Source organism: Lycorma delicatula, chromosome 8 (assembly GCF_047948215.1).
Source record: "Lycorma delicatula isolate Av1 chromosome 8, ASM4794821v1, whole genome shotgun sequence".
NCBI classification, from domain to species: domain Eukaryota; kingdom Metazoa; phylum Arthropoda; class Insecta; order Hemiptera; family Fulgoridae; genus Lycorma; species Lycorma delicatula.
The window spans coordinates 52307079-52789412 of NC_134462.1; the positions used below are offsets into that span (position 1 = coordinate 52307079).

Genomic DNA, 482334 nt, shown 5'->3' on the forward strand with positions numbered 1-482334 from the left:
ACATTTGAATTATTAAGTTTAAGTTACTACTAATAAGTTGTATTTATGTTTTTTTTTTTAATATACACATTTGTTTAAAACACGAGAATTACTGAAAATCTTTTAATATTGCCAACCTGACAACAGATCATGATTTTTTTTTTAAACAAGTAACTTTTTAATCTTATTGTCTTGTATACATATTAAGTTAGATTAAATAAAACTTTTCCAACCATGTAGGTAGTTATCAGCATTCTAAAAGTAAGTTTATAATCCAGTAATAGAAATTAGGCCTTTTTTATATAAGCAACTTGTGTCGTCTAACGTCAGACGACAACCACCAATCGTCACCGGTGAAAACAATTGTGTGGGACTGGAAAGAGAGTACTACCAGTTGCATTTTTATAAATGATGGAGTAATCTTGTGTTTTCTATTTTCCTTATCGGCTCACAACAGCAAGAATTTGAAAAAAGGAACCATATTTTTTCAAACCAAAATTTCGACCATATTATTTGTAAATGAGGAGTTTTGTAATTTATACAGAAATTTAAGAAACAACGAAGATAACTTTATAAACAATTAAAATGCCATTATCAGTAGTTTGATAATGCCCTGGAACCGGTTGACCACGCAAAAGACAAAATTTGGTGCAGGGCTTGTTATTTCTCTTCAAAAAATGTCAGTAATATTCCTCAAGTAAGTCTACAAAGTATATGATTATGCATATGTATAAATTCAATTATTAAAACCCACCTGGTTGGTATAGAAATAAAAAATAGCTGATTTTCGAAGTCGAAGGTTCAAATCCAAGTAAAGGTAAGTTACTTTTATACGGATCTGAATCCTAGACAGTGGATACCGATATACTTTTATTATCGGGATTAAATTTCACATCTCAGGAATAATCGGCCTGAGTCTGTACAAGACTACACTTCATTTACTTGTCATATATATAAAACCATCATCTCATCGAGACATGGGGTTACTTATTGTTCACAAGTTGACCAGATTGCAACGTACACATTACGAATAGAAAACAATGCGTGAACGGAATAGTTTAAAAAATCTAAATTTAAGATAAGTAATGGGTCTTTGCGTTCGGTTGGGACTATTGATGTCAGGCAGGCGATAATAGAGTATTGTTGCGTCTACATAACGTGATCGACTCACTGCTCTCATTAAGTTAGAAAACATGGCAAAAAAATTGTCACCAGTTGGACATTTAAGGTAGTGGCGATTAATGAAACTTGCCGTTGTATAAATGATCCATTTGTCTACGTGTAGTTAGAGAAAACGTGAAGACAATTGTCGTCCGACAATAAATCTCAGTAACCCACCGGGTTGGTCTAGTGGTTAACGCGTCTTCCCAAATCAGCTGATTTGGAAGTCGAGAGTTACAGCTTTCAAGTCCTAGTAAAGCCAGTTATTTTTACACGGATTTGAATACTAGATCGTGGATACCAGTGTTCTTTGGTGGTTGGGTTTCAATTAACCACACATCTCAGGAATGGTCGAACTGAGAATGTATAAATGACTTACACTTCATTTACACTCATACATATCATCCTCATTCATCCTCTGAAGAATTATCTAAACGGTAGCCGGAGACTAAACAGGAAAAAGAAAAAAAAAAGAAAGAATAAATCTCAGTAACATAAAATGGATATTAATAACAATACATAACATGACATCATATGTTGATAATACATTGTACTGATAATAAGGACGTTGTGACTTATTCATTTCATAATCGATCTGCTATTTATTTGTATGATTCATGGGAACGGCCAGATATTTTTAAAACAGAAATTGTTATAAAACTCGTAAATGAAAGAGATGTGATTATTATCAACATAACTAACTCTGTTGGTCATAAATATGTCTACCATTTCCAGTTTCAGTAATATAATTGTCATCTGTTCATTTGGTCGTTACTATTAGTGTCGCAATAGATATAAAATGATAAATTATTGAAATTCCTTTATTAAGAAAAAAGAAACTGAGTTATGAACTTTCACAAATACCTGACAGCCACCAAATTCCCTGTGGGTAGGAATGTTCTGAGTTAGAAAAAAGTAAAAAATATTTTGTACGTGTCAAAATTATAAATATTTGTTCGTTTAATCCTATTTGGATTAACAATAATTGGATAAAGATTAATTAATTCATGGTATATTACGACACTTTGCCAATTATTATCTTATCTTTTTTAAAGTGTTTATTGTTACATTAATTATCGTATAAAGAAGTAAAATCTTATTTTTTATTATAATTACAATTCAGAAGGAAATTTATTTTCGTGTAACAACGTCATTAATGTGTAATTAAAAGATAAACATAAATTGATTTTAATATTATTTTTTAATTTTGTTTTTCATTATATTTTTTTGTTAATTATTTAAACTTAAATTATAAAATCTGTGAAAACTGTTAACAAGCACGGACATACAATTCCTGTACTATTAATAAATTCAATACATAAAAAGTTGGACGAAAATATTTTTTAGAGGCATATGATTAGAGTCTGATATGCTACAGTTAAAACTGATATAAGGGTAATAGAAATAATTAATAACAGGCATTACCTTCTGTTATAAAATAAATTCATCATCAGTCTATTAGAGCTAAATATGAAAGAAAAGTTTGAAGTAATTCTTCAAGCAAATCAAATAACTAAAATATCTCTGAAGAATTACAGAAGATTAGGTCAGCTTTTCGAAATTAATGAATAATCTTACAATGTTTTAGAACATCAGGACTTAAAGAATTAAAGTATTGCTCTTGTTGATAGTTTTATCTAGCAAGCGCAATCTATTATATTTGTCCAAAACTTTTCCAACCCTTAAGTACAATTCACGTTTATGCAACTGGAAGTTGTATTCAAGTACCTGCTGTCTTCAAAACAGTAGAATACGATAGTTTTTGATAAATTCATTGTAATAAAATTCTCTGAAACCAAAAATAGCGCTTTTAAAGTATAATATTGTGCGCGAGCGCGTACACGCACACGTACACTTTTTATGCTATTTCCATGCGTTGATTTCACGTGGAGCAATACTGATATCGTAAAGAAGAAAATTTATATTTGCACAATATTTATCCCAACTATACAACAAACAAGGCATAGATACTTGATAGTAGTTAATAATCATTATCTGGATTAACTTGGTATCATTTGAAGAGTTATAAGATATTTTTTTTCAGAATTTATTAGTAAACTACTTAAAACTTAAAATGCTTAGAATTTACTGATTACATTTGAAATACTTGTACTGACAACTATTTTACCCTCTTGCTTGTGGGTTACTGTGTCAATCGATACTTCTCAGAACAACCAACGGCGCTAAAGTATTTCATTGCCATTTTAAAAATTTGTTATACTCGACAAAATTTTCTATTTGTATTTTGGATGAAATTTAAAAGTATAACATATTAAACTCTACTGTGGGTGTGAATTACATTCTTCCTAAAAGAAATGGGACATTTTTAATCAGCACTAGCATAATTACAAAGAAAATAGAATTCAACCCTACACATAACATCAAAACCATTGCTTAGAAAGCTACATTATTTATAATGTTATATTGCCATTACAGATTAGAAGTGTGTAAATTATAATTTTATACCACTTCTCGTCTTATTCTGATTTCGGTTTTGTCCTTTTTACAAGCTTAAAATTTATCCTTATGTTCTCTAGCGAAAATTCCCCGAAAAAAGAAAAGAAATCACTTTTAAATAAGAGAACAGAAAATGAAAATTAGTTACACATTTATACTTTGTGACCGTGGATGCAAAGAAAATGATCGTTACCTGAATTTTTAAGCAGTTAACTCTTCTTCCTAAAGTTGACTTAAAATTAGTAATTGAAAGTGCACAAAACTTTTGAATGGATTTCATCTTTATTGAGGACTGAGCAGAATGTATAAGGGAACGAAGACCTAATTAGAATTTTAAAGAAAATATTGATTTTGATTAGTCTCTGAGAACACGTAAGGAACAGACAAAATAAATTCTTGAAAATGATAAAATGAATTAACTATATCATATCGAGAGGAGATACCTAAAAAATTATTTAAAAATGTGTACTAGCTGGACGAATAATAAAAACCACATATTAAGCATAAGGAAAGGAATTAAAAGAGCTGATTACAGTTTAATATGTCTGGAAAAAAAATTTTAGCAAATGTGAGCGTCTCGTTCTTTCATCCGGGAGTCCCGGGTTCGAATCCCGGTCAGGCATAGCATTTTTCATACGCTATAAAATTCTATTTCCATATTCCCACGTACAAGCTTCAAAGTTTCTGTGGTGAATTTACTCATTAATTCATCAAACAAAAACAACATCGGGATATATCCCTAAGTAATAAAAGGAAAAAAATCCTTGTATAATGTAGTTATGAAAAGTAAAAGATAAAGTAAAATATAAGGTCAAACTGAGGATATATTAAAAAATTTAGAAGAAAGGAACAGATTTCGATGAAGATAATTAGAGTAGATTGAAATATCCCTACATAAAATTGGAGATATATAAAGTGCTATTAATTAAGAGATTACAGAGCACGATATAAACTATTTAGTTAGCAATAAAGATGACTACACTAGGAATTTTGAGACGACAATATCAAATTAAAATAATAAGGGTTAGTTAGACCAAATTTAGGTTCAAAAAGAAAAACCCACCGGGTTGATCTAGTGGTGAACGCGTCTTCGCAAATCAGCTGATTTCAAAGTCGAGAGTTCCAGCGTTCAAGTCCCAGTAAAGGCAGTTACTTTTATACGGATTTGAATATTAGATCGTGGATACCGGTGTATTTTGGTGGTTGGGTTTCAATTAATCACACATCTCAGAAATGGTCGATCTGAGGCTGTACAAGACTACACTTCATTTACACTCATACATATCATCCTCATTCATCTTTTGAAGTAATACCTGGCGGTGATTCCCGGAGGCTAAACAGGAAAAAGGAAGAAAGGTTCAAATAGAAAAAAAGAGTTGTGGTGAATGGTTATTGAAATGCTCGTAAGTTAAAAACAAGATTGCGCTGTAAAACCATTTACAGAGTTTTACTAAAAATCTAAAACTGGATGGCCATTTTGGTTGTTAAATAACCAACAGTAGAAATTGCCTTTAAACAGTAGCACCCCTCAAAAAGTCGAATATAAAAAAAACCCGAAAATGGATTTTAGATATTTATCTGAAGCGTATTTGCAAGCCAAAATCTACTGAATATCTCGTTTAGTATAGTCGAAAATGGGGAAAATTTGAAATCATTGTTCAAAATTGTTTACCTTTCGTCACCCCTTTCAAGGTCGAATTTCGAGAAATCTAGAAATGGGTTTTTAGATATTCACATGAAGACTACACACACTAAAAATCAAATTGATATCTTCATTTATTCCCGAGAAATAAAAAAAATAATAACATTTTATGTTATTCGCTTTAATCTTTTAAAATCGGAAATTCAAAATAAATTTTCTCTGTGTGCACGTACACAGTAAGAAGAACGTGTATACAAATTTGTATCAATCTATCTTCTGTAGTTTTTGCTGGGCGTTGGTTATGAATCAGTCAGGACATCTTGTTTTGTAGGTGCAGATATATATATATATATATATATAAGTGTGTGTAATGACAGCTATAGGGCCAACTATATTTTTTATCCAATAAAATTTAAGATCACAGGTTTTAATGCGATAGTTTACGGAGGAAACCAAGTGCCTCTTGATTTGAATGATTATCGCTAAAGAAATGAATTATATTAATAACGATATACTGCTGATTTCAACGGTTTTACTACAAAAAAAATTGTAGTAGTACAAAGAAAAAATTCGACAAAAATTTATTAAACCCAGAAAACCACCTTACTTCAGAAAAATAGACAAGAAGAGTGTGTTAGAACATAGAAAACAAATTGCATACTGTTCTACATCTTATAATTATAAGGAAAAAAATTTTTTTTTTTAAATCACAAACACAGGTCAGATAACTGACTTCTGCTCCTGTAAACGCTAAAGATAAAATTAAATCCATCGAAATAACACCAGTTAATAATTGATTTATAAAGACAATAATTATAATTTAGGATTCGTAAGGCAAACTAAAAGAAAAAAAAATCGAAACTAAAGAAAAGGAACATTTAGCTCATCTATTATCTGTTATATATACATTAACAAAAAACTAGTGGTTTTTGTGTGTCGTTACTCTTTCACACAAAAACTACTCCACCGATTCAGCTGAAATTTTAACCCACCTGGTTGATCTAGTGATGAACTAGTCATCGCAAATCAGCTGATTTCGAAGTCGAGAGTTCTAATGTTCAAACCCTAGTAAAGGCAGTTGATTTTATATGAATCTGAATGCTAGACTGTTTATATCGGCGTTCTTTGATGGTTGGGTTTGAATTAACCACACATCTCGGGAATGGTCCGCATTGCAACTGAAACAGCTGGATTTTTAACTTACATTGTTTTTCTTTCACTTATGAACAAAACAGTTTCATGTTGTATTACTTCTATTAAATTGTGATATCTGCGCTCTGAATTTCGAAAATATATTTTTTTTATTGAAAATTATCATTAGTATTGTTAATTGTCATATAAAATGAATCAAAATTATACAAGTAATGAACTCGCTGATATGCATTTTATATACGGTCTTTCCAATGGCAATGCGAGGAAGGCAAAACGACTATACCAAGAAAAGTATCCAAACCGCCGTCAGACAGATAGAAGATTATTTACACGCCTTCATGTGCATGTTTAAGTGAAACTGGGAGCTTTGAAGCCGTCATAGTTGGTAATGCTAGACCTAAAATAGTTTCAAAGCTACAGGTAGAAGAAAGAGTTTTGAACAAGTTTGTACAGGATCTAGAATTATCGTGCAGAACATTTGCTATCCAAGAAAACATCTCGTAATACAATATGGAGTATTTTACACTCGCAATTATCGTACATGTACCATCTGCAACGGACACAAGCTCTTCTACCAGGTGATAACCAGTCAAGGATTGCATTCAGTCGGTATTTAATTAACAAATGTGTCCATAACCCGGAGTGGATGGTTAACATTCTTTTTACAGACGAGGCGTCTTTCACTAAGGGTGTTAGTGAAAACAACTTCCATGTTTATAAACAACCGACATGTTTGGTGTAAGGAAAATCCTCATGCAGTATTTCAAGCAGGAAGTCAACACTGTGAATATTTGGGGAGCAATCTACTTGGATAAGCTAATCGGGCCTTTCTTTTTGCCACATAGATTGACAGGCGACTCATATTTGGAATTTATAACAAATGACCTTCTGAACATCTAGAGGACGTTCCTTTGCAAAGCACAATGAAGATGTTGTTCATGCATGATGGTGCGCTGGCCCACTTTACAATTGGCGTTAGAGAAAAATGGATTGGTCGGGGTGGTCCCATTCGTTGACCTGCACGCTTCCCAGATCTGAACCCATTAGATTATTATCTATGGGGACATCTAAAGCCTCTTGTTTATTCAACACCAATTGTCGATTTTCGTCAGTTGGAGGATGGAATTGTCCGCTCTTTTCAAACAGTCAGGGAGCAGCCAGGAATTTCTGAGCGTGTACGTCAGTCATTAAACGTGTGGATTGTTGTGTTAGAATGAATGAGGTCACGTTGAACATTTGTTGTGATTCTCATCTAAAACAAACAAAATTTCACATGCTCTTATAATAATTATTATTAAAGATCCATAATATTGAATTTTAATCAGAAAATTGGATTTTTTCTTTTCTTTGGTTTAACCTCCGGGTCCACCGTTAGGCATGCAAGGAAATTGGATTTAGTTATAATGTGAGTCACAATAACAAAAAAAACACAAGATGGCCGCCATATCGGTTGAGGCCTACTTTTTGCAATAACTCTGTTGTTTGTCGTCGACTTTTTTCTTACGACTAAGGTGTCGTTTTTTTCACAAAAATATGCTTCATAATTTTTAATATACAACACAATTTGATAAATCTAATAATTCCTAAGATATTTAATATTGAAAAATTTTAAAACCTCCATTTTGAAATTTGTTAACGAAGAGTATCGTTATTTTTTTCCTATTAAAAAAATGTTTGTTTAAAGTAAAGTACAACATTTTATTGCGTTATCTCCAACCGTTCTTGAAAAATAATTTTTTTCTTTAAAAAAACACAATGGCAGACATTCAGAAAAATAAGCGTTTTCGGACCTATGTTCGCTGGACACTTTTTCTTCAGTATGTTACGTAGAATCACTTCCTAGAGTTTGGCCTTGATGCTAGAGCGAATCACAGTGATGCGCGAGTTTAAACTTGATGCTTGTGTGTAGGGGTCTACTCATTCGGACGTAAGTAGTGCGTTGTATTCTGAAAATCAGTACATTTCTGATTGTCAATTAGTGAGGGTTTCGTAAACGAAAAGTCTATCTTCTTGCGCATTTCTGCGCATGAGTTTTTTAAATTTAAATTAGATTGCCAATGTTAAACGAATAAAAATATTTTACTATTTATCACAAGTTACATGAAATAGTATCTGTTGTTACAGATAAAACGTAGAAGAGATACAAATGATTCAGATGAAATTACTCCACAGTCCTCAGAATTATATTTTTATCTTTAATTACTTTGGACATGTTAGCAGGAGACTTGCAATAGGTAGTAACAAGTGCTTTAGAATTACGGGAAATTATCAACATTGTCTTACAGAAATCATAAAATTTGAACAATTTATTTTTATAAATTCATAAAAAATCTAAAATAAGAAAAATTTACATATCGGTTATAAAAATACAGGATATAAGTATTTGTTCAAATAGAGATTACGTGCTTGTCGTTATAATTAAGATGTTAAATATTTTAAACAAGATTCAACTAATCAATTGAAATAATTTTATTCAAGAATTTACAAAGTCAAATATAATAGCTGCTATAAAATATAAAAATCTAAAAAAAGAAATTTAATAATCTTCTACAACATACAAATTCTATAATTAGAAATACAAGGTTGTGTTATAATAATAAAGAAATGTGTACATTTTTTATTCCCTATGCAAAATCGGATTTATTTTTTTAAATACAGATGCAAACGATTTATTTTTATGATATCTTCTACCAAATTTATGTTACTAGAATGTATAATGCAAAAGTTAACCTGTTTATGATTTGTGTCATGAATATTTAAATTTATTCTATTAACTTCCTCGAAATATAATTCGCTCTATAATCACATATTTTTTCGTGTTTGTTTTTTTTAATCACTAGGATTATTATTATTGGTTTTTTTAATATTTTAATTTATTTTACGATGCAATACACAAGGAATTTGTTTATCTACTTTAAAGAAAAAAGATTCTCAGTTTAACAAATATATTTGTTTTACTTTTTATCAAATGTATTTATTGGTTTCCATAATTTTATTTTTATTTTGTAAAGATAGTCAGTCCCTCTAATGGCCAAATTGTAATTTTTTCCAGACAATATTTTATGAATGATTTTTTTTTTTAAATGAAAAATAATTTTTTTATGTAAGCAATTAGAAGATACCGATATACACAGCATATTTAATTTTATTGTCATCATAATTAACTAGCATTGGATTGTTTAAAGGAAAGCGATACAATCGATAAAAAGAAAAGAATTTTTACGGGAAAATGTAAAACAAGAAAACTTAAGTTAAAAGATACTTAACCTGTTTTACAGATGGTCTTAGTTAACACTCGATAGGAGTTTTTATCTTGATCCTTTTAATCTTTTCTTCTTTTTATCAAGTTGTTTTCTTCCTTTTGCGATTCTTGAGAGATGTTTAACTGCGTAAAGTCGTGGTAGTTTGTAGGTTAACCTTAAGTTAAATAAAAAAAAAAATATATATATATACAGAGTGTACCACGACGTTCTCCGAAACTTTCATATCTTATTCTACTCGTGAAAATAACGAAAAGATTATAAACATATGTTCTAATACGCTTCGCTTGCAAGTTACGGCTAGTGAAAGATTACGCTCGGATTTCAGCTACCTCGGTGAAATGAGGTCGTACTGAATATTTTAGGACATTAATTAAAGAACAGAATTAATGATTTCTTATGGTTCTTGACCAGAAAAGTTAAATAAAATTGGCACCAGAACCGTATCTACAGTAGTTTTTGAGGAATGTGGGATGAAACCAATAAATTGGGGTAAAAAACCCTGTTTTTATGTTTAACGTACAATAAATTGTATAAATGGGAAGTAAATACATAAAATTTTTAAACAAAACTTATAGAGAATTTAATTCTGAACAAAATGGTTTAAGATAAGTTGAATAAATCAAAGAAAATTAAGAAAACTTCGAATTCTATTTAGAAACAGTACGCATGACCAAAGTGAATTTTACGTACCAGTGTATAATAAGTGTTAAAAAATTAGCTCGCCATTTTCAACACATTTCTTGGAACGCTTCTGTACTGATTTTGTTCTTTTTAGTTCTTCAGGACTGTCTTTAACTTGCTCAGACGTATCCATAATGCGGACAGTTAATTCCTCACGAGAATGTATATTTGTTTTGTATGCAATATTTTCATCCATCTCCAGATACAAAAATCTAAAGGTGTTTAATCAGGCGATCTTCGTGACCAGGAATGTGAACCTCGACGAGCGATCCGTTTCTCAGGGAAATAATGATTTAAGTAGGGGAAACCGCATAAGAGAAGTGGGGAGGCGCGCTATCGAGCTAGAAGTATACTTTGCGCCTCAGCACTAGAAGAACATCTTCAAGCAGCTGTGGCAATTCTTCTTGAAGAAAGTGCAAATAGACCTCATCATTTAAACGACCATGTAATATGAACAGCTGATTGTACAGAAAGCCGTACAACACATTGACGCTAAATCTGTGTTGAAAATTACCTTCTACATTTTCTTGAGGATTTACTTTTGCCTTGTATGCTCTTGGCGTAATTTATTGACTTCATCTCGAGTGAAATTTGCCTCGTCGGTAAACAAAATATACTAGCAGAGTTTCGATTTGTATTCCACCAGCTGCAGAACTTCAAGCGAAGCGGACTGTCTCCTGGGTGTAGATGTTGAACTGACTGTTTATGGTAAGGATATTTAAGTGTTCTCCAAATCATAGAATGCGAAACTCCAATCCGCTTAGAAAGACGTCATGTACTGACGCTTGGACTTCGCTGAACTGCATCGATAATAATTTCATCAATAACTGCATCGTATTGGACAGATCGTTCGTAGCTGGTATGAATACTAGGTAGTGAACCTGTTTGCCGAAGATTGCTAAAATTCGCGCTAATTGTTTTGGGATCTGGAATTCGGAAAACGTATTTCATATTCAACTGCTGCAGCAGTTGAATATGAAATATGAATATGAACAGAGGAATACAGCGTATTCCTCTGTTGTAAATAAGTACGGTATTATTTCACTGAAAAATCGATCGCGTTGAAACTAAAATTTACAGAAAGCCTTCGCTAAAAACAGCACAGTTCACATTATCCGATACACCTAATGTACCTTTAGTCCAGTCAATGGGAGAAAAAAAGGTCAATTTTTGAAGAAAATTAGTAGATTTTAGGAAAGTACAGGTTTGTAGATTATGGTAAGTATAACTTGTTTATATGCGACTGTACAAAATTTTGGCTAATTGGACAAAATGACGGTCGTTCAAAGGTGGAGAAAATCGGTTTTTCAATTTTGTAGGACAAGGTAAACTTTCTAGACGATAAGTTCTGAATAAAAGTTGTTGACATTTGCAGTAACTGTAATTTAAGCCCTTAAACCTTGAATTTTTTTATTAGTTACTAAAAAAATCCGAAAAACCGTTAAAAATGGCAGTTTTTTGCAAAGCCAACATTTAATGCAAAAATAACTTTTTTATTGTTTTAAATGTTAGTTCTTCGAATTCCGAATTCAATGAATAGTACACAAGAAAATTTGTTTATTTGTTTCTGAGATACTGTAATTTGTTCATAAAAAGACTCTTCAGGCAACTGTAACTATTTTGGCTTTTAATAACTTTTTCGCGTCCATTTCAAGTGCAATCTATTCTTCCAGAATTGTACTTTCAAACGGTGAAAAGTTTGCGAAATTTGCGAAAACGCCGTAACCAATTTGCAAGTTTATTTGCTGTATTCTTTTTCATTATCAGTTAATTGCGCATAGAATTGTTCGAAAATTATGAGGTAAACTTGTGTATTGACAGTCCGGTCAAAAAATATTGCCCACTATACGATTACCGGAAACGGCACACCAAATACCATCGTGAAGTGGACGCTCGAATATCCCGTGAGAATTTCTCGCCATACAATACCTGGTGTTCTACGCATTAACATGGCTGGATAAATGAAACCATGCCTCGTCTGATATGAAACACGACATCGGGACTATCTGTCCACCAACAATGTTTTCGAAAAGCCAGTTGCAATAATCAAGTCGTTTCGGTTAGTCTGTCTCCTTCAGTTGTTGCATAGTTGTAACGCGGTATGGTTTCAATTTTAATTTACGAAAATTTTACAAGATGTGTATTTAACATCAGACTGTTGGGATAACTTGCGTAGTGTTTTTTTTTTTTTTTCGTTGGACTGGCTGTCCTTTCAATATCGGCAATGGCCTCTGAAGTCCTAACGGAAGGTTCGTTTGAACCGAACCTACTGCACGTTATTTTTTAATTAACTCGTATATGCTATTCTTCGCTGGGATACAGGCATTCGGAGATTTTTCTACGAATACTTGACGTGATTCTTCAAACGATCCAGAACGAATATAATAGGCCTCAACTATAGCTATCTTCTCCTGGATTAAATAAATCACTTTACACAAATACAACTGTACTTATAGTAATAAGTACAGTTGTATGTGTACTATACTGCAACAAAACGTATTCTGCACTGACACGTAACTACCTGACAAACGGCAGCAATAATCAGTAGTAACATATACATCTAATATTCGCGCTAGTTGTGTGAGAGTCTTTCGTAAATAGTGTTGGGTAGCGGTTTCATTTTGGGTTCGGTTTTATATTGCTCACTCTGTATAATAGAATAGTTTCGCGAAAGCCACTGCATCGTACGATGAACTCCATTACCGATCTACAACCTTAATCATTTTCTAGAAGAATTTCATCAACCTTGTACAAAACCACTTTTAAATGAGATTTAAATGGAAATTTTTCATCCAAAACTATACCCAAATATTCTTCTGTTGAATAAATCTAATGATCCAATTGTACATTTTAAAGAATTAGCGTCGTGGCTGAAATTACATTTTTACTTGCGGACAAATCACTTGTCAATCGGCATCAAACGAAAATTGTTTTCAACCTGTATTGGAACTACAATCTGAAAAATGTATCAAACAGAAAGGACCAAATAGGATCCCCTGTGGCACCCTTTATTAAAAAACTTTCCTGGCGAAACCACACAATAATTGTACAAGTAAAAATATTTTACTTTCTTGTTTTATTATTAGAAAAAATAGTTTTCTCCTATCCAAAAAGCAACCGGTTTAGTATCCTAATCTTCTTTACACTGTAAACTATAACAGTAGAATAACTCATAATATATTACAAAATGAGATGGGTAGGATGGGTAGGAATTTTACCTCTAAAATACTTAGTCATGTTTTTAATTTAATTTCTACATAAAAAAATTCTGAGGAAGCAGATATCTCTACCAAAGTACTAATCGTAAAATAAAAAATAAAACATCACTGGAAAAATTAATTTGTATAAATTAATTATTATATTCGCCTGTTAAGAGGAAATTTTTTAAACTGTTTTTAAATTAATTTTCATACGAATATTTTATAATCATAAATTATGTATCGTAAAAAAACTAATGATAAAATCTGTTGTTAATAAACTGTAAAGGAATATTCGTAAATTTGAACTTTCATATGCAGTATTTAAATTCAGATCATGAAATTTTTCAAATATTTCATACTAATCCGAAATCTGGTTTAATTTTTAAGACTATCAATATAAAATATAATTAATTAGTAGACGTAATTCAGTTTTTTCAAGAATATGCCTGATTATTTGTTTGTAACATTTAACCAACATACAATTTTTTTTACCGCCTAATGACCTTCAATGACTCTCATATCTGTTTTATTACAACCAGATAATCTTCTGTTGCACTTTTACCAGAGCACATTGCTTTTAAATGAATCACTCTGAATCAGTATCAATTACATCCAGAGAACAATAAAATAACCGAGGTAGTCAATAATTATTAAATAATACAATTTTTTTACATACATCTGAAAATTTCCTTAAAAATCTGATGTGGACACCACCTAACTTCCTTCTACGCCTATTAAATTAAATACACACTTTTTTTTAATGAAATGTATATTCAATTTTATTTCATTAATAACTTCTTTTATTATTATTGGATTATTATTTATTGTAAAACTTGTTTTACAATCAAAGATTAATAATTATTAATAAATCAGTATATTTAAATTAAAAAAAAAGTTAAAAAAAGAAAAAAAGGGAGATGAAGTCGGATTCGAATCGATGTGCCTTCCCCTTGTAAGATCTAAATATTTCATTAATTCAAATTTTATTTCGCTATAATTCTGGAACCAATAAAATAAGTACCACTTATGAAATACCGTTGAAAAGCTCTCAATGAGGGCTTATTACTGCAGTTAAGAAAAAGTCCAAATCTAAATATTTTGGGTTTTGGGATTTTTTGGACACTTTTGGTCCAGTCGATTACAATCAAAAGGGGAGGGAGGTGCACAACTAGATGTTACAACAGTCCTAAATCCAAAATTTCAACATCCTTCAGCTAATCGTTTTTTTTTTGTTTTGTTTTACCTCTGGGTCCGCAGTCAAGCAATTCATTCCGCGAAGGATAAGATGACTGTTTTGTAGCGTGTATGAAAAATGCCATGCCTGACGGGGATTCGAACCCAGGACCTCCGGGTGAAAGGCCGAGATAGCTAATCGTTATCGAGGACTTATCCTCATGCGAGCAAAGTTGCACTACGTAAATTTTTATATCCTGAACTAAAATGTTCCATCAGGGTAAGCCATATACATAATTGGCATTGATTCGACTTTCAGTCTGATATTAATATTTTCATAACGCCTAGGTCAGCGAGATCACAGATAGGAAAAAGAACTTCTAGGGATACTAGAATTTATAATCGTAGACAACGTAAATATACGCCAAATTAACGTATGCTCTTGGCTGAAAATAGAGTTCAAACTTTGAGAAATATGTTAGCACTCAAATCAGCTTTTGAATATCACCCTGAAATTGACTGAATTTGAAAGATACTTAACTAGATAACGAGATTAAAATACGTAATCAATGAAATCAAATAAAAACGAGTGTGTTGGTGCGTGAACATACGACGGAAGCGAAGTTTCTTACGCAATATTATATGAATTATTAATGGTGGAAAATAACGTATACGCAATACACATAACACAAACGATACAATTTTTTATTAATAAGAAACATGAACTATATAAAATTCACATATAAAAAAATAAATTTCATGCGTATACGCATAAGCTGTATATAAAAGTGTGTGTGTGTGTGTGAGAGAGAGAGAGAGAGAGAGAGAGAGAGAGAGAGAGAGTGAACATGCTTACCGAATACGCATGTTCCGTAAATTTCAGACAATGCCATTTAGTTTCATTTTACTTCCTTATACGAAATAACGGAAGTATTGCGTTAGGGAAGAATTTCAGATTTCAACGAAAATATCCATTTTACCATTCCTGAATCCAATTTGACTAGTTTCGACGTGACGTCTGTTCGTACATATGTGCGTATGTATCTCGCATAAATCAAAAACGATTAGCTGCTGGATGTTGAAATTTTGGATTTAGGACTGTTGTAACATGTAGTTGTGTACCTTCCCTTTCGATTGCAATCGGCTGTACCAAAAGTGTTCAAAATATCCCAAAATATTGGATTGTGTTCAAAACACACACACTTGGAAAAGTGTTCAAAATATTTGGATTTTGAACTTTTCGTTAACTGCAGTAATAAGCCCTCATTGAGAGCTTTTCAACGATGTATTTACATCATAAGTAGTACATATTTTCATTAGTTCCAGATTATAGCCAAATAAAATTTTAATTAACGAAATATTTTGAAGGGGAAGGCACATCAGTTCATATCCGAATTCATCTCCTTTTTTTAAAATTTATTTATATTGATTTATTAATAACTATTAATCTCTAATTATAAATAATAATTCAATAATAATAAAAAATAAAAAAAATATCAGAAGTACTTAATGAAATAAAATTTTATGAACTTTTCATTTAAAAAAATGTGTATATGTAATTTAATAGACGTACAAGGAAGTCATGTGGTGTACACATCAGATTTTTTAAGAGGATTTTTTTAAACGGTCTTGTTTATCAATTTTTTCTAATAAAGAAATATTTATATCTGCTACCAAATTGCAGTCAGGGTTAGCAAAAGTGGGTAGATTGCATTAATTTTTTCAATAAAAACAAATTCTGAGTAATTATAATAACATTGAATTTAGATTCCACCAGTAGATAGCAAACCTAAACTGGTCTCTGAGCATTCGGTATCCTTATTACAAATATCACTATACCACTAGCTCTTTATATTGATTAGAGCTTGTATAGAGATAATAATTATTATTATTTTTGTCTTGCTTATATCGTTGGCTTTATAAGCCAAGACTGTAATTTTGTGTTCTGATAACACTATAATTTTAGTTAAATTTTCTTTATTAAATACGTAATTCCGAACGATTAAATTGTAGATCGAAGTTCCACTTCTTATATTTTTATTATCTAAAATAATATCTTCGCTTTTATTAGTAATTTAAATATGTTAATTAAAAATATAATGAATAACATCACGATCGGTTTAGAATAAAAAATATACATATTTTTCATTCTATTTAACCTTTTATTGTTTTCTCCAACCAGTTTTCCAGCTACTGCCGGCTCTGCGCGCGCGTGTATAGGCAAATGTAATTACTATTACTGGTTTTCCAGGCCTGACGAAGCTGCAATGTAAGTGTAAATGTACCGGTAAACAAGTAGTCTGGAACAGACTCAGGCCGACCACTCCTGAGACATGTAGTTAATTGAAACCCAACCACAAAATAACACTGGTATATAAACAGTCTAGATTTCAAATTCATCTATAAGAAACTGCCTTTATAAGGACTCGAACCTTAGAACTCTCGACTTCGAAATCAGCTGATTTTGCAATGACGAGTTTAACCACTAGACTAACTCGGAGGGTTCAACCTTTAGTAACGCTTAAATAATCACAGAAGGAACTTTAATCGTCAGATATAAATTTTACCATCTCTTATCTACAATTATTTGCACCAAATTTTTTTAAAAGAAAAATAATCTTAAGGAAGACTTTTGGACCCAAGAGGTCAGAGGATCGAACAAATAAATTTATCTCGAAATAAAAGATTTAGATACGTAAATGTGGAAAAGAAGAATGAGATTTGAAGAATGAGATTTTTAGGCCATTTTTATAGTGACAATAGACTTACAAAACAATCATTTAACTTAAAAAAAAAAGAGAAACAAAAATAGGGTGGCACTGAGAAGTAAACCAAGAGCCAGAAAAACTAAATAAAAATTCGAAAAAAATCATAACAGATAGAATAGAGTTTAGAAAAACAATTGAAGATTTCAAACTAGATGAAAAGGAAAAAACTAAAGAACAACTCCAGAAAATTTACAGCAGAGCAAAAACAAGCACTCTTGAAAAGAATAAAAAGGTAATGGAAACAACTGAAAGAAAGTGGAACGAGATGTAAAAAGGTCAATGTATAAAGAAGAAGAAGAAACCATAATTAACATATCGGCTAAATATTAAAAAAAATTAATTCTAACTTTAAAGAGTGGAATCAATATAAATCACTATGAATAAACAAAAATCATGTTTTTATACTAACCATTTATCTTAAATTTGGGGTTCAAGACAATGAAGTAAAATTCTTCTAATGAAGTTAAATATGTTTTATATAATTAGATTTATAACGTACTTATAATTAAACATTATTAATAAAAATAAAAAATACAAAGAATTAATAAATGTTGAAGTAATTTTGTATTTTTTAATATTTTAGAATAGTCATTTATAAGTAGGCTACTTATAGATCGTTAAAGTGAATGTCTAAATATATATTAAAAAAAGACAATTTTCGTCGTATTATTCTACTACATAAGTCAGGTTAAAAGTTTGTTTTAATATATGCAAATAAAAAAAAAAAAATACAATTAAAGCTGGTGGGAAAAAAGTAAATAAAACTTTTTATTTAATTAGTATGTGTATATACGACACATACGTGAAATGTTTTCAAATTCTACCGTGCTATTTGTTTCTCCTTTTGTTTCTATTTTCATTTGTTTCTATCTACCATTTTAAAGTCAAGCTATTTTCCCTTTTTCTACGCTGAAATTCAACTGATCGTTCTATTTTTATTTTTCATTGTCTATTTTTCTCTTCTGTTATTTTTTAAAACAATAGCTCTTTCAGTTGACAATTTAGCCTTTCTTTTTAAAGAAATAATAAAAATATATTCAAAATTATTCGAACCGACTAATTCTGTCACATCATCTTTAGTAATTAATTCATTTCAAAGGATTCTGAGATTTATCTCATGTCTTCAAAATTCAATTATCGTATTTTCTCGACTCTAAGCCGCAATTTTTTTCCTCCTTTTATTATCCAAAAAGTCAGGTGCGGCTTACATTGGAACTTCTTTTTTAATTTGAAAAAAGGTTTATAATAGATTTTTTAAAAAGTTTCCTAGTTTTTTTGTTTTACAATTCCTTAAGTATTGTTATTATGATTTAACGTTAATATTTTTAAAAAATTAGCAGTTGAAAATAAAAACATCTTCTCTCCAAAGTTAATAAATTTTTTCATTGAAATTGGTAGTTTTGGCTTATTTTATTGGTCAGGTGGTTTTTCATAATTCTATTGGGATCATTAGCGGAAAGAAGTTACAATTATTCAGTTCACTTTCCTTTAGTTTTTAATGTTGATCTGGAAAATACCATTGCCTGTTGTTGTAACATTCATTAGGTATTTATTCTATCCTATAACTTGGTTGTGTGTACTTAGCTATTTCCATTTTTTTTTTATCTGATTTTTTACATACTGCATTATTTATCGTCCATATTTTTGTTAATTTTATTATCCTGCATGTAGCAATGACATCAAGAAGATATCACTATGAAGCTAGTATAAAAAGTAAGGTGATTTTATACGCGGAAGAAAACGGGATTAGATCAGCTTCAAAAAGTTCGATGTTGAAGAAAAAATGTTGGTCGATTGCGTAAACATCGTGATTTGATTTTTACTTGCAAACCTACAACAAAGAGTTTCACAGGACAAAAAACAGGAAGATTTCCCGGAGTAGATGATTTTGTTGCTCAATTTATAAAATATTCTCGATCGTAAGGTACTACCAGTAACAATACAAATGTTACAATTAAAGCACAAGAAGCCACTGATAAATTTAAAATTTCAATGGATGAGGCTGATGCAGAAAATTTATCAAAAGGAAGAAATTGTTTCTTAAACTGAGAACTTCATTCTGGCAGAAATTTCCTGCAGATTTTGAAGATAAGCTCGTCAAGTTTCAGCGATATATCATTGGACTTCGTGCAATTAATAACTTAAGAATATTGGAAAATTAGGAAACTAATGGAACTCCCTTCTTTATTTTGATATGCCGCGTGATTATACTGTAACTTCAAATGGTATTAAAGAAGTTAAAATGTTAGTACAGGATACAGGTTACTATACAAAGTTAGTACAGAATACGAAAACAACGTGTCACTGTAATGCTAAGTATTACGGCAGGCGGTATTCTTTCTGGGCCCGCAATTCGCCATAGAGCGTAGAGAGATGCTCGGCAACCTGAGATGTGAGCACATGTTTCTTCCTGAAGATATCCTACGAATACTATTATAAGGTGAGGCACAGTGGAAGACTGTGGAAAGATTCGTTAGGAATCATGAGGAAGCTGCAATTTATGAGGAGTCCTGCAGAGGGGAATGGCGCGGGGGCGGACAGGTTCTCGGCTGAGTGTCTAGGGGTCCCCCCTACGTGTGGAGGTCGCTTGGGTGCGATGGGGCCGGGGATACTCTGCTCGTGCGTCTGATGGTCACCAGAAGTGGTGTGACTATTTGAGATTTCTGTTTTGACTTCTGTGTGGGTGTGTAACGCATGGGTGTTGTGGTTGTTAGAAGCTTTGTCCTGTTTTCTGCAGGGTCTTGTGTGATGTTGTTGTCGGTGTTTGTATTTGACATGATGTATGTGTTGTTTCCAGTGGTGTTTGTGTGGTGTGTGACATTTGTTGGTTTGTTATGACTGTGTGTGCGACCGATTCCCCCTTCTTCTGATGAAATGTTTTAATAAGCAGTCTTAGGAAGGGCGAAGTCAGGGGTGGAGGTTTAGTCGGTAGTGTGCAGGTATACATACGCCCATGGTTATAACTGGCGGAACCTCTTAGCGAGCCCGACACTGTTTAGGCGCCCGTAAATGGGGTTCCTCCACCTCGTTAAAAAAAAAAATGTATTACGGCAGACGGTTAGAAGTTACCGCCATTCTTAATATTAAATAGAAAATCAACGCCATGCCCAAAAACGAGAAATTTTCCAATGGTGTGATACCACGTGCCCACAAGAACGACTGGATGACTTACGAAATTATGGAAACTGGATAGCTGCTATGTGGAACAGAAGACCAGGAACTCTTAAAACACCTAAAAGCATGCTTTTAATGGATGCATTTAAAGGATACTTAGCGGATTCAGTGAAAAATAAATTTACAAAAAGAGAATTATGACTTGGTTATAATCCCGACCGGCATTACCAGCCATTAGATGCCTTTATTATGAAGCCTTTTAAAGACGACGTAAAAAAAGAATACGAAAACTGGTTGCATTCAGCAAACCACCCTCTAACTGCATCCGGGAAAAAAGAGGCAAATATCTCAGTAATAATGGAATGGGTTTCTATGGCCTAGAGTAGAATCTCGAATTAAAGAATATTTCACTCCTTTAAAAAATGCAACATCACAAATGCCACGGATAGAACAGAAGACGACCTAATATGGCATAATTATGACGTTGATACTGCTTTCAGAGGCAGTAGTAATAGTGAAAGTGAATGTTTATCTGATTTTAATTTAATTTAAGTTACCTATATAGAATTATTTTATTACTGCGACTTATTATTATTATTATTTAAATTTTATTTTTGGTAGTTAAAATAAATTATCTAATTTTTTTTGTACAATTCTTTGAAGTAATTCTTATAATATTATTTTCACTTTTTTTTTGTCAAGTTTTTTTTGTAAATAAATCTTATTATTATTCTAATTTCTATTTGTCAACTTTTTTCACAAAAACCTTCTGAAAATTTATGGGACGGCTTAGATTCGAGCAAATACGGTATGTAAGCATTCATTAGCATTTTATTTCTAATCTCAAAGATACTAGCACAGTCGACACAATTTTTATAAAAAGGATCTATATACTCGTATTTTAGTAGACTACTTGGAGTTTTAATATCGCGTTAATGACTCCCACGAATTTACCACGTGCTGAGAGTCAGATTGACGCACATGGTTAATGTTAGCCTTTCCGTGTGGGAGGTTGATAGTTTGAGATCGGATCGTGCTATTCATATTTTTACGTTAAAAGTTTTTCGATATTGTTCTAGGAAACTATTCTACGCTCTGGTTGTAATTAACTACACATATCGGCCACATTGGAAATTCATAGATATAGTACACGTGTACTCGTTACATAAATAAGGAACATAGCTGTATACAGACCCTAAATCAAGAAAGGTCTACTAGATTTCCAGAGACTTCCGGAATACGTATGAATCAATCAATTTCATCTTGGGCTAAAGATTTACTGTAGAAACATTCACGATTACCATCAGTAAGGGTGGTTAGTTTCATTTTTTTAAATTTACTTTTATTTGAATAAAATCTACAGCTTCCTTATTGAGTCCTTATTGAAGGCAATGCCACATAATGCAATGTTTCTCTATAGAAAGGGGTATATTATTATTATTATTATTACTTATATTGTCTTTCCCAGACTTTTCAATGGATTTAATTCAGGTAAAACAACTGAAGTACAAAAGTCATTATTCAAAATTACTTTGTCTGAGAGTATATATATTCACCATACAGCTGGTTTTTATGATGAACAAGAGTAAAGATATCACTCGTAGAGCAACATCTCATTCATTTCAGTAAGCTTTGTTGGCATGCGGACATACACATGCATGTTTAGCTCGGTAAAAAAGGCAATTGGAAACCACTTCACTCGTGATAGGATGTTTCTTTTCTTGAAAATGGTAATGCCAATTTTGGGAGTGACTTGTATCTCAAGTCAGATACAATAGTTTTGGTTAGGCAGTTAAAAAAATTATGAGCGCTAGAGTAATTCTTAAAATAAAAATAATTTTCTTATATTAATAATTCAAGCTGACACTTTTTAAAATACAGAGGGATTGTCTTAACTTGTGCGTGACGCTGTCAATTAGCACCAAGCTCTTGAGTCCAATAGACTTCTTTTTTTCAATAGCATTTCATTATTGACTTTTTTGAATTCTGCCGATTGTGAAGTCCAACAGGTAATTATTTTTTTTAGATGGAAAATATATTCGCCCAAACGAAATATATAGTCAGCTAGTTGAAGTAAATGAAAAATGTGTGATAAACACTAGAGATGTATGGAAAAGAGTTATTTATTCAGTGAAGCGAGATGAAACATGGATGACGGTGGAGGTTTATTAATATAAGCTGGACGCCGATCTATCATTATAAAAAATTGAAAACTTTTTTTGGGACCGGTAAGGCGTTCTTTAGATTGATTCTGTGCATTGAAAAGACTGTCAACGCAAAAAGATAATACTAAAAAAAATACGATGTAATGTATAGAGTCGTATGCGAAGCATTATCCCACAATAACGAGAATTTTCCTGTCACTTAAAACAAAGTAGAAAAGTTGTAGATTATGAAATTAAAGGAATTTAGCAGAAAACTCTCACACAAATCGATGATTACGTCAAATAGAATCGTTAACGTCTAATTCAAGGAAAAAGCGGCAGAGTTCTTCAATAAGAGGATGGTAATGCTCATTTCCCGATTTCAAAAATGCTGATGTCCGGGATTATATTAAAAAATATTTAACACATATTTTCATAGTAAAAATAAGAATTCTGAGTTACAATAAATCATTTAATAAACCATTTTTTGCTTAAAATGAATTTGTATAAAAAATAACTTTCCATTCTTTTTCTTAGCTGTGATGCATATAAAACACTCGAGGTAAAAGTCATAGTTGATTTCCATGACATTAACGAAGTTTGTTGAAAATTATATTTGTGGTAAACAAAATGATTATGTTACTTGAAGGGGGACTTGCGTTGTATTTCGTCGAGCTTGGCGTGCTGATATGCATCTGATTATTTGAGTCGGTGAAGAAGGCAACGGGAAATCGTTCTTACTTGCCTACTCTTGAAAGCCTGACGTAAAGTTGTTATTCTTAAGTATAGGTGCTTTTTTCCGAGTCACTTGTGATTCACTTCAGGTCGTCTACAACCGGCTTTTTATTGAATTTAATATACATAGTGAGCGACAAAAAACCGAACACATAACGTAACCGCTGGAGAATCGGTAGGTTATGTTGGAATGAAATTTTATGAATGAACGGATAAATTAATAAAGAAAAACATAAAACGTAATTTAAATATTGCATTTATTTACCCTATTGTTACAAAAGATGTTCAAAATGACCACCCTCGGCATTGATTGATCATACTGAGAGTCGTCTGATACAAAACGTTGTTGTCAATTGCGTTGATTTCTCGTTGAATGTACAATTGTAACGCGGTATGGTTTCAATTTTAATTCATGAAGAATTTTACAAGATGTGTATTTAATATCAGATAGTTGGGGTAACTTGCGTAGTGATTTTTTTGGACTGGCGGTAATTCTCCTTTCAATATCGGCAATGGCCTGCGGAGTCCTAACGGAAGGTTGCCAATTTCGTTTTGGATTTGAAACCGAACCTGCTGTACACCATTTTTTAACTAAATCGTGTGTGCTACTCTTCGCTGGGATACAGGCATTCGGAAATTTTTCTACGAATACTTGACGTGATTCTTCAAACGAATATAGACCTCAACTACAACTATCCTCTCCTGGATTGAATAAGGCATTTTACACAAACACAACTGCACTCATAATAACGCACTGCAACAAAACGTATACTGTACCAACACGTACCATCTGACAAACGGCAGCAACAATCAGTATTAACATATACATCCACTAGTCGCGCTAGTTGTGTGAGAGACTTTCATAAATAGTGTTGGGTAGCAGCTTCATTATGGGTTCGGTTTTATGTTGCTCACTTGGTACTATAAACATAAAAAATACAATACATCTGTAAATATATAACAAAATGTTATAATTAACATCGGTGTTAATTAAAAAATATATGACTAAATATTAAAATATTCCTTAATCAAGAAAAGTAGAACATTTAAATTTATTTAAATTAATATTAGTTAAACACTCATCAACAGATTAATATAAGTTATTTATTTAAAAATATATAAATATATAAGACCGGTCTCGACCTTTCACCCGCAGTTCCCGGTTTCAAATCCCGGTCAAGCAAGAATTTTTCATACAAATTTTCATTTTTACATTCCCATGTACAAGCTTCTTTGTATCCTTCTGTGGTGAATTAATTCATCAGTCAGAAATAAAATAAAATAATCCAGTAGTAATTAAAACTAATTGTAAACCAGAAAGAATTTTAAAACTAATAAATAGATAAAATTCTGATTTAGACTTTTTTTTTAATATTAATAAAATATTTAAAGCTTTCAAAAATACTAATGATAATTTATTTTATATACTATTATATTACAAAAATTGTAAAATATTTTTATAGACTATATTTTTTTACATTGTATTAAAAAACATACTGTAAATAAGTTTTGATTCTTCTCAAAAATTTTCTCAATAAAAGAAGCTGAATGTATAAAACGAATATTCCTAAAAATAACTTGGTCCCACCTTTGTAACGAGAAGTCCACATTTCAAAATAACAGTATTTATAGAAATACGGCCGCCATCCCCCACAAGCAGACAATGTACGCACGAACATTCACGCGCTCATTCACGCACATGATATAAAAAAATAACACTTTGTCTGTATAACTAAAGGAAGAGAGAGATGAACGTAGCGAAAGAAAGAAAAAAAAAATTATATAAAGTAGATCTTGATAACGTTTTTGGCAGTATAATATTTTAATTTAACACAATAGTAGTTGCGGCGTCTACTCGTGTATTTTCGTAAGTTGTAGCTGGTATTAAGTGTATAAAAATATTAATTTTAATAATAAGCCAACAAAAACAGTCGGAAAAAACTTAAATAAAAATTAATTTATTTTTATCAAGTTAAAATTTTAATTAAAACGAGTAACTGACCTTGAAGATCTGCTATAAATTTCAAAATAAAATGATTCATTAAAAACCATTAATTCCTTTATGAAGGATTTTCCCAGGATTTTCTTCTTTTTATTAGATTAATCATTGATAATCGTTAATTTAATATTTTATTTATATAAATAAATTATCTATATTTATATACTGGAACATAACTTTTTTTTCTTCATGTATTCTCTTTTAATTAAAAGAAACAATGGCAGTCCTTACAACAAAAAATTTATTAATAAGAAAAAAAATTGAATCCTGATACGAACCAGTAAAAGGTCCTTTAATTAAGAAAATCAGGAATCATTTTGTTGCCTTCTTTACTGAACCAATATATATATATATATATATATATATATATATGAAAGGACATTAGTAAGCAGAGTCCATTGAAATACAAGTGGTATTTAACTCTAAAAATAAAACCTTTACTCCGTTTAATATAGGGACTGATTATGTATTAAACATCATTACTTTCAGAGAAAATAATTGCTGTTAGTCTTTATTGTGCCTCAATTGCGTTATATACTTCACAGCCATGAGAAAGATGGACAGAGATGGTGTAAAAAAATATATTCCTAATTTAAAATTTGAATAATTTTATCGCTAAGAGTTACGAACTTTCTAAAAATAAATTCCGAATGGCATTCATTATATGCTCTCAGTCACCAATAAATATCAATAGTATGCAGTGAAAATACAAGGTCTGTTCAGAAAATAATCTAACTTTATTTTTTTAATTTTTATTATTAATTTTACACATTATTTGTCCTTGCCCCATTCAAAGTACTCCCCTTCCCTATTCACAGACTTTTCCCAGCAGTTTTTCCACTTCACAAAGCAATCCTGGATAGCTTCATTTGAAATTGGCTTCAAGGTCCATAACGAATTTACTTTAATATCATCAATAATCTCAAAACGACATCCTTTCATCACTGATTTTAATTTCGGAAATAATAAAAAAATCGCAAGATCTGGCGAGTAGGGAGGCCAGTCATCTGATTTTTAGCACAAAACTGACGAATTGAAAAATCTGTGTGTGCGGGCGCATTGTCGTGGTGAAAGAACCGTCAGTTGTCTCGCCACAACTCTGGTTTCTTTTTGCGGATTTTTTGACGTAATCGTTGTAAATGCCTTGACAGTACGCACGGTTCACTGTTTCACTTTGAGGCAAAAATTAAAAATGCAAAATTTCATTAAAATCGAAAAAAACAAAGAGCATTACTTTGATATCGGATCGAGACTGACCTGCTTTCTTGGGGCGTGGAGATCCTTTGCCGATCCAGTGTCATGAGAGAACTTTTATCTCGATATCATAGCCGTAAATCCTGCTTTCGTCTTTCGTTATGATCCTTTGCATGAATGTTTCATCGTCATCGTCCTGTTCAAGAAGTTACCGACAAACTTCCACTCAATGTTCTATCTGCTGTTCAGTCATCAAACGAGGAACAAACTTTGCTGCAATACATTTTAATTTTTCAGTCAAAATATCATTGCATAATCCGATTGAGATGTTAATCTCTTCTCCAAGTTCTCTGACAGTCAATCGGTGATTTGCACGCACCAGATCGTTGATTTTCTGAAAGCGGATGTCATCATTGAAGTCGAAGTCCTTCCAGGTCGAGGGTCATCTTCAATCGACTGACGATAACTTTTAAATCGAGAAAACCATTCGTAATATTGCATACTACCCAGAGCATCATCTCCGTAAGCTTGTTTCAAAGGTTGAAACGTTTCTGAGTCTTCCCCAGTTTCGTGCAACGTTTTACGTTGTATCGTTGCTCCCGAAAATCGCACATTACAAAAATCGCTACTAACACTCAAATAAAACTAAATGAGATATAAACAATCCAAGAACATGTGATTACAGAGGAGGTATGCGGAACACAATGCTGCCAACCGCACGTCACTAAATATTTCCGTTGGGGCGTAATTAAAAATGTTCGGTTATTTTCTGAACAAACCTCGTATACCCATGGTTGTTTAACTTGACGGGAAATTGTTTAATAAATGTGGCTTTGGCTATTTTCATTTTACTTTACTGTTCATCCTTTAATTTGCAGTGCTACACAATGAGGCAAAGTTGTGTTTTGTGTAATTACGGTTAATTTTTTTTTTATCGAACAAGCGTGACCTACGCTACCTAAGTAAAAGCATTAAATTACTGTCATTAGCAAGTTAAGAAAATATCCCTTTTTGTTGAAAAAAGCAATTTGTGCGCCACTTCTGCTCAAAAAGAGAAAGAAAACCGTATAACCTCAAAAAACTTACTATATTCCAAACGTTTAAAAATTTGGACGTAAATATATTTCTCATATTCCAGTAAAAACTACATCTGAATAAAAAAGGGAGAAATATCGATCTTTTTAGGTATAGAAGCTAGTCAAATCCCGAACAAGTGTTATTACAAAATAATTTCAATATGTTCTAAATTCTGAAATCATACACTTGCGTTGTGTTTGCATAGAGGAACACTCGTCTGACAAATGTAATGTAAAACAGATGACTTAACTAGAATAGATAATAGCGTTTAATTAACGTAAAATAATAAATGTTTTATGAAATTTTTATATGGCGTAATGGATTTTATTTGGAAACTGATAGATTCTAACAAAAAATAAGTACTTTTTGGGGGAGTACACAACATATTTTGGTATTAAATAAATATTTCTATTATACAAATCTAAATTGAAATAAATGATTCCAACGATATGGTTTTTTTCAAACAACCAACTACCTGTATAGATCTTAGAAATTTAGTCTTCCTAATAAAATGGGATGAATAGACAATAAAATTTATCATTAGCGAAGAGAATGATACGTAATAATTATGTACTTGTATAACCAAATAAACATTTCATCTGGACTTGGCCAGCATAATGCTGTAATCAACACCAACTATAGCGTAACAAAATAACTAGTAAACAGAAAACTTTAAAATTCCGGAAATCAAAAAGGAAAATTTTTGTTAATATTCTTACTGAATGTAAATAGTAATAATATTAATAAAATGGTGTCATATTTATTAGTAATAATAGAAGAAAATAATAATTCTTAATATTCAATACACGAACAACTATAATATATTCTTTTAACTCATCTGTGTTTATAACCATATGACTGTTGAGTCAACTGGCGTTTTGAAAGTCTTCAGTTCACATTTTTACTGCATGTATTACATATCATTGATTACATATTTCCTAAGAAATTAAGATTTAGTTTTTTTTATATTATCTTTTAAAACAATATAAAAATTAAACAATATCATTTTTCATAAATTAAACTGATAAAGCCCAATAAAAATAAATATAATGACATATCTGTAACATTAAAATATAAATTGAAATATATCTGATTCAACTACATAGAATTTCCCAGCGACCAGCAATCTGTACAGAATGCATAATCTTGCTGGTTTTCCTAAGTAATTTGCAGTACGACAAATGAAGATATACCAAAACTTAAGACCTAAGCTAAAAGCCTAAGCTGCAACATCTTGCTCGCTTAGCCCTGGATTACACCAATTTAATCATATATCTACCGTAAAATACGAAACACCTCAAACCTCCTTAATCTACAGTATCAAACCTGACGAATGGCAGGTCAGCTGATTCTCTTCGTATCTTCTACTATTCGTGAATAATTTCTTCGCGATTCCAGTCAGTTTCCGGGGTTCAAGGCCCATTATAAGCTTCAGGAGCGCCAAATCCTATCTTAATGCGATTATTCGACTTCAGCTGATACGAGCAGAAAACCGATTATGTCCAACTGACCCGGCTAAGCATCCATGTCGAAAAATAAGATGAATCGAATAAAGCAGGGTTTACCCAGGGTTTGAATGTGCAACCTTTCTGCCTATCCTGAATTATAGGACTGTCATTATTGGCACATGTTAAAATCTAATCGGTTGACATAGAAAAGATTTGGATACCTACCTCACTGGTAGTACTGGCTTTTAGGTTAGCTCTAGGAGCTAATTAGGACACTGATCGCTAAACTGTTTCGAGGCTCAGTAGCCGTTTGTGGCACAGACATTCGGTCTTATGCATTAGGGCGATCGAATGGGTGGTAGCGGGAAAAATGCCAAGCCAACTAACCTACCTTACTGGAAGGTTAAAAGCCGCCCATGATACCAGATATACTTATTTCATATACGGATTTAGTCGTTCGTTCAGACTAGCGCGTGTTTTCCAAACTATATATAACTAGTATTTCTCGAAATACAAAAATTAAAAAATATATATTTATTTATTAACAATAATTTTCAAACAAATAATTCTTCTCAAGAAAATTATTAACTAATCAATGAAAAAAGATATGAAAATACGAGTATAATAATTCTAACATGAATGGCATCATAATGGTACTTCTTATAAAACATTAAGCACTGAAATAATAGTCCGTATGCATGTTTGGTACCATGTAAGGCAAATGCAAGTTTATAATGATACAAGTAGAATATTTTTTAAAAAATAAGTAAAAAATAAGTAATACAAAGCTTTTCCGGTCTTGTTACATTTGATTAAGATAATAGTATTGACCTTGAAGCCGTTGATAAGCTATTTAGTTATCCTGTTAGAAGATTTTTCTAACATATTTACTTAATAGTAATCAGATCATTTGTGTTTATATTTTTAACAAATCATCACAATTATTATACTGCTTCGTTAACCAGATTTTTTGTTTTAATATTTATTTATACGTTCTATTTTTAATACAATATTTTTCATTTATAAATCAAAAGTTATAAATTTTCATCTTTGTTTTAAAATTTATTTAATTTTATTATTAGTTTGTTAGATAAATATGTCAGACAGATAAAAAACCGACAGGATCATGGCCAATTTAAATACAGGGTAGAAAAAATCTGATGAGGACAACACATGACTTCCTTATACGCCTATTAAGTTATATTTACTCTTTTTTTTTTAAATGAAAAGTACGTAAAATTTTATTACATTAAAAACTTCACATATTTTTTCTTTTTTTTTTTAATATTGAATTATTATTTATTGTAAATTTTTTTTTACAATCAGAGATTAATAATTTTATTAATAAATCAATATATTTAAATTAAAAAAAAAAAAAGTTAAAAAAAGAAAAAGGGAGATGAAGTCAGATTCGAACCGATGTGCCTTCCCCCTTGTAAGATCCAAATATTTCATTAATATTTTATTTGGCTATAATTCTGGAACCAATAAAAATAAGTACCACTTATTATCGTTGAAAATCTCTCAATGAGGACTTATTACAACAGTTACGAAAAAATCCAACATTTTTGGATTTGGATTTTTTTGGACACTTTTGGTCCAGTCGATTGCAATCAAAAGAGGAGGGAGGTGCACAACTTGATGTTATAACAGTCCTAAATATAAAATTTCAACATCCTATGGCTAATCGCGAGATACTTACGTAAGTACGAACAGATGACACGCCGAACTAGTCAAAATAGATTCAGGGATGGTCAAAATGGATATTTCCGTTGAAATCTGAAAACCGAAATTTTTCGCGATTGCAATACTTTCTTTATTTTGTACAAGAAAGTAAAAATAATATCGGGATTTTAAAGGAATTAATATCTTTTAATTTTGACTTGCAGTAATGAATCATAAAAAAAGTAACTGTATATTTTAACCAGCATGTTTGGAGTAATGTAGGTGCCAGCTGCTTCAATCCTGCTCCTGAAATCGGATAAAACAGTAGGTAGCTGAAGCACTTACAAAAGATCCATTATAAAATCCCAAAGGAAATAAAACACATGGCATCGGATGGCCTGGGAGGAAACCGCAATCAAGCTCTGTCGACCGATCCAACGGTTGGGGAAAACGTTATTCAACCGGTCCCGAACAGTTATCCCAGCGATGACACGTACCATCTTGTTGCCAAATAAAATTCTCTGATCCATCTTGGAGTCCCAAGAAGTCCCTTTCGCATTGTAAGAGTTGATGGAGATTTTCTGACTCCCCCCAGATACTGACATTGTGTGTTAATCTACTAAGATGAAATTGTTGTATCATTAAACACGGTACGATCAAGAAAATCATCATCTTTATGCTGCAACATTTCGATCCCGAAGTCGGCACGCGTAGCTTAATGCGTAGGTTCCAAAGCCTGTAACAACTGTAAAGCAGGGATGCATATTTAAGCGTTTTCTTAAAACATCCACACCGGCATCGCTAGTTCGCGGCCGGCTTTATTAACAGATTCTTAGAATTACGCAGAAAAGACTCCCCGATACGTTAACATTTCTTCAACCACCCTTAGTTGTCCCGAACTGTTCCCTTTACACAGATATCTGATCGTTTCAAAATACTGATTATACCATCGATGAATGTTACTGTCACTCGGAGTATCAAAATTAGACAACTTACGGAACGTACGATGAACTGTAACTAAAAACTCACATTTAACAAACTGCAAAACATAGAAGGCTTTCCGTAGAGGTATCGCCAACTTTGCTGGTGGCAATGTCAAGTAGATGATAAAGAATTAAACTATGACCATAAGCGTAACTAAATCTGTCCTTTTATCTCATTGTACACCTTTTTTTCTTGACATTGTACGCCTCATCCGAGATATTATAACAAATTAGAACCCTGGTATTATTTTTTGTACACTCGGTATTTTGTATTATTTATCTGTAATATCTAGTAAATTTTTTGAAAAAAAAAATTATCTTTTCATTCACTTAAATAAAAAATTATTTACTTGAAAACTAAAAATAATTTTAAATAGCATAAAATCTAGCCATAATATACATTAGATGATTTGCCAGACGGACAAATTCGCTACATGAATTGGCCAATTATTTAAAATACAACATGTTTGGAGTACAGGCATTTAGCCTGAAAGATAATATGATACTCTACAAATCTTAAATATGTCTGGTTTGGATTTATTTAGTTATGATTTGAAGGTACCAGTAGACATTCCATAGTTCGTGAAGTGACAATGGTCTTATAACTATAATAAATTTTAGGTTCTGAGTGTCTGGTTTATTGTTAATTAGAAACAAATGGTGACCCGGGATTTGAGTAACTAATAGTATAAAAATTGAACATTTGTGGAATAAATTAAATAATAAAAAATAAATAAAACTCTATTTTATATATATATATATATATATATATATATATAGAGAGAGAGAGAGAGAGAGTGTTTGTAAAATGGTGGGCTGGTTATACTTTTTCGGATTCTACTCGTAAAACTAAACAAAAAATGTCCTTAGGAAAAATGGCAATTTCTCCTTCGTTCTCCGCTGTCCGCCATTTTGTTATTTTTATATAAAAATTTACATCTCAAGTTCGGATAGATGAATCACATTAACATTTGGTAAGCGTCTTGGTAATTATTACTTAATTTGATACTAATTTACAATACTAGAATTAACAATTAATATTTAATTGAATTGAACGTAAAGTGTAGGACGTGAAAATAGACACATAATTATAACATCAATTTTCTGCCATAAGTCGACTATTTGTGAACCGATTTTAAAAAATAAAATGCCATTTTGTTCAACATAAAAGGCTTGATATTTTGGAAAATGACATAAATTTTGATAAAACTAATATTCATGGAGATATAATGGATTGAAAAATAAACATGACCGCCATTTTGTAATTTGCAAAGATATTTAAGTTCTGATTTTTTGCTAATTTTAAAACTTTATTACCAAGACGCTTACCAAATATTAATGTGATTTATCTATCCGAACTTGAGATATCCATTTTTATATAAAAATAACAAAATGGTCGACAGGGGAAGAACAAAGGAGAAATTTTCATTTTCCCTAAGGATTTTTTTGTTTAGTTTTACAAGTAGAATCCGAAAAGGTATAGGCCAGCCCACTATTTTAGAAACACTCTGTATATACATACATATATATATATATATATACATATTTGTGTAGAGAGAAGTGTAATTTTCCACCTGCAGTAGATCAAAATGTCGTAGTGGATGAATGCTTACTTTTAATTCAATATTTTTAATTTTTTTTGAAACTGGTTCTGCTTTTTAGAATTCTTTTTCAATAAATATTAATGTAATTAAACTTTACGTCAAAGTTGACCTTTGATTGAAATTATGTTACTTTATCCAGTAAATAAGCTATATTTTTTAAGGCGTTCAAAAAATTTCATTGCGAATTCTAAGAATAACATAACTTCCTAGTTTCTTCTCATTTATAATATAATCTTCTTTACCATGTATTATGTATCTGTACGTATAAGGGTTTACATCCTTTTTTCCTTAAGAAGGAAAATATTAATTCTAAGTATTATAAAACTTCCTTGTAATTGACGTCATACTTACCATATACTGCAGAAATAATCTAGTTGAACACGATTTACATACATTCTTGCATATATAACTACTCCCACACACCATGCAATTCTGAAGGTATATTAAGATTTACTTAAGATTAATTCTGATCCTCACCGCAAATAACTCGAAAAAGTAAATAATTTATTCTGAATATAAATAATTAAGCATTACAAAGATCTCATCAAAAATTGTTGTTTTACAATTCCATTGATAAAAAAAAGGAATAAAACGGAATTTTTATTTATCTTAAAGGATCAACGAAACCGTTGTAAAATCTTTATCAGATCAGAATAAAAAATAAAAAAGTAAATGAACAGAAAAGAGAGGTGATATAATAAGAGATAAACTATGTTAAGAGAGTAACTATGTGAAAATAATATAAAAATAAAATCGGTACACCCCGCCGATTTCCGTGGCCTCGTGGTAGTGATTCGGGCCTTTCATCCGGAGGTCCCGGGTTCGAACCCTGGTCAGACACAGCATTTTTCATGCTCTAAAAAATTTATTTTTCATATACCTCGCATAAGCTTCAAGATTATGCGACGAAGTTATCAAGCCTAAAAAAAAAACAATTTAAAATATTTACGGTAAATATGTAAGTACCCATTAAATGAACATTTAAATGATTCAGGGTTATTTAATTAGTACCAATTAAAAACACATCAAACGCTAAATAAATGTTTTTTTCTCTAAAAATAATTCGTTTACGAGCAATTTTAAATAAATTGTTTCAATATTAAGTAAATTATTAAAAATAAAGACTGAACCTTAAATATTTTTTCCTAAGCCGAAGATTATGCGTATATTGTTGAAATTGTTTAATAAAAATGAATTATTTGTCAAACAAATTTAATTATTTATTAAACAAGTCAAACAGTCGAACCAATTCCAGTGGCGCATCGCGGTGATCCCAAGCTAGGATGTTCACATAATCGATAACCACCCGTTTGTCGTCATAGTTCAATTATTCGTCACTATAGTGTCGAGATAATGTTTTTCGATCTAAACAGACTCATCGACCTGTGTACTTCATGGTCGCCATCATTTAAGCAGGCTTTGAAGGCAATTTCATTTTTTACCACGTTTTTCTTGACGTCTTTTGATTTTTTTATTATCTTATCGTTAGCGGTGCGGAATGTGCACAGCTTCGGTCTCAGCCCGATATAATCCGTAATTACAATACTGTTGGTCTCATCTTTAAATTTTCCAAATACTGTTTTGTTCATATATGAATAGTTCAGATGGTCTTTCACATAATCCGACGTATCAAAGTGGCGGATCAGTTCTGGACATCTCATTTCCTCGTAAATGTCGTCGGTTTCGATCTCGTAGAGGAAGCTGTCGGTATCCATACACAGTAGCTGTATTTTGGAACCGTACTTCGAATTCTTCACCGAGTCGTGAAAGTCAATCATATTAATGTTTTATTTATGTCTGAGATTGTTAGGGCGACGTATATGGGTTTATCGAAAACGACAGTATCTTTTAGCATTTCTACACCGACCAAATTTTCTTTATATAGCGTATAATATCTTTGAATGTCGGCTTGGCGATGAGTTTAGATAGTCGCTTCTGATCAGTTAGTAGTTTAAAGTGGATTCGATTCCAGACGTTTTCTATGCATTTGCCGAACACAGAGTTGTTCATTAACTTGTCTTTCTCGAAATCATTCCTAGCGTTTTGTCTTAAAGCAGTGTTGAGATCGATATAGTACTTGGCTTTTAGTCAAGTACAAAGCCAAGTACTGCCGGACTGACAGAAACCAAATTGCAACAGTAATAACCGAAGAGCAAAATAAAGAAGCAGTAATAAAAAAGTGTGTTCCTTTATTAATAAAAATGGTGTGACAAGGATGTTCCCTATTCCCGTTATATTTAACTTTTACATAGAACTGGCAGTTAATGATGTTAAAGAACAATTTAGATCTGGAATAACAGAGCAAGTTGAAAAGATAAAGGTGCTACGATTTGCTGATGATAGAGTAATTTTAGCTGAGTGTAAAAAAGATTTAGAAGAAACAATGAAAGGCACAGATGAAGTCCTACGCAAGAATTACCGCACGAAAATAAACAAGAACAAAACGAAAGTAATGAAACTTACTAGAAATAATGTAGATGGACCACTGAATAGAAAAATAGGAAAAGATTATGGAGTTAGAAGAATTTTGTTATCTGGGAAGTAGAATTACTAAAGATGGACGAAGCATGAACGATATAAAATGCCGAATAGCACAGTAAAAACGAGCTTTCGGTCAGAAATATAATTTGCTTATATCAAAAACTAATTTAAACATCAGGAAAACATTTTTGATAGTATATGTTTGGAGCGTTTACATAGAAGTGATACTTGGAAGATTGGAGTAGCTGAGAAGAAAAGATTAGAAGCTTTTGAAATGTGTTCGAAATGAAATGTGATCGGTAAAAGCAGCTCTAAGTGAAGTTGTGTTTTATACAGCATGGCGTCGAAAGCCAGCCTTGGAACTGGTACGTAATGGGCCGAATCCAAATTGTATGTGTTCTAGCATAGCGATCTAATGTTTCTGAAAATGTCCGCTAGTAACAGGACGTCACATCTCCGCTAGAAGTCACTGTACTAACCTATCATAAGACAGCCGAAGTGATTCCACACAATATGTGTTTGTCTTTGCCTATGTGCGAGTCGGATAGTGTGCTGTAGAACTGTTCTTTAGACGGCAAAGCCGTTTCTTCAAGCTTTGACCAGGAATCAGTGTACCCATAAGGATGTATATTTTTTCTTGACACTAGCGGCAATTCTTATTCACTGTACTTCCGGATATGCTGGAATGCGTCTTTCGGTAAGTTGGACACCAGTTTTTCTAAGCTGGCCGTCATCAACTGGAATAGGTTCACGTACTTTAACGATATGTTATCACTGATGTTCTTATTAAAGGTGAATTTCGGTATCAGGTATATCATTTCACCATCATAGTCCAGTTTTCTGATAATAAAGTGAGAATTACAGCCTGATAGATTTTGTGAAGCCTGTGCAGGTTGCAATTGTGACAGAGTGCCGCTATGTACTTGCCGGTAAAATGGCAATAATCTCTCACCTTTTTTACTTCAGAACTGAACAGAATCTTACACATCTCGCAGTTATCGGTTATGTTGTATGTCGACTCGTCTTCAGGTGTAAATACCATTTTTCGTTTCGTTTCAGTTTCTCAGCCACTTTTGACGTTATCAACTAAAGTGCTATGCAGGGTCAGGACCTCTGTACAGGAGCGGTGTTTGAGCCAATACTTGCTTTATCTCTTCATCAAAAGAATGATGAGACACAAAGTATAAGCCATAGCTCATGGATTCATGTGGTTTGTGAAATTTGTATAATTCATAGTAATCGATGTCTTTTCGGAAGAAGGCGAAATATCGTTTGGATATTTGGATGAGGAGGACCGTTAAAAAGACCTGATCCTATGTTTTCCTTTTCGCCCGTTAACCTCACTCTTTTACAGTTTATTGTTATATAGAACAAGAATCCATCAACGCTAACCAGACTGTTATCCACCTCCGTAAGTATGCGAAATGCTTTTTCGATCGCCTGTTCGATCGACATGGGCCTGTGACGTCCCATGGTGGGTGTGACTATGACGTCGGATGCCGGGCAGAGTGATGGGGGTAAAATTTGCGCTTCCATCCAACCAGTACGCTGCACTTAGGCAGACAGACTGTCTCGGGGCACCCCTGCCTGTCACGTCATATGGTGGGTGTGTCTGTGACGCCACTGCGCTAGAACCGGACCTTGCGCTGCAACCGGCTTAACATAGCTTACCTACTTTTGGCCTTTCCTGAATTGCCAGTATTTTCGTTACATAACTGTATGTCATTAATAAGGCCTTACATATAATTTTCCCAGAATATCGACATATTCTTGTTTGCTCAGATATCGTAAGTGCAATACAGGCGATTAATGACGTGTACTTTCTTTTTTCTGTCTCCGGAAGGCTACAGAAAAAGAGGAAAGAACTCCAGAGAGTGAATAAGGATCATATGTAGGAATGTAAATGAAGTGTAGTCTTGTACAATCTTAGATGGACCATTCCTGAGATATGTGGTTAATTGAAACCCAGTCACCAGTGAATACCAGTATCCAAGATCTAGTATTCAATCTGTATTAAATTAACTGCCTTTACTAGGATTTGAACCTTAGAATTCTCGACTTCGAAATCAGCTTATTTGCGAAGACGCGTTCACCACTAGACCAACCCGGTGGGCCTAATGATGTGTACTCTAGATACTCTGTTGTCTGTGAGATTCATTGTGTTATTTCGAAAATTACTATGTAAAACAAGAGTGAGCTTCTGCTGGATCCCCAGCCATATAGGAATTACAGGCAATGAGCGCACTAATAGTGCGGGAAAGGAGGCTTGTTTCCAGCCTCCTTTCACCGATCGAGTCGCTCCTAACGATCTTGTCTGTTTATTGTAGTGGGTGGTTCATGATGACTGAAGAAAGTGATTAGAATAAACAATAAACTTCATCCAATTAAGAACACTGTTTCACTGTGGAGCACTGTGGAGCTATAATCATGCAGAAATAACCGTCGAGAGGAAATTATTATCTGCCGTTTGCGAACAGGGCACACTAAGCTCACTCATGGATGACTCTACCAGTTTGAGCTCGTTGCGACTGCCGACTGACAGTGCACCACATCCTTGTGAACTGTATCTGTAATGCTGGATTGCGTCGCAAGTTTAACCTACGGCGTAACACACAAACCATTTTAGGGAATAATGAAATGTTGCTATCTAGTTTTACGATTTCTTAGGACCGTCCGCTTACATTCAAGTATGTAAAACACTCTAATGAGTTTTAGCTGTTCATACCAATATCCGTAAAGCAGTTGGTTATTATATTACTTTGAGATATACAATGTGATATATGCTTGTTTACTACAAGAAATATATAACGTGTCCGGGTGATGATATGCGGAAGCGTTTTCCGCCCAGGCAAAATAAAATGAATTTAGAAGCCCACTCAGTCAGTCATACTGATATGTGTGCATTATTAGATTTTTTATTATTATATGTTATTAAATAAACAAATTATACATTGATAATTTATATCATGTTTATGGTTGTCTTATCTTTGGCGGTTTGCAGTGTGATTCATAGTAATAAAATAAATATTATCTGAATATTTTTTAATCATTTATATAGATAGTGGACCCGGAAATGCTTCGCTACTGCTATATTTGACTATGAATAATCACAAAAAATAAATAACCAAAAATTTCTTTTACTAAATTTAATGTCGTTTTTTATATCCAGAAATATATTCTATATCGACTGTCATTTTCTATATCGATCGTTGTCTATGTCAATATCGACTTCCTCAGACAGTTATTATGTGATTAAATATTAATAACTATTAAATTATTATTATATTATTGGAACTAATTGCATGTAATCACTCCCGTGACAATAAATAAAAAATAATTTTATTTCCGTGAAAATAATTCTGAAATTTTCAGCGGTGTCGGTTAAGTAGTTTGTAAGTTATTAGGACACACATAAAACGAAGATTGTTTTTACTTTCTTGTGTGAAGTAAAGAAAGTATTGTGATTGCGAAAAATTTCGGTTTCCAGATTACAATGGAAATATCCATTTTAACCATCTCTGAATCAATTTTGACTAATTCGGCGTGATGTCTGAACGTACGTATTTATCTCGCATCACTCAAAAACGATTAGCCGTAAGGATGTTGAAATTTTGGATTTAGGACTGTTGTAACTTCTAGTTGTGCACCTCCCCTTTTGATTACAATCGACTGGATCAAAAGTGTACAAAAACCCTCAAAATCCAAAACATAAGTTGGATTTTGGGACTTTTTCTTAACTGCAATAATAAGCCCTCATTGAGAGCTTTTCAAATATATATCATAAGTGGTACTTATTTTCATTGGTTCCAGAGTTATAGCCAAATGAAATTTTAATTAATTAAATACTTGGATCTTATATGGAAAGGCACATCGGTCCGAATCAGACTTCATCTCCTTTTCTTTATTTAAATTTTTTTTTTTAATTTATGTATATTTATTTGTTAACAATTATTAACCCCTGATTGTAAAAATATTTTTATAATAAATAATTATACAATAATATCAATAAAAAGAAAATCAGAAGTTATTAGTGAAAAAAAATTTCATGTACTTTTAAAAATGTGTATATGTAATCTAATAGGCATTATTACATATGGGTATACGTAATAGATTGGTGAAAAATCTGATTATTTAATATTAATTGAAAATTATAATTTAGAATCGTATTATTTTTGGATATTCTAGTTTAATTTCTGTTTAATTTTATCTAATCTACGTTAAAGTTAACTAGAGAGTGACTGAAAAATAGACCCTCACAAGAACAACATAATCACCGAGGGATACATGCCCGATCTTTGATAAATTGCAAAAAATTTGTTTTTTAGTTCATTGCTCCTCTGATATTGTTGGACAATATTCTTCCCAAGTCGGAGTTGATTATCATTTCGTTTATTTGTTTTTTATTGCCAGTCATTTAATCGTTCTTTGGTTTGATATAATTCTTCTGATCTTAATTTGTGTACATGTTCTCTAGTTTTCAAATTTTCTCTCTCTTTATACTCATCATCCTCTCTTAATTTTTTTATTCTTTCTTTGGTTTTAACATTTTCTTCCTCTTCACATTCATCTTATTGTCGTTTTCTTGAAATATATTTCTTCATGAGATCCTTCTTTTTCCTGTTGTTTTTTCATTTTTAACTATTCACCAAGTAATCCAATAATAAAAATATACACTGTAAGGTCGAAATTAACATTTTTAACCAGTATATAGGAGTTCACTAAACAGAATAATTTAATTATTATTAGCTTTTCTTCATAAGACACACCAGAAATCTGAAACTTTTGTTAATCAGCAACTCACGAAGATACGAATAATACTGATCTAGTAATACGAGTAATAAAGGAACTTTTACTCTATCCTAATAATTCATGTAAGATTGTTGAATTAATAATTGTATAAATGATTGATGTTAATAAAAACGAATATTTCAGCAATTGTGTAAATATCCACTTTATTAAAGAATTGGAGGATCATATCTCACTTTCAAATGAAATAAGTTTAAATGAAGTGCAGCAAAAAATGTGTATATGCAATTTAATAGGCATACAAGGAAGTTATGTATCCACATCAGATTTTTATTTATATAGATTTATCTTATAACGAACTACCTATTCTAAAATTAAAAAAATTATCAATATTTCGAATTTAACATAACCGCTTTTTTTATCTACTAAGCAAGGTTAAAGAGTTTAATATTAACAAATAATCATTATTTTTAAAAACCAGATTCAAGAACTTAACAAATTTAAATCTAGCAAAAGAAATTCTCGGAGGAATTGTTAAAAAATAAATTAATAAATTGAATTTTTTTTCTAGATAACTGATCTACAACTCGATCTCCGTGGCGGAATGGTTGCGTCTCGGCCTTTCATTCGGAGGTCTCTGGTTCAAATCCTGGTCAAACACTTTTTCATACGCTACAAAATTTCATTTCCATATCCCACGCCCAAGATTCAAGCTTATATGATGATATCATCAAGTAAAAGGAACAAAAGGCTTTACTGAAAATAATTGTTTAATCAAATTAGACTTCTTATAACCACAATATTTCTAGGCTAGAGAAATCCCCTGTCAGAAATTATACACTTCTTTCTAATGAAAATAATTTATTTACTATTTCAATAGATATGTTGACATAGTTTTAAAAAAAATCGACGATTCTGTGATATTTTCTTTTTAAAGGATTCTCAATTAAAAGGAAAAATACTATTCGATCCTTTTTTTGTAAGAAAAGGACCGATTTTAATAATATTTTTTATATTTTGTAGGATGTTTCTTCCGCTAATATTTTTCAGATAGCCTTAATGGAAGTTTTTTTTTAAAACTTAATTATTTTTTTTTTAATGCATTATCGTCTTCAAAAGACAATAATGATAAAAAGTTCTGCCGTCTGGCAAGTCTCCAAGCCAAGCTACCCTCCGTCAGCCTTTTTTGTTGTCCCGTATTTTCTTCTCACCTTAGTACAATTAATTAACTGGAAGAAAGGAAACTCCTTCCTTTTCTTCTCGTTTCTTTCTTCATACATTCTGCAGCCTCAATTAGTACATATTTTCTTCTTAATCAGTGCCCTAGCCGGTTTCTTCATTTTTGTTTAGTGTTTTACTTTTTTCTATTCTTTTCTAAATCCATGCTCTGCTGATTTTGGTCTTTTCTCATTTTCTTTTCTTTGAGTACTTGTTTCTTTTCCAAAAAAAATTATTTTGTCAACCATCTCTACAGATTTTTATCCAAAAAAAGTACTTTTAATATTAAACCCTGTTTTTTCTACTTTAGTTCTTATTTTAATTTCTTGACTTTAATACAAGTTTTGTTGTCCAAAAGATTTGAAATGACTCACCTGTTTTATCTATTGCTAACTTGGTGGTATTCTTTATCATAAAACAATGAAATTTTTTTTATTTATGTCTATTCTCAATCTACATTTCTCAATTTTTTTAACTAAATTGCATAGAATTTTTCAATGTTTAATGGTAACGTCATGTAACCCAATATATTTAAAAATATTATTAATTTTTTTCATCATTTCTTAATATTGAACTATTAAGAGGGATATCTCTAAAGTAAATGCAGCTGGGAGATTTCTCTCCTTAAGGTTGGCGAACCTGTGTCGTTCATAGCCACGCTAGTAATGTACACACTGCATTGTTTTCTCTAAGTTGTCGTGTTGTAGTAGCTTTCATTACGTGTGATTTATTACGTTATAAAATAAATAGGAAAATGTATGTTGCTGCCGACTGTGAAATACGTAGTCATACATTTTTTAAACCATCAACACGTTAAGCCGGCTGAAATTCATAGACAGTTGGTTTCTGTATACGATGATAATGTCCAATGAAAGAAACGTCCGAAAATGGTGAGAATGGTTTAGAAATAATAGAATTAATGTGCACAATGAAGAACGTTCGTGGAGACCCTCGATAATCACCGAGGACTTGTTTAAAGGCGTCGATGATAAAATCAGAAACGATCGTCGCTCAACGATTTCCGACCTTTTTCTTTTTCTTTATTTTTCCTAATTAGCCTCCGGTAACTACCGTTTAGATAATAGAGGATGAATGAGGATGATGTGTATGAGTGTGAATGAAGTGTAGTTTTGTACATTCTCAGTTCGACCATTCCTGAGATGTGTGGTTAATTGAAACCCAACCACCAGCGAATACTGGTATCCACGATCTAGTATTCAAATCCGTGTAAAAATAGCTGGCTTTACTAGGACTTGAATGCTGTAACTCTCGACTTCCAAATCAGCTGATTTGGGAAGACGCGTTCACCACTAGACCAACCCGGTGGCTACGATTTCCGACCTGGTCTTTCTTTTTCCTGATGTTTCAAGAGCTGTTATTGGTCGCATTATTCATGACCACTTAGGCTTCAGAAAGGTTTGTGCACGTTGGGTGCCGCACGTCTTAATAGAACGTCACAAAAATATCCGATTGGAATCTGCTTTGAAATTTTTGATGCGCTACACAGAAAAAGGTGATAAGTTCCTTAATTCGATTGTTACCGGCGATGAAACATGGATTTTGTATTACACGCCAGAGAGAAGACGGCAGTCAAGTGAATGGCGTCATCGTCAATCACCAACCAAACCGATAAAGGTCAAGCCACAGCCATTTGGACTCAAATTGAAGGCCACAGTCTTTTGGGATCGGGTTGGCATTCTGCTGATTGATTTCATGCCACGGGAACGACTAAAAATGCAGAAGCCTACTGCGAAGCTCTAAGTAAGTTACAATAAAAATCGGCGGCTGACTGACGGCGTCGTCCTGCTGCACGACAATACACGTCCACATGTTGCGGGTCCGACACGTGATTTACTAAAAACATTTGGATGGGAAATTCACCCACCTTATAGTCCGAACTTAGCTCCTTCTGACTACCATTTGTTTGGGAAATTGAAAGAATCTTTGAGTGGTAAGCAATTTGCGGTTGACGATGAACTTAAAAATGCTGTTGAACTTAAAATCAGTGGCTAAATGGACTGGCGGCAGAAGAATACGACGAAGGTATATTGAAGCTACGATACATGTCTTAATTCATGTGACGATTACATAGAGAAGAAGTATAAGGTATGTAGTTTAAGGAAATAAAAAAATATTTATAAAGTTTTCAGAATAATCTGTTTTACGAGACGGTCTTTACTTTAGAGATAACCTCTCGTATACTGTAATGATATGTAGTCTAAGTAATTCAAAATATTTTCAAATAAAGTTTCGAAAAAAGCGTAAGTTGATGAGAAAGGGAATACCAGTACCAGGAGTCACTTCGGACGTTTCTTTTCATACCTTTCTTAATTTTATAAAAAAACTACAACTTCTGGCTTAAGTTTCTTTTGAACGGCTATAAAGTGTTTTATTTTTATTTCATTTTTTTAGTTTATTTTAAATAAAAGTAAAAATAAAGATATAAAATACTAAGTATTTAAAACACTTGTCAAGACTACTACTTAAGAGAGACTAGTACTACTTAACAATATGACTTAAGAGTTCAGAAGCGACGTAAAAGGAAAAAGGTTTTTTTTCATCCACCCCTTTAAGGGGGATTTAAATATAACCAAACACTATCAAAAGGTAGGGTCATTAAATTATGTAAAAAAAAATGTCTACCTACCCTTTGTATAACATCTTGAGATGTTGAAGGTCCATGAGTTCCGTAACTCCCTGTCGCCCGAACCAATTGAGACCAAAAGGTAATACCTCATATACAAAGATCATCGGTCAAATTTTACCCAAATCGGTCCTTCGAATTTGAAAATGTTTGAGCAAAAACCCAGAAAAACATACATATATATATATATATATGTAAAATGCATCATATCAAAAATTGTTTCAGACAAAAGTTTTAGGTAATGTTTAGAGGACTAACGACCACTTTGAACCGATTCGATATTGTGCCTCTTAACGGAGGTATGATTTTTTTGTCCTCGAAACCCCATTTTTTTCACCCGCTGGGCTAATGGTTGGTGATATCAAAAAGCTTTACTTAGATAAGTTCAAGAAAACTGGTGTAGCAGAATAGTAGGAACTTTATACGAATTCGATATTTTACTTAATACGAAAGTTATAGCGATATTTTGTTTTTTCGAAAAAGCCCCCCATTGTCCGATTTCTCCCATAACGAACTCGACCGAGGTTTTGGCTCTTTATATTTTATGTATAAATTTGAAAGTGATTGGCGCAAAATTACGGCAGTTATCGTGTCTACAAGAAAGTGAAATACATATATATATAAATATAAACTTGTCAACTGGAGTGGTTTGGGGCCTGGGGATGTGAAACGCAAAGATATGACGAAATTTTCCGGAAGCCGAATCATGGTACCCAAAACAATAGGTAGATTTCTTATGAAATCTACTTAAAAATAATAAATTAAATCGTACAGCATAGATCAATGTAATCATTTGGTTAATAGCAAAAGAGAAACTGGGTATTCGTTTTTATTTACATTTTCAATGACTTTAATTGCAATATCTCTTTTAATAAAAATTATTTTTCAATATTAATATTATTTATTATAGTAATATTTTAATGATTTCAATAATATTATTTTATTGTAATATTTTCGATATTATTAAATTATTATAATTAACTATATATGATAACGCTAATATAATTATTCCTTTGAGATTGTGTCAAATTATTTAATTTTATGAAATTAAAACTGTTTTTTTTTTTAATCTAGTGACTCAATTCAAGAATTTTTCCCATAACTTGTTATTTATGGAGACGTTTGAATAAATAAGATGTCATTTTCTGTGTCATAAAATATAACATTTTTTGTAATGATATAACCTTTAAATAACCAGCGGTGTCAAAGATTTAACAATTAAAAAGTTTACATGGCCGACATTTCAAAATGGATTGAGAGATCAGGTTCACTATTTTTAAAACAAGTAAACCTCTAGGTACCCTAGCAGTATCAAAATTTCATTCAGCTCGATGTAATCAACCATTCCTGAGAAATAGATTTTTATTTTAAAATACAGAATGGCGGATAACCGGTAAGTTAATCGCTTCCGGATATATCTTATATAAAAGAGATTGTCCTGACCGATTCACTGACTCATAATCAACGTACAACCAAAACTATTATAGGTAGAGACTTGAAATTTTCAGGGTACCTTCATATCTTTAAGTAGGCCTGCACTAAGAAAGGATTTTGCAAAATTTTGATTTTAAGGGGTTCAAATCGATAAAAAACTAACTTTCGTGTTAACAGCGTTATCTGTTGGACGTAAAAGCAGCATACGCTCTACTAAATATTTTACGATTCCATTGAAATGTTTCCGATATGTGTGTCCGCTGTAGAAGGAACACCAAGATAGCTGCAACAGGTACTGTTACATAGTTATATAGGAGCCATTAAAAAAAAATGAATTACATCATAAAGATCATATAGATCGTACTAACTAAATTTGTAAATTTCGTGAAATTTAATTTTTACATTTTTCGTCTTTTTGCGTAAAATAAAGCTTATTTTAAAAAAAGATTAACATATGTTTGATTATAAAAGAATCGTAAATTCTGATTGATTATAAAAAAAAATTATTTTCACAAATTAATAAAGTATGCAAACTTGATTGTTTAAAATATTTATTTTTCATCAATTTTTTTTCCGATGGTGTTCTCTACCCATAAATCGCTCACGTTTAGGTAGATTTCATAAGAAAGGTACCTATTGTAATGGATACAATAATTCGACTTCCGGAAAATTTCAACATTTCGCGTTTCACATCCCCCAGATCCCAAAACCACCGTCAGTTCAAAAGTTTATATACAGCTTTACTCGTATATATATATATATATATATTTCACTTTCTTGTGGACACGATAACTGCCGTAATTTTGCGCCAATCACTTTCAAATTGATGTATAAAATATAACGACCCAAAACCTCGATCGAGTTCGTTATGGGAGAAATCGGACAATGGGGGTAGAAATGGTCGGCTTTTTCGAAAAAACAAAATATCGCTATAACTTCGTATTAAGTAAAATATAGAATTCGTATAAAGTTCCTACTATTCTGCTACACCAGTTTTCTTGAACTTATCTAAGTAAAGCTTTTTGATATCACCAACCATTAGCCCAGCGGGTGAAAAAAATGGGGTTTCGAGGACAAAAAAATCATACCTCCCTTAAGAGGCACAATATCGAATCGGTTTAAAGTGGTCGTTAGTCCTCTAAACATTACCTAAAACTTTTGTCAGAATCAATTTTTGATATGATCAACCCTTACGGCCAGGAATGACCAAAATGTTGCTAGAATTGTAAGAAGATGGGGATTGTATTCTAAACATGTGAAACTATTTCTCACATGCAACCATTATCGTATCGAGTAAATTTGAAGTTTTTCTTAACTTTAAGGTGGAAATCTTTTTTAATCCCTACTTAGCACCGGTGAAATCTACCTCCGCCTTCCGGCGTGACGAAAGGGATTTTTTTTATATCAAAGACATCGGTGTAGTACTGAACTTTATTAAAGTTAAAATTTAATTTTTTTTTTTTTTTTTTTTTTTTGTCGAAGGCGAAACCTTTTATAGGCATCATGTGATCTCGAACCCCATGATAGTGTGGAACTCTTCCTTACAGTCCTACCCAATAAAACCCTTCCCCCTCTACAATATGGGATGCTGGGCTCACCTTACGGTATTATCAAAGCAGTTTATGTGTCTTGACTCCAACCAAACCCCCATTGCTGGCTCCACGTCTCAAACCTATCGGGGTTCTGCGCTATTTTTTTTCCTCGACCTTGGGGGCGGATCTGCTTAATATGAAGATAGCCCTAAGGTAGACTCAGAGGGAATTAGTCATCCCTGGACTTTTTTCGTCATCTTTGTTCGGATGATCTTAACCAACATCGCGGAGACAGAAAGCCACGATCGGTTCGGTCTGCAGCATAGTCTCAATGATTTCTCTGGGATAAACACTGAATTCTCTCCGGCATGCTACCCTGTCCCACAGGAACCGATCAGACAAGAAATCCCTGTGTTCTTCGGTACCCTTCATTCCGCAATAATAATAATACTCCGCGACGGGACTCAGCGTTAGCTCGTTAAAGTATGCCTCAAAACACCCGTGACTGGTAAGGAACTGAGTCAACACGTATCACACTGCCTCGTGTTTGCCATCTTCGAATGTCAGGGATCAATCTATCTGAAGGTCTGCCTTTCCCCGATTGATTCCAACTCTTCTGCCACCTGCGGACAAGCAATACCTCCGCATCCGCCCACTGTACATCTCCTCCCTCTTCTGAAAGAGTAATCCAGCGGCCTAAGTCCGGCCAGTTTGCCGGCGGCATAGCCCGAGATGATCCTCTACCCATATAATTTAATTACCTATAAAACTCATTTGGATTCAGTAGCCATATAAAATCTTTCAAAATTTATAAGCAATAAATATGCGAGGAACGCGTAGAACCTGAAAAATACGAAATTACACGCTCGCTTAAAAAAAATTTTATCTCACCCAACTATCTGCAGATAGTTGTAGTCTGCAACTAACTATGTGCAGATTTAATTTACACATCTCGATAAAGTAGCTCGCGCTATATACTTCGTTGATAATGAGAAGCCAGTTTTCCTCCTCGACCTTGAAATTCTACGGAAACGGCCTCTCACACCATTCTTTCTCCCTTCTAAAGCAGAGCAATCAAACATCACGTATTTGGACCATCCATCCACAGGCACACGATTCCGATATCCGGAAAACCAAACCTCTTATAGGAGGTTTCGAGGTTAATTTAAGATTACTTATTAAGATTAACTGATTCCGCCAAGAATTGGATGACGTTTCAAATTTTTTACAAGTATATTTACTGAAAATTTAAGATTGAGAAATAAACTATCGATTTTTATTGGCAAGACTGAAAATCAATTTTTTATCTTCCGTGGGGCTGAAAACCGAGAAAATTGTATTTTTCATTACACGAAGTTACAAAACTGTAAGTTACAGTCTTCTTTATCAACCAGGTTTATTTAAAAGACAATAAGAAAAAAAGTCCGATTCTGTTACCAAAATAACCTAAAATGTTAGTGATGTATAAGATGTAACTACCCGCACATTTAAAGCTCAGAAGGTTTTTTATTTTAATCGACTGGTCTCTGGTTCAATTATCGGTAACAATTAGAATTTTCTTATGTATTACTTTATTCACCTAATCTTCTCCGTTGATTATCAGTACCGGTATAAAAGTACGTACAACGTTATAATACATAAATTATAAATCGTAAGAAAATTTAGATAAAATATTTTTCTAAAATAAACAAAAACCAAAGTTCACCGTCACTCAGACGTGAACTTTGGATGTTATTTTAAATGTAAAAATAACATCCTGAGAGAATCCTAAGAATTAGGATGAAATAATTTTTATTCATAAAATTAAAAATTGTTTTTACTGTTATCTTGTTACACTATAGATTTTTGTATTCATGTATGCACGCGCTTTCTGTTGGTTGTAAATGAAACCAATTTCCAGTTTCATATGCTATCTACTGCTTACAAAAGAAAATACCTACTTGATTTTTACTAAACACAGTATAATAGAGATTTGTATATTTCTAATAACGACACCATGAATAACAATAAGAATTCATTTCTTTTATCTCTGCCCATAGTCATACAATACTTAAGTATTAATTACATTTACAATCTAATCAATGATTTCTAACATTTTATTTACATAATACAGAAGATTTTTGGAAACAGTTTCTTTTGCTTGATGAATTAATTTACAACAAAAGCTTACAGAGAAGCTTGTATGTGGAAATATGGAAATGAGATTTTTGTAGAATGTGAAAAATGTCATGTTATCAATATTCAAACTCGGGACCCCTGGATTAAAGGCTACCATTTCATGAGAGAGATCGGCAAAGTTTTGATTCAGCTTATACTTTTTTAATGTGATTAAAATTGTTTTATTACGATTTTTATAATTACTGTGATGAAAATCTAAAATAATGTGGGACTGGAACACCATAGCAGGAATGGAAGAAAACTAAAATACGCAGAACTGCATGACAAAATGTAGTAACACTAAAATGATAAAAAATTAAATAATAATTTACTTTCAAATTATTTATACTATTCTTCCAAAGAGCTAATTATCAGCATCTGGCTCTGTGGGGTTTCTGATACCACTGAAAAGGCACTGAAGACGATGCCTTTACAAGATTATTCTATTAATTAAAAAGTAAGTTGTTTATAATTTATAAAAAATAAAATAGTTGTGGTTTATGGACATGGTCAAAGAAATGACAGAAGAACTAGGCTTTCAGAAATTTGTACAAAGATACAAAGAGAAGAGGTTGTAATTAATAATAATAATTTCCAAATCTTGAAAAGTTGGTCTAATGGTTCACCATTAGACCAACCTGATGAGCTGGTCTAATGGTGAACTTATTATGAAGTTACAGGCTGACAATTTTAAAATCATATATGATGGTTATCTGCATTATTTTAAATGGAAACCTAATGTTTTAGTACCTGGTTGTCAAATAATATAGTCAAAATTAAATTAAGTGGAAAATAAATTAAAGATAAGATTAAAAGACTTTACCTTGAACAGTGGTGTGGTTTTAGTTTTATTTATAATGAAGGAAGAATTACAACAAATTTTCACTGTCAATTATAAAAGATTTTCAAAATGGCCACCATTAGTAAAAATGCAGACAGTCACTATCTTGAAAGGGAAGATGCTTCTTCCTTTATGGAAACTGTAGGATATGTTTCGAAGAAGGCCAGAATATCAGTAACAATATTTTCAGTAACAACTCTTATCTGGCAAAGTCACTTTTTTCTGAAATGACTCATTACTTCATGGATTTCCAAATAAGCTTGCAAATAGTTTACAGTGAGGTGGATGTCTATCAGGGTATTGTACATATGTATTTCTCACTAATGTTGAATTTTTGTTACTTAAGAAATGAATTTCCAGTAAATCCATTTTTTCATTATTATCAAACTGTTATTAAAATAAAAATTATACAAACAACTGATAAATAAACATTATAAAAAAGGAAGCAAACACAAATAAAGAGTTTTAAAAACTAAAGTATTTGTTATCTTCTTGACACAAATTCTAACAACTAGTGCATAAGGGTGACAACATATTAAAATCAGTGAGTGTACTGTTAAATTTGAGAAATTCCTCAAGAATACAAATACTTGATTATTATTTAGCATTAAAATTGTACTTATTGTTTTTGCAAGTTTACAAATGTCAGCTCGCAGCTCCACAACAGTTGCATTTCGGAAAAATATGTAAGAATAAAAATGTCTTAAAATAATATTTTCTAGCAACAAAAAATGCAATAAAAACATGGGGTTTCTGTTTGAAATAATGAACTTAGCCAGCATATTTGATTTTTCAACTGTCAGCCTGCAGCTGTGTAATGGCTGTGTGTAGGAAAAAAACACCCAGGAATAAAAATTTCTTAAAATACTATTTTCTACCCATAAATATGATAAAAACATGAGGTTTACATGTAAAATAATGAAGTTGGCCACCATATGGGAAAAAGGGTAAAGATTTTAAAAATGGTAGGTAATATTGTATTTTTCATGTAGGGAAAATTTTGAGAAGGTTCCTCACGTAAGTTTTAATTTCTGAGATCCTAATGGTAACCACCTTCAGTTGATCACTTTGCTATACGTTCTTGAGTTGAATGTACAGCAAAGGCTATTGCTATACATTACTGACATCTCTGCTATAACTTAAACACTGGTACACTGGTATGAAAATGGAAATATATATTATCTATTTATCTAATAAAAACATTTTTCCTTATCACACTAGAAAATTTGAATAGGGTTAAAACTCAAAGCAGAGAAGAATGAAAAAGATCAAATTACTCTTTAGAAAATTCTAAAGATAATGAAATTTTAATGACAAAAATCAGTCATTTTAATAATTATTGAGGCTACTAAGATTTGAAAAATAGTAATAATAAATATTAAATAAAATCTTCATTGGAGTTAATAACATTTTAATGGTGATAAGGCCTTTATCATATAAAAAATGTATTATTCCCACAGGAAGGTTGTGACTAAATTAATCATTTTCTCTTTTTTTCTCCTGTATAAAAATTTGAAAATCCTAAAAAAAATGGCAAATTTGGAAATTTTACTTCATTATGGACAAATAAACAACCTCATATAAAAGTAAAAACCAGCAGTATTTTGTGTTGCTGCTCTGATTAAGGTTTAATAGTTTTACTTCATCCGTGAAAGCAAATGTTGGGCGATTCCTTTTTTTGTCAATGGAATTATTTACCTATACATTCTTGACATAAAAATAAATATATTATTACATATCAATCAGATTAGTTACAGTATACTAAATATTTAATTACTGTTTCATGATAAACTCTGGAGGAGAATGGTAGCATCTCCATTTCATTAAGAAGGTTCTGGGTTTAAATCCTAGTTAGGCTTGGATTTATCACATTTTCCAAGATTCATACTTAATCATCCAAAAAAAAGCTGACAACACAGTTGTAGGACTTTCCTATCATGCAGCTATTTATAAACAAAATATGATTAATATATTAACGACATTGAAAAAATCCCATGTTTTAATTACAAGATTAATAACAATGGTTTGAGGTTAAAACTGTAAATTTCAAAATGGTATTATTAAAAAAAAATCTTCTATTTCAACAATTTTAAATATTAAAATCGTTTTCAGAACCCTTGAAAATGTAAGAATTGATACCTCACATGACTGTGTTTGTTACTTTTTGCACAAACCCTAAAGTGAGAGTCAAAGTTCAATTATAAAAAATCTTTTTTAAAGCAGTCTTGATTACAGTAAAAACGAGAAAGAAGAAAAATGTTTAAAAAAATTGACTTTTGTTTTTAAAGTAGTCTTAATTAAAAAAGGGAAAGAAGAAAAATATTAAAAATGTGTGACTTTTGGTCAGGTTTGGCCACTTGGTGGGGTTTGCGGTTCCCAATTAAATAAAGATTTATATGCTTAATTGGACAACAATAGAAGAAACCACAATGAAAAACAACCATCACAGTGATCACAGCAAAGTTTCAAAGTTTAAAGCATTCTTGGGGGTGGAGGTGATATTTTGGAAAATTTTTTAATTCCTAAGAGAAATAGGACCTTTATTAGACAAAATCTCAAGATACTGAGTGTGACCTAGCTCTACAGTCTCACCCCTAGACCTTTTAAGTTGAAAATTTAATGGCATCAATGCCCCATATATAGAAGAAATCTGGACAAAATCAGTCGAACAGTTCTGGAGGTATAAGGTGATTTAGTGGCCAACACCAAACGCACACACTTATATATTAACATTAACATCCGGAAAATTTCCATCCGGTTTTTTGGGTTCCTTAGGTGTCAAAATGTCAAGATCTGGTGAAAGCCGCATATGCCCAAATTGGACCGATTACAATACTTTCTCTTCTAGAACTGTAGCATTATCTAAATGGGAAAGTAAAATTGTAGCTGAACTTCAGTCTGTCATTACTTCAGTGAATAAATAGATGTGTTTATTACAAAATCACCAGAGAGGTTACTGCATAAAAAAATGTCACACTAATCTCATTAATATCACTGTCACAATTAAAGTTGTATGAATTATTTTATAAATACCAAAATGATTTTTATTCCATACCTGATGGTATTTTAAAAAAATACACTATAATAATTAAATTTTCATTTTTTATAATTTGTTTACCTCTATAATTGGAGCTACAAGGTATTTGACAAATTCTTACTTTCCATTTTCTTGGAAATGAGCCTCCAGCAGTTATAAATGTAATTTTTACAGGAGTAGTGCCGACTCCTGCATTGATGTACACTGAAAAGATATAAGTGATAAAGTTATTGTTTTGTAAAATATAATTATAGATAAATTCTTAATAATTTTTCTTAGTATCATGAGATTAATTATAACATTTCTACTGTTATTGCATGGTTTTTATATTTTTTAGATTTTATTACACATTTTATCTTATTATAATAATAATAATATAAACTTTGACATACTTCAAACACTCTATAACTTGTCCACATTCTTTTGTTTGATATGAATTTCACCCAGTCAAACATACCTCAAGTTCAGAAATAAATTGTACATCATAACTCACAACTGTTGGACTGATCTTAAACATAATTAAGTCAATATTAGTCAGTACTTAAAATACGTGTATATTAAACTGCATTACATTTCAAAATCAAAATGAATTGATAATGAAACTACCTGTAACATTATGCAATTCAGATCTCACACTCTTTCCAGGAGTTAAGAAGAAATGATGCTTACTGTCTAGTGTACTTGTATTTTAACACATCTTTTTATATATCATAATACTGCTCTCTGGGGTTTCCAGGTGTGAAAGAATCATCATGTAAGATTTTAACTTCTCAGTTAAATATCTTGTTATTGATAATGCGCTTTTTAGCAACTACAGATATATTAAATTCATTCCAAATCTTTGTTTTTTTATATACACCTAATTATTTGGATTCTTTAAACCCATACAAACCATAATTTCTGATTTATTAGTTATAAATTGTGTATCTATTATGTTTCTTTTCATATAATTAGAAAATATTTTTGTAATTTAGTATATTTTCTTTGATTGTTTATTGATGCAGTTAATTGACTATTATTAGTTTTATCTAAGATTTAAAGCAATCATTACTCTAAAACTTTATTGCAACATTAAAACACAGCGATTCTTTCTAGTGTTGCTGTTAACTCTTTTGTAGGTTGCTCGAGAGAAAGCATTTGTAGTTTCTAAGTTAACTAAGGAGGAGATAGCAATCTAAAAATGGCAATCTATTTCCCGACTATAGGAGGAGTGTAATCTGACAATAATTTATATGTTTACATGTTTGTGGCCTGGAATCATTGACAGCTATACTGCTTCATAAATTCACTGTTGAATTTCTGTGTGCGTACTAATAAATAATATTGAGAACTATAGCTGTCATTTTGTGTAAATGGAAATATATATATTTTTTTTTAAAAGAGTGCCATAAAAATCAAAAGGATAAAGAGTAGAAGGAGAATAATTTAATCACTTACTATGATTACCACTATTTTCTCCACATATAGGATTAATCGGGGTGCCTCCAGAAATTATGAATTGATCATTACTACAAGTATGATGAACTGGTTCTGGTCCCATTGTAGTAAACTGTACAAAGTCAACCCTAAAACAAAAACAGAAAACTCTTTATGAAGTATTTTAGATAGATATCTATGGTAGTTTTAATTCTTTTTGTTACATAAGTTAACAAAAAATCAAGAAAACCATTGCTGGTCAGTAAAGAATGATGTATGGAAGTTATTATTCTTAGAGTTAATTCTAAAGATATTCTTCATCTAGGTAATGTTTTAATGAAGTTATATTTGTACATAACATTGTTTAATATTCAAAATCAATACTCTCCAAACCAAAAATTTACTCTGTTTTACACCTTAAATATTATTAATTTATTATGAGGATATATTAATATGCAAACATTTTCTCGGCAAACAACAATCTGACAATCGCAACGATATTGTTTATCAACTACTTACTTCATGCAGATCTATCGCATGTTATATGTCTTTGATAATACATTTCCTCCACTCACATCTGTGTTTTTATCCGGACAATCTCGGCGATGTAAGTGACGAACATGGTGAACGTTTCTACTAAGATATTTCGATGATGGAATTCGCTATAAAGGGAATGGAATATTAACATACTAGCCGATTACTGTTGGGCTTTAATTCGGGATGTGCCTGAATACTATTTATAAAAGATAGCATCAGGGAAATCATTCTAACACAGGTATGGCCACGCAAAATTATAAATTTACAGATTTTTACTCTATTTTTCCTTAATTTTTTTTAAACGTAATTTATTTAAAACTATGGGTGACAGAAAAATTATATTTACAGAATTGTATATACGCAAAAAAACAATTCAAGAAATGGTATCACACTTAGAGAACCATTAAATTTTCTTTTGTCCATCAGTGTAATTTATGCATTCAAGCTATTTAAAATCTACTTCAAACTTAATGTCAATTAAATCTAATGTATTTCATATGTTTTGTAGTAGGTGTTCATAAATTTTTTAGCAACTACAGGATAAGTAAATGTAAGGAAAATGTAAGTTTACATTTCATTAACACAGTAGAGTTTTAATTCGTGTTTTTTTTTTATCCATGGGTTCAGCATCTTCAATATCATCCAAACAAAATCTGACTTACACCCACAAAACCAGAAATAAAAATAAGAGTGAGTGACAAAAAAGGACCTATCCTTCAAAGAGCAGGAATATAAATAAACATTTCAACAAAATATAAGCCCTTTCAGGCAGGAAGCATACCCATTTTCTCCACGATCCTTCTCAGATAAGAGCATTTTACAATAGTAATAACAGCACATTACTGATAAATGATTTTGTGTCAGCAAACTTTTTTATTTATATATATATATATATATGTGTGTGTGTGTGTGTGTGTGTGTGCGCAATAACCAAAATTGTCTTTATTCTAGAAATTAAAGAGCTGCCCAATAACATCTATGGGGGTTCTGTAAAAATTAATTTGTTCATTAATATAATTTTGTGACATGCAAAAATATGTAACTTAACCAAACTCATTCAGCCATACCCCCTCAATAGAGTTGGTTCATAAAATTAATGCTTGTTATAAACAATATGGTTTATAAAAAAGATTATTGCAAATAAGAGGAATATTTAAAAAATAATATTTAAACTATTCATTATAACATGCATATAAATGTGTAGAAGCTGGTCTTAAAATTCAACCAGTTAGTACTTAAAACAATGTATTATTTAACTTATTTGAACAATAAAAGGAGTAGGATATTCTTAAGGTATTTGTTTATGTGGAACATAATTCTTTATGATGACGTATTAGTAATTAAAAGAAAAGTAATACTTACATCTGCTGTTTCGTTGATCTTTTATTAATTGTGATTGATTTCTGTGGCCATAAAAACACCATGTACACGTACTTGTTCTAGACTGCTGTTAAAGTAGATTAATAAAATTTTAATTACGTGAGTAATAATCCAAACTATTAATTTTTTAAATAAAGGATTTTCAATAACAATTATGGTGCAGCTAATTGAAATATACACCTTTCATATAAATTCATATGTATGTGGTTATATACCATGATTGAAACAGATGTCAGCAAACAGACTTGAGACAGAAACCATTGTTAAAATGGACAAATCATGGTAAAGAATAAATAGTATGCCATGGCAAATACATAAGAATTTTCAATAGTCATCTTCAATGATTGAATATATTTACATATTAGCATCCCAAGCCAAACAAATCAACAATAACAGGTGTGCCGACAAAATTTTAAAATAGTGTAAGGTCATTTAAATACATACGAGAGGTTATTTCTAAAGTAAAGACTGTTTCATTGTAAAAACGTTTATTCTGAAAACTTTATAAATATTTTTTATTTCTCTTAAACTACATACCTTATACTACTTCCCTATAGAATCGCCACATGAATTAAGATATTTATCGTAGCGATACACCAGCTTCAATATACCCTCGTCTTCTGCCCCCAGTCTATTTATCCACTAATTAACAGCATTTATAAGTTCATCGTCATCTGGGAATTGCTTACCGCTCAAAAATTCTTTCAATTTTCCAAACAGCTCTTGAAATATTAGGAAAAAAGGGCCAGGAAGGAAATCATTGAGCGACACTTTTTTCTGTCTTCATCATCGACGCGTTTCAACAAGTCCTCCGTGATTATCGAGGCCTCCCCGAACGTTCTTCATCGAGCGCATTAAATTTTTAAACCTTTCACACCATTTTCGGATATTTTTTATTCATTACATTATCACCATACACAGCAACCAACTCCCTATTAATTTCAGCCGGCTTAACGTTTGATGGTTTAAAAACGTATGACTTCACGTATTTCACAGTCGGCGGCAACATAGATTTTCCTATTCATTTTAAAATGCAATAACTCACACGTAATCAAAGATACTACAACGCGACAACTTACATACAATAACGCAGTGTGCACATTACTAACGTGGCCATGAACGACACAGGTTCGCCAACCTTAAGAGACATGCAAAAATATCTTACTGAACCAAAATCCATTCAGTCATACCCCCTCACTAGAGTTAGTACGTAAAATAAATGCTTCTGTAAATGCTTGTGATATATTTGTGTGTGTCTATAAAGCAAATTGTCCTGACTGACTGATTCATCAACGCCCAGCAAAAACTACTGAAGATAAATTGATGAAAATTTGTATGCATATTGTTCTTAACAGTGTAAGAGCACACTAAGAAGGGAGTTTTTGAAATTCTGAGTTTAAAGAGTTAATATGTAGTAACAATTAAATTTACTATATTTAATTTCACGATAACAAATGAAAATAGCAACTTGATTTTTGGTGTGTATAATTTTCATTTAAATATCTGAAAACCAATTTTATGATTTTTCGAATTTTGACCTTGAAAGTGGTGAAGAATGATACAAATTTTGAACAATGATTACAAATTTTCCACATTTCCGACTACATAAATGAGATATTCACTAGATTAGGGATTGTAAATTCTCTTCAGATGAATATTTAAAAACCATTTTAGGTTTTTTTTTAATTTCAAATTTTTAAGTAGTGTGACGGTGTGCGCGCCGTACACCGTCACACTACTTAAAAATTGGCTAGTGTACGTGCGTACAGTTAGTGTATGTGCGACGCGACTGGGCTGCATCTGCCTTCAGTGACTTCACTAAAAAAAAACATAAAATAAAAGTAATTAAATAATTTAAAAAAAGAGAAATGAAGTACAGTCACCTCCTGGTGGTGTTTGCCAGGTAATGCTAAGAACCGGGCATATACATTTTATCCATACAAAGTACGTGTAACCAGTATTTCTAAGGGGTTTTAAATAAGGATAACTAATGTTTTCAACCCTTTGGGTAAACGCGAAGGGCGAACGAAGCGAGCCATGACTGATTAAATATCCCCCGACCGCGACGGGAAACGCAAGTAACCAAATAGCGCGGGAGAAGCCGCGACAGGGATGCAAGGTTAGGGATTGTAATACATTATTTCTTTATCTTTATTGGGCAATGTTCCTTTATCTTCCTTTTTTTCTTTATTTAACCGCTGGTCAATAATTCGTTATTTGTCATATTCCTTCTAAATTTTTTAATAGAAAATGTTATTACTATCTTATCAGGATTTTAAAAAAAATCTAGAAACAATACTCTTGAATAAATAATTTTTATTTATAAATAAATAAATAAGTTTGCTATTAAAAAATATTGCGGGTGAAGCGTCGTAGGTATCGCGGCGAAGCTGCAACGAAAGAACACTAGTAGTGTGTGTGTGTGTGTGTGTGTGTGTGTGTGTGTGTGTGTGTGTGTGTGTGTGTGTGCGGGCGTGCGTGTGTATAAAACAATATGTCGTGAATGATTTATAATCAACGCCTAACTAAAACTATTGAAGATAAATTGATATGAAAAATTTGTATACACGTTCTTCTTACGGTGTAAACTGCACAATAAGAAAGGAATTTTTGAAATTCTGAGATTAAAGGGTTAAAATGGAGTAACATTAAAGTTACTATTTTTTTTTTTTCTAGGTAACAAATAGCCCACTGGGCTGGTCTGGTGGTTAACTCGTCATCGCAAATCAGCTGATTTAGAAGTCGAGAGTTCTACGGTTCAAATTCTAGTAAAGGCAGTTACTTTATACCGATATGAATACTCGATCGTGGATACTAGCGTTCTTTGGTGGTTGAGTTTCAATTAACCGCACATCTCAGGAATGGTTGACCAGAGACTGTACAAGACTTTACTTCATTTACATTCATACAAATCATCCTCTGAATACTTTACGATGGTTCCGGAGACTTAACAGAAAAAGAGGGGTAACAAATAAAGATATCAACATTATTTTTGGGATGTGTAATCTTCATGTCATTATCTAAAAACAAAGTTTTTGTAATTCCAAGTTTAAAGAGTTAAAATGAATATTGTTTTTTTTTTTTTTTTAATCGACTATCTTTTGAATTTCTCATTAACAGTAGTATAATCTATCCACATACGGCATCAATTCGACCTTTGACCCCAACATCAGAAAGCTAGAACATTCAATTTGACTCCTTGACAAAATTTATTGGTTTTTTGTTGTAATTTTTCGGGTCATCTCAAGCCCGTGTTTTACTACGTATTTTGCAGTGAATGCACTCTTTCAGCGTGAAAATTTAACTAAAAACAGGAAGTAATTGTGGAGGGGCGGTCTCCCTTGAATGTTCCAGCTTTCTGATGATGTGGTCAAAGGTCGAATTGATACCATATGTAGGCAGATTATACTAATATTAACAAATAAAGAAATCAACATGATTGTGTGTGTGTCTGTGCGCGCGCGTTAATTTGGATTTTTTTCAGGGATGGGATGATTGGCAGCTCAACCAACACAGCCATTACCACTGTTATGATATGTGCAACATATCCAGCTGCATCTGCCTCCAGTTACTTGGCTAAAAAACATTTTAAAAAATATTTAAAAAATCAGAAATGAAATGCGATGATCATATTCTACTGTATTATACATTATCTTATTTAATAAAAAAAAAACTAGTACCACTTTTAAATTATTTTTCTATCTTCTAATAATAAGTTATAATAGTATACGAGTACTTGTATATTGTGACAATATACCTGTTCATAAAATACCATTTGTGCAGAACCAAATACGAAAAATATTTTTATGTTATATGTTTGCTCACCACCAAACATATAAACTTGTTAATTTGTTGCAAATCAGTGTTTAACAACTGATTTTTGAAGTCGAAAGTTCTGAGTTTCAAATCTTAGCACAAGTTAGTTGCTTTTATATGGATTTGAATACTAGACAGTGGTGTACTTTGTTGGTTGGGGTTCAGTTAATTACATGTCTCTGGAATGGTCGGCCTTAGTCTTACTGAAGACTTGTTGGGAGGTTGTTTATTGTTCACTAGTTCAACAGATTGTAGTGTACATATTAAAAAAAATTTTGTTTGTTTGTGAACACAGATCACAAATGAGTTAATTATATTAAATTGAACCATAAATGTGAGTAATATTATAATCAGTAAATATGAATCTATTTATAAATTCCATTAAAAAATAAAATACTTATGTAACTTACATCAATTAGTTTGCTCTTTGAATAATAATCCTGAGATGAAAATGAAGTTGTCATTGTTATTAATAAGACACTGTAAACAATGTTTGCAGTCATGACCTATAAAATTAAAAGTAATTTTGTTCATATCTGTTTAAATTTATGTTACAGTAAAATTAATTTCCAAGTAAATAATTTAAATATAAATTTTCATGAATTTTAATTTCCTAAAGATTGAATGTTTTTTAAAAAAATTACTTGATTATGATAGGTTTTTAATATCAAATTCTCTTGCACTAATTATCAAGACAAGAAATTATTTCTATCAATAGTAAAACTATTCTTATTTTTATTGCACTTGTTACTTCATGCAATTGTGATGACTAAATGAGCTAACAGAGAACCCATTTAACAGCTATCTGAAGTTACTGTACTAAAGAGCTTTTGTACATTGCAAATTGATTAACATATGAAGAACAAACCTACATAATAACTCTTTGCTATATATTGTACAATTTTTTTTTCAAAATTATTATTCTTGCATAAATTTTTACAAGAGAGAGTACAGGAAATACGTTTTATAAAATTATTTTTTTCATGGATAAAATTGGTTCATTTCTGTAGCCTATTATACAAACCGTGTAAAAAATTATAAGTACAAATAATTATAAAGATGAAATTAAAAAAAATTAAACAAAAGCAGTTATAAATTGTTAATAGTTAATAGATGTTAACATTATTAAAAGTCCAGGTATTTTGTGTTGTGACGCAAAATGTTAGTAATGCTTTAATTTATGGGTAGATATTAAAACCGGCTTCATTCAAATGTGTTACAGTTTACAGATAACTTGTTATACCTTTTTACAGATAAGTTGTTATTACCTCTTAACCCTTTTACAAAGGGTTAAGACTAGTGGTTTCATTTGTTAATATTAGTATTCATTAATTGTTTTATTATTGTCACATTACTATTACCATTATTGTATTTATCACCATTGTTATTATTATTATTAATTTGTCTGGTTGTAATTATGAACAATAATTATGTTCAATAATTTTTAACATAAATACTGAATTATAAACTATAATTATACAAATATTCTAAACTGTCAGTCTCTCAATATCCTCACTGAACCGTGAACCATGCGACAGTATTTTACATCTACGCATCAGCAAATTCTTTACTGGTGTATTCAGCTATACTATTGTTAGTGTCCTTGTCTTAAATTGGTAAGAAATCCCTTAAGAACATAATCAAATAATACATTCTATTTGTGTTGTTTCTATTTGTTTTACATGCTGTTGTCAAATTTTACTTATTTAAATTAATTACCAGCACTTTCTTCAGTACAGTCTTTGACAGCACTGTTGTAATGGCACCTATCATAAAAGATTAGGAAACCTTTAAGTGGAATGTAATACGATAATATACGCTTAACAACTGTAAAGGATATTTATCTTGCACATAGACAGTACACTCAACAGCATCAATTTCTATAAATCATAGAATCACAAATACTAAAACATTAATCACAACATTCAAATTCTACTCGTAGTAAATAAAAATAAAGATATCAGTATACTGAAACAATATTAAATTTATAGTTGAACTAATTTTTCAAAATTAGGACATCAAAGAAAAAAATAAAAGAAAACCATTATTAAATTATATACAAAAAAGGTTTCTAAGCTTTTAACTGATTACAGTGGTAGCAGATACTCCATTGAAGAAGTGCTGATAATTAGCTATAGAAAGGCGTATGAAAAAAGGGTTCCTTACAGTTTAAGAGCTAATTGTTAATAATTTTTTTATTATTTAAAAATAATTTAATTTGTTATTTACAATGATAAAATTTAAAAGATTTAAAAGAATTCATATTTAAAAAATAAAAGAATATACTCTAAATTTTTTAAGATATTTAACAAAGAATTCTTACAGTTGGTATTGTAATTAATTTTTTATAAATTCAGTGACGTGCATTACAGAATGTACTTAAACATTTTAAAAAAGGTTGACAAAAACTAATTTTTCAATTATTTAATAGTTTACACAAATTTTTTAGAAAGTGAGTTATTTTATCCTTATTATTTTTCAAAAATGTATGGTTCATGTCATAAAATGAGATATTTTGATTTGCTATAATTTAAGATAAATCAATAAAAATAATGGAAAACAGTTTTTCATCGATTTTCTTTTTTTTAATAATAAAAAGCTGACAAAAGTGATTATGAACCATTATCTGATAATTTTCTAATCTAATTAGCTACAATGAAATTAATTTTCCCTCATCAACTGCATAGTGATTCACGGAAAAATTATCTTTTAACTGCTTCCAAGTTTCCTTCCTGCTCAAATAATTATGAGAAAGTTATTGTAATTATTAACAGTGCATTGGGTTTTAATTTTATACAAACAATTTTCCTTACCTGGAATTTTTTTATAAACTACAATTTTAGTTTCTAAGTAGTGAAGTATATGTTGAATAAAACTGAACATAAACACTGTATGTTTTCTTATATATAGCTGATATGCTTCACTTACCATGTGTGAAAATGCCCTTGTTTGTATATTATTCTTATAATTGCTGACATTTTGTGGTATTGTTTTAATTTAATCTTTAACACAATTATAACAAATTACATGAAATAATATCTTTCTTTTCTTACTAATACAAAAATGTAATCAATTACTCTATTACATTATTTTGCTTCAAATTTTTCACAACTAATAATTAGTTCTTGCAAAACATATAACTTTTTTCTTATATGGATCACAACATTATAAATTTAATGAACCATAAAATAGCAAATTACATTTAGAGTAATTAATGTTCCATATATACCTTTTCAATTAATTAACATCATATGTTAAAAATTTCTAATAAAAATCTGTAATGTGTGACAGTCTTGCCTCATTTTCACTGCCAATGTGAGGGCAACATTTTTACAGCCAAAATGTAAACCATGTAAGTGTATGTTTTTTTTTTGAGGTGGAGGAACCCCATTTACAGGCACCAAAGCAGTGTCGTACTCGCTAACCGGTTCCGCAAGCTGTTACAGAAAATGCATATGTATTTCTGCGCACTACCAATATCGTAACCAGTGAAGTTCATCTGAGGTGCAATTATTGCTAGTTGAAAACTTTTACCAGGCTATGTATGTTTGGCCTTTCAAATATTATTTTCTAGAGCAGTGGTTCTCGGACTTGTTTTGTCTATTAATGTTATTAATTTTCTTTTTCGTTACATTCACTTTTACTAAAGTAGATATAAAATTCTTTTCCAGAAAAGTAGGTATAGGAAGTTTTCTTTTTGTTACTACAGAAGGATATTTGGTCTCTTGAAAAACAGATTTTATTTATTATAATCATTTCCTTATAACTGTAATATTTTTATTTATTTTTGAAAAGTTTTGTTACTTATTTTATCATACAGATGGGCTCTTACTTTGGCAAAAGTTTTTAATTGCAATATGTTTGATTTATATTGGGTGTTCACACTGTTATCAGATGATAAATAAATCTTTAACAACAAAAATTCTTTAATCTTTAAAGAACATTAATCTTTAATGTAAAGATTAAGAACATTAATCTTCATCTTTTATTAAGAACATTAATCTTTATTGTAAAGTGAAATCTTGTAAAGATTTCACTTTATAATTTGTAATTAGATACAAACCGCCGGGTTAGTGTAGTGGTTAAATTTGTCTTCAGAAAATCTGCTGATTGTTTAAGTTGAGAGTTCTAAGGTTTAAGTCCTTGTAAAGGTAGTTTCTTTTATATGGATTTGAATGCTGTAGTGTGGTGTGCTGCTGAAACACAAATAACCAGACCCAGCAATAGCTGGAAAACTTGATGGAGAAAACACTATGTCAATAGACATGTTATTCTTATATTATCATTTTAAAATATTTGTTTTGAGTGTAATACAATAAATAAATTACTGCAATGAAACATGGATAACAGGAAAGAAGAAAGGAGAAGAATTGAGGCCTTTGAAAAGAAGTACTACATACAAGAGGTTGTTAAAGATTTGCTAGGTTGATAAAATTTGAAATAAATAAATCTTAAGACATGTAGGAGAGGACAGAAGAAACGTTTACACTAGACTCTTGTAAACAAACTGGATGGTTGGATCATGCATCGAGATAATCAAGTTTATTTTATTTTGTAATGCAAGGACATAGAGAAGATAAGAACTGGAAGTCAATGAATGGAATGTATAAAACAGTTAATTGAGGATGTAGGTTGTAGTGGAAATATTAGCTCAAATGATGAGCACAGAACTGAAAGGAATGGATAGTACCATCAAACCAAGTCAACTGACTTTATGGCTTCAAAAAAAATAATCCTCAGAAGTTAAAAATTAATAAAATACTACAATAGGCTAAATTTAGACCTCAGAAAAAATGTGTACTGCTTTGCATAAGTCATAGAAATTACATAGTTTTCTGACAAAAATTTTTAAATGTGCTGCAAGCATTCTTGCTAACAACCATCTTGCATACTGTTACTTTTTTCACCAAATCGATTGTAAACTTTAATAGCGGTTTCTTTAAATAAAATTAAATAGCATTAAACTTATTTGGTAAATTTCTATTTGAATAAATAAGTAAAATTTAAAAAAAACATGTATCAATATTAGTTCTTGCCATACTGTATTTTAAAAACTGAAAGATAAGTACCCATTAAAAAATTAAACTAGAAAAAATTCTTTCTCAAATTATATTTTTTAGATTCATTTATATAACCCATGGAATGATTTTTTCAACCACATTTTTGAATCAGCTATTCTACATATTTGTTTGTGCTTTACTGTATTATACATAATATTTTTTACTAGATTTTTCTTAAAAAAACTATTATTTTAACCTCCATTATTATGAATATATGTGTTATGTAAGAGTGAAAGTTTTATAAACACTTTCTAATTTCTTTTTTATTGATGCCATTTTGTGTAATTTGCATAAGACAGTTTATCTAGATTGTAATGAATTAAATCACCATTGTACTTAAGAATTTGTTGTTGTAGATTTATGTTTGAATAATTTTAAACAATCATACTAATAATAGCAATAAACACTTTTTGAAAACTTACATTTTAAAAAAACTCTTTGTTTCTTTTTTTAATGCGACTATTTAATAATATATTTTATTACGGAAATTTTATTATGAAAAATTGTTGCTAATAGTTAGCTATTGATGGTGACTTGTCAAATATTTCATTGTAGTTTTAATTCTTTTAGTTAAGAAAAGAAAAAAATGTCTTGTGCTAGATATGAAAATATTACATAAAAATTAGTCAGGAAAATATGTAATTTCTTTCTAGACAGTTAATTCAATACATCAAGACTGTGGTACTGGTATATAAAAGCTGTTTTTATTAGTTTTAAATATAAACAAATTTTTATTTCTTGTTTTAAATAGACCATTACTTTTAGCAAAGGCTTAATGCAATCAAAAGAATTAAAACAACATGAATTTGAACTAGGAAAATCAGTCCCCCATTCTGAAAAGTATTCAACAACATTTAGAATGTAGGTAAGTCTCATAAAAATTCTTTCTTCTGTCCAGGATTATACTACTTCACTGTGAATTAGTACCCTAAAAGAAGAAAGTAGTAAACTATGACATTAATACATTTCCTTAGACCCAAAATTAGTCTTCTAATCCTTTTTTATTTACAATTATTTAATATCAGTTATTTAGTGATAAAATATCTAGGATCTACTGTAATAATTTACTACTATTACTATTATATCTTAACAACCATACTGTGCTAGTGATACAAGATAAATTAAGAAGTAGTAGTTTCTTGTTACTTCTTTGCTAACTTTCTACTGTGACTCCAAACATTCTATTGTGTATCAGCATCTAAAGTACATTAAAATATAGATGTAATAAAATGTAACATATTTTAGTGGTACTTGAAGTCATTAGTCCTACAATGTCACCAGTCTTTTCACTAAAGGGACTGTACTCTTAACATCATTATTTTCGATTTACAGGATTTAAATTAGAAAGACTTAATGGGTAGTGTAAAAAACAAATTAATGCAAAAGAGTTATTTCATAAAGTAAAACAATGTTCTATTTATACTGCCTCCACTCAGTAGAAGTAAGTGGATTAATTGAAGTAAGTGAATAATTGAAGAAAATAAGAAAGAAGCCGTAATAAGAAAGGGAGTCTGACAAGGATGTTCCCTATCCTGTTACTTTTTAATCTTTACATGGAACTAGCAGTTAATGATGTTAAAGAACAATTTAGATTCGGAGTAACAGTACAAGGTGAAAAGATAAAGATGCTACGATTTGGTGATGATATAGGAATTCTAGCCGAGAGTAAAATGGATTTAGAAGAAACAATGAGTGGCATAGATGAAGTCCTACGCAAGAACTATCGCATGAAAATAAACAAGTACAAAACAAAAGTAATGAAATGTATTAGAAATAACAAAGATGGACCAATGAATGTGAAAATAGGAGGAGAAAAGATTATGGAGGTAGAAGAATTTTGTTATTTAGGAAGTAGAATTACTAAAGATGGACAAAGCAGGAGCAATATAAAATGCCGAATAGCTTTTGAAATGTGGTGCTATAGGAGAATGTTAAAAATCAGATGGGTGGATAAAGTGGCAAATGAAGAGGTACTGCAGCAAATAGATGAAGAAAGAAGCATTTGGAAAAATATAGCTAAAAGAAGAGACAGACTTATCGGCCACATACTAAGGCATCCTGGAATAGTCACTTTAATATTGGAAGGACAGGTAGAAGGAAAAAATTGTGTAGACAGGCCACGTTTGGAATATGTAAAACAAATTGTTAGGGATGTAGGATGTAGGGGGTATACTGAAATGAAACGACTAGCACTAGAAAGGGAATCTTAGAGAGCTGCATCAAACCAGTCAAATGACTGAAGACAAAAAAAAAAAAATAGTGATACGCCTTTTAAATAGAACTAAAATGATTCCTGATGGATATATTGTAATAGTTCCTTGATGGTTCTCTGCAGAAGTCTAGTATACTTTCAAATACTGTTTGATGGTGTCAAAAATAGATTTATGTAACATTAGATGGTTAGGGTGAAAAGTTTTTTTAAATGAATGCCAAAAAATCTGATGATGTGTTGTATTCTTAAATTTGTTTATATGTAGAAAATCAAAGGGTCATTTTATTATAAAATACAAGCAAATCCACAAACAAAATAAGATGCAAGGATGTTTTACATAAACAGATCAAATACAATTGAAAAAAGCCAACACTATGAATTAGCAAATCACAAATTTCTCCTTATTTAAAAATAATAAATTTAAACAAAAATGGAGAAATTGTATAAAGAGCCTGTTAAGTGGTTTATATACCCTGTTCCTTAAAATCAATTATATTATAATTTAACCTTTGAAGACACAGTTGTAATTTAATAATTGATAATCGACTTATATTACATTTAAATTTAGATATTCAACTCAAATACAGCAGAATGAATGATATATATAAAATACCCATCAACTAAACTTAAATTAGTATAATTAATGTTAGTAAGTCAGTCAATGTTAGTAAAACAATTTTTTATGAAAAAACAGTTATATTTCTAAGCTATATAAAAAGAACATGCAATTACAAGACACATGAAATTACTAGCTACATAACAAGTACATGCAATTATAAGCTACCTAATTATTTTATGTATATTATTAAAATTACTGTATATGGCTAACAAAACCGTGTAAACATAATTTGTATATGAAATATACATAGTAAAGACATTTATCTCTCTCCAAAGAGGTTAAATTTAACTATTTAATTAAAAGGTTAGGAAACTAATGCTTATTAATATTTAAAAAAATTGTATTATTTGCATTAAAAAACAGAGAATTCACATAAAGATCAAGATTACAGTGTACTACTTGTTATTATGAAAATAAATGGAACCTTTACAGTATATGGTCATTTGACTATTTTCTTAAAGGTATGAATATAAACTGGGATTGTATTTTTCTTCCTGTATGAAGTTTTACAAACGTCTATACATAATTAAATAAATTCAGTAAAATAATTGTAACTGAAAAGAAAAAGCAGAGTAAAAATTTGTAAATGATTTCAATGAAGAAATTATTTGAAATAATTGGCTAACTTTTTTATATGAATGTAGTGACAAAGGAGGTATAGGACATCAGTGCCTTAACCACCAAAGTACCTAACCTAACAAAGTTAAGAATTACATAGAAAATATATTAAAGCGTAGACTAAAATTCATTTAGAAGAAAAATGAGTAATTAAAAAAATTATCCCTTATTTTTTCTTTCTACCTAGTCATCTGTATAATCAGAATAAATAAAAAATTTGCACCTGCTTAAAAATAATTAAAAAATACGATTAAACTTTTTTGATTGTATTTTTGATTGGATTAGAACAAGTATTATTTGGATTTGAATATTCTTTTTTTATTTATTAGTGAGCTGAAAAAATTAAAATAAATTTAGCTAAACAGGTTTGGTTGATTACACAATAAAACAGCTTTACAAAAGATTTCTTTTTCAGGTTGCAATCAAAAGACCCAGAATTGAATGCAGTTAACTAAAACTGATGTCCAGGAAAAATTTAAAAATAGGGGAAACAAAAATAAATTTTAATTTATCTTTAATCAAGATAAAATATAATTTCTTATTATTATAAACTCTTGAGAAATAAATAAAGAATGCCTCTGAAATAATGGAAAATATATTTGTAGAAGTGATAATTGGCTTTTATTTCTAGAATTTTCTAGAGAATTACAGAAAAAAGAAATTGAACAACATAGATGTGAAAATGTGAGGATGTCCAATAAGATTTGGTTCAATGATTTTGTATGAAAGAAGATTCAGATTGTTCTAGTGGGGAAATAACACAATGATTATGATCTGAAAAAAACTAAAAATGAATAAGAGTATTTGAAATATGATACACAACTACAGATTATTGTTTTTCTAATTCAAATTACAAACTTAATACAGTTTCTAAAAAATATTTCCTAATAATTTAAGTGTTTCATACATCAAACAATAAAATTTGATAGTTCCTGCAAGATATTCTATACTATAGTACTATACTAAGGTATTTGTACTTATTTTCAGTAGACATTAAGGTAGCCAAGTGCAAGAAAAACATGTCTATTCAGTACATACAAATTACATTTACTATTTATATAAATAATGTATCCAGATGCAATATAAAAATTAGGCAATTCCTATAAAATTATTGAAAATATTAATACATTTTATAGAATTTTCTTGAATAAAATTCATTTTAGTTTCTACATAAAATTCATCAGCAATTAATTTTATAAAAAATTTGCCATGTTGATGTATCCATTTCAAACAAAGATTACATCACCCCTCTTTTTTTTTAATAAAACAAATTTTGTAAAAAGGAAGATTATTATTTATCTAGAATAGCTTTTAATTTAAAAAAAAAACAAAATTTTATGTAAAAAAGATCATATAAACTGTAGCAACGTGCTAAAAAAAAATTATTAATAAATAAAATAAATTTATTAATTTCCAGGATCTGGAAATTATAACAACTTGCCCGAAGTTAAATTTGCAGAAAAGCCTAAAAAGAGAACGGGGACCGTTTGGACAAAGGAACGGAAAAGCGATTCTCCAGGAAAATGAAAGAGTATTGGAAGATAAGAAAGACTAAACATAAATGACTAATTGGTCCTTCCAGGCTGTAAAAAAAAAATAAAAATAATAGTAAATAAAAATAAAATTTTATGTACTTTTCATTTTAAAAAATGTATATATGTAATTTAATAGGCGTACAAGGAAGTCATGTGGTGTCCACATCAGATTTTTAATTAAGTATTTCCAGCTGATTTGTTTCATTTTACATATTTCAGCTGATATAGTCAGTGGAACTTAATTTTTATTTAGAAAATGATATAAGTTGATATAATTTGTTGTTTCATTGTTAATTATTAGTTATTTTATTATTACCAATATTACAGCATTGCTATTGTCTGCATTATGAATGGAAACTGCAATAAAATTGATCATGCATCGCGTTTTATTATTAACACGATTTTTCCATCTTTCCAAATTTGAACGCTTAAAACTCGATAACGAAGGCGTTAACTGAAAAACGGCGTTCACCATTGGGTTTTTGTAAAATTTTAATCCGAAATCATGTATCATACGTCAACCTTCCTATTTAAAAAATTAAGTTTGATTCAATATGGCGGAAAAAATTAAAAACCCACCATAATGCAGATTTTTTTAACTGTGGTGAACCCCATTTTTTTCTCCCTCCAAAGACCTCTCAGGTATGCAGTATAAAACTGTGTCCATACTTAAATATAACTCTGTATATAACACTTATAATTGCATTTCAAATGTTCTTTCGATCTTGTACAGGGACTGTAATATTGATCTGCAGATGTGTGCGTGCGCGCACACACTCTTTTTTCGAACTATATTATATTTACACATTTTTATTTTTTAATAAGGATTCGGTGATTATATTCCTTCTTCGCTTCCGCCGCCCCTATTTAGCGAATATACTAGCTGCAGAAGCGTGCAGCTAGTCCCTGCGGGGACCAGTAATCGCTAGCGCACAGATTTGAGCGTGTTTAGCGAAAGATCGGATCTGTACGTTTTACGTCGGGTGAGTGCAATCAAAACATTGGGGTAAATGAATTAATTTCCGCATAACCAAGATCCGGTCGATCAAGAGTATACCCAATGAGTTAAACAGTTAGCGCTCGACCTACTGATATTTACGCCGTTTGAATCGTAAAAATCGGACAAGCGGTTGCCGAGATATTACGGTGGCACCCCATCGCACCCCTTCCCCAATTTCCGAACGACGCCCCGAGGGCAGTTGAAAATATTATCATCTGACGGGAACCGATGAGAACGGATGGGATTGTCGTCCAGGGGGGTTGAGAAAATTTTTCAGAGCGCTAGAACCAACCGTTTTTAAGATATTTGCGATTTTCTTCAAAAAATTAGGATCCTGTTAAAAAGTACTAAATTTTTCCCAAACTTCGATATATAAATATGTGCGGTATGTCGATATATATAATACTATAACAAGTATACACCTGACCACCACGAGACATGTACTAACGAATCGGGATTTTCCGCTAGTGATCGGTATTTTCGGGTAAAATAAGCGGGACACACAGACCCACATATAAATGCTGTATCTAAAACATCGACCTGGATGAGCTCGATTATAGATTGTTTGAACACAGATCACAGTACTTGATAACGGTTCAAGCCCTCAACATAACCAAAAAATTCCCTTTCGGCACTCCCGAAGTAGATTTCACCGGTGCTAAGCAGGGGATAAAAAAAGATTTCCACCTTAAAGTTAAGAAAAACTTCAAATTTACTCAATACGACGATGGCTGCACGTTTAGCATACGACAAGCCCCATCTGCTTACAATTTAGTCATTCCTTGCCGTAAGGGTTGGTTATATGAAAACGTTTTACGTAATGTTTAGAGAACTAACGACCACTTTAAAACGATTCGATACTCTGCCTATTAAGGGTGGCATGGTTTTATTTGTTTTGAAAACCCCATTTTTTCAACCCCCTGGGCCAATGGTTGGCGATATCAAAAAGTTTACATAGATAAGTTTTAGGCCCTTATCCAAAGAATAAATATGTTTTACTTAATATTCGATGCTTTATTCGATGTTTTACTTAATAGGAAACTTATAGCGATATTTTGTTGTTTCGAAAAAGCTCCCCTATTTCCACCCCATCGTCCGATTTTGCCCGTTAACAAACTGAAACGAGACTTTGGATCGTTATATTTAATGTATCAATTTGAAAGTGATTGTCGCAAAATTACGGCAGTTATCGTGTCCACAAGAAAGTATATATATATAAACTTTTGAACTGACGGTGGTTTTGGGGTCTGGGGGATGTAAAACGCGAAGATATGTCGAAATTTTCCGGAATTCTAATCATAGTACCCCTTACAATACGTAAATTTCTTATGAAATCTGCCTAACTTTGATTCATCAAGAAAATCACTAATATTATTGGTTCTCTTTGAAACGATCAATATTGACTTAACCTGAAACATTGGAAAAGCGATTGATTCAATTTCTATGTTATAAAAATAAGGGATGAGATATGGAAGTTGAAATCTTTTGCTTTTTTGCCAAAGTTAGATTTATCGTCAAAACTAATTTTGTAATTATTTTTTCAATCTTTTTCTGACAATAAGTAAAATTTCTAACCGATCTTTATCGATCATCCTTTTGAAAGAATATAAATAATTATTATTATCTCGTTGAAACTTGTCTTTAATAAATAATGCTACTACAAATTTAAAGTTGCGATGTGAAAAAATAATACAAAAAAAATCAATAATAAAAACAATTGTAAAAATTATAAAACACGATAGGAAAAAATTAAAAAAATCTTTTTAAAAGAAGTAAATTCAACTAAACGAAACAATAAATAAAATTAAAAAAGAAAACAAGGTATTTAAATAAAGGAGTACACATAGTTACGCGGTATTTAAATATTAAATAAAATAATGGGTGACCAATCAACTTTCAGATACCTTTAATTTTTAAATGTATTTTTACTTCCTTGTACAAAGTAAAGGAAATACTGTAATCGAAAAAAATTTGGGGTTTCAGATTTCAACGAAAATATCTATTTTGACCATTCCTGAATCAATTTTGACTAGTTTCGGCGTGACGAATGTACGTACGTATCTCGCATAACTAAAAAACGATTAGCCGTAGCACGTTTAAATTTTGGATTTAGGACTGTTGTAAAATCGAGTTGTGCACCTCCCCTTTTAATTGCAATCGACTGAACCAAAAGTGTCCAAAAACCACAAAATCAGAATTTTGGAGTTTTTTTTAACTGCAGTAATAAGCTCTCCTTGAGAGCTTTTCAACGATAAACGGTACTTATTTTCATCGGTTCCAGAGTTATAGCCAAATAAATGTTTAATAAATGCAATAATTGGATCTTACAAAGGGAAGGAACATCGGTTCGAGTCCTACATCGTATAAATATATATATATATATATATTTAATTTAAATATATTGATTTATTGATAATTATTAACCTCTGATTGTAAACAAATTTGTACGATAAATAATAATTTTATAATAACAATAAAAAAATATTAGAATTTATTAAGGAAATAAAATTTTATGTACTTTTAAAAATGTGTATATGTAATTTAATAGGCATGATTACATATGTGTATACAGAGTTTTTCTAAAATACTGGGCTGGTTATACTTTTTCGGATTCTACTTGTAAAACTAAACGAAAAATATCCTTAGAAAAAATGGCAATTTCTCCTTCGTTCTCTTACTGTCCGCCATTTTGTTATTTTTATATAAAATTGTATATCTCAAGTTCGGATAGAGAAATCACATTAATATTTGGTAAGCGTCTTAGTAATAAAGTTTTAAAATTAGCAAAAAATCATGAATTAAATACCGTAAATTACAAAATGGCGGCGATGTTTATTTTTCAATCCGTGTATCTCCATAAATGTTAGTTTTATCTTTGCTAAAATATTAGGCCTTTTATTTTTAACAAAATGACATTTTATTTTTGAAAATCGGTTAACAAATAGTCGAGCTATGGGAAAAAATCGATGTTGTAATTTTATGTTATAATTATTATGCGAGTAAATTATTACTTAATTTGATACATAATAGAATTAACTATAAATAAAAGCAATTAATTGAACTGAACATAAAGTGGAGGACATGAAAACAGACACAAAATTACAACATCGATTTTCTCCCATAACTCGGCTATTTGCTAGCCATTTAATATAGTAGTACTGTAGTGTTGTAAATCAATCCAAAGAAAGTAAGATCTCCGACACTATGGTGTTAGTATAAGACACTGACATACTTAGAATCCTTTCTGAAATAATTTCAATAACATTTGTCAACTCACAGGAGGGCATGTACAGATAGCACGGTGATTTCGTGCTTCACAATCGGCTGTAGTTTCACAAGCTCCTTTAGAACAAACGGAGACGCAACGATGATTTTGGCAGGATTGCGATGAGCCGCAATCGTAATCCGATTCGCACTCGTGCCGGCACTCTTGTAATGGAGAACCGAAATATCCCGGTAGACAAGTACAGATTGGCACTCCATTCTCTACATTCCACTGCGTATTAACACCGCATGGACTCGGATGACATAATTCTTCTAAATAACAAAAGATACGTTCTTATAATTAGAATAGTTTTCATACAGATGCTTATCGATTTGAAATTATTCTATTTTAACGTAAAACTTATATATTATAATGACATATTATATATTAAAACTGATATATTATAATGTACAAATTAATGGGGACAAGCTATTTTTTTCTTTAAATTGTTATGCGATTGCCAGTTATATCTGAAACTGTTTTTATTTGTCTTCAAGTGTTTTACTTTAACAATAAGAAAGCAGCTTGATTGCCTTTAATGTGGAAATTGTGATCTTAGCCTTTGAAAGTTGTGAGCCTTTGAAAGTGGCATCAGACATAGAGACAAAATGATAGAGAGACAGTCAGAAAGAGGGGGAGGGAGAGAGAGAGAGAGAAAACCAGAATAAGAGAGAGAGACAGAGAGAAAATAAGAGAAAGACAGAGAGATAGAGGGAGAGAGAGAAATAAAGACAGAGAGAGAATGAGAGAGAGACAGACACATAGAGAGAGAGAGAGAGAGACACACACACAGAGAGAGACAGAGACAGAGACAAAGGGTGAGAGAGAAATAAAGACAGAGAGAGAATGAGAGAGAGACAGACACATAGAGAGAGAGAGAGAGAGAGAGACACACACAGAGACAGAGACAGAGACAAAGAGAGAGAGAAAGAAATAATGAGAGAGGTACAAAGTATCAGAGAGCGAGTGTTGGGTAAAGTTAACAAAAAACACAGCTCGTATTTGCCAAAAGAAATTGGACTTTAATGAGAAAGAACAAATGAACTTAAGTTAAATCACAATCTTAAAAAAATGAAAAGAAATTATGAAATTAACATAACTTAATGATGCTAAATAAATATCAGCTGAATCAGCATATGAACAATGATATTAAATGAGATTTACAATTATATATTTTTTAAATACAGATTTTGACAATATACAATTTAACAATTCCTGAAAACAAGAGAACATAAAACATCTTATTTTCAATTGTAAATTTAGAGAAACATAATATCAATAGAAAAATGTAACTGGAAAACAGTTGTACTACTGACATATACTAACTATAATATGACAAATAGCAATGAACGGATTTCATTAACTTAGATAATTAAATTGCAATAGTTTCAATATAAAAAGAGTTAATTGCAATATAATCGCATTGAAATTAATTGAGCACGTAAAATAGGTTGCAGCTGAAACGATGACACAACTTTATGTAAGTCACCTGTTGTGACTGTACCGTGAGTAAATGGGTGTTAAACTAAACATGAAATTGAAATTTGAAAGGCATAGGTATGATGAACTAAATGTTCCACAAATTTTAATGATAACATAACTGTTTAACGTAATAAGTAATGAAAAACTGAACTTGCCTGAAGCACACAAATATTTGTAAGAGACGAACTCTAAGAGGCAGATCTAAGAGAGTGTGTGTTGGCAACAGGAGATGTGTGCAAGTATTAGTATGTGAACGAAGCAAAAAGGGAGTGTATGGAGCAGCAATAAATTTGCGAGAAATGAAAACACGCGGTCACTAGAATGACAGAAATCGCCGTCTGGTTGCACGCCAAGGCTCGAATAAAACGAACAAATATAAACAAACAGATACACATAAGACAAGCCCGAAACGAAACATAGTAATAAATATATCAAGTCTGTGATAACAACATGACCCAACCCTAGCTTTGAATTCATTGGAAATACCGAAACTTTACGCATGGCGTAAACAGTGAGAGAGAAACAGAAAGACAGAGAGACATGGAAGAGTGAGAGAGACATGTTAAAAAGAAAAATTATATATAACTGAATTAAGATGATAATACTAATACAGATTTACTGAAAATTTGTATTGAGAAAAAAATTACATTTTTAACGAGTTAACGACAATTAAAACTAGTACCTACTATTTTCAGAGATGAATTAAATATTCTTTTAAAAAATAAACAAAACTACTAATAAATAGTAAATAATATTATTTTCCAGATTCAAGTGATGGAAATATATTTTGTGGGTTGTGTTAAATTTGTTCTGCGCTCTAGTTCAGGCGGCTTTGCCGCTACTAAATTTTGCCGCCGTAGGCAGTCGCCTACCGCCTTGGGCCGGGCCTGAAACGTGAAAAAATACTAATTTTACCATTTATTGAAGAACAGAACGAATTTTTCCAAACATAGTTTACAGAAATATACGAAGAAAAAAAACAACTGTTTTTTCAGAACTTTGATACGTTTACTAACTTAGTAAAATATCTGTATTACAGATATTGCCGTTGAAAATAACTCTCATTGTTTGAAAACTTACTTAGATATATGCTGTTACTAATTTGAGTATAAATTAAATTGTAATCCTGTTCTACATTTCACTGTATCAACTTGAAAGTGCATTAATCAACAAACAAAAACACAAAACAGAATAAACCTCTGTAAACTTTCTCGTGGAAACTGAATTCTTACATAAAGTTACCGACCCGCCGTGCAAATTCTAACTTTAACTTTAAATATGGATAAAGTCTGTGCGTTCCACTTCTCAATAAGAAATAACATTGCTAATTACATAAATATTATTCCCATTAATAGTAACATTTCTGCTGTACATTATGTGAAATGTTTGGATCGTCTAATTAGATAGCAAATTTTCATGAGACGACTAAATCGATTTCATTTACAGCGAGTCAAATCACACTGTTGCTTTCAAGCGTTTTAATAAAACGCTAATCTTGCATCATCATCATCATTTATTACGTTTACGTATACCCTGTCTAAAATATAATACTATGTTTTGAGATTAATTGAAAAAGTAAAAAAAAAATATACTAAAATGGGCTATTAGAACTTTGTTTTGTTCCGGTAAACGTGATTCGTGTAAATTGTCTAGTAAATTAAAAATTCTATGTTTCCGTGCATTTATATTTACGAATGCGTAACATTTGCTAAGAAGTAAACGTTAATTATTATTTTAATAAAAATTAAAAAGCAAAAATCTGGCAACAGATTTCTCCCTTTGCGCGCGAGCATGTGAATTTTTTGATTAGTGATGAACACATGTACACATGGAGTTCTATCAAGACGGAAATTAGATTCGATTAAATAATAGAAAGCTTCATCACCTCCTTGTGTACCATCGATATATCACTTTAGTTTTGAAGGTAGTTTTATTTAATTTATTGTAAATATATAATTTTCACTATATTTAAATGTGTCACGTTACAATGTACTAACCTACTGAAAACGGAAATGATGTTTAGTCGTACAAATTACACGTTCATTTCCTTCACCGCAGGGAAGTTTTTATATACCGAGCATCATTACTATCAAAGAAAGTAATTATTAGTTCCACCTACACCGCAGACGGTTTACATTAATCACAATCATAAGAACGAATGCGTCAAATTAACGGGCTCTTTCTTCAGAAAACGATGTATTACACACAGTCTCCAGTCTGTATGGAATGTACAGTAAATTAAGCCTACATCAGACAGTCTTATTTACTTCATAATATGTTCGAATAACTAACCGCTTCGGAGTAATACCTCAGTGTAATTAATCTACATAGTAACTTCACGGGTTCATATTTTGTAGTAAATAAAAGACTGTCCAGTTGATCAAGTATTAATTTATTTAAAGTTATGATATTACATGTGTATATGTTGACAGCTCTGAATTTAGACTGAACAGTCCATTAATAATGAATTACTAATATAAAATATCAGCTTAATATACAAATTTATTTACTTTTACAAAAGAGTAAGAAGAACGAGACAACTTAATACTTGCAGCGAATCCTCTAATTATAAAAATAATTAAGAATTGATACTAGTGTCTGAACACACTGTCTGCCAAAAATCATGCTATGATTTTTTATAACATTAAAATGAAACATTACAATAATATGAAAATCTCAATATGTCATACAATAATCTATATATATATAAAAATCAATGTTTGTCTGTCTGTTCCAATTTAACCGGACAGATTTGTCTAAAATTTTGCACACCTACACTTTGAAGCCCTGCGGTGAACATAGTCTAATTTTTTTGGACCTCCGACATAACGAAACTTTAAAAACGAAATTTAAAACACTTTATTTCTTCCTTAAAGCTTATTTAATTTTCAAAATGACTTTCAAGAAAAATTTAATTTTTAGCTAACATTTTTGAAAAGAGCTGAAGTTTTAACAAACAGTTATTCCTAAGTTTCAATTGATTTAGCGCACATGCATATGTATTTTTTAACATTCATTCATTTACAATTTTTTACAGCTGTTTAAAAACATAAATAAATTAGCTGCTTTTATTTATCACGTGTGTTACTAATTTTAAGTGTGTAAAGTATTTAACCCCTATCTTTTAAATTCTGTGATCTTTTTTCAAAACATCATACCGTGCCTAAAAGACATTCTTCAATCGGGAGAAATACAAAAAAAGCACGTATGATGAAAACTGTTCGTGCGGCAGAGACTGAAGACGAAAGACAGTCAAGATTGGAAAGCGACCGAATACACATAGCCCGATCCCGTTCGGCTGAAACTGAGCAACGGGAAATATGTTTAGAAAGCGACCGAATACGCACAGATCAACCCCGCTCGACTGAAACAACTGAGCAACGGGAAATGCGATTAGAAGGCGTCCGAACTCCCGCAACTAAAGCCCGATTAACAGAAACAATGGCAGAAGCAGAGGAGCGACTACGATTGACACGATCACGAACTGCTCAAACTAGGCGGGCATCAGGCATTGAATTAAAAGAATCATTACGATGCTAACTATGATTATTCCGCTCATTCAACGTTGTTTTTTCAAAATTATCTACCGAAAATGTTTTCGCACTTGTTATATGGGAGTTATTTTTTGATGGGGGTTTGGGGGCGCAGCCCCCATGTCGGTAAATTAAAAAAAAAAATGTAAATGTAAATACGAAAAAAAATTGTTAACTGATAATATTTGTTAATATTTTTGATTGTTAGAGGGAGTGTGTATAGAGAATGGCACAAGATAGCGTTAGTTGCTATGAGTGCAAACGACTCTCTCGTTCTTCTCCTGGTCCATGCCACAATTTGTCAAAACAACTGAGTGTGTCAAACTATATGCTACGTTGATGAAAACTTATATTTGTTTATAATATTATTAGCTCCTTCCATTATATACAGCGATATAGTAAAAAATAAATAAAACTTACATAGTATATTATGTGATATTTTCTTTCTGATAATTTATTAATCTAATGTAAGTGTTACTAACGATTAACGTTGTCAAATTCAGTAATAATATTTCTTTCTTTACGATATGTAGTAGCGCGTTTAAAACCGTACCAAATTTTCTTTAGTTGATTTTATGTATTTAGCGAATTCAGTATATTTAGGAATATTTTATGTGAATCTAAACGACGGTTCAGAAAAGAATTCTACATGTAAACTAGGTAAGGTTTCTGAATAACAATATTTTTTATTAGGAAAAATAATACACAATTAAATATTGCTTATTAATTATTTCGTGTATCAATATTTATTGAAGTTCTAACCTAACTTTCAAAAAAGTTAGGTTTCTGTTAAAAACAAAATCTTTTGCCTGTCTGCATTTCGTGATTAATAAATTAGGTATCTATTTTAGAAAGGTAAATTGTCTTTATTGTTCAATATGAGATAGTTTACAAATTTTTGAAACTTATATTAATGTATTCTTCAGATCAAAACGGTCGGATTTTATTTAGATGGTCAGATTTATTATTAATTTTTTTATTCGACATTAATTTAGCCGACATTTTCATTGTGATTTCTTTTTATTAATCGTGATAACTTACAATTGCATAGCATAACAAATGAAAGCAACTTTTAAAAATTCATCTGTATGTGTTAGCTTAAGAACATCGCCAATGGTACATAAACGGGTAATGATAAGGTTTTCAATTATTTAATTTTATCTAATATTCAACTTATGTATATAATTCCAACCGCGCACTTAATCATGATGACTGCACATTCATTATATATATAAGCACATTCGGGTGCGCGTTTTTATAATCCTTTTTACTTTCTTGTACGAAGTAAAGGAAGTATTGTGATCGCAAAAATTTCGGTTTTCAGATTTCAACGGAAATATCCATTTTGATCTTCCCTGAATCCATTTTGATAGTTTCGGCGTGACGTCTGTACGTACGTACGTACCTAAGTATTATGACTCAAAATTAGCCGTAGTATGTTGATATTTATTAGGACTGTTGTAACATCTAATTGTGCACCTCCCTTTTTGATTGCAATCGACTGAACCAAAAGTGTTCAACAAAGCCCAAAATCCAAAAAAAGTTTTGATTTTGGACTTTTTCTTAACTGCAGTAATAAGTCCTCAACGCTATATCGAAGAGATTTTCAACTATAATAATCATAAGCGGTAATTATTTTCAGTGGTTCCACAGTTATTGCCAAATAAATTTTAATTAATGAAATATTTGTAGCTTACAAAGGAAGGCACATCGATTCGGATGAGACTTCATCTCCTTTTCTTTTTTTTTAATTATAATGATTTATTAATAATTATTAACCCGTGATTGTTTAAAAAAATATAATAAATAATTATTCAATAATAACAAAAAACATAAAAATAAATAAATAAATAAAAAAGAAATCAGAAGTTATTACTGAAATAAAACTTTAACTACTTTTTAAAATGTGTATATGCACTTTAATAGGCATCATTACATATGTGTGTATGTAATAGATTTAGTGAAACATCTGATTACTTTATTTGATTTGAACTATTTGAAAATTATAATTTAGAATCGTATTATTTTTTAATTTTCTAGTTTAATTTCTGTTTAATTTTATCTACATTAAAGTTAACTGCAGTGACTGAAAAATAGACCCTCACAAGATCAACATATACACTGAGGCATACGTGCCCGATCTTTAATAAATCGCAAAGAATTCTGATCTTTTAGTTCGCATAACTCCTCTGATATTGTCAGGCAATATTCTTTGCAAGTCGGATTTGATCATCATTTCGTTTATTTGTTTTTTCTTGCCGATCATTTAATCGCTCTTTGGTTTGATATAATTCTTCTGATCTTAATTTGTCTCCACGTTCTCTAGTTTTGAAAATTTCTCTCTCTTTATACTCATCATCCTCTCTTAATTTTTTTATTCTTTCTTTGTTTGCAACATTTTCTTCCCGTTTTTTTAATTTTTTTTAGTCTAAATATATTGATTTATTAATAATTATTAACCTCTGATTATAAAAAAAAATTATAATAAATAATAATTCAATAATAAAAATAAAAAATGATAAAAAATCAAACGTTTTTATGAAATAACATTTTATGTACTTTTAAAAATGTGTATATGTAATTTAATAGACGTACAAAGAAGTCCATACCAGATATTTTTTTGCTAAATATTACTATATTTTATTTTAATTTAAAACTTTAATTTTTTCTTAAAAGAAAAAATTCTGTGTGGATACCACATGACTTCCTTGCACGCTTATTAAACTACATTATACACATTTTTTTTTAAATGAAAAGTACATAAAATATTATTTTAGTAATTACTAGTGTTATTTTTCAATATTTTTTTTAATTATTATTGAATAATTTTTTATTGTATTTTTTTTTTTCTATCACGGGTTAATAATTATTAATAAGACAATATATTTAAATTAAAAAAAAAGTTAAAAAAAAAAGAAGGAAATGAAGTCTGATTCGAACCGATGTGCCTTCCTTTGTAACTCCAAATATTTCATTAATATAAATTTTATTTGGCTATAACTCTGGAACCACTGAAAATAAGTACCGCTTATGATTATAATCGTTGAAAATCTCTTATATAGTTAAGGGCTTATTACTGCAGTTAAGAAAAAGTCCAAAATAAAAACGTTTTTGGATTTTGGGCTTTGTTGAACACTTTTGGTTGAGTAGATTGCAATCAATGGGGGAAGTACACAACTAGATGTAACAACAGTCCTAAATCCAAAATTTCAACTCACTACGGGTAATCGTTTTTGAGTTACGCAAGATACATACGTACGTACATCCCAACCCCGTAGGGGATGACACCTGCCTTGTGACGCTTCCGGTCGCCGTGGTCCTAGCCCTGATGGGCTTTAACGGGAGCATACGTACGTACGTACAGACATCACGCCGAAATTAGTAAATATGGATTCAGGGATGATCAAAATGGATATTTCCGTTGAAATCTGAAAACTGAGATTTTCCGCGATCACAATACTTCCTTTACTTCGTACAAGGAAGTAATAACGGAACCACAAATTATTATAGATGATAAAAAAGATTAACAAGTGGTAGGTAAGAGGGTAATGATACGATTACACTATTGGTTTGTTTGGTATTTCTCCCCCCACCATCTCTTTCGGTCGCCCTAAAGCATAAGACCGAATGTCCGTACCACAAACGGCTACTGTTTCTCCAAACGGATTAGCGACCAATATCCTAATTAGCTCCTAGAGCTTACCTAACTGCGTGAGCGGAATAAGCGTGGTGCCCTATACCACTCGCTAGCATGTCCCACCGCTCACTTGTCATAAATTACTAAAGTGGGTAGTCGCATCTCGTCTACATACTAAAATATACGACTTGTCAATAAATTAAAATTTATTCCCTCAAGGGCAGCAATTTGCTGCCACGCCTAGGTCGCTGAATGCCAGCAAGTACCTGTCCACCTGATCAAAGCAAGTACCTGATCTACGATCTAGTGAATACTAGATCGTGGATACCGGTGTTCATTGGTGGTTGGGTTTTCAATTAACCACACGTCTCAGTATTGTTTGACCTGAGACTGTACAAGACTACACTTCATTTACACTCATACATTATCATCCTCATGATCCTGTAGATAAAACCTGCTGTTACTGAAATAAACTATTATCCTTATAAGTTCAAATATTTGTTTATCAAAAACAAAATGAAAATTTTGACGTCATTTTTAGCTAAGTCTCTAGTAATTTTACTCTCAATATATATATATATAGCTGAATCGTCTACTTCCAGAATCTATTCTACTCCGTAGACCGAACTTTGGGTTTGTCCAAGAGGCTATCAAAAGATCGAGAAACACTGTATTCTGTAAGCAAAGAGTTTGTTGTTTAACCTTAATGGTTTTTTCACTCTAATGTACGCTACAACTGCTAATATATTACAATAAATGTTTTAAAAACGTAAAAATAAGTTTACAAATTTTATTTGTTTGTAGAAAATAGTTAAAATTAAATTATTAACTAATCAACAGTTATAAAAATATTAATATATTAATTTAATATATATATATATATATTTTGTACGACAGGCATATTTCAGAACATATGAACAAACGAAATTAAGTGTAAAATATATTTATTATAAAAAAATCACTTTTTTATTGAGAAATAAACTTTTCTCTTTAGTAAAAAGAATTGGCTAATTTGTTCAAACATTAATTCTAAGATGTTGTAAATTAGATTTATGTTGTGTTGCGAAGTTTTAACCAACGACCGAAGATATAAAATTATATATATATACCTGAGTTCTAAAATTCATAGAGGAATAAACTAGGGTGTAAAATTAAATTTATCCCTTGGTATTTTATAAAACAAATTAACTTGAGTAAATATATTTATATTTCATTTATTTACTTATTTTGAATATATACATACGTACATATTTTTATTAGAGTATAAATAATTAATAAATTACTATTATTTTTTTTTTTTATGATAAAAATGTAAAAATTAAATATTGAGTAATAAAACAGTTTTCATAAAAAAGTACTTTGTAGTAAGTAATAAGTTTTTGAAAATATTTAAAATAACGATAAATCTCTTTTTGTCAATGTGTAATCGATGGAAATTTACAGTTTATCTTAAAATCTACAGATTTTAATATCTAAATTGATTGTTAGGTTATACTTAAACAATATTGTTGTAAGGTATTAAAATTTTGTTAATTAAAGTGAAAAAATATTAAATATAAAAAATTTATCGCGTCAGAAGATCGATTTTTTCGTTAATTTAATTTGGCTTTAGAATTTTTTTTTTAATCTGGTTTAATATTGTGAACAGTAGACAGCGCAGATAAAGAAACGTCAACGTTCCTACTTGCAGCATCACAACAAACAACGATTGTAACTTGCCCCGCTCAAATCTTTTTGACCTTAAATTGAGCGTAACTCAAGAAGAAATCAACCAATCTTCAAAGTTAATGGTATTTTCGTATCTCTCATTCCTAAAAACGTACAGAAAATTCATTTTCATCCCCTTCAAACTATGTGACCGAACTTTTCTTCGAAAAGTCGATAAAAATCTACGCGTACTGAAATAAATTTTAAGAGAAGAAAATTTTCAAAATTCGTTTATAATGTTTTATTGGTGATAAAGTCATTTCGATTGTTAAAACAAACATCACCAGTAGATACTAATGAAATATTGCATAAACTAGTAAATAGATAAAAGAAGAAATAAATATTAAAAACTAAATACTGAACTTAGAGGAGCGGTAGTATCTTGACCTTTCATCCAGAGGTCTTTGGTTCGAATCCCGGTGAGGCATGGAATTTTTCATACCTACAAATTCCAATTTCTACGTACAAACCTCTTTGTAAGTTTCTGTGGTGAATTAATTCATCGGTTAAAAAAATCAACAGTTATAAAAAGGGAATTTCTAATCGCGTTTACAGAATAAAATTAAACAAAATATAAAATAACTATTTTCGTAAGGTATTAGTTTCGGAAAATAATCAAACGAGAGAAAAACTGTAATAGAGATCCGAATAAACGTTTTATCGGATACTTTTCCAATTCTAAGGATAGCCGATGGTTCTCTTTAAGAAAAATCTGAGTCTTGGTTTAAGTAAATTAAATTCTTTAATTATTACCTGAAGAAAACAAATTTTATTTTATTTCAAACGGTCAACGTCAACTCGTTTAACAGTAAGTGGTTTTCCCGTTAAAGATATATCGATCTCCAAACGGAGTTTTATCTAGGATGGATTCACATTCCTGTAGAAGATTTGAGATACCCTTTCGGGGTCTTTGGATCGTTTTTGCAGTCCCTGTGTAGATCTTTCCTTTAGTAACACTGTAATATCTTATTTTCTATTTGATCCGTTCTTCGCTTATGATTTTCTGTCGGTAGATTACCTTAACGTAATCATTGTGTACATACGGTTCGGAACTATATACCCTTAACTTGATATTAGTATTTTGTGTTGATACGGATTTGACTATAAACATATCATAGGCTATTTATTATTTTGCGTCTGTTTAAAAATCGCAATGTAAAGCTAAATTGCTTATCGGGCGAAAGTGAAACTTTTATTCCTTAAAAATATTTTTCAATCAATCGGGGATATAGGATCCTAATTAAAAAAGTTGTAATAGATTATTTTAGATCTTTCAGATATTTTTTCGGTCGTAAACCTTCTAGATGACGTATTTCGTATTTCTCAATGAGGATTTATATTTAAATATTTTTTTAATTCACTTCCCTCCAATCAAATTACTCATTACTTACTATATTAATAAGTAAATAATGTTGAGAAATAAAGTTAAAATGAACAAAAGCACTTTATATAAGTTTTCAAAAGTTACCTATTCTTGTTATTTAGTTTATAATTTATTTATCTAATCCCACTATAAATATTCTGTGTAATATCCTGTTAAAAAATATTGTTTTTAAAATGAAAAAAACCTGTTGCGCAGTTCCGCGCAACTGATTTTTCGGTTTCTGATGTCTTCACTATTTCGCGATCAGAAACGCACTGATTTTCAGAATACTACGCGCACTAGATTCGTTCCATTACATTAAAAACAAGCATCGACTTTGAACTCGCTCCCCATTGTTACTAACTGCATAAGCGTGTATGAGAAATATACCAATACGCAGGTAATTTAACCTCGGTTTGAGATTACGTTGTTTGTTTTCTACATTAAATTGAGCGTAACTAAAGAACGACTGGACCAATCTTCATCAAATTTTTTCATGCACAACCTCAGATACTTTATTACAGCATATCTGAATTTCAATGAAATCGGTCTAGTAGTACTGAAGATTTTTGAGCCACAGTATTTTCCATGTTGGCCTATATATAGATATACAGGGTTATCATAAAAGAATGGTGCGGTTTCAGTAATTCATAGGAAGATTGTAGGAAAATTTCTAAATGTTATATTGGTATCCCTGAAAGCCTCCTACCCAAAAGTTTGGTTATCAGCAGTTGTAACCACAACGTCAGTTGTTGCGGTGAGTTTAGTGAGTTACTATGTTCTCAGATAAAGACAAAGCAAAGTGTGTTTTATTGATGGCTGAATTAAAATCCGTAATTTTAATTCAACGTGCGTTTCGACGTGAATTCGGAAGAGATCCGCCACACAAAAATAATATAACACGTTGGTTCAAACAGTTCGAAGAAACTGGATCGGTTAAGAAACAGAAATCAACCGGCAGACCAAGTGTACCGGACGAAACGGTTGAACTAATTAGACGATCGGAAATTAGAAGTCCTGGGAAGTCCATCCCCCGTCGAAGCGTCGAATTAGGTATTCCAAAATCAACAGTTCACAAAGTTTTACGTAAAAAACTGAAATTAAACGCTTATAAAATCTAGATACTGGTTTAATTGAAACCCGATGATGGTGTAAAACGTTACAATTTCGCATTTGAAATGTTGGACAGAATAAGTGAAAACAAATCGTTTTTAGACGATATAATTTTTACAGACGAAGCTACATTCCATGTGAACGGATGTGTTAACAGACACAATTCACGAATATGGGGCTCTGAAAACCTACACGCAATTATTGAGAAACAACGCGATTCGCCTAAATTTAATGTTTGGTGTGTTGTGTTGAAAAATCGTGTAATAGGGCCTTTCTTCTTTGCTGAAAAAACAATTAATGGAGTTGTGTATCTTGACATGTTAACCGATTATTGCTTTCCTCAGCCGGATGAACTCGAAAACATTCATCGACTTCATTTCCAACAAGATGGTGCTCCCCTGCACTTCAATGCATTGGTCACGGACGCTTTGAACGAAAAATTTGGAGATCGATGGATAGGCCGGCAAGGACCCGTACTTTGGCCTCCAAGGAGTCCAGACCTGACACCTTGGCGACCTAAGCCGCTTAAAAAATAAGATTAATGAAGCAATGACAACCATTAACGAAGAAATGTTAACTAATGTTTGGAGAGAAGTTGAGTATCGTTTGGACATTTGTCGAACGACTAAGGGCGCACATATTGAAATTTATTAATTATGTAAAAAAATGTTCGAGACAACAAATTTGAAAAATAAAAAACATAAACTGTAAGTAATTCTGTTTTAATTTAAACCATGTTCAAAACCGCACCATTCTTTTATGATAACTCTGTGTATAAAAAAGGAAACTCATTTTCAGTTATTTTCGTACTTCTCAAACCTCAAAACGAGAGGAAAATTAAATTTTCGACCGAAAATAATACCGTAATTTTTTTCGAAAATTCGGTAAAATTACCTGACAAGTGTACGTATATAGTATATATATATATATATATATATATATTTATAATTTCTTCGTTTTCGTTGGATCTCAAGCTACTGCAGGGTTTTCCCTCGACAGACAAACATTATGTTAATAGGAAAAATTAAGTGGAACGTTAAAATATGTAAGTAAAGATTTGTATTAGAAAACTATTCTCAATCTTTGAGAAAAATTTTAAGATCCAAGGATCTAAAAACTCCCCACATCTCCCCATCCCTTTAAAAAATTGCGACCAAAGTTAAACGGCACCATTTACTGATATTCAAAAGTCATCCTATTAAATTTCATAAAAAGCGTTTTATCAGTCTGAAGACAGTAACAAAACTCATAACTGATGAAAAAAAGTGGTACAAATTATACTTCTCGTACACCTCCTAGAATGATTGTACCCTAATACATTAGCAAAGTTACATACTAATTTAATGGAATAATCTGTTTAGTACAAGACGTTTTGGCTTTCAGTCCAGAGATTTAAAAAAGAAAAACATTTTTTCCTCCCTTTTACCCCTTTTTAGATTATAAACTATCAAACATAATCAGACGTAAATAATTGAGATACTAGACTGCTAAGGTCTGTATCTAAGTGCCCAATTTGACCAATTATTATAAAAATAAAACCGCATCAATTTTCTATATTGAGAAATAATTTTGCCAAATTTCATTTCATCCAGTCTGAAGATATCAAGCAAAAACTAAGACAACATACATACAGAGTTTTTCACGGTTATTATTTTTTTTAGAGGTGTCATGGAATTTCAAGTTCTGCAACAACCCTGATGTGCAAAAATCTTACCTATTTGTATGCAGGGCTCGCTTCAATCGCTTCCTCCCATCAAGCTTTCTTAGCTCCAGGAAGGGAACTATATTATCCTTCTTGGACTTCATCTGCGTTCATCATCCTCATGCGTGTGAGAATAATATTGATTAATAACAAATAAAGCCTATTCGATTTTTTAAAGCTAACAGTACGTTGTAATTTCTTCAGAGTAACAGTGTGATAAGCACAGGACTCAAAACTTCTGACGTATTCGGTTTTAGAAAGTCGACCAACATCTTAAAATTAGTTATTATAGCTGTACGTACGAAGGAAGGGTAAAAAGGTATTTTGCATATCGTAGCGTTATCCGATATACACCACAAGAAGAAAATTCGGTCTTGTTTCTTTTTCTTATTTAACTATTTTCTTACGTTATGTTGAAACATCATAATCTAAACACTAGAATAGCATACAAAATTATAGCTATTCTCACTGGGATATGCATATATAGATTGTTCCTACACGAGACTCTGGGTCAAGTCACATATAGCTGCCCATGCGAGAAGCATTGCGCCTCCAAAAGGAGACCAGCCCACTTGAAGCGTCTGCCCTATTGACTTATTATTTTCATAAAGAAAGCTACTTTATTTGAAAACTGGTGTTGAATGTAAAGGAATATACGCCCTGCACCGTCGCACGTTTAAAGATACATTTACGATAACTCAAAGGGTTATTGTAAATGTAGTTATCTCAAAGTAGTTATCTTTCTTTGTAGAAAATTTAATTTCAAAAACTTGTAAATGATGTCAGAATTCGATTTGATCAACGGTTTGGCCACAGTAAATTTAAATATCGGAAAGGAACATAATTCGGTTTTTACCGCAAGAATAGGGTAAGTTTTGAAAGTCCCAGAAGAAATTCGTGATACACTCTGTATATATAATAAATAATTGTATATGTAATAGATAATACATTACCGGGAAGATAAAATTTTAATTGAAATACAATGCGATTCAATTGTATCAATTCTTTTTTCTACAACTGATGGATTCACCCACCATACAAGCTTACAAATAAGTTATTAGAAAGCAATGTGACAATGGAAATTTTTAGCATAAGGAAAATGTTACACCTGACCGGTATTCGAATCCGAGACCTCCAGATGAAATGTCGAGACGCTACCACACCGCCACGGTGATCAGATGAGTGGTATGTTTAATTTATTATATCAGTATATTTTTTTAAACCCGAGTTCGATTTCTAAACTGTTTTTTAATTAAATTTTTTTATATTAATATATTTTCTTTTTTAAATAAATCTTTATTTAGCTATTTAACTTTTGATAATAAATAAAAATATTTATATATAAAATGAATTTTAAATTATGTTTTAAACCGTAACTATACGTTAATCCATATTATATAAGTTAGCGTCCTGTAATCATACACCGAAGATCTCAGATTGTACACGGAGACTGCCGATCATGTATATTTAACTCGGTCGACCATCAGTCCGCTTACTGTTAAAGGAAATGAGGTGCACATATACGTATCGTTAATGTGTGTTTTTTTATTTATACAAAATTATCGTCTTTATTTTAACATTTTGGTATGTATTTTAAATATTTTGATTTATCTAATATATACTTATTAAAACATAACGATTTTAATTAAAAAAATTCAATACGTATATATTTAATTTATATTTCGCTTTTTATCGATATAGTTAATATAGAATAGTGTATTACATTTTTGTATTATATTATAAAAAATAGTATTGAATAACTTGTTTTAAACCTGGTTATAGTATGTGTGTGTGTATGTGTATGTGTGTGTGTGCCGCGCGTGCGTGTGTCCTAATCCTTTATGATAATCACTTTATAGTTGTTGATTTTGTTTGTATTTTTGTGTGAGTTTGCGTGCGCATCTGTGTTGAGTACGTATTTAATTTATTCTTATAATCGATTGTTAAACGAATGGATTTCGATTTTTTTTCTTCATAAATCAAGCATACCTTAAAACACTAATTATGCTATATTTTTCAGTCAACCGGTTGTAAATTATAAACCATAAAAATTATTTTTTCTTATAAAACTTTGGAGGTATTGAACCGAATTAAAAAACTCTTCATTGTTTAAAATTTTGGTTTTTCTTCATAAAGTTAGCTCAAATTTTACCGGTCTGGCTCAATAATTTTAGCGATTCCCTTACGGTATAATAAGCTCGTACAGGAAAAATATTTCAATAATAAATTTACTGAGACCTTATACAATCATCCACATAACGCTATAAATTTGCTTAAGTATTCCGGTCAAATAAATAGTATAGAATTTACATCGACTGCACGAGATTACTTATGTAAATCTAGTTTGCATCAGCAGTAATTTGAATATGTAATATTTGACGATTGTATAAATTTATAAAATTACTACTTCTGTAATTAGCAAATTACATAGACAAAGGTGTACATCGCCTATTTTTAAGGGAAAAGGAACGATTTCCATTATAAGACACCAGCCTACATATGAAACGGTTTCATAAATCTAGTTTGAATTTCTACTGAAACCGGTACAGTAGATTAACGAATAAACTACAATTTATTGTTACTTGCAGTAAGCGAGTGATAGTTCCTATCGTCACGGGATTTTATTTATTCGTCGATACAACATTTGCCTGATTTTAATTATTAACGCAGTAGTTAAATTTTTCTGTATCACTTCTGCCCGGGTTAATAAATAATTCACTACCCAGAAGTGTTCATTTGTATAGAGAATGATTTAGCCGATCCCAAACCGTAAATTCATAGCCTAAAACTACAAACAAGCATTGCCTAACTTAATATTAAAGCTATGAAATATTCACCTACATGGCCGATTACTTAAACGATTGAATTAATAAATGAGTTGTAAAGTATATTTCTATCCGCTACACTGGACTACCACAGGCCAGACATTCAGTTTGCCCCATTTTCTTTTTACCCTGATGTAAATTCTTAGTTCAGGAACTGAAAATATACAGAGTGATATTCTGTAAGCAGTCGTAAATTTGTAAATGGTCGTCATTTCCTATAATTTTATTTTCAAATTAATTTATTTTTACGTATATGGTACTAATACAAACTGATATTTTATAGACAACGAATTAAATTTAGTAAAATACATAATTACTGTCTGAAGAAGTCGATATTAACACAGACAACGACATTAAATCTTGGTAAAGGAAGTTATAGATTTTTATTTATAAGCTTTTTTATTTTATGTTTTACATAGTAGTGAGATTGATGATATTTAAACTGCGGTTAACTTTCCAGGTGTCATAATAAAGCTGCAGGTAAAATTTAGTTATGACCGGTTCACTAGTTTTTCGGGAACACTAGTTGTCGGGAACAAACGAAAAAGATGTAGTAAATATACATAGAACTGAAGTTAGTTATATTTTTTTCTGTTATGTATATTCTTCAACAGTAAAGGGTTTTAATTTCTTGCCATTTATTTAAAATATTTTCTTGATATTTTACTACAAAGTTTGTAATTATTTTTTCATAATGTGTCCGCAAAAAAAATCTATTTATGTATTATTACATTTACAACATTTTTGTAAATGATTCTGAAGCGGTATTTTGTTATATCGTTTTTTGAAATTTTTATCTTCAAATTATATTTTATAAACATTACGTTTATTATAAATATATTAGAATTAAGATTCGTTATTAATTATTTTATCCGATCATTTTTTTTTAATTTTAAGATAGATTGTATAATTAATTAAATGTATTTTATTTGAAAAATATATTCACGTCGGTATAAATTGAAAGTAAACTATTCAATGGAGTATAAAAATTCATATTTTAATGACGAGCAGAAGTTAGTTCATTTTTTATCAACGACTGAAATAGCAAACGTACAACTCTATAATGTTAATATTATATTTATAATTAGACCATAGGTACAATGTTACTGAATGTATTCGCCGAACTCCAGTAACTGATTCAGGACACCAAAATGTGCAAAAAAGTTCATATCGACATAAGTCCTACTTTGTTTTGTTTTCCTTCTGGACGCCATTTTGTGATTTTCAACAAAAAAATTATTTCTCAGGAGCGGGTAAACCTACAGTAATTAAAATTTTGAAAACGTCACCTTAAAAATTGGCGGCCATCTTAATTTTTTATTCGTCAATATCTTTGTGATTGTTTATTTGATAACATTTTTACTAATTACAAAATTTATTAAGCATTTTATTTTGAAGAAAATGACACCTCATTTGTAAAACTCTGTTGACAAACAATCGAGTTAAAGCAGACAATTAACCCTGCAGTACCGCTTTTTCACCGTAATGATAGCTGATAACTTTTGTCCGTTTCTGTTTCCCCCGTTAAATATAATAAAAATTAGCTTTTAATATTTTATCCCTTCTATGTTGTATGCTTGGAAATACAAAAATTTTGTATTTTGTATCAAGGATACATTTAAAAAAAATTGTATTCGTATAGGTAACGTATTAGAATTATTATAATAGTTATTTCCTTTAAATCTGCAGTCTAAACATTTTATTTGCTTTGGTTATGCATGTGTGCGTGTGTGTACGTATGTATTGAAACATCTGTTCATATGTTGATGAACAGATTAGTTATTTATAATAAATCGTTTATATTACAGAACTTGCTTACTCACTCAATATCACTCTCTCTCTCTCTCTGCACAAATATATATATATATATATATATATATTAAAACGTATGAACACTTGTACATGAGATACAAAACATCAACCTTGACTTTTTTTAGTAATACTGGCAGCTGTCTTTATTTTGTCTACTGTAAGAGATGACACATTGTTTTTATGTTGAATGTTTTATGTCTTTGATTGGTTCTCTTGCGGTATGTATTACATATATATATATATATATATATATATATATATATATACATTACATACATACATACATATATATATATATATATATATATATATGTATGTATGTATGTAATAATGCCTGTTAAATTACATATACACATTTTTAAAAATACATAGATTTTATTTCACTAATAACTTCTGATTTTTTTTCACATTTTGTTTTATTATTGAATAATTATTTATTGTAAAATTGCTTTTTCAATCACGGGTTAACAATTATTAATAAATTAATATATTTAATTAAATTTAAAAAAAACATGTTAAAAAATGGAAAAGGAGATAGATGATGTCTGATTCGAACCGATACGCCTTTCCCTTATAGATCCAGATATTTCATAAATTAAATTTTCATTTAGGTACTCTAGAATCGATGGACAAGTACCACTTGTGATATATTATTGAAAAGTTCTCAATGAAGGCCTATTACTGCAATTAAGAAAAAGTCCAAAATCAAATTTCTTTTGAATTTTGGGCTTTATTGGACACTTTTCATTCAGTCGATTGCGATAAAAAGGGGAGGTGCACAACTAGATGTTACAGCAGTAATAAATCCAAAATGTCAACATACTACGGCTAATCGTTTTGTAGTTATGCGAAATACGTATATACATACATACATGCACGCACGCACGCAGTACAGTATTAGTAATATTCATTAAATTAATTAAAAACTGAAAACGTATGTTTTGAAAATTCACTTGGTTGAAATTTTTTCAAAAATATGGTTTTTGGTGATTCAATAAAGTTATAATCAAATTTTTTATATATATACTCAGCATTAGGAATGCTGAATTTAACATTCGATGCAATGTAACAATTTTACTTGAAATTACATGCAAGCAACATAAAACCTGGCTGAAATGTGTTATTAAGCATGTTAATAATACATCTTGTTAGTATGAAACAATTTTGAGGCGGGTGTTTTACATCGGGTTGACTAAAATTATGTTTCTCTATTTACTAATTAGAAAATAGTTAATAAAGAAATTATGTTCATTAATGTCTAATTCACGTTAGAATTATGTCCAATTACGCTTCATTATGTCCAATTCACATCAGAAAAAGTGGTAAAATTGTTGTCTTTCTCTTCTTATACATTGATACAGCATTTAACCGATGAAGTACATATCTTTTTTTTTTTTAATAAAGTTTCATTCTTAGTATAATCAGGAAAAATATTTAAAAGCTTGAAATTGTTCAGGTCATTTGTATTTAAAGGAAATACCGTGTCTTTTTTGTTTAAAAAAATGAAAAATTGGAAGGCGTCGAATTACACGAATGAGGTAGCTATTCAGTTTTTCCTTTGGTGGCTTAAACATTCAGAAAATGTTTGATCTAGTTATTGTCTAATTTAACCCCTATCTAGCTCAAACCACATCGCTGGGCCTCAAAACAAAGGGTTGTTTAAAATTAGGGTTTTAATAGCTTAAAATTAAAATTAAGATTATTTCATAATCGTACGTAAAGGGAAATTACAAGATGGTAGAGCATTAGGTTAAGTTAGGAAATGTTAGGTTAGGTTAAAGAAGCCATCGGGTTGGTCTAGTGGTTAACGCGTCTTCCCAAATCAGCTGATTTGGAAAGTCGAGAGTTACAGCGTTCAAGTCCTAGTAAAGCCAGTTATTTTTACACGGATTTGAATACTAGATCGTGGATACCGGTGTTCTTTGGTGGTTGGGTTTCAATTAACCACACATCTCAGGAATGGTCGAACTGAGAATATACAAGACGTCACTTCATTTACACTCATACATATCATCCTCATTCATCCTCTGAAGAATTATCTAAACGGTAGTTACCGGAGGCTAAACAGGAAAAAGAAAGAAAAGGTTAAAGATGACGTAACCCACCGGGTTGGTCTAGTGGTGAATGCGTTTTCCCAAATCAGCTATTTGGAAGTCGAGAGTTCCAGGGTTCAATTCCTAGTAAAGGCAGTTACGTTTTTACGGATTTGAATACTAGATCGTGGATACAGGTGTTCTTTGGCGGTTGGATTTCAATTAACCAGACATCTCAGAAATGGTCGAACTGAGACTGTACAAGACTACTTCATTTACACTCATACATATTATCCTCATTCATCCTTTGAAGTAATAGCTGAACGGTAATTCCTGGAAGCTAAAAAAAGGTAAAAGAAAAGGTTGAAGATGGCATAATGTAGGAGGGGGTTGACCAGGAGGAGGGGACCGATCCAAGATAGCAGACTGCGACACTAGCGTTCCTTGCGGATGAAGAGGGAACTAATGGCGCGGGGCTCGCACCTAATTCGGTACAGCCGTTGAGATGCTACAGTGGAAAAAACACACATACATTCACCCTGAATACATTACACTTCTTTTTTGGCAGTCTATTAAAAAAATCACTCCATTCATTCCGTAGCCTGTCGCACAAAATAACTGTACTTACTAATTTCAGCAACTACAGGCTAATCGTTCCATTACAATTACTAGTGAAAGATAATTTTTGTAGCGCATGAAAAATACCTAGCCTAACTAGGATGAACCTTTTTATATGAAAGACGTAGACGCTCTACGACTATGCCATGAAGACTGGCGGAACAGTTGTAGAATTCGTTAAAAAAATTAAAATTAAGTTTGTAAATGCTGGTGAATAATAAATAATTTCGTTTCAAGTGAACGAAAAGTGGTAAGAGAACGATATATATATATTAATTTCCTTCATCGTAAATTTAATTATCCTTTTCTAGAACTATGCTGCAAGAAGTAAAGTATGGTAATCAGCCAAAAAATGGGGTATGGCTTTTTTTTGCATTTCTCAACGTTTCATGACCCAGGGTCCCAGAAAAGTGTGGGGGTAATGTTTGTTCGTTTGTATGTGCGTGTTTGAGTTTAATAATTTTTTAGTGGATGAACTGATTTTGATGAAATTTGGTACACAGACTCGTGTATATTAGGATATTTTTGGATAAAAGTTTGGGGTCAATATCTCCAGGGGATAAAATAGATAGTGTCTGGTAAATTTTCTCAAAATTTTGAGTACATAATTCGCAATTATATTAAGCTCAGTAATGCATACGTGCTCCCCCCTTCCTTATCTTATCATTTAATAAAATTGCTCCCCAAATTCTCCCCCTTATCCCTAAAATCCACAAAACTATCTTTTCATGTATTGCACATTTTTTGAACGAATTTTTACTTCCTTGTACGAAGTAAAGAAGTATTGTAATAGCGAAAAATGTTTGTTTTCAGATTTCATAGGAAATATTCATTTTGATCATCCCTTAATCCATTTTGACTAGTTTCGGCATGAAGTCTGTACGTACGTATGTACCTCGCATAAGTCAAAAACGATTAGTCGTAGAATGTTGAAATTTTGAATTTAGGACTGTTGAAACATCTAGTTTTGTACTCCCCGTTTGGGGTGGAACAGGAATCGGTTGGAACCGATTTGGATTTTGGACTTTTCTTAACTGCAGTAATAAGCCCTTATTGACAGCTTTTCAACGATATGTGATAAGTTTTACTTATTTTCATTGGTTGCATAGTTATAAACTAATAGAATTTTAATTAATGAAATATTTAAGCTCTTACAAGCGTAAGGCACATCGGTTAAAATTCGACTTCATCTTTTTTTAACTTTTTTTTTTTTAATTTAAATATATTGATTTATTAATAATTATTAACCTCTGATTGTAAAAAAAGTTTTACGATACAAAATAATTCAAAAGTAACAATAAAAAAATAATATGAAAAAATATCATTAGTTATTAATGTATAATAAAGTTTTATTTATGTACGTTTCAATTTAAAATACGTGTATATGCAATTTAATAGGCGTACAAGTAAGACAAGTGGTGTCCATATCAGATTTTTTTTCATTTTGTCTTCGTAAGCATAGTAGTAGTGCAAGTGTTGCAAGTGGCAAAAAAAAAAAAAATATGTAGGCAATATTGGTGGTGGGGGATCGATCAAACTATAAAAATATCAAATTTTGGAATTTTTTAAAAGATTTTCTAATGTATTTAAAACAATTTCAAAACATTTTCTTGGGAGGTGATTTTGAGGGTGGGAGAACAGACAAAATATTAATATAATATACAGATTTTTTGAAGGTTTTAAACTTTTTTCTTGAATCATTATTTTTCCACTATATAAGAATAAATAACCGGTGTCAGGAAGGTATTAAAACAGCCTGACACCGGTCACAAACGGCAACTTAAAATGCATTCTCAATAATAACAAACAAAACATACCAGGTTTACGTAGGAAACCTCAGGAGTGAAGGGGTTTCCTGTTTGCTTCTTCGTTAAGCTGAACGAACCGGAATAGAATGGAGTGGAATGCAAAGTTGGCGGGAGTTTATTTCTCCCTACTTATCGCAGAACCTGGACAGAGTCCCTTGCTGCTGGATGATTCTAATCGGCCTTGTTTTTTTAAAAGGGTTATTTTAAATGGCGGGTCCAATTTTTCAATTTTTGTTTATTATTTAGTAATTTTAAGACGGATTTAGTTGCATTCCAATCCGTTGTTGAACCAGCGTTATCGAACCCATTTTATGGGCCGACCGCGGAAGGCTAGGCTTATGAAGCCTGTCCTCCCGACGCAATTTCCCTTCAGACCGTCTACTGAAGTCCTTTCGGTGCTAACGCTTCATAGGCTAGCAGGAATACGCCACAACGGGGCACTAACTATAAGGAGGGAGCAATGCGACCCCTACTCCGGAGGAGTCGCAATTGCTGGTTTATTTTACTTAACTTGTAAGTTTTAAAAAGGAGAGGTTGTGTAGAAGTTCTTCATCCACCTCCGCCATGGCTGACCTCCAGGACGCATGTCTGCTGGTGAACGAACCGCTTCTCCTGTATACCTACGTTGAACTAAAATGCAGATGATATTCAGTTCTACAAATGACATCTTTCCGTTCTCACTATGATCGCGGATGTAGTGAACATCGTTACTGTCAGAAAAATTATTATCTGAATGACGGTTCTTGTACCTCATATGTTTCAGATTTGTTCAGTGTCACAAAAAATACTGTAATAGATTATAAAAATATTTAAAAATTAAAAATATTCTGTAATTTACTATAATTGCAACTAAAAGTAATGAAATGCAGTAAATCCATGATTGTAAACAATTTTTCTTGGTTATAAAATTATATTTCATTTTTCAACATTTATTTTATTTAAACGTGTATTCATTCGGATATAACAAAAAATAGAATGTAATTTGTAAAAAAATAATTCAAAATTTATTTATTTATTCCACTTTTTTTTTTCTCCATGCTGGTTTACAAAGGGGATAAAATTTAATTATTATTCGTAAAATTAACAAAGATTTATTCCATCGTAAGAATAATTACAGTTATTATTCAAAAGCGACACCGGCAAGAAGTTATTGCGCGTCTAATCTTTGGGTTCATTAATAAAAATTAGATTTTGCTGAAAAAAATAATCGTAATTAAATAAAAATATATTTATATACATCAATAATAAGCGCTGTAACCGATTTATTCATGAGGCACTTAACATAAGAATAGCGATAAACACATTATTTGGAATACAATTATAAAACTGATGTAAAAAAATTAAAGAACATACATCATTGTAGAAAAAAACGCTTAATTACAAACAAATATTATTTACTGAATTACTTCAAGAACACTTTCTCCCTTTCAAATAACACCATTAATTCACTTACGAATTTTTTTATTTCTTTTTTTTAATGAAATTTGGCAATTAAGTAGATAATTTTGGGGTTAGGCTATTTTTAAATTTTGCCTATGTACATTTATATTTTCATCGTTTCTACTTCCACTCTTAAAGAATTATTTCAAAATCTTATATAAATAAATCGGTGTAGAGATAAAATATTGTAACAAATGAAGGAAAGATATGTTGCAAAAATTTCTTTCTCGCTGTTAAACATATAAATTTCTGGTACTTTTCCGTTTCACCCTTTCACCCAAAAAGGTTGCAAGTATTTCACCTGGAAATAACTCAGAAAGCAGGAAATATTGATACTATGAATGTCCGGGTTGGAGAAATAACCCGATAACACGCTAAAATGCTGTTTTACCGGTCATTTAAAACATTTCATAACCACATATTTTACATATTAAAAATATAAGCATTATTGTATATAATTAATTAAAAATATAATTTAGCCAAACTTAACCTACGCTCGCTTCGCTCGCTAACTTCATCTATTTAACAGTAATTTTTTGATTATTTAAATAATAAGTAATTGCGATAATTATTGATTTTTTTTTTAAATACTCAAAACATTACTGTTAATTAGTAAGGTTAGCGAGCGAAGCGAGTGTCGGTTAATTTTGGTTAGATTATTTTTATAACATAAACCTGGTTATTGTTAATATCAGTATTTCCTGCAATCTTGAGTTATTTCCACGTGAAAAACTTGCAAACTTTTGGAGGGGGGAGAAACGACAAAGTACCAAATTTCTTCAATAAATAAAATTGTAACAATATCGGTAATTTAAAATTGGCAAAATAAATACCACTCCGACAACTAATACTGTAAGTATTGAAGCCTAGAATTAATGAAACTGGACCGGCTATAAAATTAAGGATGGATAATGAAGTCGCAAATAATATAATTATCTTGACGTTTTTAAGATGTGGGTTTTTGTATTTTTAACACGATCAATCCAGGTAAGCTGCTGGTCTGCTAATCAAAGATGTATGTACCAGTAGTATCGACCTTTTCTATATATACAAATATTTCGGAATCTGACCCTGGCACGATACGATTACGACACCTGCAGTATTAAGATGTTATTTGCTTTATGTCACTAAATATAATTTATTTTGTCCCGCCGCTTAAAATCATGCGATTCAAATTTAATCAAAATTTTAATTTACCCTTCTTTTGTCTTATCCGCTTTCTTTGACAATTCATTTAGCGAGCAGCCTTCGTAGCGTAACGCAATATCATCTCCAAACATCTCAAATTTGCCTTCAAATTGCCTTTCAAATTTGACACAAATTATTAATAGAAATTAGAAACAGGATTGTTCCCGATACCGGTATCTGTTGAACTCCAGAAGCCTCAAGCCTAAGCTGGCTGATACGTGCGCAAAAAAATAGGCATCGAAGCAGAATACAACGTTTGTCCGTATAAAAACCTTAGTTATACCGACAAACAATGCTGCTACAACTTTTTTATCATTAATATTACAATAAACAACAGTTGGAAATTCTAAAAGGGCATCCTCTACCGATATCTTTTCAAAATTTAAACATATTACGGTTAATTTAGTAACAGAAAGAATCTATTTTATTTCATATAAAGAATTTAAATAAATAATATCGATAAAATTTCATTATAGTGATGCGTTTGTAATAACGAACGATTACATCTGTTTCAGTTAATTTTTTAATAAAGTAAATAAATACTTAATTAAATTATTAACAATAATTAGGCCGATGTTAGAATAATTCAAATTAAACAAAAAATCATCTCATGTCGATATATTTCTAATAAAATTTTTATTAATCGATCCTAAATATGTGCTTTTTATATCCTCATGAAATTTTTAGTTCTATTAAATTAGAGTTTTAAATAATTTTAATTAGATACTGTTACGTTTACAGAAAGGTATACGTAGAAATTTTAAATTTACATTACTCGTATTAATTTTTCTCATTACCGTGATACATATAAAGGACCTTAGGTAAAACAGGCACAGATCTGAGACGCTTTCTCTGAAAGTAATGCCGTTCCTTTTTCGGCCGGTTTCTGTGTTCGTAGAGAACGAAGGTGCTACTCAAAGAGTTGAATATTACTCGAATTTCGGTGGGCTAGGCATATAAAACCATATATTTGGCTCCTCGAAGAAGGTAACGATAGACTACTCTTCATCTTCGTTATTAAGCCCAGTACGGTACGCTTGTTATTCTTAATGATGCCTTTGCGATATCCATAAGTGACTTAATTCATTTCGCCAGGCACTTAGATTATGATATACTATTAGATTAAAATATATACGGAATGTTAATAAAGTATCGGAACCCTTAAATAACTTTTCACAGTTAAACAAAACTTAAAATGAAGTTATGTAATGTGTAACAGTTAAACACAGTTAAAAATGAAACTTATAAAACTCTCCTGCTACCTTGAAACGATCTGTATTTTGGTAGGAGAATGCTACTTATGTTGAAGTATTTTAATCGGGTAGCTGAAAAAATTTAGCATATTAAAATAAAATATTAATTTGTATAAAGCGGTTGAAATAAACAACATTAATTACTTTTTGTTTACAATAATTGCCGGTTGTATTAAAATACTTTTTTGTCACGCTACAGACATAAGTTGTAGTTTTGAAAATCATTAATTATTGTTATCGTAAACATGTAACAATAAAACAGAATATTAAATAAATGTTAACTTCCATTATTCAGTTTAATCTATTTTTGAATTTCACCAATATTCTAAAAATATCTTTAAAAAATGGTCTAATGTCACTAATAACATTACACTTGCGCCGGTACCGGTGTGTGCATGATGTAATAAATGTATTAATGTCTATATGTTTTGGTCGTACAAGAATAAATTGTCAGAAAAGATTACGGATCGATAGCTACGGCTCTGCCGTAAAGTCTCATCTAAAGAAACTCGATGCGATCCGTAATGTAGGAATTGCTGCAGGACCCTTCCGCACGAGTCCGATCGACGGTATTTTGTCAGAAGCCTGAGTCGTGCCGCCGAATTAGAGAAGGAAAATCGTATTACTAAGATACGGAGCTCCTGTCTTAGCTTTTCCAAGTCGTATAAACTTTGTTTCCTTTTATTAACACGGTGTGGCCGAACGGTATCGGAAAAGACCTACCTCTTCCGCTTTGCCGGAATAATAAAATTAGAAATTTACGGGAACCGTGAAATCGATTTACCAGAATTCTTGTCGGTTTCCAAAATAGAAACATTGAATGACCATTTATTGATGTTCTTTTTTTATCTGTATTTTGTGCTTCTTTTAGGATAATGGCAAATTTTTTTCAAGGTTGTATTCTTAATAACTGCGGGCCCTTTACACCTACCCGCTTTTGATAGTTTTAATAACATTTCTTCAGGAATAGATCGGATGTGTTTCAGAGGCATGGGCTGTATACATCCTTGTCATCTTGTGTTCTTCTAGGGTTTTATTATTTTATGACAAAGCTGTTTTCTAGATGATTACTTGACAAGAATGGCCTTTGACTTAGCCGCTTATTTTAATGAGTATAGGAAAGTTTTAGCTTGCGGCGAGGGCTAATAGCAAAGTAGTCGATGCCCACTATATTAAACAAAACAAAAAAAAAACTGCAAGCATTTGTTCACGAGTATATATATATTTGTGTGTGTGTGTGTGTGCGCGCGCGCGCGCGCGAGCGCTTAACATCCTTCTCTACACAATGCTGTAAATTTAGAAGAAACAGACTGTTGAATATATCTTGTTACCTCTCTTCTTATTTTTTACCATTTTACCCTCCCAACAACACTTCTTGCAGTAGATAGTTCATTGTACATGTCTTATATTACATTGGTATACTCTTTTAAAGAACATTTATTTTCAACTATTACCTTGTATAAGACATACTTATTTATTCATCTATGTTTCAGCTTTTTTTGTAAGCTTCTTATAAAATATATAGCTACATTTTTTTTTCACTCACTCGCGCGCGCGCGCGCGCGCGCGCGCACACACACACACACACACACACACACACACACACACACACACACGGGGATGTGGACCAGAGATTGTTGTTTGGAGAGACAAAAATTTATAGATGTAAAGGGAGTACAGTATTTCGTTTGGTCATTACACAAATTCAAAATAACTTAAATTCCATTAAAATGATTATATTATAAATATTCAAAAAATCAATCTTTACATATAATTCGGTAAGACTGTCTACTACCCCTTCCTGCCACGGATTTGGACTTATGTTTGATAAACATGTACATATCACACATTAAAAAATTAAAACCTACTTTTTGCTAGGAGAGGTTTGAACACTCAGTCCTGAGTTCGATTCCCGGTTTGATTTCATGATTATTTTGTATATATAAAATTTTGTTACTTTAATCTCATTTACTATATCTAGTGAAGGGTCATGTTATTATCTTAAAATATAAAAAAAAATAAATAAATATAAAAGAAAACGTTTACAGAGACTACAATCACTGGAAATGAAATATTAAAAACAAAATAATAATACATGCAAAAATACAAAAATAATACATTACAAAATACCTGAATTTGAAGTAAAAACTCAATTATTTTCGTAAAATAAGTGACGTTATATTTAAATTGGCAGGTATATTACCTACGATTAAACGATCTATGAACGTTCGGATATCTGAAATTACAGATATTAATTTTAAAACATTTCAATTTAGATATTTTAATCTTATTTCAGCTACAAAAAGGGAAACAAATAAATTTTGTTAATGTTGTCAGTAAATTAAGAATACCGAAAATGAAGCGAACGTTTGGATAAATGAACGGGAGAAGTCGTTAAATCGAGAATTATAAAATTAAAATCCCTATAATAGTTAAATGTTTTAATGCGATTTGAAACAAGAATATTATTCCGCAAAATAAACCAGCTTTTATTGTACTCGTACTTAAAATAAGTTCCTTTATTTTGTATTCTTGCAAAGCAAATTTTTATCTATAACTAACGGATAACCAGCAGTGCTTCATTATAGTTAAATTTGTACGAATTAAATAAATTTTTATATTACGTTTGACAAATTATATTATGAAAATAATAAAATTTATAATATTAATTCACTATTAATTTTATTCTTTTTTTTTCTTTCTTCTTAAGACCCTCGGGATGTTTATTACAGTTCAAACCTCATCATTTTCACTACTATATAAATCGTAAAAAAATATATTTGTATAAACAACCTCAAACTTCTTTTACTGAACTTAATGTATTTATCGAGATATATCGTCTACATCGATTGTCATTCTCTAAATCGATCTTTGTAGTTCATAAAGCGAGAAAAATAATTTCTCTTAAATTAGTACAAACCAATATGATTGGCATTTTGTAAAAAAATTAAAATATTTAGTTCATTTGATTTTTTAAATTCCCGTTTATTCAGTTAATAAATTAACGATCTACCCCGCCATCACATCATTTATTACCGTACTATTTTTCTTAGTACAAAATATTATTTAAATTACGTACCGAGTTTGTGTACAAAAATAATTTTCTATATTGCTTTTTATTTATACAAAATACCCGTATGACGCAAGATAAATTAACTAGAAATAACTGCCCTAGCAAATACGATATTCATTGAAACAGTTTTAAATAGGCGACACAGCTAGGCGTTAAATAATGCACATACAGCAATTACGCAACAGACTATTTCTCTTCCTTTGTGGTTTATACATCACCGTAATCATACTACACAAAGCTAGCCCGCACTTTTTCAAATCGTTGTTTTAAAAACATTTTATTTTAATGTCGATTTTTTTTTTACTTATAGTTCTATATTAACGTTGAATTATATGGGTTAACCTTCAAATAAATATTTCATTATAAGTTATAGTTTTAAAGTTTTTCATTAATAATATATTTAAAATGGTATTATTTATTTAATAAATAAGTTTTACAACAAAAAAAAAGGAATATCTAACCGACAGTCGGGATTCGGTTCGCCTTAATCGATCAGAATCGCACCATCTGAAATAATACCAATGATTTTCCGAGAAAAAGAAATTATGAATACGAAGTAATGAGCCGTACTTAACTAAGGTGTTAAATGCTACTCGTGAACGGTAGTCACCGTTTAATGCCCACAGGAACTTTTTATATTTGTATTTGTAACAAAATTTCATATCGTATTCAAATATCAACCGATGAACCGAGAGCCAAAAAAAATTAGACGGTCCGAAACTTCAATATTTGCCGATTCAAAAAGAAAATCTTAAATATTTTTGCGAACAAAACCTATTCGTATTCGATTTATTCAGTAATAAAAAGATTAGTTATTTAGACATTCTGGCGGTGTTTAAAATCCGTATATATTGACATGTATCATAAATATACGTTACTCAAAGGGTTATTTATGATAAAATAAAAATATTTGGCTGACGGTACACGAATGAGTTATGTGGAGGACTTCTAAACAGATAAATAAATATTTATCCACATCTGTTTATGGAATATTCCATCACCTTGAAATTATAATCACAACGCTTCAGTTCGTACTAGCCTGTGTATGTGTGCAAGTGTAAAAAATTAATTTATTTAATGGTCGAAAGTGATCGGACATGACAAGTAGCTAAAAAAATTTCCCCGCCTTAAGAATAACAAGTTCTCATGCCAGGCTTACAAGGAAAAGTGAAAACCGGAAGTATATGATTTCCCTTTCCCTTATTTACCGAACCAAATATACGATTGCATATCGACAAAAGAAGCCAACCAAAATGCAGATAGTATTCAGCCGTGTAAGAGCTTCATATAGTGAAGATTATTATTACTCTATAAGAAAGCAATTCTGACCTTTACATTTAGTATCCGAGATATTTTAGATGTATAATAATTACAACAAAGTCTGGGGCAGGTACAATATAACAGAAAATTAATGTGGCCGTTGTAATACAAGTAGATGTTATCTTGTTGTTTTAAACCGATTTTATCTATTTACTTGTATTTAAAACATGCTCGCCAGGCTAGGATATGTTGTAAAGGGAACTCGACAACAGAATAATGCCGGAGACAGTTTTGAGGAGTATCGACGATAAAATGTAACCGATTCAGCAAAATAACATTTGAATGTTAAAATTTTATATTCACAGAGATATATCTTTTTGTTATTTTTTTCCGCAGCAGGGAGTGAATAAGTAGTAGAACGTTCGTAGTTGTAATGATGTTTTTTTACATTTTCCCACTACTATCGCATTCACTCACTCTCTCTCTTTCTGCATATATATAGACAAGAAGCACAATTTGTAGTAGCAGGTAATAAAAAACCTATTAGGTAATAATTTAAGTAAAAATTTAAAAAAAAATTATTTATTGGCCGTACTTTTTCTTTTCTGTTTAGCCTCCGGTAATTACCTTTCAGATAATACTTCAGAGGATGATATGTATGAGTGTAAATGAAGTGTAATCTTTTATAGTGTCAGTTCGACTATTCCTGATATGTTGTGGTTAATTGAAACCCAACCACCAAAAAAAAACACCGGTATCCACGATTTAGTATTCAAATCCGTTTAAAAATAACTGACTTCCAAATCAGCTGATTTGGGAAGACACGTTCACCACTAGACCAACCCAGTGGATTTATAGGCTGTACTTAATTTATATTCATACGAACAACAACCACGCTATGCTGCTAAAAAAAAATTAATATACTAATACAATACCGCTCCGATCACCGCGGTACAAAAAACTTAAATGATACAATTACTATAATACTCAGTAATTTATTAATCCGGCTCTCAATTACCCATACTTCGGCGTTTCATTTATCAGTAAAGTACGCATAGTTTTTATTGTACAATTTAATAGATATATAAATTATTAATAGTGCCTAAAAAAATTCCTTTGTTGGAAAATAGAACAAGTAAATCTATATTCTGTAATTAACATCTACCAAAATCTCGATTATCCGTACCTCCATTCTCAAAAGCTTACAGCAAGTAATTGAAAATATATAATTAAGGATAAGTAAATAATCTGCTGAACTGGACGGTAGATAACTAGTTTTCAGATTAGCACCGCACCGAATCATCTTTTTCAGACTCCATTATTGAAGACACTAATTACAATTGAATTGTTGCGAGTATTATTAAGGAGGGTATGTGGTCTACAACATTAACTAAGGCTGCAGTTGTCAAGGGCATGTACTTTTTACTTTATGTAAACACAAGTAAAAAAAAAAGACAACTGCGAGTTGATTCTCATGCACGACTTACACACACAACTTAATTTAAAATATTTAACATTTAATTTAAAATTAATAATTTTTCGTTAATTTAATTCAATGATTCTAACTAAAGCGCATATCGTATTTAATTCTCAAAGTTGTGGCGGTATCAGCGGCTACGGTCGACACTAAGTAAACTAATGTCATTTCACAACTTACATAGAACAAATTTCGCTTGTACGGTCGGCAGACTGGTGTAGCCGCGAGGCTTAACGCACCAGGCCCCGAATCAACCGGGCGATCGAGTTCGAGACCCAAACAGACCGAGTTACTTTTTTACAATTTAAATAATATTCATTTATTTAAGTCTATCGCTCACCTGTGACGTCACAACATACCAATAGTTTAGAGCATTTTTTGGGGTGGGGTTGCGATTTTGCAACAATTTCTTTTCAAATATTTTTATTTTTTAATCGTTGAGAAGTGTGCCTAAGAGAAATATGACCCTAATAAGGCGAAATCTCGAGATACTGAGGGTGACCTTGACCCTCACCCCCTTGACCTTTTAAGTAGAAAATTTAACGGCATCCATGCTCGATATATAGAAGTAATCTGACTAAGTTTGGTAAAAAAAATCAGTCCAGCGGTTCTGGAAATATAACGTGATTTAGAGGCCAACACCGAATACACACGTACATACGAAACAAACATCCGGAAAATTCCCATCTGGTATTTCGGGTTCCTTAGGTGTCAAAATATCAAGATCCGGTGAAAACCGCATATGCCCAAATTGGACCGATTACAATACTAATACTTCCTTTCTAGAGCTATAACGCTATCTAAACGGGAAATTAAAAAAAATCTGTAAATAAAAATAATTTAACAAAATATGAAATATTAAAAGTTAAAAATTAAAGTAACAAAATATTTATAAATTTTGTTTCCTAGCGATCATTCAACAACTAAGATTAAAAAAAACAAATATTCACATTCATTATAGTTTCGTAAGTAAAAAACGAGTACATAACTTGGTGAAATATTGAAAATATATTCAGAAATTATAAACGCAAAGAGTAACAATAGATAGAGGTGTATAATTATTTATAGCTTTTAAACAATATAAATTGCTTAATTTTAATTCTTATTTCTTGAATATCGTGCATCTAATGAACCCTGTAAATAAAAAAGAAAAAAATTATTAAAGATAATAAAACATTTAATAAATTATTGTATCGTAAACAGTTGTAAATATTAATGCAGTTTAGAATTAATACTTATTAATATAGCTTAACAAAACGAAAACGGATATTTAATAAAACGGATTAAATTATAGGTAAAAACCAGGAATAGAACCAGGGTCACTTATGTTTAAAAAAAATTTTTAAATCTGATTCAGATCCTTTTACAAGTATAATTAAAATTTACTTCTAATCAAACAAGTATTATTTTATTGACAAATTAATGGAACTATCTTTGGATCGGTCAACACTGACTGGACAATTAAGAACAAATATCAAAACTGTAACTGAGCTCGTAATCTATTAAAGGACAAAGCTAACTAGAACAAATTACATTTAACGTTTTATTATATCTGTTTTCTTGGTATATTTAAGGAAACCTGTTTTTTTTTTGAAATTGTGTTCTTTGTAGAATCGAAAGTTTTCATCTCTAAATGTAAAAGTAATAGATTACAAATTAATTATTCTGTTGAAGTAAATAGAAAAATATACATACTGACATTATTAAATAAATCAATTTCTTTTTTGATCTTAGCGATCTCAAAACAAAAAATGAATCTTTGGCTTCATAGAAGGTTATAAAAGAAATTGAAATACAAAAGTTAAAAAATAAATACTCTTCACAAGATACCACATTGAGTGTGATAACAATTCAAAATTTTGGACTTTTTGCTAATGTTTTAATATAAATATTTTTATTTTCTAAAGAAAAAACATTATTTTAATACTAATGTTTATACTTTCGGATTTATTTTATCACCTAGTTTTTTCTTGCCTTTCTTCGTGGTGGAGTGTTAGCGTCTCAGTCTTTCATCGGGGAGTCAAGGGTTTGAATCCCCGAGACCTTGGCATTTTTCTTATACACCACAAAATTCCATTTCCATGTTCCATGCACGAGCTTAAAGCTTAGGTTGCTATTTTTTTTTTGTCTTGTCATTTGACTGGTTTCATGCAGCACTCCTAGATTCCCCATCTAGTACTAGTCGTTTCATTTCGGTATATCCCCTACATCCTACATCCTACATCCCTAATAATTTGTTTTACATATACCAAACGTACAATACAATACGTATACAATTTTTTCCTTCTATCTGTCACTCCAATATTAAAGTGACCATTCCAGGTTGCCAATATGTGGCCTATAACAATATTAAAGCGACTATTCCAGGATGCCTTAATATGTGGCCTATAAGTCTGTCTCTTCTTTTAACTATATTTTTCCAAATGCTTCTTTCTTCATTTGTCACTTAATCCACCCATCTGATTTTTAACATTCTCCTGTAGCACCACATTTCAAAAGCTTCGAATCTTTTCTTCTCAGATACTCCGATCATCCAAGTTTCACTTCCATATAAAGCGACGCTCCAAACATATACTTCCAAAAATCTTTTAAACAAAGTATATTTCTGACTGAAGGCACGTTTCACCTGTGCTATTCGGCATTTTATATCGCTCCTGCTTTGTCCATCTTTAGTAACTCTACATCCCAAATAACAAAATTCCTCTACCTCCATAATCTTTTCTCCTCCTATTTTCACATTCAGTGGTCCACCTTTGTTATTTCTACTACATTTCATTACTTTCATTTTGTTCTTGTTTATTTTCATGCGGTAGTTCTTGCATAGGACTTCATCCATGCCGTTCATTGTTTCTTCTAAATCCTTTTTACTCTCAGCTAGAATAACTATATCATCAGCAAATTATAGCATCTATCTTTTCACCTTGTACTGTTACTCCGAATCTAAATTGTTCTTTAACATCATTAACTGCTAGTTCCATGTAAAGATTAAAAAGTAACGGGGATAGGGAACATCCTTGTCGGACTCCCTTTCTTATTACAGCTTCTTTCTTATGTTCTTCAATTGTTACTGTTGCTGTTTGGTTCCTGTACATGTTAGCAATTGTTCTTCTATCTCTGTATTTGAACCCTAATTTTTTTTAAATGCTGAACATTTTATTCCGGTCTACGTTATCGAATGCCTTTTCTAGGTCTATAAACGCCAAGTATGTCGGTTTGTTTTTCTTTAATCTTCCTTCTACTATTAATCTGAGGCCTAAAAAATTGCTTCCCTTGTGCCTATATTTTTCCTGAAACCAAATTGGTCTTCTCCTAATACCTTTTCTACTCTCCTCTCAATTCTGGAACTGATGAAAATAAGTACCACTTATTTTCTCAATGATTACTGCAGTTAAGAAAAAGTCTGAATTCAATTTTTTTTTTTAGTTTTGACTTTTGGTCCAGTTGATTGCAATCAAAAGCTGAGGTGCACAACTAGATGTTACAACAGTCCTAAATCAAAATTTCAACATTTTACATCTAATCGTTTTTGAGTTTTGAGCTACATACGTACAGACGTCACATTCAAATTAATAATCCTGTAATGAATTTTTAAAGCGATAAATAATTAGGGGTCGTCACTGTTGATTATTGATTAAACAGTAATAAAGAAAGTAAGAAAACATAATACAGTTAATTTAAAGTAAGTTATATGTATTTGTAGTAATTAATTAAACCATTAGTTAATTTAAACATTAAATACTATGTGTAGGAATTAAAAGATGATTTAAAAAAAAAATAAATGTTTAGTGGAATTTTCTAGTTTGGTTTCATTATCCGCTAATAAATTCCAACAATACAGTGATCTTGATTAACTCTGATTATCTACAGGAACCGGTTTTATTTTATATGGCTAATGCTATTGAAATTTAGCATTGATTCAAGCCCTTCAGTTTACAGGATGATATTCTCTAAGACATTTCAAACATAGTTAGATCGTAGGGTTATATATTTGGATGTAGTTTTCTGTCTAATCCAGGACAAATAAACTGGGTTCTTTTAACATGTTAGATGTTAGACTGAGTTCTATAAATCTGACTGATAAGGTAAAAGGAGCATATTAGCACAAATACAAACAATAAAAATGATATATGTAATATATAAATTCTTATTCTCCAAATATAAGATCGGCTGATATATCTGCTTAGTGAATGAAACTATTTAAAAAAGTAAAATTTGTTGAATGATAGAGGCGGCATTTATAGCATAGTTTGTAAAGCCATTAATAATAATTTCGAGTCTGCAGGAAAAAAAAAACTACAATAAAGGAGCATGTTTGGTTGTGTTGTTGAATTGTAGTTGACTACATCAAAAACTCTTCCGCTCTTTGTAATCTATATTATTTCAAAAACCTTTTTATCATATAAACGTCAAATAGTTACTAAAAAAAAAAAAAAAAAACACGAAACATTTTTTTTTTATATTTGCAGTTTCTATAAAATGTGATACGCATTTACTTATTCATTTAAACAAGAAGTTATTATTAAAAAAGCAGTCCACATTTCTAATGTATGCAGCATTAAAAGAAAATCTTTCTGTTTTTAGTCCAAACATTCACTCTAGCGGTGAAAAGGAGAATTAAACAAGGCCGATATATTTTATCAGATTTGACACAAAATAATTATTATTGCTTGTTTAAATATTGGAAAAAATAACTATTAATTCTTCACTATTATTTTGTTTATATAGAATTAATTTCAATTAAACGCTTAAGTCAATATAAATGCAATTTTTACATTTTAATGCTGTAACTTCTCGATTTTGGAGTAGTTTCATTTTATGTGGGCTGATGTTAATAATTTTCTTTAATCATACTTACCTGGCGTGGAGGTTACCGTGATCATTAAGGCGGTTCCTCCAGGGTGAGGCTTGTCCATTGCACTACGGACTGGTTGACCCCTGCGAATATCCCAAATGTGGATATCTCGGGCGCGTAATTTTTGTGAGTCGGGACTGCGTTCGCGCTGTCCCGTTATAATGTGTACAAACTTACTTATTATATAATCTGCCATCTATAAATTGCCGCTTAAAAATTTCTGTATTAGCACTGGTGATGGTTGGTCATCCAGCTTTACACTAATATTGTTGCTGTTATTATGACTACACACTGCTAAAAGATTTAAATCTTTTCATTTTCTGTTTAGCCCTCCGGGTAAACTATTTACTACTACTTTAGTAAATAGTAAATACTCCGGGCTAATTTAGTAGCCCACCGTACAGAATAATAATTTAAAGGATGATGTGTGGTAGGCTGATTTGCGGAAATGTACCGAAACTTACCTCACACATCAGGAAAAATATCGTGTGTAAACAACCAGCCGACGATTCAGTCCACCTGTTATATCATTGCCATAAAAATGGAAAACTTAGTCGTCTATTTCATTTATGTCAGCCGAGAGGTAAGTTGGACTACTTTCTTAGCGCATGTAATTGGCGCTCGATTATTAAGGATATTATCAATAGGTTTAATACCAGAAATCGGAACCACATCTCGAGAGGCAGTCCTGCACAGATGTTTACCCCCTAAAGGCATTTTAATTTATTTTACAATTATGATCTATGACAAAATACATGACTCGTGTATATATTATTAAAACAAAGATACAGTGGAGGAAATAGTAGGTGAAGAAATTTCAGACCCTTGCCAAATTAAAACTTTAAAACAGGCTAACAACTGATACATTTGTATATTTTTATGAATTCACCACACTCCCTATAAGAATAAGGATTTTAATGAGTTAATCACTTTTCTTGTGCCTCATTTATTTCTTCTCTGCTATTGAAGAGATAAAGCCAAAATCTCCATACACTATATATATAGTTCATTAAATTAATAATATTAACATTTTCAGTAAAACATTAAATATAGCAGAGTTTATTATGCTTTAGCCCAAAAGAAGTCAGTAGTATTTATAATATAAGAAGTTAATAATATTCATTGAGACGAGAGTGGAACAAGTGTTAGAAGACCAATTTCGTTTCAGGAAAAGTATAGGGACAAGAGAAGCAATTTTAGGCCTCACATTAATAGAAGGAAGATTAAAGAAAAACAAACCGACATACTTGGCATTTATAGATACCTAGAAAAGGCATTCGATAATGTAGACTGGAATAAAATGTTCAGCATTTAAAAAAAATTAGGATTGAAATACAGAAATAGAAGAACGATTGCTAACATTACAGGAACCAAACAGCAACAGTAATAATTGAAGAACATAAGAAAGGGAGTCCGACAAGGATGTTCCCTATCCCCGTTCCCCGTTATTTTTTAATCTTTACATAGAACTAGCAGTTAAAGAAAAATTTAGATACTGAGTAACAGTACAAGGTGAAAAAATAAAGATGATACGATTTGCTGATGAAATAGTAATTCTAGCCGAGAGTAAAAACGATTTAGAAGAAACAATGAATGGCATGGATGAAGTCCTACGCAAGAACTACCGCGTGAAAATAAACAAGAACAAAACTAAAGTAATGAAATGTAGTAGAAATAACAAAGATGGACCACTGAATGTTAAAATAGGAGGAGAAAAGATTATGGAGGTAGAAGAATTTTGTTGTTATGTGGGAAGTAGATTTACTAAAGATGGATGAAGCAGGAGAGATATAAAATGTCGAATAGCACAGGTGAAACAAACCTTCAGTCATTAATATAATTTGTTTACATCAAAAATTAATTTAAATGTCAGGAAAAGATTTTTTTAAAGTATATGTTTGGAGCATTGCTTTATATGGATGTGAAACTTGAACGATCGGAGTACCTGAGAAGAAAAGATTAGAAGCTTTTGAAATGCGGTGCTATAGGATAATGTTAAAAATCAGATGGGTGGATAAAGTGTAAAATGAAGAGGTGTTGCGGCAAATAGATGAAGAAAGAAGCATTTGGAAAAATATAGCTAAAAGAAGGGACAGACTTATGGGCCACATATTAAGGGATTCTGGAATAGTAGCTTTAATATTGGCGGGACAGGTAGAAGGAAAAAATTGTGTAGGCAGGCAACATTTGGAATATGTAAAACAAATTGTTGGGGGGAATTTTAGGATGTGGGGGATATACCGAAATGAAACGACTAGCACTAGATAGGGGATTGGAGAGCTGCATCAAACCAGTCAAATGACTGAAAAAAAAAAAATTATTATAATGTTATATTTTTCAACTTTTTTCTGCAAAACATTTGTAGTGTAATAAAACAATGGGAACTCTAATAAAACTATTTTATGTTATTACAAACTGAATTTTAATTTCCTATCACAGAGGAAAAAGGCACTAAGTCTAGTAATTAAACAATATTTTTAAAGATTATGAAAATCTAAAATATGTATATTATGTATATGTAAACTGTATTTACTATGCCATAAAAAAGGTTTACAAAGAGTATCGATAAAAGTACAAAGAGTCGTGATAAAAGTGGATCATTTAGTTGGTTCTCCTGAAAAATTTAACATTTGTGACATTGTGCCTTTTACCTCCGATACACAGAAATATATAGATACATTAAATAAAAGACTGAATTCCATATAAAACAGATAAAACTTTAATTAAAAATGTTGACTAAATAAAAGAGAGAGAAAAAAACCAAAATAAAAAGGTAAAATTTAAATATATTTCACATTTTCATTAACAAAGTTTTAAATTAAATTTTCAAAGTGTGTTTAAATATTAAATGTGCAATCAATATAAAGTCTTGCTGAAGTTAATAAATTCAGTATAAAGTATCATAGGACTTAAGTATTAACAAAAAAATTCTTTTACTATGTATTATTTTAATGCATTATCTTTATGGATAGTGAAAAACAAATTTTTTACCAATACTAAAACTTATAAAAAAGGAAAAATATTATATTTATTATAACTGCTCCCATTCCGCATTCCCGATTCCCACAAACTTGTAAAAAATGTTTCTACTTTTTTCTGTAACTAAACTAGCTTTTTTTGAGGATGAACTTTGATGATTTGTAGTATAATTTTTTTTACTGATTTACTTTGGACTTAGTTTATACATTTTTCATAATCACAGTTTACATTTTTTTTTTTCTTTAATAGTAGCAGAAAATTTCTGCTGAAAATTGTCATCACTACTAGAAAAAAATCATGTTACTCTAATTTCTTATGCAAGATAAAGCCATTGAAATTTTTCTTCTTTGCTTTTTTTTTGGTTTTCATTTATATGTTTATTGTGTCCTTAAATATACACTGTTTATCGTATATTGGATGAATGAATACAACTGTAAAGAGATTTTTTAAAAATTAGTTTTATTATGCATAGTAGTATTATACTCCTATATAAGGTATAATAATTATGAGAATATTTTCTGTTTTCTGCCAATGCGACAGTTTTTCTTTTTGAAAAATTTTATTTCATTGTACACAATTTTATACTTATATCTTGGTATTATCTTACTTACTCAACCAAAAGTTGTTTTTTATGTTTTTACATACATTTGCACCAATTTTTTTTTTATTTCCCTTTATAATTTGACATTTTAGCAATTTCCAAAATTCTGTAACCAAAAAAATAAATTCAAATCTATCTACCTTTTTAATCATATTTTGAAAAACTGGTTTTAATCTTAATATTTTTGTGTTTTCAGTATTTGTATTAATTATCAAACTGAACGGTCTGGTAAGTTAAAATTAATACATTTGGAAGTAAAACTGCCCTTATTTAAAGCATGCAGTTTTAAAGTCATACAGTTTTACAGACAATGAGTCTTCGAAGCATATCAAAATTAAAGTCAATGAAATGAACTGCGTTTTAAATTTTCTGAAAATTTAACTTTTATTTTTCTTAAATCTTCAGAGCAAGCTTGGTAAGGAGTATAAAAAATGTTAGACTAGATGGTTGGAAAGGATCTCACAGTGGTTAATTTCTGCAGCAGTATTATTCGTAGCTCTTCGTTGCTGGAATTAAATCTGCTCAGAGTTCTCATTTTACCCAAAGTAGAGAATATGTACAATGTAACTATAAAAAATGTTAGTAGCGGTTATACTAGTATATTACAGTTTTCAAAAACATACTGTCACATAATTTAGGATGCTGAGATTTTTTTACCTTAAATGGTCTTTGTTGGATTTATTTGAAACAGAGGAATTATAATTTTTTTTTGTTATTCATGCAATTAGCATAAAAATGTGCTCCATTACTTATAAAAGTTTTGTCTGGAGGTTATCGAGAATTGTTCTTCTTAATTCAAAGATTTTTTATAAATATCGACATTAAAGTTACATAATAACTTTTAGTTTGAATGCAGTTTCTAACCGGTTGACGCATTCAAATTCTAGATGCAAAAACTAGAATGCCAGAGAATGCTTTTATAACTGAGGATAAAACAATTTTGATAACGTAGTTGAATTTTCAGGACTTCAACATCTTAGAAAACCGATTCATTTGAACAAAAACATTTCATCCCAAAAATAACTGCATTATGACTTGGTATCGTGTTGTAAATTGAAACACGCTCAGAATTGACTCTGTTTCAATTATTGAAATTAAAATACAAGTAGGTAGGTAGAAGGAAAAATTAGTGTGTTTTTCTGCGTAATTTGTAGGTATAGGCATTGGCCTATAAAGCAATTGTGCTTTAGCAACATTAAATGAGAGAATATAACAAGAAAAAACTGGTAGTTGTCAAGGATTGATCATGACAACTAGTTACACATTTACTACAAAAAAATTGTCATTATTAAAATAAGATATTTAAATAATAAACTCTTGAAAACTACTACTTTAATCGTTTCAACTGATTTGATCATTTTTCTCTGGTTTTATAAATTTTAGTCCACGCGATATAAACTCTTTCAGCTGTATTGCAATCACCAGTGCTGGTTAATTATGCAATCATGAAGAAAGAGAGGGATTTAACAAAATCTTCTGTCATGTGGGGAAAAAAATTTAAATATTCTTTCTTAAGATTACTAATAAAAATTTGCTACATTTTCTGGTAAAGATGAATCAAAATACAATAACTTTACAACAGTTTTGTAACAACTTTTTTATTTTAAAATAAAAAAAATAAATAGGAATTGTATGTCTATTGAAATTTCAAGATTCAATTTCTACCAAGGATCGTGTTATTACCTTATACATAACACTACACTGCCACAAAGTTTCCTTTACTTTCATTGCTACATAAATAAGAAAAAATAAATTTTTTTCTTATTTAATAGAATTAGTTGAAAAAGTTAATTTAAATAAAAGCTTTACAGGTTTAATGTATTCAAATACAAAAATGACTATATAATAATAAACTAGGTTTTTTATAGTATATTATACAGTTGGAAATCTTGGTGAAATTCAATTTTTTTTGCAAGAAAGAATTTTTTTGAAGAACTTTGTGCTCTGTGTCAATAAATACAGACTCTACTCTGTTTTCATATGAGCTGGGTATATGTATGTTTCTGTTTGTAAATGAAACCTTCTTTGTGTTTTTGTCATTAATATTTGTCAACCATTTTCTCTTTCTTTCAGCAGATTACTTTGGTATATATTTTGCTGGATGTTTCTAATTCTTTGCCTTTTCTTAATTGATTGTATTCATAATTGAATTCCTTTCTTCGATTTAATTTCACAAGAATGGTTTCTGATCGTCCTAGTTCAGTTACTAGTAATGGTTCTTGTTGGTTTTTATCTTTGTTTTTCTCTTTCAGATTATTTATGAATCTAAGAATGTATGCAGTTACTCGATTGAGCTTAATGAATGATGAAAATCTGTGAGTAAAATCATCTTCCATGTCGATAATGTGAAATGATTGTGTTGAACTGCACTCCGGCAATTCATTTACAGAATATTCGGATTCTTGTGGTCAATTCCAATTTGAGGTTTCTGACAGCCACTGTAGACCATTCCTCCAAAGTGATGATTTAGATAATTGGTTAACTGATGTGCTCTATGAAGACATTTCAGCAGGATTGTCTTCACTCTTGACATGACGCCACATATATGGTTCTGATATTTCTTGGATCTTTACTATCCTATTTGATATGAATACATTCCAATTAGTAAAGGATGATAGTATTCATGCCAAAACAATTTTGGAATCTGACCAGTAATGTTGATTGATGGCCTTAAGCTTTAATGATGTGGCCGTTTTTTGTGCCAATTCAGCAGCTAGAGTGGCACCATACAGCTCTAATCTCAGTAAAGTCAACCTTTTGAGGGGAGCCACTCTGGATTTTGAGCACACAAGTATGACATTGATATTGCCTTGATTATCCTCACTTCTCAGATATACACAAGCACCATATCCTCTTTCTAAGGTGTCAGAAAATGTGTGCATTTGCAAGTCGCAATCTGCAGAAGCGTTGATGTATCTGGGTATCTTTAAATGGTTGAGTGCAGTAAATGAATTCCTAATTCTGAGCCATTTGTTATGGATATGAAGTGGAACACTTTCATCCCAGCTCAGCTTTAGTTGCCACAGATCCTGCAAGAGGATTTTCGTGTCAGCACAACTGGCCCGATTAAACCTAACGGAACAAAAATTCTTGAAATCTGTGAAAGAATTATCCTTTTGCTAACATGTTTAGGAGTGGTACTGTCAAATTGTAAAACAAAGTGAAATGTATCTGCTTGTGGATTCCAGTGCAGTCCTAATGTCTTGACAGAGTCGTCAGGATTCATGTCATCAGTTGACTTAGCCTCCACTTATCATAAGACAAGTTTTGTGATAACCTTTAATCATTTGCGTACCACTTTCTTAGCTTAAAACATCTGCCTTTCACGATTTTTAATAATTGAGTCTGTATTTCGAGTGCTTCATTAATAGAGTATATATATACATGTTATCATTTTGTGTACTGTTTGAATCTAAAAGGTTTTGCATGATCTAACCTTAGACACAAATTGCTTCCTAAACTATCCATCCTTAATATATCAAGCATCCTATGCCCAGGCCCAGCTTACTAGCAAAAATGGGAAGTGAAGTAGTTTTCTGCTACCTTCTTCATCAAACCAAACATAGTTGTGTTTTGACATGCCATTAAAATGTTGGAGTGTTCAGCTGTGTAAGTGATACTTTTTTTGTGTTTAATCTCCGGGTTCACCGTCAGGTATTGCTTCTTGTACCTCAGATGCTTTATATATAACATAGCCACAAGAAAGACTGGGTAGATAGCGTGAAGTAACAAACATGTATATCCCTGAAAAAAATATTATTACTTAAACGAAAAGATGTAATTAATTTATTACCATCATCATTATCTTCATTAGGGCAGTTTCTATTTTCTACTTCATGAATTTCATTTGGTAGCGGTTGTTTAAGCCAGTCAATAATCTCTAACAATAGAAACGCTTAAAAAAAAATTAATATTCAAATTATTTTCTGTATAATTGCGTGATTATAGTTTAATGCATGCATATAATAAAATGAATAATAGATTAAGTTAAAGAGTAGGAAAAAAGAAAATTATAAAAGTATTTTTTTATCCAAATGTTCTCCAAATAAAGTTTTGTCTATCTATTTTGTATTTCATTAATTTCTCTATATTTTGTTAGAACAGTTTTAATTAGTTGTTAGTTTTGACTCCAATACTGTTTTTGTATCATTTCAGATTTATTAAACCTCTAGGTGTAGTTCATATTAGGCATTTTTGCAGTTAATTACTTGATTAGCAAATGTGTCGATAAATTAATACCTTTAGAATTTGGAAAAAACTTTTTTTGTATTTTAATTTAGAAACTGTTTAAAATTATTAATTAAATCTTAACACTAACTTATGGTAAAGCTATATGGTAAATTATTTGTGTTCATTTTTTGATCGGCCTACTACTTCGCATTAACTGATTATGGATGAATTTTGAGTGAATTAATGAAAACTCAATCCTCATAAATACAGATAAAAAGTAGTTAGCTAGCAAAGGCTATTTATTATTGCCGGCTGAGAATGTAGGCCTGCCTAAGATAAACAAGTGTACTTGGATGGCTGTCAACCTGACCGTTAATCTGACCTATCTAGTGCAGCCATCAACTTCTACACAAAACCTTTTCGGCACTAAAAGTTTATATACGAGTCAATAATATTTACTAATCTTCAGGTATGTCATAACAAGTAATTTTCATATTGTCATACATTCATTGATTCATACTAAATAAGATCACAGTTGCTCTACACAGCATATACACAGGGTTCAAAGATTTTTCTAGATAGTATATCTTCTAGATTCTGATATCTCTCAAACTTTTCATTTAGAAAGTTCTTGGCCTGACAAAGAAAACAAAATTTTTCAGAAATTTTTCAATGTTGCAATTTGATACGTTTAGACCAACAACTTTCAATTCTTTTAATAGCCTTAGTATTGTGTAACTACAAAATAAGTGGTTGTCTCAGCTCTGACATAATTTGAAGTGAATCTTTGTCCATTGAACCACTTTTCCAAATTTGGGAAGAGGAAGTACTTGCTGAGAGCCAAATATAGTATATGTCAAAGCACATCAAAGTGTAGGTCACATAGTTTTATTGCAACAACGAGTTGTGTGTGTTGGGTACATTATCTGAATGAAAGATCACTCTTTTTTAGGTCAGGTGCAAATGTTTAGTCCGAATAGTGCTCTTCAATCACTGTAGTAGTGAAGTGTAATACTCTTTGATAGTGATAGTGATAGGTCTACCTCTTTCTAGGTAGTCTATCAGCAGCATATCATGAGAATCTCAAAACAACCATAGCCATGACTTTTCCTGTAGATGGAACCGCTTTTATTTTCTTTCTCATGCCCTTTCACCTTCTCCCATATACTGTTTCGTTTCTGACATGTAATGGTGAATGTATGTTTCATCTACTGTTACAAAATGTTGAAAAAACTCAGCAAAACTGTATTTAAATAAAGAAAGAATTGTGTTTTTGGTCAAAGGTATTTTTGATAACGCAGCACTTGTCAAGTGGAAAGTTTTATCGTACACAAAACATTGTGTAAAATGTACTGGACTTAGTCATCAAGATATTTGCTATGTCAATGAGCTTGTGAACTTTTTTAATCAATATTATGAATTTTTGTGATGATTTCGTCGATTGTAGCGGTTTTTGGGTGTCCCAAGCATTCATCATTCATCATATCAGTGTCTATATCCATTCATCTTGAATGGATGTAGGACAATGTTTAAATGCAGCAGCCCACTTTTTTCCACCAAAAATAAAGGAGCAAATCCTTTAAAGTAGAATTAATCCTTTTTGTAAATCTGTTGGAATTAAACCTTATAAACCGAAGTACCTTCTGAATGACCCTAATAACTATTGTCATTTTCTATAAGAGAAGTGGATATATAAGAAACATTTAGATTATCAAGAATCATTCATTTTTTAAATAAATCAGTAAAAGAATTACACTTTAATAAAATAATTTTTTGAACTTACTGCCGACAATTAAAAAACCACTAACTAAAATAAATCCGACATTATGTAATTTCTTAAGTGTTTCCAGTTCTTCACTAAATGTCGAAAATATTAAAAAGCTTGGCCACATTTTATTTTTATTTTTTTGTTTTTACTGAAAATAATTACAAACAGTTTATACATTAATGAATGTAATTTTTAAATTACGAGTAAAAGACAAATCAGGAAGATTGTTTTTCTTTTTAGGTGAGGAAAGATAATACAATTTTCATCGGTGAATAGCGTACAAAATTTTGTAAAAGCAATATTTTTATAATCTTTTTACAAAGCATTCTTTATGTAGCTCTTTATTTAATAACAATTGCCAGTTGTACATAGTACCATTGATTAGGTGATATCTTTTATCACAAAGTGTAGTGGATATGTCAGCTTACTGATAGGCAGCAAATATTTAACCCGTGGCACAGCGTCCACATTTTCATTGCGGTATTATTTGAGCGTACTGTTCTCAACAGTACCCCACCATATTTCAGACAATAAATTGTGGAAGAACAAGGAGAAATAAGTAATGATATGAGTGTAGGTGAGATTGGTTTGCGAGGGGGAATTGGAAGTAATAACCAGTTTGGACGCATGACGGGAATAAAAAAGGAAAGGTTTTATTTTTACTAATATAATATAGAAATAAAGAATATAATAAATATAGTCAGAAATATAATTTGTTTACATCAAAAATTAATTTAAACGTCAGGAAAAGATTTTTGAAAGTATATGTTTGGAGCGTCGCTTTATATGGAAGTGAAACTTGGACGATCGGAGTATCTGAGAAGAAAAGATTAGAAGCTTTTGAAATGCGGTGCTATAGGAGAATGTTAACAATCAGATGGGTGGATAAAATGACAAATGAAGAGGTGTTGCGGCAAATAGATGAAGAAAGAAGCATTTGGAAAAATATAGCTAAAAGGAGAGACAGACTTATAGGCCACATATTATGGCATCCTGGAATAGTCACTTTAATATTGGAGGGACAGGTAGAAGGAAAAAATTGTGCAGGCAGGCTACGTTTGGAATATGTAAAACAAATTTTTAGGGATGTTGGATGTAGGGGTATACCGAATTGAAAAGACTAGCACTAGATAGGGAATCTTGGAGAGCTGCATCAAACCAGTCAAATGACTTAAGACAAAAAAAAAAGTTGAAGAGAACAAAATTTTTTTTAAAGAACGGCAGAAATCAAGGGAGAAGTACATCTTGCAGATGATCAACTTGGATGATCACAGAAATGGGAGAATTAGAGAACAGATATTGCATGATAAGAGCATAGGGTGTTCTTCGATCAAGAGAGGAGACAGTCAAAAGCTCAACACAAAGAAATTAGAAAGAGGAAATTTGATGAAGTAAAATACAAAATATTTGAAATAAAACTTTTGAGTAATGGTATAGTCGTGTCCTAAGTATACTTGTACAACCTAAAATTAATCTTTCATTAGTAACTGGAGTTGGAACGAAGCCTGTAGTTGCTAAAATAAAACGGTAAATTAGCTGAACCCTTTCAGATACAATGTTACTTCAGCATTCTAGTAACTCAGTCATTTGGACATGTTTTACCTTAAATAGAATTACATTGTTTCAGAGTACGCATTAGATTAACACTATGAAATTTATAACAGGAGCTTCTAGCCAGGTGCTATTACCCAAGAATTCCTTACTGTGGCATTTGTTTACACATCATATGCCTGATTATTGTTCTTAAGTAAAATGGTACAGTTCTAAACCAAGTCAAAAACAGCATTTTTAGTAGCTTATAAAGAAGAAAACAGTAGCAGAAATTTTAAAAATATTTTTTTAAATGTTATTTCCAATTAGTAACATGGAAAAACCATTATGCAATCGTTAAAGAAAATGTTTTATACTATTAAGGATTTTAAGGGGTTCCATTAAAATGCACCTCGGTTGAGTTAATCGTAGATCAAAATAAAGTTTAAAAAATGTAAATCCAACTTAAAAAATAAAAAATACTATTTAATTCTTTAAATTTTATTTTGAAATCAGCACCAATTTAAAAGCAAGCCACAAGTAATTAACTTGGCATAAATTTACTAAGTCAAAATTTAAAGAAGAATTCTTCCTTTTTAATAAATTTTTTTTATCGGCTTTATTATTTTTTTAAGTTTATTTAAATTATTGGAATGCTACAAAAAAACCGTTCACAATAAATTAGAATGTGAGAATTAGTCATAAAAAAAATGCAGAGAAAAACAACATTAACTACTACAGAATGTAAACTGTTGCTGCCTGGACTGTATGAATAAATGTATTTTTTAATCTTTGCTAAAAAGGATACGATTAAAAAATTCTTGAATACAAATATGCTCACAAGAAGTTGTGTGTGGAACCAGTTAATTTATAATTTATAATTGCCTTAAGAATTCCTAGAGATTATTACTTCAACAAAAATTTTCACATTTCCATAAAATTTTGTAACATCAAAAATTTTTTTTGTGAAATTTTAATGTGGAATTATGATACCATGGATACATACGTTTAACAGATATCGAGTCTTGGAAATTATATAAAAGAAAGATTTTTTTTCTAATATTTCAAATGTTTTCTCAGTTTTTGTCTTTAGAACTGAAATAAAAATTAAAAAATGCTGGCAAACCAATGCAATGACTTTCCCGGCTGCGCCGGTCAATCATGATTTCCAAAACAAGAGAGAAATATTTAAAAAAAGGCATGACAACATCTCTCTTTAATATAGGATAATGAAAGAGTGTACAAGTGACCAATTTGTTATATACTATTTGTATGGAGTATAATTTTCTTTTCAAATCCTTTAAATTTATTTAAACATATTTATACAGCCTGGAACACTCCCGGTAACGTAAGAATTCCAACACGGGTCATACATTAAATCGGTTCAGCCGTTGAGCTGATACAGCGGAACAAACATACATACATACATCCTAAATACATTAACTCCTTTTTTGTCAGTTGTGTAATAAATAATTGAAGTATAAAACACAAAGTATTTTTTTAAAGTAAATTAAAAATATTTAAATTTTTCAAAGGACTAAATTTATTGTACTAAAAACAGCTGATTTTTTTTAATTTTTATTAATTCATAAGATCTTTTTGTTAAGTTTGTTAATAAATTTGATTTTTTTTGTTGTTTTTCATAGACTTTATTAAATCAATTTTCTCAAAATAAAATTTTTTACACATTTTGATAATAAAATTTACGCATTTATTAGTCACTTAACGAAGTTGCACTTCAAACCTAAAAAAGGTTTTTCATCACCGAATGTTTCTGTTTTAAGTTGGATATCATAAAAACGGTAAGAAATACATTCCTGGGATCTGTTTTATTTGATTTTTCAGGTCAAAAAACTTAAGATATAAAGTTTACCACTTTAATATACTGAAATTTCACCGGGGGAACTGAAATCCGCGCGAAACTTTTCAATAGCCGTAACAAAGCGTAATATCTTTGTATGGACTTTTTTCCTTATTTCAAACACTAGAATTAATTTCCAGATTATTTCCCTTTTTCTTTTGAATCAACTCCATATATATATATAGCATATAGCTATATAACGCGCAACGATTCCAATGCGGATCATCATTTCCATCGGTTCAGTCGTTGAGTTGCTACGGTGAAACATACATACATCCTAAATACATTACATTCCGTTTTGGGCAGTCGTGTAATAAGATTAAGCATAAAAATTCCCGAATTTCGGAAATTTTTTATTTTAGGGCTTCCTTACTCTATGGCGAAAATTTAGGAAAAAATTTTATAAAGAAATGATCCTTAAACATTAATTTAAAATGGGATTATTTAAAAATACTGAAAAAATAAAATGTATTTTTTTTGAAAGCGATGAAAAAAAGTTGAATATAATACAGATGCCAAAGCAACTTTAATTTTAATAGACCTTTAAGTGATAAAAAAAGAAACTGTTTTAATAATAAAAATGAAAAGAATTAGTGCTACAAAAACGCTTATATATTTTTTAGTAACGGGGATTAAATCTTAAGAAACATTTTTTTTTTCTAAAAATATTCATATATAAGTTAAGCTTAACAGATTTCCTAAAATAAAGTCTTCTTCGAGTTTACAATTTCTCTTCGAGTTCAATTAAAGCTAAAATAAAAATGAGGAAATTTTTACAAAGCTTTTCTACATTTTAAGTCCGGGGTTTATAATTTATAAAAGTCGTGTAGATATTTCTTGATAGCTCTACATATGAAACCCACCGGGATGGTCTAGTGGTGTACGCGTCTTCCCAAATCAGCTGGTTTGGAAGTCGAGAGTTCCAGCATTCAAGTCCTAGTAAATCTAGTTATTTTTACACGGATTTGAATACTAGATTCGTGGATACCGGTGTTCTTTGGTGGTTGAGTTTCAATTAACCACACATCTCAGGAACGGTCGAACTGAGAATGTACAAGACTACACTTCATTTACACTCATACATATCATCCTCATTCATCCTCTCAAGTATTATATGAACGGTAGTTACCGGAGGCTAAGGAAAAAGAAAGAAAGGTCTACATATGAAATATCATCTTTAAAAGAAGTGTTTTATATTTAAACCAAAGAAAGATAGAATAAAAGAACAAAAACCATAAATTTCAATTTAAAAGGCGGGGGTTGATTTTCAGAAAAGTTTTTATTTTTATTATTTATGTATGCATTTCAGGTAAAAAATCTGCTTTAATAAATGTTTAATTAAAATGGCGCTAAAGAAAATAGGAACTAGTTTTTTCCGCGATATGCATCACCCCGATAACGAATTTTGAAAAAATAATACGATCAAATGCCCCATATTATAAAAGTATTTGAGCCACATTTGAAGAAAATCGGTTCGGTCAATCCTAAGATATAAAGCCAAAAGTAAGATGATACACATACGTGGGTACATAAATACATGTTTTCTTTTTGTTCTAGGTGAACCAGTTGGACTCTTAAAACGTAAAGATTTATACCCCATTTTTGACATGATCACCATACTTTCTCCTTTAATAAAGCTATTCGAACTGTATTCGCCGGGAAAGTAATTATATTTCAAATTAATTCTAAATGTAGTGCATTTATATACATTATTTCTTTTAAATTACTTTTTTATTTTAATGATAATTAAAAATCATACAATGGCTGTCATCGACGACCGCCTCTAGAATAAATCCTCTAAACAACCCGAACAATTTTCTCAAATTTTTAAGTTACAAAAATTCTTCATCAGGACCATATTTTTCATGTAATATGAGATGTAAGATTTTGCAATCATAACGGCTGGTAATGCGGTCAAATACTTAATTGTGCTCCTTTTTATAGTCTTAACAGATACCAAGTTTTTCTTAGGATAGAATACTGTTCCAACCGTAATCATTTGCAGACCTACATTTTAAATTGTTCAATGTTTAAGCTTTTTGATCGTCCATGTCTCTGTGACATAACAGCACTGAAAACTAAGAAGACGAACCGTTCACATTCAACTGTAACGGTTCAAAGTAATGACCGCATAACTTTTTTCATTCTTACGAAAATTGTTCGGTTCAAATTTTATTTTCAACAAAAAATTCCCGTTTATTAATACACATGTTGCAGCTAAGATAAACAAATTTAGCAAATTTTTCCACCGGTGTGCAGTTTTATCATTCTGTCACTCTGAATATCATTTCGCTTACTAACCGTTTAATTAAGTATTAAGTTTCAATCCAAATTTGTTACACGTAATGCTACTGCAATTAGCATTAACGTATCTTTACCGGAATTAGTTACCTTTAATTGTATCATCGGTAAAATTTATATTATACATAGTCTATTTTTCCTTCAGCGGCTTCAATCAGCGCTTTAATAAATGTCTCATCAGAATAGTAATCGACAAATTATAAAGTGTCTTTAACTTAATGTATACACATAACTTAATGTTACTTCATTCTATTATGACAGATTTTTCGTTTGGTGCTGCTTTACGTCATATCAATTAGATAATAACTGTGGTAAAATAACTCGAGCTTGCTATTTATTCGGTTTAAAAAAAGGTATAAGTTAAATAAATAAAAAAAAGATAACGGTTAAAAGAGATATTTAAAATGAATTTTTGGATCGTATGTACAGCTTTAGTAAATAAAAATTATTAGTTTTAATTTACGTTAAAATATATTTAGTAAAAGATAAAGATTTTTGTTTGTTTGTGTATTAATAAGCCTACATCCTGAGAGAAAATATTGCAACAAATTTATTTTTCTTATTTAAGGACAGATGGATCTTCTTAAAAATATGTTTAAGATTACAACTCGTTTTTATATGTTTATACTCGTATATCTATTTATCGGATATGCTCTCATAACTTGACCTAAAAATTGAAATTATATTTTTAATAAAGTACTAATGTTAAGAAAAAATGGCTTTATAGTGTAAAATGAAAAGAAAAGTTAGTTAAATGGTTTTGTCATCATTGTACTAAAAAAAAACTATTTTTGTTTTCAATTTGCAAACGTTTGTTTTTTGCAAACTATTTTTGTTTTCAAAATTATAAACGTGAGCTGCAGAAAAATAAGTTACATCTGGACTTGCTTTTCTGAAGCATAACTAAAGAATATCAACCTATTTCACTCGTTGAGGATTTTGGTTAACTAGTATTTCCCCTCGCCCCAATCCCATTCGGTTGCCCTAGAGCATAGACCAAATGTCAGTGCCAAGAACGGCTACTATGCCTCAAAAAACAGTTTAACGACCTGAAACCTAAATGCTCCTAATGAGCTACCTGTCAGCATGAGCGGACTAAGCAGGGTGCTGCTATACACCACCCGCTTCCTTGTCAACACTAAAACTAAATCGGGGAGGCGCACACCTTGTTACTTAATTAAAAGACAGCAATTTGTCTGTTACGCCTCGGTCGCTGAATGCCAGCTAGTACCTGCCACCATTTAAAGCGCTTGAAGCTTATATCTGGCTGGTGGCCAGCTATTATCTCAGGATAGACTTCCTACAGCGGCACGGTAGGAATCAATACATTCACCCTTAAATCTACCGATGACGGTTGAACATCGCAACCTCATCGAGGAACTCCCACACGGTCCGACAATGCGGCTCTCGCTACACTGACTCGCCGTTTGTGAACGGCCAATTTTCCCCCTGACCTCTAAGTTCCAGGGTGGCTCGGTCTCTGGCCCCCCCAAGAGCGGGGCAGTCGAACATCATATGCCCATTCGACTGGACCTCCCCGCAGACACAGAACTCATCAGTCGCCAGGCGGAACCGAAACAGATACTGTCTTAAATCAACATGGTAGGTGAGTACCTAGGCACCCGTTGCCCTTAAAAATGAACTTGTGGGATACCATCCCCCCAAATCCTGTATAAACTTATACAAGTATCTTCTCTTAGTCGTAGTGCGCCATTCCAGCTGCCATCGCGAGGCTCTGAAGCCTCCTCCACAGGTGGACGACTGTTCGAAATTTAGATCCGGTGCATTGTGATCACCGTTCCGTTCCGCTCCGGTACCGGCCCGGCTCGAAACCGCATTCCAAATGCATCGGCTTCCCGACCTCTTTGCAACTTCCACATGGTGTTAGTCTTTTGGTTTTAGTCAAATGCTATTCTTTTCATTTCGGTATAACTCAACCACCAACATCCCTAATAATTTGTTTTACATATTCCAAACGTAGCCTGCCTGCACAATCTTTTCCTTCTACCTGTCCCTTCAGTATTAAAGCGACTATTCCAGGATGCCGCAATATGGGACCTATAAGTCTGTCTCTTTTAACTATATTTTCCCACATGCTTCTTTCTTCATCGATTTGCCGCAACACTTCTTCATTTGTCACTTTATCCATCATCTGATTTTTAACATTCTCCTACAGCACCGCATTTCAAAAGCTTCTAATCTTTCCTTCTCAGGTACTCCGATCGTCCAAGTTTCACTTCCATATGAAGCTACACTCCAAACATATACTTTCAAAAATCTTTTCCTGACGTTTAAATTAATTCTTTATGTAAACAAATTATATTTCTAACTGAAGGCTTTTCGGCATTTTATATCGTTCCTGCTTCGTCCATCTTTAGTAATTTCACTTTCTAAATAACAAAATTCTTCTACCTCCATAATCTTTTAACTTCCTATTTTTGTATTCAGTGGTCCATCTTTGTTATTTCTACTACATTTCATTACTTTCGTTTTGTTCTTGTTTATTTTCATGCGGTAGTTCTTGCGTAGGACTTCATCCATGCCATTCATTGTTTCTTCTAAATCCCTTTTACTCTCAGCTAGAATTACTATATCATCAGCAAATCATAGCATCTTTATCTTTTCACCGTGTACTGTTACTCCGAATCTAAATTGTTCTTTAACATCATTAACTGCTAGTTCCATGTAAAGATTAAAAAGTAACGGAGATAGGGAACATCCTTGTCGGACTCCCTTTCTTATTACGGCTTCTTTCTTATGTTCTTCAATTGTTACTGTTGCTGTTTGGTTCCTGTACATGTTAGCAATTGTTCTTCTATCTCTGTATTTGAACCCTAATTTTTTAAAAATGCTGAACATTTTATTCTGGTCTACGTTATCGAATGCCTTTTCTAGGTCTGTAAACGCCAAGTATGTTGGTTTGTTTTTCTTTAATCTTCCTTCTACTATTAATCTGAGGCCTAAAATTGCTTCCCTTGTGCCTATACTTTTCCTGAAACCAAATTGGTCTTCTCCTAACACTTCCTCCACTCTCCTCTCAATTCTTCTGTATAGGATTCTAGTTAAGATTTTTGATGGATGACTACTTAAACTAATTGTTCTGTATTCATCACATTTATCTGCCCCTGCTTTCTTTGGTATCATTACTATAACACTTTTTTTGAAGTCTGACGAAAATTCCCCTTTTTCATAAATATTACACACCAGTTTGTATAATCTATCAATCGCTTCCTCACCTGCACTGCGCAGTAATTCTACAGGTATTCCGTCTATTCCAGGAGCCTTTCGGGCATTTAAATCTTTTAATGCTCTCTTAAATTCTGATCTCAGTATTGCTTCTCCCATTTCATCCTCCTCAACTTCCTCTATAACACCATTTTCTAATTCATTTCCTCCGTATAACTCTTCAATATATTCCACCCACCTATCGACTTTGCCTTTCGTATTATAAATCGGTGTACCATCTTTGTTGAACACATTATTAGATTTTAATTTATGGACGCCAAAATTTTCCTTAACTTTTCTCTATGCTCCGTTTATTTTACCAATGTTCATTTCTCTTCTACTTATGAACACTTTTCTTTAATCCACTCTTCTTTTACTATTTTACACTTCTTATTTATAGAATTAATACGATAGCTCCCGTAATTAAAATGAAATTAAAATTAAAATAGAAAATAATTGTAATGTTTATAAGCCGTAATTTTAACGATTAAATCATACAACCAATTCTTGGAGTAACGATAACAGTGGAAACATTCCAATTTGCAAAAATTATTAAATATTAAAAATAAAAATACGGTTCAAAAACCTAAACGATTGGAAACATTAATTTACGAAAAAAATGAAGAGAAGGGAGAGTGAGTGTATGGGGGGCAATGACATGAACGAAAGATAGGAAGAGTTAGAGGACGGTTCCTTATTGGCTGAACATTGTACAGTGGTTACATTAATCTATATAAGCGACAATAAAAAGTGCTTGAGAACAATCTGAGGAAAATGGAGTCATTAACTAACATAAGTCGAAAAATGCTGTTCAAGCTGGGTGTTAGGAATAGTTTAGATGAAAAATGAGATATTATTTGTAAGTTGCCCATGCGATTATTATATAAAGGATAAGTTAAATCGGTATGACATTTTAAGTTTTTTATTTTTTTATTTTAGCGTAATAAAATAAATTTTATATCCATTGAAATGTTATTTTTAAAATTAACGTTCTGGTTTTTTTTAGGGTGCTGGATGGAAACGCTGTTAAAGAAAAATTAGTAAGCGAGGAGTGGTACAGTATATGTACATGTGACAGAATAATCCAGCAAAATAACGAAAATTAAAAACAAAAAAGTATAGGTGTAGCAGATGTAAGAGTGAAACTAGAAATATTCTTGAGAGCAGTGTACAACACCATTATAGTAAGTATACAAATTCCATTTTGTTTGCATGATTTTCCTATTTTTTTTTTTTTTAATGTTTTTCCTTGTTTCTCTTTTTTTGCGTACGACCGTATAATTGCAACTATTTAATACATTTTGTTCAAACGTACAAAATTAAAATAATTGTACTAACTTTAATTTGTTACAGCAAATCTTCTACCAAGAAATACATCACAAAAACGAACAATAAACCGATACAAGGTATCAGTGTTAAACGGAAGAGAAGACTACGATGTTTGTGATAAATTAATTAAATGATTGTTATATTGGTATTGTTTAAACGACTAAAATTTAGCGTTTACAATTATTAATGGAAATGTAGCGTTGTAGTTGTAATGTAAATAAAGAACGACTAGATAATAAATTTATTTTTCATTTATTTTACGCACCTAAGACTTTAATTAGCGTATTTTATATTATTTTTACTACGGTTTTAAAAATGCATAGTACATTTTTGTAAGGCGTAATTTGATTTTTCTATTTTAAGAAAAATAGCGCATCATAACAAATAAACTTGACTAGGGTAAAAAAGTAGATTTCTTTGCTTGCGAAATCCGAGTTTTAATAAAATGTTTATAGCGTCTTAGAAATTAATAAAACCTGGATTTCAAACGGAACAATTTATAAAACAATCGTACTTTATGATTCAACCTAGCGCGGTTCTTTTAATCATCGTTCGGGATCGGTTTGAATCTTCATTCCCTTATATCTAGATTAAAGTTGCCATTTTTATCTCAGCGGGTCAATTGTAGGACTTAATTTTTAGTAAAGGTGATGCGGCAGGAAGAAGATACGTTATTTCTTTATTACTAATATTTGTGTTTAACAATTTTTGATTCAAGCTTCAGAAGAATAACATCTCGAATGGATAATGACTCGTGGACAAATGTATTAAAACAAAATTTTTGAAAGAATGGGTTGCAGGAATGCGACCTGGCAACACGTTTGTAGCCACAGCAAATATTGCTTACAGAACAATCTCTGGAAAACTGCGTCTCTTTTATGAAAGAAACTCAGTGATGTTATTTTTTCTGTTTCAAAGACATTAATATCACGTTTGTTTTTTGAACTTTTTTTTAATTTAAATATATTGATTTACAATAATTAATTTACAATTAATGTATTAATAATTATTAACCTCTGATTAAAAAAAAAATTATAATAAATAATTGTTCAATATTAACAATAAAAAAATATCAGAACTTATTAATGCAATAAAATTTTATGTACTTTTCATTTAAAAGAAATGTGTATATATAATTTAATAGGCGTACAAGGAAGTAATGTGGTGTCCATATCAGATTTTTTGAACCTTTGGGCTTTAAGTTCTTAGCTTTTACTTTCTCCCAATATTTAGTCATTCTTAATGATCTTGCTTTACACGATCCTCTTCTGAATAAACCTTTTTTGTATAATTAAAAGTTCTTACTTTAAAGTCGGTATTCGGATCTTTAATAACAAGTTTTAATTTTTTTGGATTTAAGTAAAACTTCGTAAGTCAAATTTAATTCTTGCATGTCTTCTTTAATTTCTTTGATCCATAATGGCGGATTTTTTAAAGACCAAAATCGATCGATAATTCTCTTAGTAATCCTACCCTGCGGTAATCTTAACAAGTGTGCGCAGAAAGAAATTCGCTTCTTTTTCATAGTATCAATTAAGGATTCCAAGTTTTCGTACAGAAATTTATTAGCCAATAATCTGTACTGATTTTCGTGATTATATTTTTTGTTTATGCAGGTTCTAAGAATCCTCGTTCAACTTTAAGCAAAGGTTCAGTCCTATTTTTCTGATTTAATTTAAATAAAGTCTCGCTCGCGTAAGTAATTACCGGCTTAACCACAGTTTTGTAACGTCTAATCTTAGTGTTAATCGAGAGCGATTTTTTGTTGTAAGTATTTTTGGTTACTTGTAGCACAAGTAATTTGTTAAGTCTTTCAGTCCAATTTTGTTTTTCGTTACGATTACAATTAATGATCTCTCCAAGATATTTAAATTTTTCTACAAGTTCTACTTTGTTTCCATTAATATTCACAGAATTAATAACTAAAGGATCTATAGCCATCATTTTAGTCTTTTCGTAAGAAATTATAAGTCCAATTTTATTCGCAAGTTCTTCTATACTTGTTATTTGTATTCTGGCTTCTGCGATACTATTAGCTAATAAAGCTACGTCGTCGGCAAATCCTAGGCAATTTAAATTTAAGTTGTCTCTTTTGTATCCTATGTGAATATTTTTTGGATTAATTTTAAACCATTCGCGCATCAGAAATTCTAGTGCACAATTAAATAATAAAGGCGAAAGTCCGTCGCCTTGTCTCAGTCCGGATTTTATGTAAAAAGGTTCGGAAAATTCGCCACGAAACTTCACTTTAGATTTTGTATTTGTCAATGTTAAACCGATTATATTTACCAATTTAGGATCCAATCCGAGATTCTCAGAATTTTTAACATCGAAGGCATATGTATGCAATCGTACGCTTTTTTGAAATCAATAAAAGAAATAATCATCTGTTTTTGCTTTCTATTATAAATATCTATAAGTAATTTCAAAGTAATAATTTGATCTGCATAACTGCACCAAGGCCGAAAACCACCTTGGTAATCGCCTAGCTCGCTTTCTAGTTGGTCGTTAATTCTATTGTAAATAATTCTAGATAAAACTTTATACGTACAATCCAATAACGAAATTCCACGATAATTGTCCGGATTTGTCTTGTCGCCTTTTTGTGTAAAGGATGTATAATAGCTGTCGTCCAATGTTCTGGAAGTTTTTCGGATTCCCAAATTTTAAGAGAATTATGCAAAGATTTCTTAACTGATTCTCCTGCATTTTTCCAAATTTCTGCAACTGTTTGCTCTTCTCCGCTTGCTTTATTATTTTTAAGTTATTTAAGTGCATTTTCTACTTCTTTATAAGTCGGCGGTTTTCTGTTTGATTCTTGCGTTTTAATTTCTGTATTAACACTTATTTCTAGTAAATCTTTCGGTTCTTCGATATATAAATATATCGAAGTTTTGGGTATATAAGTTTTATATACAGAGTTATATTTAAGTATAGAAACACCTTATACTGCATACCTGAGAGGTCTTTGGAGGGAGAAAGAAATGGGGTTCACCACAGTTAAAAAAATCTGCATTATGGTGGGTTATTAATTTTTTCCGCCGTATTGAATCAAACTTAATTTTTTAAATAGGAAGGTTGACGTATGATAGATGATCTCGGTTTAAAATTTTACAAGAAAAACAGTGTTGAACGCCGTTTTTCTGTTAACGTCTTCGTTATCGAGTTTTAAACACTCAAATTTGGAACGATGGAAAAATCGTGTTAATAATAAAACGCGATGCATGATCAATTTTATTGCATTTTCCATTCATAATGCAGACAATAGCAATGCTGTAATATTAGTAATAATTAACAATGAAACAAAAAATTATATCAACTATCATTTTCTCTTTAAAGTTTTTCATTATTTAAATAATAAATAATTACCATAATTACTGAATTTATTTTTTAAATACTCAAAACATTACTGTGTTAATTAGGCAAGGTTAGCGAGCGAAGCGAGCGTAGGTTAAGTTTGATTAAATTATATTTATAAAATAAATAAATATAAATTGTTACATTGAGTGAGTTACTAAGATGTTCAAACTTGATTAGTGAGGAAAATAATATTTTTCTTTTTAAAATTATTTTTATGCCCAAAATCAAGGAAATATAATGATTGTTTAGGAGTTATAATATACGGTCTAAATGTAAAATTATAATTTTACGTTCCGATAATTAAAAAAATATATATTAAAAAAATCGAAAAAATTTGTTGACAAAATTTTTTCAAAAATTGAAAACATTTTTCCATTTTTTCTCAACTTAAATTTGGTTTTTAACATGATAATTATTTTTGAATGATTTGGTTAAGAATTTTTGAGTGGCATATAACGAAAGTACCCATAATCGCCAGGTATAAATGCAATGTTCAGCATTTTAAAAAGGTTACGGTTGAAGTGTAGAGATAAAAGAACAATTGCTGACATTTACAGGAACCAAACTGCAACAGTAATAATTGAAGAACATAAGAAAGAAGCCGTGATGAGAAAGGGAGGCCAACAAGGATGTTCCTTATCCCCGTTACTTTTTAATCTTTACAAAGAACTAGCAGTTAATGATGTTAAAAAACAATTTAGATCCAGAGTAACAATACAAGGTGAAAAGATAAAGATGCTACGATTTGCTGATGATATAGTAATTCTAGCTGAGAGTAAAAGGGATTTAGAAGAAACAATGAACAGCATGGATGAAGTCCTACGCAAGAAAATAAAAAAGAACAAAGCGAAAGTAATGAAATGTAATAGAAATAACGAAGATGGACCACTGAATTTTAAAAAATCGGAAGAGAAAAGATTATGGAAGTAGTAGAATTCTGTTATTTAGGAAGTAGAATTCCTAAAGATGGACGATACTTTTTTTAAGTGATACTGACTTGTATGGTTATTAGCCAACAAAAAGATACCATCACTATGCAGGGAACTAAACCTTGTGTTCTTAATTTTGATGATCTATGAGAAACAGTTTTTTTTTTTTTACTGAATATGGCTTTAGTTGTTGAATTTTATTTTACTTCACACCTTACAGTATCCAGGATGCTATTCCCTAAGATGTTTAGGTGCAGTAGAACTATTAGGCTATAAAGATGCAGCAGTTTACAATTTTTTCCAAGATCCTGTTCTTCCTTATCTTCCCATTTATTAATCGATATAAAAAAAAAAAAAAAACTGTAATTCATCCTTTAAATGTTTTTATATATAAAATTGTTTTCAAAATACCAGCAATTTATAGAATAACAACAAACCAAAATCCACCATGTTTGTTATATTCTTATTTGTAAGCTACATGATATTAAATATCTAATTTCTATTCTATAAGCGTAGATAGATTTGTAACTTGGGTCCTGTATAAAATGATTAATTGCATTCGTTAAAACCCGAAGTTCCACTACTCACAATGGGTACAGTCTTATTATATGTAGTTTTTAATTACTCCTTTTATTGCTTTCCTTGGAACCTTTGAAAAGAGAAAAAATTTTCAAAAAAGAAAATGTCCGGATTTGTGGTAAATCAATTCATGGAAATTGCACCACGATAATGCACCTGCTCACACTTTACTGCTTGTTGATAAATTTTTAGTCAAAAACAACACTGTTATGATGCCTCCTGTACTTCTTCCTATTTCTGAAGCTGAGAAGAACCATGAGAGGATGATGATGTTTTGCCAACACTGACGAGATAAGGACAGAATTGTTGAAGGATCTAAATGCCATATTGAAAATTGTGTTCCAGAGGTGCTTTGAAGATTGGAAAAAGTGCTGTCACAAATGTGTTATATCTGAAGAGGAGTACTTTGAGGGTGAAAAAATCAATAAATAAAAGATTTTTGAGAAAAACTAAAATGATTTTCATTTTTGCATTTAGAAATTAAATCACTGATAGAACTTCACGACTGGCAGGATTTGTAATTGCACCACACTGATTTTTAACAGTCTCGCTGACAGCAATGTGGTGATTACATGATGCCTAAAACCACTTAAACTACTGCATCTGCACGAACAAATCAGTGTTGCCAATTGCTATTTATAATTCACCAGCCCTTACTTCTGAACCATGCTTTGTACAAGTTCTGTACTCTATACTATTCTTAATTAGAAGTGACTGTATTCTTTTATAATACAATTGAAAACACAAGGAATTTTAATGGATATTCTTTTTTACTTCACAACAGTTTTTACATCTTATAGTTAACTAAAACTATCAAACTACTGCTACACTTTTATTAATCACATAATACATTACAAGAGAATTTCCTTTCCGCTAAAATATTTTTTTTTTTAAATCGCTACCAATAAAGAGACCATAGGGAAAATATTAAAAAATAGTTAAAAGTACATAAATATTCTTAAAACATTAATTTCTTATATACTATCCTAACCAAGGTTATATAACAAAACTGCATTTTTAGAAAAACAGGGTACTTTGTACTTGTAATTTCCCACAATTCCAATGTTTTCTTCAAATAAATTGTAACTTTGTTATAATGCAGTAAATAACAATGTTTAGTAAGGTATAAAACTAAACATTCTTTTCTATCATCTGGTTCATAAGATATTTATGTTACTCTTCAAATCCAAGCTACGTTTTCATATCAAATGCTGTAGCAAACTTTTTAAAAAATCTATTCTCCTTCAACTAGCAGCCCCTAATTATCTCACATGCTCTTATCTGACTTTATCTTTCTTAGTTGAATCAATCATTTACAAATGAACAAATTTCATAATTTTATTTTTTATAAGCCAGGTTTAGGATATGAAGCTCAATAAAATAAAACAAAACAAATACACACAAAATTTTACAAACAAATTTTTAGTAACTTTGGACAAACAGAACTCTAACATTAAAAATACAAAAAATTTTATAGGTCTTTTTTTACCTCAGCAATACTTTACCTTTGTAATTTACTTTTTACCTTGTGTATAAAAATGCAAACCATTTTATTATGCATTTAAATGCTAAATTAAATACAATACAAAATTCAACATAGATTTCTTATGTTAAACCACTAACTGCAAAACTTTCAGCTACACAGAGAAAAAATGAAAATAATCCAGTATCATAGATGAAAAACATCCAATTCAGGTCAAACAGTACAATTACAATCAGACAACCTCCCAAAATATTCCACATATCATCAGTTAAATCATCTAGATTAGATCAAACAGTACAATTACAATCAGACAACCACACAAAATGTTTCATGTGTCATCAGTTAAATACTACTACTTTATTCATGTATGTCTCAGCATTCTTTAGACTTGATTTTACTTACAGTAGACCACTCAAGTGTCTGATAAGCTTCATTAATTTGCAACAACTAAATGACTTAAATGGACAATAAATTAAACAATGGGTAACAAAGAAACCTTGAAATGCCTAATTACATGTTGCTGTAAAGATCATTTCACTTTTATATTTTATACATCCAAATATTTGAATGCAGTGGAGATTTAAGAAATGGATTACAGATAAAATAGATGAATTAAAACCTTCTTTTTTTTTTAATTTTTGAAGTATCCACTTTTTTTATGTTGTCCCTTGGTAACCTAATATTTAACCAGCTTTAAAAAAAAAATACTGGAACATTTTATTTAAGTTCTCTGTTACTGTAATTTTTCATTGTGTTGTGTTGTGTATGGTTAATATTTCACACATTTATATTACTTCATATTTAAAGCAAGTGTTAACCTTATACATATAAATTATCAATATAATTAAATTAGTATATCTTACAAGGCACACAAGATTTTTAATAATTAATATATAAAAGGAAATCAACACTCACCAATCTCTTCAAAAAAGAAAAACTGAATAAAAACATAAAATTTTGAGATCAAGAAAATTATATATGAAAATAAATGCCTCAAAAATGTAAATTATCACAAGATTTCGTTAAAAAACAAGGTTATGTATTTGAATGTAAGAACTAGTACACCAATTCTGACAAAAAAAAAACCATGAAAAATCTTATACTGAAAACAACATTATGAACCCAGATGTAATTTTTTGTCTTTCTTTTAGCTATGTAGTGAAGACAATTTTGATTGCTTAGGTTGTGAAAAGGAAAATAAAAATGGAGGATGCTGTACTTAATAATGGAAAGATGGAATGGGATATTAAGACTAGATGTCCGTGGCAGGTGACTGCATGCCTAGAGAGAAAATTACTAGAAACTCATAACATCTATACATTAAATGATTAAGAAGTAGACTCATACACTTTTATATCTCCCTACCCAAGAAATTACCAGCAATAACTTTACTTAAAAAATTACATTGTAAAACAGCAGCATGGTTTACAAAAAATGATTGAAAATACCTAGGTGAAAATAAAAATTACTATTTAAAGAAAACTTTATGCATTTTGTCGTACAAAATACTTGTTTATTGTAATTTTTTATGTTTTCATTTGTGTTATTTTATTTGTTGTAGATCCAAAAAATGCCGCTTTTAATTTTCGCTTTTTAGAAATAATTACCTGAACAAAAATAAACAAATTTTTTCAGCCGCCTCAAAAACAGCAAGAACATCTCCAGTCCTGAGAAAATCCATTTACTCAAGATATTTGCCTCGGAAGATGATATCCCTTTAAGTGAATTGATTGAAAATACTGCAAAAAAGAAAAGAAAATGTACAAATAGATCAATGTTGAATAAAAGTGAAATAGATAATCTAAATAAATCAGTTATGAGCAAAACTTTGAATTTAAATAAAAGAAAACCACAATTGTCTGTGGGTTTATCATCATCAAATCATTCTTTCTTACATAAACTGAATTCATGTAGGGAATTAAAGAATTGGACAATTCAGAAGCGGAAGAGTGATAAACTGAAAATATTTGCCCAAATTTTGTTGTAAGTATTCATTTTTTAAATTTTATATGGTGAAGGATCACAAATTACTAGCTGCACACTATCTCATTCAGTCTTTCTTATGGTTGTGGTGTTATAAACCTCTTGAGGCACAAGAGAAGCCATTCGTTGTTTCTCTTATATGCTGTTTATTATCCAGCATTTTGTATAATCTATCTATTGCTTTTTCACCTGAACTGTGCAGTAGTTCTGGAGGTATTCTGTCTATTCCAGGAGTCTTTCTGCTATTCAAATCTTTTAATGCTCTCTTAAATTCAGTATTGTTTCTCTCCTTTCATCCTATTCAACCTCCTCTTTTCCTCTATAACACCATTTTTTAATTCATTTCCTCCATATAATTCTTCAATATATTCCACCCACCTAATGACCTTTCCTTTAATACAGGGTCATTCACGGGAACCGGATGTTTTTAAAATAGTCATAAAAAATTGAATATTTACTTTAAAAAAGTTTTATTGGTACTGAAACACTTGTTAAATCAAAGCATTTGTTACTTACTCATGAACGAAAAATTATGTCCGGCAAGTGATGTCCATTTTGGGCAATACATTGTTGTAGCCTTTCACGGTAAATGGCCTCAATTCTTTGCAGCATGTCTACATCAATCTGGGTGACGTGATGTCGAATTGCGATCTTTAGGTCCTCCAATGTACGCGGTTTATTGCCGTACACACGCGATTTCAGAAACCCCCACAGAAAAAAACCACAACTACTCAAGTCGGGGGACCGAGGGGGCCAAGGAATGTCGCCGAATCTGGAAACTATCCGTCCCGGAAACAAGTTACGGAGAACAGCCATCGTTGCCCTCGCTGTGTACGCTGTAGCTCCATCCTGCTGGAATAACACATTTTGAAAATCGATTCCCCGGTTTCGTAACTCAGGGATGAAAAACATATTCAACATCGCAATGTAACGATCAGCTGTTACAGTTACGGCAGCGTCATTTTCTTCAAAAAAGTACGGTCAAATAACACCTACCTTTCCTATTGCACACCAGACAGTCACCTTTGGGCTATGAAGTGGTCTCTCGTGAAGCTGATGTGGGTTTCTTTCTGCCCAATACCGGCAATTCTGTTTGTTGACGAAGCCATTCAGATGAAAATGGGCTTCGTCAGTCATTAACAACAACAAATTTTCATTTTCTTCAAAAACGGTAAGCATTTGTCGACAAAATTGTAATCGCTGCGTGAAATCTTGTTCGTTTAACTGCTGCTCGACGGCTATCTTGTAAGGATGGAAATGCAGGTCTGTATGCAGAATTCGTCTTACCGTACTTGTGCTTATTTGAAGCGCTGCTGAATGCCTCTGAATAGAGCGGCGTGGGTTTCTGACAATGGCTTCCCTTACTCGTTCGATGTTCTCCGGAGTGCTAGCAGTTCGTCGGGGACCCGGTGGTTTTTTCTTCAATATTGAACCGCTTGTTCGAACGTTGTTTACCCATCGCAATATTGTGTTACGAGACGGAACACTTGCATTACGATGGATATTAAACTGACGGCGGAAATCTCGCTGAACAGCAGTTACGGATTCGTCATTTCGCACAAAACTGTCATACGCGTACAGGCGTTGGTCTAGCGTCCACGGCTCCATCTCAACGACTAAAATGTAAATGCTATGAACATAGGAAACGTCAGACACCAGCCACGTGCCCCTCCCACCACGAACGCCTGAGTACAACCCACTTCAAAAATATCCGGTTCCCGTGAATGATCCTTTATTATATTTCCTTCCTTCCCTTTTCCAATGCTTGCATTCCAATCTCCAACTATTATTAAATTTTCATCCCCTTTTATGTGTTTGATAATTGCTTTGTCAATTTCTTCGTATACACTCTCTACCTCATCATTACTAGCACTTGTAGTCATATAGATGTAAAGAATCATTGTCGACTTAGGCTTTGATTTTATCCTTATTACAATGATTTCATCACTATCCAATTTGAAATACTCTGCTCTCTTCCGTCCGTCTCTTCTTGTTTATTATGAAACCTACTTCTGCCTGCCTTTATTTGAAGTTGAGTTAATTACTCTACAATCTCCTGATCAAAATTCGTTTTCCTTTTCCCACCAAACCTTGCTAATTCCTACTACATCTACATTTAATCTATCCATCACCCTCTTTTAAATTTTCTATCCTACCAACCTTTTTTAGACTTCTATCATTCCACGCTCCGACTCATAAAATTTCATTTTTTAATTTTCTAGTGACCCCTTTGTTAGTAGTCCCCACCCGGAGATCCAAACAAGGGACTAGTTTACCTCTGGAATATTTTACCAAGGAAGGCGTATCCATATTTGTTACATGAAAATGCAAAGTTACATCTTCTTGGAAAAAAAGCCTCGTAGTTTTCCATTGCTTTCAGATACGCAGTCCTCAGAAGATTGAGTGATGTTGCTACGGCTGTTTAAGTCCTCTTGACCAGCGGCCTTAACAACTACTGAAAGACAACTGCTGGTCTCTTTCAGGAATCATTCCTTAGTCTGGCTCTCAACAGATACTTCTCCGATATGGTTGCACCTTCAGTCCAGCTACTCTGTATCACTGAGCACTCAAGCCCCCTCATCATCGATAAGGTCTCATGATTCATAGAGGGAGATTGAAGAAATAATAAATAAATACACATACTAACCAAATTGATAGAATTAAATGTCAAAACATTTTAATAAAAATGTTTTGACAAATAATTTTGTATTAAATTTAATTAATTTATAAATATATTAAATTTGGTCTAATACAATGATGACAAATATGAGATTATAATGCAGCTTCAATGTTAAAAGTAGTACTGATTTAGTTGATAAAATTATGCAATTATCACTATGTCTTAAATCGTGTATGATTTCCTTTGATAAAAAGAATATGTACACAAACTTTTCTACAGATGAAGTCATTATGATAACTGATAAATTGTTATACAATAATTTTAATTTGGCTAATATTAAACAGATTTAGAGTCTGTTAAATATTACCATAAAACAAAGCTATTCAATAATATTCAATAATATCTACCAACAAAAAAGGGACCAATGATGGAGGACCCAAAAGGTAGTATATATTATCTGAAATATTTTTGCAAGATTTGGACTTAAAGATAAATAATGTCTTGAGAAAAGATCACAATATTGTTGTATATTTTCAATATGCTGATGTATTTGTTAATACATAATAAAAATATACATAATGAGCCTACCTAATAATACGAACAGTCTACCTAATAGTTTGCACAGAAATAAAGAGCTTACTTTTCTAAAAGAAAATAATTATTTAGACCTTACAATAACCAGAAATCATTACAGCTTATAATTCAGTACTTACAGGAAACCTTCTAACGTGGATATAACAACACGCAACAAATCAAACCATCTGATAAGCCAAAAACTGTCAGCCTGTAAAGCACTGAAATTACCAATAAGCTGCACAAATTCTAAATTTGAACTTAAATAAATAAAGAAAGTAGTAATATTTAATGGTTACTGCAGACATGGTAGACAAACTATGCACAAAAAAAAGAATAATCAATTATGTATAAATATACAAATTTAAGTTTGCAGAATATTAATAAAAGGGGCAAAAAATTTATATTATTTAATTGTACAGGGCCTGAAACTTACAAATTATAAATTTATTTAGAAAAGGAATTGGTACACAAATAGCATATAAATCTAGTAATAATTTTGTTGGAGCGTATGCGTTTGGATGTGTATGTTAGTGTGGGGTGGGAGAGAGAGTGCTGGAGTGGGGAGATTGGGCAGGTCGGTGTGGATTGGAAGGGAGTTAGTGAGTGTTGTGGGCAAGGGCAGTGTTTAATTCATGAGCTGTGTAAGAGTATAGTCCATTTTCAATAAATGCAATCAAATTCATTGTGTTCAGTAAATTCATTTTTTTAGTTATTAAATGTCACTCAATTTGTTAATCAAGGAGTCTTATCATTTTGTACCTCAGCATCCGGTAGGAACCAGCCTATTAAATTCAAATTAAAAAAACAAAATAGTGTTGTTACAGGCCACTATTAGTGCTGAACATACTTATGGTCTATCTACCGGTGCCAGATGTTGGTGAGTTTCGTGTTAAGTGTATTGTCAACATTGTGCATATAAAGTAATCAAAGGTTATTATTATGGGAATTCTTTGTCTAGAAAAGAAAAGGAGTCGTATTATGCAACGTGTCCAGCCATGAGGGTGCCAGGCGATACGAGTTATACAATATCTCATGAGGAATTAATTATCTGTATTATGGATGCATATGAGCAACTAAAGGACAGATCTGAACAACTAAAAAGAACAACAAAAGCAGTACAGAAGCGTGCCAAGAAATGCATAGAAGATGGCAGGCTCATTATTGAACAAAAACTGGTACGTATAATGCACTTTGATCTAGCATACCGTTTCTAAATAAAATTCAAATTTCTCTAACTTTTCTTTGTTTTATTCAACTTATTTTACATAATTTTTTTCAGAATTAAATTCTCTACAAATTTTGTTTAAAAGTTTTATGTATTCATTACCCAGTTAAGTTATTGTACGTCAAAACATAGAAAGCAGGTTTTTATACCTCAATTTATTAGTTTTCACCCGATTTCTAAAAAACTGCTGCAAATACGATTCTGTGATCTAGTATAGGCGATTTTTCAGGTTAAAAACAATATGAAATCACCAATTTTACCCCTTAATTAACATACTAAAAGTTTCAGTTTGAACACATTTCACCAGAGTAGCGGAAATTCAAGGATCAATCCATTTGAAGTGACCCAAGGATGGTAGCTTGACCAATTAAAAAAAATTAAAACTTAACCACTTGTTTCCTACATGTCTCAGGACATTAAAACTATTTTTTTTTTTTAATTTTTATTTAAGCAGTTTACCCATGGTGACCATTTTTGTTATGATGCACACCCTATTATTGTGATTGTAAGGGTTTATGGAAAAAAATCACAACTAGAAAACTATTGGTCCTGGAAGGATGAAACAAAAAAACAATTTATTCATATTTTCTCAAGGTAACAGATTGGTCTAGAGGTTTATTTACTTGTCTCTCTCTTCTTTGTAAATGAAAATTACCAATAAAGTTGAACATGAAAAACTGTGAAATTTCACTTTTGGTAATTTTTTTTAAGAGGCAGGGATGGCATACGCAGTTTGAATTTTTTTATATGTAGGTATATATATGGCTAGTATGTGGCTATTATATGGCTAGTAGTTTTACCATAAATAATATTAATGGTGATACCCCTAAATTTTTATGAATTTTTGAGAACTAATTTTTTTTAAAAATTCAAATTTTGGCGTCAAATAACCCTGATTAGGCTAGTGATAAAAATCTCAAATTTGCATGACTTACAATGTTTTTGCAGATATTTATGGCAAATGAAACAGTTATAACCTCTCAAATATCATGATAAACCTGGTAAAAGGGATACCATTTTAATAAATAAATGCTCCAAGGGGGTTTCTTGTCTTCTTGGCACTTTAATATTTTTATACCTATTACTATGGTTGAAATAGACTTGTTTGAAATATTCAACTGCAGTGTTCATGTTATAACAGGCACTTGAAGTCATTTACAGTAGTCAGGAAAATTTAGCTTTACAGTTATGGACTGGTCAACCTGACATTAATCAGTGACCTGTTTACATCTTTACCGAGTCTCAAATTTCACCCTGTGTTTGGAACTGTTTATAAAATAAATAAGTTTTATTTAATAATATTATGTTTGAAAATTTTAAAATCAGTTAAATTTTTATATTATTTTCAAGTAATTTTACATAAAACAATGTTCCATAGGAATTTGTGTGAATGAAGAGTATCATAAAACAGTGTATGGAACAGTGCCAAAAGAACTCATTAAAATTTGTGAATTTAGTGATGAAAACCAATAACTTATTTTTTTACGTGTTAATTCAGATGTCACTAGTGTTTGTAAAAATTCATGAAAAACGTTTTTGTCAAAATTCATTCATCTGTATGGACAGTTCTGTTGTGACTCTTTGGGAACTCATAAAAAAAAAACAGATAGAAAACTTCCAACAAATAACACTAGATACTCTTAAGGAACTCTTAACTCATTTTCCCATTTAAATTTAGTTCCTGGAAATTCTCTTTGTGTTAACTGTTTCAAAAGTATTTTTTCTCAGCAGAACAAAAACTATATGAATGCGAAGACCAAGAGCAATACATTGCTCCACATGACAACATTGAACAACTGGATGCTGTTTGTAGCATCTTGGATGTATCACCTGCATCAACTAACTAACTACAGTGACAGATTGTTCTCGCACAATTTCAAAAGAATTATTAGAGATATCAGTTGTTGGTTAACCACACTAAATAATAAACTTTCATTGCTACAAAGACGGGCTTATTTCAATGAAGAATAATTAGAATTTTGCTACAATTTATTTTTTCTTTGATAATGTTTACAAAAATAAACCATTATAAAAATAAAAATGAATTCTTGAAAAAAAATGTAGGCTACCCACTGACATCTCAGTTTAGGTAAGTTTTACAAGCATTTTTGAATCAAAATTGTATTAGGTTACTGGTATTTGTTAATTTATCATTAAATTACGACCTATCATTAAAAAACAAAAAAATGTTTAAATATTGATAACGTCAACTTCAACACCAAAGGGGCTAAATATAAAAAAATGTAAGTGCAAAGAAGACAAGAAATCCCCTTGGAGCACTTGATTGGTAAGTCAAAATGGTTTTTCATAGTTTTTCATGATTTTGAAAGGTTATAACTTTTTTATTAGTACAATACACAAGAAACTTTTTTTTATTTGCCATAAACATCTACAAAAACACTGTACATTGTGGCAAATTTGAGATTTTTATCACCAACCCCATCAGAGTTATTTGAGGCCAAAATCTGATTTTAAAAACAAATTAATTTTCAAAAATTCATAAAAATTTAGGGATAAGTATATTACCATTAATGTTATTTATGGTAAAACTACTAACATATACCTATATACAAAAAAAATAATTCAAACTAAATATCCTATTCCTGCCTCTTGAAAAAAATTACCAAAGTGAAATTTCACCTTTTCATGTTCAACTTCTCTTAGAAAGAAGAGAGGTAGGTAAATAATCCACTGGACCAATCTTTTACCTTGAGAAAATATGATTAAATTGCTTTTTGTTTTATCCTTCCAGGATCAATAGTTTTTTAGTTATGATTTTTTCTGTACACCCTTACGATCACAAAAAGAGGTGTGTGCACAGTAACAAAAAAGGCCACCACAGATAAACTACTTAAATAAAACATTAAAAATATACTTTTACGGTCCTGAAACATGTAGGAAATAAGTGCGTAAGTTTCAATTTTTTTTTAATTGGTCAAGCATCGAGCTTATGTTTTTTGAGCCAGTTCAAATGGATTGACCCATATTTAACATTACTGTCCATTGAAAATTGAATAAGTGAAAAATTAGGCAATGATTTAATAAAAGATTTTGCCAAAATATAAGCCAGAAAAATACAATTTCATTAAATACTGTTTTTGATTTTGGTGAAAATTGTTGTTTCATACATTCATCTTGATAAGAAGCATTATTTAACATTTTTGTAAATACTGATTGTTATTACTTTTGTTTTAATGTTTTGTGCAATTTCTGTTTTCTGTAAATTTATTAACATATTCTCTTATTTTACACCCACATTTTTATTCTATATTGCTCATGAATGTACAGGACAATTTTATTAGAATAATAAAATTATAATTCAAAAATAATCTGATAAGTGTTACAATTTTGATTCTTTTCATTTATATTTATTTTGAGAGGTTTATTCTAGTTTTTCAGGGCAACCCCACAAATTCAAGGAGGGTGGCAAGCAAAGAACTCGCCAATCATTTACATGAAAACACTTCTCTGGCATACAGCCAGTTTCACAGGGCCACCCTTAGCATTCATGGGGCCCACGAAATATACATAACATTTCACTCACTTGTTTATGTTCACAACAAATCCACTTCTTATATGGCTATTTTATCACCAGCCCTATCAGAGTTATTTGAAGCCAAGATTTGAACTTTTTAAAAAAAAAAATTAGTTTCAAAAATTCATAAAAATATAGGGGTAATTATATCATCATTAATATTATTTATGGTAAAACTATTAACATATACCTAGATATAAAAAATAATTCAAACTGTGTATGCCGTCCCTGCCTCTTAGAAAATTACCAAAAGTGAAATTTCACTGTTTTTCATGTTCAACTTTATTGGTAATTTTAGAAAGAAGAAAGATAAGTAAATAAACCACTGGACCAATCTTTTACCTTGAGAAAGTATGAATAAATTACTTTTTGTTTTATTCTTCCAGGAACAATAGTTCTTTAGTTATGATGTTTTCCGTAAGTCCTTAAAATTACAAAAATAAGAGTGCACGCCGTAACAAAAATGGCTGTTATAGGTATATATAAATAAAAAATAAAAAAAAAAATTTTGAATGTTCTGAAACATGTACGAAACAAGTGGGTAAGTTTTAATTTTTTTTAATTGGTCAAGCAACCACCCTTGGGTAACTTCAAACGGATTGACCCAATAGCAGTTAAACAAAGAAGAAATAAATAAAAATAAAGCTCCAGTTATTCATAAATGTTACTAGTAACAGAAAATCATTTTTCATACTTTATTTTCCTAAGCACAGAAATGTCATCATCAGTGCCTGGACATGATATTTATATAATAAATAAATAAATATTAAAAACTAACTATTAAGGTAATAAGTAAAGCTCAACAATATAACACAGCATAAATGTAAAACGCCTATGGCGTATGCTAAAAGCGAAATAAAACCACAATGAAATATTACATAAAACAATAAAATTAATATCTGTCATATGTGAAATGGTGTAAGTAGCTGAAACAAACTGTAGTAAAAATCAAATACTTGAATATAAATGGACAGCCTTAAGAAATCGTAAAACATTTGATAACATCGTCTCATTGTTTCCTAAGATATTTTGAAAGTTAGGCCCTAGTTTAAACTTCTGATGCAATGCTGAATAAAAGACACAATCCACAGGATGCGGTGTACAGTTAGTTGGTGATTGCAGCAAACACAAATGGGTGCATCGGTCTGAGTCATGAGATATCAGAATGAGCCTAGTGTGCCCTATTCGCAAACAACAAATAATAACCTCCTTTTGACGGTTATTCTTGCATGAGGAGCTCCACGGTGACAGTGTTCATAACTGGAAGAAGATTATTGTTGATAGTAGCATTTTATTCACTTTGCCACTCGTCACGGACCACCCTCTTCAGAAAACAGACAGTCATCCGAAGTAACATAATTAGTGAAAAGAGGCTGCAAACAAAACTCTTGCCACACGATCAGTGCACTACTCATTGCCTGAAATTCCCAATATGACTAGGGATCCAGGAGAAGCTCACAGTTGTGTAACATTGAGTCATTTTAGAGATAACTGTCAGACTTACCAATTAAAAATTTAATTTGAACTTTACTTACTATTAATTATTTAATCTGGTCTTTGATAACTATTTCAGACTATATATATTACAGACAGCAACATGTCATGTCGCTAATCGTCTGCAAGGCGCTCATGGAATTTAAACATATAAGTACATGTTCATCATTTTCAATGATATGTGATAAGCGGGACTTATTTTCAGTGGTTCCAGAGTTATAGCCAAATAAAATTTGAATTAATGAAATATCTGGATCTTACAAGGAGAAGGCACATGGGTTCAAATCGACTTTATGTAGATATATTTGTTTTAACTTTTTTTTAAATTTAAATATATTGATTTATTAATAATTATTAACCTCTGATTGTAAAATAAATGTTTTAACAATAATAATTCAATAATAAAAATAATATGAAAAAATATCAGAAATTATTAATGAAATAAAATTTTATGTACTTTTCATTTTAATTCAAACATTTTTACAATCAGAGGTTAATAATTATTAATAAATCAACATATTTACATTTAAAAAAAAGGTCAAAAAAGAAAATATGTATATATTTTTAAAATATGTATACTTTAAAAAAAAGAATTAATCTTAGAAACTTACTGTTCAGCTTTGCACTATTATTCCCTGAAATAAAATAAAAACAAATATTTATTAGATGTTGAACAAGAAGATTCATGGTATATATTAAACATTTTACATACTTGTAAGCACATCAAATGAAATTGTTTACTGATATTCCTGTTTCTAAGATAACTAGAAAGCTGAAATTTACATTTATTCCAAAGGGACTCCTTAGGAAAAATAAGTAAAAATTAAAACCATAAAGAAATTTAAATTAAACTTGGATTAAAAGTGGATTTAGCTATAAAAAATGGAAAAGCTGGAAACTAGAAACTTTGCAGTTATGTACTCCTTAGTTAGTAAACTCACAGTGAACATATATATATATATTTATTACATTCACTCCGACTTGAATAAATTAATGGAATGGAATTATTAGCAGAAATTCTCCTAATTTTTGAGTACTTTTATAGATATTTCTGCTTGTTCAAGAAGAAATTTCTTTTAAATAATAAATTAATTAAAAATATAATTAAATTGTAGATACATATTATTAGTTGGTCATTGAAATAAATTATTTTGCTATTATTACAACCCAAAGAGTAATAATGAAACTATATTTAAATAAAAATTATGCATTTTTAATAATTTAAATTTCATTTATTATATCCCAAAGCCAGAAATCATGTTCAAATGTTTCATTATTGTTTTTCTTTCTGTAATTTTTAATCTTGAATGATTCAAATTTGACATGTTTTATGAATTAAAAAATATGTGTTCATCTCTTCAATTCCCATATTATGAACAACATAATTTTATTTATATATATACAGCTGATATTTGGCATATATATGTATATACACACACACACCAAGCTAGTCAGACAATATGTGACCAGCTTTGCATCCTGTCTAACTCATTCTGCAACCTGGTAAATTGTAACCAAATGGTGGTTGACTTGTTGCCCAAAATTCAGTGGCTATGTTACTACTACCATTTGACATGGATTTTTTTAACATAATTAAATATTCTGTAATGTTGTGACTTAAAAAAATCCTCAAGTCTATCTTAGTAACCTTCACAATATATAATTTTAAAATGGTGCATCTAGCATCAAAATAGTTTATATACAATGGCATCTTTTCTTTTTTTTTTTAAAACTGATCACGGGATCATGGTATGTACTTATTTGTAAAGTATAAAAGAATATATAAAAACTCCTCAATAGTATTGGAAGCACCCAGCCATGTGAACTATTTCTCATTGCTGCATTAACAATTTGATTATTAATGTTAATTCTTTTATATTTAATCATTTGTTTATAACTAATGAAAATTATTTAATAAACTTATTTATTCAAATATCTTTTAACTAATTATTTAAAAAGAATCACTTTAAAAATAAAAAACTATATAACCAAAAACGTTTTGAACAATGATAAACCTATCACGAATGGTGGGAAATTGCATTTGTTTTAACATATCTTGTACCATTGTATATAATTGTATCACTGTCTCTGTTATATAGAAAGTAAGATTTCAATAATTAGTCCACATGCACACTGGCCAACAGTTGACAAGTATCAGCAATTAGTTATTGTGCATTGTTAAAATACCAAATAGCCACAAGCATATAACATAGTTGCCAACAAGCTATTGTCTTTCTATTATTTTTATCTGTATTACTTTTTTTATATTTACTGCTATTGATTTTGTGTCACTACTACTGTTGCTTAGAAGAACTCTTCAAAATAAGCTATAAAAATAATCTGATTTACCCAACAGTTTAGCCTTCATGCTCACATGTTTGAATCTCTGCTAAGTATTTTTGTAATTTGGAAAGTATCAGGCGTAATTATTATTTTGTTTTAATTTTATTAACAACTTTTAGAAATGGAGCTTACAACTTCAATACAAGCAAACAACTTCATGTATGTAAATGATGTATGTATGAATGATGATCTCACAAGACCATTTGATAATTTATTTAAACTTCAGTAAGATCAACTGTACGCAGAACTATAAAAGAATAAAAAATAAAGTAAAGGATAATAGATGTAGAAATCTTGAGCCCATCGGGCTGGTCTAGTGGTTAACTCATTATCGCAAATCAGCTGATTTTGAAGTTGAGAGTTCTAAGGTTCAAATCCTAGTAAAGGCAGTTAGTTATTTTTATACGAATTTGAACACTACCAATACCACTCATCACATGGTAGTATTTGAATACCACACATCTCAGGAATGGTCAACCTGAGACTGTACAAGATTACACTTCATTTACATTCATACATATCATCCTTATTCATCCTCCAAAGTAATACCTTACATTTTTTCCAGAGGCTAAACAGAAAAAGAGAGTTATATAAGTCCTGAAAGTGTTACTGATGAAATTTTACTAGACATGATGTAATTTTAAAAAAAAAGTGAAATCCAAAAAGTTAAAAATCTATAAGAGAAGGCCCACAGGAGCATGATAATAATAATTGCTTATCAGTTGATTAAGAATTGCATTAAAACCATTTTAAATCCCATAAAATTTTTATATCAATCACAGTTGTCAGAAATTATTTTGACTGAGTTTTATGAACTAATGATGGAAAAGTTGATAATGATCCACGATCCCCAATTCATAAAAAAATATTATCTTAAGTGATGAAGAAACATTTCTGTTGAATAGAACAGAGAGTGACATAATTACAGTGAATAATCAGATAATAATCCTCATTGGATGGTTGAAGCATTCTCCAAATGGTAAATGTTTGGATGGAAGTAAAAGGAGGAAATATCAATGGGTCATATTTTTACTGATAGGAATCTTACTTTACAAAGGCATGAAATTATGCTAAAAAAGATCATGTATGTGACCTCAAATTCATGTAGGAAAAAGTTTGGAGAAATGTGGTCTCAGCATGATGAAGATCAATTCATTTCAGTGTTGAAGTTCATTACTGAATGAAACTTTTCCTCACATATGGATTAGAAAAAGAAGCAACAGTGAGTGAGCAGCATGGTCTCTGGACTTTACATAAATAATTTTCCACATGTGGGGAATACGTTGCAGATTAAGTAATTAAAACAGTCCCTCATGATATTAATGAACTTCAAGACAAAATTTATCAAGAGGCTCATGAAATCCCACAAAATGAAATGGTAAATGCAGTTTTAAGTTTTTACAACCATCCAGTGCATTGTCAGAGTACGCAAGGCATGAATCATGTCTAGTAAAGATTTATACAAGTTCATAAACATCTCTTGCAAAACTAGAAAATTCTTTTGGAATTTAAGTCATGAACATTCAAGTCAATTCAATTTTAATCCTTTAATGTGTTTCTTGTAATAAATAATCTGTAATGTTGTCTTTCTTTAATAAATGTTCATTAGTTTTCTAATGAATAATTTCATTTTACAACAAAGGGTTGTGTCACAACCCTTCTAATCCCATTTAAAATGTTTTGAGTTGCTCCTTTCCATAAGAGCTTGGGTTAATGTAGTCTCATAAAAAAAAGAAGAAAATATTGCTTTTGAAGGTAGAAGCAGTTGCTAAATTATTTTTTTTTTATTTTGAACTGTTTGAAAGTTATTTAATGGTTTTTATAATTTTATTAACCCTCAAATAAATGAACCTACAAACTCTATCAGAAATTACATTATAAAATCCATAAATAAAATTGCACTTCTGTCATAATAAAAATATAAAATGCTAAACGTTAAAAAAAATTATATACTTACTTGTTCATTATCATAAAGGCATGTAAAAACTCTTTCAGTCAAATCACTATACAAAGCAGCTAATGTATCCTGAAAAATAACATTCTATGTAAGTTAGTAAGAAGTAGAGCAACCAGTGGTTGAGATTATTCACAGCAATAAGTGTGAGGTTAGTTGAATTATTTTTGTGTTCAGATCATGCAGAGGAGCACCTACTGAACGATATGATCAGGAAACCCTTTTTGGCCTTATTTATTTTCTTTACAACTTTAGTCATTTAGTTACAAATTTTAATGAGGAAGACTACATGAATAAAACATTATATAAGTAAGAGTGTAGAAAATGAGAGCATGGATAATTATAATAATACATTAAAGTAAGATTACTAATCCATCAGTAATTGCTTAATGTATAAACAAAATTCAATCGATAAACACAATATTTGAAATAATTTTCATCATTAATTTAATTTGATGTTATCACCAAACTGTAATGATAACATCAACATAAGCTAACCCTGACTCAGAATGAATTTACAATTAGATTTTCTCTAACCCTAAATAATTCAAATGTAAGTAGCTTGAATTTACAATACTTAAAATTAAAGTTTATGATTAGTCTAAATCAGCACTATCCAACCTTTTTACAACTAGGGGTGCATCTGAATGATTACGAAGGCTGTGTGGGTCCCAGGATTCATTTTGACTATCTCCACACTACTGCTGCTACTAACAAAATCAATAATTGTAATTTATAATAATGACAAAAACATTTGAAACAGAAATCAATTATATTTACTCACCACATAATTAATGTGAAATTTGACACTGCACGCTAGCTCCAAGTTGAGGAAAATCTGGTGTGTAGCTGGAACAAGCTGCTCTTAAAGCGTCATCAAAATAGGAGTTCGTCAGGCAGGATCAGTACTTGTTTTTTATGATGTTTATTGATGAAAATGCAACTTCACAAAGATATGTTGAACCAAAGCATGAATATATTTTCAGTACAACACTAAGGAGAATGGGATATTTTTCTCTGTCCACCAGAGTCCATATATTGCCACATGTTGCATATGAACATTTTAAAGAAAGGTCTTTTTGAAAATTTAAAATCTCCATTTCTAATTCTTCGATTTTATACTTTCAGAATATTTCACACACCCTATTTCCAAGTTCACTAATGTCAACAGAAGTGATTGGATTATTGAAAAACATTATCACTGGTTCAAGTACTGAAAACTGGCTAAATCTATTGTCAAACTCTGACTGTTTCTAGAATTTAATTGAAATTTGGAAAGTGTGAAAGGGAATTTCTGTTTAAATGTGTAATCCATAACTTCACTTTCTTTACAAACACATTTATAACACTTATCATATCTGAAATATTATGATATTCCCCTTGAAATTTGAGATTTAACTAGTTTAATTTTGAGGTGATATCTGCCAGGAAATGTAAATCTAGTAGCCATGAAATATTATCAAGTTCATGATAATATGGTCTGGGGGATGGTTTCGATAAGTCTCATATTTAATCTAGCAAACAGCAGAATCGTTCCAGTTTTTTACCCCTACTAAGCCATCTTACATGTGCATGAATAATTACATCATCTTACTGAGTATGTGATATATTCAAAATATTTCAAAACAATTGATGACATATAGAAGATAATCTGATATAGTTTACCACATGTGTTACAACTTTCATGACATGATCAAATTTAAAACCTTGGCACATAAAGCTTTCTGGTGGATAATGCAATGATAAGAAATAAATGTAATAATTGATGAACATAAGAAAGAAGTCGTAATAAGAAAGGGAGTCTGACAAGGATGTTCCCTATCACTGTTACTATTTAATCTTTACATAGAACTAGCAGTTAATGATGTTAAAGAGCATTTTAGATCTGGAGTAACAGTACAAGGTGAAAAGATAAAGATGCTACAATTTGCTGATGATATAGTAATTCTAGCTGAGAGTAAAAAGGATTTAGAAGAAACAATGGAAAGGCATGGATGAAGTCCTATGCAAGAATTACCACATGAAAATAAACAAGAACAAAATGAAAGTAATGAAATGTAGTAGAAATAACGAAGATGGACCACTGAATGTAAAAATAGTAAGAGAAAAGATTATGGAGGTAGAAGAATTTTGTTATTTGGGAAGTAGAATTTCTAAAGGTGGACGAAGCAGAAGCAATATAAAATTCTGAATAGCACAGGTGAAATGAGCCTTCAGTCAGAAATATAATTTGTTTATATCAAAAATTAATTTAAATGTCAGGAAAAGATTTTTGAAAGTATATGTTTGGAGCGTCGCTTTATATGGAAGCAACTTGGACGATCGGAGTACCTGAGAAGAAAAGATTAGAAGCTTTTGAAATGTGGTGCTATAGAATGTTAAAAATCAGATAGGTGGTTAAAGTGATAAATGAAGAGGTGTTGCGGCACATTGATGAAGAAAGAAGCATTTGAAAAAACATAGTTATAAGAAGAGACAGACTTATAGGCCACATATTAAGGCATCCTGAAATAGTCGCTTTAATACTTGAAGAACAGGTAGAAGGAAAAAATTGTGCAGGCAGGAAACGTTTGGAGTATGTAAAACAAACTGTTAGGGATGTAGGATGTAGGGGGTATACCGAAATGAAACGACTAGCACTAGATAGGGAATCTTGGAAAGCTGCATCAAACCAGTCAAATGACTGAAGACAAAAAAAAAAAAAATTAGAATAACTGCTACTACTTGCACAATGATTTGCAATCATTTTCTTTAATCATAATTTACCCATTCATCAAATATTTTATCGTGAATTAATTTATTTGAAAAAGTTAGATTCTCCATGGCTTTCTTTGTTTCTCTGTAAAGTTTCATTCCATTTTCTTTTTATTTCACTTTAGGATGATGAAATCAAGTAAGGAGTCCATATGCTGTTTACTTATAGGTAGTAGGTTTTGAGGTTGTATTAGAGGTTATACTTATATTTATTGTTGGAGTTCACTGTGCTTTTATTTTGATATAGTTTCTTACAAAAATGAGTGGTGAATCAGATAAAAATGATATTGTAGGTATCAGTGAAAAAAAAAAAAAAACTAAAAATTAGTCTACGAAAAAACATGAGAACAACACAAAGATATTAAGGCGAGGGACTTCTTATTCCAATAAGAAAAATTCTGGCACACCATTTAAGGTCATTTTGGACAGTTGCAAAGAAATATGCTGAAAACTAATAGATCCTGTACAATCAATTTTTTTGTGAGGGTTGTAAAGAACAGCAAAATGTTCTACTAGCTGGATTAATGCACTGTAAATCTTCTTCCACTTATCATGTAGGTGCTAAATGCAAAAGGTAAAATATTTGGAAGTACAGTGTAAAAATGAGTGGATCAGAAACAATTGTCTGTCAAAATGTTTTATGTAGTCTCTATCAAGTTTCAGAGAAAAGGTTATGAATTATCCAGCAGAAATTCGAAATAATGAATCATTTGGGGAGAAACGCGGAACCCATCAAAATAGACCTCGTTCAATAGATAATAATGTGGGAACTAACTAAAGAGCACTTAACACTTATTCCTAGTACAGAGTCCCATTACTCAAGAAATAAATCAAGACGTATCTTGAAAATCCTGTATGTATCCTGAAAGGTTGTACCAAATGTTTAAAGAATTTTATAAAGAAAAAACTAATCAAGAATTAAATCGTTAAGTAACCCAAATGATACTTGTAAAGTCCAATACGAGATACATTTCAGAAAGTATTATGCCTACAAAAAGATAAAGGAAGAGCCGACAGGCAATTCTAAAGAGAATAACAGTCAGATACTTGTGCTCGAGTTTGACTATGCCCAAAAATTACCTTTACCTAAAACTAATGAGATGTCACAATTTTATAAACGGCCGATGTGGGTGTACTTATTTAATTTACATTGCCATAATGATGACAGCAGTAACTTATATTACTTTTTGGAAACCAAATCAAAGAAAAATCCTGACACCATATGTTCATTTTTATTTAACACAGTAAATGATAAATTCACTGACTCTTTTAAAGAAATGCATCTCTTTTCTCATGGAGCAGGGGGACAAAATAAAAATTTTTTGGTCACATCCTTTTGTAGTTGGTTGTCAATGAAGTTCAACGTGACAGTAATCCCATATATGTACTTAAAACTGCTTGCTGCTGCATGAAAAACCCAAAGTACTTTGTTATCAAAAATTGTGCACCAATATTACAGAAATGGTAAAAAGATTTAAAAACATAATAAGAAAAAAACCTTCAGTGAAGAAGTATGTCTTTAAAGTACAGTCATACACAAGGATGATGTTTCCACTCAAGGTGGACTGGCAGCAGTGACAACTTATAGTGGAACATTTATGCATTTTATATTCTTCAGGAAAAAATATATCGTCATGGATATTCCCAAACAGTTACCTGAGAAAGATCGAGTTCAAATTAATGTATCAAAAGAGACTAATATAAGAAGTTTATAAGTTATAAGTATTATAAGAAGTTAAGGTTTTAGAACCACAAGCTATTAGTTGGTTTGAACGCGTGTTTCAAGGTTCACGTAAATGTCCTGTGGTTGAAACTATGGAAGAAAATTATGAAATTATTGTATAGATAATTTTAATATTGATTATATTGTTAGAGGCTAAATTACTGTTTTTGCTTTTTTTTATAGGAAGAATTGTTTCATTTTTCAGTCTATCAACCAAAGATAATTTTTTTGTTTTATTTATGGTTTTTTTTTAACGTATATGTATATATATTTTAATGATTTGATTTTATACTGAATAAACATAAATATTTCTTAATAAAACTATATACTGTAGTTATTTTTTGTGTTAACGAATATTGTTGAGTGCTATAAAAGTAGCCATCTATGTAGAAAGGGCATCTGTATATAAAAAAATATGGTAGAAGATCATTTCTCTAAAAACGGTTTATGAAAATAAATTTTCTTCAGCAGTTTTTTATATTAATTTATCAAAATAAGTAAATTTCAATACATGATCTAAAAAAATATTGTGTAAATTTCAAACTTCTGATTTGGGCCTAGAAAACAAATATTCAGTAATTACGAATTAATAACATTACAAATCTTAACACCCTGTTTTCTTGTATGCACCCTTTTTAGATAGACCTCTTCAATTTAGCTGTGCATTGTTATTTTGACAGAAATTAGTTTTTTTTTTTTTTTAAGTTTACAAATAATACTAACAGCATATCTACTTAAATGATGCATAAAAAAACAAATTTTGACCATCCTTGAATCTATTTTGACTAGTTTTGGTGTGATGTCTGCTACATCTGTATTTTGCATAACTTAAAAACTATTAGCTGTAGGATGTTGAAATTTTGGATTTAGGACTGTTGTAACATCTAGTTATGCACCTCCCCTTTTGACTGGAATCGACTTAACCAAAAGTGTCTAAAAAAGCACAAAATCCAAAAAGAGTTGTATTTTGGACTTTTTGTTAACTGCAGTAATAAGCCCTAATTGAGAGCTTTTCAATGGTATATCATAACTGATATTTATTTTCATTGGTTCCAGAGTTATAACCAAATAAAATTTTACTTAATGAAATATTTGGATCTTACACGGCAAAACCATGTCGGTTCAAATCAGACTTCATCTCCTTTTTTTTTAAATTTAAACATATTGATTTATTAATAATTATTAACCTATGATTGCAAAAAAAAATTTTTAAATAAATAATAATTCTATAAAAAAAATAAAAATATACATGAAAAAATATCAGAAGTTATTAACAAAATAAAATTTTATGTACTTTTCATTTTAAAAAAATGTGTATATGTAGTTTAATGGGCATAAAAGAAGTCATGTGGTATCCATATCTGATTTTTTCCTTTTTAAAATTCACAAATTGAATTAACAAGTAAACTGTGTTATAGAAATAACAAAAATAAACATGCTAAAAATTAATTATAAGTAATTTAAATAGACTAATAAAATAAAAGCTGATAGTGGTAATTGCATTTGTCTATACACACATACCTGGCATGGCAGCAGCTGAAAATCCGACTGGAGAAAACAAATACAAATTAATTAACAAATATTGAAATATTATGGACATTAAAATTTTGAACTGATAAGTCTATCTATAGATAACAAACAATTTTTATTTAACAAAGCAAATTACATCAGTAAGAAATTCCTTAAGAGTACAAATAGATAATAAAGCAAACCAAACATGTATAAAACATGTTTTTGGCAAATCATATTTACATTTAATCATTATATCATTAAATAAAAATGATAATTATATTTTAAAATTAGGATTAAATCATAATTATACTAAAATATATATAAAAATTGAACAAATATAGATAATTTATATATTTTTCCAAATGAAAATAATTTATTTCATAATAACAAGCAAACAAAATTTAAAAATATATATTAATAACAGAAGACAAAAAGATAATGATGATGATAATAATAAATTTAACATAAAATTCAATAATTTAAAACAAACATGTAGAAAATAATTCCATTATTATACAGACAAATAAATGTTCCAGTCACCACAAAAAACAAATGAATGCAATAACAAAATGGATACATTCCTAAACAGTGATAATTATAACAAAGTTAAATATGACCCTGCACATAAATTCAATGAACTTAGAATGATGCTAAATAAGTGTAAAGAATTAATTCAAGAAAATAAAGAATATATAAATAACAATCCATTTTCTGCAGCATTTTCAGACTTATAAAGATACTTTTCCAATAAGACCTTTAGTCAATTACATAAATGCATCTTAATATAAAATTTCTAACCGTACCATTAAAAGAAAACTTATAACTAAAAAATCTGTATAATAAAAGATGGGATTTTAGTTAAAGAAACTAAAAAAATTAAATGCATGAATTACTTATTAAACAAACAATTTTTCTTTTACGATTTAAATCAAAATTATTCTTCTTTTAATAATTACTACATAAAAGAAAAAAGTCTCCTTACAGGTTCACCATTAAGTAGCATAATGGTTGAAGTATTTATTCAAAACATGGATGATATAGTAATTAACAACATAAGACATTCACGTAAAATAACATTATTTATACAATACATGGTTTATGTTTTGGTAATATACAATAAACAAATCAGTTATGAATAAAATATAATTCTAAAAAGTTAAATGGATTGCTAAAATGTTACGTTTACACTAGAAACAGAAAACAATAACATCATACTTATTCTAGATTTAAGTATAAAAAAGAATAAAAAATAAACTAAAGTTAGAATCTATAGAAACCCATACTACCCATAACAACCATAAATAATAAATCCATACATCTACATCACCAAAAAATTTCAACTTACAGGGTTACAATTTACAGAGTTTTAAAATATTTAGACAATATAATGGCTATAATGAAAAAAATAACCCATGATTAAAAAAATCACATTTAAACAAAAAACCCAAATGAAAAAAATCACTATATTGAAACAATTACAAAATGACACACAACAATCCCATACCATGAAATAAAAAATTAAATATAGTGATAAATAATTTTAAAGTTGAAACAAATAACATTTATAACAAGGCAGGTATACATCAAATAAAATGTAGTTCTGTTAACTAAGATAAATTTTACATAGGCATGACTTACAGTTCATTTAAAAAGCAATTTCAAGAACAAGTACTTTTATGCATATAAATATGGAAAACAAAATCTAATTATGCAGATCACATACATAAATATAAACGCTCATTTACAAAATTAGAAAATTGTTCACTGATGAAGCAGTGCGCACTACGAAAATGTTTGTGAAATTTATAAGGGGAGAAAAACATTAAGTGTTTTTCTTTAATTAATTGTTTATATACACATATAGTTTTAAAATTGTTTATTTTATATAGATAATTGTTTGATATAAGACTATCAACCGCATATGTTCTAACATAATTATTCCTTATCTGACACAAAGATGATTTATCCAAATAAATAAACAAACACATGTTAATACTCATCAAAAAGAAAAAAACTAAGTTCAATCTGGAGATCTTTAACCCTTCAAGGATCTTGGGAATCAAAATCACCTAATCCTCAGGAAAGTCCACAAAATTGTTTTAATGACCATTATTAGGACAAGTATTTAGAATAATAATATGATTCATTATTAGTTTCACAGACCCAAAATTCCGTTTGTTATTTATTGCACATACCTTAGCCATAGTCTTCTCACTGTTTTTTTTTTTTTTTTTTTTTTGAAAAGAAGCAATCTGTCTAGCCTAGCAGCAACCAAACATTTCATGCAAAAGTAGTGTTTCATAATATAACTGAGATGAATTGTAGCAGTTTAAACAGATCTTCCATTCTGAAGATCTTGGAGAATCTGTATCTTGAGAAAGTATTTTTTCTATTACTTCAAGAGTACATAGTTTTGATAGGACAGAAAAATATCATTAGCATAAACAAACTTCCTTGAAAGCATCAGTGATAAGTTATATGAATAAACAAATTAAAAAGCAATGAGGAGAGAACTGAGCCCTAGGGCCTATTACATAAATTGTGCAACTGCCACAATTTAAAAAAAAAACAAACAAATAACTGTATATCTCAACATGTTACTCAATTTGAAAATTTTTAGGTAAGTGATGCTATAGGTATAGCTGAGCTGGTCGATCAAGCACCAGCTTGATCAACAAGCTCTTCCTACAGATACATTATATGAATAAGAAAGGTCAGTGAAGATTGCTTTTGTCTTACATAAAATCCAACCTCAATGTATGTTGTGGCCCAAACTTGGTCAACACAACTTCATCCTCTTGAAATCTAATTTGTTTCAGAAATGGGGTACAGTAAATCTTAGGAGAAAAATGCTGGAGAGTATAATTGGAGTCCTCAATTTGTTTTCAAAAGCACAACCAGGTTGTTCTTGAAAATCTCACACAGTTTAAGTAAAGCCATACTAACAGAAAACCAACCAATTTTAGTGATTTCCAACTGAAATTTTGACAAATCAAGACCAATCCTGTACTATGTATCAAGCATATGTGTTTTACGTTACTGAAAATATAACTGAAATCACCTTCACATAAATAAGCAAACACTGGTCAATAATTAAGCCATGCAAATAGAAATCTTCTACAATTATTCTTTATATATAATTTTTTTTTAGCATAATTCTTATCACTTTTTTTTGTATAAAATATTTTTTTTGTTTTAACTAGGGAAGAATGTCTAAAATTATATTGCACTGGAATAGGTTGAAATATAAGCAGTACTTTAAGGGATTAAGCATGATCACACACAACACTCTCGCCATGGGGTATTATGTACTTACATTAAAATTTCTTAGCAGATGCCCTCCTTTTGTAGATAATATTAGGTACATCTCAAATTAAAGTTCAAGCAGCATATTAACAGCTGGCATATTAACATTATATTTGCCTTTGTAATTGTTATCCAACACTGAAATATCTTGGTGGAAACATTCACAATGTTCATCACTTACTGCCCCAAAGTTTGGACAGAGAAATTCAAATGTGAATGCAAGAAATGGACTTTCTTGCATAAAAGTAGCAGTCTAACAAAGCCAATAAGCTTATGTTATTCTGGATTGTAGACATGGTGAATCTTGTTCATGTATGCTTCAATAGAGAGGTAGGTCTACAACTGATAAATAGAGGTAAAAATATATACTGAGCTTATAAATAAATTCAAACATAAACAATATTACTTTCACGTTTAAAAAAAAAAATTAATATTGTTTGAGAGAGTTGTTTGGCAGTTATTGGCACAGTAATAATAAAAACCCCATTTAAAATGTATAAAACAGTTAATAAATAAAATTCCTTTAACTTTAAAAATAAATCTTTGAAATCTTTCGCCAACATCCTCAAGTATATGATAAATACTTAAATGCGGGAATGCAATCGATGTACATTAGTTAGAAAAATATCCCAGTAAAATTGTTTCAAATTTTATTTTGTTTCACAAATATTTTGCTGAAAATTAAATCTTAAGTCAAATCATAAGTCCAAAAAAAGGTACATACATAATAACTAGAGGTGACGTTTCCCCAGTTATTTCAACATGCACAAGGCACTAAGATTTCAAAGAAGATAAATTTGATAAACTTTTCATCAAATTTAGTTATAACCCCTATTTGACTGTTCATGCTTGATTCATAGACAAACATACATCAGTTGAAACAATGGGAAAAGCTGAAATGTTGAGGTTTTGCTCAAGTTTTATTGGAAGCAGTGAAGTGAAATGAAAAAAGTTTCATTTCTACAATCTCCTGAAAAAATTAGTTTTATAAATATATGTTATCATATTTATAATTTTACTGAACATGTTATCAGTATTTTGTAACTATTAATAACCCATGAACATATCAAAATAGCTTACTATAAACTAACCAATCACATGTGCTTTTCAAATTCATTAATTCATTATCAGTTATAAAGTACTATATTAGGTAATATTTTAGCACTGTCATGATAATTAATTATTGTTAATTACAACCATTTGTTCATATTTGTAGTTGAATAAGTTAAACACACCTAAAGTTTGCTATTCTGGATGTGTTTTGTGAGTGGTTTATATACATATAATGTATGTGTATATGAATATACTCTCTGAGAATAGTTCTCTGTGACCACAAATTCCCTTTCCATATAAAGAAATAGACAAATTGTTTGTCATTCATTTATGTTTCTTTAACACATAAGACTTACTTTAAATTACACCTGTATGTGATCCTTAATTATCTGCACACAGTTTTATCAGTAATAAAGTGTGTTTAGACCACTGATCTCTATATAACTGGTTAGGGGATCCTTATAGCGTAAAATACAATTAAGTGCTCAATATTGAAGCATACTCCAGCACCACAGAATGAGCAGCTGAGAACTAAATAAAACCATTGTCTGCTTGCGAGACTATAATCGTGATGTTAGGAATGATTATTTTACTCAAGTCAGATAGTCAAAAGAAAGGTCATTTTCACAACACAAGCAGAAATTTACAGACAGTTGTAGAAAATTTATATATAGATCAAATGCACAATTTATATAGATATCAGTGTTCAAAATACAAAATAAGAACACTTCTACTACATCAGTTTAAAATGTAGTTTTATTCCTACTCTTACAATTACCTCTGCATGTGCATCGTTTCATTTTATTTAGTTTTACCACTCATTTAGTGGCACTAGTTTATGCTTCAAATTTTACTAATTCCACTACATGTATCCCCTACCCAATTGTATAGAGATCAGTGGTTTAGACATTCTCTTCCATGTTGAAGGACAAAAACCATAAAAACTTGTCTCTTGACAAGTTTGATAACAAAGGTTATCAGTTGATCAACAATTCTTAGTCGTGAAAGGGAAATTTTTTCTTTCATTATGCCCCAAAGGGAATCATTACAGATCTTTAGCCTGGACTTTGATAGCTACTGAATTTCAGTACACCCCCACTTCAAAATGTTCATTTAAAAAGATCATTACTGACAGCATAATGAGCTGGAGCTCCATTTAATTCCATACCAGTCGATCAATGCTGAAGAATAAAATAATTTTCAAGATATAAAAAGCTCTTAATATTTCCCTCAAAAAAAAGCATGGTTCTATCAGATAGTGCAGCTCACATCATTACATTACAAGTGAGAGGTCTGTAATTTCCTTATAAACATAGGGATTTTCTTTACAGCAAACACACATTCCAAAATACATTACTTGGGGAAATGGTACACTGAGAAAAAACTGGTTTCTGTGATTGAACATCAGGAAAATGCCTTAGAAGAGCTTTGCAACAAGTTTCTCTCAAAACTATCTCAGTCAGTAAGCTCATTAACAAGAGCAGACATAAAGGTTTAAACGTGAGATCCCCTTTCATTATTTTCTGGCGTGTTGAATGGAGTCATCTTAAGAAAAGATTGCAAACAGGATAATTTAATGATATCAATGATTCAGGATATACTTTAATGATATTTACTTGAATGGAAGGGCAACCAGATCATTTCAAATTGAGGACTGACAAGGTGGAAAAGCCACTTTTTCTCCGCTTTTGGAGAATTACCTCTTGTGGACCAAAACCATGTTAAGTTTTTGTAGTTTTAGTTTGTATTTGTATGTTTATGCAACCAAACATAATAACAAGTCTTTTTCTATTAAATATTTACGTGTGAAACTAGTAGAATATTGAACTTGTGAAAACAACATCAATTTCAAACAAACCTGACACTGTATTGAGTAAATTAAGCAGGTGATAATCTTGACAATCACCTGATGATATTATGGAAATTGACTTTGTGGCCACTCTGTAGCTTGGTATGTGTGTGTTTCTTTTTACACTTAAATATAACTGTAGGATTTTAAGCGAAACCTTGTGTAAGCTTAGTCCAATTTTTTTTTGTTTTTATTCTTTTTTGGTATTTTACCTACTTTCAATTTTTGTTTTTGTTTTGTATTTAATGTAATTGGTAAACTAAAAAAATTAAAATTAAAGGTGTACTGTTAATTTATGTCATGTGTTCTGACTTTCATTTTTATAAATATCCAACCAAGGAAATCGAGATTAACTAAATTTGTTTTATCATTTTATTCACAGTAGAAGGCTTATCATTTTATATTTGATAAAGCGTAATTTTATAATGATAGGATTCATAATGAAGATAATTTGTGTGCCACAGAATATAAATTGAGATCATGATTGATTTCTACAATCCTAATAGCCAGAGTTCAAGTCAAAATACATTAATGTGCCGAATTCAATTGCTGCCAATCACGTTACCAGAATTTAATGGTAATATACTAGAATGGCAATATTATTTCACTATGTTTAATGATCTAATCCACTCAAGAGCTGACCTTTTTGTTATTAAAAAAAACTACATTACCTTTATTCTTCGTTAAAGAGCACTGCACTTGATTTCCAAAATGGACCCTATCACATCCAGACTATGGAAGGAAAAATTACCTTGCTTACAAATTCCCAGTTTTCAGAATTTAGTTGAATTTCTCTAAAGTAGAAGAAAACTTACTGGAAAACATGTCTATTACCTCAGGTTCTAAAACTACATCCCAGATGTTAACCAACAAATTAAATACATCTAATGTCACATCGAGACATAATCAAAGTAACTCACAACATTTTAATAAAATCTATAAATATAAATCATCTGATTACCATTCCAAACCATTTGTTTGTTACACTTGCAATTCAAACCATCCTCTTTTCATCTTATTTAAGACTAATTGACCATCCTATTTAAGACTAATCAAAAGGAATTTTTAACAAAAAGCCATTGTTGTCTATGTCCTGGTCATCTTAAGAAGAGATTGTAAACAGGATACTTCAACGACATCAGAGATAACTGACTGGAAGGACAATCAAATCATTTCAAATTACATCGGTTGACTCCAAACTAAAATATAGTTACACTGGTTGACTGCAAACTAAAAAACCAAAACCTCAATTATTATTTTCAATGAAACTAAGCTTTTAAAAACAAAGGTACCAGATGTACGCTTTGCATTTGAAACTAAACTGATGTTCTGCAATCCCTTATACCTTTTTTATATTGCTGAGAGCACGACGTGTTCAAACATATCATATGCATGTTCAAACATGATGATCTTAGAGCAAATATTATGCAAGGAGCACCTACACATCAAGTTGGAACCTGTAAATTGCTCATATTTGTACAGTTCATACATGCATACTAAATCCATTGGTAATGAGCAATTTAAATTCCCATCTATAAATAAATAAATTGTACCTATACATTTCATTGCAGAATAAGAGCATAACAAACTATTCAACTCTCTTGATCTAGCCAAACTTATAATAGATAACAAATATTCCTTTAAAATTTACAGAAATTCGCTACAACTGAGATAATTATTATTGTTTTTGTATCTACAACTGATATATTTAATCACATCATTCAACAGTGACAGCTTTCGTACAAATGTTACAGTAGGTAATATGTACACCTTTATTAGTCAACATTTTAGCTGAATTCAACTTCTAACATTGATTAATATCATCCACACTTATGTTAACTAAAAGAGAGATCAGAATCAAAAACACAACAGTAACAGAAAATTGTACTTTAAGATGTTGATTTCAAAACAATAAAAAAAAGCATCTAGGTTGAACAAACAACAAACTAAAAGATCATCACAGAAGTCTAAGAATGTCTGCATCAGACAGACTGGATGCACATTCAACCGCAGATACAAGTACACAAGGGTTTTCACTAGCATGTAATTTTGCTAATCAGCAAACATGACACTTTAAGGTCATATCTCATTCAGTTTGAAATGTGCCACACTGAACTGACTATTACATTTCAATGATGTTACTTTTCTGTCTGTAGGTAATTCAGTATCCTAATGGCACAAGCAGTTACAACATTTTATAAAATTCTAAATATAAACCTTTACCTACAGGTCAAGACAGTAATAATTATACTTAATTTGAAATTACCTGCAATTTCACTTATGATTAATTTTAACAAGAAATACATTAACTTCTTTCTGTTAATGTTCAAGTGTTGTTAAATGTATAACAGTAGTTGATGTTTGTTAGGTAGTTCTTGTAATAAACGTAGACGCCACATTCGTAATCCGTCAAAATACATTCGTGCTTACCAAAGCTCTCCGAAGAAAATGCAACAGCATAGTGATCCACAACAAACATATCACTTTCTCAATGTAGTATAATACTACTAATAAAATAATTCTGAGTGTTAAGCACTCGTACGAAATAATTTTCACTTTCATTTCAACCGCTGAGTAAGTATCCGATGTATAGTATACCCTAGAATCGAAATGATTTATTGATATCGAGAAATATCGATAAATCACTGTTAGCGAATTATTGGAGGTTATCTTACTTACACTACTTGTTGAAGTGCTTGTAACTAAGAATTACTGCTACCGTAAACATTAAAGTTTCATCTTTTTTTTTTAACTTGGTTCAAAAGTTATAAGTTATGAATGCAGATGTTCTAGAAAACATTAATCCAAAGCTTTATAAAAAATGTGTTGAACGAATTGTTACTTCCGAGGAAGAGGATGACAACACTACTGACGAATTCGACTCGAGAGAAGTATTTGGTATCCTTTGTTGGACAGTAAATCTTTTTTATTTTAAAAATCTGACTACATTTTTTATTAACAAAGAGGGGTACATTTAACACTGTTTGGATTGAATTGTTAATAAAAAATTTATACAAATGCAGATTTTTGTTTTAAATTTAATGTCTGCAGTTTACGGACTAGTAAAAGTTGAAATATTCGTGTTCAGATTGAACTTACCCGATATTGAATTTGGTGATCAAAATGTTTTCTCTTAATGTATTCCAAAAATTAAACACCACTTTAAAAATGTTACTAAAAACAAAATTGAGAACCATTTCATTTATATTGTAATTTGTTCTTTAATTACATATTTTTAATGTAACATTTATGTGGTAATATGCTAAGAAATTAAATTGATTGCAGTATTATACAGATAGCAAACAGCTACCATGAAAATTTATTTTGATTTGTACAGACACAATTAGTTTCGTGATGCTAGGTGAATTTTGTAGTATATGAAAAATTCCTAGTTTGAATGATATTCATGCCTGGAATCTTAATATCGCCTAAGTGTGGTCTATTGACAGTATTAAATGTCTTCCTGACAGTACTTAATAGATATGTAAGAAGTTTTACCTCAACATCTGTAGTGATTCTGGACATTTTAAGTTAATTCGGAAATTTTTGTCTTCCGTCATTTGACTGGTTTGATGCAGCTCTCCAAGATTCCCTATCTAGTGCTAGTCGTTTCATTTCAGTATACCTTCTACATCCTACATCCCTAACAATTTGCTTTACATATTCCAAACGTGGCCTGCCTACACAATTTTTCCCTTCTACCTGTCCTTCCAATATTAAAGCGACTATTCCAGGATGCCTTAGTATGTGGCCTATAAGTCTGTCTCTTCTTTTAACTATATTTTTCCAAATGCTTCATTCTTCATCTATTTGCCGCAATACCTCTTCATTTGTCACTTTATCCACCCATCTGATTTTTAACATTCTCCTATAGCACCACATTTCAAAAGCTTCTAATCTTTTCTTCTCAGATACTCCGATTGTCCAAGTTTCACTTCCATATAAACTGGCACTCCAAACATACACTTTCAAAAATCTTTTCCTGACATTTAAATTAATTTTTGATGTAAAAAAATTATATTTCTTACTGAAGGCTCGTTTAGCTTGCGCTATTCGGCATTTTATATCGCTCCTGCTTCGTCCATCTTTAGTAATTCTACTTCCCAAATAACAAAATTCTTCTACCTCCATAATCTTTTCTCCTCCTATTTTCACATTCAGTGGTCCATCTTTGTTATTTCTACTACATTTCATTACTTTTGTTTTGTTCTTGTTTATTTTCATGCGATAGTTCTTGCGTAGGACTTCATCCATGCCATTCATTGTTTCTTCTAAATCCCTTTTACTCTCAGCTAGAATTACTATATCATCAGCAAATCATAGCATCTTTATCTTTTCACCGTGTACTGTTACTCCGAATCTAAATTGTTCTTTAACATCATTAACTGCTAGTTCCATGTAAAGATTAAAAAGTAACGGAGATAGGGAACATCCTTGTTGGACTCCCTTTCTTATTACGGCTTCTTTCTTATGTTCTTCAATTGTTACTGTTGCTGTTTGGTTCCTGTACATGTTAGCAATTGTTCTTCTATCTCTGTATTTGAACCCTAATTTTTTAAAAATGCTGAACATTTTATTCTGGTCTACGTTATCGAATGCCTTTTCTAGGTCTGTAAACGCCAAGTATGTTGGTTTGTTTTTCTTTAATCTTCCTTCTACTATTAATCTGAGGCCTAAAATTGCTTCCCTTGTGCCTATACTTTTCCTGAAACCAAATTGGTCTTCTCCTAACACTTCCTCCACTCTCCTCTCAATTCTTCTGTATAGAATTCTAGTTAAGATTTTTGATGGATGACTACTTAAACTAATTGTTCTGTATTCATCACATTTATCTGCCCCTGCTTTCTTTGGTATCATTACTATAACACTTTTTTTGAAATCTGACGAAAATTCCCCTTTTTCATAAATATTACACACCAGTTTGTATAATCTATCAATCGCTTCCTCACCTGCACTGCGCAGTAATTCTACAGGTATTCCGTCTATTCCAGGAGCCTTTCGGCCATTTAAATCTTTTAATGCTCTCTTAAATTCTGATCTCAGTATTGCTTCTCCCATTTCATCCTCTATAACACCATTTTCTAATTCATTTCCTCCGTATAACTCTTCAATATATTCCACCCATCTATCGACTTTACCTTTCGTATTATATATTGGTGTACCATCTTTGTTTAACACATTATTAGATTTTAATTTATGTACCCCAAAATCTTCCTTAACTTTCCTGTATGCTCCGTCTATTTTACCAATGTTCATTTCTCTTTCCACTTCTGAACACTTTTCTTTAATCCACTCTTCTTTCGCCAGTTTGCACTTCCTGTTTATAGCATTTCTTAATTGCCGATAGTTCCTTTTACTTTCTTCATCACTAGCATTCTTATATTTTCTACGTTCATCCATCAGCTGCAATATATCATCTGAAACCCAAGGTTTTCTACCAGTTCTCTTTATTCCGCCTAAGTTTGCTTCTGCTGATTTAAGAATTTCCTTTTTAACATTCTCCCATTCTTCTTCTACATTTTCTACCTTATCTTTTTTACTCAGACCTCTTGCGATGTCCTCCTCAAAAATCTTCTTTACCTCCTCTTCCTCAAGCTTCTCTAAATTCCGCCGATTCATCTGACACCTTTTCTTCAGGTTTTTAAACCCCAATCTACATTTCATTATCACCAAATTATGGTCGCTATCAATGTCTGCCCCAGGGTAAGTTTTGCAGTCAACGAGTTGATTTCTAAATCTTTGCTTAACCATGATATAATCTATCTGATACCTTGCAGTATCGCCTGGCTTTTTCCAAGTGTATATTCTTCTATTGTGATTTTTAAATTGGGTGTTGGCAATTACTAAATTATACTTTGTGCAAAACTCTATAAGTCGGTCCCCTCTTTCATTCCTTTTGCCCAGAATGTATTCACCCACTATATTTCCTTCCTTGCCTTTTCCAATGCTTGCATTCCAATCTCCAACTATTATTAAATTTTCATCTCCTTTTACGTGTTTAATTGCTTCATCAACCTCTTCGTATACACACTCTACCTCATCATCATCATGGGCGCTTGTAGGCATATAGATGTTAACAATCGTTGTCGGTTTAGGTTTTGATTTTATCCTTATTACAATGATTCTATCGCTATGCATCTTGAAATACTCCACTTTCCTCCCTATCTTCTTGTTCATCACGAAACGTACTCCTGCCTGCCCGTTATTTGACGCCGAGTTAATTACTCTAACATCACCTGACCAAAAGTCGCCTTCCTCTTCCCACCGAACCTCACTAATTCCTACTATATCCACATTTACCCTATCCATTTCCCTTTTTAAATTTTCTACCCTACCAACCTTTTTTAAGCTTCTAACATTCCACGCTCCGTAGAATGTTATTTTTTAACTTTCTGGTGACCCCTTCCTTAGTAGTCCCCACCCGGAGATCTGAACGGGGGGACTATTTTACCACCGGAATCGGAATATTTTACCAAGGAAGGCGCCTCCATTATTATGTGAAAATGCAGCCACATTTTCTTGGAAAAAAAAAACAGCTGTAGTTTTCCATTGCTTTCAGCTGCGCAGTACTCGGAGGACTGAGTAATGTTGATATGGCCGTTTAAGTCATTGTGACTCATGTCCCTAACAACTACTGAAAGAGCTGCTGCCCTCTTTCAGGAATCATTCCTTAGTCTGGCTCTCAACATTTACCTCTCCGATATGGTTGCACCTTCGGTCCAGCTACTCTGTATCCCTGAGCACTCAAGCCCCCTCATCAACGGCAAGGTCTCATGATTCATAGAGGAGGCTTAATACCCATAAGTATATAAGCTAGTTATGAAGTTGGTTAATTACCGACTATTAACATGAGTAACGATTCACTCTTCCAATTAAGTACTGAACACAGTTTATAATATAATTGTATTAATATATTATTTATAATGGAGTAATAATAATGGTATTAAAATGCAACTAATTTTGTAGCAATGTTACCATTCTGAATTCCAGAACCCTAGGTCACAACCTTTCTTAATTGTCATTTCACTACTTCTTGTTGAGTTGCCATCTATATTGTTGATACAATCTTGTTTTGCAGAAAGGGATTAATAGAATTATAAAAATAATTATACTACCATTTGGTGTAACAATAATGTATTAATTTTTAACTTCAAATTATGTTTGTTCTCTTAACTTTAATTTTAGATTTAATTAGAGGTATAAATGATCCTGAACATCCCTTGACCCTAGAAGAATTAAATGTTGTTGAACAAAGCCTTGTTCAGGTAAGTCATTCTTTACTGTATGTTAAATACTATTTTTGATTTTTTAAATTGTGTATTAATTTTTTATTTAATTTTCCAGAAAATCTACATTTGGATAATTGACATCCCACTTTATAACACTTCTACAAGAAGCATTTTCTTCTGTAATGTTTACTATAATTGTGGTTTTATTAACATCCTTAATAACTACTTTTAGGAAAAATTTGTTTTTTTATCAGATTTTTCTTTATTTTAAATATTTTTTTTACAGGTTGATAATGTTAATAATGAAATAAAAGTATTATTCACACCGACTATACCACATTGTAGTATGGCGACACTAATCGGTTTATCCGTCAGAGTCAGATTACTGAGAGCATTACCTCCAAGGTTCAAAGTTAGTGTGGAAATAACACCCGGTACACATGCTTCTGAAGCAGCTGTTAATAAACAACTTGCTGATAAAGAGAGAGTTGCTGCTGCGCTTGAAAATAAAAACCTGATTAGAGTTATAAATCAGTGTATAGATATAAAAAAAAACTAAATTTAGAGTAATATATTGTTTGAAAAAGTAACATCTTCATCTGTACCTTGTTAAATGTAACCTGGTTAATCGGATTAATGTTATAAAACATTTATATTTAAAAAATATTTTTTTTGACAACATTAAATTTTATGTATTGTTCAATGATGACTAATCATATAATGTTGTAAATATGAAATTTAATTTAATAAAATTTTAGGCAAACATATAATAATTAATGATTTATTTTAAAAAAGAACGAAATTTGTTAATTTTGCTTACAATCATACCTTGAACCAAGTAGAATGAGTTTACAACTCTTGTCTCTTCTTGAATATCTTTGTATCTATCTCAGTTATTGTAATATACTAACTCCTGTTATTATAACTAGTGATATAACTTATTTCCTATTATGTACTTAAATAAATATACGAATACAATTATTTACCTTATTTTTTTTATGTAGCTTTAGCAAAATGCTAGTATGATCATGAAATAAATATTAAATTAAAAGTAAGATATTAGTCTGTTATCCAACAGTAATATGCAATATTTACATTTGCAGCAATCAAAATTCAGTTTTGCCTCTAGCTTTATATCATCATATTTACATATTAGAATTTATGTCAACTGTGTGTAGTGAAGTGCATCCAGCATTCTTAACTTGCTAATTTTCAGTGATCTAGTTCACAAAGTGTGGTATTGGCAGTTAGAATTTTACTTTCACATCCTCCAGTATTCAGCATCCTTTTTACTGAGACTTAAGAGACGTTAAGAAATTATCAGGTTGTAAGGATTGCAGTTTATCGCAATACTCAGGTTCTTGTCATACTGTTCTCTTTGCAAAGTATCTATCTAGACCATTGATTCTCAAACTTTTTCACCCATCGCCCACATTTAGAATCAAACATTTTCTAGCGTCCCCACCCCAAAATTTTTAAACTTACCATCTGTTAAAAATAATTATTGAGTGTCTGTAATAATTATTAAGAGTGTCTTAAAAACAGCAATTGCACTTATTGTTTTTAAATGTAGTATATCCTATTTCTGAGTTAAAACTTAATTTTAAATGAGAGCAACTAAAACGACGCATATTTAATCATATTTGGAAGTATTTTTATTAAAATTGTTTTAAAAAAAATAATTGTAAAAAAAAAGTTAAATAGCATATTCAATTGATCTTGCGTTAAGCTGAGAGTGGGTGATACATGTTGCAGTCTCAGTGTTTAAAAATCTCTATACCTCGGTACAAAATGAACAAAAGCCAAAAACTGTAACGCTACCATTAAAGACCTCACAATTTGTCATTAAAGCTAGATCAACATTTTTTAATTTACATATTTATTTGTATCGATATCTTACTTAGATCAGTAGATATGCAGCATTAAATACAAAGGTAGCCTTTTTTCTTTAGTGGAATATTTCAGTTCAAAAAAAATCATAGACATACAAAAAAGAAATTAAAGCTTAAGTCTTAAGCTTTTAAACAATTTTAATGCAGTTTACTGAAAAAATTTCATTTCCCCCATGCGCTTGATCAAATACGAAGAAAAACTTTCAAATTTTTAAAACTTTTCTTCTCATTGATTTTTTTTTTAATTTGTTGATTTTTGAAATCTGAATGAAGTATTCTGTCAAAAAGTAGAGTATTCAAGATTTAATTTTTTTTTATTCGTCTCTAAGTCTCTTGGTTGCAAAGTTTTACCACCAGTTTTTGGATTAAATATTTAGTTTTATTACTTTTTCATAAAGTTCAAGAATATTGCTCAAATTCTGGCCCTACGTATAGTATTATTAACACAATGTAATTTCTTTTACTGGAGATCAATGATTTTAAAATTATTTGTGTTTAATAATGCAATTATTTATTTTTGTTTTACACAATCTTGTATTCATTATAATTAACTCATATTAATAAATAGATTATTAGCATAATTAGAAGTAGATTAATAAGTCATTATGATTTAATGGCAGAAAAAGGAATTTATATTTTCTTAAAAAATACAAGAAAGGTTTGAAAAGACTTTTGAAAAGATAAAACATAAAACCAAAGAAAAAAATATGGCCAATTTTAAGGTTCTACTAGTACATCAGTATTTTTGCAATACAGAACCCTTTACAATCGTTCTAATTAAAAAACACTTCCTTTTTTCAATTGTTCTAATTAAAATTTTATATAAAAACTACACTGAAAGAGGATTTTCCTGAGTTGAGTTTGCAATAGTTTGGTGGTACAATGTCAAGGGCTCAAATTATGACCACTTCCTATGAAATGGTCATAAACCCTAACAGTGACCAGAGTTATATCACCTTGGGAATCTACTGCATTTTGTGCACTGTTTGCTATATTGGCAAACTTCTATGATTGGAGTTTGACAATTACAATTTTAACTGAACTATGGATAAATGATAGGAAAAATAATAAGTCATTAATTTTAAAACAAAACTCATCAATAAAAAAATTAATTACAATTTTTATTTATTATTATTTTTTTTTTACATTTCTTGAACAACTATGAGAATGATTTTAATGAACAAGAATGAAAAATAATTTCTTAAATTTTGAAAATAAATTTTACCAGATTATTTAATAACTTACAGTATAAATACACATACACAATTGAGAAGAGCACAGACACACAAAAAAATACAATAGTGTTTAAGATTTTATCAGACTGTTGATAATTAATAATAATAAATAAGCAACTCTTAAAGTTATATAAAAAAAAAAACAAAAATTACAAATTAATCTGATAATATTTCTGTCAAAAATAAATAGAATAATTTACAATTTTTTATACTTATAATTTTTAAGAGATACTTCTTTTTATATATTCAATTAAAAAACTAACATTTATATAGGCTACACATTTTATAAATATAAAACAAAATTACACAACTGTAGAACAATGTACTATTAATTACTGCAATATAAACAACTTGAGAGAAAACATCTTACATATAACGTAGGTTCAGTAGTAACATTATTAAAAACTGAATCTAGCTTTGCAAAAGTGAGAAAAAACGTGATAGAAAATAAAACAAAATAAGTGTATTTAACTTCAGTCACATTGTAAAATAAAATAATGGAAAACTGAAGTTAATCAGATCACTGTTTACTTTCAAGGCCTCAATAACATAATGTTACTTATTAAATTAGTTACAGAAAAGTCGCATTTAAAAATAATAGGAAATTTGTAAAATTACACGAAGTTAACTAAAAAATTAAAAGATTCCTCAAAACTAATAGAAAAATAAAAACTAAAATAGTAACCTAAATTTTTTTATGTGGAAATACATAATTTCCATGTTATAATTTCAATTATAACAAGCAGGACTGGTAATTAATAAACTTAGCAGTAATTACATTAATACTTATTATGTACTAATAAAATAAAAATTTTGTTTAACTGAATAAAAAGACAGTGAAAAATGAAATTTTTTAAATGACTGAAAACCATTGTAACTGCTATTTGGGTTTAAGTCTTGAAACTGCGTTATGTGTATTTCCACAGGACTGATTCAGCATAGATTTTTAAGGTGAAGGATTTAGTTCTCTTATAGTATGTATATATTTTGTAAAAAAATAAAGTAATTTTCTGCAAATAAAAAATAAAACAAAAATTCAAGATATCAATATCACATAATTTTTTTTGCATTATCAAGAGTTAAAATCATAGGTATTGCACTTCATAGAGGGTTACAGAGACTGTAGTTTTGAGAGACAGTTCTGTACAATTATTGTGTAAATTCAGAGAAAAAGTGAAAAATAATTACAAATTTACAAAAGAATATTAAGCTCTACAAATGAAAATAGAAAAGAATCTGTGCCAGCAGCTGAGTATGTCTTTCATCCAAGTTTCAAATCCCAGTTGCATTTTTCCCATTCTCTATAAAATTAATTTCTGATTAAAAAGAAAAAAGTTGTAGGATAGCTTTAATTGTGCATACGTGTAGTTACAAGAGAAAACCACTAAACTGGTTCTCACTGATAGTAAAGGAAATCATTTCCACCTGGAAATGGTTTCCTTTTGCAATGAACAGATAACTAAAAAAAAATATATATATACATATAATGTGGTTAACATTTTTATTTTTACTATTTGATATAAATATTGATTACTAAATTGAATATATGTATACACCTAATGTTTGAAATCAATTTAGGAGTATGTTATATAAATGATCACAACAAAATTCACAATTTAATATAATTTTTTTTTAAATTAAACATTTATACCTGCAGTGAAGATTAATTTTATTTATTTATAATGATCTGATTAACCTGATGAAGAAACAATGCTATGTTACATTAGGTAAAAATATTAACACTGAGCTAGAATAAATTTTTTTTGAAAATGTACAAAATGGTACACTACTTAGGATTAACAGAGTAAATTTTACCAGAAATCTGAAGAGACAAAACATGTCACTCAAATTTCACCCATAAAGATGTTAAAACCCAAACTCTACTTAAAGAATTTAGTAATAGTCACTCAACTCTTATTACACAATTTCTTTTATAATAAAATGCAAAAGTACTGCCTAATCTTAATACGAAACATGATAAAAAATACATAAAAATATTTTTATAACAAAACCACTGAATATACAATTATATGGAAAATTACATGTAACAATACATATAAAAAACATTTTCAAAAGTAAAGGAACACTAATGATTTGCAATAACAACAATGTTAAGAAAAAATAACTGTACATTTTGTCATGAATTTATCACAAAATAAATATTAACTATGATTGCTAAAAAATGTAATTAAAATGAATTAATTTATATAATCTCATTTAAATACATTTTAATATACATAACATAATCTTTTTAAAAATGCTACTAAAAAATTAATTTTTTTTTCTTTTAATTTAGCAATTAAAAAGTAATATTACATACAAGTATATCACTAAATAACATTTAATATCATCTTTGGATTTGTAAGAAATCAAATGAAATAATTTCACAGTTATAAAATAAAACATGTAACCTGCAAGACATCATATTTTATTATATTTTTATGTAAACAAAATAAATAATAAAACAATAATAAAATTAAAAGAATAGGACATCAAAAATACTTCCACAATTTTAAGTTATTAATAATTATTATGTATGTTGAAGTGGAATTATGGAAATCCAAACTTAAAAAACTTAAATTTTTATAAACTTTACTTATTAAATTTAAAACCATAAAAATCAAAAAAATAATTATTTTTTATTTTATTCTCTATTAACAAAATTTATCTGCTTTACTGGTCTTATTGTTTCAGTACAGTCCTGGCCTCAGCAACACCTTTCCAATTTTCCCTATTGTACTTTCATTTCTAGCTTTTAAGATTTATTTCTTTATATTAACATCAGAAATCAGTCTTAATTTGGTTTAACACAAAACATTTTTTAAAATGAAATTAACATTAGGAATAATTGTTATGTATTATCATAGAATCCTAATATAAAAGAATTATTAAACCAAACATCCTGGGCTCATTCCTAACAAAATTTATTGTTTACAGCCAAATGCTATTAAAACAGGTATATGTATAATAAATATATATATAAAGGTGGCACACAAAATGAACTAACATTTGTTTTGGCAATAATTGTTTAGGTTAATAATTATTAATGTGTTTTATGTTGACAGCAGTTCATGAATATTAGTTTCTGCTGTTTCCGAGTGTGCTGTTCGTGTATTCTTCCAAGATGGCTGAGAAAGGAAGACTGACTTTGAACAGTGCACAAAGATTGTGTTATTTTTAAATGAAACGAAAAGTGTGAAGCTTACACAAAGACAGTTCAATGCACATTTTCAAACTCAGTGGTTGTCTGCATTTAAAACAATATGTAGACTTTATGAAACTTTAAATACTTATGGCTCAGTATTTGAGAGTAAATGTCAAATTATTGAGAAAGCAGCATTGTTGAGGAACCTGGGCAAATCAACAAGAAAAGCAGCATCACAACTTGGGATTTCTAGGCGATCTGTGCAACAAATTATAAAAACCGATTTGTATTTGTAACCATACAAAACAACAGTATTGCCTAATTAACAGTTGACAACAAACATCAAAGAATGGCATCTGCTGAATGGACTGTAAACCAAGATGTATTGAATAATGCAGATGAGGCACATTTTTACTTACACAGGATTGTTAATAAACACAATGTGCATTTTTGTGCTTCCGAAAATCCACACATGCTTCATGCTCCAAGAATTACAGTATGGACCGCTATCTCAAGTCTTAGAGTAATAGGGCCATTCTTTTTTGAACAGACAGTGAACGTTATCTAAACAAGCTATGTAATAATTTTGTTCCTCAACTTCTTGCAAAAGGGTTTCAATTACAAAACAAGAAGTTCATGCAGATTGGAGTCGCACCACACACAGCTAATATTTTTTTAAACTGTCTGCATGAAACTTTTAATACAAATGTCATTTCAAACAGATTTCCTAATCATTTTGCGTCTGGATAGAATTGGCCCCTGAACGTCCTGATTTGAATCCGTCTGATTATTTTCTGTGGGGGTTTCTAAAGGGAAAAAATTTCCCTAATCCTTGTATGGTAATAGAACTGTGAGTGCTGATCACGGAGTTGTGCAACAAGATAACCAAGGTTATGTGTTGAGTTATTAACAACATAGGAGTTCATGTTAAAAAAGATGCTAGACAATATGGTGGTCACATTGAATGTGTGATAAGTAGAACATAATCTCCAGGTATATATTAAACACGTATTTAACTTTTTTGTACTGCGATTCAAATAAATATTTTTTAACCAAACCAAATGTTGGATCATTTCATACACCACCCTGTATATTGACTAGTCTATTAATGCAGTGATTAAAAAGTGGAACTTTTGTTTGGTAAGGTTTTATCATAGTGGTAAGTTCTATATCTTGATGTTTTAAGTCAATGTTAACTTCTTAATATAAAATGGGCTGAATGAGAAGGGTGAAACATTTATAACTTCTGAATAAGCATTTAATTTCTTTAACATTATGAAAAACCTATTAATACAAAAGCACTGTAATACAGTATCACTTATACAGTACACTTCCTAGCCTAGCCCATTATTGGTGACAAGATGACGTTTATATCACTCATGTTCCTGAGATCATGTCAAGGAACAGGTTTGAGTTCTTTTTAAGAATGTCTCATTGTGTAAAAAATGAAAAAAAATATTGCATAAAATAGTGAATTTGGTAATGGTTATGAATGAAAAGTTTAAAATTTACATTGTTCCTAAAGATAAGATTTGCATTGAATCCATGGTTCAATTTTTAGGGCGACTGGTATTTCAACAATACTAAAAAAAATAAATGCCGTAGATATGGTGTTAAAATTTTCAAACTATGTGCTGCAAGAGGATACAAAATGACATATTCTGGAAAAGAGAAAGAGCCAACAAAGGAAGTCACAGCTAAGGTAGTCGTGAAACTAATGCAACCTTACCTAAATTTTGGCCGCACGTTATTTACTGACAATTGGTACACTAGTGTCAATCCAGTAAGATCTCTAGGTCAAAACAAAACCAACCTAGTTGTAAACTTTACAAAAAAATAGGAAAGATATTCCAAAACATGTTGTTAAAGCCAAATTGAAAAAAGATGAAATTTTGGTAAAAAAGAATAATGAAAATATAGTCGTCTTGAAATGGAGAGACAAACAAGACATTTTGATGCTCTTGACGAAGCATGGTGATCAAATACAGGAGCAGTGGAAAAAAGAAAATGAAACCTGTTGATTATAACAGAGTCAAATCATACATTTATTACACTGATCAAATGGCCTCTTATGGAACACCACCTAGAAGATAAATGAAGTAATATAGGGAAATCACTATAGATTTACTAACAGCTTCAGTATGGCGAATGTTTTATTTCTATTCAAAAGTGTTACTGGAAAGTCAATAAAAATTACTAAATTTAAAGAAAGTCTCTTTAGAGAACTTCAGAAAAAAAATTCCTATTACAAGATAGCCTCAACAGCAGCAGCAGCATTTTCGGTAAAACATAACAAGCAAAGTAAATGTACAAGATACTATATGATGAACTGCAAGGATGGAGGGAAAGAATTAGCTTAGAAAAAAACAAAAAAAGTGTATACTAAACGTCTCCAGTGCGAATCATACCTATGCATAGAATATTTTTATATTCAGCATCCGTACAAAGCAAAATATATGACCTATGAATGCTTTAGAGCCAATTTGAAAATGTTTTTATACACAAAACTTCAATACAAATGTTTTTCCTTATATGTGACTTTTTTTTTATATCCCTAACCTCAAGAAACATATTTGTACTTTTACTTAGATGTAAATATATATGTAAATAATAATTTTTCCAACAACATAAAAAGGCAGTTGAATTGTTGCAGCATGGAAAAGCCATGAGTACCAATTTGATACTTGCTTATATTTTAATAAAAAATAATAGTAAATGAATAAAATGTAGATGATTTTAAACTATATGCATTAAAAAAAATTCAAGAAAAAAAAATTGTGGCCCAGTAGCAAGATACCAAAAATCTGTGGCAGTCAACCTGTTATCTGCAGAAGATATGTTTTTTTTTTTGTGAATTAGAAGAAACACTAAGATAAATTATTTATTCAGTATTTTAGATTAGTAACTTCATGCATATAATACTTTCTGATTTGCATTATTAAGATATTTATTTTATTTTATTATTTTGTTAATGTTTTTTCATCAAAATGTTTAATGATTATTTTTTAAAAATATTTTGCTAAAATGTTTATGACAAACACCTTTAGATCAATTCTTTTTTTTTTAGTTTTTTGACAAAATTTTGATAATTGATGTTAAATTACCTCCTCCCTTGGTACAATGGTACTATGTACAACAAAAATCAGGAGTTTAATGCAACATGATTATTAAGCAGCCTAAAAAATTTCCTCTCATTAAAATTAATTTAAAAGAAAAATAATTATATTTTTTTACGATCACAAGTCTAGTGAAATGTATGGTAATAAGTGTAATGAATAAACTAAAGTTTTATCTGCATCACTTTAACTGATTTAGAATGTGCTTACATTAGGAAATGAAACTGGAATATAAATATAATTTAATAAGAAACTAAGCCATCTTCAAACATAAACATTAAAAAAAAAATCTTTATGCAACTATTATCTGACTGCTTTTCTATTCCTGCCTAGTGACACAAAATTAAGTGAATATTTACATTACATCTTTGCTGCAATAAGTATACACTTAAATATATGAGACTGAAGACATATGCTTAATATATGTACATCTTATTAAGTTTCACTAACCTCATTCCCCAATCAGTTTGTGTAAACCATGGCAATTTATTTCATTATGGAACTGAAATTTCTCTATGATAAAATTAAATAAAATTCCTTATATTTTTTAATCATACTAAACTTGAATATCATAAATTACAGTTAACAATGATTTAAAGTTATAGCTAATTCTGTTCTGGAATGGTTTAGTAAAAAAAAATAACTTGTATGTTTGGTCTGAAAATATAGGCAAGAAAATGTGTATATCAATAAAAGACAACCATTATCGCATCACACAAAATTTGTTCACATAATTTTGGTTCAATGTGACAATTTACAGCAATTCTTACAAGAAGCACAGCAATACTTATTTTAAAAGGATTTTTAAACAAATAAGTGCTGAATAGTTGCATGAGAGAAAGAGAAGCATTATCTAACTGAAAATAGTTTCTTATAAAAAGTATAATAAAATTTGAAATTTAATACTTTTTTATTTTCACTTATGAGACTATTAAGTACGGAATAGAATCCACCCTCATTTCAAATAAACTCCTGTTATTGATCTGTAAAATCTCACTTATAGTGGAATTTTACTTATATTTAATTGAATAGTCTTTTTGACAGTCGATTTTCATTTTTTAAAATGGGATTGTAAAATTTAAATACAAATTTAACATGCAATAAAAAATAAATTAAAAATAAAACTGTAATTGGCTGGTAAATCTTACATTATGGACAATTTATAAATGTTACATAATCTAGTTTGGATTACCACACACCACTGTACATTCAGCAACTTTTATTAAAAAAATACGTATAAAGTAATATAAATAATAACACATTTTGTAATTTACATTTTCAGTTATGATTTATACATTTAATGAATGAATAATAAAACAGCAGTAGTATAACAGTTTTCATGAAAATCATCAATCATATTGTTTCAAATAAAACTGTCCTTTCCACTTAAAATTAATGTCAAATAGACACAATTTTAATAAAAATAAATAAATAAATAGTAAAAGGTAACAAAAATTTAGAATACAATCTATGTTAAAAAAAAATTATTTGTAGCGTGCAATCAAATATTTTCAAGGAAAGTTTTAAGAGATGAATCCTCCTATATTTTACAATTTTTAAATAAGAATCTAATTCTTAAGGCGCTGATTTTACATGACAAAAATCAGATTGAAAAATCTGTTTTTAAATGCAAAAAACCTAAAGAAATTTACAAAAAATATGAATGTTTTATTATGAGATTATTAATGGATCCAGTGTAAGAAAATGGTATAACATATTCATTAAGCAATGTTTTATATAAATATATATATATATATATTTAATATTAAATGAAATATATAAACTACCAAAAAAACAGTAAATAGGTACATTAAATTCGCCACATTAATTCTAACAATCTATTTTCACATGATCCTGCATTTTCAGTTACATTAAATTCTATAATTAGATGAAAACTTATTTATTTATGATTTTTTTGAAATTTATTAAGGACAAAGATGCAAATTCTGCTGTCCAGTACTGGAATGATGCAGTATTTAAAACGTTGTATTTTCCTTTGTTGTACTGTAATTATTGCCAACCATTAGATTGTATTTTTATTATAATTAAATCATCATCTTCGAATGTGATTTGGTGGTGGTTCATCATTTTATAATTTTGTTTATATTTATAAATGTAATATCTCTCGACTATATTTATTTTTTATCATAGTTACAAACTTCCAAAATCTGTAATTCATTGGGAAAGGAAATTTGACAATGTGGAAAATTGTTATGAAAACTATTTTAGAATAAGATGCAGTTTTCGATGTAGTTTGTTTTACATTTATAACCCTGAATCAGGTAATGAAAATTATGAAAACAAACTTAATAAAAAGGGCAAATGCAAAAGTGAAGAAACATCTTACTTTACTGTTAAGATAATAATTACTCATATTTTCTGCCAAGATTACTATAATTTCTATGTTGTGTACTGTTTACCTTTCAGCTTCATTTTTTTTTACATGTTGACGCACTTGATTGCACTTGAAGTACAATAAGTTTTGACAATGGAGTTGTTCAGAAACGCGTCAACAAATAATAAAAGAATGAACCTAAGACAGGTAAATACTACTACATAGAAATCAAAATCTACTAAGACATAGATCTAATGGAAGGAAATAAAAAAAAAATATTGAGAAGTAATGCAAGGTTATAGATTATGATTTTATGAATCATTTAATTATTCTAGTTGATATTGAAAAATTGAATTGCGACTAGTGGTATTACAAACTGTGTAACATATTGTTGTAACTAATATGATTACTTTGAACCTTTTGAAATGCCAAAACAAATGGATAATGCTCGACAAGGAATAAATTAGAAGCTATTTGTACTGGCTGTATATGTTAAAACTTTTAATGGTCAAGATTGATCTGATCATTATTCTGAAGATGTGTGGTGGTACTGGCCAGATGAAATTTGCAATTTGATCTTGATTAAAAAGGATGGACAAAAGGGAACTGACCAATTGATTCAGAATAATGCAAAATCATCAAGGATTTTCTGTAGAAATGGAGTACCCATTCCTAAAGCTACTTCTAATTATGATAATGAACCTGGCAGTGGTGAGCAACTCATGAAGAAATTTCTAAGGCTAGATATGCTACAAAGTTGATGTGAAATTTTAAATCGTCAAAATAAACAATATGTCCAGATTTTATCGAAGGATCATGGAATACCAGTATAAATTGATGGGTTTTGTGAAGGATGTATGCCTGGTAAACATTAACTCAGTTTTGGTGAAAAAAATTGAAAAATCTATTAAACCAGGAAAGTTGATTTTTGCTGATATCCGTGACCCAATAGAGTAAAATTACTTGAATGGTTTTCATTATTTTCAAAGATGATTATTCCAGTTTCAGAGTGGGATATCTATTACATAGAAAGGATGACGTGAAGAAAAAGAAACTTCATTGATTTAGTGCATACACAAGCTGAATTAATTATAAAAGAATTACACAATGACGTACGAAGAAATTGTGACAATAAGGATGCAAGAATGTCTGCTGAGACTATTGGACTAAAACATTCAATTACAATTCCTTCTACTTCAGTTGCTGAACACAAAATTAGTTTTGTATGTGAGATGGCACATTCATGGCTTTCAATTAGCTTTCTTTTTCTGTTTAATCTCTGGAAGCACAGTAAGGTATTACTTCAGAGGATGAATGAGGATGATATGTATGAATGTAAATGAAGTGTAATCTTGAACAGTCTCAGGTCGACTATTCCTGAGATGTGTGGTTAATTGAAACCCAACTACCAAAGAACACTGGTATCCACGATCTATTATTCAAATCCGAATAAAAGTAACTGCCTAGGATTTGAATTTATGAGTTCACCACTAGACCAATCAGGAGTTCATCAACCAAAGTTTTTATGGGGTGAAGCTGTACTTACTGACATATACATTAAACAGAACTGTATCAACAAAAATTAAAACCATACAAAATTATTGCTCAGAATTATTTTTGAATAAGGATTATTTTAACCACTTGAATATTTTTGTCAAAGATGTTTTGTATGGATTCCCCAGAAATGAAAGAAATCTGATGCAAAATCTACAAGAGTATATATTGGTTATGCCGATTGTGATTATCAAATTCTTTCCTCAAAAAAAAAGAAAGAAAATCTGTTATATTTCTGGAGATATAAAGTTTAGAGTTGAATTTTCACAGAAACCAAATAAGGATTAACAGGAACAAATAAATAGAAATTTCAAGTAAAAACAACGATGAGAGTGGTCTCATGAGAATGAGAGGATTTCACAAAATTCAGTTACTGCGAATTATACACAAAAGGAGGATGTTTTTCAAAACTTGAGCATACGTATCAAAAAATACTTTAACGTACTTGAACCATAAGTATCGTTATAATTTAAGAATCAGACAGGAAATTGAAGAACCAGCACGTTAATGAGATGAATAATTTCAACACTACCCAAAAGTAATGCTGATAAAAAAATACCAATGAATAAAGACAAGGTTATGAAATCAAAGGATGTTAAATATTGGAAAGCAATAATGGACAATGAAATGAATTCATTATACAAGAATAGGATGTGGGAATTAATGAATTTATGATCTCAAAGCACGTTCATTGATAACAGGATGTATTTTTTTTTTTTTTATAAAAATAAATTCCAAAGATGAAATTACTTTGTATAAGGCTCTTTTAGTGGCTAGGGGTTTCTATAAACAGAAAAGAATATGATTTTAATGATACTATCAGTCCAGTTTCCAGCTTAGAAACCTTGAGAGCTCTGTTGGTGTCACTATTCTGTGTGATTAGTGTTATTAAACAATTTACATGTGAAAACAGTTTTCTTGAATGGTACCTTAGAAGAAAATATTTGTATAAGCAGCAACCACATGACAATACAAGTAAATTACTTAAAAGTCTGTATGGAATGAAACAATTTCAAAATATTGGTATAAATGTTTAACTGAATTCCTTGGAACTTGTAATTTACAGAAGAGTTGTACAGATCCTGGTTTGTTTTATAATGAAAAATTTGATACTTTTTACTATTTGGATGATGGCTTAGTCATGGGATGGGAGGAAATAAGTCAGTCAATGACTTCAACAGATTGGCCCATCGTTTTGAGATTACTTCATTAGATGTAGGCTGTTTGGGAATGAAAACTGATAAATCTCAAGATTATAATAAAATTTCTCAAACTATATATGCGAATAAAATATTAAAAAAATTTGTCATGATTGATGCAAGGGCATTCATGATCTTTATTGAACCTGGATAGATGACAGGCGTTTCACCATTGGCGGAGAATAAAAATGGCTATCATGAAATAGTTGGTAGTTTAATGTAGTGAACCAAACCAGATATATCCTATGCAGTTAATATAGTTTCAAGAATTCAGGACACACCAACACAAGTACACTTTAAATTAGTGAAGCGGATACTCAAATATTTGAAAGTGACCATAAATTAGAATATTGAATTCAAGAAAACTGATATTTCAAGAACTGAAGCATATAGTAATGTAGACCATACTGGAGATAAAATTCCAGAATGTTCTAAGAGACGCACATTGCTGAATTTCAGTGTTGGATCAATCATATGGAATACCTTACAAAAATATGTGGTCCTATTATTTATGCAAGCAGAATATGCTTTGAGAATTCAAAATCCCTTGTACAGGCTATTTCTGAGTGGTTGACAAAACAGGTACCAGGTTTCTATAATGATAAAGTTTAAATTTAAATACTGGCTATAAAGAAAAATAAGCAAAATCTCATTGCAAGCACCAAATAATTTTTTTTTATACCCAAATATTCTTTAATTTTTGAATGAAAGCTCATGAATATTACAATTTTCAACTTTTTACAAAATAGATGTCTGTTTAGATCAGTGAGTTCAAATGCCTCAGGTTTTATTATTTTGGTTTTTACTGAATTGTAATTGAATATCATAATGTTTATCTTCAATTTATAACTTATAAGTTTAAACAGTTTAAAAAAAAACATATTTCATTTTAAAAATTATTCTATAAATCAATTATTTAATCGCAGATTTGTTGAAGTATAGCTTTTATTTGGAACAATATGGCAATAAAAAGTGAATGTAGCCTACATAATTTTTTAGTATTTTAATTTTAATCTATACAATTATTTTATATGCCTGTTAACATTTAAGTAATGATGGAAATTTGAAAGTATGTAAAACTTAATGAACATACCTTAATAAATAAATACAAATTATTTACTTTTTTATCCAGATATAAAGATAAAAAAATAATTAATTAAATACAATAATTGATGACATCTATTAAAATGTTACTGTACAACGATTTAACGGTTTTTCTTTATAACAAAGATGACGATGATAAATACAGTTCACTTTATTTCACAACTACACGGCCTAAAGTAGCAATACTTAACATATATAAAGAAAAAGTGAAGAGAGAAAGAGAAGAAATTAAAGAGGTATTCCTTATATACTATTATCATTTCACCATATTATCATAATAATAAATAATAATTACATTATTATATTATATAATAATATAAGCTGTAATGTAATTAGTGTTTACAGCATAAGGACCCGAACAAATATACCGTTCACAACAACTCATTATTTTAACAGTTCATAATGAATTATAATTCACAGTATATTATAGTATATATATATATATACTACATATATATACATACAAACAAAAATAACTTTATGATTTTATATAAACATCTGTCAGTGTACATATACACAATGTAAAATGTACTGTAAGGTAATGTCTTTTACATTTGTACACAACACACATAAATGAATCTTTTTTTGGGCAGCTTTACAACAAAAATCTCTAATTAGTATCACCTGCCTACAAAAATTGTTTCCTCAAATAAATACAATAATGAATCCTTGCACTTTTACTCTTCTGTAATAGCAACGATGATTGTCTCAATCACATCTACAGCTATTATTTCTCATACATACAATGTCACAGCAAATTCTTCTTCGGAGATCTTCGAGATTGTTCATTTGTTGAATGTTCCTAAAAAAAAGAAAAAAGTTTCAAAGGATTGATTATTATAATTAATATAAATATTTAATGTCATTGAATAAGTAGTACTAAGAATATAAATCCTCATATTGCTAATAGAAATGAACCTCTTAAACAGATTTGTTATTAAGGAAATGTTAATAATCCCTTATAGTAAATTAAAAAATGATTTTATTATAGTTTTTTAGTTCAGCTAACCATATTATGAAAATTCAACGACAGTTAAACATTCCACACAACAGTGTTGTAATGCGAACACAATTTGATCATGTGTTAGGCAGTTGGAGGAAACTGGTAGCACACTACGATGAGGTATACATGACCTATGCAAGTATATCAGAACAGCAGAAAATGTGCATTTGGTGAGAGCAGCGATCGAACAATTGCCAAGATGTTCTGCTCAGAGGCATGCTGTTGCCTTGGGGATTTTGGTTTGTTTGGCATTTCTCCTGCCACCACCCCATTCCGGTCGCCTTTAGAAATAAGACTGCATGTCTGTGCTACAAATGGCAACTGAGCCTCGAACAGTTTAGCGACCAGTATCCTAACATAGCAAGAGCTTACCTAACAGCATGAGCGGACTAAACGCAGTGCCACACACCACCGGCTTACATGTCCCAACTACTCACTTGTCATATATTTGCTAAAATGGGTAGGCGCACCCCGTCAAATACTATTCACTGTCACACCTAGGTTGATGAATGCCAGCAGCTACCTGTCCACCATTTTGTAGTGCTTAGAGCCATAATAATTGGCTGGTGGTCAGCCACACTCAGGATTAGCTTCAAATGGCAATGTGGTAATAGTCTTTCCCTTAAGTAAACTACGGATGCCGGTTGAACAAAGCAACCTCATCTAGCAACTCCCACACGGTCCGACAATGCGGTTCTTGCTACATTGACTACCTGCTTTTAAAGTGGCTAATCTTCCCGTTGATCTCTAAGTTCCAGGGTAGCTCAGGCTCTAGCCCCCCAAGAGCAGGGCAGTCAAACACCAAATGCTCATTTGATTGGACGTCTATGCAGACACACAGCTAATCAGCTGGCAGGCAGAACCGAAACAGATATTGGTTCAAGTTAGCATGGTTGGTAAGCACTTGGGCATCCGTTGCCCTTAATAATGAACTCAAGGCATACCATCCCCCACATCCCGCATAAACTTGTACAGGGATCTTCCCTTAGTTGTGGTGTCCCATTCCAGCTGTCTTGCTTCCATTGTGAGGCTCTGCAGGCAAGCAACTGAATGAAATTTAGATCCCGTGCATTGTGATCATCACTCTGTTCAGGTACTGGCCCAGCCTGAAACAGCATTACAAATACCGCAGCCTCCCAGCCTCTTCGCAATCTTCACATGGCTGCCCAAACTTTCACCACTAAATCGATTGGGAGAGTCTCCCAATATGGTGGTAGCCTCGTAGAAGGTTGTTTTAAAAACACCAGTGCATACAATTAAGACTCTGCGCTGGGCACCCCATAAATTTTGAAGAAGTGCTCTATTCATATCCAACCTATGCGTCCAAACAGGCACTGTGTAAGAGGTCATATTTTCGAAGACACCTCTGTATACCATGTACATTTGACGGCCAGACAACCCATAGTCCTTCCAAGCAATCCTCCTAAGTTTATGCATCACTGAGAAGGCATCTGATGCTACTTACTTAATGTGGTTACTAAACAGCAACTTTTCATCTAACAAAACACCTAGGTACTTACAAACTCTAACTCAGCTGCTTACACAATCTTTATATTTAAAATGGGGGTTACAACTGTACGATAATTTGTCTGCACCCTTGAGAAGCATAAACTTTATCTTGGGCACAGAAATCTTTAAATTTTGAATGTCCACCCACCCCTCTGCGGTTGACAAGGCCACTTGTGTCCGGTCTTCTAGCTGTACTCATGAATTACCACAAACTAAAAGAGAACAGTCATCGGTAAAAGTCTGGGCCATGACCTCTTTTGGGAATGTCAATCCCAGAAATCCGTCGATTACCAGGTTCCACAGCAGGGGACCGACAATAGAACCCTGCAGGGTTGCCTTGGGGATGGGGTTTATCTGGCATCTCTCCCACCACCACTCCATTCGTTCACCCTAAAGCATAAGACTAAACGTCCATGCCACAAATGGTTATTGTGCCTCAAAACGGTTTAGCAACCAATATTCTAATTAGCTCATAGAGCTTACCTAACTGTGTGAGTGGAATAAGCATGGTGTCTTACACCAATCGCTTGCGTGTCCCACCGCTCACTTGTCATATATTACAAAAATTGGTAGGTGGACCCTGTTTACATACTACAATATATGAATTATCAATTACAATTTACTCCATCAAGGACAGCAATTTGCTGCAATGCCTAGGTCACTGCCAGCAAGTCCCTGTTCACCATTTATAGCGCTTGGAGCTATATTTGACCGATGGCCAGCCATTTCTTGAGAGTAGCTTCCTATAGCAAGTGGTAGAAGCTCTTAAACTACTGATGCCGGTTGAACAAAGTAATGGCATCAAGGAACTCCCACATGGTCCGAAAATGCGACTCATGCACATTGTCTCGCCGGCCGCTTATGAGTGGCCAATTTTCCCCTTGACCTCTAAGTTCCAAGGGGACCTGAGTTCTGCCCCCCCCCCACCCCAAGAGCTGGGCCGTCAAACATCATGTGTTTGTTTGTTCGTTCAACTGGGCCTCCCAGCAAACGCATACCTCATAAGCTGCCACGCACAACTCAATATTGGTTAAAATTTGCATGGTTGGAGAGCACTTGGGCTCCTGTTGCCCTTAAAAACAAACTAGAGGCATATCATTCCCCCAAGTCCTGTATAAATCTATACAAGGACCTACCCTTAGTTGCGGCGTGCCATTCTTGCTGCCATGCTTCCATCGCGAGGCTGTAAAGCAGCCTCCACTATAGGCAGGAGATGAGAAACTGTTCAAAATTTAGAATCAGTACATTGCGATCACCGTTCCACTCCGGTAGAGGCCTGGCTTGAAATCACATTCCAAATACCTCAGCCTCCCTACCTCTTCGCAATTTCCACATAGCCGCCCAAACTTTTACCACTAAATCAATTGGAAGAGCCTTTCCCAATATGGCGGTAGCCTTATAGGAGGTTGTTTTAAACACATCGGTGCATATGATTAAGGCTCTGTGCTGGGCACTCCTAAAATTTTGAATAAGTGCTCGATTTCTTTCCAACCTATGTGCCCAAACAGGAATGCCTTGGGGATGTCAGACTGCAGTTTGAGTAGGATTCTGCATTTTGATTTGAATTCTGAACCCTTCAAAATAATGTCTCTCAAGAATTGAGCACAACAGGCTATGCCAACCACCAAAATCTGCATGAGCAAATGCTTGCACAGATCACTCCCTAGGCAGAGTTCTTCAGTAGCAACAAGGCACATTTTCACCTCAGTGAGACTGTAATTAAGCAAATCTCCACTACTGGGCTGAAAGTAACCCTCGAATATTCACAAAAGACCGCTACATTCCCCTAAACTAACAGTGTGGGGTGTCATATCACAATTTGGTGCGATAGGGCCTGTACTTCTTCAAGTAGGACAGCATGTCTGTGACAGTGAAATGCCTCATGTTACAAAATTTTCTGCAGCCCATAATGGAAGAGATTGTTGAAGAAGAGTAACTGGGGAACTTGTGGTTCCAACAGGAAGAGGCTACAGCTCAAACAACCTGAAATTCACTCAAGGTTTTGAGAGAAACCTTTCCTGGATGTCTGGTTTCTCTGAGGGGTTATGTAAGGTAGCCTGTGTGGCACCCGATTTGAGCATTTGTGATTTTTTTTTTGGGTATATCTGACGGAAAAAGTGTTTAAATGTCACCCTTACACCCTACCAGAACTAAGAGAGTGGATTGTTAAAAAAGTTAATGCCGGATCCCATGATACGTGTGACAAGCTGTACAAAGCTTTAGTGACTGTTTCCAACAGGGTGTTGCTGCTAATGACCACCATCTTGAGGACATTATTTTCAAAACCTATTGATTATTGAATGGTATATACTGCTAATTTAGAAAATAAAAATATCTTTTCTCTATATCCCCATTATGTTTTTATAACTCTTTAAACTGCTTAATTAGTTCTACAACACCATGTACTTAAAGAAATCAAAAAATTTCAAAAACTTGATTTTCTTCATAAATGCTTCATCTAAACTGTTAATTCAAATTTTCATACATAAGTATAAAAATCCATAGACAAGTCTAAAATATAATTTACTAACATGTAATTAAAGGTTTTTTTACCATTAGAGCGTCTTCCTTTTCTTTTAAAGCAGTTAATCGAGTTTTTGGTGGATTGTAAGCTGTCTTTTCCCAACTTATTCGTTGTCCTCCTGATCCTGTAAGGCAATTTAAAACAAATATGTTGGTACATACAGAGTATACAGGTGTTGGCCAAACTTAAGGGACTGATAAAGAACATCAAAATAAAAAGTTCAGGAGGCCAAATGGCCTATCTCACCTTTTCCCCCTCTAATCACCATTTTGTATTTATCCAAGAAAAATGTATACTTTAAGAACAAACTGAGATACTTTAAAGAAATATACTGCACATATATCGAACATGTCCTAGAAAATAAGTAAGTTTGAAAATTCTAAAATAGCAACAATATAAATTGTTTTCTTCATTAGTAGTTCTGTAAATATTATTTTTATTGAATTTTACTGTATACAATGGCATGCCTGTTATGAACAAAATGACACCTCACTTGTTCATATTGGTCGACAAGAAGCTACGATATGGCTGAAACTGTTCCAAGCGGATTGTAAAATTTATGCACTGACAATTTTGTGTGTTTTCACTTCCTTTACTAAATCAATAAAAAATAAGTAATAATACTTTTTATTATTAGTACATATACACCAAATTTCATTAAAATACCTCAATCTGTTATTAAGAGGATATCTTTATTGAAAACGCATAAAAATACACAGAAGGAAAATGAAGCAAGATTTGTTGATAAAAAAAATAACTGAAGAATATGATGAAAAAAAATTGGCCGATTTTTTATCTTCAGGCACACTTCTTTCTTTTTCCTGTTTAGCCTCCGGTAATTACCATTCAGATAATACTTCAGAGGATGATATGTATGAGTGTAAATGAAGTGTAGGTCTTGTACAGTCCCAGTTCGACCATTACTGAGATGTGTGGTTAATTGAAACCCAACCACCAAAGAACACTGGTATCCACGATCTAGTATTCAAATCCATGTAAAAATAAGTGTGTTTACTAGGACTTGAACGTTGGAACTCTTGAGTTCCAAATCAGCTGATTTCGGAAGACGCGTTCACCATTAGACCAACCCGGTGGGTTTTCAGGCAAACTACCTACAGAAAGAAATCAACTTTATATACTTTTATTAAAAAATTCTTGAATATAAATACATAATCTTTCATAAATATAAGAAAACCAAATATAAAAAAAAATCATATCATCCCAATGAAAAAAAAAATGTAGTGAGCGTCTAAATGAAAAATGAAGCAATTTTATTTTCAACATAATGTAATCACATATCTAAAATACCAAGTACCACAAGCAATTTCAAATTTATGTCATAAAATTGCATAACACACAATCTAAAACAATAACTTTCAGTTAAAAGGTATGGAGAATAGAGTCAAATCAGTGGCCGTTTCAACATATTTTTGAAGTATTGATTAAATAGACCCCCTCCTATCTAACTATGGAGTTTGGATTAACTTGAAACTAGGTCTAACATTACAAAATAATTTTGATATGCAGTTTTTTTATGAGTAAAATATTTACAATGCATTTTGCTTTTTATTTTTATAAATTTCTTATATTATTTCAAACAAAATTAAATTTTAACTCAATCTTATTTTTGGAATAAAAAAAATTAATGACCAAGCTCTTTGTTTTTAATTTGAGTATAATATAAAAATAAATATTAAGAAAACAAAGCAATAAGGATAAGAAACAATAAGCCGATAGAATAACATAAAAGAAAAAATGCTGGACAAGTAAAACAGAAGATACTTAGGATGGATATTAACAGAGGACTGTGAAGTGAAAAGGAAATAAAAACTAGTACAATGATTAAGGAAAGGTTCAAAATAAAGATATTATAATAAGACTGACTCAAGAAACCATTTCCTAAAGTTATTTTTGAAGCATACTTTTGTATGGATGTAAAATGTATATAATAAGTTAAGAGAAGGGATAATAATTAAAGACTAGACACATTTGAATGTGGATACTGAGGAGAGTAAAAGAGATATGTTTAATCATTATAATCCAGGAAAACGTTTACTAGTCAAAAGTTTGTAAAAAGTAAAAAATTAAAAATTATCTAAACGGAACCAGGAGCATTCAGAAAATTTAAAGTTTAATTGGAAATTGAAGATAATGGAGATGTAATTAGTCCATGAAGACCTGCCTCAGAACATATAATTTCATAATGGTTTCTTTCAACAAGCCGTAAATAAAAAATTTATGATTAAATTGAAAGGGCAGTACGAAATTAAATTTTAAATTGATGCTTTAATTTTTCATTTGCTTTATATATACATGAGGACCATTTAAGAATTAGAAACAAATGGCAGCAACAGATAACTACACTGATAAACACAATTGTTTCCTAACATGTGATACATGATCTTAATCTGTTTTTTGATGCTGAAAACGAATATGAACTCAGAATCTTTTTATCCCCCACCATTTTTGAAAAATTTTTAAATTTTAATTAAAGAATTTTTTCATTTTTCAACGTATAGTTAGAAGTTTAAGCTCCTATTATTATATTTTGTTAACTCATTTTTTATTGTTTAACTTTGTTAACATAAATTGTAAGCTATAAATAAACAATACTAGACAAAGAATTAAATCATATCATAGTCACATATTATGACATCACATCTAAAATTGAAGAGTGAGCATTCATGGACAAGATTAATCATGTCTGTGCAGGTCAAAACATGTAGCTGAAAAGAAAACACAGCTGTGTTGTTTGTATTAAGCAATGTATTTAGGAATGAATTAATTTTGTTCAGTCTTATTGCTGTCTTAAGTTTGTTAACAGTGCAGTATCATAAAGTCTCGAAATTGTGTAAATGATGTGGATGCCTTTTGTTATGTATGTGGTGAGTTTACTGAAAAATCAAACAGAAAAAACATTACACCTTTCATTAAAAAAAGCATATCATTTGTACTTTCAGTGTAAAATTGGTGATTAGGATAAGACGTGGGCTCCTCATATAGTATGTACTAATTGTTCTGTGTATTTAAGAGGATGGCTGAAAGGTACAAGGAAGGGTTTGCCATTTGATATACCTATGGTTCGGCGTGAACCAAAGGATCATGTAACTATTGTTATTTTTGTTTAACATGTGTGTCTAGAATTTATAAAACATCTAAACATACTGTAAAATATCCTTTATTGCAATCTGCAATCAGGCCTATACTTCAGAGTGAAATTATTCCAGTTCCCGAGCCACCTGTGAATGTATATTTCAAAAGCAGCGATGAAGAATCAGGCAGTATTGAAGAAGACAACAATGATTTTGAATTATCTTCAAATAAGCCACATCTTACATCATAAGATGAATTAAATGACTTGGTTAAGGATTTAAATTTATCAAAAAAATCAAGCTGAACTGTTAGGATCAAGACTGCAAGGTTGGAATTTACTTAAAAAAAATACAAAAATTTTGGGCTTTTGAAGCCGATGATAAAAAGAACTTTCTCAGTACTTTATTAACGAAAATAATTTGGTTTATTGCATAAATATTGATGAGCTTATGTTGCACTTAGGACAAGTTCAAAAACCTGAGGACTGATGCCTTTTCATAGATTCGTCCAAGTATAGATTAAAAGTGGTTCTACTACACAACGGTAACAAATATCCTTCGATACCAATCGCTTATGGTATTAATTTGAGAGACATACGATGTGATGAGACATTCTTAAAAAAATAAATTATAAAAACATAGCTGGAACATATGTGGTGATTTGAAACTTATAGCTATTTTGTTAGGCTTGCGGTTAGGCTATACTAAGTACATGTGTTTTCTTTGCGAATGGGACAGCCGAGCTAGGGACAAACATTATGATACCAAAGAGTGGAAGAAACGAGATAATTTAATTCCATGGGAAACATATTATTCATGCGCCTTCGTTGAACCCAAAAAAATATTTTTACCCCCTCTCCATATTAAGTTAAGACTAATGAAAAATTTTGTAATAGTCCTGGATTTTTGTACATCAGGCAGAAATTTCCGAATGTAAGTGAAGGAAAAATTAAAGAAGGAATATTTGTTGGTTCTCAAATAAGGGAGTTGGTCAAAGATTATTTATTTAACTCAATGTTAAATAATGTAGACAGTGCAGCTTGGGCTTCATTTAAATATTTTGCAAAAGTTTTCTCGGCAAACAAAAAACCGACTATTACCACAATACTGTTAATTAACTTCTTACTTCATACAGAGCTATGGGATGTAATATGTCTTTGAAAATACTTCCTTCACTCAAATCTGGATTTTTCCCAGACAACCTTGAAGTCATAAGTGACGAACATGGTGAACATTTTCACCAAGACATTTCGGTGATAGAAAGCCGCTATAAAGGGAAATGGAACACTAACACACTAGCAGATTACTGTTGGACATTAATTTTGGATGTGCCTGAGGCTAATAATAAATTTTACAGATTTTAACTATATTTTCCCTTAATTTTTTTTTAAAGTGTAATTTATTTAAAACTAAGGGTGATAGAAAAACTGTATTTACAGATATGTAATGAATGCAAAAAAGCAATTCAAGAATGGTATCACTCTAGGAGAAATATTACAAATTTTTTTTTGTGTTAACAGAATACTGATGTTAAAAGCTGGTATTCCTGACTTAGAAAATATCAGCTGTTTATCAAGAATTTCCATTATTATAATCTTTTGATGTTGTTTTTAGATCTCATAACTTGTGATGAAACTTGGATTCATCATCTTGAGCCAGAATCTAAACGTCAGAGTGTGTAATAAAAATAACTTGAGTTCACTGGAAACATTCAAACCCTACAACAGATGGTAAAATGATTCTAACAAAGTTTTAGGACTATAAAGGCCTAATTTACTGCGATTTCATGGAAGAACAACATATAATCAACAATGATACTATTGTGACATGCTAAAAAATAAGTGAAACTCACAATAAGTTGGAAACATCCTGGTTCTCTCTCCAAGGTGTAATTCTTCTACATGATATTGCCCCATACCACTAAAAGACATGGAAAGCTGTTCAAAAGTGAGGTTGGGAGGAGTTGCCGCATCCGTCTTACAGTCTTGATCTCATACCATCAGATAATTTTTTTTGTTTGTTCCTCTCAAAGAGTTTTTATGTGAAACAAGTTTGGCAAACAATGAGAAAGTTAAGAATATGTACAAGAATGACCAGACACCAGGTTGAACAATTTTTAACTACTGGAATATGAAAGCTCACAAAAAGATATGGTAAGTGCAAAATGTAGCTTGGGATTATGTTGATCTTTTTAATTTTTCAAATGCTAATTTTTTTTTGATGAAATATAAATCATGTGTGGGAAAAGAAGGCAAGTGTTTTTTTCATCCTTATTAAACAAACATATTCTGTGATTTTTGTGATGGGTGAATACAAAGAGCAGAGAATCTTGCATTTTGTTTCCTCTAAGGCAGTGATTCTCAACCTTTTTACTCCATAATCCCCAAAAAGTAAAAAAAAAATATATAACGAATATTTCACGACCCCCAACCCAATGAAACCTAGTTAAAACTATTTGGATGCATTGATAGCGACGGGTATGCATGTATGAAGTGTACAAATATGAGCAATTTACAAATTCTAACTTGATGTGTACGTGCTCCTTGTAATTTTGTCTGCTTGCATAATATTCGCTGTGAGAGCATCATGTTCAAACATTCATACGATACAATTATGGCTTTACCTCATTGGAAGTTCTCTCTAATGAAAGCATGAAGCCATCTAAAATTAATTTGACACTTGGAAAATAAACATCCAGATCATAAAAGCAAACCCTTGGAATTTTTCAAACAAAAATTACATACTTGGAAAAAATCAATAAGCTTCTATTTGTAAATCAAGCTACACTGATAAAAATAAACTTGAAGCATCTTATGTCAAAGTATTAAGAGTAGCTAAGATGTCCAAACCCCACTTACAACCACAGAAAACCTCATATTGCCTGCTGCAATTGATATGTTCAGCGTTTTAATAGGCATGGAAGAAGCAAAAACAATGAAAAAAAATTCCGCTTTCTAACAACACAGTATCACGGCGAATTGCTGACATGGCTGCTGATGTTTGTCATGAGACAATTTAGTAAATGAGTTCGTGTGAATTTTTTATTATTAATTTCATGAATCAACAGATGTGGCAAACATTTCTCTCAGTTCTTATGCTTTGTGAAATATGAATGCGATACGGACAGATCAATCAAAGAAAATATGTTTTCTTTGCAAATCAATACCTGGTCACAAAGAGAACAATGTCTTTTGATTTTTTTTTTGTGAAGCTACTAAAAACTACAACATAGTCTAGACAAAATGTATTGCAGTATGTAGTGATAGTGCAAAAGTGATAACAGGAAGATACAGTGAATTACTGAAACAATTAAAAGTTTGTCTTACACAAGGGGGGGGGGGAGGACGCATTGCTTCCTTCACAAACATGCTCTTGCCACAAAAAATATGCCAGAAAATCTCAAACAAATTCTTTGTAAAGCTGAAAAAATGGTTGATTTTATTAAAAGTTGACCATTACAGAACAAGCTGTTTGCTAAACTATGTGATGAAATTGGCAAAAAGAAAAAATTTCTTCTTTTTCTATTTTTACAGAATAATGAGTATATGTTGCTGATGGCTTACTTAGCTGATGTATTTTCACGTTTAAACGACTTGAATGTGAATTTACAAGGGCATAATAAAAACATTTTATTAATGACAAAGTAAAGTTCATATGCTTCCAATAAAAAGCTTGATTGTTCACCTTCAAAGCAAAAAGTTCTGATATGTTTCCACTCAATTCCGATTATACTGAAAAAAATTTGGATGTAGAAGACAATATTTAATCACCACAGTTTGGATAGCATGAAGATGCGTTTGCGTGAGTTAAACATTCAGTTGGTGGAGTATTTCACGAAGAAAAAATGATTTCTCGAAGAAATAAATACAGAATAAATTTAGTGAAAATGTTGTTGTAGCTGCTAAGTTACCAGTTGAGATTCACAACCAGCTAATTGAAATGTCTGCCGATAAAACATTATAATTCAGATCTTCAGATTTAGATATATTTTGGCTTGCTTGTCAGAGTAAATATAGATATTTAGTCACAAAAGTGCTGAAAATATTAATCCATTTCGCCACATTTTACATATGTGAAAATAGTTTTTCGTCTATGGTTGCTCCAAAAACTAAATGTAGGAATTGTCTTTTATCACTTAAAAACAATCTGCTTCTGTGTGTTTCTAACATAGATCCACATATGGAGAAACTTTTAAATGAAAAGCAAACACAACTATCTCATTAATTTATTTTCTTTACATGTGTACTTATAAGTGTAAGTAAAATATTTATATAATGATTTCTTTTCTCATAAAACGATTTCATTGTTTATGTGTAAAGTTGTAGGCTAATTTTGCAACCCCCAGGTTCAGAAACACTGCTCTAAGGGAAAATGACTGCTAAAACAGTAATAATGTTTCAAAATGCTTTTGGGGAAGCTTTAAGTAAAACAGAGTACATTTAGGGTCATTCCATGTCAAGTGGTACAGTTTTGAAAATCGTTCCCAGATGACCATCTCCTAATATCATCAGATTTTTGGTGGAGGTTTCCCATGGTCTGAAATGCCACTTTACTGAATTGCAGCTCTTTTCTGCTATGGCTGAATTTTTGTGGCTTCTTGCAAAAGGGGTACTTATAGTTCATGGACACATGTAAAACTGTTATCTTTGACTAATAATTTTGATAGCAATAATAAAGATACAGATTCAAATTTTGATGCTGTTGGTTAACTTTTTATGCTACATCAAAATATGTTAGTCACAAGTTTCTTTTGGAACCTTTTTGAGTCGCAACTGAAATTCAGCCAAATATTTGTTGCAACATTTTGGAAGTCAAAGTTTGAGCTTACATATTTCCTTAACTAACTTCTTTAATCAGAATGAGACTGTAATTTGAAAAAGGGAGTTATGTGTAGATTCCTGCAGTTTCAAAGCAATTAGAATCTATGTCAGGAGAAATCTATCACAAAATGGTAAAAAATTGTTTATCATGATTTTTGCCCATCTTTGAAGGCTTGGCTTATATCTCAGCTACACCTTCTCAGATTTTGTTAGTTTTATATAATAGGCGGAAAGGACTGCTTTTAAACAACATAATCCATGCATTTTGTTTTTTGACCTATATATTACAGTAGGTAAGAAAGCTTTTCAAAGATAATTAATCTTTTAGAGGCAACACATTTTTAATCTGTGGACATTTCAAGTAAATTAAAACAGCTGAAGACAGAAACACATTCATGTTTCAGAATATTGTTACATTTTTTAAAGAATGTTCTAAAATTTACAATATCTTGAAAAAAAATTTGTAGTGTTCCAGAAAATTTCGGACTACTGTAGAACTCTCTAGGCTAATCGAAAAATTCCATTTTCTAAAATGTTCTAGAAAACTCCAATCACCACAACATTCTAGAAATTTCTGGAAAATTCCATTTCTTCTAGAATGTTCTTTAGTTTGAAGAAAGGGTATATAAGCATCAACCTTTTGTGAATTAGCATACTTGTTAGTGAATAACTTTTGTAATCAGTAGTGACATTTATTGTTATCTCCAACTTTGTTTTGAAATGATTAAAATGAGTAAAGTTCTTGGCTCTTGCGGTTCTGGTAAGCCTGATGGCTCTGAATGCCACAAGTCTTTAACATTTAATTATGGAAAAGCTTTTTTGTTGCCAGTGGAAGAACTATCAGCAATGGACAAAGAACTTTTACAGTGGCAATCTGGAATTAGCTTTAATGAAGTTTGAATTCCTACAGGACTGCTACAATCCATTTGAAAAAGAGTTGTAGAAAGCCAGAAAAGAATTGTGGCCTATTGATATTGATTCTGCCGATCGATTAAAAATTTAACAAATGACTTCAAGCCAGGTCAGAAGTTATGCCCATGATGTAGGTAAGAATTGGCTCAAAGAGAGATTCAGCTAGGTGATCAACCAGAATCAGGATCTAATGATGTGCAAATGCTAGAGGCTTCTGGAAGAATGAATGCCTCACTGTCATCACTTGGAACCTCTTCTTTGAAGCCTAAATATGTCAGCAAATGGGATTAAAAAGGTTACCTGAAGCAGAAGGTAAGAGCACAAAATGCTATTGCTACTACAGCAGTAGCTACTGCTGGTTTGAGTGTTGATGTAATGTAAACATTAAAGAGTAAGCAGTGTCAAGGCTATAAAGATGTGATTATCCTGATTAAAAAGCTCAAACCCAAACTTTTGATCTGAGCTCACCCACAAGTTCAAATTCTGACATTGGCACCCAGTAGCTGGAATACTGAGAAAATAGTTGATGAATTCCAGGCTTCAATGCGAATGGTGAAGCAGGCAAGGAAGCTCAAATCTGAAGTTGGTATTTTGGCAACGTCAGAAAAAAGGAGGAAAAAATTGAAGGATGATATTAGACGAGTCCTCAAATTTTTTGAAGATGATGAATTTTGCAGGAAAGAAACATTTTGCTTCATTTAGGATCAATGGTGAAAAAGTCCACACGCAGAAACGTCTACTTCTGTGCAATTTAAAAGAGATGTTCATAGCTTACTGCACAGATTATGACTGTGAAATTGGCTTTTCAAAATTTTAAACTTAGGCCAAAGTGGTGCATTACAGTTGGTGCTGCTGGCACACATTCTGTTTGTGCCATCCATCAAAATTTTAAGTTGATGGTAGCTGCAATATCCATCAAGGATAACTACAAGGTATTGATTGAGAAAACCGTCTGCAGCCTAGAATCTAAGGATTGCATGCTACAACAATGTAAGCAGTGTCCTGGAAAAACTGGATTGGAGTCCTATTTATTAGATGAGCTTAAAGATTGTGACTTGGAGAAAGTAATAGAATATAAGCAGTGGATTCATACAGACAGATACTTTGGATTCGCAACAGGTGACTACAGAAAATTTTATTGAAGAGCTTCCTTAAAAGTTTTTTGCCTGACTGGCCATCAATTTATTTCAAAACATCAAAGTTCATATTTAAAACAACTGAAGGAAAATTTAAATGATAATCACACCATTATCCTGATGGATTTTGCTGAGAACTATTCGTTAGTTGTGCAAGATGCTGTACAGGGATTCCATTGGGAAAACAGCCAAGCTACACTGCATCCATTACAATAGTTTATTACAATAAAAACAAGTTTCTAAATCTTAGCATTTGCATGGTCAGTGATTGTCTGCACAAAGATATCATTGCTATTCATATATTTTTGACTGAACTGATAAATACTTTGTAGACAAAGATTGAAATAAAGCATATACACTAATTCAGTGATGGTTCAGCTGCTCAATACAAGAATTTTATCAATTTGTGCCACCATGAAGAAAACTTTGGGATAAGAACTGAATGGAACTTTTTTGCTATTGGAGGAAATGGAAGTACTACAAAACAATTAGCAGCACGTGCTAATCTTCAGCGACCTATAGAAAACCAGATATTGACACTAAGAGACTTATCTAAATTTTGTAAAGAGAATATACCAGGAATTAGGTTCATTTTTATTCCAAGAGAAGTTGATAAAATCTGACCCGAACAGGTAGTGGTCACACAACTGCCGGAACAAAAGAGAAACAACAATTTAAACCAGTTAGCAAACTAAAATCCAAGTCAGCAGAGCCTCAAATGATACTTCAGTATTTGAAGCTGAAAAACCTATTCAAGGCATATCACTTACCAGTTTGCATGTATGACACTACTTGATGGATTAGAAATATATGTAATATGTCTTTTGAAGAACATGATGCCCTAATTAGTTTTATGCATCCTCATGGTGCAGCTCATTCTTATCATTGGCTAGACAGAACCGCACATTTTTGCTACTCTTGAAGCACAAACAACATCAGAATGACAATATATGTATTCAGAATACATCCAGTCTATGATTGAGAAACAATTTAAAATGAAGTGGAATTAAAAGTATTGTGCTAAAAGGTTTCCGACTACTTTAGATATTTTTATCTTATTTTGAAGCTACTGTGTTCAAAATATTGTAAAACTTTATTGCACTCAACAGATATAATTAGTTGAAACTGTTTCCTCTGCATTCAATAGGAGGCAAGGTACAGCTAATACAGTTAATAACTTTGTATTAGCAGGCAGCAAAAAAGATGATATTACTTAATAAAAAAATACTTTCTACCAGAGAGTATTCACTTCACCCATAAACATTATGGAAAACTTGGTCCCTGTATGAAAGATGTATTATCTTTCAACTGTTTTTTTTTTGCCATTTATAAACTACCGGTCAAAAATCAAACAACATGGGTTTTGTTGTTTAAAAGTTGCTCTTTCTAACTATTATAAAACTAACAAAATCTGAGAAGGTATATCTGAGGTATAAGCTTTTAAAGATAGCCCAAAAAATCTTCGACCAAATTTGATGATGAATATCTCTTAACATAAGCCTCCAGTTGCTTTGAAACTTTAGAATGTTACACACAATTATCCCTTTTTCAGGTTACAAAATCTTGTTCCAATTAAAGTACTAGATAAGGAATTATATAAGCTCAAACTCCGACTTAAAAAATGTTGCAACAACTTTTTAGCTGAATTTCAGCTGATATATCTCAAAATCAGGTGCTAAAAGAAACTTATGAATAACATATTTGAATTGAGCATAAAATTTTAACCCGAAGTATTAAAATTCAAACCTATAGCTTTATTATTGCCTTCAAAATTATAAGTCAAAGTTAGAATTTTTTGCACTTAAACGCGAACTATCAGTAAGTACTCTTTTTTTCCACAGATTACAGAAAATCAGCAATAGCAGATATAGAACTACAATTTGATAAAATGGCACTTAAGACCACAGCAAATGTCGGTGTAAAATTTGATGAAGTTCAGAGATAGGTCGACTGGGAACCCCTGGTCCCCTATATATGCAACAACCCTTTCGTAAAAAGTGGATTTCACATTTAAAACTGGAGAAAATGTAACTTGAAGACTAACAATGATCTGGCTGACGTTTCATAATTAGTAATGTTGAAAAGTTTGCAATGCAATTTACAAAGCTCTTTGTTGGATTATTGAAGAGATTTCTGAATTGACTAGTGTGACTTTGAGCTCTTGCCAACAATTTTTCATAGTTTTGTTCATGAAACACATTACTACAAAATTTATGCCTTGTTTGCTCACAGACCAGAAAATCAAATGTATTATGTGTGCCATAACTTAAAGGACCAATTTTAAAATGATTCACACGTTCTCTGTAATGTTATGATAAGTAATGAGAGTTGGTGCTACAATTATGACCTGAAAACAAACAACAATCAAGTCATTGGATATCAAAGACACCAAAAAATGCATGGTTAAGTTTAATCTTTTTTTACATGAGTGAGATTGTTCACAGAATTTTTTTTCTAATGAACAGATGGTGAATCATTATTTCTACCTGAGTGGGTTGAGAAGATTGCATGGGTACGTGATAAGAACAACTGGCAATGTGAGAGACAACACCTCTACCCACACTACACTCCATGCCAAATAGTTTTTATTAAAAGATAAGATGACTGTTGTCTCTTATACTCCCTACAAACCCATCTTACTCCATGAAATCTTTTCTTGTTTCCACGTACGGAAAAAAATTTCAAAGGAAAGCTATTTAGTACAATGGAATAATTAAAAAATCAGGCCTTGAACCAAATTACTCTTCAGGAATTCCAAAAATGTTTACAACAGTGGAATAACAACTGGGGTAAGTGCATTCAGTCATATGGAGTTTTTTGAAGGAGATTAAAGTTTTAGTAAGTAAATATTATTAAAAGAATTTTTTTAACAATTCTTGAGTTTGAGTTATTTTTTATTACTCCATGTACTTGATCAAGTATTAATTTCTTTTTAAAGTGATTGATAATTTGATGTAAATAAAAGCAGAGATTAAATAAAGGATTATATGATAAAGGATAAATCATTTCCTTCTTTCCACTTTTAAATTTCTTGCTTAACATATATAGATATCTCATAACAAATAAAATTTCCTACAAGCAATGTTTGTTTCAGTATCAAGCACAGACTACTAATAAAAATAGCAAAGTTTTATAAAAAAAAATTGTTCTTTGTGCACAGTTATATTGCTTAACATATTTTTTACCTAAAATATGAAAAAAAGAAAAAAACAAATTCTATATTCACTGCCTCACACTAATATTAACATTTAAAAAAGATCAATAATACACAGCATCTTATATTTAAAAAAATGTAAACTTTGCAAGTTTTTTTTTGCATTAAAAAAAATAATAAGTTGGGTATGTCATCTTCCGTAACATACAACCTATTCTTTCATAGCTGGACAAAGTGACAAAAGTGTACTGAAAAAAAGAGATGCTCAAACTTAAAATAAATAATATATAAACATTTCCTACCTTTTTTCTTATGTTTCTGTGAACGACTGTTGCTTGAAGTTGTGCTAATAGCTGCCTCATTTTTTGTTTGTTTTGTACATCGGCTTCTCTTCTTTTCCTCTATTAATAAATCTTTATCCATTTCTTTTTCTAATATTTCTCTCTCTTTCTCTTTATCTGTTAAACGTTCCAGCTGCTGAATCTGAATTGAATGACGCTGTTCAAGTATATCATTATTTTTCCGTGTACGTCGTGATGAGCTTTTATTACCTGTAAAAAAATTAAAAAAATATTTAAATAAAAATTAATATTCTACATAAAAGCACAAAACAAACATTAAATTAAACACAATAATACATTTTTTTGTACTTTTAGACAATCATTAATCTGAAATGCCAAGAAACAATTTATGAAATCCTAGCAATTTTCTCCATAATTGATTGTTGTGTTCCTAGACAAGAAAAGTTTTTTTTTATATAAGATTCATGAAAATGATCTATTTATCTTTATAAGAAATTTTTTTTTAAGATTAATACAAAATGAATTACAAATATTTTGTAGTAAGTACATACACAGTAAGCTAGGACAATAAAAATTTAAACAGTAATATTAAATAATAAGAGAATAGTTAAGTGATGACAGTACAGAAGAAGAAATTAAATTAAAGCTAATTTTTAAGTTTAGAACAGGACAAAAGGAGATGAAAGTGAAAAATGCACTTGGTAACAACACATACATCAACTTTTCAAAATATAGATAACTTTAGGAGAAAAGCATTGCCAGAGTGAGGCTATAAGCAACATTCTTTAAACCTGATGTGATTTTTTATTAACACCTGTAATAAATATCTCGGAAAATAGTACAGTAGTTTGTGAAATTTGAAAGATTTGAAGTAAAGATAAAATAAAATTGTTTAAAGTAGGATTTAACAAATTGGGTTCTAACTGATCAATGCAAAAGTTAAACAACTCTAGATACAGTTTCATTTACATTATGTTTGTATTTCTATTAATAGATTATACTTGGATCGCTAATATTTTTTCTGAGATGATGAAACTGAAATGTATAAATATAGTTAACAAACAAATCTGAAGAAACTCAACTGGAAAAATATTCAGTTTTTTAAAGCAAATTATGTGAATGAATATTTTAAAATATGAGTACTGAAGAATTATTATGCTTTAATCCTGTATGGTCTGTTTTTTTATACATATAAAAATTGTATACAAAATACATATGATTGTATTTAATCTCAAAGAATATAAATTCAAATTAACTTAGTATAGCGCAATTAATAATGTCAATAGAAAGAAAATATTTAAAGTAAATACATTTATGGTAAATATTTATAAACAAAAAAAAGAATTAAACTGTGAAATTATACTATAAATAAAAAAAGAAGATATTGTAAATTATTAGTAACTGAATAATAACCATTTTTAGCAGTGTTTATATTGTATTACATTTCAAACTTAATTAATTAAACAAGTTTATTATTACAAAAAATAAATTAAACGTAAGTAAAGAAGTGTCACAGAAGGTGACTATAATATGAGTCACTTTAATGGTAAAAATCATAATATAAACATTATTTCTTACATAACTTTCTTCTTAATCATTTGCAAGTGCGCAAACATGTTCATACATTCTCAATTAGCAGTAGACTGCTGATATGAACTGCCATTTTTAAAACCAATGCCTTTTTAATTTTTCATATCATACACTTAATCTGTATTAATAAATACATAAATATATCCATTCATAAATAAGAAGATTTAATTGAAAATATTGAAATAAATCAGTAGCTTAACTTACAAATCTAAACTAAAGGATAATGTATAATAAAGAAACTGCACTAGCCACAGTTCATTTACACACTTAAAACATTTTTAAATAGAAAAGATTACATGAGATACATACTGTTTGGATATCGATAACTAATATAAACCTAAAACTGTGGTAAGCGTTAAATCCAATAAAAATATAATATGTATTAACCAATGAACTATATAGTGTAATTGAATTGAGACAAATAAGTTTAAAGCAATCATGAATTTATAATTACTACCATTAATTATTCTTCTATCTTTAATGATGCATAGATGTGTGATATTCAATTCAATAATCTTAATTGAAACTATCACAAACGGTACAGCAAAAATATTCTTATACTAGATTAATGACTTAAGGAAATGACCCATAATGCATTAATTGTTATTCTTTAATGACAATGAGTAATATTGTTTGGCTAATAATAATTAAACTAGCTAATTTATTACACTCATATCACAGTTATACTAAAAGTTTAACCTTCATAAATGTAATAAAAAAAATTACTAACACAAAATATGATAATATCAAATTTAATATTTGATCATAAATTATTTAATTTAACAACACACTCATTTTTTTCCAGTTAAATTGTTTTGAAGTGACCATTAGGTATTACAATAAGAACAAAAAATAAGATATAAAATGGGAGAAAAGGCAACTATTCAATAAAATGATGACAAATTTTTTTTTAATTTACCTCCACAATATAGTGTATGAATATTTAATTATTAGAAAAAGAAGGAAAGATTAGGATAAAGAAAAAATACTTTAGATGAAAGAAACATAAAAAAAAAAAACAGAGCATAAATTGAAAAGCAAGCTGCGGTCCATGAAAAAAAATTCCTTTTTTATCAAAGAAAACTGGTTTATTATTTCTGCCTAATTAATTATCTTAATTTAACACTCACAACTGCAAGCTGCAAATCTAAACATTCAAAATTAATCGTCAATACGTTAATTACGTATTGTTAAAAAAATCTTCAGTCTTCTCCATGATAAAAAGAATAATGCAAAACTGAAAGGTTCTAATACTCCTTTGGGATTAAACAAACCTCAATGAGATTTCATAAATTAAAAAAATATATTTACATCTAATAAAATTTATATTTCATAATTCTTTCCTTAGCTTTAAATTTAAATACTTCCCTAATTTTCTAAAAACGTATTACCTTGGACACAACTTAAATTTTTAATGTTTTAATTAATTGAGAAAAATGTAACATAACACCCATTATACTTTAGTTTAACCAGTAGAAGAAATAAAAATAAATACGCATTAGTAAAATTAAATCCGAATGGTATCAAAAAATAAATTAATTTTTATAATAAATGCAAATAAACTTCCATATAAATGTTAATATATTTTATTAGCTATATCTAAGTAAGTATATTGTATTTTTAATGGACTGTAATTACAACTGTACATTTCATTTAATATTTGAGTGATAAAAATCCACTGTCAGCCATAAATTTTTTATTTTTTCTGTATTGTGATATTTACAGACACAAGAAAATCTGAGTTAGATGAAGAAATACTAATATTTTAATCACTAAATTGATAATAATCCATAAACATACTATACAAAATCCATCAAACAAACTGGTGGAATATGTTTTTTTAATAATTTTTTTTTGAATTTCATGACTTAAAGAGAATGATAGTTAAATATTACTACGAGTTTATGTGCTACAGTTGTACTAATTACAATGATAGTAAATTTAATAATGAACATATACACATTTATTCTGGTCTAATTAAAAAGTTCTCAAAACAGGCTAAAAAAAGAAGAATTTCTTGCAATTCTTAATAAAACTATAACATTCATAAATCAATTTAGATAAAAATACTCTATTTAATGAAATTATCTATAGACATATATGCACAAAGCATATTTATGGTGTAACCTGCGATTGTGAAGAATATCTCAATTGATATGGTTAAATAAAATTACTGTTAATTATCTTTTTAAATCAGTTTATTTTAAACAATCTATTACACAAACATGCTAACAACAAATAACATGTTACAACATAATAGTGCACACAGTAATGTCTAAGAATGAATTTAGTCATAAACTGTAACGTAAGTTCTTATGTTAAACATTTAAGAGATATTAAAACTAACACACTGAAATAAACACAAAGATTTGAAGTAAAGATAAGATAAAATTGTTTAAAGTAGCATTTAATAAACTGGGTTCTAACTGATCAATGAAAAAGTTAAACAACCCTAGATGCAGTTTCAGTTATATGATGTTTGTATTTCTATTACTAGATTATACTTGGATTGCTAATACTTTTTTTTGTCAATACTGAGATGATGAAACTGAAATGAATTAATATAGTTAACAAATTTGAAGAAACTCAACTGGAAAAATATTCATACACCAAAACATTATGCTCATAAAAGTTTTGATAAAATAAAGATAGAGTTAAATTTTTTATATAACAAGTCCAAAAAATCATAAAAGAAATAAAATCTATCAGTAAAAATAAACCCATTAATTTATATAGTTTCACTCCAGAAAAATAAAATTCATGAATTATAAATTAACTAATTCAGAAAACCTATTTTTACACGCTTTCATTTAAAAAAAAACAAATTTTACAGACTGCAATGAAATTAATAAAGAGTTCAATATCTTTTCTAACAAAGGTCTCATTTGACATTTATCTGACTGAAGATCTGTGGAAAAAGGGCCAGGAAGAAATAAGACTGTTAAAGTGAATGATTTCACATATAATTAATGATAAACCAAACAAACAAATGATGAATGTCTTTCATTACTAAATAAATTTAAATGCGAATTAAAGTTTTTAACATTAATATTTCGCAGTAACAACTTTAGAGACTGATAACTTCTCATTTCAGTTCTACAGTTATCACTGTTATGGAATAAAGACATCATTTGCTGAAAAACCTGAAAATTTCATTGCTTTGTATAAAGGAGAAAGTTCTTCATTTATTGTAATCGGAACAAATTCCAAAAAGTAGAGTATAATGAACTTAATTTATTTATAATAAGAACTTCATTACTACCATGTGAAGTACTATTTTATTGTTGTCAAATATAAATAGTTGCTAAAGTTTTTTATGAATTTACAAAATTAATACATGGGAAAGTGTATTAATTAAATGAGAATTATGAAAAAAAAAAACATCAAACATATAACATACAACAAACTTAAAAAGTTATAAACATATAAGAAACTGAATTTATTTAATTTTATAGAAAGTATAATTTGTCAAAAGAGACCTTTTAAGTTAACATTTTTAAACAGCAGAAGTCAAATTATCTAAAAATAGTTTTATATATAAAGAGATTAACATAACTATTGTATTATCATATTATCAACAACAAAAATTGACTTGTATACACATAATAACATAAATACTAACAATAGTGAAATGAGATTAATAAAATCAATTATGGGATGTTAACAGTTGATAGTTCTTAAGTGCAAGTAAAATCTATATGGAAGTGAATTAGCAGAAACCTAATATTCTAATCCCTAATAATTAAAAATGTAAAAACTAATAGTATTTTTATTCCCATACATTACTAAGATAAATATCCTACCACCATAATAAAGAAACTAAAAATTTTTATTTATAAAATGTTCAATATATTTCAGTTAATCAGGATGCCACCAATAAAACTTATTTATCATTGACAAACTTCCATAAAAAGCCTGCTTGAACCAAAGACTGTGTATTCCTATGTTGAAGAATATGAGCGAGGCAAGTAGTCTTAATAATACATACAATTTTAATTTTAATCACACAAGGGGTGTGGTGATTTGCCTTAAGTTCACTCATCAATGTGAAATTAAATGGATCACCTACCTAATCATCCATGATATAAATTTTAACTAAACTGGACTTTTTTTAACTATTAATTCCTACGTATATAACAAAACTATAACACTAGACTATCCTGAATCTCCCTCTCATAACAACATTCCGTAATATAATTCTGAAAGCAAAAGAAATAATCGTTTAAATATAATGATTTTTCATTTTAATTGGCTTGGCTGGATTATGGAAATACATAAAATTATGGATTACTTTATGAGTGCTTTATCAATTCAGAAATACTAAGAATAAGCTTTTTTGAAATAATATAAAATTGTTAGTTTTGTCTTATGGCCAACAAAATAAAATATTTAATTAAAAAACAAACCTCATAATAGGGCTGGCATACTGAGTAATGGGTCTACTGTATGAATTCCATATACAAAATCTCATTAAAAATGAAACAAAGATATCAATCAATATTTTTAAAACTAATAGATTTTTCTTGTAAAATTTATATACTAGTTATCTCATTTAAAAGTGCTCAATACTTTTACATTAAAAAAAAAAAAAAAATAGAAATAACAACATTTTAGCATGAGCCATTTGGCCTAAGCTCACAGAGATTTCCTCAGATATTTTTTCAAATTTGTCCCTTAGATTTTTTTTTTAAGGGCAAAATTTTTATGATAGTTTTTCAGCAGTAAGGGACTGCAGACTATAGGGGAAAATACCAAATGAAGGTATTAGACAGAATTTCAAGATTTTCAATTTAGAGGAAAGATGAAAGAATATAAGATAAACTGGTGTGGATAATATGTAGACAGATCAATTACCTTGCCTATCTTTAGAATGTCGGCCAGAAGGTCATAGCATCGGCCACCTAATAAGAATATAGTTTCTGAAGCAAGCAACATTGCCAGATCCTTGAAGTGAATCAATTTTTTTTTATAAGAGGAAGTTTTTAGCCAAAAAATACATTTTTGAAACTATATTTTAATTATTTGTATATTACAGTGTAACTACTAACTACTTAAGGAAAAATATTGTATTCTTCCTTACTTTTATTGACAGATACAATTTGATCTTGTTTAGTATTTTAAATTATAATTAAAGCCAGATCAGTTTTATTTTTATGAACTATGTTTTGAAATTGGCATTTGAAGTGAATTTTTGAAAATTTCAAATTCTCAAAGTTGTTAAATATGCATTCTTCCTTACTTTTATTGACAGATACAATTTGATCTTGTTTAGTATTTTAAATTATAATTAAAGCCACATCAGTTTTATTTTTATGAACTATGTTTTGAAATTGGCATTTGAAGTGAATTTTTGAAAATTTCAAATTCTCAAAGTTGTTAAATATGCTTTATAATTATTTTTCCTAAATTAATGTGAATTTTAATTTTTGAATATTTTGTAAATTGTTTGTAAAAAGCAAAATTCTCATAAATCTCCACCGATTTGTCAGCTCTTGCATACATACATAATTATTTTTTTATTTTCATAAGAGTATTGGCTTGTCTAAGCTCTATCTTTCTATTTTTCAATCTCATACTGAATATCAGTAATATAATTTATAATAAAATGTAAAAATTTAGAAAAAAAAAAGGGTTGATAAAAATTAAACGATTTGATGATTCCTTTCTTTTGTTATTTATTGTGCGGAGATAAAAACAACTTACCACATATTATTTAAAAAGGTAGCAAGCAAGTAATCAAAATTATCTACTTGTAAAAAAAAATTAACTTTTTAATCTAAGATAGCTTGTTCAAATGAACTCTTAAAAATTCAGTGATCAAAAGTAGTGTGTAATTCACAATCACTTGAGACACTGGTTATCAACATCCTGATATTCTGTATCAATAGTTCATGACTCCAAACATAAAAATTCAATATAATTATTTCTAATTGAATCTAAATGGTTTTATCACTAATGCACTTTGATTACTGGGGTTGAGTTAAAAGCATATGATGGTCAAACTGCAATTAGGCCATTAAAACTGGGATGCATAAAATAAAAAAACGAGGTCAAAATTTAATAATACTAAAGTAAAGTGTATGAATGAAGGCAGTTTACACAATAACTAAACGTACAAAGGCTATATATTTTAACTTCATAACCATAATGACCATAGGCAATATGATGCAGGTTGCACGTCACTAATAAAGTAAGTGAACAGCTGTTGAAAATGATAAAATCCATTTTAAGGAATAATAAGTTCCCATGTCAATTTACAAGGACTATCAATATTAAAGCGGTTTCCAGTTAACTTCCTAATAAAGATAAATATAATACTACTGAAATACAGATGATAATTATCCCCTAAGTAAAATTTGTACTCTATCACAGAATCTATCTGTAAAGAATGAACATGGTTACTACTCTCAGAGAATGTAATGCTAATAGGAACTTCTCACAATTGTAAGAAAGACTGCATCATTTAAAGCGACAAATTAACATTCTCCTTTGCATTAAAAAACAATACATTATGTATATATGGATTCAACTCAGCAGCCCCGAGGTAAAATTAAAATTTAACTTCCTTTCTTTATTATCAGAAATTGAAGAAGATTAGTAACAAATTTACCAAGTTTTTGCAAAATTACTAAGTTTTTTGTAGATATCTTTACTCCTCATAATTAATTATCAAAAAAGAAAATATAATTAATTACATAGAATTATACATAATAATAGGTAATAATTATCCATAGAAAAAACAATATAAACACTACAGAAAATAAATTCTTAATACACAAATATACAAGAAAAATAATTATAATATAAACTATAATAAAATGGAGAAGTAGTACTTACCCAATTTAATATAAGTAGAAAGTAAATTAAAAATTAAATTTAAAAAACAATCTCGTACAGTAACATATTATTATTTATCATCAACTTCATTTTTATTTTAATAAATGTGTCATGTAAATAATCATTTAAATCAGGTGCTTATGAAATTGTAAATTAACCATGTAAGAGCTTCCTTTATGTTACACAATAATTTATTATATTTATTGTAATTAATTAAAAAGATAAACAACAATATAGAATACAAAAATGCTGATTAAAAAGATATGAAGTTAAAATGAATTATTAAAAATTGAAATATATAATTATTATATAAAAATATACTGTATCAGTCAAAATATGGAATGATATATTAAGGCAAGACGAAATATAAATAGCAATATTTATAAAAATTGAGCATTATTAAAAATTTTAATAAAATAAAAAAAATAAATAAAATAAATTAATATAAGTTAAAAAAATTAAATTTAATAAAATATCATATGTATATATATTTTTTTCCATCTTGTTTTGAATCCTTTATAGACGCATTTATTTTGTAACAAAATCCATCTTCATAAGAAACTATGATGCAGCAGAGTATTCCAAAATATAATTTTTTAGTGCATTATTTCTTGAATAAATTCTTCATGTGTGTTCTCAAAAATATCCAATTCAGTAACGTGGTGAAAATTTTCAGTAATAAATATTATATGAATTAAACATTTTTATAAAAAAAAATAATAAATAATTATTTAAATTAACTGCAAAAAATATTTTAATAAAAAATATGATTAAAAAAATTTGTTTCTAAAACAAAGCTATTTTGTGGTTAATATTTAATAATTAGAACTGATATTTATTTTAGAAAAAAATTTACTTTAAAAAGAAAAAAATTATCCTTCATTTTCTTCTTGAATTAAATTTAATTATTAAAATTTTAATAAAATTAAAAGAAAAAAATAATATTTATACAAATGAAAAATGATATCTTGATTATCCAGCAGAATGATGACAGAAAATGTGATGTGTGCAGTTTTCCTCTTATTACATCTCTCCTCTCTTGATACATGCTTAGTAATGGGTTTATTGATGTACGCCAGTTAAATATTAGAACGTAATAATTAAAATGTAGATTCTGGTTGATAATGTCAAGTGGTTTAATTGTAATCAATTGTAGATGACAGCATGAAGTTCATTTACATGACATCTATTGTATATTTTTACACGAAGATATTCTAAAAAATCTTATTTGTCTTTAATAAAAACTAGATACACATACATGATAAAAAAATCTGGTTAGAGAATAGGAATTCGGATAAATATAGGCCGTTTAATTTGACTTACTTTGGCTTCACAAGAGATCTTTAACAATTATAATGAAATATCAATGTGCTCTTCTCTCATGAAAACATATCAGGTATAAAATGTTCTAAATAAAGATATTAAGAATGCAGTTATTTTATCAGCAAATAGCTATTTATAAAAATATAAACACATAGAAGGAAACATTTAACATATGTCCAAACACTGAACAGAAATCCATGTAAAAACATCAAACTACATGTAGACAAAGATTTAATATGGGAACCGATACATAAGAATTCCATTTTTTCTGTGTACATAAATCATAATTAATAACACTAGTTTATACAGATCAATAAATAAACTCTAAAAACCTTATAACATTAAAAACGAATAGATTTAAATAAAATTATAGAGATCAAAAACTGCATAAACAAAATAAATATTTAAATTTATAACAACAATTAGCAAAAAAAAGTTATAACTAAAAAGGAATATAGTCAGTTTGCAAGTTATTTAAAATCATAAATATTAATACTTTAAGGCCACCTACACAACAAACAATAATATTAATATTCTATAACTCATTTACTATTATTCACATTATACAGAGATACATTAAAAGGAATGACAATTATGTAAAAATATTAAGTAAATTCTGTGTTTCCATTAATAAACTTTTGAAGCGAATCCAGTCTTTAACTGTGTAACTTACTTGCTCTGCTTTATAATGGCTATGCATAGTGGTTTTTCAGTTTTAAATTTTGCCTGCAATTAAATCCTTTTAATTTTATTGAATATCACCATCAGTAAAAATTGCACCAAAAATCGTCAACCCTCATTAAGCTTTATCTTTTAACAGTCTTATAAAATTCCAAATGCTTAAATACTGTAATTTTTAAAAGCAATGAATAAAAATACTGAGGTAGCTTTTTTTAAAAGAAATTGTTTCATTCTCTAATGAGTATCTAAATGGATATAATCATTATTTATTTTAACTAAGTAATAAGAAGGATTATTAACAAGTTATTAAACAACTGACATTCAGTTTTATAAACGTTTATCATTAAAATTTAATTTACTTTTGGTAATGAAGTTTTAAGTTTTCTTTATACATATTAAACAGATTTCAAAATGAAACAAGAACAACACTGTTCTCATGTTGAAAAAAAAAATTAGGAAAAAATTCTGAATCAAACTCACCATTGAATAGTTGTTTCAAAAAATGCATACCAATCCACATAAAGTATAATAAATTAATAAAAGTAAAAAAAAAAGAAAAAGGAAAAGTTAAATGAAAACAGTTCAGTTCAATACAGTAAAATAAATCGGGTAATAATTAGTCTTATACTCTCTCATATTGTTGTACTTTCAATATATATCTTATAATACAAAACAATAACATAAAAATTTGTTAAAAAAGGAAATTTCTTTTTAAATAAATGACTTAAAAATTAATCACAGCCATTATTAATAATAATCAATTTTACATTTATAAACAAATTAAAATATACACAAATAATAATTACAAAGCAATAACCTCTCATACGGTAATGGAAATAAGTCAGATGTTTAAAAAAACCAAACAACATAAAATCAAAGACATAAAACAAAGATTCATACTTGAGCAAAGAGCAATTACTATTATTTTACAAAACACAACCTGAAATATGTGTTTTAATAGTGCATATACACATCAATAGATTAGATTCCTCCAGAAGATAAATGTCTGAACTGGTTACAAATGTGGAGGTCTCACTGCCTATGTGAAGCTTTGCGTTAATTTTAAAATTTTAAAATTTTTAGAAGTGACTTTATATTGAACAAATATACATTAAAATACTCACCTATGTATATGTATATAAATGATTATGCTAAAAATGAATGTACAGGAATATATATTGCAAATATAACTTATTTACAGTAAGGGACACAAATATAAAATATGCATACTAATTTCAAAATAATGCTCGAAAATGAGGCAGTGAAAAACACTGATGAAAACAGACTGTAAAACAGAACATGACTGACAATAATTATAAATATAGGAACGATCGAATTATTAATAACTGAAAAACAGCTAAATACCGTAATAAAATGAATTAATGTATAAATTAAGAAATAATATCACAATATATAATTAAGAGAAAAAACTGATGTTTATGAAAAAATACCAACTCGCAGTGATAAAATTAACAAATCATTAAAAAACAAAAATAACAAGCAATATGCTTATTCCATTATAATCATTATTATAAATTACAGATTAAAATTTTCTGCCAAATAAATATATTTTTACAATAGAATGCCGACTTTTGATCACAAGCTTCTTAATTTACTAAAAATTAATTAATCTTGGGTTGCATAAAGAAAAGGTTTATTTATTGTCATTTACTTGTATAATAGTACTACTAAAAATTACTTGAACTTCCCTTGATACAAATTCATATTTTCCATACGTTTAAGCAGAATTTTTGTACGACAAAACTGATATTTTGTGCATACAAAAATTCTGCTTAAACCACTTCACTTTCATGGTATTTTATACTTTTTGGTAGGAGTATTAATGTTTAGTAATATGATAGAAAAAAATTAACAAGCTATTTAAAAAAAAAACTAAGAAATCAAGTGTAAAATTAAATGGAATAACTACAAAATGTGGATTATAAAACTTTATTGTAAGTAATGTAATAAGAAACAAGAAGAAATGTTTGAAAAAAGAAATGTTACACTGAACTATTGAAGAAAATGACTCATGAAATAATCACACTGTAAAAAACAGATTTTAACAGAATGGATTAACATAAGGTTTGATTACCTTATGTAAGTATGTTATGTACTAACCAAGCACAAATTCTGCAAAAATGATATTTCAATATTTCAGAAGTTAAGGAAAGAATAAATAAATAATGTTCTACATCAAAAAAAGGTGATTTAATTGATTTAAAAATGTAAAAATATAGAATATACAAGTACTAATGAAGTTGCAAGTGTAAATATTTAGATAGTTGAAGACTAACTTAACATTTTAAGTAATATAAGAACACGAATACTCAGTTTATTTGATATTCTGTTTCAATGAAATAGATTTTAATTGGAAATGAATGCCAATACAAAATTAAAGAAGAAAAAATTACAATGGGTTTCAATAAAAAATGTACAACTGAGCTTTTATGAGCATAAAAATTGATTTTTTATTATAATACTTTCAGTTTAAAAAAAATTTACTGAATGATCTTCCTGGAGAAATATAATTATATATTACTAAATAGCTTGATTTACAACCATCCCACCCTGTAAGGGGAAGACACCCACCTTGTGATGTTACTGGTTGCAACACCACCCCCTCTGTTCCAAGCCCTAAGGGGCTTTACCAGAGGTTTGATTTACAACCACTAGACAACAATTAATTAGAGTTGGTAAAGAGAGGATATATAAATATCTTTACTTAATATATAAATATTCACTACATTGTAACTCTGTAGATAATATTTCAGCCGAAAAAAAAATTATTAATATTACATAGATGGTCCAACATACAGCATTCATAATCAAATATTTAATAAGAGCAGAAATACAATCATATTATAATAATATGAAAGTTAATAAAACTTACTGAAAAATTTAAAATAATTAGCTACAAAAAACAATGAAACTAAATTAAGGGAGAAAAATTCAAATTTATTACTTCAAAAAACACTTAAGAAAAAACTTAAAAAGAAAGTGATGAAATCTAGAATATTTAAAACAGAAATATATAATGTAAAAACCAATCAGATATAACAAAAAAAAACTTGTAGGTGTAGAAATTTACTTAAAAATGATCAAGTTAATAAAGGATAAAATAATAAAAGAATTCTTGTTTGTAACTAGAGAACTATCATATTAAAGATAGACAGCTATTAGAATATAATTTAAAAAACAAAATATAATTAACACAAAAAGTAAAAACTGTGACAAGAAGCAACACAGATGTTAAGACATATAATTAATAAAAAAATACACAAATACACCCATCTCACTCCAACCATTCCATTTTACAGTATGAGAGGATACAAAAGTTTCAATTTGTTCCTACATTAATGAAAATGTATCTACTTGTATGCGTACAAAAAAAAAGTTAGTTCTTGAGATAGCAAATTTCAAAAAATTATTTACAATTTATTATGTCTGACTGTTTTGCTGCAGAAAAAGAGGTTGACCTAATAACCGTACTCGACTATCATTATGAAGATTTCCATTTTGATACCCGTTATAATTACAATAATTCGTGTAATCACAATACCTACATAAACTACTATCGCAGCATGCTAAATTATTTTGTATATTAATGTTACAATTATTATTATTATTACATAATAATTGTAACTGAGTTGTATTTTTTTTATTGCGTTTTTTAGAATTAATTTTATTTTTTTGAGAATTATTACTTAATTTTGGTTGACTATTATTATTATTATTATTATTATTATTAATTATAAATTTTTGCTGATAAGGATATTCAATAACAGGAGGTAATGAATGCTTCATTCGCTGGTGTTGCAGCGACGGCAATACTTGTTTTGATGCTTTATATTTTAAAGCTTCTTCTTCAACAGATAAATTTGGTAACGTTATAGCACCTACTGCACCTTTACAACAATCCGAATCTAACCACGGTTGATGTAGTTTTTGTTTGTTTATAATTATTTCATTATTATTAATACTACTCTTAACAGGATATTTTTCTGAAATATTCATTATCCCTACTGAATTTTCATCGAGAAAATTATCATTTTTATTAGTTATATTTTGTGAGACATTATCTAATTCAAGTTGCGCAATACTGATCATCGGAGTACAAGGATACGATATACAACCGTCTGATGTTTTAAAAATAATTTGTTCTTCATCATTACAAATAGCAGAAGGAAGAAATTTTTTCCTTTTTTTCAAAGGAAGATTACTTGTATGACCAGTAATATTTTTATTATTGATACCAATACTGGATTGTAATTCCAATTCTGAAATTTTATCTGCTGATGAATCACTAGATAAAGACTTTTCAATATCACGCAGCAAATTTTCATTTTCCTTTAAAACATCATTATAATTTTTCAAACGTAAATTACGATATTGACTCAGTCTATTGTAATTTGCCAACAAAACTGAATGATTTGCACGACATAATTTACAATTACATCTTAATTCATTACCAATTTTACCATCACTAGAATTGCAATTATTATTGTTGTTATTATTAATACTATGATCAACAGGAGATGACTGTAATGATGAATAAAAGTATGGTAATGGAACGGCTGAAGAAGGTGGGATACTTTCTGATAGGTAAAATGAACGGAATCTCTCTTGCGATGTGTAGGAACTGTAATCGTGCTGTAGCGTTCTATTATGTAAACTTTTCTGATTCATTTTAAACATACCTCTACTTGATGTTGTGCTCAGCGAAGAACGCGACTCCTTTGAATCACTGGTTCCCTTACTACCACTATTATTATTATTACTACTACTATTACCCGCACTATTATTGTCAACACAACTACTAGAAGACGCAGTCTCAATTGATTTTATTGGCTCATCTTCCTTGTCTTTTCTAACTCTTGTTTCCCGGCTGTTATTAAATGTAAGATCCTCTTGAAGTTGTGGCTGCTTACGTACAGGCTGCTCTGATTCTTTAAGTGACACAGCTCTTCTTTTAACACCTTTTTTATTATTATTGTTGTTAGCAACATCTGATGAAAGTGCCTTCATACTTGACTGATGTAACTCTATATCTGATCGTGATAAAGATACAAAAAGAGAACTTGTTTGTGTTTCAATAATTTTTGATGTAGTTGGTGATGAAGCTGGAGGTGATGTTACTGGTATATTATCAGTGTTATTACTAGTATCAGGGCTACTTTCACAATTGCCTGGTGTATGAGGTTCACTGTCTGATACACATGTTTGAACATCCATATGTGTTGAAGAATGCTCTTCAGATGATGAACAGTCCAGATTAGGCTGTGTTTTACCACTGTATGTGATTTTGCCATCCCTAACGTCAGTACTACTACCAAAAGATGACCGTGTTGGTACAGAATCTCTTTCTCTGTCTTCTGAAGGAACACCATCATCATATATTCCAAAAAATGTATCACCACTTCCCGAAATAATGTCTTCTTCACCATTACTGACCATAATAATATTATCACATGGTTCAACAACATCTAGTTCATAACTAGGATATGCATAAATTTCATCCTGTGAAGTCCACTGCTGCATTAAATCAGTAAGGAATTCTTCACCACCTAATTCATTAGTTTGAGTCGGATACACAATACTGTACGTGTCTTGAGTCAAAGTGGAAGCTAAGGGAATTTCAAAATTTTCACTTTCTGTATCCTCGGTTTTAATGACTGAAGTAGTAGCATCTGAAATTTCAGATCTGGTCAATGCAGGTACTTCAAAAACCTTTTCAATGATACAATCTGAACTGTTTGAATCGTCATTCATGGGTAAAGAATTGGGCAAATTAGATGGATCGGCTAGTGCAACATTACTTTCATCAACTTCTTGTGCGATAGGTAAAGGCAAATCACTTTTATTTTCTTCTTGATGCAAAGGTGTGACACCAGCAGCATCATCTTCAGTATCTTTCTTATTCTGAGTAGTTACAGGAAAACCACAGAATGAGACTTCATTGTCATTAGTATCTTCTGATTTATCTAACAATACATTATTATCCCCTGTTATCTCAGTGCTCTGTACCATATTGGTATTTTCAGTTTCATCCACAGCTACTGCGACTGTATTTTCATTAGTTACTTCATTTTCCTTGTTCTCGTCTAAGGTTAATCTATTAGAAAAAGAAAGATTACTATCTTCATTCTTTTTAGACACTTCGTCTTCATTATCTTCCTTGTCCTTATCTGATGTTATTCTGTCAGCAACTGTAACATCACTGGCTTCATCTTGTTTGGATATTTCATCCTTACTATCTTCCTTATCCCTATCTTCATCTAATGTCAATCTATTAGTAAAAGAAAGATCACCGCTTGTGATTTCCTTTTCTGGACTCTGATGTTCTTCCTTTAAAGTAATAGCACTCACAGTTGATTTATTGTCATCTTCATCGTCAGCTTCATCATCCTCTTCTTCTTCATTATCATCATCTTCATTACCTGTAACTTCTGGTAATAATTTATTTTTCTTCTCTATGCTTTTATTATCACTTAATTTATTTTGTCCGACTTTCTTAATTACATCTAAATTATCATCTAACACTGTAAGGGTTGATGTCCTATGTAACATATCTTCATTAATGTTTTTACTTAGTTTATTAAATGCATCGTTGACTTCTTTATTGAATTTATTTTTCTCTTTATTAAATGGACTAGAAGATAATTTATTAAGTTTATTTAGTTTTTTATTCTTATTTTTCTTAGTTGAATCACAAGAACTTAATTTTATTTCCTTATTTTTTAATTTCTTTTTTGACAGTTTCTTAGACAACACATCACTAGATTTCCTTTTCTTTACACTAGAATTTTGTCTAATTTTATCTTCACTACACCCGAGCACATGATCAGACATTACATCAGTTGATGCTGAATTAGACATCATACTATATAATTCATCCAACAATGATTTGCTGCCTTTCACCTAAACAAAAAATAAACATTATACAATAATAACATAACAATAAAGTATAAAAGCAAGAAGAAAAAATAAATGATTGATACAACTAATCTTAAGAATTTATAACTTAATTTTTATATTAAAATAAATAATTTTTACATTCAAAGAAGTTACAAATGGTAGCTCATTACACTTAATTTCTTGATAAAAAATATAAATCAAGCAAAAAATGATTAAAAATTTTTTCTAAGCTAATGGAAGTTGTTTTAAAAAGCAATATAATTAGAAAATATTCTTCACAGAGTAATTATAAATGATTAAGAATGAAATAAAATTCATTTGAATAATTTTATTATAAAAAAAAATTAAAAAATATCTCAACTGAGTAAGGGTTTTTAATTCCAGAAGTTTTTCCATGGTCGGAATAGACAATTCTCAATAAATAAGATTTCTCTAAATTTAAAGTAAACTTATAACACCAGTAGTATATCAGAGATAATGTACTTAAGTGAAATTATTCCAAGATAACTCATTTGGTTGATAATGTCTAGTAGAGTAGTTGAAAAAGCATTTACACAGGTTTTATCTAGGAAATATGACAGAGAAGCATGATCATCATGTGTGCTTTATCAAAGTAGTCATTTTCAATAGTAATATACTCTTATTGAAAACATTTTAGCTTTAAAAAGCTACCTAGAAAATTACATAATAAGTAAATTTAAACAAAGTGACAGTTTACTTTTGAAAATTGGTTGACAAATAACAGTTACTACAAAAAATTGATGATATAATTTTTAGCCAAATTTCATCACCATCTATTACAACCACACAACTGTAATAAAAGTTGTAATAAAATTGTTATATCACAATTGCACTGAGTATGATATTATGTTAGTAACAGTAATCCCATTTTTAGTTTACTAATTTTTTTATTTTTATTTTCATTGTTATTGTATTTTTTCAGTTTTTGAAAATGGAAGTTTATTTTCACATTGAAACAGCAGGCATGCATCTCATGTATCAACTTAAGACTGCAATCAAGCTAAATTGCCGTGTATATGAAAAACATTTTCCTAATCCCCTTAAAACTGATGACTAATCTGCAACTTTTAAGCACAATCATTTTTACTGATGAAAGCCAGATTCAACTAAAATGAAATCATCAATTTTCGCAACAGCTGGTACAAGAAAATCTCATTCATAATGAAGTAAAGTTACAGCAATCATTTTCAATAAATATTTGCATTCACATCATCAGTGACTCACTGATTGGTCCATGTTTCCTGTCAACATTAGAATGGCAAGAATTATCACCATTTCCTAGAAAGCTTCCGACCAAATTATTTGGATAAGTTCTTATTGGAACTAGGTATAACACACGGTTCACATAGGAGATGCCTCAAAGGACTTCCAATACTTACCCAATACCCAATTAGCAGGGTCTGCCAATACTTACCCGATTACTTCCCTGAAAGATAAGTGAATTAGTCGTACAGGACTAATCCACCTTATTACACAACAGTAGCTTGGATAATCAGATCACCTGATCTAAACCCAAACCTGATTATAAATAATTTCTATCTTTGGGAACAACTAAAAATGCTTTTCAGTTGCCAGTTTTGCAGATAAGTATACCAAAACCTGATATGTACACAAAAGTGACACAAATATCAATATAGTATTCACATATGTATATGCTGACCAAATGTGAGTGATAATTTGTTTACTTCTTGGTATCATATTTGATGATATGAAGTACTGATCAATTTTTAATATATACATAATTAAAAGAAGGAAACTTTTTTTGAGGAAATAACCTTCACTGGTGCTTAGTTTACTGCTATACCACAGATCTCAGTAGGACTGCAGAATAAACTTCCTACTTAATGGTTTCAACAAAACTTAACATACTTAATTTCTAAAATACTTCATTACATAAACAGACCTCATCAACAGGAGAGTTGTTAAACCTTGAAGAATCTACAATATCTTCTATAAAAAATCTGTCCAAATCTGGGGAGAAGTTAGGCACTAGGTCATCAGCAACATTAGGATCCTGGCTGACCTTCAAAAATGCCTAAAATCAAATATTATACAGTCACATATATTCAAAACCTTCTATTTTTGTTAACATATATACACTCATGAATATAATTAGCATATCTACTCTAAGGCAGGGAATTTTCTGTAAACTTTGGTTTAGTTAGTTAAAAGCTGTTAATATTATATTAATTATCAAGGTACTACTAAAAATATATAAAACCTAAGTTAAGTATACAAAATGTTATATAAACATAATGAATAATGCAGTACATAACCCACTTTTAATGTTATTTTACAACCATTTATATTACTAAATGCTCAGTTAGTTCAAGTACTGCAAGTTGACAATGGATTCTCACTAAGTATACTGCATTACACAACTTTACTTTGAGTCACTTCATTGCTCCTTAATAAGTTTTATTTTAACTCATTCTGAAATCACTTATACAAATACTGAAGAGAAACAATTCAATGGCTTGGATCAGAACTGTGTGAAGTCCAAAAAACTATTTTTTTCAGGAGAGCTCAATTGGGTTACTTCTGTATGAAGAAGTTAGTATTTTTTTTTTTTTTTTTTTTTTTTTTTTTTAGAAAAATAGCTTCTTTTTTTAATATTGGACATAGAATAGTTCTGCACTCAAAAGGTATGCACCCAAGAATATTACATAGAATATCTCAAAATTGAAAATTCTGGAATTAGCAGAGTTCTGATCCAAGCCAACGAATTAACAGTAATATGATTAATAAAATCTAGACGAAAGATGATATTTTTTGCATAATGTAACAAGGACTGAAACTGTCCATAATCTGATATCCCATGCTTTGGACAGCATGCATCCCTAAAATTATGAAATATATGCTGTTAAGCTTGTTTCATCATAAGCATAATTTCATCATACTCAATATATAAATATATATACAGATATTCTACATGAAATCTAAACCACCAAAACACAGTAAATAGATAAGTTAAACTTACCATATTAATTCCAAGAATTGGTTTTTGCAGGATCCCACACCTTCAGCTGGCATTTAATTTTATAATTACATTGAAACTGGAGAACAGTAACAATTTCAACAAATTCAAAATTATAAAAACTATTTATTTTAATGCAATTATAGAATTAAATACCAATTGAAGATGTGGGATCCTGTGAAAATCGATTCTTAGAATTAATATGCTAAAATTATCTAATCTGGGGTTTTCAGGTCTCTGAATGTGAATGAAATATTGATGATACTAGAAGAAGATGATTCTTATTCCTCCTGTTGAATCTATATTCATTGAACAACCTGATCCTACCGAACATTCAGATGATGGTGGACTGATAAATAACTTGCTGCAGCTGAATTAGTTTTTTCTGATTTGTGAAGAATTGGAGCTGATGAGTCTATTGGCTATGTACTTGACAACATATCTGTCAGTCAACAGCATAGTAATCAATCAGATAGCCCTTCTTGAACAAGTTATAATCATGACTTGAATGTCGTATTGCTTTAATGTCCCGTTTTCCTAGTAGGCCTAAAGCACCACCACGTAAAAAACAAAAAATTGTTTCAAGAACATGGATAAACAATGATATATCAGGGCACAACAAAGTTTTTCTGCAAAGCAATTATACAAAATATTGTGAAATGTCTTTATTTGATATTTAAAAATTTTTTTTGATGATGAGGTCCTAAATGTGTTTGTAACTGAGACTAACCATTACATCCTTTTCACAAATAACTAAAATCCTTTAATCACCAAGAAGGAATAAAAGTATTTCTTGGTATATTAATCGTGTCTGGCTGCAATATATTGCCAGGAAAACATTGATATTGAGAAACGAGTTCTGATATGAGAAATGAACTTGTGTACAGGGTCAATGAGAAGAGATCGGTTTCTGTCAATAAATCAGTTTATTCACTCTGTAAACAATGTTGACTTTGATGCAAATAACAAAATGTAGAAACGTTGCCCTCTTGTAAATCTTTTAAAAAGAAAGTTTCCACTCAATCATTAGCCGATGATGAGGTCATGATAGAATACTTCGCCAAGCATGGTTGCAAATAGTGTTTGAGGGGAAAACATATTCATTTTGGGTATAAACTATGGTGGCTTAATTTTCCAAATGGGGGTACCTCTGTAACTTCAAAATATATCAGGGGAAATCAACTGTTGGCAATGGCGAACATGAAACTTTGTATGAAAAAGCAGTTTCACAGATAATTACAATGATAGATGAATTTCCCAAAGACAAAAAGTACTTGCCATATTACTTTTATTCTTTTTACGGGAATGAATTGACTGAACACACTGAAATACAGAGGTTATACTGCAACAGGTATTATAATGGAAAATAGCATCCCTAAAAACTGCCCATTGCCATTCAATAATTTGTTAACAAAAAATCTAGATATTATACGCATTGTAAAACAGAGACTAAAAATACAATAACTTAAATGGAAAGACAATAATAATATTGTGAGTATTACTTCTAATAATCATGGCATAAATCCAGTTGGAATAGTTGAGTGATCTCACTGCCAAAAAAAAAAGAAATTCAAGTCAGTGGCCAAATCTGATCTCACGATTACGTAAAAAATATGAGGAGTGACACCATGAATGAAAGACTGAATAATTACGTATTGAGGTTTGTGGCAAGAAGTGATAGTGACCAATCTTTACATATCTTATCGATGTGTCAATTGTAAATGCCTGGATTCTCATGAAGGGAATCATAAGTAACATATGCCAGTTGGAATTCAGAAAAGCTATAGCAAATAAATATCTAGATTTATGCAGTGGGGAATACACCATCATGCTCAAGTGCTAATTCACATAGGTAATTACACAATTTTTCTAAAAAATAAAAAAAATATAAATGTAAATTGCATTGCATTTATGGTTTTTCAAAATTTAATTTTGTTTTTTGTTTTTGTAGAAACTTTGATGCTGCTCGGTTCAATAATGTAGCTCAAATGGTAAAAGTATCATACAAAATAAAAAGAAGAAAATGTGCCCTTTCTTCTTGTAGTAGTCAAACTAAAAATGAATGCATCAAATTTAAAGTGGGTTTCACAAATTTAAAATGCTTGTTTCATACCTTATCATCAAAAGTAATTTTGATTTATAAATGTAAACACTGCAAAAATATAATAATTATATTATCTTGTTACGATATGAAAGAATTAAAAAATTGTAATAAAATTTTAATAAATCATTTTTGTTTTACAATTTAAAAAAATTGACTTGTGATTTCTAAAGCTAAAATATGTTGGCCAATAATCATAACGCATCTTTACATTATAAAACACATGCAAATGCAGAACAAAATATAATAAAAAATATGATGATAATGAAAAAATATTCCACTTGAGAGTTATATACTTGATTCTAATGAAAAAACTGAGAATACCTAGAGGTGCCATACAACAATTGCTGCTTGTGCCCAGCAAGGCAGTGTAAGCGCTTAGCAATGCCAAGTGGCACCTGCTGAATTTTCATGCTAATTTTTCCATATGGCTTCAATAAATAGTATAATGACCATTTTTGAAGTGTAAAGGACATAAAAAAAGGTTACTTATAATTTAAAAAAATAATGTGTAACAAAAAATTAATTCAGGTGTTAACGGGTTACCACAGTGATCTTATGTTAATGAATTATTCAAATTTTCAAAAAAAAATAAAATTTATATATATATATATATATATATATATATAAAACTGAAATAAATAATGGTATCAAACATAAATTTCTTATTTATAAAATGCTTATTTACCAATCACTACATTTTACATTTACTTCTTTAGAAAGCTCTATTGAAATTTTCTACTGCTTTAAGTAACGTTGAAGCAGATCCATGGAGAGTGCCTTCAAAACGTTTCAGTTTTGTTTCTTCTTATTTGGTTGAAAATCAGTACTATTTTTGATTTTTGGAAACAGAATAATATCATCACAGACTGTAAAATCAGGAGATGATAAGGAAATTTTAAAATTAGAATCTTTTGTCACCAAAAACTGTTCGCAATTGTTAATGTACTTTTGTATTGATTTTCCTCATAAATAATTTTCTTACTTTCTTTCCCTAAATATATTAAAATTGCTGCTAAGACATCAATCTCTTATAATTCTTGATCTTTAAAACATTTTCAGTTAGTTTTTTGTTTCAATGCCTGGGTGACATGCAAATTCTGATCTTAATTAAATAGCTTGTATCAATCAAAACTTGTATTTATGTGATAATCATCTCACAAGATGATGAGGAAGAATTAATTTATTGATGACTAGAATAATATTAATGACTAAAGTGCATTATTCCTAGGGTATACATAAATAGTTAATCTACATAGATAGATTAATGCAAAAACTGAAATGTCTTCCCATCCTCAATTTCACTAGAAAATATTCAGTTCATAAAGTTTAAAATTACACAGTAAAAATTATCATCAAAATAGTCATAAAAATCGGTTAATAAAAAGCGTGTTTGTGGCTTTTAACTATATTATCAGGAAAAACTATTGTAATGATAAAAAGGTAAATTAAAAATGTCAATATATCTGTGTCACGTAAAACTAGAAAAAACATACATTAATTATAACGTTCTTAAACATGGTTTCCACTGACATATTTTAATAATAAAAAATTAAAAATTTTTTAGCCACCTTACCGGCAAAAGAGATATATGTTCTCAAGATCTTCCAGTTTTTTCAAACAATCATCAGAAGATTAAAAATATTACGTCAAAAATTAAAATGACAACAGTCATGACTAGAGACCGGATTATATCCAACATAAAAAGCTTGAAATATGCATGAAAAGTGTCAAAATATGCAACTTAAGTAATAAAAAATAGTAATTTTTAGTTTTTTTATTTCAAAATCAGCATACAAATTAGTAAGTGGTTGAATAACATATCGATAAATTCGATAATTATTTAACATTTTGGTACTTTTTTAAACATAAACAATCAGAGATACTGTTCAGCGGCTGCTAAGTGCACTCTAAGAGCCTTGCGGCTAATAGATTTGGCCAGCTAAAACACAAGATTTCATTTATTAACTAGGTGCCCTACTGAAAAATATTGTAAATATAGTGAAAATATGCAAATTCAAATGCATATAATCCGATCTCTAGTCATGACTGTTTCAATATCAACAGTATACTGAAGACAATATAGTGAATTCTAGTAGAATAAAATATAATTAAAGGAAACCGTGTTACCAAATATGATATTTTAGTTGTTAATGATTATTATCTATTTATATTTGTGTTTAGGACATATATAATTAATTATCTTCTTTAACAAATTTTTGTTCATTAATTACATTTTTATGGTTACTATATATATGTGAAATTTTTCTAAGCTATGTGTATTAAAATAATTATAGGAAATATCTAAAATTTTTATAAAAGTATTTTGATTGTATGTATGACCATTAAGATATGTTTAGCAAAATTAGAATTTTCAGGTTTGTTATTTTTAATGTGTTCTTTTGCATATGGAAAATTTATAGTTGGTCATACAGATATCTATCATACTACAATCTTTACAATTTAAGACTATATACACCTTGTTTATTAAAGTTGGAATCATTAATATTTAATGTTTTATTATAATTATTATTAATATATTTAATTAATTTATTATTTGTAGTATACACCAGTAAAATTTTTACAAAATTTTTTTTGTAAAATTTTTCAATCTTTTACTATATGGCATGTATACAATTTTTATAAATATTTTTTCAGTTTTTTCTGGTAATTATATATTGTTTATAATATTAATCTCTTCTTCTTTTTGATTATTTATTTAATTGATATTATATGCTAAAAATAGGAATTTAATAATCTAAGCAATAATAAGCTTCCTTAGTCCTAAATATTCTGCATGTTGTACAATCATTTGAATGACGAACCCTTACAACTCGAAATATAGAAGACTATAATATTTACCTGAATTACATCTTATTTCCAAAATAAATAATAGCATACTGGTCACTGCCAAATCTTTGTCTTTGAAAATAAAACTATCATGCAAGAACTGTATTTTCATAGATTAATAAAATGCTTTTTCTGATTAAACTTTTATGTTTACTGAACTTCTTTTATAAAAAATATCATTTATAAAATAATAATATTTTTTATTTATTTATAAAATTTATATATATATTTAACTCATCACATATGTAATCAAATGTCTAAACCAGTAACAATTCACTGTCTGGATGATGAAATAACCAATCCAAGACATATCACAGAATGTGTAAAGTGTAAAAATATTGTTTAACTCTTTGTAACCAGTGACAGTAGATTTTATATGTAAGGTTGAATGAACCTGTGTCTGTAGCTTCTTTGAGATTATCTGAACTCATATTTTAGAAAGTAGATTTAAAATTCAATTGCTACTTGTTAAAAATAATGCATCTACCTTAATCCTTAACAAGTTGTATGAAATTGGAAAGAGATGTACATCACAATCAAAACTAGCATACCCTTTATAAATAACAAACTTGCTTGTTTCCCTTCTTCACCAAAATAGACACCTGACTTGCTGACTCACAGAAAAGCAGTGATACCTTCACAGCGAGTAGAAACATTAATATCTAATGAGAATCATAGTCATTTGTTACCATAGTTAGAGAAAACAACTCTAACTAATTAAGTTTAAATAATTTTTTATTACTGAGAAAAATTTTCACAGATTTCAGCAGCTTTCTGAAATCTTCAATTCTGAAAAGGTATAGGTATAATAGAAATTGTCCTAACTATTTTGCAGGGACTTTTTGCCATTTTTATTTTTTACTGCTTCATAGAATTTGTTTTAATTTACTAAATAGATAATTTTCCTTACACATAAAAATATGGACTTATCTGAACAGGAAGATTAATTAAAACAACACAAGATTATTAATAATACACCAATAAATGTAAAACAGCTACTTGAAATCCTGGAACACCTTTATGATATGATTTCTGTCATAAACCCAATGGAAGACTTTATGTGACAAAATACAAGTGTGAACAATGAGTAACCAACAGCTAAGCGGATGGGTAGATAAAAGAGTGAAATAAAACTATGCAAATGTTAGCAATTAAGCTTAAATATTCAAGGAATATTTAAAAAAAAGCCCCCCCCAAACATTTTAATGCTGGAGGAAAAGGGACAGTCTAAAAATATATGAGAATTCTGAGAACAAATGACAGAATTATGTGGTTTATACATGCTGATTAAGAACTACAAATTAAAACAAAAATGATAACTTCTTTCTGAGAAATGCTACTCAAATTTCAGAGATAAACAATAATCCTTTTTTGTTTATATTTACAGAAGTCCACTTTCCAGTACTCCACTCTTGTAACATTTTCAGATGTATACCCACTTTTAACCACTTCGATTTTTTTTTTTTTCATTTTAATGTGGAGTCAGTTTCTTCAAAGTTTTTACCCATGTTTTTATTGTATAGACAGAAGGCACTGGAATGTTACAATAACTAATAAAATTATTCCAAAACATTCACTGTGTTGTCATGTAACTATTATTTGGTTTTTGTAATTGGCTTCAACAACAAAAGCTTGGTGTGCCCATTCCATGATGCCGTTATGAATTATTGGGTAAAACAAGGGCTGTAAGACAGTGATATTCTCATTCTCCCAATTCATAAATAGTAGACCGTATTGGGTGTAGCCAAAGTCTGATTCACTGCCACACCACTTATAAGCTAAAAATATATCCGTGGGCTATTTTTTTTTCAAGGTACGATCGGTCACAAAATTAAAACCACAGTGAAAATAAAAAGTTTTTTATTTGTAACAAGTACTTACATAGTTACACTATTTCTCTACATAGTCGCTACTCCGATTGACATTTGTCATTGCGTGGTACCAACTTTCCAATACCCTCGCAATAGAACGGAGCCGCCTGAGTTTTCAGCCATGTTTCTACGCTGGTCTGCAGCTCAATGTCTGTGCCAAAATGTTGTCCTCCTAGCCAGTGTTTCATGTGAGCAAAGATGTGAAAATCGGATGGAGCCTGGGTGATCAAACACTTCCCAACGAAAACGCTGCAGGAGCTTCTTTGTTACAGCTGCAGTGTGCGGCCGAGCATTGTCATGGAGAAAGACAATGCCTGATGACAACATTCCTCTCCGCTTATTCTGAATTGCCCTTCATAGACGTTGAAGAGTCACACAGTGAGGCTGCAGTGATGATCTAGCCACGTTCCATGAATTCCACCAAAAGAACTCCATTCCAGTCCCAGAACACAGTAGCCATACACTTTCTGTTGGAGAAGGTTAGCTTGAACTTCTTTGGTTTACTGGGAGAATGAGACTTTTGTTTCTTCAGTTTCGAAATGTGCCCATGTCTCGTCCCCTGTGACAATTTTGTTTAAAAAATCTGCTCCTTCATTGTGGTAGTGCTGAAGAAATGTTAGGGAGACGTCCATTCTCATTGTTTTGTGATGGTCGGACAGCATCTTGGGAACCCATCTTGTACACAGTTTGCGGTACTGAAGTCTCTCACTCACAATGGTGTAGGGAGCTGACCTTGAAATTTCAGGAAATGAATCACTCAATACAGAAATTGTGAACCGATGATTTTCTCGAATTGCCTCATCCACTCGCTCAACGAGATCATTGATTGACACTCGCTTCCTTCCCTGACCACCTGCATCATGAACATCTGCACGTCCTGCTTGTCAGTTCTGCCTCACAGTTCCTGCACCATTGTCACACTTTGCTGTCACTCATTGAAGTTTCACCGTACACATTACTTATTCGTCGATGAATTTCAGCTGCATTACATCCCTCAGCCTGAAAAAATTGAATTACCACACGCACTTCACACTTGGCGGGAGATGCTATTGTTGTAGACATGTTTACATGCTAGCAGCGTGTTGTGACGCGGCGTGATTGAAGGCCATACTAGAGACGCTGCACAACACATATGCGCAAAGGTTCATCCAATTTTTGTGCAGGTTTTTATTTCGCGACCGATTGGACCTTGAAAAAAAAATAACCCTTGTATTTATATGTACAGACATGCATAATTTAATTTCAGAGGACTTAAGATTTACTTTGCAGGTAAATATTTATCTATTAATCTGTCTTCTTTTCCAACTCTTGGACAGGAGCAAACATGTAGGGAGCAACATGATTCCCACGATATCAAGAAGAGATGGAGAGAAAAAGAAAGAGAGCAAAAGAAAAATACAGATGATCAGAAAATATAGTCTTACATAGTAACAATCAACATATAAACAATTCCCCTAACACATATGCAACAAATAAACAACAAATTTATCTATCTAATACTGTTAAATATACATACTTTGGCTTTATCTTTCACACTAAATTTAGCCTGCATATAAAACTGTGTAACATCAGTGCGTGATTTTGGAATATTAGGTAGTATCCCATCTAACATTGTGCAACGAGCGATTTTTCTGAAATCATCAGGTGGTATCACGTTTTCACACGCTTGTTTATTTATTCTTCTCCTTTCGTCAGCACCCCTGACAACTTTTTTCCATAATTTATACACCAGAATATACCTTACATATGTAATACCAGACAAAGGGTGAATTGGCTTATCGTGCAAAACACATCTGAAACAAATTACATTATTAGATTTTTATAAATCCTATAGTAGTAATTTTAAATATAACAGAGTTAATATTTTATTAATATTAAAAGAAAACAAAACACAGTTATGTTTTTCTAAGGAAAATATAATAATTAACTAAATAAGATCATACCATAATTTTTCACATTAATGTTAAAAAAACAAATGACAGTCTAAAATGCCCATACCATCTTTAGACTTTGTATCTTCTACATACCCAATTTACACAATCAATTAAAAAATCTGAATAACTAAAGTTAAGGTAATGATTTAAATAGAGAATATAACTGTACCTAGGTAAATCTCAATTGCTACAGGATTCAAAAAAATCTTGTAAGATTAGCAGCAGATTGTTCAGCATAATTTCAATACAAAACAAAGTTTAACTACAGAAAAAACCTATTTTTTTGGGAATGGTGAAAAATGCTTTTGTGTTATCACTGCCCGCAACAAATACAATAAAAAAAAAAAAATTATAATAAATATCAAATACAGATACACGTCTGTTAAGAAACAAGATATTGATAACATCATCGTACTGTTTCCTAAAATATCTCAAATGTTAGCTCCTAATTTGAATTTATGATGGAATGCCGCATAACACAAGGATGTGGTATACCATTAGTTGGCAGTTACAGTGAACACAAATGGGTCCATTAGTCTGATTCATTAGGTGTCCATGAGAAAGTTTAGCGTGCTCTATTCGCAAATGCATACAACCTCCTAACAAGGTAACTACTCTGAATGTTTATTCCTGTATGAAGAGCACCATGGAAGCACAGTGTGCTTGATGTGTTGGAGTTTATTATTTACTGCAGCAGTCCAGTCAGCTTGCCAGCTTCCTTGAAGAGTGTATTTAACATAATTAATAATATCATCAGTAGTCACACGAGTGGCGAAAGACAGCTGACTACATGCGTCTTTAGCAGCAGAATCTGCACGTCCATTACTCAGGATTCCCACGTAGCTAGGAATCCAGCAGAAACTCAAATGTGTGTTGTGATGGTTCAACTCAGCTATTGCATTATAAATTTTGGTGGCAATAGGATGCCAAGAGTACAAATCTTCTAAAGCTCAGAGTGCACTACCCGAGTCACCACTACAAATAAGGATGTGACTGTATTCTGGGTTGATATTCAAAGCCTTATTGATGGCGTACAATTCAGTAGTGAGGACACTTTTAATACTCCAAACATATAGGTTCTATCATATTAACTAATCCGCATCTAACGGTATCATTCTATTTTGACCCATCTATATACAGTACTATGTCTGGGTTTGACTTTGAGAGACATTAGTAAAACATTTACTGAAAGATGATGATAGAAGTTGTTGATTTTTTATTGTATATGGTCATGTCATAATTAAAATTTATGGGGTCAAGACTCCATGGAGGATATGAACAGAGATAAGTTAGGAAATCGAAGGTGTCAAAATTTAAAAGGTGCAGTAAAAGCTGGGTATGAACACCCATTGGTGCTGAATGCATGGATGGTCTTTTTATACCATTGTAAATAAAGGTTTGCAAGGTTTGCTAAAGACGGGTGATTCAGTTGTTCTTTAAGACGAGCAGAGTGAGATTCTAGCAGCTGATCCCATCTATCCCAAAGAAATATAGCAAATTGAAGAAAGCATGATGCACACAGCATCCAGCATCTTAAGACTATGACACGCTAAAGAGCGGTTATGCACAGAAACATCTCATGATAGTTAAAGCTAATATAACAAGAAACATCATGGACTCAAAAGAAATACATAAACCACAACTGAAACTTGAAATCTGAAGTTGGCACTAGTTCCAATAAAAGGTGAAACTATTACCAACTAACTTTTTCAAATAGTATTATATCCAACATTATTGTTAAATATTAACATTCTTTCACTGTATGAATTCCTAGGATTAAAGAAGGTCTCCATTCAAGAGTCAACTTGCAGCTGAGGATAACCTACACTATTATTCAAGTGATGGGTAAAATTTAGACATATAAAAATATCCTATTACATAAGCTAATGAAAAAAAAACAACATATCCTAGCACTGTTAAGATATCTTAAATAGAACAATTGTGTAACTAATTTAGGTATACAACTGAGATTCAATTAATAATTAAATATTTCATTTTCTTTCAAATTCCTTGTTGTACATACTAAATCACATAAATACACAAAGTCTGAAAATAGGTTTGTGAAATCTTCACAAATTTCTTACAGTAGTACGAATAGAAACAACATATTTTTTTGATGATTTCTTACAGTTGTATTTTTGCTAAATGCAAGATCCTATATTATTTGTATTATATATATATATATTCATACAGGGCATTTCATAATGTTCTTAGGAGTTACAAAAATTCAGTACAAAAAAAGTATTTCACTTACCTAAATGAAAGGTGTATGAGGTGATGCAGGGACTCAAACAGTTTTTGTTAAAATCTATAAATGTTCAATATGTGCTCCTCTGGTGACACGGCACACATCAACATGAAAGTCTAGCTCTTGCCAAACTCATTCTAACATGTCATTTTCGATAGAGTTGATTGCATTGATTATGCGATCCTTTAGCTCAGCGATATCGTGCGGCATTGGTGGGATAAACACCTTATCTTTCACGTAACCCCAGAGAAAGAAATCACATGGCGTGAGGTCTGGTGATTTCTTCCTTCAAATGCACGTCCTATCCAGCACCAAGGTAATGTTGTGCTAAGGTACTGTCGAACCTCGTTATGAAAATGGGCAGGACAACCATCTTGCTGGAAAATGAAGTCGTTGAGTAGCTGAGGCATATGCCATAATTGTTACATATCCAGGTATATTGTTACATATGGAAACGACAGTAACCAGCATGATGCTGGTTACTGTCGTTTCCATAAAAAAGAACGGCCCATACACTGCCTCACAAGAGATCGCACAAAAAACGTTTACTTTCAGAGAATCCCGAATGTGTTCCACATAAACATGTGGGTTTTCAGTTCCCCAAACTCACATGTTATGACGGTTTACTTTGCCGCTAATATGGAAAGTAGTTTCATCGCTGAAAATTATCTTGTTTAGAAAACCTTCATCTAACAACATTTATTCCTGTAATTGGAAAAAATAAAAATCGAGCCTACGTGTTTTATCTCCATCAGAAAGACGCTGGATTAATTAAAGATGGTATGGTTTGCATAATAAATGTTCACAGAGACTATCCACACTGTTGTTTTCGGAATTCCTAATTCTCTGCCTGCAGCCGCAGTCGATTTTGACGAGCTGTGAATGAAACTTGCACGCACACGTTCGACATTGACTTCTGAGGTTGATGGACGACCAGTTGATTTTCGCTTGCACAAGCAACCAGTTGTTGAATTGTTTATACCATGCACGAATTGAATTGTCATTTGGTGGCTCCTTATGAAATTTCAACTGAAACACACGTTGCACAGAAATTACTGACTTTGACAAGTGAAATTCTAACACACAATACGACTTCTCGCTTCCCGTGGCAGCAATTTTCTTTACTGTCGACGCCTAGTGAGCAAATGGTTTAATAAACTGTCTAGTATATGTGGAAAAAACTATTTGAAGTACTCTTTTGCAGAATACTTGTTTTATTCTTATGAGTGAAATAGTTTTTTGTTAATGAATTTTCGAAACTCCGACGAACATTATGAAACGCCTTGTAGATAGATGGTATGCTGGCACAAATATACTAGGAAAGTATAGTATATAAATACCAGCGAAGTATTTGTAAAGTTCACATCCTGACAAGAGATGGGGCAAGTACGACTGAATAATTATGTTTGTCAAGTGTGATTCTTTAAATCATTGATTCTAAACTCTTTCGCTCACTGTCCACATTGAGAATCAAAAATTTTCTAGCACCCCCACAATTTTTAAACTTATCTGTTAAAAATAATAATTTCAATTGCTGTTTTTAAGATGAGCTCTTAAAAACTGCAATTGCAATTATTGTTTTTAAACGTGGCATATTCTATTTCTGAGTTGAAACTTACATTTTAAATGAGAGCAATTAAAACACATATCTAATCATATCTGGAAGTATTTTCCCATATTTATTTGTATCAATACGTTGCTTAGATTGGGAGATACGCAGCATTAAAAACAAACGTGGCCCTTTCTCTTTAAAGTGGAATATTTCGGTTCAGAAAAATCGTAGACATACAAAAAAGAAACTAAAGCTAGTCTTAAGCTTTTAAATGATTTTAATACAGTTTACTGAAAAAATGTCATTTCCCCCATGAGCTCAATTAAACACAAAGAAAAACTTAAAAATTTTTAAAACTTTTCTTCTCAATGACTTTCTTTTTATTTTAATTTGATGATTTTTGAAATCTGAAGTATACTGTCAAAAAGCAGAGAATTCAAGCTTTAATTTTTTTATTTGTCTCTTTCTAATAAAATATGTGTCCCTTTAATTTTTTGTACTAGTGTAGTAAGTATTTAATTTCAGTTTGAAATATCAGGAAAACATAATTTCTGCTTTTTTTTTAATCAGCCATCACCTTCATAAACCACCTGAACACCCCCAATTTTCTGTAGGCCTTCTACTGCCTATTATACTAAATATATTGAATTGCAAGGTGACTATGCCGAAAATTAAAAAAAAAAAATCTTCTTTGTCAGACCGAGAATTTTGGAAGACCCTCGTATTATAGCAATAAACATGAGCTATTTCTTTTCCAATTGGTTATTATTATTTGTGTAAATCTACTACTTAAAAAAAAAAATATAGTATTTTTCTCTTCTATAAGCAAAAAGAATTCTAGCAATAGTTAAGCATACTCCTGCTTACACAGTAAATATAACAAAAAATGTACAGGAAAAAACTATTAATCTATTAGAAAAATTCTTGCTAATAAATTCCTTAAGAAAAAATTATATGTAAGTATTGAAAAATATTTATTTTATTTATTTATTGGTTGATGAAATTACACAGACGCTCTGAAAAGCGTGTATTTGAATATTGAAAAGGGAATTTGTAACAAATGAAAAATGCCATGCCTTACATACAAATTATGAAGTATAAAATTAGTAATTCCTGGCATAGCCAAAATTCTGGTTTAAACAGGACTCAGTATAGACAGATTTCACATCATGCAAAGCTATTTGTCAATTAACAGAAAAAACTATATACAATCAATCACTATGTATTCCCTGCTTTTACGGTATACATAGCAGTTATTCTTAAAACAATTTTACAGAAAAAATCTTCTCATAAATTTGTATTATTCAAAATAAGGAAATAGAACTAAATATAATGCATAAGAAACTAATGTAATAATATTACCCTAATACAGGTGCGCTGATTTCATTTGAAGATTTTGCCATCAGTCTTGTTTTTAACATAGTGTCCAATATATGATCCATAGAATATCCTTAAATAAAAAGATTGTAATATTACAGTTTGATCAAAAGATTAAAATCATAATCTGACCAAAATTAATAGAGAACATTATAATACAAAGCATGTAAACTAATAAAAAACAAATTAATGGGAGACTAAATTTAAGTACATATACAAATGTAAAATTAGAATGAGTTGAAAGAATAAAATGTATTTTTTGTAACAGTTAAAAGTTATTTTTTGACAAAATAATGTTAATCGATGTATAAATTGCAGACAATAGACTCTAAACTGACTTAATTGTACTGAAAAGAGAATCAGATGAGTGAAAACGTTAGCTTAATTAGTGCATCTTTGTTGTGTTTTTCATTTTATTATTTTTGAATGAAACATATTTTAACAATTAATCATCTTGAGCACTTTTTTACTTTTATCACCTCAAGTTGCAGTAATCAACTTTTTACAGCAAATAGCTAACATATCGACCTCACAGCGTTTTTTTTTTAAATCTTAAAAGTAACTACCACTGCTAATAAATTTTTTAAATAATTAATGTGAGATTTAAAGGTAATGCTTTCTCTTTTATTTTTAGATTAATATATAGCCCTAAATTGCACTGCTCAATAAACCAAAAACAACATGCACCATCTAAAATTCCCTAATTAGGTTTTTATTTAACAATCAACAGGGGGAACCTAAGATCCTTTAATAGTGTAGCTTTGTAGGCTTTATCTATTTTTTTGTACCTTTAACCATTGCTAACTTAACTTCAAAATCCATTTTAATTTTCTAAATCAATTCATCTTTATCTTTTTACTCTTGGATATCACTCATTTACAATTAAACAGTACACAATTCATTTTTGAAGTACAAATACAAACAATAAAAGCTGATGCAAGACTGATAAAAAAATACATAAAAAAGCTATAAATTTTCTGGGAGATCATGGTGATAAAACAAGTCATAACGTAAAATAGATTATAATACAAAACACAATGTAGATTATCAGCATAATGTACCAATAAAAACAAGGCAGGAAATGCAGTTGTTTACAAAGTAGAACACAGTAAATTGATAAACTAATTAGTCTTCAATGAAGTTTATAATCCATTATTAAAAAACCTATTAAAATTTTATTAAAGGGAAACTATTAAATAACATATACACATATGCAGTAATAATTATTGTCAAATAATAACTCTCTTATTAAAATTCTATATACTTCATTTTATAAATACAAATAAAGAGCTATGGTAAATGGTAACTGAAATAAACTGTTAAAATATAATACGGTTCTTTTTATGGAATTCTTGGCACAGCTTAAATTCTGGCTTTAACAGGCCTCTAGTATATTAAACTAAATATCATATTTAGTTTAACAACTACATACAATATAATATTAACCTAAGACAGGTACGCTAATTTCATTTGAGGAAATTTTATCTAAAATTTAATACTATTTTTGGATATAGTAGAAGTACTTAAAAGTATCTAAAAATGTTAAATAAAATTAAAAATTTTTTGCAGAATTAAACAAAACTTTTAAGAGCTATAAAATATAATTGTTAAAAGAAGTTCTGAAAAATAAGAATAGTATTTTAAATTATAATATATTATATTATATAATGAAAACAAAAAAGAGAGAAGTTTGATTAAAAATTCATACTGAAAGGCTAATTACTAATACCACTGAATAAATTAACTTACACTGTTTATCAAAATAAAAGGAACATTTAGAAATAAAACTAGTACTTCTATGAACACAAGTCCTCCAAAATTATGTGGATATAACTTGTTTATAACCAAATTATATAACCTTAACTTATCACAAATGATATAACACAAGGATAAAAAAGAATATTTTTCCAATAATCAAGAAAGTTGAAATTTTCCCAAACAGATTAACTTACCTAAGAAGAATATAAAACTGATTAAATATTAAAAAAATTATGATATGGGTTTCTAATCTTTCTTAAAATTCAATTAATTACACATTGGAAAATGTTAAAATTTTACAAACAAGAATATTTTTTTTATTTTCACCTATTAAGTAAGGCTAGATATAAGAAATGCAAGACCTTTAAAATAAAGGATAAAAACACTGAAAGCTGCATTTTATATGAATCAGCTCTTTTCACAAAGGGGTTTCATCTATTCTTTCTTAATCCTTTCACTGACCATATGGACCCCTTTTGCCTCTTTCTATACTCCTACACTTGTAAACATGTTAGGTACACTGATTTTCTACAAAGAAAAGTTTACAATATTTAAATATATATGTTCCTTGAATGACGACTGTTTTCCAATGTCTTTTTGCATTTATCAATATCCTAGGTTTAATTTTTTTTTAAATTACTTAAAAGTGGATTCACATCCTCTTGTGAAAGATAGTTTTTGGCAGTGTACAGATATATTTATGTAGATTATAAATATAAAAAAACTTGCTGATTTAAAATATGTGTAGATAAAAATAATTTTCTCTTACAATGATTAATAAAAAAAAAACCCACACCAAAACAATAGTTTTTTTAAAAATGTTCTTTTGTTACTAAATTGGTTATAAATTATATAAAATTATTTTACATTCCTACATTTATCTTTGTAATTTTCTTATAAAAACAAGTGACAACATGGTTCATATTTAAAAAGAAATTAATATGAAAGTCTATAAAAAAAAAATAATTAAAGTCTACATTTGATAGGATCAATTTTATCAGAAATAATGAACTGTTTTAATTAAGCAATTAATTGTAATAACTACCTGATTTATGTTACATATGGTCTACCCTAAAATAGTACACTGAATTTTAATAAGCAAATTTAGCTCTTAAAGTAATCTTACTCTTAGATATTTACAAAAAAAAAGGCAATCAAACAAGCTATAATATAGAATATTAACAACTAGGCTAGCAACAAATCCAATCCTTTACAATCTATAAAATTGAAGATTAAAATGTGTCTTTAACAAATTTATTTTAACACGTTTACAAAAGCATTTTTACAAAACACACTTACAAACATAATTAACAAATTTTTTCCCCAAATCAATTATTTGAACATTTTAATTTTTTTCACTGTGAAATTACAAAACTTTAACATAATACATGCGAATATAATGTTTAATAAAAAATATTACTAAATGAAATATAACTTTTGAGAAAAGAGAAGAAAGCAATGTCAGAGCTCAAGAAATCTTAACACATCTACATATTAATTTTTGTACTTAACAGCAACATAATTACTAAACGTGGATTTTAAAAATATACTTACGTAAAAAAACAAATAATGCAGCTGTTAACTTGCCACAAATAATTTTAACATGCTCCTTTCTTCTCCTGAAATTGTAAAAAAAATTACAATATTAAAAAATAATTAAATCATAAATTAATTTTATTAAAAATTATAAAAAAGTAATTTTATGAAATAAAAAAAAAATTAACAATAATGAAGACATTTTAATAACAAAATAAAAAAATATTTTGCATTTTAAATCAATTGGCAAAAACAAAAAGAAACGCAAATTAGCAAATGTCAAAACAGAAAATCAAAACCACTGCAATTCAATTATTAATTCTAAAAGAGAACTTTACAGTTTTGCAACTTACATAAATTACTTCTCCTATTTCATATTAGAAATTCAAATACTTCCAGAAATGATTTGTAAAGATTTCAGGCTAAAAAGGTAACCAAAAGTGGATTATGTACATGATGCATTCTCTGCCAGTCCTGTAAAGTCAATTAGGCGGGCTAATTACAAACTGCAAATTCTTCATTCCACTGGTCACAACATTGTTATTAAGGGCTCCATTTATACATAAAAGTTACAACTCCTTCATCTTATTAAACCAGATGATTTCTGCCTATGATATCAGTTTGCTGCAGAGGTTAATGCACATGTTGAAGGCAATCCTAATTACCTTGATACATTGTTATTTAATGATGAGGCGACCTTCCATATGTGCAGGAAAATTAACAGACACAATTGTCAAATTTAGGATACTGAAAACCCCCACACAGTAATCAAAAATGAAAGGAACACACTTTAAGTCATTGTCTAGATAGGACTGAACAAAAATGGCACCATTTCTGTCTGTTTTTTTTTTATGGAGCCCACTGCGACAGGACATACATACCTCGACATGCTTAAAAATGTTGCTGTTTCTCAGATTCCTGTAGGCTTCAGTTTCCAACAAGATGGTGTTCCACCACACTTTCATTAAGATGTTACCATGTTCTTGAACACTTTCCCAGGATGGTGGATCAGATCCAATTGCATGGACACTTAGATCTCCAGATATCAATATCACTTCTTTGGACTTTTTTGCTCAGGTATTTTTTACAAGTTGTGTGTATAAAAGGAAAGTTCAAAATTTGGACGATTTAAAATAGAGAATTGTTGAAGCTGTTGGTCTAGTAACATCACAGATACTCTTAAACACCTGGCAGAGTTTTGATGTCAGCCAAGCCACAAAAGGTGCATACACTGAACTTGACTAACCAACATTAAAACATGTGAATCGCTGTTTATTAAAAAAAAAATATATAATTTATATTATTTAACGGTTCTCTTAATGCAAGTTGTTCCTTCTGGATATCTAGCCTGGACATTATGTACATGAAGATGATCACATCAGGGATAGATGATTGGGACAAGACATCCTGCGATGAGACAGCTATCCACATGTGTCCCCATTATATTGGTAACTGATGTTAAAAATCCAATTGTATAAGCAGCTTAAGTAGAAAATGAAATTTCCAAGTTTTGTTACTTTAAAGGTATGAAATAAAGTATTTAGCTTATTGTACTGAAATTTTATTTACTTCCAACATTTGATTTAAGACATTATCTCTTTGAAAGTAACCAAGTGAAAAAATAAAAATATTTTACATAACTTACAAAAGAAAAATGCACATGCATTACACGAGTCTACTAGAGGTGCAGATTGAACTAGTGTCAATGATAAAATAAAAATTACACTTTGGAAAAAATAATGATCTTAAATTATTTTGTTCAATTTTGAAATTGTGATTTTTAAAAAGTAACTGACAGTGATTGGACTTAAATTGTTAAAGTGCATATTCAGCATTTGTAGAAATTTATCTAACTGAAACATTATAAATTTTAGAATATGTTAAACATAGGGTGATGTGAATAAACTATACTGAATATTGATCAATAATTACTTGTTAAGAAAAGTAATTAATTATTCAGAAAAGTATTCTCTTAGGAGTTAATGAATAAACATTTTCTTTTTCTTATAAGTAATTACTTTCAGTTTGCGTGTAGTTTACTTTACGTAAAAGCATTTCTTTCTCTTAAGAAATTGCTGATGATGCCCAGATATCAAACAAGCCTACATGTTTAAACTTGTTCGTACAAAAATGGAAAGAGCCTGATAATTCACGTCTATCCATGATGATGTCATTCTGTTAAAGTTAATCATCTCACTATATCACGTATTCCTTGCTAGTCAACTCTACTTTTCAACTGAATTGTTAAACATATCATCAAAGAAAAAGAAAAACAATTTTCACCAGTTTCAAATGATACCAATAATGTGGTTGATAGGACAAAATTAGTAAAAATATTAAGAAAAAATAAAGTTATTTTAAATAAGTCTTTGGCCTTTAAATTTAGATACGCTAAAGAAAAAGCATGGGCAAACATTTTGAAAGAATTTGAACACAGCACGGGAAAGAAAATGTTGCTGACAAAAATAAAGAAAATGCTTAACAATATGAAGCATGAAATTAAAATGAAAGTAGACAAGCAGAAAACAGGCAACAAGGCGAAAAAAATTATTAAATTGGGTGAAGGATTTGTTAAACCTCCTAGAAGAATATGTAAATCCCAATTTAAAACAAGTTCCAAGGGCAGCAAGTGCTAGTCGAAGCAGGGAAATATAAACATTATCCAGAAGAATGAGAAACACCGGTACTTTCTATAACTGATGCGAATAATCATAATGCCAAGCCAACTCTGAAACACACAACAGGTGACACTGATGTAACAGCTTCCTTGTCAAACAGCAAATTACGGAGAATCAAAATCAAAACAATGAACAATTTAAACTCATCAGAACTCAAATGAAACGAGAAGTTAAAATGAAAAGAAAAGAAACAAGATTGTGGAGAGAATTACTGGAGTTCAAAAAATTGTAAAAAGAAGCGGAACATGGCAAGGAAACTGAAACCACTTCGTTTGCCTCTTCCAATGAACAAATTAATCACCAATTCAACATATCTTATTTCAATTTGTGACAATTTCCCAAACGTGTTTTGTAACTAAGTTCGTTTTCTTTTATCCCATCCTATCCTAATTTTTAAAAAATACAATAAATAAGTTAATAAATAAAACAAAAAAAACAATGCATGTTTAGTGGTCTTCATACGCCGATGCATATATGTATACTTACATATGTATGTATGAATATATAGGTACACAGATATTTACATATGTGTATATGTACAACATTTTAGCCTACTTACATAGCTGAGTCTATATGTATGTAATAATTATTTATTTAATTATTTTTTATTACCAATAATTTTTTTTAACATTATTTATTTATAATTTTTTTAGACACAACTACACTCTTACATCCTACATTACTGTGTTCTTGTAACATTAATTTATTTTAATCAAACGAAAAGAATAAATTAAATTCACAGGACAAAAGGATTAAAAATTAGGATTTTTATTTCAATTATTAATCAACTCCAAGTATACCTATTACTTCAGTTCTCTTCTTTTTACCTGTCTATCGAACGCTTCCTCTATTTCATCATTTTCCAAAATTTCTTCATCAACAGTATGAATTCCTTTATTCTACTTCGTATACATCGTTCATCAGTTTTCCAAAATTGTGTAAAATGGCGCAAGCAAGAAACATTTTGGAACTTTTTCTAATTTTACTCGAACCAGGTTTACCAACAATGGGAACTGCTGCATTTGCCTGAAAATTCTCTCAACAATTTGCTTTCTTTACTAAGCCTACGCTTCTAGTAAATTTGGGTGGGGGTCATTAGAAGAGGGTAGAGCCGGCCATTCCACACTCCTAACCAATTCATCAGTAACGCTCACAATGTCAGAGCAACAGGTGCACCCCTTGACTGCGCAATGCATAATTATAAAATCTTTTGCTCGTTAAAGAATTCAAGTGACGGAAATTTTCTGGAGGATGATTGTGCAGTTCGGGCTGCACATTCATGTATGGACTCATGTATTTGCCAGCAAAAAGAGTTCAAGGAAGAACGAGAACGAGTGGAAAATCAAACACAATCGCTGTCCTTGGACCAGTATTACAGATAAAAACACTCATGCGGTTTGAGACATTAATGAAAACAATCAACGGATGAGAATATCCAAAATTGCAGAACCAATCAGAATAAGTTATGGGAGCTGTCAAGTGATCATCACAAATAACCTGCAGTTCCATAAAGTGTGTGCCAGATGGGCCCCTCCCTCACCTTTTGACCACAGATCAGAATTTGAGACATTTGGAGGTCTGTTAGAGGTTTACAGCAAGGTTTGCGAAAGGTGATGCATTTTTGAGATGGATCGTCACCTTCAATGAAACATGGGTCCACCACTACATTCCCCAGCTGAAACAACCCAGTATGGAGTGGCATGGGGAGGCAGTCCCAGTGAAAGCCAAGACTCAACTCAGCTGGCAAGGTTCTTTTAACCATTTTTTTCGACCAGTGAGGCATTTTGCTCACTGATTTTTTGCACGACCGACGCACAATCAATGCTGCTTACTATTGCGAGCTGTTGAACAAGGTGAAGGCTGCATATCGCCGCAAAAGACAAAACCAACCAATTTGAAAGGGCATCCTCCTCCATGACAACACCAGGCCCCAAACTGTAGCTCTAACGGTCTCAAAACTAGAAAAAATGCACTGGACTCATCTTGATCATCCTCTCTACAACCTGTACCTATCATCCTGCGATTTTCATTTGTTTGGGCCTTGGGCCGCTTAAAGAAGCTCTAGGAGGACAACGAATTGAAGATGACAAAGGCGTGGAGGGATTCATGCACAACTGGCTCTTTATGCAACCAGCTTCATTCTACAATGCTGCGATAAAAACCTACCTTCTCGCTGGAAAAAATGTATTTCTAAAGTAGGAAACTATGTAGAAAAATAAAATCCCGTTTATATTTGATTTGTCCTTGTAAATAAGACAAAAATTTTATATAAATAGAAAATTACAAAATATGATTTAGTTTCAATCAACTACACAAGGATGGTTAGTGGCTTTAGCTGTGTAAATAGTGATTCCCATATGAACACAAGTGAAGTCGTACAAATACGATATGACTGACGGAACAGAAATAGGTTATCAATCTAACAGAATTATAATCAACCCAGTAACTAATTTGAAATACATCTTACTGTAGAAATTTTAATTTTAAGAACTAAATTAACTAAAAATGAAATAATTATTATAATTTGATATATGAAATACATTTTAAATTAATCAAAATAATTTCAACTGGTATTTCATGCAGTATCTTATTACACAGAATAATAATAATAATAATAATAATAATAAGATATGTTAATAAATTATAAATCAAGTTTGATGTTATACAATACTATGAACAATTCTTAAGTAAATTATTTTTAAAATAAATATTCTACTTCTCAAAAACACATTCAAATTTTTTAATGATAGCAATAAATCTAAAAAACACAATTCCTATACATAGTCAATAATAATCATTCTTTATAATCTTCCATTTCTTCAAGCATAGTAGAATAATTTTACAGAAAACTAGTGAAATTAATAATTTAATATAATCTATTACAGCTTTTAATTGTGAAAACTTATAGATCTTTACAAAATTCTACGAGTACAACAGTCTGATAAATAAATTTATTTCTGAGTAAATGGAAAGCAGAAACTACAAATAAAAATGTTAGAAAATTTAATGAAAATACAAAAGCATTAAAAAAAATAGCTTACCTGCTAGCTTTAATTTCTAGATCAACATACATTGCCAATAAGTCTGACATCCTATTGAGGTATGGCAGATGTTCCAAAGGCTGATAAAAGAAAAAAATTAACACATAAATAAATAGAACAACATAAAATAGCTGATGAGACTGATGCATAATATTCTATTTAAATTCAAATATTACAAAAATAAATTTTCTACTCTACAAAGACGTGCAAGGTTAAGGTATGAGTGATGCTGACTAATTTCTTAAAATTGAACATGATTAAGATTCCTTCCATCTTTAGATAACTGAAATGAATGGTTATTTCTTGAAAACAGGCGTGATTCATACCAATGAAACTGTCAGCTATTACATGAAAGCATAGACACCACTGGCAAAATGTACTATATCTAGGAATATTAAATTGGAAGATTATTAGTTAGACATAATAGATTAAGATAGAACTAAAATTTATTCAAATGTGAATTTCAAATAAAAAGTTAAGTTAATCTTTAATTATTATTTGTTTGTAATCACATATTGATGTAGCAACAATACTGTAACTGGAGAGCAAATCATAATAAAAGTTTTACTCACAATAATTAAATAGAAATGTTTTAAGACCTTAATTGAAATTTGATTTCTCTTGTATATGATAATACACAACATGTATAATGTAATATACAATTTACATTAAACTAAATTCTTATTTATTAATTCATTAAAGATAAGCATACAAAGTAAAAGTGATTCACATAGTGTTACTGGCACTTTTAGAGTTCATTCTACTAGTGAAAATAATAAAAAAAAAAGTTCATATAAACATAACCAGAAACACCCCATTAGCGTGAAGCGTGAAATACAATCATACTGAAATTCTAGGAACCTAAATTAAGGAGTAAACTTGGTGGTTTCTTATGGCTTTAGACCTGAAAAATTGAATAAAACAGGTTCTAGAACAATATCTCCAGTAGTTTTTACAATATCAGATGTATAACAGAAATAATTATTGTCTAAAAAACACAAGTTTTTTATGTTTGTAATATGAAAACTTTGTTAAATGCATAAAATCTATATCAAACCTTGTAAAGAATTTAAATCTGAGAAAACTGATGAAAAATAGCCTGATAAAAAACAATAATACAAGTTCAAGAAATTTGCTTTTATTACCAACACTTACTGTATGAAAACGGTATGATGCTTTCTTACAAAGTGCAATGATACAAAAAAACAGGGTTGAATTAAAAATAAAATACTACTGTTAATACTAGCATTTATCAGACAATAAAGGTTATGTATCTTTTTCAAATTCACCGTCAAATCGAAAATTTGAGAAATTATGATTTCATAAGTGGTAACAGAAATCAGCTGGCCAACAATACATTTTATATTGTGTCACAAGTGTGTTGCATGTTCTGCGTTACTGCTGTGAATTGTTGCCAGTACAGTGTAGTTTAATAAAATGTGTAAATGTTTGTTTTAATTGGTGTCATATGAAGAAGACTGGTGTCAAGATGAAGAATGGCTTATGACTGAAGAATACACCAACATAGTATTTATCTTGGGGGTATTTGATGGAAATGCAACTGTGGCTGCTGCAGAATATGATAGGCATTTTCCTAACAGCAGAGTTCCAAATCCTAAAACAATTAGTAGAACATTCCATACGCTATGATAAAAAGTACACTTCCCAGCATTAGTACTCACCTCAACCATTCTTCCCATCATGATGCCGATATTGATGAAACCATTATCAAGGCTACACAACGCAATCCAGATGTTAGTACATCAGATCAGACACCTTTCCCGATGGTTCGGAGTTTCCAGTCTATGGTATGAAGAGCCACTTCTTAACAAACTGTATCCTTACCATAATCAACAAGTACAAAATCTTGAATCAAGAGATCCTCCTGTTCACTTACAATATTGTAACTGGTCGAATATGAACAGCCGATTGCACAGGTACACACTCCTGGCCACCAAGATCACCCAATCTAATACCATTAGATTTTTGCGTGTTGGGTTGGATGAAAAGTATTGTGTACAAGAAAAAAGTTCATACACGTGAAGAGTTGGTTTCTCGGATTACAGGTGCTTGTGCACAAATTAAAGAAAATCATGCAGAATTTCAGACAGCAATGCTAGAAATTCGAAAGCATGCAGCCAAATGTATCAATTATATTTCTATTTTTTTTTAACATTGCATCAGTTTATGTTAACTTATTTTTCTGTAGTTGAACATTCAAAAGTTTTCATGTGTTAAGTTCAGATTTCTTGAACTTGGATTTTTGTTTTTTATTTGGCTATTTTACATCAATTTTCTCAGAATTAAATTTTCTAAAAGTTTTGATAAAAAAAATTATTGATTTATTAGTTATTTAACAAAGTTTTCGTATTACAAAATAAAAAAACTTGTTTTTTAGACAACAAAATTTTCTGTTTTACATCAGATATTATAAAAACTACTGGAGATATGATTCTGGAATCTATTTTATTCAATTTGTCAAGTCAAAAACCATGAGAAACCATCAAGTTTATCCTTAATTTAGGTTCTGACTTTCAGAGCGAAATATTTTGCTAGCTGTAATTCGCTAATGGAGCTTTTCTGGACCTATGTTTACATAATTTTTTTATTATTTTCATTAGTAGAATGAGTTGAGAAAGTGCCAGTAACAATATGTGAGCACTCTGTATGCATATTTTATACTTTCTATCTCGTATCAACATTACGATCTTCTTTGTAAACATTGATACAAGCTATATAGTAACATTTATCATAATTTTCAATAGTTTGATTTAATTATGCGATATAGATATAGTACAGATGCAGATGTGTCTTGCATAATTATTCTGAAAAACAAAATGAAAAGTAAATTTTGTATTAAAATATATTTTTGCAAAAAAAGATTTCTTTAAAAATTACTTCTGAAACAGTAATGGTAACAGTCAATTAGAGATCAATAAATTTGTAATGTTATTATATTAATTCTAATATATACAAACAGACTATAAACAAAATATTATAATAGGTATGACACTGGTTAACTGATTGACAGCCTTGCTAACTTCTAATCCTTAAAAATCCTCTTTGTACGTTTCAGAACTTGTTCTTTCTAACACATAAAAATCATGTTGGCAATAACATTTATCATCTTCCAGCAGTGATATGAACTGAATTATGATCTACTGATAACTACCAGCTATTATAATTTCCTTTAAAAAATTGATTCACTATTCTCTTTTTTTAAATCTCATACCAATCTTCTATCTTCTCTGAACATACAGTCTGACTGAGAAGTAAAATACCTATTGTTCTAACAATTTACGTAATAACATATGTTCAACTATGCTTTATCAAAAAGAAAACATAACTGAAGACTGGGATTACTGCTATAAAAAAAATACTAATAGATTTTTCCTCATTACATTCTTGATTATTGTGTATAAGGTAATAAAATAAGCATGTTGCCACATATAAAATTTCACCACTTTGTTTTGGGTAATTCAGTAGTAAGTAGAGTCAAAATGAATAAAATCTCACTGTTTTTTTTTCTCAATGAAACTTGAGATTTTTTTTACAAATGTAAATAATGATGTCCAAATACTGGAATCATTTTTATATAAGAACACTTCAGTAGTTTTACAATAACTAGACAATAAAGCATGTTAATCTTAAACGGTATTTCACAGATTTTATTCCTCTCTGCCAGGTTCCTCTTTTCCCTTATACTCTCTAGTACAGGTAATGTACACCTTTTTGAATTAGTGAACAAATTCTTTTTCTTTAATGTTCTCACTAAAGAAAATGTATCTTATTACTTAATTGCAGCTCTCACAAGAATACAATGCAGTTAATGCTTATGTAATGAACGATGCTTTAATAACACTGAAGCTAATATTAATATCAATAATAATTTTAAAATATAGATGCATATCCATTTTTTAAGCAAAGAAAGTACAAACATTTTCAACATTACAAAAAAAATTGAAATAAATCACATCAGATGGTTATTGAATTTTTATTTAATTTAACAAAAAATATATCAAATCAAGAGAGAACTCAAAAAGTGAACATAACAGAAAATACAAGCTCACAGTGTTATAACACTAAGTAAATTATTTAATCAATCTAATTTTTACTAATAAAAAAATACATATTTTCACCTGTTTTATGTCTAAATAAACCATATGAAAAAACAGAAGATATTCATTGACAACTTTCTTTAATTTTGCTGCACGATTAGGTTTTTTGTAACATTCATTAACATCTGCTGTTAAACTCCTGCAATTAAAAATAAATAAACATTATAATTCAATAATCAAATTAAGGAAGAATAATTTCCAAGCATGTATTTAACATACTGTAATTGAAATGTTACTGAAAGTTGGAGTATTTCAGAATAATTTGAGTTTAACATGAGAATGAGACAGCGAGTGTGTAATTCAAGAACAAATTATGGGACCTGTAAAGAAGAGGCTTTGAGAAGCTTCTGAAATCTTCCACATCTGATTCACCAACCTCATACTTTTAGAAGAGTTATTATGCACTTGCTTAATTCTCTAGGAAACTCAGCTTGTATAAGAGATGGTGACTGATGTATGAGACCCCATAATTTAGCAGTATAATAGAAGGTCCAATGCATTAAACTAATGCATATCATTGAAGATGCAATCAGCAGTGATCAGTGTGTATTAGTGTTCAAGTTACTCTACACTGGATACTTAAGATATTCATGCTTAACATTAGCCAGTATAAATTCATGCATATGTAAGATCCATGATGTGACGCTGATGTTTTCATGGTGGTGAGTCATGTGTGTGTATGTTTAAATTCTATTAAATGAACCACCTAATAAAGAATATAATACAAAAATTTTATAACAAAAAAATAAAACCTATGGATTTCCATTATCATCAGTTATGTCAAAAATATATTTACAGGATTTTGACAGTAATTTGGTACATGGCATCACTCGTACACAAAGTTTTAATATGGACACAGTGCGTTGATGATATTCTCATTATAGAAAATGTTTATTGTTTATTACTTAGTAATAAACAATGAACATGTAATAATAATATTAAACAAATTAAATTCTTATAATGAAAATTTAAATTCACATTTGAAATACATAACAGAATGTTAAATTATTAAGATATTAATATCAAAATAAAAAAGGACAACCATATTGGTATATAGGTTTGTAGAAAACCTAAACATAAATAACATAATAATTCATATAAAATCAAATCACCCTTGGTCTCATAAAATGAACACTTATTCAAATATTATTAACAGAGTATTCAAATATATACTTAATAAAAAAGAAAACTTAAATATAATGAAATAAACATCATAAAACATATAGTGGTTGAAAATGGATATGGATACTTTGATTAATAATATTTATAAAAAAGAACTATCAAAACACAATAAAAAATAACTACCTTACAACCAATATATAATAAGACAAAAAAAGTGGAAAAATATACATAAGCATTTATACACTAGTAAACTTACAATAAAGAAATATTTAAACCAGCATACAAACCTAATAACCACAAAATAAAAAGATAAACTAACAATAATAATAAAATAACCAATTGTGGAATTAATCAAATGAAATGATTGTGATTGTATTTATAAAGGAAAAACAAATAGATCCTTTAAAACTAGATTTCTTGAACATTATAGAAATTACAAAAAGAGCAAATTAGGTTTATCTAATATGGTAGACCGTCTAATAACGAATAAACATTCTATTTCTGATATTGAACATAAATTTAAAAATATTAGAAATTAATGATAACATAAAATTAAATACATTAGAAAAATATTGCATATAATAAACACAAACAAAATTTCAATTTGGTAAATCATCAGACACTGTTTGAGGGAGAGGGTCTTATAAAAACTGTAACAGATAGCAGCACTCATGTAAATTAATACGATATTTTCAATATTTTAGAAATTTTATTTTTAAATTTTTATTATACAATAACAGAATTATTTCAATCATGACTGAGGATCCAGGATCCCATGAAAGTACTTTCATGAAAAATTTAAGGTAAAGTATGATATCAATATTCTGTACTACGTGGTTTAATAAAATTTAAATATAATTTAGTAGTACAGAGGAATAATATAAATTATAAAAAGATTAATTTCAGTAAAATAATAAATAAATATATATATATATATATATATATATATATATATATATATGCATATGCATATACACATACACAGTTTTGTGTTAATTCTTGATAAACGCTAATAAATCTTAGCCAATGTATCTTTAAATGTTATGTTTTTATTGTTTATTGGCAAACAATATGAGCTATTCTATCCAAAAACAAGCCAAAAAAATGCTGATGTACAGGTAAATTTTTAAACTATTATTTAATTTTCTCAAAAACCAAAAGAAAAATTAAATAGGGAGGTAGAGAATAGATTTGCAGAGTAAATTTCGTAAGCTTACAAAACTTTGATGATGTTTTGATTCCAATCAAAATATGCAAGTTGCATCACTGCAACTTGTACATTGCAACAATATTGAATATAGTTTTCATAAATACAATCATTATTACTGAGGCGGAAAACACATTTAATCTAAATACCTCTGAAAAGATTTGTTTAAATAATTTATAAAATTTGTTTGCATTCAACAAGCACTCCAATATACCTTTTTTTTAAAAAAAAAAATTATGTTTAAACATAGATATCTTTTTTTAACAAAAAAATTAAGGTTTGAGGAACTCTATGAGGTAAATGGCAAAACATTTTTAACCATAATGGCAAAAACTGTTCAAAACCAGTTTCGCCATTAAAACTGTTTAATGGCGCCCCATTAAATGGCATCCCTTCTTCATGTGCCATCAAACAGGACACTGGTATTTTTAAAATTTTCATTACCTTCTTCTTTTTCGTTAAACTAACATCTGTTTTTACATCTTTTGAACATAAAGAAATTTAGTAAAACATAGAAATACAGGCACAATTTTAGCAAAAACATGTATTTTCTATATACTGTCTGTTTGGTCATTTCTAAGCCTTCCAAAATTGTTAAAGTACAATCATTGATAGTCCACCCAGTCACCAGCAAAAGACCACCTATTCTACAAAAAAAAAATCTACACAAAAACAAACTGTAATAAATAATTTTTTTCATATAACTCACAAAACAAATTCTGTCATTAAGTCATGGAGTATAGGAAGATCAAACTTTTTTTCCATGAGATTAGCACATTTATTGCTGAATGTTGTAAGCCAAGGAAATGTTGAATGATATAAATCACGGTCATCTGATACAATAACTGATGATCGATCACTGCCATGACTATTTATCAGACTATCACGATCCGAAACATCTGAAACTAAAGAAAAGATAAAAAAAAATTACTATCAAATACAAACAAATATGTTCTTTATATTAAAATTATGTATTTAAATATACCACATAATGAGATATATTTCAATAAAATTATCAAATTATGCATAAACAATTATTTTTTACTTGGAATGCATCCATTACTTATCTCCACACAATTTGTATTTGATTATGTCCAGACTCATATGTCACATGTAATTTTATTTGGTTCATTTATGCATTCATTAACATTTACAAATACACAATTTAGTTGCAGTTAATTTTTTTCTCAATAGAACTGTGTTTCACACAATATTAAACAACTAAGTTTTTACAAAAAAATATTTCAAATTGAGAACATCTAAAACATTAAATGAATACACAAGTTATTAAAAAAAATAATTAAAATTATACCTCTAAAAAGTAAAAGAAATAACTGGGCAAGTCATTTATAAATTCTTTCATCAAATAAAACATTTTATAAATTTAAAATTGCATTCAGCAATTTTATATCATTACTGTATAGAAGGCTTATAATATAATTTTTAAGTGAAAGCTTTCATTCCATACAATGTAAACTTTCCTAAAAAATTTTATCCTATGCAATGGGATCTCAAAAGTTTTCTTCCTTCTTGAGTTATACTTAGAATTAATTTGATTTGCAATTAAAGTTCCTAAATCTTATTATTAACATAACAATTTGTATACAAAAATAATGACAGCAAGAATAAAAATTTAAATTTAAAATCCTTTAAAACTAAATCTTAAAACTAGAATTTGTCATAATTTGTACAATTAATTTGCATTTAAAATTTTTTTTATGAAAGAGCAGGCATCAACAGTATGGTCATTAGCTCAGTGGAAATTGGTAGCATACGAAAATATGCTCCCTCTATGAATCATGAGACCTTGCCGATGGTGAGGGGGCTTGACTGCTCAATGATACAGAGTAGCTGGACCAGGTGCAACCATATCGGAGAGCTATCTGTTGAAAGTCAGACTAAGGAATTATTCCTGAAAGAGGGTAGCAGCTCTTTCAGTAGTTGTTAAGGGAGTAGGCCAGGACAGCTTAGACGGCCATATCAACATCCCTCAATCTTCTGAATACTGCGCAGCTGAAAGCAATGGAAAACTACAGGTGCTTTTTTTTCTAAGAAAATTTAGCTCTCTGCATTTTCATATAACAAAGGTGGAGGCGCCTTCCTTTGTAAAATATTCTGGAGGTAAACTAGTCCCCCATTCAGATCTCCAGGTGGGGACTACTAAGGCAGGGGTCACCAGAAAATTAAAAAATAACATTCTACGAGTCGCAGTATGGAATGTTAAAAGTCTAAAAAAGGTTGGTAGGTTAGAAAATTTAAAGAAGGAAATGGATAGGATAAATGTAGATATAGTAGGAATTAGCTAGGTTTGGTGGGAAGAGGAAAACAACTTTTGGTCAGGTGATTTTAGAATAATTAACACAGCTTCAAATAATGGGCCGGCAAGAGTAGGTTTCATACTAAACAAAAAGATAGGGAAGAGAGAAGAGTATTTCAAAATGCATAGCAATAGAATCACTGCAATAAAGATAAAATCAAAATCTAAACCAACAACGATTGTTAACATCTATATGACTACAAGCGCCCATGATGATGATGAGGTAGATTGTGTATACAAAGAAACTGATGAAGCAATTAAACACATAAAAGGGGATGAAAATAATAGTTAATAATAGTTGGAGATTGGAATGCAAGCATTGGAAAAGGCAAGGAAAGAAATATAGTGAATGAATACGAGCTGGGCAAAAGTAATGGAAGAGAGGACTGACTTATAAAGTTTTGCACAAAGTATAATTTAGTAATTGCCAACTCCCAGTTTAAAAATCATAACAGAAGAATATACTCATGGAAAAAGCCAGGTGATACTGCAAGGTATCAGATAGATTACATCATGGTTAAGCAAAGATTTAGAAATCAGCTCGTTGATTGCAAAGCTTACCCTGGAGCAGACACTGACAGCAACCATAATTTAGTGATAATGAAATGTAGATTGGGGTTTGAAATCCTAAAGGTGTCAGATGAATCAGTGGAATTTAGAGAAGCTTGAGGAAGAGGAGGTAAAGAAGATTTTTGAGGAGGACATCACAAGAGGTCTGAGTAAAAAAGATGAAGTAGAAAATGTAGAAGAAGAATGGGAGAATGTTAAAAAGGAAATTCTTAAATCAGCAGAAGCGAGCTTAGGTGGAACAAAGAGAACTGGTAAAAAACCTTGGATTTCAGTGGCTATATTGCATCTGATGGATGAACGTAGAAAATATAAGAATGCTAGTGATGAAGAAAGTAAAGGGAACTATCAATAATTAAGAAGTACTATAAACAGGAAGTGCAAACTAGTGAAAGAAGAGTGGATTAAAAAACGTTTTCAGAAGTGGAAGGAGAAATGAACACTGGTAAAATAGAGCATATAGGAAAGATAAGGAAAATTTTGGGGTACATAAATTAAAATCTAAACAAAGATGGTACACCAATTTATAGTATGAAAGGAAAAGTCAATAGGTTGGTTGGAATATATTAGTTAAACGGAGGAAATGAATTAGAAACTGTTGTTACATATAGAGGAAGTCAAAGCGAATGAAAAAAGAAATACAATACTGAGATCTTTATTAAAGAGAGCATTAAAAGATCAGAATGGCAGAAAGACTCCTGGGATAGACAGGATATTTGCAGAATTACTGTGCAGTGCAGTTGAGGAAGCGATAGATAGATTATACAAACTGGTGTGTAATATTTACAAAAAAGGGGAAGTTCTGTTGTACTTCAAAAAGAGAATTATTGTACTGATATGAAAGAAAGCAGGAGCAGATAAATGTGAAGAATATAGAACAATTAGCTTAACTACTCATTCATCAAAAATCTTAACTAGAATTCTGTACAGAAGATTTGAGAAGAGAGTGGAGGAAGTGTTAGAAGACAAATTTGGTTTCAGGAAAAGTATAGGGACACGGGAAGCAATTTTAGCACTCTGATTAATAGTAGGAGGAAGATTAAAGAAAAAACCCAACATACTTGGCATTTACCGGCTTAGAAAAGATATTTGATAATGTAGACTGGAATAAAATGTTCAGCATTTTAAAAAATGTAGGGTTCAAGTATAGAGACAGAAGTACAATTGCTAATATTTACAGGAACCAAACTACAACAATACTAATCGAAGAACATAAGAAAGAAGCTGTAATAAAAAAGGGAGTCTGACAAGGATGTTCCCTATCCCTGTTACTTTTTAATCTTTACATAGAACTAGAAGTTAACGATGTTAAAGAACAATTTAGAACCAGAGTAACAGTGCAAGATGAAAAGATAAGGATGTTACGATTTCCTGATAATACAGTAATTCTTGCCGAGAGTAAAAAAATATTTAGAAGAAACAGTGAATAGCATGGATGAAGTCCTATGCAAGAACTACTGCATGAAAATATACAAGGGCAAAACGAAAGTAATGAAATGTACTATAAATAATGTAGATGGACTACTGAATGTAAAAATAGGAAGTGAAAATATTATGGAGTAGAAGAATTCTGTTGGAAAATGTGGGAAATAAAATTACTAAAGCTGGACAAAACAGGAGCAATATAAAATGTCGAATAGCATAGGCAAAACAAGCTTTCAGTCAAAAATATAATTTGCTTACATCAATAATTAATTTAAATGTCAGGAAAACAGTTTTGATAGTATATGTTTGGAGTATAGCTTTATATGGAAGTGAAACTTAGACGATCAGAGCACCAGAAAAAAGATTAAAAGCTTTTGAAATGTAGTGCTACAGGAGAATGTTAAAAATCAGATGGGTGATAAAGTGAAAAAAGAAGGTGTTGGGGCAAACTGATGAAGAAAGAAGCATTTGGAAAAACATAGTTAAAATAAGAGACACATTTACAGGCCACATACTAAGGCATCCTGAAATAGTCGCTTTAATATTGGAGGGACATGTAGATGGAAAAAATTGTGCAGGTAGGCAACATTTGGAATAAGTAAAACAAACTGTTAGGAATGTAGGATTTAAGGGGTATACCGAAATGAAACAACTGGCATTAGATAGAGAATCTTGGAAAGCTGCATCAAACCATTCAAATGACTGAAGACAAAAAAACCTATAAGATGCCATGCCTGACTTGGATTCGAACCTGGGACCTATACACAAAATGCTGAAATTTAAAAAAATTTTTTCTGATTGAAATCAATTCCCCAAATAATTTTTATTACACTTAAATGAACATTAAAAAAGTATGTGAACTCCCAGTTAAGTCGATTACACAGGGGTCTTTCACAGATAGAAATATAGCAGATGCAACGTTTAAAACTAGCTTATTTGTTGTAGTCAAATTCTTTATAAAAACAAAAATATAATTTAAAAATTTGTCATAGCAATTATTATATTATGCTTTTAAAAGTTTTATCAAACACTTATTACTCTTATTAATGAGAATTTTCTTTTATAATTTATTTGTTTTAATTTTGTAAGACAGGAGTATGTAAGAGAATGAACCACATAATGAAAATTGATTTAGTATGACAATTATTTCATTTTTTCACACGAAAAAGTATTTACTGAGCTTGTGATAATTAAAAAAACGTTTAGTCTTAAAACCTTGAAATAATGATCATAAAAATATAAACAAAAATGTATTTAAATTAAAAAAGAATGTGTAAGCATGATCAAGGGAGGGAGAGTAAATTATTTCCAAATAAACCAACAACTGTAATCAATAAATTAAATAGTTATAAAATAAAATAAAATTACATTACTCATGATAATAAAACAAGTTAATTTTTACTGCATTCATGGTACATAATTCAGCTTTAATTTCACTGCAAGCAGTATTTAAATAATAATAATAGTAATAATAATTACTGTTAATATTGAAATTTTGGTAAATATTTACTCACACTCATAAAAAGAAAACTACGAAATTAACTAAAACTACTAAAATTACTTAATTAAAACTACTAAAATTAATTATTATAAAATATTAATTACATTAATAAATGAAAAGAATATTAAATTAGTCATAGAATTTATGGTACAGGAAAAAAGTTAAAAAATTCATTAATAAAAATTAAAAAATTCTAAAACAGAAACTTAATCTCCTGTAACATTTTATTTTATCCCACATTAAGAGATAGAGCAGTTAATATTTTGTAAATACTGTTGCGTGTTTACGGCTTGATCAGGATATTGACAAATGAAAAGGTTTATATAATTACAATTTATTGGTTTCAAAACATAAGTAGAACAAGATAAATAATAATAATAATAATGACAATGGTAATAATACTAGTAAATGACAATAATAAAACAAATAAAAAAGAAGTATAGTAATCACAATCACAATAATAATAATAACAGACAATAAAAAATCATTTCACAATAATAATTAGAATAATGACAATAATGGCAACAGTAAATAGTAATAATAATAATAATAATATTAAATGTCAATAACAAACAGATAATCATAGTAATCACAACCACAATAATAATAATAATAATCAAAGATTACATACAAAACAGAATTTAAAGTAATAGTCAGGAGTTATTCACAGATATATAAATAATGAAAACCACAATTCAGTCCCATTGACGAAAAAAATTAACGTGACCACTAAACACTTTTAACTACCAGTCTTGTACTAACAACAATAGGTAAGACAAGTATAAAGTTCTTCAACTGCAAATACTCTTTGCTGTTCACAAATAAAACTACCGTAACAGTTTATGAATGAAATTTAGTATTCTCTCTTTCACTTATAATTTTACAGTAACTCATCGAATCATTTCTTGTTTTCAGGTACTGGAATTACTTGTGGAGTCACCTTAGTTGCATCGAACCTACACTCGAAATTCACTTCTTCACTGATTTCCTGGCAGAATACTCTCACTGACTAACATCTCGCAGACTGACATCATAAAGTCTTGCTTGGACTGATTTGCAGAACTGCTTTCTAACTGGTCTTTCCCAGAGTATTTACACTCCTATCCTCTTTACTTGCTGAACTGGACTCAACTCAAAGCGTGAGAATGTCAACTGCCCTCACATTTTCTCATGAAATTCCAAACCTTGATCTGGTAACTTTTCTCATGAACAAAAATCTGTTTAGGTGTGTCAGTAGGTAGTATTACAAAGGACCACTGTTAAACAGCTCTGTTACCTTTACTAAAAGACTTTATTTTAGCCCCTTTCTGGATTCCTCCAATTATTATATTTTCTACTACTTTCTTTTTATTTGGCAGGAATCTGTTTCTCAGGTTCGCTATACTGGTCTTATTACAATATCTTTAAAAATACAGTGCTTTGGAAAAATTTAATGTACACAGTTATAAAACTTAGAAATTATATATATATTTCTTTTAAGTTTTAGGGGCATTGATTGCTATTGTCATTGGTCCTTCCAAAAAAAAAAATCTTTCCCTTACTGATAAGAACACTAGCGATATAGTCAGAACACCAGTTTTGTCAAAACATATCATCCAGAGAAATAGTAGACTTGTCAAAGAATATTAAAACCCTAAGGAAACACAAGATGACAAAGGTGTAAAGGGACTTACCAGTTAAAAAATACTTTGATATGACCATTTCTAATGAAATGTTGTCAAAAACTATCAAAATAAATTCACTGTAATATAAAAAAAAAAAAATCCTTTCATTAAAATTAATCTAAACATGTAAGAGTTAACTTTTTAAATTCTATCGTCCAGGTTTATTCTTAGGCCATACTTCCTTGTTTTTTTTTTCTATCTACATGAAGTTGATGTCAAACTCCAAGGTGTCAGAGGCCTCGGAGATGGATTCTTCTGATCGTCTGCAGTAAATTACAGAGGATGTCTTGCTACCAGAACGAGATGATACCAATTCCAATGGCAAGGTCAGCAATGCATCAGAGTCGAGACTCGATGTAAAAGCATGTGGGACGACAGAAGTGCTCGCCCTCTAATTTAAAGACTTCTGTGCTTTTGGAGACTCCATTACTGGTCTTTCAAAACCCTTTTTCATCTAACATTTTTACTTGGCTTCCCAGATCCCTGAAAGGGGATTTTCTCAATCTGAACTTTAACTTCCGATTTAGTTTGCTAAGGCTTTATTTTGGCTTTCGTTTCATTTTGCTTCACCTTAGAACCTGTTGAAAGCTCAATCCTAGGTGGAGAAAAATTTTTTGATTTAATAATATCTGCTAGTTTCTGTAGCGGTTTTTGTCTGGTTTCTTAAACTGGTCTCATTTTCAGTTTTTTGTTAATGATGCGTTCCACGATTCTGTAGCAGTTTTTGACTGGTTTCTTTAACTGGTCTCGTTTTCAGTTTTTTGTTGCTGATGTGGTACACAATTTTAGCTAATACTAGTGCCAGTTCAGATCTCCTGTTTTAAAGGAAGCTGCAGGAACTATTGGAGCTGGAGCAACCTATGCATATGACACAAACTTTGGCAATCTACTAGACACAATTTTCTTAGCACCAAAGTAGCTAACCTTCTGTATGGTCTTCATTTTCTGGATTGCTCTTGTTGTAAACTGAATAATTACGTAATCTTGCTGACAGGTGTCTGTGGCAATGGACACACATAGGTGGATCCCTGCATGGGTCATCAGAGTGCAACAGCTCACCACACACACAGATCTGTTTTCTTGTTTATCACAATGCTGTATATCCAAATTTCTAGCACCCAAAACACCAAAATGGGGTTGGGATGAATGAATATACATCCAATTGATGAAAACCAGCATTTAACTTTTCTTGACATTTTAGTTTATTGAACAAGATGTGATGTGGAAGGTTAGACTTCTCCATTGCATCATGTGTTCAACCTTCAATATGCAACAACTTCTTGTTGATGAAACTCTTTTACAATTTTTCCTTCTATACAGTTTAGAAGATCCCTGCACATAACAAAACCATTGAAAGTATCTAATACTATGTGGGACAACCTCAATATCGATAAGTCTAATCTTCTTTGCTGTGAGTAGCCTTGATGACTGTATATCATTAAAGGTCTCAACAAACAATCTTATTGCAGTCTTTCTTGTCTCCTTAACAGATCCTTCTGCTGCTTCCACGATCCTATAAGCAGTCACAAAAGGACTTACATTGGCAAAATCCCCTTCTTTTTTCTTTATGACCAAATATTTTGGTATCACTTCACTGACATTTGGTTGACACTTTGTTTGATCTACCTTTTCCAAGTCACTGAACTCTTTGCTTGTGAAGACAAATGTTCTCCTAGACTAGGGTTTTTATGTGGACCCTCTGCTACAAAATCGTGGAAGTTGAACTTCCCATATAATAGGTTTCATCAGACATGATGTCACAAGGTGCAGGCAGAGAAATGGTTGGGCATACCCTGACTCATTAGTCCTGCCTGGGTTCCCATGGGGCAATCTCTGCCAAGACCGAAGTGACTGACTCATACTGAGCAGCACAGGACTTTGGCAGAGCTAGGCTCACATCAGATCATCCTCAACCCAGCTCCACAATTGAGAAGAGGGATGAGCACTGCCCGTCTGCCCAGCACCAGCAAAAACATATCATTGGCCATGCCTCCTGCCCCGATGCAAAATTGAGAAGCACAATCGCAACCAGCTCAAAACCGCCAATCCTGTACTCCACAAGGGAGCTACTGAACAAAACAACTGCTGAGATATGTTGGCTGACATAAGTGAAAGTTCTGAAGTACTATGTCATTGCCTGTCCCAGATGTGTGCATAAATGTTATTGCAAGGACATAGAGTTTGTTTTAAACCGGTGTATTATCTTTATCGTTGTTGTCAACGTCATCATCATTATTATTATTCTCTATAATCTATTATCACTCTAATTTCAGATGGATATAATTTTCTTCCACTATAAAGTAGCATTTCTTGTTCCATTTTTGTTACATGTTAACTTTGTTTAAAAACTAGAAAAATGTTTGTATTTGTAAACATAGAGGTTTAAAAAAATATTTTAAGTCCTTGAATAGAATTAGATGATGAAATCAGAATTTGACTCATTACATGCAATTATTGATAAATAATTATTGTACTTACAAAATTATATATGTATTATCGACAGATAATTATTGTAAAGTTATAAAATGATATTTTAAGTATGATTTTTTCTGATTTTCAAATACATATATATTTTAAATCAAATATTCTCAGTTTCATTACATTTATAAGAAAATTAAAACATTAAATTTTTTTTTTAAATTTACAATACATACCAAAACAAACTTACAATACTTTTATATTACAAAGAACAAATTGATTACCTTCTAATTTAACTTCTCATAATTATCGTACAAATATATACATTTTTTAAAAATACATAGCTGATATGTACATTCTGACTATTTCAAATTGGTGGATGGTTGTATTCACACATTCATATTACTCAACTCCCTTCAGTTAATGACCATATTATACGTAGAGTGGTATAACAACTCAAGATAAAAGTATATTATAGTAGTAATATTTTTACTATTGATGCCAAGAAAACTTTAGAACATTACTAACATGTCTAAAATAAATATTTAGAGAATTACAAAATGTCATGAAATCACTAGTCTAATTTCAGAAACAGAAAAACTTTGTAAAGGAAAGTGTCTGATATAGATGACATTTCTGAAAACAATGCCAGTCGTCAGACAGTAAATAATTAGCATTTTTCTGAAGACTGCTTACTTGCTCTGCCAAAACTTCCAATAAAATTAAAACTGATGGAATATTTAGAAAAGGCAAAAGTAGATTAGCTCTCATAGAATTTGATATACAGTATAAATAATTTAATAATTTAAAAGAAATTGTTTTATATTGGGCAGAATGGAAGACCTCTTGTATTTACTGATAAAACCAACATTCTGAGTTCACACTATCAACAAAATAACACAAACAAGAAGGTATGTCATCAATTCCAATTTAAAAAAAGTCACAAAATAACAATTATCCATGCTGGAGGTGAGCAGCTTCATTCTTTATTGTCTTGCTTTGTGGAAATTATCATCAAGTAATCACCATTAACAAGTTAATTACACTACACTTTCTAAGCGGATGACAAAAAACTAATCCCTAGTTTGTGTAATAATAACAGACACATCACCCAAGAAGTTAAAGTACCAAATTTCTCATAAACTAAAAATTCTATTGTATTGAGTAAAGAAAAATTGATTGTAAGGAATATTACACACTAATATAATTAACTAAGGAAAAGACAAAAAATCCAAATTATATGCACTCTTTTATCTCAATTAACTGCTTACTTACTGTATTAGTCTATCTCAATTATTCAAAATACATGTTAATGTAACTAATTAAGAAAAACAAAAAAAAAATTCAAATTTAAAGAACAGGTTAAAAAGAAGAACATGCTGGGGCTTATATTTATCACATTATTACCTGGACTTGAATCCCATAGAACTAATATGGGCTCAAATAAAAAACTGGGTTGTATGTCATAATCTTATGTTTCAGACAGATGACATATGAAAGCATTCAAATCAAAATTTGAAAGCACTACTGTAGATGACTGGAGAAAGTCCTATCAATATATAAAAAAAATTGAAAAGCAGTATTACTAAATACAAGGACTTGTATAAGTTGAAACTTAGTTCATATAAAAGTGATAGTAGCAGTAACAGCTGAAGGTGAAAACTGTGATTAAAACATTAATTAATAATATTGTAGTTTGCTTTATTTCATTTTTGTATTACTATATTTTCATGACTGTCTAATTTTACAAACCACATTTGTATAAATTAAATGTTCTGTTAAGAAGATTTAACACAGAATTTCTACAAAACTAACATATAATTAATTATTTCATTTCTACAGAACTAAACAATTTTTCTACTAATTTTAAGCTTTTAATTGTTTTTGATTTTGCAAAACATTCTTAAATGACTTTAGTTAATTTTTAATTAAAAAGGTATGTTTTGTTTGTAAGAACAATGTTTTGAAGTGAAAATATAATTATATGCTTCATGTAAATTGCTTATTGCATTCTGAACTTGATTGAACCAATATTGAAAACCATCCACCAGTTTGAATTGCACTAACTATAAATTATATAAAAAAATAATGCAATTTATACTATATAGATTATTAACACTAGTTTGAACCAGCAATGTCAAACAGCACTACCTCCTCTGTAAATGCAAACAAAAGTTTTCTGTTAGAAGCTTAATTTAGTTTGTTCTTGTTTCATAGGAACCTCAAGCTATATTATATTTACATAATAATTATAAATCATATATGATAAATTTAAACACTTACATAAAAACAACTTTTTTTTCTACGATTAATGGGTACCTTAAAGTTTTTACTCCATTCAGTCATTGTAAAAATTTTATTAAATTTATTCTAAAAAAAAAAATTAATTAGGAATTATGCACTAGATTTCTATAGAAATCCACAATCATTCCTGAATTTGGCAAAGACAATTTGAAAAATAATAAGCATCCTATGCTATGCTATTAGAGAATGCTTCAAGAGTATTTTATGCTCACAATCTTCAAAGACAAATATAGTGTTGCTTATCAGCATGCCAACCTCACTAAAATTCAGTTTATATTCAGCGCTAGAAGTGAAATCTTCACTCTATTCACTACAGAAACTGTCTGTATAACTGTGGCAGCAGTATCTCGGAGAAAGCAATTCTAAATGATGCCACCAATACCTGAGATGCTTTAAATGCATCACAACCATAACAAAGAATGAGGTTAATTGTTGTGTGAATTCAGCAATCCATCCTCACCTTGTATGTCAACTGAACTTGCTAAACTTTGACAATAACATAATTAAAAACTGTCATATTCTGATCAATCTTTAGCTGATAGCAAGGTGCGTTACATAACATTCTAAATAAAAACAGCAAACCGAATTTTTAAGCACACATGTTGTGTATATTTCATTTTCACATCTCTGCATACAACATGTTTATTATTTCTTAGTAAAAATTACAATGCTTAGCAAATTATTTAGAAATTTATTTAAAGTAAAATGTCTTCATTTATTATAACTTTTATTAAATTAAAAATTTCCCAAGCAAAGCATGACTACAAAATCATACAACTTAACTGCTGAATCTAATCCATTAATAAGTTTTATTTATTCATTAGGAACTTATTAGTGTATCATAAAATAATTAATTATTAGAAACAGATCTAAGGAGTGCATAAACAGAATTTTGTAATCAAACAGATATTTAAAAATTCCTAAGCAACTTTTTACTTATCACTTGGACAAAATAAGATGTATTTTTTCAAAATTACATAATTTAAAAAATCCACACACATACTCATACATGCAAGTTTCTTTCCAATAAACAATAAGTATATTAACTACCTTAGTCATTCCTCAGTACAGAGACATGAGCATTTTAATTTAGTTGTCCTTACAAAAGTAACTGTCAAATTTAAAATTAAAAAAACTACTTTGAAGTATGTTTAATATAATTAATTCAACCTACATAAATACAAAATTAGCATGTTTTCCAACAGATAACACTTCTGGAAAAAATCTATTACCTTCTTCATTAATCCCATCATTTTCAAAGTAATGCATTTTGTCCACATACAATACTTGTAATATTAAAAAAATCTAAACTACATTTCATTTCCCCATATTTCAATTCTTTTTAAAAAAAGCAAATTGAAAGAAAAACAATTTTTCTCACTACTTACTGGCATATCACAAAACAAAAGAAGAACATGCACAAAAAATAAATAAAATCTAAACACAAGTGAGTATATGCCAATGAAAGTTGATCGAAGATTAGGGGTAAGAAAAATGAAGTGTTAACATAATTCTGCCAATGATAAAAGAATATTTACAAACAACTCTAATGAATTACAAAACAATACTAAAAGTTAATAATAATGAAATGAAAACACAGTGCTGATAATACAGAAAGTGACTAATGCAATGACTGTTATGCGTGTACTATTAAGGCATATAACAGCTAATAATGTGACTGTTACAGAAGTTATACTAATAGCATAAAATTTTTTTAAAACACATAAAATATTTAATTGCTTTATACATTGATTACAACTGATTTTTGGAGTAACAAATAATTGTGCAGTATGTGTTATTAATTGGCAAAACTGTTATAACAATACACTTCACTGTGTTAAAATTAATACGCAAAAGTTTTACATATTTATATTAAAATTAAATCTATCACTTCTTTTAAACAATAAACTTACTCATATTTAATCTTTAAAATGAGAATGATACATTATAACAAAGAACAGAAATCAAGAATTATAACCTTAATTAACTTGTCTAAGGATAATATGGTTTTGGCAATTTTTTTTGTTTTTAAACCGTGAAAGCATTTAACAAAGCGAAAAACACATCATTATTTTAAGTAGGGAAAATGCCTTTTTTTATCTTTAGACAATAAATAATTTAATGAAATCCTCATTTATTTCTTAAATTGTATTACCATTCACTATACATTATAAAAATTAATATAAATGTAATCTATTTCCTATTTAATGGTTTTCAATCTCTAGAGCCTCCTTCACTTATAAGTTAATACAATGGAGCATAAGGAAATATTTGCTTATATCAAACTTTTAAATGGTAACTAATTTTAAAAAATGATTACAAGAAAATAACATCATCATTACACATATACTATGATTTAAGTGGCAAATTTATTGTTTATTATAAGGAAAATAAGTAAATTTTTAAAAGAGCTCTTTACAAAAAGTTCTAATTATATCTTATAAACAAATCACAAATAAAAATTATAAGTTTAAAAAACATATTAGATATGAGAAAAACATATTCAAAGTTAATTTTGAATGTGAGAACTATGTAGTTCCGTAACAGAGTTAAATCACAGGATATGAACTTAAGCTGTAAAAATATCACAATTTCATCAATATATGTTTGATTTAGTGTAAAAGTAAATCAAGATTTTTGGTTAAATTACTCCACAACAAAGCCAAGGTGAATTCCAAATTTATACTGGTAGTATAAGTATTATAATTTAAAACATACCAAAACAATCTTCAAAGATGGAAATTAATATTCCTTTAAAAAACCTTAGCCTGTTGTCGGGTAGTTCTTAAATTTGCGGAGAAAGATGTTCTAGCCCCAACCCAGTTAAAATTCATAAGAGGTTGATGATGAGATGTCTTGATACTAGCACCTTAGTGGTGTAACTTAACTAACATGCACTGATTCCACCATGGATACATTTTAGTCTTTCTCACTATCCATCCAATCTTTTTTCTGATCCCTTCTTCCCTATTTTTGGTTCTGTGGAGTTAAGTAAGCTCAAACCTGGTCTAGAATGAGGATACATGAAGGATCCTGGTGAATATGGGCTCATCCTGTCCATCAGTTACACAATAAACTTAATTACTAAATTTCGACTTATAATCCCAATCACTAAAGCACAATTACAAATGATTTCAAAAACTTCTGGATATTTAGAGATCTTCGACCAATTCATACAATGACCCAGAAGTTTTTAGATATCTAGTGCAAGTTTATAAACACAATCCTTGTAGACAGACAAATCCTGTGTGTAATGATTGTATTTATAGGATATGTTATTATTTAGGTTAGTCTAATATGTTGTTATTATTAACCAAAAAAAAGGTGCCTAGCGATCATATCAGTGTTAAAATACAACTGGTTCCAAAAGGCCTCAAACTACCAACTTTCCACATGGAAAGGCTACTTATAAATCTTAAGTATTATACAAGCAAGTACTATAAAACATATTTAAATACTGAAGGTACTTGCTAATATAACATTAGCAACAGCCATCATGATTAAAAGGATTATTCAACAATAAAAGAAAAATGGTAACAGCAGAAAAACTATTTAATAGAATAAACTAAACTGTTTGATGTTCAAGTTGGTACTACTGACAGAAAATATTAGCTGTTTGAAAAGAATTTCCATTATAAACTCTTTTGTTTATTTCAAAATTTTGGATCGCTTGGAACGGGTACTATGGAAAACCAGCATGCTGCAATAAGATTTTATTTTCTGAAGGCAGTAATTCGCTCGCAGACGTTAAAACAGTAAGATAAAATGGTATTAAATAACAAAAATTTTATAATAGTGGCTATAAAAAACATTTTGAATAGTTTAAATCATGCAAAACAATTATCACAGATTTTCATTGTAGTAGAAAATCGGTGAAAGTTTTGACAGGCGCTTTGCAAAATTGCATTAATATTTTATTTACAAGGATAGACATAAAAATTTGGAAAACTGTAAAAATTTATATTAATAGTATTGGTACTGTCCATTCTATGATAAGCTGAATTACCTCAAAACAGGTTCAAGATGGGTGCCATTACAGTTTAGTTGAAATCACAGACATCTGAATTCACATTTGTACAGAATTTAAATAACTTTTAGATGAAGTAATGATTTTTTAGATCACAAACGTCAGAATGGAATGGAAATATACGAGTTCACCAAACAGGAAAAAACCAAAAAAAACCTACATATCAGCCAGTCAAGTGATGATAATGGTGTTTTGAGACTACAAAGATAAGTCTTTAAATTACAATAAATTGCGATTTATTGTGATTATTTGGAAGAACATCATACAATCAACAGCAAGATCTATTGTGACATGCTAGAAAATAATAGGAAAACCAGAATAAGGAGGAAACTTCCTAAATTTCTCTCAAAAGAAGTAAGTAATTCAGCATGATAACACTGACTCCATTACCCCTCCAAGATAAAAGAATTTAAAAGTTGAATTGGCAGCTCATTTCACATCTACCTTACAGTATCACACCATCGGATTTTTTTTCATTTGATACTCTCAAAGAAGTTTTAGGTGAAAATGAATTCGACAACAATGAGAAAGTCAAAAATGCTGTACAAGAATGAGTCAAGACTCCTAAGTGAACAATTATTTTTCTACTGGAATAAGGAAGCTAACAGAAAAATGGAACAAGAGGCTAAATTCAGCCAAGAATTATGTTAAAAAGTAGCATTATCATTGAATAAATTATCATTTTTCTAATCATCTGCCTCTTTAATAACTGAACACACCTCATATATAACATATTCTTGACTTTGAAATCAGCTAATTTGTGAAGTAGAAAATTCTAAGGCCTGTAAAAAATTCAATAAGCCTGTACAAAATCATACTTTTACAGTGAGCATTATTAAATTATCATTAAAGTTTACCATTACGAGATGAAAAACTTTCCTTTTGTAAAAAGGAAATAGATTTATTCATTTTTCATAACACTCTTTATTTCCTTGTACAAAGAGTAAAGGAAGTATTGTGATCATGAAAAATTTTGGTTTTCAGATTTCAATGGAAATATCCATTCTGACCATCCCTAAATCCACTTGACTAGTTTCGGCATGACATCTGTACGAACGTATGTATGTATGTACTTCGCATAACTCAGATTAGCAATCGGATGTTGAAATTTTGGATTTAGGACTGTTGTAAAATCTAGTTGTGCACCCCCCCTTTTGATTGCAATTGACTGGACTAAAGTGTAGAAAAAAAGCCCAAAATTCAATAAATTTGGATTTTGGACTTTTTCTTAACTGCAGTAATTTAAAAATTACTGCAGTTAAATTTCTTCAAAGCAGTTGCTCAATACAGCTGGCATTCTGTTCAGTGCATAGTTCAGCTTGGCGAATCCATGCTACCCAGGCATGTCTAATAGAATCATTATTATTCCTAATAGTAGCTCCAGCTTCTACTATACAATGTCTCAATTCTTCCCGTGTGCCAAAACAAGGGGAACAAAGTAATGATTTCATCCAACCCCATACGAAAAAGTCTGCTAGTGTGAGATAGGGAGATCGAGATGGCCAATTTACTGGTTTGTTTCGACCAATCCACTGCTTACTAAATTTAAATGATTCATCAAATCACCGCAGTAGTGAGCAGATGTGCCATTATTGAAAAACTACATCTGCAAATAGAATATCTTCCTAGAGTTCCTTCAGATTTGTCTGCAAAAAACGCAAGAACCTCTCTCCATTGAGCCTTGGTGATAAGAGAAAAAAGGCTTATGAGATTATCAACAAGACCACACATTAAGTGAAAAAGTGAGTTGGAAATGACTTGTAGTCTGATGGGGATTTTCTTCTACCCAAATGCGAGTGTTTTGATAATTTACAATGCCATTTCTTGTAAAATAGGAGTCATCAGTAATTAGAATATTACTTAGGAAATCAAGATGATGTTCACATTTTCTAATTAATCATGAACAGAAATTTGTTTGTCAAAATCAGGTGGTAATAACTCTTGTACACCTGTTGTATGGAATGGATACGATTGTTGCTCCCATAACGTTCGCCACACACTTGATTGCAAAACATGAAAGCATTGTGACAACAATCTTCTGGTGTTTGAGGTGAAGATAACTGTACCACATTTGATACTAAAATTGATATAAATATTCAATTCAGCATTGACATTTGTCATAAAACATTCACGACCAGTATCGAATCACTGTGGTTTAAGTATAAACCATTGTTTCTCGAACTCACCTCTTCAAAGCCTCAAATGTTTTTTGATTCGGAAATCTTTTATTTCAATAAATTTCCCGTTATTCGCACACAGCACCCAATCCATTTTTATTTACTTTACTATACATTAACAAGTCCATCAACTCTCCAAATGAAAATAAATTTGTGGTTTCGCCCAATGTGAATGGCTGACAAAACAATAACAGCACAAAACACTGCTTAAATGAATATTCAAACTCTTGACACTAAACTTAATTGTTGATCAACTGTTATTTCCAACATATAAAAAGAGAAAAATTTGTAACATGTTTTAGAAGTCTTTCAAATATATATTTATAATTTTTATCATTTATAAATAAATTATTCTGTTTAAAAAATTTTTCCTATCCAGTTTGTACATTATGTTTCTAATTAAAGTGGAAATTCTCAAAATTTGTAATTTTAATAAACGTTATTTATGTCATCTTTCTCGGAATTAAACTAAAAAGTTTAATTCTCTACAAAGTTAACTAAAAATTTTTATCTGTTTATTGATAAATTAACGAAGTTATTTTATTCCAAGCCTAAAAAGTGTATTTTTGGACAAAACCTTTTCATGTTTTACCCCATTTTTCTTAAAATCTGATCTGTTTATGTGAACTTTTTTCTTATTTTTGGCTATAGAATCATCTCCCAAGACTGCCATGCAATTTGGAATCATCAGTATATATCAGATAAACATTCAAACAATACACAAACAATGGTCTTTGATTTGTTAAAATTTATTAAAGGTTATTTCATATTTTCATTTTAATAAAAATACATCTGTACTAGATGATAAAATGGTCTTAACAATTCTTTAAAAGCTTCATAAAAGTGACAATACCTTTCAAGACAGTATAATTAAAATTATTTTAGTAGCATGACACCAGTATCGATATTATTTTAATAGCATGATATCAGTATAGATAGTATTTTACTAGCACGACATCAATATTCTTCTTCTATGCATCGCAGTGTAGTTTCTAAAACTTCTTTATATTAGTATGTGAAACATTTTATGCAATTCTTTTCTGTAAATTACTTTCATCATAGCATTTGATTTTTCATATTTTTATCTTCATTAATCCATCTTTCAGTATTCTCCTGTAGCATAATAACTTTCAAATTATTTTACGAATAGTAGCAATGTAGTAGCTCTAACTAATCTTCCAAAACATTTTTATTATAGTCATACTTAATTAAAGGCTACATATCTTTCCATAACTCTTTTTATCAAATTGGGTATTTTGTCCCAAACTTTAATATGAATAGATTTTAAGACATTTAAAACTCGACCCATTCTATTCATAAATGTTTTTTTATAAAATAGTTATTTGTTGTATCATATACATCATACTCCCCTAACTTATCTGGCACACAGATAGTGGAGAATGCCATGAGATCAAGAAATAAAATGTTGGTGAAATTTTTCCACATGTAACTTGCTCTTAACCAGCATGTGATAAAGCAGTATCAAAGATATGAATTGTTTTTCTTATCAATCTTTTTTCTTTCTTCAAAAAATATTTTTTTTTTTTAAAGGGTGTAATCAGCCAACTCTTCTATTTAGGAACAATAAACAGTGCAGAAAAATAAATGGTTAATAATTTTGAAGGCTCATGGATTCATTTTCCAATAAAAAAACAAATAAGATGCAAGAACTAGTTACATTTGATCAAACTGAGACTGTTTTGACATTTTATATCCTACATTATGAGATAGTATTTTTGTAGAAGTAAAAAAGTTAGATCCATTTCATGCAACTTATAGATTTGTTTAAGAACCAGAAGTTTTGTCTGTATGTAAGACTTTTCTGAAAATGAATGACTCCAAATACTCCTCCAATAACTTTTCAAGTAAGTAATAGAATAAGATAGAATAGACTAAGTAATAGTAATGGAATAGAAGATAGAATAGTAATAGAATAAGAAATAATAATAATAGTATTTAAAGCAAGTAAGTAATAGTAATTTCAAGTAAGTAAATAATGGACCACTTCAACACTATTAAATTCTTTACATGCCCATACAGCACTCACTATTAAAAGCAAGTAGAAAATACATGAATATTTCAATTTTTCCTGCTGTAAATCAAAAGGATTCTAGGAGCCCAAATCCTAATAAATTATGTTATCTTACCCAGATCTAGAGAATCAGATCCCAGAATTTGGTGGAACTAAATTTCCTCATGCTAGCAGAATGGATTGGGAAATAAATGAACATCTAATGCAGTTATGTGATATTTTATGTAAAATATATCTATCAAGTGAAACTGAATATTAGCAGTGCCTATTATTAATTAATTGTTTAGTAATATCAGCATAAAACTGAATATTATGTCTAGAATATCATTTCATCATATATCTTATATTTTAACATTTATGTTTACATTCGAGAACTTAATAAAAATAAAATATGCATAAAATGGTGCACTCCCTCTATGAATCATGAGACCTTGCCGTTGGTGAGGGGGCTTGAGTGCTCAGTGATACAGAGTAGCTGGACCGAAGGTGTAAGCATATCAGAGAGGTATCTTTTGAGAGCCAGACTAAGGAATGATTCCTGAAAGAGGGCAGCAACAGCTCTTTCAGTATTTGTTAAGGGCGTAAGTCAGGACAACTTAAACGGCCATATCAACATCACTCAGTCCTCTAAGTACTGCGCAGCTGAAAGCAATGGAAAACTACAGCTGCTTTTTTTCAAAGAAAATGTAGCTTTGCATTTTCATATAGCAATGATGGAGGCGCCTTCCTTGGTAAAATATTCCAGAGGTAAACTAGTCCCCCGGTCAAATCTCCAGGTGGGGACTACTAAGGAAGAGGTCACCAGAAAATTAAAAAATAACATTCTATGAGTCGAAGCGTGGAATGTTAGAAGTATAAAAAAAGTTGGTAGGTTAGAAAATTTAAAGACGGAAATGGATAGGATAAATGTAGAAGTAGTAAGAATTAGTGAGGTTCGGTGGGAAGAGGAAAACGACTTTTGGTCAGGTGATTTTAGAATAATTAAAAGAAGAGACAGAGTTATAGGCCACATATTAAGGCATCCTGGAATAGTCGCTTTAATATTGGAGGGACAGGTAGAAGGAAAAAATTGTGTAGGCAGGCAACATTTGGAATATGTAAAACAAATTGTTAGGGATGTAGGGGGTATACCAAAATGAAACAAATAGCACTAGAAAGAGAATCTTGGAGAGCTGCATCAAACCAGTCTTTCCCACAAATTCTTTGACCTCCTCGTTGTTGCTGAACTTTTTACCACGTAATGCCTCCTTGAATGGACCAAACAAATGAAATCTGAGGGAGCCAAATCTGGACTGTAGGGAGGATGTGATAGTATCTCCCAACCCATTTTTCCAATGATTTCTTGGGTCAGCTGGGTGGTGTGAGTGCGAGCATTAATGTGTAGCAATATCACACCTTTTTTCTGAGACACTGCTGGCTTTACCTTTCATCAGCATGTCTGAGTAGTAGATACTTTATTGTACGTTGATTTTCCAGATATTCACAAAAGACGTCACCGTGGGCATCCCACAAGACGGTCAACATGACTTTTCCCACTGATGCTTGTGTTCTGAATTTCTTTTGGACAGGTGAGCTGGTGTGCTTCCATTTCATGCTTTATCTTTTGGATTCTGGTATAAAATGGTGAACCCAAGTTTCACCACACGTTAAAATCTTGTTTAAGAAAAGGGTCACCTTCTCTTTAATAGCATTCTTTCAAGTCTGTACACACTTTGGGTCTTGTTTCCTTATGTTGTTGCCTTAACTCTTTCAGGACCCACCTTGCACTTGTTTTTCTGTAACTGAGCTTGTTACTGATAACATATGAAATGTCAACACTTACCGCGACTGTTTCTATATGTTCAACTTTAATACGTTGGTCTTCATGAATATTGTTGTTAATATTGTCAATGCGAGTTTCAAGCAAAGGAGTTGACAATTCAATTGGCTGGCCAGGATGTTGCTAGTCACGTCATTGAAGTTCGACTGTTTTTGAACTGTTCTACCCACTTATAAAAATTTCTGCAGTTCATACAACTTTCACCATACTGTAAAATCATTCGAGAAAAGATTTTAGCCGGGTTTTCACCTTCAGAAAGCAAAAAATGGATCACTGAACGTTGTTCAACTAATGTGGAAACTTCAAGCGGACATGCTGTCATTAAATGCAATACTGAGGTTATAAACAAAACAAATTTTATCCATCAGTTGTTCTCAGCTCATACCAGTGATGCCAACCTAAATTCATGAAAGTAAAAAACTCCTACAAACTGCTTTATTTCTACATCAGTATGTCTCTTTAATTATTGAATATCCCTTGTATATCAACATTCTGTTATTTACTGGCACATTTAAATAATTCTGAGTAATCAGCAAAGTCAGCTAACAATAGACTGCAATGTTTCTTTTGTTGAAAATTCAAGTTTTTAAACAAATTTACTGCTACTCTTTATAACAAGAAGTTGGTCAAAATTGTTTCAAACTACCCATAAGAGATCCCCAACTCTTCAGGAACCTCTCTATTAGTGATTCAATGATAACTGATCATAATATTCAAATTTTCTTGGTTGTTAGGATGTCCAAACCTTATGACGTCTTCACAGCCTTCTTGAAACTGTTTATACCACTTACAAACCATTGATGTCAGCATAACATTCTAGCAAACACTCTTCGTAACATCTCAATTTACTGTTGTTTATTCCATTTTTCACATAAAATTTAATGCAAATCCTTTGTTGTGTCATTTTCAAACAAAATAAATTGCTGCTTGTAATAAAATACATCCTAATTACTCAACTGGCAAATTTCAACTAAGCATCTAATGTAATTGAAGATATTAATATACATTACACAGTTGTGCTTTAGCGTAGGAAAAACAGTGAACTCAGTCGAAAAAAACAAAGCGTGCAGAAATAAAAAAATTCTAATTTTTTTTTAACCACACCGTGTAATTGGAGAATGTTAAAAAACCGATTATTTAAATATTTTAAGTCAATGAATTAGTTCACTACCACAAAAACGGGAAATTAATATATGTAAATAAAAACAAAAGAAAATCTTGAAGTTGAAGAAACCAATCATTTGTTTTGCTGCTTGGTTTTTCCTACTACACAAACTTGTCTTTTTAAGTGCAAAATTAAACTCTTTTCCATCTGAAACAAATTCATCTTTTTCCGATTTCATCAACTTCAGGCTAAAATATGTTGGGTTATTTTTAATAATGATGTAATTTTGGGTAAAGTAATATCAGTTGGCTCTGTACAGACCTCTTTAATGTCAGTTAACCTCTTCGGTACAGTCTTTATCATTAATATAATTTTTTTGTTTAAAAATTTTTAACGAAAAATGTAAAATTTCACTATTTTCTTCAAAAGATTTCTGTCAACATCGAAAAATTTAACTTCTTCTACGCTGCCAACGTAATCAATGCACTACATTGCTTGTCAAGGTCACTTTCTGTGTTAATGTCAGAAATTACATTTCCTTTGAGAAAGCCCGTCTTGTGAAATAAGTTTATAATAGATTCATTTGATTTTTTTATCACATTGATGATAAAGTACATTATTTAAACTCTGTAAATTCATTACTGTTTTCATAATTAAACATGCTGACTAAAATTCAATGAAATTTCTATAATGGTATTATTTAATATTGTGTATGATCTGCTGATCTGACAGTTGGCAGTAGGATGTAGTATTCAGAAGTAAAAATACTGGTTGTATGTTTATAAGTTGAAGATCAGGATATGAAGTGATACTGATATCAAGAAAATGACAAAATAAAAGGATAATTGAAAAAAAATATTTTATATACATTCTGTTGTTGAATTTGTTTAATCAACCAAACCATTATAATATAATATTAATCATCCAACATTTTGATTTATTATGAATGACGCTCATAAATTATCCAATTTTTTTAAACTTCTAGGATTACCATCTTCTACAAATGGTTTTTTAAAGTTAACGTATTTATTCATAGCATGATTGTTAACCATTCTTTGGATATTTTTCTTAGAATCTGCAACCATCAGACTGTTTTATTAGGCAGTACTGTAAAAAAAAAAATAGACATGTTTCATCTGTTATAAATTTTGCTTTTATCATAATTTTCCAAGAGTGTTTTCAATTTCTCATGCTATCCACTTCATTTATATAAACAGATTTACTTCCCTAACAGATAGCGTAAAAAAAATACTGAGATGGTATGTTTTTTAACCACCCATTTTATACCCATTTCTCAAAACTTACATATAAATGTTGGAAAGCAGGTTTTGGACAGCAGTTGAACCATCCAAGGTCAAAGTAACACATCAGTACTATAGTCAATTATCAAATTAGTTTTGTGAGTTATGGCAACCTGTATATGCTATGGCTAATCCGTTCAATGAAGAGAAATTATGGTTAAGGTTAGAGATCTGTGAAGAGAGGTTAGCTTATTCAACTTTTGTGGATAGCGTTAGGGGTTAAGTACTAAGGTACAGCAATACTACATATCAACTCATAGGAAACTAGGCTGAATTTATATTTAAATGGAAATATAGTCACTACAGAGAGACTACACCACATTTTTTGTGCTATTAGTCATAAATATGTTTGAGAATCACTTTATGAAGGAGTAATGTAAGTCATCTTCAACAGCTGAATAAGTTTTAACTACGTTAGAGGACTATTATGGTTTATTTTGCATTCCCACACTTAATTTATATTGATCTTTACTACCGGTCGTTAACATAATCATAAGTCAGTATGAAAAAAATTGACATCAGTCAAGTAATTGCTTAGTATTACCAATTACTCAGTTTTAATACTTTCTCCTTTAGAGGGTTACTTTTTGTAGCTATTGCATAAAATCACACAAAAAATCGTTATTTATGTTACTAAACCAATTCGTCTTATTTTATAGACAAATTGGGGATACACATTTTTTAGATTAGCATTCGCCTTTTGTTAACTATAAATTATAAATGGCTTTTTATATCGTTTAACATTTTACTCGCTTATGTTTTCCCTATTTAAAATATCTTTGCTATGTTTTATACTTAATTCTTCATTCTATGACTTAAATTTTCTTTTAATATTAATCTTTTACATTTTTGAGGTTTATTCATTTTTAAAGAATGAAGAAACTAACCGATATAAAAACAGGAAAATATAATACTTCCAACACTCACTTGAAAGTAACAATACATAATTGAACATTAACTACAAAGATAAATTTTATTATGGACTAATTATATCTAAAATAGAATGTTTACACTATTACAGGAAAAGTTTAGTAAATACATGACTGAGTAAAGAAAAAAAAAAACACCACTTTGAGACGTACCATGATGATTCATGAAGTAGGTGAAGCAACAATGACAATTAGATACCATAAAATATGTCTTTGAAAAAATAATCTTAACAAACATAAACATTATTAAAGATAAAAATTATACACAAAATTAATTTGAATAATACTTTCATTCATTTTTCAGCTTCCACAATATGGAGTATCTTACTAAGTAACTATAAATCTAAGAAAATTGTAAAAATGTCTATAGTTGAGAGATATCTATTGATGGTTAATTTTTTTCTAAAAGTATTCAGACATGCACGGTAAAACTTGGTAGAGCGCAGAATTAATACTTAGTGAAGTTGAATGTTTTTTGTAACTTTATAAAAGGAATCATTTATTTTCAAGCAGCCGTGAGTATTGGTACAACAGTTTTTACTTTGTGCATAATGACAGAATGATGTTGAACAATGTTACTGCTAAATATTCTACCACAAAACTTGTAAAATAAAGCAGGCTTTCAGGACCAAAGCAGGAGATTATACAAACATAAGAGTGGTATAACAGTTTTCCAAACGTCCAATCTCAGATTGAGAGTAACCAGCATGCCAGTAGACTGTCAAAATTACAAACATCATTAACAACGGACACAAGTTTAACAATTTGTGAATGCATAAAATCTGTCCAGACAAACATTCATTTTGAATTGACAGGACATGCTGGAGCATGTCAACAGTGATCCTAACTTTCTGACTATGATACTGGTGATGAATAGTAAATTTATGACTACAACCCGAAAACTATTGTTCATTTTTCACAACAGAAGTCAACTCATATATAAGGTTAAAGAAGAAAACAAGACAAGTGAGAAGCAAAGTAAACGCTGAATTTTTTTTCAATTATCACTGAGTTGTGAATCATGAATACACACTAGAAGGCCAAAGTGTTAAAACATATTACCAAAACAAAAACAAACAATACTATCTAAAGGTACTATGTCTCCATGATGCAATTCACACAAGAGATCTGTGGAAACAGGATGACAGTTGCAACACACTAAAGCACCTGTCCATTCATCACGACTAATCCAAGATTTCTTGGTTTACCCTGTAATTCCTCAGGTTCAATTTCTGGTCGTTTCTCAAGCTGAACACACCACTAAATGGCTCCATTTGACACCTAGAGGGCAAAATGATACCAGCTTATACAATTCCAGAAAAGGTCAAACAAGATATGTTTCCTGGAACAGGTACAACAATTGGTCCTTACATGTACTACTTCGATAGAGGGCAGGATTGGAAGCCACTTTTTTGAGACTGAGATTATTAAGCTAAAGCTACTCTTTTCTTATTGGCTATAGTCAGATATTTTTCAAACAACTTAATATGACAAATTCAAACCAACATAAATAATAATGACAATAGCACAGAACTTTAAATAATTTGACTGGAACAAAAGTTACCAGTTAATCCTATAATAAAATAAAATAATATGTACAGGACCGGTCTCATTTAATGGAAATCAAATTTACTGGAAAATCTCTTTATTTATTGACCTATTTACCTTCATAGAAATCCATATAACTTTATAAGATGTTCTTTTGTAGGAACATACAAGAGCAAGTATTCTGTGATGTTAAAAGATATTTATATGTTACACACTTTAAATGAGATGAAAATAACACTTTCCTATATTTTACATGCATATGCAATAAACGTTTTAAAATTAATTATTATAATTTATTGCGAACACATTTTCAATACTGATTAATATACCATAGATTTCTTCCATGATCTATCAATATAGCAAATAGAAGTATTTATAATGATTGGGTAACTCGATTAATTTTTGGATTTTAAAGTTTTGCTTAATTTTATTAACTTTATTATGTTCAAAAGTAATTTGAAGTATTATCACTTCTTTTTTACGTAATAAATTGCAATTTTTTTTTTTATTAGCTAGAGCAAAATAAAGCATACATATTACTTGCCCACAAAAAGAAAACTTTATTTAGCTTTTAAATATTGAAAGAATTTTATGATCAACTCTTCTGATTACTTAATACAAAATTTCCATCCTTAAATGTTATGGTAATTCTGAGCAATCGTCTTCAATTTTCTTCATAGTTTAATATATACCATATTAGAAATTCTTATGATCAGAAAATGTTAGAAAGCAGGTGATCTATGCAATGTCAAAATCCACACCCTTTTATCAGTATTCTAGTCAATTAGCAATCAGTTCTGTGAGATATAGCGACCTTTTCTTGCTAATTAGTTCTGTAGAGAGAGGCTAGGGTTAAAGTTAAGATTGCAGTTAGAGTTTTATGGAGAGTGGAATAAACTATAAACTAACTTTAATATTCATCAGAGCAGACTCAGAGTCTGCCACTGAAGATGACTTACAACAGTTTTCATCTCTCTACATGTTGTCTCTCTCTTAGCAACTATATGTATGTTTTAACATAAATTCAGCCTAATGTCCAACAAGAATGTGTTAAGTATTGCCACCATACCTTGGTAATTTAATCCTAACCTCTTTACACAAAAGTCTAACCTTAACCTCTCTACACAGAACAGATTAGCATCTGAACATATTGCATAACTCACAAAACTGATAGCTAATTGTCTAATGTACTAATAAAGCATCATGGACTTTGACCTTGCACAGTGTCCAACTTTGACCCGCTGTCCAAACCTGCTTTCAGGCATTTGGATCTTGTGTTTTCATGATCTAAAGCATATCTAATAAGGTATATTAAAGTACGAACAAAATTGAAGTTGATCAAGTAATTGCTCAAAATTATAAATTCATAAATATAAATCTTTATACTAATATAGAGTAATAATTTAAGGCACAATGGTAAGAAAATTTGATTTTAAGATCACCTATATCAGACAAAATTTAATGCACTGATAAATAAATAACAACAATAAAAAAATAATGCAGATATTATTAACTGTATAGGAACAAACTACTTTTAAATACTAAAGAAAATTACCGAAGAATGGAGTATATCCACAATGAATAATATAAAATAATAATTTCACACCAAAAAAAAATTCCAAACTTTATGTTACATTTTCTTTTTAATATTATAAATCATTAATTTAAAAATTGTACACATTATCAAATTTTATAAGTATAAACATATGAATTTTTGATTTGGATGCGGTCATGAAAATTAATATACCATAGATTTCTTCCATGATCTATCAATATAGCAAATAGAAGTATTTATAATGATTGGGTAACTCGATTAATTTTTTGATTTTAAAGTTTTGCTTAATTTTATTAACTTTATTTAGAAACATTACACACATTCAAAAACATTACACAACAATTTAGAAACATTACACACATTCAAAAGTCAATAATCATGACGTATGTTGTAGTTTTATTTGCACTGATAGTAAATATACACAGAAAAAGTGTCAATATACTAGTTTTTAAATTAGAGAACAAAGTGAATGTTAGGTTATGTTTACTGATATCGTATGAAATTCAGAAACTTGTTTAATTTCATTTTTGTAATTTGAATGCATTGAAATTACATTACAGACTATCAATAACTGAAAGTAATTGCAAATTTCAATGATAGTTTATTGAAATTAGTCAATCGAAAAATTACAAGTTAATTATGTAGTTAGTTAAAGTTAGGTTAGGTAACTAATGATTCCTTGTACTGAACTTCTTATGATATTAACAAAACCTAACTTGCTTCACTCACTAACTTTGTCTAATTAACCTTAAATATTAAATCGGTAAATGCAAAATTCAACATTACCCTCGCTGCTACGGGAATATTTAATTTTCTGATAATCTTTATAATTCGAAAACTACAATAAAGAGACTTTATTTTTGTATATTTACATTTACAATCAGCGTGGTGAAATCATATGCCAAGATTATTGACTTTTGAATGCACGTCATCTTTCTAAATAATGTCAACATTTTTAAAATATAAATAGTATTACTACAAAATAAAATTTTATTACAAAACATAATGAAGAAAAATTAATACTTAAAACTGAAAAAAATCTGATGTGGACACAACATGACTTCCTTGTACGCCTATTAAATTATATATACACATTTTTTGCTACACTTCATTAAACTTATTTCATTTGAAAACGGGAGAAATCCTCCAATTCTATAATAAGGTGGATAGTTACACAATTGCACTGTGGTGAACAACACATTGCATAACATTTTTTTGTGTGTCCGTATCATTATTTTATAATAGTTTATGTATTAATTTTGTTTCACATCACTCAAGTAGTTATGTAGTGTAAAGTGACAACATTTTGATCCATAGTCATGCACACATCAGTTTGAATCTGACTTCATATACATATATTTTTTTTAATTTAAATATACTGATTTATTAATAATTATTAGCCTTTGTAAAGTTTTTTCAATTAAAATGGAAAGTATATAAAATCTTATTTCACTATCTCCCTGCAAGGTGTACTGCACTGAATTAATAACAAAATATGTTTTATGAACTGATATTGAATTAAACCAACTAAAATTACACACGTTAAAATTCTTATGAACGTAATTTATTTACTGTTTACTAACATTAAAGTGATATAAATATATTTGTATTTTCATGTCTTATAAATCAATAAATATGATATGGGCACTACATGACTTACTTGTACAGCTATTAAATTACATATACACATTTTTTAAATTGAAAAGTACACAAAATTTTATTTCATTAATAACTTCTGATATTTTTTCATTGTTATTACTGAATTATTATTTATTGTAAAAATTCTTTTAATAAAAAAAAAATGTTAAAAAAAAGAGATGAATTCTGATTCAAACCGATGTGCCTTCCCCTTGTAAGATCCAAATACTTCATTAATTAAATTTTTTTTGGCTATAACACTGGAACTGAAAATAAGTACCACTTAAGACATAATGTTGAAAAGCTTTCAATGAGGGCTTATTACTGCAGTTAAGAAAAAGTCCAAAATCCAAATTTATTGAATTTTGGGCTTTTTTGTACATTTTTGGTCCAGTCAATTGCAATCAAAAGGGGAGGTACACAACTAAATGTTACAACAGTCCTAAATCCAAAATTTCAACATCCTATGGCTAATCGTTTTTGAGTTTTGCGAGATACATACAGACATCAAGCCAAAACTAGTTAAAATGGATTCAGGGATGGTCAAAAGGTTATTTCTGTTGAAACCTGAAAACTAAAATTTTTTTGATCACAATATTTCCTTTACTTAGAACAAGGAAGTAAATATATGTTCAATTCTTCTACAAACAATAACCAATGTGATAATAAGACAGTAAGTAAATAACCAAACTAGCAACAATTTCCAATCTTTGAACTGGTAGATTCAAAAAGAATTGAAATTTTTTTGTAGATTTTCAGTTGATTTTATTTTCTTTTTAAATAAAAATATAATTTATTTTACATTGTTTAGATGCATTTAAAAACTGGGCAGACCTACATGAAAAAATAACTTCTTACATAAGAAACCTATATCCTGATATTTAACTTAAGTAATCTATGTAGAAGCAACTGGATTACTATGGGAACTTTCTCTACAAAAATAAAAAAAGAATTTTCAAGACTGGACAATTTTATAAAGGATGAGACTTATGAAAAAAAGTGGGCTGAACTGAGATCATCCTCCTTTTACCAAAGATAAACACTAATAATAATAAGTAATATAATATGACATTAAGTAATGATAAAGACATAATTTCTCTTTCCTTACTCTTTGTAATACTGTTACTGAAAACTTAATGTAAATGTTAAAACATACCATCAAATAAGCATTTACCTAATAATATAACTTTGAACCAGAAAGTACCAGTTAACTTAAAGAACTGTAAATATAGGTTAATTAAAAATAAAAAGTGACAAAATGATCTACAATATCAATTTCTTAAAAATACTGAACTAAAACTAGAACAAACAAAACACTACAGCAGCAAACAATACCTAATTCTAAAAAAACGGTTCTCAAAGAGATTTCGTAAATACAGATAAAAATTTAATTATTTATTTAACATGATGAATTTTAACAGTTTTTAATAAGTATCATATGCTTATTTTAACGAAAATCATTTAAAAAAACATTTATTCAACTCCCCACCAAACACCGTGTCCTACACAATTACTTAACCTAACTCCACACAAAAATACAATAGCGGTAAAATCTCAAATAGTTACTTGCAATCAACCTCCAGATTCAAAAATAATTTTAAAAATGAACATCTATCTATAGAAAATTTACTGTAAATAAAGTATACACAACAAATATGATAATTCATAATAAAACGTTCGAATCGGAATTGGAAACGTAGTTATCTTTTGGTAAGGCCATTTTGTTTCTTTAAAGCAGTACAGCAAGTTAAAAAGAATAAAAGTCAAACTACAATTCAAACACAAAATAAAATCCATACTCCCAAAATACAAATAAAAACACGATACCTGATCTCGATTCATCAATAGTCTTCAGCCAACACGAAGTTCTATCCTGGGTACTGGAAACCAGGGACTCCTGAGGATGGCAAGCCATGTTAATAAAGTTCAAACAAGAAAACACTGACAACCGATCATATTGCTACATTTCAAACTTTTATACGTTATATATCTTCAATAAATGTATATGATTCTCTTTGTTTATTTTAACATCCATTGCAGGACGGGTCAAAACGCTTCTGTAGTAGTTAATGTTATTCCTCAGCACAAATCACTTTGAAAATACAACACATTAACATAAACATAGCACAAAGACCACTGTTAAATCGGAACTTTATACATTAAACGCAATTAAAGCGATGATAAAGTAGATTAATAAAAGACACCAGGTCCATGCTTAAAAACATTTACAGAAACAATTCGATGCAAACAATCATCTTCACTCATAGTGACGTCACTTTGTAGCCTTACTGTTGGTGTGGTTAGTCATGCCAGCCAACATTGCACAACCTAAAAAACAGAATTACGCGGTTTGGAAGAGAATGATAGGAGATCACATGCTACATACTAAATTGCAGTTCCCTGCTAACTCGTCATTTGTTATATTTTTTGAAAGCAATTGACTGCTTATATCTTACAAAGAAAAATTAAAAATTGTAACAAAAATTCGGCTCATTTTACAGCGTGACAAAAATTAATGGAATTTGTTAAGCTAGAAATTCCCTTCACCTAAGATTAATCGTTATGGAAAATAATTAACTGTCACATTGCACCGAACAGCAAATGCAGAATTATTCTAGTAAAATCTTTTTGATATTATACGCTGAGAAGTTCTGGGTTCGAATCCCACCATGTTTGGAATTTTTTCAAACGCAATTTTCTATCATAAAAAAGAACAAGCTTGGATGACTGTATTGAGCAAAATGCCTGCATATATCAGAAGAATAATAATTAAAAATAACAAACATCGGCAAACTCGGACATAATACTCGGTTACTTTAACAAATGATAGAAAAAAATGAGGAAATGTCGGAATCTTGGCGAACCCCAGCTATCTCTGAATCCAATTGGCTGACCGCAATAAGAAATTTCAGTATGCTTTCAAAATATTAGGCAAACTTGTAAATGTAAATCTTCACTATCAGTATTTTAAGTTAATATAACCTGTTAACATTGTATAAAATTATACAAATAATACAGAAAAAAATTATTACATGAAGCAAAGCATCAGAATTTTATATTTCGTACAGTTGCTCACACGTCAGTATTGTCATATTTCCGGAAAAACTTTCCAAAAATAATATAACAAGAGTTCAGATCTTTTACAAGAGTTAATGACTTCTTATTTTTATGAGACATTAGGTTTTACTTAATTCCTAAGATGATGATTTTATGCAGGAGACTCCACATATTAAATTAGTTTTTTCAACTGATCGCTTACTTCAGGTCCTATTCTCGAGAAAGATCTGGTATCTTTTCACCTATCATTTCATCCATCAGTTCGTAGTTGAGATTCGTATCTGACAGCAACGAAGAAATAAAAATTATAACGATAAAAAATGAATTTCTCCTTTGATAACCCAAATTAGAAACTGTTGCATCGTAACCAGCAAATTGAATACAAAATTAAACTAGTTCTTCTGAAATAGTTCATAATGTGATTCTAACGATAGTTCTATATCGGCATTTTATTTAACCATACAGCTAGGAAGAAATAAACTAAATCAGGGATATTTAGATGAAAAGAGCGAAGAAAAAGAAACAGAGGAAAAGTATTTTTTGCTTTAAGTACAATATAATAAAAACTTTCTTTGTGAATTTAGTAAATTTTTATTTAACTCTCTCTCTGTAACATTTTGTTTTGCCCGGTAATGACATTACATTACAAATAATAATAATAATAATAATAAAAAAAGGAAAATTCAATAAAATATCATATTTTAAATATTTAAATGAATTTTAATCTCATCTATTTTTTATTTATAATTAATTGTGAGTTTTGTGATGCTGCTCTGATAAAGGTTTTACAACAGTTACTCTTACTTAATACATCCAGATAAACGCTGGAGGAGTACCTTTTTTGTCAGTTTTATCTACCCACTCCTGTCGTGTTCTATGGTCGTATTATTACAATCGTACGGAATGAAGGAGTTATTTAGATTTTTACGTGTTACTTTTCCCCAGATTTAACATACAATATTTTAACTATTCTCGTGACCTCATTTTTGATGAAAGGTGAATTACTGAAAACACTATTCAATTATAATTTATCTGGTTTGTAATCAACGTGCACGCGTAAACCGTATTTTCAGAACAGACGCAGTTTAATATTAATAAAAAACATTTTATTTTCTATAAAAATTTAAAATTTGTTTTGTATTAATTATCAATATATATCTTTTGTTGGGAAAAATTAAATATCATTATTTTACACGTGTAACATTAAAATATATAATTTAGTAATTTAATGTATTTTTGTGGAATATACCTTAGTATTTATAGGCGAGTTTAAAGTCATACCTCTTTGGTTTACATCAAACTCTCTACAAGCAAAGAGTTGCTTGCGTTAGTAGAAGAGTGTAGTGTTTAATGTCAATATTGTTGCTGTTGAATATTACTACTAGTGCTTGATTCAGGATTGATTGGTAAGTAGGTTTCTGTTTTGCATTATATTTTTTCTGTAATATTGTTTGTTGTGTTTTTTTTGTTCAAAATTTGATTTTCCGAAATCTATCGGATTGTTATTTTTAAAAGGTTATGAAAATATTATGTAGGCTACATTGTTTTAATATTTATTTATTATTGTTGGATACTGATACGTTGACTAGTATCGGCCCATCACAGTTTTGTTAATAAGACATAAAAAATTTCTTCTGAACCCACAATTTAATGTGGTACAATGTTAACTTTGTTATTGTTTGGTTGTTCGACTTTTAATGTTTTTACTTTGTACATTCTTATCATTGTTCCGTCAATTTTCTGTCTAGGCCATCAAAAAGGCAGCATTTGCGTGTGTGTAATTACATGTGTTCTATAATATAAAATAGTTGATCTGAATGAGACATTAATTCATTAAAATGCTATAGACATTTATACAGGAATAACAAGAACCTATGTTAGGCTTTTTATGGAAAGAAAAGAGTGATGAAAAAATGCATTAGACACATCTATTCTGCAGCAGAAGGAACTTACACTTATAGACTTTGGTATTAGTAATCTGTTCCATTTGGGTCGTTCTGCATTTTTAGATTACATTCTTGATATTGAATTATTGCCATTTATGTAGTTCATTGGATCCCTTTTTCTGATTTTTATGGCTATTGTAACTGTGTATTTTCTTGGTCTATTTTACATTCTTTTATATGATATTTGAAGGTACATTATTATATACCAGTATTGTTGCTCTAAATTTACTGATATTACTTTGAAAATATTTTCTACATTTCAAATAAATCTTGGGAGAAGTTGCTTTCCAACATCCATTTATTTATTTTTTCTATTATCCAGTAGTTCATAAATTTGTTCTAATAACATTAAACTTACTGTTTTTGTAGTGTCTTTGGTAATTCTCAAATGTATGATTTTATATAAGAATAGTTTTTCAACTATACTGTTGTTATATTAATATATTTTACTACGTTCCTATTTTTTTCTGTAAATGATTAAATGTTACCCATGACCTGAAATGTTACTTCATGAACTGAAGTTACTCAAGGTGTCATACATTTTTAATATTGCTGAAATAGTTTAGTTTACATTTATTATTCTCATGTAAACTGATTTAATGGATTTTAAATTAGATATTAAACCCAAATGTCTATTTTATTTATAGTGGCTGATTTTCAAATTGGATATCAGGATGTCAGATGGAGAGGATTATGAGAGTGGAGGTGAAAGTGAAGCAGGTAGTTACCAAGGTAGTGAACCAGGAAGCGAACCAGAACAAGTTAGTGATGTTCAAGCCAGTGATTCTGAGGATAATCGCAGCCGTAGTCATAGTAGAAGCCGAAGTCGTACACCTAGTCGTAGCAGAAGTCGTAGCCAAAGTCAGTCAAGAAGTCGAAGTAGGAGTCGCAGCCACAGCCGTAGCCATAGCAGAAGTAGAAGCCCAAGTCAGAACAGAAGTAGATCTGTGAGTGCTTCAGAGGCTGAAGAAGATAATAATGCTAGGAGGTAGTTAGCATACATATATAATTAAATAGAAATTTAATTAAAGAATAATACATTAATTTAATAAAAAATGTTTATAATGTATTAGAATGTAGTTAATTCTCATTATGATATCAGATTCAAACAACTTTATATGGTGCTATTAAATATTTATTTATTAGCATATAAAAGAAAAAAGAACAAAATGAATCTGACAGATTTTAAAATATATATAGTTAAGCCGTCCATCACCAATAAAATTTTTTCCTAACTGTCCAACTATTTAATTTTTTGCTTAAAAAAAATCCTTCTGGTCTTGTCTGTTTCCTGAAGAGGGTAGTTCATGATAAGCAGCAGGACTGTCATGTGATTTATAAAGGCCGTGCATCTTGATTCAAGAATTTAATTATTTATATGGTCCCTGTCGACTGTGTGTATCATTTGGCATATACCGAATGGTAATTTTTATTCATTTAAGTTACTTTTTATTATTATATCCACTGTGGTTTTTATTTCACTTTTAGCTTATGTTACTGACTTTTTCATTTTAAGTTGCATTTATACATTGCTAGGTTTTAGTTTTTAATCTTTAGTTATCTAAAATAAATATATCGTGTCTGGGCAATAACGTTATAGCATTTTGTGCCCAGAAAAAGAAAACAAAAACGAAAAACCTTCTCCTGATATTATCTGGAAGAAATTTATTATGTGACATTACTAGAGTGATTTTATAAATGATTAATTCACTACGTAAGTATCTCACTTTCTGGATGAAAGGCTGAGATGCTACCACTCTGCCACAGAATTGGTAGAATTTTAATTACCATGGAGATTATTAGCACTTGTTAAAATTACTTGTAGAAAATAAAAAAGGAATCGGACTCTGTACATCTCATGATGAAGGCTGGAACATATATTTTTTTATTTAAATTGCCAAATTTAGTTTGCCCTTTTTTCTATTACGTGTTGTTCTATTAAAAGTTAGTCATGTAATTACACCATAAAAGGTTGTTTGAATCTGATATTGTAATGAGAATTAACTATATTATAATATATTTTTACATTTTTTATTAATTAAATTCATTAATTATTGCATTCTTTTGATTTTGATTTATTTTTGTATAAAAAATTATTTTCTTTTTTCTGTTTTTTTTTTCCAGTGATGAAGAAGAAGAAGAAGAAGAACCTGAAGGAGAGGAACTTAACACTGATGATGTAAGTTCATTAAATAAATAATTTTTTCATTTATGGTACTGTAATAATCGAGTAAAATTAAAAAGAAAACAAGTTGATGTTAACAGGATGGTTGATGAGTTGTTGGTTTCAGCGAGGGGAAAATGGGAAATGTGAAATATTTGTATATTTTTTTTGAAATATATCTAAAAATAAGTGTTTTATAAAAAAAAATCGCAAGGTAGGTTTTAAAGCTTACAAAATTTAATTAATTTTGAAATTAATAATTAAAGACATTGGAATTCTTATTCTGTATACACATTTTTTGTTTTAAGTGCAAAATATTTGTCGTAAAATGGTGATAAAATAAATTATGCCATCTTAAATATCAGAAAATTCACTATAAAATTTAATTTTTACGTAGCTGTATATTTCTCTAAACTATTATAAACATGCACATAATCACATGTGTGATTATGTAATCACATAATCAACATGCACATTCTTTATAAATCAGATTTGCAATGTGTCCAGGACTGGAATGCATTTGTGATCTTGTCTCTTGTGACAATTCCTCCTGGAGTATCAGTAAAGTTATTCACTGTTGTATATTTTCTATTTTTTAGCATTAATTAGTTATTACTATATATTTTTTATATGAAATTAATAAACTTAGAATATTTTTTAATGTTAGAAAAAATTTTACTTGAGTTTGAATATTTTTTTTTTTTTTTAGCAATACCTTAATACCAGTATAGTGTTATTTTATATTTTATGACAGTATTTATACGTAGTGTTCAAAAAACTGTTTTAAGCATCCGTAACTTTTCAGCGGTTGATTAAAAATAACAATTTTTAACATCGAAACTAAATAATAAACATACAAAAATGGGTACTTACGTATTAACGCCACCGCAGCTACAGCTTTATTTAAAAACAAAGTAGTCAATCGGATTTCGATGGAAAATGGGCCGATTAGAGTTTAATATAGATTCAAAACAGTCTCTTTATTAATTTTAATAAATGGTTATTTATATTATTTATTTTATAAATATATAACCAAACTTAACCTACGTTCGATTCGCTCTTTAACCTTGACTAATTAATAGGAATGTTTTGATTATTTAAATAATAAATAATTGCAATAATTACTGAATTTATTAAATAAATACTCAAAAAATTACGGTGTTAATTAGTGAAGGTTAGAGAGCGAAGCGAGCGTAGGTTAAGTTTGGTTAATTTATATTTATAAAATAAATAAATATAAATAACCATTTATTAAAATTAATAAAGAGACTGTTCATTTTCCACTGAAATCTGATTGACTACTTTGTTTTTAAATGAAAAACTTCTTTCTATGAAAAAACTATTTTTTTCATGTACTCATGCAATTTATTTTGACTCCTTGTAATTTTTATTTTATGTTGAACCCTCTAAATTTAGTTATTACAATGAAATTTTGTGTGCTGCTGCAAGAGATGTTTGTCTTGAGTCAGTTGAGCACAATGATGGTGATGGAAACATATCTGCTGTCTTTGATAGGAGTTGGCAAAAACAGAGACACACGTCTGTAAATGGTACTGTTTTTGCCGTTAGTGTTGGAACAGATTAAGTTATTGGTTTAAGTGTATTCTCCAAATACTATAGATGTAAAACTAAATTAGAAAATAAACATGAAGAATCTTGTTGTGCCAATTATGTTGGAACAGGTGGTGGCATGGAGGTTGAAGGGGGTTATAAAGATGTTTGAATGATCCGAAGATTTATGTAACATAAGTATACATTTTATTTTGGTGATGGCAATAGCAGTGCATACAAAACTGTAGCTGAAAGGCAACCTTATGGGTCAGATTTTAAAAATATAAAACTGGAATGTGTGAATCTTGTTCAGAAGCAAATGTCTATGTGTCTTCAAAACAAAGATGGGAAAAGAAAAATTACTTAATGGAAAATCCCTTGGAGGACTTTGTAGCCTGACACTAAGATTTCTGAAATTCAAACTTCAAGTACTGATAGCGTGCGTACAGCCATATGGACTATGTATTTTCATCTTGCATCAAGTAATAATTAACCTTCATGTGGATTGTGTCCTAAAGGTAAAAGAGTTGGTGCTAATTCAGAAAAGCACAACTGAAAGGTATAGAATATGATCACAAAACTCATACACATTTGCCTCAGGATGTAATGTTTGCTGTTAAACCTATATTTAGGGATTTGTCAAATTCTGTCTTATTTAAAAAATGTATATACAGCAGAACTCAGAATGCCTGTGAATCACCCGGTAGTGTTTGCGTATACCAAAAGATATTTGTTTTTCTAAATACTCTGGAGCTAAGAGTATATAAAGCAGCATTCAACTGTTATAACATGAGTAACATAACTAAATGCAAGATTCTGGATAAAGTTGGATTAAAACCAGGACAAAATTTAATAAACTGATTGAAAAAGACTGATGAGAAAAGGATTAAAATTTCTAAAAAGAAGATTCAAAAAGAAAAAAAGGCCAGGAGAGATATAAGTGATGCTAGGAGAAGACTTGAAAAGAACTATGAAGCTGCTGAAGGTGAAAAAACCCTTCCTACGCTGTTGGTGAACATTGAGAGCGTACTGTCACTTTTCCAAAAGTACTGTCATTTTTCCAAAAGATTATGTTTATATTCATTTGGGTACATGTTTCTTGGCAACCAATAAAGATATTTTAACAATTTTTTTTTTGTTCAGTGATAAAAGTTCTACATTGTAATGGGAGTTTATTATAAAATATTCAAAAACAAATTTAAAAAAAAGATTTTCTTTCAAAAAATTGATGTTGATGAAAAAGGGTTGTGGAAAAAAATTCTAAAAAAAGTTATTTTTCTCTGAAACAAAAAACGCTTCTGTTAAATTGCAGAAAAAAGGAGAATGAATAAAATAAAATTAAAAAAAACACATGATCAGATTATCTAAAACAGTTTTTGAGAAATATGTACCTAAACTTTGCAAATTTAAAATTAATAATATAGGATAGGCAAACCCCCTTAATGTATAGTCGGAACATGTGTGACATAATTTTTTTAAGATATATTCTATTTTATTGAACTACTGAGAAAAAAAATTGTACAATAATGTGTGATCCCTGTAAATTTTAGTACTATATTTTTGAGCAGACATATATCCTGACTTGCATGTAAAATGATTTTGAATAAAGATTTACGATCACCATATTTGACAAGCAAGAAGACACCCTTTTTGCCCCAAAAAACAGTAGCCATAAGATTTTTCACCAAACATTTTTGTTTGAACTTCAGACTAGGAGATGATGAAAGCTCTCATTGCACCAACTTCTGCTTTGTCTTGACATTGGAATAAGAAATCCAGATTAACACTGCAATAAAACAATTTATTACCTTAATTTTCATAATGCTGTAAAAATTCATGCGCTGCAACAAAATGTTTTTCCTTTTGCATGTTGGTTGTCATCTTTGGTACCCATCTGGCAAACAATTTTTTTAGTTTCATAAATCAAAGATCGTGAAACATCAAAAACAATTGTAAAATGGTTAAGTACTAGTTTTCACCAATCTTTTCATTTACTTAAACCAAATCGCCTGTTATATACAATTGCAATACTTGAAATTTTGATAATTGTGAAAACATTTTTATAACATAATGTGTGAAATTTACATTTAATTCCTTTATTAGAAAGTTCTTTGAAAGGTTTTTTTATAAGCAATCTTTTGTTTGAATGTATTCATTAAAAGATATACTTTTTTATTTATAAAGTATTATGTATGTAATAATACTGTTCTTTTAAATGATTTTTAATTCTACTTTATACTTTTTCTTCAATTCAAGATGTTAATGATTTTTTTTATTCCAAATTGTTTTAGGAGTATGATGAGGAGGAAGAAGAAGAGGATGAAGGCCCTCGCAATAAAAAGAAAAAGAAAACAGATAGATATGGTGGTTTTATTATTGATGAAGCTGAGGTTGATGATGAAGTTGAAGATGAAGATGAATGGGAGGAAGGTGCCCAGGAAATTGGCATTGTTGGTACCGAAATGGAAGAGTTGGGACCAACCGCCAGAGAAATTGAAGGGAGAAGACGTGCTAATACGCTGTGGGAGTAAGTTTCCCTTAACATACACTCTGGTTTTCAATTTCTTTCAGAGATTTTCTCTAAAAATTATTTAATTTCTTTTCACTTATCTTTTATCAGTCACTTACTCTTAGCTAGGTTTCAGAATACTAACCCACCAGATTGGGCTAGTGGTGAACTTGTCAACCGCCGAGGGCTGGATGGACATGCAAAATTTAAAGATTTCTGTGCGCAAGACGAAGTTTATGCTTCTGAAGGGTACAGACAAGTTATCAAGCAGTCGTAACCCCCACATTAAGTATAAAGGCTGTGTAATCAGCCAAGTAAGGGTTCATAAGTACCTAGGTGTTTTGTTTGATGACAAGTTGCTTTTTAGTAACCACATTAAGCAAGTTGCGGCAGACTCCGTCTCTGTAATGCACAAACTTAGAAGGGTTGCTCGAAAGGATTATGGGCTGTCGGGCCGTCAAATGTACTTGGTGTACCGAGGTGTCTTCAAGAGCATGATCGCATATGCTGCACCAATTTGGGCGCATAGGTTGGATAGAAATAGAGCACTGCTTCAAAATTTAAGGAGTGCCAGCGCAGAGCCTTGATAGTATGCACTGGTGTGTTTAAACCAACCTCCTACGAGGCTACCACCATATTGGGTAAGGCTCTCCCAATCGATTTAGTGGTGAAAGTTTGGGCAGCCATGTGGAAGTTGCGAAGAGGTCGGGAAGCCGAGACATTTGGGATGCGGTTTCGAGCCGGGCTAGAACCAGAGCGGAACGGCGATCACAACGCACCGGATCTAAATTTCATTCAGTTGCCCATTTCTCGCCTGTGGAAGAGGCTATGGAGCCTCCGATGGAGGCATGGCAGCTTGAATGGCACACCACGACTAAGGGAAGATCCTTGTATAGATTTATACAGGATCTGGTGCCCAAGTGCTCACCAACCATGTGGATTTGAAGCAATATCTGTTTTGGTTTCGCCTAGCAGCTGATGAGTTGTGTGTCTGCGGGGAGGTCCAGTCGAACGAGGATATGATGTTCGACTGCCCTGCTCTTGGGGGGCCCAGAGACCAGGCCACGCTGGAACTTAGAGGTCAGGGGAAAAACTGGCTGCTCATAAACGGCGAGTCAGTGTGGCGAGAGCCGCATTGTCGGACCGTGTGGGAGTTCCTCGATGAGGTTGCGAAGTTCAACCGTCATCGCTAGAGTTTTTTAATTAATCTGGGTTATACTGATTCCTATAGCGCCACTGTGGGAAGTTTTTCCTGAGATAATGGCTGGCCACCAGCCAGATACAAGCTCCAAGCGCTTTAAATGGTGGACAGGCACTAGCTGGCATACAGCAACAGAGGCCTGACAGCCTAAATTACTGTCTTTTATTTTATTAACTTTAATGACTTTTAGTAATTGGTAACAAGGGGTGCGCCTCCCCGATCTAGACTTAGTTTGACAAGTGAGCGGTTGGGACACATAAGCGGGTGGTGAATAGCACCCTGCTTAATCCGCTCACGCTGATAGGTAGCTCAATAGGAGCTTTTAGGTAACGAGGTCACTAAACTGTTTTAGAGGCACAGTAGCTGTATCTTGGCACTGACATTTGGTCTATGCTCTAGGGCGACTGAATGGGATGGCGGTGGGAGAAATGCCAGTTAACCTCTAACCCACCAGATTGGTCTAGTGGTGAACTCGTCATCGCAAATCAGCTGATTTTGTAGTCGAGAGTTCCAAGGTTCATATGCTACTAAATGCAGTTACTTTTAAATGGATTTGAATACTAGATAGTGGATACCAGTGTTCTTTGGTGATTAGGTTTCAATTAGCCATACACCTCAGGAATGGTCGACTGAAACTGTATAAGATTACACTTTATATACATTCATATATATCATCCTCATTCATCCTCTGGTTCCAGAGGCTAAACAGAAAAAGAAAGGCTTCAGAATTCTGTTATATTATAGACTAATAAAATTAAAAATCTATAGCATTGACTGCTTCTTTGTCTTGAGATTTGAATAAGATATCCAGTTTTCATCTCTGGTAATAATGTGATCAAACAATTCATCACATTCATTATCGTAACACTGCAAAAATTCATGCTTAGCAGCAAAACTGTTTTCTGTTAACATTGTTGACACCCATCTGGCAAATAATTTTTTATAGCTTAATTTTTCAGTCAGAATTTCATAAATCAAAGATAATGGAACATCAGTGACAATTGTGACTTGTTGGACCAGTTTTCTCAATCTTTTAATCATGAATATTTTTCGCCCTTCTCAAGATCAACAGCACCGCTGTCTTACTTTACCATCATTCATAATATTCGGCCTGTGAATTTCAATCAGAATTGTTCTTTTTACCGTAAAAGAATCTGCTTACTCCTCGTATTTCACATTCTGCTGAAACATGAATTGTAGCATTCGTTATAAACACATGAGTATAAACAACCAACAACAAAATAACTAAACTATTGTTATTAACAGCCGACTATTGATTGAAATAATTGAGCTAAGCAATTGCTATATCTCTTTACATGGCATATATAGTTGGCAAATTCAAAATGGACTTTACTTTAAAAACATGCCTCATATTCTGAATTTAATCTTGAGTAATTTTGGTACTTTTATGATTTTATAAAAAAAAAAAAATTTCTACTGTGTATTAATCTAAAATTTGTAGTTTTTCCATAAATGTGATATTTATTAAGGTAAATGGTAATATCTCTGTGAGTGATGATGTTATATTAATTGTACTTTGTATATTAATTTTCTTTTAGCTCTCAAAAGGAAGCTGAGATTGAGGAATATTTAAGAAAGAAGTATGCGGATGAATCTGTAGTTGCACGCCACTTTGGAGATGGTGGAGAGGATATGTCAGATGAAATTACGCAGCAGACATTACTTCCTGGGGTTAAGTATGTATTTTTTGCTTTTGTAGTGATTTCATACTTAATTGGTTCTTAAATTATTTATATACTTAATTACTATTTAGTATTTAGGAAATAATTTATTGTAATTGATATTATATTTTAAATTTTATGATGACCCCTCTTATATAAAAAATATTTTCTCTACAAAAACTCTGTCCTTATAAAATAATAGTTTTATACAAGTGCAGCACCTGTATCTCTATAAACATCAAATTTTTATTGGGGTTACTGTGTTGTGGAACATACCATTCTTTCCTAGTAATATGTTGCAGAAACCATTTTCTTTAATCAAGTTTCAGTTATCTTTACAGCAACTGTCCTCATTCCACTTGTCATACTAAGATGGCTCATATAAACAATTCTTCATTTATTTATGTTGCTTAGGATTAAACTATGATTTTTAAAATTACATTAAATAATTTTTATGAATTAAACATTATATTATCAAATAAATTTAATTACAAATCAATAATTATCAATATATGTGGCTATTATGGCAGCAAATGTTTAACCTTTATTAGGTTACTGCCTGTATAGGACATAACATACCTTCTGTGTTGGTTGTAATGGCTTCCTTAATTCCTTTCATTATGTGATTTTTTTTTTTGTTTAAATGTAATTTTTGCAAGTAAATAGTGTTTTTAATGTATCCCCAGAAGGGTTAGATTTGGACTTCTGAAGGCCAGGATATACCATGGAATACCTGGAAATTTGCCATTCAAAGCCTGGTTAATGAATGAATTAAAATATTGGGATGCATCATCTTGTTAGAAATAAATTCATTCTCATTTTCGAGTTCATCCAGTTAAGGAAGGCAGTTGTCATTTAACATATCAAGATAAACATTTTCATTAAACCACACCAAACATTAATTTCCATCTGTTGCATGCTTTCTAAAAAAATTACATGGCTATTTTCAGATCACCATATTTGTGAGTATCACAAATAGCACTTCTGATTTTAGATTGCCTGTCATCACTATCTTCTGTTACTTTGAACTGACTGCACTTCAGCATGTCATAAAACATATTGTGCATTTTCTTAAACAGAAAATATATTAAACAAAGAAACATGTCTCAGCAACAAATAATGAGACCAATGCAGTATACAATGGCTGTTACACAAAATTTTCAGATGGAGGCTTTCAATGCTGCCAAGATAATTTCTCAAAATACAATAATCATGTAAAAGTTAAGGGATTATTTTTAGACATCATCATAAAAAATGATGTATTGGCTTGAATTATGATCAGTAATATTTGGTTAGGCTAAAATTTTAAGAAAGACAATATTGACGTATATTTTATATTTTTATTATTTTAGATTATTGTTTATTATGTGTACATTTGTTGCTGTAATATGGTATAAAAATTCAGTTACTTAAATTTTTTATTGCAGAGATCCTAATTTATGGATGGTTAGATGTCGAATTGGTGAGGAGAAAGCAACTGCTTTATTATTAATGCGTAAATTCATTGCATATCAATATAGTAGTGAACCTTTGCAAATTAAATCAGTTGTAGCTCCTGAAGGAGTAAAAGGTTATATTTATATAGAAGCTTATAAACAGGCTCATGTTAAACAAGCAATTGAAAATGTTGGCAACTTAAGGATGGGTTTTTGGAAACAACATGTAAGTAAAATTAAAAGCTAAAAGTAAAATGGATAATATTTTCATTTCCTATCTAAATTTAGTTTTGTTAATCTTGTGGGTTTTTATGTTATTATTTCATTTTGATCAGTTATTTTTTATGAATGATGTTTCTATCCAGTTTTTTCTCAAAAATTTGAAGGCTGAGAAAAAGTAGAGATAATTTCTAAAATGTTCACCTGTTGATAAACATTTTAATATTAGGATATTGCAAATATAAATTTTTTTAGCAAAACTATTTATTTAATAATTTAAACAATTATATAAGGCTTTCTAAAAACAATTGAACTTTAGAGGCCAAAATTGAGAATACATTTATTGTTATTGCAAAATAACATTAAGACCATATATGCATCATTTTTTTGATGACCTTTTGCTATTTTTCCAGAAAAAAACTTAATTTGTCACTATAGAGCTTGTGTTTTTTATGGTCAAAACATTTTGACATGCTTTTCACAGGCCTCTTTTGAAACTAACTTAACACCATTCAGGGAGTTCTGCAGAGACCGAAACAAACGATAGTCTGATGGTGTCAGGTATGGACTATACAGTAGATGTTTTAAGACCTCCCAGTCGAGTTCTCTCAGTTTCTGACAGGTTGTTAAAGATGTATGCAGTGTGCCCACTGCAAGCATGGTACACGGCACCCATTCTTCTGTTGACCAGTTCAGGCCATTTCTTTTGAATTGCTAGGTGAAATCATGGTAATTGTTGTCAGTACAGGTCAGTATATTGTTCTGCCTGGCAGCATTAGCTCATGATGAATGATGCCCTTTCAATCTCACCAAACGCACAGCATAAACTTCCTGGGCGTCATTGTGGGTTTTGTTACTATTGTGGAGCTTCTCCTTGCCTTCATCTAAGATTTTTTTGCACGTTGGTGGTTATCACTTTTCATCACTCATGATAATCGCTTCAGAAATGCCTCGATTTCGATACATTTTAGTAGAGATTCGCAGATTGAAATTGGATTGAGTAAATTTTTCTGAGTCGGGTATGAGTAAATTTTTCTAAATCAGATCTTCTTTTTGTAGCCAGCTTTCTCCAAATGGTTTAACACTATTTCGAGATGGATGTGTAGGTCTTCTGCGATGACTGTTTACATGCCGTTCTTTCTCAATTTTTGCAAGAATATGCTAATGCTATCTTGTGCGCAAAAGGCTCAATACTTTTTAGATTACCTATTTTTCTAAACACCAGACACAGTAAGAATAAAAAGGAGGTAAGAACACTTAAATAACTACAGTGCTTTCAGAGTGTCACTCCATCTTCAGCAGTCAAAAATATATTACAATTAATTAAAATTAAAATAAATTTCATCAGTATTTATTTACTACATAATAAACTAAAACCTCACTTACCTACCATGGGATGATAATAAAGGCATACAGTTAAGGTAAGTGTTCTCACCTTTTTATTCTGACTTTATCTGGTGATTATAATATTAATGTGTGCATATTATTAATTTTTTATATACGTATAGTATTTTTTTAATAACCATCCTCCTCTGTACCAATACAAATTGATTTTTATTTAATGATCAACCCAAAGTATAGAACAATTGAAATAGGATGATTTACCTTATTTCATTACATAACAGAAGCACTTTTGCAAATTTGAATCTCATCATTACAGCTGCATACATTTTATATATATATATATATATAATGACAACATAAGCGTATGGGCAGTATGTTGTCATGGATTGCAAGGTTTTGATGGTTTTTTACTATATATATATATATATATATATGTATGTATGCAGCTGATGATGCGATTCAAATTTTTGAAAGTGCTTTTTTATGTAATGAAATAAGATAAGTCATCCTATTTCAATTGGTTCTGTACTACGGGTTGATCTATTAATAGGGTTGATCTCATTTTTCTCTCTATAATTATTGCTGCCAATATGGTAGACCAATGTCAAATAAAAAGCTTTCTTTTTGAATATTCCCAATGAATCGCATGTCACAACTGCAAAATATGGGTGACATAACATACAACATTATGGCTTATATCAGTTGACTTGGTCACAGCTTTAGAATAATGTGGCACAATTATTATTGTTATTATTAATTATATATTGTTTCCTGTACCATGAAGTCTATCAACAAGATAGCAAATGTACTCCAGGTGATCAAGTATAGATATCAATTTGCTCATAGACAGATTTTGCTTACACTTTATGATTTCTTTGGTAACTAGTATTGTTATTCAAGTAACTGCTGTTTTTTTTCGGGAGTATTACGCAACATGCACATCAGTAATTTTTGTGTTCATCATCTTGTGCATAATACATCAAAAGATTCTAATGTGAATCACATTGGTGTTTGTTGATAGTTGGATAGTCTGAAATGCCATTTCTCACTCACATTTGCCTACTGTTGGGAAACATTCACATCATTTTTGTTCATTTCTTTTATATATTATATTAACACTGAACATAACAATAATTTGTTTATGAATTTTGAACAGTATCAAATATGAAACATTAAAAATATTATATATGTGACTGTCAGAAAGTTCAATATAACTACAAATCATACACAAATGACTTTAGAAACACATCAGATGCAGAGAGTGATGATGTGACTTGCTGCAAACAATATTCATAAAACCAATCAATTGTGAGTCATACATATAATATATGTTTTTTGAATAATTGTTACTTTAAATTATCCGTTTTTATTTCCACATTTACAAGGTACAAGGTTTTTTGACTTGCTTATATTACATCTGAAATTATTATTATTTCAGATGATTTAGCAATTTTATTGCTAAATTTTTGAAAGCTAATTAATATTTTCTTGTAACTTAAGCTACATTATCTGCATATTTTGATGTTTATTTATTAACCTGTTTGTATGTTTGGTTTTTATGTACAGTGTACACATACAAGGTCTGTTGAGAAAATAACCAACTTTATTTTTTTTTTTAAGCTTTATTATTAATTTTACAGATTATTGGTCCTTGTCTCCTTCAAAGTACTCTCCTCCCCTATTCACACACTTTTCCTAGCAGTGTTTCCACTTCACGAAGCAGTCCTGGATAGTTTCATTTCAAATGACCTTTAAGGTCTGTGACAAATTTGCTAGTCTCAAATTGGCGTTCTTTCATCACTGATTTTAATATCAGAAATAAGGAAAAATTGCAAGGAGCCAGGTCTGGCAAGTAGGGATGCTGAGGGAGGACAGCCATCTGATTTTTGGCGTAAAACGGATAAATTGACAAAGCTGAGTGTGCAGGCACATTGTCATGGTGAAGGAACCATGAGTTGTTTTGCCACAACTCTGGACTCTTTTAGCATATTTTTTCACATAACCATTGTAAAATACCTTGATAGTACGCTTGGTTCACTGTTTCAGCTTGAGGCAAAAATTCAAAATGCACAATTCCATTAAAATTGAAGAAATAGAGAGCACACTTTGACATTGGATTGACTGACATGCTCTCTTATGGCATAGAAATCTTTTGCCAATCCATTGTGATATAATTGAACTTTTGTCTCAGTGTTGTAGCTGTAAACTGAGCTTTCATCTCCCATTATGAACCTTTGCATGAATGTTTCATTGTCATCAGCTTGCTCAAGAAGTTGTCAACAAATGTTCACTTATGTTCTTTCTGCTGTTTGGTCATCCAATGAGGAACAAACTTTGCTGCAACTCTATGCTTGTTCAATTTTTCAGTCAAAATATTATGGCATGATCCAATCAAGATGCTAACCTTTTCTGCAAGTTCCCTGACAGTCAGTTGGCGATTGCACACACTAGATCGTTGATTTTCTGAATGTGGGTGTCATCAGCTTGAAGTCAAAGGCCTTCCTGGTCGAGCATCAATTGACTTATTATTACTTTTAAATCATGAAAGTCATTTGTAACATTGTGTATGATCCATCATCTCCATAAGTATGTTTCAAAAGTTGAAACATTTCTGTGAAAGTTTTCTACAGTTTCATGCAACATTTTATGTTGCATCATTGCTCCTGAAATCGTACCTTACAAAAATCACTACTGACACTTAAATACGTTGCACTCAAATAAAACATGAAAACTAAACGATATATCAACAATCCAAGAACATTCAGTTGCAGAGGGAGTTATGCGGAACACAATGCTGCCAACTACACGTCACTAAATAATATGTTGGCACATAATTAAAAATGTTCGGTTATTTTCTGAACAGACCTCGTATATTTTATTCTTTAGAAGGTACCTCTAAAAGAAATGATATTAAGAGTTACGGTATTAAGAGCTGTTAATTTATTAACAGATATACATTTATTAACCTGTTGTAAGTTTGGTCTTTATTTACAATATACTCATATATTTTATTGTTTGTAGATGGTACCTATTAAAGAAATGACAGATGTATTAAGAGTTGTTAAAGTGCAGTCTGGATTAAGGCCAAAACAGTGGGTTCGTTTGAAAAGAGGTAATTAAAATTTTAATACTGCTCTAATTTATTACGGATGTAAAAGATAAAAAAAATCATGCACACATTATCAATAGGTTTGTGATTATTTTAAAAATGAGTGTTAAAACTTGTGAGAAAAAATTTTGAAAAATTATAAATGTGGTGGTTATAAAAACAAATCTAAAAAAAAGTCTGAAATCTAGTTGAAATGTATGTCTGCCTCTAAATAATAAAAACTATAAGGCGTATGAAATGAATAGAGACAGTGTTTTGGGACAAATAAGATCTCTGTTAAACAGTCAGCTGATCACAAATTTTCTATATATATTTTTTAAATGTGTATTGCCATTTCACTGACATAGTGTAGTATCTTATTGTTTTAGCTATTCAGTTAGTATGTATTTAAACTACAGTATTAAATCTACTTTATGATTTTTTTTGTAAGCATTTTATATCCCAAATAATAAGATTTTACAGTATATGTTTACGTATATTTTAAGGAAAGATGAAATTTTGTAGTTTTGGATAGATTTTATTCATTTGGTTTATGTGCCAGGTATTATATTTTCTAGGAAATACAAATTTGATGTACAGGTTAGTAAGTGCATGTCAGATCTCATGCCATGTGCAAATATTCTATGAGATAAAAAAGTGTTTTTGTCTTTTCCTTTATGCTTAGAAAAGTGTGCTAGACTTGACTGTTCTAATAAAATAAGAGCTAATAATTTGTAGTAACTTAATAAAGTGTAATTTTTGTTGAAATTATAAAACAAAAGTTTTATTCTTTGTTTTAGGTGTGTATAAGGATGATATTGCGCAAGTAGATTATGTTGATTTAGCGCAAAATCAAGTTCATTTGAAGTTGCTACCACGAGTAGACTATACAAAACCACGTGGAGCGTTGAGACAAACACAGGTTGTTTATTAGTATCTTTGTTATAAGCATGATTTTAGATAATTCTTAACCAATGAAAAATATTGTTTTGTTTCTCCTCAAGAATGATTATTTTATGAAATATGAAAAAATGAAAAATGCTGAGAGTATTGTTGATTATCTTTCCCCAGATTTGCTGGAATTTTAGCTTCTTAATGTAAAACTTGCTTGATTGATTTGTTAAATCGGGGAAAAGTTATAAAAATTTGCATTGATTCAACCATGTCCTTAGGGATTCTAACCTAATATATTGTAAAATATTAGGAATGCTGCAAATTATAATTTAAATTTTGTTGGATGAAAACTGTTTAAAATTAACATTACTTTCTTTTTTCAAATTCTGATTTCATCCCTAACCCTTTGATAAAGGTTGAAAAATATTCTCACCTTGATAGTGTGGTATTTTTCTGATTAAAAGTAAAATAATAATAAAAAAAAGTTGGTAATTTATCCCTTTTGGTGGTACCAAAGCAAAAAAAAAATTATCCCAAAATTATCAGTGATTTTTGTGATTGCATTACTGAGAAATATCAGACCTATTTTTGGCTGTTAGTCACTATTTTACAATTTTTTTCGTAAAAACAGTTATTTTTGGTGGTAATAATTAATATTCTATTACAATAATTAATATATTAACATAAAAGAAAAGAAAAAAGCAAATAAAAAATTACTCACAAAATATGTTTCCAAAAATATTTTTGTCATTGACTGGAAACACACTTAAAAAAATTTCTGGGCACAAAACATTTTATTTCTCTTAACTAAAACTGTATACAATCACAAAATTTTAAAGAAATCGTTGAAAAATAAAATAGTTATGTTACATTGAAAACCTGAAAAAAATGTTTTTAAAAATGTGATGTTACCTGAAAAAAACCCAGGTTTTTTTTCAGTTCCTTGAATGCATTTTATCTGTATTAGCATTACATCTTGTACAGCATTACAGGGGAAACATATATTTCAAAGTCATTAGATAATAAAAAATGAAATTGCCTTTATTTCAGTTATAAACCTACGCAAAAATTTAGCAAGTATTATGTGGCAAAAATAGTGGGTGCAAACCGTTAATACATTTTATACACTGAAAAGTTGATTTTTTTCCTTTTTCCTCCATCTTTGGTGCTAGCTGCACTGCAAACTGAACAGTTCTTTTCTCTCTGCAATGGTATTTTTTCCAAAAGAATTTGGAAATTCTCTTCAGTATCACCATCTATCTGTTAACATATTAGGTATTGCAACAGCCCTGCTAGTACTAGTTTGAGAATTTTGTTCACTTCTATGTGTCAGCCAATTATGAGTCAGTTCTTCAGTAATTGAAATATTAAAATCTAATCTTTCAAGGGTTTTGACTCTGTTTTCTTTATACAGGATGTATCAATTCAGCATCATTCTACCAATGATATTGAAAGTGATTTTTTACCAAGCATTTGTGAAATTCCTTTCTTCTAAATATTGATGCAACGTCTGATCAGCCATCAATCCCTCTATCAGTGATTGTAATTTCTTATCATAGTTTGTTTGTTATTTTGTTATTTTTGTATATGTTCTGAATGTTTTTGTTCTTTGCTTACTGTCTGCCTTAGCACCAGAAGACAAAAGTAACACTTGGTGTTTCTGAGATTTTTCCCTAATCCAAGCAGTCAGTAATTCATTACTCCTCAGATATTTTTTCTGGGCAATATTAAATTTTCCTAACATTCATTTTGGGAATTCTTTTCTGTTTCTATTTAGAGTTCTGGTCACAAAAATACCATTTTCATACAAATGTTTAGTCAGAGGAATAGAATGGAATAAATTATCAATAATTAAATGAAATTGTTTCCTGAACAATCTGCGCACATCTATTTTGTTACAACATAAAACCCTAAAACCATTAGCTTTTATAATGTTTTTCTTCTATAGAAGCTCCCTTATACACAAAAAAAACCTAGGCAATAGTAACAGAGTCGCAAATTGATCATAATTTAACTCCCCATTGATGGTGTTTTTCAGTAAATATTGAAGCAGCTGAGTGTGATTTTTTATTGTGAACATGCTCTCATCAATTCAGATAAATTTATTAGGAGTAAAATAATGTTTAGATATTCTATTGAAGTTATCAACTAATGGCTGAAATCTTGCATAAGGATTTTATTCTGGTTCATCAGGTTTTGGGATGACTTTGGTATCTGTAATATGGAAAAATGTCAAAATTGACTGAAAAAAAAACTTCAGCTAAACATTTGTTTGAACCACGGCATCCTCTGAGTAGACATTGTATTCCAGTAATGGAACAATCTAGGTTTTCTATTTATACCCATGTTCAGTAGCTGAAATAAATGCAAACATTTCGTCTGCAGTAATTTTCTTCCATTTCCACAATAGACCATTAACTGATAATCTATCATTATTTTCCTCCAAAAATCTCATAGCATACTTCTTTGTATATTTAGTAAAGTTCAAAATCAAATTGATAGTAAAATATAACCTAAAACATGAAATAGGTCGAGAATTTCTAGGTGGACAATGTTTAACGGCTGGCAATTCATGGTTACTAAAATTATGTTCCATCCCAAAATAATTTTCATAATTTATTTCATTCCACTGAATATTATCAGTTTTTCCTGAATCTGAAAGGCCTATATTGATACTACTGAAATTATATTTGGGAATTTGTTCAGCTGTTGAGATTATGTTTTTGTCATAACTACTGTCACTTGAGGAACTAAATAACCTTGGCCTTTTTCTTTTACTGTCACCAAAAGTTAGACTTAGTATACCAGAAGTTGATAATTGATTTTCAAAAACCGGATCATAATCAGGATCACCACCCTTACCGTTTACAACAAAGCTATCTTCCCTTTCGTCTGACATTTTCATCATCCAACAAATCATGCAAGTGTTTTCACTTACCGGTGACCATGATCTATTCATTTTTAATAATTAAATTCAGTAAACAAATCAGTTCTACCCTCAATTCACAAAGTACGCAAAACAAATAACACTGAAAACAATAACACGTACCCTGACTGACAAAACAAAAAAACAACTCTGCAGTTGTCAAAATCGTCTAAATCAACTAACTAAACTCTTGACTTCAAAAGCCTTCTTAATGTATGAAAATTGTGTAAATTTATAAATGTAATGAATATACAATTCCTTGCGATTAATTTACTACTATACATGTAAAATTTCATTGAACAACAAAAATTACAAAAAAAAAATTTGAAATGTCTAGATAACAGGATGTTGGTATTTCTCGACAGTCCTACACATGTTCTTATATCCTGACATTGGTATTTCTCAACAAAACTATGAACTTCCTGATATCCGGATGTTAGAACCAAAAGTGTTAAAACTGTAAAACTTTTTAAAAGTGTTAAACTTGCTTTGCAGAAGGATTTTTTTATATGCATAGAATTATAAAAATGTATATAACAACTAGGATTCCAGTTTTTGGGATGAGAATGGTTTTAGAAATCTTTTTTAGCTATTACAAAAAATCAATATTTTATTTCTGAGTGTGAAAAAATGTACATTTATAAAGAATAATGAAATTGCTTAGATAGAAAGTATAACTTCTTATGAATTAAATATTTTCTGAAATATTTTTCAACATATCACCATAAAATATGAGTTTATACCTCATTTTATATAAGCTGTTAAATATGCAATTAGAATTTTCATCAAGTCTGCATTATCTTTAAATAAAGCACTATTTAGTACAGTCGTATTCCTTCTGGACTTTTTAAGAATTTGCTGGTATTAATTCCTTAAATACAAGTCAAATTTCTTTTGTTTTAGGTTTCTTATATAGTAATCTATATAAACTACACACATAATTACCTGCATTATTATCTCATTCCACTTAATATTATCAGTTTTATAAACATTAAAATGTTAATTTTATCTGGACATAGACTTAGGACTTAGGTGTATAAACCCTAAAATCTTAATTTTAATGTTTATAGATCGATGCTGTGACCTCAAAAAACTGATGATCAAATAGTTACATGTATGCTATTACTGGCATAATTTGTGTAGCTTTTATTGTAAAAACCTTTAATAGCTGTTTGTTGAAGACTATCTCTGCAGTGGAAATTTTATTTTTACACAGTGTATTTATTGTTTTCATTGGCTTAGGAAAGTGATCTACTAAAACGAAAGAAAAAGAGGCGGCCACCTGCTAAACCATTTGATCCAGAAGCAATACGTGCAATAGGCGGTGAAGTGACGAGTGATGGTGATTTTCTTATATTTGAAGGCAATCGCTACAGCCGAAAAGGATTCTTATATAAGAATTTTACAATGAGTGCAATTATAGCTGATGGTAAATATTTGTAATAGAATCTTATAAATGCATTGTCAGTACATTTTGCTTTTTGTAATTGTGATAAAAAATTCAGTTTTAACAATTAAAAGAGATTTTAAAAAAGTTAAGTTGTTTAATTAAATGTTAGTATTTGTGTGATACAATGTACTTGCAAAAAGAATAAATCATAGTCATTGTTTTAAATTTTTATTTAAATGCATTGCCATAAAATTTATTTAAAATTGCAGTATGTCTGTAAAATCATGGTTGGGGTTTCATATACTATTTATGTTTTGAAATATATATATAAAATACCATGTTATGATTTTGATTTCCACACTTGTTGCTGATGTTTTGTCTGTGGATTGTATACCATGTTTCGTCTCTCCTGTTACGATCTTTGTCAGAAAATTTTGATCATGATCACCTATATTGATGAGGTCTGTCATTGACATGTGTGTTTCTTTCTGATTTGCAGATAATATTTTTGGAACAATGTGTTTCCAAATGCGATGCATGTTCAGATCATTATGGAGAATACTGTGGCAACTTCCAAATGATATCAAACTTTTGACGCTATTTCTTTGACTGTTTTTATCTAGTTATTTTGATCAAAATTTTCTTCATTTTTTATGTAGTCTCGCCACTACAAATGTAGTATTCAACACTAACCCAACTATCACCAAAATGCTTATGCTGTTTTCTTCATTGTCATTTCTCCATTTATGCTTGTTTCAAGCAGGAATAATATCTCAGACTGTGAATTTTTAAGTAAAATGCAAAATCTGATTTTTGGGCACTGTTCACTGAACAGCTTGTATAGTTGTATTTGAAATAGGAAATATATAATGCATCTACATCATGACATTGTGAGTGTTGCCAACATAAAAAGCAAATTTCCCTTAATACAATTGCTGTTTTATAGAAACAATTCTGGGAACTATTTGAAAATACTTTGTAAATTTTTGGTACTCTGATAGTAATTTTGTAAAATAAAGCTTTATTGCATTTACTTTTTCGATAACTTGCTGCAGCATTGGTAGTAACATAAATAGAAAAAATTAATCTGAACAAAGGGAATTTTTATTCTGTGGCAGACTGCTTGCTGTTTGGTGTTTCAGGTTATGTTGTTAGTTCATATACAAACAGAATTAGTGGTTTTTATAATTCATTGTCAATTAGTTTTTGGTGACCTTCTGAGTTTCTGTTATAAGTCTCTTATTCGTTTCTAGTTAATATAATGGATATAACCCTATGAAAATTGTAAAAAAATTGTTATTCTGTCCCAACACTCACAAATGACTCAAAGACAGATGGTCAGTTAGTAGTGTGGAATTACATACTGTAAGTGAAATCATAAAAAGGTTTAGGGAAATAGGTTCTGTCTCTCCAACAAGAAAAGAAAAATGTGGATGGAAAAAGAAAACCATGCCCACACAGGATAGATTACTAATAAGAAAAAGCAAAATTAATCCACAATTGTTAGCTGTTGACCTTAATAGAGACTTGAGAGCCAGTGAGACTAATGTTTCTGATATGACAGTTCATAGAAGATTGTTGGCATTGGGAAGAATTGCTTGGAAACCTAAAAGGAAGCATTTACTGACACTTGTTATGAAGACAAAAGACTTCAATGGGCAAGGGAACATGAAGAATGGACCTTATTGTGGAAAAAAGTTATTTTTTCAAATGAGACTCATTTCTTTGTCCAAGGTGAGAGAGTAGCTTACATTTGTAATCAGTAGATTAGAAGACTACTACAACAGCACACCTGCAACAATCTCCCAAACACCCTGCCAAAAAGATGTTTTGGGGATGTTTACACATGAATGGTCAGGAGCATTTATGCCTATAGATGGGATGATGAAATAGGACCATACATTAACATATGCCAAAGAAAAATAGTCCCACTTATGCAGAAGAACCCAGTAATCATTTTCCAACAGGACCTTGCACCATATCACACGTCAAAGAACGCAAAAGAGTTCTTCAAAAACCAAAAGCTTTGAGTGATGGCCAGGGAACTCCCCTAACTTTAATCTCATTGAAAATCTATGTGCCATACTAAAAAAGAAGACTTGGGAAAATGAATTGTAGCATAAAAACTGACATTATTAGTTCACTGATACAAGTTTCAAGATGAAGAAATCAAAAATCATTGTTCTACCTTAATGGAATCAATGCCAAAGAGGATTAATAAGATAATCAAAAACAAAGAATACATACACTATTAAATTTGAGTAAGTTTGACTATTAAACATTTTTTTCTTTTAAAAGAAACTGTGTTCGGATTAATTTGTTTGCCACTGTATATGTTTTTAAATTTTCAACAACATTGATTTTTCTGTAAATATATAAGCAACTGTGTAATTTTTCCATACAGCTGCCTACTATATCATGAAAGAACTACTAAGGAATCCATAATGCACTGCATTTATTTTTTTCATTCAATTTTTTGATGGGATTTCCTCTCAGGTGGTGCAAGAAATAAAGGTCTTATATTTTTATAAGATTCTCCCTCTAAACAAAAATAATAAATAATTTCTAATTAATTTAGCATATTACTTTTTGAAGAACTTGAATAATATTTGTTGCAGTTTACTATTGCAATTATTTCATTTATTTATTTACATGAACAAGGTAGAAACAGAAATTAAGGTGCTGTTTGTAAATATTGTTAGTGCTGTTTAATTATTTACCAATTGAAATTCACCACCAGAAATGCAACATTTTGACAAAATACAATGAGTAATTCCACAGTTTAGAGATGAGTATAATTCTTTAATGAGCGATATATTATAACATGTACAATGATGAATTAAGTGGGTGAAGATATTTGATTACTGATTTGGTGAATGCACTTGACAAGATAAAATAGAATAGGTGATTCACCATCACATCTTATTCAGAAAATTTGTGTTCGTTTCTTCACAAAATTGTGTCCGAGAGATTGAATTATCGGAAATTATGAGGGTGAATCAAACTGTAATTTAGAAAAAAATTAATTTATTGATTAATAATATACAAAATTCATACCTTCTTCATTTCTATATATAGACTTTTGCCAACGATTTGGATGCTTGAGGATTAATCATCAACCAATTGCGCACACACTCCTTCATTGTTTCCGAATCGTTTCCCTCCAAGCAATTCTTTCAAGGGCGCAAACAAAAAGTAGTCTCGGGGGGGATATATGTGGACTGTAGGGAGGGTAGTCGAGGATTTCCCAGTGCATTTTTTCCAATTCATCCCTTGTCAAAATCATGATGTCTGCAACCTGACCTTTTTTTGATTTTCGGTCAATATTCTTGAAACCCATGGAGCACTAATTTTTCTAAAGCCAAGATGATCATCCCAACTCCTGTAAGGGAAGACACCACCTTGTGACGATTCTGGTCGCCACCCCCCTCATTCCTAGTCCTGATGGGCTTCAACGGAGAGCTAATATAATCAGTGATAATGGATTGAGCTCTCCTATAGCTGATACCCACTTCTGATCTGATTTCTTCAACAGTGAACGAGCGACGAGTGTGTTCGATTATTGACTTTGTGCATAGAATAAGCCAGTTATTTCTTGAGCTGTATAATGATGGAGATGAGACATGGATATTGCACCAATGCCTGAAATGAAATGATAATATATGGAATGATAGCACAGAAACACAAAATAATAAAATGTTAAAACAATGTTTTCCTTTAAAAATCATGTGCTCATGTTTTGGGACAAAAAAAGAGACTTGTTTGTCTTCTTGTGTCAGAGCTGCACAATCACTAGTGATGATGTCTTTTGCAAAATGCTAAAAAAATTGCCTTGTGATCCAGAATAAACAAAGTGGCTTGCTTATCCAGGGTGTTATGTTGATTCACAACAATGTTTACCAACACACTGCCACAACACAACATCTCATGATCTGCAACTGGAAGAGCTTGATCATCTCCCATACAGCCTAGACTTTGCACAAAGTTATTATCAATCTGAATATTAAAAATTTCTATATGGCCCAATATTTTCACAATGACAATGAGGTCAAATAAGTTACTAATATGTAGCTTGCCTCATAGACAGCATCATTCTATGACAAAGGAATACAACTTCTGATGCCCCACTATGATAAGTGTCTCAACAGTGGCAAGAACTTATGTAAAAAAATATGAGTAGAGTGAGATTTATTCTTTAAAGAGCAATAAAAAATAAGTATGTTCTTGATATTTTTCTATAACACTTCAGAATTTACTAAGAGGGAAACCAGAAGTTTTTACTTCTTATTTTATGCATGGTTTTAGTGTTTTATTTTCTGTATTACTTTGTAAATGTTTGGTATTTTGAATTTATCTATTTATTCATTTTTACATTTTTATAAAATGTTATGAATATCAGTTTTTATCAGTTAGCTGTTTCAGTTTTACATGAGCTATAGCGTTTTCTAACTCAATGCAAATGTTTAGACGTCATGTTTTTTCTAATGCACTGCTCCGAGGTGGACACTGAAGGTGTATTTTCCTAATTCCATTGTTAAAAGTTTAAAAGCATAATAATGAAGTGTAATTAAAATATCTATGGATTATATAAGTATGATTTTCCTTATACATCTCATTAAATTTATCCAATAATTTATTGCCATAGGACACTGATCGATGATATTCTTGATTACAGGCGTTAAACCAACATTGTCAGAGTTAGAAAAATTTGAAGAAGCTCCTGAAGGTGTTGATATAGAGTTATCGACAGGAAGTAAAGAGGATGGACCGGGTCATTCATTTAGTGCTGGTGATAATGTTGAGGTCTGTTCAGGTGAATTGATGCATTTGCAAGGTAAAATCCTTGCGATAGATGGTAGTATGATAACAGTGATGCCAAAACATGAAGATCTAACAGACCCGTTGGTGTTTCAAGCGACTGAATTACGTAAATATTTCTGCATGGGTGATCATGTTAAGGTTCTTGCTGGTCGTTATGAAGGTGACACCGGTTTGATTGTCCGAGTTGAAGATAATCGAATTGTATTGTTTTCTGATCTAACTATGCATGAGTTAGAAGTGTTACCTCGTGACTTACAGTTATGCTCTGATATGGCTACGGGTGTAGATTCTCTTGGACAATTCCAATGGGGTGACATGGTCCAGTTAGAGTAAGTAATCAATTGTTTAGTTTTAAGAAAAGTTTTAAAAGATTGGCATTAATAAGATATAGATGTAAAATTTTCTTAGTAGATGAAAGATTCTTTTTCTGTTATTCCATCTAAAATGATATCACCATTAACATGTTTTTGAAATTTCTTTAATAATCCATTTGCAAAACTCTTGAGTTATTAGAAGAATATGGAAACATCATTCAGAAATAACAATGACCCCATAAATTATGTTTAAATATTAGAGAATACTGCCATATTTTGTTATATTTATAATGAACTACCAGTTTATTTAACTGAAAATTATTTTTTAGCATAAAATGGCATTTATTTTTTAGCATTAGAACTCCTGTGCAACTTTATGTTAGACCTGGCATGACAAGTTTTATAAATTTGTATAAGTTTTTTAAAATTGATAGTTTTCTACATTCAATGCTGTTAATTGTATTGTAGAAAACATTTTTTTTCATCACTGTAAGCAAAATTCTGTATTTTCTTTCTGGAAAGATATCCTTATTTTCTGATTTTTATATTTGTAGTATTTAATTTTTCCAAAATATGTAATTTTAGTTTGCATTTAGTTAATCAGATCTATATAAATTATATAATATGGGCCTAAACATTTGTCAATTTTTTCTTTCATTTCTCTATTGAGAAAATTAGATTGTTTAGTAAGTTAATACCTTTTCCTATATACCTCTTTAGGAAAACATTTTGAACTTCAGAATCTTTATGATATGTTATAAGTTACAAAAAATCTTTCTCTCAGATGTATAACAACAACAACCTTTACGTTTGAGTGGAATAGTAGTTTACAATATGCAGAAAAAAGTTTAGTTCCCTGGATTGGAGAAGCAGGTGTATTTTGTCACTTCATCAGGTGGCTCTTTTAAAAACCATGTTATGCAGGTTACCTATATTTATTTTTATTGATGTTTTATAACAGCTCTGATTAGATCATTATGTTGCTAATAAAAGTGATTTTATTCTGAATAATCATTCAAAACCTTTTATTGTGTTTTAGTTCACAGAATGTTGGTGTAATTGTAAGGTTGGAAAGAGAGAACTTCCATGTTTTGAGCATGCAAGGTAAATTGGTTGAAGCAAAACCACAGGCACTTCATAAGAAAAAAGAATTCCGTAATACAGTTGCATTAGATTCTGAGCAAAATGCTATTCAGAAGAGAGATATTGTTGAAGTAGTTGATGGGCCACACTCTGTATGTATTATTTGTATTTTTAATTTTTCTCCTACATTATTATTTAATTCTATTATTTATTTATTAATTCTAATAATTAATTTTTCTTTATCATTTATTTTAATTAATAAGTTTTTTAATGTTAGTGTTTTACTTAATTGTTTTGTACTGTTGAATTCCAACCCTTTTATTATGGATATCAGTCACTATTTCAAGATTATATTGTTCCAAAATTTGTATTCAGCCCTCATCCATTTAAAATTATTTAAAAAATTAATTTTTTCAAACAATTTTAAAAAGTGCTATTGTAATTGGAAATCTGTATATTAATGTTTGTAGATTTTAATGTTCATAAAATAAAGTTTACAAAATGCTTCTTGCAATATACAAAGAAGTGTATTTTTATCTTTATGAAATTTAGATCTTTATTTCAAATATGCTACTTCTAAATATTTCTTCAAACATGCAACAAAAGTGTGCTTAGAAATTTTATTTAATTAGTTGTGAAATATATGACAGATATTTTAACTTAACTAATTACTACTGTTAGTTTTTAATAAAATTCAAAATATTCTGATTTTTGCCCTTGTTTTCCTCTATGAATAATACTGAAAAACAAGCCAAAAAAAAGGAAGCTAGTAAAATATTTTTATATTATATTGAGCTTATAAAATAGTATTTTAACAGAATTATTTAATTTTTTATTTCATACTACCATTAGTAGTTACATAAATATTTATATTGTTATTCCGGTAATTATTTAAAAAGAAAGTGATTAGCTATCAAAATTATTTGACAGTCTCTTATAAATTATTAAACACTTTCTTTAATGCATTATTTAAATTAAAAAGAAAGTAGGAAAATCTTAGGTAGTGGTTTTTTTCTTCTATTAGTTTAACCAATGAATTAAAATCACACTATTTCAAAATTTTATAATTTTTCAAGATTTGTTTCTTTTTGCACATCTTATAAAACTACACTTTATCAGGATCTAACTGGTTAAGTTTTTTTTATTTAAATTTTGCACATTGTATAAGTGCCCTCTTTATATAAAAACATTTTATTAGCATGGAGGGATTAAGAAATACAAGTAATAGCAGAATCTATGTGTAGTCAATTGCATGCATTAGTTGTGAACTACACATATGACTACAGGTTGGTATAACTGCTCCGAAAGATTTAAGGTAAATTAACTTGGTTTCATTTTATATTGTTTATTTATTTATTGATACCTAATTAGTAAATTAGGTATCTAATTACAGCCTGATAAACTAATACTGCTATTAATAACAATAATCATAATAATGACAATAATGATTTAATTATTACTCACATTATTTAAACCTTTTTCTAATGGACTATTCATTTATATGTTATTTTAATAAACACTTTAACTTCACTCCTGTTTTAATTATATTTTTGGTTCATAAATATCACCTTATGTGCATGGGTGTTTATTAACATGTTTATTTTATTCAGTGTAAAATATAATTTAAAAAAAAATTAAAGTGTGAAGTTTTATAAAACTAATATCTTTTATATTTGTGAATGTTGGCTGCTAATATATAAAAGTAATAATTGAATTTTTATTTTTTTTCAGGGTAGAGGTGGTGAAATAAAACATCTCTATCGTAGTTTTGCATTTCTGTACTCAAGATTATATTTAGATAATGGTGGTATATTTGTTTGCAAAACTAGGCACCTTCAACTGGCTGGTGGGAACAAGGTTTGTGTGAATTATGTTTTCTTCCATGTACAAATATTTTTCTGTTTGTTAATTTATTTCTGGATTTGATATTTATTTAGTAATTGGTTTGTTAATTTTATTTTTTTAGTAAAATGAATTTAGTGGTACAAGTAGCTCAGGTCACAAATTACATTTTCAGGTGATTATATTTTACATTTAGAGAAATGAAAGAAACATAAAATAATTGATATAAATGTAGCTGGTGTCCAAAAAAGAACTTTGTAGTTTTAAATACATTTAGAATTAAAAACTTATTATTTTGTTAAGTAAGAGCATGAAAGTACAAAATCTAAGTTTTTTTTTAATTTGCTAATGTAACTCAGTGTGAGTATTGTTTATATTACAAACTGATTCTACAGGAATTACTTTCTTAGCTGTTCTTTATTTTTTGGCACAAGTGGTCAAGTGACTGGATTTGGTCTGGACTGCTATACGATGTCTTTTACATTACCCCAAAAAGAAGAAATCCATCGGCATCAAATCAGAACTGCATGGTGGCCAAGCAGTGGAAACTTCTGCCTATTCAGTCTTCTAAGAATCTGTCATTGAGCGCATCCACACAACTTTTGCGTGATATGGAGTGGCTCCATCCTGTGGGAAAATTAGGCTCCATATTTTTCATTTGTGCAAGGATAAAGGTCTTTAACATTGTTGAGTACACTACGAACATAGTAGTCTGATCATGGAAAAAAATGGGGTAAATGTTTAATTATGTATGATGCTACACCATACATTCACTTTGGGAGGGTTGTGAACAAATTCCACTAATCCATGTGAATTTCTTGAGTTTTATACTTGATAATTGTACAATTCACAACTCCATGAACATGAAATGTTGCTTCAATAGAAAAATGTGTGCAGGTAGGTTTTATCAGCAGAAATGAAGTTTAACATGATAATTACAAATTGAATTCTTAGTGGCTTGTCATTAGGTTTAATTTCTTGGAGTAGCTGCAGTTTATAAGTACAGTTGGCTGGGAAGTCACTGTACCCCATAAAGTTAGAACTAAAATTTGTTAGGAGTTGTAAATGAAAAATGTGATATAATGAATTATTTTATTTACATAGATACATAGTATTAATTTTAATGGTTCACTGGGTCTGTGTGTTCACTCTCATCTTGCACGCATAATTTTATACATCGCCACGTCATCTGTGACAAGCAACGAAGCATTTCTGATGATTATGGAAGGTGTCCCTTATAGTGTCATACAATCCTTCATTTGTGGTGTAGCGACATGCAGATACATGTGCCTTGATAATTCTTCATAATGAATTGTCTGATGTGAGATCAGGTCTTAGTGGTGGCTATGATAACAAAGCTGGTGACGAGTACCGTGGCCTCTCCATAATGAATTGTCTGATGTGAGATCAGGTCTTTGTGGTGGCTATGATAACGGAGCTGGTTACTGGAGTACCGCGGCCAGTCCAGCATCCTGGAAACATTTCATTCAGAAACGTGCGGACTGATAGAGCAAAATGTGCAGGTTCCCACTGGGAGTGATATTCTATCATACATGACTGATTGCCTCCCTAATCAGTCATGTGTTAAGACTTTGTGGGTTGGCATCCCCACGAGCATAGCCTCTGCAGCTTTTTTTCCCACTACGCAATGAGCTGCAGAACACTTTACACTATACACATACACTACACCAAAAACATTACACAATTTACAACATATACCCTTACACAAGTACATTACAACATTCTACACTATTTCTTCTTACACATACACTCGGTGAAAGTTGTGGCACCTCACGAAGTGCAACCGTAATCCAAGGTGGAAACTGTCATGCCGATGGGTGAGTGGCTCTAGGTAGAGAGTTTCAAATGATGTCCTCTGGGCACCTGGGTGAACCCAGTTGTATTTAGCTCTAGCTCCGGTACACGTGCGCTCTGCTGGAGTGGTCTATTATATCGCCGGTACTCGTGGGACCAAAATTTCAAGTCCACAAATAAATTCAATGATGGTAAGTGATCCAGCTGAAAAAACCACCACTTCTTGTCTAGTGAAAAGACCTTGATCAGCTTTGTCTGACAAGGATAATAATCCTGCAGAAGAGATTTAATTTGAAAACATCAAATATAAAACATAAAAACATTCATTTTGTTGTTCTTTAGAATAATCAGGAAGGTGGTTCCCTTCAAAAAGTCTTGCCTTTCCTGATTAACAAAGTTGTAACTGGTTCAAGTGGTTCTCCAAAGAATATAAAAAAATGTTGAGACTGAAAGATTCAAATAGAAACTTAAAATGATGAGCAGAATCGCTCTCTGTTATGTCTCAGCAATATGGACAGCATAAACATAAGTGCAGTATGCCACAAGATGCTAAATACAAGCCAGGGAGTAAATTTTTGCCGCGACCATCTGGACACGGATATAATTTAAATAGCTGATAAACTTTGTAACCAGTTATTGAAGGAGGTGAAATGAATGAAGAAATGACAGAATGTAGTGGAAGAACCTATACTTCCCCTATATTAACTTTTAATCTTCTAGTACCACCAGAGATGTTTAAAGTGGGTTACCTGTTGGTTCGGGTGTGATCTTTCATCCCCAACCCACGATGATGTTTTCAATGCCAAGGGTATGGCCGTACCACAACATCTTGTTCAAAAACTGCAATTTGCACTCGATGTGCAGAAGAAGATCATAACGACACTGACTGCTAGAAGGAAGAAAAATGTACTAACTATGGAGGCACACATGCAGCTTGGTCTCGAGATTTCCCAGCTTTTAAAGAAGAGAAGGCAATCCTAAAAATCTGTACCAAGCAAAAGCTTTCTTTCCCAGCCACCTGAAGAGAATATGAACAGTTAGCTCTCGAAACCTCGTTAAACCGGATGTCTTTTGCTGCTGTGACATCAAGCAAAGCTCCTACAAATTCAGGCAACCAACAGTGGATCCTGCAGTTAACTGCAAAAGGTTTCTCTGATGTTATCTGATCAGGTTGCTTCACTTACTGCAAGTATCTCTGTTAACGAAGGTGAATAAGAAGTTGGTAGTTACAGCTAGTGAAACACTAGTGGAATCCCTCTTAAAGTTCCTGTCCCTAAAGTTTTACCTTTGCGATCAGGAGTAAATACAGCTGGTGGTAAATCATCAAATAAGCTCCCTGTTATGGGAGCCCACACAACCACCTCCTCTGTGATGTTGTCTGCAACTTCCCATTTATCAAAATCTTCCCCTCCAACACTATGTCTGCTGGAGGATATGGTAGAGAAACCACCCAGGGCAACAGAATTTTTTAAAACAAAATTTCAAAAAGAAAAACTGAATCACCTACAACTAATTTTTTCATATATATTTATTTGTATTTCTGTATCTAACTACCTTTATTTATGAGCATTATTCAGTGGAGCATTAGAGGTCTTCAGTCCCACGTTGAAGATGCTAGAGTGTTTATGCGCGCAGGTGAACCATTAATGTGCTTACAAGAAACACATCTATTACAGCAAGATTCGGTAACATTCAGAGGCTATACATGTGAGAGATATGACTGTCTTGCAGATAGTAGAGAGAGTGGTGGTGCTGCTATTTTCGTGTGGAATGAGGTGTCTGCTACAAGGCTACAACTAGCCACCCTCATTCCTGTTGCTGCTGTAAAAATCTCAGTCCCCTTTAAATTGCATATCTGCAATTTGTATCTTTCCCGAACTCTGAGTTCAATGCTCTAGAAATATCAAATCTCCTCACTCAAATCCCACCACCATTGTTAATAGTAGGAGATTTCAATGCCCACCATATTTCATGGGGCTCATCTTTCTGCTCCTCTTGAGGAAATATGATAAAAAAGTGAGACTAGACTTGGACCTTTGTCTACTGAATGATGGGTCATACACATTTATGTCCTCATTGTCTGTTACACTCAAACATTGACCTCTCCTTTTGCTCACCAAATTTACTTCTTTGTCTTAATTGGTGTGCTTGTGCATACAAGCACAAGCTTGTATTGGTGTGCGTGTGCTATGGCAGTGACCATAGGCTAATTACTATAACTTTTCATGTTGACTGCAAGATGAAAGACGACAGAAATTGATTGTTGAAAAGGCAGATTGGAGCAGTTACCATAAAGCCTTCCCATCACAGTATGACGATGGTGAAGATGCCCTTGATGAACTTACCTATTTTATGCCTCTGATACTTGACAATGCTATTAGATATATCCCACAAACATTGGGAAACCCATGATGTCTTTCCGTTCCTTGTGGAATGCTGATTGCCAAAATGCAATTAGCAATCGATAACAAGCACTGCGCAAATTTAACCGTAGGCCTACAAATGAACACCTAGATTTTTACTGTAAGGATAGAGCAATATGTCGTTGGGTATTTGTAGACTCTAGGAGGGAGTCATGGAGGAATTACATGAACACCATCTCACGCACTACTTCCACGTCTGTGTAGAAAAAGATCCATACAGTCTACGGATCAACAAAGTAATCCATTCTTGAACTCATTCATGAAGGAGAACTCCTTACATCACCTTCTATAGTGGCAAGTATTTTGGCAGATTGTTTCCATTCTGTGTCCTACCTCATACAGTAATGAATTTCAGAGGTACAAATTGCAGATGGAAGTACTATTGTTAAATGTTGGTGATTCGGTTGGTGGATTAAATACTCCATTTTCATTAACGAGTTGTCACACGCACTTAAAAACTCACATGATACCTCACTTGGACCTGACAACATTCATCTCAGTATGCTCTCTCACCTACCTAATTCAACACTACAACACCTATTGTGTATTTATAAGAGTCTGTTCTCCTCACAAGTTTTCCCTTCAATCTGGTCAGAAGCCATTGTTGTACCAGTACTTAAACATGGTAAAGACAAAGGAAGTCCCTGAAGCTGCCACTCTATCTCTTTGACAAGCATTTTATGCAAAGTGATTAAGAGAATGGTAAACCGGAGGCTCACATGGTACTTAGAGAGATATGGTCTTCTATGTCTGGAACAATGTGGTTTCTACCAAGGTCATTCTCCACTGGCCATTTAGTATCATGAATGCAGCTATTCAAAACGTTTTTCTACTTCACCAGCACCTTGTAAACTACCTTCTTTGATATCAGAAAGGCATACAACATGGTATTTTTAACACCCTTAAAGAACGGGGAGTCAAGGGCAGTATTCTTGCATTTATCAAGGGTTTCTTATATGACTGAACTTTCCATGTCCGTGTTGGAGACTCTATATCGAATAGCATTACCTTGGAAAATTGGGTACTCAAGGAACTGTTTTAAATTTTAGCCATCAACAGTATTACCAGTTGTGTGCAGCCACCTGTTTAATGCTCATTATTTGTTGATGATTTTGCTACATACATTACATCCTGTTCAACAGCCACACCAGAGAGACTACTACAGAACACTATATCTTGCTTTGAAGCTTGGTCCAGGGTTACTGGCTTCACCTTTTCACCAAGAAAACAAAATGTGTCTTTTCTTGGCTGCAGGACCTGTGCATTCTGCAAGTCTTTCTCAACAGAGAGCTAATTACTATCTCTCCTGACATCAAGTTTTTAGGTTTATTTTTTGATAGCCGCCTTACTTGGGTCAGACACATCAAAGAATTAAAAACAAACTATTCCAAACTTTTAGATATGCTGCAAGTCCTTAGCAACATACAATTGATAAATTGTATGTTGCTAAGTGTGTTCTGCAGCTCATTGCGTAGTGGGAAAAAAAGCTGCAGAGGTTATGCTCGTGGGGATGCCAACCCACAAAGTCTTAACACATGACTGATTAGGGAGGCAATCAGTCATGTATGATACATTTTTATTATTCCTTAGTTTGCTCCCGTTTAGATTATGGTTGTGTTGCCTGCTCTTAAGTGCATCATACCGTGCTTAAAACGCTGGATGCTATACTTTCCTTCATCTTGCCACAGGTGCCTTTAGATCAAGCCCTGTTGTAAGCTTACTTGCTGACTGCGGTCAGCCATCACTTTGAGATAGATGGGACCAGCTTTTAGCATCTTATTTTGCCCATCTCAAAGGACAGCCAGATCACCCAGTTTTTGACTCATTCCTTGGGAATTCTAATTTAGGTAGGTATGAGAACCAGCCATGTTATATTGCACCTGTAGGTGCAATACAACACATCTGTAGGTTTGTATCTGTCATCTACTGCACCTTATAAATGTTGACATACCTTCTATTTTTCCAACGTATCCATGCTCATATCCTCCGTGGGGAATTAACCTTATAAATTTTATGTTTGACCTTACAATATACAATAAAGAATCAACACCACTTATTGTCTTCCAGGAAATGTTTCACTACATCTTCAAGATAAATCCAGACGCAGTAGTATCACTAATGGATCGAAACACAATGATACCATTTATTGCACATTTGTTGTCGGTGATAGAACTTATATGTTTGGTCTACCTGGTATCACGAGTGTAAATACACTATTTATAGCATATAATTCAGCAGTATTTACTGCTGAGGCTATAAATAAGCCTCTGAATATCATTAACTCTTAAGTACCAAATATTCTTATTTGCCGTGACTCGTGTAGTGCTTTCCTAGCTTTAGAAAACTTTTATTCCAGACATTCTATCATCACAATATAAAAACTATTAGCTGTAGGATGTTGAAATTTTGGATTTAGGACTGTTGTAACATCTAGTTGAGCACACCTCCCCTTTTGATTTCAATTGACTGAACCAAAAGTGGCCAAAAAAGCCCAAAACCAAAAAAATTGTATTTTGGACTTTTTCTTAACTGCAGTGATAAGCCCTCATTGAGAGCTTTTCAATGATATATCATAAGTGGTACTTATTTTCATTCGTTCCAAAGTTATAGCCAAATGAAATTTTAATTAATTAAATATTTGGATCTTATAAGTAAAGGCACATCGGTCCGAATTAGACTTCAACTCCTTTTCTTTTTTTTTTAACTTTTTTTTAATTTAAGTATATTTATTTATTAACAATTATTAACTCGTGATTGTAAAAATATTTTTATAATAAATAATTATACATTAGTGAAATAAAATTCTATTTACTTTTAAAAATGTGTATATGTAATCTAATAGGCATTATTATATATGTGTACATGTAATAGATTTGGTGAAACACCTGATTCTTTAATTTAAATTGAAAGTTATAGTTTAGAATCATATTATTTTTCGATTTTCTAGTTTAATTTTATTTAATTATTCTGGAATTTCTGTTTAATTTTATCTACATTAAAGTTAACTACAGAGTGACTGAAAAATAGATCCTCACAAGAACAACATATACACAAATCTTTTTTTAATAAATTGCAAAAAATTCTTATCTTTTAGTTCATTACACCTCTGATATTGTCTAACAATATTTTTCCTAAGTTAGAGTTCATCATCATTTCATTTATTTGTTTTTGTTACCAATCATTTAATCGCTCTTTGGTTTAATGTAATTTTTCTGATCTTATTTTGCGTACATGTTCTCTAGTTTTTTAATTTTCTCTCTTTATATTCATCATTCTCTCTTAATCTTTTTATTCTTTCCTTGGTGTTAATGTTTTCTTCCTCTTTATATTTATCATCTTCTCTTAATCTATTTATTCTTTCTTTGGTTTTAACAATTATATTCCTCTTTATATTTATCATCTTAATGTTTTCTATTCTTTATTTGTTTGTAACATTTCTTCCTTTTTATTCTTTCCTTGTTTGCAACATTTCTTCCTTTTTATTCTTTCTTTGGTTTTAACATTTTCTTGCTCTTCAAATTTGTCTTCTTGTCGTTATATTTTTCATTATATATTTGTTGAGATATATTTCTTCGTGTTATCTTTCTTTTTCCTGTATGATTGTTTCTTTTTCATTTTTGATTATTCACCAAATAATGCAATAATAAAAACTGAATATTTTACACCGTTAGGTCAAAATTAACATTTGTGACCAGTATACAAGAGTTATTACTAAACGGAATAATTTAATTATTACCAACTTTTATTTATATGACACACCAGAAATGTAAAACTTTTGCTAATCAGCAACTCGCAAAGATATGAATAATACTGATCTAGTAATACGAGTAATAATGGGACTTTTACTCTATTCTAATATTTCATGTAAGATTGTTGAATTAATAGTTGTATAAATGATGTTAAAAAAAATAATATTTAAGCAGTTGTGTATCTGTTCACTTTATTAAAGACTTGGAGGATCGTATCTCGCTTTCAAATGAAATGAGTTTAAATGAAGTGCAGCAAAAAATGTGTATATGTAATTTAATAAGTGTACAAGGAAGTCACGTAGTGTAATTTTGTATTATAAATACACACATGATCCCATGTGGGCCCATACATCTACAAGAGGTAGTTCCATACTACTTTGATACAGTCACTTAATATATGCAAGTTTTAAAATTATCCAATATTGGTGGTCACCAGTAATTGTTATGGCATGAAAATTTTTGCCAAATGATCATTCTATTAAGAAGTTTCATTTATTATGATTACATTTTTTAATTTTACAGACTAACAGTAATATCAGCCCAGTTAGTGGTTATATGTCACCACGTATATCATCACCTTTTCATCCTGGCAGCGGTGGAGGCAGAGGACGGGGTGGAAGAGGTGGTGGTGGTGGTGGAGGTGGTGGTGGAGGTGTTCGCCGTGATAGAGATCTTATCGGACAGACAATTAAGATTACTGGTGGACCATATAAAGGTATGTATTGGATTTATGTTTTTTATTTTAAAGATTTTATTAGATTTTACTTGAATAAAAGTATTATACCATTGCTCTGATAATTTATTTATAATAGTCGTAATCTCTAACTAAAATAATTATTTTTTATTGTTGATAATTTTTTTGTTTCAATATAAATTTTCTTTACAATTGAATTTGAATGGAATAGTTTTTACATAAAATTATTTTATTTAAATTTATTTATTTATTTATTTGAGTATATCTAAAACAAAACTGATAAAAATTTTCTTTGTTTTGTGATAAAAAGTAATTTATATTGGTGCGTCTGGCAGAACTGGTTTTAATATCTGTTCATTATAGAAATAATTTATTTAATTCTCGTTGAAAATAATATTGATTATTACTTATTTTATTTATTTATTTTTCAGGTAATGTTGGTATGGTTAAGGATGCTACAATGAATACAGCTCGGGTTGAATTACATTCTTCATGCCAGACTATATCTGTTGATAGATCACATATTGCCAATGTTGGAGTTCCATCAAAGGTCAGTGATTTATCTTGTTTGATCTATTATTTAGATAAAATAAGAATTGGTTGTGAAGAAGTTATTGCTTGATATATTGGTTTTTACTTATTAGTATTTGAATTTTTTTGCATTAATTTAAAAGGTTTTTCAAATTTTTAAATAAATATTTTTGTTCTTTGTGTTAATAATTTATTTTTATTTTTCATTAATTCTGCTTAATGATAGGTATTTAAAATAAGAAGAAACTGGGTTAATTTATTTAGGTTCTATGGGCTCGTAGGCTAAATCCCAAATATAGTTACCAGTGTTTAATTTATGATGTGACTATTATATGAATTATTACAACTTGCGAAAATGGCACATTTTTCATAATATAGAGAGAGACCTCTGGTTCATCAAAATGAGTAATAGTGACATTTTGTTTCAATATTAGATTCAGTATATCACTATTAAATGAGTGATAAAATGTTTAAAGTGTGTATGTATCATCAGATAATTTCAGTGAAGAAAAACAGTTTTATGTCCGTGATCAAGTTGGTAAACATGCCTCTTTATTTTGAAGTTTTTAAATATTTTTCTAATACAAAATTTCTACATTCATACATTATGCTGAAGAAAAGATCTATTCAATAGCACTAAAAATAGAGAAAAGAAAAAAAACAATAAACAGAGTTGGTAAATAAAAATAAAAAAATTTTATAAATAATTACATTCTGCTCCTAGGATACAATTTGGTAGATTTTCAGATTTATGTAGTATTTTTATTTTTTGACAATGATTCATCTTCATTTTATATACTTACTAAGTGTGGTAGAATGCTAGTGAGATATTAAGAATTAATTTTTAATATGCCAAAGGTAATTATGTTTGTAATCTTGTCATAAAAAATTGTTGCTGTAAGCCCTTTGAAAGGATGGATGAGAAAAAGTTGGCCTTTGCCTCCAAGTATTAAATAAAGAATATTAAGTATAATTTGCTTTAATAGATGTATTGGATGTCTATGAAATAGATGTTTTCCAGAACAAAATGTTTTGTCTTTGAAGAAAATCTTACAGTTAGTTATTCTTATTGAAGTATCTTCTATAGATTAGTATATATTAATAATATTTGTAATTGCAATTTTAAAATTATTGTCTTATTTCAGGATGGCAGCTTCACAAGTTACAGCAGCAGAACACCTTATGGTGGGGCTGCCACTCCTGCTTACCATGCTGGAAACAAAACACCTTTGCATGGGTCACAGACACCTCTGTACGAAGGTAATGTGATAGTTTGTGATGATATTTTATTTTTTCTATATGTGTTTATAATATCATTAAAAGATTTATCTAGTGCTCTGTAATAAGTAAATACAGCATAAATTTGATTAGCAAGTCATGATCATAAAATAATCAATAACTGAAAAATTGTGTTTTCAATTAAAGCAATTTTTATATCTATTTTAATGAATTTGATACTTATTGACAATGCAAATAAAGGGCACATAAGTGAAGTGTAAAAATTTAAAAGCATATCTATTCATTTGACATTTACATGAATGCGATGAACTTTAATGTCATTTAATAAATATGGAACAGTAGTAAGGTGCATTTTGTGCTTTCTGTATTAAATCATTTTATAATAATGGTGGTTTAATGACAATTGTACGAAACTTATTTTGTTATTGATTCAATATTCTGTGTCATGAGGGCAGGTACCATCTAATCATGTCATTAACTGTTGGGTTAAAAGGTTGTCGAAACTGGATCCACATTAAATTTAAAAGATAAAGGAGCAGCAAATAGTTTAGAATGCTAAAAAACATTAGAGTTTGAACTTCTTAACATGCAGTCCAAAATATTCTGTGATTAAATGTACATTAGCACTGAATATCACTAAACCACCAATCTGTTAATCTTACATAAAGACTTCAGTTTTTACTCCTATGAAATTCAGATTGTTCAGTAATTATAAGATACTGATTTGGTTGCTTCCATGTCAAGAAATGCAGCATTAGGATGGTGATGAAAACTTATCTGGCATTATCAGACCATTAATTGCAAGACGATTGAGGAAACACTACAACCATTACTACAGGGATTTACACAAGTATGGTCATGACATTTTTGAGTCAAGAATTAGTTCAGTTTCCACAAATTGTGTGGTTCCAGCAAGACAGTACTGCTTGTGTGTCTTATTACTATTTTAAGAGAACTCTTTCTGAACTGTATCATATCCAAAAATGGGGACATTGTTTGGCCAGTTACATCTCTTGATTTGTGCAATGACTTTTTCTGGGGATTTGCTCATTTAATGCTTATGATTATCATTATACCAGCCATGTTATGGCAAATAATAGAACATTTTTCATTAAGACTACAAGCATGCGTAGATCGTAATGGTGACCACCTTTCAAGAGTTGAAAGTAAGACATAGCATGTCTTACTTAACAGAAAACTGTAGGAACTCTCAAAATAGAAATTTATTTAAATACAGTCGTTTTAAATTTTCCTGTTTCATAGATGTACCTGTTATTTATAATTTTTCCTCAAATATAATTTGTTTTAAATGTAAAAAGTAAATTTTACCAATAAAGATTTCTTCATGGTGCTGAAGATTAGATAGTAAATTGTGTCAGTACTTAAAATCCCTATATTGGCATCATTATTCTTCATTATTGGTTTGTATTTGTCATTCAGTGCTGATAAGGAGTGATGAATTGCACTGCACTTAGTAATACTCCTATTGGCATCCATTATTCATATTGTAAGAGCTTAATTGTATTCTGAGCAGTTATATCAGTTTTATAAATTGTTTAAAAAAAATTACAATCAACAATTAAAATATTGTATTATATATTAACTTAAAAAAAATTACAAGTTTTTGACAATAGGCTATTCTATAAACAATATTGGAATATAACATTTCTAACATTACTTGTACGTACTGTGACTATGTGTACAGTATTTTCAGTATAACATTCATATTTTTGTATTTATTAATAATTTTTGTTATATTTATTGATATCAGAATGATTTATTTCTCATTTTTTTCAGCTGGCTCAAGAACTCCCTATGGCGGCATGACACCTTCGCATGATGGTTCAAGAACTCCAGTTGCATGGGATCCAACCATCACAAATACACCTGTACGTTCAGATATTGATACTTATTCATTGGATGATGGAGGTTATGGCCAGACTCCTGGTGGTCCATACACACCTCAAACACCTGGTACCATGTATGGGTCTGAACCATCTTATTCACCTTATCAGACATCGCCCTCACCCACTGCTTATCACAGTGAGTTTACTTTATTAATTTTCTTGGTATTAATCTCTTTGTTCCCTTCATTTTTAATAAGGATTTTGTTAACGGTTTTCTACTTATTTGGCCCAGTGTTAGTTGTTTCTGGCTAAGTATTTCCTGTAGAGAAAGATACTGTTACACTAATCTACTACTAGACATCATCTGATTTTGATTCTACTGTTTTATTACTGCTTCGTTTTTATTGCCTACTTCAAAGTGTACTTTTTCTATTGCAAGATTTTATATACATTAATAGTTGGGGGATAAATAATTAATTTCCAAGTGCCAAATTTTGTAACTGTTGTTACAAGTTTGTCAGCTGTATCCTCATAAAAATAAAAACAATTAACAGGCCCTGAGCATTGGTTAGTCATTTTGTACTAAATTGACGATATGTATTGCGTTATTTAATAACGAAAATGATTATAGGCTTGTAGACAGTATAAAAGCTATGAAATTTCTTCCCAAATCAGCTGATTTGGAAGTCGAGAGTTCCAGCATTCAAGTCGTAGTAAAGTCAGTTATTTTTACATGGATTTGAATACTAGATCGTGGTACCGGTGTTCTTTGGTGGTTAGGTTTCAATTAACCACACATCTCAGGAATGGTCAAACTGAGACTGTACAAGACTACACTTCATTCATACATATCATCCTCTGAAGTATTATCTGAACCGTAATTACCAGAGGCTAAACAGGAAAAATAAAGAAGAATATATGAAATTGAAAAATAAACTGGATGAGTATGTTGACTAGGATGCATATTTTTCCTATTTTAGTAAAGTTATACATTAAAAAATGTTCATTTCAGATTTTAATCTTTGAATCAAACTTTTAGGAGATACAGGAAATTTTTTTAATCATAATTTATTATATTTTACTCTCTTTAACAAATCTTTATTTAAATATTTATATATTTACATATTGTGAGGACTTGCTTTAATAGTGTTTTAATATACACTAAACTGTATTAGTAACATGTAAAGTCATGAGGTTAAAATAGATTTAAAAAAAAAATCATTAAGTTGGAATTATGGTGTACAGTCATTGTGCAACTATAGATTAATCACTTTATAGTTAACCCCTTACTTACTGGTTTTTGATGAAATAACTTGTCATAAACTACTTTTATAAAAATTTTCCTTGGTTAAATAATTTGTCAACCACTTTTTTGGCGAAAAGTGCCACTAATGAAATAATTTGTCATTATGAACCGACCTGTTTTATTATTTTTTTTGGCAAGTTGCTGCAACATGTGTAAGTCTAGTTCCATTTTTACTCAGCTTTAACGGTGAAGCTAGTAGCATATCGGTTCTCTATTCTATTTGTCTGTTTCGTATCGCTCTGAACAGCTGTTGCCATGCATTTGTTTTTGTTGTTTTGATCATCCCGTAAGTTGCTCTCGTGATAGTTTTACTATTTCTTTGTGTTATTTATTGTTTTCTTTTATAATTTTCATAATTTTATTACTATTTTTGTGTAATTTCAATCATTTTTTTATTTCCAACTCTGTGTGTAGTGGATATGACTGTACATAACAAATAACAGAGTTGTCTATTTATTATAACCTAATTTTAGTAATTTTTTGTATGAGTAAATGATCTTTGTGTTATTTGAATTACTAGTGTTTTACAATACTATTGATGGTAATATAATTGAACTTTTAAATGATTTAGCCGACAGTAATTCAGGTAGTGATTCTGATTTTCTTGGGGGATATTACTGATGATAAGCATGATGATGAGGAACAGGATTTACACCCTCCTGTTCAGATAGGTAGAAGACCTTGATATATCTGTTGCTAAAAAAAAAGACAAAACATTGGGCTTAGAATGTTACCACAAAGCTTTGCTACCCTTGAATATTTACTGGTACTCCAGGAATAAACTTCCCAATGGATGACCCTAACAATGTTTATCCTTTATTCAGGTTATTTTTTACTGATGAATTTATTGATAATCTAGTGAAGTAGATTATAAAAATTTCTCTTTGCCAAAAATTGATTGAAAAATAAAATAATAAAACAATTTTTGAGGTTTCACCTGGGGAAACCGACTGATAAAGGTGAGAAACTTTTGTTTCTAGTCATATATATGTTATCAGGAATTATTTGTTTGCTACAAATTGAAAGTTATACAAACAAGCCCCTTTTTACTATCCTGGCTTTGGAAAAATGTTTTCCCATATAAAAAGTCAAATTTCTGTTGTGTACCCTTCAGTTACTGATGATGATGATAATAATAATAATTATACTAATCCATCTCTGAAAAATAAAAAAACTTCAAAAAGTAAAACCAATTATTGACTTCCTTGATAACAGATTCAGAGAAGTGCTAAAAAAAAACTTAGCAGTTTTTGAAAGTTTACTGCTGTGGAAAGATAGGCTAAGCTTCACTCAGTATTGGAATAAAAAGGGGCATGCTTTGGCATTAAGATGTAAGATATATTTTACTAAGTAAGTTTATTATCTACATAAACTATTAAGATATAAATATGCATACACAGAAATTGTAAAAAATCATAGTAAATATAGTAAACCATTGTCAAAAATTGTAGCCAAATCATGGCTACAACACTAATATCGTCATGACTCTTTTAGAAACTAGTAACCTGTTCAAGGTTACCGTATTTACACTGACATTTATTGTTGCAGCCCTGAACTTGCTCTGACTTTGAGTGATCGAAATACTTATTTAGTGGGTACTGTCATGGTATTCCAAAAGATATACTGCATTTTTTAAAATAAAAATCAAATGTGTGCAATAAGGAGAGTAAAAATATGTTGTTAAAGTGGCAAGATAGATGTTTTATTTGACAACTAAACATGAATTAGATTTTGTAGAAATTGTACAGAAAGAAATACTTCCAACTGTTGATAGTTATAATGTTTTTATGGGTGGAATTTTTATCAGATTGATCAAATTCTGAACTGAACACATACCCATTTGAAAGAAAAAGACAAAAAGTGTGATATAAAAAGCAGTTCCGCCACCTTTTAAATATGACTATATTCAATACTCATGTTTACTCCTCTTCAATTCAGAAAAGCCCTTATTGAGCAAATTGTTGAAATTTATCATAAAATCATTCCCAAAAAAGGTAGGCTCTCTGTAGAAGATGGTACTCTTGACTCCATGAATAACATTTCCTGTCATATATTCCAGCTACAGAAAAAAAGGCTACACCAAGATGTATTGTTTGTTATGCAAACAACATAGGAAAGGAATTGTGATATTGCTATGAATGTGATTTGGTCTTTGTGCTTCCCCTGTTGTAATAATTTACACATGAAGAAATTCAAAAATTTCTCTTAAACATTTTCGTATTTCAAAAACATTAAAATTCATTTTAAAAAAATAATTATAACTAGTTTTAAACTGAAATATTACTATATTTCACAGAGCTGTTACTACAGCTCTGTGAATTGGCGTATGTGAATGTTTGTTGTTATGTGATCTTGAACTCTGATTGCCTAAATTTATAAATATTTATCAACTATATTTTCATAAAAAATAATTTATTAGTAGTTTTTAGTGTAAAGTTTCATGTGTATCATATATGTTTTTTGTTGTGAGAAAAATATGTATAATCATATCCTTAGGTCATCATGATGTCAACAAGTTAGTTCATTATATTTTTATTTATACTTTTCTTTTAAGAAAAGTACAAGAATAGATTCTTAAATTAGTTTTTTTTTTCATATTTCATTGCATAGATATGTAGAAAAAAGGTTGGCCAAGGTTCGGTGAAAACAAAAGGGGACAATTATATTTTCCACTAAAATAAAGAACCGGTAAGAGGTTATTAATGTACAATACTAAAGAAGATTGGGGCCATACAGTAATGATGTTTTGGTCTTTAATACTGAATTATTAGAATGTTGGCAATTTTTTTTCTACCAGATAAATCCATACTTTAATTCTATTTGTATTATGAGTTGATGTGGAAATTCATTTTATATTTAACCTACTTTAAGCAATGCTTAGAGATGGCTGCACGATTGAATTTTTGATTGTGGGCTGATGTGACAACTATTTTGCTAAGAGCGTTTTCGTATGTGAATGTTAGTGTTTATTCAGATATTCTTCTGTTGTTATCTCGTTTGGATTTCCAGTGTGTGAGGGGTGCATCTTTTGACAACGTTTGAATCGCCAAACCAAATGTAAATGTTGATTTTCTTCGTGCTCTTGGCAAAGACATTATTGAACTCTGTAATATCTTGAGCAGTTCAAACCTTTCAATATCAAATATTCATTGCATGATACTAATTTTTACTATCATTTAAAAAAATGTAAAGCCATTTTTACTACTTTTCTGTAAACTGAATGTTATGAAGTTTTTACGGAAATTATGTAAAATTGGTTCAATTATTCATTAGTGTTGTGCCGTCTACTGTAATTCTAGGTAATTATCAAACACCTCACATAAATTTTCTTCTTTTTCTTTAATTATTTACATTATAAAAAAGTATTTAACTAAAAAAGTAAAAGGGAATAATCATTCTTAAAATACATGACGAAAGCTGTTGAGTACAAAAGACATAATATCCATAAAGTTACAAGGTCATTCATAAGACCCATATGTCAAGAATATGCTGTTGCTGCTGAAATTTTAATGGTTAATGACTATAACAGTTGATGCCACTTTCAATACAAAAAGTGAGGAAAATTAGAATTTTCCAAATATTGTATATATGTTAATACCGCAATTGTTTTTAAGAAGTACAACTAAATGATTGCCTGAAGAAATGTAAATCAATTTTTATAAGAAAGATTTTTAGAAGGTTTTCATTTATTTTTGCTTTATTTGTAAACAGGTGGAAGTTCAGGATATGTTGAGACACCGAGTCCCAGCAGTGGTATCGCTCCATATGGAACACCTTCACCTGCTAATTATAGTCCATTGAATGATGGTGGTGTGCCATCTCCTTATAATCCTCAAACACCTGGTACCGGTAAGTTATAATAGTATTAATTCTTAGTTTATAATTAATAAAATTCCAAATCATTTGCTCTTTTATACTGAAGGTAAAACTTTTTGATTATGTTATCAGACTGCTTACTATAGCCAATTTCAGTCAAAAATGCGTATGTAACAGTAACGTATCTCTTCAAAATAAGAGTGAGGTAGATTTAGTTCAGATAGATAAATTATATGTTTTATCATGTATCTAATGGATTTGTAACTGACTTAGTAATCTGATTTCAGTTTCTCACCAAAATGTACTTATCTTAATAAATTTATATATGGTAGGATTCAGAAAAAACATTTTTCAGTTCCTTGTTTATGGTGTAGCAGCATGCAAATGTATAGTTTGTGTTTAATAATTCCCTATAATGAATTGTTCAGTTTGATAAATTCAGGATTTTGTTGTCATAATTGACCCATTTATGCTGGTTTCCCTAACAAAGTGGTTTTGTGGAGCTCACAAAAAGATAGTGTGATGGTGGTCCATCTCTATGTTGGAAATTTATTAATATGGTGTTGGAATGTATAATTCAGTTACTTCTTTGTTACTTTTGTTACTGTTCATTAACCCATACATTTGCTATTGCATCTTCTTTATATTGTAACTATTTTGGTGAAATTTCTCTACACCCTTTAAAAGATCATGAAAGTAAACATCTTGATGAAAATAGAAATTCATACATTTGCATGTAGATAATTTAATACTTACATGTAAATTACCTTATTTCAAGTGTTGTTTGATTTTGCCAACTATTTTATATGATCATGTAGAAATTACATTGAATATCCTTCATATCTGAAATTTAGTAATGCTATTTATCAACTTTATACTTATTACAAGGATTTAGTTGGGAGGCAGTATTTTTTTGTAAAACATTACCTTTGAAAATTAATGTCTTAATGACACAGTGCAATTAAAATAGCATAATTGTGCTTTGAATAAAGTACTTCAGATCAAAGGAAACTTTTTAGACTTTTCTTTAAAAAAAAAAGTTATTTTTATTGGTATGATGTTATTGGTTATTGATTATTGGTATGTTAAAAAATTTTTTGTAGTTATGGACAGCGGATTACAAGAGTGGCATACCGTTGATATTGACGTCAGAGTTAAAGATACCCATACAGATGCTGGATTGGCTGGTCAAACTGGTATAATTAAAGGAATTAATGTAAGTGCAATTTTATTAGCACTTAAATTTTTCATTAACAGTTCAGTATTTAAAATATATTACTTATTTTTACAATGTTTATTATGTCATTTGTCTGTGTGAAAATAATATTTATATGTGCGTTGGAGGAATCTATTTTTTGGTTTTATAATTATGAAAAGAGTGCTTGTAATTTGGATTGGATTTGAGAAGCAAATTAACATCAAACAGTTAGTAATTTCAATAGTTTTAGCTAGTATAAGTTTATGGCAGGTAATTTAACAATATCACTTTTTTTAATGAATTTTATTATTTATAATTACAATATATGAATATAACTGTTTAAAGCATTGTTAAACAATACATCATAAATTTATTCATAAACCAAAATATCAGTTTTTCATGAATGATCTTGAAATCCTCTTTTAAAATGATTTTATTGGTAGCTAAGCTTTTTAAAAATTACAAACAAACAGTAAATCATTTATAACTGAGAGCTTTTAAAACCTATGCATATTTGCATGTGCTGTAAAGGCATTCACAAATGATTAGTTAATTCACATGTGGTGTAAAATTAGGTTTATTGGCTCTTTCACGTTAAAATATGTATTATTTAATAGTGAAACATTATTTGCACATACTTTAACTTGTTAGCACTTTGAACCCTGAGCCTGTGTATAGCATGGGATGTCTTATTTAATAATATTAAAAATTTTCAATAGCGGTTTTTCATCATTAACAATAAATTTGTTTTACACTGATATCTCTATCGGATATTTTTGGATAAATTTATTAGTTGTATTTTTATTGTATAGGTAAGTTACTTTTGTTGTATTGGTAAGTTATTAGTAAGGTCATTATAGTTATAATAAAGGATGACATTTATGATCCGAAAACTATGAACACTATAGTTTCATAGTTGTGACGATTCTAATTTGGAAAATAGTTTTGTTTTTGTCAAAACTTTAACCTAATTTATAATTCCAGTTCAGAGGGCGAAATTGATACACCATTGATTCTGATTTTGATGTTATGTCAGATGCTGATAATGATTGTAATATTGTAGATGTAAACAATCCTATCTTTATTGATAGGAACCATATCACCCTATGGTACCAGTATTCAATTAAAATAGTGGAATATCAAAATAAATGAACTATCAAAGCAGTTGATTCAATATTTTCCTTGTAAAGTGATGAAATTATTTAAATCTGAAACTAACAAATATTCAAAAGCTGTAACCAATAAATTAAAAAGAACAAACAATTCGAAAAGAGTAGTGTTTGAAGCTAGTGGGCAACTTAAAATAGCATGAAGTTTATCCATTTTTTCCTGTTCCATTTTACACATGTGAAGAAACCTAAATTAAGCATTGATTTATCACCTGTGATGGCTAGGGATCAGTTTTTATCCATTATTGTGAATTTTCATATTTGACCACTTATAAATAATCTGCTTTCAATATATCCAGCTTTGTTTTTCAGTTTTAGAATTTAATTGTTGAAGGGATTGGTTTCTATAACAAAAACAAACATTTATTTAAATATAAACTTGTGATTCTTCAGCTGGTTATGTTCTGATATTTGAGGTCTACACTGGTAAATCAAATGATAACTCTGTAAAGAGCTATCTTGCCATTCTTCAAAGACTACCTACTTATGTAGGTAAAGGACGCATATACAGGTGTCTCATGAAAAAATATTGGTGGAAATAATGAAAAAAGTTCATATAAATGTAAGTCTGGAAATGCTTTATTTTGCAGTTATGGCTAGCAAAAGGGAAAAGATTTAGGCTCTTCTTATAAAATGAAGCCCACTGTAGTAATTTTTAATTTTTGGGACCCACATTACAAAGTAATAGTTTTTAAGATATCTGATGTGTCAAGAAAGATAACACAGTGTCAAGAAACAAGTCTAAAAAGTGTAGGGAATGGATTTAATTCTGTAAATAAAAAAAAGTAAATAAAAATGTTTAAATATTGGTTTTTTTATTCAAGCAAAACACGAAAAATCATATTATTCTTTGGTGTATGAGCATTTATGAACAAAAGGGTCATGTTCATTTTTTGTAAGTCATCGTGCTAATGATGAACATAGTGTGTGATTAAGCATAGCTCGGGCATTATCCACCAGGTTGGTCTAGTGGTGAACACATCTTCCCAAATCGGCTGATTTGGAAGTTGAGGGTTCCAAATCAGTTACTTTTATACGGATACAGATTTGAATACTAGATACCAGTGTTCTTCGGTGGTTGGGTTTCAATTAACCACACATCTCAGGAATGGTCGAACTGAGACTGTACAAGACAGTTCATTTACACTCATACATATCATCCTCATTCATCCTCTGAAGTAATACCTGAACGATAATTCCTGGAGGCTGAACAGAAAAAAGGCACACTGGTTTGTCAAAAGCTAAGTATTCCACATCCTTCCACCTGCATAAGGTACAGCAGTTGCAGACAGCGGTCAAACCTCTAGACAATGCTGATGCAAATTCAGTTTTATTTATTTCCACTTTTACAAGAAACTGAGTCTTCAGTTCTAAAAATTTATGGAGCGAACACAATCCACATGGTATTCAATTAAAAACTTATGGAAGTACATACTTTCATTTCCTGAAAAATAATTTTCTGGCTCTTTTGGAGGATGTGATGTACCTTTACAAACTATTGCAAAAGATTTTCCAGCATGATGGTGCAATGCCACATCTAGCTAGAAATTACTTGAATGCTAATTTCTTTAAGTGGACCAGTGGACCAGTCAACTGGCCGCCAACAGATTACTTCATTTTGGGCCACATGAAAGCGATATTATACCAACGAAAAGTTAATCATTAAAATTTATTTAATTTTAGCCACTGGTAGTATTTTATTACAGGCATTAGTATTTTAATTATTAACAATTCTGTAACTGAGGAATGTTATTCTGTTACCATTTTTAATGAAAATTAATTTTCTCATAATTAAATTTTGTTTATTAAAACTTCTCGTTATTATTACTACTATAAGTACTATAAGTAAAATAACCACAAACTTTACTCCTTAATTTGGGTCCCAAAAATTTCAGTAGGGCTTCTTTTTATTAGAAGAACTGAAATCTGGGTGAAATATTTGCTAGCTATGTTTTATATGAACTTGTCCTGAAAGTTCTCTGTGGGTGGATACAGGTGGTATACTGAACCATAAAGATTGTGGTTAATGCTAAAATACAAATACAGTACAAAGATGGTCTGTAAATAAATTAATTGTAATTATTATTGTTTCAGGGTTTAATATGTACTGTATTTCTACCTGAAGAAGATCGTACAGTCAGTATTAGTTGTGAACACCTTGAACCAGTGGTCCCAATGCGTGGTGACGCTGTAAAAGTTATTATGGGAGAAGATAGGGAAGCAATTGGGCAACTGATATCAATTGACAACACTGAAGGGGTTGTTAAACTTAGTAATGATGAAGTAAAATTGCTTGCTTTAAAACTATTATGTCGATATGTTAAAGCTGAACATTAATATCAATAATATGTGTTATTTATATTTTACACTGCACTGCAGTTTTTTATTGATTTATTAATAGTTTTTTTAATTATTTGAAACATCATATGTATATATGATGTTACATATCTTACATCATATGTAAGATAGGTTTAAATATGGCTAATTTTTTAATTCAACCTATGGTATATATGTAATATGTATATAATTTTAACTGCTACATTATATCACTAGATGGTTAATTACTCTTTCTTATTTTCAATTTCAATATCTGTAAACAGTCTATTGTTAATATATTAACAATGAAAATGTTAAAATGTAATGCTCTAAAATATGTTTCTGCAGGATACATGTACGTTTAAAATTCACATAAAATGTTAATTTATACATAATTATTATACTAGTTAATCAATAAAATTCTGAGAACCAACTTATTGTTAATTTATTTTTATTTTCTGGTTCATGCTTTATTACTTTTTATTACCTAACTTAATTCAGTCATGAAAAGAAGTATATATATCCGACTGTTAATCACAGAATGCAAAAGTAGAACAGTAGTTAGTAGTTCATTGAAATGATGTACAATAAAGTTTAATGTATCATCATAATGCCAGAAAAACTGAAAAAAAAATAAAACATACTTACCTGAAGTTTACATATCATTGTCAGTTTAGCTGTTTTCCAGCTGTTATTGTATAAATAATTGTATAATCACATTCTTCAATTGCCTCTAATGAGAAATTTAAAGTATTTTTAACAAATAGTAGGATAAGAACAAAAAACAAATTTAGAGATTTTATTTTAAGTATATTTACAATAAGAAAACTTAAACATAACAAACTAACTTAATGCTGATTAAAATAAAATACATAAATAAAATACATTTATCTCAAAAATTAGACAGGAATGCTTACACAATTAATAAATAAAAATCTGTAAAATGTTTAAAACAAAATTAAATTCTGCAAAGCACGTCTAAATAGTTTTAGTCTTTAAAAGTAATCTAAATAGGTTTTATTAAATATTAATTGCCATAAAAATATGGAACTCTAAAATTCTATAAAAATGCCAAAATATATTTATAGTGAAAGAAATTTCCTTAGTATTAAGGCTTTCAAAATAAAATTAGCTTAAAATGATGGAAATTAATTAGCTACAAACAATGATGGAAGAGAGTTCTGAATCATAAATCAGTTATAAACAATTTTATTAAATAATTTGTAATTTTATAATTTACACAGCTGAAAGAAAGTGAGAGTAACTGCTCCTTAATGCATGCATTTTTTTTATTCGACTTCATTCTTTTAACATATATTTTTTTAATATATACATTAATAGTTTAGATAGGCTCCAAGGAAGCAAGCTGATGTTTGATTTATTTTATTTGGATATGCTGCAATAAATTTATATATTGTGCTAAATGCACTGGCATTTTCAGGACAATGAATTAAAAACATTCTGGCCCTGAATAAAAATACAAAAACAAATTAAACATGGTAGGCTACAAGACCTTCTGTGGTCTATCTGTAGAATTGATAAAGAATGCTACTACAGCAATTTAAAAAAAATGATTGGGGATATCCCAAGTAAATGGGGATAACTTTTTTGTTTATAACTTTTTTCTAAAACTGCAGTTGTAACATTCTTTATCAATTCTCACCACACAATCTTTCCCAATCTTCATTCATAGCTTTTCTTTACCTGATAAGTATTATAACACTCAATTACGCTTAATACAATCTTCTCCTCTTCAATGCCTCATCTAATGCTTCATGAATCTCAATGCACTCGCAAACTTCTACTGTCATTACACAAAAAAATTAGTGCAAGTGTACTAGATCAATGAATGCGCAAAATGTTGCTACCATTAACCCAAAATTTAGTGCAGCAGTACTAGATCATTGCTGAATGTTCTTGCACCCGTAATCTTTAGTTTTACTTTTGAAGGAAGAATTAGGGATATAAAAAAAATTATTGTCTTCAGAATCTATGTTTTATCAACCAGAAGAAAACAGATATTAATTCAGTGGCAACAAGAACAGTTAGATCTACAAGTTACTACATAACAAAGAAAATCTTCAGATTTATGTCATTTATAATAATGCATCCTTTATACTAATGTACCAGTATATAAAAAATAGGCAAGGTTTACAACAAACTTCATTTTCTTGAAGGTGATCAATACAGCTTAAGCTATATAATATTTACTTTGTGTTCATCATAAATCATATCAAACACAAAAACAGTTTATATCATATTAAGAAAAAAAAAATGAAGACAATGTATTTCATTATAGGCTAGATTAATATATACAAAAGGTGCTAGATTAAAAAAAGTGCAACCATTCAGCTTATACCCTGGTTTTCAGTTTTCAGAAATTTTATAAAAATACTGCCAGCTGTAAAATACAGTAAAGATACAGCAAACTTGATATTAAAATTCACAGTGATAAATTTTACACACATCTTGCTTCATTCTCAGTTAGTGTTCATTACAGAGTGAAAGCCAAAAATCTCATTCAAAATAACATTTTATTTATTTATTCATAAATGCCAACAATTTGATAACTTTTTATAATTGTAAAAAAAAATTATCTTGAAAACTTAGTGGTCAAATGTGATATGAAAATTATTAACAAAATAATTTAATTTCAGTTAATTAATTTTTCACTTTATATGTAGTATTTTGCCAGTATATGAATACAAGCAAAATACTACATATACATTTAACTGGTAAATTTTCAGATTTTAAAGTGATTTTTCTAAGCAGCAGATCAATATCACTTCAATATATATATATATATATTTTCTTATCCTAATCCACATTTCCTCAGGAACTAAATTATAATTGAAGTACACACTTGTTAATTATTTTAAAATAAATTACAAAGGCAATTAACTTTCACTCACTTCCTCCATTTTAACCATATTTGCCACACACACAACATACATCTATATATACAAACACATTTGCAAAACCAATAATAAATAATAATATTAATAAAAGTAAATAAGAATATACTAATAATTAAATCACAATAATGACATCAATGAATAATTAAATGATTATGGTAATTAAAATGTGCCAACAGCAGATGAGGATGGAAGTGTATGTGTATAGTACAATAATAAAGCTGATATTTTCAAACTATTACTGAAATTAGTCATACTCGTGGCTACTTTCACGCTTAGAAAACAGTAAATTTTCCTTTTCTTCTTCAGTAGTTTCTGTATTAACCACTCTTGACAGTTTACTAAGACCTTCAGTAACACCGCAATGACTAACACTGAAAAAAGAAAAGAGATCAACAAAAACCCCAAATATGAAATAGCAAAGTTTTTTCTCACTAAAATATAAATTACAGTAAAAATATCTGAATATGGTGATAAAAGAACTTTATCAGATGAGTGAAAATTTGACTAATATTGAAATCAAAGACATTCACAAAAAATAAAGCAATTATTTTTTGAAGGATGCATTCTGACATGATTTTCCTTGGGTTTTGAAAAATGCTTACTGTGATGAGTGTTCTTACTTGTCAGTAACTCAAATATTCCAGCCACAAAATACTATTCAAGTAAAAAAGGACAAGATCTGTTTAAGAACAGTTAAATTATAAAAACCAGAATATATTCACTAAATATATTAATAAATATATTACTAAAAACATTATAATGATCACTAGAACCTAACATTGCATTAACAAAGGATAACACTAGAAAAGTCTGAAGTTCATACAATTCAAGTTTTGCAAGTACTACTTTTTGTTGTTTACTACCCTGTACTCTATGAATGAATTACTGACTTTCACTACTGTTTACCAATAACTCACTGAACAACGTTTTGTGTTACCCATTTACCCACTGTCCATACTGGTATACTCATGACGTACTCTTCACTTGCAGTTAACACATGATTACTGATATTGCTAATATCCCGAATGCGCCAAACACAGTTAAAATATACTGTATAAAACCAACTGGTAATGAATAACAACTTCTATAGCATTATACTAAGTAAAAACCAATCATGAACTAATGCACAACCTGTTAAGCAAAAACAATATATTTACCCTGAGGTCAGCACACATGCATTAAGCAATGGTGATTGCTTTTACATTAACCTCTGTAAATCCGCATGGGTCCCGAGTCTTCTCTCGAGAGTTACTAGTTACGTGTGCGAAAAATTATAATTTGTCACTACTCATTCATTTATAGTCTGAAAAATTAGAAAAAAATAAAGGTTATAGAAAGATTCATAGATTCGAAAAAACTGAACCGTATGTCTGTGCGATTTTTTTTACGTATGTTACAGCTGAAAATCCGACAAGCGTAAAAAATTCGGAAACAATATGTGACTTTCTTCGTTTAACCCTTTCAAGAGTAAAAATCTTTTTATCGGAAAAAAAATTTTATACACAGTTTTATAAAGCACATTTCGCAGATTCAAAAAAAATAAATTTGGTCCCAATCGGGCCAAATTTGAGTAAGATAAAATAAAAACTAACGTGAATGACGAGACCGGGACGCGTGGGGTCGCTTGGCAACAATGCGAAAATGATGGAATTCAGCCCCACCCTGCTGGAGTGATAGAAAGTGACTATTCTCATTCTCCTATCTTTGTTCTATACATTGAGTAACGGTACATGCTTTTTGGACAAAAGGCTAAGCCTACACAAGATTTGGCGTAAATATTGACAAAAAATCCCCCTCCCACTTGTAACTCGACAAACTGTTAGAAATAAGACTAACTGAATGATCCCGATGTCGCTACGCTCTACGAAAACGAACGATTCAAACTGAATACAAAGCTAACGTACGAGGTTGCAGTGGGAGATGTTTTTCATAGCATATACACACGACCGGCTTCCTCCGCTGGCCGCAGTAATGCAACTTCAAATTTCTATAACAAAATTTCCCTTTACAATATACAGATACAAACTACATAATGTTAAAGATTGAAATCTGTTCTTTCCAACGATAACAGCTTATGAATAGAACGATCGGTTCATATTTTACAGGCGGCAAAAGAATAGCCTTACAAATCCCCGTTATTGGGTTAACGGCATTTAACAGGTTAACTATTACTTGCTCCACATGTTAGCTTTACAAATATTCTAAAATGAACATAGGAAGAGGTTTTGATTAGCTAAATAAAGCACATGTTTACTATCAATTTCATATTTACTACTTTGCAATTTTGCATAATAAATATTCTATAAACTTACACAATGTCAACATCATCATCATCATCATCCAGATTCACTTGAAAGTAAGGGTTGGCAGAGGCTGGTCTAAATTTGTAACCAGTCATAACAAAGAAAACATATGTAACCATCTCTTTAAACATTTCATCCAACCACTCGTACTGAAATGGTACTGTCATCTGAAACAGCAGAAAACTTATAGAAAAACAAAAAGAAATACCATATAAACTAAAATTTGTAAAAATAAATACAAGAAATATCAAACCTTAAAATTAAAGTTTATCCAGAAATGCAACTAATCCTAGAACCATCAATCATTAATTTTGTGATGATGTAGCTAGTTCAAACTGACAACATTACATTAAGAACATCCTTTTTAAAAAGGTTTTTTTATGATTTTTTACAAAAATACTGGCACATGAAAATAACATTTGAATAATAACATTTAAAATGTAAAAACTTATCCTAATAATATCAAAGTGTAATCAAAACAAAAGATGTGAAATGTCATCATAAAGATCACAAAATGTAGGCTGTAAATAACCAATAATTAATAACATAAAGAGAAAAAAAAATTACATCTAATTAAGGAGGAAGTGCATAGAATCTATTTACCTGTAACAGATATATAATAATTCGTGTAAAGTAAATGTAACATACAATCATTATATAAAAATGTCGGAATAATTTCAGTTTCCTCAGATTAATAGCAGCTTTACCGTCAGTATGTGATGCTTCTTGTAAATGGCGTATTGACCTGAACAATAAAAATGTGCTAACTAATTACACAAATAAAATCAAGTTAAAATAATTTAAAAAAAACGTAGAATAAGTTCATAAAAAAACTATAAATAACTTTTAAAAAGCCACTTGTAAAATAAGATTGTAACAATAAATGTAGTACATACCTGTAATCATTTAAAACTAATTACATTAATTGTTTTGATACGCCTGTCTGCTATGTACTGCTACTGCCAACTAATTGCCAAATTTGTAAGCATTTATCCGGTTACATTCTAAAAACCACTATAATAACAAAGATGTTTATAAATGTAACTATTAATGGTTTAATTTATAGATTTCAATTGTCAATTGAAATGTTTAATTAAAAATTCTTTAATCATATTTCACAATTGTGTTTGAAAAGCTTTAATTTTATAATTTTTGTGAGCTTTAGGCTAAATGGTTTATTTTCAAAATAAAATATAACTTGTGTTACAGTAAATAAAAGTGAAAGTTATTTAAAAGTAAAGCCTCTTTTGTGTAAACATTATAGTGGCATTAAAATCAACCAAAAATAACATATTTTACAAAACATTGGCTTATAACAACAGGTTTTAAAACCAAATTTACAACCACAAAATTACATACACCAAAAATTGTTAAACATCAGTATCTCCATGCACACTCACACACACACACAGACATAATAGAGTATACAAAATGTTAAATAACTTTTTGACAATTAAACATCGAAATATGAAATTTAGTTTTCTATCCTGAGACAACTACTTTACAGTACGAGACCACCACACCCCAAGCCAAAAAGCTGGGCAACACAAAAATGTTAAATAGAACATGCAGGGATGTAGTAAATCACTTTACAGGGTATAGAAAAACAAAAATTATTCATTAAAACTAGCAATAAATATTCATTAAAGAAATATAACATATAATGAGATTATTTATTATAACAAACAAATTATTGACTTTTAGTTCTTGTCTTACAGAGTGAGAATAAATAATTTACCATCTATTTTAACTGAATATTATCATTTATTTATTTTACCTGAATTTATTAAAGGACTGAACTAAGGGGTTTTTATTGAAAATTTAATTTTTTGATAATAAAACATTTACAATAAGTAGCAATTTCTAATTACGATTATAAAAAATAATACTAAATCAATTATGTTACATGATATGAGCAGTACAGCAGATTTAAAATAGATCATATAAAAATTAAACAGATGGATGTTACAAATTAGATGTAAACTAAATTAGCTGAATAAGTTAAATTTTTAAACTCTCAGAACAACAAAAATTTATGTATAAAATTATACATTATATTACGTACTATTACCACAGATGCTTCAATGATCTTGTCAACTTTTTAAAAGTAGGGGCATACTCCAATCATTACTCTACCACAAAGCACAGTACAGTAAGCAACTGTCGTAGATTTTTGTTTTAATGAAACCTACAGTTTGTAAAGACAATTTATTTTTTTGAGGTTGTTTCTAAAAAAAAAAAATCAAATGATAAAAATAAAAATATCATTCAAACCTGCCATTATTTCTGCATAAAACACAGTGCTTTAAATTTTACTTTTTAAACCCACAATTAAATTACTAGAAGGATGGAAAGTTAGTTTTTTGAGAATGTTGACTTTAAACATCTCAAAATCAATAAACAAGCACAGATAAAGATGCCTAATAAAAGATAAATTTATTAAATTTTTGTCTGCTAAATAAAAAAATCTTAAAATAAAGACCATAAAATTATGGTTAACAATTAACATTTCTTTTACCAATATCGTTCTTAGTTACTCCAAAATCTATATTAGCAGTGCTTTGAATATGATAGTGAGCATCATCAAACATATACAAAAACAGAAAAAAAATGTGACTGTTGTACAAGAATACCTGCGTCACAGGCAAGGAAACAACATTATAACACCACTATATTCTAGCAAAAGATTTTGTCTTCTAAAAGTCAACAAATGATATAATAAGGCTCTACAGGTATAAATTATTAAGCCAAACTAATGGTTTTATTTTTTATGCATGACAGCCAGCTTTGGACCACAATAAGTATCAGTTTATTTCTTTTTACCCTCTTTTTTTTATACTTTTACCAATTTAAAATAAAATTTATTCAGTTAAAAATTGAAATCTATCTTTAAAATACTATAAAAATCCACTGGTTGTAGGATTAAAATGTTGCAGGTTTTATGGTGAAATACTAATTTCATCAAGAAATAGATGAGTTGTAAAAAATGCACTAGTAAATTTAAAATTCAAGGTTGAGTTGAAACTTTCTATGATGATCTTTAACACTTAGAATACTAATCCCGTCATTTGACGAGATGGATCAACTACCAAGAAATGCCGATCACGTCATTTAATGGACTTTGTATTTACACATTGTTAAATGTAATATCACATCAAAAGACGAAATCCGTTCAGTTCAAAACATACTATGTAGTTTTTAATACCTAAATTCACAATTAGATTGCATTTTTGTAATATCGATTTTCTTTTTATCGTTTCATTTTGAGTCATAATATCGATGATATCGTGTCTGTTTACATTTACTGAATTCGTGAGTTACCGTGTTTGTTTACATTTTGAAATAAAAGTTACAATGGCTAATAGTGCTTATGATAATACAACTGATCTTTTTATGATTTCAAAGCGATAAGATATTCCTTTTGATGATGTGGATTTTGTAAATGAAGACAGCAGTGATATTATAGGTAAGAAAATTTTCATAAATAACCTAAATTAATTTTGTTTGATTTTCAGGTTGTTGTCAATAAATTTTTCTTTTATATATTATTTCCTCTTAATTTGAATTATTTTGTTTCCATTGCATTTTTTGTAAATAGCATGTAAAAGCTTAGACACTCCTGTAGAAAAAAAAGCAAAACTATGTACATATAAAAGAATAACCTACATTTGTTTTGTTTTTGTAACTCTTCTGTTTAGTAACATGCCAAACTGAGTATATAATAGTAAATAGCCTATGTTTATAAATGAATAACCTGCATTTATTTGCACTTGCCTACATCTATTTACTTATATTTTTTCAAGTTATGTTTATGTTTTTAGTAAAACTTGTAACTAACAAACAAATTATATTAGCCATTCATTTGAATTGTTTTTTTTTATTCATAGAAATTGTATTGTTTTATTTTTACATACATATTGCCAGGAAAATACTATAGCCCTCATTCATAAAGTATTACTGCCGTATGTTTATTTACTTTTTCCTACAGATTCTGAAGAAAGTGAAGTTGATCAAAACAGGACCCAAGGTGTTGGAAGTGGTGACAGTTGGACAATTGTAAATAAGGTACCTAATATTGATATTTTTTGTGGTGATTATGCAATGACTGATGTTCCTAAGTTGGACAGAGAGAGTTGTTTCGGAATTTTTTCATTATATTGATAATGATTTGCTTCATCTTTTGAAGCAACAAAGCAACCTTGTGTGCAGCAGAAACTAAAGCAGTTAAAAGCTGCAGAAAAATTATCACCTGGCTGTAGAATGAATAGGTGAAAGACATTCACTATAGCTGAAATAAATAAATTTTCAATAATACTACACATGTCAATCGATAGAACCCACAGATTGACCACATGTCAAAAAGTAGTGTAATGTCATGCAATTATTACCTTAATCTTCTGTGTAGACAGATTTTTATTGATTATGGGTAATTTTCACATAAAAAATAATAGTACTTTTGTGCTTAAAGGTGAGCCAGGCCATGATCCTTTACAAAAGTGCGTCCATTACTTGATGCCTTACAGAAAAAATTTCAAAAAGCTTACCTTTCTGAAAAAAATTTAACCATAGTTGAAGGGATGTGGGTACTTACATATTAACGCCACCGCAGCTACAGCTTTATTTAAAAACAAAGTAGTCAATCGGATTTCGGTGGAAAATGAACAGTCTCTTTATTAATTTTAATAAATGGTTATTTACATTTATTTATTTTATATATATAATTTAACCAAACTTAACTTATGCTCGCTAACCTTGACTAACTAACACCATAATTTTTTGAGTATTTATTTAATAAATTCAGTAATTATTGCAATTATTTATTATTTAAATAAACAAAACACTCCTGTTAATTAGTCAAGGTTAGCGAGCGTAGGTTAAGTTTGGTTATACATTTATAAAATAAATAAATATAAATAACCATTTATTAAAATTAATAAAGAGACTGTTTTGAATCTATGTTAAACTCTATATCGGCCCATTTTCCACCGAAATCCGATTGACTACTTTGTTTTTAAATAAAGCTGTAGCTGCGGTGGCATTAATATGCAAGTACTGGGATGTGTAAATTTTGCAGTAGGCTGTACTTTAAACAGTGCATTCCTAATAACCTCAGAAAATATGGCATCTAACTGTTAATGTTATCAGAGCCTACTAGTAGTTATGTTTGGAATTTTGATGTGTACAGTGGACAATATAATAACATAGTTGATTAGACTAAAACTCTGCTTGACTCATTGGCAAATAATGTATGTACTTTATACAGCCTCCTCTATGAATCATGAGACCTTGCCGTTGGTGAGGGGGCTTGAGTGCTCAGGGATACAGAGTAGCTGGACCGAAGGTGCAACCATATCGGAGAGGTATCTGTTGAGAGCCAGACTAAGGAATGATTCCTGAAAGAGGGCAGCAGCTCTTTCAGTAGTTGTTAGGGGCGTGAGTCAGGACGACTTAAACGGCCGTATCAACATCACTCAGTCCTCTGAGTACTGCGCAGCTGAAAGCAATGGAAATCTACAGCTGCTTTTTTTCCAAGAAAATGTGGCTCTCTGCATTTTCACATAGCAATAATGGAGGCGCCTTCCTTGGTAAAATATTCCGGAGGTAAAATAGTCCCCCGTTCGGATCTCCGGGTGGGGACTACTAAGGAAGGGGTCACCAGAAAATTAAAAAATAACATTCTACGAGTCGGAGCGTGGAATGTTTAGAAGCTTGAAAAAGGTTGGTAGGCTAGAAAATTTAAAAAGGGAAATGGGTAGGACAAATGTGGATATAGTAGGAATTAGTGAGGTTCGGTGGGAAGAGGAAGGCGACTTTTGGTCAGGTGATTTTAGAGTAATTAACTCAGCGTCAAATAATGGGCAGGCAGGAGTAGGTTTCGTGATGAACAAGAAGATAGGGAGGAGAGTGGAGTATTTCAAAACGCATAGCGATAGAATCATTGTAATAAGGATAAAATCAAAACCTAAACCGACAACGATTGTTAACGTCTATATGCCTACAAGCGCCCATGATGATGATGAGGTAGAGTGTGTATACGAAGAGATTGATGAAGCAATTAAACACGTAAAAGGAGATGAAAATTTAATAATAGTTGGAGATTGGAATGCAAGCATTGGAAAAGGCAAGGAAGGAAATGTAGTGGGTGAATACGGGCTGGGCAAAAGGAATGAAAGAGGGGACCGACTTATAGAATTTTGCACGAAGTATAATTTAGTAATTGCCAACACCCAATTTAAAAATCATAATAGAAGAATATACACTTGGAAAAAGCCAGGCGATACTGGAAGGTATCAGATAGATTATATCGTGGTTAAGCAAAGATTTAGAAATCAACTCGTTGACTGCAAAACTTACCCTGGAGCAGACATTGATAGCGACCATAATTTGGTGATAATGAAATGTAGATTGGGGTTTAAAAACCTGAAGAAAAGGTGTCGGATGAATCGGTGGAATTTAGAGAAGCTTGAGGAAGAGGAGGTAAAGAAGATTTTTGAGGAGGACATCGCAAGAGGTCTGAGTAAAAAAGATAAGGTAGAAAATGTAGAAGAAGAATGGGAGAATGTTAAAAAGGAAATTCTTAAATCAGCAGAAGCAAACTTAGGCAGAATAAAGAGAACCGGTAGAAAACCTTGGGTTTCAGATGATATATTGCAGCTGATGGATGAACGTAGAAAATATAAGAATGCTAGTGATGAAGAAAGTAAAAGGAACTATCAGAAATTAAGAAATGCTATAAACAGGAAGTGCAAACTGGTGAAAGAAGAGTGGATTAAAGAAAAGTGTTTAGAAGTGGAAAGAGAAATGAATATTGGTAAAATAGACGGAGCATACAGGAAAGTTAAGGAAAATTTTGGGGTACATAAATTAAAATCTAATAATGTGTTAAACAAAGATGGTACACCAATATATAATACGAAAGGTAAAGTCGATAGATGGGTGGAATATATTGAAGAGTTATACGTAGGAAATGAATTAGAAAATGGTGTTATAGAGGAAGAAGAGGAAGTTGCGGAGGATGAAATGGGAGAAACAATACTGAGATCTGAATTTAAGAGAGCATTAAAAGATTTAAATGGCAGAAAGGCTCCTGGAATAGACGGAATACCTGTAGAATTACTGCGCAGTGCAGGTGAGGAAGCGATTGATAGATTATACAAACTGGTGTGTAATATTTATGAAAATGGGGAATTTCCATCAGACTTCAAAAAAAGTGTTATAGTTATGATACCAAAGAAAGCAGGGGCAGATAAATGTGAAGAATACAGAACAATTAGATAACTAGTCATGCATCAAAAATCTTAACTAGAATTTTATACAGAAGAATTGAGAGGAGAGTGGAAGAAGTGTTAGGAGAAGACCAATTTGGTTTCAGGAAAAGTATAGGGACAAGGGAAGCAATTTTAGGCCTCAGATTAATAGTAGAAGGAAGATTAAAGAAAAACAAACCAACATACTTGGCGTTTATAGACCTAGAAAAGGCTTTCGATAACGTAGACTGGAATAAAATGTTCAGCATTTTAAAAAAATTAGGGTTCAAATACAGAGATAGAAGAACAATTGCTAACATGTACAGAAACCAAACAGCAACAATAACAATTGAAGAACATAAGAAAGAAGCCCTAATAAGAAAGGGAGTCCGACAAGGATGTTCCCTATCTCCGTTACTTTTTAATCTTTACATGGAACTAGCAGTTAATGATGTTAAAGAACAATTTAGATTCGGAGTAACAGTACAAGGTGAAAAGATAAAGATGCTACGATTTGCTGATGATATAGTAATTCTAGCCGAGAGTAAAAAGGATTTAGAAGAAACAATGAACGGCATAGATGAAGTCCTACGCAAGAACTATCGCATGAAAATAAACAAGAACAAAACAAAAGTAATGAAATGTAGTAGAAATAACAAAGATGGACCGCTGAATGTGAAAATAGGAGGAGAAAAGATTATGGAGGTAGAAGAATTTTGTTATTTGGGAAGTAAAATTACTAAAGATGGACGAAGCAGGAGCGATATAAAATGCCGAATAGCACAAGCTAAACGAGCCTTCAGTAAGAAATATAATTTGTTTACATCAAAAATTAATTTAAATGTCAGGAAAAGATTTTTGAAAGTGTATGTTTGGAATGTCGCTTTATATGGAAGTGAAACTTGGACGATCGGAGTATCTGAGAAGAAAAGATTAGAAGCTTTTGAAATGTGGTGCTATAGGAGAATGTTAAAAATCAGATGGGTGGATAAAGTGACAAATGAAGAGGTATTGCGGCAAATAGATGAAGAAAGAAGCATTTGGAAAAATATAGTTAAAAGAAGAGACAGACTTATAGGCCACATACTAAGGCATCCTGGAATAGTCGCTTTAATATTGGAAGGACAGGTAGAAGGGAAAAATTGTGTAGGCAGGCCACGTTTGGAGTATGTAAAACAAATTGTTGGGGATGTAGGATGTAGAGGGTATACTGAAATGAAACGACTAGCACTAGATAGGGAATCTTGGAGAGCTGCATCAAACCAGTCAAATGACTGAAGACAAAAAAAAAAAAAAAAACTTTATACACAAATAGATAAAGCATTAGCTTCAGAGTTAGAAAAGCTAAAAACTGGTATAGTGGGCACAATAAAAAACCGAAAAGGCATACCACTTGTTGTGAAACAAAACACTAGGCTGCAGCGTGGACGACAAGTGTTTCGTAGGAAAGACAATATTCTTTCATTATGCTGGAAAAATAAGTGTGATGTATTCATGATTTCTATGCCGCATAAGGCTGATATGCTTGCATACAAAGGCAGGTTTAGAAGAGAGGTAACCAAACCTGCTTGTGTAATTAGCTACAATAAAAATAAGCTTGGGGTCGATTTATCAGACCAGGGATGTCATATGGGGCTTATGAACATAGGTCCATCAAGTGGTGGTGGAAACTGGCCTTCCATATTATTCTCATGTCTTTAGTCAATTCTTGCATTTTGTATAACCATGTAACTAAGAAAAAACTTAGTACTAGACAGTTCATAAAGAATTTGTGGTTGTAACTTGATGTGTTAGAAGAAGAACCATGTCAGCCACGCACATCTGTAACTCAACTGAGTAGACTTGCTGCAGGAAAACACTTTTTAGAAAAAATTCCTGTACCTCCAGAAAAAAAAGATGTCAGAATGTGCAAGGTCTGCTCTGAGAAGGGGACAAAAGAATGTGGGAAGGCAACCAGAAAAAACACATCATATCATTGCTGTGAATGTAAAGTGGCATTATGCAAACAGCCTTGATTCAAGCTGTTTCATTTAAAAAACTACTATCTGTAAGTGTATTTTTGTTTTTCAAACTAAGTTAGTATATTTTAGAGAGTGTAGTTTTAAAATAAAGAAATAAACATTAGTGTCAGTGATGTTGAAAGTGTAAAGAAAGTGAGCCGCATCCCTAAAAATTCTTTTTTCATACTGAAAACATGCTTTGGAAAATACATTACATCTTTGTATTTATAGATATTACAACTGTATACTATATATCATCTAAAGCTAGAAGTTGCAAGGAGTGCATTGGCACTTCCATTGGTCATGTAAGTATATATCTTTTTTAGATTTAATTTGAAAAACTTTCAAATATTGACAAAAACGGCTAGCATTCTATAAACAAGCTCCTTTTTATGCCCTAGCATAAGTGTTAAGTAGTGCGTAATGTACTACATTTTATTATTTCATAACTGTATCAAATAATTAAAACATAACTACTGAAACTTACCACACAACAGGAAACAGAATGGCTCCACAGCATAACAAATCAACCAACATGAAAACATCTAACCATGTCCGATGCTCAATATCACCTTCTTCTGATTCATCGATTATAATATTGGCAACATTAGCCAAAACCTGAAATAATAGAGTACTAAAATAATTTTTAAAAACCAAATAAAGTATTTCATATAAATATTTTTAATCCACATGCAACACAATTCCAATAATTTTAACAAACTTTGGACCGTTTTGAATTAAAAAGATAAACAAGTGAGGAGTGGCAAAGAAAAATAAGTCACAAAGCCACAGATGCTGCCATTTTGTAGCTTCATTCCTCTACTATTAACATTACAAAACTTGTGGAGTCAAGTATGCTTGTTGTATCAACACTGTTGTCTAAAACAACATTCAGTAACTGAATTTTTAACATTGGGAAAAAGTGGAAACTAGCGATACTCATTGTCATTTAAAAAGCCATTCATAATGATTTTTTTCTTGGGCACATGAGGTGTCATCGTTATCAGTGCCTGGACAAAAAATTATATAGTAAATGATTAAAAATTAACAATTAAAATTTACCTTAAAAATTCATAAGATGTAAAATGTTTGTGTGATATGCTAGGTGCGAAATAAAACTAAAACAGAAATATAACATAAAAGAACAAAATTGCTATATGTCAAAAGGCAAAAATTACATTTTAATAAAATATTTGAATTCAGATGCATGGCCTTAAGAAATTGTAGACATTTAGATAACACTGATACATTATTGCTAAGATATTTTGGATGTTAGCCCCTAGTTTAAACTCCTGACAATGCCACATAACAGACACAGTTAGAAGGATATGGTGAACGTTAGTTGGCAGTTGCAGTGAACACAGATCGAGTGCATTGGTCTGATTCATGAGGTGTCCATGAGTAATTTCAGTGTGTCCTATTTGCCAACGTTAAATAATAACCTCCTCTCGAAAGTTATTCCTGCATGAGGAGCTCCATGGTGACACAGTGTTCTAAACTGGATGAATTTTATTGTTGATTGTAGCATTCCATTCACTTTGCCACTCATCACGAATCACCCTCTAGACTGACTAGACTGTTCAAAACAATGTGATTAGCAAAAGGAGGTTGCAAACAGGCCTCTTTTGCTGCACGATCAACGTGCTCATTGCCTGAAATTCCAATCTGACTAGGGATCCAACAGAAGCTCATGATTGTGTTATGCTGAATCATTTCAGAGATAATAGACTGTATATCACAGACAACAGGGTGTCTGGAGTACATGTCACTAATTCCCTGCAAGGCACTCATGGAATCTGAGAAGATAAGTTTGTGCAGAATGTGGGCTAAGTATATTTAAGGCCTTATTAATAGCTTTCAGCTCCACAATGAAAACACTGGGAAGGCCAAACATGTATTCTACTGGAAACTACAAAAGCAAAACCAACAGAATTATCATGTCTAGAGCTACCTGTAAAAATATGCAATCAGGACTCATGCTAATTACAAAATTAAAAACTTTTTCTTGAAAGATAACTGGATTCGTGTCCTTTTTTAATAGCAACGAAGACTAAAGCAACAATTCATAATGGAAGGTCGCCAAGGGGGTAATAACGTTGAGTAACAGGAGGTACTGAAGGTAACTGTATATTTAGAAATAAAAAAAAATCTACGAGTTCTGATGGCTAGCAGAGCAGTAGATCTTGGCTGTTCTTGGTATCAATTAACACATTGGGTGGAAAATAATGCATCAAAAGCTGGATGATTTGGTTACACTTTTTAATGTGTGCCATCATAGGAGCATATCATTTGCTTTCACCTTTCCAAGATGGCTCACTACTGTCTACCAACAGACTTACCACAGGGCTTGGGCGAAACACACCTCTAGCAAGACGGATAAATGAATGATGGACTGCATTGAGCACAAACATCCATAATCTAAGTGGGAACGAACCGCTTTTCAATGCTGCAAAAGCAGATGTAAGGGACTAGCAACATTCTTCATCAACAGAATGAGAAAACCAGTTCACCATTGGAAGAAATCTGTAGCTGTAAATGGTGACTACTTGAAATACTTCTTCCAACAAAGCTTCTACCGATTTGGTCAGTTCTTTACACAATGCACATTCTTTCTCTTTTTCTATGTTGTTTGAGAGAGCCTGTACAAAACTAATACTAGCTGTACAGGATTCCTCATACTGAGGGATTTTCTGTATTACCGATGTGCCACCGGAGAGGACACTTTCTGCACAGTTCAAAATGACTTTTTCTTCTTTATAAATAGGGCATTCTCAAGACCTTGCCAAGTGTGGACCTTTACAATTTTTTTTTGCCCCTTTACACATTTTTCTGCCCCAGCTCATGCGATGTCATCGTGTCCCGTACAGCAACAACACCCACAAACTTCTTCCTTTATGTAACCATTTTTGGTGTGACCAAACCCTGACACTGAAAGATAACTGGAACCTATAGGGGAAGACATCCACTTTGTGACAATCCCAGTATCCATACCACCCAATTTGAACTTATTCCACATCATCCACACTCACCAGATTTGATGCCCTATTATTTTCACTTCTTTCCACAATTAAAGAGGGATATTAAGGACATTCATTTCACAAAAGATGATGACCTTAAGGATGTATAGAGGTCATGGATCAAGCAAAGACCAGCAACATTCTTCATTGACAGAATAAGAAAACGAGTTCACCATTGGAAGAAATCTGTAGCTGTAAATGGTGACTACTTGGGAAAATAAGTGTAAGTTTTTGTAGCAAACAAAATCTACTTTTACACCATATTTGTTTCAATTGACTACTTTTTTCAATTGCAAATTAGGAGCGACTGTACATTAAACTTCAGCCACCCCTTCTATTAACATTGAAATACTTAAGTATTAATTAATTACTTAGTCTGGCTATTGAAAGACACCTCAGTTGAGATTATATTTTTGTTATCAAGAGATTTATAAAAAATATAATTCACACTGACGTAAATTCTGGTTTGTTTTACATAATTTAACAACTTATTTAAACTACAAGAAATACGTCATTTATATTTGAAGGAAATTCTAATAAATTTTTTTTTTGGAAGTATGCCATTTTTTAGTTAAATTATGGTGTTACCTTTACCTAAAACAAATTTCAGGTTATTTTTTGTGACTATTTCATCTTTAAAAAAATAAATACCTCCAAACAACATTATAATGACAAAATAATTATTATAAGTAGTAAACAGTTTTATAACTATAATTAAGAAATGTGGTTCTACATGAAATTGGAAACGCATATATATTAGAAACACATAATAATTAAAAAGGCATTTTAAATTTTTTGATGACCTGTGATTATTGCATTAGGAGAGGAAATCAGACTATACTTTGTAGTGAAGCCTATTTATAATTAAAGAGATTAACAATAATCAAACAATCTAAACAGATTACTACTATTAAATACATTGAAGCAGTATGTCAGAAGTATTTGCTATTAATAACAAAGTAGCTTATGGAATATTTCATTATAAAGACTATGAAATTATAAGATTGTTGAATCCTAAGATGTGAATTTCTCAATGCTAATTACCAAAAGAAACTTTAAGAGCAAAATAATGTTCATAACATAAACAATATTTATCTGGCGGCATTTATCGAGCTTAGTCCTAAAATGACTGTCAGAAAAATATATTGTTAGTATTTAATAAAGTTACATTTTTAATTAAGAATTAAGTTACAATTATAATTTCCTCAATAATGTTTCCCATAAGAAGCTCACGATCTTAAAGCAAAAAACCCCTTCTTTTTTGTCATTTCTGGACTGATGTATATCAGTAATTTAATTCAGGGCAGCGGGGATAATAAGCTTGCTTTTTATATTTTTCCTCAGTAACTGTTTTGCTTGATATTCAGACTGGAAAAACCTTTTTTATGATATTTTATAAGATGAATTTTGAATATTACATATTTCATGATATTCGTTAAATATAAATCATATAGATTAAATATGTAAAGCGGTGGGGAGAGGATCATACCACGATCACCATAGACATTTTTTTAAAAATTTTACTCAAGGAGTAGAATGTTTTTATATATAACGATTTAGGTGCATACTTACTTAGTAATTTGCTAAGGATATGGATTTGTTAAGAATTGATAGTCAGGATACCAATAACTAAAAACTGCAATCATTTCTTTGCCAGTTTTTACTTTCCTGGGATCATAGCACTAGAATTAGCTGCAAGAAGGAAAGTAGTAATCAATCAAAAAATGGGGTATGGATTTTCTGCATTTTTTGACATTTCATTACCCAGGGACCCAAAAAAATAAAAAGTGGGGATAATGTTTGTACGTGGATACGTTTTCAGTAGAATTTTTTTAATTTTCTTTCATTTAAACATAATAATTGTAGACAAATCTCTTGGGAGGTGATTTTCAGGTGGAGAAGCAGAAAAAAGTAGAAAAATATTGATTTTTTTTTTTTTTAATTTCTTTAATTTATTTTTCCACTGCATATGAATAAATAACCAACACCAGGAAAGTATAACAACTTTGTTGTCAGAGTTTTTTTATTTATGATTTCACTTACCCGGTTTCATTCCATAGCTGGGTACTTTTATACAGTAATTACTTCATTTTTATTTAATCATTAATCTCTAATGATTAGAAAACTGATTTATAGCTATAAATCATGATTTTAATTATTTTCAGATTTTTACTGTCGTTAAATGAATTGATACTTAAATATAAATATAATTCTAAATAAATACAGTTAATTCTTTAAATATACTGAAAGGAATAATAATATAATACTTTACCTGCAAAGGTATGACAATCATAAAGATTTTTTTATCTTTTTCAGACAGAAGGTGCTTTATAAAAGTCCAACCAGTTCCAATTAATACAATTGTAATGAACAATACAGATCCTTTTAATCTAAAAAAAAAGAAAAATAATTTATTCATAAATTAACAGGATACCAATAATTTACATAAAAATTTAATTACTGTAAAAGATGACTTAGCCTTATAAACACAAAAGTTTTTGTTTCATACATAAAGGTGATGTAAGATGACAACAGCCATCATAATGAAATAGTTCCACAATTATAATCATAACTGAACAATACTGAATGCACTCTCGCTATACACTACATTTATTAGTGGCTTATGTTCATAGAAAAAAATTGTTTTTCATAGCTGCTATGGTGCAAATTGGACTCATATCTAAATCAAGCCAAGCAGACAAATTACTTACAAAGTAACATTGAGATTAATCTAAAATGTATACTGTTGAGTGAAACTCATTTACATAGAAGACTATGTATATAACAAAATATAATTTTTACCTTAAACTTGAAACATATTTTTAAAAATGTCAGTACCGTAGCCAGTAAATACTGTTATTTCTTCTTCACAATAGTAGTAATGAACTGTGTTTTATCATAATTTATTATTAAATTTTATTATGTATGATTTTTTCACTTTCTGCCTGTATTCAAATTTGCAATTTGTAAATTTTAACTTATTCTGAAATGAATTCATAAGATGCTCTTACCCTTGCATCAAAGAAAAATGGCTGCAGCGTAAATTATATATAATAATACTTTCTATTAGATGTAACTTGAGAAAACTTTCACATTTCAAGAAAGCTGATATAATGATAATGAAGTAAGCTGCAACAATTGGTTAACTCGAGCAACTTCAATATATCAGCAACCTTGCGAGCTTACTTCCAAATTAAAAAAAAAAAGAAAATTTAATTTGAAAAGCTCAAGTGAATCAAAATAAAATAAAAGCTCAATCACAAAACAATTCAAATTAAGGGGGGAACAACGAAAAAATGTACTAGGGCTATGTAGTCTGATCACAAGTATATTATTAAAATTAAAAAAATAATTAACATTAACGATACGAAAAATAATTTTTTTAACATTAATTGAACATATTATTTATATCAGAATTATATGGAATCATATTTTGAATCATATATATGGAGTTATAGAAAACACATTTCCACACTACTCGTCTGTCATATTTAAAAAAATATATAAAATAAAGTAATTAACATTAACAATACAAGAAAATATTTTTTTTTAACATTAGTTAAACGTATTATTTATATCAGAATTATATGGAATCATATATTTTGAATCAAATCATTAATTTTTCTCTTCATATACATAAGGATACTTCCCTGCACATATAAAAATAATGATGACCTCGCATCGAATACACCTATTTACCCAGTCTCACTGTCCTGTCTCATCGAACAAAGAACACATCACCACTTCCATGCGAGCCAACTCAAAACACGTCTCCACTCCATGACTGCTAAATTCACACTAGCCCCGAAACAAAGAATGTCAGTCTGGCTTCCCCCACCAGACGCCCCTTCTTACTTATGCACGTACACACTTTTCTTTGAGAATGTATATGCTCTCACCAGCCCACGATGACATCACCGTCTGGCTATCCAGACCATGTCATACATCAAAAAACAAAGTTAATTACTTTGTATATACAATTTCGTATCAAACTAATTACGTTTATTTAACTATTAAAATAATATAATACTATATTGCCTATTTTCTGTTTTTAATATAAGCTAAGCCAAATGAATATTAAATACTTTTTAAAATATTGAAACTTTTTTCTTTATGACAGAATATATATTGTTCGTAACCAACAAAATTTAGAATGGTTACAACCTGAGCAATTGTATTCACTCATTTTCTAGACATGCCTCATATTTCTCACTCATTACAATTTATTAAATGTAACACTCATTTATACAAATATGGTAGTCATTACACAAGCAGATCTTATAAATCTAACTATTTGGTCACTTATATTCAAGCTAATAATATCTTTACTTGTTCATTGCATTTAAACAAACTATCAGTAACAAATGATGTTTAAATAATGTATCGCTAGCTAATATAAATTGTCAGAAACAGAAATCAATTATCTGAACTAAAATAAAAATATTTTAATTGGAGAAAGTTGGTATTTATATGATTATACGAAGACTATTGCAATTTATAGTGATCTCAGTAAGGGCATAAAAACTTTTGAAATTGACTCCTTATACAAAAATAAATAAAAATGTAACTAATGGTAAACATATTATCCATTTTATTTTAAATATAATGATACCTTATTTATTTTATTTCTACCAATAATAAATCAATTTAAAAATGTGTCTGTTTTCTTATATCTTTAAAAATGAGTTGGAAGAATTTGAAATTTCAATTATTTTCATAAAGGATACTCTAGAATTCGTTTTATATGATATTACAGAGTGTACAAAAACAATGAGGTTTTAAAGCTAATATCATGTAACTTGAATTTACAGTAATGAATCACAAATAATATTAAAGAGTAAATCTTTCTCCATAAGTGTTCAGTATAACCACTTTTTGTCATGCAGCACACATTAAACCGAAAGGAGAGTTTGCCCCATATATTAACCAGCATATCTGGAGTAATGGAAGCAACAGCTGCTTCAATCCTATGCTTCAAACTGAGTACTTTAGTAGGTAGCAGAGGTACATACACAAGATCCATTATAAAACCCCAAAGGAAAAAACAGGGATGAGAACAGGTGACCTTGCAGCCATCAGACATGTAGGCATCCAGTCATTTCTAACTGACTATGCCATTTATGAATGTTACTGTCACTTGGAGAATAATGATTAAACTTTCTACAAAATCCTCATTGAAGTAATTCACACTTGGCAAACTATAAAACACAGAATGCATTCTGTTCAGGAGTCACCATCTTTGCTAATGGTGCTGTCAAGTGGAAAAGTAAGGAATCAATGACAGTATGCATACAAATAAAACTGTCTTTTCACTCTTCGTTTCTAGCTTTAAATCAACACTCTACTCTTCATCCAAAAGGTATAACAAATTAAAACCCCAATATTGTTTTTGTACACTTGGCAAATTATTTTCAGTCTTGCCATATATGTATTTTTTAACAATAAAGTTTGTTATATGCTATATGATAAAAGTTTGAGGGCTTTATAGTGAAGCCTGCAGAGCTTTAAAATAAGTCATTAGAAAGGAAAAAGAAAAAATGGATTATCGAGAATTATAAAGTAATTACTAGTCATTAATAGAGTACAGTGTGAGTAGAGTTCTGCTCCAGACAAATGTTAATTATTATAGATCAACTTTTATACGTACAGATGTGTAATGTAGTACAGTATAGCCCAAGCAGCTACATGTTCTCCTTTGGTTTGAATAAAATGATAATTTATTGCGTGAAATAATAAAGATAATGATTTCAGATACACAAGCACAGCCATCAAGTAATGGATTTTGAATACTGGATGCCTGAAAATCAGATCATTATTATTAATACTGAAATACAACAAATCAATCAGAAACATTACTTTATAAAACAATAATTGAGGCAACTAATTTTGTATTATTTTTATCACCAATTGTATCATTTACTTTTCAACTTCGACTAGAAAAAAAACTAATTCAGAATTAAAATCTTACATAAAAATATACAGAATAATATAATTAATAAGAGTCATTCAAATATTAACCGGAATATTGCTATGCAACTGAAGAAAAGCAGTGATTATGGTCGGGCACTGCATATAGTCAGTTGAATGTGTGTGAAAGCGAGTGTGAACTGGCCAACCACGCCCGTAGGTCATGTCCCTATGTCAATAGCAGAATGTCATAGCAGATAGTACCATCATCCACTGGGCAACGAATTGTAGTCCAATTTCTTACCAACAAAGGTGTCAATCCTCGGAAATCTTTTACTCTGACTCCAGGCACAGTTTGGAGATGCAACCCTGTCAAAAACTTAAGGGTTTGAATGGGCCAAAAAATTTTCAAGTGGCTGTGATGCAGTGGAGAATGAAAGTCACAAATGTGCAAACCAGCATCAATGATGACAACATTCAGGCTGTTCATGACCTTGTAGAAGGTGACTGCCACATAACCGTTGCTGAAATTGCAGCAGCGGTACAAGAGGCACAAGTAAGCTGTTTCTGAATTGCTTTGAGGAAGGAGGCATTTTGGACTGTATTGTGACCTGTAACGAAAAATGGGTCCACCACTACACCCCGGAAAGCAAGTGTACAAGTATGAAGTGGTGGAAAAGTTAACAAGGGGCACCCGATTAAGGCCAAGAAACACTTGTCCGCTGGAAAAGTTCTGGCAACTGTGTTTTGGGACTCAAAAGGTGTGCTCCTGCTGATTGATTTTCTACATGAACAAAAGATGATTGCAGCAAACAATATTGGCAAACAATCTGCAGTGTCCTCCCTTTCCTTGACAACACACAGCCACATACAGAAGCTCAAACTTGAAATAAACGGCTAAAATGCATTGGACACCTCTTGAACATCCACCATACCATCCAGATTTTTCACTATGTGATTTCTACATATCTGGTTTCTGAAAGAAGCTTTAGGAGGGGAAAGATTCAAAGACAATGCAACAGTCGACCAATATGAACATTATTCGTCATTGGGGTAGTCATCTGGTTTTTTTTATGGGGATCAAGAAGTTATGTATACAGTGGAGAAAATGCAGTTCTGTTGAAGGAAACTAGTAGAAAAATAAGGTAATTTATTTGTAATATTATCAAATATCAATAAAGCTACGTAAAAAAAAATGTGGTTTACATCTGAAAGATCTGTAATAAGTAAATATTTTGCAAAATCTTAAAAATAATCATTCAATGAATAACTTGAATATAATGCACACTACCAAATATGAGTTAAAGGAAATTAAAGATTTTAACACAAAAATATATATAAGAGCTAAAATTAATAATAATATGACATTTTTTAAAATAAATATTAAGATACAATAACGTTTCTTTATATCTGCACAAGTGTAAGAATCATATTAGATATAAGATCGTTTTATAAATCATTAAATTACACCAGTTCTTTTCTAATAGTAATAAAATGATAATTGCAATTTTAAACAATTCCTTACCAAGTAAGAATTCAAGTTTTAATAATTAAATTAACTCAAACAAAATAAAAGAATACTTGTATCAATTAATAAAAAAAAAAAAAAAATACCGCATATAAAACTAACATCAATTTAAAAATAATATTTAGCAGTATAAACTGATGATAATAAAACCAAGAGAAAAAAAACATCATTTTGCTTTATTATAAATTGTTTACAATACAAGTATAGAAATTTGCACAAAGAGCACTTCAAAGGAGCAGGTAACATACATCGACTGCTCAATTATCTAAATATAAAAAAATATTACAGAAAAAAGTTGGTTTGTACTAATATAATTAAGTCATCATCGTTCTTTATGGACAATTCACCCACTCTGATCTCAGAACATCATTGACAACTCTGTACAGTCTTCCCATATTTTTTCCTTTCTATAGAATGATACAACATTACTGCTTTAAGAAATCTATAGCAATCCTGTTTCTTATTCTTAACACATAGCAAACAATACTTTTCATTGATTTGAGTTATTAAACCATGTGTAGACTCAAAATTTAATTCATTGCTTACATCATTACTAAACAATAAATTTTCCCTTGTACAATGTTTAATAATGGCTAAAGGACTCTTATTTTGGCCACTTGAACTCTGCTTAATTTTTTCATTTTACAAAAAACTAAATTTTTTCCTGTACCTGTGTCAGCAATGCTATCACTTATAAAAATTTGAACAGTTTCTTCTGATTGATTAATGCAAAATTTGATAGATATTGCAACAGAATGTCTGAAAATGATAGTCCTAAAGTTTACGTCCTGATCATCCTATATTATGTAACACTACAGAAGATATTTAAAATTGGCCACATGTTCTAAAGTTTTGTGAGAAAGAACAATTTTTTATTTGACGAGGAATTTTCCATGGAATCTCTAATTTTGGTTTTCTCATTTGAAATTTTTAAATTATAATCGAAATCAATAAGATTTTAATTAAATGATGAATAGTTCTTCCAGTTCTTACATTATAAAATAAAATATTAATTTCTTGATTCCCTTAAATTTCCTCATTAACTTGGGTCATTTTCAGGATGTAAATGGGTTATTAATGTAAATATTAAACAGGGAATATGAAAACGAACAACCCTGTTTCAAATTCATATTTGCAAATACTCTTAATGCCAAATTTACTATTAGTCAGACAATGTAAACTTTTGATCTAACCATAAATTCCACATTCCCTACTTTTTAGTAAGTCCCAAAGAACTAATTTCAACTTCCAGTTGAAATAAATGCTACCAGCTTCTGCATTATAAATGCTAGGTGAATTGAATCTAAATTCAATTCTACCAGTGCAAAATCTTCCGTTATGAAATCGAGACTGATCATCTTTTAAAAAACTACATTCAATTGGCAATGCTATTTTTTATTAATTAAGTTAATATAAATTTTATAAGTTTTACAGGCTTAAACTGCTATAAGTATTGAAAATATTTCTTTTTTTTTAAAATAATATTACCATAACAGCTTTCCAATCTTCAGGTATACTATAATCAACACAGGTATAAAATTTACAGATATAATGAACACAGATTAAAAAGATGAAACAAACAAAATTTTAAGCAACTCCCTTCATACTTAATTCATAATTAATAAAGTCTGTACCAGTTGTTTACAATTTTAGAAATTTTTCAGCGCATTTTCTTATTCTTTATGAATAAACTGTCAACACACTGTTACTTCATCTAGAAAACTATCATCTGTCAATTTAAAAAAAAACAATATTTATCAATTTTTTTTTTATGAAAGAAAATATATATCACAATCAAAACATCAATGTTTTTTTTTAATTTCAAACTAGTTTCCTGGGCTAAAAGATCAAACATTTTCCACGAATACATTATTTGTAGCCATAAATACATTATTTGTAAATGTATTTCTATAATACATTTAAACAGATACAATAATCTATTACAATAACATAAATGTATGATAATAAAAAAGATAGGTGAAGAATAACTATTAAGTGATCTTCATCTGAACTGAATGTCAACTGCAAAATCATAGAATATGTGATTACTTTTTAATGTAAGTGTAGTGCTCAGCTTAACATAGCAAACTTTAGGATATTCTTACCTGCTTTTTGCAACAATGAAAACCCAGAAACAACCTGATAACAAAAATAAAACGGACATCATAGAATATAAAGCCGGTAAAGGCATTTCTCCAGCTGATAAGTAATTTCCACCATTCTTTTCCTCTATTTCCATCTAATAAAATAATAATAAACAAATAAAACATATTGCAATTAATGGTTGCTCATTTTCAATAGATATCATATTTCAAAAAGATATATCTACGCTCTCACGGTTTACAGTCACCGTTTGAAAATTGAATAAAAGGTAACAATATTTATTTATATAAAATTAAAGAATTTATCTCAATTACACACGTTAAAAGATATATAATTATTTAGAGTGAAAGTTATTTTTAATTTTTATTTACATATATATATATGTACATATTCTTTTTAAAATTGTTATTATATAAAAACAGAATTATTTCAATCATGACCGAGGATGCGGGATCTCATGAAAGTACTTTCATGGAAATATTAAAGTAAGATATATCTCTTACCTCTACATTCTGTACTAAGTGGTTTATTTTAATAGGATTTAATATATATATATATATTTATATTATCTCTTGATAGCTTCTTAAATATTAATATTGGTGAAAATAAATCCAACCAGTAGTAATTATTTTGATTATCTGTATAACATATAACATTTTCTTTTACCGATCTTGAAATTAATTAAATATAATAGGTAACAGGATATACTTAAATAATTAACATTTCTTAAAAATTTACTGGAGTTAAAATAATTTAGTTCAAGATGGAAATGAAGGGTCATATAATTTGTTTACTTTATATAAAAAGGGTCAATCATTATACTAGCAACAAAATTCAAGGGTTGATAAATTTGGTTATATGCAATTTGCTATAAAATATTTACGAGTCAGTATTTATTCATAGGTATATGTACATTCTGTGGAACACAGATCACAAAAGGTTTTGTTGAATTTCTTCTATTTTACAAAAATCACTAAAAGTTACAATCTCCAAGATGTATACATCAACACATATTTGACAAGGCTATTATTATTGAGCTATTCAAGAAAGATCTGGATTAAGATCTTCTGCACTTTCATGACCAAATAATAAATTCAACTGGTCCAATTGGGGTAAAAAGGTAAATAATAGGTTTACATTTAAAAGTATTGAAGCATAATATAGAGTTAATCATCACTACTTTGAAGATCTATTTTTAACTGAATAGTAATAAGTAATGTATCGTTACTTAACATTTTAATTACTTAAGATCATTTATAAAGGTTAACTAATCACAATACTTGATATTAAATTTTACAACATTAAAATAATAAAATATGACACTTTAACAGACATTATGTGTCGCCCCTGGCATATGCAGCTGATTTACATATTTACAGATGTAATAGTGCATTTCAATATCTGTTAAATGAAAGAGATTGGTTCAACAGTTTTCATATTAAACAGACGACAGAATGAGATACTCTTGAGTATGCAATTGCCCTTTCAGGTTTCTTATAGATTTCAATGTTAATTGGTCTAATTCTCTTTGTAGATCACGCATCTATTATTTTTTTGTTATGTAAGATGGCACCAAGCAACTAATTTGTGTGTTTTTTCTCTAACCTCTGTCGATTACATAACTACTGCCTTATTTCATCGGTTCATTGGTAGGATTCTGATTAGCTGGTTCAATGAAAGTGTACAATCACTGCCACACTGTAGACTACACTGATCCTACAATTGGCCTGATCTCTCAGTTCTTAAAAGCTTACATCTTAAAATTGTTTTCATCAGTGGTATACCCATGATTTTGTGGTCATTGGACTCTTTTCATTGCCTTAAAATTCACAGTGCACATCCGCACACTCACACACAAAGTGTGGTAGAAAAATATACAGCAGAATTTTTAAAACAATTCAACAGAAATGACCCCCTGTGACTTCATCCTATGCTCCAAGCTGAAGAGAATCATGAGAAATTACATTTTGTGAATACTAAAGAGATAAAGACAGAATTGCTAAAGGAACTAAACACCATACCAGAAATTGCATTCCAGAGGTATTTTGAAGATAGGTAAAAGAGCTGGTACAAATGAATTATCTGAAAAAAAGTACTTTGAAGATGACAAAATCAATATTGATGAATACATAAAGATTTTTTGAGAAAAACTAAAATTCTGCATATTTTCTATCAACCGCTTGTGTGCATGCATGCGTGTGTGCGTGCATGTGTGTATGTGTGTGTGTGTATGTATGTATAGATTACTACATATATATATATTATTATTATTATTAATATATAGCTCAAAGACATCTTCTTTCATATCAAAGTGATGTGATGCAGAAGTTTGAATGGCAGTATACATCTATGCAAATTTATACATGAAAACTACAAACAAGAATACTTTATTTAAAATATAAATGAGGATAGTCATTTTACTTATTAAATAATCATCACTATGAGAGATAAACATTCAAAAAAAGTATATAAACAAATAAATTAAAAAGTGTGTTGCCAAACGGAGTATCTACAAATGGATTGAAAAATTCAAAAATGGTCGCACAAGTGTTATGCATGATGAAGGAGTCGGACAACCGTTTACTGCCAAATGAGGAAAACATTGAGCGTGTATGTGACATGGTTTTCTTAGACAGATGAATAACTATTGATGAAGCGGCACATCGTCTGCAACTAGTCACGGTTCTGCCTATGAAATCATCCACAACAGACTTGGGTTTCATAAAGTCTGTGCAAAATGGATCCTAAAACAACTCACACAGTTGCATAAACAAACGCGCTTGGACGTCTGCCAAAAACATTTGGAACGGTATGGTAATGAACAGGACATCTTCTTAGACAGAATCACTGGTGAAGAAACATGGATCCATCATTACAAGCCAGAGAGTAAACAGCAGAGTACGGAATGGAACATCCAAATTCGCTCTGCAAAAAAAGTTCAAGACCCAACCATCGGCAGGAAAACTAATGCTTACAGTTTTTTGGGACTCACAAGGCCCAGTACTGGAGCATTATGAGTAAAGGGGTACGACAATAAACAGTGCGCATTACAGTGAGATGCTTACTGCCAAGCTGAAGCCTGCAATTCGAAGCAAACGCAGAGGATTGCTGCGAAAGGTGTTGTGTTGTTGCACAACAATGCCCATCCACATACTGCTGCCCACACTGCTGAAATGCTCCAGAAATTCAACTTTGAGGTACTGGCTCATCCTCCATATAGTCCTGATCTTGCCCCTTCTGACTACCACTTGTTTGGTTCACTCAAAGAGGCAATAAGGGGCCATTGATTTACCTCGGATGAAACAGTGAAAGAAGCAGCACATTCCTGGCTCGCAGCTCAACCAAAAACCTTCTTTTATGAGAGCATCAGGAAGCTTGTGCAATGATGGACCAAGTACATTGAAATCCAAGGGGACTATGTTGAAAATTATGTACATGTAAGTTTCCTATTTGTATTGCAATAATATTTATAACTACGTTTCAGATAATAATTGACTTAGCCTCATACTTACAAAGAAAAAAAACATAGAAACAGATGTAATTTTAGACAATCACAATGGAAAGAATAAATTTATATCAAAAACACCTAAATTATTTAAAACAGAAATTTTCCAATTTAGATTACAGTCTGAATTGATTAAGTATATATGTATGATGATGACTGCTTAGCAATTGATATAGACATCTAAATTTAGATTTTAAGTAAATTTAAAAAAAAAAATGATTTTTGGAGTGTAATCTTGTTTTCCAATTTATTTCAGGAACTGTTCAGCATAGCCCTTTATTTACATGCATATCAAATCATAAAATTAAAAATAAATGATGAAAAAGATCCAATATATCCAATATTTCACAAAAAATAATCAAAACATAATTAAAAATTATGAAAAAATATAAATATACAATGCACTTACAGTAAAGTCAAGACCAACATTCTGCTGACCATAATTAGGACAATTGTGGAAATACAAGTTATATAAACCTTCTTCACTATCAGTCATTATATATATAGCAAACTGTAATCATTAAAAATAATGAACAATTTAGAAATATTAACAAATTAATCATACAAATATCAAAATTCAATGAACAACTTTTTTTACTTACATGATTAGTCATTAATATATATAACATAAATAGTTAATTTTTCATTAAAAGTCTAAATGAAATTATGAATACAAGGCATATTTTTTTAAGTAAAGGCCACTTCAACATTGCTGCTAATATTTTGGAAGCATGTGCTTGCACTGAATATTTTGTACAAGTATATATTGCAACCTGCTGGCAACAATAGCCCAGTTATATTCATGTTAGTTGCCATGAATAACCTAACTAAAATTAGTTTTAAAATAATCTTGTGAAGTATAAGGATTGAGCAATATTTATTTCTTAACAGTAAAAAAAAAACAAATGTGCTGCTGAAATTTGCTGTTTATGGACAAATATTTTTTAAGAAGGTAAAAAATTTAAAAATGGAGTCATCTGTTATGAGAAAACAGGCCCAAGAAAATTAAGTAAGCATAATCAGACAGTAAACTTACGGCTACTACTTTTAGGACAACAAAGGAATATTGCTTACTGAGTTCAATTATATCAGTTACTGGAATCATGGAAGTACAGTAAATGTCAATAACATCGTGAAACATAACTTTGACATGATGTTCAGAACAAAAGGTAAGGAAAGGTGGGATCTTGTTTCTAAACGATGATGCTTGACTGCACATTGCAACAAAAATTATTCAAAAAATAAAGCAACTTCACTGGAAAATCTATAACATCCATCATACCATCCTCCTAACCTTGTATCTAACTATTACATCCTTTTCCTCTCAGTTTAACAAAAATAGCTAATACCGCAGATATTTGAAAATGACGAGACACTAAAATTTAATTAACTAGTTGACTTAAATTACTGACAAGAAAAATTTTCAAACACAATTAATTAATAAAGCTAGTTGAAAAATTTGTTTCAGTGAATGATGGCTATTTGGAAAAACACTAAATTATGTAACTTTAAAAGTTTTTTCTGTGAATTACTTTTGTTTTTATATCAAAATGGCCCAACTAAAAAACCATGTCTACACTTAAACTTGCCAGACTCTGACAAATAGATGAGATTAAGACCATTTTAACATAAATCAGTTTTTGAAGAACCTATGTCTGTAATTAAAGTAACCCTTTTACACCAAAATGTAGGTGACTGACTGAAATTAAAACATGATAATTTTTTTTATGGTGTGCATATGTGTGCACTTGCACGAAAGTGTGATTGAATAAACAATGAAAAATAATAATCTGTAGTAATTTATACTCTTCCTCACTTACACTCTGGCACAAATTGAAATATTTCACTGAAATTGATAAAACTGCCTAATAAATGCAAGTACTGTGTTAAATTAAAACAAGATATTGCGACTTTTTTTAATTAAATGCATACAAAAAATTGCATTTGTATTTTAGATACTTAAAACAAACATTTAATGACTTAAGCCAATTTTTGCATCATTCATCCAATGAAATTCCTGAAGAAAGTCATGATTACATTATTGAACATAACATCTTAATTCACCCTTGGATAAAAAAGAGATAATCTAAAATATACTCCAATAAAAATGTCTCGTAGGTAATTACAATAAGGAAATAATAAAACTACAGAAGCTAAATATTGAAATACAAAACCATATTTAGACCTAAAATGATTAGTTACTGCAATTCATCATTAACACTGGTAAAAAAGAATTACAAATTGTATATTTAGATTCGTTACACCTAAAAATATTTACATTTTTATACAAAAAGTGCATCACCTTCTGAAGAAAAAAAAAAGTACAACTTCTTCAGCCTAGATTTATTACTTTCTGACAATCAACATTTTACTGTATATAACATACAGTGTATCACAAATTCTTCTGGAACTTTTATAACCTATTCCACTCATGAAAATAATGGAAAATGTTTATAAACATTTGTCCTAAAATGTTTTATTTGTGAGTTATGGCTAGTGAAAGATTTCGCAGAATTTTCAGCTACCCGGGTGAAATGAGTTTGTACCAAAATTTTTTGTATGTTAAATAAGGGGAAAAATTAGGGATTTATTATGGTTATTGACTTGAAAAATCAAACAGAATAGGCCCCAGAACCAAATCTACAGAGTTTTTGTGAAATCTGGGGTGAAAATTAATAAATTAGGGTAAAAACCCTGTTTTTTATGTTTGCTGTATAATAACTTTATTAAATGGGTAATAAATACATAAAACTTTAAAACAAAGAATTTAATTATGAACAAAATGGTGTAAGTTGAAGTGGTGTAACACAAAGAAAAGTTAGAAAAATTAAAATTTTATTTAGAAAGTACATTAGACCAAAATGCATTGTACTTACCAGTTTATAATAAATGTTCAAAAATGAGCCTGCCATTTTCAACACATTTCTTGGTTCACTTCTGTACTGCTTTTGTTCCTCTTTTCACATCTTCAAGGTGTCCTTAAATTGCTCAGCCACATCCATAATGCGGACAATTAATTCCTCACGAGAATGTATTTTTGTTTCATATACAAGGATAAGTCAATTATTATCCACAATTTAGTTATATTTTTGTTTATGTTCGTAGTACTCTCGTGTTGCGTAGATGAGGGATGTGTGGTTTAATTGTTGTTATGTCTGTGCAGGTATGATGCTGCTAGGTTCCATTAATGCTACCCTGCCGTTAACCATGGCTGTTCCCCGCTTTCTGTTTGCACCAAAGAAGAGCAACGTTGAGTGATCCGTTTTTTGTGGTCGGAAGGTGTATCAGGGGCCAAAATTCAATGAAGACTTTCGGTACAGTACGGAAACAGTGTGTTGCTGCAACGGAGTGTCTACAAATGGATTGAAAAATTCAAAAATGGTTGCACAAGTGTTACGCATGACGAAAAAGCCGGATGACCGTTTACCACCACAGTTGAGGAAAACAATGAGCGTGCACGTGACATGGTTTTCTTAGACAGATGAGTAAATATTGATGAAGTGGCACATCGTCTCCAAGTCTCCAAATTAGTCACGGTTCTGCCTAAGAAATCATCCACAACAGATTTGGGTTTCATAAAGTTTGTGCAAAATGTGTTCAAAACAAACACGCTTTGCGTAAACAAACACGCTTGGACATCTGCCAAAAACATTTGGATCGGTATGGTAACGAACAGGACATCTTCTTAGACAGAATCACTGGTGACAAAACATGGATCCATCATTATGAGCCAGAGAGTAAACGGCAGAGTATGGAATGGAAACATCCACATTCGCTCTGCAAAAAAAAATTCAAAACCCAACCATCGGCAGGAAAACTAATGCTTACAGTTTTTTGGGACTCACAAGGCCCTGTACTGGAACATTATGAATAAAGGGGCATGACAATAAACAGTGCGCATTACAGTGAGATGCTTACTGCCAAGCTGAAGCCTGCAATTCAAAGCAAACGCCGAGGACTGCTGCGAAAGGTGTTGTGTTGTTGCACGACAATGCCCGTCCACATACTGCAGCCCACACTGCTGAAATGCTCCAGAAATTCAACTTTGAGGTACTGGCTCATCCTCCATATAGTCCTGTCGATTTACCTCGGACGAAACAGTGAAAGAAGTGGTGTTGAAATATAATATACATATAATTTTCCTATTTGTATTGCAATAAAATTTATAACTACATTGCGGATAGTAATTGACTTACTGTCGTACAATATTTTTCATCCTTCCTAAGATGCAAAAATCTAAAGGTGTTAGATCAAGTGATCTGGGACCAGGAATGTAAACTTCCTTGACTGATCCATTTCTCAAGGAAATGATGATTCAAGCAAGTGGAAATGGCACAGGAGAATCGGGGAGGTGCACCATTGTGCTGAAGTATACTTTGTATCTTGTTGACGCTAGAGAAATATCTTCAAACAGCTGCAGCAATTCTTCTTGAAGAAAGAGCAAGTAGACCTTAGCATTTAAGTGGCCAGGTAATATGAACAACCCAAACAACTGATTGTGAAAAAGGTAGCACCATATATTGACACTAAATGGGTGTTGAAAATTGCTTTCTGCCATTTCATGAGGATTTACTTCTGCCTATGTATGCTCAATGCAAAAGTTGTTGACACCATCCTGAGTGTAATTTGCCTCATTGGAAAACAAAACATTCTAAGAGTTGATTTGTATTCCACCAGTTGCAGAACTCCAAGCGAAGCAGACCATCTGCTGTGTATAGTTGTTGAACTCCCTGTTTATGACAAGGGTAAAACTCTTCTTAACTGTCCTCCAAACCATCAAATACTAAACTCCGCTTAGAAAGATGTCATGTACTGATATCTGAACGGCATCAAAAATAATTTCAACAATAACAGTATTAAGGGATTACTTCAATGGCAAACCGATCATTTGATTAACTGAAAACCTTCGTTAACACCACAGTTCACAATACCTGATATATCAGGTACCTGTTATACCTTACAAAATAATTTAAATACTAATACACTATTGCACATTGTTGATCAGCTGTTTTTATTGTATTAACTATTTTATTAAAAGTTGAAATAATAATTTTTAAAATAATTTATTACATTTCTGTCATTAAAAAAAAAAATTAACAAAGTAATTTTTATTTTACAACTGTTATGTAATTTACAATTTTATTAATTTTTAAAGAAATATTTAACAGTAAATTTTGTTTTTACAAATTTTTACATAACCAAAAAATAATTTTATTTTTGTTTTCATTAAATAAGTACTTTTCCGACACATGTAATAATATACTGTTTCTAAATAAGATTTTAATTTCTTTAACTTTTCTTTGTTTATTCATTTATCTTACTCCATCGCCTTGTTCAAAATTAAATTCTCAAAAAGTTTTGTAGAAAAAGGTTTATGTGTTTATTACCTATTTAACAAAGTTATTTTACATGAAACATAAAAAAAGTTTTTTTAACCCCAATGTGATTTCTCAGGTCAAAAACCATACAAAATCACTAATTCTCCTCTTAAAACTGAAAAATTTCAGTACAAGCTCAATTCACATAGGTAGGTAAGATCCATACGAAATCTTTCACTAGCTGTAACTTGCAAATGAAGCATTTTAGGAAATATTTTTATATGAACTTTTTCCATTATTCTCACAAGTAGAATAGGTTATGAAAGCTGTGGGATAATTTTGTGGTACACCTGTATATTTATAGAAACACTAGCTCACAGAAGAACAATCTTAATGATGACTACATAAATGTGAATAACATATAAATATATTACAAAGACATAATAAATCATTAAAGAAACAATACTCACATTTGCATTATAATAGTTTATATTATTTTTTGTCTCAACAGTAATTGGAAAATGCTGATCAGTACAAGAATGGTCATCATCTGTTTTACTAACACCATTACCAATCGAACCACCATTATTAGTATTTGCATGAATACCTATAAAACACACAAACAATTTTCAACATTAACTTTTAATCTAACTCAAAACAATTAAGGAAAATTATCCACAAAACTTTCTAAAAGAAGATTCAGAAGTATATTCATAGTTTAGTTATATTTTAAACTAGCTCTCCAACGCAGCTTCACCTTTGCTATATGGTTACTTACGTTTCCCATAGCAAATAATGAATAATTTATTTTATTTTACGTTCTTTAGCCAAGTAACCTGAGATAGGTGCAGCCAGTCACACATACAGTTACGGTGGTAGTGGCTGTGTTGGTCGAGCCACAGTACCGTTTACCTTTGCACCCATTAAAAAATCGGAATTACAAGAAATCCAAAAATGGTTTTTCAATACTTAATTTATCTCAAAAGTATTTTGCAAGCCCAAATCTACTGAATACCTAGTTTAGTATAGTTGAAATTGGGAAGATTTGCCTTGTACAAAATTTTTTTTACCTTTCTTCATCCCCTTTCAAGGTTGAATTTCAAAAATCTAGAAACTGGTTTATTGACATGAAGATTACACTCACCAAAAATCAGGTTGATTTTTTCATTTGCTACTGAGAAATTAAAAGCATGTGTCTAAAAAAAATAAAAAATCCATTTAACACCTTTCATCTCTGAATTTCAAAAAATGTATAAATCAATTTTTAGATATTCATATTAAGATTACATACAAAAATTAAGTTGATACCTAAGTCTGTTATCAAGAAATCGAAAAAAATAAAAAAATAATTTCATTGTTACTCCATTTTAACCCATTAAACTCCGAATTTCAAAGTGAATTTTCTTAGTTTGCACTTACACTGTAAGGAAAAAGTGTATGTAAATTTTCATCAATTTATCTTCAGTAGTTTTTGCTGGCTGTTGATTACTCAAGACATGTTATTTTATATAAATATAGAAACGCTTGTCTCGGCTTCACCGGAGATTATAATGTAGCCAACCCATTTTCTAACATCATTAGATTGTGAGAACTTCCAGGTATATGATATTTGTTGTGTTATTTTGATTTAGCAGAATATATTGACTTTCTAAATTACCAGTTTTGGAAAGTACAACATATAATTGACCATGAAGCAAACAGTCTGATCATAAATCAATACCAATGTGTTTGATTGTCTGGCCTTGGACTTTATTGATTGTTACAGCAAATGAAAGTTTTATAAGGAACTGCAGTCTCATGAATTGAAATGGTAAGTCTGTTGGAATCATTGGGATGCAGGATATAACAGCAAGCTCTCCTAAGCTGGACCTGTCAAAATAGTAGCCTCTATGATGTGATTTCGCATAGTTTTGATTTGCAACCCCATGGAGTTACATAAACATGGAGGGTTAAAGTTTCGTAGTAAAATAATCAGAACTTCCATATTAAGATTGGACTATGCACTGGAAAACCTGTAGGATTAAAAGAATTCAAAAATTCTGGAGGATAGTGGACTGCATCTTCAGTATTGATTATAGAATCTACAGATCGATGATATTCCTCGCTTTGCCCTTCAACTTTTTCAAACATCACATTATTAATTCAAATGTAGAAATATTTTGAGGAGTGATGATAGATCTTTTGCAAAGCCACTTGAATGGTTTTTGTAAAAGTTTACTAATTTCTGGATAAATATTGGAAATGAGATCATCCATTGTATGCACAGCGGTACCAATGTTTTCATTGACAGAAATGTAACAATCAAGGTAAGGAAGAGTTCCATTTCCAATGTTTAATAATTGCAATGTTTAATAATTGCAATTGTTTAATAATAAATGCTAATTGTTAGCATCGCAGTTCCCAAGATGAACTCTCATATTAGTTCTTAAGTTAACAGTGAGAAGAAATTTCCATAAGAGTGATGATTTAAGGCATGCCTGAAAAACATCAGCCCTAATTTCTCTCATGAAGACAGGCAATATTTGCCAAAAATCTCCAGCATATGTTTGCCAAAATATCTCAAAGTGTTCAATCAATGGCTTCAATACGGGCTCGATGACGCATTGTGCTTTCACCATATACTATAAGTTTAGAAGCTTGTAAAGTTTGTCCTAGTGGACCATTTTCATGAATAGAACAAAGAGATTCTTGCCAACATGCAACATTAAATGGTTAATTTAAATGCAGAATGTGTAGTGTTCCCACCATTTATAAGTGTAACAGCTATTCCTAATGATGCTACACTGATTGAAACATTTTTAGTTGAGTGACCTTTTGAGTAAGAAGCAGGTTAATTAAGAAAGTTCATTAAAGTTCAGTCATTTATACACAGATACAGAACCTTTTCAAAGACCTTGCCAATAACCGGAAATAACATCAGAGGCCTATATGATGAACTAACAGCAGGATCCTTGTTGCCACCTTTAAACAACAATTTCACAATCCCCTTCTTCCAAAACACAGGGAAGTATCCTCAAAAAATTTATTAAATACACAAGTGACAATACTCACACTCACCCCAATCCAGCAAACAAGAAGCTCTGCTGTAATTCATGTAAAATATCAGAAGTATCTGAAATTACACTAAACCTGGTCGAGAGAGCAGACAGAAGAATGTCCTTTCATCATTTGTGTCCCAAGATCCTATACACTACACTCCAGGAATCCCTGTTCCCCTGCTCATGAACAAAGAAACGGCAGGAGTTCCTTTTTGCAGTCCAGATTTTATGAAAGTAATTAAATCTCAGAGCTCTGTATTCAGCAACAACGACTGCCAGTCGTTCCGGATCACCCTCATGTTGAGAAGCCCTCTGCAAATGACAAACAACCCTCTTCATACCAGATAGCTCCCTATTCCACCATGATGCAATCCTCTCTCAACCAGAACTTCAGGGAATTGAATACTCAGCGGCATCAAGAAAAGCCACCGACAAACCTACTGCTAGATCTTCCAAATACAAGACATTCAGACTCCAATCCAAAACTCAGAGCCTAGTTGAAATTAAATCAAAAAATTTCTTTCAGTTCACACACCTATGCAGGTGTTCAGCAGGGAAACGACCCTGCTGAACCGGAATGTTACATCAGTAGCGTTCACACAAGCCACCATCAATCTCATAGACAATCAATCAATTATCACTCAAGCAATCATCAACTACTACCTTCCAATTACAAACATTGGCAGGGATAAACCTAAAACAGTAATATCAATGTTTGTTCCACCAAACAATCTATGCCCATCTATCATACCTACGTAGAACATTAACCTGTACACTTACAAAAAAAAATGCATAACAAAAAACCTAAAAATATGACACTACAACAGTTATAAAATCAGAAGCCACTTTAAGCAGCAGAAACAGTCTTCTACATGAACGAACAATCAACGACAGACACACCAAAAAAAAGAAAGAACTGGAAGAACCTACATCAATAAAAAGTACCAGAAAAACGGGCAGTGGTGGATTGTATCCAACAGTCATGTACAAAGAGTTAGCACCCATTACTGATACAATATGTAAGAGGAGACTAGTGTTCTTTGGACATATAATGAGGATGCAAGATTTAAGACTTCTAAAACAGCTATTACAGTACAATCTCTACTCAAAAAATGTCAAGACAGGATGCAGATGGATCAGAGAAATAAAAGAGGATCTGAAGGATATTGGCCTTACATCAGAAGACACAACAAATAACATAAAATTAAACAAGAAAATCAAGAACAAAAATACTAGCTTCATATTCATAAGAAATCCGCACAATACAAACATTTTCAACAATAGAAAGGGCACAAAGCAGAACATACAAAAAAAAATCCCTTTCGGCATGCTGGAAGGCAGAGGTAGATTTCACCGGTGCTAAGTAGGGATAAAAAAGATTTCCACCTTAAAGTTAAGAAAAACTTCAAGTTTACTAAATATGACAATGGTGGTTACATGTTTAGCATATGACAAGCACCATCTTCATACAATTCCAGCAACATTTTGGTCATTCATTGAGATAAGGGCTGGTAATATAAAAAATTGTTTCTGACAAAATTTTAGGTAATGTTTAGAGGACTAAAAACCATTTTAAACTGATTCAATACTGTGCCTATTAAGGGAGGTATGATTTTTTTTCAAAACCCCATTTTTTCCACCCCCTGGGCTAATGGTTGGTGATATCAGAAAACTTTACTAGATAAGTTTTAGGCCCTTATCCAAAAAATAATAGGAACTTTAAACGAATTCGATATTTTACTTAATAAACGTTATAGCAATATTTTGTTTTTTTTTAAAAAGCCCCTATTTCCATCCCCATAGTCCAATTTTGCCCATCAACGAACTCGACCAAGATTTTGGGTCGTTACATTTTGTGTATCAGTTTGAAAGTGATTGACACAAAATTACGGCAGTTATTGTGTCCACAAGAAAATGAAATAAATATATTAATCTGATCAACTTAAGTACAGAATAATAAAATAAAATAAGATGACACTTACCTTATTCAATAATTCAAGCAAGAACGATTTTGCAGTCCTTCGCAACATTAATTGTTCTATATAATTTTTCAAATCATTCATACCAAGACCCACATTAAAATTGAAATTAAAAATCCTATACTACACATAAGATTTAAAATTTTAAATTGTTAAAAGAGCCTTTAACAAATTAATATCAAAACAAAAATTAAAAATTACATATATAAGAAAAAATATTAAGTCATTTAATAAAACTGAATTCAAAAATCAAAATTGAAATCAATAATAAAAACAAAATAGAAATCCATGTGGACTAGCTAGCCAAAGATATGTGACTGTACAGAGTTGAAGTATTATGAATTATCAATGTCTAAACTAGTGCTGCTATATACAGTAGCTTTTATGATTGTCATCCTCATAGTCTGTATGCACATTTTCAAACGGATCGATTTTAGGAAAAAAGAAAAAAACAAAATATATATATATATATATATACTTTTGAACTGCTGGTGATTTTGAAGTCTGGGGGATGTGAAACACGGATAAGTCAAAATCTTCCTGAAGTTGAATCATGGTAACCATTACAATAGGTAGCTTTCTTATGAAATCTATCTAAAAGTATTGGTAGGATTGCAATGTCCCATAGAAGAGACATGGATAATGGTCTGACTAAAGTGATCCTATGTAATCATAAAAGATAATAATAATAATGTATATATATATATATAAATAATGAACTCACCACTATCACCATCTGACTTCTTTGACAACATGGTTTGTTTATTATGATTACCAATTAGTGTTTGGTCACTCAATAAATCACGTTTAGATCGTAATACAGGTGCAAACGAAGGCTTTTTATAAATATGAAGATTGCTCATTTCCTTACTGCAATTAACATGAAGCCTAGCAGAAAATAAAATAAAATTACAATTAAAAATTACATAAATGTACAATTACACAGTATTGCTAAGCATAATCTTTTATTAGATTTTTAAATTAAACAGAAAAGCTTTTAATCATTTCATTACATAATATGTTAGGATGGAATTGTTTTGTAGTGTTTCTAATCATGAAGTAAAAAATAATCATAAAAATTAAAAAAATGATATTAAAAATAAAATAGATCAGCATAGTATTGTAACTGTTTATAACTTCTTATCTCTATTAATTGATATTTAAAACGTTTAACTCAATAAGTACTTTTCTGTTATGTGTATTTAATAATAGTTAACATCAATAATAAGAACATTTCTAGAAAATACTACCTACATTTTGGTAAATGTTCATACTCCTTTCCATAATATACCTAATGGTTTAGTATTTATTCTAAGATAAATTATTAATATTTTCAATACAATGTTTGATAAATTAAAATATATATATATATATATATATATATATATAAAATGTACAAATACAATAACAAAAGAATTGATTTTGCTAAGTTAATACGAGGGTTATTTTTTTTCAAGGTCCGATTGGTCGCGAAATAAAAACCTGCGCAAAAATCGGATGAACCTTTGCGCATATGTGTTGCGCAGCGTCTCTAGTATGGCCTTCAATCACATTGCGTCACTTCGTTTAGTTCTGAATACGCAGCTAGCACGTAAACATGTCTACAACAATAGCATCTCCCACCACGTGTGGTGTGTGCAGAAATTCGATTTTTCAGGCTGAGGGGTGTAATGCAGCTGAAATTCTTCGACGAATAAGTAATGAGTACGGTGAAACTTCAATGAGTTTCACCCTCATGACGAGGGTATTGGAAAGTAACACGAAAGGTACCACGCTACGACAAATGTCTAAATCGGAGTGGCAACTATATAGAGAAATAGGTAACTATGTACGTACTTGTTACAATAAAAAAAATTTTTATTTTCAGTGGTTTTAATTTCGTGACCGATCAGACCTTGAAAAAAAAAATAACCCTCGTACATATAACCTCTCTAAACACACTAGAGAATATAGGAAATGCTTTTAAGATCTGAGAAATTTGTTGAAGGGAAAAGCTTGATATTCACCTTCCCATAACAGAGGGGGGGAACAATTGTGTGTGTGTGTGTGTGTGTGTACACACATACATAATTTGCTTCACACATCACACACTGGCTTGTTGAAGGGGAAAGCCTTTTCCCTTCAAAAAATTTCTTGAACCTTAAAAGCATTTCCTACACACACACAGTAGCATGCAAATTAATAAAACTGCAGGGAATGTTTTGTTTATTTTAATGTTGTGGCTACACTGTTTGACCAGAATGGGTGATTCTTCTTACCTGTTAATATGAGATCATTGTTCTTTGGTTATTTAGCAATTTTCACACTGTAAGTAGTGTTTTGTGAAAGTTTATTACATTTTTTTATTTCATTCTGTATTTTTTGTTCTATGTAAATAGTGAACATAACTCCAAGATAGCATTCGAAAATTGTTTCTCTTTCTGATTATACCAGTACGACATGAAAAATAACTTTTGAGTATGGTGTTGGACTGTGGATACTGAATACTATTTTAAAAGAAACAGGTTACTTTTCACCTATAAGGAAAGGCAAATGTGGCTGTAAAAGAAAAAATACTCAACACAGGATCATTTATTGGTAATAAAAAGTAAACTTGATCTCAAATTATCTGCTGTAGACTTAAATTGAGAATTAGCAGCCTGTGAAACAAATTTACAGATGATAACTGTTAAATGACTTCTTGTAGCTGGATGGAAAGCTAGTCAGCCAACTAAAAAGCAGCTTTTAACATCAGTAATGTGCAAAAAAAGGCTATTGTGGGCCAAAGCACATGCTAACTGGACGAAAGAAGACTGGAAAAATCTTATGTTTTCCGAAGAGTCACACTTTTATGTTCAGAGGTAAAGGGTTCCACACATTAGAAAAGCATCAGATGAAAATATATCACTGCCTCATATCCAACAATCAATTAAAAACCTCTGGAAAAAAATATTTTGATTGTTTCACATTTGAAGGCCCTTGTTCATTACTTCCAGTAGAAATGATGGATATATGTTCAAAAGTGATGGATATATCAAGATTCTGTAGGAAAGGATTATGACAATGTGAAAACAAATTCCAGCAAGACAATGGAGTATTCCAACAATATTTGGCAGCATACCATACTGCCAAAACAGTGGAGAAATTTTTCAAAGAATAAAATATTAAAGTGCTCCCATGGCCAGGCAACTCCCCAAAGCCCAATTGAAAATTTTTGGGCGACAAAAAATGACTCTCAAAAATGAATTTCATCATTAAAGCAATAATAATGGTATGATTTCATGATGAAATAAAAAAAGATGTATGCAGGTACACTTGCTGAATCAATGCAAATTGTCTACATGAAATGATTAAAAATAAAGGACATATTAATTACTAGATATTCACAAATTGTGTAAATATGATTTTTTCTAAATACAAGTTTCATTTTATTAAATAAAATCTGTATTCAGATTAATTTGCATGCTACTGTATAAAACAACTGATAGTACATACAAGCAGTTAACAAATGAAAGGACTAAATTAGGGAATTAAAGTATAGGAAGTTCCCCCCCATAACAAGTGTCAATGGCTTCCTCAGAGGATGGATAAAATTGGTCGGTAACGGTCATCCATTGTCCTGGGGTTGAGAAACTGTCCCCAAAATCAAAGGAACTTCTTCAGGAAGACAAGGTATTTGAATTCAAAAGGTAACAGAAAATCACTGTATTAGGATGCTAGTGATAATTCCTTGCATTACATTATAATTCTGGCTTCTTCTGTTAAATGTTTCGGAGTTAAAATAGTTTCTCATTCGGATCTCAGGAGAAGCAGCAAAAGAAGTTAAAGGACCAATTGGTAGCAATAGGAACTTGGAATGTAAAGACCTTGTTATAGAGCAAAAGGTTAGAGAATCTGAGGAGGTAAATTAAGATAAATAAAATGGATATATAAGGATTGACTGAAATAAGATGGGATGGACAGGTGAAATGAGGATTGGAGAAGTTATCACACTCTATTCTGGAAAAAAGAAAAGAAAAACAAAGTGCCCATAATTGTGAAGAATAAAGAAGCAAAACAGGTAAAGAAAGTATGATATACAAATCATAGATTAATATTGTTAAGGATTGGGATGTAACCAAAAGATTTAATTATAGTACATGTATGTATGCCAGCACTGAAGATACTGTAGAGATGTATGAGGGTATTGAAGATGTAATAAAATCACAAAGGGATTGCTGTAAGATATCTATAGGAGTCTGTATGTTGTAGTCGGAAAAGGTGAAGAAGAAAGTGCAAAAGGAAACTTTGACTTATAGGTAAGGAATGAAAGAGGGAACAGATTAGTAGAATTTTGTCAAGAGGAAAAATTACTTATCAACAGTTGGTTAAAAAAAAGGAAGAAGTATATATGGGTATCCCCTGGAGACAAAGCACAGTATCAGATAATATATACTTAGGTATACGGTATCTTTACTATATCTTAGAAGATGAAAGGTAGAGAAATACTGTTAAGAAAGCCAGTGGATTACCAGATGAAGATATCAATAGTGATGTTCGCTACTTATGGAAAAAATGACAAAATTAAAAAAACATATTTATATACATATAATTACAGATGTCAGTATAGCAATTAATTGACATCTAGTTTTTCAGCTATTTGACTCCAGGTGGGGTATCACTGTAACCATCCGTGATTTTTCTTGTTTGCTTGCTGTAGACAGTACTTAATTAGTGTTCAACAGTTTAAAGTGGCTCACAACACTTATAACCAGATAACCCAGAACACGTATAAAAAGAATACAAGATATTGGTTTTAACTTGTTATATTTCTTGGATGAGATGTACAGTATTGATTTAAGACTAATACCAAACAGCAAAAATGACATTTTTAGTTACACACATGGCCCCAGACTGACTCTCTATCTTTCCGCTTGAAGCACCATGACAGCAAAGCTGGTGACTCCTGAATAGAAAACCTTTTATTGTGAATCCTCCAAAGTGACAATATCATTCATCAATGGTATAATCAGTTTTAAACAACTGAATGTCTGTGTAAAGAGAAGAGTACAGAATGATCAAAGGTGTCTGAAGAGAATGGTGAATATGTCAGGGAGTATTTCCAAAAAGATCTGTTGAAGGAACACCAGCCACAAACTAGCAATGCCACTGATGACAGGGTGGAATGTTTCAATAAACACTTTTCTCACATGTAAGTGTTTACAGCTGTTGCAGGCTTTGAAGCCTATCAACTATGCTGAACAATCAAAATGTTGTAGCATGAAGACGAAGACTTCCTTGTGTTTAATGATGAGTCAACATTTCATCTTAATGGAAAACATAACATACATAATGTCCATTACTGGGGGTCAGAAAGCCCCCACGAACTCTTACAATGCAAAAGGGACTCCCCAAAATTAAGTGTATTCTGTGCAATATCCATCGGCAAGTTTATGGCCCACTATTTTTGCTGAAGCAAGTGTAACAGGAGTTGCTTATTTGAACATGTTGTATACATTGGGAGTTTTATAAAAGATCTCTTGTGTAAGTGTCTCTGCTGCCTTTGACCTACTAGATTAGAGACACAGAAATGAAGCAGCTGTTGGTTCTACTACTCCAAACAAGCTAGTTAAAGTATGGGGCAAACTCTCTTATCAGTTGGATATGTGCCATGTGATGAAAAGTGCTCACATTAAACACTAGTAGGGAAAACTGTTAATCTTTAATTTTATTTACAATTCATTATTGTAAATACAGCTTTAAAACCCCAAAATTCTTTTTGTACACCCTATATTTGGTGAAAGTAGCCAGTTAAATGCAGTCATATCCTAATGACTAGTTAATCTTTTAATTTGCATTCAACTGCATTTTTGAGAGAACTGTGTGCAAAATCATAAATGACGAAACATCAGGCAAATCTAAATTCATAATACATACAAACAAAAAAGTAAGTTAAACACAAAAAGCGTTAAATTTAATAAGTGTGAGAAAATATGTAATAAAATTAAATTCATTTGATAAATAAATAAATAAATATATATATAAAATCATTAAAAAAAAATAAATTTTGGTACAAAATGAGAACAGTATCTAAAAGCATAACAAACTGTCTTAAACAAACGAATTAAAATGTCATGAAATAAACCAATTAACAACTGAAAATCATTCTGTAATATTTACAAATTGATATTGAAGATGCAACAAACATACAATCAAGTAATAATTTTTTTTTAAATTTTATTAAAATATATTTCACAAAATCAGAGCTAAGACACAATAAAAAATAAACGAGTAATTAAAAAATGTTACAATTAACATAAATGAAAAAAGTTTAAATGAGTACTACTGCACTGTTCCTGCATTTATCTACAATGAATACAATTGGTACTTAAAAATATTATTTTAAAATTATAATTTGATTTAAAATCATAGGGTATGGCAATATTGAAGTATGGAAAATACATCTATTCTCTAAATGTTTCTTCACCTTGAGACTAAATTAAAAATTCATGAAGAAAATAATAAAAACAATTCTCTGACCCCTCTTCGGGTTGAAAAGATGATACCACTGAAAATGGCACTCGAAATAGATCCACTGGGGGAAAAAATTAAAACAAGAATAAGTAATCAGACATAACAGAAGCAGAGTTAACCTTACAGAAATCACTACAACGTATTAAACCGAATTACAATTAATTTACTGACGATGATGATGATATGAATTTTATAGTACAAGAAAAATACCAAACCAGACCGAGTTTTGTATTACGATCTGAGAACATGATAAATTATAAAATATGAGATCAATATATCAGTAGAAAAGATATCAAATTTAATTAAATTAAAAAGATATTATATTGAAGATATTATTAATTATGAAGTTATAATATTTAATTAAAAAGAAAATCTTTTAAAAATGTGTAAATGAAGCACTTAATGGTGACAAAATATGATCTGAAAGTAAGCAAGTTTTCAGATAAATTTGACAAGTCTATGAGAGAAGTTCTATTAAAATAGAGAGATGGTGATAGGTCAGTCGGGGTAATATAATTTTTTATAATGAAGTTTGGACTATCGTTGAAGATTAAAGTACAGAAAACAGAGAAAGATTACAATGAAAAATTAAAATAAGTAATAGATTATTTCTTCAAATTGAAGCTTAAAATACTAAATGTATAAAGGAATTGAGAAGTATATCAATTAATTAAATTACTCTTAAAAAAATACTAATATATAATTTTCAATATAATAATATGATTATAACAACATCTGATTACAGTTTTTCTATTTTTATGGTTGTAAAAGATAAGTCTTAATCTAAAACGACTGTTATTTCCACAATCTTACTAAATCATAAATAATTATTACTGACTGTTTTGATTTCAAATCTAGAATAAAGTATACAACAGCAGCTGAATTAGTATTAAAATGTTCATCTGGAGGTTGCTGCAAAAGACATTTTTCTTGGTGTGCATCTAAGTATGGATTCATTGCATCATTTCGGGTTCTATCTAAAGTAAATCCAAACTGTAACAAAATTAAAAAAAAAAAAACAAGAAAAATTAATAATTATAACATCTTACTATTTAGAATGTATAAAATAGTTACTGTTCAAAAGACAGCAGTAATGAAGATAGAAATACACATGTACACATGCGAGCCAACATGCTCATAAAAGTGTGTATGTGTTCACGTGCATGCGTGTGCACACGCCCACACACTAAAATGAAACATTGATTACACAATAAAATTAGTAAACTGACATATATCACATAAAAATTCAGTTCTTTAAAAGTTTTTTATAGTAACACCCTGGAAAGATTCAATTCAGAAATGAAACTAAATACAATGTAAGAAGGTAAATAAACTAACAAAATATATGTGTAACAAAAATTCCCTTTTTTTAATGCAAAAATTAAGACACTTTTAACACAACCATTACACCAGAATACAATATTTATTCGAGTACCCCCACACTTTTTTTCTTGGAATTGGAGAGAAAAAATAAGGGTGCGGGGCTTACTTGAAACAGCCTAATTCATGTAAAGTAACCATTTTCTTAGAAGTACCTACATTCAATCACATAAATATAGTTACATTAGGATTTCGTTTATCAATACCGGATGCCACTTATACAGAATACATCCTTAATTATTAACATCCTGTTCGATAGGAATGAAGTTACGGTATTTTTATAAAACTGATTCATTCTGTATAGGCTGCATCCGGTTCTAATGACACTACAGTTACATTATCAGTTACCCATTGTCGTCTTGCCTATTCACCATAGTCATTGTACTGTTTGAATATATGGACAGTTATATGGATTTTATCTGTTTAGTTTATCTTGTAAAGTTTAATACGATGATTTATTTTAATTACAGCATTAAAATGAGTACAAAAGGGCAGCATCTACGATCTTTTACAATAAATGAAAAACTGCACTTTATAGAAGAGGCTGAAAAAATAGGAAATCATCTGGCAGGAAGAAAATTTGACGAGATGAAATCTGCATTCGAGACTGGTGTAAGAAGAAACTTCTGGTGAAAGGCATTGGTAATAAAAGGGCTTTTCGTGGCTTAAAACCTAATTACACAGACATAGAAAAAAATTATATGACTTTGTTATGGAAAAAAAGAAATGCGGTTATGCTGTCACGACAGAAATGTGTCAATCATATGCTCGTGAAATCGCTAAAACATTGAATAAAGTTGATTTTAAAGCAAGCTGTGAATGGATAACACGATTTTTTCCACAAAATGATTTGTCAATAAGACGAAAGATGACATTTCTCAACGACTTCCAGACGCTTATGAACAAAAAATATTACATTTTTACAAATACATAATAAATCTTAGAAAAAAATAAAGGCTATTTGCCTTCTCAAGTAGGAAACGCTGATCAAACCCCCGTATATTTTGAAATGCCATTTGACAAAACCGTAAACAAAAAAGGTGAAAAATTGTTACGATTCACACTGATGGTAATGAAAAACAAAGGTGTAGTGTTATGCTTTGCATTACCTCTGATGGATCAAAATTACCTCCGTACATTGTTTTTAAAAGAAAAACTCTTCCTACCGTACAGGTAAATGGGAGTTATTATCAAAGCACAGGAATCAGGTTGGATGGATGAAACCTTAATTTTAGATTGGATCAGATGTGTATGGCAAAAGCAATCAGATTTACTTAATTAAAAAAAATACCAGTATGCTAGTAATGGATAGTTATTGGAGGCATACTACTGATAAAGTGAAAGACATTTTAAAAAAGGGTATGACAGACCAAGTAATAATTCTAGGCGGATTGACATCTCTATTGCAACCACTAGATGTCTGCATTAATAAACCGTTCAAATCTGCATTAAAACAACTGTACAATAAATGGATGGCTGATGAAAATTTCTTTCTCATGCCTACAGGAAAAATCAAACGCCCAGATTTTAACCAGATTTGTGTTTGGATAAAAGATGCTTGGGAAGGTATTTCCACAGAATTAGTAAGGAAAAGTTTTAAAAAATGCAGAATATCTAATGAACTTGGTGGTAGTGAAGACAATCACCTTTGGCAGAGTGACGTGGAGACTACCAGTAACTCTTCTATAGACATTGACAGTGACAGTGATTAATTAAAAATAAAATCCCATATTAAAAAGTGTACTGAAATGATCCTTTTCAACATGATACCTTCTTTTTGTTTTACTGGCCTACTGATTCTGAACTAAACTAATACTTATGGCAATTAATTATTAATGTAATATTAATATTGTAATTTAAATGAACGAATTAAATGCTTTACTTTCTGAATATTTTCATATTTACGTATTTTTTTATCATATCTGTTGCACTTTAAAATACCGGTATATACTCGATTTTTTTTTTTAGATTTTCGGTCCAGAAAATCGAGGAAAATCGGGGGGGTACTGGAATAAATACGGTACTTATACGTCACAGAAATCATGATGGCAAACACAAAAAACCTAACTGGAAAAAAAAATTAAAAAAGGAGAAAATTTTAAGAAAGATTTCAGGACCTAAATGTAAAAGTAATCAAAATATCTTAAGATCAAATAAAGAATTTCACCAAAAATTTGAACAAATAGCAGACTATAAGAAAAAGAAGATTAGGTTTTCATGGACACTTAAAAAGAATGTAAGACAACAGATTAACAAAAAATCTTTCATTATCTTTCTAAATTAAAAATGAAGTATAACTAGTTTTACAAAATTGAAAAAGATCAAAAGAAATTAGAAAAGAAGAAGAAGAAGAGATTTTTGCCAAAATAATTTCTGAAATAAATTAAAAAAATTTAAAGAGTTTTCAGGAAAAGCAAAGAGAAAAAAAGGGAAGAAAATTTTCCTAAAAATAGAGGGATGAAATTAGTCAAAGAATGAAAGAGTATAAGCAGAAATGGAATTAAAATGCAAAACAGTTATTTTTTAATGCAATCAACAAGATAAAAAAGTATGAGAATAAAAACTTTCAAGAAAACATTTTGTTTTAAATAAATTTATAAGACATGAACTTTCTAAAAATATTCAATTATAAAAACACAATATTTTTCATAAAATAGAATGAAACATATCTACACCAAAATTAATTGATTCACCTCATTTCAAAATAAGCTATTTTATATGATTTTCACAATGATGAAAAAGGATAAGAAAATGTATAATATAATAAGACTATTAAACATTGGCAAAATTTAACTACCTTAAAAATATAAAGAAAAACTTGGTTGTGCACAAATCTCAAATAGCAGTAAGTATGAACCCTAAAACATAACTTATTTCTAAAAATTAAAATGTCAATCCACCTGGTCCAGGGTCCACAAGCTTGCACATTCCTTCCCAGAAGAAGGTTTTTGGTTGGTCACGAAACCAATTTGCATTGCTTCCTGCACAGCCAAGTTTGTGGAAAATTGACAATTTTGCAAAGCACAATTGAGCAGCCCAATCAGATGAAAATTGAAGGGAGCAAGATTTGGACTAATGGAAGGGTGTTCCAGTACTCATAATTAAACTTGTTGATGGTTGGAACAGTGAGGTGAACTGTGTGCGGATGAATGTTGTCATGCAAGAATAATTTCTTCGACAACAGACTTTATAGAAGTTGAGCTTGTCATGGATGATTTGATGAGTATAACCACAACTGATATTCATAGAAGACACTACATCAATGGTAACTCGCCTATTGACCAGAACCATTTCTTGAGCATGCTGAATCTTGTCATTCATGGTGGAGGTTGACAGCCATCCTACTTCCTCTTCACATGTCACACTCATGCAGCCACTTTTAAAATTTTCAATCATCAAAAAAACACTTTTACATGATAAAACACTGTCCTCGTACTGGGTTAAAAGTCTAAGATAAATTTCAGCTCGTTTCACACCCTCCGGCCAGAAAAGTTGAATCACTTCTTGTTGTTCTTACTTGGTGCAAACTGCTAGCAGAGCAAACAAGTTTGCAATGTATTTTGCTGAAAGGCAAATGAGCAAATGACACAATTAGGATCAAATTTTGCAGTTGTAACTGTCATCGTACCAACTCTAAGCATGCATGCGCAGAAGGCAGTATGACAACAGGTGTGTTATGGCAAAAGTATAGTAAGTTTTTATTCACTCACCTATTAATCAATTATTTTACTGAGAATATTACTACACAAACTTTCCTTTGCAGAGCAGCTTAAGGTGTCATTTTTTGAGATGTATAACATCTGTATTTCAATAGGCTTGATAAGCTGATGTTTAACAGTACATTTGGCTTAATGAAAAAGGCAACAAAAAACCAATTCATTTCCCATTTTTACAGTATGGCTGACTTGATATTATATTTTTTTGAGAATGACTTGCAGCTCATATAAAATCACACCTAAATAATTGTACTAACAGCACTTAACAGTAATAAAAAATATTAGTGATTTTGTGAAAAATATTCTGGTGGTATGCTACATGTATAATTATTTTTACTAACTAGATTGAGGTTCATAAAAAAAAAATAAGAACAAAGGGTCAATCCAAGTAAGGAATAAAAAGAGAAACACAAAATGTGTTCAGTGTTCATCACTTTTCAGAAATTTTTACATTGTTAAAAATAAACTCATTGACAGAGTCTTGAGGTAGTGTCTAATTAATTTCTCTACAGATTTTTTTGTTGTATTACCATGTAAAAATTAATTGGTCCATTAGCCAGATTAAAATGATACCACGCAATCGACATACTGAATCAGTTGGAATATGAAACCAGTTCAAATTATTCATCCAGAAATCAATTTTTTAAAATAATAATAAATTATATATATAAATAATAATAATAAATAAATTATATATATACAATTCAAAATATCAATAATTACCAAATAATCTTCACCAGGGGGTTGAACATGAAAATTTTTGAGTTTAACAACTAATTTTCCACCTTTATAGAAACCAAATGTACTAACAGATATGTATTTTCTGTGATCATTCTGTAACAAAAAACAATTAAACACATCATATATACTGCAACATCATTAGAAAAAAATAGCAATGCATTACGACAACTCAGTTACTGGTTTACAAGTAGTTTCAAGCTACCTTCCAACAGTTCAGCTTAGATAACTGAAATATTAATTTGAAAACTAAGAAACACGAAATTACCAATACATTATAGAAGCTATGCATTAACAAGGGATCAATTGGTTTTGCTACCAAAAACAAATGAGAATTCATCATCCCATTTCAAAAAACAATTTGTTTTATGTACAATTGGGGCAAAAAATCACATCAGTTACGGTGGTGTGAATGAAGTTAGAGATAAACATGAAGACTGGTTTCAACTGGAACTACATGACACATAAATACTTTCCACTATAACAAAAGCCATTTTAAAAAGTCAAAGGTTTCATACTAAAAATAATGGAATTAGTAATCGTGCAAGTGAGTCCTTGCAAAATTATTTTTGGGAGATTATTCAGCAGAACAATATACGCCATCAAAAATAGTTTTATAAGAGGGTCTCTCAATTAATCCAACTATCAGTAAGTGTACTCTACCACAACACATGAATCATCTGGATTTCAACATTTCAAACTCAATTACAGAAATATTGTGCATCCAATGGTGTATATACATAAAACACATCAAAAAACTGGGGGAAGTCTAAAGCGACTGAACAATCAGCAGTAAAGGTACAGTAAGACACAATTTGGTTTTGTACTTAGAAAAACTAAAATACTCACTGCCTGTCTTAGAAATTTAAGATCTCTTTCATAGAGATGTTAACCAGTACTATGAAAGAATTCTAGAAGCTTCCAGAAAAAATTAATCATATTTATTTTAATTTATAAATGCAACCATACAACATAAAGGAGAAAAGTTAAATGACCACCCATTAATGCAGAAGTAACAAATTACATAACATTCCAGTATAAAGAAAACACAACTATAATTGTTTTATTATTAAGCTGATCTTTCTGTTTGTTCACTATTTTTAATAAATGATGTCTACAAAAGCATCGTACTTCTATTTAAGAAATGAATAGCAAGTGATGAAAAAATACAATCATAACATATTTTAACCCAGAACGATTTCATTCTACTAGGAAATTGAACTAAGATCTTGATTATTGTCTGCCATCAATACATTTACCAACCCTATTCGCTTCTTCCTAATTACTTCTTAGTCTAATTCAAATCTGTGTTTTGTAGTTCGTTCATATTTAAATAATTTTAGCAACCCAAACCATAACTCAATTTTCATTATAGAATTACTTTCAGGTTTATATTTACCATAAACATCTTCCTAAACATTCATTTTTAAAATCCCTCGATAGAAAATCCAAATTATGATATTACAATGATTACCACCCCTAATTACAGAACACTCATCGTTGTCAACATAAATCACAACTTTATCACAAAAAAAAAAAAAAAAATTGGAGTAAAAAAGTCAACATAATTTAATACATAGGTCGGTGTGCGCATACTATCAACAGATCACAAATAGATTTCTTCTTAAATTAAATAATATTAACTAATCCAACTATGTTACCTTTACTTCCTTAGTAGTACGCCTTACCTAGCAAATTACTTTCAAAGTAGTAATACTCTAATAATAATAAATTAATTCAATTAATATGATCATAAATTTTTTATAAACTCACCTTAATTTCTAAAGTGTGTATTCGAGAGTAACAATACTGAACAAATAGTAACGTCTTTATCGCACATAACCAATACTTCACCTCCATCTTTTAAAACTGTTTTTCTACGAGACTAAACTTGTAGTTCTATTTTGTTTCGTTCATTATACAAGCGTTCAGTCAAAAACTAACGATGGAGAATAATTTTCACATTAAGTTTTCATAATTTTACAATTCCGTTAAACAGAAAAAAATAAATCACCACTCTTAAATAATCATTCAACAGGGTATTCATTGCCCTAGCATGAGTTAGAAAATAAGTTGTACGATCGTACCTAAAGCACTCGTACGGCAACTGAAACGACTCAAAAAATACGATCTTTAAAAACTAAATTTAAAACTACATAGAAATTTTGTTTCCAGAAGTTTTGTTATTTAAAATTATACTTCTAATTCATCTGCAGCATTAACAGTAGTACTCAAGAGAAGAGCCAGTCGTTAATATCTTAAAAAGTGTTATCATGGTTCGTCTTGATGAACAATAAAATCCTTATGATTTACCTTATGATAAAACGAATTAAAAAATGGTAAATATCTAAAGATAAATTAATGAAGAATATCATGTAGCTTTCTAGAGTCGTGTCTTCTGTTGCACAATTATGAAAACGCAGAATCACTAAGTTCCTACAAAAAGAAATTGCTGAATACAATTTAACAGATCGTAAAGTTAGAAGAAGCCTTATTTTATTTGGAATTAGAATTCAGCTCCAGTTCAAAACCATCTTATGTATTAAAGAATTTTTGAAGTTATACTTATTTTGGCACGTTAGATGAAACTTATCAGAGTGCATTTTCATCAAGTTACGGAAGTTACGCACGCCAATGTATCACACCATGAAGATTTGCGCAGGCTCAAGTGGATCAGTAAGCACGCACATGCGTGTAGTTTCTAATTCAGTCAGTCGTCAATGCAATTTAGTGATTAGCATGTGCTGCAGACATAACAAATATTGAGTCGTAATAAATGTATGATTATATACACGGATTTCTGAAGACGGATATTTTAAACTCTGAATATTGTTCATATTCATACAACTCTATTTATATTGCAGCGTGTATATATATATTTTTTTTTTTGCGTGAAAATTGTATATCAAACTTTGAGGTTATATTTATGTAAATATTGTTTAGGAGTAAAATTATATTTTTTAAAGACACAGAAAATAGCACACATCAGATACATTCTTGATATTGCATAAATAATCTTAAATTTATAAAAAATAACATTTTTGATAAAATACACTATTATAAAATAAAACTATTTGTATCAAATTTTTAATCTCAAGCCGCTGATAAAAGATGAGCTTCATGCCCACATGTGTCCTGTATTACCAGTTGAATAAAATGAATAATAGTTGCCCCATTTAGTTTTCAGAATATATTTTCTGTCCAAACATAAATTATTCATAATAATTATAAATAGCAAGAATTGGCTACCAAGATACAAAAAATTGTAAAATCACATGCAGTTTATGATTTAGAAGCGATATTTGTGAACCACCTCATAGAGAAAAATAAAGAGCTATAAACTCTGTGAATACAGGCATTTGCATATGTCAGTTATAGTATTGCAAAACTAGAAGAGGTGATGAAAAAATAACATTGCAATAGTGGAAAGAAAATGTATACCAAGATGTCTGCAGCTAGAACGATATTGTCATAAACATCAAAATAGAAATCAAGTAATTTAATAGAGGTAAGGAAGTTAACTACGAGTGACAATTATCTCTAAAAATAAAATTACAAAAACTGTCAGAGTATTGCAATGTATTAGTAGGCAATAAAACCTACATATGCAACAGGAATATTTCCGGGAGGAAGCTATTATGTAAGTAGATAAAAATAAAAATATACACTAATGATACGGTAAGTCTATGAGAAATGAACTGTCACTGCTGACATAAAGACTTTTTGCCTTTCAAATGAAAAATGTAAGGCAGTCATTTGACCTTATTAAAAATATGAAGTCAAAGTTAGAATGCACAAGTTAGACTTCATTTTAAAAGGTAAAATTATTGTTAGATCCATCAAATCCTAACCAATCTGATAGCTCGAATATTATGAAAGAAATCATGAAGAGAACCACAGAAACTCAGGACAAGAAAGAGACAAAATAAAATAAGATAGATACATGAAGTGATGATGGATTTAATAGACATGCATATAAAAGAGTAGTGATACATTATAATGGATAGGAATGGATGGAGGTGAATTGATGAAGAAACTAACGTGCACAAAGTTCTTAATGCCAAAGAAAAAAGTAGCAAGGAATAAAGATGTTTAGATATTCTTATCAATTTGTTATTTAAAATGAAAAAAAAACACTGAAATACAGATTACAGATGAATAAACCTTAGAAAGAAACTGAGTTTGAACATAAACATGACATAACAAGTAATCAGAATGTAAAAAATTAATTCTATATTTTATAATGAAGTGGAAAATTGAGATTTTATAATGAAACTTTACCGACATTGAAAAACTGTATTGTTACAGCAATAAAATTAATTACAATAGATAAAATAAAGAAGATATAGACTTGTATAAGCAAAAATAACTTTACCAAAGATAAGTTTGTTAGACCAAATGCAGTTTTAAGAATAAGAAAAAATAATGAACAGTGTTTTGGGTAACAAAGTGTGAGTATGTGTATGGGTAATAAGAAAGGTAAGAGTTGATTTGTTTGGTATGTGATGTTAAAGGATAATAATGAAAATGAGGTATATAAATGGATTTTGTAATAAAGAAATTTAAAAAATCTTAAAAAGATAAAACTTCTGACAGACTATGAAAAACTTTTCATAGTATTACAATTAAAAGAATTATGCTGCAAATCAATTCATTAATTATAAGTTTTGACTTATTAACAGAAAAGGATGTAATTAAAAGGTTTTATAAATATATTATTTTACTGATATTAGTCTTTTTAAGATTTATATAATTCCTCTATACTGTTAAATTATATTTAAATTCTACTAAAGTAAATCACCTAGTACAGAATATTGAGATTAGATATATATATTACCTTATATTAGTTCGACCATACATCTCAGGTATGGTCGAACTGAGAACATACAAGCCTACACTTCATTTACACTCATACATATCATCCTCATTCATCCTCTGAAGAATTATCTAAACTGTAGTTACCGGAGGCTAAACAGGAAAAAGAAAAAGATATATATTACCTTAATCTTTCCATGAAAGTACTCTTGCAGGATCCTGCATTTTCAGTTATGACTAAAATAATTTTGTTATTGCATAATAAATACTTAAAAATACTAAAATTGCGTACTAATTTATACAAGTGATGCAATCTGTTGCAGTTTTTATAAGAACATCTGTCTCAAACACTGTCTGATGGTTTATCACATTGAACTTTTTTATATATTTATGCAGCATTTTCTAACTTATTTAATTAATGTTAATCTTATTTAATTTTATGTAATCTTTACACATTTCTAAATTTGTATAATATTTATTTCTAATTTGGTCTGCCATATTAGATAAACTTAATTTATTATTTTTGTAACTTTAAGAAATCTAATTTTAAAAGTTTTTCCTATATAAATACAATCATAAACATTACATTTAGTTTTATAAATTCCACACAGATTGTTTACTATTTTTGTTTTTTAAATATTTTATTATGTGGTTCTTAGGTTTGTATGCTGGTTTAAATGTCTTATATGTTTTTAATAATATTTGTGTATAAATACTTTATGTATATATATTCACTCTTTTGTATCTTATTGTGTATTGGTTGTAAGGTAGTTATTATGTTTTGATAGTTGTTAGCTATAATTAAAGTAGTATCATATCCGTTTTCAACTACTTTATGTTTTTCTCATTATTTAACTTTTCTTTGTTATTATGCCTGTACTTGATTGCTAATTGTATAAGTGTTAATTTTATGAAACTAAAGACAAGTGGATTTTTATGAATTTTTATATTATTAGATGTAGGTATTCTATATAATGATGTTTCAATTTGATTATCATTGTTTATTTTGAATATATAGAACACATACTTACAAAACAGACATTATTTTTACTTTATTGATGATCAGTTGTTACGACTTTGTTGATTGATTTTATTTACAAATTTTATTTATGCTTTATATTTTAATATTAATTTATATGAAGAATTACCCTCCTGAAGATGAATAGCTGAGAACATTTGAGGAAATGTACTAATTGATTGGTAAGGTGATTTCATTATTATATATATAAAAAAAAGGCAATTTTTTCTATAAAAGTATTTTCTTCTAAAAATTAAGGAAACATGTCTCATCTCAATATTATGCACTAAGTGCATAAATATAAATAAATAAAATATAATTTTTATAAATATATATATAAAAATATAATAATAAATATATTTATAAATTTTAATAAAATTTATAAATTAATATATATATATACACACACACATATACATATTCACACACATACATTGGAATATGTTATGAAATAGTGACAAATGCTATTTAATGAAAAAATGTAGGTATGCTATGGGAAAATAAACAGAAATTGAATAGGTCTAAAGATAAAGGTAAAAATTTGGTTCAGTTTACATGAAAATGAGGATATCAATATGATTAAAATAAAATAAATTTCATAATGTGAAAAGGTTTACGTTCTAAGAGATGTGATAAACAGATTGATTTTTTTGTTTCACATGAACGCAATATACACGATCAAAAATTTATCTTAGTTTAAAAAAAATAATGAGAAAGAAATAGTAAAGATACCCTTTAAAAAAAAAAGAACTGCCCATAGTGACTATTGAACAGTCTTAAAAGAGTAAAAAATCCCACTTGGCACAACAGAAGGCAGATTTCATCGGTGCCAACTAGGGGATAAAAAAGATTTCCACCTTAAAGTTAAGAAAAACTTCAAATTTACTAAATCAACAATGGTTGCACATGAAAAAAGTTTCACATGTTCAGCATACAACAAGCCCCATCTTCTTACAATTCCAGCAACATTTTGGTCATTCATTGCCATAACGGTTGGTCATATCAAAAATTGTTTCAGACAGATGTTTTAGATAGTGTTTAGAGAACTAACGATCACTTTAAACCGATTCCATACTGTGCCAATTAAGGGAGGTATGATTTTTTTGTCTTTAAAACCCCATTTTTTCCATTTGGTTTTCAATTGGTTTGAGGTTTTTTGCCAGTAAAAACCTAAACACTGAACGCACCTCACAACTCGCAGGATTTTTCTACTGAAGTGCACATTTCAATTCACAACGAGCAAAGTAGAAAAATCATAGTCCACATGCTATGACAGTTTATGCGTACTGAATGTAGAAACGTTTTGATGCCAAGGTGGCATCTCTCCTCACTCATCTCCATGCTAGGTACAAACATAAGTTACTTTCTGGACCGCCCTCGTATAAATATAAAACAATCCCTATCACATTTAAAATAAAGTGTACAATAGAAAATTTAGGCTTTATGATGAACAAAAGAAAAGTGCATAAGCTAATAAGAGTGAAAATCGATGCTGATTATAAAAATAATAGAAACAAACATAAACAAGCGAAGAAAGAATTACACCAAGGACCTTCAGTAAAAGAGGAGATTAGTGAATTTTAATTGTTTACTAGCAGATTAACAACAATATTTGTAAAGTATAAATTAGTTTTTGCGAATACAAAGCCTTTCTCTAATGTTTTATTAAACGTTACTTTGTTTCAAGTATTTTAATATTCTGGTACATAAAATAAAAATTACTGATTTATTAAATAAATGGTTAAGTTTGTTATAATTTCAATTTTATTTTTCTCTGTCACTGGAGAACAGATAAATTTAACAACACAGATTTTCCTAAAACATTTAGATACAATCATTTAATTTTTTAATAATATACTTAAGAAAATTTAAATAAAGTCTGAAACAGAATTATCAATCATTATTTATTGTATAACATTTAGCCAACACCAAAAATAATTTGACTAAATTAGCAATAAGTACTACTTTCAGGGACAACTGACAACTAAATGGTGACTGTCACAAAGGTACTTCTTCAAATATATCCCCATGCAGATTTTTTTTTTTTTTAAATAATTTTTCTAGTGTTTTTTGAGAGGAAAATAATATAAAATAAGTTTATAGAAAACCAATGAAAAATTAAGTTATTAATAGCATATTGAAAAAATCATCATGGTTGTATTTTAGTATGAGAATGTATACATACAGGTGATTCAGGAAGATAGGGCAATACTTTGACAACTCATTCTAGAGGCTAAAGATAAGAAAAAAGTTCATATAAACATAGGTCCGAAAACGCTTCGTTAGCGAGTTTTACAGGGTGAAAGATATCGCCCGAGTATCAGTTCTCCGGGTAAATTAAAGGCTTTCTGAAATTCTGGGAAGGTCAATTAAGGAGCAAATTCAATTGTTTCTTAGGGTTTTTGAGCTGCGAAGTCGAAAAAAATAGGTCCCAGAACTGTATCTCTCTTAGTTTCTAAGATATCCCATGTAAAACGCCAAAAAAAGGGTCAAAAACACATTTTTTTACGTTTGACGTACAATAACATTGTTAAATTGGCAATAAATCATACATTTTTTAAACATAAATTGTAGAGAATTTAATTATCAAAAGATTGACGTAAATAATGTCAACAGAAAACAAATAAAATTTTAAATATATTATACTTTATTTAAAACATATTTGCAAGCATATAATTATGATAATCTATCTATATCTAGCTGCAGCACATGAATTTTTGTGGCGTTACGAAAAGGTAGGCGATTGTTTGATAACATTTCTATGGGAGATAGAACCTGGATTTCTTATTCGAACGTTGATACAAAGCAGCAGGCAATGCAATGGCAGCATTCATCATTTCCTAAATCTTAGAAGTTCAAACAAGAATGTTTAGTAATGAAGTCTATGTCTACTGTTTTTTGAGAACAAGAGGGTATCTTGCTTGAATTCAGTGATTGCAGAACTACTGTGAATGAACATATATATTGTAAAACGTTAAAAAATCTTTGAACTGTAAAAAAACAAACGACTTGAGATGCTGTGCCATGTGATTTTATTTTTGCATGACAATGTCCTGGCCACACAAGGCAAATCTTCTTCCATCATCCACCGTTTAGCCCTGACTTAGCTTCCACAGATTTATGTTTTTCAGTTTGGTTTAAGTAGCTGACAGCAGAATTTATTAAGAGAAAATGATGCCAGTGAAATGCTATGACGCGTTTAAGTCGAAAGCAGCAATCTTGAAAAGCAGTAAATAAATATAATTTTATGCTTAAGTAATAAAGTTTGTTCATATTTTTCAGTTTTGTTTTATTCTGTAACTGACCTTACTTTATAACACGCCTTGTAATACACATCAACAAACAATGCTAACATTTAGTGGCCATTGAAAAACAGGGTAATTTTATATAATATACAAATTTTGTTAATCCTCTTCAAAAATGAAAACAGGTATTTTAACATTTTTCTATCATTTTTAATGGAGAATGTTAAAAGACATTTTTATTATCGTATAACTGAACACTGATTTAAATTTAATAATTATATAGTACTTATCATACTACAAAATCAAATCAGCTTACACAATTGTACGTGATAAATACTTAAACCTATTTACTAATTAAAATATAAATCATAATTCAGAATATTGTATATTAAAAATTGTGGTTATCAAATGATTTAACATTTTTAATTGTTAGAGGGATGAATAAAATCACTTTCAGTATAATTAATATGTTTTACAACTGTATGGATGGGACAGGGATATCCTTAGAGAAGTCTACTCATGAATTCAGGAGGGATCCTATAATTAGGAAGACAGCAATTTGTAAAAAAGTAAATTTAATATGATCAATGCAAAACGTGTGAACAGTAATGTGTCACTCCCATTCCTGGTACAGACACCCTAATCTACTGAGTTTTGGAAAAATTTTGGCCAAGGATGTTTGTAGACTATAGAAAAATTTACTGATTTTTCTTACAATTTTCCTCAGCAATTATTTATTTTCTTCCTGTAAGGCATTCTGTGAATTTTGGCTAGACATCATGAATCTGTGATAAGGATATGGTGATCTTAGTGTTTCCTTGGATTAGAGAAGTTTTGTTGAGGGAATGCCTCTGCCAATGAACCTGTCAGGAAACTGCTTCTTATTTGATGATTGCAATTCACGTAACGAGGTAGAGTTCCGAGCTGCTCATGCTTGTGAGAAACTCCGATTGTGGAGTCTCCAACATAAGATGATTTTCAGTCCAGAGAAAATCACAATGATGTTGCTTAAGGGCAGATTGGCTGCTTCCCGACGAATTCGAATGTTGGTCTCCCTATTCGGTACGTTACGGCTCAAAAATACCTGGGTGTTATCCTTGATGAGAATTATCGGTTCAAGAAACATCTATAGTATGTAGCAAAAAAGGCCGCTGATGCTTTTTATGGAATCCGTAGAGTCATTCATCCCGATTGGGGGTTGAATTACCGTACCATGCGTTTCCTTTACAAGGGTGTCAGAGAAGCTATTATTCTTCACTGACACCCTATGTTATTATGACTATGCTATTATGCTGCGCCTGTCTGGGCTTACCGCATGGCGCGGACATTTTGCTGCCCAGCGACTCCTGTTGCTGGCAGTTATAGAACATTCATGGGATTTTTCCATCCTTGGCTCTTGTAGTGGAAGGTTGTGTTTTATAGTGTGTCTCTGAGCAGTGCTACTAGGACCGATTTCTGCAGTACTTTATACCTGTATCAACTGGCTACCTGGCTGACCATGTAGAGGAGTGCCGTTAGGATACCCGCCGGGCCGCACCTGCCTGTATAGCAGGTCATTGTCTTCATTCAGATAAGATTATAATAGATTTTTATTTCTACTGATTCTTTGTATTATGTAAATTGAACTTTGTTAAATGTTTAATAATACACTTTTAATAGCCTATACAAATTTTGTATAGGTCTATTGTGAACTAATATAAAATAATTTAATTTTAAATTATTCTTTATAACAGGAAAGATTTACTTTACAATTTTATTTTTCTTTGTGCAGTGTTTTTATTACAGGAAGTGTAGTTTGTAAGAAGTGATTATTTAAGTTTAATTTTAATTTTTTTAAATTTAATTTTTTCCTAGCTTTATTTTTCCTAAAATGGAAGGAAAAATAAGGCCACCTCCACCTCCACCCCGTTCTCCCTCAACGGATTTGTCCGATGGTGGAGTGGAAAGCGGGGCTGGCGCTACAAAGCGCCAGAAACGCCGGAACTCCGCGCCTCCTATGGAGACGGAGCCCATAGCGGGCTGCAGCCGCCACCCCGCAGGCTGATGGTGGCCCATCACAGCCTGCTACCGTCAGGCGGGAGAAAATCCCGCCGATAATGCTGGACTGCCAGCACTATCGCGTGACATAAAGGCAAGGATTGGGAGCGCCTGGGGCTGTCCATAAGGCTGCAGCGAGGCAAACTACCGGGCGGTGCAGAGTTTTCTCCACTCAAAGGGAGTTGCCTTCTACTCCTTTCAGCTCCCGAAGGACAGGGAGCTGAAAGTAGTAATACGGGGAATCCCCTATGGGGCTACCCCGGAGGAAGTAAGGGAGGAACTGACCTCCCTTGGCTTTGAGGTGACTTCTGTTAAGAAGCTTCTCACCAGGGACGGTCGGGAAACCCCGACCTCCCTAGTGGCCCTTAAAAGGACCCCCAATGCGAGACAGATATACGACCTTAGCAGTATTTTTTACTGCAAGGTCGGAGTGACTGCTTTTGTGTCACGAGGAGGGCCGCACCAGTGCCACAGATGCCAGAAATTTGGGCACTCGTCAAATTACTGCCGAAGAGCCCAGCAATGTGTTAAGTGCGGTGGGGACCACGACACTGCCACATGCTCTAAACCACGTGAGGAACCAGCCTCATGTGTAAACTGTAGGGGGCCACATCCGGCTAATTAAAGGGGCTGCCCCTATTATAAGGAGCAAGTCAACAGGGTCAAGGGTATTAAAAAGCCCCCGACTGTTGACGGCCGCAGCTGGGCCCGCGTTGCCGGTGGGGAAAAAGCAGTCCCCAAACCGGTGGTGCCGGCACCTGTGGCAGCGGTAGTGGAAAAAGGGGAGGAACCCTCCCCACACCTGCCAAGCCAAAACCGGCGGCTACCACCAAAAAGGTGGTAAAACGAAAGGCTGCGGCCAAGCCGGCCCCGGCGGGGAAGGCCAAGCAGGCAGTTAAGGAAACCGCGACCCCTGAGGCCCCGCCCCCCCACCAAAAGGGCGGCCGCACCAAAAGGCGCCTCCAGCGGCAAACCAAAACCGGCCACCCCGATGGAGAGTACCGGCATGGATTTCCTGTCACAAATGACAGTGAGGGATGTCCTGCCAGACATTATGATGGTCTTGCCACGCCTGCTCCAGGCAAAATATCTCAAGGACTGTATTCAGTCCTTAATAGAGTGCCTCATGACTATACTGTCTAGGTATGGTTAGGCCCACCCTCAGACTCTTGCAGTGGAACACAAACTCAGTAGTAGGCCGGACGGGGGAACTATGCCGTCTGGCCGAGGATCTACTGGTAGACGTGATACTGTTGTCTGAGACGCGCTTGAACCCAAAGAAGCAACTGACCCTTCGGAACTATTTCACATATAGGACGGTTAGGCCAGTACGACCCGGATACCCCACCGCCGGTGGAACCGCGGTTTTAGTCCATAGACGCCACATGCATACGCGCGTTGTTCTTCATACAAACGTGATGGAACAAACCTGTGTGCATGTGGAGCATCTAGGCACGGTGTATCGGCTGGTTTCGGCTTATAGCAAGCCGAACGATGCGGTAGCCGGCGCAGATCTGGATGCCGTGCTGGAAAATTTGGGATGGGCCCATGATACTCATGGGGGACCTCAATGCCAAACACGTGTCATGGAACAGCAATCTGACAAGCGCGAATGGCAGATTGCTGTACGAAAGGGCGAGAGCTCGCCGCTTGGTCGTCGTAGGCCCTGAGGTGCCCACGTATGTGCATCGAACAGGCAGAGCGAGGCCTGACGTGCTGGATAACGCAGTCATGAAAGGGGTAACCCTCCCGTTCATGATTGAAACGATAGAAGACCTCAGCTCGGACCATTCCCCTATTCTGTTGGAACTATGGCAGGCAGGGGGCGGCCGAGATCCCCCACCTATACCCCGGAGGTCAGTTAACTGGAAAAGGTTCTACGAGACCCTCCAACGGGAGTACAGGCCGGTGAATCCTGAGCTCCTGAACACCCCAGAGGAAATCGACGACACTCTCGAGCGTGTCACGTCGTCATTGACCGAGGTCCTGTCATATCTCCATATTGCATGAGCCACAAACGGAAAAACGCATCAGAAACGTTTCGGGGTCGCGAGTGTAAACTGTACAGCGAGTTATACGGTCTCAGGACAACAAAATGCGGTAAGTTGTGTTTTTTTTTTCAGACACAACTTCCGCTCTGCAAAGTGGAACTCTGCCACAACAATATTGTGGGTAAGAGCAAAAACGCGGTTTTTTTTTCTCCGTGCGTGTGTTTTGTTTCTCTTGTTTCAGAAACGTGAGAGACGTGGGTGTGGAGCGACTTGCCGTGCCGTCTTGGTCTTTGGCTAAGCACTCACCGAAATAGAGAGGGAAACGGCCTTCCTTTAATCCCGCCATCCCAAAATAAAAATAAAATATAAATTCCTTTCTTTTTTTTCCTTTTTTTTTCGTGTGTGTATTCTGTTTCTTTTGTTGCAGATACCCACAGCCACCACAATTAACAAATGGTTTCTTCACTGCGGCCACGCGGTCCCCCCAACCCCTTCTCGGACACACGTGTGTCTGGAGATTAATATTATATAGCGTAAAGAACTTCTATTTACTTCTTCTGAAAAGGCGATCGCCGCCCCAAAATCGGGATCGCGAATAGGTATCACTAAATTTGTAAGTTCCCTATTCCCTTTCCTTTCAAGAAAGAAAAATGAGGGAACGAGCCCAGCAGCCACTGACAGCATGGAAGAAAGAAGAAACCGGCACTTTCCCCCGTTCAGCCCTTCGGGGCCACGGGAATACTAAGGTTAATGGTATGTAACTTCGGTTACTGCCAATTCTCGGAAAGTGCAGGCCAAAGAAGAATGAAGAGGTCATCGGAAGAAGAAGGAAGACCCTCTCTACTCGACCCAACATCACGGACAAGAGTCCGGAAAAGAGCCCAGCAGAGATGCGTCCCGATAGGCAGCCATCACAGAAGTGGATGAAGAACTTCTACTCAACCTCTCCCTTTAAAACTTACATTTAAATTAACTTAAATCAGCAATCGCGACTCCTCCGGAGAAGGGGGCGCATTGCTCCCTCCATACAGTTAGTGCCCCGTTGTGGCGTATTCCTGCTAGCCTATGAAGCGTTAGCACCGAAAGGGCTTCAGTGGACGGTCTAAAGGGGAATTACGCCGGGACGACAGGTTTCATAAGCCTAGCCTTCCGCGGTCGGCCCATAAAATGGGTTTGATAACGCTGGTTTAACAACGGATTGGAATGCAATTAAATCCGTCCTTAAAAACACAAAATATTAAATAAGAAAAAACTTGAAAAATTAGATCCATCGCCTAAAATAAACCTTTAAAAATACGCCCGATAGAATCATCCAGCAGCAAGGGACTCTGTCCAGGTTCTGCGATCCGTAGGGAGAATCTATAAACTCCCGCCAACTTTGCATTCCATTCCATTCCATAGAACATTCTCGCGGTAGGCAGTTTGTGTTATAGCCAGAGTCAAACTAACAGATATCTTGGTTAATGAGCGTAAGGAACGCTACATTTCCAAAGTAAATAACCTGTTGACGTCAGAACGAAAGCAGGAGATTGAAGAGCGGAGCCTTTCATCTTGGCAGGTCAGGTGGGACGAAGAATCCCCCCACAGGTCGCTACACGCATGGTATATTTCATGTAATGTCTGATTTAGGTTCGATTGGATGGGTTTCCTCCAATCGGTATATCACAGTTTCTCTCCGGGCATGGTGGCGAGTTTGGCTAGGTTTCGTTTGGTGGATTCCAGTCAATGCCCGGATTGCGGGACTGATGATACAGTGGACCACGTCCTCTACGTCTGTCCCCGATACGAGATCGAACGTACACCAGCTGTTAGGGAACTTGAGAGAATACATTCCTTTCTGGATCTCCGTATTAGGTCTGCAGAAAGAGTTTAATCTAGGTTCTTGATCTTGGTAGGATCCCGGCTTAGGCATTGGAATGGTTGGAGGTAGGGACATTGTTATTGTGCCACGGTTATATTGGTATTGTTTTTGATTCGATTTGGGGCTCCCGCTGATGGGAATGGCTACGCCGCCGCGGTATGTTAACCCGTGCAACCGGGGGCGTGGCTTCCCTCCGCCTGTGGCGGTCCTAATCGTGACTTGGTAATGCCATGCGAAACACCATGACGGGACCGGGTGGGGGCGCGGGGTTTTTCCTCGGCTCCTGCGCGGACCGGAATGAGGTTGCGTTTCCCTTAATAGGTGACCTAAATTGGTCGACTTATTCGTGTGTAGGACTGAATATCTGTGTTGCGCAAAACACAATTTTCAATGGTATGGGTGTAGCACCGATTTAACTTTAAACTCGTTCGTTTTCTGATGCATTCACAGTCACAAACGGTGTTGTCAAATCTGTACTAGGCACGGGGTTCGATCTTCCGCGGTTTCGGTCGGTTAGTTTGAGGGAATTATGTTAAGTTGGATGTGTAGATGTCCGTTTTGAGACCTACGTGAAGGTGAAATTTGATATGTAGTTTACTGATGCAAATGTCTGCCGAGGCATTTACATCGGTGGCATCCCGCCGAGGCCTGGCTGATGACTGGAGTGGGTGGTGTGGCGGCCGGTAACGTCACAAGGTGAGGTCTTCCCCCCCCCCACGGGGTTGGGATGGTAAATAGGTATTTTTTTTAACCATTGCTTCAGTGCACCAGTTTTTAACCAGTGTACCATTTTTAAAATTTCAACTTCATAGTTGCTTAATCATTGTCATTTAGTTAGAATCAAATCTCCTGAATAATTCTTTACTGTTAGGTTCTATTTAATAATTTTTGTTATATCTAGAATTACTAGTATTTTTCAACTCTAATTTTCTGCTATAATTAACAGAGCCAAACATCTGCTTCTTTTAGTGTTATTAAACTTTAAGCTTATTAAAAAAAAAAAGAAGGGAGTTCTCAATTTTACCCATGTATACAGTATATTTTTAAATTATTAAATTGCTGGCTTTTAGAATTTTGATCCAAAGGATCTTTTGAAGTTAATTTGCAGAACTTTCTTCGAAATTATTGTGGGCATTGTTATTAATTTTACCCATTTTATGTGTATGTAATATAACAATATATTTTATCTGTGTAATGTTTGTCTATATTTTTTGTTTTTGTGTGTCTATAAATTTGATATTCAAATGTGTGGAGATATGTGTAATTTGCAGTTGGTGTTTAATATACATGTCCTCCTTTCTACAAGACAATTTGTAAAATTTGATTCTGTTGTGCAGGACCTGCATATTCTCCATGTGCTATTTGTACGTCAGTGAATGTGCCAGTCAATGTAATCAACCTTATAACAAAACTCTACTCAAATATTACAATAAATTTTGAAACATACTAAAAACTGGCATATTACAAACCAAAAATAATTGCTGCCAGGAAGTTTTTAAAAATGCATAAGGAAACAGCAGGGAATGTGGACATTAATTAATAAACTGATAGGTGATCCCACAGCAGATGGGAAAATATAAATGTTAAAGAGAGAAAAGAGGGATATTGTAACTGATAAGTTACAAATAGTTAACATATTTAATGATCATTTCTTAAATGTTAACTAATGAGCTTTCTGATAAAAACATATATCTTGATGAAGGAAAATTCCATGAAATTTATTATTTGGTCAAAGTAAACTTTGTTTTTCTTCAGTGTTCTTTTTTCCCACGTCTTCATCTGAAATCGAAAATATTGTCAAACCTTTAAAATTGAAAAAAGGACTGGTTATTGATGGGATTAGAATTGAATCACTTAAGAAAATTGAACACATCTCTGAACTCCTAGCATTTATTTATAAGAGCACGGCTAAAGAGATTTATTCACAGTTTCTGAAAAAAAATTGTTATTGTTCCAAAAAATAAATCAGGAGGGAGAGATAGTCCCAATAACTACAGACCAATTACTTTTGTCGTTGACTATCTGTCGCTGCAAAAAATTATTAGAATTTGACTACCTAGCTACCTTACAAAAATTAATTACTTTATTAAAAAAACAATTTGGATTTAGAAAAGGGCTCAAGACAGAAGACACAGTGTTAAATCTTCTGGCATCTATTTACAAGGTTGCTGATAAGAATGTGAGCTTCTTCCTTGACATCAGGAAAGTATTCAATTTGTACAGTATGATATTCTTTTAATTAAACAGAATAATGCTACTGTACAAAGGGTCTGCAATGACTGGTGTCAAATAGGATACAAAAGTCCATATTTCAGACACATTGAGTGCTGATGGTCTAATAAAAGGTGGGGTACCACAGACCTCAGAACTCTCAACCGAACTGTTCCTCATTTTCATTAATGACCTCTGTGAAGGAAAACTAAATGACAAGCTCACAGCTTTTGCTGATGATATGATGCTGAGTTACAGTGCAGCTAATAGGGATCTTTTTCAGATTTGGTGTACAAAGATCAAAAACTTAATCTATGGTTTCACTTAAACGTGTTGAGTATAAATGTAGAGAAAACACAACTACTCTCCAGTAAGTTACAGCCAATTGCAGAAGCCACTGATCTTCAAAATAAATACAATTGGATGCATAGCAGCAGCCTGTGAATGTGGAGTGATTAAAGAAGCTGATTATGTCAAATATCTTGGCATAACAATGGACTCCTGATTGACCTGGAGTTACCATATTACTCATTTAAGAAAAGAGATATTGACCTGGAGTAACCATATTACTTATTTAAGAAAAGAGCTTCTCATTGCATTTCATAAATTTTTATCCATAGCTTATGCCCAACCTATATAATGAATATGTTATACTATGTGTTAATTAAAGTAGACTTCAGTATAGGTTGGTGGTATGGGGAGGTGCTTATCTCTCAGAAATTATTATTTCAGATATTATTTAGACACAGGGCTCTTTCTACTGAGATATATATTTTTATAAAGTCTCAAAATGTTTTGTCAAAAGTAGCCAATACTAATATATATAGGTATAATACACACAAGTATAATTATAATTTTTGAGATCAATAGGTGTACTTCTTCCTCCGAGACTCCATAAAGAAATATACCTTAGATTCTATATACGTGGCTCCCCATATATTTGGGACAGCGTTTTCAGAAGCACATTAAAAAAATTTGCTTCTGGATAGTGCTGATATTGAATTATTTTTCTCACATGTAGTCTAGTTTCACCCAACACCCAATTTAGAATTTATCAAAATATTTAGTTTCTATCATCTAGCAATAGTCAATAGTCTTAATTTGTAAGTAATTTTAAATTACATTTTTGATATGTTCTGCATCTTACTGAGGCAAAATTTAATTATTAAGCAAAGTGTAACCACTATGCTATACGATTATAAGTACAATGGATTAATGAATAAGAGTTATGATATGCAATTGAAAATAAATAAGAATTCATTAAATTCAAGTATTTTATTTTTGAGTACTGTACACAGAATAATTTTTGTGTTGTAGCAAATACCCTAAATAGGTAAAATATTTAAAACAACCTCCTACGAGGAGGTTAAATACCACTGTATTGGGAAAAGCTCTCCCACTCAATTTAGTAGTGAAAGTTCGGACAGCTATGTGGAGATTGCGAAGAAGCTGGGAGGCCAAGGTATTTGGGATGCAGTTTCACACCCGGTCACTACCAGAGCAGAACAGCGATCACAATGCACCGGATCTAAATTTCGTTCAGTTGTCAATCTCCCGCCTGCGGAAGAGGCTGCAGAGCCTCGCAATGGAAGCATGGCAGCTGGAATGGAACACCACGACTAAGGGAAGTCCTTGTATAAATTTAGAGAGATTGGGTCACCCTGAAACTTAGAGGTCATGGGGAAAATTGGCACTCACAAGTGGCAAGTCAATGTGGTCAGAGACGCATTGTTGGACCATGCGGGACTTCTTAGATGCAGTTGCTTTGTTCAACTGGAATCTGTGGTTTGCTTAAGGGAAAGACTCTTACCGCATTGCCATGGAAAGCTAACCCGAGTATGGCTGGCCACCAGCCAATTATTACGGCTCCAAGTGCTGACAGGTACTTGCTGGCATTCAGTGAATGCCTAGGCACGGCAGCAAATTGCTGCCTAGACGAAATAAGTTTTATTATGGATGTTATATATATTTTTAGTAATTGATGGGGTGTGCCTACCCATTTTAACAAATATATGACAAGTGAGCAGTTGGAACATGTAAGCCGATGATGTATGGCACCAAGCTTAAGACATAAATATTAAAACATGACTGCCAAAAAAAGATTGCTCTTTAATATAGGATAATTAAAGAGCATGCATGTTACAATCGATTCAGCCATTGAGCTATTATGATGGAACAAACATATACACACATACACCCTAAATACATTACACTCCTTTTTGGGCAGTCGTGTAAAAACACTAGTAAGACAACTTCACATGTACACATACGAGATTTCCGAAATGTTCAAAATGAAGCGTTGAGATATCAGTTATTCAAAAATGACTCATTCATCTGATAGATTTTTTAAATTTATATATATCATGTGTTTCAAATACTGGGGTTTTAAAGCTATGTAATATTTCTCAAGTTTCATGTACATTAATTAATTATACATGAAATGAAAGAGCGGCTGAAACAGTTTTAGCTGTGTGCAAGCTCTAAAGTCTACAGATTATGGTTGGTGAGAGCTAGCTTTGCAAATTAAATGATGTATCATGGCAATAAGGAGGAAATATAGTGCCGACTTATAGAGTTTTGCACAAAGTATAATTTAGTAATTGCCAACACCCAGTTTAAAAATCATAATAGAATAATATACACATGGAAAAAGCCAGGCGATACTGCAAGGTATCAGATAGATTATATCATGGTTAAGCAAAGATTTAGAAATCAACTCGTTGACTGCAAAACTTACGCTGAAGCAGACATTGATAGCGACCATAATTTAGTGATAATGAAATGTAGATTGGGGTATAAAAGCCTGAAGAAAAGGTGTCAGATGAATCGATGGAATTTAGAGAAGCTTGAGGAAGAGGAGGTAAAGAAGATTTTTGAGAAGGACATTGCAAGAGGTCTGAGTAAAAAAGATAAGGTAGAAAATGTAGAAGAAGAATGGGAGAATGTTAAAAAGGAAATTCTTAAATCAGCAGAAGCAAACTTCGGGGGAAAAAAGAGAACTGGTAGAAAACCTTGGGTTTCAGACGATATATTGCAGCTGATGGATGAATGTAGAAAATATAAGAATGCTAGTGATGAAGAAAGTAAAAGGAACTATCGACAATAAAGAAATACTATAAACAGGAAGTGCAAACTAGCGAAAGAAGAATGGATTAAAGAAAAGAGTTCAGATGTGGAAAGAGAAATGAACATTGGTAAAATAGATGGAGCATACAGGAAAGTAAAGGAAAATGTTGGGGGACACAAATTAAAATCCAATAATGTGTTAAACAAAGACGGTACACCGATTTATAATACAAAAGGTCGATAGGTGGGTGGAATATATTGAAGAGTTATATCAATGTTAAGGTTAGTTGCAAAATATAGAGAGACTGGTTCTGTTAATAACAAGGAACACAAAAGATCTGCGTCAGTGTTGAATACAGATACAGTCACTGAAATCAAAGACCGATTACTCGCCTCGCCAAATAAATCGATCAGACGTTTGTCTGCTGAAATTAATTTCTCTAAATCAACTGTTCATCGGGCGACCAAACAATTGCAATTACGACCTTATCGCATTCAAACGGATCATCAACTGCTTGAGCCCGACAAAGAAAAACGGCTACAATATTTTCAATGGTTCCCTCGACTTCTGCGTGAATTAATGTTATGGATTGGTTATTTTTCACAGATAAAGCATGGTTTCATTTGGATGGCTACGTAAACAGCCAAAACAGTAGAATTTGGAGTGCTGAAAATCCCCACGTTTATCACGAAAAACAATTACACCCGCAGAAGTTGGGCGTGTGGTGCGCGACATCGCGGAAGAAAATAATCGGTCCTATTTTTTTTCGAGTACACCATTAATGCAGAACAATATCAGGATATTTTATTTCAGTTCATTGCACTCTTGGAAGAGGAAGACAGACACTGCGGGCTACAACATGACGGTGCGACATCACACTACGCAGGTTCAACTTCTGATTTCGTTGAGGAATTCTTTGGTAATCGTGTTATCGGTCGAGGCTTGTGGCCACCAAGATCTGCAGATTTGACAGCGGCGTATTTTTTTCTAAGGGGTTATCTCAAAGAAAAAGCCTACAGCAACAAACCACGAACACTTGAAAGTCAATATTGAACAAGCTGTATTAAATATCCAGCCACAAATTTTGAAAAAAGTTGCAAGAAACGCTGTAAAAAGAATTGAAGCTTGTATTGAAGAAGATGGCGGCCACTTCCAACATTTACCCTAAATGTAAGGCAATGGATGGTAATAATAAAAATTACATTTACACATGCCTTTTTATTATTTCAATACCTACCAATATAAGGTTGGGTTGCGTTTTATATGGGACACCTGTATTTTTTTGTATTGTTGTGTCTGTATACCAACTTGAGAAGCTTCACATACCACAGTTTGAGAACTGCTGATTTAATAGATAAATGATAATAGTAAATTGTTATAAATTACACTCATCTCATTGTAATTTGAATTCAAATATGTATGTATGTATGTATTTAAATATGTATGTTTAGTAAGATTCATCATTGAAGGCAGAACTTAATAGCAAAGTGCAATATTATTTTTAAGAAATAAAAATCTAGTCAAAAATAGATTTAGCTCAGGAATGTAAAGGAAGGAGTGAATGGACTAAAAAGGAAATAATTAAACTGAAGACAACATTTGCTGAGATATAATTCAAGAATGACACTTTGGATGCAAAGTTACTAAATCTTCTGCAAATTTGTATAACCTTTTTTGTGTTTTTTGGACTAAGGGTCTCTTGAAACAAACATAACAAAAATCCTGAATCCTAAAATGTAGGTTGATTGCTATACTTTCCCTTTGTAGTTATGCTGCTCATCAGCAATAGAGGTTTGGATGAGTAAGTAAAATGACACTTCTTGTATAAAAAACAGCCATCTGCTAAAAATACAAAAGGCAAGGAACTTGAGTCTTCATAAAACAAAGAAATCGAACATTAGTTAAGTCATCTTGAATAATAATATTACATAAAATGTTTTCTTTTTTTACCTGAAATTTCCAAGTAACATTCTCAAAGTTTCATGAGGAAATATTTTTTAATGTCAAAATTACTAAGGTATATATATATATATTGATACTATTTTATAATCCAATACTAAGTAAGAATGATGATAAACTAATAATATCATCTAATAATGTAATAACCATGTAATTTTTCATTGAAAACATGTTTCACTGATATTAGCTGGAAGAAAATGACTGTGGGTTCATCAGAGAAACTTTCTCTATTAAATAAATAAATCTTTTTGATTTATCATTCTGATTGGTACATGAATACACATTGTAGGTACTCTACCAAAATTTGCCTGACTGAACCATGGAAAACTATGTCTCAAGTCAAATAGGTCAGCTGGTAACGGTGGTACATACACATGATCCTTTATAAACTCCCAAAGAAAAAAAATCACATGGGGGTCAGATCGGGCGAACATAAAGCCACGGCAAACAAGCCCTTTCTTCTGGTCTCTTGGTACCAATCTAGCAGTCAGGGAGAATTTCATTCAACCAATCACGTACAGATGCCAGTTAGGAGGCGCACCACCTTGTTGCCAAATAAAGTTCCATGGTTGGTATGGCAATTAAGGGAAGAGCTATAAGTGTAGCATATCAAGATAATTAATTCCAGGTGTACTAGCTTCCGCAAGAAAAAGAACCACCCATAAACTTGCAGTCAGGATATGGCACAAAAAAACATTCAGTTTTGGGGAGTCTTGTTTACACTGCAATATTTCATGAGGATTTTCTGATACTTTGGTGTGCATATTATGAATGTTGATTCAACACTGAATATGGTGTGATAAAGAAAAAGTCTTTATTGCCATTTTTTCTTTTTTTTTTTTTTGGTCTTCAGTCATTTGACTGGTTTGATGCAGCTCTCCAAGATTCCCTATGTAGTGCTAGTCGTTTAATTTCGGTATACCCCCTACATCCCACATCCCTAACAATTTGTTTTACATATTCCAAACGAGGCCTGCCTACACAATTTTTTCCTCCTACCTGTCCCTCCAATATTAAAGCAACTATTCCAGGATGCCTTAATATGTGGTCTATAAGTATGTCTCTTCTTTTAGCTATATTTTTCCAAATGCTTTTTTCTTCATTTATTTGCTGCAACACCTTTTCATTTGTCACTTTATCCACCCATTTGGTTTTTAACATTTTCCTATAGCACCACATTTTAAAAGCTTCTAATCTTTTCTTCTCAGATACTCCGATCGTCCAAGTTTCACTTCCATATAAAGCGACACTTCAAACATATACTTTCAAAATTCTTTTCCTGACATTTAAATTAATTTTTGATGTAAACAAATTATATTTCTGAGTAAAGGCTCGTTTCGCCTGTGCTTTTCAGCATTTTATGTCACTCCTACTTCGTCCATATTTAGTAATTCTGCTTCCCAAATAACAAAACTCTTCTCCTCTTATTTTCACATTCAGTGGGCCATCTTCGTTATTTCTACTACATTTCATTACTTCATTTTGTTCTTGTTTATTTTCATGCGGTAGTTCTAGCGTATGACTTCATCCATGCCATTCATTGTTTGTTCTAAATCCTTTTTACTCTCAGCTAGAATTACTATATCATCAGCAAATCGTAGCATCTTTAGCTTTTTACCTTGTACTGTTACTCCGAATCAAAATTGTTCTTTAACATCATTAACTGCTAGTTCTATGTAAAGATTAAAAAGTAGCGGGGATAGGGAACATCCTTGTCGGACTCCCTTTCTTATTACAGCGTCTTTCTTATGTACTTTATTACTGTTGCTGTTTGGTTCCTGTAAATGTTAGCAATTGTTCTTCTATCTCTGTATTTGAACCCTAATTTTTTTTAAATGCTAAACATTTTATTCCAGTCTACGTTATTGAATGCCTTTTCTAGGTCTATAAATGCCAAATATGTTGGTTTGTTTTTGTTTAATCTTCCTTTTACTATTAATATGAGGCCTAAAATTGATTCCCTTGTCCCTATACTTTTCCTGAAACCATACTGGTCTTCTCATAGCACTTCTTCCACTCTTCTCTCAATTCTTCTGTACAGAATTCTAGTTAAGATTTTTGATGCATGACTAGTTAAGCTAATTATTCTGTATCACATTTATCTGCTCCTGCTTTCTTTGGTATCATGACTATAACACTTTTTTTGAAGTCTGACGGAACTTCCCCTTTTCCATAAATATTACTAACCAGTGTGTATAATCTATCAATCGCTTCCTCACCTGCACTGTGCAGTAATTCTACAGGTATTCCGTCTATTCCAGGAGCCTTTCTGCCATTCAAATCTTTTAATGCTCTCTTAAATTCAGATCTCAGTATTGTTTCTCCCATTTCATCGAGAAATGGGAGAAACAATACTGAGATCTGAATCCCCTACTCGATGAAATCGAGTAGGGGAGTAAGCTTGACTTTTGAAATTTCATGGATGAGTGATTGATGGGTTGCGTTTTACATGGGACATCCTGTATAATATAAAATACAAAAGTATTCTATTATAAAATAAAATTATTTGTACAACAGATTTTCATTATTATTAATATTTATAACTACGTAATTCAATGTAGAAACGTGTGTTCAACTTATGATTTATGAGTAGAATAAGTAAGTAGTAAGTAAGTATAGGTAAGTTATTAGTAAGGTCATTATAATTATTATAATAATGGTTCCAAAAAACGATTAAACTAATTCCGACTTACTACCACAGTCCCATAGTTGTGATGATTCTAATTTGGAAAATAGTTTTGTTCAAGGGATGATTAATAATTTGAATGCCAAAACTTTGACCTAATTTATAATTCCAGTTCAGAGGCCGAAATTATTGATGATAACACAGTTGATTCTGGTTTTGAGGTTATGTCAGATACTGATAATGATTGCAATATTGTAGATGTAAACAATCCTAGGCTATCAACTAGTAAAACTAATAACAGTAATATTAATGCTAAAAATAATAATAGGGTAAAGTAACAATAATAAAAAGCAAAAAACTGATAAGCAGGTCAATATGGATTTTGACTGATCATTTATTGATGACCTATGATACCAGTATTCAATGAAAATAGTGGAATATCAAATTCAATAAATGCACTATCAAAGCCAATTAATGGTTCAATATTTTCCCTGTAAAATATGACGAAATATTTAAATCTGAAACTAACATATATTCAAAAGCTGTAACCAACAAACTGGAAAGAACAATTTGAAAAAAAAAATGTATGGAAGTGAGTGGGCAACTTAAAATTGCAAGAATTTTATCCATTTTTTCTATTATTTTACACATGGGTATTGTAAAGAAACCTAAATTAAGCGATTACTGGTCTACTAATCTATTAATATGCTATCCCTATCCATCACCTGCAATGGCTAGGGATCAGTTTTTATCCATTATTGTGAATTTTCATGTTTGACAATGCCAATACATTTCATATAATGAAGTAGACCAATGATCCTTTGCACAAATTATGACCACTTATAAATCTGGATATATTGAAAGCAGCTGCTTTCAATATATCCAGCTTTGTTTTTCAATTTGAGAATTTAATTGTTCAAGGGATTTGTGGTTTCAGAAGCAACAAAAACAAGCCCAATAAATATAGATTAAAAAGTAAATAAAGTTTGCGATTCTTCAGCTGATTATGTTCTGACATTTGAGGTCTACACTGGTCCCTTCTTCAAAGACTCCTTGCTGATTAGATAAAAAATGCACGATACACAGGTGTTCCATGAAGAAACAGAGAAACTTTCAGAACATGTATTGGTGAAAATAATGAAAAAAGTTCATGTAAATACAAGTCTGGAAAGCCTTTGTTTTGGAGTTCCGGCTACCAAAAGATTTAGGCTCTTCTAATAAAAAGAAGCCCTACTGTAGTAATTTTTGGGACCCACATTATGGAGTAATAGTTTTTAAAATATCTGATGTAAAACACAAAATTCAGTGTCAAGAAACAAGTTCTCTTTTGGTTTTTAGTACAATAGCTTTGGTAAATTATTAATAAATGCAAAATGTTTAATAACAAAACTTGTAGAGAATTAATGTAAATGGAGCCAGTAAAAAGAAATAAAAAATTTTAAATATCGGTTTTTATTGAAGCAAAACAGACAAAAAATCATACTATTTTTTGGTGTATGAGCATTTATGAACGAAAGGATCATGTTTGTTTTCTGTTAAACACCAAGTAAATCATCGTGCTAATGATTCAGCATAGCTGAGGCATTAGTACAAGACCGAATGGGTTGGTATAGTGATGAACACATCTTCCCAAATCAGCTGATTTGGAAGTCCTCATTCAAGTCCTAGTAAAGGCAGTAAATTTTATATGGATTTGAATACTAGATCATGGATATCAGAGTTTTTTGGTGGTTTTTTTTTTTGTTTTCCGTAGGAGGAAAAAGCTCTGCCAGCTGCTGCTAGGACCGCTCTGATGGCAAGTGCGGAGCTCTCACCCACTAAAAAACCTTCCCCTCTAGTCACGCAGGCCTAATCCATATGGTATGTACACAGCCCCTGCACAACCACCCGGGCGCTCTTGTCACTGAATTAGAATAGCCAGAGCGATGTCCCAAGGGGATCATCGGTTAACGACTCTGAGGAGTCCTCACCGCCCATAGCCATCCAACCACGGTCTCTCTGCCTCAAGTCAATTGCAGTCTTCCTGCCCCTCTCCTCCGCTGCCTTGTTTATAATTATGGCTGACACCACAGTCGTCACTCTCATCCAAGCATCTCTGTCACCCAAAATCATACTTATTACATAATCCACATTAACTGCGCCATGGCTCATCATGGCAGCCCTCAAGTCTCTCCATCTCGTGCATGAAAATACTATATGTTTTGCCATATCCTGCTCCCCAATATCATAGCAGCATCTCGTGGTACTCCTACTCATACGGTACAGAAAATCATTAAAGCACCCTTGCCCAGATAGAAACTGGATGAGCTCATAATTGTTGTTACCATGTTTCCACTCTACTCAGCTTCTGACAACACTGATGAGCCAGTGTGTCCACTGTCCAGTCTCCATCACATTCCAAGCTCTGAACATCTTATCGACAGCCACTTTCCTCTCACTCCCCGAAGCAATAGAATGTTTCATCCTGGCCTGCAGATCAATCGGTGGCACACCACCTATGACTGATGCCGCTTTTGTACCTATCGTGCGTTTCCCTGCAATAACCTGCAGATTGAGCTGTCATTGGCTCAACAACCTCCTTCTGTTGCGTGCCCTATCAAGAGAACCAACCCAAACAGACACCCCATAGAGCAGTACTGAAGAGTATACACTGGACAGTAGCCTCCTCTTCGCTGTATTGGGGCCACCCATTTTGCTCATCAACCTTGTCAGGGCTTGGACAACCTGCACACCCTTTCTGACATCTTCCTCGACGTATATGGAGAAAGACCTGTGCCTATTCATCCAAATCCCCAGATACTTCGCCACCAGGCAAGGGTAGACAAATGTTTCATCCAGCAAGAATTGAAGAGGACTCAATCTCTAGTGTCCGTGTCCAGTCATGACAACCATCTTCACTTTATCATCTGCCATCCTCAGTCCATTAGTGGTCAGCCATCCCCTCACCAAGTCCACTGCCTCCTACCCCACAGCCAACAGCTCGTCTTTGGTTTTACTGAATAACACCAATGCCAGGTCATCTGCAAACGCCACTGGTGTGACCCCCTCCAGAGACTCCTGTCGTAATACTCCACGAATGCTATGTTCCACAAAGCTGGACTCAAGACTGACCCCTGAGGTTCACCCCTTTCAACAGAGAACTTTTCTTCTCCCTCCTCAGAATTTTCTACCTGTCTCTGAAATACTCCTGTATGACTCTCCTAAGGTACGGCAGGATTTGCTTGTCCCGTAATTCGTGAAACATAACTTGCCATGGAATTTCATTAAAAGCATTTCAAATATCGAGGAACATAACTGCCCCAATTCTCCTGGTCCACCATGTCCCTGCAACCGCTGTCGCTGGCCTCACAATGCTCAGAACTCTCCCAACGGCATCCAACTTGGAAGCCATACTGATCTGCATGCAGCCCTCCAGAAGCCTCCACTACTTCATTCAATCTCCACAAGAGCATTCTCTCCAATAATTTGGTGAAGCAGTCCAATAGGCATAATTTCATGTCACACTAGTTTGTCAAAAGCAAAGTATGGCACATCCTATGAAAAGAAAATCTTCTATCCTTACCACGTGCAGAAGGTTCAATATATGCTGAAAACTTCAGCTGGTTCAGCAGTCAGACTTCTAGACAACGCTGATAAGGTAAATTCAATTTTATTTACTGATTAAGCCACTTTTACAAGAAACAAAGTCTTCAGTTCTAAAAATACTCATTTATGGAGCAAAGACAATCCACATGGTACTCTGGAAACTAGTTTCCAACATAGATTTCACATTAATGTATGATGTGGCATTATTTATGACAAAACTCTAGAACCATTTGTTTTTAATGGTTTTTAAACCATCTGTTTTTATGGAAGTGCATACTTTCATTTCTTGAAAAATAATTTTCCGGCTCTTTTGGAGGATGTACATCTACAAACTAGATTGCAAATGATTTTCCAGCACGATGGTGCAATGCCACATTTTTCTTTAGTAACTACAAATTACTTGAATGCTAATTTCTTAAACTGGATTAGACATGGTGGACCAATCGATTGGCCACCACGATCACCTGACCTAATGCCACTAGATTACTTCATTTTAGACCACATGAAAATGATAGTACCAACAAAAAGTTAATCATTAAAATATGAAATGATATTATATACAAAAGATTCTGAGATGATATGGAAAGCCACTGGAAGTATTTTATAACAGGCCTGTGTACATTGTGAAGGAAGGAATTTTGAACAATTACTGTAACTGAGGTTGTTATTCTGTTACCATTTATAATTTCATGTGTTTTATTTTTTTGTTTTGCAATATTAAGAATAATTCTTAAAAAAACAAAAGAATTGGAAGAACCTGCATCAATAAAAAGTATCAGAAAGACGGGCAGTGGTGGATTGTGTCCAACAAAGTTATATACAAAGAGTTAGAATCCATCACTGATACCATGCATACGATGAAACTAGGATTCTTGGGCATATCATGAGGATGAGAGATTCAAGACTTCTGAAACAGCTTGTGCAGTATGATCTCGATTTGAAAAACACCAAGACAGAATGCAGATGGATCAGAGAAATAAGAGAGCATCCAAAGAAAAATGCTCTTATACCATAAGACATCACAGATAAGATAAAATTAAACAAGAAAATCAAGAACAAAGATACTTGCTTCACATTCACAAGAAAAACTCACAAAACAAACATTTTCAACACTAGAAAAGATACAAAGATCGGAACATATGAAAAAGTACTGGGAGAACTGCAAGGCCCATACAATCCCATCAAAGAGACTTGGAAAATGGACTGGCTAAAATGAATCCTACACAGTCATAAACAATAATAATCAAGAATAATATTTATTAGGTACAGAAAGAGTGATACGATTTTGTCTTTTTTTCTGTCTGTCTTATTTCAGTAAAAAACTGATTAAAAAGTTTATTTACTTTTTATTGGCTGTATTTACATTAATTTTCTCATAATTAAATTCTCTGCAAGTTTTGTTATTAAATCTTCTCATTTATTAGTAATTTAACAAAGCTATTGCACTATAAACCTAAAAAAAAAACTGTTTTTCAACACTGAATTTAATGTGGAACCTGTTTTATCCTATTTCATAACTGTAATTACATAAGTAATCGCAAACTTTACTCCTTAATTTGGGGTTCCAAAAATTACAGTAGGTTTCTTTTTATTAGAAGAGCTGAAATATGGGTGAAATCTTTTGCTACCCGTTACGGCTAGTGAAAGATTTCACCCATACTTGAAAATGAAGCGTTTCCAGACCTATGTTTTATATGAACTTGTTTCATTATTTTTACAGTAGAATTTGTCCTGAAAGTTTATCCGTGGGACAGCTATATATGGATAGGTTTTATAGCTTGCCTGCGTTTTTTGTGGTTTAGAAATACCAAAGGTGTTTGAAGTTGTATACTGAACCATAAAGAATTAACTAAGATAATAAATGTGGTTGTCAAGTCTAAAAAAAATTGTATATTTCAGCCGATAGAGTACAATAAAAATTTTTAGCATGGTTTGGGGATGATGAAAACATGCTGCTTGTAAATAAATTGAGGTTGTGTAATTATTTATTATTGTTTTAGGGTTTAATACGACCATTATTATTTTTTCTGATCAGTCTCGAAATAAAAACCCGCGCAAAAATCTGATGAACCTTTGCACATATGTGTTGTGCAGCGTCTCTAGTATGGCCTTCAATCACGCCGTGTCACTTCGTTTAGTTCCGAACACGCAGCTAGCACGTAAACATGTCTACAGCAGTAGCATCTCCCGCCAAGAGTGAAGTGCCTGCGGTAATTCGATTTCTTCAAGCTGAGGGGTGTAATGCAGCTGAAATTCGTTGACGAATAATTAATGTGTACGGTGAAACTTCTATGAGTGATAGCAAAATGTGACAATGGTGCAGGAACTTTAAAGCAGGACATGCAGATGTTCATGATGCAGGCGGTCAGGGACGGAAGCGAGTGTCAACCAATGATCTCGTTGAGCAAGTGGATGAGGCAATTCAAGAAAATTGTCGGTTCACAATTTCTGTATTGAGTGATTCGTTTTCTGAAATTTCAAGGTCAGCTCTCTACACCATTGTGAGTGAGAGACTTCAGTACCACAAACTGTGTGCGAGATGGGTTCCCAAGATGCTGTCCGACCATCACAAAACAATGAGAATGGATGCCTTCTTAACGTTTCTCCTGCACTACCACAATGAAGGAGAAGATTTTTTGAACAAAATTGTCACAGGGGACGAGACATGTGTCTATTTTGAAACTGAAGAAACAAAAGAACAATCCAAAAAGTGGATGCATTCTCATTCTCCCAGTAAACCAAAGAAGTTCAAGCGAACCTTCTCCAACAGAAAGTGTATGGCTACTGTGTTCTGGGATCGGAATGGAGTTCTCTTAGTGGAATTCATGGAACGTGGCACGACCATCACTGCAGCCTCATACTGCGTGACTCTTCAACGTCTACGAAGGGCAATTCAGAATAAGTGGAGAGGCATGTTGTCATTAGGCATTGTCTTTCTCCATGACAATGCTTGGCCGCACACTGCAGCTGCAACAAAGAAGCTCCTGCAGCGTTCTCATTGGGATGTGTTTGATCACCCACCATACAGCCCAGACTTGGCACCATCTGATTTTCACCTCTTTGCTCACGTGAAACGCTGGCTAGGAGGACAAAATTTTGGCACAGACATCGAGCTGCAGACCAGCGTAAAAACATGGCTGAAAACACAGGCGGCTCCGTTCTATGATGAGGGTATTGGAAAGTTGGTACCACGCTACAACAAATGTCTAAATCGAAGTGGCGACTATGTAGAGAAATAGCGTAATTATGTAAGTACTTGTTACAAATAAAAAATTTTTTATTTTCACTGTGGTTTTAATTTCGTGACTGATCAGACCTTGAAAAAAAATAACCCTCGTATGTACTGTATTTCTACCTGAAGAAGATCGTACAGTCAGTATTAGTTGCAAACACCTTGAGCCAGCCGTTCCAATGTGTGATGACACTGTAAAAGTTATTATAAGAGAAGATAGGCAAGCAACCGGGCAACTGATATCATTTGACAACACTGAAGGGGTTGTTAAACTTAGTAATGATGAAGTAAAATTGCTTGCTTTACAACTATTGTGTCGAAATGTTAAAGCTGAACATTAAATTATTATAAATATGTGTTATTTGTATATTACACAATGCTGCAGTTTTTTATTGATTTATTATCAGTTTTTTAATATTATTTGAAAGGTATATTTTATTTATAATTTTGGATTCAAATGTCATCATATGTAAGATAGGTTAAATACAGTTAATTTTTAATTTAACCTATGGTATATATGTAAAATATATATAATTTCAACCTGTTACATTATGAATGGTTAATTACTCTTTCTTATTTTCAATATCTGTACTGTCTTACTGTTTAAGAGTAAAATATTGGACTATAAAATATGTTTCTGCAGGATACATGTACATTATAAAATTCACATAATAATGTTGATTTATACAATAACTATCATAATAGTTAATCAAAATAATTCTGAGATCCAAATTTATTTTTATTTTCTGGTTCATGCTTTATTACTTTTTATTACCTAATTAATCCTGCTGCTCTTCGATCATGAAAAGAAGCATTTATCTGACAAATATCTATCTGCAGTGCTGTATGTGCTATAACAATTAATCACTGTTGAGCCCTATAATTAATTCTAATATTATTGTCTTTAAATAATCAATTCTTGTCTTGTATGAGTGTAGAATGCAAAAGCAGAACTGTATGACTTGCAAAGTTGTAAGCTTGTGTGAGATGGTAAGGTACTGGTGAAGATAGCTTAATGAAGAGACGATTTGTATTTATTATGATTTATTTGTACATGAAAATGTATTTGTATATATTAAATATTGAAAAAGGAAATTTTATGTTGTCAAAGAAAGAAAAGAGGTATCAGTGAAAATCATGTATGTTTCCATTAGAAAAATCTAATGCTGAAAAACATACTGTACAGAAAATAGTTTATTGAGATGATAAAGCATACAATAATATAAATGCTATCATCATAATAATGTTTTACCTGAAAAAATTAAACTAAACATACACGTACATCAGTAACAGTAACTCTTGAATACATGTGACACCACTATTTAAAAGTTTACATATCATTGTCAGTTTAGCTTTTTTTCAGCAATTATTGTTTAACAAGGTCAAATAATACTGCTAAGAACTTAACAAATGTTCTAATATGGAATATGTAAAAACAAGAACATAATCTACATATCTAAAAGTTATCACATTCTGAACAGATACTCTGCTTCACTGGAAACAATCTTCAATTGGCTCTAATGAGAAATTTAAAGTATTTAAAAAAAATTATTTTTCATAAATAGTAGGATAAAAACAAAAAACAAATTTAGATATTTTATTTTAAGTTTATTTACAATAAGAAAACTTAAACATAACAAACTTAATGCTAATTAAAATAAAATACATTCATTTCAACTAGAAAACAATAAAATATCTCAATTAAAAATTAAACAGGAATGCTTACTCAACAACAATAAAAAAATCTGTAAAATGTTTAAAACAAAATTAAATTCTGCAAAACATGTCTAAATAGTTATATAAAGCAAACAAAGCATATCTAAATAGTTTTTATCAAATATTAATTGCCATAAAAATGTAGAAATCTAATCACAGTGAAAGAAATTAACAGCACATATTAAAAGAATAATGTATTTTAAATCTGCTTTCCTTAGTGTTAAGGCTTTAAAAATAAAATTACCTTAAAATGAGCGAGACAAATAATATACAATTACTACAAACAATATGATGGAAGAGAGTTCTAAATAGAATCATAAATCAATTATAAACAATTTTATTTAATTTGTAATTTTATAATTTACACAGCTGAAAATGAGAGTAACCTTTAAAGGGGAATTAAATTATAAAAACCAGAATATAGTCAAATTTGCTAAAAACATTAAAATGATCACTAGAACCTAATATTGCATTAACATGGATAACACTAGAAAAGTCTAAAGGTCACACAATTCAAGTTTTGCAAGAACTACTTTTGTTGTTTACTACCTTGCACTTTAAGAATGAATATAATATACTGACTTTCACTACTGTTTACCAATAACTCACTGAACAACCTTTTGTGTTTACCCATTTACCCACTGTCCATACTGGTACACTCATGACGTACTCTTCACTTGTAGTTAAAATACACTGCATAGAACCAACTGGTAATGACAATCATAAACTCATGCACAACCTGTTAAGCAAAAACACTACATTTATCTCGAGGTCAGCACACAAACATTAGGCACTGGTGATTGCTTTTACATTAATTATTACTTGCTCCACATGTTAGCTTTACAAATATTCTAAAACGAACATTGGAAGTTTTGATTAGCTAAATAAGGCACATCTTTCCTATCAATTTCATATTTACTACTTTGTAATTTATACATAATAAAGATTCTATAACCTTACACGTCAACATCATCATCATCTACATTCACTTGAAAGAAGGCTTGGCAGAGGCTGGTCTAAATTTGTAACCGGTCATTACAAAGAAAACATACGTAACCATCTCTTTAAACATTTCATCCAACCACTCGTACTGAAATGGTACTGTCATCTGAAACAGCAGAAAACTTATAGAAATACAAAAAGAAATATCAAACCTTAAAATTAAAGTTTCTCCACAAATGTAACTAATCCTAGAAACATCATTCATTCATTTTGTGAGGATGTAGCTAGTTCAAACTGACAACATTAAATTAAGAACATCCTTTTTAAGAAGGTTTTTTTATGATTTTTCTCAAATACTGGCACATGAAAATAACATCTGAATAGTTTATTTTGTACTACATTTAAAATATAAAAACTTATCCTAATAATATCAAAATATAATCAAAACAAAAGATGTGAGATGTCATCCTAAAGCTCACAAAATATAGGCTGTAAATCGCCAATAATTAATAACATAAAGAGTAGAAGAGAAAAAAATTACATCTCATTAAGGAGGAAGTGTATAGAATCTATTTATTTACCTGTAACAAATATACAATGATTCGTGTAAAGTAAAGGTAACATACAATCATTATATAAAAATGTTGAAATAATTTCAGTTTCCTCAGATTAATAGCAGCTGTACCATCAGTATGTGATGCTTCTCGTAAACGGCGTATTGACCTGAACAAAAAATTAGTTAAGTTAAAATTTGCTAGCTAATTAACACAAATAAAATCAATTTAAAATAATTAAAAAAAAGTAGAATAAGTTCATAAAAAAAATAATAAATAACTTTTTAAAAGCCACTTGTAAAATAAGATTGCAAAAATAAATGTAGTACAGTACATACCTGTAATCATTTAAAACTAATTACATTGTTTTGACACTCCTGTCTGCTATGAACTGCTACTGCCAACTAATTGCCCTGTAATGTCATGCAATTATTACCTTAATCTTTTTAGTAGGGCCAGATTTTTATTGATTATGGGTAATCAATAAATAATAATTTAATCAAGTTTTCACATAAATAATAATGTGCTTAGAGGTGAGCTGGGCCATGATCCTTTATATAAAGTGCATCCATTACTTGATGCCTTACAGAAAAAATTTCAAAAAGCTTACCTTTCTGGAAAAAGTTTAACCATAGTTGAAGGGATCTGTAAATTTTGCAGTAGGCTGTACTTTAAACAGTACATTCCCAAAAAGCTCAGAAAAGATGGCATCAAACTGTTCATGTTACCAGAGCCTACTAGAGGCTATGTTTGGAATTTTGATGTGTACAGTGGACAATGTAATAACATAGTTGATTAGACTAAAAATCTGCTTGAATCTTTGACAAATAATGGATGTACTTTATACACAGATAGATTTGACACTATTCCAGCATTAGCTTCAGAGCTAGAAAAGCTAAAAACTGTTTTAGTGGGTACAACAATAAAACAAAACACTAGGCTGCAGCGTGGACAAGTGTTTCGTAGAAAAGACAATATTCTTTCATTATGCTAGAAAGATAAGTGTGATGTATGGGACATAAGGCTGATATGCTCACATACAAAGGCAGGTTTAGAAGAGAGGTAACCAAACCTGCTTGTGTAATTAACTACAATAAAAATAAGCTTGGGGTCGATTTATCAGACCAGGGATATCATATGGGGCTTAACAACATAGGTCCGTCCATCTTGTGGTGGCAGAAACTGGCCTTCCATATGATTCTCATGTCTTTAGTTAATTCTTACATTTTGTATAACCAAGTAACTATGAAAAAACTTAGTACAAGACAGTTCATAAAGAATTTGTGGTTGTAACTTGGTGTGTCAGAAGAACCATGTCAACCAAGCACATCTGGAACTCAACTGAGCAGACTTGCTGCAGGAAAACACTTTTTAGAAAAAATTCCTGTACCTCCAGAAAAAAAAAAAGATGTCATAGAATTTGCAAGGTCTGCTCTGAAAAGAGGACAAAAGAATATGGGAAGGCAACCAGAAAAAACACATCATATCATTGCTGTGAGTGTAAAGTGGCATTATGCAAACAGCCTTGTTTCAAGCAGTTTCATTTAAAAAAGAATTATCTGTAAATTTTTGTGTTCCAAACTAAGTTAGTATATTTTAGAGAGTGTAGTTTTAAAATAAAGAAATAAATATTAGTGTCAGTGACGTTGAAAGTGTAAAGAAAGTGAGCCGCATCCCTAAAAATTCTTTTTTCATACTGTAAACATGCTTTGGAAAATACATTACATCTTTGTATTTATAGATATTACAGCTGTATACTATATATCATCTAAAACTAGAAGTTGCAAGGAGTGCAATGGCACTTCCATTGGTCATGTAAGTATATATCTTTTTTACATTTAATTTGAAAAACTTTCAAATATTGACAAAAATAGCTAGCATTCTTTAAATGAACTCCTTTTTATGCCCTAGCGTAAGTGTTAAGTAGTGCGTAATGTACTACATTTTATTATTTCATAACTCTTATCAAATAATTAAAACATAATTATTGAAACTTACCATAGAACAGAACACAGTATGACTCCACAACATAACAAATCTACCAACATGAAAACATCTAACAAAGTCTGGGGCTCAATACCACTTTCTTCTGATTCATCTATTATAATACTGGCAACATTAGCCAAAACCTGAAATAATAGAATACTAAAATAATTTTTAAAAACTAAATAAAGTATTTCATATAAATATTTTTTATCCAAATACAACACAATTCCAATAATTTTAACAAACTTTGACAAAGATGCCATGCCTGGTAATGATGTTTTTATGGATCCTTTCACAGGGTTCTTTGTTGTTTGCTGCATGGTTGGTGCAGCAGGAACTTTATGTTATCCTGTAATGACTGAAGTGATTGTAGATGAACCACCAATTCCAGCAGAAATTACCTTCTTGTCAGTATTCAATGCTGCAGAAGCAACTGTAAGGGACCAGCAACATTCTTCATCGACAGAATGAGAAAACCAGTTCACTATTGGAAGAAGTCTGTAGCTGTAAATGGTGACTACTTGAAATACTTGTTCTGACAAAGCTTCTACCAATTTGGTCAGTTCTTTACATAAAACGTGTTCTTTCTCTTTTTGTACGTTGCTTGTGAGAGCTTGTACAAAACTAATATCAAGTTGTACAGGATTCATATGCTGAGGGATTTTCTGCATCCCCGATGTGCTACAGGAAAGGATACTTTCTGAACAGTTCAAAATGGCTTTTTCTTCTTTATAAATGGGGCATTCTCAAGACCTTGTCAAGTGTGGACCTTTATAATTTACACATTTTTCTGCCCCAGCTCATGTGATGTCATCGTGTCCCATACAGCCACAACACCCACAAACTTCTTCCTTTATACAACCAGTTTTGGCAAGACCAAACCCTGACACTGAAAGCAGCATCTGAGGTTTAGTATGTATGGTCGTACATGGACAGAAAAATAGCCAGTTCTTATCCATTCAGGAACCGTTAAAACAGAGAAGGTTAGAGTGAGTGAGTATGTTGGCACATCAACATCATTCTTCTTCCTTATAATCCTCTGCACAGAAGTGACTGCCTGCAGTGATAGGTCTTATGATATTTCTGCTAATTCAATACAGCCAAGTCATGGCAAAAGATCATTCCCTTGCAGAAATTTAGTTTTACAGTAAAGGTTTTACCTTCCTCATTATATTAAATAACAAGAAACGTATAGTTGTTAATTTACCACTCTTTGGTACATATCTTTTTTTCCTGTTTAGCCTCTGGTAATTACCTCACAGGTAATACTTCAGAGGATGAATGAGGATGATATGTGCGAGTATAAATGAAGTATAGTCTTTTATAGTCTCAGTTCAACCATTCCTGAGATGTGTCGTTAATTGAAACCCAACCACCAAAGAACACAGGTATCCATGATCTAGTATTCAAATCCGTGTAAAAATAACTGACTTTACTAGGACTTGAATGCTGGAACTCTCGACTTCCAAATCAGCTGACTTTGGAAGACGCGTTCACCACTAGACCAACCCAGTAGGTTTGGTACATCTCTTTCTACTTTGTTACACATTATCAGCTAATGTCGGTTGAAGTCTCTCCAAACTCCCTGGTTTGTTGGTTTTTTCACGTGGATCAACAACTACTAAGAGATTTTTAATTGGGACTGCCACATGGTTCCCACAAGTACCGGCAATATAACAGACCACCCCAGAATAGCGCAATTATACTTGAACTAGGGCTGCATACAACTGGATTCACCCTGTTGCCCAGAGGACATCATTTTAGATTCACTACATAGAGCCATCCACCCATCAGTATTAGAGTTATAGTTAGATTTTGTGTTTCATAAGGTGTCACACCCCCAAGTGTATGTGTAAGAAACAATGTAAGATGTTGTTGTGTAAAGGTATACACTGTAATTTGTATAGGGTTTGTGGTGTGGTGTATGTGTATGGTATAAAAGGTTCAGCAGCTCAGTGTCTAGTGGAAAGAAAAGCTGCATAAGCTAGATCTGCAGAGATGCCAACCCCCAAAATCTTAAAGTAAGACTCCCTCTCGGAGCATTTATGGTGATGAAGCTATTGATCGAAATACTGTGAGTAGGTAGGCAAAAAAATTTTGTGCATCATAATCTGGAAAAGCAAATATTGAGGATGAAATCTCACAGCATTCAACCAGTTCTGTGATTGATGAGAAGCACTATCCTGAATCCATAGAAGAAGTCACTCGCTTTGTGACAATCCCAGTAACCATATCACCCAATTTGAACTTATTCCACATCATCCACACTCACCAGATTTGATGCCCTATTATTTTCACTTCTTTCTGCAATTAAAGAGGCATATTATGGATATTCATTTCACCAAAGATGATGAACTTAAGAATTTAGAGAGGTCATGGATCAAGGAAAGACTAGCAACATTCTTCATTGACAGAATGAGAAAACCAGTTCACCATTGGAAGAATGGTGAACTTCTATTAACAGTGAATTACTTAAGCATTAATTACTTAGTTTGGTTATTGAGAGACACCTCAGTCGAGATTATATTTTTTTTATCAAGAGATTTATAAAAAATATAATTCACACTGATGTAAAGCCTGGTTTCTTTTACATAATTTAAGAACTTATTTAAACTACAAGAAATACGTCATTTATATTTGAAGGAAATCCTAGTAAACATTTTGTTTTTGGAAGTATGCCATTTTTAAGTTAAATTGTGGTCTTTTACCTTTACCTAACATAAATTTTGGGTTGTTTTTGGTGACTATTTCCAGTCTTTTAAAAAATAAATATCTCCAAACCCTAACAGTAACAAAATAATTATTTATAAGTAGTAAATAGTTTTATAACTATAATTAAAAAATGTGGTTCTACATGAAATTGGAAACATATAAATATCAAGATAATCAAGAAGGCATTTTAAATTTTTTGTGGAGTTTCTGTGATCTGTGATTATTGGATTGGAAGAGGAAATCGGCACTACACTCTGTAGTGAAGATTATATATAATTAAAGAGATCAACAATAATCAAAAATCTAAACCAATTCCTACTATTAAATACATTAAAGTAATATCTCAAATAATGTTTGGAAAAAGAAATATTTTGTTATTAATAACAACGTAGCTTATTAAATATTTCATTACATAGACTATGAAATTATTAAGATTGTTAAATTAGAATATGTAAATTTCTCAATGCTAATTACCAAAAGCGACTTTAAGAGCAAAATAATACTCATAACTAACAATACTTACCTGGCTGGATTTATCGAGCTTGGTCCTAAAATGACTGCCAGAAAAATATATTATTAGTATTAAATAAAGATACATTTTTAATTAAAGAGTTAAGTTACAATTATAATTTCCTCAATAATGTTTCCCATAAAAAGCTTATGACTTTACAGCAAAATCCCTTTCTTGTTTTAGTCATTTCTGGACTGATGTATTTCAGTAATTTAATTCAGTGCAGGGGGATAATAAGCTTGTTTTTTTAAATATTTTTACTAAGTTACTGTTTTTATTGATATTCAGAACCTTTTTTATGAAACTTTATAAGATAAATTTTGAATATATACATGTTTCATGATATTGATTAAATATGTAAAGTGGTGGGAAGAGGAGGATACCACTATCACCATAGACATCATATTTCAAAATTTTACTGAACTATTTATGTGCATACTTACTTAGTAATTTGTTAAGGATTGATAGTCAGGGTAGCAATAACTAGAAGCTGCAACCATTTCTTTGCCAGCTTTTACTTTCCTGGCATCACACATCTAGAACTAGTTGTAAGAAGGAAAGCAGTAATCAATCAAAAAATGGGGTAAGGATTTTTGCATTTTTTGACATTTCATGACCCAAAAAAATAAAAAGTGGGTGTAATGTTTGTACATGTGTATCTTGGCATGAAGTTTAATCTTAACCAACGGTTTATTTGTTGTACATTTTTCAGTGGATTTTTTTTATTTTCTTCCATTTAAACACAATAAATGTAAAAAAAAGATCTCTTGGGAGGTGATTTTCAGGTAGAGAAGCAGAAAAAAGTAAAAAATATTGAATTTTTTTTTAAATTTTTAAACTTTTTCCATTTATTATTATTTTTTTTCACTGCAAAGACTAAATAACCAATGCTAGAAAAGTATAACTTCGTTGTCAGTTTTTTTTATTTATGATTTTCATTTACCTGGTTTCATTCCATAGCTGTGTACTTGAATAAATAAAAATGAAGTAATTATTGCAAAGTAATACTTTGTAATGAGTAAGTTACAATAGTTGTTGAAAGTGACCTCATTTATGTGATTCACATAACTGAGTATGACGTTGCGTGGTCTTAAACACATATGGTAACATTTATTGTGGAATTGGAGGGACATATTGTTCAATTTTGCTGTACAATTCGGGAATGGTGTAAGGATGAATTTTGTAAGCAGCAACCTTAAGATATTTCCACAAGAAAAAGAAACGAGGAGATAAATGAGGACACTGAGGGGCTACAATCCCTTCGAAATCACTTGTCCATGAAAACACTGACCCTAATCATTTATCACTTTTATTACTTTTCTAATCATTAATCTTTAATGATTAGAAAACTGATTTATAGCCATAAATTTTGTTATGATTTTAAATTATGTTGAGATTTTTATTGTTGTTAAATGAAATGATACTTAAATATAATTCTAAATAAATACAGTTAATTCTTTAAATACACTGTAAGGAGTAATAAAATAATACTTTACCTGCAGAGGTATGACAATCATCAAGATTTTTTTATCTTTTTCAGACAGAAGGTGCTTTATAAAACTCCAACCAGTTCCAATTAATACAATTGTAATGAACAATACAGATCCTTCTAATCTAAAAAAAGAAAATTAATTTATCCATAAATTAACAGGATACCAGTAATTACGAGAAAAATTTAATTGTAAACACAAAACTTTATAAACCTTATAAACACAAAATTTTAGGTTTTCATAGATAAGGGGATGTAAGATGAAAACAGCCATCGTAATTAAATAGTTACTGAAAATAATTATAACTGAACAATATTGAATGCACTCTCACTATACACTGAACATTTATATTTTCTATTTTTCATTTATATTGCTTATGACCATAGAAAAAAATTGTTTTTCATAGCTGCTACAGTGCAAATTGGACTCATATCTACAACAAGCCTAGCAGAATAATTACTTACAAAGTACCATTGAGATTCTTCTAAAATGCTGTTGAGTGAAACTCATGTACATAGAAGACTATGTATACAACAAAATATAAGTTTTATCTTAAACTTGAAACACTTTTTTTAAGTTTCAGTACTGTAGCCCGTAAATAAATACTGTTATTTCTTCTTCACGAAAGTAGTAATAAACTGTGTTTCATCATAATTTATAATTCACTTTTATTATGTATGATTTTTTTCACTTTCTGCCTGTATTCAAATTTGCAATTTGTAAATTTTAACTTATTTTGAAATGAATTCATAAGATGCTCTTACCCTTGCATCAAAAAAAGTGATTGCAGCATAAACTATATATGATAATTCTTTCTATTAGTAGTAGCTTGAGAAAACTTTCATATTTCAAGAAAGCCGATATAAAGAAGTCAGTTGCAACAGTTGGTTAGCCCTAGCAATTGTATCCACTCATTTTCTAGACATGCCTCATATTTCTCACTCACTACAATTTATTAAATGTAAAACTCTCATTTATACAAATACAGTAGTCATTACACAAACAGATCTTATAAATAACTATCAATAACAAGTGATGTTTAAAAAATGTATTGCTAGCTAATATAAATTGTCAGAAACAGAAATCAATTATCTGAACTAAAATAAAAATATTTTAATTGGAGAAAGTTGGTATTTATATGATTATATGAAGACTATTCGTTGCAATTTATAGTGATCTCAGTAAGGGCATAAAAACTTTTGAAATTGACTCCTTATACAAAAATACATAAAAATGTAACTAATGGTAAACATATTATCCATTTTATTTTAAATATAATGATACCTTATTTATTTTATTTCTACCAATAATAAATCAATTTAAAAATTTGTCAGTTTTCTTATATCTTTAAAAATGAGTTGGAAGAATTTGAAATTTAAATTATTTTCATACAGGATACTCTAGAATTCGTTTTATATGATATTACAGAGTGTACAAAAATGAGGTTTTAAAGCTACTTAATATCATTTAACTTGAATTTATAGTAATGAATCACAAATAAAATTAAAGAGTAAATCTTTCTCTATAAGTGTTCAGTATAAGCCCTTTTTGTCATGCAGCACACATTAAACCGAAAGGAGAGTTTGTCCCATATTTTAACCAGCATATCTGGAGTAATGGAAGCAACAGCTGCTTCAATCCTATGCTTCAAACTGAGTACTTAAGTAGGTAGAAGAGGTACATACACAAGATCCTTTATAAAACCCCAAAGGAAAAAAACAGGGATGAGAACAGGTGACCTTGGAGGCCACCAGAAACATAGGCATCCGGTCATTTCAAACTGATTATGCCATCTATGAATGTTACTGTCACTTGGAGGATAATGATTAAACTCTCTACTAAATTCTCACTGTAGTAATTCACACTTGGCAAACTATAAGACACAGAATGAGTTCTGTTTCAGGAATCACCATCTTTACTACTGGTAGTATCAAGTGGAAAAGTATGAATCAATGACAGTATGCATACAAATAAAACTGTCTTTTCACTCTTCATTTCTAGCTTTAAATCAACACTGTATCCTTCATTCAAAAGGTATAACAAAACCCCAATATTTTTTTTGTGCACTTGTCAAATTATTTTCAGTCTTGTACATATATGTATTTTTTAACAATAAAATTTGTTCTATGTTACACGATAAAGTCTGGGGGCTTCATAATGAAGCCTGCAGGTCTTTAAAATAAGTCGTTAGAAAGGAAAAGGAAAAAATGGATTATCGAGAAGTATAAAGTACAACTACAGTCACTAGTATAGTACAATGTTAGTACAGTTCTGCTCCAGACAAATGTGAATTATTATAGATCAACTTTTATACGTACACATGTGTAATATAGTATAGTATAGCCCAAGCAGCTACATGTTGTCCTTTAGTTTGAATAATATGATAACTTATTCCGTGAAATAATAAAGATAATGATTTTAGATACACAAGCACAGCCATCAAGTAATGGATTTTGAATACTGGATGCCTGAAAATCAGATCATTATTATTAATACTGTAATAAAACAAATCAATCAGAAACATTACTTTATAAAATAATAATTGAGGCGACTAATTTTGTATTATTTTCATCACTGACCAACATATACAACAAATTCATTATCATTTAGTTTTCAATTTCAACTAGAAAAAAAACTAATTCAGAATTAAAATCTTACATAAAAATAAAGAAATACAAAATAATATAATTAATAAGAGAGTCATTCAAATATAAACTGGAATTTTGCCATGAAACTGAAGAAAAGCAGTGATTACGGTCGGGCACTGCATATACTTAGTTTAATGTGCAAGAAGGCGGGTGTGAACTGGTCCATGTTCCTATGTCAGTAGCAGAATGTCTGAGCAGGAGGTACCATCATCCATTGAGCAACGAATCATAATCAGATTTCTCACCAACAAAGGTGTCAATCCTCTGAAATTTTTTACTCTGACTCCAGGCACGGTTTGGAGATGCTACCCTGTCAAAAACTTAAGGCTTTAAATGGGCCAAAAAATTTTCAAGTGGCTGTGATGCAGTGAAGAACAAAATCACAAACGTCATCCGCGAACCAGCATCAATGATGACAACATTCAAGCTGTTCATGACCTTGTAGAAGGTGACTGCCGTATAACCGTTGCTGAAATTGCAGCAGAGGTAGGCACAAGTGTTGGTAGTGTGCATATAATGTTGTCAAACACTCTTGGATACAGCAATGTGTTGGCAAGGTGGTTACCATCTTCTCACAGAGACACAGAAAGACATCGGTAAGCTGCTTTTGAATTGCTTTGAGGAAGGAGGCATTTAGGACTGTATTGTGACCTGTAACGAAAAATGGGTCCACCACTACACCCCAGAAAGCAAGAGAACAAGTATGAAGTGGTGGAAAAGTTAACAGGGGGCACCTAATTAAGGTCAAAAACACTTGTCAGCTGGAAAAGTTCTGGCAACTGTGTTTTGGGGCTCAAAAGGTGTGCTGCTGCTGATTGATTTTCTATATGAACGAAGGATGATTGCAGCAAACAATATTGGCAACCAATCTGCAGTGTCCTCCTTCTCCTGACAACACACAGACACATACAGAAGCTCAAACTTGCGATAAACGGCTAAAATGCATTGGACGCCTCTTGAACACCCTTCATACCATCCAGATTTGTCACTATCTGATTTCTACATATCTGGTTTCTGAAAGAAGTTTTAAGAGGGGAAAGATTCAAAGACAATGCCACAGTCGACCATTATGAATACAATTAGTTGTTGGGGTTAGATGTAGCCATCTGGTTTTTTTTTATGAGGGTATCAGAAAGCTACATATAGTGGAGCAAATGTATTTCTGTTGAAGGAAACTAGAAGAAAAATAAGATAATTTATTTGTAATTTTATCTAATATCAATTTAGCTACATAAACAAATTTTGGTTTACATTTGAATGACCTGTAATAAGTAAATAATTTTCAAAATCTTAAAAATAATCATTCAATGAACAACCTGAATATAATACACACTACCAAGTATTTAATTATTAATTAAACCAATTATTATATATATATCAATATTCTGAAAGAGTCTAAAACTGCATACAAATTGATGGACCAGTTAATCTGACATGCAATCTCAATCTTCTCTGCACTACAAAATATGAGTTAAAGAAATTTACAGATTTTAACACAAAAAAAAAATAAAAGAGCTAAAATTAATAATAATATGACATTTTTTTAAATAAATATTAAGATACAATAATGTTTCTTTATATCTGCACAAGTGTAAGAATCACATTAGATATAAGATCGTTTTATAAATCAATAAATTACATCAGTTCTTTTCTAATAGTAATAAAATGATAATTGCAATTTTAAACAATTCCTTACCAAGTAAGAATTCAAGTCATAATAATTAAATTGACTCAAACAAAAGTAAACTTGTATCAATTAATAATAAATAAAAAAAATACCGCATATAAAACTAACATCAATTTTCAAAATAATATTTTGTAATATAAACTGATAATAATGCCAAAACCAGAGAAAAAACATTATTTTGCTTTATTATAAATTGTTTACAATAGTAGTATAAAAATTTGCACAAAGAGTACTTCAAAGGAGCAGTTAACACACATCGACTGCTCAATTATCTAAATATTACAGAAAAAATTTGGTTTGTACTAATAAACTCATCATCGTTCTTTATAGAAATTCACCCACTCTGATCTAAGAACATCATTGGCAACTCTGTACAGTCTTCCCATATTTTTTCCTTTCCATAGAATGATAAAACATTACTGCTTTAAGAAATCTATAGCAGTCCAATAATTTTGGTTTTCTCATTTGAAATTTTTAAATTATAATCCAAATCAATAAGATTTAAATTAAATAATGAATAGTTCTTCCAGTTCTTACATTATAAAATAAAATATTAATTTCTTGATTCCCTTAAATTTCCTCATTAACTTGGGTCATTTTCAGGATCTAAATGTACTATTAATGTAAACATTAAACAGGGAATATGAAATCGAACAACAGTGCTTCAAACTCATATTAGCAAATACTCTTAATGCTAAATTTACTAATAGTCAGACTATGTAAACTTTTGATCTCACCATAACAAGTTCCACATTCCCTACTTTTTAGTAAGTCCCAAAGAACTAATTTCAACTCCCAGTTAAAAGCTTTTATATAACAAATGCTAGGAGAGTTTCTAAATTCAATTCTACCAGTGCAAAATCTTCCATTATGAAATCGAGACTGATCATCTTTTAAAACTATATTCAATCGGCAATGCTATTTTTTTATTAATTACCTTACTATAAATTTTATAAGTTTTACAGGCTTATAGTAGACTATAAGTATTGATAAACTATTTTTTTTTTTGTCTTCAGTCATTTGACTGGTTTGATGCAGCTCTCCAAGATTCCCTATCTAGTGCTAGTCGTTTCATTTCAGTATACCCTCTACATCCTACATCCCTAACAATTTGTTTTACATATTCCAAACGTGGCCTGCCTACACAATTTTTTCCTTCTACCTGTCCTTCCAATATTAAAGCGACTATTCCAGGATGCCTTAGTATGTGGCCTGTAAGTCTGTCTATTCTTTTAACTATATTTTTCCAAATGCTTCTTTCTTCATCTATTTGCCGCAATACCTCTTCATTTGTCACTTTATCCATGCATCTGATTTTTAACATTCTCCTATAGCACCACATTTCAAAAGCTTCTAATCTTTTCTTCTCAGATACTCCGATTGTCCAAGTTTCACTTCCATATAAAGCGACACTCCAAACATACACTTTCAAAATCTTTTCCTGACATTTAAATTAATTTTTGATGTAAACAAATTATATTTCTTACTGAAGGCTCGTTTAGCTTGTGCTATTTGGCATTTTATATCGCTCCTGCTTCGTCCATCTGTAGTAATTCTACTTCCCAAATAGCAAAATTCTTCTACCTCCATAATCTTTTCTCCTCCTATTTTCACATTCAGTGGTCCATCTTTGTTATTTCTACTACATTTCATTACTTTTGTTTTGTTCTTGTTTATTTTCATGCGATAGTTCTTGCGTAGGACTTCATCTATGCCGTTCATTGTTTCTTCTAAATCCTTTTTACTTTCGGCTAGAATTACTATATCATCAGCAAATCGTAGCATCTTTAAATTTTCACCTTGTACTCTTACTCCAAATCTAAATTGTTCTTTAACATCATTAACTGCTAGTTCCATGTAAAGATTAAAAAGTAACGGAGATAGGGAACATCCTTGTCGGACTCCCTTTCTTATTACGGCTTCTTTCTTATGTTCTTCAATTGTTACTGTTGCTGTTTGGTTCCTGTACATGTTAGCAATTGTTTTTCTATCTCTGTATTTGAACCCTAATTTTTTTTAAATGCTGAACATTTTATTCCAGTCTACGTTATCGAATGCCTTTTCTAGGTCTATAAACGCCAAGTATGTTGGTTTGTTTTTCTTTAATCTTCCTTCTACTATTAATCTGAGCCTATAATTGCTTCCCTTGTCCCTATACTTTTCCTGAAACCAAATTGGTCTTCTCCTAACACTTGTCCACTCTCCTCTCAATTCTTCTGTATAGAATTCTAGTTAAGATTTTTGATGCATGACTAGTTAAACTAATTGTTCTGTATTCTTCACATTTATCTGCCCCTGCTTTCTTTGGTATCATTACTATAACACTTTTTTTGAAGTCTGACGGAAATTCCCCTTTTTCATAAATATTACACACCAGTTTGTATAATCTATCAATCGCTTCCTCACCTGCACTGCGCAGTAATTCTACAGGTATTCCGTCTATTCCAGGAGCCTTTCTGCCATTTAAATCTTTTAATGCTCTCTTAAATTCAGATCTCAGTATTGTTTCTCCCATTTCATCCTCCTCAACTTCCTCTTCTTCCTCTATAACACCATTTTCTAATTCATTTCCTCCGTATAACTCTTCAATATATTCCACCCATCTATCGACTTTACCTTTCGTATTATATATTGGTATACCATCTTTGTTTAACACATTATTAGATTTTAATTTATGTACACCAAAATCTTCCTTAACTTTCCTGTATGCTCCGTCTATTTTACCAATGTTCATTTCTCATTCCACTTCTGAACACTTTTCTTTAATCCACTCTTCTTTCGCCAGTTTGCACTTCCTGTTTATAGTGTTTCTTAGTTGCCGATAGTTCCTTTTACTTTCTTCATCACTAGCATTCTTATATTTTCTACATTCATCCATCAGCTGCAATATATCGTCTGAAACCCAAGGTTTTCTACCAGTTCTCTTTATTCCGCCTAAGTTTGCTTCTTCTGATTTAAGAATTTCCTTTTTAACATTCTCCCATTCTTCTTCTACATTTTCTACCTTATCTTTTTTACTCAGACCTCTTGCGATGTCCTCCTCAAAAATCTTCTTTACCTCCTCTTCCTCAAGCTTCATCTAAATTCCACCGATTCATCTGACACCTTTTCTTCAGGTTTTTAAACCCCAATCTACATTTCATTATCACCAAATTATGGTCGCTATCAATGTCTGCTCCAGGGTAAGTTTTGCAGTCAAGGAGTTGATTTCTAAATCTTTGCTTAACCATGATATAATCTATCTAATACCTTGCAGTATTGCCTGGCTTTTTCCACCTGTATATTGTTCTATTATGATTTTTAAACTGGGTGTTGGCAATTACTAAATTATACTTCGTGCAAAACTCTATAAGTCGGTTCCCTCTTTCATTCCTTTTGCCCAGCCCGTATTCACCCACTATATCCCCTTCCTTGCCTTTTCCAATGCTTGCATTCCAATCTCCAACTACTATTAAATTTTTATCTTCTTTTACGTGTTTAATTGCTTCATCAATCTCTTCGTATAGACACTCTACCTCATCATCATCATCATCATCATGGGCGCTTGTAGGCATATAGACGTTAACAATCGTTGTCGGTTTAGGTTTTGCTTTTATCCTTATTACAGCGATTCTATCACTATACATTTTGAAATACTCCACTCTCCTCCCTATCTTCTTGTTCATCACGAAACGTACTCCTGCCTGCCCATTATTTGACGTTGATAAACTATAAGTATACTTATATGTATTGATAATATTTCCTTTTTTATACAATAATATTATCGTAATACCTTCCAATCTTCAGATAAACTATAAACAACACAGGTATAAAATTCACAGATATAATGAACAAAGGTTAAAAAAATTTAATTAAACAAAATTTTAAGCAACTCCCTTCATACTTAATTCATAATTAAATACCATCTGTACCAGTTGTTTCCTATTTGGGAATTTTTCAGAGCATTTTCAAATTCTTTATGAATAAAATGTCAACACACTGTTATTTCATCTAGAAAACTATCATCTGTCAATTCTAAAAAATCATTTATTAATTTTTTTTTTATGAAAGAAAATACACACCACAATTAAATTGTTAACTTTTTTTTTAATTTCAAACAAGTTTCCAGTACTAAAAGATCAAATATTTTTCATTAATTTAATAATACATTTAAACGCATATAATAACGTATGACAATAACATTCTTTATGACAAATAATAAAAAAAGAATAGGTGAAAAATAACTATTAAGTGATCTTCATCTGAACTGAATGTCAACTGCAAAATCATAGAATATGTGATTACTTTTTAATGCAAGTGTAGTGCTCAGCTTAACATAACAAACTGACTTTAGGATATTCTTACCTGCTATTTGTAATAATGAAAACCCAGAAACAACCTGATAACAAGAATAAAATGGACATCATAGAATATAAAGTTGGTAAAGACATTTTTCCAGCTGATAAGTAATTTCCACCACTCTTTTCCTCTATTTCCATCTAATAAAATAATAATAAATAAAACATACTGAAATTAATGGTTGCTCATTTTCAACAGATATCATATTTATTTTAATAGGATTTAATATATATATATATTTATATTATCTCTTGATAGCTTCTTAAATATTAAAATTGGTAAAAATAAATCCAACCAGTAGTAATTATTTTGATTATCAGCATAACATATAACATTTTCTTTTACCGATCTTGAAATTAATTAAATATAATAGGTAACAGGATATACTTAAATAATTAACATTTCTTAAAAATTTACTGGAGTTAAAATAATTTAGTTCAAGATGGAAATGAAGGGTCATGTAATTTGTTTACTTTATATAAAAAGGGTCAATCATTATACTAGCAACAAAATTCAAGGGTTGATAAATTTGGTTATATGCAATTTGCTACAAAATATTTACGAGTCAGTATTTATTCATAGGTATATGTACATTCTGTAGAACACAGATCACAAAAGGTTTTGTTGAATTTCTTCTATTTTACAAAAATCACTAAAAGTTACAATCTCCAAGATGTATACATCAACACATATTTGACAAGGCTATTATTATTGAGCTATTCAAGAAAGATCTGGATTAAGATCTTCTGCACTTTCATGACCAAATAATAAATTCAACTGGTCCAATTGGGGTAAAAAGGTAAATAATAGGTTTACATTTAAAAGTATTGAAGCATAATATAGAGTTAATCATCACTACTTTGAAGATCTATTTTTAACTGAATAGTAATAAGTAATGTATCGTTACTTATCATTTTAATTACTTAAGATCATTTATAAAGGTTATCTAATCACAATACTTGATATTAAATTTTACAACATTAAAATAATACAATATGACACTTTAACAGACATTATGTGTCGCTCCTGGCATATGCAGCTGATATACATATTTACAGATGTAATAGTGCATTTCAATATCTGTTAAATGAAAGAGATTGGTTCAACAGCTTTCATATTAAACAGACGACAGAATGAGATACTCTTGAGTATGCAATTGCCCTTTCAGGTTTCTTATAGATTTCAATGTTAATTGGTCTAATTCTCTTTGTAGATCATGCATCTATTATTTTTTTGTTATTTAAGATGGCAACAAGCAACTAATTTGTGTTTTTTCTCTAACCTCTGTCAATTACATAACTACTGGCTTATTTAATCAGTTCATTGGTAGGATTCTGATTAGTTGGTCTAATGAAAGTGTACAATCACTTTGCACTGTAGACTAAACTGATCTTACAGTCGGTCTGATCTCTCAGTTCTAAAAAGCTTACATCTTAAAATTGTTTTCATCAGTGGTATACCCATGATTTTGTGGTCATTGGACTTTTCTCAATGTCCTTAAAATGTGCAATACACATGCGCATGTACACACATACAACAAAGTTTGATAGAAAAAAATTTTTTTTATATTGGTCCTCTTGTCCCTAATATATGTTATACTGGAAGCCATATTGGATGCTTGGTTTATTGTTAGCCATCAAAAAGGTTACACATGTTTTGGTATGGTCAGCAATTTTTAACTTGTGGAAAAAATGGAACAAAGAATTTGTATTAAAATTTTCTTTAAGAATGAAATAAAGGGCAGCACAACATTAGAAACATTGGATATTACTTTTGGTGATTCTTTTATGAATAAAACAAGCATTTATAAGTGGTACAAACATTTTCAAGAGGTCCGTGAAGACATTGAAGATGATGAGAGCACCCTGGACATCCCAGCAGATCAACAGCCAATGACGTTGAAAAAGTGATGAAAATGATTATGGACAATCTAGAATCACAATCAGAAAGTCAATAAGGATTACTATCTAGACGTTCTACACTGTTTGTGTGAAGCAATCCGAAGAAAATGCCTGCATTTGTGGCAAAACAAATTCCCACAATTCGTCAGAAATAACCCCCTGTGACTTCTTTCTACGCCCTAAGCTGAAAAGAATCATGAAAAACGGTATTGACCTTAATTTAGTATTGACATTTTGCCAATACTAAAGAGATAAAGACAGAATTGCTGAAGGAACAAAACGCCATACAAGATATTGCATTCCAGAGGCGTTTCGAAGCTATGAAAAAGCACTGGTAAAAATGAATTATATATGAAAAGGAGTACTTAGAAAATGACAAAATCAATATTGAAGAATACATAAAGATTTTTTGAGAAAAACTAAAATTCTGCATATTTTTTATCAAACCTTGTACATGTGCGCGTGTGTGTATTATATATATAATTATTATTACCATTATTATAATATAATTCAAATAAAAACAACTTCTTTCATATCAAGTGATGCAGAAGTTTGAATGACGGTATACATCTATGCAAATTTATATACAAAAACTACAAACAAAAATATTTTATTTAAAATCTAAACCAAGATAGTCATCTTGATTGTTAAATAATCATCACTATGAAAGAACATACAAAAAAGTAGATTAACAAATAAATTAAAAAAAAAAAAAACAAAGAAATATACAGAACTTATCAAACACTATAAAACAAATATGTACAGAAGAAAACAAAAAAATACAAACAGCAGTTGTAATTTTAGACAATCCCAATAGAAAGAATAAATTTATATTAAAAACACCTAAATTATTAAAAACAGCAATTTTCCAATTTAGATTACAGTCTGAATTGATTAAGTATATATATATGATGATGACTGCTTAGCAATTAATATAGACATCTAAATTTAGATTTTAAGTAAATTCAAAAAAAAAATGATTTTTGGAGTGTAATCTTGTTTTCCAATTTATTTCAGGAACTGTTCAGCATAGCCCTTTATTTACATGCATATCAAATTGTAAAATTAAAAATAAATGATGAAAAAGATCCAATATATCCAATATTTCACAAAAAAATAATCAAAACACAATTAAAAATTATGAAAAAATATAAATATACAATGCACTTACAGTAAAGTCAAGACCAACATTCTGCAGATCGCCATAATTAGGACAATTGTGGAAATACAAGTAATATAACCCTTCTTCACTATCAGTCATTATGTTTATAGCAAACTGTAATCATTAAAAGTAATGAAAAATTTAGAAATATTAACAAATTAATCATACAAATATCAAAATTCAGTAAACAACTTTTTTTACTTACATGATCAGTAATTAATGTATCTAATATACATAGTTAATTTTACATTAAAAGTCTAAATGAAATTATGAATACAAGGCATATTTTTTAAGTAAAGACCATTTCAATGTTGCTGCTAATACTTTGGAAACAGGTGCTTGCATTGAATATTTATTTGTAGAATAATTATCTGTTGGCAAAAACAGCCCAGTCATATTCATGTTAGTTGCCATTTATAACCTAATTAAAAGTAGTTTTAAAATAATCTCGTGAAGTATGAGGATTGAGCAACATTTATTTCATAACAGCAAAAAAAAAAACAAATCTGCTGCTGAAATTTGCTGTTTATGGACAAAATATTTTTTATGAAGGTAAAAAATCTTAAAATGGAGTCATCTGTTACAAGAACACAAGCCCAAGAAAATTAAGTAAGAACAGTCAGACAGTAAACTTACAGCTACTGATTTTTAGGACAACAAAGGAATATTGCTTATTGAGTTCAATTATATCAATTATTGGAATCATGGAAGTACAGTAAATACCAATATACATTGTGAAACATAACTCTGACATGATGTTCAGAATGAAAGATAAGGAAAGGTGCTCAACGAGATCTTGTTTCTAAACGATGATGCTTGACTGCACATTGCAACAAAAATGATTCAAGAAATAAAGCAACTTCACTGGAAAATCTATGAACATCCATCGTACAATCCTCCTAACCTTGTACCTAACAATTACTTCTTTTTCCTTTCAGTTTAATAAAAATAGCTAATACTGCAGAGATTAGAAAATGAGAAACTGTAAGTTAAGGTAACTAACTAATTGATTTAAATCACTGACAGAACATATTTCAAAGACAGTTAATAAAGCTAGTTGAACAATATGAAAAATTTGTTTCAGTGAATGATGTATGTGTGAAAAAACCCTAAATTCTGTAAGTTTAAAAGTTTTTTCTATCAATCACGTTTGTTTTTATATCAAAATGGCCCAACATAAAAAACCATGTATACATTTAAATTTACCAGAATATGACAAATAAATGAGATTAAGATCATTTTAACATACAACAATTTTTGAGGAACCTATGATTGTAATTACAGTAACCCTTTTTAACCAAAAATGTAGGTGTGACTGACTGAAATTATAAGATAATTTATATTCATGGTGTGCATGTGTGTGCACATGCACAAGAGTGTGTTTGAATAAATAATAAAATTAAAAATAATAATAATCTGTAGCAATATATAGTTTTCCTCACTCACAAACCTGCACAAATTGAAAAATGTCACTGAAATTGATAAAACTGTGTAATAAATGCAAGTACTGTGTTAAATTAAAGCAATAACTTGACTTTTTTCATTAAATGCACAAAAAAAATTGCATTTGTATTTTAGATACTTAAAACAAACATTTATTGACTAAAGCCAATTTTCACATCATTCATCCAATGAAATTCTTGAAGAAAGTTATGATTACATTATTGAACATAACATCTTAATTCACCCTTGGATAAAAGAGATAATCTAAAATATACTCCAATAAAAATGCCTAATAGGTAATGACAAGCAGGAAATAATAAGACTACAAAAGCTAAACATACTGAGAAATATGCAAATACAAAAACATATTCAAACCTAAAATGATTAATTAATGTAATTCATCTTTAACACTAAAAATAGAAAATTAGTAAATGGTAAAATTAGAATTAGAAATTGTATATTTAGATTCCATATACCTAAAAATATTTACATTTTAATAGAAAAAGTGGGACACTTATCTGAAAAAAAAGTACAACTTCTTCAGCCTAGATTTATTGCTTTCTGACAATCAACATTTTACTGTATATAACACACAGAATGTATCACAAACTTCTTCTGGAACTTTTATAACCTATTTCACTCATGAAAATAATGGAAAAAGTTTATAAACATTTGTCCTAAAATGCTTTATTTGAAAGTTATGGCTAGTGAAAAACTTTGCTCGGATTTCAGCTACACGGGTGAAATGAGGTTGTACCGAAATTTTTTGTACGTTATTGTAAGGGGTAGAATTAGTGATTTATAATGGTTTTTGACTTGAAAAATCAAACAGAATAGGTCCCAGAACCAAATCTACAGAGTTTTTGTGAAATCTGGGGTGAAAATGAATAAATTAGGGTAAAAACCCTGTTTTTTGTGTTTGGTGTATAACTTTATTAAATGGGTAATACACATAAAACTTTAAAACAAAACTTGTAGAGAATTTAATTATGAACAAAATGGTGAAAGTTGAATAAGACAGAAAAGTTAGAAAAATTAAAATTTTATTTAGAAACGTACATTAGAACAAAATGCATTATACTTACCAGTTTATAATAAATGTACAAAAATGAGCCCGCCATTTTCAATACATTTCATAGCTTACTTCTGTACTGCTTTTGTTCCTCTTTTCAGTTCTTCAGTTGTCCTTATATTGTTCAGCCGCATCCATAATGCGGCTGAACAATATTAATTCCTCACAAAAATGTATTTTTGGTTGGTATACAATACTTTTCATCCATCCTAAGATGCAAAAATCTACAGGTGTTAGATCAAGCGATCTGGGGCCAGGAATGTGAACTTCCATGACTGATCTATTTCTCAAGGAAATGATGATTTAAGCAAGTGGAAACGGCACAAGGGAATTGGGGAGGTGCGCCATTGTGCTGAAGTATACTTTGTATCTTGTTGGCACTAGAGAAACATCTTCAAGCAGCTGCAGCAATTCTTCTTGAAGAAATAGCAAGTAGACCTTAGCATTTAAACGGCTACATAATATGAACCCAAACAGCTGATTGTGAAGAAGATCGCACCATACATTGACACTAAATGGGTGTTGAAAATTGCTTTCCGCTGTTTCATGAGGATTTACTTCTGCACGTGTATGCTCAATGTGTTAAGTTGCTGACACCATCCTGAGTGTAATTTGCCTCATCAGAAAACAAAACATTCTTATAGAGTTGATTTGTATTCCACCAGTTGCAGAACTCCAAGTGAAGTGGACCATCTCCTGAGTGTAGTTGTTGAACTGCCTGTTTATGATAAGGGTAAAACTTGTTTTAACTGTCCTCCAAACCATTGAATACGAAACTCCGCTAAGAAAGATGTCATATACTGACACCTGAACTGTATCAATAAATATTTCAACAATAATAGCATTACGGGATTACTTCAATGGCAAACTGATCATTTAATTAACTAAAAACCTTCGTTAACAACACCACAGTTCACAATATCTGATATACTTAATGTACTTTACAAAATTATTTAAGTATTAATACAGTATTGCACATTGTTGGTCAGCTGTTGTTATTTTATTAACAATGTTGAAATAATAATTTTTCGAATAATTTATTGCATTTCTGTCATTAAAAAAAATTAACTAGGTAAATTTTATTTTACAATTGTTATGTAATTACCTCATTTTTAGGGATTACCATTTTTAGGGATGTAGGATGTTGAGGGTATACTGAAATGAAACGACTAGCACTAGATAGGGAATCTTGGAGAGCAGCATCAAACCAGTCAAATGACTGAAGACAAAAAAAAAATTAATTTTTTAAAGAAATATTTAACAATAAATTTTGTTTTTACAAATTTTTTACATTACCAAAAAATAATTTTATTTTTGTTTTCATTAAATAAGTACTTTCTGAGACATGTAATAAAATACTGTTGCTAAATAAAATTTCAATTTTTCTAACTTTTCTTGTTTATTCGTTTATCTTACACCACCATCTTGTTCAGAATTAAATTCTCGAAAAGTTTTGTATAAAAGGTTTATGTGTTTATTACCTATTTAACTAAGTTATTTTACATGAAACATAAAAAAAGGCTTTTTAACTCCAATGTGATTTTTCAGGTCAAAAACCATACAAAATCAATAATTCTCCCCTTAATTAATGTCCTGAAAAATTTCAGTACAACCTCATTTCACACAGGTAGGTAAGATCCATATGAAATCTTTCACTAGCTGTAACTCGCAAATGAAGAATTTTACAAAATATGTTTATATGAACTTTTTCCATTATTCTCACAAGTAGAATAGGTTATGAAAGCCGTGAGATAACTTTGTGGTACACCTGTGTATATTTATAGATACACTAGCTCACAGAAGTACAATCTTAGTGATGACTACATTAATGTGAATAACATATACATATATTACAAAGACATAATAAATCATTAAAGAAACAATACTCACATTTGCATTATAATAGTTTATATTATTTTTTGTCTCAACAGTAATTGGAAAATGCTGATCAGTACAAGAATGGTCATCATCTGTTTTACTAACACCATTACCAATCGAACCACCATTATTAGTATTTGCATGAATACCTATAAAACACACAAACAATTTTCAACATTAACTTTTAATCTAACTCAAAACAATTAAGGAAAATTATCCACAAAACTTTCTAAAAGAAGATTCAGAAGTATATTCATAGTTTAGTTATATTTTAAACTAGCTCTCCAACGCAGCTTCACCTTTGCTATATGGTTACTTACGTTTCCCATAGCAAATAATGAATAATTTATTTTATTTTACGTTCTTTAGCCAAGTAACCTGAGATAGGTGCAGCCAGTCACACATACAGTTACGGTGGTAGTGGCTGTGTTGGTCGAGCCACAGTACCGTTTACCTTTGCACCCATTAAAAAATCGGAATTACAAGAAATCCAAAAATGGTTTTTCAATACTTAATTTATCTCAAAAGTATTTTGCAAGCCCAAATCTACTGAATATCTAGTTTAGTATAGTTGAAATTGGGAAGATTTGCCTTGTACAAAATTTTTTTTACCTTTCTTCATCCCCTTTCAAGGTTGAATTTCAAAAATCTAGAAACTGGTTTATTGACATGAAGATTACACTCACCAAAAATCAGGTTGATTTTTTTCATTTGCTACTGAGAAATTAAAAGTATGTGTCTAAAAAAAATAAAAAATCCATTTAACACTTTTCATCTCTGAATTTCAAAAAATGTACAAATCAATTTTTAGATATTCATATTAAGATTACATACAAAAATTAAGTTGAAATCTAAGTCTGTTACCAAGAAATCGAAAAAAAATAAAAAATAATTTCATTGTTACTCCATTTCAATCCATTAAACTCCGAATTTCAAAGCGACAAATTTTCATCCATTTATGTTCAGTAGTTTTTGCTGGCCGTTGATTACTCAAGACATGTTATTTTATTTGTATATATAGAATCTCTCGGCTTCACCAGCGAATATAATATAGCCAACCCATTTTTAACATCTTGTTAGAACTTCCAAGAATGTGATATTTTTTGCAGTATTTTGATTTTCTAGTAGCAGAAAATACTGACTTTCTGAATTGCCAGTTCTGGAAAGCCCAACATATAATTGACCAAGAGGCAAACAGTCTGATCATAAATCAATATCAATATGTTTGATTGTCTGGCGTTGCGCTTTATTGATTGTTACAGCAAACGAAAGTTTTATGGGGAATTGCAGCCTCATGAATGGAAATGGTAAGTCTGCTGGTAACAGCAAGCTCTCCTAAGCTGGACCTGTCAAAACAGTAACCTCAATGATGTGATTTCATATAGTTTTGATTTGCAACTTCGTGCCGTTACATAACCGTGGAGGGTTAAAGTTTCATAGTAAAATAATCAGAACTCCCATTTTAAGATTGGACTATGCACTGGAAAACCTGTAGGATTAAGAGAATTCAAAAATTCTGAATAGTGGACTGCATCTTCAGTATTGATTATAGAATCTACAGATCAATGATATTCCTCACTTTGCCCTTAAACTTTTTCTAAGATCTTAGTATTAATTCAAATGTAGAAATATTTAGAAGAGTTATGATATTTCTTTTGTAAAGCCACTTGAACGATTTTTGTAAAAGCTTACTAATTTCTGGATAAATATTAGAAATGAAATCATCCATTGTATGCACAACAGTACCAATGTTTTCACTGACAGAAATGTAACAATCAATGTGGGGGAGAGTCCCATTTCCAATGTTTAATAATTGTAGGGAAAGTTAGCATCGCCACCCCCAAGATGAACTCTCATATTAGTTCTTAAGTTAATATTGAGAAAAAATTTCCATAAGTTATGATTTAAGGCATACCTGAAGAACATCAGTCCTAGTTCCCCTTTCGAAGACAGGCAATGTTTGCCAAAAGTCTGAAACAAACATCATGAAAGTTATACAACCCATTAATTTATCACATGATCTAATATCTTAAAGGGTCAATCAATGGCTTTAATATGAGCTCAATGACTCATTGTGCTTTCACCATACACTAAAGTTCAGAATCTTGCAAAATTTGTCCAAGTGGACCATTTTCATGAATAGATCAAAGGTATTCTTGCCCACATGTAATATTAAAGGTTAATTTAAATGTACAATGTGCACTTCTCCCACCATTTATACATGTAACAGCAAGATACAGTTGCTGTTTTTCCTGATGATGCTACACTGATTGGAACGTTTTTGGTTGAGTGAACTTGAGCAAGAAGCAGGTTAATTAAGAAAGAAAGTTTTCCCAGCAGCTACAGGAGAATCTAAGAAAAAATCTTAGGGTTGTTGCTGGTACTAATTTTGGAAGTTTAATACTTACAAATTCTTTCTGTTCATCGATATCGAAAAAAAATGTTAACATTGCATCATAAGCATTAATAGCTTCTTGATTATCATGTATTGTTGTTGGTAAACCGAAATTGCTTAAGTATTTCTCACTTAACATAATGACAACATCTTCAATCTGAATCAGACCTCTATTCAATATTTCACCTGAAATTGTAATCTCAACGTTATTGGTTTGACGTCAGATTTGATATAAAATATTTTTACAAAAATTTTTTTGGAACATTTCCCACAATACATTCCAGTCTCAAGTTATATTCAGCCACGTGTGTTGTCTTCATATGATCTTGTGTGAGCTTGCGGCATGGAACAGAGAAGCACAATAAAATTTTGCATTTGACTTCAAAAGTTTTTCGTTAAAACTTATTCTATGATACAGCAACCATTTGCTGATGAAGCTACATCACATACTACAACATACATTTGGAAGGGGTTTAAAGACGGTAGAGAGTCTTTGGATGACGACAAACAAAGTGAGAAGTCGTCAACAACTGTTCACAATGAAAACGTACAAAAGTGTGCGCAGTCCTGCTCAAACAACCTCATCTGACCCTTAGAGCCATAGCAGATAAGCTAAACATTGGTAAATGCAATTCTAACAGAAAAAATGAACTGCCAAAAGGTGTGGTCTCGTTTCATTTCACACTTCTTGACCGAAGAACAAAAACAAGTGTGTCTTTCTTGTGTTCAAGACTTTGTTGAAACTACTGATAGGGACCTGAATTTTTTGCAAACATTTGTAACTAAGCATGAAAGCTTATGCTTCATGTATGATCCGCAAACGAAGCATCAATCCACTGTTTGGTTGAGACCTGGAGCACAAAGACCAGTGAAAGTCAGGCAGAAAAAAATCAAGAGTGAAAATGATTCTGATTGCATTTTTTGACTCAAAGGGCCTGTTTCATCATTGAATTTGTCCAAACTGGTCAAACCGTGAATTCTAAATTCTATTGGAAAGTAATGAAACTCCTGATGTGTTACATTGGTCGAATCCGGCCTGAGTACCAGGCAGTTGGACTCTTGCATGACAATGCCCTGGCACACATGGCAACAGTTGTAACAAATTATTACAATGCAAATCAAATCACTGTCTTATCCCACCCACCTTATTCACCCGACTTAGCTCCAGCAGACTATTTTCTGTTCCCAAAACAGTTAAAGATGAAATGTTAAAGATGAAAAGCCGCTTTTTCAACAACATTCCAGCCATCCAAAGGGCTTACACAAGCAGTTGAAGGCTATCTCACAAAATGATTTCTCCAGACCATTTGATGGGCTCTACCGATACTGCAAGAAATGTATAACTAGAGAAGGGTTTTGTGTAGAGGGCTGATGTGAGTAAATTTGTTTATCTTTAAATCAGTATTTTTATTTCATTTAGTTCAAAAACTTTTTAGACATACTGTGTACATCTCAAACCTTCTCACTTACGCTGAGAAACATGGGTAAAAATTTGGTTGCGACTGATCAGGTAGTTTTTTGTTTACCCTAAACAAAAAAAAACCCTTCTTCTTTATATAATAGTATAGATTATATGTTATTATTTCATTGCTTAATAAAACTGAAAAATCTCATCAGTTTTATGTATTTGTTTAAACCAAAGTGAAGAGAAAAGAAGAACAATTTTAAATCATCTATTTTTATAATTACTCATAATGGATAATTCTTGTAAAAGTAATCAGTGCGGTAACCTTTATATCATGACTTTAGTTTAATATTAAGTTATTTATACTTCAATATAAGATATTTAAAAATATATATTCAAAAAATTTTATACCTCCCATTTAAGAGAGGAAAGTTTTGAAAATAGTCAGTACCACAACTTGAAATACAAAACACTAAGCCCCCCTGTTAAATCTAAAAAAAACTGATAAATATGTCATTTTAAAGTGTTGATATGAAATTTAAAAAGACATGTTTATGGACTTAAAAACTGAGAAGCTTTTAAAAATTTATTTTTAATTAGGAAAAAACTGAAGAGGCATGGTTAAAAATTAATTTATGAATATTTTGGCCAATTAAAACAAAAGTATTATCATCTTTAAAAAATAAAATTGTTAATAGAAATCAATGTAGATTAAAAAAATAATGTGAGAATTGCTGACAGTAAAAAAAAGTAGTTTTTTTATAATCTCATTCTCAGATTTTTGTACTTACGACTGATGTAAAAAGCATTTGAAGCACAAATGACATTAATAAAAGTTATCTCTGAGATTCATAACGTTCATTGTACACCCAATACCTGTGATGCAAGTGAAGGATCACTTAAAGGGTGGAACATTTCCTGCAGTTTGAAGTGGCTGGCATTATGATATACAAGAGTATATACATTCAACTCGGTAAAGAAAACAGCATAAAGTAGTAAAAAATTAATCTAAGAAGAAGAATATCGTAACAGTTAAAATTTTATTTTTAAATCATATAAAAAATAATAATAAAATTTTAATACAAAATATATCCTCCTCAATTTCTTGTAATTTAGTTCACTCTTTCTGAAATGGTTTAAATCCAATAACTGACAGTTTTTCTTAATCTCTTCATTATGAAACCTTAATAACAGAATCTATGTAATCAATTTCTGAGCAGCGATCTGTTTGACCAAATCTATTTTTTAATACTATCCAACAAATTCTCAAACTGATTTATAACTGTAATTACCTGGCCAATCAAGCTCTTTTAATTTGTTCCTTGAAGAGTGGCTTCATGCCACTAAAACCAGAAAGTGATATTTGAATATACTGGAAAATCAAAATAAATACGACTAATGAAAATTATACTACACACTAAAAAAAACACTAGATAAATATATTGAACTGCACTTTTATTTTGTTTATTTATTTATATATATAATGACAAATGACAAAAAACCCTCTTCATGACGGACAGCTCCCTATCTACCATGATTCAATTCTCTCTCAACCGGAACTTCAGGGAATTGAACACTCAGCGGTATCAAGAAAAACCACCGACAAACCAACTGCCAAATCTTCCAAATCCAAGACATTCAGACTCCAATCCAAAACTCGGAGCCTGGTTGAAAGTAAATCAACAAATTTCTTCCAGTCCGAACATCTGTGCAGGAAACAACCGTGCTGAACTGGAATGTTATATCTGTAGTGCTAACTCAAGCCACCAGCAATCTCATAGACAATCGATTGTTGATCATCCAAGCTATCATCAACAACCTTCCAATTACAAACATTGGCAGAGATAAACCTACCAACGGTAACATCAATGTTCGTTCCAAGAAACAATCGATGCCCATCTAACATACCTATGTAGAAAATTAACCTGTACTTACAATAAAAAATACATAACAAAATACCCAAAATATGACACTACAACACAGTTATAAAACCAGAAGCCACTTTACGCATCAGAAACACTCTTCCACCAGAAGGAACAATCAATCACAGACAGACTCCAAAAAATTTAATGAATTGGAAGAAACTACATCAGTAAAAAGTACCAGAAAGATGAGCAGTGGTGAATTGTGCCCAACAGTCATGTACAAAGAGTTAGCACCCATCATTGATACAATATGTAGTAAGAGAAGACTAGTGTTCTTTGGACATGTAATGAGGATGCAAGATTTAAGACTTCTGAACAGCTATTACAGTACAATCTAAATTCAAAAAATGTCAAAACAGGATGCAGATAGATCAGAGAAATAAGAGAGGATCGAAAGGAAATTGGCCTTACATCAAAAGACACCACAGCTAACATAAAATTAAACAAGAAAATCAAGAACAAAAACACTCGCTTCGTACTCACAAGAAAGTCCTAACAATGCACACATTTTCAACACTAGAAAGGGCATAAAGATCAGAACATATGAAAAAAAACCCTTTTGGCATGCTGGAAGGCAGAGGTAGATTTCACCGGTGCTAAGTAGGGATAAAAAAGATTTCCACCTTAAAGTTAAGAAAAACTTCAAATTTACTAAATATGACAATGGTGGTTACATGTTTAGCATATGACAAGCACCATCTTCATACAATTCCAACATCATTTTGGTCATCCATTGCTATAAGGGCTGGTCATATCCAAAATTGTTTCAGACAGAAGTTTTAGGTAATGTTTAGAGGACTAACAACCATTTTAAACATATTTGATACTGTGTCTATTAAGGGAGGTATGTTTTTTTTGTCTTCGAAACCTCATTTTTTCCACCCCCTGGCCAATGGTTGGTGATATCAAAAAACTTTACTTACATAAGTTACAGGCCCTTATCCAAAGAATAGTAGGAACTTTAAACGAATTTGATATTTTACTTAACAAGAAAGTTATAGCAATATTGTTTTTTCGAAAAAGCTCCCCATGGTCCAATTTTGCCCATAAACGAACTTGACCGAGAGTTTGCTCATTACATTTTATGTATCAATTTGAAAGTGATTGGCGCAAAATTACGGCAGTTATCGTGTCCATAAGAAAGTGAAATATATATATATATTATATTAATCCTCCCTCTATGAATCATGAGACCTTGCTGTTGGTGAGGGGGCTTGACTGCTCAGTGATACAGAGTAGCTGGACTGAAGGTGCAACCATATCGGAGAGGAATCTGTTGAGAGTCAAACTAAGGAATGATTCCTGAAAGAGGGCAGCAGCTCTTTCAGTAGTTGTTAAGGGCATAAATCAGGACGACCTAAACAGCCATATCAACATCACTCTGAGTACTGCGCAGCTGAAAGCAATGTAAAACTACAGCTGCTTTTTTTCCCCAGAAAATGTAGCTCTCTGCATTTTCATATAGCAGTGATGGAGGTGCCTTCCTTGGTAAAATATTCCGAAGGTAAACTAGTCTCCCGTTCGGATATCCAGGTGGGGACTACTAAGGAAGGGGTCACCAGAAAATAAAAAAATAACATTCTACGAGTCGGAGCGTGGAATGTTAGAAGTTTAAAAAAGGTTGGTAAGTTAGAAAATTAAAGAGGGAAATGGATAGAATAAATGTAGTTGTAGTAGGAATTAGTAAGGCTCAGAAGGAAGACGAAAACGACTTTTGTTCAGGTGATTTTAGAATAATTAACTCAGCTTCAAATAATGGGCAGATAGGAGTAGGTTTCATAATGAACAAGAAGATAGGGAAGAGGATAGAGTATTTCAAAATGTGTAGCGATAGAATCACTGTAATAAGGATAAAATCAAAACCTAAACCAACAACGATTGTTAACATCTATATGCCTACAAGCGCCCATGATGATAATGTGGTAGGGTCTGTACACAAGAAATTGACGAAGCAATTAAACACATAAAAGGAGATGAAAATTTAATAATAGTGGGAGATTGGAATGCAAGCATTGGAAAAGGCAAGGAAGGAAATATAGTGGGTGAATACAGGCTGAGCAAAAGAAATGAAAGAGGGGACCAACTTATAGAGTTTTGCACGAAGTATAATTTAGTAATTGCCAACACCCAGTTTAAAAATCATAATAGAACAATATACAGGTGGAAAAAGCCAGGCAATACTGCAAGGTATTAGATAGATTATATCATGGTTAAGCAAAGATTTAGAAATCAACTCCTTGACTGCAAAACTTACCCTGGAGCAGACACTGATAGCGACCATAATTTAGTGATAATGAAATGTAGACTGGGGTTTAAAAGCCTGAAGAAAAGGTGTCAGATGAATTGGTGGAATTTAGAGAAGCTTGAGGAAGAGCAGGTAAAGAAGATTTTTGAGAAGAACATTGCAAAAGCTCTGAGTAAGGTAGAAAATGTAGAAGAAGAATGGGAGAATGTTAAAAAGGAAATTCTTAAATCAGCATAAGCGAACTTAGGCGGAACAAAGAGAACTGGTAGAAAACCTTGGGTTTCAGATGATATTTTGCAACTGATGGATGAACGTAGAAAATATAAGAATGCTAGTGATGAAGAAAGTAAAAGGAAATATCGACAATTAAGAAATACTATAAACAGGAAGTGCAAACTAGCGAAAGAAGACTGGACTAAAGAAAAGTGTACAGAAGTGGAAACAGACATGATCATTGGTAAAATAGGCGAAGCATACAGGAAAGTTAAGGAAAATTTTGGGGTACATAAATTAAAATCCCATGATGTGTTAAACAAAGATGGTACTCCAATTTATAATATGAAAAGTTAAGTCGATAGGTGGGTGGAATATATTGAAGAGTTATACGGAGGAAATGAATTAGAAAATGGTGTTATAAAGGAAGAAGAATTTGAAAATGATGAAATGGGACAAACAACACTGAGATCTGAATTTAAAAAAGCATTAAAAAATTTGAATGGCAGAAAGGCTCCTGGAATAGATGGAATAGATAATAAATATTTATGGAAAAGGGGAAGTTCCGTCAGACTTCAAAAAAGGTGTTATAGTCATGATACCAAAGAAAGTAGGAGCAGATAAATGTGAAGAATATAGAACAATTAGCTTAACTAGTCATGCATCAAAAATCTTAACTAGAATTCTGTAGAGAAGAATTCAGAGAAGAGTGGAAGAAGTGTTAGGAGAAGACCAATTTGGTTTCAGGAAAAGTATAGAGACAAGGGAAGGAATTTTAGGCCTCAGATTAAAGAAAAACAAACCAACATACTTGGCATTTATAGACCTAGAAAAGGCATTCGATAACGTAGACTGGAATAAAATGTTAAAAATTTTAAAAAAGTTAGGGTTTAAATACAGAGATAGAAGAACAATTGCTAAAATTTACAGGAAGCAGACAGCAACAGTAATAATTGAAGAACATAAGAAAGAAGCCATAATAAGAAAGGGAGTCCGACAAGGATGTTCCCTATCCCCATTACTTTTTAATCTTTACATAGAACTAGCAGTTAATGATGTTAAAGAACAATTTAGATTCGGAGTAACAGTACAAAGTGAACAGATAAAGATGCTACGATTTGCTGATGATATAGTAATTCTAGCTGAGAGTAAAAAGGATTTAGAAGAAACAATGAATGGCATGGATGAAGTCCTATGCAAGAACTACCGTATGAAAATAAACAAGAACAAAATGAAAGTAATGAAATGTAGTAGAAATAATCATTCAAGACGGACCACCGAATGTGAAAATAAGAGGAGAAGAGATTATGGTGGTAGAAGAATTTTCTTATTTGGGAAGTAGAATTACTAAAGATGGACGAAGTATGAGCGACATAAAATGCCGAATAGCACAGGCGAAACGAGCCTTTAGTCAGAAATATAATTTGTTCAAAAAAAATCAAAAATTAATTTAAATGTCAGGAAAAGATTTTTGAAAGTATATGTTTGGAGTGTCGCTTTATATGGAAGTGAAACTTGGGCGAGCAGAGTATCTGAGAAGAAAAGATTTGAAGCTTTTAAAACATGGTGCTATAGGAGAATGTTAAAAATCAAATGGGTGGATAAAGTGACAAATGAAGAGGTGTTGTGGCAAATATATGAAGAAGCATTTGGAAAAATATAGCTAAAAGAAGAGACAGACTTATATATAGGCCACATATTAAGGCATCCTGGAATAGTCACTTTAATATTGGAGGGACAGGTAGAAGGAAAAAATTGTGTAGGCAGTCAATGTTTTGAATATGTTAAACAAACTGTTAGGGATGTAGGATGTAGGGGGTATACCGAAATGAAGTGACTAGCACTTGATAGGTAATCTTGGAGAGCTGCATCAAACCAGTCAAATGACTGAAGACAAAAAAAAATATTAATACAATCAATCTAAGTACAGAATAATAAAATAAAATAAGATGACACCTACCTTATTCCATAATTCAAGCACGAGCGCTTTTGCGAGTCCCTCGCATCATCAGTTGCTCTATATAATTTTTCAAATCATTCATACCAAGTTACACATTAAAATTGAAATTACAAAACCTATACTATACATAAAATTTAAAATTGTTAAAATCCTTTACCAAATATCTAAACAGAAATTAAAACTAAAAATTTCTAAATTCAAATTTTTTTTTAAATTTAAATTAAATTCAAAATTCAAAACAATAACAAAAATAAAACAAAAATCCATGTGGACTAGCTAGCCAAAGTTATGTGACTGTATAGAGTTAAGTATTATGAATTATCAGTGTCTAAAGTAGTGCTGCTATCTCTATAGCAGCTTTTATGATTGTGTCATCCTCATTCTCTGTATGTATATTCTCAAAAGGATCGATTTAAAAAAAAAAAATATATATATATATATATATATATATAAACTTTTGAACTGATGGTGGTTTTGGAGTCTGGGGGAAGTGAAATGCAAAGATATGTCAAAAGTTTCCCGAACTTTAATCATGGTACCCATTACAATAGGTAGCTCTCTTATGAAATCTACCTAAACATGCTGGGAGGATCGCAATGTTCCATAGAAGAGACTTGGATAATGTGGTCTAACTGAAGTGATCCTATGTGATCATAAAAGATAATAATAATAACATACATATATATAAAATGAACTCACCACTACCACCATCTGACTTCTTTGACAACATGGTTTGTTTATTACGATTACCAATTGGTGTTTGGTCACTCGATAAATCACGTTTAGCTCTTAATGCAGGTGCAAATGAATGCTTTCTATAAATATGAAGATTGCTCATTTCCTTACTGCAATTAACATGCAGCCTAGCAGAAAATAAAATAAAATTACAATTAAAAATTACATAAATGTACAATTACATAGTATTACTAAGCATAATCTTTTGTTTGATTTTTAAATTAAACAGAAAAACTTTTAATTGTTTCATTATATAATATGTTAGGATGGAATTGTTTTGTAGTGTTCCTAATCATGAAGGACAGGTGAAATGAGGATTGAAGAAGTTATCACATTCTATTTTGGAAAAAAGAAAGAAAAAACAAAATGGCAATAATTGTGAGGAATAAAGAAACAAAACAGGTAGAGAACTTATGATACACAAATGATAGATTAATATTGTTAAGGATTGGAATGTTACCAAAAGATTTAATTATAGTACACACATATATGCCAACATCGAATTATGAAGAGATGTATGAGTGTATTGAAGATGTAATAATATCACAAAGGGAATGCTGTAAGATACCTATAGGAAACTGAATGCTGTGGTCGAAAAAGGTGAAGAAGGAAGTGCAAAAGGAAACTTTGACTTGTTTGCTTGCTGTGGACAGTACTTAATTAGTGTTCAACAGTTTAAAGTGGCTCACAACACTTATAACCAGATAACCCAGAACACTTATAAAAAGAATACAAGATATTGGTTTTAACTTGTTATATTTCTTGGATGAGATGTACAGTATTGATTTAAGCCTAATATCAAACAGCAAAAAAGACATTTTTAGTTACACACATGGCCGCAGACTGACTCTCTATCTTTCCGCTTGAAGCACCATGACAGCAAAGCTGGTGACTCCTGAATAGAAAACCTTTTATTGTGAATCCTCCAAAGTGACAATATCATTCATCAATGGTATAATCAGTTTTAAACAACTGAATGTCTGTGTAAAGAGAAGAATACAGAATGATCAAAGGAGTCTGAAGAGAATGGTGAATATGTCAGGGAGTATTTCCAAAAAGATCTGTTGAAGGAACACCAGCCACAAACTAGCAATGCCAGTGATGACAGGGTAGAAAGTTTCAATAAATGCTTTGCTCACATGTAAGTGTTTACAGCTGTTACAGGCTTTGAAGCCTATCAATTATGCTGAACAATCAAAATGTTGCAGCATGAAGATGACGACTTTCTTGTGTTTAATGATGAGTCAACATTTCATCTTAATGGAAAAGATAAAATACATAATGTTCATTACTAGAGGTCAGAAAGCCCCCACGAACTCTTACAATGCAAAAGGGACTCCCCAAAATTAATTATATTCTGTAATTAATACCAGTCAGCAAGTGTATGGCCATTTTTTTTTTCTGAAGCATGTGTAACAAGAGTTGCTTATTTGAATATGCTATATACATTGGGAGTTTTATAAAAAATCTTGTTTTATAACAGCTCCTGCTGCCTTTGATCAACGAGATTAGAGACACAGAATTGAAGCAGCTGTTGGTTCTACTACTCCAAACAAGCTGGTTAAAGTATGGGACAAACTCTCTTATCAGTTGAATATGTGCCATGTGATGAAAAGTGGCTCACATTAAACACTAGTAGGGAAAACTGTTAACGAGTTACTCTTTTATTTTATTTATGATTCATTAGTATAAAAATTCTTTTTGTACACCTTATATCTGGTGAAAGTAGCCAGTTAAATATAGTTATATCTTAAAGACTAGTTAATCTTTTAATTTACATTCAACTGCATTTTTGAGAGAACTGTGTGCAAAATCATAAATGACAAAATATCAGGCAAATCTAAATTCATAATTCATTCCAAGAAAAAGGAAAGTTAAAGACAAAAAGTGTTAAATTTAATAAGCATGGGAAAATAATGTGTACTGAAATTAATTTCATTCAATAAATATATATATATATATATATATATATATATATATATAATTATTAAAAAAAATATATTTTGGTACAAAATGAGAACAGTACCTAAAGGCACAAGCAACCGTCTTAAAACATAAGAACTAAACTGTCATGAAATAAAGCAATTAATAACTGAAAATCATGCTGTAATATTTACAAATTGATATTAAAGATGCAACAAACATACAATCAAGTCATTGTATTTCTTTAAAATTCTATTAAAATAAATTTCACAAAATCAGAGCTAAGCCACAATAAAAAATAAATTATGAGTAATTAAAAAAGCATTACTGAGTACAATTAACATAAATTAAAAACGTTTAAATGAGTACTACTGCACTGTTCCTGCATTTATCTACAATGAAAACAATTGGTATTTAAAAATAATATTTTATAATTATAATTTGATTTTAAATCATAGAGTACGGTAATATTAAAGTATGGAAGATTCTCTACATGTTTCTAAACCTTGAGACTACATTAAAATTCATGAAGAAAATAATAAAAACAATTCTCTAACCCCTGTTCTGGCTGAAAATGTCATAGGATCCACTGTGGGAAAAAATTAAAAAATTAAAGTAATCAGATATAATAGAAGCCAAGTTTAATTACAGAAATTACTACGACATACTAAACCGAATTACAATTAATTTACTGATAATGATGATATGAATTTTATAGTACAAGAAAAATACCAAACCAGATCAAGTTTTATATTACGAACTGAAAACATGATAAATTATAAAATATGAGATCAATATATCAGTAGTCAATGTGGACTACCACAATTAAGGAAAGCTACATGCAGAAACAGTACCAAACATTGTATAATATTTAACAAAAAGAAATTTTTTTAAAAAATGTGTAAATGAAGCACTTAATGGTGACAAAATATGATCTGAAAGTCAACAAGTTTGCAGATAAATTAGAGAACTCTATGGGAGAAATTCTATTAAAATAAAGAGTGATGGTGATAGGTCAGCTAGGGTAATATAATTTTTTATAATGAAATTTGGTCTATGGTTGAAGATTAGAGTACAGAAAACACAGAAAGATTACAATGAAAAATTAAGATAAGTAATAGATTATATCTTCAAATTGTAGCTTAAAATATTACTAAATGTATAAAGGAATTGAGAAGTGTGTCAACTTATTAAATGGCAGTTAAAAAAATACTAATACATAATTTTCAATAATTAAATCATTGTCATAATATGACAATGATTTAATTATGTATAACTAATTAGTATAACTAATATTAATGATGTATAACTACATCTGATTACAGTTTTTCTATTTTTATGGCTGTAAAAGATAAGCCTTAATCTAAAACAAGACTGCTATTTCACAATCTTATTAAATCATAAATAATTATTACTGACTGTTTTGATTTCAAATCTAGAATAAAGTGTACAACAGCAGCTGAATTAGTATTAAAATGTTCATCTGGAGCTTGCTCCAAAGGACATTTTTCTTGGTGTGCATCTAAGTATGGATTCATTGCATCATTTTGGACTTTATCTAAAGTAAATCCAAACTGTAAATAAAAAAAAAAAAATAGTAATTATAACAATATCTTACTATTTAGAATATATAAAATAGTTAGTTACTGATCAAAAGACAACAGTGATGAAAATAGAAATACACATATACACATGCAAGCCAACAAGCACATAACAGTGTGTGTGTGTTCACACATATATGTGCATGCATGCACACACACACTAAAATGATACATTGATTACACAATAAAATGAGTAAATCAACATATATCATATAAAAATTCAGTTCTTTAAAAGATTTTTATAACACCCTGGAAAGATTCAATTCAGAAATGAAACAAAATACAATGGAAGAAGGTAATAAACTAACAAAACATTTGTATAACAAAAAATCCCTTTCTTTTAATGCAAAACTTAAAGACAATTTTAACACAACCATTACACCAGAATATTTATACGTCGCAGAAATCATGATAGAAATAAAAAGACCTAGAATGTAAAAAATAATTAAAAAAGAAAAGAAAATTTTAAGAAAGATTTCAAGACCTAAATGTAAAAATAATCAAAATATCTTATGATCAAATAAAGAATTTCATCAAAAATTTGAACAAATAACAGACTATAAGAAAAAGAAGATTAGGCTTTCATGGACACTTAAAAAGAATGTAGGACGACACAGTAACAAAAACTCTTTCATTATCTTTCTAAATTAAAAATGCAGTATAACTAGTTTTAAGAAATTGAAAAAGATCAAAAGAAATTAGAAATGAAGAAGAGCTTTTTGCCAAAATAATTTCTGAAATAAAAAATTTTAAGAGTTTTCAGGAAAAACAAAGGGAAAAAGCAAAGAGAATTTTCCTAAAAATAGAGGGATGAAATTAGTCAAAAAATGAAAGAGTATAAGCAGAAACAGAATCAAAATGCAAAACAGTTATTTTTTAATGCAATCCATAGAGACCAACATGAGAAAAAAGTAAGAGAACAAAAACATAAAAACTTTCAAGAAAACATTTTCTTTTGAACAAATTTATAAGACATGAACCTTTTTAAAAATATTCAATTACAAAAACAATATTTTTATCATAATCATTCACTACAGGCTGCGCCTCGTCAATTTAGCCACGTCACTCTCATCTCCACTTCTCTCTTCAAGTCATTATATGAACCAAGGCCCATCTCTTCTTTAACATTATTGATGATGGTTGCTCTTGGTCAACCTCTAGGTATTTTACTCAAAACCTTGCCCTCAAATAAATTCGTCAAGAACTGGTCATGTTGAATTGCATATCCTATCAATTTCACTCTTCTTCTTCTTCTTCATATAACATTTAGCAAGGACCTCTTCTCACTCACTTTTGCTAACACTTAATAATTTCTTTTCCTATCCAGCCAGCTTGTTCTTGTTATTCTCCTCCAAATTCACATTTCCATTGCTTCCTGTGGTCTTCTTTCTGCTTTCCCAAGCATCCATGTTTCACACCCATAAGTTAGAACACTCCAGACATAAATTTTAGTGAACTGTTTCCTTATTTGCATACTCATATGATTATCAGTCAGTACATTCTTTGTATCCTGGAAAACTCATTTTGCCAGCGCTATTCTTCTTTTTACTTCAGTGGCACATTTATTATCGCCAGTGATGGTGCTTCCCAAATAACAAAAACTGTCAACCTTCTATACAACAGTACTGTCTAATTTAATATCAACCTTTGTACCTTCCTTTGTTATTCCTACAATCATAATCTTTGTCTTCTAGTCATTAATTTTCAGTTTAAGTTTTGTTAGTATTTTAGATAGTGTTTTTAATATAATCTCCATTCCTCTTGCTGATTCCGCCAGTAACACAACAAAGGAAAGGCAGATTACATGCCCTGTTTATCTATGACAAATTTCAGCTCCTTTCACACCCTTCGGCCAGAGAATTTGAATCGCTTCTTGTTGGTCCTCCTTGGTGCAAACTGCTAGCAGAGCGGGACATGTTTTCTTTTTTCATAAAAAAAATAAAATGAAACATACCTACACTAATATTACTTTGGTTCATCTCATTTTAAAAGGAGCCATTTTGTGATTTTCACTATGGTGAAAACGGATAAGAAAATGTATAACATAATAAGATTATTAAATACTGGAAAAATTTAACTACCTTAAAAATATAAAGAAAAACTTGGTTGTGCACAAATCTCAAATAGCAATAAGTATGAACCCTAAAATATAACTTATTTCTAAAAATTACAAAAAAAAAATGTCAATGCACCTGGACCACGGTCCACAAGCTTGCACATTCCTTCCAAGAAGGTTTTTGGTTGGTCGCGAAGCCACTTTTGTACCACTTCCTGCACAGCCAAGTCTGTGAAAAATTGACAACCTCGCAAAGCATACTTGAGCAGCCCAATCAGATGAAATTTGAAGGGAGCAAGATTTGGGCTAATAGAAGGGTGTTCCAGTACTCATAATTTAACTTGTTGAATGTTGGAACAGTGTGGTGAGCTGTATGCGGGAAAACGTTGTCATGCAAGAACAGAACACTTTCTTTGAAAACAGACTTTATGGAAGCCGAGCTTGTTGTGGATGATTTGATAGGCATAACCATGACAAATTCATAGAAGAAACTACATCAATGGTAACTCACATATTCGCCAGAACCATCTCTTGAGCTTGCTGAATCTTGTCATCCGTAGTGGAGGTTGACAACTGCCTACTTCCTCTTCACGCATCCAGCCACTTTTAAAATTCTCAATCCACAAAAAAACACTTTTACATGATAAGCACTGTCCTCATACTGGGTTAAAAGTCTATGATAAATTTCAGCTCCTTTCACACCCTTCGGCCAGAGAAGTTGAATCACTTCTTTTTGTTCCTCCTTGGTGCAAACTGCTAGCAGAGCGGACATGTTTACAATGTATTTTGCTGTATTTTTACAGTGTGTTATGGCAAAACTATATTAATTTTTGATCCGCTCTCGTATTAATCAATTACTTTTACTGGTAATATTACTATACAAACTTTCCTTTGTAGAATAGCTTAGGGTGTCACTTTTTGGGATGTATAACATCTGTATTTCAGTAGGCTTGATAAGCTGATGTGCAACAGTACATTTGACTTGATGAAAAAGGCAACACAAAAAAAATCCACATCCCATTTTTACAGTAAGGCTGGCTTGATATTATGTTATTTGAGAATGACTTGCAGCTCATATAAGGTCACTCCTAAATAATTGTGGTAACAGCATTTAACAAAGAGTAATAAAAATATTAAAGATTTTGTGAAAAAAATCTGGTGGTAGGCTATATGTATAATTATTTATAGGGTCAATCCAAGGAATAAAAAGAGAAACACAAAATGTGTTCAGTGTTCATCACTTTATCGGAAATTTTTAAGCTGTTAAAAATAAACTCATTGACAACAAAATGTGTCAAAAGCTGTCAAAATGTTGTCTTAAGGTAGTGTCTAGTACACTACCTTATGTACTACCTATGTAATTTCTCTACAGATTTTTTTGTTGTATTACCAAGTAAAAATTAATTGGTCCATTAACCAGATTAAAATGATACCACGCAATCAACATACTGAATCAGTTGGAATATGAAACCAGTTCGAATTATTCACCCAGAAATCAATTTTTTTAAATAATAATAAAATATGAATTTATATATATAATTCAAGATATCAATAATTACCAAATAATCTTCACCAGGAGGTTGAACATGAAAATTTTTGAGATTAACAGCTAATATTCCATCTTTATAGAAACCAAATTTACTGACAGATATGTATTTTCTGTGATCATTCTGTAACAAAAAACACATATATTGCAACATCATTAAAAAAAATAATAATAAATTCTGACAACTCAGTTACTAGTTTACAGGTAGTCTCAAGCTACCTTCCAATAGTTCAGCTTACATAATTGAAATTGTAATTTGAATACTAAGAAACACGAAATTACCAATACATTATAGATGCTACGCATTAACAAGGGATCACTTGGTTTTGCTACCAAAAACAAATGAGTACATGACTGACAATTCATCATCCCATTTCAAAAGACAGTTTGTTTTTATGTACAACTGGGGCAAAAAAATCACATCAGTTACAGTGGTGTGAATGAAGTTAGAGATAAACATGAAGACTGGTTTAAACTGGAACTACAAGACACATAAATATTTTCAACTATAACAACAGCCATTTCCAAAAGTCAACAGCAATGGTTTCATACTAAAAATAATGAAATTTCCAATCGTGCAATGTACTTCCTTGAAGTACTACGCCTTACCTGGTAAATTACATTCAAAGTAGTAATGCTCTGATAATAAATTTAATCAGTTAATATGTTTATATATTACTTACAAACTTACCTTAATTTCTAATGTGTGTATTCGAGAGTAGCAATACTGAACAAATAGTAACGTCTTTATCGCACATAACCAATAGCTAACCTCCATCTTTTTAAATTGTTTTTCGATGAGACTAAACCTGTAGAAGTAATGCGAAGAATCGTGAACGAGTCGTGCCTTCGATTCGATTCTTTATACTGAACGAAAGAATCGAGAATCGGTTTGCAGGAGAAACCGATTCTTAACAATAAAATGAATAGGCGACGGGAAACCAATCTTGATACGCTTATTAGCACATCGTTCCATCGGGCCCCAACCGACAAACCCTCCATTAGATCGGAACGCAATCCAAACTTCACAAACGAATAAACGCCAAACCAATCTTTCTCAATTACGATTCGATTCGATTCATAGCAATCTTTCTTATGCATAGCTTGTATTGGGGGATCCAACTACCATACCAAATTCTAGCTTGCGTTTATTTTATTTATTATTTTCCAGACGTGACGCATAACTTATTACATCGCCATCACTAATGTTTATTGACATTCGCCAAATTTATTACTTCTGATTATAAAATATTTTCATTAACTGTGCTATTCATCTGAGTTAATCTTAAACAATTAAATTTTATCTGTAAGCCCCATAAAACAATTTTTGTTTATCCTCAACTACAACGAATGCGAGCCAAATATATATTTTTTCAACTCATTAAAAGTACTTATATCTTTTTTTTTGTTAGCCTTCGGAAGCACCGTCAGGAATTACTTCAGAAGGTGAATAAGGGTGATATGTATGAGTGTAAATGAAGTTTAGTCATGTACAGTCTCAAGTCGACCAGTTGTGAAATGTATGGTTAATGGAAACTCAATCACCATAAATCACCGGTATCCACGATCTAGTATTCAAATCCGTAGAAAAGTATCTGCCTTTACTAGGACTTGAACCTTAGAATTCTCGACTTCAAAATCAGCTCATGTGCGTAAACGCGTTCACTACTAGACCAAGTAAAAGTATTTATAACTAGAAAATGTATCTTAAACTAATTTCTCTAAAGCTATAAATGACAAAATGAATAATTTAAAATAATATAGCTTGTACCATACCTTATTTTTGAGCGATCCATTGATTCCGTCTTTGTCTTTTTAATCACATCGATGTTATTTTATATTTACTTTATGTTTTTACTAATACCCGCACAGTTACTTACACAGCCACACACAAAAATTTTGTTTTTAAAAATTGTTGGTTCTGTTATCACAAAAAAATAATGAAAAAAAAATTAAACAAAATAAATAATTAGTTAATACCTTTCAAATAAAATTTATAGTATTTTACATATTTACATGTAGAAATATAATTTTTCGAAATTCTTTGATTTCGCCTTTCTGTTATTAACTGTCCCGCTTTTGAAAAAAATTGTTCACAGGGAACAGAGGTTGCAGGAATGCAAAGTCTAGTTTGCATTATTTTAAATAATCTTGGATAAATTAACCGCTTTTCTTTCCACCAAGAGAGAGGACTTTGTGTTCTTGAGATGAACGGTTCATTTATATATTTATCTAGCTCTAAAATTCCTGCTACTGTTGGGTTTGAATTAGTTAAAATTGGCGTTACTTTTTCATCAAAATCTTCCCATGCAGTTGAAATGGAGGGTTCAATAATTTCTTGTTCGGTTTCAAACCTATCGCCTTGTTCGATCTGAATACTTCGAACTTTCTGTGAAAGTTTTGTGTAAGCATTTTGGTAAGATGCTTCATCTTTAAAGCCTTGTTTTTTAAAACGAGGATCTAATAGCATACTTTCAAGCAAAATATTATTATTTTCAACATCCTTAAATCTATGTTGCAGTTGGTCTAACATCTTGTTACATACTTTAACGATTTCAAAATTCTGAGTAGAAGATTTAATGTTAAGTACACTGCTGCTTGGACAATTAAATTAATTGTATACGCTAAGCAAGCAATTAATTTAAGCAAGCAAGCAATTGTCAGCTACGCCAATTGCGTAGCTGACAATTGTGAATAGCAGCTTTTAAATTTGCTGCATTGTCACTAACAACCACTCCTATTTTGTCAGTAATAGCCCATTCATTGAATTTACCTTGTAATTCAATGGCAATGTTTTCAGCCGTATGTTGACTGCAGATTTCCATACAAGTAAGTAATTGGGTTTTTAAATTGCAATCATGGTCAATGAAATGGATAGTTATGGCCATATAATTATTATTTGAAACTGATGTCCAACTGTCAGTTGTTATTGCGCATGCTTCTATATTATATAATGACTTACGAATCTCACAACAAATTTTATCATATAATTGTGGAATTAAACTAGTTGTAATTGTTTTCCGACAAGGAAGCGAATACCCAGGATTTAACATATGAACAAACTTCTTGAATTCTTCATCCTCAACGAGTGAAAAAGGTTGATATTCTTTAGTTATTAACCTAATTAATTGAATATCTAATGCTCGGCTTTTACTTTGAGGGACAGGTTTTGTAACAAAGGAAGTAAGGGACAACTGTTGTGTTTTTCTTAGGACAAAAATGTTATTGGAAGCACAGAAGAAGGATTAGGCGATTCAACAAGGTTTGTTAATTTAAGGGCTAACTGCTGCGATTCATTTGGTTCAGTCTTGATGTATTTTCATGGTTCGTCTTGATGAGCAATAAAATCCTCAACCTTATGATAAAAGGAATACAAAAATGATAAATTAATGAAGAATATCATGCAGCTTTCTAGAGTAATGTCCTCTGTTGCACAATTATGAAAACACAGAATCACTAAGTTTCTACAAAATGAATTTGCTGAATGCAATTTAATACCACTTAAAGTTAGAAGCCTTATTTTATTTTAAATTACAATTCAGCTCCAGTTCAAAACCATCTAAGGAATTAAGGAATTTTTTAAGTTATACTTCTTTTGGCACGTTAGGAAAAACTGATCAGAGTGTATTTTCAGCAAGTCTATCCAATTAGTAAGTAAACTAAAATAATTCTGAGAAAAAATATCATAAACTTTCCAGTGGCTAGGATCTCTCAATTAGAGTTCATTAGTAGTTAAATAACAGGATTGGATCTCTTTCATGAAACCTTTAAAAGTATAGAGTTGGATCTTGTAAATGTTCCCCTCTTACATTCACAATAGCAAACAGATCCTTTTAGTGAGAAGGGTTCATCATGTTGTGCTGCAAACTCAATGATTAGCCCTTTTTTATGTAATTATCATCAATATCAGCTTATTTGAAAGCATTTTGATGTTTGCAGAAATCATTATCTTCTCGTGGGAGGACATTCAAGGAAGCAGGGCACAGGGTAAGTAATGTGTTCAATATAGCTATTAAATACAGTCTAAATAAGTTGATATGTAGTCTCAGTCAAGTCAACCCTCAGTCTAACTTCTAAGGAGGTCAACCTGTTATTAGGCTTCACTATCAACCAATTACCTACATTTTATCGATAGTAATCCAGAAATCAAGTGTTTTTGTCAAAACAGGTTGTTTACTTACTTTGTAGTTTTAAGTCATCCTATGAAACCCTATTTGATGAGTTTTTTTTGCTTTTTTCACAACCGTGTTACAGGCTTGAGCCGTATGACTCTGCAGTTTGTGATAACATCCTGCAACCATGATTTTCCTGACATATGATAATGATCATATATAGTGAATAGCATTGTAAACTAATGTGATGCTATTTGTAAATGAAGAAAATATGGAAGGATGAAGTATAGAAAAAGAAAATTAATCTTCTTTTTCAATTTCTGTATTTTCTGTCCAAACATAAATTACCCATAATAATTATAAATAGCAAGAATTGGCTATCAAGATACAACAAAGTGAAAAAACTTACACCAAAATGTCTGCAGCTAGAATGATATTGTCTCAAACATCAAAATAGAAATCAAGTAATTTGATAGAGGTAAGGAAGTTAACTATATAGGAGTGACAATTATCTTTAAAAATGAAATGAGAAAAACTGTCAGAGTATTGCAATATATTAGCAGGCAATAAAACATATATCTTCAACAGGAATATTTCAAGGAGGAAACTATTATGTAGGTAGATAAAAATGAAAATATTCACTAATGATATGGTAAGTCTATGAGAAATGAACTGTCACTGCTGACATAAAGACTTTTTGCCTTTCAAATGAAAGATGTAAGGCAGTTATTTGAAATTATTAAAAATATGAAGCCAAAGTAAGAATGCACAAGTTAGACTTCATTTTAAAAGGTAATATTATTGATAGATCCATCAAATCCTAACCAATCTGATAGCTCGATTATTATGAAACAGATCATGAAGAGAACCATCACAACTCAGGTCAAGAAAGAGACAAAATAAAATAAGATAGATACATGAAGTGATGATGGATTTAATAGGCGTGCATGTAAAAGGTACATTGTAATGAATAGGAATGGATGGAGGTGAATTGATGAGGAAACTAACATGCACAAAGGTCTTAATGCCAAAGAAAAAAAGTAGCAAGGAATAAAGATGTTTAGATATTCTTATCAGTTTGTTATTTAAAATGAAAAAAAAACACTGAAATACAGATTACAGATGAATAAACCTTAGAAAGAAACTGAGTTTGAACATAAACATGACATAACAAGTAATCAGAATGTAAAAAATTAATTCTATATTTTATAATGAAGTGGAAAATTGAGATTTTATAATGAAACTTTACCGACATTGAAAAACTGTACTGTTACAGTAGTAAAATTAATTACAATAGATAAAATAAAGAAGATATAGACTTGTATAAGCAAAAATAACTTTACCAAAGATAAGTTTGTCAGACCAAATGCGGCTTTAAGAATAAGAAAAAAATAATGAAGTGTTTTGGGTAATATAGTGTGAGTATGTGTATGGGTAATAAGAAAGGTAAGAGTTGATTTGTTTGATATGTGATGTTAAAGGATAATAATGAAAATGAGGTATATCAATGGATTTTGTAATAAAAAAATTTTAAAAAGATAAACTTATGACAGACTATGAAACAACTTTTCATAGTATTACAATTAAAAGAATTATGCTGCAAATCAATTCATTAATTATAAGTTTTGACTTATTAACAGAAAAGGATGTAATTAAAAGGTTTTATATATATATTATTTTACTGATATTAGTCTTTTTAAGATTTATATAATTCCTCTATACTGTTAAATTATATTTAAATTCTACTAAAATAAATCGCCTAGTACAGAATATTGAGATTAGATACATATTACCTTAATCTTTCCATGAAAGTACTCTTGCAGGATCCTGCATTTTCAGTTATGACTAAAATAATTTTGTTATTGCATAATAACCAATTAAAATACTTAAATTGCGAACTAATTTGTACAAGTGATGTAATCTGTTGCAGTTTTTATAAGACCATCTCTCTCAAACACTGTCTGATGGTTTATCACACTGAACTTTTTTATATATTTATGCACCATTTTCTAACATATTTAATTTTATGTAATCTTTACACATTTTTAAATTTATGTTAATATCAGAAATAGAATTTTATTGTTTATTAGATAAACTCAATTTGTTATTTTTGTAATTTTAAGAAATCTAATTTTAAAAGTTTTTCCTATATAAATACAATCACAAACATTACATTTAGCTTTATAAATTTCACACAGATTGTTTACTATTTTTGTTTTATAAATATTTTATTATGTGGTTCTTAGGTTTAAATGTCTTGTACGTTTTCAATAATATTATTATTGTATAAATACTTTTTGTATATGTTTTCACTCTTTTGTATTTTATTGTGTATTGGTTGCAAGATAGTTAATATGCTTAGATAGTTGTTTGCTATAATTAAAGTAGTATCACATCCATTTTCAACTGCTTTATGTTTTTTCATTATTTAACTTTTCTTTGTTATTATGCTTGTATTAATCATATTTGTATAAGTGTTAATTTTATGAGACGAAGGGCGATTGGATTTTTTATGAATTTTTATATTATTAGATGTAGATATTCTATATAATGATGTTTCAATTTGACTGTCATTGTTTATTTTGGGTACATAAAACACATATGTACAAAACAGAAATTTTTTTGCTGTATTGATGATCAGTTGTTACGACTTTGTTGATCGATTTTATTTACTTTATATTTTAATATTAATCTATATGAAAAATTATCATCCTGAAGATGACTGAGTAGCTGAGAATGTTTGAGAGAATGTACTAATTGATTGGTAAGGCGATTTTAATATTATATATATATTTATATAAAACACATGCCATTTTTTCTATAAAAGTACTTTCTTTGAAAAATTAAGGAAACCCATGTCTCATCTCAATGTTATGTACCAAGTGCTTCATTTTAATAAAATTTATAAATTTAATATATATATACACACACACTGGAATATGTTCTGAAATAGTGACAGATGCTATTTTAATTAGAAGAAATTGAGGTTTGTTATGTGAAGTTGTACAGAAATTGAATAGGTCTAAAGATAAAAGTAAACATTTGGTTCAGTTTACAAGAAAATGAGGGTACCAATTTAATAAAAATAAAGAAATTTCATAATGTGAAGAGTTTTACGTTCTAGATGTGGTAAACAGATTGATTTTTTTGTTTCACATAAATGTAATATACACTGCACTAAAAATTTATCTTAGTTCGAAAAAAAAAAAATAATGAGAAAGAGATAGTAGACACCCATTAAAAAAAACAAAATGAACCTGTCCATAGTGACTATTGAACAGTCTAAAAAAGAGTTAAAAATTCCTTTTGGTACACCAGAAGGCAAAGGTAGATTTCACCAGTGCTAAGTAGGGGATAAAAAAAAAATTTCACCTTAAAGTTAAGAAAAACTTCCAATTTACTCAATACAACAATGGTTGCATATGAAAAAAGTTTCACATATTTAGCATACAAGCCCCATTTGGTCATATCAAAAATTGTTTCAGACCAAAGTTTTAGGTAATATTTAGAGAACTAACCATCACTTTAAACCAATTCCATACTGTGCCTATTAAGGGAGGTATGATTTTTTTTTCTTTGAAACCCCATTTTTTCCACCCCCTGGGCCAATGGTTGGCAATATAAAAAAATTTACTTACATAAGTTTTAGGCCCTTATCCAAAGAATAATAGGAATTTCAAACAAATTTGATATTTTACTTAATTAGAAAGTAATAGCGATATTTTTTTTTCTCAAAAAAGCCCCCCCTGGTCCGATTTTACCCATTAATGAACTTGACTGAGATTTTGGGTTGTTATATTTTATGTATCAATTTAAAAGTGATTGGTGCAAAATTACAGCAGTTATCATGTCCACAAGAAAGTGAAATATATATATATAAACTTTTTGAACTGATGGTGGTTTTGGGGTCTGGGAGATGTCGAACCATGGTACCCATTACAACAGGTAGCTTTCTTATTTCATAAGAAAGGTACCTGTTTATATTGCGACGGCTGTCCAGAAAGAAACTTTGTTTTGAAATAAAAAAACCAACAAAAAAAAAAGAAATTTTATTATATACATTTGAAAGGGACAACTTTCTACATAGTCACTATTTAAATTGAGGCACTTATTATAATGATACACAAGCTTTTTCTCTGTAGAAATATACTGCCTTAGATTATTGACACACATCTTGCGATAAGCTAGCTTCCTTGATACAATTTCATGTGGTAAACTTCAAGAAATTTGGAGAAATGAAGCTAGAATTCCATAATCATAATGCGGAATTTTTCACGAATTTTATCATTGATTTTCATTGTCAGTTCTTCAGTCACAAGGCTGGGTCGACCACTGCAGTTCTCATCATGTACATTGGTGCAGCCACAACTGAATTCACTACTGCCTCACTCCACCTTCACTCATTATTTCATCTCCGTACATCTCACAAATTTGCCAATGAATTTCAATTGGTTTGAGGTTTTTTGCCAGTAAAAACCTAAACACTGATGAACCTCACAGCTCACAGGATTTTCTACTGAAGCGCACATTTCAATTCACAATGAGCAAAGTAGAAAAATCATAGTCTACATGATAAGACAGTTTGATGCATACTGAGTGTAGAAATGTTTTGATGCTAAGTTGGCAGCTCTATCCTCACCCATCTCCACGCTAGGTACAAATGTAAGTTACTTTCTGGACTGCCCTTGTTTAAATGTAAAACAATCCCAATCACATTTAAAGTAAAGTGTGCAATAGAAAATTTATAATTGGGAATGTTAAACAGCAAGCAAGACAAAAATAAGAGTATATGAAATTGTTAACTGGAAGGATGTAGCATATAAGAGGTGTATTAAGGCTTTATGATGAACAAAAGAAAAGTGCATAAGGTAATAAGAGTGAAAATCGATTCTGATTTTAAAAATAATAGAAACAAACGAAGAAAGAATTCCACCAAGGACCTGCAGTAAAACAGGAGATTAGTGAATTTTAATTGTTTACTAGCAGATTAACAACAATATTTGTAAAGTATAAATTAGTTTTTGCGAGTACAAAGCCTTTCTATAATGTTTTATTAAACGTTACTTTGTTTCAAGTATTTTAATATTCTGGTACATAAAATAAAAATTACTGTACTTATTAAATAAATGGTTAAGTTTGTTATAATTTCAATTTTATTTTTCTCTGTCGCTGGAGAACAAATAAGTTTACAAACACAGATTTTCCTAAAACATTTAGATGTAATCATTTCATTTTTTTG

General features: G+C 30.8%; 5 protein-coding genes, 1 non-coding gene and 1 pseudogene across 9 annotated transcripts; 4 read left to right on the plus strand and 3 right to left on the minus strand.

The window, feature by feature from the left end:
• Positions 1-34175: 34175 nt before the first annotated feature.
• Positions 34176-56921, minus strand: LOC142329052 (uncharacterized). Its single transcript, XM_075373330.1, has 4 exons — positions 56845-56921; positions 54967-55094; positions 53611-53733; positions 34176-34359 (listed from the first exon to the last, which is right to left on the minus strand). Exons 1-4 carry the CDS (start codon positions 56904-56906, stop codon positions 34289-34291), a joined length of 384 nt encoding a protein of 127 aa, XP_075229445.1. The 5' UTR covers positions 56907-56921; the 3' UTR covers positions 34176-34288.
• A 7216-nt stretch (positions 56922-64137) lies between these two features.
• Positions 64138-64263, plus strand: LOC142329616 (U4 spliceosomal RNA; annotated as a pseudogene).
• Positions 64264-113158: 48895 nt separating this feature from the next.
• LOC142329608 (U1 spliceosomal RNA) lies at positions 113159-113320 on the plus strand. Its single transcript, XR_012757533.1, has one exon. It is a non-coding gene; the product is annotated as a U1 spliceosomal RNA (small nuclear RNA).
• Positions 113321-169846: 56526 nt separating this feature from the next.
• Positions 169847-175351, plus strand: galla-2 (MIP18 family protein galla-2). The gene is made up of 3 exons (XM_075373154.1): positions 169847-170103; positions 174391-174470; positions 174721-175351. The coding sequence occupies exons 1-3, from the start codon at positions 169980-169982 to the stop codon at positions 174991-174993; spliced, it is 477 nt and encodes a 158-aa protein (XP_075229269.1). The 5' UTR covers positions 169847-169979; the 3' UTR covers positions 174994-175351.
• Positions 175352-190075: 14724 nt separating this feature from the next.
• LOC142328997 (uncharacterized) lies at positions 190076-290809 on the minus strand. Of its 2 annotated transcripts, XM_075373232.1 has the most exons (12): positions 290361-290809; positions 258916-259111; positions 255899-256016; positions 251760-251839; positions 246059-246123; positions 242732-242819; positions 237152-237428; positions 227740-227871; positions 223598-225818; positions 208467-208715; positions 195080-195174; positions 190079-190816 (listed from the first exon to the last, which is right to left on the minus strand). In XM_075373232.1, the coding sequence occupies exons 1-12, from the start codon at positions 290446-290448 to the stop codon at positions 190763-190765; spliced, it is 3663 nt and encodes a 1220-aa protein (XP_075229347.1). In that variant the 5' UTR covers positions 290449-290809; the 3' UTR covers positions 190079-190762. The 2 variants fall into 2 exon arrangements, with proteins under 2 accessions (XP_075229348.1, XP_075229347.1); XM_075373233.1 differs by lacking the exon at positions 195080-195174 and having other exon boundaries at positions 190076-190816.
• Positions 290810-292839: 2030 nt separating this feature from the next.
• Spt5 (Transcription elongation factor subunit Spt5) lies at positions 292840-344476 on the plus strand. The gene is made up of 19 exons (XM_075372486.1): positions 292840-292996; positions 294184-294524; positions 295661-295715; positions 299543-299778; positions 302521-302658; positions 304071-304305; positions 308664-308754; positions 309531-309652; positions 313793-313979; positions 318616-319090; positions 320115-320310; positions 321890-322015; positions 330510-330702; positions 331113-331231; positions 332358-332472; positions 334249-334494; positions 339316-339453; positions 340524-340636; positions 343882-344476. The coding sequence occupies exons 2-19, from the start codon at positions 294211-294213 to the stop codon at positions 344122-344124; spliced, it is 3342 nt and encodes a 1113-aa protein (XP_075228601.1). The 5' UTR covers positions 292840-292996; positions 294184-294210; the 3' UTR covers positions 344125-344476.
• A 416-nt stretch (positions 344477-344892) lies between these two features.
• LOC142329278 (protein GPR107) lies at positions 344893-473880 on the minus strand. 3 transcript variants are annotated; one of them, XM_075373714.1, is made up of 13 exons: positions 473675-473880; positions 472997-473107; positions 469200-469354; positions 465822-465985; positions 454992-455128; positions 450596-450700; positions 371129-371262; positions 367236-367385; positions 363861-363978; positions 359059-359189; positions 349928-350069; positions 349334-349491; positions 344893-347392 (listed from the first exon to the last, which is right to left on the minus strand). In XM_075373714.1, the coding sequence occupies exons 1-13, from the start codon at positions 473759-473761 to the stop codon at positions 347266-347268; spliced, it is 1719 nt and encodes a 572-aa protein (XP_075229829.1). In that variant the 5' UTR covers positions 473762-473880; the 3' UTR covers positions 344893-347265. The 3 variants fall into 3 exon arrangements, with proteins under 3 accessions (XP_075229829.1, XP_075229830.1, XP_075229831.1); XM_075373715.1 differs by lacking the exons at positions 450596-450700; positions 454992-455128; positions 465822-465985; ... (1 more) ...; positions 472997-473107; positions 473675-473880 and adding exons at positions 375041-375142; positions 380420-380556; positions 385691-385854; ... (1 more) ...; positions 397278-397388; positions 399066-399270; XM_075373716.1 differs by lacking the exons at positions 344893-347392; positions 349334-349491; positions 349928-350069; ... (2 more) ...; positions 367236-367385; positions 371129-371262 and adding exons at positions 430523-431394; positions 431616-431763; positions 432179-432320; ... (2 more) ...; positions 441169-441318; positions 447530-447663 and having other exon boundaries at positions 473675-473877.
• Positions 473881-482334: the final 8454 nt, after the last annotated feature.

Bases quoted from the DNA above. Each gene is read 5' to 3' on its own strand.
- LOC142329052 (XM_075373330.1), bottom strand. From the start codon at position 56,906: ATGGTGTTTTTATGGCCACAGAAATCAATCACAATTAATAAAAGATCA. The intron at 55,095-56,844 runs GTAAGTATTACT...TTTTTGTTTTAG, and splicing joins AGATCAACGAAACAGCAGAT to GGTTGACTTTGTACAGTTTA. The intron at 53,734-54,966 runs GTAAGTGATTAA...ATATCTTTTCAG, and splicing joins AGAAAATAGTGGTAATCATA to TGTACATCAATGCAGGAGTC.
- galla-2 (XM_075373154.1), top strand. From the start codon at position 169,980: ATGAATGCAGATGTTCTAGAAAACATTAATCCAAAGCTTTATAAAAAA. The intron at 170,104-174,390 runs GTATCCTTTGTT...CTTTAATTTTAG, and splicing joins CGACTCGAGAGAAGTATTTG to ATTTAATTAGAGGTATAAAT. The intron at 174,471-174,720 runs GTAAGTCATTCT...TTTTTTTTACAG, and splicing joins TTGAACAAAGCCTTGTTCAG to GTTGATAATGTTAATAATGA.
- LOC142328997 (XM_075373232.1), bottom strand. From the start codon at position 290,448: ATGGCTTGCCATCCTCAGGAGTCCCTGGTTTCCAGTACCCAGGATAGA. The intron at 227,872-237,151 runs GTATGTATATTT...ATTTGATTTTAG, and splicing joins GTGTGAAAGATAAAGCCAAA to GCATTTTTGAAGGTCAGCCA. The intron at 190,817-195,079 runs GTAAAAAAACCT...TCTTTTTTTTAG, and splicing joins AAAAGGAAGACGCTCTAATG to GAACATTCAACAAATGAACA.
- Spt5 (XM_075372486.1), top strand. From the start codon at position 294,211: ATGTCAGATGGAGAGGATTATGAGAGTGGAGGTGAAAGTGAAGCAGGT. The intron at 319,091-320,114 runs GTAAGTAATCAA...ATTGTGTTTTAG, and splicing joins GGTGACATGGTCCAGTTAGA to TTCACAGAATGTTGGTGTAA. The intron at 334,495-339,315 runs GTGAGTTTACTT...ATTTGTAAACAG, and splicing joins CTCACCCACTGCTTATCACA to GTGGAAGTTCAGGATATGTT.
- LOC142329278 (XM_075373714.1), bottom strand. From the start codon at position 473,761: ATGGAGGTTAGCTATTGGTTATGTGCGATAAAGACGTTACTATTTGTT. The intron at 473,108-473,674 runs GTAAGTTTGTAA...TTTTTGTTACAG, and splicing joins TACACACATTAGAAATTAAG to AATGATCACAGAAAATACAT. The intron at 455,129-465,821 runs GTGAGTTCATTT...TGTGTTTTATAG, and splicing joins GAAGTCAGATGGTGGTAGTG to GTATTCATGCAAATACTAAT.